The sequence below is a fragment of the Anabrus simplex genome, chromosome 2 (genome assembly GCF_040414725.1).
Source record: "Anabrus simplex isolate iqAnaSimp1 chromosome 2, ASM4041472v1, whole genome shotgun sequence".
Taxonomy (NCBI): Eukaryota; Metazoa; Arthropoda; class Insecta; order Orthoptera; family Tettigoniidae; genus Anabrus; species Anabrus simplex.
The window spans coordinates 484922921-485499636 of record NC_090266.1 but is presented as its reverse complement, the minus strand read 5'-3'; the positions used below and the strand labels follow the sequence as shown (position 1 = coordinate 485499636).

The window sequence follows — 576716 nt, the reverse complement described above, 5'->3', positions numbered from 1 at the left end:
CCACAGATCACGGTATGTTACCACACTTTATTTCAAAGAGGCATTAGACTATTTACTTCATTGGAACTACCACCTCTTCCGAGTATGAAACCAATTCGACAAACGACAAAAACAGTCGCCAGAATCCTAACGGCCGTCGGTGATACGCATCGCTTCAGTCCGCACGCGGCAACTTTACGCCATTTCTCTTTGTTACGCCGCATCTGCTAAACTTCAAGAACGCAACACATCATCTAAAAACTTGTATGTATATAACCTACGTTTTACTTGTTCCGGAATATTGCAAATTATTCACAACATAAATTCGTTGTGAAGTTGTACGAACATCACAAAGAAATGTATAGGCCTACAATGGACAGTACCTAGTTTTCTAACCATAGTTACAATCTTGGTGTTAAATTGATGTACGTAATCCAGCAATCTTCTGTGCAATTTTCTTTCTCTTTTTGCTAATTAAGGCCTCAGATACAGACTACTCCACAACATAGGCCTACCTTATTTGCTGTTCAAACAAGTAAAATTACTTTAAAATAACCTATTTCTCATGCATTACAACTGCTTGAATTGTTGTACTATATATATATAAATCGTAATCGTGCCTTTTAGTGGTTTCTAAGTTGTTACATTTCAGGCATAACATACAGTTGCATTATATGGACATTCCTCAAGACTTAAAATGGACATTGGAACCCACGGTTTATGCTTAATATTTTCATTTATAACCAAAATCAGTGTGTAACATCTGCAAGATTATTTTGTTAACTTATAGTTTATATGTTTGTGAATCTCTTATCATATGCTAGGCCTACCTGCATAATATTTAGTTTCCAGCTAACCTATAAGATTGTTTCAAACCATTTGTAAATTTGTGCTTGTGTTGCTCATCCTCACATCTTCATTCACTTACACACACAACTACACATCGTACCTCTGACTACTTCTTTGTCACCTTGTCCGGTATTTTCAGAATTCTTTTTCTCCTTGCCCTTGTGTTGTGTACCCATCTTGATTATGGCGGAGGATCGATTAAAAGCTTTGGAGGAACAAAATAACAACTTGCAGAACCAACTCCAACAACTTATTGCTTTGACGAAGCCTTTGCAAGAGCAGAACGAAGCATTACTAGCCCGGCTCCAGGAGCACGAGTCTACTGGTACCGATGCTACATCTAGCAATGTTGGCCAAGTTGCCAAAATCTCTGCAAAGCTACCACCGTTTTGGTATGACAGACCAACTGTTTGGTTCGCCCAGGTTGAGACTCAATTCAGGCTCGCAGGCATCACGACCGACCAGACTAAATTTTATAATGTAATTTCACAGCTTGACACCAAGGTCATAGCCGAGGTAGAAGACATTGCCATTAACCCTCCTACCACAGGACGTTACGAAAAACTAAAATCTGAACTAGTCCGTCGTCTTTCCGTATCCGAAGAGCAACGAGTTCGCCAACTTCTTGGTGACGAAGAACTCGGCGATAGGAAACCATCACAATTTTTACGTCACTTAAAATCATTAGCCGGTAGCTCACTTCATGACGAAAGTATATTAAAACAACTTTTCATGCGCCGACTACCCCAGCACTTGCAGGCTATATTAGCGGCCCAGTTAATGCCTCTAGCTGATATAGCAGAGCTTGCAGACAAGATCTTGGAACTCTCACCTACTGTCACACCACCATATAGCCACTTGGCCGTACATGCTACAGCTGCGCCGAACACCTTAGCTGCCCAGATGGAGGAATTGACACTTAAAGTCGATGCCCTGGCCCGTAACCAGCCCCGAGGCAGGAGTCACAGTAAAAGGAGATCTAAAAGCCGTGACCGTTCCCTTACTCCACAGAGCCGGCTTTGTTGGTACCACAAAAAGTTCCAAGATAAAGCTGTAAAATTTACTAGTCCCTGTTCCTGGCAGGCGGAAAACGTAACGAACAGCCAGTGAAGACGGCAACTGTCTGTTCTACATCGGGCCGCCGTCTATTTATTTTTGATCAGAATACCAAAGCAAAATTTCTGATTGACACCGGATCTGACCTTTGCTGTTTCCCGCGTAAGCTTCTGGGAAGCACTTGCAAAGCTTCTGGGTATGAGCTGAGCGCTGCAAACGGTAGTACAATCAGGACATATGGTAGCCTTTCCATGAACCTCAACCTTGGTTTACGTCGTGACTTTCGTTGGCAATTTGTCATTGCTGATGTTAGCACAGCCATCATTGGTTCTGATTTTCTGGCTTACTATAACTTACTCCCTGACTGCCGTAACAGATGCCTCCTCGACGGCACCACCGGCCTACACGTTAAGGCATCTGTAGCCTCTATCGAACAGGCCAGCGTAAAGACTGCTGCAGTATCCACCGACTCACCTTTCAGCATGTTGCTCGCTGAGTTTCAGTCCATTACTCGCCCACCTGGGATCCAACGTGATATTAAACACAATACTGTACATCACATTAGGACAACCGAAGGTCCACCAGTCTCTTGTCGACCTCGTCGTCTAGGACCACAAAAATTGCAGATAGCGAAGAAAGAATTCGAGGACATGGTAAGGTGTGGTACAGCGAGACCTTCTAATAGTCCCTGGTCCTCACCCTTGCACCTTGCACCTAAGCGGGACAACTCATGGCGTCCATGTGGCGATTACCGGGCACTGAATGCAAGAACAATACCCGACCGCTACCCGGTACGACACATAGGAGATTTTTGCCATAACATTGCTGGGTCAACCATTTTCAGTACATTTGACCTTATCAAGGCCTACCAACAGATTCCAATTCACCCCAGTGACATTTGCAAAACAGCCATAACAACCCCTTTTGGGCTGTTTGAATTTCCCTATATGTCGTTTGGGTTACGAAATGATGGACAGACTTTCCAGCGTTTTATGGATGAGGTCACTAGAGATTTAAACTTCTGTTTCCCGTATATCGACGATATCCTGGTGTTCTCACGGGATGCTGAAGAGCATATGCACCATCTCCGCATACTTTTCCAGAGATTAGCTGATTACGGTGTAGTCATAAATCCATTCAAGTGCGTATTAGGTGCAAGTGAGGTAACCTTCTTGGGCTATCGGCTCTCAAAGGACGGTACAAAACCTCCACCAGAGAGAATCCAGTCTCTCTTGGAATACCCTCTATCGAAGACTGTCCAGGGCCTCCGCCGGTTCCTGGGCATGGTCAACTTCTACAGACGTTTCCTACCACATGCGGCTGAATTGCAGGCGCCGTTGGTGAACGTCCTAGCCAATTCTAAGCTTAAGGGTTCTAAACCTGTCCCCTGGACTCCAGAATTGCAACGTGCTTTCCACGAATGCAAAGAAAGCCTAGCGCAAACCACTCAACTCGCTCATCCATTGCCAGATGCGCCTCTAGGTCTCTTTACCGATGCATCAAATACTCAAGTTGGAGCGTGTTTGCAACAGAAAGTTGGACACCATTGGCAGCCCCTAGCATTTTTCAGTAAGAAGCTTTCAGCGCGTCAAACAATGTGGCCGGCCTATTACAGGGAACTGTTAGCTGTGTACGAGGCTGTCCAGCATTTCCGCTATATACTGGAAGCACAACAATGCACCATATATACGGACCACAAGCCTCTGCTTTATGCATTTTCTCAACGCAGAGAAAAACTACCCCCAGCCCAACTAAATCAGCTGTCCTTCATATCCCAGTTCACAACTGATATTCAGCATATAAAGGGAGCAGATAACGTTGTCGCCGATACAATGTCTCGTGTTGAAGCCATCTCACTAGAAGATGACTACGCTGCGCTGGCTCGATCCCAAGCGGACGATGATGAACTCAAAGCCTTATTGCATGGTGGTACTTCGCTGACATTAGAAAAAGTAACCCTTCCGGGCACCACGACTACCATTGTATGCGATACATCAACAGGAAAACCTCGTCCGTTCCTGACACTTCCTTTTCGACGCAAGTTCTTCGACAAGCTCCATAACTTAAGCCACCCAGGTATTCGAGCCACCTCTCGTCTAGTCTCAGATAGATTTGTTTGGCCATCTATTCAGAAAGACACTCGTGCCTGGACTCGTGCTTGTTTGTCGTATCAACGCAATAAAGTGACGAGGCATAATATATCTCCTTTGGGGAATTTCGGAGCACCCACAGGCCGTTTCAGCCACATTCACTTGGATATTGTTGGTCCACTGCCTGTCTGCGAAGGCTATAATTATATCCTCACTGCTGTTGACAGATTTACTCGCTGGCCAGAGGCATGGCCGATGCGCAGCATCACTGCTGAAGCAACAGCTGATACGCTAATAAGTGGTTGGATCTCCCGATTTGGTCTCCCAACTCGTATAACTACTGACCAAGGAAGACAATTCGAGTCTACACTCTTTCGCAGACTTATGACACAATTTGGTACAACAAAAATCCGTACAACCAGCTACCACCCATCCGCTAACGGTATGGTGGAGCGTCTTCATAGACAGCTAAAAGCTTCCCTGATGTGTCATAGTGCAACGTGGATAAAAGCCTTACCCCTAGTGTTACTTGGCATGCGTGCGGTTCTAAAGGAAGATCTGAAAGCTTCCCCCGCCGAACTAGTTTTTTGGGAGCCTCTACGCCTCCCTGGGGAAATGGTTACTTCTTCGCCCAGTTCTCCTACTCCACTTGACCCTGCGGATTTTGTAAATCACCTAAGGAAGGTAATGGCCGAACTAAGACCTGTTCCTGCCTCCCGCCATAGTCAAGAGAAAATATTCGTCTTCAAAGACTTGGCAACTGCCTCCCATGTTTTCCTGAGAGTTGATCATGTGAAGCCTCCCTTGCAACCCCCATACTCTGGTCCTTACCCTGTAGTCAGCCATAATGAGAAGACTTTGACGCTAATGATCGGAAACAAGGAAGTAGTAGTGAGTACAGACCGTGTTAAACCTGCATACATAGAAACAAACCTTGCTGTTCCTACCCGCACCAACACACCTGACACATCTGCTACCCCCATTCCATCCAGTCAACATAGCACTTCTTTTACACCTGACTTACCTGATGCGTCATCACCACCCAGAAAGTACACAACACGATCAGGACGCAGAGTTCGCTTTGCCCGTCCATTCGATTTGTGAACTTTCCTTCTCCGTGGGGGGGTGATGTGGCGGCATCAGGAAGAATGAACTCGCCCCACATACAGAACACACCCTTGTGCACGATGCAACATTGCATCAGGATATAGCTTGCTAAACTAGCGTCATTCGGCTGCGTGGAGTGAGCATGAGCATCACGCCTGTTTGTGTCTTGTTGGTGTAATCAGTGTAACCTATCTCCTCACATGCAAAGGTGTACTAAAACTGTGTGTGGTGTAAATAAATCTTATTATCCATGAGGGCCGGTTTATTTATGAACGATGTGGAGCTGCCTACAACCAAGACTCCATAGTATCTATTTTGGGGCATAATTACCCACTCCCACGAATGCACTCTTGGTTGAGTCTGGGGAACCTTCCCTACACCTACGTCGACTGCTTCTCACCTCTAAGTATCTTTGAAACGATTTGCTGTTGTTATAAACCCATTGATTACAAAAATACAACTTTTGTCTACTTATTTTCTTCAATCAACTACGAGGAGCGGTAGGGATCCTGCACTATTCCAGACATATCAAACATTACATACACCTCAGTCGTCAATTATACGACACCCTGTAGCTCCATATTACACTGTTTCTTATGAAGTGCTTCATTATGTCCCTCCAATCATTATATCACGTGTGTCTTGTTTTGATATGTTACCCTATGGGCGTATACTCCATAACTCTTACTAAAAATTCCGTATCTCCATTCCTACTACTACAGGTTATCATTTTATACTGATGGAGCGAAAAATGTCTGTGGCGTTGGAGCAGCTTTTTATCTTGAAAATACTAATCATGCCGAGTCGTATCATTTATCATCTCATTTTTCAATTTCTTCTGCTGAGCGTTTTGCTATCCGTCAAGCTTTATTGTACATAAAAACCTATACCATTCAATCTGCCACCACATATATACTGATTCCCTCAGTGTATTACAATCTTTACGATCCTCTAAATATATCCTCAACTGGTATTTATATAATGTCAAACACCTTTTACTTAATTTATGTCAGTTAGGAGTTACTCTCACTCTAGTATGAATTCCTGCGCATAAAGGTATACCAGAGAATGAACAAGGAGATCAGTTAGCTAAGGGTGCAGCTGTATCATCCACACCTCCGCTTAAAATTGCTGTTCCTGCCTCCAATTTTATCCCCTGCTCACACACACAGTGCATTGTAAATAGCAATAGGAATGGAATGAATCAACCGTATAGAGTGCGTTAGGGGTATACGTGCAGATATTAAGCTAGTCGACAAAGAAAAATACATCTCACAATATATACTATGTTCTTTTTACCTTGTCCTATTAGTTTGCCCATAACTGAGCCAAATATTTCAGGACCTAATGTGTTTTGAACGGCCGTAGCAGGATACGCCGGTTATGTCACTCTGTCCACGCGTAGTGGAAGTACAGTAGCAGAGTATAGGGCTTGTTCAACCTGTTTCTTATCGCAGGCCATCACATGTTGTTGTGCACTTCCCCTAAGGGCTTGGCAAGTAGGAGAGGTTGACTTACGTGCCAGGCCAGTTGCTGTACTCGAAAACCGATCTAGGGTACTCTGTGTGAAAAATACACAGAATCTTTACAGTGACGCCGAAGATCCGCACCAGCACATACATGCGAATCAAGTGTTGTGTAGTTGTGTGTGATTTATAAGACGTCAATGGCATTACTCAGTGATCCAAGGTGACAAAATGAAAGCAAATAGTTAATAAGTAAATGAAAAATGGGCACAACATTTCTGTGCTGTTATTGCGACAGTCTACGATGAATTTCTGACAATAGACAATGCGAGTTGTCTATGCTAATTCATAAACTTTTCAGGCCAATGAAAGGACGGTGGCACTGAAAGAAATGGCTATAAGTATTCAGTGAAATTGTTATTAATGAGGCAAATTTCAAAAATCGTAGTTGCATCCATGCGTGAACATTGCTCGTCGAAAATGAGCTACTGTGGAATTGCCGCAGGGCATTTGTAATAGAAGGCTTATTCTTCTTTTCCCTAATCTGTTTACCCTCCAGTGTTGGTTTTCCCACGGACTCAGCGAGGGATCCCACCTCTACCGCCTCAAGGGCAGTGTCCTGGAGCGTGAGACATTGAGTCGGTAGATACAACTGGGGAGAATGGCCAGTACCTCGCCCAGGCGGCCTCAGCTGCTATGCTGAACAGAGGCCTTGCGGGGGTATGGGGAGATTGGAAGGAATAGACAAGGAAGAGGGAAGGAAGCGGCCGTGGCCCTCAGTTAGGTACCATCCCGGGATTTGCCTGGAGAAGTGGAAAACTACGAGAAACCACTTTCAGAATGGCTGAGGTGGGAATCGAACCCGGGCCTCCAGGGGGTGTCAGCTAATCACACTAACCACTACACCACAGAGGCGGACAGAAGGCTTATTACTGGACAATAAGTGCCGATAGGTAAAATGATGACTGTAATGGACTCGTTTAATTAAAACTTCCGTAATAATAATAATAATAATAATAATAATAATAATAATAATAATAATGTCCTTACGTTCCACTAACTAATTTTCACGGTTTTCGGAGACGCTGAAGTGCGAGAATTTTGTGCCGCAGTATTTTTTTAAATGCAAGTAAATCTACAGACACGAGACTGGCGTATGTGTGCACCTTCAAATACCACCGAACTGAGCCGCCTTCGTACCTGCCAAGGTGGGATCAGAAGACCAGCGCTCCATCGTCCAAGCTACTCAGACCGGCATTAAAGCTTAGAGTAAGTTGGTCGTGTGGTTAGGGGCGCGCAGCTGTGAGCTTGCATTCTGGTGATAGTGGGTTCGAACTCCACAGTCGGCAGCCGGGAAGATGGTTTTCCGTATTTTCCCATTTTTACATCAGGGAAATGCTGGGACTGTACCTTTATTAAGGCCTCGAACGCTTCCTTCCCACCTGTATCCCTTTCCTCTCCCATCGTCGCCGTTGGACCTATTTGTGACGGTGCGACGTAAAACAATTTGTAAGTACATGTTTCGGTAATATCGGAGGCATGTCTGCAATTATAATATTAATAATAATTCGGACTTGTTAAAAATTCACTATTTTTTAGTGTTTTCTGACAGATCACGAGCTACGAAGTTTGAGTGGGACGATTAACTTTTATTTTCATAATAGTTAGTAATAATAGACTAACACTCTTATTATAATATTATTGCTAGTGGCTGTACGACGGATGCAAGATGATAGCCGCGCGCTCCTAATCGCACGGCCAACTCGCCCAGTAATAATAATAAATGTTTACGTGCCAATGGAGACGCGCGGTGTCGGCATTTTGCCCACAGGTATACTTTAACGTGCCTGTAAATCTACCGATCAGAAGCGGACGTATTGGACCACCTTCAAATACCAGCGGACTGAGCCAGTGTCGAGCCTGCTAAGTTCATGAAACCAGTGCTTGAACCATCTGAGCCACTCAGCCTGGCAACGTTTATTTTGGTACGTTTAATAGGCACTGCAAAAGCAGCAGTAAGCTAGAATGCTTTAATTTACCATTAAACATGTTCTTTTCGTTTGGAAGCACGAAAGAAGGTACGTTTAATTTATTTTTTATAACATGTCCATTATTGGTATGAAGCAAAACGTTCGATGTGCTTTGACAATTCAATTCCGATACTACTCGCTTGGAAATCCTATCCCATGCATTCTTTCTTTGACGTAAGAAATTTTATTTACGTACACGTCAACACGGGGTGTTTCTACATACGGCGAGTTGGGCTCCCAAAGATCCATGGTATTGAAATCACACTGTGGGAGAATATTCTACGTAAGCAGTTCGACAGAAGCACTAGACCTGTCATGTGCCGGTTCGGTTGTCTGCTGTTCCTAGCGACGGGGATGTGGTTGGACGGGTTCCCGCCCCTACATGAAACCGGACTAGAGGTATGAGCTGTCTATCTGACCTTGACCTGAATAACAGCTGTCAGAGATGAGAATTATCGTCAGTACTAGTACGCGAGTTACTTCGTAGTAGTAGCGTCAGTAGTAGTAGTAGTATTAGTAGTAGTAGTAGTAGTATTTGAATAATGCCAGTGTATGAATACCACAAATACCATGATATGCTGCTAGTGTATCGTGTGGCAGAACAGAACACGGGTCGCCCTCCATGGATCTATCGGGAGAGGCTTCCCAACAGACGGGTGCCGAATCCAGCAACGATATTTGCTGTACTGCAATGTATTCGCGATACAGGTTGTGTTATATCACGCTTTGAAAAACGAGGGCTGAACGGCCACGTGTAATCCTAGACACGGAAGATGACATCCTGACAATAGTAAACGGCGATCCCGGGCGCCGTACGCGTAGTATAACACGTGCCGTTGGTGTACCAACTTGGACCATACGTACGACACTGCATGAAGAGCGGGTGCATCCTGACCACATTCAACGGGTGCAGTATCTTTCACAGCTGATTACCATTATTTTACGAGTTGATGTACGTCGCCACGGCACAGATAGATCTTACGGCGACGACGGGACAGGAAAGGGCTAGGATCGTGAAAAAGCAAACGTGGCCTTAATTAAGGAACAGCCCCAGCAGTTGCCTGGTGTGAACATGGGAACCACGGGAAACCATCTTTAGGCCTGCCGACAGAGCGGTTCGAAACCACTATATCCCACTCATGGGCTGTGCAGCATCCCCATTCCAGCACCGGTTCTGAATTAATACCTGGGTCGGTGTAGTAGGAGGAGGGTTACGTGGACTAATCATCTTTTTATTAATGTAACCTTGCTCCTGTAGATATAGTACGTTACTGGAACATTCAGAGAGGACATGTCGCTTCGACTACGCGGAACCACGTGGGTTTTACACGATAGAAAAGCAAAGCAAAGTCATCTCCGTACAGGCCATGAAGGCCCTTGGAGGAGTGGAAGGTAAAGGCTTCCACCATTCATAACCTCGGCACCTGATGGGGTAGAGTGGTTAGCTCTATGCCCGGCACCCTTTGCCCCCGGAAATCACCTGGTACTCATTTATGGTGTAGGCTAAGTGAACCTCAGGGCCATATGCACCTCCGGAAGAGGAAATCTCGGTTCTTCCTGACGGTGATTCGAACCCACGTCCTTCCGGGCGAAACAAGCATGCCTTTACCGCCTCGGCCAGACAGCCTCTGGATTTTACACGATGGTGCAGACATTTGCTCAACGGTGGACAGGACGATGTGGAACTATCAATTGGCCAGCCTGATCTCCAGACCTTATTCCAATGGATTTTTGTATGTCTTGGGGAACATGAAACGCCAAGTATATCGAACTGAAGTAACCACTTCGGATGACTTCCGTGAACGTATTGTTTAAGCAGCAGAGGATAATCTGAACAACCCTGGTGTCTTGGCTAGAATGTGTCGCAAATGGATTCCGAAAAGTGAAGCCTGCAAGGAAGCCCAGGGTGATCACTTTGTACAATTGGTACGTGTTTTACTTTGGTACGTCGGATGTTAGGCCGTTTCTGCAACGTAATGGCTTGGGAGTACAGTAAAGAAACGATATAGTATTTTGAGTCTCGATAGTTCGACATTCTCATAAATCCGAGCAGAGAAATTGATGTACCGGTAACAAAAATTATAAATTGAGAGTTTCAGTGCGCGATTTCCTTGTACGTGGCGAAAGCTGAACACAACACACGGAAGATGTGCTTGTTAAAACGCTAGACGTCGACCTTGAACGCAGTTGGGCAGTTCCTCAATCCTACCCTGCACGTAGTTTGGGTTCTTTACGTGTGTTCGAGCAATTTATATTTTGTTTCTTATTCACTACGAGTTAAAACAGAAGACACTTTGCGTTTTTAAGGGCCGATGACCTTAAAACAGCAATCATCATCATCATCATCACGTATGAAAAAATCAATCAAATGCTTGTTTTATATTCATTACTACTGAAATAGGAACTATAAGTTAGCATTTAAGAACGTTGCGTAGAGTGTTTTGTTGATTTACAAAGGAAAGTTTAAAATTTCTTTTAGTGTAAGGCAATCTGTATGCTTTTGCTTTCTAAACCGTTGTTCTGTAATGTTTAACATAGGTACATTATTTTTGCTCAGAGGCGTTTCCGTGTACGTTCGTAAATCCGTGCTTTTCTATTCGAGATAGTCTTGTTACCGTCCACCTGGAATTAAGGAGCGGCTACTGTATGTTAGTTCATTCTTTTCTACAACAGAGTGTTACTAATGTGACTGTAGTTCCTACGACCACGCCACTCTTATGCCCGTGTCATTAATGTGCGCCTTGTTCGGCTCTGTCTTGCTTGACTATGTGGCTCTTGTTACCTTCTTCTTCCTATTCTTCTCTTGCAGCCTTATGTCTTAACATGTATACTGTATTCTACCGACATCATCTTAACACCGCAGTAGCGTAATCTGCTGCCATTTGTTAATAGCACCATCATAGTAAAATGTAGGATGTTGTTGTGGCGGAATCTTCTTAGATACGCTCGACAACTGTGAATTGTGTATAATTTGATGACTCATCTTGTACTCATGAAAGGGACTGTCGGCCTGGCTTTCAGGTTAATAGCTACATGTCTCTAACGTGTAACCTTGTTTATGTTTCTTAGATTTGCTGATATGTATGTTTGATATTTATACACAATACGAGATTACAGCTGACTCATCCCCACGAGCTTACCTGGTTCTTGTCCTACGCATAGTAATCTGCAGTTAAATACTGCGACCGATGTTGCCTCACGTGACGTACATTTCATCTTGTTTCCTCTTAAACCACGCATATTTTACTATATTCTTCCACGTATTTCAGCTTTTAATGACCTGATATTAATATTAATAATAATAATAATAATAATAATAATAATAATAATAATAATAATAATAATAATAATAATAATAACGTTAAGTGCTTTACGTCCCACTAACTACTTCTACGGTTTTCTGAATCGCCGATGTGCCCGAATTTAGTCCCGCAGGAGTTCTTTTTATGTACCAGCAAATCTACCGACGCGAGGCTGACGTACAGTATTTGAGCACCTTAAAATACCGCCGGAGTGGGCCAGGTTCGAACCTGTGAACTTGGAGTAAAAGGCCAGCACCTCAACCGTCTGAGACACTCAGGCCGGAAGGAGGCACGAAATGTAGGTACGTTTAGTTTATTTAGTTGTATAACATGTCCATTATTCCTTTGAAACTAAACGGTCTATGTGTTTCGATAATTCAATTCCGATGTTACTCATTTGGACATCCTATCCCATGACTGCTTTCGTTGGCGTAAGGAACTGCTTTCTTCTACCTTTACGCAATGCACAACTGGGATCGTACCGTATTTCACGTCCCGGCGCGCCTATCCCAACCAATAATTATATCACACGTTCGTACAGGTCCCGCAACGACACAGGTTTTCAGGTAATTTCCATACTCACTTAGACCACGGGGCTGATGACCACGTCCCCTAAAGGACGTAACAGCAAATGAACCAGTATAAAGCTGAGAATTCGATACATCTCCAGGGTCCGAAACCGATGTCCAGGGTTATCTGAAGCCCTAACACGGAAACTATATACAAACAACAACAAAACCAGTCTGGCGAGAATGTAACGTAACATGGCATACACTACTGTAGTAATCGCCTTCAGCTGTTATCGTAGTTCAGTTGCTCTTAAACATAAAACCAGTTTGACAAGTATGTTACGGAACATCTCGTGCATTGCATAGGTAGCGTTCAGCTGTTACTGTAGTACATTTGCTTGTAAACATAAACAAAAACCAGTTTGGCACCGATGGCGCGTGACTTGCCTGTTATCAAAGGGAAGCTATTCACTCACAAGAACAAGGCATACTACCTATTCTAAAAACATCGTATCTCTTTGCTCTCGAAAGTAACTTCCGAGGATTACTAAAAGTTTGATATATAGTGGTTCGTCACATCGTTCTCTATTGCTAGAAGAAATATCTGCAGGTATAGCCCTAACATTCTGCATAACGGATCTTTTACTATAACCTGCAACCAATAATACCATCAAAACCGTGGTGTGTACTCGCTACTTATACACGTCGTCACATTATTAATATAATCCGTCTTCGTTTTAACCATGCTTTAACCCCAAAGTATAAATTCAGATTCAATTTGCTTGCCCATTCCCTGTGCGTATGTCGTTCCTCCGATGCAGATGCAAATCATTTAATATCCCAATGCTCTGTGTATGAATGCCCGTCGTCCCTTCTTTTCACGATTACTTAGTCATGGATATCAATTACCTACGAATGTGTCTTGTTTATTACATAAACATACTTCAGATATCATTAATGCGGTTAATGATGGATTGATACCCACATGTATGTATGTTTAGTCATCAGCCCCAACAGCGCCGCCATCAGCTGTCATAGATGGCCTAGGCATCACTGAGGAGGCGTACTAGGGATATGAGGAGTGAGATAGTTTCCCGTTGCTTTCCTCACTGAGCCAGAAGTTGCTATTACATATCAGTCTGCCAAGCCTACTGAAATGCATGCACCAACCGACCCTATGAGCAATAGTTTCACACCATTCATAGCAGGGACTGGCTGCATAAGGAATGGCATTACTAGCATCGCTCATACCTCAGTCACTTTCATATTGTCAAAGCCAAGTATAAGACAGAGACAGATCAATGAAAGTAACAAAATTGCTCTAGCCTATACCAGAAGACATAGTGCACTGTAAACACTAGGTCTTGCCAGCAAAGGCAAGATACCCACATACAGTTGTAGAATGTTTTCAATAGTTGTACATTATGTAGTGCCTTCCTCCGTGATATCCATAAAAACAACTACTCTCACGCTTCTTCTATTTTGATATCTGAGCTTACTCTCACGGAAATCCTTGTTCTTCGACACTTCAATGAGCGTGCTCTCTTGCCGGTTCATCTATCTTCTTTCATTTGTTTAGCCGTTGTTCGTAACCCCTTTGTGTTCGGTAAACATTTCGTGGTCCTCATGTCAATTTTCTGTTTTGATCACAAATTCCACAACTTATCGTGTAGTAGTTTGCTTCATTTCTGTTCTTTACCACTATTTTCCTTTCATCATTTCCTCTCATGTCCCTTGTATGTTGATCCGGTCATGTATGTGCTGTAGTAAGTCGCCGAGAAGGATCACTCTGGCGTGAAGCTTTGCACCTTGTGTCCTTGTGTTATTCCTGTGTGTGTAATTTGTAGGTCTGTTGGGATTCCCCTTCTATGCATGTCTATATACCCCTTTATATTTGATTTGGAACGTTTCTGGCTGAGTGAACTGTGACACTATCCTTTCTGTGTGTGTCTCTTTCCCCCGTATAGTGACTGAGTACTACTGCAAATTTATTTACTTATAACAAAAGTTAGGTTGTTTGGTCATCCTCGTTTCAGACGTGCTTCATTCAGGACACCACTTGTTAGTCCCCCTCATTGTGTGTAACGTAAGATAAAACACTCGCACCTCCTAAACAGATAAGCTGATCGGAATTTCCGTGTGCAATTTGTGTGTTATTGAGGAAGTGTCAATTGTGTTCCTTTACATTTTTATTGTGACTGAGTGAAAACTAAAAGCCCATTAACCTTCCAAGAAGAAGAAGAAGAAGAAGAAGAAGAAGAAGAAGAGAACCGGAAGTACGAACTATTTTGTTGGGAGAGGTTGTTCATGAAAGATACGTTAGGAATATTCTACGCATCTATCGTACTGTTATGAGCAAGTACCGGTACACATTTCTTAGAGTACCGGTATTTAGCACAGGGACACAGGGTTCTACATCTTCACTCCAGTGTGATCTATCACGGCGTCTTACTACCATAAACAAACATGACCAGATCACAAGTAAGGGAGTCAGGATCGTCCATATTAAGTCATGATATCATATTCTTGAAAAAAGTTAGTCAGTAACTCTGCTAAATAAACTGTCGGATGGTATACTAAACAAGAAATATTTAGAGGAAGATGAAACCCGAGTGATGTTAAGTTGGAAATTAAACGTTGTTGCTGCCTTGGATATTTATCACATTGAAACAAGGTATGATTTATAGTGCCGACATAATTACCACAATTACACAAGTTGTTATCCTTAATCTTTAAGAGATACAGATGTTCCGGTGTACAGGCATGTTTCAAGCGAAGTCTGACTATAGTAGTTATATGACGACTAATATACTGTCCTCTTGCGAACAATGGTTAGTAGCAATGGTATTTTGGATATTGTATAAATGTTCACCTTTAAATTATGCTGGATGGCGCCATTGTTCATTCCACTTTTCTCGGATAAATTTCTTACACAGTGTCCATACGTCATTTTGTCTGATTGCAATATGGTATCGTAAACCTTGTCCTTCAGTTGCCTCGTGTGCCAGTTTATCGACCATGATATTGCCTTCTATTCCAGAATGTCCTGGAAACCACGTAAATAATACGGAACGATTTAGGATAGTTAAATCATACAGGAGTTTCTTAGGTATTCTATATACCAATTTTCCGCCTTTGTCGGATTTTCTAATGCTTTAATAACACTGAATCGGTATATATGAGAGCTTTTTGGATAGGTGAATATTTAATATATATTAACACGTGACGATCTGAAAATATTTCCCCTGTGTTTATGGATGCCAAATGGGGTAATATGAATTTTTTGTATAATTGCAGCTGAGGGGAGTAAAAAGTGGCTCCAACATCGGATGTGTCATGATGTTTTGACCCGTCAGTATAAAATGGGATATATAGGTCATATTGATCTAAAGTAATTCTGAATGACTTATTTGTTATAAATCTGTTTAAATTTTCTGAAATACTGTTATCATCGAATTGTGTGCGTATAATACTGAGTAATTCTAGATTCGCAGGTAACATGATGGAGTACTTAAGGTGAGTTCGTGTTTGAACAACGTTAGGTCGTAAATATATAAATTGAATATATGCCCATGGGAGTGCCGGATATTCTTTTTAATACATTTCCATAATATTCTGATAATAATTTCAGCTTGGGAAGAATAGGACGTTGATATCTGGCCATTTTCTTGAGAAAAAAATTAGTAGCTATATATTTGCGTCTCAAATGTAACGGTGGTTCGGTAACTTCAGCACATAAATCAATAACTGAAGATGTTAGAGTCGTGATAATTGCTATTAAGAAGATCCTTTACTATTAAGGAAACAAGTATTTTTTGCCGGAAAACTCGCTTGGGGGGGAGGGTGTGAAAGGAAGCGAAAGAAAGTGAATTATTTTTATGGGGATACTTATCTCTCAACACTGAAGGTAATAGACGTGAACAATGGTGTTTGGAATCTCTTTTAAACATAAAGAAACACGCCTTCTTTTAATTATTTTTGGGGGTGTAAATAAAGTAACGTCAGTGGGGTGTAAAAGGAGGTGAGACCAATTGATTTTACTGTTCATAATGTACTTATAAGGAGCTTCCATTGCTCAGGCAGCAGCGCGCCGGCCTCTCACAGCTGAGTTCCGTGGTTAAAATCTAGGTCACTCCATGTGACATTCGTGCTGGACAAAACGGAGGCGGGACAGGTTTTTCTCCGGATACTCCGTTTTTCCCTGTCATCATTCATTCCAGCAACACTGTCCAATATTTCATTTCATTTGTCACTCATCGATCAATGCCCCATAGGAGTACTTCGGCACCCGGCACAATTCCTATTGTCGCCGCTAGATGGGGCTTTATTCATTCCAGTAGTATAATTGGATGATTCTGCCGCCCCCTTCTCCTCCGGCTCCCAGAGGCCTCCTCCATTACCACCACCACAGCCAGAGGCCTCCCAGAGGCCTCCTCCACCACCACCACAGCCAGAGGCCTCCCAGAGGTCTCCTCCTCCACCCGCGGGAAATTTGAATTTGTAAACAAAGCCACGTGCTTTTTGACAGCTACCATCGACAACAACGCATCGCTAACCTCACTGCTGCCATCTTGACAGGCCTAAACATCAGTGGTACCAACTTAACCTAACTAGCGCGAGATTTGAATCGGTAAACAAATCCACGTGTTTTTGACAGCCACGTGCTTTTTGACAGACAACAACGCATCACTAACCTCAGTACTGCCATCTTGACGGGCCTAAACCTCAGTAGTACCAACTTAACCTAACTAGCGCGAGATAAACAAATCCACGTGTTTTTTGACAGCCACGTGCTTTTTGACAGCTGTCATCCGCCATCTTTAAACTACAGAACACCGTGCTGCCCTCTTTAACGCAGTAGCTGCAAATTCGTCACCTGTCATCGGCAGTGCTGCCATCTTGGCGGGCCTAAACCTTAGTGCTACCAACTTAACCTCACTAGCGCGAGATTTGAATCGGTAAACAAATCCACGTGGTTTTTTGACAGCTGCCATCCGCCATCTTTAATCTATAGAGCACAGTGCTGCCCTCTTTAGCTACTTACCTTTGAAATGTGGTGGCGGATAATTTGAAAAATGCTTTTTTGACAGCAGCCATCTTTAATCCAGAGAGCACCGTGCTGCCCTCTTCAGCTAGATACCTGTGGTGGCAGGCAATTCCACGTGACAGCAGCCATCTTTAATCAAGGGGAGCTCCGTGCTGCGCTCTTTGTGGTGGTGGCAAATTCCACGTGCTCTTGTTTGGAAACAAACTCACGTGCTTTTTTCTGACAGCTGTCATCCGCCATCTTGCATCACAAACCTCAGTGCTGCACTCTTTAGCTAGTTAGCTTTGAAATGTGGTGGCGGCAATTTGAAAAATTCTATGTGCTCTTGTTTGGAAAAAAAGCCACGTGCTTTTTGACAGCTGTCATCCACCATCTTTAATCAATAGAGCACTGTGCTGCTATCATGCGGGCAATTTCGTCAGCTGTCATCCGCCATCTTTAATCTACAGAGCACCGTGCTGCCCTCTTTATGACATGTAGTAGCGGGCAATTTGAAAAGTTCTCTTAGCTGTCATCCGCCATCTTTAATCAAGAGAGCACCGTGCTGCCATCTTTAGCTAGATACCTTTGAAATGTGGTGGCGGCAATTTGAAAAATTCTATGTGCTCTTGTTTAGTAAACAAAGCCACGCGCTTTTTTGACAGCTGTCATCCATCATCTTTAATCAATAGAGCACTGTGCTGCTATCATGCGGGCAATTTCGTCAGCTGTCATCCGCCATCTTTAATCCACAGAGCACCGTGCTGCCCTCTTTATGACATGTAGTAGCGGGCAATTTGAAAAGTTCTGTTAGCTGTCATCCGCCATCTTTAATCAAGAGAGCACCGTGCTGCCATCTTTAGCTAGATACCTTTGAAATGTGGGGGCGGCAAATTGAAAAAATCCACGTGCTCTTGTTTAGTAAACAAACTCACGCGCTTTTTTTGTCAGCTGTCATCCGCCATCTTACATCGCAAACCTCAGTGCTACACTCTTTAGGTACATACCTTTGAAATATGGTGGCGGATAACATAAAAAGAAAAATTCTACAGCAGCCATCTCTCGACGCTAATTGCAAAAGATGGTGGCTATACATGACTCCATAAAGGTGCTTATGCAAGATGGCCGCTATACATAAGTTCTTATGAGGCGCCCTTGGGATGCTTGCGCAAGATGGCGGTTATACAAGGCTCCTCATGAGACACCCTAGGGAAGCTTGCGCAAGATGGCGGTTGCTCTTATGAGGTAGCTTAAGGGTCCTTGCACAGGATGACTAGAGACACCCTAAGGATGCTTGCGCAAGATGGTAGACGCAAGATGGCGGCTATACATGACTCCTTATGAGACGCCTTAAGGGTGCTTGCGCAAGATGGCCGCTGCACTTATGAAGAAAGCTAGCTTAGAGGCTAACAGGTCGTGCTAGTTCGATTCATTAAATTTGGGGCTTAAATGCAAAATGTTAAATATCTCGAAAACGGTGCATCGTAGAGCAAAACGGGTAAAATTTTTCTGCCCAATACATCGGTTCGCAGTATCAGGAACAAGAAAAACATAGTCTAATGATGAGGTCAACGGTTCGGTTCCTACTTAGGCCCTTTGGCATTTGCTCTGTTTTAGCTTGTATTGAAGCAAGTCTTCGTAACATGATCAGGTCTAGCTATGGTAGAGAGTATAACGTGCCGTGCAGGTTCAATTCATTAAATTTGGGGCTTAAATGCAAAATGTTAAATATCTCGAAAACGGTGCATCGTAGAGCAAAACGGATAAAATTTTTCCACCTGTTCCCTAGCTTTGCAGTATCAGGAACATGATAGCATAAGAAAAACATTCTCTAATGATGAGATCGACGGTTCGATCCCTACTTAGGCTCTTTGGCATTGGCAGCTATCTAATTCTACAAGATGATGGCTATACATAGCTTCTTATGAGGCAGCTTAAGAGCGCTTGCACAAGATGGCTGCTGCTCTTATGAGACGCCCTAGGGGTGCTTGCGCAAGGTAGCAGCGACAAGACGGTGACTATACACAGCCCCTTATGATACGGCCTAGAGGTTCTCACACAAGATGGTGGCTGCTCTGATGAAGAAAGCTAGCTTTGCATCGTGCAGGTATCTTTACAGCACTAAACCTCATACCTTTGAAATGTGGTGGCGGGTAATTTGAAAAATTCTACGTGCTTTTCTCTTAACAGCAGCTATCTTTAAACAATAGCGGCTATATATAAGCTGTTAAGGCCTCCTCTTATGTCAAGGCATAGCTCTATCGAACAAGTTTAAACCTGCATCAGGATAGCTAGAGTAAGCACGTGCTGCAGTGATGACGTCATTATGCATGTTTAGACTTGCAAATCACTAAAGAAACATAACAAGACTAGAATCGAACACTGCACTCTATGCCGTTAACTTTATCATGTGATCGGAACATTGATTGAAGTGTTTAGAACACTAAATAAGTAGAACCGAACACTGTACTCGATACAACATGTGTTTCGAACATGTCAGGGTATACCTTTGTTCTAAGAAGATTAGGTTACCGCACATTCCTTGTAGGGCTAATAGGCTAAAGGGCTAATGGGCAAAAGGGCTAATGGGCTAAAGGGCTAAAGGGCTAGGGTGCCTCTCCTCTCTTTATCCGGGCTTGAGACCGGCTCTACAACTAGAGGCGGAATTAACACCCTAAGGAAGGAAGAATGTTGGGAAATAATCTATACGAATATAGCTACTCGATCGACTATATACTACAGATGGATGACTTAGGTGAGGGTAAGCGCTTACTTAATAATACCTATACGATGTAATTCATGCTCTATTTCAAAAATATCTTCTTTGTACTGTGTGTAACCAGCATCATGATAGGCTCTTAGCAGTTGTAAACGTTTTACGAGTACGTTGGGGTCTTTACAGTATCTTATATCTACATAGGGTAACAGAGGCTTGTTGTGAACTTTGAGTCTATATGCAGACTGTTGATGTTTAGGGACTTGTTTTGATGTAATACGTGCTTCAGCAGTAGCGTTTCTAGGTACAAACTTAACTTGTTTCGATAGCGATGAAGCGTTGAAATTTCCTTCTTCTTTACCTTGCATCTCTTCTTGAGATGTTTGCACTGCGACAGAACGTGTAGTAGGCTTAGGAAATGAAGTAAAATCATCAAGCTGTAATGGCAATGAAACATGAAGATTTTCTTCTTCTTCTTCTTCTACTTTCCCTGTACTACTGTTTCGATCAACATCATTATCCTTATTATCATAATCATGATCTTGCCTCTCTTTATCTTGAAGTTTGTGCTTAGTAACAGAACTTGCAGCAAGTCTAGACAACAAGGGAGAATTAAAAATATCTCGCAGAGGTGTACTTTTTAAACATAAATCAGTGTTCGCTGGAATATGGTTGAGCTCTTTGTATTTTGTTCCCGATGAAGCTACATTACACGCGGCTTCATGACGTTGAGCGTTGTATGCGTTCTTGAACTCTCTTCTACAATGTTTGCATTGAAAAATTGTCCTACCTGATATCTCATGACGTCTCCTGTGATAGCTTCTGGAAAATATTTTCTACACTCTTTGCAAATATACCTAGAAATAGGTTTTCCATGACGGACTTTTATCTTCTGCTAACAGATTCTTCTTTAAATCTACTTGACATTTGTTACTCTCTACTTCGATGATGCGAACAGCTTAGCGATTAACAGTAAACTAACACAAAAGCGTATAACCAAGGTAGCAACAGTAAGGTTTAAGCCCATCAAGATGGCAAGAGTGAGGTTAGCGACGTTCTGTTGTTGGATTTTAAATTCCGCGCTACAATATGCATAAGGTGGCAGCCTTGAGGTTTACCGCCGTAAAGATGGCAGCAGTGAGGTTAGCGACGCTCTATTGTCCTTCAATGTGAGGTTAGGGTTCGTCAAGAAGACAGCTGTCAAAAAAGCACGTGGCTTGGTTTACTAAACAAGAGCACGTGGCAGTGACGTCACGGTCACGTAATCAATCCTTAGCTCTACGTCGTTAAGAGCAGCATTAGGATTAGCTATGTTTAAAAATCTTGGGAACAGAGCAGCAGTATGAATAGCCATGTTTCAAAGCATGTACACATCACCTATCGATTTTACATGCATCGACCCTCGTACTAAACTTCTTCCGCTAGATCGTGCCGCTATCTTAGCATAACCTATATGTATGAACTTACAGTACAAAGAATAGCCATGTTTCAAAGCGTGTACACATCACCTATCGATTTTACATGCATCGACCCTCGTACTAAACTTCTTCCGCTAGATCGTGCTGCTATCTTAGCATAACCTATACGCCTGACCTTAAAGTACAAAGAATAGCCATGTTTCAAATCGTGTACACATTACCTATCGATTTTGCATGCATCGACACTCGTACTAAACTTTTTCCGCTAGATTGTGCTGCTATTTTAGCATAATCTATACCCATAAATTTAAAGTGAAAAGAATAGCCACGTTTCAAAGCGTGTACACATCACCTATCGATTTCGCATGCATCGACTCTCGTACTAAAACTACTTCCGCTAGATTATGCTGCTATCTTAGCATAACCTATGTGCATGAACTTAAAATGCAAAGAATAGCCATGTTTAAAAACGTGTACACATCACCCTGAACTTCTTCCGCTAGATTGCACTGCTATCTTTGCATGAATCATACGCGCGAACTTAAAGCATAACAAATAACGATGTTTAACTGCGTGTACACATCACCTATTGATTTTGCATGCATCGACTAATTTTTACCGCCAGAGTGTTCAACGATCGCATATGTGTATTTCTAACGTATGTGCAACGAGCTAGAATAACATAGAGAGGCGGAAGCGCTGCCTGGGTGAACCTAATAGAACGAACGTCCGCCATGTTTCCTGTTGTCACACAAGCAAGGGGGCATGGCCTTTAAATGACGAAAAGTGTAGAAAATGCGCATTTTAGAATCGCTGGGGGAGAATTAAAGTCCGTTGCCGAAAGCTTGAAGCATGAAAGCGAATACCGCCACTTCATCATATTGCAGCACGAGGCCAACATCACGATCAGTTGATTGTAGGGTAGTTCGAAATCATCGCACAGTGACATACGAATAGGCCTCGAAATCGGAACAAGAGCGTTACCCTGCTTGGCTGTTGTGGTTAAGCGTAAATTAGAATAAAAACTATGGACATAAATATTTATGACAGGAAACCTTAAAATCATAGGGACCTATAATAGGTTACAACCTCATTCTGTTAATATTTATAAAATTATTGCATCCTCATGAGTAGTGTGTTCCTTTCTTAATCTGTTTACCCTCCCGGGTTGGTTTTTCCCACGGACTCAGCGACGGATCCCACCTCTACCACCTCAAGGACAGTGTTCTGGAGCGTGAGACATTGGGTCGGGGGATACAACTGTGAGGGAGGGCTGCACCTGCTATGCTGAACAGGGGCCTTGTGGGGGAGGGAGAAGGAAGCGCCCGTGGCATTAAGTTAGGTACCATCCCGGCATTTGCCTGGAGGAGAAGTGGGAAACCACGGAAAATCACTTCGAGGATGGCTGAGGTGGGAGTCGAACCCACTTCTACTCAGTTGACCTCCCCAGGCTTATAGAATCCCGTTACAGCCCTCGTGTCCCTTTTCAAATTTCGTGGCGGAGCTGGGATTCGAACCCGGGCTTCCAGCTGCTCACGCTAACCAGTGCACCACAGAGGCGGCCCATGAATACTTTACCACAATAATCGTTTAGTGTAATTATTTATTATAATATAGGGGGGATATCATGTTTCTCCCATTACCATATCATACTGGGATTACTAGCTTGAAAGTTATCCATTATGAAGTGTGGCGTAGTTTTAAAAACCAAGGCAACAGACATCTACAATAAAGGCTGTATACATTTCAAAAATATCAGTAAAATGCTGTATTTATCATATTTGGTGTACGTTTGAACGAAATAAGTGATTTTTTTGTGGTTACGTTTTCTTGGTGGTGGGCGTTCCATTTCCTTTATTTGTAAATGTGAATGAAAATTAAATAGGGCTGGAAATCTACAGAGCATAAGCAACTGAATTGAGTGGGATACCATTTATCTCTTTTCGCCCTCACAACGCATTGTTCAGTTAATTCCTTGTTCTTTAAACGAAATCTGAAACAAAATTCGACAAATAATTACCGTGGCTATCCGTATTTTCGCTAAGTAAACAATAAAATGGATTTAATTACAAACAGAAATTACAAAAAGGAATCTCGGCTATAATTCAGTAATACTTACTTAAAGTACGATATATCCTTGGTTTTATTACTCCGATTAGTACAACCATACGCTGAGCTTACGGCTGGCATTCTTGAAAGCGAGAATCTATCTTTTCATTTCTTAAAACTTAGGGAATTAAATTGGCATGCACGATCTCCCTGTCACCTCAACATATGCTCTCGCGCCAATTCGCTGTGTTTTGACAACCGTTAACATGGCTGCCCCTTATCAACTTGCTTCAAGCAGGGAGCGCTGATGTCAGGTATACAGCCCCTCTATGTTATTCTAGCTCGTTGCGTATGTGTATAAAGTTAAAGCACAAAGAATAGCTATATTAAAAAGCGCGTACATATCACCTATCGATTTTGCATACATCGACTATCGTACTAAACTTCTGCCGCTAGAGTGTACAACGTTCGCAGTTGTGTGCTGCTACCTATGTGCGTGAATTTAAAGAATAAAGAATAACGTGTACACATCACGTATTGATGATACATGCCTCGACTATCGTACTAGGCTTCTTCCGCTAGAGCATGTAGCAATCGCTTTTGTGTATCCCTAACCCATGTGCACGAACTTAAAGCACAAGGAAGAGCTATGTTCCAAAGCGAGTACACATCACCTATCGATGATGTATGCATCGACTATCGTACTAAACTTCTTCCACAACAGCGTGCGATCATCGCTTGTGTGTGCTGCAATCTTAACATAACCTATGTGCACGAAGTTAAAGCACAAAGAATACCCAAGTTCAAAGCGTGTACACATCACCTATCGATTTTGCATGCATCGACTTTCGTATTACACTTCTTCCACTAGAGTGTGCGACAACCTTATAAGTATGCTGCTAACTTAGTATTACTTATACACATGAACTTAAAGCATAAAGAATAGTGATGTATAAAAATCTTGTGAACATAGCAGCAGCAGTAAGAGTAGCAATGTTTTAAAAGCGTGTACGCATTGCCTATCGATTGTACATGCATCAACTGGAGTACAAAACTTCTCCCGCTAGAGTGAGCTGCTATCTTAGCATAACCTATGTGCACGGATTTAAACCACGAAGAATAGTTAAGTTTCAAAGTGTGTACACAACACCTATCGATTTTGCATGCATCAATTATTATACTAAACACATCCCGCTAGAATGTACAACGTTCACATGTGTTTGCGCTGCTACTTTAGCATGACCTAAGCGAACGAACTTAAAGAACAAAGAATAGCGATGTTTGAAAATCTTGCGAACATAGTAGCAGTAAGAATAGCAAGGTTTAAAAGCGTGTACATATCACCTTTTGATAATGCATACATCAACTATCGTACTAAACAACCTCTACGCGAGCGTGCGACCATCGCTTGTACTTGTGTTGCTATCTTAACATAACCTATGTGCAGGAACGTAAAGCATAAAAAATAGTTATGTGTAAAAATCTTGTGAACATAGCAGAGTGTTAACTACGTAGGTGTAGACATTGAACTTTGCATGCTGAAGCAGCATACTACGTGACCGTGACGTCACTGCCACGTGCTCTTGTTTAGTAAACCAAGCCACGTGCTTTTTTGACAGCTGTCTTCTTGACGGACCCTAACCTCACATTGAAGGAGAATAGAGCGTCGCCAACCTCACTGCTGCCATCTTTACGGCGGTAAACCTCAAGGCTGCCACCTTATGCATATTGTAGCGAGGAATTTAAAATCCAACAACAGAACGTCGCTAACCGCACTCTTGCCATCTTGATGGGCTTAAACCTTACTGTTGCTACCTTGGTTATACGCTTTTGTGTTAGTTTACTGTTAATCGCTAAGCTGTTCGCATCATCGAAGTAGAGAGTAACAAATGTCAAGTAGATTTAAAGAAGAATCTGTTAGCAGAAGATAAAAGTCCGTCATGGAAAACCTATTTCTAGGTATATTTGCGAAGAATGTAGAAAAGCATTTTCCCGAAGCTATCACAGGAGACGTCATGAGATATCATGTAGGACATTTTTCAATGCAAACATTGTAGAAGAGAGTTCAAGAACGCATACAACGCTCAACGTCATGAAGCCGTGTGTAATGTAGCTTCATCGGGAACAAAATACAAAGAGCTCAACCATATTCCAGCGAACACTGATTTATGTTTAAAAAGTACACTTCTGCGAGATACTTTTAATTCTCCCTTGTTGTCTAGACCTGCTGCAAGTTCTGTTACTAAGCACAAACTTCAAGATAAAGAGAGGCAAGATCATGATTGTGATAATAAGGATAATGATGTTGATCGAAACAGTAGTAAAGGGAAAGTAGAAGAAAAAGCAGAAGAAGAAGAAAATCTTCATGTTTCATTGCCATTACAGCTTGATGATTTTACTTCATTTCCTAAGCCTACTACACGTTCTGTCGCAGTGCAAACATCTCAAGAAGAGATGCAAGGTAAAGAAGAAGGAAATTTCAACGCTTCATCGCTATCGAAACAAGTTAAGTTTGTACCTAGAAACGCTACTGCTGAAGCACGTATTACATCAAAACAAGTCCCTACACATCAACTGTCTGCATATAGACTCAAAGTTCACAACAAGCCTCTGTTACCCTATGTAGATATAAGATACTGTAAAGACCGCAACGTACTCGTAAAACGTTTACAACTGCTAAGAGCCTATCATGATGCTGGTTACACACAGTACAAAGAAGATATTTTTGAAATAGAGCATGAATTACGTCGTATAGGTATTATTAAGTAAGCGCCTACCCTCACCTAAGTCATCCATCTGTAGTATATAGTCGATCGAGTAGCTATATTCGTATAGATTATTTCCCAACATTCTTCCTTCCTTAGGGTGTTAATTCCGCCTCTAGTTGTAGAGCCGGTCTCAAGCCCGGATAAAGAGAGGAGAGGCACCCTAGCCCTTTAGCCCTTTAGCCCATTAGCCCTTTTGCCCATTAGCCCTTTAGCCTATTAGCCCTACAAGGAATGTGCGGTAACCTAATCTTCTTAGAACAAAGGTATACCCTGACATGTTCGAAACACATGTTGTATCGAGTACAGTGTTCGGTTCTACTTATTTAGTGTTCTAAACACTTCAATCAATGTTCCGATCACATGATAAAGTTAACGGCATAGAGTGCAGTGTTCGATTCTAGTCTTGTTATGTTTCTTTAGTGATTTGCAAGTCTAAACATGCATAATGACGTCATCACTGCAGCACGTGCTTACTCTAGCTATCCTGATGCAGGTTTAAACTTGTTCGATAGAGCTATGCCTTGACATAAGAGGAGGCCTTAACAGCTTATATATAGCCGCTATTGTTTAAAGATAGCTGCTGTTAAGAGAAAAGCACGTAGAATTTTTCAAATTACCCGCCACCACATTTCAAAGGTATGAGGTTTAGTGCTGTAAAGATACCTGCACGATGCAAAGCTAGCTTTCTTCATCAGAGCAGCCACCATCTTGTGTGAGAACCTCTAGGCCGTATCATAAGGAGCTGTGTATAGTCACCGTCTTGTCGCTGCTACCTTGCGCAAGCACCCCTAGGGAGTCTCATAAGAGCAGCAGCCATCTTGTGCAAGCGCTCTTAAGCTGCCTCATAAGAAGCTATGTATAGCCATCATCTTGTAGAATTAGATAGCTGCCAATGCCAAAGAGCCTAAGTAGGGATCGAACCGTCGATCTCATCATTAGACAATGTTTTTCTTATGCTATCATGTTCCTGATACTGCAAACGTAGGGAACAGGTGGAAAAATTTTATCTGTTTTGCTCTACGATGCAGCGTTTTCGAGATATTTAACATTTTGCATTTAAGCCCCAAATTTAATGAATCGAACCTGCACGGCACGTTATACTCTCTACCATAGCTAGACCTGATCATGTTACGAAGACTTGCTTCAATACAAGCTAAAACAGAGCAAATGCCAACGGGCCTAAGTAGGAACCGAACCGTTGATCTCATCATTAGACTATGTTTTTCTTGTTCCTGATACTGCGAACCGATGTATTGGGCAGAAAAATTTTACCCGTTTTGCTCTACGATGCACCGTTTTCGAGATATTTAACATTTTGCATTTAAGCCCCAAATTTAATGAATCGAACTAGCACGACCTGTTAGCCTCTAAGCTAGCTTTCTTCATAAGTGCAGCGGCCATCTTGCGCAAGCACCCTTAAGGCGTCTCATAAGGAGTCATGTATAGCCGCCATCTTGCGTCCACCATCTTGCGCAAGCATCCTTAGGGTGTCTCTAGTCATCCTGTGCAAGGACACTTAAGCCACCTCATAAGAGCAACCGCCATCTTGCGCAAGCATCCCAAGGGAGCCTCATAAGGACTTATGTATAGCGGCCGTCTTGCATAAGCACCTTTATGGAGTCATGTATAGCCACCATCTTTTGCAATTAGCGTCGAGAGATGGCTGCTGTAGAATTTTTCTTTTTAAGTTATCCGCCACCATATTTCAAAGGTATGTACCTAAAGAGTGTAGCACTGAGGTTTGCGATGTAAGATGGCGGATGACAGCTGACAAAAAAAGCGCGTGAGTTTGTTTACTAAACAAGAGCATGTGGAATTTTTCAATTTGTCGCCACCACATTTCAAAGGTATCTAGCTAAAGATGGCAGCACGGTGCTCTCTTGATTAAAGATGGCGGATGACAGCTAACAGAACTTTTCAAATTGCCCGCTACTACATGTCATAAAGAGGGCAGCACGGTGCTCTGTGGATTAAAGATGGCGGATGACAGCTGACGAAATTGCCCGCATGATAGCAGCACAGTGCTCTATTGATTAAAGATGATGGATGACAGCTGTCAAAAAAGCACTTGACTTTGTTACTAAACAAGAGCACATAGAATTTTTCAAATTGCCGCCACCACATTTCAAAGGTATCTAGCTAAAGATGGCAGCACGGTGCTCTCTTGATTAAAGATGGCGGATGACAGCTAACAGAACTTTTCAAATTGCCCGCTACTACATGTCATAAAGAGGGCAGCACGGTGTTCTGTAGATTAAAGATGGCGGATGACAGCTGACGAAATTGCCCGCATGATAGCAGCACAGTGCTCTATTGATTAAAGATGGTGGATGACAGCTGTCAAAAAGCACGTGGCTTTGTTTCCAAACAAGAGCACATAGAATTTTTCAAATTGCCGCCACCACATTTCAAAGCTAACTAGCTAAAGAGTGCAGCACTGAGGTTTGTGACGCAAGATGGCGGATGTCAGCTGTCAGAAAAAAGCACGTGAGTTTGTTTCCAAACAAGAGCACGTGGAATTTGCCACCACCACAAAGAGCGCAGAACGGTGCTCCCTTGATTAAAGATGGCTGCTGTCACGTGGAATTGCCTGCCACCACAGGTATCTAGCTGAAGAGGGCAGCACGGTGCTCTCTGGATTGAAGATGGCTGCTGTCAAAAAAAGCATTTTTCAAATTACCCGCCACCACATTTCAAAGGTAAGTAGCTAAAGAGGGCAGCACTGTGCTCTATAGATTAAAGATGGCGGATGGCAGCTGTCAAAAAACCACGTGGATTTGTTTACCGATTCAAATCTCGCACTAGTGAGGTTAAGTTGGTAGCACTAAGGTTTAGGCCCGCCAAGATGGCAGCACTGCCTTTGACAGGTTACGAATTTGCAGCTACTGCGATAAAGAGGGCAGCACGGTGTTCTGTAGTTTAAAGATGGCGGATGACAGCTGTCAAAAAAGCACGTGGCTGTCAAAAAACACGTGGATTTGTTTATCTCGCGCTAGTTAGGTTAAGTTGGTACTGCTGAGGTTTAGGCCCGTCAAGATGGCAGTACTGAGGTTAGCGATGCGTTGTTGTCTGTCAAAAAGCACGTGGCTGTCAAAAAACACGTGGATTTGTTTACCGATTCAAATCTCGCGCTAGTTAGGTTAAGTTGGTTCCACTGAGGTTTAGGCCCGTCAAGATGGCAGCAGTGAGGTTAGCGATGCGTTGTTGTCGATGATAGCTGTCAAAAAGCACGTGACTTTGTTTACAAATTCAAATTTCCCGCGGGTGGTGGAGGAGACCTCTGGGAGGTCTCTGGCTGTGGTGGTGGTGGAGGAGGCCTCTGGGAGCCGAAGGAGGTGGTGGCGGCAGAACCATCCAATTATACTACTCATTCCATTCCTGACCCTGTCGAATGACTGGAAACAGGCTTTAGATTTTCGATGTATTTATTCTGATCATAAACCGATCATTTTTAATCTTTCCTGGGTTCGTTTTCAACAGCCATCTTTTCCTTCGGAGAACGTTCTTAGATTACAGTAGATTCTCCTGGCATATAAATAAAAATTTAAACACATTTGATATAAACGATAGGAATGAGATTGCCCGTCAAATTTTTCACCTCTATAATAAGGTCAATAATGCACGGAAGTATGTCATTCGTATCGCCAGAAATCCAGCACACTTGCCTACGCGCGACAACAATGACGATGGCAGCAGATGTAATTTACCGCCAAGTAGCGGTCTTGCATCTTGCTGTGGTCAGAAATCCAAGAATCGACCCTGAATTTCTGAGACAGAACTCAGACTATTTCCTTGCGAATATCTCCAACGATGCTCCTTCAAACTGGCTAGAACTCAAGGACACACTCTTGAAAGCTCCACAAAACATCAGCAACCCCCCAAGGAAACGCAAACACAGTTGGTAGAATGACACCTGTGACAAGGCAATAGAAGCCAGAATTAGGTCCTGGCTAAACTGGACTTCTCATAAAACTGATCAAAATCGTGATGAATTCTTCAAAACACAGAAACAAACCTCAAAAATCATCAGATCTGAAAAACGAAAATATGATCAAAACAGACTGTCAGAAATCGAAGAAGATTTCAAGAAAAACAATACACGGAACTTCTACAGAACATTCAGAGAAGAATTATCCAGTCACCAGGCACCTTGTCTCTGTTTCAAACGTACATATGGGAAACAAGTATTAAGGGAAATTGTGAGCTCCTAGCAAACTATTTCATGGACATTTTAAACTGTGAATCTCCGAAAGAACAATTCACCTATGAAAAACCAACACCTAATTCAGATTCAGAACCCCCCACATTACAAGAAGTCAAACAAATAATCAGAGATTTAAAAGACAACAAAGCACCAGGCGAAGATGAAATAATCGCTGAAATGTTGAAAATTGGTGGTGACAAACTGGCCCAGAGTATTCAAAAATTCTTACAGGACATCTGGTTTTCTGAAGAAATTCCGGAGGATTGGAAATGTGCATTGATTCACCCACTTCACAAGAAAGGAGACAAATCAGATATTAATAACTATAGAGGAATTTCTCTCCTCTCACTCGTATATAAAATCTTCTCTAAAGCTCTACTTAATAGATTAGAGAAACAAACAGACTACCTGATCGGAGATTATCAGGCTGGATTCCGAAAAGGGAGATCCTGCGCTGAACAAATCCTAAACCTAAAATCCATACTACAGATACGCAAAACCAAACAAACAGTAATCACCTTTGTTGACTTCAAAAAGGCGTATGATTCCATAGATCGGCAGACCCTGTTCAACATACTAGAGGAATTTCAAGTCGACAGGAAAACGAGGGAATTGATTAAACAAACTCTGAACGACACAACATTAAAAGTTAAGTTCTTGGTAGAAATTTCCGAACCGTTCGAAATCAGAACTGGTGTGCGACAGGGAGATGGACTATCCCCACTACTATTCAATTTAGTTTTGGAAAAAGTGATTCGTGAATGGAGAAAAGAAACTAAAGGTATAAACATTGGCAGACTTCTTAAAGACAAAATTCACCTTGATTGCTTAGCTTTCGCAGATGACCTTGCGATCCTTTCGAACAACAGACAAGAAGCAATCCACTCCATAGAAAAATTGCAAAAATAGCTGCAAAAACCGGACTTCAAATCTCATTTGAAAAGACGCAGTTTATGGAAGGAACTAAATCAAGATTCGACAATCAACCATTAATCACCAAATGTGGAATAATTTCCCAAGTAGACAAATTCAAGTATCTAGATGAAATTATTCAGCCAGCAGGGTTAAATCAGGAAGCTAACAAAGAAAGAACTGCTAAACTCCAAAGGGCTTACAAAATCACATGGAACAGATACAACAAAAGATGTATATCAAAAAATGCAAAATTACGACACTACAATACAGTCATCAAACCAGAGGCACTTTATGCATCTGAAACACTGATCATTGGCGGCAGGTCACAAATGAAAAGCATTGAGAAACAAGAGAGGAAAATTCTCAGAAAAATCCTAGGACCAAAGTTCGAAAATGGAATTTGGATGAAAAAGAAACCACACGAAATTTTTCAATTCACTGAAAAAATCACACATACCATCAGAAAGAGACGACTAAAATTCTACGGACACATACACAGAATGGATAACAACAGGCTGACAAAGAAAATTCTAAATGTAGCTCTAACCCTGAAAATCCGCAACAATTGGTTAGCAGAAATTCATGAAGATCTACACGAAATGGGTATTGAGGACGAAACCATTCAAGATAGAATGAAATTTAGAAGCTTAGTAAACAAACATAAATTTGCAGAGAAGCCAACAAGAAAAAATACAGGCTGGACAGAAACACGCAGAAACGAACACAGTGAAAAAATGAAGAGATATTGGGAAGAAAAGAAGAAGAAACATTGTGCAAAATAAGTTCAAACGCGCTCCACAGTTGGACACAACGAATCATAATAATAATAATAATAATAATAATAATAATAATAATAATGTTCTGGACCGTCGTCAAATGTGCGGACCGCCCTGGAAGTCCTGGACGGGTTATGACTAAGAATGCAGACCGGCCGCGGGTTCAGTACCGCCATGGCACCCAATACGACACCACGCCGGATCTCCTGAAGGATTTGATCCATATTAACAATGCTAATAGGAAAAGATGGCAAAGATTTAGGGACCCAACTGACCGGGTGGTCTACCTGTACCTAGCCCGGGAAGTACGAAATCGATTGCTGGAAAGAAGATAGAAAAATGGGAGGAAACTTCCCATAATCTCTCAGAAAACGAGTCAGATCGCGAATTTTGGCGGGTTCTCGCAGAAAAAGAGCCAGATCGCGAATTTCGGCGGATTATATATCTAAAACAATACGCATTCAATTATAAATTTCAGTATAATACCGTAGCGAAGCATGGGTATCTTGCTAGTATATATATATATATATATATAATAACTTGTACTGACTGACTGACTGACTGATTCATCATCGCCGAGCCAAACCTACTGGACATAAAGAAGTAAAATTTTGGGGATACATTCATATTAACATGTAGGTGCTCGCTAAGGGAGGATATTCCTTCGCTAAGGGGGTGAAAAGGGGGGGGGGGTGAATTGTTAAAATGAGGATATCTATATCTCAAAAATTAAAAGGTTTACAAATGTAAAAATTGGGGGGGGGGGGTGAAAAATGGGGTAAATGTGGTTGAACGCCTTTTATGAGGAGACATATATCTCAAAAACTGAAGATGTTACAGACATAAAATTGAAGTTTGGAATCTCCTTTGAAAATAAAGAAACACGTAATTTTTGTTTTTGGATAATCCGATGAATAGGGGGTGAACAGGAGTGACAAACGGGGTGAATTTTTAAAACGACTATATCTGGAAATTATCTCAGACACGTAACATATTACAGATTTGAAAACTGGTATTAGGAATTTCCTGTAAAAGTAAAGAAACGTAAATATTTTTTTCGTAAAGTCCACTTAAGGGGAACAGAAAAAGAGGGTGAATTTTTAACATTAGCAGATCTACAGGATATCTCAAGAACTTAACATGTTGCAGACGTGAAAATTGGTATTTGGAATCTCCTTTAATAACATGGAAACACGTATTCTTTGGTTTTCGGAAAATAATCTTAACGGTGTGGGGTGAAAGGATTGAAAAATTAGTTGAATTATTTGTATGAGAATGTATATATATATATATACCAAAAAAACTAAAGATGTTAAAAAGATGAAAACTGGTATTTGATCTCTGCTTTAAAAATAAGGAAACACGCATTTGCGGGGGGGGAGGGGGGATCAAATTGGTAGAGGGGGATGAAAATGGAGATGAGTTCCTTTTACGAGGATACATATATTTCAAAAACTGAAGATATTACAGAAGTGATAATTGGTATTTGGAATCTCTTTTAAAGAAACGAGTAGTGTTTGTTTTTGGAAAATTCACTTCAGTGGAGAGTGTGAAAGGAAGTAAAAATAAATGGAATAGTTTTTCTGGAGAAAATTATATCTCAAAACTGAAGGTTACGGACGTGGAAATAGGAATTTGGAAAGTGATTTTAAAATAAAGAAACTCATTTTTTGGTGGGGGAAACCAACTTAACCGGCGGGGATGGAGTGATAAAGGAGTTGAATTCTTTTCATGAGGATACTTATATTTAAAAAACTGAAGATGTTACCGACATGGAAATTTGCATTTGGAATTTTATTTCAAACTAAAGAAACACGTAATCTTTTGTGTTTAAAAAATCCACTTAAGAGGGGGTGAATTAATTGAAAAATTAGTTGAATACTTTGTATGAGGATACTTATACGTCAAAAACTAAAGATGTTACAGACGTGAAAATTAGTACACTGACTGACAGAGCAAATGCAACACCAAGAAGGAGTGGTTCGAAAAGGATGAAAGTTGGGGAAAGAACAGAGACGGCACGGACGAATAATTGATGTTTATTTCAAACCGATATGCAGGTTACACAATGCGCACGGCATCGACTCAGTAGGATGTAGGACCACCGCAAGCGGCGATGCACGCAGAAACACGTCGAGGTACAGAGTCAATAAGAGTGCGGATGGTGTCCTGAGGGATGGTTCTCCATTCTCTGTCAACCATTTGCCACAGTTGGTCGTCCGTACGAGGCTGGGGCAGAGTTTGCAAACGGCGTCCAATGAGATCCCACACGTGTTCGATTGGTGAGAGATCCGGAGAGTACGCTGGCCACGGAAGCGTCTGTACACCTCGTAGAGCCTGTTGGGAGATGCGAGCAGTGTGTGGGCGGGCATTATCCTGCTGAAACAGAGCATTGGGCAGCCCCTGAAGGTACGGGAGTGCCACCGGCCGCAGCACATGCTGCACGTAGCGGTGGGCATTTAACGTGCCTTGAATACGCACTAGAGGTGACGTGGAATCATACGCAATAGCGCCCCAAACCATGATGCCGCGTTGTCTAGCGGTAGGGCGCTCCACAGTTACTGCCGGATTTGACCTTTCTCCACGCCGACGCCACACTCGTCTGCGGTGACTATCACTGACAGAACAGAAACGTGACTCATCGGAGAACACGACTTTCCGCCATTCCCTCATTCAAGTCGCTCTAGCCCGGCACCATGCCAGGCGTGCACGTCTATGCTGTGGAGTCAATGGTAGTCTTCTGAGCGGACGCCGGGAGTGCAGGCCTCCTTCAACCAATCGACGGGAAATTGTTCTGGTCGATATTGGAACAGCCAGGGTGTCTTGCACATGCTGAAGAATGGCGGTTGACGTGGCGTGCGGGGCTGCCACCGCTTGGCGGCGGATGCGCCGATCCTCGCGTGCTGACGTCACTCGGGCTGCGCCTGGACCCCTCGCACGTGCCACATGTCCCTGCGCCAACCATCTTCGCCACAGGCGCTGCACCGTGGACACATCCCTATGGGTATCGGCTGCGATTTGACGAAGCGACCAACCTGCCCTTCTCAGCCCGATCACCATACCCCTCGTAAAGTCGTCTGTCTGCTGGAAATGCCTCCGTTGACGGCGGCCTGGCATTCTTAGCTATACACGTGTCCTGTGGCACACGACAACACGTTCTACAATGACTGTCGGCTGAGAAATCACGGTACGAAGTGGGCCATTCGCCAACGCCGTGTCCCATTTATCGTTCGCTACGTGCGCAGCACAGCAGCGCATTTAACATCATGAGCATACCTCAGTGACGTCAGTCTTCCCTGCAATTGGCATAAAGTTCTGACCACTCCTTCTTGGTGTTGCATTTGCTCTGTCAGTCAGTGTATATGGAACCTCCTTTTAAAATAAAGAAACACGCATTTGGGGGTATCAATGTGGGGGCGGGGTCGGTGAAAAAGGAGTTTAATTCCTTTTTATGAGGATACATATATCTTAAAACTGAAGATGTTACAGTGGTGATAATTGGCATTTGGAAGCTCCTTTCTAAACAAAAAACAAGTTTTTGGTTTTCGGAAAATTCACTTAAAGGGGACGGTGAAAGGAAGTGAAAAAATTAATTCCTTTTATGAAAAAACTTATATCTCAAAAACTTAAGGTTACACACGTTAAAATTTTTGCTTGGAATCACCTTAAAAAATAAAGTAACACGCATTTTTGGAGGGGGAAACAACTTAACGGGCTGGGGTGAACAAGGAATTGAATTCTTTTATGAGGATACTTATATCTCAAAAACTGAAGATATTAGGGGCATGAACATTTGCATTTGGAATCTTCTTTCAAAGTAATGAAACACGTGTTCTTTAATCTATGAAATATCCACTTAAGGGGTGAATGAATTAAAAAATTAGTTGAATTCTTTGTGTGAGGATACTTATATCTCAAAAAATTAAAATTGTTTTCCGGCCCCATGCCTAAATGGTTAGCGTGCTGGCCGTTGGTCACAGAGGTCCCGGGTTCGATTCACGGCAGGGTCGGTAATTTTTAACCATCGTTGGTTAGTTTCCCTGGCACGGGGGCTGTGTGTATGTGTTGTCTTCATCATCATTTCATCCTCATCACGACTCGCAGGTCGCCCACGGGAGTCAAATCAAAAGACCTGCACCTGGCGAGCCGAACCCGTCCTGGGATATCACGGCACTAAAAGCCATACGCCATTCCATTTTACATTATATGTCAAAAACGTAACATGCTAGACAAGAAACTTGGTGCTTGGAAGGTCTTTTAAAAATACAGGAACCTGTACCTTTTTGTTTTCGGAGAGGGCACTTAACAGAGAGTGAAATGTAGTGAAAAATAATTTAATTATTTTTATGAGCATACTCATATCTTAAAAAACTGAAAATGTTACAGACGTGAAAAATTGATTTTTTTGGAATCTCCTTTCAAATAGGGAAACATGTATTTTTGTTTTCGGGAAATACACTTAGATGGGGGTAGGGGGAGGACTGATCAAGGGGTTGAATTTTTCTATGGGGATACTAATGTATATCTCAGAAACTTAATATGTTATAGATGTGGGAACAGGTATTTGGAATCTCCTCTAAAAATATAGAAACAAGTATTTATTTTTTTAACTTGAGAGAAGATTTTTTTCACATGTAGAGCTCTATGTCGCATGGTCGTCTTAGCCCCATTTCTGTGGCATATGAAACTCATTTTTTGGGTGAGTTTTTATACTTTAGGAATTTTCAGGAAGTCTCTTAGTACAATGCCGAGAAGCGATTACTCTGATCAAATTACGAAATCCACGCGAGCGAATCCGGGGGTAATTGATAGTTCTTTATATAATTGATTTCTTTTTTTAGGTTCTTAGGTGTTGGAGGGATGTTAATGCTCTGTAAATTAAACTGTAGATCGAATGTATTTCTTATCGTGTGCTACTGTGATGTCCCGTTGACCTCGTCCTCATTGGTGAACTTTATATTTTGGTCGTGGGTGTATCAAAAATCTAAAATTTCGTTACTATTGTTAAGATTATTATCGATTATTGCAAAAGTATCTTCTACCTACCTAAGCCACAGGCTGAGTCTCCTTATTTTTGACGTTATCTTGTGGTGTTCTAATGAATCCATGTATATATCGGCCATGATGCCTGACAATGGATCACCCATTCCTAGGCCGCCTTGGTGATAAATTTTGCAGTTGAAAGTGAAGTAGTTTTTCTTTAATACAAAGTTCAGAATCTTAATAAACTCGTCTATTTCAAGCGTGCTTAGATTACTGTGTTTGGAAAGCCTTTCCTTAACAATTTTAACTGTTTCTCTTGTCGGCATGTTAGAATACATGTTCGTAATATCATAAGAGCACATAATATGGTTAAGTAGTAAAGCGAATTTTTTAAATGTCACAAAAATCAACTGAGTTCTTTAACGGGGACTTGTTGTTAAATCTATAATGTCTTTTGAGAAAATGATGAATGTACTTTGAAGTCTTATAAGTCGGGCTGTTCTGCTATTGATAATGGGACGCATGGGTGTATCTTTCTGGTGCAATTTAGGTAGGGCTCTGGCCGTGGGAATATTAGGGTTTTTTGTGGATTAGTTTTTGCTGCTCCTGCTCATTGAGTAAGAAAGTAGAACTCATTATTATTGTTTTTAAATTTCTTTGACTATTGACTGTTGACTATTGAAAATGTCCCATCTGCAAAAATTTCTCTTTTTGTAACATATTCATCTCTGTCTAATACAACTGTTGCCCCTCCTTTGTCCGCTTTAGTTACTATGATCTTATTGTCATTAATTTTAGTTTTTAATCTTTGAATTCGATTTGTGTGGTTGGAATCGGAAGTTTTACTTAATTCCTCGGTTACTGTCGGTAATTTCTTCTTTGTTTCGTACCTGGTGTCGTTTTGTAATTCTAAGAGGACTTTGGAAATATTGGGCTCAACCTCTACTATAGTGTTGATCATGTCGTTTTCCTTTCGTGTGCTAGGCCAATTGTGTTTCAATCCTTTGCTTAACAGGTCAATTTCTATTCTGAGAATTTTGTGTTTGTCATGTTAACTATGGCTGGTGAGTTGTTAAATTAATGATTTAATGTTATTTTTCTTTACATCCCACTAACTAGTCTTTTACGGTTTTCGGAGACGCCGAGGTGCCGTAATTTAGTCCCGCAGGAGTTCTTTTACGTGCCAGTAAATCCACCGACACGAGGCTGACGTATTTGAGCATATTCAAATACCACCGGACTGGGTGAGTTGCTAAAAAAGGCGGGAAGCTTTTTATTTTTCAGCGTTCTTTTTCGGCAACTGCAGCTGAGTTTCTTTCAAGTAAGCAAGTTTTTTATCTAAAGTGTTTTTCCTGCTTAAGGTATCATTTAACTTGTAATTTACATGTATTTGAGAGGATCTCCATTCTATTAGGGATTTGTGTTGAGATACTGCTAAATGTATCTTGTATAATTGTAAATTTAAATGCGACTTCTTTCTATAGAATGCTTTGATTTCGTTCTTAAGCCAGATTGCATTGCTTCTGTTTTGGGTTTTGGTTATGTAAGGGGCACATAAATATTTCCTCTGAACATGTCTCAAAAATCTAGGGACGAATTTTAGTTTAGACATTCTCTTAGATAAGCTATGTTTTTACTTATTTTACAGATCTTTCCCTTTAGGTTGAGGTATTTGTTTAATTTATGGTAAGCCCGGTTGGCTCTGACATTACATGTTACAAATCTCATGAGTGGTCCGTATTGAAATGTACATTAATTCAACAATGATACAAAAGTGTATTTAGGAATAGAGTACGGTATATAACATAGTGAAGATGTGCTGCACCGCTTTCCTTGCCAAAAAGCAACTACATTGTTAAAATGAAATTGTACAAGTCAAGCTGCCCAAAACTAAAAGAGGTTTACATTGGCACAAGGATTTTTATTCTGTATCAAATGGAAAGCTTTTTAGCCTCGACAGACCACTCAGAGTTGTCCAACCAAGCGGCTAATATATTGATGCGTTATCTTATCCACGCAAGTTATTATGCTCTGCGGACAATTTCACTGCTTTAAATGTCACTTACACCAGGCCAAAATATTTTAACTTCATAAAAGCAACTGGAATGGAAACAGCTTCCCATTTGATATAGACTACAGTTTCGATTGGTTTTTACAGTCTGTTCATGATGGGGATGTTCGTGCAGAATAACTATTATTTAGTGACGAGGCATTGATTCATCTCAGTGGCTATGTTAACTGTCAAGACAATCGCCACTATTGTGCAGAAAATCTTCAGCAACTTCATGATACCAAGACTGGAGTTTGATGTACGATAAGTTCTCAGAGGAAGCTATAAATGTTGACTGACACATAAACCTCATTCTGAGACATTTCTTTAGAGAGATGATGGTTGATAAAAGGCAGAATGATTATTTCATACAGGATAACACAACGGGACACACTGTGAATCAGCCCATAGTAAGTAATGTGAGATGTTTTTGAGAATTGATTGTATAACTGGCCTGCTAGACCTCCCAAATAAAGTCCCCGTGATTGTTAACTGTGGGAGATGTTGAAAGGAAAACTGTAATCCGACAACCATCACACAAGAAGAGAAGAACTACAGCAAAACTTTCAGCAAGTTATATAGAATACTTCACCAAGAGTATACAAACTTGATTGGGAGATGCTATATATATTTTGAAAGCAGAGTGATATAATTTTCAGCACCTTCTTTAATGACAGGTAAGTTTTTAGTATCTTAGTTTCATGAGAATAGCTTTCTCTGACTGTTATTTGACGCCGAGTAGCAGGTAGATCATCATCACCATCATCACCAACATCATCAATACTCTGCTCAAGAAAGCCGGGTGCATTTATTTATGAGCCTCCTCCAGTTCTTCCTGACCGTGCACAGCCAATGTTCTACTTTCTTGTGACAATTTATATCATACTTGGCAAGATCTTTGAAAATTTGTTATTTCCGACAATCTCAAAGCATACCTCTGGACCTCTAACCAAAACATTGCTTTCATAGAACGCTCTTCGGGTCCAATATGGAGCCATCCTTTTTATGACATGATAATTATTTTGGATTAGTACTCATGGACATGGAAATTAGTGTCAACTTTTATTATTTGAGGAGGATCTATAAATTGCCAAAAATGTTTAATTTTACCCTAATGAAGGTAGAAATAGTGTATATGTATTATTTAACTCTTAGTAGGCAATATATCCCTTCAATCCCTTCTACTACATAAGGGCCTAAATAAGGTGAACTGATTTTTTTACTGCAGGCTCGTCTTAATGTATCATCCCTTAGCGATACTTGGTCACCTACCTGAAAGGTAACTTCATGCTGGTTTTGTCATACATTTGCTTTCTTACTCTTTAGTGTGGATTAAGGTCTTTCGTACAATTTCATGCTTTTCCTTTATTCTACGAGTTAAGTTCTCTACAACATTTTGATAACCATTTTAGGTTAATTCTGTTTTCCTTTTTGTGATATTCCGGGTATGTTTGCTTTTCACCTGAATATTAATTCATAAGGAGTGAACCCTGTATCACTGTGTCTTGATGTGTTGTACGCAAAATTGGATGTCGATAACTATTCATCCCAATCATTTTGATCTTTGCATATATAATGCCTAAGATACTCAATAAGTGTTCCAAGCATTCCTTCTATACTTCCATTAGATTGTCGTCTAAGGGCCGGTTCTACCCCCTACTGGTAAAGTAGCGCGTAACTTGCCCTCCGCGTAAAAGGATGTTTCTGTTCGACCACCCCCAGGTAGCGCTAGCGGCAGCATAAATCGTAGTTACCCGGAGCGTAATTTATCGGCCACTTCGAGGGCCCGGGCAAGTTTTGAGAGTTGAACATTATTAGCTGTATTTCTGGTGACATACAACTTAAATTAGCTTAGTATACTGAAGAAAGCATGATACTCTAACAGTGGCCGATATTGTATTGCAGGATCTTGAACATTAATGCTTCCCTTGAGTTGCAACGGTCACACCAGCCTCTCGCATCGGTAGCTTAGGGAACACATTTTATACGTCAAGCATTCGTAAAGAAACTTTCAAAGGATATAAAATCAAAATCCATTTGGAAATCATTTCAAATGGACTTTACTTTCCTACTTTTTCAGTTTTCAGACACGAAGTATAACCTAATGTATGTATCCTAAATACCTAAAGCCTTCTCGTAGCGTAATGGCTAACACGCTCACTTCGTAGTACGAGGTACGCAGGTTCGAGTCTTTATAATGGCGAATCTTTTTCATCTCCATTATTTTTTTGCTAGGGGCTTTACGTCGCTCCGACAAAGGTAGGTCTTATGGCGACGATGGGATATGAAAGGCCTAGGAGTTGGAAGGAAGCGGCCGTGGCCTTAATTAAGGTACAGCCCAAGCATTTGCCTGGTGTGAAAATGGGAAACCACGGAAAACCATCTTCAGGGCTGCCGATAGTGGGATTCGAACCTACTATCTCCCAGATGCAAGCTCACAGCCGCGCGCCTCAACGCGCATGGCCAACTCGCCCGGTATTTCCATTATTAGCGTTGTGTTAATCTGTATGCCTCTTTTCATACGTACTTGTGTTAATAATATATTTCATTGAAATATTTAATCACAATATTATGTCTACTAGGAAATTGCTTTATATGTATGCTACTTATAGAAAGTGATGTTATGATTAATAGTACATAGGACTGTCGCCCAGGTAGCAGATTCCCTATATGTTAATTATATAGTCTTCTTGTAAATTATTTTGAAGAATTTGGAAACTATTCCATTCCCAAAAGAGCCTCCGTGGCTCAGACGGCAGCGCGTCGGCCTCTCACCGCTGGATACCGTGGTTCAAATCCCGGTCACTCCATGTGAGATTTGTGCTGGACAATGCGGAGGCGGGACAGGTTTTCTCCGGGCACTCCGGTTTTCCCTGTCATCTTTCATTCCAGCAACACTCTCCATTATCATTTCATAGCATTTATCACTCATTAATAAAAATCACCTTGGGAGTGGCGACCCCGTTCTAATAACAGCCTATATATGTTTCATTCATTACATCCCTGACCCAGTCAAAGACTGGAAAACAGGCTGTAGGTTTTCATTTTTTTCATTTCCATTCCCGAATTCCTCTTCCTATGAATGGATATTTAGGTCTTTACATTTACAATACCTTCCAACTTTATCTTCATAAAGTTAAGCATTAGAATGAAATGCTTTATCAATAAATGGAAGCATGTGGAACTAAACGAGGTCACAGAACTAGTTGCAAATACAGCATCGTGGAGATAATCAATTCACAGAAGCCTGCAGATAGAATGCTCAAAGGCAATAAGTCCGTAAAGAAGATGTCTGTGTATATACGTATGTGGAAGCGCGTTGAAGACAGTTAAGAACAACGGCAGGGAACGAAAATATATTTTAAAGTGTAAATTAGAAATACGATGAAAACCTGCGTATCTTCTATTACGGAGCGAGCGACTTGACAAATCAACTACGAGAATACTTTTCAAAAACGCTGCCTTACATGACAGGTTATAACTTGTGTAAGAAAATGTAATCTTGAGATTTTAATCCCAATTAGGTATTGATATTGAAGATCATAGATTAAAATCACGAAAGTTTGACATAAATCGTTGTCCATAACTCTTAAAACTCTCCTTATTAGGCTTTTTGGTAATACTCAGCAGACGCAAGCACAGGGAAATGAGACAATCGAAATGAGTTTCATGCATCTGACGATAGATAGTGTGACAATAATTTACGATACCCTCATTTGTTGAACATATGTATTTGTGTGTGGGGACCTTATCTGCAATTCTCGGGCATTGTTGCATTGCCGTTAATTTATGTGCCGGTACTGTGGCTATTTAAAATGCATTTAAAATCCATTATTACGTCAATAATTTTGATTTTCCTTATTGGCCCAATAAGCTAATCCTTGACTTGAGCATGCGTAGTGTCTCTCTTGAACGGAGCGCTCTGCAGTTGTTTTTCTGTCTCGTCAACTAGCGAGCGAGGAGTCTTGTTCTGAGCGAGCTGTGAGATGGACGCCAATAGCCTTGTTCCTTAAAAGACTTTGAAAAGTAACGAAATGGAGTTGGATACTCCCGGTTAGGCGGGAGATACAGTAGGCAATATGCCTAAATACGTTTTCAGTCTTATGTTCCTCTAGTGATAGTGATTTGGTATTTTACTGATTCTTTTAATTCTACTATGTGAGTGTTGAGTGTGGGCCTGCGTGCCAAGGCAGACAGATTACCTCTGAAAACATGTTTCTGGTGTAAGTTTGTGATAAAGGATTACACTAATTTGGATACAAAACCACCAGCATGTAAGTAATATTTATTCAAAAATTATTTTGGAGCAACGCCAACTTCGGTGGATTACTTGGAGGAGATATTGTTTACAACCGTCGTCTTGGAATTTTCAAAAACATTATCTTGTCCGTTTACGTACCAACGTTATCACTGTTATTTAATTTTAGGCCTACCTCGAGTTATCGCCTATGTAGTGTGAATTGAATCTGAACTCTATATCCGGTATTTGGAAATTTAATAGCCGACTGAAAAATTTAAAACACTATTGATAAAATTCTCATGTAAAAGTGATATGTAAATTTAATTGCGAGGCTAATTGGAAACTCGCGGTGAGCATATGTGCATTATGTCCTTCCTTCCTTGCTGTTATTGAGATTGCTGTACGTTTTCGGTTTTCTGCTCCATATACGGTGTGCGTATTGTCTTGGTTGTTCGTATTGTTATTTTATTATTATTATTTTTGCACGGTGTGTTTCTCTCACTTCCTGTTTTCTCTGATTTTGAAATGCGTACTCTGATTGTATATGATTTCGTGTGATTTTCCAAATTGTGTCTTGTGGCTATGTAATCCCTTCTTTTGCCGATGTCTCCCGCGTTCGGTCTTATCTCATGTGCTCATTGTCGTGGTTCCAAGGCCACCTCGTAGTTAATTTAATAACGACCATCTTGGTCTTTTGTAAAATTATTCCTTATAGAAAATGCCACTTTCTATGAATTTAATCTTATGATACATGTAATTATAATTTTATTATCATTATTATTTTAGTCATGTCAGTACTCCTCGGTTGTAGAAATCTGAAATTTCTTTGCCCGGTTCATGAACTTCGAGGTGATTAACGCTCACATTCCTTCTTCTTACGTAGTTTTGTTTTCTTCTTGTTTTGTTACGTCACTAGCCTAAATATTTATTATCTGGTGAACGCTAAAGACTTTGCCTATTATTTAAAAAATTTAATAGCTTGGGTCGTGAGTTGCTAGTGGACCTTTAGCGTGTGTTGTTGTTCTGTTTACATTGTGGAACATAATTTTTTTCCTCCCCTTGTAATATTGTATGAATTTGGGGAATATTTTTCTGGTTCCTAGTTATTAACTTTTGGTTCGTTTCTTTAATTTATTTTGTAATTTTGGTTACGCTTGCCACATATTTCGGGTTCGTGTGTATGGTGTGTATTGCCTAGTGATTGACAAAAGGAAGATTGAATCCTTGTTGCAACAAGTTAATTATCTATGGCCAGTAATTAATTTACAAAGGTATACCTTAAAGTTTAAAGTCTAATATTAAAATTAAAAATAATATTTTTTACAAAAGGCATTTGTTAATAAGATTGTAATCCTCTTCTGTATTATAATTCTGCTACTGGTCTGAGTTAGTACAATTTAGTAGTATAATATTCATTTATTTACCTTATTGCTTCTTTAATTATTAAAGTTCTGGAAGTAGGAATCTCTTACTGTAAGTTTTAATGAATTCTGTTCATTTATTTAAATGTTAAGTGTTTTGAAAGAAAGTTATTTACCCTTTATTTTTTTAAGAAAGAAAGTATTTATTTAACTATAAATGCTATGAATTGATTTTTTCTTTAAGTAAACATCTTATTTACAATTTTATTTCGTCTGTCATTTAGTAGTTAACAATGTTGACCTGCCAACCTGTCAAATGTTAACGTAAGATCCATCCCTTTTCACTCCCTATTTTGCCCTCCACGCTTCGTATTTGGTGCTACTGCCCTTATGGTACGTATTGTGCTTGTTTTCTACTTGTTGTTTGTGCTGTTTTCATTTTGATGTTTAGTGTTCTTTTGGTAAGGTTGCAGATAGCACCACACTCGAAAGCGAGAAGTCGCTGAAAATCAGTCTAGCCAACTTCGTATATCTGTGTCTAGCGCTTGCGCGGAGGTGGTTGGACGCAAGCCAAAGTACCAGGCGATTTACACCTCCAGGTAGTTTACCTGCCGGGCAGCTGCCAGCCACTTTACCAGCAGACGGTAGAACCGGCTCTAAGAGCCGTCGTCAGAAATTTTTCTATTCTCAATATTCAACAAAACTTTCTAAAAACTACCCATATTAATCAAAATTGTACTTGGGTTTCCAAAAATACTAATGCTGTTCATCACCAATGTTTTTGCTACAGTGTGCACCCCCCCCCCCTTTGCCTACCGATGACGTGAGACGTAAAATGATACGCACGTAGAGGAAAAATGAGGCGTGGACCACGACTAGGAAAGGCCAGGAGAACGCAGCCTTGAACTGAAAACGTCCCTCATTATTGATGATATCAATCTAATACTACAGCAATAAAATCCGAATAAAACTTAAATGGGGATTTATTGATGAAGTGAAATTGAAACAGATAAGCAAAATAGTGATGTCAACATCTTAAAAAACGGAAAAGGATTGTAACATAAGCATACCTCGTTCAATGGATGTCAAAACATTACAGCGTGAGGGCGGCGTTATTACACTCCAAGATACAGATAACTATTATCGCAAGCTCGCCGCCTCAAATATAACCTCGTTACATCATGTGCAGGTAATAATACAGCTCTTACGGCCCAGTTAGGTCGTTTCTTTTACGAGATTGACTTCTTTCAAGCATATATATTCCTTGCGCTCATTATCCATACAACAACAATAGCTTATCTCAACGAAAAAACCTCTCCGCATCATGGGGAAGAAAAAGCAGGTAGAACAAATATAAAAGACAATATCACCACAGAGAGAGGAATGTCTCTGGGCCAAAGAAGTGTATTTAAAATCAAAGGAGAAAACACAGGCACGCGCATCACCCACAAGAATGAAAGTAAACAAAATGGCTGCCTCACGAGCAAGCAAGCGCCCGAGACAGAGACCATGACAAAATATGTAATACTGTACAGAGAACAAAAATAAGGCACAGAAACTAAATTAAAAACGAAAATAGAACTGACCGGTACATCATCTTTCCACTCCCCTCACTCACGCACACACACCCGAACTCACACACATATGCCAGAACGGCAGGCAATACGAGCGGTCGCTCCAATTAATAAGGTCCGACACTAATCCATATAGGGTGACTCACCTGGTCACGAACTGCAGGTCTCTCGTACACCACACAGCAGTGTGCACGACGCAAACAATATAACAACGAGATCAGAAGAATTCCGTACTCAAAACCACCATGCCGCGTGCCCCGTACGACGAGAATGGAGCTTCATGGAGTCATAAACATACTAACAGACACTCGTCCCAATCATGCTGTTAGGGGCGGAAGACGCATATCGATCAGTCGTAATCAGTAGGGCCAATAGTAATACTAAAGAACTGCAGAACCAAAGTTAAACAAGAATTAACGTACCTGCGATATGAATAAGCAAAATAATAAGATGCATGTTAATATGAGCTAGGTTAGAATATATTAAACGCCCATTTATAAGATAGGAATGCAGCTCTGCTCTGTGTGGGCTCCATTGTTAATTCATGTCCCATAAACAAAGCAAAGATACCCTTTAGACAGATAATACTTCTCGTTTCGCAAAAGGAACGATTTCCGTGTTTATATCAAACAGTGCTGCCCTCTCTAGCAGTGGTGGCTCGTGACAAAATTGTTTAGGTGGTTCACAAAAACATGTTTGTTCATGTCTCAAATCAGCAAAAAAGTAACATAGGTACATAAATCATTTCACTAACAGTTCCTTGTACGGTTCCTTCTTCACAAATAATTTGGTAGAACCCCTGTAACTGAGGATAAATTTTATACGAAACTAATTTGTTACCGTAGTGTAGAACAAAAGTAAAATTCACAGTAACTTTACCACTGCGAATATTGAAGGATGCGAGCACTATTCTAGGTTTTTAAACAGCACGAATTTCACCTGGGTGTTAGTGTAGAACCAAACCAAACCCCATGGCCTACCAAGCGACTGCTGCTCAGCCCGGTGGTCTGCAGATTACGAGGTGTCGTGTGGTTATTCTTGGCGTTTTGACTGCCATCTCACCGTCAGATAGCTTCTCAATTGTAATCACGTAGGCTGAGTGGACCTCAAACCAGCCCTCAGATCAAGGTTAAAATCACTGACCTGGCCGTGAATCGAACCCGGGGCCTCCGGGTAAGACGCAGGCACGCTACCCCTACACCGCGGGCCGGCTGTCTTAGTGTAGAACAATAGTAAAATTCATAATAGCTTTACTGCACTGCGAACACTGAAGGATGCGAGCACTATTCCTGGTTTTTAAACCGCACGAAGTTCACCTGGATATGACGAGAAGCATAGAAGGAATGTGTACCGCATTTACCGGTCATTTTTTAAATAAATATTTCCGAATTGACCCCAATAGTCTCCACATTATCTCGGTTAGTAAGGGTTCTACTGTATCACATGGTAATTATTCTCATTTAGCAAATTATAGACACTACTCTAAACAATTTATAGCATGCAGTACAACCAACAACACTAGATCATGCTTATTTAAATGATAGGGTTTAGATTAGCAACTCACGCAAATGCTGATTATTTGTACAGGAAAGCAATCCTTCTGTCCTTCAATCGCGCAATTTTCTCAATCACTTTACGATTGAAGTCACTGATGTTGTTGACAAATTTCTTCTCAATAGCAAGCATAGCCAGCGCTGACAGTCGTTCTCCATTCATGGTGTTCTTCAGAAACGTTTTAATTCGTTTCAAAGTAGAAAAACACCTCTCAGGCTCCGCTGTCGTCATTGGGGTTGTGACAACAATTCGGAGTAATCCACATACTTGTGGAAATGTGTCCCTATCTAGTTCATTGTCAAGCAGAAACTGCAACATGGAAATGGCCCCATCAGCTTTCTGAAAGTCATTTCTCATATACAATACTTCTAGTCCAGTCTTCAGCTGTGTCTTATTTAGGCAGGGATACATATGCGCCACTGTATTTAGTTCTCTTTCTGAAAAAGAGTCTGAATAGACACCAAACGCACGCACATCAACCAGACTAGAAGCCAGTAAGTGAGAACGGAATGAAAATCGTTCTTTCATGTGAACAGTTATTACGTCACATACTTCTTTAGCAGCTACTGAACGATCTGAGTTGTTTCGCCTCTTTTGAGCGAGTTGATCATTGGAGGATATATCAGCGTCCAACATGCCTTCGGAATTATGAAATATGTTCTTTCACTTTAACTGCATCGATATTTCTGTGCTGTAGTAATTTGAAAAGAATGTCTGCATGTGGCTTCAAACGGTGAAAGAATTGTAGCCAAAACATAAATTCCGTATCTCTCAAACTGTACAGAAGCCCGGAGATCTCTCGCCTCGTAACATCGTCAATATGAGATGAATTTCGAATTTCTTCGGGACATTCTATTAAATTGTCCGTGTTCTCATATACGGTTTGGACTAAACGAGCTGAGAAATTCCATTCGGAAGCCTCTTCTCTACCATTGAATCCAAAACATTCGTTCTCTGCGCTGATCGAGAAAAGAATGCTGGAAAGACTGTTAAGTTGGAAAAAAAGATCCTACACGAACTATTTATAGATGCCGCTGTCCGCAAAAATTAAATTGAACTGATGAGCATAACAATGGATGTAATACGCTTGAGAGTAAATCTACCTTATTCTGGCCTGCACCCCGTTTCTACTCCCACTTAATACTGCCGCTCCGTCGTAGCATTGTCCAATAATCTTCTGTCTGTGACTCCCCACTTGGCGTTCTAATTCTGCATAAACAATTCCGAAAATAGACTCCGCGTCTTGAGCTTTCGGGTTGACAAAACCCCAGTACCTTTCAACCGGAACCCCTCCAACTTCATATCTATAAACAATTGCAATGTAGAAACATCTCTCGTTTCATCAGCCATAACTGCCAAATAATGAGCGGCATGAATCTCATCAGATATTTCATCTCTGCACACGCTCAACATGCAATCAAGAAGTTCATTTTGAATAGTGTGGGAAGTACCTTTAAAAACGGTATGTATGTTGTGTATGTTGGGTATTCAGCCCGAAGGCTGGTTTGATCCTCTGCAGCTTTGCCAACAGCTGTCATAAATAGCCTAGGCGTCACTGAAGAGGCGTACTAGGGAAATGAGGAGTGAGGTAGTTTCCCGTTGCTTTCCTCACCGAGCCAGCCGCTGCTATTACATATCAGTCTGCCAAGCCCACTGAAATGCATGCACCAACCGACCCTATGAGCGATATCTTCAAACCATTCATAACAGGGACTGGCTGTATAAGCAATGGTATTACTAGCATCACTCATACCTCAGTCACTTTCATATTGTCAAAGCCAAGGGTGAGACTGAGACAGGTCAATGAAAGTAACAAATCTGATATAGCCCATACCAGAAGACATAGTGCACTGTAAACACTACATCTCGCCTTCTAAATGCTCTTTTATTGCATTTTCAATAGAGCTTACAAAGTTTACTAGTCCCCTGAAAATCCCAGGATTATCAGAATTTTCGCTTTCGTCGTGGCCACACAGTGACAGTTCGAAAGCTCCACAAAACTTAACACAGTCGATTAATCTAGACAGTATATACCTATTTGCATCGACTTGCTCATTATGTTTCTTAATCGATTCACGGTAAGCGGAATCCAGTTGCGTGGTGATATTGACACGACCTAGCATAGAGAATTCAATACTCGCGTTTTTGTGTACATGAGAATTTTCATGTATATTTATTTTTCCACTCAAATGAGCAAGGTCTGTGCACCCAGCTGAATTCCATACACTTCTTTCTTTGCTGCACAATAAACAGGGCAAACAAAAAAGCGCATTCCTAGATCTACATCCACAGAGCCACTTGCGTGTTTCGTACACTTCTCTCTTAAACTTACGCCTATACTCGTGTTTGTCAGTTTTTGTAACTTTTTCGATAATCAAATCCGGTCTGTCCGGCCCAAGCCTTTTAATTTCTAACTTATCCTGATAGGTTAATATTTCACTGGTTAAAATTACCTGAACCGAATTCATTTCCTCTTACACAAAGAATACCACGGTCACAAACCATACAAACACAGAAGCAAAACACAACACTTAAATTAATTTCATTTGAAAAGATTTTACAGTCACAAGGTAAAGCAAACTTCTTCCCGCGATTACAAACACCTGTTCACAACGAGATAGAAAATGCCTATTCAGAATTAGGGTATTAGCGAAATCTGCCGGTAATGTAATGCAATGGTAGCTCCTGGGAGGCTGTGGCTAACCGTAATAGGGGAGGTGATAGACCCTTGTGGTCAACTGTAATACTGCCACTCGGTTGAAGGTGGCTCTAGGCAACAAGGCACGTACCTTACCGTGCTCTTTGCCAATGGGAATATCAGTGCAGAAAACCACGACGTCATCTGCTTTGCGCATGCGTATAGTCTTCAGCACAATAGCGCTTTATCCTGTGTGCTCGCTGCACTGTCAGTCAAAACGAACAACTGTCGGTGTAACGGAGCTTCGATATAAGTCGAGGGCTTTCGATAGATTGTCGAAATCAGGTCGAAAGAAAAGAAAGTTTTAAAATGTCCATGAATGCGTGAATATGTATTAAAACTGGGTGTTCACGTGCTTCTGTGCTCCTGAGAACCCACCGCCACTGCTATCTAGTACATTGTCAGAAACACATAAGCTATTCGAATTGAGACCATAGGAAGCCATTTACACATTGAATAAACGTCACATTTATGAACATGCCATTAGGCATGGCTCAGCATCCCACTGCCCCCTTTTAAAATGCGTCCCTTCTTGTTGATTAGACAAGGGGGACCCATTTTAAAAAAAAGGCCTAATATCTTAATTCTAAAGTGCGCGCACTAATACATACTAGGAACTTACAATCTAACTATCACTACCAACATACATAAATACATACAATTTCAAAGGCTATTTACAACAATTCACAATAAAATGAAATCCTTCTCGACCGGGTGTCACGCTGAATCAAGCAGTCTATATTCTTTTTAAACAATTCATTCCATATATTCAGGTGTAAGAGTCAGGCATCCAAGGGAAACCAATATGATTTGAATAACGCCTTCACGTACTTAAGGAAATCGAAATTTATTCCGTCTCATCTTCACTCAGTGATACCGATATTCCTTCTTTCCCTTTAATTTATTCATTATTCCCTGAATGAGAAAAGGGCGTTAGAATAAGGGCAATTATATGACAAACAGAACAATCATATTGCTACTAAAATGTTATGCACTATACATAGGGTTTTACGTGCACCGTTGATGATACCGTTAACGGTCCCAGGAATCTCACTATTCTCTTGGGATCCGACCATTTATAACACAACTTGGCCGCGATCAGGTTTACCGCCGAGCTTATGGGAAACATTTTCACCACAACGAGGTCTCCTACATCCAGTTCGACGTTTCTCCTTCCTCGGTTGAATCTTTTAGCCACCCGGTCACGGTCTCTGACCAAGTGCGCAACAGCTTCCTTCCATTTAGACTCAATATCCATGCTCCTCGATGGCTCGGACATATATCCAATGTCCCACTTCAATTGGAGCGGGTCAGCCAGGGTTCGTCCTATAAACAGATCAGCTGGAGTATGGCGTTGAGACTCGTGCAGAGCATTGTTGAAGGCTATAACAAAAAATGACAAATTTTCGTCCCAGCTGCGCTGATCAGCGCTGTGGAACGCAGTTAGACAAGATTTAAGATTGCGGTGAAACCGTTCAACGTGAGAAGGCTTAGGGTAGTGGGGGCTCAGAAAAACATGCTTTACTCCCCACCCAAAACACAGGTGACGGAATTTACGGCAACTGAAAGTAGATGCATTATCAGTGACCAAGACTTTCGGGGAGCCATATACTCCAAAAATCTGTCGGGTTAAAAGGAGGACGGCGCTGTTCGAGTCAATTTTACAGACTGGGAACAACCATGCAATTTTTTTTGCTAGTTGCTTTACGTCGCACCGACACAGATAGGTCTTATGGCGACTATGGGACAGGAAAGGACTAGGAGTGGGAAGGAAGCAGCCGTGGCCTTAATTAAGGTACAGCCCCAGCATTTGCCTGGTGTGAAAATGGGAAACCACGGAAAACCATCTTCAGGGCTGACGACAGTGCGGTTCGAACCTACTATCTCCCGAATACTGGATACTGGCCGCACTTAAGCGACTGCAACTATCGAGCACCGACAACGGGCAGTATTCCAACGTTGCCATTTTTAGACTTCATGAGGGGACCGAAAAATCAACGAACAAATTTTCCCCAGGGTACGTCGCGACGTCGGCGGAGTAGAGTCCTATTTGAGAAGATTGAGCCGGTTTACACTGTTGGCAAACGTCGCAACTTTTCACGTACTCTAATACGTCCTTTTTAAGATTAGGCCAAAAGCAATCATGAGAGATTCGATTCAAAGTTCTGAACTGACCTAAATGAGCGCCCAGGTAAGAGTCATGATAGTAGTGCAACATCATGGACCTTAGTTTGAGAGGAACGTAAATTTTGTCATTACCATTCTTACGGCTACGATGGACCAGTAACCCTCTTTTAACACTAGGCGATTTGTCTCGAAGCGACCCTTCTGCGACTCTTTTCATCAATTCCTGACACTCACTGTCATCTTTTTGTCCGTGAAGGACCAAGGATAATTTTGCTTTCAAGCTGATCACAGTTTTCCTCGGGGTCGACCTCAGACTCTTTTACCCCGTCGAACATACGTGACAGACAGTCGGCCACAACATTCTCCTTTCCACGATCGTGGACAACCGTAAATTTGTAGGCTAACAACCGGAGTATCCACCTAGCTGTTCTACCAAGTCGTTTGACATTGGCGCTCATCCATGATAGAGCTTGATTGTCCGTATGGACGAAGAAATGACGGTGGTCCAAGTAGGGTCGGAATTTCTCAACACCTAAAACTACGGCCAGGCATTCCTTCTCGTTAATAGAATAACGTAAGTCAGTTCCATGCAACAGCTTGCTATAATAAGCGATAGGGACCAGTTTCCCTTCCACATCGGATTGGTTAAGTACGGCAGAAATGGCAAGTTCACTGGAGTCACACTGTAGGACAAAGTCACGGGAAAAATCAGGGCTGCGTAGGACAGGGGCTTGACAAAGGGCATTTTTCAGCTGATCGAAGGCACAGCCTTGATCTTCGCTCCAAACGAAACGGCAGTTTTTCCATTTTAAAAGGTTTAAGGGGGCCGAAATTTCCGAAAAGTCTTTGACGAAACGGCTGTAAAAGCCAACCATACCAAGAAGCCTCATCACGCCACGGACATTCTTAGGCCGAGGAAACTCTTTGATGCATTTGACCCTGTCGGGGTTTTCAGCGATTCCGGAATAAAAAATGTGACCAAGGAAATTCAAGCGCTTGGAACAAAAAGACACCTTCTTAGGATTTATAGTGAAACCGTGCTTGCGCAGTCGACTAAGAACTTCGCGAAGATGAGCCAGGTGCTCGTCAAAGCTCGACGAAAAAATAAGAAGGTCGTCCAGAAAATTGAACACATAGGAAAATTTCAGATCTCCGAAGATCGAGTCTATCACGCGGCTGAGGGCTTGTCCACCAATAGAAATACCCCTCGGTACTTTATTACAAACAATCCAAAAGGAGTGGCGAAAGCAGTGCAAGGGCGGCTTTTCGGGTCCAAGGGAATTTGGTAATAGGCTGAATTGAAGTCGAAAACGGTGAGGAATTTAGCGCCATGAAAATGTTGAAAAGCACTTTCAATGGTGGGCAAGGGGAAGCTGTCGAAGACTGTTTATATTCACCTTTCTATAATCCACTATAAACCTGAATCTACCGTCCTTTTTAGGGACTAGAAAGGTGGGGCTACTGAAAGGAGACTTGGAGGGACTGATCAATTTCTTTTCTAACAGGTCGTTTACACATTCTCTCATTGCAGCCAGTTTAGGGGGCGAGCAACCAAATGGAGGGGATCTAACGGGGGTATCGTCTTTGAGTTCAATGGTATAGGAGAAAGTTTTGGCGCACCCCAAATCAGCAGTTAAAACATCCGAGAATTCTTCCAACAAACTGTTTAACATGAGGTTTTGATTATCATTTAATTCGCACAAGGCGTTTGGGAGTTGGGATTTCGAGAGGTCGCATACAGTAGCACGTTGGAAAGGGGCTTGGAAAGGATAACTTACGCCTGATTTAAATCGAAAGGCAAAGGTACGATTAATTAAATCAATAAACAGATCAGTTGCCAACATAAAATCAGTTCCTAAAATAACTGGCACAGATAAATCGGGAACAACATTGAACGTCTAATCCCACAAAAGACCATGAATTTTAATATGGCACTTGACTCGACCCACCGGACATACCTGCCAGCCATCAACAGACATGAAATTTCCCAAGCTCTCACAGCCTTGGAGAAACTCTAAACTCATAGAAGACACAAGGGATTGGTTCACAAGGGAAGCGCAGGAACCGGTATCTAATAAGGCATACAATATATGCGATCCAACATAAACCTTGGCCCAGGGTGTAGACGAGAGAAGGCCCCAGATCTTTTTATTAACACCAACACTAGGCGCCAACGACGGGCCATCACGCCGACGCGCCTTTTGTTTCCCTGTCGAGAGTTGCATCGAGGACACACGTGCTGAGTGACACCAGCAAGACCACACTTCGAGCACCTTAGAGGGGACTTTGACCAACACTTCTTAGCAACGTGCGCGATTTTCCCACAATTCCAGCATTTTCTAGCAGCAATGTCGTTCGCAGTAGACGAGTTACAAGGTTAAATGGCATTAACGCAGCGTTGAAGCGGAGATACAACGCTGGACCTGCGCTCGGGACTGCTAACGGGGCGAGTCGGAGGAGGAAGTGCACCAAAAGACACTGACTTAGCGGGTGCGCTATAGGCAACGTCGGGAAAGGAACAATCAGATGGAGTAGGAGGTGGACGATACAATTTATTTTGACTGGATGTGGACTCGAACTCGCGGCCTAAATTAATGACTTCAACGCTTTCGACTTGAGATCTTTTTATGTGTAATTTTAATCAGGGGCTAGATTCCTATAAAACTGGTCAAAGACTTCGGATTCCGGCACCTTCACACACGTACGGTTAAACAAGGTTAAAATACCGGTAGCATAATCGTCAATTCCTTCTCCTATCCCCTGCCTCCACCTGAAAATTTCTTGCTTTAAACAGTAGTCCAAGTCGGACAACCCAAAACGTTGTTTGATGCGCGCGGCAAAATCGCCCCATGACTGAATACTAGCTTTTATCAGCCTGAACCATTTCAACGCTGGCCCCTCCAGCATTCCCGGGATAACAGGGACGAATAAGTCAAGGGGTAATGAGCTACATTCGGTGATACCTTCGACCCGCTCGAGAAATTCGATAACGCTGGAGTTACTCCCTTCCCCAGAATAATTCCATTTCCTCACTACATCAAAAACAGGTTTAATACCGGCAGTACGATCACTACCGGGTCTCGAATTTGGGGAAACAGGGTCAACACGGTTCTCGTCGAGGGCACAATTCCTACAAGCAATAGCGTTCCTGTCCTCAAGGCATCTATCACTATCGCTACCGGACACAAGCGACGCATTGAGCTCATCAATATCTTGTCTCTTTTGATTTTCAAGCTCGGAGTTTCCCCTGCCAAGAACTTCACTATCATTATTCATCTCGGAAATTTTCTGACTTTCCATATTATAAGCACTGTTACAGCGGTAGCAAACACAACACACATACAAATGGTCACAAGAATTCACAAATTAGTGACAACACTCAGCATTAGAATCAGAAAATAAAGGCTTCATAAGGCTTAACCTAGGGACAATCGGGACTGACCTAGCATACATTTCCAGCTCTACGTCGTCCGATTCTATTTCAGAGGAGATATCCCAGTCGAGCACACTTCTGCTACCATTTGCAAACCCCCCCACCCGTTCCTGCCGATGACGTGAGACGTAAAATGATACGCACGTAGAGGAAAAATGAGGCGTGGACCACGACTAGAAAAGGCCAGGAGAACGCAGCCTTGAGCTGAAAACGTCCCTCATTATTGATGAATAAGGATATCAATCTAATACTATAGCAATAAAATCCGAATAAAACTTAAATGGGGATTTATTGATAAAGTGAAATAGAAACAGAAAAGCAAAATAGTGATGTCAAGAACTTAAAAAGGGAAATGATTGTATCATAAGCATACCTCGTTCAATGGATGTCAAAACATTACAGCATGTCCCATTTAACTGTGAGTCTATTTATGTAACCACTGTAAGTGGAAATAAAAGTAGATATTGAATAGGTGGATTAAATTAAAACACCTTTATTGTTGTTGAACTGTAAATTTTCAATACAGACCAAAAATGAGATTTATAACATGTAATAATGATACTTTATAGATCGGGCTATTTTAAAAATTGATAATGGGTCTTATGGGGATGCTGATTTTAGGAAACGTTTTCTCTGTGGGAAGCTTTGGATTCATGACAATTATTTTTGATTTTTCAAGGTCATTAAGCAAATCTGAAGTGTTCTTAATAATGGATTTCAGGTCTACATGTATGTTGCTTCAACATCAATTCATATAGCTTTTAATATATATATATATATATATATTACTGAAGATGGCTCAAAATGAGCCGAAACATGTTTGATTAAAAATTGCTAAATGAAAAGATGGACACCTGTATTGAACAGGAGGATGTAACAAAAACTTTTCTATTGTAAAAACATTTATAATCGTGTAGAAAAATATATCAATCAATCAATACTGATCTGCATTTAGGGCAGTCGCCCAGGTGGCAGATTCCCTATCTGTTGCTTTCCTAGCCTTTTCCTAAATGATTGCAAAGAAATTGGAAATTTATTGAACATCTCCCTTGGTAAGTTATTCCAATCCCTAACCCCCCTTCCTATAAATGAATATTTGCCGCAATTTGTCCTCTTGAATCCCAACCTTATCTTCATATTGTGATCTTTCCTACTTTTATAAACGCCATTCAAACTTGTTCGTCTAGGCTACTAATGTCATTCCACTCCATCTCTCCGCTGACAGCTCAGAACATACCACTTAGTCGAGCAGCTCTTCTTCTTTCTCTCAATTCTTCCCAACCCAAACATTGCAACATTTTTGTAACGCTACTCTTTTGTCGGAAATCACCCAGAACAAATCGAGCTGCTTTTCTTTGGATTTTTTCCAGTTCTTGAATCAGGTAATCCTGGTGAGGGTCCCATACACTGGAACCATACTCTAGTTGGGGTCTTACCAGAGACTTATATGCACTCTCCTTTACATCATTACTACAACCCCTAAACACCCTCATAACCATGTGCAGCGATCTGTACCCTTTATTTACAATCCCATTTATGTGATTACCCTAATGAAGATCTTTCCTTATATTAACACCTAGATACTTACAATGATCCCCAAAAGGAACTTTCACCCCATCAACGCAGTAATTAAAACTGAGAGGACTTTTCCTATTTCTGAAACTCACAACCTGACTTTTAACCCCGTTTATCAACATACCATTGCCTGCTGTCCATCCCACCACATTTTCGAGGTCACGTTGCAGTTGCTCACAATCTTGTAACTTATTTATCACTCTATAGAGAATAACATCATCCGCAAAAAGCCTTACCTCCGATTCCACTCCTTTACTCATATCATTTATATATATAAGAAAATATGAAGGTCCAATAATACTGCCCTGAGAAATTCCCCTCTTAATTATTACAGGGTCAGATAAAGCTTCACCTACTCTAATTTTCTGAGATCTATTTTCTAGAAATATAGCAACCCATTCAGTCACTCTTTCGTCTAGTCCAATTGCACCCATTTTTGCCAGTAGTCTCCCATGATCCACCCTATCAAATGCTTTAGACAGGTCAATCACGATACAGTCCATTTGACCTCCAGAATCCAAGATATCTGCCATATCTTGCTGGAATCCTACAAGTTGAGCTTCAGTGGAATAACCTTTCCTAAAACCGAATTGCCTTCTATCGAACCAGTTATTAATTTCACAAACATGTCTAATATAATCAGAAAGAATGCTTTCCCAAAGCTTACATACAATGCATGTCAAACTTACTGGCCTGTAATTTTCAGCTTTATGTCTATCACCCTTTCCTTTATACACAGGGGCTACTATAGCAACTCTCCATTCATCTGGTATAGCTTCTCTGACCAAACAATAATCAAATAAGTACTTCAGATATGGTACTATATCCCAACCCATTGTCTTTACTATATCCCCAGAAATCTGATCAATTCCAGCCGCTATTCTAGTTTTCAACTTTTGTATCTTATTGTAAATGTCATTGTTATCATATGTAAATTTTATTACTTCTTTGGCCTTAGTCTCCTCCTCTATCTCGACATTATCCATGTAACCAACAATCTTTACATACTGCTGACTGAAGACTTCTGCCTTTTGAAGATCCTCACATACACACTCCGCTTGTTCATTAATTATTCCTGGAAAGTCCTTCTTGGAACCTGTTTCTGCCTTAAAATACCTATACATATCCTTCCATTTTTCACTAAAATTTGTATGACTGCCAATTATGCTTGCCATTATGTTATCCTTAGCTGCCTTCTTTGCTAGATTCAATTTTCTAGTAAGTTCCTTCAATTTCTCCTTACTTCCACAGCCATTTCTAACTCTATTTCTTTCCAGTCTGCACCTCCTTCTTAGTCTCTTTATTTCTCTATTATAATAAGGTGGGTCTTTACCATTCCTTACCATCCTTAATGGTACAAACCTGTTTTCTCATTCCTCAACAATTTCTTTAAACCCATCCCAGAGTCTGTTTACATTTTTATTTACCGTTTTCCACCGATCATAGTTACTTTTTAGAAACTGCCTCATGCCTGCTGTATCAGCCATATGGTACTGCCTAACAGTCCTACTTTTAAGACCTTCCTTTCTATCACATTTATTTTTTAACTACGACAAAAACAGCTTCATGATCACTAATACCATCTATTACTTCAGTTTCCCTATAGAGCTCATCTGGTTTTATCAGCACCACATCCAGGATATTTTTCCCTCTAGTTGGTTCCATCACTTTTTGAATCAGCTGTCCTTCCCATATTAACTTATTTGCCATTTGTTGGTCATGCTTCCTGTCATTTGCATTTCCTTCCCAATTGACATCTGGCAAATTCAGATCTCCCGCTACAATCACATTTCTTTCCATGTCGTTTCCCACATAGCTGACTATCCTATCAAATAATTCTGAATCCGCGTCAGTGCTACCCTTTCCCGATCTGTACACTCCAAATATATCAAGTTGCCTATTATCTTTAGAAATGAACCTTACACCTAGAATTTCATGTGTCTCATCTTTAACTTTTTCGTAGCTTACAAATTCTTCTTTCACCAGAATGAACACTCCCCCTCCCACCCTTCCTATCCTATCTCTACGATACACACTCCAGTGCCGTGAGGAAATTTCTGCATCCATTATATCATTTCTCAGCCATGATTCAACTCCTATTACAATATCTGGTAAATATATATCTATTAAATTACTTAATTCTATTCCTTTCCTTACAATACTTCTACAGTTCAACACTAACAATTTTATGTCATCCCTACTTGATTTCCAGTTCCCTGTTCCCTTATCACTGCTCCCTAGGCCATCCCGTTTCCCTGAATGTACCTCCCTATTACCCTTCCAAACAAATTTCCTAACTTATACATACCACTGCGGTTTAAATGAAGGCCATCTGAGTGCAGATCCCTATCTTCTACCCACCCATTCGGATCTAGAAATTTCACTCCCAGTTTCCCACATACCCACTCCATAGTCTCATTTAAATCCCCAATCACCCTCCAGTCAGTATCCCTTCTACACAGTATTCCACTAATAACAATCTCCGCTTTGTTTCTTCACCAACTCCTTCCATGTATTTTTTATAATCACTTGAACACAAATGGACAACATTATAAAACTCATGTTTTTGAGGATAGTTATGTTTTTAAAAATCAATTTGTTTCCTGTTAGCACAGTTTCTGTAGAAAGAAGTTCAAGTACTTTAACAAGGGTAAAAACATACGTGTATGACACAATTACCAATGTGACTCAGTTGCCTTAGTACCATTGCCATTGAGAAAAAACTTGTAAAAGAGTTGATTAGTGACCAGCTGTTAGGACCAGTGACTGACAATTCTGCCACCAAGAAAACTCACCATTTGGATCTACTCTACAAAACAATTTAAAGCAGGACATTCTGCGAACCACTAGCTTCTACTTGCTACTACTGCTATCTACTAGCTTCATCACTGCAAAAGATGACACTACATTTAGAAGACCTGTATCTGTGATAGAAAGATTAGCAAGATTTATAGTGGACTGTCTCCATAGTGTAATTGTTAGCACTATGAGCTGCCATCCTCGGAGGCCTGGGTTCGATTCCTGGTACTGACAGAGATTTAAGAATGGCAGGAGGACTGGTATGTGGTTAAAATAGTATATGCAGTTCACCTCCATTGTGGGTATGCCTGAAAAGAGCTTGGGACGAGGATATGAGTTTACTTTACTTTAAGATTTAAGAGCTGAAATGAAACAAAATATACAGGTAAGTAATTTAATTAAGAATTTATTTAAATATGCATATATTTACACATCATCTTAATGTTACAACTATGAAATCAGTTCTTCCAAAAATCCTTCACTTTCCTGACTTAGATTAAGAGGTGTGAAAGTGTTGTTAGAGGTATTTTGATGAACACTGAGGTCTGTACAGATTTAGGAAGGCAATTGTTTTGTGAACTAGTTTATCCATAGACTGTGTACACTGCGCTGATGGACAAGGTGTGAATAATGAGTTGCGTATGCATGGGAGGTGTGCAGTTTTTTTTTAATTATCTGCTTTACATTGCACCGACACAGATAGGTCTTATGGCAACAATAGGATAGGAAAGGCCTAGGAATGGGAAGGAAGTGGCCATGTTCCGAGCTGTCAGTGGAGAGATGGCATGGAATGACATTAGTAGACTAATAAGTTTGAGTGGCGTTTATATAAGTAGGAAAGATCACAATATGAAGATAAAGTTGGATTTCAAGAGGACAAATTAGGGCAAATATTCATTTATAGGAAGGGGAGTTAGGGATTGGAATAACTTACCAAGGGAGACGTTTAATAAATTTCCAATTTCTTTGAAATCATTTAGGAAAATGCTAGGAAAACAACAGATAGGAAATCTGCCACCTGGGCGACTGCCCTAAATGCAGATCAGTATTGATTGATTGATTGATTGATGGCCTTAATTAAGGTACAGCCCCAGCATTTGCCTGGTGTGAAAATGGGAAACCACAGGTAACCATTTTCAGGGCTACCGAAAGTGGGGTACGAACCCACTATCTCTTGGATGCAAGCTCACAGCGATGTGCAGTTTCTGGTTGGCTAGTATGGCTGTATTGTCACAACAAGACTACTCTTCCCAGGGGCCGGAAAGCATCCGACTGTCTGATGCAAGCTGAGCTCACAGATCTGTACTAACTGGTACTGTAACACTTAACGGGCGTTTGCAGAAAAACTGACAGCCAAGCAGAGCATGCATGCTTGCATCGAGCAGCTCCATTTGCTGCTCATTACAGTGTACCGACTAATGAATACTCGTGAACATTACAGGGTTCTGTTACAAGTCAGTCACTGCCTTATGATTTCAAGTGTTTCTTAGTTATGCACTCTGCACTATTTAGGAGTATAGAATATCAGTGTTAGAATTAAAAAAGGAAAATGTGGATTCTCAAGAAGTTGCACACCCTGAGCTATTCACAATTGTATTTATTTTGGTGACTGATAGGAGTTTTATTTCATAATTTCAGAAATGACATAATGATGGTGCAGCAGTGTGATGCTGTAAAGTGAAATAACATAAAGCTCTATTTTACTCTAACATACAGAAATCATAATTCGCAGCCAGGTCGGGGATTTTAATCGCTTCTGATTAATTCTTCTGGCTCGGGGACTGGGTGTATGTGTCCGTCCCAACACTCTCCTCTTCATATTCAGACAACATATCACACTACCAACCATCACAGAAACACGCAATAGTGATTAGGACTGATTACATCCCTCCATATAGGGTTGGCGTCAGAAAGGGCATCCGGCCGTAACACAGGGCCAAATCCACATGTGACATGCAGTTTGCACCTGCGATCCCACAGGTGTGGGAAAAAGCAGTAGGAAAAGAAGAAGAATACAGAAATCATAAATGAAGGTACCAGTATTGTTATATAACTTTTCATGAACACAGCCAACCAAGAATAACCCAGTAGATTAAAAAGCAATCTGAACCAATAACAAAGGGACACCTTGGTCGATTGGACTCCTATCACACTATGGTGGGTACTGGAACAAATGTTAATGGTGCCAAACAAGACAAGATCTTCAAAAGCGCAACAATCAAGTGGACAGAGTATGAGAATAGAGGCATCTACAAATGTAAATGTGATGAGTTAAAGCACATTCCATCAGACAAAGTGACAGGATATTTTGTGAGGTTAACGAAACACACCAAATCCCTGAAATATAACAGATTTTCAACACTTTTCAATTATTTGTGTAGCCTCAGTTAGCATGCTTCATGATCACACTACACAGATGAATATGTTTTCAAGTTCTTCATGAAAAACACTGTCCGTGTCGTTGGCTGAACGGTCAGCGTACTGGTCTTCGGTTCAGAGGGTCCTGGGTTCGATTCCCGGCCGGGTCGGGGATTTTAACCTTAATTGGTTAATTCCAATGGCACGGGGGCTGGGTGTATGTGCTGTCCTCATCATCATTTCATCCTCATAACGACGTGCAGGTCGCCTACGGGAGTCAAATAGAAAGACCTGCACCTGGCGAGCCGAACCCGTCCTGGGATATCCCGGCACTAAAAGCCACACGAAATTTCATTTTCATGAAAAACAATGATGGCATTTTCTAGAACATGTGTGCCAGGTTATTAAAATACATTAAATTTATTTCATTTTCAAACTATGGGAAATTCTGTGACAAAACTGACTAATATATCTCATACAAGCATTTCTTCCTTAAGGAGGCATCTAGTCCGGCTCCGCGGTGGAGGGGGCAATGCGTCCGCCCGTCACACGGGAATTGGTACGAGTCACTCCAGGTAGAACAACAGAGGGAAGATGAGGGACAGGGAACTGTTGGAGAGATATGTGGAAGTAAGAGGAAGGGAAAAGGTAGGAAAGGGAAATGTAGAGTAGAGGATAGGAAAAGACCGGTGGAACAAAGCCATGGGAAGGAGAAAAGGGAGGAGGAAGTAGCTTCTGCAGCTACCAGGAAAGATAGGGCTGACCAGGAGGGGAGGGGATCAAATGAGGTGGGTAGGGTTGAGGCTCTGGTCATGGGGGATTCCATCGTTAGACACGTGGGGAAAGTGTGTGGAGGAAAGGGAACCAGGGTAGAATGTTATCCAGGAATTAGGTTGAGGCAGTTGTTGAGGAAAGTAGAAGAGAGGGAGGAGGCGAAGGAGAAGGTAGTAGTGTTTCACGTTGGTACCAACAACGTAAGGCAAGCTGATATAAGTACCAACATAGTTGGAGATGTGTGGGATCTGGTAAATGCAGCACGGGTGAAGTTTAATAAAGCGGAGATTGTTATTAGTGGAATACTGTGTAGGAGGGATACTGACTGGAGGGTGATTGGGGATTTAAATGAGACTATGGAGTGGGTATGTGGGAAACTAGGAGTGAAATTTCTAGATCCTAATGGGTGGGTAGGAGATAGGGATCTGTGCTCAGATGGCCTTCATTTAAACCGCAGTGGTACGTATAAGTTAGGAAATTTGTTTGGAAGGGTAATAGGGAGGTACATTCAGGGAAACGGGATGGCCTAGGGAGCGGTGATAAGGGAACAGGGAACTGGAAATCAAGTAGGGATGACATTAAATTGTTAGTGTTGAACTGTAGAAGTATTGTAAAGAAAGGAATATAATTAAGTAATTTAATAGATATATATTTACCAGATATTGTAATAGGAGTTGAATCATGGCTGAGAAATGATATAATGGATGCAGAAATTTTCTCACGGCACTGGAGTGTGTATCGTAGAGATAGGATAGGAATGGTGGGAGGGGGAGTGTTCATTCTCGTGAAAGAAGAATTTGTAAGCTACGAAAAAGTTAAAGATGAGACAGCACAGGGTAGCACTGACGCGGATTCGGAATTATTTGATAGGATAGTCAGCTATGTGGGAAACGACATGGAAAGAAATGTGATTGTAGCGGGAGATCTGAATTTGCCAGATGTCAATTTGGAAGGAAATGCGAACTACAGGAAGCATGACCCACAAATGGCAAATAAGTTAATATGAGAAGGACAGCTGATTCAGAAAGTGATGGAACCTAGAGCTCTGCATTTGGAAGAAAACAACCGCTCGAGCATTGCCCACTTCGTGCCGCTGCTCGACGGCTGGGAAAAGCCCACGCTGCGATAAGGCTGTGGCCGTCTAATGGACCATGTGGCCGGCCGTCCTTCACCTCTCGGTTATCAGTGGAACTGTCGAGCACTGCCGGGCGCTCGAGCGTAATCATAATCCCGGTCGGTGACGGGAAACCCGCCGCGCGCTCTACAGTGCGGATTTTCATTAGAAATTGTGTGTAAAATTAGTTGGTGATTGGGCTTTGAGCAGAGCAGACAGCGTTATGGATCAACCAAGTATAGGTTGTAAACATTGCATTCAAGAAACGAAGAGAAGTATTCTGGAGAGAATTAGGAGCGGCTCGTTAGTCCTGAAGAAGAAAGATGTGTCGGAAGAGGAGGCGAAGAGTGAAGCTTGGAAATCATTTGCACTTGTAGTGGATCCTGTCACGCAGGCTTCTTTTGGGTTCGTGCAGTGTACCACATGTGACACTATACTTTCTTACCAGTCCAGCACAACAGGTATGATTCGACACTGCAAAAGTAACTGCGGATCGGAATTCCACTGAACACGTGCAGTACCAAGCAGCATAAAGAAAATTGTTGTTGATAAGTTGGTCGATATGAGTGGAATAGATTTGCTACCGTTAAATACTTGTAGTAAGATTGGCTTCAAGAATTATTTGCAGGAGCTCATCAATATTGGCGCCACTTATGGCAAAGTCAATATAGAAGATGTTCTTCCGCACCCTACCACTGTATCACGGCATGTTAAAGAAAAGGCCGACAAAATACGGGCGACAATGGTGCCCAAGCTAATATGAGCCCTAAAGAACAAAATGTGCGCTTTAGACGCTGATCTGTGGTCTGATAACTACAAGAAGAGAAATTTTTTGACTGTGACATCGCATTATGTTAACGATGAGTGGCAGCTAGAAACGCTTGTTTTGCTAACAACTGAGTTTCCGGACATACCTAAGACAGGAGAGAACATTCGGCACGAAATCGAAGAGCGGTTGCTTGAGTTAGCAATTAACAAGAATGATCTTACAAAATGTTACTTTGTCACGGACCAAGGAGCTAATATGAAGAAGGCACTTGAATCTTACAACCGTCTGCCTTGCTTTGATCACTGCCTGATGACTGCGCTTCGTCACACATTTAAAGAGATGTTTTTAGAAGACGAAGCTCCTGAAATCCTGTCGTGTTTGCTATCAGCAAGAGCTATAGTAGGCTATTTGAAGAGATCGGGTCACTCGGGGCATCTGCAGCACTCTGTGAAGCAAGAAGCTGTAACGCGGTGGAACAGTATACTGTTAATGCTCAATTCCATCATAAGTCAAATTGACGATATCCGAGATCTACTAGAATCCCGCGGGCAATCGAAACTCTTAGAAACTTTCCATGAAGAGTGCGTACAAGAATGCAGTCGCTTAAGTGCGGCCAGTATCCAGTATTCGGGAGATAGTGGGTTCGAACCCCACTGTCGGCAGCCCTGAAGATGGTTTTCCGTGGTTTCCCATTTTCACACCAGGCAAATGCTGGGGCTGTACCTTAATTAAGGCCACGGCCGCTTCCTTCCCACTCCTAGCCCTTTCCTGTCCCATCGTCGCCATAAGACCTACTGTGTCGGTGCGACATAAAGCCAATAGCAAAAAAAAAAAAAAAAAAAAAAAAAAAAAAAAAAAAAAAAAAAAAAATCCACAATGTGGTTTGATGTAATTTTTGCGATATATATATATATATATAGGAATTCACTGGAAATATAGCTTTTTAGTAACCAGTAATCCTAACTAAGTTTTACACATATATAAAGGTGACAGGAATGCATTACGGATGTTTTTGTTCATTTTTAGATCCCATTCAATCAAACAGTGACCAAGTTCTTCCCATAAAAAAGTCCAAGGTGGACTGGAGTTCGGATGAGGACGACGAAGATGGACACACAAATACTACTAATGATCTTGACAGGTACCTTTCGCTCTCCAAATCCGACTATAGCTGGGCCGAAGGACACATTTTGAAGTGGTGGAAAACGCATGCGGAGTTATTTCCAAGGCTGTCGGTAGTAGCCAGAAGAGTTCTCTGCATTCCTGCCACTAGTGCTGCCAGCGAGAGAAATTTTAGCCAGGCCGGTCACCTGCTGTCCAGCAAAAGATCGTGCTTGGAATCAGACAAGATGGATGATCTCTTATTGATCCATCACAATTTCGTAAGTATTCTGAACATACCACGTAATCACAAGAAAGGAAACATTCCTCAAACTCTATAAATGTATGATTCCACTTTCATTTACTTCACAGGAAGAAGTGCAAACCGCCAGCTGTAGTAGTAGCTCCTGGAACACAAATGACTCCTGTCCATCAGGCAGCACCAATGATGAAAAACGAATTGTATAGTTATGATTCACATGTAACTTTATTTACAGGTCATAATTTGTTTATAAATTAACGCGTGTAAAAAGAAAATTGATGAGTATTTGTTTAAAAACAACCCTGCATTCCTTCTTGAACCTGCATTTGATATTAGTACAGTGTATATGTGGCCGAGTCTAGAGATAGGCTATACATAGCCCACTATTACTGTGCCCCGTTTATCTAGTGAACGGAACAAAATACTATATGAATACATTACAGTTCATAACGTTACAATTATTGGAATACATGATCACCTCAAAGACGAAAATCCAATATTCTGCAACATATTAACACACTTCAAATGTAACATATACAATTGTAATATTTAGGTTATAGAACTGATAGTAAAAAACAAAAGACATTTGTAAAAGAAAAAGGTGAGGGTTAATGTAAAGTAGTGGCCTATGATCTCAAGTCCGGCGAAGCGCAGCTCGCTGGCTGGCTAGCACTGAGTCCGCCGGTTACTGGCGACCGACCGAGCGTTTGGCGCACTCAGCCAGTCGCTGATGATCGGTAGCCCGCAACCGGCTGCACAGGACGCTCAGCCGCATATTCCCGAGAGCCAGAGAGGCGAGCGGTACTCGCCGGTAAAAATCAGAGATAATGCAGACCTCTAATGGAACCAACCAGAGGGAAAAATATCCTGGATGTGGTGCTGATAAAACCAGATGAGCTCTATAGGGAAACTGAAGTAATAGATGGTATTAGTGATCATGAAGCTGTTTTTGGTCGTAGTTAAAAATAAATGTGATAGAAAGGAAGGTCTTAAAAGTAGGACTATTAGGCAGCACCATATGGCTGATAAAGCAGGCATGAGGCAGTTTCTAAAAAGTAACTATGATCGGTGGAAAACAGTAAATAAAAATAAAACAGACTCTGGGATGGGTTTAAAGAAATTGTTGAGGAATGCAAAAACAGGTTTGTACCTTTAAGGGAGGTAAGGAATGGTAAAGACCCACCTTATTATAATAGAGAAATAAAGAGACTAAGAAGGAGGTGCAGACTGGAAAGAAATAGAGTTAGAAATGGCTGTGGAAGTAAGGAGAAATTGAAGGAACTTACTAGAAAATTGAATCTAGCAAAGAAGGCAGCTAAGGATAACATGATGGCAAGCATAATTGGCAGTCATACAAATTTTAGTGAAAAATGGAAGGGTATGTATAGTTATTTTAAGGCAGAAACAGGTTCCAAGAGGGACATTCCAAGAATAATTAATGAACAAGTGGAGTGTGTATGTGAGGATCTTCAAAAGACAGAAGTATTCACTCAGCAGTATGTAAAGATTGCTGGTTACAAGGATAATGTCCAGATAGAGGAAGAGACTAAGGCTAAAGAAGTATTAAAATTTACATATGATAACAATGACATTTACAATATGATACAAAAGTTGAAAACTAGAAAAGCGGCTGGAATTGATAAGATTTCTGGGGATATACTAAAGACAATGGGTTGGGATATAGTACCATATCTGAAGTACTTATCTGATTATTGTTTGGTCGGAGGAGCTATACCAGATGAGTGGAGAGTTGCTATATTAGCCCCTGTGTATAAAGGAAAGGGTGATACACATAAAGCTGAAAATTACAGGCCAGTAATTTTGACATGCATTTTACGTAACTTTGGGAAGGCATTCTTTTTGATTATATTAGACATGTTTGTGAAATTAATAACTGGTTCGATAGAAGGCAGTTCGGTTTTAGGAAAGGTTATTCCACTGAAGCTCAACTTGTAGGATTCCAGCAAGATATAGCAGATATCTTGGATTCAGGAGGTCAAATGGACTGTATCGCGATTGACTTGTCTAAAGCATTTGATAGGGTGGATCATGGGAGACTACTGGAAAAAATGAGTGCAATTGGACTTGACAAAAGAGTGACTGAATGGGTTGCTATATTTCTAGAAGATAGATCTCAGAGAATTAGAGTAGGTGAAGCTTTATCTGACCGTGTAATAATTAAGCGGGGAATTCCTCAAGGCAGTATTATCGGACCTTTATGTTTTCTTATATTTATAAATGATATGTGTAAAGGAGTGGAATCAGAGGTAAGGCTTTTTGCGGATGATGTTATTCTCTATAGAGTAATAAATAAGTTACTATCCGCACACTTTATCTTGGTGCATTTACATCCTAGTGCTGAATCGGTCGACCTCGGCGATCTTCGATATTCATACTGGCAACCTCTGAAACACAAACTATGAATCGCTTAAGCATCGTTGTGCGACATCTGGCGTAAACTTTACGTACTGGTACTGTTGTTGTTTACACATCAAAGTCAAAGTATAGAATTCATGCTAGGAACAAGATTCGCATCGAGAGATATGTTTTATAATGTTATATAATGTGTATGTGACATAGTTGTTGGCTTAAGATGATAACGGTTTAGAAATTTCATATCGATCGATCATCTTCTCGATTCAATTCAGATTTCATTTTCATTCAGTTGGCAGCACCAGGCAGCACTATCGATACCGGGACAGCTCCCTCCTTACTCCTCACCCCGTACACAAATGCATCAAGATAAAGTGTGCGGACAGTACAAGATTGTGAGCAACTGCAACATGACCTCGAAAATGTTGTGAGATGGACAGCGGGCAATGGTATGTTGATAAACGGGGTTAAAAGTCAGGTTGTGAGTTTCACAAATTGGAAAAGTCCTCTCAGTTTTAATTACTGCGTTGATGGGGTGAAAGTTCCTTTTGGGGATCATTGTAAGTATCTAGGTGTTAATATACAGAAAGATCTTCATCGGGGTAATCACATAAATGGGATTGTAAATAAAGGTTACGGATCTCTGCACATGGTTATGAGGGTATTTAGGGGTTGTGGTAAGGATGTAAAGGAGAGGGCATATAAATCTCTGGTAAGACCCCAACTAGAGTATGGTTCCAGTGTATGGGACACTCACCAGGATTACCTGATTCAAGAACTGGAAAAAATCCAAAGAAAAGCAGCTCTGTTTGTTCTGGGTGATTTCTGACAAAAGAGTAGCGTTACAAAAATGTTGCAAAGTTTGGGCTGGGAAGAACTGAGAGAAAGAAGAAGAGCTGCTCGACTAAGTGGTATGTTACAAGTAATAAATCTCATTGTAGACCGTATTGGACATCAGATATGAACATTAAAACAAGAATAATAGTTAACACCACCTTTCCAATACTTATCTTTCCTTATATTTTCGGCTGATGATGCTTACGACTGTTAAGCGAAACATGTCCCATCTTACAACGCCTGTTGTAATGTTTATTACCTAAATATAAGGAAAGATAAATATTGGAAACGTGGTGTTAACTATTATTCTTGTTTTAATATTCATAAGTGGTATGTTCCGAGCTGTCAGCGGAGAGATGGCATGGAATGACATTAGTAGACGAATAAGTTTGAGTGGCGTTTATAAAAGTAGGAAAGATCACTATATGAAGATAAAGTTGGAATTCAAGAGGACAAACTGGGGCAAATATTCATTTATAGGAAGGGGAGTTAGGGATTAGAATAACTTACCATGGGAGATGTTTAATAAATTTCCAATTTCTTTGCAATCATTTAGGAAAAGGCTAGGAAAACAACAGATAGGGAATCTGCCACCTGGGTGACTGCCCTAAATGCAGATCAGTATTGATTGATAAATATTGTTATTCAAGCGAATCAGCAGCTCACCTATCTTTTTCTTATGTTGCCTTAAGTTAGCTTATACCCTGTGCGTATATTCCTCTTCATTTTTTGGTCACATTGACCCATATTTACCCACATTACCCTTTTGCTGACTGTGTTACGCCGAGCTCAAGAAGACGATATTAACGGGCAGGTAAGCTATGTGCCAAAGCGCACTTACCGTTTGGTGAGTGTATTGTCCACTATAATGAACTTGGTCGGATCTCAGCATTTGCTTGACAGTGACCTGGGGCATTATAGGGCACAATACATTCATTTTAAAAATTCACCCTCCTTTCCCCCCCCCATATTATTTGGGATTTTTCAAAAACAAAAAATATGTTTTTCTTCATTTTTAAAGGAGATCCCAAACACCAATTTTCAGGTCTGTAATATCTTCAGTTTCTGAAATATAAGTAGCCTCATTAAAGGCATTCAACCCGTTTTTCACCCTTTTTCACAGGATTTTTCGAAAACAAAAAAATACGTGTTTCTTTATTTTTAAAGGAGATTCTAAATACCACTTTTTGCATCCGTAAACTTTTAAAGTTTTGAGATATAGATACACTCATTTTAAAAATTCACCCCCATTTTCACCCCGTTAGCGACGGAATATCCCAAAATACTCCCTAAGTGGGCACCTACATTGTAATATAAATGTATCCAGAAAATTTAATTTCTTTAGGTCCAGTAGTTTTGGCTCGGCGATGATGAATCAGTCAGTCAGTCACTCAGGATTTGTTCTTTTATATATATAGATATATAAGATAGAACTAGCGTTTCATTTCAGTAGTAAATTTCAGCCTTACGTCCCACAAAACGGTGAAAAATGTCATATTTATTTTAATGTGAGAGAAAATCTCATATGTGACCATTCAGTTACATTTTGGCTAGCGACCACTCGCGGGTTAAAGAAAAAATTGAGCAAAGGATCAAAGATAACTTTCTTTGAAATGTTACTAAACAACTTCTGAATTCTCTGTCACAATCAAAACAGAGTAAAATTACAGGTGAATTTTATGACTTCTTTACTAACATATTGTGTTATCTTGAAAACATTATGACTTCACTGAAAATAACCCACATTCAAGTTAAATGGCTTTTCTTCGAGAGGGGAACTGTAATATTCTGACTTTGGAAAAGCTGTTGATATATCCTACTGCTCATTAATTTCAATACAGCATGAGTGTGATCTGGTATTTCAGATATGAACATAAAACAAAATTTATTTCTCCAAAAATTTTATTATATAAACTTAAACATAGATAATACTGTAATGGTTGTCGAGTCCACCATGCTAACTCGCTACGCGCCAGGGCCGTCACCCATCGCCCCACCCCACTTACGCTCGAGCGTGCCAATCCACGAGCAACACTCAAGCGCTGGGCCGGCCCTTCTCACTTCTACCTGCGGTCGCGCCGCAGCGAACTACGGAAACGCCTGGAAGACTAATCTGGAGTCTTCTATTTCGCGAGGTCCCTCGATCCATCAAACATCCGGACTATTCCAGAAGGGCTGGCGCAGGTATAAAAGAGCAGTTAGTTGCCTACAGAGTTGGTCAGTGAGAATTGGAGAGTGCGAAGTGGAGAGCGAGAGTTAGTTAGTGAGTGAGTGGGAGCGAGACTGAGTTCGCTGGAGTGCAGTTAGTGATAGCCTGGGAGAGTGCAGCCTGATCGAGTATCTGTCTGTCGGAGCCAAGGACTCGTTCCTGTTTCCCTGATGTCGTGTGTGTGTGTCCCTTGAGGCTGGCTGCTGGAGGAGAACCTGGAGTGTTCTGGAGCGGCAAAGAAGGGAACACTAGGAGACGACGTGTGGAAGACTGCGGAGTTCAACGGGTTGAGTGAACAGCGGATACTATCCCGACCTGCGAGGCTGACATGTAGGCTGTGGACCGTGACAGCGCTAACGAGTGTGACTGAGTGGCTGAGAGAGTGTACTGCAAATAATCGATGACTCTGTGTGTATGTGTGTGTGTCATTGTAGATGGAACATAAGATAAACTAAGAGAGAGAGCGCAAAACGTCTGTAAATGTATGACCGTGTACGTGTGTAAGTTGTAAGCTCGGCTATCGTCTGTGTGTGTGTAAATCTGTAATTGTAGTGCTTAGCTAATAAATCTTAGAACTAGGTCGTTACCAGATTCTGTACTCATTTATTCATTTATTTACCCTGCCAACACGTTACAATACAAACAAAATAATTATATTATACTTTCATCAAAGTATCCTCCCTTGAATTTAATGACTGCCTTACAAATTAGAGGGTGCGGTCAATGAGTTTTTGTTGGTATTTTTTGTGTATATGATTCCACACACCCTTAACAACGTTCCTTGCTGGATATATGAAATTCCCTTATAAGTCTATCCACTTCATCCCAGAACATTTCAATGGGAATACATTCTGGGCCTTGGACAGCAAGACACTATCTTACAGTACTTTCTGTTTTTCCTTTGATGCATTATACATCTTACAGAACACTGACTGTTGTTTTGGGTCATTATCCTGTCGTAAGGTAAAGCCTTTCCCTAACAAGTGCAATCCACGTGGTATTGTATGATACTGAAGTATGTGGTGGTAGTGCTTCTGATCCATACATCCTTCTATTTTCACAATGTCTTCAACTCTATCTCCTACAAAACACCCCAAAACCATAATAGAACCCCCACCGTGTATAACCATAGGTAGAATGTACTGCCGGGCCACCTTTTCTCCTTAACATCCTCCCCCTGGTTCCAAAAATCTCAAATTTAAATTCATCTGTGAATAACACTTTCTTTTTCACTCTTCATGTATCAAATTATGTTTTCTATCCCATTCGAGTCTCTTCTGTCTATTTATGGGCTTCATAAGGGGTTTCCTTGTTGCCACACATCTTTTCAAGCCAGCTTCAATCAGTCTCCTTTTTACTGTTGCAACAGATATTTGTTTCTTGTTCATTTCTATATTCTGTGTAAATTTGTGCCACTGTTTTGAACCTCTTTCTCTTACTAGTCATTTGGATGAATTTATCATCACTTTTGGCTGTTTTACGAGGTTGTCCTGGTCGTGGTCTGTTCTTATTGCTACCTGTTGTTATATGGCAGTCAAGGGTGTATTGCACTCCCCCTATACACTACTAAACTGTTTCACAATTTGGTGAACTGATAAACCTGCTTGTCTGAATGCTACAACTGCAGCACATTTTTCTATGGATATACTCCAGTGTTGGAGCCACAATAGTGATGTGCACACTGTCAACTGTCACTAAGGAACTGAAATGCAGTAACTAAATAGTATGTATCTTAACAATACTTGAAGTACACTGTGGACATCACAACACTGAAATGGGCCTTCTTTTGTCACCTAAGTAAACAAACATACCAGTTCAGGTATCTGTTGTTTATGTACACTACATTTTTTTGGGGTAACATTGCATCTAGATGAAAATGAACACACAAACCTGACATGGTCACAAGTGTTGTACTACTCCTTTGCTTACTGAAGCATAACCATGGTATTTGACCATATGTACAAGGAACCAGATGTATATAATTAGATGTTCTGAAATTAATGAGCGGTAGGGTATTAAATTTGCAGGAATTTGTGAACTTTGATGAATTGTAAGAGGAATTCTTGATGGTAAGGGTGTTTTAGAAGAATGCATTAATTATCAAGGTACTGATACTGATGAGTGGGTTCATTATATTTTCTAAAGTGTCAATGAAGAACGTTCCAAAAATAAAAAGTAATAGGCTATTTATTAAGTATTCCAGGATCATATTGCTTCGTGGAAAGAATTTTCTCATTAATGAAAAATAAATAGGCAGATGTTAGAAATCGTAGCCAACCAGAACTCATAAAGGGAGAATTACAAGTTTCTCAATATTTTTCACTATCTTGTAAGCAATTTCATCAATATGCGAAGTAGGATATTGAATTGTTGAGAGTAGCCAAGTCGCAAGAGAAATACAGTACTATGTAACAATGTAGGTAGTGTATTAAAATAAAACTACCAGAGGCATTTTTCAGCAAGTCGTAAAGTATTCCTCTTTTTCTTCACCAAAACCTGGCAATCTTGCTTTTTTCCATGACCAAAACCTGGCAGCCCTATGTCTTAGTTTCATTAGAGAATCTGTTTTGATCTCCCTACAGGGGGCACTACGTGTAGGGGCTTGTCCTTTTCCCCTGGCCTTCCATAGATACTGTAAAGGTTTATGGTAAATAAATAATGAATAATGAATGGACAATTGAACATCTCTGAGTTCCACATATATTTCAACATGTGATGATCAGTGAATATTGAAAGCAGTGATTAAATCTCTTCATAACATTTGACATTAGCATATTTTTTTAAGAATCTAGAAAGTCTAAAGTAATTCTTCGAAAGCTCTTTTATACTGGACTGAGATTGATAGAAGGAATTGTTGTTTTATGGAGCAAAACAACATTAATAGCTGCACTATATTTAGTTCTAGAAATGATGTTGCAAACTATTTAAATATTTGTCTGTCATCACAGGACAATTCCATTTTACACTAAATGTCCTTGTCATACCTGCTTACCCAGGTTACAAAGGTAACCAAAATGTTGCATGCAGATGATGCTGCAATCACGTACACTCACACCAGAGGAATTGCAACAGTCAGTTAACTGCTACAAGAGTGCATGTGATTGTTTTGGTCTCACCATTAACGTTCAAAAGACCAAGGTCCTGACACAACCTTCACCAGGCACAACCACTGATCACTATACCTGGATGGCTGGTAGCTTGGGTAGCAGTAAGCCGAATAGAAGATGACTGGCGTCGTAAGATGGCAGCGAGCGCATGGTGCAATAGACCATGAGGAGCGTGCTTGCTTTGTTTATGCTTAGTTCAGTGACGCCAGGCCTCTTGATTGTAGTCTCACGAGTGTTCTGTGCTGTGTTATTGCAAAGTAAATAGTAGTGTATTTTACGAATTTAGGTTCGTTGCCTTGTAGTATGCTTGTGAATTACAAGATTAAATTTAAATATGTATGTGTTTACTGAAATATGAATGAAGAAACATTCTACGGGGTATTAACGTACCGCAGTATTCAGCTTATGGATGTACAAACAGAACCGATCAGCAGAAGGAGAAATCATTTCATCGGGGAGTTTTAATAATAATATTTGCTTTACGTCCCACTAACTACTTTTTTAAGGTCTTCGGAGACGCCGAGGTGCCGGAATTTAGTCCCGCAGGAGTTCTTTTACGTGCCAGTAAATCTACCGACACGGGGCTGTCGTATTTGAGCACCTTCAAATACCACCGGACTGAGCCAGGATCGAACCTGCCAAGTTGGGGTTAGAAGGCCAGCGCCTTAACTATCTGAGCCACTCAGCCCGGCTCGGGGAGTTTTATACTGTACATAAGAATCTTCCAAGGGTAGTGTTTTGAGTTTTAGGTTTATTGTATCTTATTTCGCATATTCCGGGAGCAAAATGGCAATTAATTTTTGTAGGTTTCCTTTCTCGAGACCCGAACATCTAAGATCATCGTTTAGGAGTATCAGGTGGGAGAATTGGGAGCCTTCTAAAACAGCTGTTCTCTGCTCGGATCACTTAGAGGAAGACTGTTTTGATAGAAATGGACAAACTGTACACCTTAGAAGTGATGTACAGCCAACTGTTTTCAATTTTGCTGAACATTAACTGCAAGTAAAGATTTACTTATATATATTTTTTTTCTTCTCATAATTAAACTGACGGTTTCGATGAAATAATTGACGTGACCTTATAACAATCTTAGAAAATGAAGTCTGGAGGAATTCTAGACCTTATTTACATCAGTAATAATTATGGGTTTCAGACACTGGAGTGGTGGGAGAAGGGAAAGTGTGGTGGGTGTTTGGGGCTATTCCATTATACTATTCGTGGTATTTGGGACTCTTTTAACTGGTGTTACATATTTCTGACGATGACTATCAATATCGCTTTGCTAGCTGAATTTAATTAAAGAGGTCTGTAATAGTACATTAAGCTGCAGGTAATGTGATATATTGACTAGTTTTGAATATTTGCTGATTTCATAAATGTGTAAATTTGCTTCAATGATATTCTAATTTGATAATATGCGCGTTATTTCTTGGAAACAGGAAACAGAAATTCATTATCAAGCACCGATTACGATATGTCGAATCTAGGCCTGTATATTGAGCTACGTTTATAGGTACATCATTTTAAGAATGCATAATTTCGTGGCATACATGTATACAATTTACAGCAATGTTTCCAGAAACTGGTTTTCACTCGTATTGTGTTACCGATCGCTAATTGCATGTATTCAGCACCTAAGTTAATATTTGCCGGCCGTTATTATACACTCATTTTTATTGCTATCCCGGAGATTTACTGACCTCGGAATGACGTGTCAGTGATCCCAATGTCCTTATGCTTTGAGTGAACATGTCTCTATATTTTTAATTATTCCAATGCGCCATTAATTGCGACTTAAAATTGACTATATTACCATTGCTTCCCCATAAGGAGAGCTCGAGGTTGGGTACGCCAACATGGCGAACCGCGCGTTCAACTTGGCGTACTTTCTCCTGCAGCGGAGACCTGCCATCAGCGATCCATGTATAGAGATCAGTGGGCACAACCCTTCCACATTTCAACATCTTTATTTCAGATACTCCACTGGAGCAGGTAGACCACTTTTTGTACTTAGGTAGTATTCTGTCTGTATGCTGTAACTGTGAGCAAGATGTGGAGAAGAGAATTAGTGCTGCCGATGCAGCATTTGGACAACTGTAACACTGAGTGTTCATGAAGACAAAACTTGTGGTGTACCACACTGTTGTCATCACAACTTTGCTGTATCGTTGTGAAACTTGGACCCTTTACCGATGTAACTTAAAAAAGCTTGAGCGTTTCCACCAACAAAAACTTTCATCCATCCTTAGGATCAAAAGGGAAGACCATGTCACCAACATTGCTGTTCTTGAGAAAGTGCATGCCAAGAGCAAAGAATCGTCCATCATTGGTCATCAGCTTGGATAGATTGGCCATGTCCGTCAGATGAGTGATATCAGATTTCCACGCCGAATCCTGTATGGTGAACTTTGTTCCGGCACCAGACCTCATGGAGCCCCCATGAGACGCTACAAGGACCAGCTTAAGCACACTATATATATGACAGGTCTCAACCCACAAACCTGGGACACGCTTGCTCAAGACCGTACAATTTGGTGCCGGACCATCCCTGCTGCTGTCAATCTGTTTGAAGGGGAATGACAGATGTGAAGAGGCCAGAAGGGAAGCACGAAAACTCTGTGCAGCACAACCACGTCCTCCTCCAACAATTCTGTGCAATCTGTGTGGACAGTTATTCCATGCTACAATTGGTCTGTTCAACCATCAAAAGTACATCCACAGACAGAAGTGAATTTACTGAAAGAGGTTAATTACTTGGAAACGAATTAAAGCTGACGATGATGACTGAACATTCTTCTTCCCATCTTCAAGTTGAACCTTTTAACAGTATGTTGAGTTAAAATGACATTTTCCGCCTAGTTTGGACAGGTCGTTGTTTCCATGTATGTACGGAAGTCGAGTCATAAGTCATGGTAACTATTTTTTTTCTCTCGCAAACAGGAGACAACACGGAAAATCTATGATATGCATTTGGAAACATACAGTATATACTTGCATATGAAGCCACTAGATGGTGTATGTAAACAACAATGTGGGTCTAAGCATGCCCCCAAGTTCAGTGTGTGAGTGAGAGCGTCACAAAATGGAAGTCAACAAGCAAGAGCAACAATCGTATATTAAAATAGCAGTTCTCCATGGCAAAAATGCACGCCAATGCCATGCAGACCTGCGGGAAGCATTAGGTATGCGACTATGATCTAACCCCCAAAGTCAAGAAGCCATTACGTGAACAACGGTTTACTAACAAAGAGGACATCGTAACAACATTTCGGGGAGAGGTGTCACATGTTAGCGATACACATGCAGCGAATGGTATTCAGCACCTGGCCCACCGCTGGCAATGCACAGTGGAAACCTTGGGTGATTATTTCAAAGGTCTGTAACCAGTTGAGACCTGTCCTTTGTACGTAGTCTTGTGTATTTGCTGTCTAACTGTTACTATCTGCTGCTGATTTAAATTTTCACGCCATGTGTTTTGAAAAGTTTTAATGTGGACTCAGAGTGTCCATCGTCGACATAATTTGCTCAATGCGTTTAATGAGGACAGTAATGGGAAACGTATATAGTTTCACCTTGTTTTCTTGACACAGGATAAGCCCAAAAGCCCCTTATTGTATTTCCAAAGTATCCTTTGTTCCAAATGAAAATTAACAGAACTTTGTGGCTTATGTGGATCTGGCATATGATGTGTGTTGATAAAGTTTTACCACAAACAGTGCAATGAATAAGTGAATATTGATATTTATTCACTTTAGATTCATGGGAGGTGTGATCAGCTCAGTGATTTAGCTGCTGGCCTGGATGACCGAGGTTTGGATTTTGGTGGAGCCTCGTTTGGAATTTCCTTTCCCAAACAATAGTGTGGTGTCTGGAAGGATATTTGGCTGTAAAACTCCTGGCAAAACTCTTGTCAGCAACCCAAGAAATCCTGGGATAAGCTGAAGAAAGCTTTCGTATGAACTCCCAAGTAATTTGCACCGAAAAAATTAAAATAGAGATGTACATTTTCATCAGAAAACCATTAAGCCTTCTATTCCATTGTTCTTAATCAGGCTGAAATTTCATTTTATGTGATATGGTAAGAACAGACAGTATGAATCTAGAGATCCTGTCATATGTATAATGTCCATTAGTTCCATGGATATTCAACAACTGTGCCCAATTTGAATCATTTGTAGCCTGGTTACTTCCAACATTAGATAAGTCTTCTATCTAAAGAGCTGCAAACTGGCTTTGGAGTTCATTCACAGTGTCATTTCTTGTTTCATTTTCTCTTTTACACAAAATAACAGGAAACTTCTCCAAAAATATTCTTCTTTCTCCAAAAATATTCTTCTTTGAGTGATTCAGCCTAATGACTGGTTTACCCCCGCAATGAGTCTTCTCCAACTGGGTCGATCTTGTGCAGTGCTTCAATGGCATCAAGTTTAGCAACCTGTGCATATTTTAGCACATCATTCTTAAAAGGGAACTTGTTAACCATGTAGCCACAGGTTGCATAGAAATAGTTTCTGACTGACAAGAAAGACAGAGATTTGTCTTCATTTTGTTGCTCCTTAACCAAGTTTGAGGTTTGAATGCCAATTAAAAATTCATCATCCTTTTGATTCCAGATTGGGTGATACTGGACATCACTTGACTTGACAAACATGGTGAGCATCTGTTTTTAACAGATTCATAAATTCAAACAGTGCATCGATATGTGGCGAAGTCACATGTTACATGTTAAAAAAAGTACAAAATGCCTGGTTTAGGTCAGAGGAAAGAAACATGAAAACTTTATCTTCACGAGATGTAGTGGGATTCATGTCTCTGAGAACAGGTGAGTCACGTTTGGAAGAACATGCCTTTCATTTGGCAGAAGATGAGGAGGAAGAAGGATCACAAACTCTCTTCATTTGTTTGTCATCAGATCTACTATGTCCTGCTTTGGGGGGGGAAAGAAAAAAGAAAGAAAAGGTAAACTGGAAGAAATATTTGGAGCACATACTACCACCTCATCCTTAAAAAATGAAAGAAGTGGATCCCACTGATCTAATAATCTGTCTAAACATCTGGCTAGGGATAACCATCTTGTACATACATGCTTCAACAACAACTTTGTTTCATTTCCATGCATACTTAAGAAATTTCTGAAGATGTTCTTTTCTTTTCACACTCTTCGCCAAGTAATAGAAAATATTAACAAGAATCTCATCAATTCTAACTGGTAAAGTTGCAGCAGCTTTTTCAGCAGCTAAGTTAATTAGATGGCAGCTGCAACCAATACCAAAAATATCCTGATGAGCTTCCTTCAAAATTGCTACAACTCCATTTTTCTGTCCAGTCATAACAGGAGCGTTGTCTGAACAGAATGCCATGCAGTTCTTAATCGGCACTTTATTTAATTCCATCTGCAACAACAGCAACTTTCCTATGTTGCGATATCTCAAATCCCCTTCCAATGATGGTACCAATAAAACAGTACTTGTAATACTATCTCGAGCAGCATCATAAGAAGTAATCACTAGGGGATACTACTTAGAATCAGTATCATTGATTCCACCTATCGACAAAGAAAATCTGTGTGACCACAATGATACTTCTTTGCAATTTCCGACGTAGGAAACATCTTTCTGAACATAGCTCCTGCATGATCAGCTGCACTCAATGGAATGTTGTGTTCCTTTAAAAAATAAGTACACAAACACTCGACCTTGAGTATATCGTTAAACATTATCTCCATCTTTGGCAAAAAAAAACCTGTTTATTTTCTGATTTTCTTCCTTAGATTTCAAATGACCAAGATGTTTAACACACTTTACATGATTAGTCAGGTCGTTTTTGCTGTCATGTGCTATGTTAATTTCACAGGAACACATGGTACAAAATGCAAATTTTGTCCCCTTTTCTAGATTTCAGTATACATGGGAAACTCAAAGACCAGGTTTCCCTAAACACCTGATGATAATGTGTTTTTTTTTGTAGATTTACTCATGATTACAGACAAACAACACGATCATTAGACAAAATATGCTACGAACACAATTCACGTTATTCCACAACTACATAAACTCAGCTTCGCAATACGCGACACTAAAATTAAGCGACAATCATAATTCACATATTTTTCCGTAACTACAACACAAATTATGCTTTGTAATTCATGGCATACCTGACAACTTTTAGAAATCAAAAATAGGAAGATTTTTTAATTCTTGGATTTTATCACGTATATTGCACCACAGTCTCGATGAAAAAAAGGCCTACAGTTACAAGGTGAATTGACCATTAAATTTAAAATCTTAAAAAAGGAAACTGCCTCTGCTGGCGGGACCTAGTGTTTACAGTGCACTATGTCTTCTGGTATGGGCTAGAGCAATTTTGTTACTTTCATTGATCTGTCTCAGCTTTATCCTTGGCTTTGACAAAATGAAAGTGACTGAGGTATGAGTGATGCTAGTAATGCCATTCCTTCTGCAGCCAGTCCCTGCTATGAATGGTGTGAAAATATTGCTCATAGGGTCAGTTGGTGCATGCATTTCAGTGGGCTTGGCAGACTGATGTGTAATAGCCACTTCTAGCTCGGTGAGGAAAGCAACAGGAAACTACCTCACTCCTCATTTCCCTAGTACGCCTCTTCAGTGATGCCTAGGCTATCTATGACAGCTGATGGCGTAACTGTTAAGGATCCAACCAGCCTTCGGGCTGAGGACTAAACATACACACAAATAAAGAAAAGCATAAAAATGGTTACGAAAAAATGTAAGAAACACGGAACAAAATGCATAATAGTTTCCTTTATTAGACTGTAACACGAACGGAAATTCAATTTTATAGGTATCTCTCACCACTTGGAGATAACGTTTGCTCTGCTTTGTGACCATAATGTGAAGAGAAAATACCAGAAACTGTCCCCGACACAGCTCTCTGAAATACATTTAACTCATTCAAATGATGAACTAAGATTGAACACAAATACACTGAAATACGCAAAACTACCACATACAAAACAGATCAATATGTCTCATACATTATTAACATATGACTTCGACAGGGAGAGAAACACAGAAAAATCCTATAGCCTACAACTCCAATGAAAATATGCACAGAAACGATGTTAACAGCGTGCAAACAAGAAACTCAATCTTTCTTCCCAATTAACAGAGTCGCTAGCGCACGCTAGCCTCTCTCACTTGTAGGACGATTGCCGTCCTGAATTCCCAGCTGTAAAACACACATGATGTAGTGAGTGGCAAACTTACACGAAAGCGACGGATGATACACTTGCCAAATAAATACACTTCAAAATGAGGTGCGTAAATTACACAAGCATACAATAATTAATGCTAGGGGAAGAGTATTGATGGTACTCAAGGTTATATTGACCAAAAAATAGGAAGAAATAAAAATAAATCAGAAGACGAGTGTTTTTTTTTTTTTTTTAATAGGACGGTAAAGGTTAAGGCTAGTACACACCTAGCGACAAAGTTGCGGGACATTGTATGGAGACAGTTGCAAGACACTGTCCCTAGACTGTTGCGATACAATGTCCCGCGTCCACACCTATAGAGCCAGTTGCACCACAGGAATTGGCGCGAAATGGCGCAAGAAATTGCTTTGGCGTGAAATGGTGCAAGAAATTGCTTTATGTGCTTTTAATTTGTGCTTGAACTATTTATTGTCCTTACAAAGAGAAAAACGAAAACGTAAGCTGTACTGGAGGAGAAACTTTTTTTTCTGGAGGCGTTGGTGTCGGCATTAATCTTGAAAGATTGAAATTAGAAGATGGCATGGGATATTGTAATTTTTTAAGAATGAACTCAACCGATTTTGAAATCCTTTTGCAAATGGTTGGAGGAAAGATTTCAAAGAATCAGACTGTATTTCGGGATACCATTCCAGCTTCTGTGAGATTAGCTATCACTCTGCGGTTCCTTGCAGTGGCGAATCTTTTACCAGCTTAATGTATACCTTTCAAATTTCAAAACAAGCTATTTCACATATCGTTCCAGAAGTCTGCAAGGCCCTGATTACTTCTCTAAAAGGATTTGTAAAGGTAGGATATAATAAAAAATTTATTTACCTGCTATATACATAATTTATTTGTATTTAATAATGAAACAAATATGTATCCAAAATAACACAATATTGGTAACAATAAATTAACTCAATTCTGTCCACGCTAATGAAAAAACAATGCTGAATATAATAATTAATTAACATGATAATCAATTAAATATGTCTCCCAACTTATGCAATATTGGTAACAAGTTTAGTGGTATTTCATAATTTAAAAGCGGTAAAAAAAGTCTGTATTGTTTGGTCTTGTCCATTGCATCTGAATCTGGAGTAGGGACACTTTCGGAAGATGATGAAAAGGAACCCGAATAGACTGAGTGATTGCTATTTATGGTACGGGTTGTTGATGATGAACTGTTGGTTGGATGGGTTAATAAGTCTAGCGTTGCCAAAGTTGACTGGTCTGTGCTGTACTTTCCCATTTGCAATTTAATTATCATATCATCAATTTCACGCTGAGCTAATGAAATTTCCACCTGACTCTTTCCGCAGTTTCTTAGTTTATAAGCAATATGCTCATCGTAAACTGAAAATTCATCTCTTCGAGTAACCGCCTCTGTTAATGTTTTCATGCAGTTAACAGTTTCCTTTGCGATGTAATTTTGATCAACGCTGTTCTTCTTTCTTTTGCGTATCGGTGGACTTCTATATTCTTTTTGAGGTGGAATAGTTCCTTCTGCTGCTTGATATCCTTGTTCTTCCTCATCGTTGTTGACCTCCTGGTGAAAAACAAATTATTTCAATTTATTAATTTTTATTTTATTTTGTAATCATTTATTGTTATTGTTCTTTTATTATATTTTATTTTATTCCAATGTGTTTTTTGATTTTCAGACCCCAAAAACTGAATCTGAATGGACAGAAGTAGTGGGTCAATTCTCAGCAAGATGGAATTTTCCTCACTGTTTAGGTAGTATGGACAGCAAACACGTTCAGATTGTGGCCCCAGAAAATAGTGGCAGCATGTACTATAATTACAAAGGAAATTTCAGTATAGTGCATTTTGGAGTTGGTGATGCCAATTACAACTTTATATATGCAGATGTAGGGTGTCAAGGGCGAATATCGGATGGTGGTGTTTTTACATCCACATCTCTTTATAAGAAAATGGTGGAAAATAAATTAAATATCCCTCTAGAAAAAGCTTTGCCAAGTAGGTCGTCCTCTGTCCTGTACGTATTTGTCACAGATGATGCTTTTGCATTAACCACCCATGTAATGAAACCTTATCCAGGTCGATTGTGTGTGTCACCAGCAGAAAGGATTTTTAATTACAGGTTATCTAGAGTGTGACGAATTATTGAAAATATATTTGGTATTATAAGTTCCAAATTTACAGTACTCTTGAAACCTATTGCTCTTCACCCTGATAAAGTGGAAGCAGTGGTTTTAACTATCATTTACATACACAACATTTTAGGGAGAAATTTTGTATCAAGAAGCTTTTATACTCCTCCAGGATCATTTGATCTGGAAGATGCAGATGGTAATTTGATACAGGGACAATGGAGATCTGAAGTAGAAGGTGGTTTAATAACTTTACAAAACATGCCTGTACGTGCACTCACCCAAGTGCATAACATTAGAGATGAATTTAGAGATTACTTTTTGTCTCCAGAAGGAGCGTTACCTTGGCAGAACAATCTATGAAAGCGCCGTTATGATATTTACGTTATATTTGTATAGGAATACAAATTCATTTTTATTCTTATTAAATTTGTGTTTTAATTGTTCGAACATTACCTATTTTGTAATAAGTGTTACTAAATGTGAATGTGTAGTAAGTAATAATATGTAATTTTTTAAGAAAATAAAATGTACTTACTTCGTTACTTGTCTGACTTTCCCCGACTTCATCGCCCTAAGTGCTTCTGCTTCCTCTCGATTCCATCCCTTGCAGTAAAAACATTAAAGGCTGGTAACCAAACCAGTTTGACTTCTTGGGGGAAGAGCCACTTTTTTTGATTCCGTAAGTTTTTTGTGTTCTCGCCTCAATTGTGATTTAATGTTGTGAATCTTTTTCTCCATCTTGTGAATGGACATAGTGAATTTTTTAGCCAGAGACTCCATTGCTTCCCCCTTTTGTCTCTGTTTTTATACTCGGTAGACATAAAATCCCAAAGACAAGGGAGGGTGTGTAAATCCTCAATGATTTTTAGAGTACTTTCCATCGCAAAACAACAGAACATGAAACACAACACCAACACATGGCGGGTATCTGCACACTGGCATCGGCGTGTCCCGGGACTTTGTCTCGCGACACGTCCAGACTACATCATGTTGCGCAACATTTGTATCATGTATCCCATTCTGAATGGAAGACCTGCGACATGCAACTTTTGTATCGCGACAGCCCCAAACACGGAAAAAATGTCGCAGGACATCCCTGGAACTTATCGCAATACACGTGTTCAACAACTTTGTCGCTTGGTGTGTACTAGCCTTTATGTAACGAATCAAAGCAAAGAACAAGCGAACTGTTATCCAAGAGTCAGTCTCTTTCAACACAAACAAACTGATATAGATCAACTAGGATTCAGGACGCATCTTGTATTCCGAGCTGAAGACTGTAATGATCGGATGAGTATAAATCAGAGCGATGTATCAAAAGAGCAAACGCCGGAAAAGCCATCCATCTAATTTTTGATCCGATGTATCAAATATTCCTTGGTCATGCGGCAAGTATCAGCGGCCTGCGGAGGCTTGTTCTGGCGCGAATTTTAAAAAGAAAATCTTGGTATGTAAAATCGCAAGATATTACAGTTCATTCGTAAAACACACTGTCTTTCCGTAAATTTTATGGAAAAACAGTAAAAGTTGGCAGGTATGAGCATGGAATAAGCGTCCACACAGATTGCATAGAATTGTGGGAGGAGGGCGTGGTTGTGCTGCAAGGAGTTTTCGTGCTTCTCTCCTGGCCTCTTCACATCGGCGTCGTTCCCCTTCAAACAGACTGACAGCAGCAGGGATGGTCCAGCACCAAATTGTACGGTCTTGAGCAAGTATGTCCCAGGTTTGTGGATTGAGACATGTCATATTTATAGCGTGCTTAAGCTGGTCCTTGTAGCGCCTCATGGGGGCTCCATGAGGTCTGGTGCCGGAACAAAGTTCACCATACAGGACTTGGCGTGGAAATCTGGTATCACTCATCCGACGGACATGGCCAATCTATCTAAGCTGATGACCAATGATGGACAATTCTATGCTCTTGGCATGTGCTTTCTCAAGAACAGCAATGTTGGTCTTCCCTTTCGATCCTAAGGATGGATCAAAGTTTTTGTTGGTGGAAACGCTCAAGCATTTTCAAATCACATCGTTAAAGGGTCCAAGTTTCACAACAATACAGCAATGTTGTGATGACAACAGTGTGGTACACCACGAGTTTCATCTTCATGAACACCCAGTGTTATAGCTGTCCAAATGCTGCATAGGCGGGACCAATTCTCTTCTCCACATCTTGCTCAAAGTTACAGCACACAGATAGGATACTATCCTAGTACAAAAAGTGGTCTACCTGCTCCAGTGGAGTATCTGAGATGGAGATGTTGAAATGTGGAAGGGTTTTATTTGGTGAAGGTTGTGCCAGGACCTTGGTCTTTTGAACGTTAATTGTGAGACCAAAACGATCGCATGCACTCTTGTAGCAGTTATCTGAATGTTGCAATTCCTCTGGTGTGAGTGTAGGTGATTGCAGCATCATCTGCATACAGCATTTTGGTTACCTTTGTAACCTGGGTGAGCCTCCTGGGAGCGAAGTCTTGCTAGGCTGAAAAGCCCTACATTGAAACAATACCTAAACTCCACACCTTGGTTGATCGTAGAAGATTCATGTAGCATGGCAGCGAAATATAATGCAAATAGTGTTGGAACAAGCACACACCTCTGTTTCAGTCCATGAGTAATAGGAAATTCATATGAGATCCTACACTGATGGCAAACCTGTCCGATCATGCCATCATGGAGGGCCTGAACCACATCAAAAAACTGCTGAGGACAGCCGGAGTGTTTCAGTAACGCCCACATAGAAGGTCTTGGAACAGAGTCAAATGCCTTATCCAGGTCATAAAACACTAAGAAGAGAGGATTCTGTTGGTCTCTGCAGTTTTTCTTAAGTTGTCTTGCGCAGAAGATCAGATCAGCAGTGCCTCTGGAAGTTTGAAACCTACACTGGGACTCTGGGAGGACTCTCTCAGAGATCGACCAACAAAGCAAAAAATTACATTTTAAAATAACTTCTTAGGCACTAAAAAAAAGTGCCTCTTATTCATCATAATTTGACCTAAGACAGATTTAGTAAACTTTTTAATTAATTTTTTTTTCACAATTTGCTTTACACCACACCAATACGATAGGTATTATGGCGACGTTCAGGGCTGCTGACAGTGGGGTTCAAACCCACTATCTCTCAAATATTTTAGACAAATGGGCATATATATGCACTAGGCCTGTTATATATATATATATATATATATCAATCATAATTTGACCTAAAACAGATTTTTAACTTTACATGTACAGCAGTGGCAAGAACAAATAAGCATTCTGGGAAATATCCTCAGCTTACAGTAGTCATCAGTGATCAGATTCAGAAGAGATGAGAGATATTCCTTCTTAAGTCTGAGAAGTTCTTTAAATTTTATATGTACTCTACCTTTCCAGCAATTTATATGCTGCATCTTTAGCACTGCCTTCTTCCTGAAGATTGTCAGCACTGTATAATGTATTGTAATTGATCAATAGTCACCTACAATACAGAACCTCTCCCACCTTTATACAGTCTCTGACTAAAGTCAATAGGCCTAACTCTTAGCTTAGGCCTACTGTATGCTTAATGAGAGAGTAAACAGTAAACTTTATTTATTATTCATAGGAGGGCGCTCTTTTAATGTTCACCTCTGTCATAATTTTCTTCGTAATTATTTATAGGGACTAAAATGCTCGGGGAGCAGTTTACTTTCAAAATGGAAGGTACCAAACATTGACTTCTGTAATAGGAGTAGGTGATGTTCTCATGTGATACGTGTCACCCACACAGTATCAATTAAGGGTGCTTTAATTTTTGTTAGCCTTTAAACATTTGATACCGAAAACATAATTAGTGTTGGATTTTCTTATTATGGGCACTTGAGTTTAGGCTTTAATTACTAAAGGAACCAATAGGCCTATTGTAAAATGGGTTACACCATATTTTCCTTGTTTAGTTTTGCATTAGATTCTATAAGAAAATTGTTTTTTAAGTTCATTAATGATTTTTTAAATTTGTGGTTGTAATAAATATTGTCTGGGTTTTTGGTTTCTTCTCTAGGAACCGCTCCCTTAAAAATATATACATGGAAAACTACTTATCTGATGGTGAAGACATTTCTGTACGTTATAGCCACTTGTATTCGTAGTGTAATACACAAGTCACATTTTTTCCAATCATCCCAAAGAAAGTTCTTATCAATTTTCTACAGCAACCTCTTCTCAGCCCAGAATAAATGTACAACATGAAACTTGGGCTTGTTCTGAAGCACTCAGTCGTGGTTGACAGAAGCTCCAACCACGGTAACCGTTCAGTGAGATACTGAATTTATGATGGTTCATGGTGTGGGTTACTGTAGTCATGTCCTAGTTCATGAACCATGGGCAACGGCTCAGTGGCCTAGTAAGTGGTCCTGAGAGTCGGGATACCAGTTTCTATGGAGTGGGAGCGGGCATCTCGGACATATTCTGAGTTATGGCCCTCCTTGTGCTCAGGCGGCTAGGACTATACAATCCACCGGTGGTCTATAACCCGTTAGAGGAGAGATCCTCACTTGGACTATGTGTAAGTAAGGTAGCATCCTGCTTCAGGAATTTACCGAGCTCAGAACATTTTAAGCAAGCCTTGGACTATGGGAGTAAAGGAGTCCCACTCCCATTTGACAGGCGAGGGACTCCTTGGAAACAACTTGGTGAACAAAATGGAATTCGATGGGGAGCTATCAACATTAATGGGGCTTATGGAAGAAAGAAAGTAGAACTGGCTGAGTCAGCAAAGAGGATGCATCTGGATGTGCTAGGAGTAAGTGATATTTGGGTAAGGGGAAATAACGAGGAAGAGATAGGAGATTATAAAGTGTACTTGACGGGTGTTAGAAAGGGAAGGGCAGAGTATGGGGTAGGGCTGTTTATCAGGAATACCACTGCACGCAACATAGTTTCTGTTAGGCATGTAAATGAGCGACTGATGTGGGTAGATTTGACAGCTGGAGGAATTAGGATGAGAATTCTCTCAGTGTATTCACCATGTGAGGATGAAGATGAGGATGAAGTTGACAAGTTTTATGAAGCATTGAGTGACATCGTGGTCAGGGTCAAGAACAAGGACAGAATAGTGCTAATGGGTGATTTCAATGCGAGAGTTAGAAATAGAACAGAAAGATAAGAAAGAGTGATTGGTAAATGTGGGGAAGATATGGAAGCTAATGGGAATGGGAAGCGTTCGCTGGACTTCTGTGCTAGTATGGGTTTAGCAGTTATGAATTCATTCTTCAAGCATAAGGCTATTCACCGCTACACATGGGAGGCTAGGGGTACCAGATTCATAATAGACTATATCTTAACCGACTTCAAATTCAGGAAATCTGTTAGGAATGTACAGGATTACCAGGGATGTTTCGATGATACAGACCACTATCTGATCTGTAACGAACTAAGTATCTCTAGGCCTAGGGTAGAGAAAGTGAAATCTGTCTGCAAACAAATAAGGGTAGAAAATCTCCAGGACGAGGAAATCAGACAAAAGTACATGGATGTGATTGGTGAGAAGTTTCAAACAGTAGACAGTAAGCAGGTTCGGGATATAGAAAGAGAATGGGTGGCATACAGGGATGCTGTAGTAGAAACAGCAAGGGAATGCCTAAGATCAACTGTGTGTAAAGATGGGAAAAGGTGAACATCGTGGTGGAATGATGAAAGTGAGAGCAGCTTGTAAACGTAAAAAGAAGGCTTATCAGAAATGGCTCCAAACAAGGGTTGAGGCAGAAAGGGATTTGTACGTAGATGGAAGAAAGAGAGCGAAACAAATACTGTAGTTGTTGAATCCAGTCGTGGGAAGATTTTGGTAATAAGCTGGAAAGGCTAGGTCAAGCAGCAGGGAAACCATTCTGGACAGTAATAAAGAATCTTAGGAAGGGAGGGAAAAAAGAAACGTACAGTGTTTTGAGTAATTCAGGTGAACTCATTATAGATCCCAGGGAATCACTGGAGAGGTGGAGGGAATATTTTGAACATCATCTCAACGTAAAAGGAAATCATCCTGGTGGTGTTGCGAACAGCCCAGCTCACGGGGAGGAGGAAAATGATGTTGGTGAAATTACGCTTTATGAAGTGGAAAGGATGGTAAATAAACTCCATTGTCATAAAGCAGCAGGTATAGATGAAATTAGACTTGAAATGGTGAAGTATAGTGGGAAGGCAGGAATGAAATGGCTTCATAGAGTGGTAAGATTAGCATGGAGTGTTGGTAAGGTACCTTCAGACTGGAAAAAAGCAGTAATTGCACCTGTCTATTAAGCAAGGGAACAGGAAGGATTGCAACAACTATTGAGGTATCTCATTGATTAGTATACCATGTAAAATATTCACTGGCATTCTGGAAGGGAGGGTGTGATCAGTCGTTGAGAGGAAGTTGGATGAAAACCAGTGTGGTTTCAGACCACAGAGGACTATGGAATTAAAGATAGATTGACAATTAATTGGGCTTTATTGAGAATTGATGGTAGAATGAGTTCTTGGTTCAGGGTCTTACAGGGGTTAAACAAGGCTGTAATCCTTCACCTTTGCTGTTCGTAGTTTACATGGATCATCTGCTGAAAGGTACAAAATGGCAGGGAAGGATTCAGTTAGGTGGAAATGTAGTACGCAGTCTGGCCTATGATGACGACATTGTCTTAATGGAAGATTGTGCCGAAACTTGAAAATAGGTGCAATGATTATGGTATGAATATTAGCCTTTCAAAGACTAAATTGATGTCGGTAGGTAAGAAATTCAACAGAATTGAATGTCAGACTGGTGATACAAAGCTAGAACAGGTCGATAATTTCAAGTATTTAGGTTGTGTGTTCTCCCAGGATGGTATTATAGTAAGTGAGATTGAATCAAGGTGTAGTAAAGCTAATGCAGTGAGCTCACAGTTGCGATCAACAGTATTCTCTAAGAAGGAAGTCAGCTCCCAGACGAAACTATCTTTACATCGGTCTGTTTTCAGACCAACTTTGCTTTACGGGTGCGAAAGCTGGGTGGACTCAGGATATCTTATTCATAAGTTAGAAGTAACAGACATGAAAGTAGCGAGAATGATTGCTGGTACAAACAGGTGGGAACAATGGCAGGTGGGTACTCAGAATGAGGAGATAAAGGCTAATTTAGGAATGAACTAGATAGATGAAGCTGAATGCACAAACCGGCTTCGGTGGTGGGGTCATATGAGGCGAATGGAGGAGGATAGGTTACCTAGGAGAATAATGGACTCTGTTATGGAGGGTAAGAGAAGTAGAGGGAGACCAAGACGACGATGGTTAGACTCAGTTTCTAACAATTTAAAGATAAGAGGTATAGAACTAAATGAGGCCACAGCACTAGTTGCAAATAGACGATTGTGGCAACGTTTAGTAAATTCACAGAGGCTTGAAGACTGAACGCTGAATGATAATATATGTATGTATGTATGTATGTATGTATGTATGTATAATGATGGGAAGTTGTGTGCATGCTGGACCATGCGATAAACGACAGGCGGGGTGGTGAAATTGGGTACAGCCTTGTTGCGTTCATTAGTAAACACAGCTTTTTGTTTACTTTCAATCTTTGACTTTATTTCCTCGTACAAATTCCAATTTGGGCGTTCAACTGTAGATTTAAGATGGTTGGCTTCCTAATTTAGAAATGCCATACTGAACAATTTTTACAAGGGTTATTTACATTACTACTACATTTACATACGAGGACGGTTTGAAAAGTTCTCGGAATCACCGCTAGATGTCAGTGCTAGAGCAACGAGGTTCCCGTTCAATAATCACACATCCTTTGCGAGTGAACACGTGGCGCGTCAGTGCTCTAGCTGCAGGAGTGTGGTAGTGACGACTCTTTGTTGTTGTTCCCGCGTAATGATTTGTGACAATGGAAAAAAAACTGAGATTCGTGCAGTGATTAAATAATTTGTAAAGAAAGGTACAAAAGCAAAGGAAATTCATGCCGACTTTCAGAACACACTGGGTGACTCTGCTCCTTCATTTTCAACTGTTGCCAAGTGGACCAGCGAGTTTAAATTTGGTCGGGAGAGCTTGGAAGATGATCCGCGTAGTGGACGGCCAAAAAGTGTTACGACCCTAGAATTTATCGCAAAAGTGCATAAAATGATCATGGAGGATCGTCGACTGAAAGTGCGGGCGATTGCTGAAGCTGTAGGGATGTCTTCTGAACGGGTATATTATATTTTAACCGAAGAATTGGGCATAGAAAAATTATCCGCAAGTTGGGCGCCGCGGCTCTTGACATTTGACAATAAACGTACCAGATTGGAAATGTTCGAACAAAGTCTGGCCCGTTTTCAGTGCAACCAACAAGATTTTTTGCACCGGTTTGTGACTACAGATGAAACTTTGGTCCACTACTATACCCCAGAGACAAAACAGCAGTCAAAGCAGTGGAAACATGCTGATTCACCATCACCAAAGAAAGCAAAGGCAGTGCGTTCGGCTGGAAAGGTCATGGCCTCAGTTTTCTGGGATGCAAAAGGCATTCTGCTGATAGATTATCTTCCTACTGGCAAACAATTACGGGGCAATACTATGCAAACCTCCTAGACGAACTAGAGGAAAGGATACGCGAAACAAGGCCTGGTTTGGCAAGGACAACGCTCCGCCGCACACAAGTGTTATTGCCATGGCAATACTTCATGAACTGGGGTACGAATTGTTGCCACATCCACCTTATTCACCTATTCCCCAAGCTGAAAATTTTCCTCGGTCGATGGAGATTTTCTACAAGGGAAGAACTGACAGCCAAGTTGGAGAGGTATTTTGCAGGCCTGGAGGAATCTCATTTTTGAGATGGGATCAAGGCATTGGAACATTACTGGACCAAATGCGTTAGTCTACAGGGAGACTATGTTGAAAAATAAAAGCAGTTCCACCGAGGTATGATACTTAATTCTAGTACATTCCGAGAACTTTTCAAACCACCTGCGTAACTTCACAATATTTAATTCCGTCAATATTCTTCATCTGAAAAATCACTATGTTACAATAAATCTGAATTGCTGTCATTCATGTTGATTATGACTGGCTCAAAGTGAAGGATATTTAAAGATGGTCCATCTATCTCCCAGTGGCAGTCTTCCATTTTCTTAACACTTTTTTTTTTACATTGTTTCCGGAGTTTCAAAAGTGTAGAAATCGACATATCAGTAAAATCCCCCATATATTCCAGTAGTTTTAAGTGGAGGCTTTTAATTGTGGGGAATGCCTTTTTCAGGTAAAAATCGCATATATTTCCTCATATTGTGGGCCAAGTAATATCACAGTGTTGGATTTTGAACGCCCCGGCCTCAAGCATTGCATCTTTCTTGACCTGGATCATATATTTCTAACATTCTCCTTTGAAGTAGTTCCTACTCTCTTCACTGACGACAACGATAATCCAAGACAATCTGGCACTTTCTGGTATACAGGTAACATGTGTCCTCTACATTTCTCCCTCACTTTGAAGGAAACAAAAAGCACTCAAAACCACTGCAAGTTCACCCTCTGATAACGGTGGTCTCGGAGGCATCTTGAAGTGATGTGGCTAACATGCAGAGCACAGGCGGACTGAAAGTAACATGCGGACAAATTAAAGTCACTTGAATTCCATTTCACACCTGTCTGGGGCGAATGTACGCAGCAGCCCTGCATCCGGTTTCACCACCCCGCCTGCTGTTAATCGTACGGCCTAGCGCACATGCAACTTTCCACCAATATTACTCTTCATAAATTCAGTATCACACTGTATGGTTAGAGTCATCGTAATTTCTGATAACCACGACTGAGTGCTTCAAACAAACCCAAGTTTCCTGTTGTATATTTATCCTGGGCTGAGAAGAAGTTGCTGTATAAAATTGATAAGAACTTTCTTTGGGGTGGTTGAAAAAAGTGTAACTTGAGTATTACACTACAAATGCAAGTGGCTATACCATATAAAAATTTCATTACAATCAGAGAAGTAGTTTTCCATGTATATGAAGGCCATCAGGCTGCAAGAGCTCTGAAAAGGACTCTAGGTAAGCTGACCCATACAAATGTGATAGTGACAAACATGCCCCATAGACATGATTTAACTGACTGGTCAATTGTGAATAAAGCTGTCAAGGACACAAATGAGAAATTAAGGCAAAGTCATTTTACACTGTTCGACATTAGTAAATTAAACCAAACTTTCAGGCTAGCTAGGTGTACCTTGTTTTGAATTTAGGTTTAGAAAATACTTTAGGTAATAATATTAACTTTAAAAATATTTGTAAATAACTGTAGGTTTGTTGGTATAATACTTACAAAGGCAGATTATCATAAGGAATAGTATCGTAACTTACACCGAAACTTCTCCGGTATTTCCTATAGATATCCGTTTAAACTATTGTGAATTTACTACATTAAAAACCACGATACGCCTGTAAACTTCCATTTTAAAAGAAGTTAAAGAGATTACACGGTAATAGTTAACAGTCATATTGTTATTGATTATTGTCGCCTTTCATATTCAAATATTGCATTGTTGGCTCAGTCGTGAACAAAGTGTGTATAAAATAGTGTAGTCAAGTAAATATAAATAAAAATCAGCTGATCTTGTATTCCAATCATTTGTAGTTCTGAGTAGGTAGTTAAAGTATCCGTAATTTATATTTCGCTCCCTCGATCTTTCAGTATTTATGAGGGGTTAGCTAATAATAATAAAGTTCATATATTCCAGTAATTGCAATTCAAGTCCCTGGAGTAGTGGGAGTAGTTTTGACAGAAATATTTTTGAGAAATTATTGTAGACAACCTCGTATTTTTCAGTAGCCCTAATTAAGGACACTTTTATTCTCCGTCCCGTGGAGTAGGGAAAATAATAGTAATCCACCAGCTGTAATAATCACATAACCACATTTCAGTTGAGAATTGTAGTGAAGATAAGTTATATTAGATAGTATCTTGCCTGTTATATTTGTGTTTTTCTTTGTGTACAGCAATCCTTTCGATACTTAAGCATTTAACCAAACGTAAGGTTCCATTTCTATTAGAGCATAGTAGGATAAAGTAATACTAAAGAAATAATCTTCTGTCCACGCGTTCAACTTTGTTGGTAATCCTTGAGTACGGTAGTTCTTGCGAATTTCAAACTTTAGGCCTAATTGCAATTTTCATTTCTATTTGTGCTTATTAATAACCTATTGTAATTAAGATACGTCTGAACATAGTTTTTAAACTGTTGCAGTGTATTGTAGTGACTTATTAGAAATTAAAGTGCTTTGTCTATTGAGTAGTCTTGCAAATTTCAAACATTAATTGTAATTTCCATTTCAGTTTGTGCTTAGTAATAACCTGTTGTATTATAATTAGGATACGTCTGAACATAGTTTAAAATCATTGTAGTGAATTATAGTAGGTATCTTATTATAAATTAATGTATTTATTCTATTACTGTGAAATATTTGTGTAGTATAGTATCTGTAGTATCTACAGCATCTGTTGTATCTGTATTAACTCTCTTACTAGAATTCTGTTGCAGTAATTAGGGTAGACTTAACTGCAGTTTAGAAATGTGGAGACCTAATTCTTGTGTATTACTTTTGGTTTTCAGTAATTAACAACAATTTTAATTCAGATAGGGTGTTGTAGAAAAAAAAATTTGTACAACTAAGTAGTATTGTAGTGTAGTAGTAGCTTATATTAATTACCTTGTTGTTGTGTGATCTTTGTGAACTATCCTAGACAATATTTCATTCCTTTCATTTCTATAGGCAATATTTCTTTCCTTTCATTTTTATTTGCACAGAATAAGTTATTTTATTTTTCCTTTTCTTCCCATCATTATTCTGTAAATAATGGCTACACAGTGCAAGTGTAGGAACTGTGAGTGTGGCCAGGCATTAAGGAGTATGAGGAAGGAGTTGGAGAGTTTGAGGGAGATAATTAGGATTCTCTCAGAGGACAGGAAGGAAAGTAGGCCTCCCTCAAATAATGTACAGGATACAGTAGGTATAAAGGAGGGATGGGAAAGAAATGGGGGAATTGTACAAGACAGGTGGTCTAATGTTTTAAGGGGAAGGAGATTGCAGGCTAAGGGCTCTGTTCAGGATCAGAATTCGGGACAGGTGTCTGTGAGAAATCGGTACAAGTCACTGCAGGTAGAACAACTGAGGGAAGATGAGGAACAGGGAACTGTTAATATGTGTGGAAGTAGGAGGAAGGGAAAAGGTAGGAAAGGGAAATGTAGTGTAGTGGAAAGGAAAAGACAGGTGGAACAGGGCCATAGGAGGGAGAAAAGGGAGGAGGAAGTAGCTTCTGCAGCAGTGAGAGAAGACAGAGCTGACCAGGAGGGGAGGGGTTCAAATGAGGGGTAGGGTTGAGGCTCTGGTCATGGAGGATTCCATCGTTAGACATGTGGGGAAAGTGTGTGGAGGAAAGGGAACCAGGGTAGAGTGTTATCCAGGAATCAGGTTGAGGCAGATGTTGAGGAAAGTAGAAGAGAAGGAAGAGGGAAAGGAAAAGGTGGTAGTGTTTCACGTTGGTACTAACAACGTAAGGCAAGCAGGTATAAGTACCAACATAGTTGGGGATGTGTGGGATCTGCTAAATGCAGCACGGATGAAGTTTAAGGAAGCGGAGATTGTTATCAGTGGAATACTGTGTAGGAGGGACACTGACTGGAAGGTGATTGGGGATTTAAATGAGACTATGGAGTGGGTATGTGGGAAACTGGGAGTGAGATTTCTAGATCCTAATGGGTGGGTAGGAGACAGGGATGTGCGCTCAGATGGCCTTCACTTAAACCGCAGTGGTACATATAAGTTAGGAAACTTGTTTAGAAGGGTTATAGGCAGGTACATTCAGGGAAACGGGGTGGCCTAGGGAGCGGTGTTAAGCGAACACAGAACTGGATATCAAGTAGGGATGACATAAAAATGTTAGTGCTCAATTGTAGAAGCATTGTAAACAAAGGAATAGAATTAAGTAATTTAATAGATATTTACTTACCAGATATTGCAATAGGAGTTGAATCATGGCTGAGAAATGATATAATGGATGAAAATATATTCTCACGGAACTGGAGTGTGTATCACTGAGATAGGATAGGAATGGTAGGAGGGGGAGTATTCATTCTGGTGAAAGAAGAATTTGTAAGCTACGAAAAAGTTAAGGATGGAGAAACATGAAATTTTGGGTGTAAGGCTCATCTCTAAAGATAATAGGCAACTTGATGTCTTTGGAGTGTACAGACTGGGAAAGGATAGCGCTGACGCTGATTCAGAATTATTAGAAAAGATAATCAGCTATGTGGGGAAGCCTCCGTGGCTCAGACGGCAGTGTGTAGGCCTCTCACCGCTGGATACCGTGGTTCAAATCCCGGTGACTCCTTGTGAGATTTGTGCTGGACAAAGCGGAGGCAGGTCAGGTTTTTCTCCGGGTACTCCGGTTTTCCCTGTCATCTTTCATTCCAGCAACACTCTCCATTACCATTTCATAGCATTTATCACTCATAAATAAATCACCTTGGGAGTGGCGACCCCATTGTAATAACAGCCTATATAAGTTTCATTATATCCCTGACCCGGTCACTGACTGGAAAACAGGTTGTAGGTTTTCATTCATTTTCATTCAATCAGCTATGTGGGAAACGACAAGGAAAGGAACGTGATTGTAGCGGGTGATCTCAATTTACCAAATGTCAATTGGGAAGGTAATGCGACAGGAAGCATGAACAACAAATGGCAAATAAGTTAATATGGGAAGGGCACCTGATTCAGAAAGTGATGGAACCAACTAGAGGGAAGAATATTTTGGATGTGGTGCTGATAAAACCAGATGAACTCTTTTTTTTTTTTTTTGCTATGGGCTTTACGTCGCACCGACACAGATAGGTCTTATGGCGACGATGGGATAGGAAAGGCCTAAGAGTTGGAAGGAAGCGGCCGTGGCCTTAATTAAGGTACAGCCCCAGCATTTGCCTGGTGTGAAAATGGGAAACCACGGAAAACCATTTTCAGGGCTGCCGATAGTGGGATTCGAGCCTACTATCTCCCGGATGCAAGCTCACAGCCGCGCGCCTCTACACGCATGGCCAACTCGCCCGGTCAGATGAACTCTATAGAGAAACCGAAGTAATACATGGTATTAGTGATCACGAAGCTGTTTTTGTCGTAGTTACAAATGAATGTGAAAGAAAGGAAGGTACCATACGGCTGATAAAACAAGCATGAGGGAGTTTTTAAAAAGTAACTATGATCGCTGGAAAATGGTAAATAAAAATGTAAACAGACTCTGGGATGGGTTTAAAGCAATTGTTGAGGAATGTGAAAATAGGTTTGTACTTTTAAAGGTGGTAAGGAATGGTAAAGATCCACTATATTATAACAGAGAAGCAAAGAGACTAAGAAGAAGGTGCAGGTTGGAACGAAATAGAGTTAGAAATGGTTATGGAAGTAAGGAGAAATTGAAGGAACTTACTAGGAAATGGAACCTAGCAAAGAAGTCAGCTAAGGATAACATGATGGCAAGCATAAGTGGTGGTCATACAAATTTTAGTGAAAAATGGAAGGGTATGCATAGGTACTTTAAGGCAGAAACAGGTTCAAAGAAGGACATTCAAGGAATCATTAATGAACAAGGGGAGTGTGTGTGCGAGGATCTTCAAAAGGCAGAAGTATTCAGTCAGCAGTATGTAAAGATTGTTGGTTACAAGGATAATGTCCAAGTAGGGGATGTGAGTAATACTAAAGAAGTATTAAAATTTACCTATGATAATAATGACATTTACAGTAAGATACAAAAGTTGAAAACTAGAAAAGCAGCTGGAATTGATTGGATTTCTGGGGATATACTAAAGGCAATGGGTTACTTGATACTTATTTGATAATTGTTTGGTTGAAAGAGCTATACCAAATGAATGGAAAGTTGCTAGAGTAGCCCCTGTGTATAAAGGAAAGGGTGATACACATAAAGCTGAAAATTACAGGCCAGTCAGTTTGACATGCATTGCATGCAAGCTTTGGGAAAGCATTCTTTCTGATTATATTAGACATGTTTGCAAAATTAGTAACTGGTTTGACAGAAGGTAGTTTGGGTTTAGGAAAGGTTATTCTACTGAAGCTCAGCTTGTAGGATTTCAGCACGATATAGCAGATATCCTGGATTCAGGAGGCCAAATGGACTGTATTGCAATTGACCTATCTAAGGCATTTGATAGGGTAGATCATGGAAGACTAGTGGCAAAAATGAGTGCTATTGGACTAGAAAAAAGAGTGACTGAATGGGTGGCTATATTTCTAGAAAATAGAACTCAGAGAATTAGAGTAGGCGAAGCTTTATCTGACCCTGTAATAATTAAGAGGGGAATTCCTCAAGGCAGTATTATTGGACCTTTATGTTTTCTTATATATATCAATGATATGTGTAAAGAAGTGAAATCAGAGATAAGGCTGTTTGCAGAAGATGTTATTTTGTACAGAGTAATAAATAAATGAGCGGCTGCAGGGTGACCTTGATACTGTTGTGAGATGGACGGTGGGCAATGGTATGATGATAAACGGGGTTAAAAGTCAGGTTGTGAGATTCACAAATAGGAAAAGTCCTGTCAGTTTTAATTACTGTGTTGATGGGGTGAAAGTTCCTTTTGGGGATCATTGTAAGTACCTAGGTGTTAACATAAGTAAAGACCTTCATTGGGTTAATCACATAATTGTTAATAAAGGGTTCAGATCTCTGCACATGGTTATGAGGGTATTTAGGGGTTGTAGTAAGGATGTAAAGGAGAGGGCATATAGGTCTCTGGTAAAACCCCAACTAGAGTATGGTTCCAGTGTATGGGACCCTCACCAGGATTACTTGATTCAAGAACTGGAAAATATCCAAAGAAAAGCAGCTCGATTTGTTCTGGGTGATTTCCGACAAAAGAGTAGCCTTACAAAAATGTTGCAAAGTTTGGGCTGGGAAGACTTGGAAGAAAGGAGATGAGCTGCTCGATTAAGGGGTATGTTCTGAGCTGTCAGTGGAGAGATGGCGTGGGAGGACATCAGTAGACGAATAAGTTTGAGTGGTGTCTTTCAAAGTAAGAAGGATCACAATATGAAGATAAAAGTTGGAATTCAAGAAGACAAATTGGGGCGAATATTCATTTATAGGAAGGGGAGTTAGGGATTGGAATAACTTACCGAGGGAAATGTTCAATAATTTTCCAATTTCTTTGCAATCGTTTAAGAAACGGCTAGGAAAACAACAGATAGGGAATCTGCTACCTGGGCGACTGCCCTAAATGCAGATCAGTAGTGATTGATGCTTTCTATCATACAAGGCATGGCATGCACTTTAATAGACTGGGGAAGCAATATGTAAGCAAGTTAATAAGTAACATCATTACAAGTAAAGATGAGGAAAAGACTGTCCTAGAACTACCTAGTCCGGAAAACAGGTGTTAGATTCTGGACCCAATAACATTTCAATCCAGAATGTTGGTCCAGAATTAAATACCTGTAATGACTTGGAGGGTGGGAATAGGCAGTTCAGAATATTTCATCAGAACAGTCAATGTCTTAAAAATAAAATTTTAGAATTAGAAGTTATTTTAAATTCAATACAGGATGTTATGTTTATCTGTTTGGATGAACATTGGTGTAATAATGATGAACCTGAACTCATTAATATTGAAAGTTACTATCTGGCAAGTAATTACAGTTGGGTTAATAAAGAGCATGGGGGAGTTTGTATTTTTGCTAAGTCAGGAATTGAATGTACAGAAAGGAAGGATCTTGAAGTGCATAATTCTGAATTAGAATTTGAACTAACTTCAGTGGAATTTAAGCTTTCCTATGGCAAAAGGGTAATTCTCTTAACTGTGTACCGCTCACCAAATGCTGATGTGGAGATTTTCTTAGGGAAATTAGATCAAGTACTTCATAACATTTTAGGTAGGAATAGTTGCACAGAAGTAATACTTTGTGGTGATTTTAACATAGATTTTGCTGAAGAAAACCTTTCATCAATATCACAACTGCTGCACATTCTTCAAAGCTGTAATCTATATATATATATATATATATATATAATAACATGTCCTGACTGACTGATTCATCATCGCCAAGCCAAAATTACTGGACAAAATGAAATGAAATTTTGAGGATACATTTATAGTACAATGTAGGTGATCGCTAAGGGAGGATTTTTGGATACTCCGTCGTTAAGGGGGTGAAAAGGGGGGTGAAATTTTAAAATGAGTGTATCTACATCTCAAAATTTTAAAAGTTTACAGACGTAAAAATTGGTATTCAGAATCTCCTTTAAAAATAAGGGAGCTTTTTTTTTTATTTTCAGAAAATACCAATAGAAGGGGTGAAAAAGGGTGAAACAGTGTTTGAATGCCTTTAATGAGGATACTTATATCTCAGAAACTGAAGATATTACAGACCTGAAAATTGGTATTTGGGATCTCATTTAAAAATAAAGAAACATGAATTTTTTGCTTTTGGAAAATCCAATTAATGGGGGCGAGAAAAGGGGGGTAAATTTTTAAAACGAATGTATCTATATCTCGAAACTTTTAAAATTTACAGATGTAAACATTGGTATTTAGAATGCCCTTAAAGAAAAAAGAAACATATAGTTTTTGTTTTTGGAAAATACCAATAAAAGGGGTGGAAAAGGGTGAAAAAGGGCCTTAAATGAGGATACTTATATCTCAGAAACAACTGATATTACAGACATGAAAAACGAAAGATTTTGCAAACTTAATGCACGGAAGTATACCATTCGTGTTGCCAGAAATCTCGCGCACTTGCGTACGTGCGACGATGGTGCTGATCATATTGTCAGCAATGTCAATGTCAGCAGATGTAATTTACCACCAAGTAGCGGTCTTGCATCTTGCTGTGGGGTCCAGAACAACAACAACAACAACGTCCTGAACCGTTGTCAAAATGTGCGGACCGAGCTGGAAACGGGTCCCACCAGGTAATGACTAGGATTGGAGTCCGGCCGCGGGTTCAGTACCGCCAAGGTACCCAAGATGACACCACGCCGGATGCTTATAGGAAAAGATGGCAAAGATTTAGGGACCCAACTGACCGGGTGGAATACCTGACCTGGCCTGGGAAGAACAAAATCGATCTCTCAGAAAACAAGTCAGATCACGAATTTGGCGGATTCTCTCAGAAAACCAGTCAGATAGAGAATTTTGGCTGATTATATATAAAACGTTAAGCATTAGATTATAAATTTCATTATAATACCGTAGCGAAGCAAGGGTATCTTGCTAGTCTAAAATACTTAATTTTTACACCCACCCGAGTAAATGCCACCTCAGCTACGATGATAGACAACATTTGTATTAATTTCCATTGTTCTAAAATCCAATATAAATTTTGGATTATCAGATCATCATGCTCAAATTTTACAACTAGAAACTGAGAATGCTAACAACCATTCAACCAAAATGAAGCAAGCACAATTAACTTGTTTTTTCTCTGCAGCTGCATTTGGCAGTTTCATTGAAAGTCTTAAACTTCAGACCTGGGCTCCAAACATTTGGCCATAGCACTGACCAAAAGTATAGAACCTTTTTAAGCATTTTTTAAAATGCAATTGAATTACATTTCCCAAAAAAACTTGCAGTAATTAATGAATCTTCAAAAAAGCCATGAATCACGAAGGGTATATGGATTTCAAGTAAAAAATGTAAATTACTAAGTAGATTAGCACAGCAGAGTTATGACCGGGTTTTTTGTAAATATGTTAAAAACTACAAATCAGTCTATCGAAGAGTTCTTAGGGCGGCTAAGATAATGCAAAATTACAAGAAAGTTAAAGAGTCGTGCAATAAATCACGAACCATATGGAATGTAATCAAGGGAGAAACCAACAAACATGCAGTTGGAAATAAAGTTGCTGCCATAAAAAAGATAAGGGAATACAAATGTATGACCCTCATCATTTGGCTAATTAAATTAACAATTTCTTTCTATTCCCTACCATACAAACTTGAAAATGCAAATAAATCAGATATATTACCAGAACTCCCAACCTTTGTGCAAAACTCTATGCAATTAACTCCAGTAAAAGAATTGGAAGTTCTTAAAATCATACAGTCTTTGAAGAATAAAACTTCCACAGGTGTAGATGAAATTCCCACAAAATTCATTAAAAAATGTGCTCCTTATCTGGTACAGCCTTTAACTTATCTCATCAATGAATCATTTTCTAGTGGTCAGTTTCCTAGTCTCCTAAAAATAGCTAAAGTTATCCCAGTCTTTAAAAGTGGAAACTTACACGATTTACATAATTACAGACCAATATCAATACTTACGGTTAAATCAAAAATATTTGAATGTGCTTTGAAAGATCGGCTTACTAAATTTTTAATCAAATATAACTTGTTAAATAATGCACAACAGGGGTTCAGAGCTAGCATTTTACACAGTTGGTCGTAAATGCTCTTGATAATGATGAAACTGTTATAGGATTATTTCTTGACGTTCCAAAGGCATTTGATACTGTTGATCATGAAATATTGTTGCACAGATTATATCAGACTGGAGTTAGAGGAATTGTTAATGACTGGTTTAGATCATACCTGGATAAACAATCCCAGTTTTTTGAAATTACACATTGTAACAGTAAAGGGCATAATGAGACATATCACTCTCAGGTAAAAAACATAGACTTAGGTATTCTGCAGCGTAGTATTTTGGGGCCTGTTCTTTTCTTGATCTATGTGAATGATCTTCCTCACAATAATCAGGTAGAAACTGCAATTCTGTATGCTGATGATACAAATATAATTATTTAATAATCCTGACCCTATGTCTATAGAAACTGGCGCAAATACAGTCCTGTCTAGGTTAGAATCATGGTTCAGGAAAAACAAATTAACATTGAACTTAAAAAAGACCCAATACATGGAATTCAAGGCATCTAACTAACATGACAAAACTGCAAAAAAACACAACCTTATATTAAATGCAAAAGCAATTGAAAATACATTGAACAGAAAATTTTCAGGTGCCCATATAGATGAAAAATTAAGATGGGATTGTCATATTAATGAAATAGGGAAGTCTCTGAGTTCTGTTCGTTTTGCTTTAAGGATTTTGTCTAATAGTTGTAGTGAAGAATATGTTAGAACAGCACATTTTGGATATTTCCATTCAGTCATCACTTATACTATTGGGCTCTGGGGCTGCTACAAATCAAATCTTGATGTTATTTTTCGAATAAAGAAGCGAGCTATCAGAATTATATTGAGGCGAAACAGGTTATAGCATTGCAGACCATTATTTAAGAGACTAAGGATACTCCCAGTACCATGCATATACATTATGCAATGCATTCTACACGTGAAACAAAAAAATAGTGATCACTTCAGAAAGAATTTTGACACTCATAGTTACCAGACGCGAACATGAAATATTTTTATCGAGCACAAGAGTAAAACCATTGCCTTGAGACATGTAGACTCTGTTGGAATCAGATTGTATAGTAAGCTTCCAAATAAGATTAAAGACATTAGTCCTGTCAGTTCATTTACCGCAGCTTTAAAAAATCTCCTGCTGAGTAGCTGCTTCTATAGTACAGAAGAATACATGATAAAGTGCTGGTAATGATGCTATTACTTATTAACTTGTAAAATATGTTTTTTTTTTTTTTTTTTTTTTTTTTGCTAGGGGCTTTACGTCGCACCGACACAGATAGGTCTTATGGCGACGATGGGATAGGAAAGGCCTAGGAGTTGGAAGGAAACGGCCGTGGCCTTAATTAAGGTACAGCCCCAGCATTTGCCTGGTGTGAAAATGGGAAACCACGGAAAACCATTTTCAGGGCTGCCGATAGTGGGATTCGAACCTACTATCTCCCGGATGCAAGCTCACAGCCGCGCGCCTCTACGCGCACGGCCAACTCGCCCGGTGTAAAATATGTTAATGCCACATTGATCATGTAGTCCTACATATTATTAACACCACACCAATAGATTTTTATTTTTATTTTGTCTTGTAAATATCGGTTATATTGGTTATTAATATTATTTATTATTTTAAAAATTTAAAAAATTAAGATGTGCTGTCCTAACATTGAGGTATTTGATGTTTCTGTTTTTTTCTTTTTCTTATTTTTCAAAATGTTAAACAGCGATCTCACTTAGTTTACAAAAGGAGTAAATTTATTGTTCCACCTATTCAATACAATAAATAAACAATAAATGTACTCCTTTTGTAAACTAAGTGAGAACTCCTATACTGTTGGCATATTTCAAAATATGTAATTGTACAGCCTATGGAAGCTAAATAAATGAAGGGATAAATGAATGAATCTATTTTTAAGTGAACGGTTCCTAGAGAAAAGGCCAAAAACCTGGACAATATTTACTACAAATAAAAAATAATTAATGAACTTCAAAAACAAGTTGTCTTATACACCCTAATGCACAAGTAAAACATTGGTAAAACTAATTTTGAAATTTGCCAGTCTGTTCGTTTGTAATTAATGCCTAAACTTGAGTGTCCATAATAAAAGAAATCCAACAGTAGGGGTATGATTTCATTGTAATTATTTCCCACTTATTATGGTGCTTAAGAGGGTGTAATTTTGATTAATATTCCATGAAAAGAAAAAAGAAAGTCAAGCAGTTTTGTGCGCATTTTGCATCCTGAAAAAATTGGTAAAATTTAACTATCCAAAATAGAAGTGGTTAGCATCATGACTGGAACTTGAGAGAAGTGGAGGCAGCCAAAGATATGTACACACAACAGAGGCATAAGTCTGGATCTGCTACAGTGAAATTTGTATTAAAATATTTTAAAACAGAAATTGTGAGGTTTTAAAAAACTGTTAATGGAATAAAAACATTTCTGTAGGTTTCAAAGAACTAATCATGATCATTACACACTTACTTGTTTTTATTCATATACAGGCTAAGAAGGGTTTCTACACTTGTGCACGATAAAGAAACACTATGATCAGATAAAATATCTTTGTATACAGAATATGCTATCACATTTGACATTTGCCCCTGGAAAGCTGTAAAGACTTTTAAGAAGAAGTATGGTGATCAAGTAAGCCCATCAGAATACTGTTCATGAACTCACCTTTTTCTCCTGCATGTTCCTTCACAAACTTCCATTTCTGCAAATTTCCATTTTCTAATTAAAAGGAAATAATATTCCATATGCATCATCAAAAAACCCATTTTTGTTCAAAATATCATGATTATAGGGTAATTTTGTGAATTGCAATTCTAGGCTGCAATAATTTGCAGATATCTATTGCACAATGTAGGACACTTTTTATAAAGGGATTTTGATTTTCTACGCATCAAATTACAGTTTTAACAAATTCTGCATATTTTATTAATACGAAAAATCACACCCCTACGCATAATCAATCAAAATGGAATTAAATGGAGTGTATCTATAAAATATTTATTCCACATATATAAAAGAAGACTTTATACCTGGGTATTTGGAATATAATTCTTAGAATATATCAAAACACATAAGTTATACTGTAACTGCCTGAAACTATAAAATTAGCAAGAGTAAACTACTATAACAAAACTTCCTGCTTAATTAAGTTAAGAATGAGTGCTGAGGAAATAATTGTAAAGAATTCTATTTCACATCTTTTAAAAAAAATAAAAATATTCCAAATATATACCAGTAATTAAGAAGGTACTGAGAAAATTCTCTATTAATAACTGAGGAACAAGATATTAGCAAAACTACAAGTTATAGAAGAAATCATTTTAAAAAATAAGTACAATGATAACTTCCATCACAATTTCAATATGGGAATGAATAAGGAAAGGTTCCATGATGATGAAATAAATTTTATCTTTTCAATATAATCTACAGACAAAAATCAATAACTTTATTAAAACAATGAGCTAAAAACATAGGCTACTTCCACAGTTCCTCTCATCCTGTACAGTACCTGTGACAGTAATTTTGTGCTGATCATATAAAGCTGCTCATCAAAGACACTCTTTACACATAAATATTTTATCACAGAAAGAAATCCCATCTGCAGGTCACAGAAAGGACAGTAAAATTATTGCTTGTCTGCCCATGAGGTATTATTTCTTCGTGCTGAAAACTACCTTCTGTAAGATTTTATTAAAATCTCTAGCATGTGGAATTCTATATAAAGAGTACAATAAACATGGAAGTGCAGGAATCCACAGGTTCCTTGTATTATAAATATATAATAAATAATTACACAGTTACTCTTAAAGAAGCTCAAAGAACACACACTTCTTCAGTGATCTAGAGGAAGAAAGCAGTAACTCACCACAGGAAGTGCAAGGCATATAAAAATACAAAATGTACACTGTAATGCTCACCTTTATCAACATTTGGCTGCTGGGTACCAGCTGAAGTTCTAAATAATGTAAACGATTCAGTAGTTCAAAACATGAATTCAGATGACCAGTTACATAGGATGGGTAATTTAATAACACTGATAAAACATCGCAAAATAACTTAAGTACTTATGGACATTATAAATGCAAATACATCAAAATATATAAATTAAGTTTTTCTTCTCAGGCTAAAGCTAAAGCCATACATATCACATTTACCTAATTTACATAGAAGTGCTTGAGATATTATGGCACATTTTATCAGTATTATTAATTAGTAGAATTCAGTCAAGACAATTTGGAACAGCTTCTTACTGGGTTGACCTGGGTTCAATTCCTGGCTCTGCCATGAATTTAAGACTCATTTGAGCGACTGGATGTGGCCTTAGGTAACACAACTAAGAAGAGAAGTGGGTTATAAATCTAACTCTAAATCAGACTAGAAAGGGGTCTTCCCACTTCAACCCCATGCAGATGGTAGATTGTGGTACCTAATATTTAAGTCTTCTGAATTTTAGCCCCAGTGTCTCTCTCTCGTCCTAAGCTGTCAATTACTCCTTATATATGACACAACACCTGGGCATCTGAATTAATGTTTCCTACAACTGTAAAGCTGTAATTATACAGAACTCTAGCTAAACAACATTGGAAATTGTGGCTTAAGAACAAGCCACATGCACTGAAGCAACTTCCTGCTTTCTAATACATGTCCTTTCATAAAAGCAGGGTATAATTACAGGTGCTAAGCTTCTCAAACCAAACTTATCATCATTTTTTTGATGGAGAAAAGAAAATGTGTGCTGCACGCTAGAAAAATTGCATTTGTGGAACACAAGGAGCACAGAACAGCAATTCTTCAAAAAACCAGTAAGATACCAAAAACAGGATGTTGCACTACACACATGTATGATAATTGATTTTACAACAACAACAAAAAAAAATCTGATGTGTATGTACCTGCCAATATTGCAAAAACCCAAGTAATTTCCACCTCTTTTCCCAAATGTGTGTGCATGTGCTTTTCCACCAACACATTCCTGCTCTTACCAGTCCTATGATAGAGTCAACCATGGAGTACAGGAATGTTTAAGTAACAGCTTATATGTCTACTGAACTTCAATATTATTATCTACAGTTTCAAGTTTTCTGCTTACATTAATTTACCTAAAATTGTCACAACTGATTATTAATTAATCGTATGTATGAATTGTAACTACACATTGCATAGATAACTATTACTACATACCTATGATATTTACAATTTTCATAAAAGCACAATAAAAAAATAATGCATTTTCAAATAAAAAATTTTCACAAGTATGTTATACTTTGCATTTTCTTCATTTGTCTGGCTTGTAAACTGCTTTACATTGATTTGTAAGAGGTAACAATGGTTTATTTTTTTCATTCTGTTACTATTTAATTTCAAATTCATAGTAGAACTATTATATTTGTACACATCTCAATAACTTCAGGACTGATTAAAAATAACTTCATGTAGCAATCATAATGACTATAAAATACAACAATAAAACCTATCTTGAGCATCTGGCAGATGAGGAAATTAGAGTATTTTCTCAAAACCTGCAGTATTTTGGGAAGTTTTAATTGACAGTCCAACATCTCCTGTACCTTTTGTTCTCTAGAACCATGTTTACCTAACTGTATGAGAGAAAGCAGGTTACATAAGCATCTCCCTGAAAGTATATAACTGAAGGAGTATCAGTCCTGTATCAATATGGTGATTTTAGAGAACAAAGATTATAGGATAACTATACTATAAAGAACCATTGAAAATTTAGAACACAATTTCAAGTGTAATAATATACTGCTTTACCTGAAATCTTATGATGTAAAATATAGCCAAAAATGTAGCCAACATTGAACAACACCCGCATCACAAACTGACCGACTTTATGACAAGCCATTGTTAAGATAAGAATAAGACAGATTTTGTTATTGACATATCATATTTCAGATCTTAACAACTAGAACTTCAAAAAATGAATATGAAAGTCTGAAAGGAGGGTATTATTAAGCATCCGAATGTTGCTTGATACAATTTGTTTCAATGGTCTGAAAAGGTTCTAACAAACAAAATCCATAAATACGACTTTTTGTATCCAAAATTCATATTATATTGACAGTTATCAACAGAAGTGCAAATCCAACTACAGGCTTTAAATGACAATATTGAGAAATATGGTATGAAAATCAGCATGGAGACAAGCACAACAGTGGTGATGACAAGAGGAGAAAGAGAAGAAAAAAGAATGGTTAGTATCGGGGACAAAACCTTGAGGTTGTTGAATAATTCAAATATTTGGGAAGTAAAATAATGCAAGATGCATGTTGGATAAGGAGATCAGCAGAAGTGTACAAGCAGGAAATACTTTCTACCAGAATGTAAGGAACCTGGTGTGGAACAGAGAATTTCCTATGAAATGCACAAGATGTACTATATCCCTATATTAATGTATGCATCCGAGACTTGGACTTTGACAGCAAGAAATGAGATTAAAATTCAGGCCAATGAAATGAAGTTCCCGAGGAGTATGATAGGGAAGACAGAGAGAGACTGAGTAAGAAATATTAAGGTCAGAAAAGAAATAGGGGTAGAAAAACTGAGTGATAGGGTAAAGAAGAATAAATTGAGATGATGTGGACATGTTATGCGGATGGAGGAGGGAGGGATACCAAAACAAGTTTTAGAGGCTAACATAGAAGGTAAGAGGACAAGAGGGAGGCCCAGAGCAAAGTGGATGCACTCTATCAAGAACGGTATAAGAAAAAGAAGACTGGACTGGAATACAATTACTGAAGAGGAGTGGTGAAAGGAGAGGCAATGGTACAAAAGTGCCATCACCACAACCTGGCACGAGCTGGACAATGGGAAATGAAAATGATGATAATTTACAAACATATAAACACTCTGAGCAACTGGTCAGTAAATAAAGGAAATAGAAGTGACATACAGTTCTGTCTGCAGAATCAAAGTTTAAACTATTAGTGACATAAAGCACAGTTTGTATTCTCTAGACTGCTTTTACTCACTGGTAACCCCCCCACTGTAAACCTCAGTCTCATTATTTTAACAAATGTAGCAATATTCTGTGGAAAGGTAAGCATATTATTTTGATGTGTTCTTAATTCATAGGTTTTTATAAAAAGGGATTGAAAAGCATTACTGATGTGAATAAAATGAATAACATTTGAATATTCTGTACTTACAAACTTGCAGTACAATGAGTGAGAGTACTGATAATATGTTCAGTGACGATGCTGATGAGTACGTTCCATCTCCATCTTTGATCATTGTTCCATCTCCATCTTTGATATCAATGATAGCAAGAGTACATTGAAGAGATCAGTCTACAAACTGTCTTATATGTCAAATTTAACCAGATTTCTATTAATGCTCCAATCAGTTTGTCCAGCTAGTTATGCTGTTATGAAAATATTGCTGGCCAAACAGGAATTGACAGAGCTAGCACCTTTTGTAGAATTTTAGATGAGCCAACTGAGGCAAATGACATTAGCAAAATAATAACTTTACTAGATTCCTGTATCCCTCAAAACAGGAATTCAATCAAGTCAAATGAGAAATCACTGGAGATATTCTGTTCTAATATGATACTACTGATCCATTTATAAAATCAATCCATATTATTAAGATTACACATTCAGATGAGAGGAAAGAAATATATAATTTGAATAGACAGTAAATAATCTTTCGCCAGCACAGTATCTGAAATTGATATAGCCTAAATAAAAGTTCAGGTTTGGCTACATTAAGTGGCAAAGTGGAACATTTGGGTATATGGAATATCAGAACATATTTCCAACATAAAAATTCATCTAGAATATCTAAATGGGATGGGGAATATCAACTAATCTACTCAGTCTTATAGATTTATACAGGAAGGACTGTGGTTCGATGTCTCATCCTGTCACACTATTAACGCAAAAGTTGATCTATTCCTCAAAGATCATTTAGATCCTCGGGACTTGGCACAGCACTCACACTCTCAGAGGTAGTTCAAGAAAAATATTGCTGCTGATTATTATTACAACATACAATCTGTAGTTTATCGGCTGCACTCCGAAATGCATTCAACATGAAAGCTACACTAGTTCTCACCTACTGTTGCTTCATCGAGATCAATTCCTCAATTAATGCTGGATGATGGAAATGTTCACTGTCGATAGTTTTGAGCTGATAAGACATTACTTCCTGGAGTAACATAATCCCCAATCATCAAGCTGTTGTTCACAGGATAATGAGATGTGTTTCCAAGAACTAACTGGTGTGTTTGCTGAAAAATATTAGTAGTCTAGTATTTATCCAGCTAATGTTTCAATTTAACAGTTAAAAATACTATGCTCAAACAAACTTACAGGTGATGTAAATAAGGTTGGTGAAATACCTCCACCAATTAGTTGAGCAGCTTGTGTGGATGTTGCTGTGCCAGAAATAATTCTTTGGCGTCCGGTGCTAGTGATTGAACCAGGATGGATGTTTGGTTGACCACCTGTAAAGCAAGAATATGAAGCATTATGTTGAGATATTGGAAAGAAAATTGGAGTAATTTTCTGACCTGAAAGAGAGCGGAAAGGAATGAGGAAGACAGAGATAATATTTCTGCAAAATTCTCGGAAGGAATTTATTATTAGGCCCACCTATTCAATACAGAAAATAAGGATACTTATTCACTTTAAATAGCTGTGTTAAAAACCTAGTGCATGTTTCAACCTTTGTTAGGCCATCTTCACCCGATATTCTAAAAATTATTTTAAAAATTGAAGACTACGTAGAAACCTTAAATACTTTAGTTAATCTTAAAATTGTCTGAGGTTAATCTACTGTGTTCTGTACGTTCAGTGAACCCCTAGAAATAGATATAATAAAATGGGTTATCCTTTAATTACCTCTATATACTCATGCAGGTCAGGTACATCCTGCTACCGTATGCGACAGTAGACGGAACTACCTGTGAATGTCTGGCCGAGGGTTGGCTGTTACCAAACCTGACAAAGTAAGGGAGAACCAATGGCTATGGGCAGAGGAGTTCACCCTTAGGGGGCTTGTTGAAGCCATTGTGTAGGAAATGACACATAAATTCAAATGGAAGCTGCTGCCTTGCAGATGTGGGAGAGGATTGCTAAAGGCTAAGAGAGATAACCCTGACAGAAAATCATCTCTAACGTTAGGCCTAGCAAGTCAGTTGGAGAGTAACTGCAATCGCTTTCAAAGCTTATACGAGCCTCAGATGCAAACAAAGAGCTCAGAGTACATAACAGCACCCGCTGACCAATGCCATGTATGATGGCTTACAGCCTGATGATAGGCCAAGTCTTGCGATTGTGCAACAACCCCGGAGAAGACAATACACTCGAATAGGAACAATCAATGTACAGAGTTTGACTGAGAAATGTGAAGAGTTAGTGGACATCATGGAGAGAAGGAAAATATCAATCCTAGGACTGAGTGAAACTAAATGGAAAGGTAAAGGGAAGAAAGAGTTGAGGAAAAACTATACCCTCTACTGGAATGGTAACAACAAAGAGATGAGAAATGGAATAGGATTGATAGTCTAAAGAGTTAGATGGTATTACAGAGATCCAATACATCAGTGAGAGGATTATGAAGGCAACAGTTCACCTTGGGAAAGAGAAGCTGACACTGGTGCAAGTGTATGCCCCTCAGATGGGTTGCAGTCAAGATGAAAAGAACAAGTTTCTCGAAGACCTAAAAGAGACCATCAGTGAAGAGAGGGTAATCATCATTGGGGACCTCATGGCTATGGGAGAAGGAATTCAGAAGGGGAACATCTCCTAGACTTCTGCATAAAAAACTGTTTGGTAGTAAATAACAGTTGGTTCAACAAAAGAGTCAGTCACAAGATTACCCGTTACAGCTGGGATGGGAAGAGCAAGACGGTCAATGACTATGTCATTACAGATAAAGAAAAGTAGACTTGTGACTGATGTCAAGGTGATTCCAAGTGAGAACCTCAATAGCGACCACCGGTTATTAGTAGCAGATCTGAAAGGCATTAATGTACTGAAGATAACATCCAGGAAATTACCTAAGATTAAGTGGGAACTACAACAGAGTGCAAAAAGGACCGACTATCAGGACCGTATAAGAGGACAACTGCCTACAGACGAAGTGGAGAGTGATGAGGTAAGAGTGGACAAGATTTTCAAACACCTTGATAAAAGAAGCAATAGAGGTTTGCAGGAAGACATGTGCGAGAGTAAGGGAAAAAGAGGCACCCTGGTGGAATGAAAGAATAAGATCCTCAATAAAGGAAAGGAACATAGCACAAAAAGAATAAGATAGAGAGAAATCCAAGTCAGAACAGGTAAGGGACGAGGGGAAGATCAGAGACCTCAAGCAAGTTTACTGGGACAAGAAATTGAGAGTTAAAAGAGTAGAAGAAGAAGAGAAGATAAAATGCTGGGAGAAAAATACTCAAAAACTGAAGGAAGATAGCAGAAGCAAAATGAAGCTATTGTTCAGAGTGATCAAAACAAAACAAATTCAGTTGAAACCATCAAAGCAATTGAAGATCCTAATGGAAACCTGGCCAGGAAAGACTTTTTTTTTTACTAGTGGTTTTACGTCACACCGACATAGATAGGTCTTATGGCGACGATGGGATAGGAAAGGCCTAGGAGTTGGAAGGAAGTGGCCGTGGCCTTAATTAAGATACAACCCCAGCTCTTGCCTAGTGTGAAAATGGGAAACCATGGAAAACCATCTTCAGGACTGCCGACAGTGGGATTCGAACCCACTAACTCCCGGATGCAAATTCACATTACATGTAACTATTCTCATGTTTAGACCCATATTGAAATTTGCTATATTTTGCATACAATTTTTATTTTTTATATTCCACCTATTCAATACAATTGATTTTGTGTTGTTAGAAATTCATTTTACTACAACACTACATTAAAAGGAACATGTTCCGCTCAGATTACGAGCATCCTCAGCCTTTGTAACTTATCTCAAGGTTAAGACCTGTCATTGTTAATTTGCTTATACAGTAGAGCAGGGCCTCTCAGGGTGCATGCGCTTGGTGCATGCACTGTGCAGGGTACAAAAGACGACTTCGCTTGGTTGACCAGAGTGCAGACCCCCCACTCCTCGATTTGGAGCAATAGCGCTGTCTCTCTCTTTCCAAACGCCTGTCTCGCTCGCTCCCCCTGTCTCCCTCTTCCTCACCTGCTGCGTAGCGCTCCAAATCCGAGCTGAATTGAGCCGAGCTTAGCCGAGTAGCCCAGAGACGAAGCGTTGGTCCGAGCCGTGCCGAGCGATGCACAGTGCACGGAGCTCTTGCATCTCGATTTGCACGCGTGAGATTTTGGGCGTTTGAGAGGCCCTGCAGTAGAGTCTCGATTATCCGACCTAAACGGGACCTGGAGTACGTCGGATCACCGAACATGTCGGATAATACAGAACAACTTTGAAAATGAACTAAAACATGCAGGAAGGCTATACTGTATTACTATGTTTTATGGTACTCTATTTATTGACTTATCAATTCAATTGTACAGTAGATGCAGCATTCAACGAAAACATTCCAAATGTCTTACAAAAAGAACCTTGTCAACAATGTCTGCTTGCCTTCTGATTCACGCTTTCTTGGTGCGAGATCCCGCCATCGACGATAATCCTTCACTGTGAGTCATCGTTTTCTCCTTTTGTTCTGCAATGCCTCATTCTTCTTCATCATCCTCATTTTTGTTAGCATTCACAAGACCAATAATATCAGGGTCTGTTAGTTCAAACAGCTGATCTTGTGCACACCACTTACATCTTGAGTCGTACCATCCTCACAGCCAGGAATGCAATTCAGTAAGGGAGCAATGTTTTCCATGTCGTCTTGTACCACCTCCTCTCGATGTTCAACCTCACTGAACAATATGTTCCAAGACTTTCTCATGTCGTTGTTTCAACTTCTTCCCAAGACTGCGCTATGCAGTATACCATGTCTTTCATGATGTTTCGTTTTAACCTTTCTATCATGTCGTTGCCATTGTCCATTTTCTCTATCAGGGATGAAAGGAGTTTCTGCCGATATTTCTTCTTCAATGTTTCCAGCACATCTTGGTCCATTGGCGGCATAATGACGTCATGTTAGGAGGGAGGAACATGAACAGGAACATGAACAGAAATGTTTTTAAATGTCCTAGGCTTCTTTGCTTTACCGATCATAAGCAATTTTGCTTTTAATATTACTACAGGCAAGAACAGTAACTCTTTCCTTACTACGCTTGTAGCCAGGTGCAGACGTCTTGGCTTGGGCTGCGAGAGTTTCGAGGCAGCATCTTGAAATTCAGCCCAGTCACATCACAATTAAAAATCTGATCACCGGTTAATCCTTCAGCAAGAATTATTTCTTGAATTTCCGTTTCAAATTTCACAACCTCATCGGATTTAGCTGACAGTTTTTCTCCACAGATATTAAGCTGCCTAATTCTGTACCGCTTTTTCCACCGATCAAACCAATGAGCACTGGCAGTAAAATTAGGGCCCCCTTCATTAAACTCCTTCTGGAAATACACCGCCATTTTTTTGCAGAATGGGGCCAGATACTGACAGGCCTTTTTCCCGGTTCTGAGTGAACCAAAGAAATAGTGCTTCACTTACTTTTTCGTACTCACATTTTTCACTGTTTTTCTAATTTTCAGTGCATCACTTGTTAACCTGGTACAGCACCACTTTTCAATTTCTTCTCTCTTATGTTTCCAGCCTACCACTGTAACACGTCTAACACCATAATTTGGAGCCACTTTTTGAAGAGTTTTCCCTTTTTCCAGTCTCTTTAACCCACTCAACTTGTCTTCCACAGAAACAGTCACTTTCTTCCGTTTACTCACCATACTCACAGAGGATATACATGAAAACTATAACATCCGCACCCAAGCAATATTACACTGAACAATGACTGAAAACTTGCTGCACCTGTCCTTGAGAAAAAAACGGGCCTACCGCATGACTGACAGTGCTTGTCTCACGGTTATACCCTCCACACCGGATGTCCCAGAATTGCGTCCAAATTGCGTTCAAATTAAGCCTACCAGTGTCGGATCACATGGAATGTCGGATAAGCGAAGGTCGGTTGAGTGAGACTCTACTGTAACTAATTTGTACTTAATTATGATTCTAAAAGCTAAGTGGTAAAATACGTGAACATAGGCATTTGTAAACACAACGGACAGTTTAACAATTTAAAATGACAGTGCTAAAATTAGGACATACATTGATTCTAATCACATTGACGTCCAAACCACAGTAATATCTTCATAGTAATATGATTTGGCTAAAATTCCCATGTTCTTTGTTTTTTAAAAGCAATTGTTAGTTTACTTACTATATTAAAATTTGAGTCGTAAATCCTGTTAAAACTTAATAGTATCTAAAGCTTAAAGTCTTAATATGCGTGTCAAAGAGGTTGGAAATATTCTGCATCATGTATTGGTTTTGAGGCATGCTTCTGTAATTATTAGTTGTAAACGGTAAAATGCAAATTGTTGGCAGTTTCTTCAAACTGGTCTTTACATTGGAAGCAGTTCGTTTTTATGAGAGCTGGGTTAAAAGGGACGTCAATCTGAGAATCTTGAAATGTTGATATATTATTCAATTTCACAATCTTTAAATGATGGTGCATCTGTAACAAAGGAAAATATGTGATAATGTTGTGTGTTGTTGTGCTTTCACAGCAATCATATTGGTGTGCGTCACTTACCCCTTGGACTACTACTATAATGCCTCGCGGTGCTTGTTACATCACAGTGACTGCTTGCTTTCGTGTTTCTACTTTTTGTGTTATAAGTATGAAGAAGCTGTTGTGAAGGGCGAGTAGGGGACTTAGGGGAAGAAATGGTAGGCAGGGCGTTGGACCTTGGCGTATTGTGTGAAGGGGAGACTTCATGCATTGTCAAAATAGTAGTTGTGTCCATTTTTGTGGTGGGAGTTTTCAGATTAAATGTCTTAAAGAATTTACTATTATCTGATTTGAAAGTTTGTAGTAATATTGGTAATTGCTAAATTAACAGATTCTTTATTTCGATCGCATCATTCAGATATTTTCCCTATTAAAATATTGGTCGAAATGAATATAAATATTCTCAAACTTAGTCATTAACTTCCCCTTTTCAATCCTTTTGATTATTTTAATGTTTCTGTCTATTGTGGTATATTGATGGCCGGTTTCCTTCATGTAGTTGCTCACTGCGGAATATTTATTATGCTTTAAAGCATTAAAATGGTCCATGTATCTGGTAAGAAAGCTGCAGCCAGGTTGACCAACATACGAAAAATTACACTCTGTGCATGATAGTCTGTATATCCCAGAACCTTGATATTTGTTATTATTGGAGTTTACTATGTTGTGATTAAAGAATAAGTTTTTATGGGTGTTGTGTGTCTTGAAAAATCTATTTGTATGATCCGTTTTTTTCAATGGGTTTGCTATTTGATGGATCACTGGACTGGTGCAAGTAAAAGTTGTGTATTTTGATTTTTAATCTTTTCCAGGGTAAGATTTGTGGCTAATTTGAGTTTTACTTTGTTGATGATTCGATTTACCATCTCTATTTTGTATCCAATAACACATTCACTGCGTATTAGCAGAGCGTCACATACCCGCCAACCTGAGCAAAATATTTGTGTGGGACTCTTTAAAAGTTGTAATTATCGAAACTTTGTACGTTGGTAGGACGAGTTCTATCGAACTCATGGACTTATCCCACTCACGCGCCTGGTGCGTGACCCGCACGGTGGTTGAAATCAAGAAGTAATACTGGTCACCAGATGGATCACGCGCCACGCGCGTTGGTAGATTACTGTGCATTATTTACCGCGGATAGCAAACAAATGCATAAAGTGCGTTACAGACATAAATATATTCATATTTACACTTCTCTATAACAGAATTTGACAAACAAAAATGAAATTCTTTGGCTAATTGGGTAGGTCTCGTGATGTTGAAGGAACCACATTGTCAGCCATCAGAAAAAAATATAAATAAAACTATAACATAAGCATCACGACGCAGTCAAAAATGATTACTGCACATTCTTTCAAGTTACTTATAAATGCGATGAGGAATAAGTAACAATTAGATGTTCTTTCTTGTTATACACATATATGATGCAAGATTACACACATATATGATGCAAGAATAAACGATAATTACAAGTTCAGTTCTTTTACTGAACACATTGCAGTAGTGGAATTTATTTATTTCAAAAGCCGAACCACTCGTAATTCTCCTGAAGAATTAATAAACAGAAAATGCAGTGTCTTAGCTCGCATTGAAGTGGTCTTGCTGCTCAAAGATCCCATAAATGAATGATAACGTATGACGACAATCCTGGAAATGGTATACGCATGCGCAAATATGGCTACGGATGAATCTGCTAGTAGATGGACTTACACGATGTGCGGGATGACAATTAGAGCCTTTCTTACCATGCGGGAAGCCTGTGATTTACATTTCCTAGCAACTGTCCCATGACACGCTAGGCTCGTGCTCCGCACCTGCTTATAACGTAGCGTCCGCATTGAACTTGATAACTAGTGCTAGTCCTTTTATGAAATTTATTTCCTTCGTTAAATTCGCGGGTGATAAGGGTATTTTGAAAGCTCTGTAGACCATGCCAGGCATGTTTGTACGATTTCGGGTGAAGTGAATAATTTCTTTTTGTTACTGAAGTATGTGTCGGCTTTCTGAATATTTGAAAATTGAATTTATGGTTTTCCTTGACATTGAGAAGGCATATAACAGCATTGCAAGAGAGAAGATATGGGAATGCCTGAGAAGAAGAAATGTGCCAGAGGGACTGGTGAGGAAAGTTCAGATGCTGTACGAGAACTGTACCAGCTGTGTGCGATTGGGTGACGTACATTCATCCTGTTTCAAGACCGAAAGTGGAGTCCAGCAAGGCAGTGCACTATCCCCATTACTGTTTATCACCATCATGGATGATATAATGAAGAATGTAACCGTTACTACAGCGGTTACACTAAACAAAACACTAAACACAGTAAAGGGAGGAAAGTAAGTGCAACTACACAGTATCAAAAACCACTACACACTTAGTGAAACATCGGCTGAAACTACGCGGAGCTTCGCCGATAACAACATAGGTAAATATCAGTAGGGCCAACTACATGACAATAAACCAGGAAGGTGGGAAGGAGCTGAGAACATCCCAAGGGCATGGAGATGGCTTAGGTTGCAGTTTAGGAAATAATCAACCGTGATCCTTAATTTTCAAAAATATTATTTACCAAAGGACTTTACAAATGAATTCCGAACAAAATCCACCACGCGGAAGGTACCGACACACAACAATAGTAAAATACAACCTGCATGTTCTGCTGTGACACACCAATTATTAATACACGTTCTTTGACAATAGCTTCCTATAAGTTCAAAGATTCAAACAAACTATATATCTAGTTACAAATCCAGTTGTACAATGCAATTTAGTTGGTAAGAAGAAACGTAATACGCTATTACAATTTACAGTGAAGTTAAACGTACCTTTCAAAACTTAGGCGTACATCAAGTGACACGGAACTACCAGAGGCAAAACCCCAAGGTAAATATATTAAACTACAATTTACATATTTAGCGAAACAAGGAACAGGGAATGCCTCAAAAACAAACAGGCAAGCCCAGCTGAAAAGCTAAGGCATCATAAATAATTATGTGGCGAATCTAGGTGAGGTTAGGGCAGACTCCTATATGAAAAGCAAGTGAACATCACAGGAAATTTATGCTGGAACAGAAATCAAGAGTGCTTACCCCTAAATGGCCCATCCCGGTAGCGAGACGTCAAAACTTCGGACAACCAGACAGACGGCTCACAGACCACAGACCGACCCCGAATGCTGCCTTGTTCTCTTTAAAAGGGGAACTCTGGCCTTGGAGTAGCCAATCAGAAAGCAGGGGCCCACCTATCGCCACCCAGATTCACCAATGACAACACCTACTTCAGTCACGAACTTTAAATAATTTTCTCGAATACGCACAATCGCGAATCTTCCATTTCCAGAACAGTCAGAAAATACTTTCTAGAATACATAACCAACAAAAGGCAACACACCCTGTTCAAAAATTCATATGACAAGGTTCTGGACACTTCCAGTAAATATAGAACTGAAATCTACTATTTAGAAATACCATATGTTACCTAAATATTACACTGTACAGGTTAGGTCGTTACATGGAATACAAATAAAACATTATATCACCACACTTCAGATCATACCATAAGTACTACGGAAGGTTTACAAATAAAGTCTTCAATAAACACTTTCCACTTCCAATATATTCTACACCTGTGACATCTCCCTCCCCCTGAAAGTCGAGCCACGCTCGACCATTAACATAATTTTACTGGGGAGAAAGTGATCAATTTATAAAACGTTCTCACACATTATAGATAGTAAAGATACATGACCCTAACAATCATGATTTCTTGAAGTTGACCTTCAAACAATAAACAAAACAAGCTGTCGCTACACCGAAGGTCCTTTTAGTAGCCTAGAGTTTACGGTTTACCAATAATTTTCAAAAATAATAAAGGTGTTCATCGATCGACCTATTCAATAAATATCACATAAAAGTCCACATGGATAGTCACACTACATTTCAAGATGCCTTCTGAACCTTTTACAATTGCTTTGACAATTTCTACTCTGTCCACCAAAGGATGTACACTCTTTCCTTCTTTTGCAAGTAATCAGCTTCATTTTCCGTATCAAAATTTAATCACTAAATTTTACACTATTGAGAATTGTTAGTAATCCAGAACCTTCTCGCTTTCCAGTCAGACAGTGTTCAAGGCCTCCTTAGTCAAGTTATGGACTAAGTATTTGCACCACTTTTTCACACCAGTCACAGCACAGCTAGGCCACAGTATCTTGCTGATGATGTGGCTGCCGACACAGTCGACACAGCCGTTTGCCGCCAGCCTCCATTCAATTTCAGTCCAACCCAGGTAGCTAGGTGAGTTTCAATCCAGTGGCATCTTGCACCAGATAAACAGATGGGTGAGACACCGTCCAGTCAGACTGTCTCCATTAGGATGTTCACCACAGGATTGTGGTGCCGGATGGTAGCACCCAAGGCACACAGTGTGCACTTGGCACTTCAGGTTGTCGTCAGAAGAAGCTGGTCACTGCAGCCACTGTAACATAAACAAACCGCAGCAGACAGGGGAATACTTGAGGTAAAAGTATGCTGCTGGGCTCAAAGATCTTGCGTAGAGTCACCCAATGGGTGGCTTAATGAGAATGCAGTAGGGATTTCCCCTCGCACACCAGGGATATTAGGGCACCTAGCCCCGGGGTAAGCACTATAATTCATTCATTTGACACGTTTACGGTGGGGGTGAAAGGTACTACAGGAGTTTACCCTAAACCTGAAAGTTAGGGGAATAAATTCCAAGCAGTGACCCTAAACTAAAACCTACCTAACTTACAATACTAAATCCATTACACAAGAGGATACCTAAAGTATTTACCAACAAAATTACTTACAACTACTTTACAACAAAACTTATTATTACCTTATAACTAAACTCTTATAAATACCTTACAATAAACTTATCACTATCTTGTAACTAAACTCTTACAAATAGCTTACAACTAAATCTACATGGTCACCAACTTATGGTATTTACCCCTCCCTACCTGACTTAAGGTACCTTGACCTGGGAGAGATGGACTCTGCTGATCCTTTTCCTTTTGGGATTGCTCACCAATAATGTCACCGGGGTAAGGAACCTTAAGATGGTGCAAAGACCTCAAAATCTGGGGGCCAACTTACTGATAACATGGTCCGCAGCACTAGACGGGGTGCGTTTTAATAAACACCTCGTCACCCACAGACAGATTGTGCGGTCTTCGCCCGTGGTTGTAATTACGCTGGACCTTAGCATAATAAACCTTCAAGTTCGTTCGTGCACGGTGCCAATTATCTTGGATGTTTTCTGGGCTGGCATCGTCGGGCAGAAGATCATTAATTGACCACAGATTAGATAGAGGAGAATTTGGGGTAAAAGTCAACATTAACGAAGCAGGGGGTTTGCTTGTGGCTTTCATGGACAGCAGTGTTTAAATGCAAACGACAACCAATTTAGTGAGGAATCCCACTGGGAGTGGTCTGAGGAGTGATAAGCGATGAGGGCAGATTGCAGGTTACAATTCACTCTCTCAGCATAATTTGGCTTCGAGTAATACGGGGTAGTGGTTACATGAGCAATGGATAGATCAAAACAGAAATTCTGGAACTGGACAGAAGTAAAGGCTCTTGCGTTATCACTTACCAAAAATTGACAGGGTCCAAATGAAGCAAATATCTGTTTCAAGCACGAGATGGTGGTGTTGGCGTTAGGCATACGAGTGGGGAACAGACACGTAAAACGCGAAAAGGCGTCAACACACACAAGTATGAAACGATGACCATTCCGAGATCTCGGGAAGGGACCGATATAGTCTATGAACAGTCTCTCCATTGGGCGAGAAGCTTGCTCAGAAGACAAGAGACCTAGATGAGTATTCTGGGCAGGTTTACTGATGTTACAAATCTTACAGGACTTGACAAGGGTACGGATCTCACTATCCATGGATTTCCAAATGAAATGGTTACGAATCTTCTCCGTCGTTTTGAAAACACCCAGATGATCGCCCACTGGGGATTCATGAAAATATTTGAAGAGAGCCGGGACCAGGTTAGTTGGGACTACAATTTTGGGGTCTCTGCGACCGCGAGCAGGACAACACAAGACACCATTCTTAACTCTCTTGGTGCCAGGCGGTAGTGCGAGCATCCACCCTTTAAATTGCCAGAGCCGATCTGGTCGGCCTTTAACAATCCAGTCGGAAGTTGCCAGAGCCGATTACATCGGCCGGCTTAAAATTCTGTGATATACATAATTTTGAGGTAACCTATAGTGACGTGCATACTTTTGTTACAACCTGTAGTAAAAGGGCTACACGTTATTGTGTGCCTGACCTTGCTTTCGCATTTCTAAGAGGGTGTTACACCTTTCACAAGAGTCGTTTCCTGTGTTTACAAATACCGCTAACCGGTCAGTAAGAGATAGCTCCTTGCAGTGAGTGGATTTGTGACAGGAAAATGGCATGTTGTTCATGTGATATTTTTTCAACAGGTATTGATGACAATAAATTAATGCAGTATTTGGAACAATGCGAATTTAACGCGGATGATTTATCGGATAGCGATAGGGAATTTATTTCAGAGAGTAGCGACGAAATTATACTGGACACGTCCGCGGAATCACCGCAGCTAAAGAAGAGATGTTTGATTGTGTCTAACAGCACTACTCTGAATATAGTGGTAGATGAAACTCGTGATAACGAATATGATAATGTCTCTGGAGAACATTTTGTGGAAATTTGTCCCAATGAACCCGACAACATTCCTCAACCTCCTGTCTCCTTCAACGAAGTTCTTGGACCTAAACATGTCCTACAGTATGATTCTCCGCCCATATCATACTTCAATTTACTTTTCACTTACTCTCTGCTAAACCTTATAGTCACATATAGTCCTCTATCATTACCTAAATGCCGGTCTCCGTGGGCCAAGTGTAGCGTGTCTGCCTCTCACCCGGAGGTCATGGGTTAGATTCCCGCCCAGGTCAAGAATTTTTGCCTGGTCCTGAGGGGTGGTTCGAGGTTCACTCAATCTAAGTGACCCTAAGTGATTGCAATTACTGAGAGGATCCGTCCACTGACCATGATTCACCTCATAAACTGCAGGTACCGAACTGAGCAGCAGTCGCCTAGTAGATCAAAGCAAATCACGGCTTTAGTGCCATACATTTCTTAATTTCGTAAATTCTGTTGTATTGTAAAATTATTTTTCTAACATATACTACAACCAAAAACGAGAATTTTTTCTGAAAACAAAAAACTGTAATATCAACTACTATTTTTTACTTATTTAATAATTCAGATTTATTTTAATACTGTGTTGTCCGCACATAGAAAATTTGTTGTCAGTATTTGCCAAACATTGATACATACACGCAAATTTTATCAGAGAGTAAAATTGTCTTGTTTTTACTAGTGACATATGTTTGAATTTTTATTTTTTACGTTTTTATTTTTCTCGTTCAAATTAGTTATTCTATAGAATTGTATTTAGAAATACATTATAGATAATTACGTATATTCTTTTGTATCATAAATTATTTTTTCAAAGTAGATATTGAGAGAGAAAGTGCGAAAATATTTTTCTCTTCCTAAAAATAAACTTTATCGACAACTATAAATCAACAATAAAACGTTTTTGACTCTTTATATCTCTCCAAACCATTTTCTTATTCTACGTAGTCGATATGTAGAAAATTTCATGCCGGTATTTGCTATACACCGGCAGCTATACGCGAATTTTAACCCTTTCCTGCCCGCATTTTCACTCCGCTTATCCCCAGGTTTCAACCTATTATTTTGCAAAAACTGAAACAGACCGTATTGTTTCAGAAAAAGTTAAATACAGTAAAAGCTATTGATCACAATGAATTCAAATTTTCCAATAACATTAGAAAATATACCATCACATCCATTTCTCTGTTTATTGAGTCATAATGTGTTTTTCACCCCCCCCCCCCCCTCCTCGTGATACTCGACACAGAGAGAGTCTGCATTTGTCACATTCCCATGTTGTCTGAATCCCTCAAAACCAATAATCACGTGATTTTGGAAGTGGAATGATGCCCATGTATGTAAGATTTTATTTCATCTGGGCAAGTGTCTTCCCATTCTGTTTTTATCTTACCGGAATGCGACTGCTTGAAGGCTGCATGCGCAATAGGCTATGTCACAGAATAATTTTTCTCCTCCTAACATACGTAAAAAACAATCTCTTTCCCCTAATACTCTTTCCGAATTATGCGCAGGTTCAACATCATCCATTTAATCATTCAGAGAAACGAAACGTAATATTTGTGTTACCTGAACTGCCGTGTCATCGCCATCAGGTCCGATTTATCGATATTCGTTTTCATTCATATCACTATTATCACTAAAATTATCTTCGTTGATATATTATTTACTCATTAAAAATTCACCTGCACCCCTACTCAAGGGTTCTGTGTCACTTTTTTCGCCCATATTCAGCTCAGTTTCAATATACGCGATATTCAATCCTGCCATGTTTACGAACAAAACAGCTGACCCGCGCTCGCGGAAGTTCAAGACCGTTGCCTAGGCAACGTCAAGACAGATTATCTCTCTTCCTTTATTTCCTAAGACTTTTAGATTGCACTGCGTGTTCATAAATGCCTTATAAATACTTCACTGATGAAAAAAATAAAATAAACTATCGCACAGATCGCAGACGAATGCAGATAATGCAGCCGGGCGCTTTCGGGCGCTAAGGACCGGAAGGCTAAATGAACAGTCGGGCGCTTTTGGGCGCTAAGGACTGGAAAGGGTTAAAATACATGTATTTCCACGGAAAACGGCCTGGCACTTTACAGCAGTAGAGTGGAGGCGGAGCTCTGGCCTCTTCCAGCTGATGGGGAGCGGCCGACCAGATCGGCTCTTGGCTCCAAGAGGGTTAAGGATGTAGGGCTTAACATGCTCGCCGGATTTAATCCTGTCGATAATACCTTTTAAGTCAGCATCGTCCTCCTGATGTTTGGTTATATCCTTGAAAAGGAAGGGAGAGTCAGTGAGAAGTACATTGACTAAAGCTGCTACTTGTTCGGGAGAGGGGTCTGCCGGCTCTGATTGAGGGTCAGAGCTGCCTTGATAGAACATCCTATTGAGGCCATCAGCCACAACGTTTTCCGTGCCACGAATGTGGCGGGTTTTAAATTGGAAGGCTGAGATGCGCACTGCCCTACGTGCTAGACGACCGGTCCTTGGCGGCTTGGCCAGTACCCAACTCAACGCCTGATTATCAGTTTCCAGATTGAAAGGAAGATGTTCCAGGTACATTCAGAAGCGTTCTAAAGAGAAGACAACAGCTAAGGCTTCCAACTCATAAATGGAATAATTTTGCTCAGCAGGATTCAGGGCAAGCGAAGCATAAGAAATAGTACGACGCCCTTCTTGAAATTCCTGAAGAAGTACACCGGATATGCCTGAGGAAGAGGCGTCAGTCTGAAGGATGAAGCATTTAGAAAAGTCTGGCATAGCCAGTACAGGAGCGTTACATAAGGCAGATTTCAAGTCCATGAAGGCTTCGCATTGGGCATCACCCCACACAAATTTGGCATCCATTCTTAAGACATTTAATGGGGCTGCACGTTCAGCAAAATTGGGAATGAATTTGTGAAAAAAATTAACAATGCCAATGAATCTGGCTACAGCCTTGACGTCCTTCGGAGGGGGAAAATTCTGGATGGCGGCAGTACGAGACTGATCGACTGAGACAACCCTCCCCGACACAATATGGCCTAAGGACATCTGGGGTTGTGCGAAGGAAACCTTGTTGGCCTTGAGGGTTAGACCTGCTTTACGCAGTCTTTCAAGCACTTTGTTGAGATGGAAAAGGTGTTCCTCGAAGGTTTCACTAAAAATCACCAAATCGTCAAGGTAATTATAAACAAACTTGAACTTAATGTCAGATAAAACAATCCAGTAACTGTGTAAGGACAGCTGCTCCAGTCGCCAAGCCAAAAGGGACACATTCAAATTCATATAGGTTCTAATCGGTCGCAAATGCTGTGAGATGCTTGGATTCTTTGGCAAGAAGTATCTGGTAATAAGGTAAGGTAAGGGTTGTTCTGCCCGAAGGCAGGTCCGAACCTCCGCAGAGGTGTTCCTGAGCCGGAGTTTACGTGCGGTAGGGTGGCCAGTTCCTTTCCGCTCCTCCATTCCCTTACCCCAACCAACAGCGCATGGCAACCCATCCAACTCCTGACCACGCCCAATGTTGCTTAACTTCGGAGATCTCACGGGATCCGGTGTTTCAACACGGCTACGGCCGTTGGCTATCTGGTAATAGGCCTGATTTAAATTGAAGGTGGTGAAAATTTTTGCATTAGCGAACCAAGAAAAACAAGAGTGCAAATCAGGAAGGGGGACAGATTGGAGGGCCACCTTACGGTTCAACATCCGATAGTCCACTACAGAACGATAACCACCTTGCGGTTTAGGGACCAGAAACATGGGAGAATAGGCTTACTTGGAAGGCCGTATCACTCCGTCAATAATAGCCATAAGGGCTTTCATTTTGGGAGGTGACAACCGATACGGAGGAGAGCGAACAGGTATGTTATCCGTAACTTCAATTTTGTATTCTAATACAATGGTGACACCTAACCTGTCGGTAAAGACATCAGGGAACTTATCGCAGAATTTCTTAAGTTGATTGACCTGCTCTTCGGGTAAGTGGCTAAAATCAAAAGCCTTGGGTTCGTCAGAATCTTCAGGAACAGTGTTAACGTGACAAGGCAGAATAGGGAAGCGATCACACAGCTGAAAGGTTCTCGCACAAAATTTAAAATGGAATTTGTAGAACTGCAGGTCCAAAATCATGCCTGTTTTAACAATAAAATTGGCACCCAATATGAATTGGCAGGATAAATCTTTTGCCACTAGTACTGTCATTTTCCAGGTGAAATCACGGACTCTAATCTTGACCACTAGTGATCTTACAATGATCAATTAGCAGTATGGCAGGTTAAGGACACGGGTTCTAATGTAGGTAACTTGCAAACACTTTTCATAGAATCGTACTAGGTCTCACTCATCAAGCTGACACTACTCCCAGAGTCTAGTAACGCACAGATAGGTTCATTATTTACTTCTATGCATAAAGACAGTAGTTTACAAGAAGGTATGGCAGAAATCCTACAAGATTGCAAGAAATGAACACCAGAGTCCGCCTGGGAGCAATCATTAGACTCAGAATTAAGTAAATTATCCAAGGTACAGTCATGATTGACAAGACAAGAAGACATGCTTTGGGGTTTACCACCTGAACTGGCGGGTAGTCATCTAGCACTACTATGGCCTGGGGGTCCAGAGCCAGAAGTGTTATGTGGGCACTGCCACAACTGAATCATGAACGAGAATTTCGCGAGTTGGAAGCAGGAGATGGGGTGGTTTTAGAATCCTGCAGAGAGGGCATGCTCATAGGAGGAGGGACTAATGCGAGGCTTAACTGGTCGGCATATCGAATGACTTCAGCAGACACAGTAACGGCCTCCAACTGGGCGAACGTTGCTGGTTGGGATGAAAGAGCCAGATATGATTTATAGTTCGGGGCGAGACCTTCAATTATGTTGGCAACCATCTGGGCCTCTGAATAGTGGAGCCGGAAAATCTTAGCTTGGAGCTTAATAATTTGAACATATTCCGACAATGACTCGTTGAGATGTTGTACTCTGAAATAGTGCTTCTGCACTAATGCCGACAAGGCACGAGCAGGAATGAAATATTCAAGCACATGGGCATGAAATTGATCTACAGACCATCTTTCGGAAATGGCCCTGACAATATGCTCAGAAAGAGCTCCAGAGACATGCGGGTATAGAATTTGAAATACGTTGTTTTTACTGAGATTATACACTATTGCCTGATCCTTGAACTCAGTTAGGAACTGAAGGAAAGAAATAACCTCATCAACGGAGTTAGCTGAAAATTTAGAGACTCCCTTAAACACAGTGGTCAACGGGTGAAGCAGATTAGAGTAAATCTGGGGAAAAACAGGTGTAGGTGGTACTTGGGAAGGCTTAGAATAGTCCAGAGGGTTTACTGAGGCATCGTACCTTTGATTCGGGTGCCCTTGTGAAAAGGACGGAGTACAGGTTAGGTTAGGACTAACGTTAGCCTGCAACATTATGGGGGCAGACAACCTCATTCGTGAAAGGTTCTCATAAATCCGAGAGACCATCGGGGCATTAACCTGTTGTGTAGGGGTTACGCAACCTAAAGGAGCACTTGATACCGGTGGTGCTAAGATAGGGGGGTGGTTTTGCACCATTGCATCAGAACCAGGCTGATTAACAATAGAGGGCAAACACTGAGCCACAACATAATTAGCAGTTACCACAGGAAAACTTGTACGGGTTTCAACATGCAAAGGAGATAGATCATTAGAATGACTTACAGGTGTCCTAGTTGCAGACAGCGAAACAGAAGGTCCCAGGGCAGCATTAGTCACCTCAGACTCCTGAATAACACCAGCACTAGGTGTCAGATTGCACACTTGAGCAGCCACAGTTGCCGCACCAGAGTTAACACTGTCACACATTTCAGATGGGATAGACACTTGAATTTCAGAAACTGTGTTATTTAACACGCCTTCAAGCAAACCACTGATTCTGTCGAAAATTCTCAAAAACTGTACTAATAAGGCTTGACATTACTGCCGCTCAACTTCCGGCAATTCGAGAGACAACAAATCCTTAATTCTGTCGAGGTAATGTAGTAACTGCTCCTTAACCCACGCTAATTGGCCATGCAAGGGCTTAGAAAGACAAAAGGGCACAAGAATGGCATTAAATTCACCTAACTTATCTTTAAGTTGGCTGAACGGTCAGCGTACTGGCCTTCGGTTCAGAGGGTCCCGGGTTCGATTCCCGACCGGGTCGGGGATTTTAACCTTAATTGGTTAATTCCAATGGCACGGGGGCTGGGTGTATGTGCTGTCTTCATCATCATTTCATCCTCATCACGACACGCAGGTCGCCTACAGGCGTCAAAGAGGAAGACCTGCACCTGGCAAGCCGAGCCTGTCCTGGGATATCCCGGCACTAAAGGCCAAATGACATTTCATTTCACCACGGCCAAGGACTCACGCAACTCGTTCGTAGTTAACTCAGGTATGGTTATAGGTAAGTTAAGAGACTAGGCTAGTGTCATCTCTGACATTGCCTGTTGGATTAATTTTTCGGATACAAAGTTCATAAACGGGTTCTGCTTTTCTCAAATGGAAAGGATTAGGAACAGCGCGAGCCATCCTGACGGGTAGAAACAAGATTTCAAACGATATACGAATCACAACTTTTACTTTGTTTTAGGTTAGGCATGATCACGGTTCACTTTTCTACGTCCGCAACCTAGCGCTTGCTTCTGCTACCAAAATGTAACCGTTACTACAGCGGTTACACTAAACAAAACACTAAACACAGTAAAGGGAGGAAAGTAAGTGCAACTACACAGTACCAAAAACCACTACACACTTAGTGAAACATCGGCTGAAACTACGCGGAGCTCCGCCGATAACATAGGAAAATATTAGTAGGGCCAACTACATGACAATAAACCAGGAAGGTGGGAAGGAGCTGAGAACCTCCAAAGGGCATGGAGACGGCTTAGGTTGCAGTTTCGGAAATAATCAACCGTGATCCTTAATTTTCAAAAATATTATTTACCAAAGGACTTTACAAATGAATTCTGAACAAAATCCGCCATGCGGAAGGTACCGACACATAACGATAGTAAAATACAAGCTGCATGTTCTGCTGAGACACACCAATTATTAATACACGTTCTTTGACAATAGCTTCCTATAGGTTCAAAGATTCAAACAAACTATACATCTAGTTACAAATCCAGTTGTACAATGCAATTTAGTAGGTAAGAAGAAACGTAATACGCTATTACAATTTACAGTGAAGTTAAATGTACCTTTTAAAACTTTGGCGTACATCAAGTGACACGGAACTACCAGAGGCAAAACCCCAAGGTACATATATTTTAAACTACAATTTACATATTTAGCGAAACAAGGAACAGGGAATGCCTCGGAAACAAACAGGCAAGCCCAGCTGAAAAGCTAAGGCATCATAAATAATTATGTGGCGAATCTAGGTGAGGTTAGAGCAGACTCCTATATGAAAAGCAAGTGAACATCACAGGAAATTTAAGCTGGAACAGAAATCAAGAGTGCTTACCCCTAAATGGCCCATCCCGGTAGCGAGACGTCAAAACTTCGGACAACCAGACAGACGGCTCACAGACCACAGACCGACCCCGGATGCTGCCTTGTTCTCTTTAAAAGGGGAACTCTGGCCTTGGAGTAGCCAATCAGAAAGCAGGGGCCTGCCTATCGCCACCCAGATTCAACAATCACAACTCCTACTTCAGTCGCGAACTTTAAATAATTTTCTCGAATACGCACGATCGCGAATCTTCCATTTCCAGAACAGTCAGAAAATACTTTCTAGAATACATAACCAACAAAAGGCAATACACCCTGTTCAAAAATTCATGTGACAAGTTTCTGGACACTTCCAGTAAATATAGAACTGAAATCTACTATTTAGAAATACCATATGTTACCAAAATATTACACTGTACAGATTAGGTCGTTACATGGAATACATATAAAACATTATATCACCACACTTCAGACCATACAGTAAGTACTGCGGAAGGTTTACAAATAAAGTCTTCAATAAACACTTTCCACTTCCAATACATTCTACACCTGTGACAAAGAACAACAAGAAAACCTCTGGTGAACTAAATGCAATGGCCTTCGCTGATGATGTTATGATCTGGGGAGAAACTGAGGAAGAAGTATAGTCGAGACTCAATGAATGAAAGCTTAAGTTCCAGGTGTTCAACCTCAACATAAGCGAACTCAAAACAGTAGTGATAGCAATAAACAGAGAGGGACGACCAGCGAACATCATGCTAGGAGACCATCCACTAGAAAGTGTGGAAAGCTTTACATACCTCAGCAGTGTAATATCTCGAGATACACTAGCCACAAAGGAGGTGGCAAATAGAGTGCAGAAGAGCTCTCACTTTTACCAGCAAGTATGAACACTACTCTGGGATTCCAAAGTACCAACAAAATCAAAGCTGGTGATGTTCAATTACTACTTCATACAAATCTTAACCTATGGTATTGAAACCTGCACCCTCACTAAGACTCGTCAAGGTTGCAGGCATTCGACATGAAGTTCCTTAGGTAAAAAAAAAAAAAAAAGGACACGTTAAGGAATGATGTAGTTAGGAAGGAAGCTGGGATTGAGACATCATTGTTAGATCGGGTCAGCATGTCCAGACTGAGGTGGTTTGGGCATGTAATGAGGATGGAGCCAACAAGGACAGCATATGTTAACTTGGAAAGACATGTGGCAGGGAAATGGATGGTGGGAAGAATAAGAACCCACTGAATGAACATCGTAAAGATGGACATTGCAGATCAGGTAAGGACACTGGAGGACGTCATTAGCTACAGAACGTATCTCAATAAAACAGAATGGAAGAGGCTCGCCAACAGTACTCGGGAAATTAGAACTGTAAAATGATGATGATGATGATGATGATGATATTCATGCACATAACAATAATTTTGACTTCAACACTCGGCTGCTCTCCGGAACCAGTGAAGACGTTCAATTTCACAACTGAGGGTGCAGGGCTGTGAAATGTAAGGAGCCCTGCGCAAGGCGAGCGGTTGTGAGGAGCAACTAGAACATAGCTCAGGTACTGCTGGCGAAAGGACCAGCGATAGACACGAGCAGCCACAAAATTAGCCGAATTACTGTCTCTGAGCGCATGGTTAAAATTTGTGCCCCCCACACACACAATCCTTTGTATCAATTCATTTTTCTTGTGAAATAATTTTTTGCTACTTGTTTAATGCCGCACTAGATGGAAGGATGGGAAAGGGCTAGGATTAGGAAGGTAGCAGCCATGGCCTTAATTAAGGTACAGTTCCAGCATTTTCCTGGTGTGGAAATGGGAAACCATCTTCAGGGCTGTCAATGATGGGATTCCAACCCACCCTCTACCGATTGCAAGCTCACAACTGCACGACCCTAACCGCATGGCCAACTTGCTTGGTCCTGTGAAATGTGAAGTATTATATACCAAAATGAAGATAAAAACATGAATTCTTTTTGCTGATGCATCAAAATGAATGATATGATATATATATTTCTACAATCTGAGATAATGGCACTCAGTCATTTGATGACTTTTTAAGACTCCTTTAGTTTTTTTTTTTTTTGCATCAGTTGACTAACAAACAAAACTGCCATTTACTGATTTGATTTGACTTTAAAAAATTCACTGCAGTGTAGAATATAGTACAGTTTAACAAACTGTATTGCCTATGTAAGTATGGGATAATATTCTGCCGAATAGCACATCGTGTGTTATTTTGATCATAGTTGTCTACAGACCACCTTCACAAATGCCTACAATTTTACGACTAAATAGAACAGCTACAATTTTTCAACTAAACAGAACAGAAGGTTTTTTTTTTTTTTTGCTAGGGGCTTTACGTCGCACCGACACAGATAGGTGTTATGGCGACGATGGGATAGGAAAGGCCTAGGAGTTGGAAGGAAGCGGCCATGGCCTTAATTAAGGTACAGCCCCAGCATTTGCCTGGTGTGAAAATGGGAAACCACGGAAAACCATCTTCAGGGCTGCCGACAGTGGGATTCGAACCTACTATCTCCCGGATGCAAGCTCACAGCCGCGCGCCTCTACGCGCACGGCCAACTCGCCCGGTAACAGAAGGTTTTAAAAGTTAGAATTACACCATAAAATGTTTATATAACATGTTCCAAACATTCTACATAATAACAGTATGTAAAATGAAATGATGCTTATTCAGACTCAGAAATGGCAGTTAATCACTCGATGCAAAACATTAATTTAATGACTGAGAGGGAGGTTGGCGTTTGGTCAAAATTCATTTCCTGCAAAAGCCATGTTGAGAACAAAAGTCTGAACAATAAACTATATTAAGTTTACACCTTTAGTTAACAGATAGAGCAATAATCTAAAAATAAAATACGACATGTTGGTGCTTGGTCAAGTGATGCATAACACAATCCTATTACTCCTACGCAAACAGAGTCTTCAAAATCATAGGAAACTGGATGAGCTTAAAGTAACTGCACCTCATATTCTCTCTCTCTTTCATCACTCATTGTTTTGGTAACTTCTTTAAGCTGCAGTCGAGTGCCTTAGACGGAAAGTCATGTTGCTGATCAAGTAATGTCACTATTTTACACCTACTTAAACATCTACTAACAATAAATCTGAACACGTTATTTTCCAAAGCAGTGAACCACTACACATTTTATTCATGTGCCGCCACTGATCTATTGTAAAGATCTTCATTAAAGAAATTACTGTTGTTGAGAAAAGAAGGCTTGTGTTGATTACAGATCCAATGGGACTGGAATGAACATTTCTTTAGGTTGTTATTTGTGGACATCAGGGGTGGAAGAGAGATTGCGAGTTTCACTCCATTCAATTATCATCTTCTGTTTCTTATTTTTCTCTTTTTAGATCTTTTATTATCCAATAAGAAGAGTCATTCTGTCAACTTACTGGATACCGATTTCAAAAGTTCCATATTGATGTCTTCACAAATCATCATCATCATCATCATCATCATTTCCTTTTATCCAGCTGTAGCTGGGTAGGGCTAAATACGGTTTCTCTCCATTTTCTTTGGCCTTTCCACCACTCCTCCTCAACAATGTGTCCCAGTCCAGGTTTCTTTCTATAATACTGCGTTGGATTGTGTCCTTCCATCCCAATCGTGGCCGTCCACGGCCTCTCCTTCCTTGCATTTGCATTTCCATCACCATTTTTGGCATTCTTTCATCACTCATTCACTTTATGTGCCCAAAACCATCTTCTCTATTGTATCGTTAACTTTTTCCACTCCAATTTCTTCCCAGATTTTCTCATTACTTATTTTGTCTCTTCTACTCTTCTGTATCATACTCCTCAAGAACTTCATTTTGGCTGCCTGTATTCGACTCTCATCCTTCTCTGTCATTGTCCAAGTTTCTGCTCTGTAAGTTGTTATGGGTACGTAATACATTTTGTACATAGTTTGCTTTGCTTCCATTGGCACATCTTTGTCTCATAACATGTTTCTTACACTATGATAGAAACAGCTTCCAGCTTGAATTCTCTTACTAATCTCAGCATCCAATTGAGCATTCGCCATCAATTCACTCCTCAGGTATTTGAAAGTCTCCACTACCTCCAGGGGCTTGTCTGCAAGTCTAATCTGACCTTTCCCTTCTTTCTTCCCTCTAGTCACAAGAGTTTTACCCTTTTCTACACTCCTTTTCAATCCACACTCTTTGATATTCCCAATCACCGCATCCAACTGATCTTGAACCTTCATGTCCTCTTCTCCCCAAATCACAATATCATCTGAAAATAACAAGATGTGCATTTCTCTTCCTCCATATGTTGCTTTTTTCTGTTCTCATGATGTCATCCATTACTATTGTAAACAGGATTGGCGATAGAACACTTCCCTTTCTCAGCCCACTACTGATTTTGAACAAACTTGTCCTGTCAACTTGTGTTTGCACGCAACTACAACATTCCTTGTACACTGCCATGATCATTTTTATTAATCCCTGTCCAATTCCTTTTTGCACCAGACTGTACTACACTTTAGTCCTGCGGACACTGTCATATGCCTTTTCAATGTCAATGAAAGTCATCACCATATCATTCCTATACTCCCATTGCTTTTCCATTAGTTGCCTCATAATGAAAATGGGCTCTATTGTTGACCTTCCACTTCTGAAAGCAAACTGATTTTCCTGTATCTGATTTTCAACCTTCAACCTTATCCTACTTTCCAGTATCCTCTCCATTATCTTAGCAACATGGGATATCAGAGTAATTCCCCTGTAGTTCTTCAATACTTTCTTATCGCCTTTCTTGAAAATTGGGATGATTATTCTTTTCTGCCAGTCTTAAGGGACCTTCTTATTCTCCCAGACAATCCTGAGAATTCGATATGTCCACTGTAGGCCTACAGCTCCAGCTGCCTTTATTATCTCCACTGAAATTTCATCTTCACAAATATTCTGTCAAAAGAAAGTCCACAAATAATAACCTATAAAAATGTCCCTTCCAGTCCCACTGGATCTGTATCAGCACAAGCCTTCTTTTCTCCATAACAGAAATTTCTTCAATGGAGATTTTTACAATAGATTAACCTCAGATAATTTTAAGATTAATTAAAGCAAATTAAGGTTTTTATGTAGTCTTCAAAGCAACAATGTGCTCAAGTGTATTAATGTGTATCAATGTTCTTTTATTTGTCCAATATGTTTTTAATATGTTTAAATAATTTAAATAACTTTTAGAATACTAGCTGAAGATGGCCTATGTGCTAGTTTTTTAACATGACTATTTAAAGAGAAAAGCCTGATTTTCTGTATTGAATAGGTGGACCTAATAATTTCTTTCCTAAGAAATTTTTAATGTCAATACGGAACCGAAAATGAAGTGTATGAGTTGTAATAGAGAGAGACAATGCATAAAGGAATTAGCACAGAGTAGTGTTGGCTACTGAATGCATGATTCGAAGCAGTGTATCAATTCATTCAAGTGTCCGAGTGAATCGATTCACAGGAACGGCGAACTCACGGCACACGATTCAGCTTACTCCCAGCGGACAGTGCTGAGTGGCGCACTCACTGGACGCTGACGAGGAGCCGAGCTTCCACTGCAGCGAGACAGTGAATCATGGCATATTGAAAGAATCCTGAACGAGCGTGGCTCAGTGAGACACAAGATACACACGGCTCCTTATCGGCTCACTGGACACTGGTGGAGAGCCGAGCTTCCGCTGCAGCAAGACATACAGTGAGCCATGGTACACTGACAGAATCGTATGCTATAATGGACTTTCGAGCTCAGCTCATTTGAAAATAATACCCATTTGCATTCACTGTCCTCTTCTTACATGGAGGTTTAAATAATAGATGAATTTATTTGCAGTGTTAAAAAGGTACCGTTAGTCAAAACATAATTCTGAAGTAGCTAGTATAGTACACGAACCTTTTCTTGAGCCCAAGTTCTCATTCAGCACTATGGAGCTCAGGGCTCAAGAAAAGGTTCGCATACTATAAGTAGGTAGGCTATTAGGTTATACTATTTATTAGTTTAATGAATCTTAGTATTGTAACTTAGTTGACATTTGACAATTAAGCTCGACTCTAGCCTGCCCTATGACTATGAGTCATGCTCATGACCACTCAAAAGTACCCGTTTTATATTGATAAGAACGGCTCAGTATTCTCTCAGTTCATATGTCACATCATTGCACAAGACTTCAATCATATGTGGACAGACGCAATAACTTAACCAACAGTATGTTGAATCAGAAAACCAGCGGGCTACTGTACATCTCGGGTAGCCTATACAAAATTTGACGATTTTAAAAAATCCTCAGCTGATAGAAAAATACATATTTTCAAAAATGACTGAGCGAATTGTCGTGCGGTTAGTATCGCGTAGCTATGCGCTTGCATTTGGGGGATGGTGGGTTCAAATCTCACCGTCGGCAGCCGTTAAGATGGTTTTCCGTAGTTTCCCCATTTTCACACCAGGAAATGCTGGGACTGTACCTTAATTCAGGCCATGGCTGCTACCTTCCTAATCCTAACCTTTCCCACCCTGCGTCGCCGGAAACCTTCGAAGTATTAGAGTGACTAGCATTTTTTCTAAGAAAGGAGTTCATAGTATGAAGACCAGATGGCAGCTGCGAGCACTGAATACTGTTGCTGCTGTCTTACCAGCACATACTACACAGATGCCGTAGGAGCGGTGACTAATGTGCCGTGAATGGGATCACTGTATCGATTCAGTAATGTGAACGGAATCAAATGAATCGATTCAGTAAAATGAATCGAATGTCCCGCTACTGGATGTTTCATTAATAAATAATGTTATTGGCTTTACGCCCCACTAACTACTTTTTTGGTTTTCGGAGATGCCGTGGAGCCAGAATTTTGTCTCGCAGGAGTTCTTTTACATGCCAGTAAATGTACTGACACAAGGCTGTCGTATTTGAGCACCTTCAAATACCACTGGACTGAGCCAGGATCGAACCTACCACATTAGGGTCAGAAGGCCAGCGCCTCAACCGTTTGAGCCACTCAGCCTGGCAAAGATTGTTTTACAAAGAGCAACAATTTATATCCTCAGAAGAAACCAAGACTGAGCTTTGTTTTGTTTTTGTAGCATAAATGATGTTGAGAATCATCTTTGATGTAGGCTCTCATTTACTGCAACAAACCACTTGTGAGCAACTTTCTTACCGTTTTCCCAAACCAATATATCATAAGCTTGCATTCGGGAGATAGTGGGTTCGAACCCGACTGTTGGTAGTGTGGCACCCCTCGTGTGTTTAGGCACCAGGAAGGGTGATCCTGAGCTAGCGAAACTAAGTTCGTGACCTATCACTTACACATGGAAGAGGCATTACAATAAATCTTTCAGAGAAACAAATGACTAACCACTAAAATCCCACGGTTAAAGAAAGGATTATGCATGTATTTACGAGCCCCTTACGGAAACTCCACAAACATCTCAAGTTCAAACAGCTATCTCTTTCTTCCAATATAACACTACTAAAGAGTGCTGCAAAGCACAGCTGACGAGCAAAGATAAGGTTTGTTTATCAACAGGGAAATCAGACCCCGGGTACTGGGTCAGGAGAATGGATCCACCAAGAGTAATGACATTAATCCGAAGCCATTATCAAACAAAGAGAAAGGAGAGGAAGCACATAAGGATTATGACTTTAATAATGACCACAGATGATTAAAACCATCAAATTAAGAAAACATGTTGTTAACATTCCCAAGATTCTGTCATTTATTATCAAACAAAGTTCCTTGGAGGAATCCATATAACAAATATTTTAACATTCTATTCTGGGGTAACCAAAGGTACTTCCATAATTTGAAGGAGTTACTTACAATTTTAGGCCTCAAACAAGGAGGTGCAAAATATAAAATTCAATCATTTACACCGAGTTTAATAAGGTTTCCCGACCAGTATTCAGAATATATCACTAAAATTAATCCAAACAAAATTTTCCCAAGAAACCTAATGTATATACAGAAAAGAGAAAAGGGAGGGAACGGATGGGTGACCAACTTATTTATACGGCACTAATTCCCTAGTCCAGAAACGAATAGAAGCAAGGATTTTCAAACCAAAATACTAGAATACCGGGCCAATTGAAACAAAAATAACTGACAATATAATCCCTTTGCCAATTTTAAAAAAAGGCAGCGAACAATATTGAGTGTTCTTCAAAACTCAAATCCATGCATTACATAATTATAAATTAAATGATTAAAATTCAGCCCTAGGCTTCTTAAAACTAAACAGCACCATAATGTTTCAAAACAGAGTCCCAGCTGGGTATGGAAGTCTTTTCAACACTTCTAAATTGCTTCCTCCTTTCAGAATTGTAAGTCCAGAAAAGAGGTATACTCATTGGGTTTGCTTTCCGCTGAACCAATTTGTAGCACTGCTGCACAGTTCCAGTCAAGCAATTGCTTTCATGATAAAAGAAAGAATTTTACACCATGAATTTCACCTGCTATTTCCACACATTCATTTACAGATCTTTGAGGTCAAAATTTCTTTTCATATAAACAAGTTCCACCCATAATTAGCACCACCCAGCTCACCTCGTTCATGACAAGTATCAGCTCTGGATGAAACGGCACCGGCCACTCAATGACCTTACAAACCACAACATTGATGCTGAACAAGTAGCAAGCAACATAATATATATTGCAGTGGGTAGAATTTGCCAGAATATTGAAATGTGTGGTCGGAGCTGTCTAATAAAAATCCCGCAGGGGCAGGAATCACATGATGTGTAGCGAAGCAACAGCGAGGTAGTAGATGCGTGTAGGATGCAATAGACATTGCGGCGAGATGAAAGCAACTGAACCGGATGGATGAAGATAAGGTCCATAAAAATAAGGTTTCTTCGGAGGTTGTATACTAAAAATGCAGGATATTCGCCGCCGAAGTTGATAACAGGAAGGCCGGAACGGGTGAGTAACCATCACATCAGCCCTGAAGATGGTTTTCCGTTGTTTCCCATTTTCACACCAAGCAAATGCTGGGGCTGTACCTTAATTAAGGCCACAGCTGCTTCCTTTTCACTCCTAGCCCTTAATCCCATGGTGTGACATAAAGCAAATAGTAAAAAAAAAACAAATTAAAGAATAAAATAAATAATATCATAAGCAAACAGCACTCTGATAACTTCTTGTGCCTTCATAAGCTAGTTTTGCTGTCTTCAACAGTTTGGCCACATTCATTTACAGAAAATGGAGCCTATTAGAATAATTAAGAATAGTAATGGCGATGGGTAACTTCCCTGTCTTAATCCTGTTTCAATTTCAAATCATCCTGTTCTGTCTACTAAGGTACTGACAGTAAAAATACTTTTGTTTTTCAGTCATTATCATAGGCCCATTCTAATTCAACATGTTTATAATATAATAATTCTCATGTTACATATATTTCCATATTTTAATCATACAAAAATGGGTTCCACTGTAGATCTACTTCTGAAGCTGAACTATAGCTGAATTTTGTTAATATACTTAGTAGTAGACTTTTCCATGTCATCTTAGGAGCAAGAACGAGCAAACAAAGGAAGGTGAACAACAGGCTACTGTAAAGTTCAGTGTTTGTACCCCCTCTCTTCAATCTGTACTTACCTGAAACACAATGTAGAAAGTTTTGTTAGGATGTTGTAGCCCTGAGAGTAAGGCACAAACATATTAATATCATGGAGAATATACCAACTAATGGACTAATGAACTGGCAAGACTTGAAAGGTATTTCCATAAACAGAGTCTCCAATCCAGCACAACAAAAAAAAGAAATATCCTGTTCCCATTTGAACAGAATGGCCAACAGTGTGACACATGTACTGTTTGAAAGATCAGTTGTTACTTCTCAAAGTGTTTAGGAGTAACACTTGACCTAACATTATCTTTCAAATACTTATCAAAAACCTAGCTGTCAAAATTAGAAGCTTTTTTCCTTACAAAACAATTTTAATACAACAACAACAACAACAACAACAACAACAACAACAACAACAACAACAACAACAACAACAACAACAACAACAACAACAACAACAACAACAACAACAACAACAACCTGCTACCTCTGCAACAGTGTGCACCAGGTGAAGTACTTGACAGGATGTAGTGTGCTATTATGTAGCCAATTTTAAGCACATAAAATCAGTCCTTGAAAAGCTAAACAAAGACGTGATGCTACGTGCATCAGTGTGTCCTTAGAAACTGTGTCCTAGGGAAGTTCAAGGTGACTTGGTATAAGACAATCTAACTTTGCTTTCATAGCTCCACAATCACAAAACTTGAAAAGAAAGGCATATTCCTTTTGTTAGCTCAGCAGAACATTCTTAAGGTCGGTGAGAAGCTTCAGAATTCTCCTGGGGTGTCTGCGAAACAAATTTTGGTGAAATGAAAGAATGTCTTATCGAAGAATTTGGGGTATAATAAACTTGTGGAAGTAAGTAGTGTCCTCAGTAGCAATCGAGATATGAAGCCCAATAAGAAGAATTTGCACTGTCAGACATTGTGTGTTTTAACACACTGGAGATGGCCATTTTTGAATGTGTTACCCTCCAGAAATCAAAGGATATTTAATGGGTTTTTAAATTTTTTCAGTGATAGGGAAGATAATGATTGTAATATTTAGAAAGATGATATTTTCATCTACACAAAAATGAGTTTTAATTATCATAATAGTGCAGCGGATTTTAAATATAAATTTATGGAAATAATTTTTACAATTTTTTTTAGAAGATGCTTTTACGTCACACTGACACAGATATGTCTTATGGCAACGATGAGATAGGAAGGGCCTAGGAGTGGGAAGGAAGCAACTGTGGCCTTAATTAAGGTACAGTCCAAGCATTTGCATGGTGCAAAAATGGGAAACCACAAAAAACCATCTCCAGGACTGCCGACAGTGGGTCAGACAACAACCGTGATTTCTACAGTCATTTCCAAAAACAAGCACGGTTTCCTAGAAGAAGAAAGAAAGGGGAAACATGGAAAGCAAAAGAAGCCACCCCTAATGATAAGGGAAGGAGGGAGGCAATACATCAATTCAATTCCAACAACAGAGTCCCATTACATTCGAGCTGATACAACACAAGAATATTTTGAAGGTTGGCTGGATAAATCCACATTATAATGGATATGTATTGAGAAATTGTAAGTTAGACAACGGACTGATCGCAAAGAAGCATGTATACGAAACAATATTACAGAATTCACATGGGTTTCATAAACCTAAGAAGGATCAGTGTATGATCTGTGAAGAATATAAGAATTCTACAGAAGAACAAAAGCAAAAACTTAAAGACAAATATGAAAGACATCATGAAGAGAAAGAAATAATGAGATGGGAAAAAGAATCAAGAATCTTTATTTGCCATTTACCATATACAATGAAATAGGCTTCATCAACTGATAATATTTTAGTACTTAATATTACTAAGGCTAAATGAACATACACCGTTTATTAAAACTTAATACACTGGAGTCCCGTTAATCCGAACTGAAATTTTCAATTTATAAAAAATTAATCTCCTTATTGAAATGAAAGACATATTGTAGAACGAAGATTTACTTGCATTTTATTAGTCATATTTTACCAGAATAACTTAATGTAAACATAATTACATATCATAAACCATCAATCACTGGCCGTTTATCTTTACAAAGTCTGTTAGTTTATTTTGACGTTATGATTGGAACCTACTCGAAGATGCAGTGTTCAACCAGCGCCTCATAAACATCACATTAGTGGGCGTAGCGTTGCTCGACGTAGTGTACGGCAATTTCTAAGGCATTACATGTAATAAATATCATTTTTGGTCCGTATTGATGATATTAGATTGAAATAATAACATCAAGTTATTTATTAGACCACCTAATCAATACAAAATCGTCTTGGATGATTTACATAAATTTGTTAGCTAATAGTGGGACATGTTTCGCCTTCCCTGAAGGCATCATCAGCCATAGTCTTAACCTTAAATTAAAAATAAGCGTCTAAATAACATGTAGTGATGAAATGAATTTTAAAATCTTGAAGAGAATTACCTACAGTGAGATCACTGCCCAAAATTCATAAAAATGATGTCCCCATTCGGCCTATAATTAATAGTATCAATAGTCCTACCTATAAAACCTCTCAATTCCTACACAAATTCCTAAAAAAACACTTCAAATTTCACAACTCCAACCCCATAAAGAACTCGATCGAACTTTGTAATTCCCTAAATAAGTTCAGTCTACAACCAAACCACGTTTTATGTTCTTTTGACATCACCAACATGTATACTAATATCCCTATCAACAATACTATTAACATCATAAAAAACAATCTGTTGAAACATAGCACATTGAGAACTCCTGCGGGAGAAAATCCCGGCACCTGGCGTCTCTGGAAACCGCAGAAGTAGTTAGCGGGATGTAAAATCAAACACATTATTATTAGAAAATATTTTCTGGTTAATCGGAAAATTTCATAATCCGAACAGACTCCGGTCCCAATTAGTTCGGATTAACGAGACTCTACTGTACTAACATTATGCATTTCTAAGAATTCAGAGGTACTATAAAATGGATTTTCTATTAACCAATCATACATTTTTCTTTTAAACTCTTCAGTGGCACGCCCGAGAAATTCTCGTGTGGTGCATGCTTGCCCATAACGTCACCGCCCGAGAAATTCTCATTTAGCTGCAGTGTTCATTTCGCGATCGCCCAATAATTTCTCGGGTACTGTAATCTCTTTGGAAAATGCTTCCTAGCATTCTCAACAGATGGTGAGAGGGTTTCCAGCTGTGTTCATGAAGTCTCTGGCCTAATATATCCCTTATCTTCTCTACAAATACAATCTCTGGGCAGCTGACGAGGTAAACAGAAATGGCGAGCACGAAACAAAAGATATGTTTGTTTGAAGACAACATAAGGAACTACATTAAAGATGAATCTCTAAGTGACATTAGTATTTCTGATAGTAGCGATAATGATTTTACTGATTCTTCAGATGACGACCTTCTTAGTAATCCTAATGAAGGTGAAGAAGATATTATGTCAGAAGCTAAGGTGATTGTAGATGTTGAATATACATTCGTGTGGAAAAAGTGTAATCCTGGGGATAGTGTGCGACTTAAAGTAATTTCATTTATGGGAAATCCTGGTGTGAGTGTTGGATTATACACGAGGTGAGTGCAAATGACTGTTTTGAACTGGTTCTAACGGATAAAGTTGTAAATTTGACAGTGACCAAAAAAAATTTGTTGGCCCTATGCCAAAAGTGTATTGAAAACATGGGAATAAATCCCCTCATTCAAGGGCACAGTTTTGAAAAAAACCAAACACTTACAAAATTCGGCAGTTTACTGCGTTAATGTTGTTGATGGGAATAATACAAAAGCATGAAATAAAAATGTATTGCTCACAGGACAGTATTCTCAAAACACCAATATTTTATGAAACCATATCACAGGCCTACTGTAAAAAGTGTAAACAGAGTATAAAGTAAGTTTTTATTAACCTTAAATAATATATGAATGTGTTCCCTTCATAATTGGTACTCATTCCTTGCTTCTTAAAAATAAATAATTTCCTTCTAAAAACCTCACTTTTCTCGCACAGGAAGTCTACCAAAACTGCCACCGAAGGGGTTAAATTACTTAAAGGAGTGGACCGTGCAGAATGTGGTAATTTATTAAATAATCTTAAACAACTGATTTTATGTGAGTGAGCAGTTTTTGACAGCCTGTGAATTGGGATGTCAATGTCTGCTTTGCCCCGAGTATCATGAAGGTGAATGTTTTCCCTAGTACTGAATTCATTTATGTTGTTTTTAACATAATCAAAGATATATAAATATACAAATTTATAATTGTCATTATTTTAAGCTTAATGAAGAGAAGTCGACAATGGTCAATTGCACCAGCCCTACACATTGTCTGGACAACCTTTTTCTGTATTAGAAGAATATTATATACATAAGAAGAATGTCCCCATAATAACAGTCCATAAGTAATGTGTGACTGAAAGAGACCAAAATATGCCATCCTTAGGTAGCCACTGCTAACTAAATCCCTCAATCTCCATATCAAATAGGCCACTCGTGATATTTTTTTTTACAAACATGATCAATGTGTGTTTCCCAGTTCAATTTGGCATCAATACAAAAACCCAAAAGTTTGACTGACTAACTTTCAATATCTTTGGATAATCCTAGTGTGAGAAATTGAGTTTTATCCTGATTGTACAACAGCCTATTGGATGAAAATGATATTCGTAAGGCCACTGAGGGAAACTGTGGAGTTGTGGCTGTGTTTCATTTTCAAGCTCTTACACCTCTGTCAAGTTTTAATTTCACTATTTACAAAGCTGTCTCTAAAATTGGAAGATGCTACATGTGGCACGAAGTTCAAACTGGAAGAGTTACAAATGAAGTTTGTAGCTGCATAATGAAGTTGCTGAAAGTATACTCAAATCAAACAGTGATATTCTATTCAGACAATTGTGTTGGACAAAATAAGAACAAATTCGTGTTGTCTGCGTACTTTCACGCTCTAAAGTTAGAAATTCCGTCTATTCAACATAAGTTTTTGGTGGTAGGTCACACACAAAATGAGGGAGACGCTATGCATTCTCGCATAGAATATGAGAAGAAAAGAGCTCTGAATTAGAGTCCTATTTTAGTTCCTTCAAAATTTTCTACTATTGCAAGTCTAGCAAAAAGGATTGGGAAACCTTACCTTGTGAGACAAATGGAAACAACTGACTTCATAGATTGCAAGTCATTATGCAATGACATCGGCAACAATTTTTCCATCAATGACGATGGAGAGAAAATCATGGACTGCTGTCACTGCGATAATGGTGAAGAAGAATACCCCTGGGGTGCTCCTTTATAAAACTTCCTACCACAAAAAGCAATATAAACAGAAAGACAAAGAGGAGCAATCCACATCACCATCCCGAAACTCTCAAACTCAAACCAGCTTTCAGAAAGGCTCCAAAGATATCAGCCAACAAGAAGAAAGACCTTGTTTCACTCTGTGCTCAAAATCTGATGCCGAAGATGCATCTCCCATTCTGTGTTACTTTGGAAGTGGAAAGGAATACGGTTCTGACTACTGGAGCAAATGACGCACTCATGCTGATCTTGTGAACTATTTTTCATTCATGCCATCTTTGGACTCAGTGTGCCTTTTTTTGATAACTACTGATTTTGCCGTTGGGGGAGCTTGTAATCCCTAGAGGGTGCGTCCCGGGGTGGTGGATAGGGGGGCCCTACAATTCAGTAGGGCTGGATGAAATACCCAATACAACCTGCTGACCAACAGGCAGCCCAGTTCCTAGAGGCTTTAAAATATTGGGACACCCTCTCTCCAGGGGTCACAAATATGGAGGGCCCAAGACCCCAACGGCATCAGTGGCAGAGAAGATGGACTTCGGTACGGCATCGGTGGCGGATGAGGGAAACTTGTAGCGTCTGTACTCCAGAGGAGTGGCTACAGAAAGCGTCTGTACTGCAGTGGAGCGGCCTAGAATAACATCTGGCAGTAGGTATAAAATGCCTTTCAGAGAGGTGACCATCGTGATAATAGCCTATTTATGGTATTGTACAAGGGGGGATCAAATATAAATGGGATTCTATTTTTTATTTAAATTCATTTATTGAAAAACACAAGGTAATCACAATTTATTTTTCCACAGTTTCCTTGCTTCGGAAATGGATTTTTCCAAGCGTATGGGCAACCTTTTGATGCCCATATTGTAAAAAGAACAGGGTCGTGTCACCAGCCAGATGCGCATGAAGTCTTCCACACTCTCGTCATCTTCAAACTGTTGCTGTCCTAGAGCTTCTTTAAGCAGTCCGAACAAATGGAAATCACATGGCGATAAGTCTGGGCTGTAAGGAGGATGACCAAGTGTAGTCCAGTGCATTTCCTGTAGCTTGGAGACAGTTAGAGCTGAAGTATGCGGCAGCACATTGTCGAATCGGTCGGTCTCGTATTTTGCGGCGATATACAACCCTTGCCTTATTCAACAGCTCGCAGTAGTAAGCAACATTGATTGTGTTTTGCTTATGCAAAAAATCAATCAGCAAAATGCTCGCCGATCGAAAAAACGGTTGCAAGAACCTTGCCAGCTGACAGTCGAGTCTTGGCTTTCACTAGTGCTGCCTTCCTTTTCCTCTACCACTCCTTACACACACGTGTCCTTGACAATGTTCAATCACCGAACAGTGCAGTCAATCTCTGGCAAATTTTCACCACTGTAACTCCTTCACGAGCAAGAAATTTTATAACTGTGCGTTGCGCACAGCATGCTCTCCCCACTCCTAATGGTCCCGGCTTAGCATAGCAGAAGTGTGGGGGCAGTCCTACCTAATGTTCATGTTCAGGAACAAAAATCCTGTTTATACTTGATCGACCTTCGTACTAGAAAATCAACCTCGAAAAAGGTTAGGGCGTCCCCTGCTTAAGGCGATGTGCAGTTCTCAGGGTAGTGGGGGAACTGTGAGGAACGGGAGACCAGTAACCAACATTAAGATAGGAATAGTAAATCTTATGACCCTGACAGGAAAAGATGAGGAAGTAGTAGATTTCATTGAAAAGGAGAAGGTGGAAATGATAGGGCTGAGTGAAGTGAAATGGAAAGGTAACGGAAGGAAGAAATTGAGGAAAGGATACACATTATACTGGAGTGGTGGCCAATAGGCAATAAACGAAGTGGGATTAACCATTTCGAAGCAACTGGAGGAGTATGTTAGAAGTGGTAGAATGTGTGTGTGACAGAATAATGAAGATTAGACTAAAGATGAAGAATGAAGTGACGGACTTCATAGAAGTGTATGCACCACAGACGGAAAACAGGGATGAAGACATTGAAGGATTCTTGGAGAAAGTAGAAAGATAAATTTCAGGTGTGGAAGTGGTTATTATGGGAGATCTGAATGCAAAGGTCAGAAACAAGAGACAAGGAAAGGAAGAAGACACTGGACTATATGGATATGGGAAAAAGAATCATGAAGGAGAGGAACTAGTGGACTTCTGTGAAAGGAGTGGCCTTATAGTGGGGAATTCATGGTTTCGAAATAAAAACAGCAGGGAAATTATGAGATATGGGTGGGGTGACAGGAGAACAAACTCAGTAATTGACTACTTTTTGGTGGAAAGGACAAATTGCAGGAAGTTGATGGATGTGACAGCTTTACCAGGAGAAGCATTTGATGGGGACCATAGAGTTGTGGTAGCAAAATTATGGTAGGGAAAAATGGAAAAAATAAATGAGATATGAGAAAGTAAAATAAAAGTATGGAAATTGAAAGACAAAAAAGTACAGGAAAATTTTCAGGAGAGATTGAAGCAAAAAAATCCCAGTTACTGAAGTGGAAAATGTAGAAGAGGAGTGGGCCAATTTTAAAAAGGAATTTGTTAGTGCAGCAGAGAGTGCTTATGGCAGGACATCTACAAGAGTGAAAGAAAAGGAGACACTGGTGGAATGAGGAAGTGAGGAAAGTGGTGAAAGAAAAGAAGACATCCTGGCAAGAATGGAACTGAGATCAAACAGAAGAAAGCAAAAGGAAGTATATCAACAGCAAACGGAGATGTAAGAAGGTGGTAGGAGAACAAACGAAGAAGAGTTGGGAAGAATTTACACAAAAAATGGAAGTGGGTGTAAGTGGCAGTAAAAGGATGCTGTATGGACTTATAAGAAGTAAGAGGACAGAAAGAATTATCACAAAGCTAGTGAAAAAGAATGATGGGGAATTGTTAACACACCCAGAAAAGATAAAGAGAAGATGGAAGAAGTATTTTGATAAGTTATTGAATGTGAACAACTATAGAGGGGGGGATAGAAGCAATACAGTATGAGGATTCAACAACAGAGGATGGTATAACAATGCTGGAGGTGGAGTTAGCAGTACAAAAGATGAAGATGGGAATAGCAACAAGGATGGATGAAATCAGTGTGGAAATGGTAAAGGCTGCTGGACCTGCTGGTATGCAGTTGTTGTACCGGCTACTAAAGTGCAGCAGTGAGTGTGTGATATATTAAGTGAAGTGGGAAAAAAAAAAAAAAAAAAAAAAAAAAATTGTGAGTAATAGCCACAACTCTTCAGGAATATACTGCAGATCAGTAACATTAATAACTCAGGAAACCATTAAAACAAAAGCTAATTAGCACTCAAACAGCTACAACTAAATAAATAAGATAAACAACATCATGGTGTTTGTGTGCTCCCCGTGTGGCAAGAAAATAAAAAACAATCAACAGGCTGTAGGCTGTGATGGTAAATGCGAACGTTGGTTCCACGTAACATGTGTAAAAATGAACAAAGAAACTGTCCAAAATTTCCGCAAGGAAGAACAATTCCAATGGTCGTGTAAACGTGAAGACTGCATTGCACAACCTACCATAAATGAGGTTATGGCGAACTTTTCCAAACAACTTGAAGAGTCCCTCAAAGTACTAACGGAAGAAAACAAAGAATTACGGAAATTAGCAACTTTTCTTTCTGAAAAATATGATGACCTCAAGAATGAACTAGACACTTTGAGGAAAGATAAGAAAAATGCGGAAATTGCTACAACGGCAGCCGTGAGCGAGCTAGAATACTTGAAGCAGTATCAACGCAAAAACAATTTACTAGTGTAGGGAGTTCCTGCTGAAAAGGATGAAAAAGTGTTCCAGAAAGTAACTGAAGTTGGCAAGGCGCTGGGGGTCGATATAAAGCCCGAAGATATTGACGCTGCACACAGACACGAGGCCACAGAACTAAACTATTTGCAATGAAAGAACAAAGTAGACATAAACACATATTTTCTATCACTCCGTGAGTTCCATATGGCTCACTGCTCTTTACATCAATATGAAAATTGACGAATGTAGACATATGAACGTATTTGAGATATGGTCACAAAAATGCATCATTGCTATAAAATAGATTTGCCATTAAAATTTGTAAGTATGCTTACTTACGTGACATTTCATTAATCTGAACTTGCAAGAGGCTCGATTCCCTGTAGACCAGATGATTTGCAGTCACTTGCATCACTAGAAGCCTCTCCTAATTTGCTGACCATTTTTTCAATCACAGCTTTTATGGCACCTTCCAGGTCCCACATCGCTTTCTCTTCGCGCACCACATGCTGAATACAGGAATGCCACTCAGCTGTCACCTAACGAAATGCTGTGTCAAGACGTTTACGCATGTCACGAAGTTTGAATATGGTGTGAAGGCTGGCAATATAATGCTTGATCAGGCTCCACACCATACCTACTGGATATAATTCACAGTGATATGCGGGCAGTCTGAGTATGGTGTGGCCCGCTTGTTCGGCTTAGTCATCAATTACATATTTCCCGAACCGAGGCCTGTGAGTCTTCACCAATTCCAGCAACTCGGTTTTAACGAGTCCTTTATCACATGTTAAGTTTTTACTTCTCAGCCATGAAATTACTTGAGCTTTCTTTCAGGATTTGTTTGGGATACGTTCTAACTTTACTCTATGATAAGAAGCGTTGTCTAACACGATAACACAACCAGGCATCAGCTTTGGTAATATTCTTTAAAACCACGATTTAAATACATCACCAGTCATCGTGATAGTCTCCATTTTTTTTTTTTTAAGTCTCGAACACAAGATCACCACCCTCCACAAAACTGTCATCACTTCCAATGTGTAACACTCTTTAGTTGCTTACCCCTCCCTGTTGGATTTTTTAAGCCTGTGCTTAAACCCGAAAGAAATGCCCGTTTCTTTTACTTTATGGTAGTGTCTTCTCATGCCTTTGATGTTGTATGACCTTCGTTAATCCACATCCCGTCCAAATAGCACAATTTTTGCCCCTGTTGTCTAAATTTCAGAGATAACGCCTACGCCACTATATAATATCATTTCTGTCTACTACGATGCTTTTTTGATTTCTACTGATGAACTCGAAACCTATTTCTTTCAGTAGGGTGTGAAGGGAGGATTTTTTAAAATCTGGGAGTTCAGATTAAGAATTTACAGTCGATAACAATTTGTTAATTGTGGGGGCATCACTGTTTTTAAAAAATATGTGCACTTTCCTCGGGATAGCGGAATGAACAAATTCATCGCACTCCATGTCCAAAACACTTCTAAGACGTGGCCTCCTTTTACCTGGTGTGGTAACATGGCCAGTAGTAGAAAACTGTTACCACGCACTGTACACACTCGAAACAGACACACCGGTGAACTCGGATGTTAATTTCACAATATTATCAATTGAACTGTCGAGATAGGTTTCCATAAACTTATTAAATACGTTTAAGACAATAGTCTTCTCTCCACTTTTAAGAGGTTTACCCCGCTTATGCTTTACAACACCAGCCAATGACACACGATTGAAACAAACTGACTCAAGGTCGTGCAATCGCACGTGACTTTCCTCACACCTGACAGCTACCAATATGAGATTTAGGGATTTCTGCAAGCCGATATTGGATATTTAGGTTATTGACCAGAAACTTGCAACAATAATATAATTTTTCAATCGATAAAACGCTTCCGCATTTAATACTCCATACTTTTAAACATCAAACTTTCAGAAAGAACTCGTATTTTTAAATTTAGAACTGGACTATTTTCTGGGCAGACGATGAAGGAAAGAAGTGTGAAGCAGTCTAAGTCACATGGTTCTGTTTACACTTACTTTATTCTCTAGTTTGAAAGAGTTTAGTTGCGAATAGAGGATTATGGTGGCGTTCAATAAATTCACAGGCTTGCAGACCAAACGCTGCAAGGCATAATGGTCTACAACGAAGATGTATGTAGGTAGGATTAATGCTGGTGGTGGGCAGCTGGCTAAAAAGATCACAGAAGAAAGTAGTACTTATCCTGTCTACAAATGCCAAGGGAAGAAGTGAAACAAAATAAAGGAAGGAAGAAAGTTATTTATAATCAGTAAGGCGTCTGTTATTCAGCAGTACAATTTTTATATGGGCGGAGTTCACTTATAAGACGAATAATATACTGCTATTTAAATGAGTGCTGGACACTAAAATATTAGGAAAAAGTGACATTTCACATTTATGGAAGAATGATCATCAACATGTATTGAATAAAGGTCCTACAAATAAACCCCTATCAAGATTTGACTTGACAGTTTCATTAGTCGAGAAATTTTCTGCTGAGTGGCTTGGTGACCATGCGCCAATTCAGCTCCCATGTGCGGGCAACAAACCCCTTCACCTTTTGCAGGACCAGATACATTTGTAAACAGTATAATAAGGGTGTACATCCTTTGAGTCTCCCTAAGCACATTTGTTGAAGCACATCCTAAATACGTGTAAGTATTAGTAAATAGTTTCTTGTCTCATATTTTTCATGCAAAAAGTGAATTTTGGAGTGTTCACTTTGTGTGAAATAGACGTTAGTAATCAATTTTTACTTAACACTAGCCAGGAACTGCAACCATTAGCATCTAGGACTATTGCCCATGTGGCAGATTCCCTATCAATTGTTTCCATAGCCTTTCCTTAAATGTTTTCAATGAACTTGGAATTTATCAATTAGAAAATTTCACATTCATGTAGTAATAATAATAATAATAATAATAATAATAATAATAATAATAATAATAATAATAATAAAACATTTTCACTGTAAAACTGTAACTTATAGGAAGCTCTAATTTTTTATGTAGCTGAGAAACAACACCTCTCTAAAATAATTTTTTTCAAATGAAAGTAAATATTTATTTGAATCATCATGTCATTTAAAATACGATTTATAAAATAATGGTACATTAATTTTCATTAATAAAATTACCTTCAAAACAAGAAAACCCCCATACAATTTACATGTGTACATAAGTTATAATGTATAATTTACCGCAACGTAAAATGTGTATTTTGGCCTTGATGGTATAGTAGATGGACACTGCATATGAGGCTGGCAGTTAAAGGGTTAAACTCATATCTCTGATCACAATGAACCTAAGCAGGGTCCATGTTCACAGTCATATTGACGCTAATCGAAACCTGCCTCGAGGTCTGAGTACTGCAGTTGGTCTTGGTTTAACAAAGAGAGAACCAATAAATCAAGCCAAAGAAAGATAACAGAGTAAAAGCATAACTTACTACTGCAAGGATGCAGATGATATGCACCTACTAGGTTACAATGTCACAAAGAAGAACCATTTTGACTTACAATTTGAATTAACTTGAGAGGAAGAGTCCTGAAAATTTAACACTATCAACTGGCAAGTGCTCTGGAAGGAACAGGTATAATACCAAATGTGGAGAGGTTATCAATGCCACATGCAAAGCCTCCAATTTTTTCTCGATTAATGAAATGCATTTTACATGATAAACTTCAATCAATCATCAATGTCAGTCATTAGTCATCAATGATCTGAATTTCGGACTATTGCCCACGTGGCAGATTCCCTATCAATTTCTTCCATAGCCTTTCCTTAAATGTTTTCAAAGAACTTAGAATTTATCAAACATTTCCCTCGATAAATCCAATCCCTTATGCCTCATGCTACAAATGAATATTTGCCCCAATTTGACCTCTTGAATTCCAACTTTATCTTCATATTATGATCTTTCCTACATTTAAAAACTCCACTCAAGCTTATTCATCTACTAATGTCACTCCACACCATCTCAGTACATACCACTTAGTCGAGCAGCTCGTCTCCATACTCCCAAGTCTTGCCAGCCAAAACTTTGCAATATTTTCATAAGATTACCCACTTGTCGAAAATCACCAAGAACAAATCATGCTGCTTTCCTTTGTATCCTTTCCAGTTCTTGTGCCCAAGTCGTCCCGGTGTGGGTCCAATACACTGGAACCACGCTCTAACAGGGGTCTTACCAGAGACTTATACACTCTCTCTTTTACATCCTTACTAGAAGACCTAGATAAATGTTTTAAGCAAGCCCAGACCTATGAGAATACTGGAGTCCCACTTCCATTAGACAGGTGAGGGACTTCTTGGAAACAACTTGGTGTATGAACTGGAATTCGATGGGGGCCTATCACTGTTTAATTTTTTTTATTTTTTTTTTACAATTTACTTTCATGTAGTACTGATGCAGATAGGTCTTATAGCATCAATTGGATAGGAAGGGGGTAGAAGTGGGAAAGAAGCAGCCATGACCTCAATTAAGCTAAAGCCCCAAAATTTGCCTGGTGTGAAAATGGGAAATCACGGAAAATCTTCTTCAGGGCTGCCGATAGTGGAGTTTGAACCAAATAACTCCCAAATGCAAGCTCACAGCTGCACACGCCTAAATGCATAGCCAACTCGCTTGGTTTCAATATTAATAGGGTTTATGGAAGGAAGTAGAACTGGCAGAGTCTGCAAAGAGGACGCATCTGGATGTGTTAGGAGAAAAGTTAATGATATCTGGGTAAGGGGAGATAAAAGGGAAGAAGTAGGAGATTGTAAAGTGTTCCTAAAAGGTGTTAAAATGGTAATGGAAGAGTGTGGGGTAGGACTGTTGATCAGGAATACTATCGCATTCAACATAGTTTCCGTTAGGCACATAAATGAGCAAATGAGGTGGGCAGATTTAGCAGTTGGAGGAATTAGGACGAGAACTGTCTCAGTTTATTCACCATGTGAGTGTGCAGATGAGGATGAAATTGACAAGTTTTATGAGGCTGAGTGACATCAGAGTCAGGGTCAATTGCTGATTATGATAATGCTTGTTGTTTAATGGGGCCTAACATCGAGGTCATCGGCCCCTAATGGTACGAAATGAGATGAAATGGAATGACAAATTAAAAGGCCAAAATCCTCCACTGACCAGAAATCAAAACATGAGGACGAAGAATGAATGGATGGATATGAATTTAAAACAATCAGTGGATGCGACCCGCAATGCCTTACATTCACAGAAACTGACGTAAAACAATGGTATTACTGACCAAGGGACTGCTGCTATAGCATAACACTGAATCGATGATGCTTGCAGTCTAAAGGGTCCAAAATCCAAGTTATCGGCCCCTCATAATGGTACTTATCGCTAGGAAAGTAGAACCATGGTATTTGTCATGTTGCGGTACTAATCAAAAGGAGCTGAGACTCACGGTATTCCACACATTATGGTACTACTCACAGGTTATGATATTCGACATATAATACAGACCTATGGTGTTTCTCACATTGCGGCGCCATTTACAGGCAATGCAAACCTACGGTGTTCATCACATAAGGGTACTAACCACAGGGACCTGCACTCTCCCATGGTGTTCCTCATATAGTGGGTACTAATCATAGGCAAGGCAGAACCATGATAGCTATCATCCCATGGTCTTGCTCATACGGTGGTACTAATCACAGGCACTGCAAAAGCCGACCGCATGGTGCTCCTGTGTGCTACTAATCACAAACCTATTTGGTACCTGATATAGTGGTACTACGTGCAAGTAAAAGCAACCTATGGTGTTCCCTGCATGGTGGTACTAATCACAAGTAGTTTCATGGTTCTAAGAAAATCATCTTCGTCTGCGTCCCCCACCCACAGGGGTTGTGTGTTTGGTCCGCGAGAGGTATTTTATTTCCCTCAAGTCCACCGGCAAGCTGGTGAGGACCCCCCTATCCGCCACCTGGGACGCGCCACGAGGGAGTATCACCTCTCCCCCTGCTACGCCAGCGTAGTAGGTTCGTGGAGGGTCAAATACAAGGACAGGATAGTGCTAATGGGCGATTTCAATGCGAGAGGTGAAAACAGAACTGAAGGATATGAGAAGGTGATAGGTTAAATGTGGGGAAGATACGGAATTAACAGGAATGGGAATCGTTTACTAGTCCTAAGTGCTAGTATTTTTTTTCTAGTTGTTTCACGTCACACCGACACAGATAGGTCTTACGGCAACGATGGGACAAGAAAGGGCTAGGAGTGGGAAGGAAGCGGCTGTGGCCTTAATTAAGATACAGCCCCAGCATTTGCCTGGTGTGAAAATGGGAAACCACGGAAAACCATTTTCAGGGCTGCCGACAGTGGGATTCGAACCTACTATCTCCCGAATACTGCATACTGGCCGCACTTAAGCGACTGCAGCTATCGAGCTCGGTAAGTGCTAGTATAGGATTAGCAGTTATGAATACATTTTTCAAGCATAAGGCTATTCACTGCTACACATGGGAGGGTAGGGGCATCAGATCCATAATATACTACATCATAACACGCAATTGTTATAAATCCATTGACACCGATCTGGTAACAGGAAACTGTTATAATGAACGACTATTGTTAACCAACCTGTGATCTGTCTCTTCTACTGCCAGTCACACGACTAGCATTACTACTGAAGAGATTTTGAAAAATATTTTCTGCAGAAGTACAAAAACTAACCCTTCAATGAGAGTTACAATACCTAATTACAAACAAGTCACAGCAACACATTTTTTTTGGATAGATGTGTTGTTACTCTTGAAATTTTAGCTGTATGCTTCATGTCTTTAGACCATTTATTTGTTAAAGGTGTTAGGCCAGGAAAGTGAGCAAAACAACAGCAGTTGAATTCATTGGTGTGTAACTCTGTATCCTTCCTCTTAAAGACCAATAATGATGAACACAACTGAATAATGTTACGTAGCTTTGAACACAATAGTCTGCAAACACATGATCACATATAAATGCATAAGGAAACAGACTCTGGGATGGCTTTAAAGCAATTGTTGTGGAATGTGCAAACAGGTTTGTACCTTTAAAGGTGGTAAGGAATGGTAAAGACCCACCTTATTATAATAGAGAAATACAGAGACTAAGAAGGAGGTGCAGACTGGAAAGAAAATAGAGTTAGAAATGGCTGCTGAAGTAAGACGAAATTGAAGGAACTTACTAGGAAATTGAATCTAGCAAAGAAAAGGATAACATGATGGCACGCATAATTGGCAGTCATACAAAGTTAAGTGAAAAATGGAAGGGTATGTATAGGTACTTTAAGGCAGAAAAAGGTTCCAAGAAGGAAATTCCAGGAATAACTAATGAACAAGGGGAGTGTGTATGTGAGGATCTTCAAAAGGCAGAAGTATGTAAAGATTGTTGGTTACAAGGATAATGTCCAGATAGAGGAGGTGACTAATGTTAAAGAGGTAATAAAATTTACACATGATAACTATGACATTTACAATAAGATACAATAGTTGAAAACTAGAAAAGCAGCTGGAATTGATAAGATTTCTGGAGATATACTGAAGACAATGGGTTGGGGTATAGTACCATATCTGAAGTACTTATCTGATTATTGTTTGGTTGAAGGAGCTATACCAAATGAATGGAGAGTTGCTAGAGTAGCCCCTGTATATAAAGGAAAGGGTGATAGACATAAAGCTGAAAATTACAGGCCAGAAAGTTTGACATGCGTTGCATGTAAGCTTTGGGAAGGCATTCTTTCTGATTATATTACACACGTTTGTGAAATTAATAACTGGTTCGATAGAAGGCAGTTTAGTTTTAGGAAAGGTTATTCCACTGATGCTCAACTTGTAGGATTCCAGCAAGATATAGCAGATATTTTGGATTCTGGAGGTCAAATGGACTGTATCGTGATTGACCTGTCTAAAGCATTTGATAGGGTGGATCATGGGAGACTACTGGCAAAAATGGGTGCAATTGGACTAGACAAAAGAGTGACTGAATGGGCTGCTATATTTCTAGAAAACAGATCTCAGAGAATTAGAGTAGGTGAAGCTTTAGCTGACCCTATAATAATTAAGAGGGGAATTCCTCAAGGCAGTATCACCGGACCTTTATGTTTTCTTATACATACAAATGATATAAGTAAAGAAGTGAAATAAGACGTAAGGCTTTTTGCGGATGATGTTATTCTGTATAGAGTAATAAATCAGTTACAAGATTGTGAGCAACTGCAACATGACCTCGATAATATTGTGAGATGGACAGCAGGCAATGGTATGTTGATAAACGGGGTTGAAAGTCAGGTTGTGAGTTTCACAAATAGGAAAAGTCCTCTCAGTTTTAATTACTGCGTTGATGGGGTGAAAGGTCCTTTTGGGGATCATTGTAAGTATCTGGGTGTTAATATAAGGAAAGATCTTCTTTGGGGTAATCACATAAATGGGATCGTAAATAAAGGGTACAGATCTCTGCACATGGTTATGAGGGTGTTTAAGGGTTGTAGTAAGGATGTAAAGGAAAAGGCATATAAGTCTCCGGTAAGACCCCAACTAGAGTATGGTTCCAGTGTATGGGACCCTCACCAGGATTACTTGATTCAAGAACTGGAAAAAATCAAAAGTAAAGCAGCTCGATTTGTTCTGGGTGATTTCCAACAAAAGAGTAGCATTACAAAAATGTTGCAAAGTTTGGGCTGGGAAGAACTGGGAGAAAGAAGACAAGCTGCTCGACTAAACACTAACCATGTGTCTTGGTGGGTGTGCTATTTACCAACCGATGAGCCCAACTTAGCACACTGGGACAAAACAGTGGCAACCAGGAATGCTATTGGCTTTACGTCGCACCGACACAGATATGTCTTATGGCGACGATGGGACAGGAAATGGCTGGGAGTAGGAAGGAAGCGGCCGTGGCCTTAATTAAGGTACAGCCCCAGCATTTGCCTGGTGTGAAAATGGGAAACCACGGAAAACCATCTTCAGGGCTGCCGACAGTGGGGTTCGAACCCACTATCTCCTGAATACTGGAACCAGGAATGAGTTAGCTGGAAAATTTATGACGTCCAATAACGGATCAACTACACTGGTATTATAAATTTACTCATTCGGGACAAATATTTCAGGTTCCCTATGGGTTTCAATATCTGTATTCATCAGGGGCGAAGCGTCAGGGGAGACAGGGTAGACAGAGTGTACCCTTAACATTTTGTGAACGAAATATTGTCTAGTTAATTCAATTATTTTTAGAACATTAATTATTTCCACATACACAACATTATTGTATTTCCCACTTTACTTATTTTCGTCTCACTTCGGCAATGCCACGGCACGGGCCAGTTAAAAGAAGCACGTGCTGTAGGCGAAAGTAGACGCTGTCCATTCTGTCTCTGTTCCCTTTGATTTTCAAGGCTTTCAGATAGAGCAACACTAACGCTATCTGTAGGTGCTGACTGTGGAACTACGACTTTCCTATAGCGAGATTTCTCCGCCCAGTAGACAGACTTACCAGCATCTCTTCTTGCTCCCATTGGCTAGTGTTTGAATCTCAGTTATAAAATAATATTCAATTACGAAATATAGCAAACTTACACCTAATATGTGAATGGTAGCATGAAAACCCTTCAAGTACATGCAATTTCTTGCCCGCCAATATTAGTTACAGTATTATAACCCCAACAACTATTGAACTCCAGAGTGTGCATAAGGAAACAACATACTCGCTTAACTTGATGCAGTCTATTCCGTTATCCATCAGTTTCTAGTGAACGCGCTACAAGTGCCTTGAAACGAATCAAAACCTATTTAAGGAATTCGATGACCAACCAGAAACTGTCCAACGTGGGACCTCAAGCAAGACGGCTGACTTCAAGACGAGAATTGAAGGACTGGCGAATTGAACTCATTTACAAAACATTGTTTAAGGCGACGTACGAAAATCTATTTATTATTTCTCTTATTAAATCTACATAACAATGAATTATATTGCTATTTACTTTTTATTCTAAAAGTATGTTGTTATTTGACAACTCCCCGCTGCCTGTTTAGTCTATATTTAAAAATAAAACGGGTGCGCGTAGGGTTATAAGTTGTTATAGTGTTTGTCATAGTTTCAGAGTCATTAATATATTATTGAATACAGATCAGTATGCGTCGAAATGAAAATTCAATATATAACTTAGGATTAAAACAGTTTAAGTAAAAAAAAAATAAATCTGTCTACCCCCTTATTAAGTTCACGCTTCGCCACTGGTATTCATAAGTGGTATGTCCTGAGGTGTCATTGGAGAGATGGCATGGATTGACATTAGTAGACGAATAAGTTTGAGTGGCGTCTTTAAAAGTAGAAAAGATCACAATATGATGAACATGTTGGAATTCAAGAGGACAAATTGGGGCAAATGTTCATTTACAGGAAGGGGACTTAAGGATTGGAATAATTTACCAAGGGAGATGTTCTTTAAATTTCCAATTTCTTGGAAATCATTTTAAAAAAGGCTAGAGAAACCACAGATAGGGAATCTGCCACCTGAGCAACTGCCCTAAATGCAGATCAGTATTGACTGATTGATTGAACTGAGAGTCAACTGCTAGCTCATTACATCTTGGAACCATTCCTTAACCCTTTGCCGCATGCAATAAAACAGGGCTTAGAAATGTAAACTTTAGCATGATTTTTCTAAATTTATGTTGACTAAAGTTAAAAACACAATTTTCAAATGTATGTATTTTATTGAAATGGAGTTGTTGGTTTTTAAAATTTGGGACATATTTGTCCCACTATGCGACACAAGGGAAAATTTTTCATTTTTTAATATTAGATGCTAGTAAACTTAAGATTACAGTTTATTTCTTTTGCATGTCACAAATAAAAAGTAAATGCCTGACTCAGAGGTTAGATGCTGATGGGTTCCACACACAAAGGTCTTTGATTCAATTCCTGGCTGGGTTGAGGAATTTTACATTAGGCAGTGTAGAACTTTAGAAAGCAGATTCTTTCATTTGTGTAACACAAATGAACATTAAATGTCTCACAAACATTGTTTGTTCTGTACTCCGCACAAATTTTAGCAAATTCAACACACTCCGCACAAATTTTAGCACATTCAACACATTTTTTTCTGGCATCCAATTTCGTCATCTTATGTTAGGAGCAACTGCTGCAGTTGACATTCTTCACTTCTTCTGTGAGGTCACATAATTGAGGGACGATCTTTTCCTGCTTGAAAGCCAGCCAGTCAGACTTCTGGCAACATTGACAATATTCCAAGTGAGTGAGACCTGAATTACCTGCATTTTGACAGAGTATCATCAGGTAGAATATATGAGCACTGTTGACTCCTATGTCCAGCAGGTCAAAGAACAGTCTAATATTATTTAATTTTGGCTTTTCTATCAACTTCATATGTAATCATTTTCTGGTTCATCAAGTCAACTCACCCCTTTCCTTTGTTATTCTTTTGTATCATGACATAAACAGAACAGTTGGGATACACGCATTCAAAAAAGGAATGAACGTCCTTGTATACATTGTTGACTGCAATAACAACCACACATTAACAGTATAGACGTTGTAGAAGACATGTAAACTGTTTTCAAAGATGTCATAATATGTGCTTGGACACAGGAACCAATCAAATTCTTGGGACATGTTTGTCCCATATGCATCAAAGGGTTACATCTTGTAATCCTGAGAAATGCTGTACTGGCAATGTCATTCATGAACAGAAGCATTGCAAATTCAGCTCAAACACTTCCCCTTTTAATATAATAGATTATATTTAACAATACTGCCAGAGTTGGGAAGTAATCGAATAAAAGTAATCAAATTAGTTATATTATAATTTTTACTTGAAATTGTTACTTTTTAAATAAATACTGAACCATTCTGTTCATTACTTAAGACACGATATTTAACGCAATGGTAATATTGCGCAACAGGACGCCAAGTACAAGGGTGCGGTGCAGTATAGAATGCGGAGACTTGGAGGTGGTTCCCTAGGTAGGGTGTGACCATGTATGAGTGAAACAGAAGATGTGTTGGAGAAGGAAAGAGAGATAAGAATTTTGTTTTGGGAAGCACCATGCCACCTTAACAACATTTAAAGCAGGAAGAGTCAGGTTCACCACATCACGGGAATCGAATGATATCTCCTCTACCTGAGGGTTTTCCAGGATAATAAAATGATGAAAATTATCCCCAGAATTTTATGAACATAATGATATGTCTAACGCCATTAATAAGTGACGAAATTGATAACTCTGCATTAATACACCCACTGTGGGAAGCAGTTTAGTGGCTGCATACCAAACTCAAGTATGTTTGACGGGAGTTCACCCGGCATGGCTTTGCTTTTTGCTCCCTATAAGAGATGAAAGATTTGCAGGGAGGCATCTCATTCGACAGTAAGATTGCTGCCGGTGCGTGTCGCGGGTCTGTCTGTGTTTCTGCACCATAAACCATTGTCTAATACAAAGACTAAGATTACTTTTGGAGTGTTCGCACTAACTTCATTCGAACTGTAGATACGTGAATAATAGTTTTTCTAGTACGATTAGATTTGATTCGTCGTAGTGTGGTCATGAGCATGGAATTAATTGATTAGAAACTTTGCCAGTGGCATAGACTTCTTCACAGAAGTGGTACGGGTCAGCTCGTAGTATGATTTAAATCGTCAGTAGACTGTAATCTGCGAACTGAAATTATTTTGTATTTCAGAAGAACGCACATGTGTGGTTGAGCTAGTATAGTCAGTGTAGCTAAGCGAAACAGGCTAAGAACTCCTGTATAAGTAAGCCTTGATACACCCCAGTGCGTGTTTTAATTTTAACACTATACTGAACGATGTCTTAAATTCAGTACGTTTCAGGATTGCCTAGTGTACGCAGGAAATGGCATCTGTATAACGACTGTGCTGTGCGGATGAGTAACTATATATTTAATTCTAGTAATTTGGGAACCGAGTTTCAGGACCGGGTGGACATCATGTCGAGCGGAGCATCAAGCAGATGCCAGGAATGGACCGAACTGGAGACATCAGTACGAGAGGACCTACAGCTATGAACGCCGTCATCATGCTTGGCTGAATGGCATAGCCGAGACCTGAATGAGAGAGGAGGAGGTCACCGAATATGAGCTAAGTGAACCTAACTTGTGAGCTGTGGTAGGATTAGTGACAGTTATGCAGAAAGTTAGCAATTAATGATGTAAATAGTAGCCAGTTAAGCCCTTTGGCAATTAGAGTAAGACTTAATCATGACGTAGGAGTCTATCGGGCCATTTTGCTAAGATGATTTTGAAGTCACTTATGTCTTTAATGCACATAACTTATCACTGGGGAATTTGCCCCGTGTGTTATATTATTTTATGGGTGATTCAGGAGCTAGGAGTAATTTAAGGTTGTTTATTTCAGTGTTAGGTCAGCATTTCCTCTATGTTTCGTAACTTATATTTTTGCTGCAAATAAGGGTCATCTAAGGGAAGCTTGTCACACTCTGATATAAGATAGGATAGTAAGATTAACGTAACACTGCAGTTGCATGTTGCATGTGCACGATTTATCTGCATGTTTCACTACGAGCAAAGTCTGTTGTGTGTATAAAAACCATGTTGTAGGCAACGTCATCAAAATTTATGACCAAGTTTCGCACTGCCTAAGATATAGCTCGAACCGAGGTCTCAAGGACATGAAGTCGCGCCATGTTGTTATGAGAAAATAGTACGGGATAGTACTGTGAGTTAAATGAAGTAGACTCGGAAGCAGTCTGGTAATCGAGCCTGATCTTTAGAAAGGGAATTGGTTCCTTACTTGTTGTAAGAAATTGTGTAGAGGCTCATATGTTTGTCGAGAGAAGATGAAAGCCCTTATATGATGTCGAGACCAGAAATGCACCTGAGACAAGGTCAATGTTAGCATTGTTTATTTTTTTTTGTGCGGCGGGGACTTCAAATGTTTTGGATAATAGCAGAGTAGAACAGGTCATATCCAAAGTGGAATTTGAGAAGCAAGAAGCAACAAGGCATGAAGTGGGAAAAATACTGTCTAAGATAATAGAGCACGAAGATAAAGAAGCAATCATAATAAATAAGAAAATTAAAGGATTGAAAGGGAAAATTGAAAGAAAAAACATTATAGCAACCAAAGCAGATAAGGGTAATACGATCATTCTAATGAATAAACAATATATATCGAAAAAAAAAAAAAAACAGAGGAGTTTCTAATGAATGACAAGTTCGCTTTAATTAACAAAGCTCCAACGAACGTAGTTCAAAAGAATTTATAAAATATGTTGAAAGAAGTAGGATTTGTTTTAGACTCCAAGGATGTGAACAGTCTAATAAATATGAACCCAGGAATGCCCACTATGAGGGCATTGGCCAAAATCCATAACCAAGAAATTCCCATAAGACCGATAGTAAACTATAGAAATAGTCCGACATACGGTTTCATCAAATTTATTCAGGTATTCTTAGGGTAGCATTTTAAATTCACAATGGAGGCAACAGTCAGTAATACAAGCGAATTCTGTAACAGAACAAGGAATATTGAAATGAAGGAAAATTACACAATTCATACTTTCAATATTAAAGACATGTATTCCAACATCCCCATCTCTAAAACAATAAATATTGTTAGAAGGAATTTAACAGAACATAGCAGGGTAAGTAAAATAGAGATTGAAGAATTTATCAAGTTGTTAGCATACACATTAGAGAGCAATTATTTCGGATTTAATAACAAAATATACAAACAGGAGAAGGGGTTGGCTATGGGTTCCCCGGCGTCGGGTATTCTGGCGAATATTAATATAGACTATTTGGAATCGAATAGAATAATTGAGAAAATTAAAGGATTAATCAAATGGGTGAGATATGTGGACGACGTTTTCATTATTACAGATGAACAAGAAATAGGTCCGGTAGAAGTATTAAGAAGGGTGAACGAAACAGACAACGATATCAAATTTACAATGGAGTCAGACCAAGGAGTATCGTTGAACTATTTAGATGTCAAAATATTTGTTATTTTTACAAGTTGCTTTACGTCACACCAACACAGATAGGTCTTATGGCGATGATGGGAGAGGAAAGGCCTGGGAGTGGGAAGGAAGCGGCCGTGGCCTTAAGGTACAGCCCCAGCATTTGCCTCGTGTGAAAATGGGAAACCATGGAAAACCATCTTCAAGGCTGCTGACAGTTGGGTTCAATCCCACTATCTGCCAAATACTGGTTACTGGCCGCACTTAAGTGACTGAAGCTATCGAGCTCGGTGATGTCAAAATAACGAGAAATAGTAGGGAATTAGAGAACCATGCTTTTAGAAAAGAAACAACTACTAGCACTATTATTAGGAAGGATTCCAACCATCCAGGGCAGCAAAAGAAGGTAACATTTTTCAGTATCAATCAATCAATCAATCAATCAATCAATCAATCAATCAATCAATCAATCAATCAATCAATCAATCAATCAATCAATCAATCAATCAATCAATCACTAATGATCTGCATTTAGGGCAGTCACCCAGGTGGCAGATTTCCTATCTGTTATTTCCCTAGCCTTTTCTTAAATGATCGCAACAAAATTGGAAAATTATTGAACATCTCTCTTGGTAAGTTATTCCAATCCCTAACTTCCCTTCCTATAAATGAATATTTGCCCCAATTTGTCCTCTTGAATTCCAACTTTACCTTCATATTGTGATCTTTCCTACTTTTAAAAGACACCATTCAAACTTATTCGTCTACCGAAGTCCTCCCACGCCATCTCTCCACTGACAGCTCGGAACATACCACTTAATCGAGCAGCTCGTCTCCTTTCTCCCAAGTCTTCCCAGCCCAAACTTTGCAACATTTTTGTAACGCTACTCCTTTGTCGGAAATCACCCAGAACAAATCGAGCTGCTTTTCTTTGGATTTTTTCCAGTTCTTGAATCAAGTAATCCTGGTGAGGGTCCCATACACTGGAACCAGTATTAATCAGTATTAAATTGGATGTTAGAAGAAATATGTAGACAAAATAAACACAGATCAACTTTGGAAAAAGAACGAAAGGAAGAATGTGGCTGTAATAACATTCCACAACAGACACTCGTATGGAATAAATTTTTTTTTTTAACATGAAGGGCATTGACATTGCATTTAAGACAAACAACAATAATAAGAGAATTTTGTTGATGATGCTTGTTGTTTAAAGGGGCCTAACATTTAGTCATCGGCCCCTAATGGTACGAAATGAGACAAAATGAAATGGCAAATTAAAAACCCAAAATCATCCACTGACCACAATTCAAAATGTGAGGATGAAGAATGAATGGATGAATGGATATGAATTTAAAATGATATGTGGAACCGACCCACAGTGCCTCACATGCACAGAAGCTGGCGTAGAACAACAGTATTACTGACCAAGGTACTGCTTCTATAGCACAATACTGAATCTATGATACTTGTAGTCGAAAGGGGTCCAAAATCCAAGTCAGCAGCCCCTCATAATGGTACTTTTCGCTAGGAAAGTAGAACCATGGTATTTGTCATGATGCGGTAGTAATCAAGAGTAGTGTATACTTGCAGTATTCCACACATTATGGTACTACACACAGGTAATGAAATTCGCACATGTATTACAGACCTACACTGTTTCGCACATTGCGGCGCCATTGACAGGCAACGCAAACCTATGGTGTTCATCACATAAGGGTACTAACCACATGGACTCGTACTATCCCGTGGTGTTCCTCATATAGTGGGTACTAATCATAGGCAAGCCAGAACCATGGGTTCCCTCATCCCAAGGTGTCGCTCATATAGTAATACTAATCACAGGTATTGTAAAAGCCGTTGCGCTCTTGGTTGCTACTAATCACAAACCTATTTGGTATCCAATATAGTGGTATTACGCGCAAGTAAAAGCAACCCAAGGTGTTCCCTGCGTGGTGATACTAATCACAAGTAGTTTCATGGTTCTAATTTGATCATCCCTCGGTCGCCCCTTTTAGTCGCCTGTAAGAGAATTTTATTCAATTCACATCAGGTTAATAGGTCCAGTAAGTTCAATAAATCAGGAGTATATTGCATCAAATGCCGAAGTTGTGGAAAGAAATATATAGGACAATGAGGTAGGAGTTTGGAGACGAGATACAAAGAGCACGTGAACGCAGTAAGACACAAAAGGTTCTCAGCAATGGGCGAACACATGGAGGAGTACAATTATAATTTTACAGAAATAGATCAAGATATGAAAATACTGCACAGGACAATGAAGGGAAAATTAATGGACACACTAGAGAAAATATGTATATATGTAGACCAGAGGAACAATAATGAGAATAATTCAAATGAACCACTGAATGAAGAAAATGCGATGTACAAATTAGCGTACAATCACATAAGGAAGAAGGAGAGAAAGAGAGAGTGAAAGAAATAGTTCCAGTCTTTGACATGCTCCACCCCCCCACCCCCCCCCCCCCCCCCGGCCTACCTTACGTAATCGGCAGCATAGCGACATGTAGCAGCTCACCTCGTAAGGTCATTGGCAGCAAGCAGAGGAGCAAGGACATGTGTTTGGTTCAGACAAGTGTAATAATGTTTTAATTTAAACAAATTTGGTACCAGCTGGAACTGAAGTAAATAAAAATAAAATTCTCTAGTCATCTGAGTTGTCGTCTATTTTTCATAAAAAAAGTCTCTAAAGTTGATTTGTTGGTTGTTTATTTTAAAGGAATTTAATGGTTAAAATGGCTCGCATGTTCAGACGGGATTAAGAGGAGAAATTCCGATTATATATATTTTTTGCTATTTGCTTTACGTCGCACCAACACAGATATGTCTTATGGTGATGATGCGATGGGAAAGGCCTGGGAATTGGAAGGAAGTGGACGTGGCCTTAATTAAGGTACAGCCCTGGCATTTGCCTGGTGTGAAAATGGGAAACCGTGGAAAACCATTTTCAGGGCTGCTGACAATGGAGCTCGAACCCACTATCTCCCATTTACTGGATACTGGCCGCACTTAAGTGACTGCAGCTATCGAGCTCAGTAATTCCGATTATATCAAAGGTCTCAGAACTATAGCAGTAAGTTAATTGACAGTTATTGGAATTAATAAGATATTTGATTACAGATTAGAAATTTAAATATAATATTTTCTTTTTTAGGTGTAAATAAGGACCTAGCAAGAAATTTCAAGAACAGAGCAGGAAGTATTTTAAATTTCAGCATACAGTGACTAACTTAATAGGTTTTATTCATTTTATGAATTGAAAATTATTCTATTTTTAAAGTGTTTACTAAATGACATAGTAAGTGTAAGTGAACAGTTTAGACACAAATAAATATTTTTCTTTTCTTTTTTTGGTATAAATAAGGACGTAAGGAAAGGAGAAGTTTCAAGATCAGAGCAGATTTTAAATTTTAGTGTATAGTGACTAATTCAATAGGTTTCATTCATTTTATGATTTGAAATTATTCTATCTTTAAAGTTTTTACTAAATGACTTAGTGAGTGTAAGTAAACAGTTCCGACACAAAAGAAATATTTTAACGATTTCAAGATTTATGTATAATTTGTTTTGTTAATGACTGTATTGTACAATTGAATTGGTCATTTGGAAAAGGGCACATCTCCACTTTTTTTCCAAATGCATGTTTTCTCATATTCCTGTAGTTGAAATGTAGATGCATTGATCCACGCAAAAAAAAAAAAAAGGTCTAAGACTTCTACGTATGGAGCACGGGATCTGACAATTTCGTCATTCCATTCGAGAAGGTCACATATCCCACTGCATGCCCTTTTTCCAATGGATCGCAGCGAGCGCTGGCAGCGCGCTGTGTTAGTTCTAACAGATTTCTAACAGTGTCTAAGTGGATCTCCAGCCTCCCACAACTGTCAGAAACATTTTCTTTGTCCAAACCGACTGGGCTTCGTCCCATTTTACCAACACTACTCGATTTTCAAACCTATAATGGAAAACTTCCCATTAATATTAAGGTCAATGATATAAGAAAATTGCTACAGTATATCGGTGATGAACATAATAGTTTCTACCACGACATTGTAAACTATTGGCCAACTACTGAGCAAGAAGCACTGCAAGAAGCATTCTGATCCCCTACGAGAGAAGCTATTTGAAGTTCTTGTTTTTATTGTTAATGTACAAACAGTCAGTGACAATTATCTATTCATTATAATGGTTATAAGGTTATTTCTCAAAGAGCTAATATGAAATGTAGTGAAAAATATAATACCTTATAAGATGTAATGAACAATTTAACTTGTTTTGTTTATCAAAACGATTTATGTGCATTGTTTGGAATATTTGTGTAATTCTTCGATTTCCAAGTGCTACAGGTTGATTAAAAAGAGACATTGCAATGATAAAATGTAATTTAAAACAAAACTAAAGAGACAGGGATGAAAAATTTGTGTTTACATTTCTAAGAACATTCCATTCCCTTGGAAAAGGGCACATCTCCAGGAAACAAAATTTGAATTTTTTTCCTTTAGGGATGGAATCTGAAATCCATATTATGGGAATAAAAGGCCCTTTACCTGTTACATGCATGGCCAAAATGCAGCTTTGGTACTTTCACTCATTTACCATTTATTCACTTTTTTGTCTCTCCTGTAAAATTTACTTTTGTGGACATGTGCCCTTTTCCAAATGATCAATTCAATTGTATCAAGTCCAAGAATTCAGTTTGATGTTTTGGCACTGCTGAAGAAGAGAGTAGTAGCTCTCAAAACATGTACAGTAGATAATTATAATAAAATGTAATGTATTGACAAGGCGGAGAAGTGTTTCATAGAAATTGAATTGAATACAAGATTGAACCAACATGGTTAAAATAATCAATTGTGAGGACTTGTTCAGTTAGTTTCTGAAGGAACAGCAGGGGTAGACGAAGATATAAACATAACAAACAGATTAGAGCAGATGTCAAATGTAGTAGTTATGTGGAAATACAGAAGTTAACATAGGATATGGTTGCATAGAGAGCTGCATCAAACAAGTCACTGGATTGATGATGACAACAACTACTTCATTGCAGATATTTTGATTTTCATTTTTGTAATTTATTGGCAAGCAATTATTTTTGATAACAATGCTTAAAAAAATGTTCAATGTTCGATTTTTAACCTTTGAGAAAGAAATTCCAGAATTGATCAAGGCTTTACACTAATCAAATGTTGATAATTGTGTTATCTGGCTTTGATTTTCCTAATGGCAAGTGCAGATTTATGCTTGGCAGAGAAAATTCTGCCTACTGAAAGATACTTCTTCAATAATTCTTCACAAACCTTACACAATAAAACTGTACCTTCAGTTGAAAATCATCGACTCAAACTTACGAACATAACTATGGATAAATGTTTCCATGATCTGTATTGGTAAACATGATAAAATTTTAGGTTTTTGCTGTGTGAAATAAATTTTTGAAGAGCCAGACGTGGACGGGCATGTTTCTCTTCCGAGGACAAGGAGCAAAGTCTTTGCGGAATGTGAGGAATCTCTACAGTTTATTTATTTCACACAGCAAAAACCCAGAAGATTAACAGTTCCATAGCATTGGAGTTTGCCATTCAATAATCTACTTAATCTGGAATTTTTTGTTTTGTTTTTGCTATTTGCTTTACGTCGCACCGACACAGATAGGTCTTATGGCGACGATGGGATGGATGCAAGCTCACAGCTGCGCGCCCCTAACCGCATGGCCAACTCGAATCTGGACATTTTAATATGAATGAAACACCACCACATCTTACTTCATTTGACAGTTACTAATAAATACCATATTTCCTTGCATATTAGACCCCTCTTTTAATTCACTTTTATAGCCTTACAAAGTAAGGGGAGGAAGGGTGTGGCAAGTATGAGACAGCCTCCCATTTCATGCAGCGACCACATGACTTCCTGCTGTAAAGAACTATAAATTATGGCCTACATGTGTGTATTCCACATTATTCCTTTAAAAAACTTATTGTTGTATTCTGAGTCTTACCAGCTACCTTTGTTGGAAGGCAGTATTTCTACATTTAGAAAAATTAAGGAAAACAATAAATGGTGAACACAAGACTTTTAGACCTACATAAACTGTAAATATTATCAATCACTTTTATTTGTGCTTATATCACGCTATTCGTGTCATCTCATTAACTCGTCTGATGAGGATGACATCAGGAAGGGCACCCGGTCGTAAAAACTCACTATGAAGATTCATCTTGCTTTATGATTGACCCTGTAGAGAAACAAGATAAGAATTGGACATATAGTTTTATTTATCGTATTACTATACAATATTAATACGAAAAAACAAAAAAGACCTTACTGCGAGTCATTTGCCTCCATCATTTTAGCAGTAGGCTTATCACACTATAAACCCAATCACTGCTTTCGTGTTAATTATCCCCATTTGTGCAGGCAATTTCCCTGCTACAGGCATTGTTGTCATTCCAAATGACGTCATCTTCACTGCCATCAAGATCCTGCTCTTTTTGAAACTTTATAAATAGTTTTATTCCCGATTAGAGTCTAAAGAGTGAGAATATATTCACAGATGGTTTCTAGAGATGGTCTCTGTATTCACCTAATTGGTGTATGTGTAGCAGAAGCCACCCCTCTTGAATAAAGCCATGCTGTAGAAAGCATGCTAACTCACCAGCTGATCGCCTGGGACGGTCTGAGAAATGTTAAGAGTTGTACTTTCGAATGTAATACATAGCGACTGGAAGCATTCATTGGATAAGTGCAGCTGTTGAAAGAGAGACCTTCATTTTTAACTATATTTCACGTTTGTTCTCTATATTTATCACATCAGGATTTACCTAAACAACTGTAATTGAGAAAGAGACAGCATTTTTAAGATTTGGTATGCTATCTCTAAGTGCCTGGATAATGACAGAAGTTCCATGACAAAAAAATAAATAACAGGAAAGAATGCCATATTTATGGATATCTAAAGGTGTGGAGGTAATGTTGTTTTATTATCATAATGTTTAATTTTGAATGTTTGTTGTCTCCAGGTTTTCATTAACACATAGTATGATCTGTTATGCCTGTTGCTCACGGTGAAATTCAAGTTTTATAAAACATTTGATAAAACTTTTCATAAAATAGGACATGTTCTATTCTGTAAAATTAATTTTACTAAACGAACCAATCAGCGAAGCTGACATCACGATGATGCTGGTGTTACGTCGTGAGAAGATTGTGAAGCTCGATTGTAAACAAATACTTCTAAAATGGCAGGATCTGGGTGGACTAAGGAAGCTGTTAGTGTTTTACTGGACGAATACCAGAAATATCCTTATTTGCACTAAGTTAAAATGCCACTTTACCACAACAGAAATGCAAGAAGAGAGGCATAAAATGCAATCGCCAAATTCCTATATGAATACTGGTCTTCTAACCTCAACTAATTTTCGACCAAGGACAACAATCCTCTACCTTCTTCATTTCTTTTGATCCAATCCCGAGTCTAGCATTTCCTGGCATTTCTTTTCTTCCTTTTTACCACTGTACAACACATAATTGCAGCTAAAACAGCAAGTTTTGCTTTGTTCGTTGGAGCCATACCCTGAAACACACTGTAAGTTGAACAGCTGATTCTTGGTTTAAAAGTTTATCGATAGATGGCAGCACATACACATATTAGTTCAGAAGTGAGTTCATAGATGGCCATCCTGATGCTTCCACGGATTTTATAAAATAATTTTACCGTGAGCAGCACAACTTGTTTTCAACATTTTTTTAAAAAATCAGTTGTACAACAAATTTTATGAAATATTTTACCGTGAGCAATAGGCATTAGATACATTGGCGAGTAAAACAATCGTTAGATTGGATTGCTTGTATCACGTTTGAAACCTACTTCTCCAAATATTACCTATATTGGCCTGACTTATGAGATATTAAACATCAATCTTAACAATCTTGTCTATTATATTAATCTTTAGAATACCAAACGACGACATATATTTGTTTGGTATTTGTGCATAAAGTGCCAGCAACGATATATCGTCATTTGACCAGAGCACCTTACTACCTGCATTTAGCACGAATATGAATGAATTCCACCAACAAGTAAGAACACTATTATGGGATGACATGATTCCAAAACCGGCCAAACTAATGATTTTTAACAGCTATTTCATACCAATATTGACCTATGGTATTGAAGCGTGCACCCTCACAAAAAGTGATTCATCAAGACTGCAAGCATCAGAGATGAAATTTCTTAGATCCATCATCCAGACCAAGATAGACAAGTTAAGAAATGAGGAGGTGGGGAAAGAAGCCGGAATAAAGACATCCCTATTAGACAAAATCAGCACATCCAGATTACGGTGGTATGGGCATGTGATAAGGATGGAGCCTACAAGAACAGCCAGAATAAATTTGGAAAGACAGGTGGAGGGGAAAAGACCTGCAGGAAGACCTAAAACCTGATGGATGGACATGATCAAGGTTGATCTAGTTGCCAGAGGATGGACAGTGGATGAAGTGGAGGAAGAAGTGGAAGAGGCTCATTAATAGTACCCGAGAAACTGGTAAAATGATGATGATGATGATGAATGACAGATGGCAATATCATACAGTTTGTTTCCATAAGAGTAAAGAATGTAGTTTCTAATTTTATCACTACGTGGCTCATTTTAAAAATGTATTTATGCACATTGGATTTCTGAATTCCATGTGTTTCTCTGGTCATGTGACGATTGGCAGTTATGTAATGGTAATTACCTACTGAACTACTGAACAGGTACTTTTCAAATTTTCTGTGTTTGTTCATTTGGATGGCTACATTGCAGAGGGATCACCGCATTTTCACTGTAATTTTAATTTTGAATTATTTTTAGCGTTATTTTTTAAATTATTGATTTTTGTTTGTTTTCAGAGTGTTCAGAAAATATTCTAAAAAATATATTTTGAAACTTAACGGTATTGTAATCATTGTCAGTGTTAAGTACATACCATTCGCAACATTTCCTGCATGGTTAAGGTCAAAATATTCAAAATTGTAAATTATGTGGTGCTTTAAATGGGGAATGTCATATTTGGCACATTCCCAGCATGAGAGCATGGCACTAAGAAGGTGAAGCAGCATCCATGAGTATTTATTAACTAATGTAAACTTGTGTTCTCATCTCAAGGTGGTGCACCTCATTTCAGTCATGCCCCTAATGGATGTGAGCTGCATGTACCATATTACCCCTATCAACCTTCCTGCCATTCCTAAATCTATGGCAGTAACTGGTAAAGGACTCGGGCCCTGAGAATGGCAGCTAATTGTGCTATACGTTATGCCGCAGAGACGGACATTCATAACTTCAAAATACAGACATATTCCAGGGCTGACGCCTGCTTACAACGCGCAGGTTAGACATACAAAACTGTTTGCCTATTTGTGTGACGTCATCGGAGCTGCAGTATGGTACAGAGGCGAGCATGTCTTAAGTACGAAATACAGACTTACCTCATGACTTTGATGCGTTCTTGCGTTGCATGGGTTGGACAGACAAAACTGTACCCACTAGGAAGTGGAAGTGTTGTTGTTCTCTGATGAATTACGTTGGGGGGATCTTATATGGAAGTTTTGATTTTTAATTTTCTTTGTGTCAGAAAGCCAGGGAGGTCTAATACATGAGGAATTATGGTATTTTATATAAAACCCAACCCTTAAAATTGATAGAAATTTTATTTTAGGGAAGGAAGAATACTGAGCAGAGGGAAGGTTGTTGACAGGTGACTTCTACTTTACAGTATCCTCTGTTATGAGGATCAAACGAATTAGTAAATTTATTTTTTATACCCATCATTCTGTGAGTCTGACTGGGAATTTCCCCAATAAGACATACTTTTGCATAGTATTGCCCTACGAAGAGCAATCATAACAAGGAATGCAGGGTAGACTGGAGATTTAATGATAACAAAATAACAAAATGAAAGGCCAATTCGTTAAATTTGCAAGAGCTTGAGAAGTGACCAAGTTACATATGACAGTTAAGATTTACGATATGAAGATATAAAATGGTATGTTCTAAAAATATGAAATAAAATATGTAAACTTATAAAGAACTGAGTTTAGAGCATTAAAAGACAAATAAAAATGGATTCTTTCATCCCTCTTATTTACCAAAACTTGCTCATTTTTTTGTAACACTTTCATATGTTCACGTAGTAAGAAAAGTTAAGGGAAATTTACCAAATATCCTGGTACTACTAACATGCTGAATGGTTCAACTATCATTGGGTTTCAAGAGACGCTGGGGGTGCTGAATTTTTGCCTGCAAAGGGCTTCCTAGCACAAGGCTTGTACATTGGGTGACTTCTGTTAGATTTTCTGAAACTGGAGGGGAGGGCAGGGGGTGGGGGTTGAGGGGTGAAGGGTCAAGATTGATAAAATCTTGGTGCTGAAGGTTTTGATTATTTCATGCCACCATTTCTTTTTGTTAGTCTGTTTTATGTTTCATTTGTTTTGTTTCCCAGCCTCATGTTTTCATCGTTCAAAGAGCCGTGTGGTAGGCAAGACGGCGCTTCCTAGACCAACTGTATGTTTAGATCTGGATGAAATATTTAATAATACGTATGTGGATAAGTATTTGGAATATTCAAGTGATGTTGAAGAATATGATTTCAATACTGGAAGATCGTCTGCAGAAAGTATCAGTAGTGTTGATGAAGATATATGCCCTTCAAAACAATGTGAATTTGTGGTGGTGAGAACGAGCTGAAAGTGGTGCGAGTGTGAATGGGAGTGATGTTTCTATTTCATCTAATGGCAAGAGTAATAGTGCACTTAGGACTTCTAGGCATAACGGTAAGACTTGATGAATCTGAAAATATTGAACAAGTAGTAGGGCTTATATTTGGTGGTAATTTTTTTGAACTTGTGACAGAGCAAACAAACATGTATCCCTAACAAACTGATGAGGAAATTTGTCTCCTTTGTTTATAAGGATGAGACAGGTAAAGAAGTCAAGTCGGGAGGACAAAACTGGCCCAAGAGGGCTCAAACTTCCCTCCTTCAAACCTGTCCAAGAGGGCCTCAAGTATGGACTCACCTAGGAAGCTGTCAGGTCAGATAAAAATCATGGCCTTGTGAAAATTCCAACTACAGCAATGAAAAGAGATTTCTACAAGAGTATGCAGTCTATGCTCCAGCAAAGGCAGACAAGAGTGAAATGAGGTACACATGCAGAAGTTGCCGAGTCCCCTTTCAGAGAGGTCAATGTCTGCTACATAGCCTACCACACCAGGGAACATTATTAGGACTCTTTCAGAAGATCTCTGGTAAATTTCATTGGAATCAGTACAAGGGTAATGAAGTCAGACTCATTTGATTCTATGATAGCATGCACATTAGTATTAAGTTGGTCAGAAAATGGCTGGGCACACGAGATGTGTAGCGTGAGGAACACCTGATCAACAATGTGTTGAGCACTCTCGAAACATCACTTGATTTTCACAGGATTTGATTCCACAACCTTGGATTCAGAGGCAAGCTTTTAACCAACTAAGCTGCAGAGGACTTATTATATGAAGTTATAATAAATGTATTAGAAAGGATCAAACAAGTGTCAAATCATGTTATACAGTACATAGGAAGATCGGAATGTAGAGTGGGATTGATGAGGAGAGAGCCAATCTATTTGAAGTCGGCAATGTATGAAGACATGGAGATTGTCTTGTCCATTTGTGTTTACATGTTTGCCCTTGTCTCCTCTTTCTATCACTTCATCTACCCTCACTGGCATGTCATAGTGTTCACCCTATTAATTATTTCATGTTCCTGTCTCTCTGTATGGTACAATGCAGTTAAGTCTGGAGTCCAGAATCTTGAGCTTTCAAGTACAATAAGCATTGCAGAACATAATGACAACCACAGTGCCTTTATAAGAAAAAAGTATGGGAAAGTTTAGCATGAAGCAGAGAAAAGGTTAGAAGAATAATGGGTTATGAAGCAACTTCCTGAAGACTAGGACAAAGAAAATACAAAACACCAGACTTCATTTACAGGTGAAATATAAACGAAATGAAATGCTTCTTGAGGGGATTTCCAGCTAACAGAAGAGAAAAAGGCATTGTTGATCTTCCAAAAATGTATCAAAATAACACAGAATAATCTATATATATATAAAAAACCTGTCCTGACTGACTGGACATAAAGAAATGAAATATTGCGGACACATTTATATTATTTTGCAGGTTTGTTATTTATATTACAATGTAGGTGCTTGCTAAGGGACGATTTTAGGATATTCTGTCGCTAAGGGGGTGAATTTTTAAAATGAGTGTATCTATATCTCAAAACTTTAAAAGTTTACAGATGTAAACATTGGTGTATAAAGAATCTTCTTTAAAAATAATGAAACATGTATTTTTTTGTTTTCGGAAAATCGCACTAGGAGGGGTGAAAAAGGGGTTGAATGCCTTTAGAGCAGGGGTTTCCAAAAGGCTTTAGAAAAAATATATATATAAGAAATTTGAAGCAAATGTACCAAAAATATTTCATAGCTCGTTCAGAAATTTATCCCAAGTCAGAACTAATTCATTATTTAATATTATTTCCTGTTTTAAATATTAACTTGATCTGCATAGATTATTTTATTTTTTTAAATTGTAAAACCCTCATTCTTGCGAGAGCATATATTTTCGTATGGATATCATTTTCACTTGCATGTATCTCTTGCAGAAATTAATATAAAATCAATATTTAAACATTTGAGAATATTTTTCGATAACTTACGTTTGAATATTGTCATACATATCTTAATGATGACATAAAAACATTTGAATTGTCATGCAGACATATTCAATGAGCAACATTCAGCTGTTTCATAGTTTCCAACTTGTCTAAAAAGGTTTTCGTAGAAATGCCCTGCCTACTTGATGCAAAGAATCTTCAAATTCATGTGAAACCAGTCCCCACTCCACAGAAACTGAAGTCTAATCACTGATGTTAATGAAATGTATAAAAGACACTCATAACAGCAAGTACTGGTCTGAAAACGATACAGAAAAAATGAGGAAACGAAGCTCATAAAGAATTAAGTCAGCTGTTCTACGAGCGACATGCCATATCTCACAGGGCAGGATGCGGCAAGAGCGGACGTGGGCCCCTCCACTAACCCCCATCCCCTTCACTCACGCAGCAATAGACTCACCTGGCAAGGCTTGCTGGCTATTCCTCCCGTCTCCACACACTCAGTCGCACTTGCTTGATGTGTAGTGAAGTTTCACAAGTTACCGTACTGTCAACCTTGGAGGGTTTGTTTAGGGATGTGTGTAATGTGCTTGCATCTTTTACATGAATAGATAATGAGCAGACGCTCAGTGAAATGCAAATTTGAAAATAAAAACAGAATTTACAAGGAAAGCTGGGAGAGTGACCATTTAATTACTGATAACAGTGGGAGGCTTCAGTGTTTGGTTTACATGCAAATAGTGTCTGTACCGAAGGAGTACAATGTTGAACGACATTACTCAACAATGCACGAGAAAAAGTATGCAGCATATAAGGAAGAAGCTCGACACACACTGGTTGCAGTCCTCAAAAAGAAATTAAAACAGCAAGCAGGTATGTTTGGTAAAGTCTTACAAAATCAGTGGTCTTCTCTGTACGCCTCCTACGCAGTGTCGCTTGAACTTGAAAAGGCAGAAAAGCCCTTCAGTGAAGGCAGTCTTGTTAAAAAGTGCGCTATGGAAATGGCAAAGGCTTTAGGAGATGCTAAAATGGCTGAGAAATTTGAATCAGAGCCACTTTCCAAACAAACAGTACAGAGAAGGGTTACTGATATGGGAAACCAAGTCGAAAAAGCACTCATTAAATTGCTTAAGGAAAGCACATATTTCTCGCTATGCCTTGATGAAAGCACTGATCAGTCACAAGTCAGTCAGCTACTAATATTCGTATGCACCATCTTCGAAGACTTCAGTAGTAAAGAGGAGCCATTTGATGACTGCTCATTTCAAGCAACAACAAAAGGGAGGGACATATATGATGCTGTTAAAAGAACTGTTGACAGAGTTGGAGGCTGCAGTAAATGTTCAGCCATTGTGACACACGGAGTGCCAGTAATGACAGGGGTGAAGACAGGACTGACGGGATTGCTAAAAGAAAATGGCGTAACATGCCCAATGATCCACTGTCTCATTCACCAGGGAGCGTTGTGTGGGAAATCAATTAAAACGGAAGTTTTTGAACTTGTGGTTAAACTTATTAATATGTTAAGAGGTGGAAATTGAGCCCTTCTGCATAGAAAATTCAAACAGTTTCTGCTGGAAATTGACGCAGAATATGGAGACTTGCTGCTGTAGAACCATGAAGGTGGCTGAGTGCAGGGAAGTGCCTTCAACGGTTATTTTAATTTAATTTTTTTGCTATTCGCAAGGAGATCCCGAATTTCTTAATAAGTTTGTCTTGTCAGATACCTCAGAACTAGAAGAGAAAATTCAAAGCCCAGAGTTTTAAAGCAGTTTGCTTTCCTAACAGACATGACAAAATCACCTTAACACCTTCAAACAGAATCTTCAAGGAAGAAACCATGAGGTGTCAGATATGGTGGGAACTGTTAATGGATTTCGAAACAAATTGAAAATTTTCAAACGTTCTTTAGAAAACAATGAATTGACTCATTCCCCTGCTGTCTACAATTAGCGGCAGAGAAGGACCAAGAAACCATTCATTTTTTCAGATTTCATTTCACACATTCAAGAGATCATTGAAGAATTCAACACATGATTGAAGGAAACTGAAATTCTGAAAAGCAGTATAAAACTTTACATGAATCCTCTTGGTGTTGGGCCGATGACCTTGATGTTAGGCCCCTTTAAAAAACAAGCAAACAACCTCTTGGTGCTGCAATCGAGGAACAAGAACCATAACTACAACTTGAGCTGTGCGATCTACAAGCCAATACATTCCTACAGACAAGATAAGAAAAGGGATCAAATATTTAAAACTGTACCCAGCGAAAAATACCCAAAGTTAAGACGATTTGGACTAAAAATGACTTCAATGTTTGGGAGCACATACATATGTGAAAGTGTTTTTTTTTTTTTTCATCTATGAAATTCATTAAAAATCAACACAGAAGTCGACTTCAGATTCTTCCTTGCTGCATCTTTTGAGATTAGCAACAAAGCTGGAGGTAGACATTCGTTCATTAGTAGATACAACTGATCGACCACTAAATGGTCCTTCTTTAAGTTTTGTTTTGACTACATTATTAATTTCAGTTATTCTTACGGCATTTTTTTTTGTCATTCGTCAAATATTAATAATTCAAAAGAACTGTCATTGTTGGGTTATCTTCTTCTGAATTCAATTATCCTGGGTATAATAGTGTTAAATTATTTTTCACTCCTTTATGCTGATATACAATAATGTCTTAAGCAATTAAAATTATCAAACCTTCATTTCAATTGAAAAATGAACATTATTTCATACTGGTACCTCTGTTCTATTAGTAGAATTTTATGAATATTGGCCTATTGTTAAAGTGCGGCCCGCGATCATACCTAAGGTTTCCAATGTGGCCCTCGAGCTCTTACTAACTGGAAACCCCTGCTTTAGAGGATACTCATATCTCAGAAACTGAAGATATTACAGACCTGAATTTTTGTATTTGGGATGTGCTTCAAAAATAAAGAAAGGATAGATGGACCTGGAAAAGAACACCATAAAGCAGTGGCATTTGGACTGGAAAGTGATGAAAAGAGAGAATAAAATGGAGAAGAATTATATCTGACCCAACCATTCTGTTTCTGAATAGGGGTATGGTGGTGGTGGTGGTGGTGGTGATTTAGATGCAGGTACTCTTTCTTCTCATCATTCCTCACCCATCATCACTTTCCAGCCTTGGTCTTTTACCGTACGTTGTTCTTAACCAGGTCCATCCACTGTACCTTGCTCATCCTCTCTTTCTTTTCATTTGTAATTCCTCATCTTGGTGTTCACCATTCATTCATCAATCCATTTAAAATGTTCTGTCCATTTAAGTATACTTCTCTCTATGTTAACACAAACTTTTCATCTTTATTTCTTTTTTTCAATATGTCTGTATTTAGTACAATTTACGAACTTCATTGTATAGACCTGTATTTTTTTTGCTATTTGCTTTACGTCGCGCCGACACAGATAAGTCTTATGCTAGGAAGTGGAAGTGAGTGGCCGTGGCCTTAATTAAGGTAGAGCCCCAGCATCTGCCTGGTGTGAAAATGGCAAACCATGGAAAACCATCTTCAGGGCTGCCGACAGTGGGGCTCGAACCCACTATCTCCCGATTACTGGATACTGGCCGCACTTAAGCGACTGCAGCTATCGAGCGCGGTTAGATGCGTATTGATACAGTTAAAAACTAAGAAACAAAGTTAGGATTTGGTCCACCTAATCAATACACATCACTTTACAAGTGTACTATTTAATTAAAAAACATATTAAATATATTTAGGGATATGTTTCATCTCTATTTTAGACTTCATCAGCCATAAAATCACGTGGTAGATTACAAAATTCAGAAACTGAAAAAAATGAAAGAACCCGATGCCTTTTTAAGGACATTTTTGAGAAATGCAAAATATATAAATATAAGTACATTATTTACACAAAATGACCTCACTTCTTGCAAAAACTTTTATTGTCTTCAATGTTAAAAAAATGAAATTCAACTTAAAATATGACATGCCTGCCATAACGTCTTGTGCGGAATCAATGTCCATTGTTGCTGTCCGTATTTAAAACGCAACGCAAGTTCCTTTTCAACTGTTGAGAAAACATTGTAGAACAAATATAAGTTACACATATTTAATGAGGTAGTTTAACACTTACTTGAAAAATGTTGCAAGCATTGTTGGAATCTGGTAGTTTCAGTGTGTTTACTGGGAAGATAGAAATTTTGGCCTCGAAAAATGAATGGTACTAAATCTATATCAGAACATTCAAAAGCATTAACAAGTACAATTTCTTTCAAATTGACCTATTCTGGTAGAAGAAATCTGAAGCCTTATGAGACCGCCTGTCATACGGCACTGCTTAAATCTTAAGAATATTCCTTTTTCAAAAAGACAAGGTCTGGAAAGAAAGAGAAAATTAATGGAATCTATACTTAAGTGGGATCAATACTTCATCATGTACATGGAGAAAACTGGTAGGAGTTTTCAAACCAGATATCTCGATCACGTCAATGCCAACAGGCATAAGAAGTATTCTGCAATGAGTGTCCATTTAAAAAAAAAGTAAGGAAAGGGGACCTGATGAGCAATTATGAAAATTTTTATATAGGTTTGGACCAGAGTATTAACACAAACAAAAATTTAAATATGTACTAGAGAACAAAAATCCGTTATATAAACAAATACCATAACTTCTATCATCACGGAAAATTAATAATTTGAAGTCACCTCCTCTAATTCAAACTTCCTGCCCACCCGCTCCTACTACAGGCCGAGCTATTTCCCCTTCCCCCACTAATAGCACTGTTCCTCCCCTTCCGCCACTAGGCAAGTTCTGCTGGGCAAAAGAAAACGCAACTACAACACGCGAGAAGCAAGTCAGAGTGAGGCTCAGTCTAAACCAGCTACAGGGAGTTTCATTTATGGTAAGCTTTTACGTCAGACATTTGTGATGGAATCTCTTTTCTTAGATATCCGAGGGTTTTAAACCCATTCATTTTTATACCTCTTTCTTTTTAGACCTTGACTTTTTCAAAAAGAATATTCTTAAAGATTTAAGCCACGAATATGGTGGTCATGCAGTGCTGGTCTTTGCCATACAACAGGCGGTCTCATAAGGCTTCAGATTTCTGAATTTTGAGTTTTGTAATCTACCACGTGATTTTATGACAGATGAAGTGTCAAATAGAGATGAAACATGTCCATGTACATCTTGTACATTATCTCTTTACATTTCATAGGAACTTCTCGGTTCCACACCAGGTTCCTTACATTCTGGTAGAACGTATTTACCAACGCTTCTGCTGACCTCCTTACCAACCTTGCATCTTGCATTATTTCACTTCTAAAAATATTTTAATTATTCAGCAACCTCAACAGTTTGTACCATGATACTAATGATACCTTATCCTTCTCTTTCTCCTCTTGACATCACCACTGTTTTGCTCTTCTACACACTGATTTCCATACCATATTTCCTCAATATTCTCATTTAAGGCCTGTCGTTGGAATTGCACTTCTGTATTGTTATCATCTGCAAACAACAATATTTTCATATCCCCTCCATATCTTGTCTATGTTTCCTTTAGAATTTTGTCCATAACCATTATAAACACAAGAGACAACACACTTCCCTGTCTTGGACCAGTTTGGTTTCTAAACCAATCTGTTCTCCCCACTGGAGTCTGGACACAACTGGAACAATACTTATACATTGCTTTCACTAGTTCCCATGATTGCCTTCCACATCCTTTTCTTTCCAGGGTTTTCCGCACCTTTTCTCTAGGAACACTATCATATGCCTTCTCTAGATCAAGGAATACCATTATCAGATCTTTTCCATCAACAATCTCAGGGTAAATATAGGGTCTATCGCTGATCTGTCCCGTCAAAATCTATACTGTTCTTCTAAATTTCTTTCCACCCTTCCTTTCATCCTCCTTTCTATTATTCTCTGCAATATTTTGGCTACTTGCGATAACTGTCACATACCTTCCTGTCAACAAGTAACACTACCATATGCCTTCTCTAGAAGGAATATTCCCACTGTTTTTCATCAGCAATCTCATGGTAAATATAGGGTCTATTGCTGACCTGACCTGTCCTGTCAAAATCTATACTATTCTTCTTCTAAATTTCTTTCTACCCTTCCTCTCATCATCCTTTCTATTATTCTCTGCAATATTTTGGCTACTTGCGACAACAGTGTAATTCCTTGAAACTGTCACATACCTTCCTGTCACCTTTCTTAAACAATGGTATCATCACACGTTTACACCAGTCATCATGGTACTTGCTTTTTCCTCCATATACACCTTAGCAGCTTATATAACCAATGCAGATCAATATGTCCTGCTGCCTTTACCATTTCCACACATATTTCATCCATCCCTGCTACTTTTCCTGTTTTCATTTGTTTAACAGCCATTTACACCTCTGCCATTGCAATATCATAATCCATTATTTCTTGATCATAATGATTTACCACTACACTCCCTTCTGCATAATTTCTCACATTCAGGAGTTTATCAAAATCATCTTTTCACCTATTCTTTATCCCTGATGGGTCTGTTATTACATTTCCACTCTCATCCTTCACTTGTTTTATGTAGATATTTTCTTTTCTCCTATTTTTTAATTAATTCACACAACATCCCTTTTCCACTGTTTCCACTTTATTACACTACTTTTAATTTTCTGATACTTAATCCTACTTCCTTCTTTCCTATCTCTATTCCATTCTTGACATGCTTTCTTCTTTTGTTTAACAACCTCCTCCACCTTTTCATTCCACCACGGTGTCTCCTTTTTTTCTTCACTTTTGCCAAAATTCTGCCACAAATCTTCTCTGCACAGCTTATAAACGTGTTTTTAAATTTGGTCCATTCTTTTCCTACACTTTCTATTTCTGTTACAGGGATGTGCTGTTTTAATTCCTCCTGAGTTCTTTTATCTTTTAATTTCCTACTGTTATTTTCTTCTGTCTTATTTTTTTTTACTCTCACAATTTTACCTATTTTCAATTTTGCTACCACTATTCTGTGGTCTCCATCAAACGCCTCACCTGGTAATGCTGTTACATTCATCAGCTGCTCACAATTTATTTCCTCCACCAAACAATAATCAATAAGTGTTTTTGTCCCTCTTTCACCCCAGCCATATCTAGTGTTCTACTATTCTCCTTTCTAAACCAAGTGTTACCCACAATCACTCCATAAATAAGTTACAAGATTATGAACAAGTGAAAAAAAAATAACTCCACAATGATAACAGATGGACAACAGGCAATGGTATATGTTGATAAAGAGGGTTAAAAGTCAAGTTGTGAGTTTCACTTATGGGAAAAGTCTTCTCAGTTTTAATTACTGCATTCATGGGGTGAAATTTCCTTATGAGTATCGCTGTAAGGAAAGATCTTTATTCGAGTAATCACATAAATGGGATTGTAAATAACGGGTACAGATCTCTGCACATGGTTATGAGTGTATTTAGGGGTTATAGTATGGATGCAAAGGGAAGAGCATGTAAGTCTCTGTTAAGAGAGTATGGTTCCAGTGTATGGGACCCTCACCAGGATTACCTGATTTGAAAACTGAAAAAAATACATAGAAATCCAGCTCGATTTGTTCTGGGTGATTTCTGACAAAAGAGCAGCATTACGAAAATGGTGCAAAGTTTGGGCTGCGAAGACTTGGGAGAAAGGAGACAAGCATCTCTACTAAGCAGTATATACATTTTTTTGTTACAAACTTCATCGTATAGATCCGTATTGATACAGTTAAAACTAAAAAACAATGTTATGTATTGATTGGGTGGACCAAAACCTATCACTTTACAAGTGAATTACTTAATTAAAAAACATATTAAATATATTTAGGGACATGTTTTGTCTCTATTTGAGACTTCATCAGCCATAAAATTACGTGGTAGATTACAAAACCCAAAATTCAGAAATTGAAAAAAATGGAAGAACCCAATGCCTTTTTAAGGACATTTTTGAGAAACGGAAAAGATATAAATATAACTACATTATTTAAACAAATTGACCTACTTCATGCAAAAACTTTGTCTTCAATGTTAAAAAATGAAATATAACTTGAAATTTGACAAGCCTGCCATAACGTCTTGTACGGAATCACTCTCCATTGTTGCTGTCCATATTTAAAATGGAAGTTCCTTTTGAACTGTTGAGAAAACATTGTAGAACAAATACACACATATTTAATGAGGTAGTTTAACACTTCTTGCAAACAATCTTTCTGCAAAGTTAAATATGAATGACCTTACTTGAAAACGTTGCGTGGAATCTGGTAGTTTCGGTGTGTTAATGCTTTTAAATCTTCCGATATGGATTTAGTACCACTCCTTTTCCAAGGCCAGAATTTCGATCTACCCAGTAAACACACTGAAACTACCAGATTCCAACAATGCTTGCAAGAAGTGTTAAACTACCTCATTAAATATGTGTATATTTGTTCTACAATGTTTTTTCAACAGTTCAAAGGAACTTCCATTTTAAATACGGACAGCAACAATGGACATTGATTCCGTACAACACATTATGGCAGGCTTGTCATATTTCAAGTTATATTTCATTTTTTTAACATTGAAGACAAAAGTTTTTGCAAGAAGTGAGGTCAATTTGCATAAATATTGTACTTATATTTATATCGTTTGTGTTTCTCAAAAATAAGTAAAATTCTTTCAAGAAAAAATTACTATGTCCACCTATTCAATACAATTATATTTTGTAGTGATTAAATCCTACATGAATTTATAAACACTAGTTAGGAACATGTTTCGCCCTAATTGGGGCATCTTCAGTCTAATACTAATCTTAAGGTCAAGTATTAAATCTATTAATCATTGGAACTTAATACTAAATACAATGGTCTTATTCTAAAAACATTTTTACAAAAGTTGATATTTACACAGTTTACAATATGTACATTAATTAAAAGAATTTTAAAAGAATTAAAAGAATTTTAATTAATGTACATATTGTAAACTATGTAAATATCAACTTTTCTATTCAGTATTAAGTTCTTGCAAACACTTATAAAGTGATATGTATTGATTGGGTGGACCAAAACCTAACATTGTTTCTTAGCTTTAAGCAGTATGTTCCGAGCTGTCAGTGGAGGGATGGCATGGAATGACATTAGTAGACGAATAAGTCCAACTGGTGTTTTCAAAATGAGGAAAGATCACAATATAAAGCTGGAATTCAAGAAGACAAATTTGGACAAATATTCGTTTATAGGAAGAGGAGTTAAGGAATTGGAATAACTTACCGTGGGAGATGTTCAATGAATTTCCAATTGTTTTTGCAATTATTTAAGAAAAGACTACGTAAACAACAGATAGGGAGTCTGCCACCTCGGCGACTGCCCTAAATGCAGATCTGTGGTGATTGACTGATTGACCATTCTTCAACTGCTCTATTATTTTAACTTTATCAGAAACACTGAGAATAATGCATTGCCGTTTAGTTGCCATTGCAAATGGTACAACCAGTAGTGGAACTTGTGTGCAAATTTGAATTTGCCGACTACAACACTTTTGGTTAACTGATGATTCCGTTCATTGGTATTCGGATAATCAAAGTTCTACTGTAATTAATGTTTTTTTTATTTTTAAATTTTTTTTTTTAGAGAACTGTCTTCCACTTTATTAGAAGTAAACACAACTGTTAAAAATACTGTCGAACAAGCCTATAAAAGCTCAAGACCAGATATGACTATATCAATTATACATGGAATAAATTAAAAGCAATACTGAAGTGTGTTTATCTAAGTGAATGTAACAACTTGTTCTCTAGTTTGTGCTTTCTTCAAAGTATGGAAGGAAAACACACACACACAAAATCAGCAAACCAGACAACAGACTGAGAACATGCTAGACACAATAGTCGCTTGGGTTTACAGTACCTATATAATGTAAAATGAGGCAAACTTGTCCAATATATATGAACATTTTAAATCTTTTCATAGGCCTATTATTATTAGTCTCATTATTAGTACTTTTGAGGTTTTCTCTATGATTCAGGCAGTTGGTTTCATTTCATATGGCATGAACCCAAAAGACTAAATGTTACCTCTAAAACAATTTAATGTCTCATGACCAGCATCATACAATTCTCTCTTTTCACCTCACAGATGTAGTAGCTAAAACATTGTTAGATGCCTTTGTTAACAATCTGTAACACACAGAAATCTTCAAAAAATATCAGGATCCCTCTGTTGTTGGAAGTACCAAATTACAGTGCAACAAGATAAATGACCCAAAGTTTGGAAATGTAGGAAACCTACTTCCATTCTGAATTGTGAGTTATTTCAAAACTACAGTATACAGTACAATCCTGTCTTAATGACATGTACACTTGCTGACACAGAAAGTGAGTGTACTGAAAAATCTTATGTGCAACTGTACAGTGATGAGCACTGTCACATGCAAACATGATGATGTGGCCCCTAGTTCAATACCCAGGGGAAATAAAACATTACTCATATAGAAGTTGCCATCATAACTGGTTTACCTGCAAGTGTGGGCAGCAATTACATAGCACCGTTTCCTGTAAGCAGTCTTAAATACGAGTGAAGTGGAAGGTAGCAGGCAAACTAATAAGTGTGTTAGCATGCCTATTCATGAAATTCCATAGCCCAGTGTGTATGAACTCAGATTCATAATGAGAAGGTGATTGGTTTGAATCCACTTGGGATGTTTATTTTTTCAGTTCTGCCATCAGCAACAGTAAGCAAATCAATCACATTGCATGATGCCCCCAACATGCGTATTACACACTGGCAACTATGGCACACCAAGTACCTCGCATCCATGAGACAGTGGCTGCTCTTGATAAACAAGGAAATCAAACCACAACAGAGGCTGGATGATGTTATGGCATCCAATAGAGTATTGCGACACAAAAGAAAATCTAACCACAACTGACGATGGATGATGGTACGGCATCCAATCGAGTAGGGCAACACGCTGGGTAAGATGTTTCTGAGAATCGGCACATGTAAGCTGACGTGCTGGCTCAGGTTTATGGCGGGTCTCGAACCTAGAACAGGACAATCACTTGATTCCCAAGGACCATTTGACCCCATTCATGAACACCATGCAGCAACATCAGGCCGCACACTTTTCTGGTAGCTTGAGGGCAGCCTTGAGACGTCTGAATGATAAAGGGCAAGCGGCTAAAAAGCAAACACTCACTGATGCGTAGAACTGTAATACCTTGAGTTTGCTGAAGCCAATGTGCTTTGTGATTGGTTGAATATCATATTCTCCATTAAAAGCACGGTTTTTTCTCTGCAAACAACAAGCTGTTGTGCGTGTTTTGCCCTTTCAGCACCTGGCAAAATCCAACATACATGGCTGAGCATTGGTGCTCTGGTCGTGTTTCTATTGCGAGTTGGGGTTGGATGAACTTTGATGGGATATGTGTTATACAGAATCAAGCAACATTTCACCTCCAGGCAATACATCCACATTTTAGATAATACAAGGGGGGATCAAATATAAACAGGATTTTATTTTTTATTTAAATTCATTCATTAAAATACACAAGGCAATTACAATTTATTTTTCCACATAGTTTCCTGTTTTGGAAATGCATTTGTCCCAGCGTATGGGCAGCTTTTTGATGCTCTCATTGTAAAAAAGAACAGGGTCGTGTCACCAGCCAGTTGCACACGAAGTCTTTCACACTCTTGTCATCTTCAAATCGTTGTCCTCCTAGAGCTTCCTTAAGTGGTCTGAACAAACGGAAATTGCAGGGCGATAAGTCTGGTCCTCCTAGAGCTTCCTTAAGTGGTCTGAACAAACGGAAATTGCAGGGCGATAAGTCTGGGATGTAAGGAGGATGATCACGTGTAGTCCAGTGCATTTTCTGCAGCTTTGAGACAGAGCTGCAGTATGGAGCCGCGCATTGTCGTGGAGGAGGATGACCTGTCGAATCGGTTGGTCTCGTCTTTTGCAGTGATATGCAACCCTCGCCTTGTTCAACAGCTTGCACTAGTGAGCAGCATTGATTGCGCATTGCTCATGCAAAAAATAAATCAGCAAAATGTCTCGCCCACCGAAAAAAAAACAGGCTGCAAGAACCTTGCCAGCTGACAGTCGAGTCTTGGCTTCCACTAGTGCTGCCTCACCTACCCTCCGCCACTCCTTACTGGCTTGTTTGGATTCCGGAGTGTAGTAGTGGACCCAAGTTTCAACCCAGGTGATGATCTGACTCAAAAATGCATCACCTTCTTCCGCAATCCTTGCTGTAAGCCTCTGACAGACCTTCAAAGTCTCAACTTCAGATTTTCGGTCAAAAGGCGAGGGACCCATCTGGAACACACTTTACGGAACTGTAGGTCATTCGTGATGATTGCTTGACAGCTCCCATAACTGATTCAACTTGTCCTGCAATTTCTGATATTCTCGCCCGTCGATCGTCGTCAATAATATCTTCAACTGCACAATTTTTTTTGTCTGTAATGTTGGTCCGAGGACGGCGATCGTGTTGCTGATTTTTCACACATTCTCATCCTTCCTTGAACTTTTTATGTCAGACAAACATGCGTCCTTGACAATGTTTGATCTCCAAACTGTGCAGTCAATCTCTGGCAAATTTCTGCCACTGTAACTCCTTCATGGGCAAGAAATTTCATAATTACGCGTTGCAAAGTGAAGGGGTGAACCTGTTGCTCCGACATTGTGAGTGTTACTGATGAAACGGCGGGAAATCTAACAGCACGCTCTCCCCACTCCTAACAGTCCCGCCTAAGCATAGCAAAAGCGTGGGGCCAATCCTACCAACTGTTGATGTTCAGGAACAAAAATACCATTTTATATTTGACCGCCCTTCGTAATATGGTGTTTCACCTCACTGGTGTTAAACAGTTTCAGCAGGACCTGTCTCCGATCCACAAGTCTCGATTAGTTCATGAATGGTTAGCAAGGCAAGGTCAGTTTGAACGTATCGACAGGCCTAATTATGCAGCAGATATGAATCCCTTCAAGAACATGTGAGCCAAGATGAAGAGAGTAATGGTGGAGACCTGGGCTGATTGAATGCCAAATATGAACCATGTTCTCTGGGATGTTGTTGGTGTGACCTGGCATGAGGTGGCAAATGACAGTAATATGTATGCTTCTGCCATAATTGATTCCAGGGCCACACACCTAGAAAAGGTCATGCAGAGCAGCTGTGCATGGTCCTCTTACTGGGAGGAGCACCAAACAGCCCTTTTCAGCGTCAAAAATAAGCCCATTCATCAATAATGGCACGATAAAACAAAGGAATTTACGTGACTCACCATGTAAGTCAGTGTAGAAATAAAAATATCTTACCCTACCGATACTCAAACCCTTGACACCAGATGCGAGCGACAGAACTCAGATTTCATAATCTATTAGCTTCATTTCCGTATTGATTGCTATTACAACATAAAATAATTTAGAAGCTCCACCTTATCAATACAAAATTTATTTACTATAAAGCAGTAAATTCAGTCAGTACCGGTTTCGCCCCCCATGGGGTCATCCTCAGCTGAGACACATTAAATTGGTTTCAAAATCATCATATGTAAAACATTACACCTTCATATAACTGACTCAATTAAACCAAACATTAAAAAGTTGCTTGTTAAAATAGTAAATGGATCTTATTCTTTGGCTTGAAAAGTCCTTGTTATGTGAGGCATATGACCTCATGTACCTAATCTATTAAACATCAAATGAAGTTTACACTTGTTTACACTAGTGTTTGTAAAATTGTTACATATTTACAGCATTTATCGTCTTACATAACTGACTCAATTGAACCAAACATTAAAAAGTTGCTTATTAAAAAGTTTTAGACCGTGTACGTACCAATTTACAAGTACAATGCAGCAATAACAAACAGTACAAATCAGAACAAAAAAATTGGACCCATTTTACTTGTTTTTACCATTTCATTTATTTTTAACTGGCCTGTTACATCGGGTCTAAAACTTTTTATGTATATATATCTTAAAGACGATAATGCTGTAAATATGTAACAATTTTACAAATACTAGTGTAAACAAGTGCAAACTTAATTTGATGTTTAATAGATTAGGTACATGAGGTCACATGCCTCACATAACAAAGCCAAAGAATAAGATCCATTTACTATTTTAACAAGCAACGTTTTAATGTTTGGTTTAATTGAGTCAGTTATATGAAGGTGTAATGTTTTACATATGATGTTTTTGAAACCAATTTAATGTGTGTCAGCTGAGGATGACCCCATAGGGGTCAAAACCGGTACTAACCGAATTTACTGCTTTATAGTAAATAAATTTTGTATTGATAAGGTGGAGGCTTCTAAATTATTTTATGTTAGAACTCAGATTTAGCATGCATGGCTACTGCCTTGGCTGACATAGCCTGCATGTATGGAGGCATTTCATAAAACTGTAGCACGAACACCGGACAAAATATAGTGGATATATTACGACTAATGTGGCCACTGGACGAATATACGTCCCAGGCAAAGAGACGTAAAAAGACATGTTTTTTTGGCCGTATAAGGAAATGAAATAAAATGAAACTTGGCAGGCCAAGTTGCAGGTTCTATCCTCCCACATATACATGTTGTAATCAACCACACCTTCCAGGACATGCTTACTTTTTGTGTTGGCAAGTGTACATGAAGGACAAATTAAGACCTAACAACAGCATAATTTAAAACAGAAAGAGATTTACGTCTTACAATTTGTGGTATTTTTCCACCAAATTTAAATGCAAGCGGAATAAATTTATAACATAAATATTTCATTTTCACCTTTATTTCGAGTTCAATGTGGTCCTACCATAACGGGTGACAAGCACACATTCTACTGTTGCGTAGGCGGTCGTACCAGATCATAGCTCAGATCCTTTTCAACAGAACAAATATGGCCTAAGCCACCATAGCTCAATGGCAGATCATCTAATGCAAAATAAGAACGGTGTGGGTTCAGATCCCACTAGTGACTGTTTGGCCATTTTTGATCTGTACTTAACAACTCTTTGATACATACTACATGTACAGAGCAAGACATAATAAGCTGAAAGTTTAGGCCCGTTGTTTAAAGGGGCCTAGCATCTAGGTCACCATGTTCAACATGATGATGATGATGATGATGATGTTTGTTGTTTAAAGGAGCCTAACAGCCAGGTCATCGGCCCCTTGTTCAACATTCAAGGATGATAATTACAAAATGAAGTTGAATGATGTCAGGTAGTGGGGAATACTAGGTTAGGAAATGAAATCTTAAAGGAAGTAGATGATTATGACTGTTATTACATTCAAAAAATACTAGAAGCAAGGAGGAGTACAGAAGAATGCAGAAGACGAGATGAATAGGTTGGATTACCAATGAAGTAATACTGCATTAACCCTTTGTGCTCCTGTGTCGGAAGCAACCCGACAAATAAATATTTTTGTTGTACTCCTGTGTCGGGTTTCACTGGGCCCAAGGAATATATGAATTTTACTGCTTTACTGCATAATTTTGGTTATTTTTTATGATGCAGTCTAATAGTGGAAAGCTTGAGCTACATCCATGCGCAGTGTAAATAGATTGTTTTTAGTCGTTTGATAGATCTACATTTCACTATTGGTGTTTTGTCACAAGCAATCCAATGAAATGTCAGGCCGAGGTAGCAAGCGAATGTGTATGGATGAGATTAGCAATTTACAGAATGAACTGAGTAATAGTGAGGAGTCTCATGTTGGTGCCTTTAGTGAGAATGAAAGTTTACCTGCTAATTCAAGTGAAACATTTACAAAATATAGTTAAATTTGATATTAATATTTATGTATTGAATAGATGGACCCATTTTACCTTATTTCACATATAATTCAAGTGACTTGAGCAGTGAAAGTGACAATGATGGCGATTGTAGATTTGATAATAATGGAAGAGCTGATGTGGTTGCCGGGCAACATGTAGCCAACTGGAACGTGTACAAAGTGTCAATGCTTATTTGTCGCGATCGTTTTCAGTGCACAGAGTGGTGTAATGTTAGGTCAGAACTTTGTGAAGTCTCTAATTTTTCAGTTCTTTTTTTCTGATGTAATACATGGAGAAATCATGTCCGAGACTAACAGGTACGCACGCATGTGAGAAGATTTCTAGAAATGAACTGTTTCAGTACATGCGCTTTCCTACATTGCGTATCAATGTGTTATCTACCAAGATTTTTATTTTACTGCCTATAGTGGAATATCCATGAGCAGTAGGTTTTTAAAAAAAATATGCAACATCCAGATCATCTCCAGGAAATGCTTTCGCGAAAATACATCACTGAAAAATGGCATATTATTATCCATTCTAGGAACCCAGGACTTCACCCAGGCGGCTGTTTCGAAAAATATCATACCTCGAATTTATTTAAATAGATACTTGTATGCCAAATACTCTTCATATTTGAGAATTTATAATTTTATTAATTATTGTGTATGCTTGATTGATTCTGTCAAAATAAATTTGGGGCTGGTGTAGAACGAAGTGTGTTCTTTTGTTTGGAACCCAAAGGGTTAAGTTTGAGGGAGTACAACAATTTGATGAAATCTGATCTGAAGAACAGATAAGAGTGATAGAACAAATCTTGAGACATCGAGGACTTGTTCGGCTAGTTTTGGGAATATGAGTGAAGATTTGTGCACTTGTGCGTGTAGAATAATAAAGGGAATCCAAGACATAAATACAGTAGAGTCTCGTTAATCCGAACTAATTGGGACTCGAGACTGTTCGGATTAACCGGAAAATATTTTCTAATAGTAATGTTATTGTTTTTACGTCCCGGTAACTACTTATACGGTTTCCGAAGATGCCTAGGTGCCAGGATTTTCTCCCACCGGAGTTCTTTTACGTGCCAGTAAATCTACTTACACGAGGCTGTCATATTTGAGCACCTTCAAATACCACCGGATTGAGCCAGGACCGAACCTGCCAAGTTGCGGTCACAAAGACAGCGCCTCAACCATCTGAGGAAAATGGTTTCTACAATACAGTACATACTATAATTTGAAATGTCTATTCTTAAGCAGTTACATTAATAATATTCTTTCCTTCTTTCTTTCTTTCTTTCTTTCTTTCTTTCTTTCTTGATCTGCTTACCATCCAGGGTTGGCTTTTTCCTCAGACTCAGCGAGGGATCTCACCTCTACCGCCTCAAGGGCAGTGTCCTGGAGCACGAGACATTGGGTCAGGGGATACAACCGGGGAGGATGACCAGTACCTCTCCCAGGCGGCCTCACCTGCTATGCTGAACAGGGGCCTTGCGGGGAGATGGGAAGGGACAGACAAGGAAGAGGGAAGGAAGCGGCCGTGGCCTTAAGTTAGGTACCATTCTGGCATTTGCCTGGAGGAGAAGTGGGAAACCATGGAAAACCACTTCCAGGATGGCTGAGTGGACCCCCTTCCAGTCCTCGTACCACTTTTCAAATTTCGTGGTAGAGCCGGGAATGGAACCCGGGCCTCCGAGGGTGGCAGCTAATCACACTAACCACTACACCACAGAGTCGGACTACATTAAATAATACAGTGTATAAAATTACAGTAGGGTAGTTAAGAACCCATAGAGAAGAAAACGACTAAAACTAGGTTAAAACTTGTCTCCTAAATTGTCGAGCAACACTCCGCTGCTACGCCCACTGACATGATGTTTATGAGACGCTGGTTTAACACTGCGTCTTCGAGTAGGTTCCAGTCACTATGGCAAAAAAAAACTGACAGACTTTGTAAAGATAAACGACCAGTGATTCATGGTTTATGATATGTAATTATTTTTACATTAATTTATTCGTGTAAAATACGACTAATAAAATGCAAGTAAATCTTCATTCTATAATATGTTCATTTCAATAAGGAGAATTTTAAAAAAATTGAATATTTCAGTTCGGATTAACCGGACTTTCGGATTAACGGGACTCTAGTGTACAACAGAGTAGAATAGAAATAAGCTTTAATACAGTAAAACTTCTTTTATTTGTCATTTTTTATGTTTAGGCCTACTCGTTTTTCTTTCCTGAGGTTTTAACAATATTCCTATTCTTCCCATGTAAGTCTATTGTAGATATACATTTTCTGTGTATTTACTTTTTAAACTTCTTTCCATTACAGATCACATCTGGACTTTATAAGATCAACATATTGACGGTTTCCACCAACCGAGTTACACAACACTGTACCAGGCCTTTTTTCACATACCAGGTTTATGCACAAGTCTTTTCTGGTTTCAGTAAGAGATGGCACCAGCAAACAGTAAGCAGCATATGAATTCGACACATACGTCAGTTTGCTCGACATTAACCTACCAACACACACAAGTTGAGTCCACCAAACACTGGTGTCTGTGTTGTATCGCTCAGCGATCATGTCAACGTATATGCCTGAAAAAGAACATTTGCGGTACGCATTGCTTTTCTTATTTAATCAAAAGGAAAAACTATGGAAAGAAATTGTTTACTGGTAGAAACATATGCTAGTGGCTTTACGTCGCACTGACACAGATAGCTCTTATGGCAACAATGGGATAGGAAAGGCCTAGTAGTTGGAAAGAAGCGGCCATGGCCTTAATTAAGGTACAGCCCCAGCATTTGCATTTGTGAAAATGGGAAATCATGGAAAACCATCTTCAGGGCTGCCGACAGTGGGATTCAAACGCACTGTCTCCCGAATGCAAGCTCACAGCCGCACGCCTCTAACTGCACGGCCGACTTGCCCAGTAGAAACATATGGTGAACACACTCCATCGACTAGAATATGTGAGACATGGTTTAGACAATTTAAACGTGGTGATTTCAATGTGAAAGACAGTGCGCGCTCTGATAGACCACAAAAGTGCAAAGACGAGCTATTGCAGGCGTTACTAGATGATGACCCAACACTCAACAGCAATTGGTACAAGCATTAAATGTGTCACAAGAAACAATCAGCTGACATTTACGAGCAATGGTGAAGATCAGTAAACTCAGTAAGTAGGTTCCACATGATTCAAATGAACAGCAAATGGAGAATTGCAAAGTCACTTGTGAAATGCTGCTTCAACACCACGAAGGAAAATAATTTCTGTACTGAATTGTGACGGGTGATGAAAAATGGATTTATTTTGAAAACCCGAAGCGGAGAAAATCGTGGCTGTCACCCGGCGAAGCCGTTCCTTCAACACCAAGGCCAAATCGCTTCGGCAAGAAGACCACGCTTTGTGTCTGGTGGGACCAGAGTAGTATTGTGCATTATGAACTCTTGAAGCTTGGGGAAACCGTTAATGCATAATGCTATCGCCAACAAATGATTAATTTAAATCATGCATTGATCGAAAGACGACCAGAATGGGCCAGAAGACATGGCAAAGTGGTTTTGTTACATGACAAAGCGCCATCTCACACAGCAAAACCAGTGAAATACACCTTGAAATCGCTTGGATGGGACATCCTTCCACACCCGCCGTACTTCCCTCACCTGGCGCCATCTATCATCTCTTCGCATCAATGGGGCATGCGCTCGCAGAGCAACACTTCAGCAATTTTGAGGAAGTTGGAAAATGGCTCGACGAATGGTTTGCCGCAAAAGACAAGCAGTTTTTCTGGCATGGTATTCATAACTTACTTGAAAGAGGGGCTAAGTGTATAGAAGCTGAAGGCCAATATTTTGAATAAACAAAAAAGGAATTTCCCTCGAAAAGTATGTATTTTCTTTACCACAAAAACAGGTAAAAACTTATGCATACACCAGGTATTCTATGTTCACTGGCTTCTGCTGCCCTCCAGATCACATGCATACATGACATATTGAAGATGAACTGCTCCAAATTTATAATGGAGATTTTATCCTCGTTTTAGTGTGATATAAACAAAATTCAGACAGAGGTTTCTAACCTGGCTATAATCCTGCTTGTTTTAGATATATTAATCATGTTGTACTTGGATTTTACAGGCTCTGTCACATTATTTTTAGTGTTACTTATTCAACATTAATTCATGTAACTTTTTTTTTTTTTTTGCTATTTGCTTTACGTTGCACCAACACAAATATGTCTTTTGGCGACGATGGGATAGGAAAGGCCTGGAATGGGAAGGAAGCAGCCATGGCCTTAATTAAGGTAGAGCCCCAGCAATAACTTTTTACTATTGAAGATTGCTCAAAGATGAGATGGAACATGTTTGGCTAAAAATCATTCCATCCATAAGATGGATGTGTGTATTGAATAGGAGGAAGTATTAAAAGCTTTTCTATTGTAAGGTGTAAACCATCAATATGGAATGAAACTAATATCTTGTAATATACCTGCATTAAGCTAAGTTCCACAGCACTGTATATACTATATTTCTACACAGTTTAAGCACAAATTTTCACACTATATTTCTACACAGTTTAACACCTTCGCTCCCGCAGAGGAGTATGGTCATTTAAGCATGCCGTCGTCTGTGGCCCATAGAGGAGTAAAGTTGTTTAGTGCTCGGTGTTGTGGTTGTGTTTTTGGAGACCAGAAAGAGTTTCAGCTAGAAGTTTCTTTTTCTTCCGGTAGATGACTCAAGTGTCCTCTTTTCTCAACAATGTACAACCCTCTCTTTGTGTTCTTATATTCACTGTTTACAAGCTTATTTTGGCACTTCTCAAACTGATTGAAATTGCAAGTGACAGTGGTTGTGTAGTAGACAAAGCTACAAATGAGTAAATGTTGTAGTAATAAGAGTGATTCCGGTAGAAAAATGTGTGATATTTTGCACAGTAACGATAGGTGATGATCCAATAGCTTCAAATAACAGTGATAGTGAGTGTGATTACGTGCGCAGGTAATGTGCTGGAAGGGTGAATAGTAAACTGGACAGGGGCAATGACTGAGTTTCCTATCTGTCAGGCATTGGCTCCAATATTTGACATATGTACAAGTGAAAATAAAAACAGTGAATAAAATTATATTTTTTCAATAATGATTTCTTTAATATGCACTAATGTAGAACTCGGCAGTCAAGTACGCAGCTTTTTCATAGTGGCTGGGCCACAGGAGTGGCAAGCTGTTCAGCAGCTGGTGCACATAAGATACTTTTAAAAATTATAGTGTACATTTCATGTACAACAACTGTGATATTCTTTGATAATTCTTTTAAACAATTTTAAATCAAAGAGTGATATTTTTAGTATTTAAAAATTTATGTATCTAGCTGAGGATGACTCAATTAAAGGGTAAAAACTAGTACTAGTATTTTAAATGTAAAATATAATTGAACTTTAAATTTTGTATTGATCAGGTAGAACATCTCCTCCTTTGAATTATACAGAGAATTAAGGAATCATCAATAAAGACAATATGAAACTTATATCATATGTGTGGAAATGTCGGGCAATGCAGATGATGATAGTACTGTCAGTGGTCAGGAAGAATGGGTCAGCTGGGAGATGGGAATTGTTTGATGAATACACAGACATTGACAACAAAGTCATTACTACAGAACCCAAGACTGTCAGTGAAACTGTTGAAGGCATTTAGCAGAAGTTAGGCGAGGAAGACGACGATGATGATCCACCATGTGTTTTAATGATGGTTGTTAGAGCCCTAGAAATTACCATACATTTAGTGACACATCATAATGTATCTAGTTAAATAATCAAAGATGTAATTGCGATTTTAGGGCGTAGTTTATGCCATAGAACCAGGCAGTATGAAAAAGTCTAAAATAATTGTTTTCTCTCTGTAGTTTAATGTAGAATGTTGTACAATGGATGCCCTGAGCTTAAAATTATCCCAAATACATAATTTTCAATGCAATAATCTCTTGTATTTTTTTATGAACATACTATAGGCACCCTTTCAGTTACATGCTTTTTTTTTTACTTACTTCTTTTTTCAGACCCCCTGAAAAATGTATAAACGAAGCTTTACTGTAGTTAAGTAGAGATGGATCGTCAGCACAGTGTATGATGATATGGAGTACTAGATCAAACATGTCCAAGGACCGTTGATCCAAACAACACAACAATCTTGAAGTAATTACATAATAAAAAGAAACAATATTGAACTCTTCTCAGTTCCTGCTTCTCAGTTTTTACAGGCTACTTAGCAGACAAAGTATTTATTGCCAAAAATATAAAACAATACTTTTTGATCCTAGAAATCTGTTACAAAATATTTCACTACACAATGAGAAGCAATATTTCATACACTACCCATTTTGAGCAGACCATTCTTTGGGTTCTCCTTCAAATGATAATTTAATTTAGCTGAAAGTGATATGATTATACTGGAAAGTTAGAACCAAAAATGACATAATTCAAGCAAAAATTTACCTGTGCACTCCTATACTCTTCCTCCAATGTTAGTGAAATTTTCATGAACTTCACTACTGCATCAATAAAAATAATTCATTGCTGTTTGGGCAAAAGGTGATACTTCACAATGCTCTTTCCATCCATTATTTTCATTAAGATTGGTCACGCCTCCCAGCCACATATGGATATGCAGTCTATCAAAACAATTTTCTTTGTATTCAATTTTGTACGCTAATGTTTAAAGGAAAATGAACCTTAAGTACATTACCCTGTAGGAGTACGTAAATAAGTCATGCAAACATACATTCCTAGAGTGCGGTACGGTAAGGTTAATTTTTCTTTACAGGTAAGCATAGGAAAATGTACACAACAAATATTGTTCTGATGTACTAAACGTCCATGTGTGGCTGGGAGGTGTGACCAGTCTTAAGGAAAATAATGGATAAGAAGAGGATTGGGAGATATGACCTTTTCCCCAAACAGTGACGAATTATGCCAAGACAAGGTAACAACTAATAACAATAGAAGTGACTACAGCAACATTATTAAAAATATTCTCTTTTTAGAGATAAATGATTCACAGAGTAGTACTCCAGAGAAAGTAATTGAAATTTCTCAGTCTGTGCACATGGTAGCCTATTAAACGCTATGATCTATAATCTGATAACTGATATACTAGGCCTATAATTAACTTTACAATCACTATGAAGAGATTATTCAGTATTTACATTAAGACTGTACAATGTGTAAATGTTCAAATTTTGAAATATATTCATGTTCTAGATAGTCTCTAATTAAGGTATGTGTACACCGAGAATTTTATTTTTTTCAATTACAAGGTTTCCTGTTTGGAATTTAGGTTACTGGAATGAGCAAGAAAAAGTAGAAAGATCAGTATATATATAAACTAAAAATATTGCATTATTTGTTTATAACAAATGATTTTGTTTAAAAATGTATGATATTGTTTTTAACATCATAGCTCCCAAACTAATTGACATTTCTCAAATCTGTTTTTTGCATTTTCTTCACAACACTTATAGGTAGAGCATAAACCTAAAAGACATGATCCTAGAATGAAATTGTGTCTGTTGATGTCCTATTACTTTAGTTGATACAAATGTTTTGGTGAGTGTTTATAAACAAATTACATAATCAATTATATTTTACAACAATAGTTACATATCTTAGGTTTGTGCCCTGGAGTAGGCTTTTGGCTTTTATTTAAAAGAACATTCAGTGCAATATGATAATTAGGTCTAATGTTATGATTTTTTAAAATACGGAGAGCATTAAAAATTATATTCCAGAGAAATCCATCTCAAAGTTTTAAAACAGTTTTAGAAACCTCCTGTATCATATGATGTCCCGTGTAATGCAGTATTCTGGTCTTCCTTCATCTTTCTTTTTCCTCTCAGGTACCTCTTCCTGGTTTTCTGCTCTAGGGTGTTTTGTAGGTGATAGTTTTTCTGTTTTAGAGCTTTAGTCAACTCCACATTGGCTCGAGTATGTTTACCAATAGCAACACCCACTCGCTTTAGAGTTTCCAATTCTACATTTGGGCCAAAATTATAATGGCAAATAACATCCATAACAAAAAAATTCAATGTTTTTAGTCCTACATAACCATCTTTTGGGCATCTTCTCCATATCATGCCATTAAAACTTTCATTTTGAATTTGCATTTGCATTTGCCATGGAGACAACGCCTCAGCATAGCAGGATCAGTCAGCTTGCAGTACACTGGCTTGACAGCTTCAAGTAATTGTCAGGTAGTCCATTTTGAGGCTTATATTTATCCATTGTGCTATGTGCCACTGCTGTTTGGAAGGAACACCAACTGCCTTCACCTTTGGGTATCCAATTGTATTGTCCTGCTCTAACCTATCAACTTTCTTCATGTTTGTAAACTGGTTTCCATGGATCTTCCTTACAGGCCTCCTTTTAGTTTTTCTGTTACCCATGGTTATAACAACAATGTACAACAATATTAAAAATAAACAAATTAGAATTGCTGGAAAACTTTCTATAAGTACAATGTATCAACATAAATAGTAGGCCTACAAAATGCAAGGGTGCTCAAAACATTCACATCTGTTTAGTCAAATAATTAAGAGCAATTCTCATAGATAGCAGCACAGGGTTAGTGTGGAGTGACCTTTATATTGTACATCAGTAATTAGAAAGAAAACAAAAGTCACAGATGATCAGCATGAGCAGAAGGCAAAGAATAAACACTTGTGTCCATAAAAGGAGGCGTGGCTCAGTGTGCTGCCTTTTACATAAATGTCAATATCTCAAAAAGTAGTTAAGATAGGGTTATGTAATTTACAACAAATTAAAGCTAATAAAATAACGAATCCAGATAATGTGAAATTCAAAATTGAAAAAAATGAGACTTTTTGGCAATTTCTGGGTGTACACATACCTTAATACTGAACAAGTCCTATTATACTTGGGGACAAAACATGATGGCCTCAGTTCCTGGAAGCCAGCTGTCAATCACACCCTGCACCCTGCTGAGTTAACGAGTTCTAAGTGATCCTTGTTTGGTGTGGAGAGGTTGCTAAACCACGTTCTTTCACACTCTCTTCAGTCTTTACCCTTTCTTTGAGTAGAGTGCAGTGGAGTGATCCTTTTAGCATTATTAGTAATATAATAATACCGTAATAATAAATAACTCAGTTTACATCGAAATGGCAATGAATGAATTCCATAAAAATATTTTATTTTTGCTCGGGCTCTTTGGTGCTAATGAGGTAGAGGTTTTGGCAACTCTGGCTACAGTAGGTGTAGTAAATCCTATAAGTCGCTAACAGACACTGGACTGCTGCCAGAGAGTAGTGGTGTAAGGCCAGGTCGTCATGTTTTGTCCCCAAGTATACAGATATCCACGCATATTTAAATTTCAGCACTGTCTAAGGGTTGATCATCAGTCTTATAAGTAATTTCTATGTTCTTCAGATTTTAACCTGCTGACAGGCAACAGAAAAATTCCAGTTGCTATAAAACACCCCTTTACTTTTTACACATTCCCAACATTTACAGTTTTAAGGCATTTATACTTCTTGATTTTGATCTTAATGGCAATAATGTTAAAGAATATTTATATAAGAAATAAGAACACTCACATACAAAAATACATATATAGGCCTACATAGAAATTACATTAATGCAACTCTAATTAACAATTTATTGAAAAGAAAATAATCTGGAATGTCCAATCATGTATAACATTAAAACCTTTTAATGATTATATATTTTCCCTTCTGTATAATTGTAGTTCTATTTATCTTAATTTTACAGTTTCTTTAACAATTTTTCTCCTATTGAGATAGATCAGCTTAACAACTTTCAGTGACTTTAGTACTTCCAACATTTCTCTGCCATTACACTACTCTAGTATTTATATATATTTTTTTACTGGTACCATTAATTGTGTAAAACTGGGGTTCCATATTATATTATTTTAGATTATTACCAATACACACAAGTGACTTTCGTTCTTAAAAAAAAAATAAGGCCACAGTCTATTCTATACATCATTTTGCAAATAGAGAGTAGATAACAGTTTCCAGAAATACGATTCTTCACTCAATTACTTGTTGTAGAATGGAGCATAATTTTTCATAAGTGGAACTGTCAAATAGAGACAACAGCTGGCTAGATCTTCTATGCTTCATACTTAGAATGTTTACAGTGAATTTCTGAATAATAATAATAATAATAATAATAATAATAATAATAATAATAATAATAATAATAATAATAATAATAATAATAATGCAATGGCAATAGCACCCGCCATCCCACTGTGCTACGATGGGTGGAGCAGCGACGTCATCTAAAGGGCTGCCCACTTGCTCCAACTATACCACTCATGGACGAGCCTCAAGTGCAAGGCCGGTCCGTCTTCATCCACTCTGTGACCGTGTGAGGCCCAGGTGGAAACCACTAGAAAAATGAACCCAGAGTTTTCCATCTCCAAAGATTTCCAGTGGCTTCTCCTTGTCCAAAGGATCTTGAAACGCCAGCCTCTCTATAAAAGAGCAGACCAACGAGCGCAAGACGGTTCAGTATGAGTCCAGTTCTGCCAGCGTCTGAGACAGTTCAGTGAGTGAGAGTGCTGAGAAGCACTGCGATTGGATCAGTGTGTCAAAGGAGAGCTGTCTGTGAAATGATGGCGAAGACGGAACAATGTAACTGAGCGACGAGGGAACAGTAAATCGAAGATTGCTCTGTGTGCGATTGAAATACTGCATGTGCACGCTTTAATGGTGAAGTGTGTGCTCGCTAAAAGATAACTGTGGAGCTTTATCGTGAATTGCCACAGGGTCCAAGTGACAGTTACAGTAGTGGCTGTAATGTTAATATTTTGGCTTGTAAATGTCTGAATGAATATTGAGTGACCAAACAGCGAGAACAGAGAGAGCACCAACTAGAGTGATTGTGTCTGTGTCTTGGTTGCCTGCGTTTCGCCCTCGTGTGCTAAGTTGGGCTCGTCAGTTGGGACTTAGCACACCTCCCAAGACGCAAGGCTAGTGCATACCGTGGAGGCCACTGCATAGGCTACTTGAAGCCACCAGCAGTGACAATGCACTATGAGAGCTATGTCTCATTTCCAAAAATTCAAGAATGAGTTAGCTGGAAAATTTATAATGTCGAATAACGGACCATTATATTGATATTATAAATTTACTAATTCAGGACAAATATTTTAAGTTCCCTATGGGAATCAACATCTGTATCATCTGATGGCCAGGCAGGCCATCCTTGAGTAACAGTTTCTATATTTTTACCTAGAGTTGGTGCCAGGTTCTTGTCTTGTGCAGTGATATGTGTTACTCAGTTCAGTGAGTGAAGCAGTTACGTGTGTTGATTGTGCCAGTTATTGGCCTTGTCTGGAGTCAAGCCAAGTGAGCAGTAATTGTGTGGTGTGATAGTGAACAAACCTTTATTGGAACCTGTCCGTATGGAGCTGCTGAGTACAGTGACTACAGCGTGCAATGCAAAGTGAAATATGAGATCTGTCATTAAAGATTATGGAAAGACAGCCTGTTCCAGGTAAATACCAGCGAGTAGGAGATCCGCTGTAAAAACAGGCGACTTTTATAAATAGCCACTTGTCATTCATTGTCAAATGTAAGAGAGAGAGATAGAGAGAGAGAGTATATTTATACACTGATTGAGTCAGTCTAGATTAATTTAGTCCAATAAAACAGCCAGTGTTTTATTTACAGCAAAAGTGGTATCAGAAGTCGAAACAGATCCTTTGCGTGAAACATCATTGTAATCGGCGTGAATCAGCTGACTAGAAACTGCAGTTTCGACCACCATCGGGAGTATTCAAAAACATCTGTGAATAATGAGTGCACATATAAATCTTTAGCTTTCCCCTTGCAGTAAATTACTGCATGGAGACGGATACCAGAAGTCACACGAAAATGGACATACATACATACATACATTATCATTATAAACTGTTATGCCTTTCAGCGTTCAGTCTAGAAGCCTATGTGAATTTACTAAACGTCGCCACAATCCTCGATTTGCAAATAGTGTTGTGGCCTCATTTAGTTCTATACCTCTTATCTTTAAATCGTTAGAAACCGAGTGTAACCACCATCGTCTTGGTCTACCTCTACTTCTCTTACCTCCATAACAGAGTCCTTTATTCTCCTAGGTAACCTATCCTCCTCCATTCGCCTCACATGACCCCACCACCGAAGCCGGTTTATGGGTACAGCTTCATCCAACGAGTTCATTTCTCCTTTATCTCCTAATTCCGAGTACCCTCCTGCCATTGTTCCCAACTGTTTGCACCAGCAATCATTCTTGCTATTTTCATGTCTGTTACTTCTAACTTATGAATAAGATATCCTGAGTCCACCCAGCTTTCGCTCCCATAATGCAAAGTTGGTCCGAAAACAGACCGATGTAAAGATAGTTTCGTCTGGGAGCTGACTTCCTTCTTACAGAATACTGTTGATCGCAACTGCGAGCTCACTGCATTAGCTTTACGACACCTTGATTCAATCTCACTTACTATATTACCATCCTGGGAGAACACACAACCTAAATACTTCAAATTATCGACCTGTTCTAGGTTTGTATCACCAATCTGACATTCAATTCTGTTGCATTTCTTACCTACTGACATCAATTTAGTCTTCGAGAGGCTAATTTTCATACCATACTATTGCACCTCTTTTCAAGTTCCAAGATATTAGACTGCGGGCTTTCGGCACAATCTGCCATTAAGACTAAGTCGTCAGCATAGGCCAGACTGCTTACTACATTTCCACCTAACTGAATCCCTCCCTGCCATTTTATACCTTTCAGCAGATGATCCATGTAAACTACGAACAGCAGAGGTGAAAGATTGCAGCCTTGTCTAACCCCTCTAAGTACCCTGAACCAAGAACTCATTCTACCATCAATTCTCACTGAAGCCCAATTGTCAACATAAATGCCTTTGACTGATTTTAATAATCTACCTTTAATTCCATAGTCCCCCAGTATGGCGAACATCTTTTCCCTCGGTACCCTGTCATATGCTTTCTCTAGATCTACGAAACATAAACACAACTGCCTATTCCTCTCATAGCATTTTTCAATTACCTGGCGCATACTGAAAATCTGATCCTGACAGCCTCTCTGTGGTCTGAAACTACACTGGTTTTCATCCAACTTCCTCTCAACGACTGATCGCATCCTCCCTTCCAAGATGCCAGTGAATACTTTGCCTGGTATACTAATCAATGAGATACCTCGATAGTTGTTGCCATCCTTCCTGTTCCCTTGCTTATAGATAGGTGCAATTACTGCCTTAGTCCAATCTGAAGGTACCGTACCCACACTCCATGCTAATTTTACTACTCTATGAAGCCATTTCATCCCTGCCTTCCCACTATACCTCACCATTTCAGGTCTAATGTCATCTATTCCTGCTGCTTTACGACAATGGAGTTTATTTACCATCGTTTCCACTTCCTCAAGCGTAATTTCACCAACATCATTTTCCTCCTCCCAATGAGCTTGGCTATTCGCAACACCACCTGGATGATTTCCTTTTACATTGAGAAGATGTTCAAAATATTCCCTCCACCTCTCCAGTGATTCCCTGGGATCTCTTATGAGTTCACCTGAATTACTCAAAACACTGTTCATTTCCTTTTCCCCTCCCTTCCTAAGATTCTTTATTACTGTCCAGAAAGGTTTCCCTGCTGCTTGACATAGCTTTTCCAGGTTATTATGAAAATCTTCCCAAGACTTGTTTTGGATTCAACAACTATTTGTTTCGCTCTGTTTCTTTCATCTACGTACAAATCCCTGTCTGCCTCGGCCCTTGTTTGGAGCCATTTCTGATAAGCCTTCTTTTTACGTTTACAAGCTGCTCTCACTTCATCATTCCACCAAGATGTTCGCCTTTTCCCATCTTTACACACAGTTGTTCCTAGGCATTCCCTTGCTGTTCCTACTACAGCATCTCTGTATACCACCCATTCACTTTCTATATCCTGAACCTGCTTGCTGTCCACTGTTCAAAATTTTTCACTAATCATATCCATGTACTTCCGTCTAATTTCCTCATCCTGGAGATTTTCTACCCTTGTTCATTTGCCTAGAGATACTTAGTTCACTACAGATCAGATAGTGGTCTGTATCATCGAAAAATCCCTGGAAAACTTGTACATTCCTAACAAATTTCCTGAATTTGAAGTCGGTTAAGATATAGTCTATTATGGATCTGGTACCTCTAGCCTCCCATGTGTAGCGGTGAATAGCCTTATGTTTGAAGAATGTATTCGTAACTGCTAAACCCATACTAACACAGAAGTCCAGCAAACGCTTCCCATTCCCATTAGCTTCCATATCTTCCCCACATTTCCCAATCACCCTTCCGTATCCTTCAGTTCTATTCCCAACTCTCGCATTGACTATTCTATCCTTGCTGTTGACCCTGACCACGATGTCACTCATTGCTTCGTAAAACTTGTCAACTTCATCCTCATCTGCACCCTCACATGGGGAATACACGGAGACAATTCTAGTCCTAATTCCTCCAACTGACAAATATACCCACATCATTCGCTCATTTACGTGCCTAAAATAAACTATGTTGCGTGCAATAGTATTCCTAATAAAGAGCCCTAACATAGACTCTGCCCTTTCCTTTCTAACACCCATCAAGTACACTTTATAATCTCCTATCTCTTCCTCGTTATATCCCCTTACCCGAATATCACTTACTCCTAGCACATTCAGATGCATCCTCTTTGCTGACTCAGCCAGTTTCTTTCTTCCATAAGCCCCATTAATATTGATAGCTCCGCATCAAATTCCATTTCGTTCGCCAAGTTGTTTCCAAGGAGTCCCTCGCCTGTCAAATGGGAGTGGGACTCCGTTACTCCCATAGGTCCGAGGTAAATTCATGAAGCAGGATGCTACCCTACTTACACCTAGTCAAGTGAGGATCTCTCCTCTAACGGGTTATGGACCACCGGTGAATTTTATAGTCCTAGCCACCTGAGCACAAGGAGGGCCATGACTCAGAATATGTCTGAGATGCCCACTCCCATTCTATAGCAACTGGTAACCTGACTCTCAGGACCACTTACTAGGCCACTCAGCCGTTGCCCATGGTTCACGAACTAGGACGTGACTACAGTAAGCCCCACCGTGCTCAGTTAAATGCACACTTCGGGAGGTTGAAGGAGATGATAGGACAGAAGATGATGATGAAGATGAAAGCCAGAAGATGATGATAAAGAAGGAAGAAAACCAGATGATGGAGAAGAGATGGAAGAAAGCCAGAAGATGATGATAAAGGAGATAGGTCAGAAAATGATGGAGAAAAAGATGGAAGAAAGCCTGATGATAAAAAGGATAGGTCAGAAGATGATGGAGAAGATGGAAGAAAGCCAGAAGAAGATGTAAGAACACCAGAAGAATATGGATGAAGGCCAGATGACGATGGTGATGATGATGATGATGATGATGATGGGAGAAGGCCAGAAGATGCCGGCGGTTAAGATGGACTATCAGAAGAAGATGGCTTACAAACAGAAAGGGATCGAGGAGGGTCACAATGAGGTAAAGCATATTCTGCAGGGAGACAGTCTATCCTGTAGATTTTGTCCAGAAGTCTGCAAGTTTTACTCCAAGAGGGAGGGTGAACATGATGTTCCCGCTGAAGAACCACCGTGGAGTTTGAGGAAAACTGGAGCTGTGATGCCTGGATAAAAATGCAGAGGACTGGGATAGTCATCTTGCCCTATTCCTCATGGCATAACAGTCTGCAGTGCATGAGGCCACAGGATCTATACCAGCAAGGACATTGTCTGAAACAGAACTGTGCCTCCCAGTGGATTTAGCGTTTGGCTGACCTGAGGACCATCCTGCTCAACTAACCACAACTGGTGGAATCTGACAAGGAAACTTAAGAATGTACATGTCGCTCTCTGAGAGAGCTACATGATAGAAAGCGACTGAGTGAAGGCATTACAAACCATTATTCTCGTCATTATTCCGTATTGAAAAATAGCTAATCACAAAGTTTAAACAAGGAGTAATTTTAACACCACCTATTCAATACAATTTATTCCACTATTGTGTGGTTAAATACGCATAGAAATTACCAGAATTTTAAAGGTACATGTTTCGCCCACTATTTATTGGACATCATCAGCCTCATTCAATCTTAAAACGTACACTGGTCTAAGGAATCTTAACAATTTACATAAAATGTATTGATGAACATTTACAACTGTTGATACTGTGTATTTAACCACACAATAGTGGAATAAATTGTATTGAATAGGTGGTATTAAAATCACTCCTTGTTTAAACTTTGTGAACGAAGGCACACAATAAGACCAATGGGTAGATGCTACCGGGTATCATGACAACGACCTAGTGTGGCTGTATAACCCCGTAAGGAAGAGACACATGTCTCCCAAGTTCCAGGAGTGGGAAGGCCCTTAACACTTTCTGAAGATAATAAATGACGTTATTTATTGCATACAAGAGAGTCAACGATGCAAGGCGAAGGGGGTGCATTGGTACTGATTTGTGCCCTACTGAGGACAAGCTGAAGAGGATGACTGATCGGGACGATCAGCTCTCAAAGGGGGGCAATATTATGTACTCATGCGACTGCCAACCCTCTGGAAGCAACCAACCTCCCCCTCTAGTATTTCCTACAAGGGATGAGTGAGTCAGGCCAACGAGCTCCCAGCCAGCCTGAGGGCATGTGAAAGCCTCTGACTGCACTGTACTTTTGGTCTGGTGTCTATATGGATTTTCTGGAAGGCAAAACTATAACGTTCCTACTCTGGACACACCCCGAAGATACTAGAAGCTATCAGCAGGTATATAAAAGAAGGGTCACTGCGAACAAGTGGCAGTGTTGAGAGTGTGTTGTTGTGTTGGAGAAGTTGTCGCGGTGGAGTGTTGAGTAGTAGTGGAGTTTGTGCTGTTTACTTGTCTTGTCAAGTAATATGTCTTAAGTAGTTCAGCGTGTGCAGAAGCCTTATGAGTTGATTGTACCAATTGGAGTCCAGCAAAGTGAACAGTAAACATGAGTTGTAAGTCAGCAGACCTGTGTTCGAACCTGTCTACATGAAGCTGCTAGTGCAGTGACTGTTGCATGCGAAGTCAAGTGAGGTGTGAGACACGTCAATCAAGATTATGGAAGGATCACCCATTCCAGGTAAATAACAGTGAGCTGAAGACATGCTTTAATTAAAGAAGTCTTGTAATTCACAGTTGAGTATAACTGTGCATGTGTGTGCATATGTGCCCTGATCGGGTCATCCCGGATTAAATTATTCCCATAGAACAGTCAGTGTTTTATTCTTAATAATAATAATAATAATAATAATAATAATAATAATAATAATAATAATAATAATAATAATAATAATCATCATCATCATCATCATCATGAAGATTATTCCAATAATGAATGATAATCTGGTGAAACTCTTTGAAATAATATATTTTCAATGACTCTTGACAAAACTGTACTAAATTAGATGCTGCTAGGCCCCAAACTCATCCGGCCGGATTCATGGCCAAATGGCTGGAATGCTGTCCTTTGGTCCAGAGGGTCCCAGGTTCAATTCCCGGCATGGAGACTACGTGTGTCTCATTAGAATTCATCATAGGTAGAGCCCAATTCTCATAGATGGGCAGGTCACCTATACCGCGTCAACTCGAAAGACCTGCCCCAGGCCTCTTCAGAGGCCAACCACTATTATTATTATTATTATTATTATTATTATTATTATTATTATTATAGGCACCAAACTAAGTTCAACAGTTTTATTTCTAGCCTAGAGCACAATAAACCACAATTTTTCAATCAGAATAATTTCTCATAATGTCCAAACTATGATTATCTTTCTTAAACTCTGAAACTCTTGACACGCACAGAGCAAAGCAATGTCATGTCTGTAGAAGCCATGAAGGACCTTGGAGGGGTGGCAGGTAAAGGCTTCCACTATCCGTAACCTCAGCACTTGGTAGGTTAGCTCTATGCCCTGCCACCTTTGCCCCCAGGAATTAACCTGCTTCTCATTTTTTATGCAGGAGGAGTGAATTTCAGGTCCATGTGAATCTCTGGAAGTGGAAATCTTATTTTAAGTTTTTAAAAACTTTCTAACAGGGAATCAAACCCAAGTCTTTCCGGAGAAGCCGAGTACACCGTTAGTGCTTCTGCCAGGCAGTCCCTTCAACGTACTCATAACACTACTAAATTTCATAGCTGTAGAATGAGCAAAAGCTTAATTTCAGTCACAAATTTTATATAGCCCATATTACTAATGAACAGAGCCCAGAAGTTCAGGCATTTAATTTTGCTAAAATAGGCAGGCAAATAAGCACTTAACATTAGGAAATAGGCAGTAAAATAATTAAAACAGGCATTTATAATGACAAAAATTGGGCACTAAAATAATAAAGATACTTTAATGTAAGCTGTGTAACACACATCTGCCTCACATTTTAGTACTAAATCTTACATCCAGCTGTGGGTGGTGACGATAGTGTAATGTCAGTGGTATCCCCTGTCTGTCATAAGAGGAGGTGACTAAAAGGGGCCCCTCAACTTGGGAGTGTGGGTTGGCGACCATGGTGCCTCTAGCTGAGTCTGGCTTTGCTTCCACTTGCTGGTGTCAGGTTTCTTGCTCTTACCTTTCCTGTCTGACCTCCCTTGGTCATTTCTTGTTCTTTTCTGACCCGACGGTATTAGATTTGCGAAGCCTAGGGAATCTTCCATTTTAGCGCTCTTCATTGTCCTTCCCTTTCTTTTGCCGATACCTTCATTTTTCAAAGTATCGAGCCTCTTCCATTTTCCTTCTGACTAGTGTTATCAGAGGATGGTTACCAAGCTATTCTTACCCTCAAAACAATAATCACCACCAGCACTTAATTTTATATAGCAAGTGACCTGGCAAACCTCATCATTTATGTAAATGTTATTTTTTATCTATTAAGCTAAAATATATTTTTCTTCATTATTAATACAGTACATTGGAATTATATTTTATCTTTCCAATGATTAATTTTAATACATAAATAACAGCAGAAAATATCCACAACTTAAAAAACAAGGCAAAAAAAGCCATTAGGCTAACAAATAGCCTACCAGAAGCTAAAACAGGCAAAAAAAGGCAAAATAATAATGGGTCCTACCGTTCCCAAACATACGAAAACATGTTTGACCCTATGTTACACTTCGATATATTCACCTAGATTTAAAAAAAGGCATTTTGCCTAACTTCCGGGCTCTACTAATGAATTAACCTAACCAACACCAAAAGTGTTCAGAGAGGGACAAAATTTGGTAGACGGGATGAATTAAGAGCCATACTAAAAGTGGTTCTTAGAATATATTGCACTAGATAACTAGAAGAAATACAGTATATGAGACAGCAATGTGAATGTAGAGACAATTTGTCAAAAATAATACCTTGTGTGGTAACACACTTGAGTACTCTCTTCAACTTAACAGACAATAGCTCATTCAACATGAAAGACAATTATTAGGAACAAGAACATTGCACATGACGAGCACAATTATAACATTTTACGAATTAAAATTTTGTTTGTTAGAGTTCTTGAGTCCCTTTTTCTCTTCACGATTTAAACACTTCACTTTCTTGCTCTCTTCAAGAGAGATGGACCTTTTAGCGCTCTTCTCACGATCTACACTTGGTGGAGGTGGAGATGGTGGATACACTTCCATCCCATAAAATAACGAGTCAACATCAGATATTTTCTTACATGATTGGTAATAGTAAATAATATCCATAATAAGTCATCATATGCAAGTGTATTCATTTTACTGCAGGAATGGGGAACCACATGTAAAATCTACAGGTAAAATTTTACAGATCACCCAAAATTAAAGATAATTTTAAGGGACACAAGGGTCTCAACCTGAAAATAAGCACATTTAGTATCTGCAGATGAGGAAATATATAACTAATAGAGAAAGTTTACTGCGCATTCACCAATTAATTTTCCACATACCAAAAAAAAAAACTGTACTATAAATTAAAAAAAAAAGTAAACCTTAAAGTTTATACAACTGCTGATCTTAAGACAAAAACCATGAGGTTAACAGTGTACCTGTTTGTTTGGAATATTTCAATAGCATTGAATGAGATTCCAATCATAACCACCTTAGTGAGAAGCAGGTGATGAAGTTGTTCAGCTATCACTTTTGCCATAATTAACTTTCTTCAACCCTAAAATCTAGTAGTAGTTGAAAACTATTACGATCAGATTTGTTTTGTCTTTTTCAATTTGCCTTACATCACACCGAGGCAGATAGGTCTTACAGCGATGATGGGATAGGGAAGGCCTATGAGTGGGAAGGAAACGGCCAAGGCCTTTGCCTGGTGTGAAAAATGGGAAATGATCAAAATTGATGATGAAGATGCTTGTTGTTTAAAGGGGCCTAACACCTAAGGTCATCGGCCCTATGATCAAAATTGAAGGCATTCTTGATAGTGAACCATATCACATGTTCACGGTCCAGTAATCATCATAATGTTCTATGATACAGTAATTTGACAGCATTTATTCAACATTTATTCAATGTACATATTTCAAATACAGTGCTGGTTGGATGCTGGACTCCCTATTTTAGGAGGTGTTACCCACCCCTCGAACCAGTATCCGCCCGTTGAATTACTCATGAAAGCCCCGGCTGCGAGCGACCGTTTACTTCAAAATTATTTCAACAAGCCAGCAAGACAGAGACCGCTGATTTCTGAATGAAACAGAGAAATTTGAAATTGTCACGTGGAGGTGTGTGTGCCAACCCCACGCAGCTGAATACGAGAGATCCAGGCTAGGCAGATCGTCAGATGTTATTGGTATTTTAATCATACGAGACTGTTGTAGGTGTATGCGATTGATTTCATGTGTCAAATTAATTTATGAAGAGGTTATAATACCATTACGAAGGGATCCTAATCAATCTGACATTTATATGTTTAAATGCGAAAGCTGTTGCCGGCCAATCGCCATCACACAAAGGAAGACTGACGTCACCAAGGGGAGTTCCCGGCCCTAACCGTCCAAGCCGACCCTTATAAAACACCGGCAGACGTAGAGCTTGCTTTCATTCATTCTGATTATTTTGTCAAGTGCTGTTCGTCTGTGATCGAGAGTGTGACGCCCGTAACGCTTGCTTTAACTTTGTGAACGCATACTTTCATCTCACTGGTAGAACTGAGTGAATTTCTATCTGATGCATAATGTAACTAACTCTCACGCACAGTGAACATGATTATAAACAGTTTACTCTGATATAATTAGCTCCGCCGAGCTTAGACAGTGAAATTCAGTTATTATAGAGAAATCGAGTTCAAGTGTATATGAGTGCACGTCGCGGTGACCATAAGCCTCATGAACTTGTCTGTGATTGGTCATTCAACCTTAATTAGGTGCTGCCTTTAACGGACTAAATTAAAGGGGGTGAGACTTGCTAATTGGTCTCTCCTAAATCGCAACACCGTGCGGAGATTAAGAGGCTAATAATCGAAGGAGTGTCCTTCTGCAGCTGATAGTTCCAGAATATAGCTCAAGCAACAAGCACGATGGCAACGCATGAACCTGTCCCGGAGTTCGAGCAGAGGTGTCTTAGACTGGAGGACCAAGCCAACATTATGGCTTAAGCTACTACGTGTTCCGGCTGGAGGGCTGAAGGCGATGACGAACATCAATCAGATGAGTAATCTATAATTTTATGCATGATACGCAATAAAGACATGCAATGCCCTGTTTGATTTCATTTGTAATTAATCTTGTATATAAGCTTGTGAACTATTTGCTGTAAGCATTTACATGTTTCAATTTTATTTAACGTAATTTAATCTTGGGCTGACGTGACAGGTGTGTATTATAGATTTGGATAGAAGGAATGAGAGTATGTTAGCTCAATGTTATAGCTTTGCTTTATGTTTGTTGGGAACAACTGTTTGGTGTGATGCAAAGTAATCTTGTAACTGTCATTAATAAATCACGAGGTAAATTACCTCAAGTGCTTGTAGGGGAATACAGGGCAGATTAACCGCTAGTTAAGCCTAGGATGTGCATAGATATGTTTATTTTTCAGCTCAAAGCCAGACCAGCATTGAAATTAAATTTTTACACCGCTGTGAGCGAGTTTCATTTCAATTGAACCTACAATGGACCAAACTGCAGTTAAGGCCTAATAATATCAGATGATATGAGGAGGGATTTATGAGATTTCATAAGGGGATACTGAGGCCAGATTGAGCCTATGGGATCGGATATATTGCTGAAATAATTGGGATCTAGTCGAGAGACGACAGTAACTTTGAGAGGCGGTGTATTTAGCCAGGATATGAACCTGCGCACCTTTGATGTGAATAGCCACGAGTGCTGATGTGTGTATTAGCGTGGAATACTGAGTGTTGTATGCCTATGAATGGCCTTATTATTGACACAGTTTATGAATAGCAAAGAATGCTAAGTTGTGTTTTGTTTCTGTGCCTCAGTGCAGGGAAACGTATCTTAGAGAGCCGCGAGGGCAAATGTATTGTGTCAAGCAAGCAGGACAGTGTCAATAACCCACATAATCCCTGCACATGTTTGTAGAATCCTGTTAACTGGCAGGAGGCAAAACTCGGTCGGTCTCGCCTGTAAGTGAAAGTTTGTTTTCATTCTCGTTGCTCATTATATTCTTCGAACAGCTGGTAAGCGTTGCCATCAATCTTTAAATTTCAGGAGGTGTCCCTAACATTGTGTTTGTGCTTGTGTATATATTTTCTTGTGTGTGTGTGTTGTCTTTATGTTGTACACAACATTGCTTAAAGGTCTCGCAGGACGTGCTGTAACGGGTCATAAGTTCTGACTAATTCAACTGCACTCCGGCGGTCCCAAGATCTAGCATCTGTGTTTTTTTTGGGGTTAGTCCGTCAGTTTCCAAGATTGTATGTTTGTGGGTGTATTACCAACTAGTTAATAGTAATAGTTTGGATTTACCGTGTAAATATTTGGGTGAAACGTGAGTCTTTTATTGTGTGTCAAAGTAAACTATAGATAACTCGTTGACTGTATGCCATATTTTAGATATGTTCATCTGATTATGTCTGCGAATCATGTAGTCACCTACGATACTCTACACTTACGGAAATTTTTGTCCGGGGTTCATGACCTGTTTTCTTTGATGCACATGTGTGATGTCGAGATATTTATCTCTGTAAATTTTGTAAATCATGTCATAATTGCTGTTATCTTATTTATCATGCGCTTTAAGCACTAAATTGGTTCAACCCACTTAATTCAATGATTTCTCATTACTAGTACATGTAAGCTTGCTCCTATCCTCATTTTGATTTAAGTTCAATTTTTAGATAGATTTTGCCAACTTTTATTAACGGATGAAGCATGTAGCTTCTCTGCTGGGCTAGGCCAAGGCATAGGACAGGGCAGGGTGCAACAGGATATTGTTTCTATTCAACTGGAGAGTACTTGTCTAAAAGTAATTCCTCTTCTCTGTACATATATTTACATTAAGTGAGTACTCCCATGGTAATCATCGACTGTGTTTTACTATAACTTGCGTATCCAGTTCTACACAGGTGATATATCCTGTATAATTTTATAGGATGTAAAATGAATTCAACCTCATACCCAATTCCTCCAGGAGTTTGACAAGATATATTTTCCTTTTCAGTATAGCTTGTATTTTTTCATTAATTGTTTGTACAAACTGTGCTTCCGCAAAAATACTGCAAAAGTTAGATAGGTACAAAACAGCCAAATATACTTACTATATATAACTACATTTACAATAAACCATTAAGATCAATTAAATAAGCATACCTCTAAACTGAGGTTAGTAGAGCCAGGCTGACTCAGTGTGAGTTTTGGCCAAGGATTTAACTCTTATACGCTCAGCGAGCCGATCTATCGGCTCGAGTGGTATTGCTTAAAACACTCAGCGTGCCGATCTATCGGCTTTGTGTTCGGATGGCTGTATAAGTACCTTCATGAACTCCCAGATGTCAGGAAAAGACATCAATAGTAGCTTTTGGATTTAGTTTACACTTTTCTCGAGAGATAGAAACACTAAGCTCACCTGTTTGGAACAATTGAAGTTATCAAACCGCGTATGTTCACCGCATGGCGAGTTGAAGTGTGCTGCTTGCAAGTACAGTCTCATTTAAGCTCCAAATACGTGTTTTCCTTCGTTTTATTGTTTCCATTTTAATAATAGATTATTGTTTATTATATTTTGTTTATATTCTACATTTATCAATGTTCTCAAGTGAATTTTAGTTTAACATTTCGTGTTATTAGATTTTCGTGCTACGAGTAAGGCCTAATTTTTTACATGGCTGGGCCAAGTTCTAGGCTAAATAATTCCGATGTTTTGGATTATTTAGATGCTTTAGATGATGACAGTGACTTTATAGCCGATATTGATTCATATTTCAGTCCTACTCACTGGCTGAATGATCAGCGTTGAGGCCTTCGGTTCAGAGGGCCTGGGTTTGATTCGTGGCCAGGTCGAGAATTTTAATCGCCATTGATTAATTCTTCTGACCCTGGGTGTTTGTGTTTGTCCCAACACTTTCTTCTTCATATTCAGACAACACACTACACTACAAACTACCACGGAAACACGCGATAGTGATTACCTCCACCCCCCCCCCCCCATATAGGGTTGGCGTCAGCAAGGGCATCCGGCCATAAAACACGAGCCAAATCCACATGTGCGACACAGTTCGCACCCGCGACCCCACAGGTGTGGGAAAAGCTGTAGATAAAGAAGAAGAGTGATTCGGGTTTTACAGGTGCTGATGATAGGAGAATGTTTTCCAAAACACAAATACTGACTCCGGAAGGTACATGTACAGTTCTTTACGTCAGGTGCTATAACTCATGACTAAATAAGAATACAAAAAACAAAATTATATCATGTTATACAGAATTAAATGCTCTTATTTTCAGAATGACTGAACAACAATATCACTAAAGAGCATATTACTTTTTTAGTATTTGAAAGCCAATTTTCATTTTTTGTAATATATTTTCAAATTTCAAAATTTATTTTGTAGTAAAATATGCCATGAACAATTTTGGGAAATTTTTTTCCTAAAACAATATTACTGTTTATTTATTTATCTACTACTGTGATTTTTTCAATTTTGTAACTGGGGATTTCTTTATATGGCAATTTTTTACATTTTAACATGCATAATCATGAAAAATGGCCTGAGTGTTTTGGGCTTGACTGGTGAAAATAGCCTGAGAGCAAAAGGGTTAAGGCTGCATTAACAATGATTTTTCAGGTGAAAATGACAACCTGGATCAACAAGGATTGAAACCTCAGAAGTCTGTGCAAACAAGCCGCTGAACTAACCATGCCCCCAGTCCCCACACCAATAGAACTTATCTCTTTTATTTTGCAATTGACAGGACCAGTTATGGTTGTGCCTTGCGTGGTTAGTCGACTCATGCGTTCGGTTGAATGGATCACACTGTCATGTGTTCGACTCTTGTCATGTGACAACAGGATGTAATGCTTACAAAACGCAGTTACACGACGGGAACTAGGGACCTGACGTCACGCACACACAAAAGAAAAAACAACCTGACGTAGATTTGAGCCGTAGCTCCAGGGTGCATGTGGGTTTGATAACCCAGCCGTCTACTCAGTGAGCTACGATGGTGGGTATGGTAGAGCGGGATGATGCACGTTTCTCTATTACATTCCGATGCACTGCAGGCTGTGACAGTGTTGCCAGATTCTCATTTTAGACTTGTTTTCCAACAGCAACAGATCTGATTTGGCTATAGAAACTTTTGTCTTGCAATGGGACGAGGAATCGCATGCCGACCTCCAAGTTCGGCATTTATTGTTCACCCTGTATAATTCAGAGGAGGGGGTGTTCCACCTGAACAATACTAAATTTGAAAATCAATTTTATTTTATATTTAAGATACCAATACTAGTTTCGACCCCTTAATTGGGTCATCCTCAGATAGATACATAAATTCTTAAATACTAAATATAGCATTCTTTGATGTAAGAACTGTTAAAGAATTATTAAAAATTATCACAGTTGGTGTTCACAAAATGTTTGTTAAAAGTATTTTGTGTACACCAGCTGTTGTGAACTGTCCTTCACAAATGGCAGAAAAATATGTGCTCAAACTGTGTAGAAATAAAGTATATACAGTGCTGCGGAACAATTTCGTTACATCATAATGTGAAGTTGACCTGAGGGAACATCAATGAACTGTCTGGGAATTATCAGTAGAGGTTGATCCTCAGTCATTAAAAGGTGTGGCACATACTGACGAAATATCTAAACACAAAGAAAATTGCGTCCCATTGGGTTCCACATCAACTCACCGACGTACAGAAATGACACCGGTATACACTGGCCGACATCCAACTGGACAGATACCGGAATGAAGGAGACGCATTTCTGCAATGTATTGTCTCCATTGACGAGACGTGGGCACGAACCTACGAGCCTGAATTAAAGCGTCAATTGAATGAATGGTGCCTTCCAGGTTTGCCACGTCCACAGAAATTTCCACAGGAACTCAGCTGGGTAAAGCTTATACTGATTGTGGCATACGACTACGAAAGTGTTATTCTTAAACATGCAGTGCCCGAGGGACAAACCGTCAGCAGTGACTACTATTACCGATTTCTGGAGTGGCTATTCAGCGTAAACGTCCAAGTTCTTTTATCTTTCCAATTTTGTTTTACGTCGCACCGACACACATCCATGTTTATTGCGAGAAGATAGCCCTATCATGTTGCTTGCCATCACGCTGTCATGTCGCTAACAATGCCACGCTCTTATTGCAATGGTGGAATTAGGAGGTCTTGGAACACCATCCTTACTCACCAGACATGGGTCCTTGTGACTCCGACCTGTTTCCGAAGTTGAAGGAACACCTCTGAGGCTGCCGATTTCCTGACGTGGCATCTGTACTCTGCACAGCAGGGTGCTCCGTCGCAGTCATCAACAGAGAACACCTTGCCCTCATAGTATATACCATCACCATTTACATTTGCATCATTCACTGTGAATGCCTACATCTCAAAAATGTTATGCATTTAAGTTATGTGTACTTGCTTTTCAGCGTGACTTAGCTGCAGACCAAATATTTAATGTGATGAAGCTTAACGTATACTACTGGCGAAAACAGAAATTTGGTCTTGAAAATATGTCTTCTTCCTCTTCTTCTTCATTCTCCATTCCTTTTTCCAGATCCCGTCTGGGCTGGGTAGTATACCAAAGCCCTCCAAATTCCTTGATCTTTCCACCACTTCTCTTCTAGCAAGATATTGCTATCAACTCCTCCAGTTTCAATACAGTCCATAGCAGAGCTCCTCCATCTCATTCTAGGCCATCCCCTAGGCTTCTTCACAGTCACTGTATCCATGAATATTCTTGGAATTATCTCCCTTGACTTTCTCACCATGTGTCCAAACCATTTCAGCTTTGCTATGTTAATCTCTTCTTGAAGTTTACAAATTCCTATTCTTCCCTTTATTTGCTCATTTTGTATTCTACCTTGCCTTGTCTTTTGCTGCATGCTCATCACAAACCTCATTTTGGCTGCTAGAATCCTACTTTGGTTTCACTTAGTCAGGGTCTAGACTGCTTTTCATGTCAATATAAGTCTAAAATGGTTATAAAACCTTCCTGCACTTCATTGGCACATCCTTCTTCCATTCAATGTCTCTCACATACACACTGGTAGAAACTTGCAGACTGCTGTGTTCTTAAATTAATTTCTCCATCCAAATTTACATCCTGTGACATCATGCTGCCCAAATATTTAGCATTTTCCACTAATTCAAGAAGTTCATTTCCAATTCTTATCATTCCCCTGGTACCAAGCAAGTGGCTATGAGGCTTGGGTCATGTAGCTAACAGATTGCATTCAGGAGATAGTGGGTTCGAACCTCACTGTTGGCAAGCCTGAAGATGGTTTTCGGTGGTTTCCTATTTTTACAAAAGGCAAATGCTGAGCTGTACCTTAATTAAGGCCAGGGTCGCTTCATTCCAAGTCCTAGTCCATTCCTATCCCATTGTCATCGTAAGACCTACCTGTGTCGGTGCAGCATAAAGGAGATTAAAAAACAAAAAGAAGAATCATTCTCCTGGCTGATCTATTACCTCTCATCATGATTAAAGTCTTGTTTTTTACAGCACTAACCTTCATACTGAAATTTCTTATTTCCTCATTCCATAAATTAACTTGTGTCCCTATACTTCCTCTTCAACCATCAACCCTTATCCAGCTCCTGCTTCTCAACAGTCCTCTTTCCTACCACCATTCCCCTTCCGACATTTTGTCCCAGTCCAGGTTTCTTCTTCTTCTGTACAGAATTCATCAACCTTCTTCTAGGTTACTCACTCTCTTTCCCTTGAATTTCATCTCCATCATCTGTTTTGGTATTCTTTCCTCCTCCATCCTCTTTACATGTCTAAGCCATCTTAATTTATTCCTATCGATTCTCTCATTTAGTTTTCTATTCCAACCTCCTCTCTAACATCTTCGCTTCTCACTCTGTCTTTCCTTCCCTTTCCTAGTATATTTAGGTATTTCATTTTGCTGGTTTGAATTCTACTCTCTCCCTACTTGTGAATGGCAAGGACTCAGCTGCATAAGTCAATATGTGTGCATAATACACTGGGTATATTTTCTCTTCATATTTCCTTGGTACTTTCTTATTCCACACAAGTTTCTTTACACTCTGGTAGAATGCATTGCCCTGTTGCACCCTCTTGCTAACCTCCATATCCAGTTCTGTAGTCTGCATTCATTCTTTTTTTTTTAAAGTTGCTTTATTACAAGTATCTGTATTATCCTTGATATCTATGCCTAAAGTTGCTTTATGTCGCACCGATTCAGATAGGTCTTATGGCGATGATGGGACAGGAAAAGGCTAGGAGTGGGAAGGAAGTGGCCGTGGCCTTAATTAAGGTACAGCCCCAGCATTTGCTTGGTGTGAAAATGGGAAACCACGGAGAGCCATCTTCAGGGCTGCCGACAGTGGGGTTCGAACCCACTATCTCCCGAATACTGGATACTGGCCGCACTTAAGTGACTGCAGCTATCGAGCTTGGTGTGCATTAATTCACAGATATTTGAAACTGTCCACAATTTCAAGGATTTGACCACCAATTTTCACAATGCCTTTTCCTTGTGTTTTTCCTCTTGATATAATCATGGTTTTGCTTTTCTCTGAGGTGATTTTCATACCTACTTTCCAATTTTCTAGATCAGTGCATTAAGTTGTTCTTGTACCCTCTTTTCTGTTTGTTCGCCAGACCACAATATCATCTGCATATAGTAATAACTTAATCTCCCTTTTCCCATATGCTTCCTTTGTCACCTTCGCAATTTCATCCAAAACCACAAGAAAAAAAAAAAAAAGAGGTGACAGCACACACCCCTCTACAGTTTCCTTCTGTCTTTCCAAATGGAGTCTGTACACTGCTGACACAGTCGTACATTGCTTGCACCATTTCTATAGTTTGTGTACCATCTGTTTTTTGACCATAGTTTCCCAAACCTTCTCCCTAGGAACACTATCGTCTGCCTTTGATAGATCTATGAATGCTGTGACCAGATCCTTTCACATTCCCAGTTCTTTTGCATTAATTGCTCATGCTGAAGTTTGGGTCCTCTGTAGATCTTCCACTTTTAAAGCCATGCTGTTTCTCTTGCAACCCTCCTCCTACCTTTCCTCTTATTCTGCTACCTGATATCCTTTCCAGTATTTTTGCCACTTGTGATACAAGTGTGATTCCTCTAGAGTATCGCACGTTTTTGTCCAACAGTTCCAGCAGCCTTTATACTTTCCACACTAATTTCATCCATCCTGGTGCCTTCCCAATTTTTGTTTTACGGACGGCTAACTCCGCCACTAAAATTGTTATATCATCATCTACAGTTTATTAATCACATCGTATTGCTACCATATCCTCTTTACAATTTCTCACATTCTGCAGTTTATCAAAATACACCTTCCTTCATCTGTTTATTTCTTCTGGATGTGTTATCAACTCTCCACCTTCCTCTTTCATCAGCTTTGTATAAAACAATTTTTTTTTTTTGCTATTGGCTTTATGTCACACCGACACAGATAGTGATGATGGGACAGGAAAGGGCTAGGACTGGGAAGAAAGTGGCCGTGACCTTAATTAAGGTACAGCCCCAGCATTTGCTGGGAAACCACGGAAAACCATCCTCAGGGCTGCTGACAGTGGGGTTCAAACCCACTATCTTCCAAATACTGGATACTGGCCGCACTTAAGCGACTGCAGCCATTTAGCTTGGTTTTGTATAAAACAAAACCGAGTCCGAGTGCACCTCACCGTTAGCAGACTCAACAAGAAGTGTAGAAGCAAGCTCACACTTGTTTTGGTTTAGACAACAGAGTAAAGTTGACATTGCACGCAACAAGTTTTTGTTTTCCGGCTACAACTGATCCAGTATATGGTAGTTGTCTGGCTCGCATGGTTATTCATATCAATTAAGTTTAAGTTTAAGTTTCAGTACAAGATTTGACAAGCAGTCACATCAGTTTTAGATCCATAGAAAGGTTGAAAAGTAAAGGAGATGGTTCGAGACAGAAAGAACTGCTATTAATTAATGTTTTCAACACATCTTTATTACACTATATAAAAACTAACTACTTTAATGATTTTACTACATGCGTTTGTTTTTGAATTTTAATTATGGTGTTCATTTTTACAAGGTGACACACTTAGTGTTGCAAGTCAGTAAATGAATGGTTCAGACAAGAAAGCTGTTAGTTCTAACTTTACGACAGATTATTTTATCATTTTTATCATTTTATTTTATTCCTTTATAGACTTTGTAAGGTCAATGAGAATACAGGAATTGATCTGATGTTTGATCTCATAAGGAGACATAGTTAAAGTTTTAGAACGTTTATTCAAAATGTTAATAGTTTTATGGTTATCTAAAATAATGTTAACGAAGCAAGGTTAGGGATTTGAGGTTATAAGTAACAAGTCCAAGAATATTTTGGTAATTTATGCCACTCAAGAAGAGAGCAACTGAGGTTTCTTGAAACATGTCCGGATGTTAATGACAATTAACTGTTAAATGTACTGACAAGGTGGAATAAGTGTGTTAAATATGTGGATGTATGGCCTGAGCTGAGTGTCAGGCAGCAAGAAAAAACTTGACCCCCTAAAAAGACCAACAGCTTTGGGCGGATAAATTCTGTTAGATGGGATGTTGGTCCCATCAGTATAGGGAATGACACTGGAAACCATCAAGCAGCATCTGTCCCCAGGTTAGTGGCAGCTGCAGAAGGTGTTTGTACTCCATGTTAGGAAAAGCCTCATAAACTTCTGGCAGCAGCACTAACGTGCCTTTTGGGAGTGATGGATCCGTTATAATGACAGCCTGAAAATAAGTGCTAATACGGTGTGGTCTCTGAAAATGCTAAGGCATGCCCTACAGGTGGCGTGCAGTTCTTCAGGTACTGGGGGAGTTCTGAGAAATGGGCAACCAGTATCACAATATATCTGAATTGGGACAGTCAGCATCCTAACCCTAACATACAAGACCGAAGAGCTGATAAGAGTTCTTGAAAGAGGACATAGCCATAATTGGCCTTAGTGAAACAAAATAGAGAGAATGAGGAAGGAAAAAGGAAACCGAAGGAAGGGCGCAGGCTGCTTTACAGCAGAAGAAAGGATGCAATAAATGGAGAAGGAATGATCATTAGAAAGGATGTCATGGAATATGTGAAGGAGGTGAAGAATATCAATAACAGAATGATCACAGCAAGGATAGAATTTCAGACAGGAAAATGAGATCTGTCGAAGTATATACTCCAATAAAGAGTAGAATACAGAACAATTCCTTGAAGAAGTGGAATAATACACAGAAGACAAGGAAGTAATTATAAAGGGAGATCTGAATGCACAAGTGGGAAGAGAGACTGGGAAGAGAAGATATTCTGGGGTTATATGGATGTAGCAACAAGAATCAAGAAGGGGATTACGTTAATGGACTGCTGCCACAGGAACCAACTAATAAAAGGAAACACATGGTTCAGGAAGAAAAATAGGAAGATTACCACATATGGATGGGGAGACAGAAGAACAATGGTGATTGGTTACATATTAGTGGAGGACATCGGAAAGGTCTTATGGATGTTAGAGCTATGCCTGAGGAAGCCTTTGGGGGTGACTATAGAGCAGGGATAGCAAAGCTGAAAGTAGACAAGGTCACAAAACTACAAGAAAAAAAGAGAAAGAAAGACTAGGGTCTGGAGATAAAAAGAAAAGGAGGTTCAGGAAGATTCTGGGAAAGAATTACAAAAACTGATAAAAAGGACAGATCATGTTGAACAGGAATGGAATAATTTTAAAAGTGCATTTATATGGTGTGCAGAGAAATAATTTGGCAGAACAGCAGGAAAGGTAAGAGGGAAAGAGAGAATATGGTGGAATGATAGAGTGAAAGATAAAGTAAAGGAAAAGAAGAAATCAGAGGAGGAATAGAAAACACAAAAGACCTGAAGAGAGTAGAGCCAGATGATACATGGAAGCAAAAAGAGTTTGCAAAAAAAAGTAGTAACTGAAGAAAATTTGGGAAACATTCACCCAGAAGTAAAGGAAGATTTGAACTGCGTGGAAAAAATATTATTTGGAATGATAAGAAAATGTAGGAATGAAATGGTGAATACAGGATTTGTGAAGAATGAAGAAGTGGCAATAGTGACAAAACCAGAAGAGGTAATCTACAGAGGAAAATAATAAATATATATATATTTGCTATTTGGTTTATGTCGCACTGAAACAGATAGGTCTTATGGCGACGATGGGATAGGAAAGGCCTAGGAATGGGAAGAAAGTGGCCGTGGCCTTCACTAAGGTACAGCCTGGTGTGAAAATGGGAAACCATGGAAAACCATCTTCAGGGCTGCTAACAGTGGAGTTTGAACCCACTCTCTCCCGGATGCAAGCTCACAGCTTCGCGGCTCTAAATGCATGGCCAACTCGCCCGCTGAAAGAATTTCAGCAACCAGCTGAATGTGAGAAAACAGACATGTGAGGAAGGTATCCAGGTAGCAGGAATAGAAGAAGTAACAGAGAAGAAATCAGACATTGACGCAAGTGCGATAACAGGTATAACTTGAAAAACAATATTCTCTCACCCATGGGTAACTAATACAAGTATTGAGCTTGAATTATTATTAATTATTATTATTATAATTATATGATGATTATTATTATGACTTGTATGTATGGCTATGAAGTGATGTACATCCATTTATTATTATTATTATTATTATTTACGTAGTTGAATGATTGTTTATGTGTGAGGTTATGTCATGAAACATGTGCTGTGCATAGACATTTATATCTGTTAAGTTAACGTAAATACCTGTAAATTAATATGTAGGTCTAGTCATAAGTCATGGCAACTATTTTTTTTCCTTGCAAACAGGAGACAAAATGGAAAATCTAAGATATGCATTTGGAAATGTACGGTATGTACTTGCATATGATGCCACTAGATGGTGTATGTAAACAACAGTGTGGGTCTAAGCATGCCCCCAAGTTCAGTGTGTGAGTGAGAGCGTCACAAAATGGAAGTGAACTAACAGGAGCAACAATTGTATATTCAAATAGCAGTTCTCCAGGGTAGAAATGCACGCCACTGCCATGCAGAGCTATGGAAAGCATTGGGTGTGCATGCGCCCTATAGAACAGTGGCGAGGTGGGCGGAGACGTTCAAACGGGGTAGATTATCAACTGCCGCTTTGCCACCGCTGGCAACGCACAGTGGAAACCTTGGGTGATTATTTCGAAGGTCTGTAACCAGTGGAAACCTGTCCTTTGTATGTAGTCTTGTGTATTTGCTGTCTATACCATAATAAAACAATGTTTACCAATGGCCTGTGTTCTCTTGCTTTCCTACGAGAATCTCCTGAAATCAGAATTTGTCTTCAGGCACTATGCATAAGTACATGCCCTATATTTCCAAATGCATATCTTGGACTTTCCTTGTTGTCCCCTGTTCGCGAGAAAAAAAATAGTTGTCATGACTTACGACTCGAACCTCGTATTATAATTTATTCTTACCTGTATAATTTATAATCCATAATTGTGAAACACACTGTAACTTCCAGAATGGTTATAGGCACTAGAACGATTAAGAATATTCTGTACATTAAAATCTTTGTATTAGGCATTCTAGAATTTTCACAAAGGTATTGCTTGTAACATATCCTTCTGGAAGGCTGGCCAGAATACAAATAAAGAGACAATCTTGACGGTGAAGTTAGTTACTGGAAGTTACTGTTAAGTGAGTTATTGTTCAGTAGAGTTATGGTGTAGCAAGAATATACTTGTGACTTTGAGACATGCGGTGGATGCAGTCGCCATATTGAAATTACAGTCAGTTGCTTTATAATGGTGGTTTGTGATGTGAGTGTTTTGTTTTGACAACAATGATTAAGATTATGTGTGTGTTTAATTTGTAAATACATGTGAATAAAATAACTGTACCAACTGACAGCATTTTGTGTGTGTTTTTGTGGATTATTAACTGGCAACCGTGACAGAACTACTGAATCTATTGGACTCAAAAATGAAGAACGACCAGAGGACCCTGGTGATGCTTAAACAGTTAACTTCCTTAATTCAGGCCCAGGTTAAAAACATCGAGACCAAGGTTGGAAAGCTTGAGGAGAACATCGAAGCCCAGTTTGGAAAACTCGAGAAGAACATCAAGGCCCAGTTTGGAAAACTCGAGGAGAAAATCAGGGCCCAGTTCAAGACCGGATTGACGTCAGAAGAGTGAGCTGAATATGTGATCACTGGACTTCGTGGGCAGGAGGTGCAGCGCGCCAACAAAACGCCGAGGGTGCTCGACGCTGAGACCGAACAACCAGACGATGCGACGGTGAATGGTCCATACCGGCATGACACCACGAGCAAGGCGCTCGACAGCTGCAGTAAGCTCCACGGCACCGTGAATTGTCCAGGGAGGATATTCAGCGTGGAGCAGAACTAAGGGGAGGCTCAGACAATGTCTCAGGAGATGGAGGCAGCAATGGCAATGACACAGTCAGTGGGACCCCTTCTTCGAGACAGAGAACCTATGGGGTCCGAACCGACAACCACCAAACGAGGGTGCCACCTGCTAGAACACCAAGGTACGAACGAGGGGAAAGCCAGCGGAGCTTCGAATGCCACGCGAGGACCTGTGGATCACCAGGAACGAAGACACTGTCGACCGGACCCAGCGGACCCACCATGGGAAGGTGGTGGTCCCCGATGGAACAGCTGGGCTGCGAACTGTGGACTTCAACAGTGCCAACAGGAGGTCTGTGTGACTGAGGTGGTCTATGTGTGGTTAAATGGTGTGGACCAAGAGAGTGTGACAAAGTGTGGAAATTGTTTCAAGTTATAGGGGGGATATTGACGCAAGTGCGTTAACAGGTATAACTTGAAAATAATATTCTCTCACCCATAGGTAACTCATACAAGTATCGAGCTCAAATTATTATTGTTATTATTATTATTATTTTACGATTATGATTATTATTTGTATGTATGCCTATGAAATGATGTATATCCATTTAGTATTAGTATTATTTACGTAGTCGAATGATCATATTGTGTGTGAGGTTATGTCATGAAAGTATTATTATTATTATTTAAGCAGTCGAATGATCACATTGTGTATGAGGTTATGTCATGAAACATGTGCTGTGCATAGACATTTATATCAGTTCAGTTAATGTAAATACCTGTAAATTAATATTATAATTTATTCTTACCTGTATAATTTGTAATCCATAATTGTGAAACACACGCAACTTCCAGAATGGTAATAGGCACTAGAACGATTGAGAATATTCTGTACAATAAAATCTTTGTACTAGGCAGCCTAGAATTTTCATGAAGATATTGCTTGTACCATATCTTTCTGGAAGCCTGGCCAGGATATATAAAGAGACGATCTTGACGGTGAAGTTAGTTATTGGAAGTTACTGTTAAGTGAGTTATTGTTCAGTCGAGTTATGGTGTAGCAAGAATATACTTGCGACTTCGTGACATGCGGTGGATGCAGTCGCCATATTGAAATTACAGTCAGTCGCTTTATAATGGTAGTTTGTGATGTGAGTGTTTTGTTTTGACAACAGCTTCTTTTTATTAGTTGGTGTATATTAGTGTTTTTTTTGCTATTTGCTTTACGTTGCAAAGATAGGTCTTATGGCGACGATGGGATAGGAAAGGCCCAGGAAGTGGAAGGAAGCGGCTATGGCCTTAATTAATGTACAGCCCCGGCATTTGCCTGGTGTGAAAATGGGAAACTACAGAAAACCATCTTCACGGCTGCCGACAGTGGGCCTCGAACCCACAATCTCCCGATTACTGGATACTGGCCGCACTTAAGCGACTGCAGCTATCGAGCTCGGTGTGCATATTAGTTGATACATTTAAGTTAAAGTGGCAGTTAGTTTCAGCCAAAAGGACCCCTGGACCTATTGTAATTAACTTTAAATAAATATATTTCTATTTCTATTAAGGTTATGTGTGTGTTTAATTTGTAAATACATGTGAATAAAATAACTGTACCAACTGACAGCATATTGTGTGCGTCTTTGTGGATACATTAACATTACAATGACATGAGGTGAAATGGGCAGTTAAAGTAATGAAGAAGGGAAAAGCTGCGAGAATAGATTAAGTAGCCATAGAAATGATCAAGGCTGCATTACCAGCAATACTCCAGTGGACATACAGAATACTCAAGTGTATATGGAGAGAGAAAAAATGCCTGAAATTGGGAAAAGGGGTTTATAATACCAATATTTAAGAAAGGAGATAAGAAGATGTGTAATAACTACCAAGGAATCACCATTGGGAAAAGGGGTTTATAATACCAATATTTAAGAAAGGAGATAAGATGATGTGCATTAACTACCAAGGAATCACCATCGTCTCCCATGTTGCCAAGATAATGGAAAGAAGAATTAGAGAGGTCAGTTACAAGAGGAACATTTATGATTAAGAAGTGGAAGGTCAACAGCAGAACCCATTTTCATTCTGAGAAAGATCATGGAAAAGAGCTTGGAATATGGAAAATACTGTATATAGTAATATAGAATTAGAAAAGGAATACAACAGCATCCCCAGAACAAAAGTTAGGGAAAGCCTGACACATAAGGGCAAGGCACTAATAACGATGATAAAATATATGATAACTGTTACTGCTGTGTGAAGACAACAGTGGGGAGAGAACAGAATAGTTAGGAATAGACAATGGGCTAAAACAAGAGAGTGTGTTTACCTTTACTGTTCATAATGGCCATGGATGACATTGTAAAGGCAGCAAGGGAAGATTATAGAGAGGAAAGAACGAAAGTAATGACGTTTTCGGGTGATGTTGTGATCTAGGGAGAAGCTGAGGAGGTACAACAACAGCTGAATGTACTGAACAGAAGGACTGAACAATGGGGTTTGAGGATCAACACAAGGAAGAGCAAGACAATGGTGATGAGTAGAGGAAGTAAAGAAGGAAAAGAAGCTATCAAAATTGGAGAGAAGGAACCAGCAAAAAAAAAGTGGAACACTAAATATTTCAGACACAATTTAATGTTAGTCCGTTTGAAAACTGGTAAAAATAAAATATTGTGACATTACAATAATATGGCAATGTATTTTAAATTAAATAGCGCATCTGTAGAGTTTCAGCTCAATAACTGAGAAACATTATTGATCATGACAATCACAACAGTCCACCGACACAAATTTGGAAATGTCAAAACCTGGAGTTCTGCACTGTTTCGTATGCAGTCCATTTGTCCACACGTTTACAACATATTTCCATTGCCTCAGTAATGGGTATTACCACCTCTAGTCACAGTTACAACTGTGATTCTGTCAGACATGTTCAGGTTGCGATCTCAAATGTTCTCTTGTGGTGTGAGCTCCCATTCTGCCTGGAGCATAGCCTGAAGCTGAGCCAGTGTGTCAGGGGAATGACTCCTAGCACATCGCTCAAGCATATCCCTGACATGCTCTATCAGGTTTAGGTCAGGACTACGAGCAGGCCACACCATGCACTCAATTCTGACTTCATTCAGGTACTCACATACACAAACGGCAATGTGTGGGCCAGCATTGGCATACATCAGGATAAAGTTCTCGCCGATGACAGGTGCAAAAGGCAACATGTGACCAACTAAAATCTCATTGATGTTTCAGTGGACTGTCAGACTTCCATTCTCGATGAACATGAGCTCCATGCGCACATCAGTGGTAATCTCAGCCCAGACCATCACAGAGACTCCACTAAACAGCATCCTTGCAGAGAAAATACAAGGTGAATAATGTTCCCCAGACCTTCTCCATACTCTCTCCCTTCCATCCAGAGCCCTCAAACAGAATCTGGATTCATCCATGAACAGCACTGAGTTCCACTGCTTCAGAGTCCAGTTTTTTAAATATATTTTTTAAATTGGTTTTACGTCGCATCGACACAGATAGGTCTTACGGCGACGATGGGACAGGAAAGGGCTAGGAATGAGAAAGAAGCGACCGTGGCCTTAATTCAGGTACAGCCCCAGCATTTGCCTGGTGTGAAAATGGGAAACCACGGAAAACCATCTTCAGGGCTGCCGACAGTGGGGTTCGAACCCACTATCTCCTGAATATTGGATACTGGCCGCACTTAAGTGACTGCAGCTATCGAGCTCGGTCAGAGTCCAGTTTTGATGGACGTTGGCGAATTGCATCCGAGAGGCATGATGCTCACGTGTAAGCAAAGGTCCTGTGGTGGGCCCCATGGACTTTAAATCCGTTTCATACAACCTCCTCCTTACTGTCCATTCACTGATGTTCATGCCCCATACTTGCTGCAAACGATTTCTGGCCTCCACAGCTGTTGTGTGTCGATCATGAAGAACTCGCTTTATGAGAAAGCGATCATCACACTCAGTAATGCTTCTCCTATGACCAGAACCGGACCTCCTGGTGTAGATATTGTCCTCTAAGTACCTTTTAACAGTTCTGTACATATTAGAACGGAACGTGCCTATAAAATCTGCTACATTGTGTATACTGCGCCCATCATCCACTAATGCCACAGCCCCTGCTGCATTTTCATGAGAAAGAGCCATTATGATCTTAGAAGCAAGACATAGCTGTTGTAGTCAAGCCGTAATGTCCACAAAAATACATGGCACAAGAATTCAAAGCAATAAATCTTAAGACAGCTGTTTGTGGTTATTCTTGTCCAAAGGTGGAAAACGACAATATTGGTGTTGTGAATCAATAATGTTCATCAATTATTGCGCTGAAATTTCTCAAATGGGCTAATTAACTTATAATACATTGCCATATTTATGTTATGTCATAACATTTAATTTATACAAGGTTTGTAGTATTGTCGTATGTAAATGTAATTAACATTAATATGACATGATGGTTGATATTCTTCCACCTGCTTAGCATGCTGTCCAATAGATAGTCATAATAGGAAGGTTAACAATGGTCTACCACAAGGGAGCATACTGGCTCTTTTGTTGTTCAAATTATATACATCTTACCTTCCTCCAACTGTGTGTGTCGTATATTTCCTTATACTGATGACTAAGCAATTGCCGTTCAAAATACTGACATGAATCTGCTGAGGTTACCTTAATGACAGATATACATTGAGACTACAGCCAAGTATGAACAAGACAGAATTGGCCTGTTTCCATCTCAGTAAGAAGATGGCAGACACACAGTTGAAAGTGTGTCTGAATGGTACCAATCTTCGTCAAAACCGCATGGGGTATTTCAGCTGATATTTTGCGTTGCTTGCCTTCAGCCTTGTATATTCAATAGATGAATACTGCTCCTCAGTGAGGTTACATAACGCATATACAAAGAAGGTAGATGTCTAGCTGAACAATTAAATGAGGATAATCTCTGGAACAATCAGACTATCCCAACATACTGGCTATCATTCCTCTCTCATATTCCTCCACCTGATCTGCAGTGTCCAAATGTATTAAGTCTTAAGCAGCATTCTTTATCTTTCTGATGGCAAGGGAGTTGACATCCCACTGCTGCATATAATGTTCATATATTATATACTGTATTTACTCACATATTTTCTGCACTTTTTTCTTTAATAATTTTGAGGTAAGTGATTGAGGGGTGGGAAAACTATGCAACGTTTTCCAAGTTCAAGAAAAATATAAGAAATATTGACTTTTAGGCAAGAGATGTTAATAAGTAACATACATTTAACGACACTGCTGTATCTCCTGCGAGTTATTTTTAGAAGGAGCACATGGGAAAGGGTGCAACCTCAACTGCTGGAAAGCATGTGTTGTAGTTCAGGGCATTCTAATTTATTAGGAAATTTTCTGAATTTATACGTCTTCTTCTGATCTTCATAATACTACTATTTCTTATGTATCTTAACCAATCTGACCTCCAGTGATATATCTGTCAAAAAGAAAGCACTGAAAATAATCCCCGTTCTCGAGGAGAATATTGTAATTGCTTGGTGATTTGAGCAACTTTAAATTTCTTTCTTCTTTTTTTGCTATTGCTTTACGTCACACCGACACAGATAGGTCTTATGGCGACGATGGGACAGGAAAGGCCTAGGAATGGAAAGGAAGTGGCCGTGGCCTCCTTTTTTTCATGGGGCCTCTAAATATCAGTTCCTAATTAGCATCAACCTCTAAGTTCCTTTGCCAGAAGAAGGCCGTGGCCTGAATTAAGACCTGGTGTGAAAATGGGAAACCACGGAAAACCATCTTCTGGACTGCCGACAAAGTTTCGAGTGTAAGTTAAATTTTATGTTTCATCTGGCAAATGTAACTTTCGCCATCATTTCTGGCTTGGCAATCGGTTCTACGGCTGAGAACTCTGGACAATATTCATTCCACAAGCATTCTTGTTACAACAGGTGACAATGTAAGACAGGAATTAAGTTGTCATTGCCATGTGCTGCACTTGTAACTGGCTCCATTTGACTCAGCATGCTTATACTGTACCAGTAAAAGATGGCTCGTACTAACTTGTTATTTGAAAAGAGCATGAATTAAAGTTCTCAGGTGCTTACTAGGCAAAAATAGTTAGGGCTTGGTACAGGAGGATAGGTTCTATCTACAATAAGTGAAGATGTACTTTGAACTCTTGGTTTATTCAAAATTTTGGCTAGTTTGAAATTAATATCTTGTTGGTACAGTGAACCGCCATCTCCTGAATCGTCTTCCAGAATGGTTCTCCAGGCAACTTGTACTCCAGGGTCCTCTCGTCACCATGGGGTTGTACTTGTACTCCAGGATCCTCTCGTCACCATGGAATTGGACTCGTGCTCCTAAGTCCACTCGTCACCATGGAATCGAACCAGGACCTCATACCTGAACGTCTCAAATTTCTTGGAGGTCTACGGCGATCTTGATGCAGGGTGATCACTCGTGGTTTAGCTTTATGTGAGTGTCCACAGTCGTACAGTCCCCTGACACGTTCACAATCACGTGTCACCAAAATTTGCGAAGTACTGAATTTAATTTATATAGGTAGAAGACACGTTGTTTGAAATATGCCAATAAACTTCACTTGACACTTGCAGATAGAAATGAATGAATGTCACTCCAAATGTTAAAGTTGAAAATGCGGATAGCATTGATCTCAGAAATGAAAATATTAACAAAAAAATGAAACAATGATGGAACACAGTTTATGGTTAATTACCACTGACAAACAATGAAACTAAAAACAGTTCACTTGCTATATACTGCCTGTGGTTACTTACCACAACGTAAAAATAATACTGTCGCACTTGACACACAAAAAAGAGGTATTAAAGAGTTTATCTGTACGACACTGTAAATAGCGATAAAATATATAACTAGTCAGTCACACTTAGCAGAGTGAGTCTCATAAAATAACAAAGTACCAGGCGAGTTGGCCATGTGGTTAGGGGCGTGCAGCTGTAAGCTTGCTTCTGGGATATAGTGGGTTCGAATCCCACTGTCGGCAGCCCCGAAGATGGTTTTCCGTGGTTTCCCGTTTTCGCACCAGGCAAATGCTAAGGCTGTACCTAAATTAAGGTCATGGCTGCTTCCTTCCAACTCCTAGCCTTTTCCTATCCCATCGTCGCCGTAAGACTATCTGTGTCGGTGCGACGTAATGTTACTAGCAAGAAAAAACAAAAACAATTCACTGAAGAATGTTTAGAAGCAATTATATACAATTATGTGCAGAAATCAGTTTGAATCCAGTTAAGATTAACACCGTAATGGATTGTCAGTTTAAGTCATTCGTATTTAATAGTACGGTTGGCACAGTCTATTGTACTCAAAGTTTATCACTAGTTAAGGAGCATTTAAGTGTTGAATGGCAAGAAATATGCAAACACTTGTGTTATAACGATGAGATATCTCAAACACTTTCAAATATCACAGGTATTAAAATATTAAATAATGTTCTAACACTCGCACAGCAACAAAATAAGTTAAACATTTCACTTGGTTTTTGATCGAAGAAACATTAAGTTCCACAGTTTGAGAATTACACTAAGTTCAATTCTCGGTTTTAGAATTTACAAGTCGCGTTGAACAATCACCACGTCATTACTTGACTTTACTTTCCGATGGACAAGGCCCTTGCCGAAGAATATCTGTCTATCGCTGAGTCTTTTATAATGTCAAGGCGTAAACGTCATATGATAACGTGATCATTTCAAAATGGATTTGCTTGAAAATCCCTCAATGGATTTTCTTGAGATTTGACAACAGAGATGTTCTTGTGATTGGCTACAGAATGGCATATCTCCCAAGATGATACGACCATTATTAAACAAGTTTTGTAAATTTCTGAATCGAAAATTCTCGAATGCATGACTCATGAATTGCAGATGCATCCAGTTCTCACCACAAGGTAGGTTGATGAGTTGGGCAGGCTAGACTGCCTTGCTCCTGCATCTACGTCACGCACAGCTGTTCACTCACCCACTGCCTCATCCTGGCAGATGTAAACACGAGCTTGGAGTTCTTGGAGCGCATGATAATTATACAACGTTGCTCTTAATAAATACGGCATGTGCTGCGTATTTCTGATACAATACTTAGGTGTCACGTTAAGTGAACTGAAATCCTGGTGTTAATGTGTGGGTGTGTTGGTGGATCAGTATTTAAATGAGTTGTATTGGCAACAGTTTCCTGACATGTTTTCTAAGTTTCTCTCATCATGCTATGGCGACAAATCAAAGAAGCATTACCTCCAAGTGGTACAACTGAATTTCCACTCATACTACAGTCCTGTACAGGAAACTATTTTTATTTTTGTTCTGTGTATAGTGATATAAATATTTCTCATGGTGGAGAGAGTGACAAAGCATCACACAATAACAAGGACTATGTTAGTTGTTTTGTGAAGAACAAAAATTAAGCACTTTTTTGTTGACGAGAAAGACAACAATGCAGCCATCCAAGCAAAATGTTTTTTCACAGTGTTCATAATAGAGCTTAACCTCGTTATTGTGTTCCAGTTGCACAGGACAACTGTTTAGGAAAATGTTACCAGATTCAGATATCGCAAAGTAGTATGCATATGTCAGAAAATTTTTTTGCTATTTGTTTTACGTCGCACCGACACAGATAGGTGTTATGGCGACGATGGGTCAGGAAAGGCCTAGGAATGGGAATGGGAAGGAAGCGGCCGTGGCCTTAATCGAGGTACAGCCCTAGCATTTGCCTGGTGTGAAAATGGGAAACCACGGAAAACCATCTTCAGGGCTGCCGACAGTGGGGTTCGGACCCACTATCTCCCGGATGCGAGCTCACAGCTGTGCGTTCCTAACCGCACGGCCAACTCGCCCGGTTACGCCAGAACAAAAACATCCGCCATTGTTAATAACTAGGCACGTGAAGCAAATTCTAAAATGATTCAAATGTTAAGGAATGAACCTGTCGAGTTATCCACTGATCGTAGCAACAATATAGGTGGTACCATAAGCTAATGGTATATTCTGTCATCGTGTCATGTTTCAACAAAACAGCCAAGATGTTTGAAAATCATTTGCTATCCATGGAAAATAAGAATAGTTGAAGAAAGTGGTGAGTTATACAGAAGTGTCTAATTTTTCGTGAGTTTTATCTCACTTCATACAGAGACATACATGCCTTTTTTCTTTCCCTCTTTTGCCCACACATTTGTTCAATTATACATGATGAAATCCATCATTTAAAAAAAAAAGTCTTTCCTAACTTTCATTTCCAAATGATGGCAGGAATGTTAGGGTAGTTGAGCTAAAAAGGAGGTGGGTAAACTATGTGCAAAAAAGTAAAATTCGGTTTTCAGTACTGAAACAAAAAATGGAGTGGGAGAAAATAGGCAATGGAGGTAAATACGCTATTTATTTCCTAATTCTGTATGTAGTCCTACAGCCATATGCTAAATAAATAAATAAATAAATAAATAAATAAATAAATAAATAAATAAATAAATAAATAAATAAATAAATAAATAAATAACAGAGTGTCAAACTGATTGCTCTTCATGAATAGGGAAGCTAATGAAATCTTACGGTAGAACAAGGAACAAACTGTGCTGCGTATGTGGACTTGGCTTTGTTTTAAGGCTGGATGCCCTTCCCGATGGCAACCCTACTTGGAGGGCTGTATTCACTATTGAATGTTTTATGGTGTGGTGTGGTGTGGTGTGGTGTGTAAATATGAAGAAGAGAGAGAAGAGAGTGTTGGGACAAAGACCTAGTCCCAGAATCAATGGAATTAATCTGATGTGATTAAAATCCGCAACCCAGAAACTTGGACCCTCTGAACCAAAGGCCTCAACGATGACCATAGAGCCCAGGAGCAGGACAATGGAGGTCCACTCATGTAGTAAAAAGCATTGTACACATTGCATGTGGTAGGAGCTCATTAACCAATTATACAGCATTTTATGAACAGTCCAGCCTAACACATCACTGCTGTGTACTACTACACAATGTGTATTGTAACTTGGATGTTCTTCCAACATTGCTAAATCTACATCTCAGATTGTACGATACTTTCAGATTCTCAGTTTCATTGTGAGAAACTAAAAACCCCATATTGCATATCGTCTAGTTCAAAAGTGTGACCACTGAAAAATTGTCGATTTATAACATTCTCTTCCATTTTTTAAGCTCTCTCTGGTTGAGTACTGCAGTAAGTAATATCACTTATCAAAACCGAACTAAACCAAGAAAATTACTAGAGAAATGTCCACAATTGTCATGTTTAACTTTTTGCAACCGCACCATTTTCAAATACAGTAGTTTGAACAGGAATAATATGTCATTTTTTTTTTTTACAGTAGCTCAGAAGGATAAAAGAATAAGAAGCTACCAAGAATGTCTCATCTTATTAAGACATGTAAACTTTCAATCTCATCTCTCATATAACTCGGAACGTTTTTTTTTTTTTTTTTTTTTTTCGTTGTTGAGATGTCTTACTTTTGAACCAGACAATCAATATATGTTGTAATAATTCAGAAATGTTCCTTCGCCTGGCACTTCTCTATTGGAAAACTTTTCTTGATAAATTTATTTTGTTATGCTTCACCGCAAACTGAGAACATAAAATCAAATTAAACACGGTTTGAAAAAACTACCATCATCCAGAAAATTTCATTATCTGACGATACTATATCACATGACCAATAACCTGCATGAATGGCTGTGTCCATGGTTCAAAGCCCAAAGCCCAGAAGAAATTGTTAAGTCTGATAAAGAAAGAGAGGGAGAGGGAGAGGGAGAGGGCAAGGGAGATGGAGATAAGTAGGTGGAAATTATCTTGCTGAAAGAGTACGAGGTAGGGAAATGAATTGGTACAAGTTAAGTAATTGATAATTAGTAATACAGTATTACTTAGAGAATGCGAAAGCAACCTCTCTATCTGAATCTAAAAATGTTTTAATAAACTGCAATTTAACGGCACCACCCCCAGACATTATAACCTCTGCTGTCCATTAGTATACTTTCACTAATCCCTCAAATATACACAAGTATAAATTAGAGTAAGGTGTTACTACACTCCTTCGATTGAACTATTTCCCAGAATATTTGGGTTTTTAATACTCTACAAGACTGGGCAATTTAGAAAGCTACTGAATCCAAGGTTAATAAACAATATTCATTCCGTAATATCACTAAAACATTTCTAACTAAATTAAGCAACATTTAGCATAATATTTGAAAACTTTCAAGTTATACTGATTCAGGAATAGTACATTAGAGATACACATTTCTACCCATTGCACCTTGCATATCACATGTCTAATATACGTTTTACGACATATATAGAGAGAGATAGAATTTGACTTGATTTGACACTTGTTTGTTCCTTTTGAATACTTATAATTATATAGCTTTTAAGTTCATTTTTGTTAATTCCCATCATTAAATTTCATGAGTCATGAAAAAAGGCACTCAAATGTACAAGTTCAATTGGAAATACTGTACTAAGATCTCGGAAAGGATAGTACAGAATCTTTCATCATGAAAGTATTCTCATTTATGAAACCTGTCTCTGAGAAAATTGGTTCCCCATACCTGTTTAAAAAATATAGATACTATCAAGGATAAATTAAAAGAAGCATGCCTACCTAGTATCAGATTATGGCTGAGTTGCTTACCCAGTCCCATGAGGTTTGAAGCAGTTTGGGCAGCATCCACAGCAACCTCACCCATTCCATTTACGGAAATTCCATTTACCATATTTACAGCTGAAAATAATAATGTATACATATTAATAAAAAAATCTATGGTTAAAATTTCTAAGGGAGTTAATAAATAATTACTAAAGCTGAGAAGTTGATGGATTTTACTTTTCATCAATTCCCTGATTTTAATTAAACTAGTGCAGAGTATGTTTCAATGAATAACATTGTCTGAAATATGGAAATTTGAGCATAGCATGCAGATTCAATATATACTAGGATTTCTTGATGTGTTTCATTGCATAGTTCCTATTAAAAAAGCGGACTGAGACTAACAGACGTTCCCTGATGTTAATTAAACAAGTGCAGAGTTTGTTTAAATGAATAAAATTGTCTCATATAAGGAAATTTAAGCATAACATGCATATTCTATATATAAATAATATTTGAAAACCTTTGAGTTATACTGATTCAGGAAATAGTACATGAGAGATACACATTTCTACCCATTGCAGCTTGCGTATCACATGTCTAATATACTTTTTAAGTCATAAATAGAGAGACAGGATTTGACTTGATTTGACACTTGTTTGTTCCTTTTGAATACTTTCACTAATCCCTCAAATATACACAAGTGTAAATAAGAGTAAGGTATTACTACACTTCATCCACTGAACTATTTTCCAGTATATTTTGTCGTAGGTACGACATCGTAACCGGTGTAAAACCTTCAATTATTGTGTTGGTATATTCTGGTCATATTTTATTAAATGTTAAATATGACTAATACATGGTTTCCCTGTAAATATGTATTATAAATTTGCATAACCCCAAATACGTACTGTGTATAGGTTTAACCTCAAAACCTATATAGTCGAAAGCGGTAGAAAACTGTATAATGTTCATATATTAGATTTATTCTATTATAATTTGGTATATATGAACGGTTATGGAAACTTACTGTAAGGTCTATTATCCAGATACATGTAGAGACATTAGGAATGTTGGAGAAATTTCCATGTGTATTGGTAAACAGTAACGAAAGTTCGAGGACTCCATTCGACTAGCTGGTCAATCGATGTTTTGAGTGTGTTAAATTAGTGTGTTGTAAGAACCCTTCCAGAAATCGATACTTCTAGACGTTTGATCGAACAGTATATATATATTGAGCTGTCAGTCAGTGAGTCAGTCAGGTTGGACTCGAAGGCAAGTGTTGGACTCAGAGTGACTGTTGGGCTCCAAGGTGGAGGGAGGGAGTTCAAGAGAGCGTATGTTACAGTGCGCAAGTCAGTGTTGTTGATATCTGTACTTGTCAGAATCGACTTCAGGGTACTCCGCTATTAAGTGTTGTAGTGCCACTTGCTACTGTGTATAATTGTGTGTTGTGACTTACAGTGACAATAAAGTACAGTAATTTACGTAAGGAAGTGAACATGTTCCCGCGTCATATTTATTTCCGTCAAATAAAATCACATTTGAGAACGACCAATTGGGTTTTTAATACTCTACAAAACTGGTTTATTTAGAAAGCTACTGGATCCAAGGTTAACAAGCAATAATAATCTATTCATGTATCTATATATACAAAATAACTTGTCCTGACTGACTGATTCAACATTGCTGAGCAAAAACTACTGGACATAAAGGAATTAAATTTTGGGGATATATTCATTTTACAATGTAGGTGACCGAGCTCGATAGCTGCAGACGCTTAAGTGCGGCCAGTATCCAGTATTCGGGAGATAGTAGGTTCGAACCCCACTGTCGACAGTCCTGAAAATGGTTTTCCGTGGTTTCCCATTTTCACACCAGGCAAATGCTGGGGCTGTACCTTAATTAAGGCCACGGCTGCTTCCTTCCCACTCCTAGCCCTTTCCTGTCCCATCGTCGCCGTAAGACCTATCTGTGTCGGTGCGACGTAAAACAACTAGCAAAAAAAAACAAAAAAAAAAAAAAACAAACAAAAAAAACAATGTAGGTGCTCGCTAAGGGAGGATTTTTGGATATTCCATTGCTAAGGGGGTGAATTTTTAAAAACGGGTGTATCTATATCTCAAACTTTAAAAGTTTACAGATTTAAAAATTGGTATTTACAGTAGAATCTCCTCTAAAAATAAAGAAATACGTATTTTTTTTATTTTCAGAAAATCCCAATAGAAGGGGTGAAAAAGGGTGAAAAAAGGGTTAAATGCCTTTACTGAGGATACTTATATCTCAGAAACTGAAGATATTACACACCTGAAAATTCGTATTTGGCATCTCATTTACAAATAAAGAAACATGTATTTTTTTGTTTTTGGAAAATCCAATTAATGGGGGCTGAAAAGGGAGGGGGAGGGGGTTAATTTTTAAAATGAGGCTATCTATAACTCAAAAACTTACAAGTTTACAGACGTAAAAATCGATATTTGGAATCTCCTTTACAAATAAAGAAACACATACTTTTCAGAAAATTCCATTAAGGTGGGTGAAAATGGGGGGAAAAGTGGATGAACACCTTTTATGAGCAGACTTATATCTCGAAAACTGAAGATGTTACAGACATGAAAATTGGAATTTAGAATCTCCTTTGAAAATAAAGAAACATGTATTTTTGTGTTTTTGGATAATCTGATGAATAGGGGGTGAACAGGAGTGACAAGCGGGGTGAATTTTTAAAAAGACTATATCTGCAAATCATCTCAGACAAGTAACATATTACAGATTTGAAAATTGGTCATTGGAATTTCCTGTAAAAGTAATGAAACATATTTTTTCGGAAAATCCACTTAAGGGGAACTGAAAAATGGGGCGAATTTTTAAAATTAGCATATCTACACTATATCTCAAAAACTTAACATGTTTCAGACGTGAAAATTGGCATTTGGAATCTCTTTTATAAATAAGGAAACACATATTCTTATGTTTTCGAAAAACCCTTAACGGGGGAGGGGGCGGGGGTGAAAAACTCGAAAAATTAGTTGAATCATTTGTATTGAATATATATACCAATATACATACCAAAAAATCTAAAGATGTTACAAATGTGGAAACTGGTATTTGGAATCTCCTTTAAAAATAAAGAAACACGCATTCATTTGGTGGGGGAACCAAATTGGTAAGGGGGGGAGATGAATTCCTTTTACGAGGATACATATATCTCAAAAACTGAAGATGTTATATTCGAGATCTTCGTATTTAGAAGCTCTTTTAAAGAAGTGGGTGCTGTTTTTTCTGGAAAATTCACTTAAGTGGGGAGTGTGAAAGGAAGTTTAAAAAAAAATTCTTTTTCCGGAGAAACTTATATCTCAAAAGTGAAGGTTACAGACATGGAAATTGGTATTTGGAATCTCCTTGAAAAATAAAGAAACACGTATACTTTTTTTGGGTGGTATGAAACCAACTTTATAGGCAGGGTGGAGTGAAAAAGGAGTTGAATTCTTTTCGGGAGGATACATATATCACAAAAACTACAGATGTTACAGGCATGAAAATTTGTATTTGGGATTTTCTATCGAAGTAAAGAAACACAATCTTTTGTCCTTGGAAAATCCACTTAAGGGGGGTGAATTGAAAATGAAAAATTAGTTTAATTCTTTGTATGAGGATACTTATATCTCAAAAACAAAAGATTTTGCAGACATGAAAATTGGTATTTGGAAACTGCTTTAAAATTAAAGGAACACACATTCTCGGAAAATCCAATGTAGGGGGGAGGGGGAGGGGGCGAAAGAATTGAAAAATTCTGATATAATCGTTCTCCCCGCTGACAAGGGTAATGCGACAGTGGTGATGGATAAGGATGATTATGACAACAAGATCTTGTCTTTGTTAGCTGATCCCATATACAGGATTAACAGTCGTGATCCCACAACTCGCTACTCAAATGCGACCCTCAAATTGGTCAAGCAATCTTCTATTCCAGAAGATACAGCGACGAGCCTCCTTCCAGGGGATGCTATTCCTCCGAGACTATATGGGCTTCCTAAAATACATAAGGAAGGTGTTCCTCTTAGGCCTATTGTGAGTACGATTGGTTCCCCGATATAAGCCCTTTCTAAATATTTAGGTAATCTACTTCAACCACACCTGGGTAACACCCCTTCCTATATTAAGGATTCCACACATTTCATTGAGAAGTTAAAAACTATATCACTTCAGCCAGACGACATCTTGGTGAGTCTCGACGTGGTGTCTCTGTTTACGAAAGTACCTGTTGATGGTGTTATGTCTCTCATTAATGATATTTTCACTGAAAAGATCACAAGGCTTTTCTACCACTGCATGACCTCCTCCTACTTTCTATGGAATGGGAAATATTATGAAGACAGATGGCGTGGCCATGGGAAGTCCTCTCTCTCCTGTTGTGGCTAATTTCTTCATGGAAAACTTCGAAGAGAAAGCTTTGTCGTCGGCACCTTGCAAACCGAAGATCTGGTGGCGTTATGTGGATGATACGTTCGTCGTATGGATGGAAGATGAAGACAATCTTAGTCACTTTCTGGATCACCTTAATCGCCAGCACCCTTCCATTTGTTTCACTATGAAAATGGAATCTGACGGCAAAATACCATTTTTAGATGTTCTCGTCACCAAGAAAGAGGATGGATCTTTAGGACACAGGGTTTATCGTAAGCCTACACACACCAACAGATATCTCCATGCAGATTCTCATCATCACCCTGCCCAGAAACATGGTATCCTTGAAACTCTGACTACCAGGGCCAGGAGGATTTGTGAAGTGTCAGCTCTACAAGAGGAAATTAACACCTTGAGAAACACCTTTGAGAGGAACGGTTACAGCAGAGCTTTGATCTCAACGGCCCTTAAATCGACACATAATCGGATGTCTGTTAAGAAAAAAGATGTAAAGGGAACTGCTTACCTACCTTACATACACAACACTACTAGGCAACTCCTGTGACTAACTAAGGATAGTTTGCCTAAATTGCAACAACCTGGTAACTACAGAGTTCCCTGTACTTGTGGCAAGGTTTATATTGGGCAGACTTCAAGAACGGTATGTACTCGCATGAAAGAACATACCAGATGTATCAGACTCAACCAACCTGATAAATCAGCTGTTGCTGATCATGCCTTAACACCTGGTCATGACGTTTTGTTCCAAGAAGTGGATGTTCTTGCCCATATAAAACAATACCGCCCAAGAATTATCAGGGAGGCGGTTGAAATACGTAAACACCCAGATAATTTCAACCGCGATATAGGCTACAACCTTAGTGAATCATGGCTACCTATTATCAGAACCATTAGAGAGTAATGCTTTACTGTTGCCATTCGTTGTCTCTATCTGGGGCTAAAATGGCATCCCGTTTACATCTTAGGGCACCATTTCAAGTTCCTTGTTGCTTTCTCCTAGCAAACTGTTATGCGTCGTTTCATTTTCTCTGTGTCTCCTGATGAAGAAAGGCAAGGTTCCTTTCGAAACGCGTTGAGTGTGTTTTTATAATTAATTACACGGCATAAGCCCAAAAATATACCTCATAAATAGTTACACAGGCCGTGAAAGTCTAAATGATAACTAAAAAGTTATGTCTTAAGCTTAAACATAATTGTCTAAAATCTTGGCATTAACCCTGTCTTTGAAACTTATAAATTTTAAAAACAACTATAGTGGCCAATATACATATTTACAGAATTTCCTATGAAAACTTAGAAAAACAAAAGGAGACTAAAAAAAAAAAAAAAAAAAAAAAAGCATGGAAGAGTCTGACATCAAGTATGTGTGGGTGGAGGGAAAGGGACTGGATGAGCCAAAACACAAGAGCAAATAGATAAAAAACTCCAAATGTAGACCAGAGTAATCAGTGTAGATATAACATAAACATAGGTACCATAAAACAAATATTGAATGAATTCTACCTCCGTGCCTGCAAATTAGAAAAGGATAAAGAAAAAAGATAAAAGGAATTCAAGAAGAAAATTTCTTAGGTTCCGAAAAATGAGCCTTCCAAATGTCCTGAGGGAACTAATGGTTTTTTTTTTTTTTTAACAAAACCCTATCAAAGATCTTAAAGTCGGGAAGGCGAAGGTGGGAATTACATATTTTCCTGTTAAGATCTCTCACATGATATAAATTACGAAGAGCTTTCTGTAATAGAGAGTCAGTAAGCAGATCAGGAGGGGTATGCAATAAAGATGGCAAATTCCAGTTTAAAGATAGAGGAATACGAAGATCTCTTCCCAAGAATAGCTTGGCAGGAGAAATGGAGGTAGAGTCATTAACAGTAGCATTTAAAGCTAAACAAAAAGTATGGAAATTCTGTATCCCATGATTTCTAATCTTGGGAATGAAAAATGGAAAGAAAAGATTTGAGATTCTGGTGGTAACGCTCAACAATATTGGCCTGAGGGTGATAAAGCGAAGTACAAATTTTTTTGATTCCATGGGAAAACAAAAGTTATAAAAATCTTTTGAAGTGAAAATAGCGGCATTATCAGAGACCAGAAATTTTGGAATGCCTATAAGAGGAAAAACTTGATTTGTTAATAAATTAATAATGACCTGGGAAGAAATATTACATAATGGACGTACGAGAAATTTTGAAAAAAACATCTAATAAGATAAATATGTAGGAGTTTGATTTGGAAGATTTAACCAAAGGTCCAAACAATATCTATGTAGAATTTCTCCGCCAGGTAAGTAGAGGTGGAGGCAGCATATGTGCCGAAATATTGGTGATTAGGGGGCTTGTGCTTTTGACATAGGTCGCAAGATCGGACCCAAGAGAAAACATCCTTTTGCATTAGGGGCAAATAAAACTGAGATGGAATATGAGAATAAGATTTCGCCATTCCAAAATGTCCACCAGTAGAGGACCCATGAAAATACTGAAATATCATGGGACGTAATATGGAAGGAAAAACCAAACGAGGAGTGGACCGAGGGGTAGGTTTGAATACAACGAGTTGATTTACAATACAAAAGGGACCAGAATAATTACTAGAAGAAATATTGTTTTTTAATTGTTGACAGTATGGATCAAGGTTCTGATGGTCTTGACATGACTGAAAAGACAAAGGAAAATTAATGAGAGAAGAAACAGAATTTACGGTAGGAACAGGAAGAAGCCGGACAAGATGTCAGCTACTGAATTTTGAAAACCAGAGATACATTTCAGAGAGAATTTAAAATGTGACGAACGAAGCAGCCAACGATCAGTGGGGCGTTATTAAGTAACCAAGAAAGAGCTTGGTTATCAGTACTCACGATAAACTCTCTACGATCGAGATACTCCGCAAAATGTTCAATTGAGAGGATTAAAGGAAGTGCTTTCATTTCATATACAGAATATTTATGTTCTAGAGGTGACAATAAGCGACAAAAATAGGGCAATAGGGCGGGTTTCACCCTGTACAGTTTGTTGCAAAACAGCGCCAATGGCAACATCGGAAGCATCAGTTGAGAGTTCAAACTTGGTATTGAAATCAGGAATTTGTAGAAGAGGAGCTTGTGATAATTTGGCTTTTATAAGGAAAAAGCAGTTTGCCGGGGTTCATTCCAGTGGAACTTTACGCCTTTGCGTTTCAGTAAGTTAAGAGGTTCAGAAATATGGGAAAAATTTGGTATTTATTTGCCATAAAATCCCTCCATGCCAAGAAAAGAATGTAACTGCTTTAATTTCCTAAGAAGAGGTACCTTGTAAATAGCAGAAACCCTATCCGGATCGACAGCAACACCGTTAGAACTGAGAATGTGTTCTAAAAACTTAATCGAAGTTTGACCAATTAAAACTTTGGAAGGATTTACCGCTAAACCCATAGAGTGAAGACGTGTTAGGAATTCATGAACATGCTGTAGGTGAGGTTGAAAATCAGGGGAATAAATAAGAATATCGTCGATAAATGGAAACAAATACTGATATTTTATGTCAGAAAAGAAGTGAATCAACAACGTGTTGCATAATTTGCGAACCTAAATTTAGGCCAAAAGGAACTTTTTGAATCTGAAAGAGACCATTTGGAGTAATAAAGGCAGTGTAACGAGAACTAATTTCATCTAAGGGAATTCGGTTGTACGCAGAATTAAGATAAAAAATGGAGTAATATTTGGCATTTGAAAAATGTTGAAAAGCAGATTGCAATTTGGGAATAGGATAAGCATCGTAGAGTATCCGATCATTAAGCTTTCTATAATCCACAATAAATCTTGAAGATCCATCAGGTTTATCGACGATAAAGGCTGGGGAGGATAATTAGAAGAAGGAATTATAGTTTTGTCTTGAAGCATTTTGTCAACTAATTGATTTAAAATTTTCATTCTAGGAGGGCTAAAAAAAAATAAGGGGATGAGCAAACCGGAGTGGTATAGATTAAGTCAATATGAGCCTTGAAATTTTTTACTGTACCAAGAACAGGAGTGATAACGTCAGAAAATTCCGTTAACAAGGAGGCAATTTGATCAGAATGAATTGAACTGATACTAGGAGACATCGATAAGGTCAAAGAAGGACAATCAGCATTATTGATTAATCGAGTAACTGTTGAAGAAAAATGAAAAGAAACCGTAGAGTTCAATGAATCAAATATGAGGCCAGTATGGGAAAAAAAAATCATCTTCTGCAAAGATTCAAAAAAAGATAAACTGATAAAGGAAACAGCAGCCCCAGAATCAAGAAGAGCAACTGAAGTGACATTATTAATGGTCAAACAATATGAGATGTACGAGGTGCGAATGAAGAACACTCGCTCAAAAAGGTTTGAGAAGAAAATTTAAGTAGCAATGAACAACCATTGGGAATAGAGTTGGGAGGGAACTGAACAATAGAAGACAGATTTTTCCCATCATTACGTCTACTGTCTAACGACGCGGGTAAGACGCGTTTGCAAGAAATCAGCTTCATTTCCCTATCAAATCCTATTTACAAAGACTTAATAACAATAAAAATCTTCCACTTTTTTGATAATTATATTTGCATCTTAGCAAATCAATTAATCATACACAGTACAGGTTTCGTTCCTTTTTAGAAGATCTTCAGCTGTTTTACGTTGCTTAGGTGATTCACTAAATGTTTATCTTTTTAAGAACATCATAAACAGCATTGCCTCCTCCAAAGGTCCTAGTCACGGCTGCTGACGTTCTCCATTCTTGAACAGTTCCAGCCTTGGGAGTAAAGGTAATAAAATTAACGGCTCCGAGAATTGATGATACCCCTGCTAAATGAAGAGAGAAAATTGTTTGGGTTCGAGGGACTCTTCTGCAAAGATTCAAAAAAAGATAAACTGATAAAGGAAACAGCAGCCCCAGAATCAAGAAGAGCAACTGAAGTGACATTATTAATGGTCAAACAATATGAGATGTACGAGGTGCGAATGAAGAACACTCGCTCAAAAAGGTATGAGAAGAAAATTTAAGTAGCAATGAACAACCATTGGGAATAGAGTTGGGAGGGAACTGAACAATAGAAGACAGATTTTTCCCATCATTACGTCTACTGTCTAACGACGCGGGTAAGACGCGTTTGCAAGAAATCAGCTTCATTTCCCTATCAAATCCTATTTACAAAGACTTAATAACAATAAAAATCTTCCACTTTTTTGATAATTATATTTGCATCTTAGCAAATCAATTAATCATACACAGTACAGGTTTCGTTCCTTTTTAGAAGATCTTCAGCTGTTTTACGTTGCTTAGGTGATTCACTAAATGTTTATCTTTTTAAGAACATCATAAACAGCATTGCCTCCTCCAAAGGTGGAGCAAGCATTGGAACACACACATCATTACTACACAAGACGGAAGGCTGCTTCGGCCGTAGCTTCTCCAAGGTCATAGTAGGAGTGGATTTTGACAACAGCAAGATAATGGGGAGGCTCCTTTATTAATAGCACAACAGCAATCAGCTTCAAGGTTCCTGAACGAACCGAATTCAAGGGACATTTTATAAATTTAAAACAAATAGCCACCTTGGAGGGAGTAAATGAAGTGAGTACCTAGAAATATTCAGAAGAGTGACAAAGGAAAGTTATATTTTTTCAAAAACTTTTTATTAGAAGACGAACGGAATATTTTAGTGATAAAAGTGCTGGAAGAATTTTTTACATCTGTTCAAATTAACAGAAATATATATTTTTTTAAATACGCTAACTATAAGTAGATCCATTTCCCTCTCATTTCCCCATTCAACTATCCACATTGTTTTTAATTTATTTTAAATTAACATAGTATTTAAGTAAAACAAGGTACCTGTTTATGATGTTCTTAAAAAGATAAATACTTTGTAAATCACCTAAGCAATGTAAAACAGCTGAAGATGTTCTAAAAAGGAATGAAACATATACTGTGTATTATTAATTGATTTGCTAAAATGCAAGTATAAGTATCAAAAAGGTGGAAGATTTTTTATTATTAAGTCTTTGTAAGATGCGTTTCTCAAGTAGGAAGTAGCGTAATTCCTAGAAATATGACCCTTTCCTTTGCAACGGAAGCAAATAATAGGAGAACTAGTATTGTCAGAAGAACTGTACGTAGAGGGTAAAGCTAAAGAAGTAGAAGGTGGAGTACGACGATCCACAGCGGGTGGGATAGATGAGTAATAAGAAATGTGTCCCAAAGAATTAATGGCATGAAATTGAGCTAGGTTATAGAGCTGATGCATGGACGTAGAAGGACTAAGAGCGTTAAAAAGCTGCCGAAACGGAGTAGTGTAAAACTGGACAATGGAAATTAAGTCATTTACGGAGTGAGCGATGTTTAAAACCGCATGCCTCGAGTTTGAGGCAGTCATTAAATCCAAAGGAGGAGACTTTGATGAAAGTAAAATATAATGTTTGTGATTGTATTATATATGTGTAAGTTAATATAATTACCTTTTGTGAGAAATTATTATTGGAAACGCGCACATGCCATGCAGAATACCATTACATTACATTTAAATTACATACACATTACTTTTCTTCGCTATAAGCTACGATGGATTTCTGTCTACTCCTGCGTTTTATAATATGGTATCTATCACAGAATTCCAAGCACAACTCACACACACATTCATTATTTGGTTCGTGAAATAATTTGTTACAGCACACCTTGTGGTGGAAACCATGGATCGCCAACCTCGTCGTCACGTGTCGCATATCATGATTAGCTTCCATCCAGGTCCTGTCTTGCATAGCAGATGTTGCATAGAAGTCCTCCGGTATGTTTTTCTTCTCATGCAGATCTTGTATAAGCTGTTTGAAGCTGGTACTAGCTGGAAGTATGAGCTCGCATCTCAGATCCTCTATTAGGAAGGTCTCCCTGGTAAGCTCATACAATAGCCTCGATCTTGCATTCTGCGGGACTCCTAAAATTCTCTTCAGGTATCTAGCCTTTACTCGCTCCAATTCTTCCAGCTGTTTGTACGTGAGGTATTCTCCCACTAATTCTAGGCCATACGTCAGAACAGGTAGTATCTTTAACCTAAACAGGTCCATAGCTGTGCTAATCGATAGTTGTGTGATGTTTCTGATTTCATTCATAGCTCTAGTGGCCGCCACTGCTCTAGATCTTATATGTAAACTGAAACTCTTTCCCGTTGTTTGAATTGTGATACCTAGATATTTAAAATTGTTAGCCCTCTTGAGTAGTTTGCCATTGCATTTGATGTTCTCTGCTTCAGTGAGTCTTCTCCTTTGCTAAATACTACCAATTCCGTCTTCTCTTCGTTTATTTGGATGTCGTTTCTCTCCGCCCATTCACATAGTGTGTTTAGCGATACTTGCAGTTTATCTATATCTGTCGCTGCGATGGCCATCTCATCAGCATATACGTATGTGCTTGTTCCTGCCATTCCTTGGGTGACATCGTTCGTGAGAACATTAAACAGGATAGGGCTGAGTGGATCGCCTTGGAGGACGCCGTTTGTCTGTGACAGCCAGTCAGATATGTCTATTCCATCATCTATCTGTATGTAGTTTTCTGCCAGTATGTTCAATATCGGAGTCGTTGTGCTCGTTCTTCCAATTAGTTCCTCCAGTTTATCTATTAATACCTTTCTGTTGACCATATCAAAGGCTTTTGAGTAGTCAACAAAAACCACATATAGTTTTCCTTTTGGTCTTTCTATCGTCTGTTTTATTTGTTCCAACAGGTTTTCTACTGCCAGAGTCGTGGACCTTCCCTTTCTAAAACCAAACTGTTCCTCTGGTAGAAGGGGTTCTAGCTTCTCTGCCAGCCTTTTGGCGAGGATTCCTGTTAGGAGTTTCAGTAATGTAGATTGCAATGCTATTCCTCTATACGCGTTTGGGTTCTCTGTGTCTCCTTTTCCCTTGTATAATAGCTTGATTGTTGACTTTCTCCATTCGTCTGGTATACTTCCTAATTCTAAACATTTATTTAGAAGGGAGGTCCATATCGGTAGGTATTCTTGTGCTGTCTGCTTTAAGTGTTCACTTCTTATTCCATCTACTCCTGGTACTCGGTTATTCCTCATTTTCTGTATCGCTTTCGCAATTTCATCCGTGGTGAAGATCTCATCAGGAAAATTTTAAATATGCAGCAGAAGGTAAATATGAAGCTTCAATAATGGAAAAACTGTTAAGGCACAGATCAAGGCCTCCAAAAACTAGAGATTACCGAGCTCGATAGCTGCAGTCGCTTAAGTGCGGCCAGTATCCAGTATTCGGGAGATAGTAGGTTCGAACCCCACTGTCGGCAGCCCTGAAGATGGTTTTCAGTGGTTTCCCATTTTCACATCAGGCAAATGCTGGGGCTGTACCTTAATTAAGGCCATGGCCGCTTCCTTCCCACTCCTAGCCCTTCCCTGTCCCATCGTCGCCATAAGACCTATCTGTGTTGGTGCGACGTAAAGCAAGTAAAAAAAAACAACCAAAAAAAAAAAACTAGAGATTATAAACAGCATGCCTGAACGGCCAATTTTAGAGTTCCAGAGAATTGTATGCAGATTTTTAGCTCACCCAGATCCCAAGTAGATGATATTAGAGTTCCAGTTGGACGGAAAAGATTAGGTATCGCACGGATAAGCCGCACAAGATCAATAGCCCCTCCACTCACACACACAGTACAAAGGACAATGCCAGACTGACCAGACGAGCGAGGCTATCCATTATATATCTGCGAGGAAGCGGAGACTAGTGGGTTTGAGAAGTTTTGATGACGTACCAGATGACGCAGATAGTAGAAGATAGACACAGAGAGACAGTCAGTATGCAATAAGTTACAGGAGCGGAGAGATGAGAGACAGGTGAGCACAAAATGTTTCATTAATAAGATCAAATAATTAATACATAAAGGCATAGATGGTAGAAGCAGGTTAGCATAATAATGCAGAAAGTAGATGAGCATGTAGAAAGGTAGATTGTCACAGGAACACGTAGAAATGTAGGTACGAAGATCATGGCAGGAGCACGTTACATAGCCCCTGTGTATAAAGGAAAGGGCGATAAACATAAAGCTGAAAATTAGAGGCCAGTAAGTTTGACATTCATTACGTGTAAGCTTAGGGAAAGCATTCTTTCCGATCATATTAGACACGTTTGCGAAATTAATAACTGGTTCGATAGAAGGCTGTTTGGGTTTGGGAAAGGTTATTCCACTGAAGCTTAACTTGCAGGATTCCAACAAGATATAGCAGATATCTTGGTTTCAGTAGTTCAAATGGACCGTATCGCGATTGACCTGTCTAAAACATTTGATAGGGTGGATCATGGGAGACTACTGACAAAAATGAGTGCAATTAGACTACAAAAAAGAATAACTGAATAGGTTGCTATATTTCTAGAAAATAGATCTCAGAGAATTAGAGTAGGTGAAGCTTTATCTGACCCTGTAATAATTAAGAGGGGAATTCCTCAAGGCAGTATTATTGGACCTTTATGTTTTCTTATATATTTCAATGATATGAGTAAAGAAGTGGAATCAGAGATAAGGCACTTTTTTTGCTAGTGGTTTTACGTCACACCGACACAGATATGTCTTACGGCGACGATGGGATAGGAAAGGCCTAGGAGTTGGAAAGAAGTGGCCGTGGCCTTAAGGTACAGCCCCAGCATTTGCCTGGTGTGAAAATGGGAAACCACAGAAGACCATCTTCAGGGCTGCCGACAGTGGCGTTCGAACCCACTATCTTCCGGATGCAAGCTCACAGCTGCGTGCTCCTAACGGCACGGCCAACTCGCCTGGTATAAGGCATTTTGCAGACGATGTTATTCTGTATGGAGTAATAAATAAGTTACAAGATTGTGAGCAACTGCAAAATGACCTTGATAATGTTGTGAGATGGACAGCAGGCAATGGTATGATGATAAACGGGGTTAAAAGTCAGGTTGTGAGTTTCACAAATAGGAAAATTCCTCTCAGTTTTAATAACTGGGGGGTGACAGTTCCTTATGGGGATCACTGTAAGTACCTAGGTGTTAATATAAGGAAAGATCTTCATTGGGGTAATCACATAAATGGGATTGTAAATGAAGGGTACAGATCTCTGCACATGGTCATGAGGGTGTTTAGGGGTTTGAATAAGGATGTAAAGGAGAGGGCATGTAAGTCTCCAGTAAGACCCCAACTAGAGCATGGTTCCAGTGTATGAGACCCTCACCAGGATTACTTGATTCAAGAACTGGAAAAAATACAAAGAAAAGCAGCTCGATTTCTTCTGGGTGATTTCCGACAGAAGAGTAGCGTAAAAAATGTTGCAAAGTTTGGGAACTGCTTGACTAAGTGGTATGTGACCCTAATAAAATATTAACAAGAGGTTAAACAATAATCTTCACAAGAGGTATTAAAGATCAGTATATAATCAATGAGGTATTGACATACATTTTAAGGCTATTTGCAAGATATTAAGAACATTTACAATTTAATAATACTATCATTACCAGAAGTGGTATGTTCCGAGCTGTCAGCGGAGAGATGGCGTGGAATGATAGATAGATAAATGTCTTTATTGGCGTAGTAAGGCCATTAGGCCTTCTCTTACCCTAAACATTAGTAGACGAATAAGTTTGGGCGGCGTCTTTAAGGGCAGGAAAGATCGCAATATGAAAATAAAGTTGGAATCCAAGAGGACAAATTGGGGTAAATATTAATTTATAGGAAGGGGAGTTAGGAATTGGAATAACTTACCCAAGGGGGAGATGTTTAATAAATTTCCAATTTCTTTTGAGATCATTTAGGGAAAGGCTAGGAAAAATGACACCTGGGTGACTGCCCTAAATGCAGATCAACATTAATTAAAAAGAACTAGTGGCAAAAATTAATTTGTTGGAAGCACACATGTTTGGTCATCTTTTCCATATTTTTGGGTACCTAATTATCAGCATTATTTAATCTATTTTTCAGTTTCATAAAAGCAGTTACTCAGCAGGAGATATCTTAATGCTGTTGGTTTTGTTGTTTAAAGGATCCTAACAGCTAGGTCATTAGCCCAATGCTGTTGTCTGAGAAGAAATGAACAAAAGTAGTGTGTTATTAGGGGAACTAATATATTTAACCTTAGAGCATATGTGCTTGTATATTTGGCCAATTTTAGTGATCCGAACCCTAATAATATATTTACAAGAGACTAAACAAAACTCTTGACAAGAGGTATTAAAGACAAGTATATAACCAATGAGATCGTGACATACATTTTAAGGCTATTTACAAGATATTAAGAACATTTACAAGTTAATAACAGCATCATCAACATTACTTCATATATTTTTCAGTTCTATAAAAGCAGTTACTCAGCAGAAGATTTCCAACCAATTCTGCACATCTCAAGGCAATGGTTTTACTCTGGTGCTCAATAAAGATATTATTTCTTGTTCACGTCTGGTAACTGTAATCGTCACAATTCCTTCTGAAGTGATCAATATTCTGCTTCATGAGTAGAGTGCATTGCATTATGTACATATTTGGTATTGGAAGTACCTTTAGCCTTTTAAATAATGGTCTGCAATGGTCTAAGGGGACTAATTTGGGCAAGTATTCATTCATAAGAAGAGGAATTAGGGACTGGAATAATTTACTAAAGGAGATGTTCGATAAACTTCCAACTCCTTGGAAATTATTTAAGAAAACGCTAGGTAAGTAATTGATAGGGAATCTGCCACTGGGAAACAGTCCTAAATGCAGATCTACTGTAAATTAGAAAAAAATAACCTGTTAAGTCTTAACACAGTTTTAGGGCATGTATGACTAAGTAAAGTATGATAAAGCAAAGTACTTCTGCTGGCTTTGCACCCATGCTGTGCATTGTTCAGCAAGTTATAGTTGTTTAAAATTTAGTAAGTTGATATCTCATAGCACACTCAAATATTTTTTAATAACTGCAAATCTGTAACTAATGTAAATCATATAAACTTTCACTCTTAAACACGGGAACACGGGGATGACATCAGCTATTTTTAGGAGATTGGGACCGAAGAAGTTGGCTGGGTGGTTAGGGCAGCTGTGAGCTTGCATTCGGGAGATAGTGGGTTTAAACCCCACTGATGGCAGCCCTGAAGATGGTTTTCTGTGGTTTTCTATTTTTACACCAAGTAAATACTGGGGTGGTACCTTAATTAAGGCCCTGGCCACTTCCTTCACACTCCTAGCCCTTTCCCATCCCATTGTTGCCATAAGATTTATCTGTGTCGGTACAACATAAAACAACTTGTAAAAAGAGATTAAGAAACTGACCCTAGAAAATGATTCATTGATAACATAGATTACTGGCTGTACCAGATAAGGAGCACTTTAGGAGCAGAGAAACAGATGGTAACATTTTCTCTCTTAACAGGCTATGCAAGCCCATTCATCAAGAAGAGTGTATCCAATCTTCAACAAATATTCACAAAAAGTAGCTTTTGAAATTTTCAGTGCCTATAACTCCTGAGATTATCATCTAATGCTGAATGTCTCTAGAGTGAATTGTCTTCTGTGCTGAAATCCCTGGCTTCTTTATTCACTAACAGCATTTGCACTGTTCACTTCATATTAACAATGATTCTTGCTAAAGAAAAATAGCTTCACATGCTGAAAAGGAGCATTTGCTCACCCATCATAGGAAGGTACAACTTATATTGGTAATGACTCTCAATCTTACAGTGAAACATAGTCAACTGTTATCATACAAGCTGTTACAATATATCATGTTTTCAGACAGTATGATAGTATATAGAATGTTCAAATGTTGACCAGTAAAGGTAATTCTGAACCAGAAGTTTTAAAAAAAATTCAGCCTTAATTTATTTTTACCGAACCATGATCCAACCAGACCGGTCTAAATTTTCTGTAATTTGTGAGGAAGATAAATCACACAGATTAAGAGAAGAACAGGCCCCAAAATACTACCCTGCGGAAATACTTAAGTCTACATTCTTCACCTGAAATCTGAATAGTACAGAATGAATAATACTACACCAGTAAAGATCATTCAGAACCAGAACAACACAAAATGATCCTCCCAGTTGATGACTAAGTATTCATTACTAGCAAAGACAGAGCAAAAAATGTTATGACAAGTAGTCACCTGAGTCATATAATTATTTATGTCAAATCACTTCCTTAGCCACTTTATTACTTTGAGATTTTCCACTGCAATAATGGATAATTATAATTCCAAAATAAAAAGTAAATGATTGAAAAACAGCAAATTACTGAGTTACACTTTCATATACATGAACTATAAATAGAAACAAATTTAAAACTAGGTAGCAGCATGGAAGTACGATAGCTTTTTGGTTATAAAAGAAGACAGTAAGCAAACGTGTGCAAAGCTCACCTTGACGAGCCCCTTGTGCATCTAACTGGCTCCAGTAGTTTTCACTCGGGGAAGTATGGCTGACCCCTGGAGGAGGCTGAGCTGCCTGACCAGTGTACCGGAAGTATGGATTCTTCAGATCCAAAGTGTTAGAGGAACGCGTACCAGTACCCTCGACATAGAGCTCTATTGTTACGTCATAGCTTTGCCTGCACATTTACAACACAATAATTAACATAAGATCAAAACAAACAGCCATTATAAATTTCTATTAGAAATATCTGTATTTTTTAAGAGCAATGTAAGTAGATGAAATTTTGATGCATCAATGCCAAGAAAATTACCACTTTCATGCTATAAGTAAAATAAAACAAGAAAGTAAAAATAACAATGAAACTCCTCATTCTGTAGAGTCAAAGACTGTAAAAACAGAGCGGTAAGCCTGCCAGCATCATACAGTGTGTAATGATCACTTGGAGAAAAGTATGGGCATGGGAACAGGGTCATGGGAGGGAGAAAAGTGAGGAGGAAGTAGCTTCTGCAGCAGTCAGGAAAGACATGGCTGACCAGAAGGGGAGGAATCAAATGAAGTGGGTAGGGTTGAGGCTCTGGTCATAGGGGATTCCATGGTTAGACATGTGGGGAAAGTGTGTGGAGGAAAGGGAACCAGGGTAGAATGTTATCCAGGAATTAGGTTGAGGCAGATGTTGAGGGAAGTAGAAGAGAAGGAAGAGGGAAAGAAGGTGGTAGTGTTTCATGTTGGTACAAACAACGTAAGATAAGCAGGTATAAGTACCAACATAGTTGGGGATGTGTGGGATCATGAGGAAAGTAGAAGAGAAGGAAGAGGGAAGGGAGAAGGTGGAAGTGTTTCACGTTGGTACTAACAACGTAAGACAAGCAGTATAAAGTACCAACATAGTCCATGTGTGGGATCTAGTAAATGCAGCGCGGGTGAGGTTTAGGGAAGCGGAGATAGTTATCAGTGGAATACTGTGTAGGAGGGATACTGACTGGAAGGTGATAGGGGATTTGACTCATTGGGCCCGAGCCACGGAACCGTTCTGCGCTTCATCTCGGTGGGCCAAATGCCAGATCACGGAACTGTTCCATTATCTTACTTTACAATGTAATTCAACTTTTCCTCAAGAGATGGCAGCGTGAGTTGCAGTTGTGACTTGTGTAGGGACTCTTTCTTTGCATTGTTATGTGCTCTTTGCTAATATATACCGATAGTGTGCTTGGTAATATTAGTTTGAAGTAGGCTATCTCTAGACTTCGAGATTTGCTTGTAAACAAGATGGCTGCCAGTAAACAACTGAAATTTACTGATATATAACCCCTTTTAGAAAGTAATGATGATTAGGAATGTTATTTTTCAGTGAAATTAGTAGTAATATTAGTAATTGCGTGAGCAATGCTCCTGAAGAATAAATAGATGTGGAAATCGAAAAGGAAGTGCAAGGAGAATACTGTCTTACAGCTCAGCACGCGGACTGAGTACAGACCCGTAATGCTAATAAAATAAAATGTTTAAAATGTATTCCTTGTTCTGCAGTTCATTGTATGAAAGCCATTTATTTTCATGATATTTAAATCTTTAATGGTCTTGTAAGTAAGAAATTTCTCATGATATGAAGCGACATTACATTCCCTCCAAAATAATCCCAGCTCCAGTGCAGTTTCAATCCAACAAATATGCAGGGCTCAATGGGTTAAATGAGATTATGGAGTGGGTATGTGGGGAAACAGGGAGTGAGATTTCTAGATCCTAATGGGTGGGTAGGAGACAGCGATCTGCGCTCAGATGGCCTTCACTTAAACCGCAGTGGTACATATAACTTAGGAAATTTGTTTAGAAGGGTTATAGACAGGTACATTCAGGGAAACAGGGTGGCCTAGGTAGTGGTGATAAGGGTACAGGGAAATGGAAGTCAAGTAGGGATGACATAAAAAGGTTAGTGCTCAACTGTAGAAGTATTGATGGTGACAAGGATAATGTCCAGATAGAGGAGATGACTAATACTAAAGAAGGATTAAAATTTACCTATGATAACAATGACATTTACAGTAAGATACAAAAGTAGCAAACCAGAAAAACGGCTGGAATTGATAAGATTTCTGGGGATATACTAAAGGCAAAGGGTTGGGATAAAGTACCATATCTAAAGTACTTTGGTGGGTTTTTATGACCAGATGCCCTTCCTGACATCAACCTCATCAGAGGAGTTAACTGAGATGAAACTAATGACGTGATATATTATAGTAGGAGGGGGGTGAATTCTGGTGCTGGCAAATAGCCTACTCCTGTCGAATAGCACCAAGGAGTCTGCTCAAGGCTTAACGTCCCAATCCGACGGATGAATCACCATCAACAGCATCATATGCCCTCACTCCATATGAGCACTGCGAAGAGGTTTGGAATTTCATCCAGGCTTTTTGATCGCAATCTAGGCAAGGGTCATAGACATAAAGCTGAAAATTACAGGCCAGTCAGTTTGAGATGCATTGCATGTAAGCTTTGGGAAAGCATTCTTTCTGATTATATAAGACATGTTTGTGAAATTAATAACTGGTTTGACAGAAGGCAGTTTGGGTTTAGAAATGGTTATTATTCCACCGATGCTCAACTTGTAGGATTCCAGCAAGATATAGCAGATAACCTGGATTCAGGTCAAATGGACTGTATTGCGATTAACCTATCTAAGGCATTTGATAGGGTAGATACTGGGAGACTACTGGCAAAGATGAGTGCTACTGGACTACAAAAAAAGAGTGACTGAATGGGTGGCCATATTTCTAGAAAATAGAACTCAGAGAATTAGAGTCGGCGAAGCTATATCTGACCCTGTAATAATTAAGAGGGGAATTCCTCAAGGCAGTATTATTGGACCTTTATGTTTTCCTATATATCACTGATATGTGTAAAGAAGTGCAATCAGAGATAAGGCTGTTTGCAGATGATGTTATTCTGTACAGAGTAATAAATACGTTACAAGATGAAATGAAAATGATATGGCGTATGGCTTTTAGTGCCGGGATGTTCCGAGGACTTCGGCTCGCCAGGTGCAGTTATTTTGATTTGACTCCCGTAGGCGACCTGCGCGTTGTGATGAGAAAGAAATGATGATGAAGATCATTGATGGTTAATATTCGCGTACCTGCTGGGAATCAGGCCAGCACGCTAACCATTTAGCCATGGAGCCGGACAGTTACAAGACTGTGAGCAACTGAAAAATGACCTTGATAATGTTGAGAGATGGACAGTAGGCAATGGTATGATGACAAATGGGGTTAAATGTCAGGTTGTGAGATTCACAAATAGGAAGAGTCCTCTCAGTTTTAATTACTGCATTGATGGGGTAAAAGTTCCTTTTGGGGATCATTGTAAGTACCTAGGTGTTAATATAAGGAAGGTTTCATTTCATTTCATCTTCAAAGCAGCTTGATTTGTTCTGGGTGATCTCCGACAAAAGAGTAGCGTTACAAAAATGTTGCAAGGTTTGGGCTGGGAAGACTCGGGTGAAAGGAGACGAGCTGCTCGACTAAGTGGCATGTTCTGAGCTGTCAGTGGAGAGATGGCGTGGAATGACATCAGTAGAATATGTTTAAGTGATGATTTTAAAAGTGGGAAATATCTCAATATGAAGATAAAGCTGGAATTCAAGAGGACAAATTGGGGCAAATATTCATTTATAGGAAGGGGAGTTAGCGACTGGGATTGGAATAACTTACCAAGGGAGATATTCAATAAATTTCCAATTTCTTTGCGATCATTTAAAAAAAGGCTAAGAAAACAACAGATAAGGAATCTGCCACCTGGGCGACTGCCCTAAATGCAGATCAGTAGTGACTGATTGATTGATTGATTGTCTAACCAGAGCTTCATCTACTCAGATATATCTATAAAAGCTAGGAGTTTGTGAATAAAATTGCACCCTAGTAATAACTGGAAATCAGAAAAAAATATACAACATTGAGTTTGTTATATTGTATAATTTCATAATATCTGTAAATAGTGCTGATACTCCACAAATTTAAAATATCTTTAACACTATCAGTCTTCTTTTAGTGATATAGGTAACATTATTCTAAATATAAGAACAGTAAACTTTCTGATGCAATATTAAACACAAAAGTAATCATAATACATAGGTATTTCAGTATTTCTCTCAGAAGACAACATCTGAAAAAAAAAAAAAAAAAAAAAAAAAAAAAAAAAAAAAATCAGAGAATGGAGTTTCTTGCAAACTATTTTCATCACGACCAATTAAGCAATGACTTACTATAAATGATATGCGATATGCAGTGTTTGAAGTGATAAATGTATCATTTTTTAAAATATATACAGGGTGGGCAAAGAGTCCCTTTACACTAGCCCATAATGAAAAGTAATGTATAGACATTTAAAAAATATTTAACACAGTAATTGACAACAATGTTCTTGAGTCAATAGCAGCCTTCATTATTATTCATTATTTCATTATTCTTGCTCGGATTAGTCAAAAGAGAAACATGATGGCAAATACAAGTGATTTCAGTGTTGAAGAGTATTTCGTGGCTTGCGCGTGGGTTCACAAACGTTCAACAACACATAAGACTATGGAAGATTTTATGAGAGACTTTGCTGTGGATTTCAGTAAACCATTGCCATTTTGGCAAATGTTACTAATATGAGGAAAGAAAGCCTTTGCGGCAGGATGTGTTCATGATGCGCCACATAGCAGGAGACAAGCACTCGTGCCAAGCCTTATGTTGCTGTGGCAGAATCAGATGAACTATTGCTGATAAAGTCAACCCGTAAACGTTCAGTGGAGTTAGATGTCCCGCAATCGACTATGAGGGATGAAGTAATGAACTTCATTCATGGGTTGATTTTTTAATAGTGACAACTATGCTGTAACAATGCCATGAAAAGTGGCCAGGCAATATAATGTATACCTGAGGTAGCTTAGATACCCACCCTACCTCGGCGTTAATTAACTTGCCCTCCACATGCCATGCACGTGTGCAGCGATAACAACAAAAACGCAGTTTTGAGTGTGTGCTCATGGAGAACAACTGTAATGATTTCGAAGCAAGATCAGAGGAGCTGGTTGAAAGTTGAATGCCCTAGAGGTCGCAATGCAAGTCAGTGTTACAAAGGATTGCAAGAGGCTGTAGCACGGTGGGTCAAGGCATTCAAAGATGGACGGCACAATGCGACAGACATGCCACGGCCTGGTCATCCTGCAGTAAGTGATGATGATCGCAGAATGTTAACGCGTTAGTGCTGGCGAATCGGAACACCACAATACAAGACCGGCACCTCCGACTGTGCTTCAAATCCTGAAGAAGCAGCTGGGAAAGCATAAAATCACCTCCAAATGGGTTCCACATTGACATAACGGTAACAAAATTGAACATCACTGGTAGAGGTATTACATAATCAATGGCTGACCAAGGATCTCGCGGAGGGGAAAAATGCTGGTTTACTGTACGCAGTAGAGTCTCGATTATCCGACCTAAACGGGACCTGGAGTGTGTCGGATTACCAAAAATGTCGGATAATACAGAACAACTTTGAAAATGAACTGAAACAAACAGGAAGGCTGTACTCTAGTACTAAAACAATGACCTGTTTTATGGTACTCTATTTATTGCATTATCAGTTCAATTGTACAGTGCATGCAGTATTGAACGAAAACATTCCAAATGTCTTACAAAAAGAAACTTGTCAACAATGTCTGCTTGCCTGCTGATCCACGTTTTCTTGCTGCGAGATCCACCATCGACGAAAAATCAGCACCTCCGTTGCGCTTGCTTCCGCCTGTTGCTCAACGTAGGTTAATGCCATTTCCAATGCACTTAATCCTTCACTGTGAGTCATCGTTTTCTCCTCTTGTTCTGCAATGCCTCGTTCTTCTTCATCATCATCCTCATTTCCATTAGCATTCACAAAATCAATAATATCAGGGTCAGTTAGTTCAAACACCTGATCTTGTGCACACCACTTACTCGCATCTTCAGTCGTAGCATCCTCACAGCCAGGAATGCAATTTAGTAGGGGCACAATATTTTCCATGTCTTCTTGTACCACCTCTCGATGTTCAACCTCACTCAACAATATGTTCCAAGACTTTGCTAATGTTGTCGTTTCAACTTCTTCCCAAGACTGTCATGTTGATTTGTTTGAACTTTTCTATCATGTCGTTGCCATTGTCCATTTCCTCAATCAGGGAAGAAAGGAGTTTCCGCTGATATTTCCTCTTCAATGTTTCCAGCACACCTTGGTCCATTGGCTGGCATAATGACGTCACGTTAGGAGGGAGGAACATGACTTTGATGACACCACTTCTAAGTTGCTCTTCATTTGGGTGTGATGGAGCGTTGTCTAGTAGAAGAAGCGTTTTTATAGGGAGATTGTTCGAAGCTAGATATTTTTCTACATCTGGAACAAACTGTGTAAAAAAATCAGTCTTTAAAGATGTCAGCAGACATCCAGGCAGCCTTCTGATTCATGTAATGGACTGGAAGAGCATTAACAGAAATGTTTTTAAAAGCCCTAGGCTTCTTTGCTTTACCAATCATAAGCAATTTTTCTTTTAAGTTCCCAGTAACATTACTACAGGCAAGAACAGTAACTCTTTCCTTACTACGCTTGTAGCCAGGTGCAGACGTCTCGGCTTGGGCTGCGAGAGTTTTTGATGGCAGCATCTTGAAATTTAGCCCAGTCTCATCACAATTAAAAATCTGATCACCGGTTAATCCTTCAGCAAGAGTTATTTCTTGATATTCCTTTTTTAAATTTCACAACCTCATGGGATTTAGCTGACAGTTTTTCTCCACAGATATTAAGCTGCCTAATGCCGTACCGTTTTTTTTTTTTTTTTTTCCCACCGATCAAGCCACCCCGCACTGGCAGTAAAATTAGGGTCCCCTTCATTAAACTCCTTCTGGAAATACACCGCCTTTTCTTGTAGAATGGGGCCAGATATTGGCAGGCTCTTTTCCCGGTGTTGAGTGAACCAAAGAAATAGCGCTTCACTTACTTTTTCGTACTCACACTTTTTCATTGTTTTTCTAATTTTCAGTGCATCACTTGTTGCTCTGGTAGAGCACCATTTTTCAATTTCTTCCCTCTTTTTTTTTCCAGTCTCCCACTGTAACACGTCAAACACCATAATCTGAAGCCACTTTTTGAAGAGTTTCCCCTTTGTCCAGTCTCTTTAATGCACTCAACTTGTCTTCCACAGAAACAATCACTTTCTTCCGTTTACTCACCATACTCACAAAGGATATGAAAACTATAACATCCACACCCAACCAATACTATAATGAACAATGACTGAAGACTCACTGCACCTGTCCTTGAGAGAAAAACCGGTCCTACCGCCAGCGGTCAGGCCAATGCTTGTCCCACGGTCGCACTCTCCACCACACCGGGTGTCCCTGAATTTAGTCTCCACCAAAAGTTCAAATTAAGTCTACCAGTGTCGGATAACACGGAATGTCGGATAAGCAAAGGTCGGATGAGCGGGACTCTACTGTATTTGTACATCAATTACATAATGTTACAAGACAAGTACAGGACAAGCACATGGTGAAGTGATGACATAAATGTATGTTTGTACAGTCGTACGTACAAAACAAACCACTGACAGAACAGAAGCGTGACTCATCAGAGAACACGACGTTCCGCCATTCCCTCATCCAAGTCGCTCTAGCCCGGCACCATGCTAGGCGTGCACGTCTATGCTGTGGAGTCAATGGTAGTCTTCTGAGCGGACGCCGGGAGTGCAGGCCTCCTTCAACCGATCGACGGGAAATTGTTCTGGTCGATATTGGAACAGCCAGGGTGTCTTGCACATGCTGAAGAATGGCGGTTGATGTGGCGTGCGGGGCTGCCACCGCTTGGCAGCGGATGCGCCGATCCTCGCGTGCTGACGTCACTCGGGCTGCGCCTGGACCCCTCGCACGTGCCACATGTCCCTGCGCCAACCATCTTCGCCACAGGCGCTGCACCGTGGACACATCCCTATGGGTATCGGCTGCGATTTGACGAAGCGACCAACCTGCCCTTCTTAGCCCGATCACCATACCCCTCGTAAAGTCGTCTGTCTGCTGGAAATGCCTCCGTTGACGGCGACCTGGCATTCTTAGCTATACACGTGTCCTGTGGCACACGACAACACGTTCTACAATGACTGTCGGCTGAGAAATCACGGTACGAAGTTGGCCATTCGCCAACACCGTGTCCCATTTATCGTTCGCCACATGCGCAGCACAGCGGCGCATTTCACATCATGAGCATACCTCAGTGACGTCAGTCTACCCTGCAATTGGCATAAAGTTCTGACCACTCCTTCTTGGTGTTGCATTTGCTCTGTCAGTCAGTGTATATTTACACATTGGTACTCATCTGGTAGTTGTAATCCTTGGCGGCATAGCAGACGAGAGACCCATTTGGCCCTCTCTGCTATTTACCCTTCCATAATGGGTGGTTGCACGTCACATATAACTTCCTGGCATTCCGCCATACTTATTAAATTATCACACATTTACTATTTCAAATATTAACACTGTTGGTATTCAATGGAATACTATAATAACATTTAATCATCCTAGACCCAAATTAATTTATTTACACTGTTATCTCTTTGTCCCCTTTTTCGCACAAAGGACTCAACACAACGGCGGAGTGTCAATATAAACGCCCGACGTGCTTCGCATTGTCCGGCCCGTCCGAATCACGTTGCACTCTTGAAGAGTTTATTATGAAGATGGTTCGATTCCTACAATACAGGCTCAATTAATTCACTGTTATTCTCATGTACTGTTCATCACATAGTAGCGTACCTCTGCGTTTACTGTTTTTAGGAAAAGAGAGTATTTTCTCTCCTTGGAAATACTATCTACTCTTTAGACTTCATAAACTATATATCTCAAAGTCTCAAATTGTTACGTGATTTGGAACGTTTAACTTTACTCAACTGACTGGAACACGACGAAAACACTACAAGTCACTTCGCCCACACACGAACACATCATGTAAGTATACGCGGTCGTTCGTACAAAATGCCAGTTGAATCAGTGGCACACGACAAATTCTGACTAAGCTGCGGGCGACGAGTCAGCGTCAAAATAAAATTTCAGAGTAAGCTGGTGAGTGTTCATTGCGCTCATATTTATCGGTGAATGCCTTCCTCGTGGCGTAGCTGACGTCATTTCTCAGAGAGAGGGGGGTGGATTTCTCAAATCGGCACTTGCACTCCGAACTGGAAATTATAAATTATATCAAATTAATCCCCTCATTTGGAACATACACTGGATTGAATATGATCTAACGATCATAGATTTTGGAGATATAGCCATCGCTCCTGATTTTTCGTGGGCTTGATAGCATCTCTCCCAGCGTGGTCACCTTCCAGCCAATAGCAATCAAGGTGCTCATGTTCCAAGAAAGTACGTCTTCAATTTATTTAATTTGCAATTTAGTATTGATTATTCCTCCGTGCATGACATCTAAAATGTTCCGTAAGTTGATCCATATAACTGCAATAATTTATTGATGATTACTTTCGAAACTATATTATTTCACTCAGATCTTTCAAGATGGTATTCCTGAGTCGTCAACTAAATTTTGTGATTGGTCTACGAACGAGCGGTCGATTTGAATCTTCACCTGCAACAACTTAACCCATGATTGCCGTGGAAAACTCTGTACCTTTCCATTCTCTGATTCCGAGAATCCGTGACGTAACGGGAAGTTTGTGCTCACCAAAGTATACCTTCGCAGCGCTAATGTTGCAACCCTTTCTATTGTTTCTGGCTAGCCTTTCTCTTCTTGTACGAAACACATTTGTGAACATCCGTATCCTCTGGCCCCTAAATTAATAGGCCCCCCGATGTGAGGCAGCTCTCTACCCATTGTGACGAGCTAATCTCCCAGGCTCCACTGTGTCCCGTCCTCCGCTCACAGATGAAATATTGTCAACTAAAATCCTGTACTTCAATAATTGTACCCTATTTTCTTTCATATATCAAATCATGATTAAATTATGACCCCGATCATGCAGGTTCAATATATATATATATTTTTTAAAGCACCAACCCACATCATCTTACCAAGGAGATGAGAGTTGTTGGGGGAAGAGAATTTGCCTGTTTGCCTATTTTATTCCTGTCTACAGAAACATAGGCTTTTAAGACATAAATCCATTCTAGGCTCTTTTTTTACAATAAGCCATTGATTTCATTGTGCCTATAAATGCCTATTTAAGGGGTTTGTGCATGTTTGGAGTATAATTGCCTATTTAATGTCTTTTGACAGTCCTTTAAAGGAGATTTTTTCCCAATGCTTTATATTCTAGCTAGTGTGGTCGAGACAATTGATAGGTGGGTGGGTAATGTGCGTTAACTGCACATATGACTGAAATTGAGTTCTCAAGTAAGCCTTGTGGAAGAATGCAAGTCCAGGCTAACTCCAATCTCAAATATAATCGAAGATTTGGCATGTTTTCCGTGTTAATTTGCTAAAATCACAGTTGTGGCCGTGCAAAGATCATTGCCCAGCATGCTGTGATTCAAACAATTTTCACCACTGTAAAGCGTATTTTATGCATGCATATAGAGCATTATCTCCCTCTCCATAGCAGTTCCTGCCTGTGTGATTACTAGGTGATTCATATCAAGGCAGAAGCCAAGCATGTAACAATGTTTTCTGACATATGTGTTGGACAAAATAAAAACTGTCATGTTACAGCTATCTGCATGGCTGCCCTACAGGATTCAGCCACCCTCCAGACTACTGGCAACAAATTCCTGGTATCCAGTCGTACACATATGGAAAGTGATATGGATCTTAGTATTAGAGAAAAATGCAAGAGAAAGTTTAAAGGTAACATTGAACACACACGACTTGGCACAGATAATGAGACAGGATGTAACGAAGAAGCCATTCATAGTCAAAGAAATGGAGGGAAACTAGTTCCTTGACATTACCTCACAACTGGAAGGCTTTCTGCAACATTGACGTGTTAATAACAACGGTGACCGCCTGAACTGAAGAGAAATCAAGTGGCTACATTACAAGAAGGATAAATTGGGCATTCTCTTCTACAAGACTATCCTTGATGAGGGAGCATTTCAAGAACGTTTTTTAAGGAGGGGATGAACCACTACATTTACACCACTGAATACATACAATGAAGCTTCACCAATCTCTTTCTTGAAGAATAAGGACATGCTTTATTTACTGAAGTTTATGTCTAATGTTTTCCATTCCTTCTATCAAGCACTCATTACAAGTGCAAATGTCTAATAAGTGTATCCAGACACAGTTTCAAATGCAAAAGATGATGAGTACACCACAGCTTTAGCTATGGCTGCACACTACATGTTTACCCCATGTTTACTACATGTTTACTGCTATAAAATAAAAGAGCTCTGTAATAAAAAAATAATTATTTTTTTATGGCACTGGATTAAACTGAACTAAGCGTATACTATTACTAAAACACATCTGTCTCCTAAATTACATATATTATCAATTCCATTCAATCTGTGTCCAGTTTCTTTTCAAGTAACTTGAGGGGTTTTCTTTTTCTTCTAAAATTAAAAGAGTAAAGATGTGTAATTTTTACAATAGAACCAAGATGTATTGCATTACACTGACGTAAGTGTACAGTAATTTGCCTCCTTTTTTAAAGTTACAGGTCTAGTTTAAGTACATACTGTTTTATTTTCTGATCATCAAACAAGTTTAAAATTTTTGTACTTATAAATATAATCCTATTGCTATTGTATTTTCATTGTTTAGCAATGTGTGCTTGATAGAAAACACATTTGCAACAACAACAACAACAACAACAACAACAACAATAATAATAATAATAATAATAATAATAATAATAATAATAATAATAATAATAATAATATAGGCGTAGGGATGTGGCGACCCCATCGCCCAGTGGGAAACCACTGCAATCAGCCACCCGGGTATTGGTGGGAAAACCATAACTTGTTGGGTTTGGAGGAAATGCCAGCCCAAAACCGTGAACATCTTCGGTACACAATGGCCCAGAGTGTAGCACCTGGGAAGAGTGGTGTGGCCAGGGCTCCTTAGCCATAGTGAAGGCGACCTGTCTAGGGGTGACAACCTCGAATAATAAGCCTCCCAAGCTAACAACTAGGGTAGTATCTTGGACGGTGGCTCGCTAATGTCCCATGAAGAATCTTCAACTGAGCACGAAGGAAAATTTCGCCGAATGCACTACCCCAGGTGGTAACCAATCCACTGTCACCCATGGTGACGTTAGCGGACCTTCCGATTCTGGGGAGTCTGCACCGACATGCTTTAAGGATGAAACAAAATGAAATCGCGTATGGCTTTTAGTGCTGGGAGTGTCTGAGGACATGTTCGGCTCACCAGGTGCAGGTCATTCGATTTGACGCTCACTGGAGCATCCTGAAATCACCGGACATTAACTCAGATCAAGACAGCAAAGCTTCTTTGCAACATTTAATGCTAACTCACTGCTAAAGTGGGTAAACTGAAACATCTGACTGACTAACACGACACAACACAGTACTGACAGCAGGAGAGGAAGCCAGATTTACGGACGAGCATGCCTTTGAGTCCCAAGGCTACAAAATCCTCAAAGGAAAAGTTGGTCAGCGGGTAATGAAGAATGTACTCCACTTAGGTACAGATTTATAATCAGTCACAGGATTCTGGATTCAGTCACCGTCTTTACCTCCCCGAGCAGTCGTATATCCATCCTCTCTCTCAAATGTGCTAACAAGGGCTACAGTGTAGTCGATGTACATGGTCCCAACAACCAGGACAACAGAAGCAATCCAGACAGAAGTGACAAATTTTGGGAAGACTTAGAGGATATTCTCTCCAATCTTCCTGAGAGCCACACCGTCATACTGCTGGTGACTTTAATAATAATAATGTTACGTCCCACTAACTACTTTTATGGACGCCGAGGTACCGGAATTTTGTCCGACAGGAGTCCTTTTACGTGCCAGTAAATCTACCGGCACGGGGCTGACGTATTTGAGCACTTTCAAATACCACCGGACTGAGCCAGGATCGAACCTGCCAAGTTGGGGTCAGAAGGCCAGTGCCTCCACCGTCTGAACCACTCAGCCTGGCTGCTTGGTGACTTTAATGCCCAATTGGGAAGAAAGAAAAAATACAGAAACATAGTGGGCAATTAACCGGCACATAAGCGAATCAACCTTAATGGAAAACTCTTGGTGGATCTGTGTAGGACTTTTTTTGGGTTGGTCATGATGTCAACAGCCTTCAAACACCTGCCAAGGAAGCAGAAGACTTGGATTTCACCTAATACAAACCTGGGTGAATTTCAGATAGATCATGTGGCCATTTTATGGAAATCTCAAAAGGAAATACAAAACGTGAAGGTACTAAGAAGCTCCAATCTGGACTCAGACCACTACCTCTCAAAGGTCACTAGACTACACAAGATTTGACAAAGAGCGACTTAAGAACAGTCAAGAAGTAAGGCAGAGACTGAACAATACAGATCTCAACAGCTGGGACCAACTGAAGGAGACTCTTGTCAAGGCGGCCAATGAACTCGCCCCCCTTGTTAGAAGAAGGAAGCATCTGTGATGTACTGAAGACTGTGATAATGCAATAGCCCAAAGACAGTCAGCCTGGGTGAAGTGGAATTCTAAAAAGACCAAGGAAAATTGGGAGAACTTTTTGGAACAAAGAAAGCTTACAGCCAAGATAATTCGAGGAACCAAACGGACCTTCACACAAAACCAACTAACCCGAATCAAAGAGAGCTTTGCTAAGAATAACACCGGAGATTTCTACAGAACCTTCAAGCAGACTCAGAAAATACACTCCGCCAAGCCTTCACTTCACAAGGCAAACTGGCTTTTAACAACAAGGACAACTGCCACATTTTAGCTCAGTACTTCAAAAACCTACTCAACTGTGACCCACCCAGCAAAGACTTCGACTACAAACAATCCACACCAAACCCGGACTCGCTGCCTCCTTCATTGGCAGAAGCTGGTCAATCCATTCAACTTCTTAAGAATAATAAGGCAGCTGGAGAGGACTCTATTGTTGCTGAACTGTGGAAATGTGCTGGAAGCAATGCCGTGGGCAAGCTCAACGAGATCAACCAGGACATCTGGGAAACAGAGAAATTACCACCCGATTAGAAATCGGCTCTGATCCACCCACTTCACAAAAATGGAGAGATTTTACTGATCTAAACAACTACCATGGAATTTCCCTCATCCCGGTAACATACAAGATTCTCTCCAAGGCGTTACTAACAAGGGCAGAAAATCAGCTGTATAGTCAAGTGGGAGAATATCAGGGAGGCTTCAGGAAAACCCAATCCTGTGCTGAACAGCTCCTCAACCTTAAAACTTGTACTTGCATACTCCAAGATGAGGAACCGCAAGGTGGTCGTCACCTTTGTTGATTTTTTTTTTTTGCTATTTGCTTTACGTCGCACCGATACAGATAGGTCCTATGGGGACGATGGGACAAGAAATGCCTAGTAGTGGGAACGAAGCGGCCGTGGCCTTAATTAAGGTACAGCACCAGCATTTGCTTGGTGTGAAAATGGGGAAACCACGGAAAACCATCTTCAGGGCTGCCGACAGTGGAGTTCAAACCCACTATCTCCTGGATGCAAGCTCACAGCTGCGCGACCCTAACCTTTGTTGATTTTAGGAAGGCCTGCAATTCTGTTGATAGAGAAACGCTTAACAAAGTACTCCAGGAACTAGGGTTTGACAACAAAACTTGCAGACTCATCCTAGAAACCTTGACCAACACCCATTCCAAGGTTAAATTTAGAGGCGAGATCTCAGAAAGCTTCAAGATAAAAACTGGAGTGAGACAAGGGGATGGACTTACTCCACTTCTCTTCAACTGTGTCCTTGAAAAGGTTGTGAGAGAATGGAGCAAGGAACTGATCAACTTGGATGTTCAGAGTGGTGTCTACTTGGGCCGTAAAAACGATGGATTGGTTGCAGATTGCCTGGCCTTTGCAGATGGCATGGCACTGACTGCTGATTCTCTTGAAATGGCAACAATGTAGGTAAACTGCCTCAGGAAACAGGCTGCCAAAGTGGGTCTTCATGTGTCACTGGATAAAACAGAATTCTTCACCAACATCAAAGAAGCTAACAGAGAGATGTTACTAGAGCAGGGAAACATCAAGAGGACTGAGAAATTTAAATATCTTGGCAAATGGATTGAACCTAACTTATAAGAAAGAGCATCATTATCCATAAGAGTCAACAAATTGGAACTAGCCTATCAATTGACTAAGAACACCTACAACAAGAAATGCCTGTAACGCAACCTGAAACTTAAAACATTACACATCAGTCACATGACCAGAAGCCCTGTATGCCATGGAGCGTCTTTCCATGAACCAAAGAGGTCTGGTAGAGAAATTGGAAGTCAGAGAGAGAAGAATCCTCAGGAAGATCCTAGGCCTGGCAAAGGAAGATGAGGAATTCCAAAGGCGACATAACTCTGAGCTCTACTGCTCTCTGACTGCGCAAGGAAAAAGAAGGGTAGCTTTCTATGGCCATGTTGCAAGATTGCCTCCAAACCGACCAACCAACCGTCTGTTCAGCTTCTGCCAAACAAGAAGGTTCGTACCACTTGGCTGACAGAAACCAAGAAGGATATTAAAGAACTAGGAACAACAGATCTCCAAAACAGACAGTCTGTGAGATGCACCCTGAAGGAAGTCAGTGGATTTCAGGAAAAACCCTGAAGTACCCCCTGGACAGAAGAGAGAAAGGAGTTACACCACCAGAAGATGCGACAATACTGGGCAAAGATCAAAGCCCAACAGTTGAACAAGCGTGGTCCAAAGTAGGCCCATTTCAAAGAAGAAGAATACTGCTTATAATGGTAAATATATTTTAAGATTTTAAATGAAGGCTGGTATCCAAATCTATATATATATACACATATATATATATATATATATATAAAGTAACTTGTCCTGACTGACTGATTCATCATCACCGAGCCAAAACTACTGGACATAAAGAAATGAAATTTTGGGGATATATTCATATTAACATGTAGGTGCTCGCTAAGAGAGGATTTTTTGATATTCCTTTGTTAAGGGGGTGAAATGAGGGGTGAAATTTAAAAATGAGTGTATCTATATATCAAAACTTTAAAAGTTTACAGATGTAAAAATCTGTATTTAGAATTTTCTTTAAAAATAAGGAAACATGTATTTTTTTGTTTTCGGAAAACCCCAATAGGAGGGATGAAAAAGGGGTTGAGTGCCTTTAATGAGGATACTCATACCTCAGAAACTGAAGATACTACGGACCTGAAAATTGGTATTTGGGATCTCCATTGAAAATAAAGAAACATGTATTTTTTGGTTTTTGGAAAATCAAATTAATAGGGGGTGAAAAGAGGGCGAATTTTTAAAATGAGTGCATCTATTTCTCAAAACTTTTCAAGTTTACAGATGTAAAAATTGGTATTTAGAATCTCATTGAAAAATAAAGACATAAGTATATTTTTTTCATAAAATCCCAATAGGAGGGGTGAAAATGGGGTTGAATGCCTTAAATGGGGATACTTAAATCTCAGAAACTGAAGATATTACAGACCTGTAACTTGATACTTTTGATCTCTTTTAAAAATAAAGAAACACATATTTTTGTTTTTGTTTTTGGCAAATCCAATTAATGGGAGGGTGAAAAGGGGGTGGGGGGGGGTGAATTTTTAAAATGAGTGTATCTATATCTCAAAACTTTGAAAGTTTACAGATGTAAAAATTGGTATTTAGAATCTTCATTAAAATTAAAGAAATACATATTTTTTGTTTTCGGAAAAACCCAACAGGAGGGGCGAAAAGGGGTGATAAAGGGGTTGAATGCCTCTAATGAGGATACTAATATCTCAGAAACTGAAGGTATTACAGACCTGAAAATTGGTGTTTGTGATCTCCTTCAAGAAACACGTATTTTTTTGTTTTCGGAAAATCTCAATAGGAAGGGTCGAAAAGGGTGAAAATATGTTGAATGCCTTTAATGAGGCTACTTATATTTCAGAACCTGATGATATTACAGACCTGAAAATTGGTATTTGGTATCTTCTTTAAAAATAAAGAAACATTTTTTTTTTCTTTCTTTTGGAAAATCCAAATAGTGGGGGAGTGAAAAGGGGGGTGGACTTTTAAAATGAGTGTATCTATATCTCAAAACTTAAAAAGTTTGCATATGTAAAAATTGATATTTAGAATCTCCTTTAAAAATACAGGAACACATATTTTATTTCTGTAAATCCCAATAGGAGGGGTGTAAAAGGGTGAATAATGGGTTGAATGCCTTTAATGAGGATACATATATCTCAGAAACAGAAGATATTAAGGAACTGAAAATGTGTATATGGGATCTCCTTTTAAAATAAAGAAACACGTATTTTTTGTTTTTGGAAAATCCAATTAATGGTGGTTAAACAGGAGTGACAAATTGGTGTGAAATTTTTGAAAGACTATATCTACAGAATATCTGAGAAACGTAGAATGTTACAGACGTAAATGTGGTATTTGGAATCTCCTGTAAATGTAAAGAAACATAGGTGATTTGTTTTTAACTCCTCTGAAGGGGAACTAAAATAAAGAAACGTGTATTTTTAGTTTTTGGAAATACCACTTGGGTGGAAGGGGGGGGGGGTAAAAGTGAATGAAAATGGTGTTGAATTCTTTTAATTAGGCTACTGTTATCTCAAAAAAGAAGATCATACAGACGTGAAATTTGATATTTGGAATCTGCTTTAAAAGTAAAGAAACACGTATTCTCGGAAAATCCAATGAATGGGGAGGGGAGGTGAAAGAATTGAAAAATTAATTGATTTCATTGTATGACAATACTTACATCTAATAAAAACTAAAGTTGTTAGGGCCTACAGACGTGAAAATTGGTATTTGGATCTCTTTTAGAAACAAAGAAAAACCCGTTTTTTGGAGGGGGAATCATCTTGGGGGGGGAGTGAAAAGGAGTTGAATTCCTTTCATGAGGACACACAAATCAAAAATTGAAGTTAGAGTCGTGATAATTGGTATTTAGAAGATCCTTTACTTTAAAGAAACAAGTATTTTTTACCGGAAAATTCACTTAGGGGGAGGGGATTGTGAAACTGAAAAAAAGTGAATGATTTTTATCTCAATACTGAAGGTAATAGACGTGAACATTGCTGTTTGGAATCTCCTTTAAACATAAAGAATCACGCATTCTTTTAGGTTTTTTGGGGGGGGGGGGGGTAAATAAACTTAACGGCGGTGGGGAGTAAAAGGAGACCAATTGATTTTATTGTTCATAATGTATTTATAAGGAGCCTCCGTTGCTCAGGCGGCAGAGCGCTGGCCTCTCACAGCTGGGTTCCATGGTTCAAATCCCGGTCTCTCCATGTGACATTCGTGCTGGAAAAAACGGAGGCGGGACAGGTTTTTCTCCGGATACTCCAGTTTTCCCTGTCATCATTCATTCCAGCAACACTGTTCAATATAATTTCATTTCATTTATCATTCATTAATCATTGCCCCAGAGGAGTGCGACAGGTTTTGGCAGCCGGCACAATTCTTATTGTCCATTCCTGACCCTGTCGAATGACTGGAAACAGGCTGTAGATTTTCGATGTACTTATTCTGATCATAAACCGATCATTTTTAATCGTTCCTGGGTTTGTTTTCAAGAGCCATCTTTTCCTTCGGAGAATGTTCTTAGATTACAGTAGATTCTCCTGGCATATAAATAAAAATTTAAACACATTTGAAATAAACGATAGGAATGAGATTGACCGTCCAATTGTTCATCTCTATAATAAGGTCAATAATGCAGGGAAGTATGTCATTCGTATTGCCAGAAATCCCGCACACTTGCCTACGCGCGACAATGGTGCTGGTCACATTCTCGACAATGACAATGGCAGCAGATGTAATTTACCGCCAAGTAGCGGTCTTGCATCAAGCTGTGGGGTCCAGAACATCAATAATAATAATAATAATAATAATAATAATAATAATAATAATAATAATAATAATAATAATAATAATGTTCTGGACCGTCGTCAAATGTGCGGACCTCGCTGGAAACGGGTCCTGGATGGGTAATGACTAAGAATGCAGTCCGGCCGCGGGTTCAGTATCGCCAAGGCACCCAAGACGATACCACGCTGGATCTCCTCAAGGATTTGATCCATATTAAAAATGCTTATAGGAATGGATGGCAATGACTTAGGGACCCAACTGACCGGGTGAAATGCCTGGACCTCGCCCGGGAAGTACGAAATCGATTGCTGGAAAGAAAGATTGAAAAGTGGGAGGAAACTTGCAGTAATCTATTAGAAAACGAGCCAGATCGCGAATTTTGGCGGATTCTCTCAGAAAACGAGTCAGATCACGAATTTCGGTGGATTAAATATAAAACAATAAGCATTCAATTCTAAATTTCAGTATAATACCGTAGCGAAGCACGGGTATCTTGCTAGTATTTTAATATAAGCATAATATTGGTGCAACAAGCACCACTAAACCAACAAAAGGGAAGTACAATATTTATATATTGGTGATTATAGGGAACCCCTTGAAACTTTAATTTATTTCAAAAATAGCATATCTGGATTTAACACACTTTACCCACTTAGCGACCTGCCAATTATTTTCTCATTTCTTAACAACTGTTTACCCCACTAACAATAAGAAGATAGCGCTAGGGGAATTTCCATTAGAACAAATAAGGAACAATTACGCCTACCACCTCCAAAGATGATACATGAGAACTCTGTTGTGCCTACCCATATTCCATACCTTCCTCTGTCTGCGAATTGTCGGGATGCTCTGTCTTGACATCATTTAGAGATCTACTTTGAAGAAGTGAGTTCAGTAATGTGTACAGAAAAATCTTCCAAGTTTTACGGGCTGAAGCAGTGGATTACCAGAGATCCGAACTTCACTCTTGATGGAAGGGTAGGCTTCTGCCAAGTTTGCAGTAAGGAGATAAGTTAATTTGTTCCTTCTATCCTTTTGTGATTGAGGACTATGATCACATTTTATTGAAGTGTCTATAAGCTTATTAATTTTTGTGTCGAACTGTTTTGTTGCAATGCTATATAAGCAGTGAACATTCAGAAATTTAAGTAAAAATTAATTTCTGGATGAGGAGCTAGAACGTTATCTCGAGACAACCATGGCGGCACTTGTTACAGAGTGGATGAGAATTAAAAATTGTTATTTGAACTGTTATTCACCTCCTGTGAAAGAGATTTACATAATGCAATTTTTCAACTCCCTTTTAAATAATTCATAACTAACTTTCACCAGCGCTGTGTTTGGGCTCTAGAGAACTCTATACAGTACTGCCAAATTATAACTGAAATATTCTTAAGAACATACTTTCACATAAATTACAAATACATTCACTTACTCCCATCAACTACTTTTACGGTTTTTGTTGATGCTGTGATGCCATAATTTTGTCCCGCACAAGTTCTTTAAAGTGCCAGTAAATCTACCGACAAAGGGCTGACATATCTGAGCACCTTCAAATACCACCGGACTGAGCCAGGATCGAACCTGCCAACTAGGGCTCAGAAAGTCAGCGCCTTAACCATTTGAGCCACTTAGCCTGGTGTATGAGACAGTTACTTCATGTATGCTAAGCATTAATGCCAATTAGCCCAACAATAGAAATAGATAGTTAACATATAGGAACAATGTCACTTAAATCAATGTTATTTTTTTCTGATCAACGTGAAAAAAAAAATACCACAATGTAGATCAGCGCAAAACTACAGTGATTGCTCTCAACCGAGTGCAGAAGACTGTATCAACGCAGACTTTCTACTGCACCCCCTGAACAGCAACCAGCAACAATTTACTTCACATCAGTGTACTGCAATGGTGGGAGACAATATCCCACTGCAATTGTGGGAGACAGTATCCCAGCCTATTTTACATAATGGTGCCTATGTACTTGCCTGTTTTGGCAATTTTTAGAGTCTATACGCCTGCTTATTTTAACCGTTTTTAGTGCCTATAACTAATGATTGCATCATAGCAAAGAACAGTTTATTGCAGAAAAGTGAACATTTGAAAGGAGATACTAGTACCTTGAGGGTCCACTTCTAGCTTGGATACAAACTTTGATAAAGCAGGTACAGAGGCCTACAGGTTTTGCATTGTATCCTGTGGTGTATATGGATTCCCGTATCTGTTGCAACTGATCCTCTAGATCACGTAAACTTCTACACTGCTGATGCTGGTGCCCCAAATGGTCCCAGATATGTTTGATGGGGTTTAAATCTGGTCATCGAGCAGGCCACGAAAGTGTGGCAACGTTGCAGACACATTCCTAAAATAACCCTGCTGCGAGCGGCCCAGTGTTATACTGCTGGAAATACTGTAGCTGTTTGGAATCCCTGTCATGAAGGCCAACATATATGCAGTCACAGGATATCCTGCTGTCAACGTCCCTCATATCATTACAAAGGGTAATCAACTGTTGTATGTGATGGCCCCCATGAGCAGCACATTGGCAGTGGGGACAGTGTGTACTGCCACAGCAAAGGTCGAAATGAGGTGCTCATCATGAGACCTCAACACACAAACATGGCCCCCATCAGTGTAAAAAGAGAAGCTAGATACATCACCACTAGAGATGACCCGGTTCCAGTCCATAAATGTCCAGGTTTGTTGTTAACGGCACCACTGTAACCAGACACAACGGTGGGTGTAGATGACTAAGACATGTAATGAGACTAAATTTCCTTCAGCAAAGCACCTTGAAATGGTTCGGGCAGACAAAGGGGGTTGTAACAATGGTGCTATATATGCATGTATGACAGACTCCACAACAGTTGGATCCACGCATGTTTGTCGGAGAATTAGACAATAGTCCGTCCAGGTGGTTAGTCGAAGGCGTTCTGAGCAGAGAGAGAGAGAGAGAGAGAGAGAGAGAGAGCGAGAGCGAGAGAGTGTGTGTGTGTGAGTGTGTGTGCTCTTACTCATCCAATATTTCCAAGGCATGCCTTCACACATTCAATGGTTCCAACATACCCTAACTCTGTGGCCAAAATTGTCTAGAAGACAGGCGATTGGTCAATATGAGCATCCAGCCTCTTGCGTTCCAATAACATACTCCGTCTCAAACTCTGATAACTGGATGAAGTTTCTTTGAATGCACTGTAAAAGCATGTCAATTGGTTGATGACCTTTCCACAAGTGGAAGTAATGAGTCACTATGTCTGTGTAGCTTCTGTGACTCTGATGTAAAATTTATACATTTTACATAAGAGTTAGCAGTCAATACGCATAATATGAAATTTGTATCTTGTGATAGCTTCTGTGAGCCTATCCACAGGCAACAGGTGGCAGCATGACCACGACCTCCAGTGCCAAGGCTGTAAAACAAATAATTTCTCTAGTTAGAGCATTTGACTATTTGCTTGAGATGTAACTGTATATCGAGTTTGACAGCAAAATGACTTAATTTTTTTTTTTCTTCTGTCAATGACTGTAATATTTCAAATGCTATAAGTTCAAATTTTGACAGTGAAAGAACAAAATAGATCAAGTCTACATTGTACAATGCTTTAAAACAATGTACTCTTCTAAACATGTGTAATATTTCAAATGCAGTAAAGTTTCAAATTTGATAGCGAAAGAAGGAAAAGAGATCAGGTCTACATTGTACAATTCTTTAAAACACTGTACTCATCTTATCATGACAGATAAATTCTTTGTTTCATGACAGAAGAATGCTGCCTTAGGACAAGCCATAAATGTGACAGGTCAGTGAAGAGACCAATAAAGAAACCGCAAGCTGACACCTTAAAAATCAACGCTGTCAGTTCTCTGCCCTCTGTCTCTGTGGACAATAGTCTTATTACAAAGGCTTTCAGTAACTGTTGTAGTGTCCTAGAGGAAGACAGACAGCAAAATAGTAAACATAGTAATAATTGAAAACTTTTACCTGAATAGTACCTGTCACTCTATAGTAATAGTAAGTTCTTAAGTTGTGAAATGAAGGTTACAATGTTTAATATGTTAATTGAGGAGTGGAAAATGGATGTTCTATTGTAAATGAAATCTACCATGGCTAAAACAATATAGATGCTCTAAAAGGATCTGTCTTCATACATTTACCTTTCTGACACAAGCATACTTCACTTACCTTTGGTTTGCCTCAAGGAGAACTCTTCCACTTAAGAGTTGTCCAGCTTTCACAAACATGGGCGTTTCAAGAAGACACCTTACTTGGTACCAATGTGTTAGGGGTTCCGAAGGTGCTGTTGATAACCAAACAGTGGTGTTCTTGCCTATGAATGCAACATCGAACCAAAAAGCGAGGCCGTGCACTGTACCCGATTCGAGGAGGTGGAATTGGACGGGAATATCTGGAAAGAAGAATACAAATCATCACCAGGTACGTCATAGAAACAAAGGAAACACACTAACAACAGAATCGATATATACCGATGGAAAGAACAGTGGCTGGATCCGTAAGAACTGTATCTCTTAAAAACCATTGTATTCAGCATGTGATGCAATTGAACTTTTAATTAAATTGCTGGAAGAAGTTCAAGCCATTAAATTAGAACTGCACGGGAGAGAAACTGATTTGCGAATTCAATTAATGTATGTCATGAGAGATGACAATGTGAATCTAATAAAAAACCAGCAGCATGACACAGCTCAATAATTGTCTCAGACTGAGTTTTTAACACAGGAGAATGCTCTGCTGCACTGTAGGGTGAAGACTTTAGAGAATAGCATAACGGAGTTGGATCAATACTGAAGGACATACATCTTCATTATGGTCCGTTATGCCTTTTGGCGTTCAGTCTGAAAGCCTCTGTGAATTTGCTAATTGCCAACAATTCTCTATTTGTAACTAGTTCCAAGGCCTTGTTCAGTTCTATACCTCAAGAAGGAACACCCTAGAAATACAAGGTGTTCCCAAGTGAAGGAATGATAATATACTCGAGACTGTGAAACAGGTGGGAAAGGCTCTTAACATGGAAGTCACTGACAGTAAGTATGGTGGATGCATGTCACCACCTGCCATAGCAACTGAGTCAAAAGCACAATACAATTATTGTGAACAGTGTGAGGAGGTTTTGATAAGGACAGTTTTAAGTAAAATTCTTTTAAGAATAAAATTTACTGTGTCCACCTATTCAATACAATTATATTCTGTAGTGATTAAATCCTACATGAATTACATATACTAATTAGGAACATGTTTTGACCTATTTTTGGGCATCTTCAGCCTAATAATAATCTTAATGTCAAGTCTTTAAACCAACTAAACATTAGAACTTAAAACTAAATATAATTGTCTCATGCTTAATTTTTTTTTTTGCTAGGGGCTTTACGTCGCACCGACACAGATAGGTCTTATGGCGACGATGGGATAGGAAAGGCCTAGGAGTTGGAAGGAAGCGGCCGTGGCCTTCCGGGAGATAGTAGGTTCGAATCCCACTATCGGCAGCCTTGAAAATGGTTTTCCGTGGTTCCCCATTTTCACACCAGGCAAATGCTGGGGCTGTACCATAATTAAGGCCACGGCCGCTTCCTTCCAACTCCTAGGCCTTTCCTATCCCATCGTCGCCATAAGACCTATCTGTGTCGGTGCGACGTAAAGCCCCTAGCAAAAAAAAAAATTTTTTTTTTTACAAAAAATTGCGCTTTAGGTGATATTTACAAAGATTTACAATGTGTACATTAATTAAAATCCAGAATTTGTGACAGGTTACAATGTGTACATTAATTAAAATCTTTGTAAATATCACCTAAAGCACAACTTTTTGTAAAAAAAAATTAAGCATAAGACAATTGTATTTAGTTTTAAGTTCTAATGTTTAATTGGTTTAAAGACTTGACCTTAACCCCTTCAGTGGCACGCCCGAGAAATTCTCGGGTGGCGCACGCCTGCCCATAACGTCACCGCCCGAGAAATTCTCGTTTAGCTGCAGTGTTCATTTCGCGATCGCCCAATAATTTCTCGGGTGCTCTAATCGCTTTGGAAAATGTTTTCAAGCATTCTCAACAAATGGCGGGAGGATTTCCAGCTGTATTCACGAAGCGTCTGGCCTAAAATATGCCTTATCTTTTCTACTTTACATATACAACCTCTGGCCAGCTGACGAGGTAAACAGAAATGGCGAGCGCGAAACGGAAGAGAAGTTTGTCTGAAGACAAAATAAGGAACTACATCAAAGATGAATCTCTAAGTGACATTAGTATTTCTGATAGTAGCTATAATGGTACTATTGATTCTTCAGATGATGACCTCAGTAATTGTAGTGAAAGTGAAGAAGGTATTACGTCAGAAGCTAAGGTGATGGTAGATGTTGAATATACATTCGTTTGGAAAATGTGTAAGCCTGGGGATAGTGCGCGACCTAATATTATTCCATTTACGGCAAATCCTGGTGTGAGGATTATCAGAGGTGAGTGCGATTGACTGTTTTGAACTGATTGTAACAGATGAAATTGTAAATTTGACAGTGCCCGAAAAAATTCGTTGGCCCTATTCTAAAATTGCATTGAAAAACTTGTAAATAAATCTCCCATGGAAGGGCACAGTTTTGGAAAAAATAAACTCTTACAAAATTTGGCAATTGATTGCTTTAGTGTTGCTGATGGGAATAATACAAAAGCATGAAATAAGAATGTATTGCTCACAGGACAGTACAGGTCCTACTCAAAACACCAGTGTTTTATGATTTTTATGAAACTATAACACAGGCCTACTGTAAAAAAGTGTTAATAGGGTGTAAAGTAAGATTTTATTAACCTTGAATAATATATGAATGTGTTCCCTTAATAATTGTTACTCATTCCTTGCTTCCTAAAAATAAATAATTTCCTCCGAAAAACCTCACTTTTCTGGCACAGGAGGTCTCCCAAAACCCGCCACCGAAGGGGTTAAGATTATCATTAGGCTGAAGATGCCCAAAAATAGGGCGAAACATGTTCCTAATTAGTAGGGTCTATATGTAATTAACGTAGGATTTAATCACTACAGAATATAATTGTATTGAATAGGTGGACACAGTAAATTTTATTCTTGAAAGAATTTTACTTATTGTTATCTTCAATATGGAACAAATATGAGAATTAGTTACTTGTAAGGACAGTTTTATTGAATGCCACTGAGTAGAGAGTAATCTGAGAACAAGGCACCTTGGGCTACCCAGAGACAACATAATATACATCAAAGTGAGTCTGGCTGTGGAGAGGAGGATATTGGTGGCAATTGCACATCTGAAGTGAAGAAGAAAGGACTATGCTTTCTTATGGGGAAGGAATGGAACAATAACACTGCTGGGAAAAAAAAAAAAAGGGTTCTTGTATTGTAGTTATTAATAATGCTGATGATCTTGAACAGATATAGATGGTGAGGATAAAAAAGAAATAATTCACCATATTTTCTGGCATAATTAACATAATGTTTGATGAAAAATACAGACGAAAACCTCAGATGCGTAAATTATTTTAGGAATTCAGATATTTAAAAAAATATTTACAGTTCATTTACATTTAAGAGAAACATTTATATATATAAAATAAGAGTTTTATCTGTACGTTGCTCAGAATTTGAAAGGAATTGTATTTCTGTATCGGTCATGTGTCCACATTAACAAGAAAATGCACTTTTTACTTTTCCGTAATTTCTGTCTGTCTGTCTGTCTGTCTGTCTGTCTGTCTGTATGTATGTATGTATGTATGTATGTATACGCATCGCTAGAAAACGGGTAAAGAGAATTTAATGAAAATCAGTATGCAAAGTCGGGGAATAAGTCGCTAAAATCTAGGCCATGAATAATTTAATTCACGCTGATTGAAATGGTAGTTTAGGGGAAGGCCGAAAATATAATTTTCAAATATTTATGTTATTATTGGTCCTATCTTGATAAAAACGGATATACAAAGTTGGAGAATAAGTCGCTACAATCTAGGCTACAAATAATTTTATTCACTCTGAGTGAAATGGTAGTTTAGGGGAAGGATTAAAACTTAATTCTTAAATATTTGCATTATTAGTGGTCCTATCTCATTGAAAAATGGTATGCAAAATCGGAGAGTGAGTCACTACAATATAGGCTATAAATCATTTAATTAATGCTGAGTTATATGGTAGTTTAGTAGGAAGCGTAAAATTTAATTCTCAAATATTTATATTATTAGCGGTCGTATTGATAAATACTACATAACCAAAGTTATATAAAATTAAATTTCCGACCATTTATGTCTTATACATTTTTTTTGTTGTTGCTAGGGGCTTTACGTCGCACCGACACAGATAGGTCTTATGGCAACGATGGGATGGGAAAGGCCTAGGAGTTGGAAGGAAGCGGCCGTGGCCTTAATTAAGGTACAGCCCCAGCATTTGCCTGGTGTGAAAATGGGAAACCACGGAAAACCATCTTCAGGGCTGCCGATAGTTGGATTCGAACCTACTATCTCCCGGATGCAAGCTCACAGCCGCGCGCCTCTACGCGCACGGCCAACTCGCCCGGTTTTTATACATTTTTACCGTACTGCCTATGATAACACAGATATTCATGAATTGGTATTTTTGTTGCTTAGTCCATATCAACGCCGAGCCACGAGAAAATAGGTGAACAGCATTCAATGAAAATCGGTATATAGAGTCGGGGAATAAGAAACTACAGTCTAAACTATAAACAATTGTATTAACCCAGGGTGAAATTGTAGTTTAGGGGAAGGTGCCTAAAATGTAATTTTTAAATACCTATGTCATTGGTCCTCTCGAATTGTACTCCATAACAAAAGTTATAGAGAATACAATTTCCGGTCAATTATGTTTTATTCAGTTTTAACATACCGACTATGATAAGAGTGGTATTTCAGGGTCTGAAGAAAACTAAATGTGAAGGCCTACAATATCGAAAGCGCATAACATTGATCAACAATAACATTATATTGACCATTGTTTGTTGTGATGCTCTTTGTCTCTTATGCTGCCTCTCAACTCCCATAGACTGGATTACTGCTGCGTACCGAATATAACAGCCCGACTGAATATTGGCGGGAAATAGCCAGGGAGTTATAAAACTTTATTCTTTAGCATGCCATTCCTCTGGTTCATACATTTCTGATACAGCTGGTACATAACACACAGTGGTACATCATAGTATTCTAGCTATTCGATCCCTACTCTGACGCGCTGTTTTCATTGAGCAGTGGGCATACTTAAGGCAGATGCTCACTTAGTAGAGTAGTAGTAAGAGGAGTAGTAGTAGTATGGCATGGTCTAGAATAGCAATTAGGGCTATTCCAAATTATAGCAGCACAATTCACTAAATAACTGAAAATTCATCCCTGAAGAGAGCATTTTCTTAAGAAAAGCTTCTTCCTCTTCATTCTTATTAAATTCTACATTAATTTTATTCCAAATTCGCAGTGAAGAGGCGGTTTCTCCTCTGAGTTGGAGGAAAAATTTGCCTCCAAGTCAGATAGATATTTCCGCCACCACTGTAGTGAATTGATACTTTCCGACTCATCGGTACTCCTAGGAAACATATTAGTAAAAGGGCATAGTTTTTGCCCTGGGAGTCGCCACTATTCGACCCTCTCCCCACCGAAAAGGGACGAAGAGTGTTCGCGGCCCACGGCAGTCTGCGCCTTCGTCATTCCAGCTCTGGAACTTTGGACTGTTCGATCGGCAGTGTAGTTCTGTTCATTAAAAGTGAGAAAATGTGTGGTTTTCCATTTGATCGAGTATTTCATATTAAAGCATTGCTTTTTATCGCGCCATTCCTACTGACGTCATTGTAATGTATGTTCATTCCAGTTGGGAAAACCACTAAGACAGTCTTTCTGAGGATGTAAAAAAGCAGGTGGAGAATGAGTGTCTACCATTATTATGAAAGCTCCCCAACCTGATTGTGACTGATGGTATGTAAGCGGGTCTACCATTACAGTGACAATTCTCTAACTCGGTCTTCATATGAGAAGAGATGTTTGGCGACTTCCCCAGACGCGTTTCTATGGTAACGCTAAGAGCTATGCAATTTCATACAATCTTGCTCACAACGTGTACACTACCTAACCTAGAATTCTATATACAATGTAGAATTCCGTAGCGAAGCACGGGTACATCAGCTAGTCAAATATAATATAAACGCAATTGGTTCAACTCATTTGCGGTTAATCGTCATTTGGTGTAAAATTCCGGTGTGAGATTTGTTCTGAAAAGTCGAATAGGGTACATCAGGTAAGCTGGACACATGGGTTTGAAGTACCGAAACTGGAAAATATTCTTCCTGTTACGAGCTGACAATGACCTGAAGTGAAATAAACGTGTACTAATAAAAGTACAATTCATGTAAGAACATAATGACATGCCAGCAAAAAAAGAAAACTGTCCAACACAAGAAGGGCTGGGCATCGAAGGAGGGACCCCTGCTATATTTCCCCAAAATGTTCGTATCCGATTTTGTAAGAGTGATGTGTCCATCCACCCTTGTTCTTGGATATGAATGTGGATCCCTCGCGGATGGTTTTTGTTATTGAACAACATAAGGTGCAAGCTTTCTGCCATCACCTGTTACAGCAAGCATTGCCAAAGAGAATAGCATTGAAGAACATAGTTCTTTTTCGCTTCCGGTAGTGCGTACGATTACAATCGATGACCCTTTCTTATCGACTGTTTGACTTTGTGGCATACAGAAACCGATTGATGTCTGATCTGTGGTTCCTGTTTGGGAGAGCAAATATTCCTTCACTTTATGCTTCTCAATCAGAAGGCGATGAAAATCAATTACTTTTTGGTTGAAATCATTTGGAATTTTGTGGCATAATGGTGTTCTTCGTCGAAGAGAAAGTCCATTTCTCTTCATAAAATTAATCATCAAGCCGTACCTAACCTTGAAATCCGAGACACTGATTCCATGTGCAGCAACTATTTAATAGATAAGTAAAATTAAAAATTTATCTTTTCAATACTAATATTAAACTAAACAAGTTATAACATTTACTTGGAACTAGTTTCGATGCTGGTGAGCATCATCTTCAGCCAAATATGTGAACAGGCAATCGTAAATAAACATGCACTATGTGATCAAAAGTATCCAGACACCCCAAAAAACATACGTTTTTCATCTGAGGTGCATTGTGGTGCCACCTACTGCCAGGCACTCCATAGCAGAAACCTCAGTAGTCATTCGACATTGTGAGAGAGTAGAATGGGGCGCTCCGCAGAACTCACGGACTTTGAACATGGTCCGGTGATTGGGTGTTACTTGTGTGAGAAGTCTGTACGTGAGGTATCCACACTCCTAAACATCCCTAGATCCACTGTTTCTTATGTGATAGTGAAATGGAAACGTGAAAGGACACGTACAGCATGAAAGCGTAAAGGCCGACCTTGTCTGTTGACTGACAGAGACCGCCGACAGTTGAAGAGGATCGTCAAGTGTAATAAGCAGGCATCTATCCAGACCATCACACAGGAATTCCAAAGTGCATCAGGATCCACTCCAAGTACTATGACAGTTCGGCGGAAGGTGAGAAAACTTGGATTTCATGGTCGAGCGGCTGCCCATAAGCCACACATCACACAGGCCAATGCCAAACGACGCCTCGCTTGGTGTAAGGAGCGTAAACATTGGACGACTGAACAGTGAGAAAAATGTTGTATGGAGTGACGAATTGCAGTACACAATGTGGCGATCGGATGGCAGGGTGTGGGTATGGCGAATGCCCGGTGAACATCATCTACCAGTGTGTGTAGTGCCAACAGTAAAATTCGGAGGAGGTTGTGTTATGGTGTGGTCTTGCTTTTCATGGAGGGGGCTTGCACCCCTTGTTGTCTTGCGTGCAACTATCACAGCACAGGCCTACATTGATGTTTTAAGCACCTTCTTGTTTCCCACTGTTGAAGAACACTTTGGGGAAGGCGACTGCATCTTTCAACACGATCGAGCACCCGTTCATAATGCACAGCCTGTGGCGGAGTGGTTACACGAGAATAACATCCCTGTAATGGACTGGCCTGCACAGAGTCCTGACATGAATCCTACAGAACACCTTTGGGATGTTTTGGAACACCGACTTTGTGCCAGGCCTTACCGACCGACATCGCTACCTCTCCTCAGTGCAGCGATCCGTGAAGAATGGGCTGCCATTCCCCATGCAAACTTCCAGCACCTGACTGAACATATGCCTGCGAGAGTGGAAGCTGTCATCAAGGCCAACACCATATTGAATTCCAGCATTACTGATGGAGGGCGCCACGAACTTGTACGTTATGTTCAGCCAGGTGTCCGGATACTTTTGATCACATAGTGTATCATCATTATATCAATGCATATATAATCACTCTTAATATGGGACTTATGATGCCCCTAAAAGTATCTGGAGAAAACTTCAAATAATTACAATTTCATAATCTTGAAGTCACGATTAGAATGACACTTAACACAACAAAATTCTTTTCACTCAAGTTAGAACCTTTAAATTGTGAAGATATGTGCATTGATGTAATGATAATATGTTTATTTACGATTGCCTGTTCTCATATTTGGCTGAAGATGATGCTCACCAGTGTCGAGACTAGTTCCAAGTAAATGTTATAACTTGTTTAGTTAAATATTAGTATTGCAAAGGTGGATTTTAAATTTTACTTATCTATTATTTTCGGTTCAATACGGACTTAAAAATGAAATTCTTAAATTTAAATGAAGCAGCCAACCAGGCAAACTCATTGGCCCACCAATACTTGAGTCTTAAGAACAAAATTGGGAAACTAGGCAAAGATATTAAGTTTATTAAATAATGCATTACCCAAAATTTGACCCCTAATTTCCTAAAAAGTGTCACAAAACAATGTCAAGTCCTTCCACATCAATATATAATTCAACTTAGAACTAACAGACTTTGGTTAAAAAATGAGTTGAGTTTTCTCTATAAGAAAAAGGCCTTAAATCAACTTCTGAATAAGACTCACCTCAAGGCCGGTGCATCTCTTACTAGCGCTCATTGGAACATCTTTCAGGATACTGTTCACTTTAAACTGTTCAATATATTGTCTAAAAACAAACCATCTTAGAGAAAAAACTAGAAGCTCTTAAGAGCAAAAAAATTCCTCCCCCTAACACTATTTTAAATTCTAGTTCAACTAATAACACATTAGTAAGGTTTCACCCCCTGGTCATTAACCTCTCTGCGTCTAACTTAGATGAGGAAGAAAAGATTATTCTTTCAAAAGGCCCAAAGTGCAACTGGCCAAACTTCAACTTGGCCAATGTAGCTTCTAAACTCGTTGTTCAGTCAGAAGTCGCTATTGGAAAAATGCCACGACATACAAGATGAAGTAGAACAATAAAACTTTGATTTCCACCTATTCAATACTTTAAAAGCAATTATAAAATTAGGATCTCATCCTTATTTTATTGCTAAATTATTAAAAACATAGGACATGTTTCGTTCAATTATTGAACATCTTCAGCTATACACATTTTTAACAAGGTTAAAATTGGTAACATTAGGGGGCTGTCACACAGGCTCGATCGAACGACTGCGATCAACCGACTAAGAAAACAAACCTACAGAGGGCAGTGGCATCAGTCACACAGCATCGATCGTCAGCGATCAACTACGAGCGATGAAGATCGACTGGTTTGTGAAAACAAACGTGTCCGTTTTTCAGTCGCAGTCGTTCGATAATGGCGGACGCAACATAGTGATCTGTTGATGAAATCGAAACATTAATTTGCTTTGTGTATGAAAACAAAGTGGTGTATAATCCTAGACTCCCTGGATATAGTAATAGGGAGACCGTGAATTTTGTATGGCATTCTATAGCGCCGAGAATTGGGACAAAAACTGGTAAGTAATTATTAGATTTATTACGATTATCTTATGAATAGTGTTATCTTAGATTAATTATTGATAAAATATATTATACGGAATAGACTGGTAAAAAAAGTTATACTAGGAGAAGTAGTAATTATCATTCTTGTAACTTAATTGAAGAAATGTTTGGAAAACATAAGCAGTGCTTTCCTAACCTCCATCTCGTACCTAATGAAATGAATGCCATTTTTCGCTTTAATGACAAATAAGTGTAGGCCTATGCCATAAGTAGGCCTACTACATGTATATTTTCTTTGTCACAATATTCTGATTAATTGTTTCAGGAAAAAGTTGTGCCAAAACATGGCAAATTCTGAGGGCTGGATATCGAACTTGGAGAGATAACATCCTCCCTCTCCTCCCAGGATCTGCTGTACAGAAAACATAAAATGGGTCTACTTCAATGCCCTCAACTTTCTGGAACTCTCCATTGCTGGAAGAAGGTACAATTCTGTAATATTTATTTTAAAAGTAGGCCTACACTACAGACCAGTGTTCTAGTTGTGGAAGAGTGAGGGGAAAATTCATTCTGTAGGCCATAAGTCCTACCCATCTGTTCATTAATGTATCAGATATAACTGAATGTAATATAATATATAATCTAACTGAAAATCATCTTACTAAAATAATTATTGAAACTAATAATTTCTTAAATAGAAGGCTTGTGTGCAGACTAAAATGTAACTCCAATTTAGAAGAATTGCATTAATATGTTGTTCATTTTTTTTAGTTCCATAACAAACACATCTATGGAAGTGGCTCCTGGTGTGTGAGAGCCTTTTCACCAAGCTGAAATAGAGGAGGAGAAGGCAGAAATAATTTGTGTTGGAGGGGTCTAACTCCTGCAGTTCAGAAATTACTGAAGGGAGTTCAACTTCCAGTCCAGTGGCTTCTGCTTCTACATACAGCTCTGCCAGCAGTTAAAAATAAAAGAAACAGAAACGTGAAAGTGACAGTGATGTGTTAAGTAAATATTTAGAAAAGATACTGAAAAGTGAAAAGAAAATATAATCAATGTTATTTTAAGTGTCTTCATGATGACATGGAAAGAATGAGTGAACTAGGTCGAAGGGTTTTCAAAGTTAAAATTCAGGAACTGTTGTATACAGTGTTAGACCAAGAAAGAATCTAATAAAATTTATATTCTTGAGAAATGTTCTACTTTTTAAATTAAATCAGTTTTCGTTATATTTATCTATCACTATTTATTGGAATCCTCAGTGAGTCATGTGTATTAGCACCTGATGGGAAAGTAACCTTAACTCCAATTTTTATTAATTATTAGCATTATTACATCATCTTAATTTGTATATTTTATGTGGTAGAACATGTATGGTTTACAAGGAAAGGAGTATTTTGAAATACATGTAGTAGGTCCTTTCTGTGTGTATGTAGTAAGCAGTTGTACAGCACAGGTGGTCTGAAACCAGACTGGCGTATTGATAGTTCTGTCCAAGAGCTGACTTTCTTCTTACGGTATACTGTTGATCGCAACTGCAAACTCATTGCGCTAGGTTTGTACAGCACAGTTGGTCTGAAACCAGACCAGTGTAAAGACATGAGTAGTTTTGTCCAGGAGCTGACTGCCTTCTTACAGAATACTGTTGATCGCAACAGCAAGCTCATTGCATTGGGTTTACTGCATCTATATTCAATGTTGCTTACTATACTGCCATCCTGGGAGAATATACATCCTAAATACCTATTTGAAATTATCTACCTGTTCCAGTTTTGTATTCTCAACCTGACATTCAGTTCTCTTTTAGGTGTCTTCCCTACTGCCATCACTTTAGTCTTGAAATGACTAATTTTCATGTCATATTCATTGCATCCTTTTTGAAGTTGCAAGATAGTAGATTGCACAGTTTCAATAGACCAAGTCGTTCACATAGGACAAAATTCTTACTACAGTTATACCTGACAGAATCCCTCCGTGCCACCTTATACCTTTGTAACTTAGGTAGCCTCTATCTCCTCATTCCAAGTACTCTCCTGCCAATGGTACCTGTTTGCACCAGCAATCACTACTTTCATGTCTGTTATCGTACTTATAATTTATTAATAACATATAGGCCTAGAGAGGACATCAAGGTAGACCAATTATTTTATTTCTTGTGCTGTAGATCTATGTAAACAATGAAAAACAAAGGTGAAAAGTTCATTTTTAACTATTTTGACAGGTGTTTCTACCAAAGTTTTGTAGATTTTAATCTACAAAATAAAAAACTGTATTTTGTGTGATGTGATATTAAGGGGATATGATGGCAGAACATGTACATATTTATAAAAAATATTCATATGACAGTTACATGCTTGTAATAAAAGGTTGAGTAGATTAATTACCCTGTAAGTCAATCCAAGATCTTATAAGACCCATACACCCTACTCTGTCAAACATTAATTTATATAATCAGTATTTACAAACAGTTTTGACAGGCAATATAAGATATAGCAAAATTAAATCATTTACCACCTGAGCAACAGGCCTAAATAACATTTTACTGTAGACGGCAATGGTATTTAGTTGTTAGAAAGGCATACTCTTCACTTCTAAAAATAGAAGGCAAGGTGCTTGTTATTAGCACCTATTATTGTTTGCAGTGTTTGGTTCTCATTTTTGGTGAAATTGAAGGCAAAGTTTTCATTTTCCTTGAAATGATTCATAAGGAAAGTATTTCAGGATGGATAGATAGGCTTGGTAGTGTTCATATCAGTAAAGAAGTTAGATACGAGGTATGAACAATACACAGAAAGGCAAAATCAACATTGAGGTAAGAAAGAGAGTCTTACCAGACCTTTGCAGAAAAAATTGTTACTCTTTACCAAGGAGTTTACCAGCAACTTAGATGGAAGTGTAGGATTTATATTAATTGGTTTATTATTGCCAAGTGAGCTATTAGATAAGCTTGCCAGTGCAAAGTTTGGGGAGACAGTACTTTATGCTTAGTGATGAGGGTAATAAACAAGACCTTGTGTGTAATTTACATGTAGTTGTGACAACTATCAGTCTATTACACTGTCAACTTACTTATTAGAACAATATTCCAGAAGCTTTTCCTATAGTTATTAAGCTAGTGTACAGAGCACTAGCCTCACCTGAACTCCTCAAGAAATGTACACATATTTGAATACACAGAACCCTAAAGAGAATTTACTTTGGGAGAGATGTCCATAGACAACCTTTCTTCACAGCCATTTGGTAAAATTAGCTGCTTTTGAAGCTGCTGTAGTCTTCAATGATATAAATTAAGACAGGGTTGTCGTCAGTGGCGTATACTGAGGGCTACCAAGGCTATCAGTGAAGCCCAAACCTCAAATGCGAGAGATGGAAATCTAAAGCACATTATATTGTAAGAATCTGACAAATTGTTCATTTGCAAACCTTGAAAGCAATGAGAAAACACATCGCACGTATTTCTGAGAACAAGGCTTCGGAGACTGATATTGCAGCCCAGACTCTCGTCCCTTCCCATCGACTCGCCTCATGCGGCTTGCTGCTGTCTGCCTACAGGTGCGGGGACCGGCGGAGGATAGCTGTGCTAGGCTTCGGTCCGTCAGATCGCCACTGCTAACTATCACCATGCTCACCTCATCCTTCTGTCTTAAATATATAGATAACGGAGTGCTGGTATTTCACTCCCGTTTACTTCTACATCCTTGTAGGAAGACACTGCAGGGCTGCTGTTATAGGAGTAATATAGTTTTCTTTTTATTGGTTGAACTGCTAAAATGAAACGCAATCTTTCAGGTTTAGTGTTCTCTTTTGTTGGTTGGAATTGAACCCGTGATCATGGGTCGGACACCACCACTGATCTTCCGATGAAGATAATTAACCATTGAATGATGGGTACGACCGCTGTGAAATTCAACATTGTTATTTAACGATTATGATGATGTTAATAATAATAATAATAATAATAATAATAATAATAATAATAATAATAATAATAATGGTGCATGGCATCTACATAGGCTTGGTGGTGACCTAATAAGGATAAAATGAATGGTGAAGACATCATAAACACCCAGTTCCCAAGCCAGGGGAATTAACAGTATGAGAGGGTTGATTCTGAAAATTGAACCGGGCCCGTCGGACCAAAGGCAAGCATTCTATCCATTTAGCCTCAAAGCTGGACTTCAATTTGCTAAACCTTAGGCTACCAACTCGATTGATCAGGTGTTGAGTATTGGCAGTGGGAGAGGCCAGGGCAGTAGCTTGTGAAGCAGCCTTCACAACACAGCGGGCAGCTCCGTTGGCTGTTGGATGCAGCTCAAAATGCTTAAGGCTTGATGTTCCCTAAACCAACTATCAAAAAGGGGTAGCCTAAGTCTAGTGGTAGCCCACGTCTTGATACCAACATACGCCACAGGTTGTCATTCTTGCAAAGTTTGGATATGAACCTGGATTCTTTGCACAAAACACAGTAGGGCCTACAGAAATTCAGCAACATCCTTGTCATGAAAGCAATATGATACTATTCTGAACATGGCACAATAACAAAGAAGAGGAGAGGCAACAAGAGATTTGCAGAGGATCATGAGGGAGAGAAACAGTGTAAGGAACTCCATTGCTTTTCTCATTTTCACAATATTCAGAGCATATGTGCATTTTTCTTTCTTTCATAATTATTTACAGGATTGTAATGAAACTTGACACACTATTTCTACATTAGGTAATGTAAATTTTGACTGGAAGCATTTTTTGATATATCTGTTATTTTGGTAGGTGGGACCTCACCAAGTGGTATGAAAAAAAAAAGCTGTTAATCTCCATCTAATAAACATCTCAAAATATCATTTGAAAAGACAGTAATTATGCCCCAAGTTCCAGAATCATTAAAACAAATAAGCATAAATGGTATTAGTCTTATATTTGAAGTATAATGAGCCACTGTTGTGAGGCTTTTGTTGGAATTTTCACCCTGTCAAGAATTCTGGCTGTAGTGCTCTATGAATGGCATCACATATATTAGGAACAAATCCACTGATGTATTGTGAGCAATCCTAAATCTGTATGAGTCACCAATGTCCAGAAACCTGTAGGCCTAAATAAATATATTTCCACTGTTGATTGTAGAACCTTCAAATTATGAATTCAAATTGATGTGCATAACAGTTTTCAGTCCTTTTTATCAATACTTTATTAGATTCCTGTAGAATGCAAAGAAATATACCTGCCACTAATCTTTTATTTGATATATTTTGCCACGGACATACAGTAGTTGTTTCGGAGGTGAACATCACTTCTGACTTTAAACCTAAAAAAATTCGTTGTGAATATTGAATTTAACGATAGTGTCAGCCTTTCCTCAGAACTTATACTTTTCCTGTAATTTGTTTGCCTGATGTTTATTAGTGACTTCATTTTTTCCTCTAATTCCTTATACCGTAATTATTAATGGGCATTCGGTACTAGTTCCTGAATTTTTCTTCGTCATTCCACAACGAAGACACACTTCGTGTCCACTTCGTGTCCACTGCGATCGTCTGGTTCTTTCCTTTCTCCTAATATATTCATAGGTTAGAATCATATTTCCACCCGAATTATCGCTTTCACGACACATTCTTTTCCTCTCGTGAATATGAATACGTCTGTAGCCTGTACGGTACTGGGCGGGAGTATCAGCTGTTTCCGGGCAGTCGATCCCTCTCGATCGATGAGCAGTGTGACAAGGTAAATGAATTTAGTCATTAGTACTCGATGCCAGTTGGTCGCTCTTGATCGTTCGATGCTCTGTGTGACAGCAGCCTTATTCTAATAATTTGCAACTTATTGTTTAACTGCTAACAGACTTAATCATAATAACTATTAAAATTCTTTTGAATTTAAAACATTATCTATTACGTCGTCTTATTAAAACAATATCACTATTTGTAGTGTTTGAAACTTTAAAAACTTTGTTCTAAATTTGAAATACAATGTCACAAGTTAGTCAGATATAAATACATTTATAATCCGTTGAAGATGTTGAATATCCTAAAATTATTTGCTGGATACACATTAAAATCCTGTTACAGAGATGTCAACAAACTTACTTTCGTAAATTTCGAGTAAGTTACCACTTGCTTATCATCATAACTCAACTGTCACCATTTGACAGAGTTCATGCTAAAGTTTTGAAGAATTGCTCTACACTGCTAAAGTCTACAAGAAAGTCGTGAATTTGAACAATTGGACGTTAAAGATTTAAAGTACAACAAATTTATAAATAATAATCCACAGTGTGCTTCATTTGGTTAATTTACGGACGAAAAGTATGTTAGTCACACCCAAACTCAACTGTTTTGAGAGTGCACTAAGATTTTATGTTCATAAGGTACAAAGTGTGGTAAAGTTCACGCCAATGGTAGCAAAAAGATTTTAATGTGTATCCAACAAATAATTTTAGAATATTGAACAACTTCAACAGATTATAAATGTATTTATATCTGACTAACTTGTGACATTGTATTTCAAATTTAGAACAAAGTTTTTAAAGTTTCGAACACTACAAATAGTGATATTGTTTTAATAAGACGACGTAATAGATAATGTTTTATATTCAAAAGAATTTTAATAGTTATTATGATTAAGTCTGTTAGCAGTTAAACAATAAGTTGCAAATTATTAGAATAATGTTACCGATTTTAACCTTGTTAAAAATGTGTATAGCTGAAGATGTTCAATAATTGAATGAAACATGTCCTATGTTTTTAATAATTTAGCAATAAAATAAAGATGAGATCCTAATTTTATAATTGCTTTTAAAGTATTGAATAGGTGGAAATCAAAGTTTTATTGTTCTACTTTAACTGACTTTCAATACGGAAAAATGAGGATAGTATCCTGCAAAACAAGATGAAATCAGAATGGACATAAAAAATGTAAAAAAATTAAATACCGTTACGTTTTTCTTTAAAAAAATAGAATCATACCCTCTAACAACAATTTTATTAAGGAATCCTTCAAAGATAGGAAATATATCCTAAGATCTTAAAAATAAAATCGAAGATGATCAGCTTATTATTACTAAAGCTGATAAGGGCAACACAACAGTCATTTATGGACAATGCTGAATATATTAAAAAAAATTTTTTTTATGATAATGAAACTTTTTCAGTAATTAAGAGGAATCCCACTCAATCAATTCAACACAATTTAAAACAGATTTTGAAGAACACCTCCTTTCTTCTGACTGAACAAGAAAAAGATAAATTAACGAGTATGAATCCAGGTCTGCCTACAGCTAGAGCACTTCCCAAGGTCCACAAGGCAGGTGTCCCCATTCGGCCTATCATTAATTATAAACCTAGCCCCCTATATAAATTGTCACAATTCATTCAACACTTCCTTAGAAAACATTATAGAAGTTTTCTTCAAATAAGTCAATCAAGAATACCATAGAACTAATCAAAAAGTTAGATAATTTTAATCTTCAATTATTTCATTCTATGTATTCCTTTGATATTGTTAACATGTACCCGAGTATCAATACTAGCTTACTTTTTCCAATTATCAAAAGAAATTTACTTGCCAACAGTAAGCTTAGCAAACTGGAAATTCGAGACTTTATGACCATCTTAAGATTCTTAATTAGTATTAACTATTAGTATTAACTACTTCACATTCGACAATGTTGTTTACAAACAAGATGGTTTGGCGATGGAGTCACCGGCCTCGGGAATTTTATCTGAGGGTTTACCTCGATTATCTAGAGCATCCTGTAATTGCTAAGAATGAAAAATTTGTTAATATTCATTTCTGGGCCAGGTATGTGGATGACATGTATGTAATCCTACATGAACGTTCTACTGACACACATTCTACACTAGAAAACCTTAATAGCATGGATCAGCACCTCAAATTCACCCTGGAATCAAAAACTAATAGATCAATCAATTTTCTGGATTTAACAATTAATAGACATGCCTCCTCTTTTACTTATATAATTTACAGAAAACCAACTCTAACGGCACCTACCATTAGATATGACTCATGTCACCCTCAAATGCACAAGAGCGCCACGTATTATAGTCTAGTAAATTGCGCTTTCCAGATTCTCATGTCCAAAACTGATTTAAATAGAGAATTAAAAATCATCCCTTCTATAGCTAAAGCTAATGGCTTCAAAGAGGCCTTTATTGAAAGAATTATTAACAAATTTAGGTATTGTCCTAAAACCACCTTACCAAGAAACAAACCATATCCTGTTATGTTTTCAACATTTTCTTTTAACAAAGGTGTATATAAAGTCACAAATATTTTCAAAAAACACAATGTTAAGATTTCTTTTCATACTAACAACAGAAATTTGGATATTTTGCACAACGCCTCCTCTATTAATAAGGGCAACTCTGTTTCAAAATCAGTAGTCTATAGGTTTTGCTGTAATGACTGTTCTTGCTTATATGTAGTCAAACAGTTCATTGTCAAACAGGTCGTTGCCTCAAAATCAGGTACGCAGAACACATTAATGCAATAAAATATAACAGGGTTTCTGCAGTAGGCCAACATATGTAGGATTCTAATCATACCTTTACTGAATTTGATAACGATATTGAGATACTGGAGGTCCTAAACAAAGGTCCCTTGCTACATGCTACGGAAAATTATTACATTCATTTGGACCAATATTTTAATGCGGGCCCAAATTTAAATGACATCTCCGAAAAAACAAAAGTTTTGTTTGATTTCCTTATTTTACTTCTTACTAATAACAAAACTCCTAACTGCAGCTCTATCTTTCATATTATGCATAACACTTTCTTATGTTACGCATATCCTTCGCTATACCCTCCATAGTTGCCTTCTCTCTCTTTAGTGTTTCAACTCCTCTTGTCCCACTACCTTCTTCTCTTTCCTTTTCAACATGACAATTTACTTAATTTTATTTTCAACTTTTACTTCCCCTTGTTTCTTTTTGCATTATTTACTTTTCTTTAATATTCTTTTTACTCCTTTGACTTCGCATTGAACTGAGAAAGATTCCCTTGAAGTTCTTATTAATATTACAACTTCCACCTTTTAACCTCTTAACATACCAATTATTTACAAAATTGTGATCTTTTTCTACCTAATTTTTTTATTGTTAAAATGGGCTATTTATTGAAAACTAATGACAGTGGTAACAATGAAAATACATTTTTTGAACATAACAATGAAATATAAGCCACCGAAAAGTTCCAGTTTTAAAATCCCGAGTATACTCGTGATACTTTTTACGGGTTCTAAAATAAATCACACAGCACTAAACAGATGGCAAGTAATACAACATGACACTCAATTCTGTTCATGTTTGTGGCTGTGTGAAATGCCCTAAAACAAGGATCAACACACAATGCTATATGCACTCCTTACACATGTACCTGGATTCCCTCCGTGCCTTTCCCCCTCTAGCAACGCGCACACTGCTACACATCCTGCACATCCTTGTTGGGTTTTGCTTCTTATCCGTCGGAGGAATCACTGAAGGAAAATGGCGGCCAATAAGTCACATTGGGTTGCTTTTGTTGAAGGACGACCTGCTGCTTTCGGAGAAAATTCGTCTCTATGATGTTGTGCAATCATTTTCTCAACGACAGCCACACGAAAGTCAAGAGCATTCGTCCTTCCTCCATGTTTTTTGAAGAGGACAAAAGCATTCCATACTGCTAGTTCAAAGAGGTGAAAAAATATCTTCTTATAAAACATTTTTCCTCTCTTCCGTGGTAGGGGGTTAATAGCAGTGTGTTGATCTACTTTATCAACCCCCCCCCCCCAATTGTTTCGTTATACGCGAACACATATTTAGGTTTCACAACTACCTTTTTCCGTCCTCTGCGTCTTTCCATTTCTGAATTATGAATGGTAGATAGGATGCAGACATCTCTCTTGTCTTTCCATTTTATTGCAGTCAGTTTACCTCGCTGGAATGCTGCAATCTCGCCCTTCTTGAGTTTCATGCTCCAGAAATTTGGAGGCATTTCTGCTCTACTGCGCCGCACAGTGCCTAACATATCTGTGCGATTGGTAATCAGAATGTCGGCCAGTCGGGGAGAACTGTAATAGTTATCCACAATTAGACAGTACCCCTTATTCAGCAGGGGTTTCATCAGTGTCATAACAATTTGTGATGACATGGGTAGATGTTTGTATTCATCATCAAATTTAGAGCCCTGCCTGTGTATATGATCAGGGACCAAACATAACCTCTAGCTGACTCACACAGCATGAATGTTTTGATACCGAATCTGGCTATCTTGAGAGGCAGATATTGGACCCAGCCCAATCATCCTTTATACAGCAGCAAGCTTTCATCAATTATCACATCCCTTTCTGGGGTACACACAGTTCCAAATTTAATAGACATGTGATTCAGGATAGGCCATATTTTGTTTAATTTAGGTCGTGGATGATTTTCTGCAACATATGTACTATTGTCCAAAAAATGTAGGTACCTCTTCAAGTTAAGAAATCTTCGAAAAGGAAGAAGAATGACGATATAAGGGTGTAGCTAATATAGGTGCCTTGGACCAATACATTTGATATGTAGGTTTGTTTACAATGCTTTGCAGTACTGTCAGCGCGATACATTTCATCAATTGTTGTGTCCTTCCATTCCGGAGCATTAGTCTGTCTTGCATATCTATTAGTCTCGGTCACCAAAATATATATAAAATCATCGTCAATGAACTGACTAATATAGTGCATAACATCCTCACAACACGGCTGGAAAGTATTTCAGGATTAGCCTTGAAAGGAAAACGTGGTGGGGTAGGTGGTAGTGTTCCGGAAGTATCAATTTCACACCACTGTCTGGCACTTGCAATATCACAATCAGATGAACTAGAACTACCACTTTCTTCTTCTGAACTGTCCTCAAAAACTTCTTCAGAACTAACAGACTCACTAAACTCAAAGTCAAACTCTTCTTCACTCTCCATTTTCACCTAACAGACAAAGTACACTTAGACAGCAACAAATATGGGAAAGCTAAGAAAACGAACTGCCTGAGTCACCGACATCCACTACGGTTGAGTCAGAGACACCTGTTGGCAAAAATAGGACCCTAAAGTAATAATTTCATAAACATCTGGCGGAAATATTGAGAAACAACAAGAAACGAGTATATTCGGGCTTTTAAATTAGGTACCGATCAATGAGCGACATTCCAGAGTATACTCAATATTTTATTTTATATAAATATATAAAACCCTGAGTATACTCGGGCTTTCATGTTAAGAGGTTAACATAGATTTCAATATTCAAATTAAAGGAAACTATCCACAGCTGTAGTACAGTTTACATAGAAACAATTTAAAACATTTAAAACAGGTAACTGTTCAAAGTTTGTTTTTCAAGAATAATTTTAATGTTTATAAAGGAATCAATCAATCAATACTGATCTGCATTTAGGGCAGTCGCCCAGGTGGCAGATTCCCTATTTTTTGTTTTCCTAGCCTTTTCCTAAATGATTTCAAAGAAATTGGAAATTTATTGAACATCTCTCTTGGTAAGTTACTCCAATCCCTAACTCCCCTTCCTATAAATGAATATTTGCCCCAGTTTGTCCTCTTGAATTCCAAATTTATCTTCATATTGTGATCTTTCCTACTTTTATAAACGCCATTCAAACTTATTCGTCTACTAATGTCATTCCACGCCATCTCTCCGCTGACAGCCCGGAACATACCACTTAGTCGAGCAGCTCTTCTTCTTTCTCTCAATTCTTCCCAACCCAAACATTGCAACATTTTTGTAACGCTACTCTTTTGCCGGAAATCGCCCAGAACAAATCGAGCTGCTTTTCTTTGGATTTTTTCCAGTTCTTGAATCAGGTAATCCTGCTGGTGAGGGTCCCATACACTGGAACCATACTCTAGTTGGGGTCTTACCAGAGACTTATATGCCCTCTCCTTTACATCCTTACTACAACCCCTAAACACCCTCATAACCATGTGCAGAGATCGGTACCCTTTATTTACAATCCCATTTATGTGATTACCCCAATGAAGATCTTTCCTTATACTAACACCTAGATACTTACAATGATCCCCAAAAGGAACTTTCACCCCATCAACGCAGTAATTAAAACTGAGAGGACTTTTCCTACTTGTAAAACTCACAACCTGACTTTTAACCCCGTTTATCAACATACCATTGCCTGCTGTCCATCTCACAACATTTTCGAGGTCACGTTGCAGTTGCTCACAATCTTGTAACTTATTTATCACTCTATAGAGAATAACATCATCCGCAAAAAGCCTTACCTCCGATTCCACTCCTTTACTCATATCATTTATATATATAAGAAAACATAAAGGTCCGATAATACTGCCTTGAGGAATTCCCCTCTTAATTATTACAGGGTCAGATAAAGCTTCACCTACTCTAATTCTCTGAGATCTATTTTCTAGAAATACAGCAACCCATTCAGTCACTCTTTTGTCTAGTCCAATTGCACTCATTTTTGCCAGTAGTCTCCTATGATCCACCCTATCAAATGCTTTAGACAGGTCAATCGCGATACAGTCCATTTGACCTCCTGAATCCAAGATATCTGCTATATCTTGCTGGAATCCTACAAGTTGAGCTTCAGTGGAATAACCTTTCCTAAAACCGAATTGCCTTCTATCGAACCAGTTATTAATTTCACAAACATGTCTAATATAATCAGAAAGAATGCCTTCCCAAAGCTTACATACAATGCATGTCAAACTTACTGGCCTGTAATTTTCAGCTTTATGTCTATCACCCTTTCCTTTATACACAGGGGCAACTATAGCAACTCTCCATTCATCTGGTATAGCTCCTCCGACCAAACAATAATCAAATAAGTACCTCAGATATGGTACTATATCCCAACCCATTGTCTTTAGTATATCCCCAGAAATCTTATCAATTCCAGTCGCTTTTTTAGTTTTTAACTTTTGCATCTTATTGTAAATGTCATTGTTATCATATGTAAATTTTATTACTTCTTTGGCCTTAGTCTTCTCCTCTATCTCGACATTATCCTTGTAACCAACAATCTTTACATACTGCTGACTGAATACTTCTGCCTTTTGAAGATCCTCACATACACACTCCCCTTGTTCATTAATTATTCCTGGAATGTCCTTCTTGGAACCTGTTTCTGCCTTAAAATACCTATACATACCCTTCCATTTTTCACTAAAATTCGTATGACTGCCAATTATGCTTGCCATCATATTATCCTTAGCTGCCTTCTTTGCTAGATTCAATTTTCTAGTAAGTTCCTTCAATTTCTCCTTACTTCCACAGCCATTTCTAACTCTATTTCTTTCCAGTCTGCACCTCCTTCTTAGTCTCTTTATTTCTCTATTATAATAAGGTGGGTCTTTACGATTCCTTACCACCCTTAATGGTACAAACCTGTTTTCGCATTCCTCAACAATTTCTTTAAACCCATCCCAGAGTCTGTTTACATTTATATTTACCGTTTTCCATCGATCATAGCTACTTTTTAGAAACTGCCTCATGCCTGCTTTATCAGCCATGTGGTACTGCCTAACAGTCCTACTTTTAAGACCTTCCTTTCTATCACATTTATTTTTAACTACCACAAAAACAGCTTCATGATCACTAATACCATCTATTACTTCAGTTTCCCTATAGAGCTCATCTGGTTTTATCAGCACGACATCCAGGATATTTTTCCCTCTGGTTGGTTCCATCACTTTCTGAATCAGCTGTCCTTCCCATATTAACTTATTTGCCATTTGTTGGTCATGCTTTCTGTCGTTCGCATTTCCTTCCCAATTGACATCTAGCAAATTCAGATCTCCCGCTACAATCACATTTCTTTCCATGTCGTTTCCCACATAGCTGACTATCCTATCAAATAATTCTGAATCCGCGTCAGTGCTACCCTTTCCCGATCTGTACACTCCAAATATATCAAGTTGCCTATTATCTTTAGAAATTAGCCTTACACCTAGAATTTCATGTGTCTCATCTTTAACTTTTTCGTAGCTTACAAATTCTTCTTTCACCAGAATGAACACTCCGCCTCCCACCCTTCCTATCCTATCTCTACGATACACACTCCAGTGCCGTGAGAAAATTTCTGCATCCATTATATCATTTCTCAGCCATGATTCAACTCCTATTACAATATCTGGTGAATATATATCTATTAAATTACTTAATTCTATTCCTTTCCTTACAATACTTCTACAGTTCAACACTAACAATTTTATGTCATCCCTACTTGATTTCCAGTTCCCTGTTCCCTTATCACCGCTCCCTAGGCCATCCCGTTTCCCTGAATGTACCTCCCTATTACCCTTCCAAACAACTTTCCTAACTTATACGTACCACTGCGGTTTAAATGAAGGCCATCTGAGCGCAGATCCCTATCTCCTACCCACCCATTTGGATCTAGAAATTTCACTCCCAGTTTCCCACATACCCACTCCATAGTCTCATTTAAATCCCCAATCACCCTCCAGTCAGTATCCCTTCTACACAGTATTCCACTAATAACAATCTCCGCTTTCTTAAACTTCACCCGTGCTGCATTTACCAGATCCCACACATCTCCAACTATGTTGGTACTTATATCAGCTTGCCTTACGTTGTTGGTACCAACGTGAAACACTACCACCTTCTCCTTCCCCTCCTCCCTCTCTTCTACTATCCTCAACATCTGCCTCAACCTAATTCCTGGATAACACTCTACCCTTTATACTTTATACATGTTTCATCCTTTGTACTTCTGATCAATTGTGACAAGACCTTTCTATTTAAAATGTGAATCTTTCTACTCTAAGTAGAACTCAGGACTTTCAAGATTATATCTTGAGTTAAATACTGTAATTATATTATGTTAAAGTGTCATTCTAATTGAGACTGTCATATTTACAGAGAAATTCTATATGTGGTTCGACCTTTATTTAACATTTCATTTATGACGAGACTTTTTATTTATTTGAGAATCTTACGGTTCTAAGTTGAAGTCAATACCTTCAAAGTTCTAACTTGAGTGAAAAGAATTTTGTTGTGTTAAGTGTCGTTCTAATCATGACTTCAAGATTTTGAAATTGTGATTATTTGAAGTTTTCTCCAGATACTTTTAGGGGCATCATAAGTACCATATTAAGAGTGTTTATATGTGCATTGATATAATGATACGTTTATTTACGATCGCCTGTTCTCATATTTGGCGGAAGATGACGTTCACCAGTGTCGAAACTAGTTCCAAGTAAATGTTATAACTTGTTTAGTTTAATATTAGTATTGAAAAGGTGGATTTTAAATTTTACTTATCTATTATTCTCTGTTCAATACAGACTTAAAAATGAAATTCTTAATTTTAAACAGCAGCTATTTCTCGTCCTTTAAAATACAGCATTTCGTGAGAAACGGCATATCCAACGCTGCGTAACGAAACCATGCATTTAAGCACACCTTCCACTACCTTTGAAAATTTGCCGCTTTTTGGTTTGCAATATGCTTTGTGAGACTTGTTGGTCGCTCGATGTGCACTTCTCCATTACCGCGGTTGCGCACGTTGCATTCAGACACCGAATACTTGTGGCCCATTGCCCTATTCCCGTATGTTTCAACTGATCACATGATACAGATGTTGATTCCCATAGGGAACCTGAAATATTAGTCTTGAATGAGTAAATTTATAATACCAATATAAATGGTCCGTTATTCCTGGTTGCGTTTCGTCCCAGTGTGCTAAGTTGGGCTCATCAGTTGGTAAATAGCACACCCATCAAGACGCATGGCTAGTACATAGCGTGGAAGCAACTGCGTAGGCTACTTGGAGCCACCGTGAGTACCAATACACTATGCGAGACTTAGTCTCATTACCAAAAATTATGCCTGCCTGGCCATCAGATGATAGGGAACCTGTAATATTTGTCCCGAATGAGTAAATTTATAATACCAATATAAATGGTCCATTACTGGACATTATAAATTTTCCAGCTAACTCATTCCTGGTTACAAGTAACTAATCTCATGTTTGTTCCGTATTGAGCCCAATTGGCTCATAGCATTGTCTTTAGAATATTATAATTTTATATGGCATACAAGGAAATGAAACACAGTTACATTATAGGCCGGATGTGTGGCGCCATTTCGCTTACACAAGTTTAAAGACAAGTTCCACGTGTCAGGGTCAGTTGATAATGAAATGGGAAGTACTGGAATATTCCATGAGACGTGTGACCAAGGTCACAAATTTTAAGTTGGCAACACTTTCAGGCAGCGAATAGCAGCATAGCAAGTTTTGGAATGATGGGGGTAAATTAAAGATGGATGCTGTCTAAATGACCTTTAAAAATAATTAAATCCACCAGGGGATAAGGTGAAAACAATATTGAACTATTTTGAGAATAATAATTAAAGACGGCATATTTGTAACAACTTATTGGAATAAATAATTGCAGGCATATGTGACGGGACGTTACATCATTGTTGATGGGGTTCCCCGAGCTCCCTATCTAGGATCCGGCGTGCCTGAAGAGGACGCGTGCCGCTAAGAAGAGTCACTCTGCTACGGAAATTTGAACGGGTCGGACGCATCGTATATGTGGTTCATGAGGAACCCTAATCTGGAGCATTCTTTAGTCCGCTAATTGGTAGTCGATAGCATACTACGGGTAAAATAGACTACGTTGTTAATTCAATAACGACCAAAATCTGGTAAAACTCAAGAAAGTGATTTTTACGATATTAACCGAAAATAGGATCGGAGCGAGGTCGATGCGAGGACGCTTTTCAGTGCCACGTGAAACTCGCGGAACAGAGCAGAGATAAAGTGTTTACTACAATTGTGAATAAGTGTTTGTGTGTTAGAATAATTTAATTATATCTGTGTTTTTTTTCATATGTGTTTTAGTGTATTCAGAAGTGAAGTTGTGTAAAGTCATTTAAGTTACAAATGAAGACCATGGTGATGAAGAATGGTATTAGTTCAGGTATTCAGGCCGTTAGAATGATGGCTTAAGCACATCATGGGGCCGACCTGAAACCATGAGGCCGTGGAGCTGAGTATGGAGCGTCGCCGAGTCGATAAGTACCCTGATTCATTATATCTGGCATGTGCATGATTAGCTGTTAATGTGTAAATATATTAATGCATGATTATTCGTTTATTTCCTTTTTAGTACTGTAGCAAGGATAGTTAGATTTTAGGTAAATTTATACTGATGCCTAGGGGGGAATAAATCTTGTGATATTACAGCGTGTGTTGAAATGGTCTTCGCGAGTGAGGAAATAATGTGTGTAAATAATGATCTTCTGTTACGTGTGTGGAATAATGAGTTTCCTTAGTGCGCGATCTTCTAATAAATATTAACGTGCGTGTGTGTGTGTAAATATTTAACGTAAGTTAGGAGGCATCAGTAAGATATTAGTCAGAGGGAGTAGATAGTTTAATTGGTATGTCGCATGATGTTTGTCAAGAAAATTTTCACTGACCCAAGATTCGAACCCGGGATTTATGGCACATTACAGTGGGATTTTGGAAAATATATGTCATCAGTAAGTAACGTGTACCGTTAATCAATAAGTAAAATTTGTGCTGTAGGGCATAAATGTCATCCTAAAATTTATCCGAGAGGTAGTTAGCTAATGTTGAAGTAGGGGCCTCTAAGACACAAAATGCCAACCGCAAGAGTCGAACCAATGATTGTGTAGCGCCATATATGTGTAAATACCGGCATAATGATATACGTGTTCCTGATAATGGAGTGAAAATGTAGAGTAATACGTGAAATATGAAATGAATAAAACATATTGAGAGTGTTATATATAATTAGTAACTGTTCGCACAGACGCATGATATTGTGGAGGAACATATGGCTTCATTTAGAGTAGAGAGAGAGAGAATTTAAGTGGGTGCGGACAAGTTAAATGCCGTGTTAACGAAATGAGCCGGGGCGTGAGATAAGGCTACAGACCGGGTCGGCGCGTTGTGTATTAGAGGGAGCCTTGTAATGTTGGTAGGGTCTTATAAGTAACAAAATATCGCATTCATCCGTAAGAAAAATTCTGTTTGTGGAACTCAGGACAGCACAATTAGATTAAATAATGATAGCTAGACTTCGTGACAGATCATTGCGGCGAGTGTAGTGATAGGTCACTGTAATGATGCCATGTTGAGGGTCGGAGTTCGTTGCCCGGCCGAGTCAGTGGATAAGGATTTCCCCTGTGACTATATGATTGAATTATGTTGTGCTTGTTATGTTATATGTTCTTCAGTGTATGAGCAATGTAAATTCTGTTTTGCAGTTGCAATATATTTTATTTTTTTGATGTTGAATTCAGTTCATGAGGTTGTATGTACTTGTGACAGTGAGGTTCTAACCCTTGTCTGTAAATTCAGTGTAGGTTAAGGTGCATTATCATTGTAGTGTAGGTCTTGCTACAGGGTAGGATATGTTTTTGTGTTAATAAACAGCTAATTAAGCATATGCGAGATATTTTTAATTTTAGATGAATCAGTGAATTAACTTAATTTAGTTATGTCAGGGTTACTATCGATTTCGTGCGTACGTTCCATATTATCGGCATTCATATGAGTGGAGGATGGTATTGAGAAAGAATAAGTAAAATAGTTTCGGACTCAAATAATAATAGGGATTGTTTTATATAAATTTTTGTGATGAATAATTTTATGATATATCAAAATTTTGATTAATTTAACAAATCTTACAAACGTAACTGGATAAAATTTTGATTTTAGAGGTAACAAATTCTACTGACGTGATGGTCACGAATTTAGTGAATAAAAATGAATTTAATGAATTTAATTAATTCAAATGACGAGTTCATGGATTACACGGCGGATGTTGTGCTTAATGAATTTACATAACCTCATGCATTTTTAAATGGAAGGCTATAATCAAGTAGATAATTTGGTAATTAGTAATTGCAATTACAAGGTTTATAGTAGTGATGTTGTAATTTGAAGGTCGAGAGAGAGAGTAATTGAATTTGTTTATTCAGAGAATAAATGAAGAAGTCTGGTTGTATAGTAATATTTCAAAGGTCACTCTGACGAATTCACGAAAATACGATGGTAAATTATTATAATGATTATTTGTTTTATTATTGAAAATTTGAAATCAAAAGGTTATAAACAATATTTGGTCCGAAGAGTTTATTGATTTGTACAGAAATATTTTGCTTTGCCAAAGTCTAGTTTAATAAATTTTGTGTTCGTAAAGGTTCTCATTCAGATTTTATTTAATCATTTTTTTTCTTCTCTTTTTATCCTTCCTGTGTAATTAATTTAAGATTAGTTTTATAATATTCGAAGAGGTTTCTGTGGGTAGTACCCAGTCAGCGACCCTGTGATGACTCAAGCTGGTGCCACATTTCAAAGCCAGGAAGGGTAGAGGGTTGAGTATTGAACATAACAATAAGTAAGATTCTATTAGAATACATTTTATCGTAACCACCTATTAAAACAGCCTTTGCTGGCAGGACCTAGAGTTTACAGTGCACTATGTCTTCTGGTATACGCTAGAGCAATTTTGTTACTTTCATAGATCTGTCTCTGTCTTATCCTTGGGTTTGACAATATGAAAGTGACTGAGATATGAGTGATGCTAGTAATGCCAATCCTTATGCAGCCAGTCCTTGCTATGAATGGTGTGAAAATGTTGCTCATAGGGTCGGTTGGTGTATGCAATTCAGTGGGCTTGGTAGACTGATATGTAACAGCAACTCTGACTCGGTGAGGAAAGCAACAGGAAACGACCTCACTCCTCATTTCCCTAGTACACCTCTTCAGTGATGCCTAGGCCATTGGTGACAGCTGATGGCAGAGCTGTTGAGGATCCCACCAGCGTTAGCACTGATGGACTGTACATACATACATACATACATACATACATACATACATACATACATACATACATACATACATACATACATACATACATACATATTCAAACTGAGGTGTGCTTTTACCAACTGATGAGCCCAACTTCACTGGGGTGAAATGCTGGCAACCAGGAATGAGTTAGCTGGAAAAATTATAATGTCCAATAACAGACTATTTATACTGGTATTACAAATTTACTCATTCGGGACAAATATTTCAGGTTCCCTATGCGAATCAACATCTCTTATCATCTGATGGCCAGGCAGGCATCAATTTTTAGTAATGAGACTAAGTCTTTCATAGTGCATTGGCACTGCTGGTGGCTCCAAGTAGCCTACGCAGTGGCCTCCACGGAATGCACTAGCCATGCGTCTTGGTGGGTGTGCTATTTACCAACTGACGAGCCCAACTTAGCACACTGGGGCGAAACACTGGCAACCAGGACTGAGTTAGCTGGAAAAGTTACAATGGCCAATAACGGACCATTTATATTGGTATTATTGTAACTGATCATCACAAGTTTATATGAAGCAGTATTAGTAGAATACTTGCTCGCTGTGGACTAACAAACAATTTTGAGGTCAGAGAAAACGCATGTCCCCTACCAACTTTCATTAAAGATACAATTGTGTATATTACTATGTAATAAGTTCTTACTGAGTAAAGCAGATTTTGTTTTTAGTCCATGTATATTTTGATAATACCGTATTTTCTCACAATTAATTAACGCCCCCGCCTAATTTACGCTCCCCAATATTTTTGGGTCCAAAGTGGAGGAAAAGAAATGTTCACATATTTGACGCACCCACTTCTTCAAACATCCATCACGCAAATTAGGATGTGTTTCGAAATAAAGATTTCAACCAACTACTCAGGTAGCAGCCAAGCGTTCTTCAGCTGGGTATTTGGTTGGTTCTTGTAGGTCCAGGTAATTCACAGACTGGAAATCAGAATATGCAGAGGTTGCTGAAGCCTCGGACTAATGATAAAGCTGGGAAGCCAAAACAAGCTTGTTGGGGACTGAGAAGAAATGCATGTAGAAGAACTGGGACTGGTGAAGAGAGAGACAATCTATTTGAAGATATGGTGCCCTTGTCCTTTTGTGTTTTCTTTCTATTTTTTCACTTTGCACACTGACCTGTCATTGTTTTTATCTTATAATGTGTTCCTTTCAATGTTCCTACACTGCTATATTCAGGTTTGATTTGAATTTGTTTGTTCCTTTCCATTATTTGTATGTAGATACAAATATGGTTTGCAAAGAATGAAATGCTTTATCAGAATTCTCATTTTTCCATTTCATTCCCACTTGCCACAACTTTTGTTCACCGATGATTATTCTAAACATTTGAATGACTTTGCTATTTTGAATTTGCAGCTGCCTACTATAAGAGTAGTCATTCACTCAGTATATCAAAATCAAAAATAAAAATCTCTTTATTTGCAAATGAGGTGTCTACCTCGGTGGCAAATGGTACACTAAAAATACATTATTGTCAAGCACTAAATTTTAAATTAAGAAGAGAAGATGAAAATTTTCCTAGAATACAATATTGTACAATTTACGCTAACAATTTTTCTATTAAACACACAGCTCATCCTTAATATATTTATATTGTTTACAAAATTCTACTTATAATATCTCCTGTACTAGTCAACATAGTCAACATAGTCAACTCATATACAGTATGTGGAATTACTTCAAATAATACTATACAACTGGTATAAGATTAAAATTTACATTGCATTTATTTACTTATTTATTTTTTTACCCATTTTGGAACATAAGTAGCATAAAAACCTGCTGCGTCTTTACCAGAGCCACTTTTGCCACCACTTTTCAGAGTTCCTAAAGGGACTTCACAGGTACCGTAGCGGTCCCAGGGCCCTCGAATTCCCCACTGTACTTCACCCCTACAGGCAGTCCCCTACTTTGGCTGTCCAAACTCCTTAGACCAGGGGATGGAGTTAATTTATTCACACACATTTTTTATTTACAATAACCTGCACTGGTTGAATGCCCTCTACTATTTCATTTATTTTCTCTGTTGCTGTTTATTCTCTTCTTGAATATCTGTATAGATTTTGGAAAAGGATCAAACACTACCCCTGGTAAACTGTAGTGCACTCCTTCACGCCCTTCCCAATGAATGAAAATTTACCCCAATTGCTTTTGCTAAAATTCCTTCTAATTTTATACTTGTGGTCAGTCCTGCCAATATAATTATTTTCCAATTGAAGCCTCTCACGGATATCTCCCCATGCTGCTTCTCCTGTATAGGCTCTATATAATCCCATAAGTCTAGTTTTCTCCGTTCTCTAACTTAAAGTTTCCCACCCAAGTACCTTTAACATTTCTGATACACTACTCTTTCTCCTGAAATCCCCTGTTACAAATCTTGCTGCTTTCCTCTGCACACTATCTATTTCTTTTATTAGGTATTTTTTTTTTTTTTTTTTTGTTAGTTACTTTACGTCGCGCCGACACAGATAGGTCTTATGGCGACGATGGGACAGGGAAGGGCTAGGAGTGGGAAGGAAGCGGCCGTGGCCTTAATTAAGGTACAGCCCCGGCATTTGCCTGGTGTGAACATGGGAAACCACGGAAAACCATTTTCAGGGCTGCCGACAGTGGGGTTCGAACCTACTATCTCCCGAATACTGGATACTGGCCGCACTTAAGCGACTGCAGTTATCGAGCTCGGTTATTAGGTATTCTTGGCGAGGATCCCAAACACTGTTTGCCAATAATGGACGAACCATACTTAAGTAACTTTTCTCTTTTAATTCTTTATTGCATCCTTTAAGTAGGCTCATTATGACATGTAACGATCTATATGCTTTCCCAACAATGTCATCCACATGAGCCTTCCAGTGCAAATTACTTTCAAATCTCACACGTAAGTATTTGCACTTGCCATCTTTTGGGATAACTACCTCATCCAAAGTATATTCAAATTCAGTTTTAAAACTCCTGTTTTTAAATGTTGTAACAGTTGATTTGCCTCCATTAACCTTCATATTATTTTCTTCAACCCATTGTTGGATACCCTCAAGGTCCCTTTGTAATTCTGAACAATCCTCAATGATATTTATTTCTCTATAAACAATTATGTCATCTGCATACAATCTGATTTTTGATGTTATATTATTCCCTAAATCATTTGCGTATATTAAGAAAAGTAACGGACCGATTATACTACCCTGTGCAATTCCTTCCCAAACTTTATCATCCTGCAATACATCATTTCCTACTTTGACTTTCTGAACCCTTGAATTCAGAAATGTTTTTATCCAACATGTAACCCTTATGTCCAATCCTATTCCCTCCAATTTCTTTAATAATATTCCATGTTCCACTCTATCAAAAGCTTTGGAAAGATCTATGGCTATGCAATCTAACTGGCCTCCTGAATCCAACTGATCTGATATGTCCTGCTGAAATCCCACCAGTTGTTGTGCCTCACAAGAAAATTTCTTTCGAAATCCATACTGGCTCATCATGAACCAATTTTTATCATCACATATCCCTCTGATGTACTTTGATATTAAACTCTCCAGTATTTTACAAACTATACTCATAGCTGCCGACTTTTAGAAATCAAAAATAGGAAGATTTTTTAATTCTTGGATTTCATCGCATATATTTTGCCACGGTCTAAGTGAAAAAAGGACAGGATAAAAAGCATACATATCTACAGTTACAATGTGATCTTAAACTAAAAAGAACATTTAAATGGTTACAAGAAAATGTACCTAATCACTCTCATTTATGACACATACACACGAATAATAATACAGTCGAACCTTGATATCTCTAACCTACATCACTCGAATTTTCAGTATCTCGATCTAACTTAGATTTTCCGGCCGTTTGTCCTATTCTTGACGTATACTGCATTTATTTCTCTATTCTCGAAATTTGGTTATACAAATTTCTCAAATTCTCGAAGCAAACATTTCTTCCCTTGAAGCAAAAAATACTCTGTAACTTGAATTTTGTGCAACATTAACTGTGCAATACGGCATTTGTGGTTTGTGAGGAACAGTTAACAAGTAAAGAAAGGGTTTCAGTGAAGCTGGAAACTAATATGACGGTAACCGAAAAACTCAAACCTCTAGTGATCGGCAAATCGGCAATGCTTCGCTGTTTCTCGGGTGTCAATTAAATACTGGTCACGTACGAAAGCAAGCCCAGAAGTAGTGGATGAAAAGCTCCATTTACGAAACTCGGCTGTGTGTATTGACAAGAAGTTTCAACGTGAAGGGAGGAAAGGTTAACCGCAACAAACAGAAGAGAATAACGGATTTTTTTCCAAATGTGTTAACGGAGGTATGTTTCTTGTTTCACTACTTTATGTACTGTGTCCTGTCTTCTAAAAAGTTACTATAATAAGTGGTATAATTAAAGTGATGCCGTAAAATAGAGTATCATTGTATATTTTTAAGTACCGTTAAACATAATGCATTCAGTAAAAGCCCGTAGATATATATGATTCAATTATGTGCTATACATGCTCAAAAACGGTATTCTCCATATCTCGAAATTTCGATAACTCGAAATAAAATTTATATCCCGATGTGATTCGCATAGTAGTTTCCTTTATTAGACTGTAAAATGAATGGAAATTTAATTTTATAGGTATCTCCGAACACTTGGAGATAACGCTTGTTATGTTTTATGGCCATAACGTGAAGAGAAAATACCAGAAACTGTCACCGACACGACTCCCTGAAATACATTCAATTCATTAAAATTATGAGGTAAGCATAACCAAAAATGCACTGAAATACGCGAGACTATCACATACAAAACACATCGGTATGTCTCATACATTATTAACATACGACTTTGACACAGGGAAAAGCACAGAACTGCTATAAAAACACAAGGCATACAATTCCAACGAAATTACGCACAAAAACGATGGTAATAGTGCGCGAACCACACAATATGAAACTCATTCTTTCGTCCCGATTAACTGAGTCGCTAGCGTGCGCTAGGTTTTTCTAGCCTCTCTTGCTTGTAGGACGATTGCCGTCCCGAATCCCCAACCGTAAAGCACACATGCTGCTGTAGCGAGCAGGAAACTCGATACACGAAGGCGACGGACGATACGGTACACTCGCGAAATAAAGCATCAAATAAAAACGCTTGAAAATGAAGTTGGGTAAATTGCACAAGCACATAAGAATTTATTCTTTATCCTAGGGGAAGAGTACTGATTGTACTGGAAGTTATATTGGTCAAAAATAGGAAGAATTAAAAATAAATCGGAAAATCGGAAGACGAGTTAAAAAACAGAAAGTTTCCGGGTAAATCGGAAAGGTTGGCAGGTATATATACCGGTCAGGCTGATTGGTCTGTAGTTCCTTGGTTTCCTTTTATCACCCTTTCCTTTATAAATTGGTATTATTATAGATTCCTTCCATTCCTTTGGTATAACACTATAGTCAAAGAGAAATTTTAAATAAGCCACTATGTACCACCCCATTGTCTTTAATATCTCCCCAGTAATTTGATCACTTTCTGCTGCTTTTCCTTGCTGAAGCAGCTGAATTTCTTTGAAAATATCTTCATTTGTGAATGAGAAGCTTCTTGTTTCCCTCTCTATCTTCTGTTTCGGTTTCCAACTCCTGACAATCTTCTACTGAATCTCTGAATTCCCCACTAAATAGGTTTGCTTTCTCAGTATCTGTTAAATAGTGTTCACCCCCTTCTCCCACCATTGTAGGAATTTGGATTCCTTTTCCTTTTTGATTCCTGATATATGAATACAGCTTTTTTCATTTCCCTTTGTGGTCATTACCCTCTCGAAGTATGCCATTCATATAATTCTCTTTTGCTTCCTTTTTCACTTTATTCAGTTCCCTCATTAGATGTTTTCTAGTTTCTCTACTCTCCCTACCCTCTTTGATTTTCCTGTTTACTATTCTACATTTCTTTTTAATTTTCTTATTTTCCTTGTATAATAAACAGGGTCTGAGGTCATTTTACCCTTCTTAACAGGTACAAATCTCTTCTCTCCTTCCCAAATGATTCCTTTAAATTTAGCCCAAAGTGTATCCACATTACTGCCTTCACTTATCCAACAACTGAATTGTGATTTAAGGTAAGTCCCAAATTCATCAACATTAGTTTTTCTGTACAATTTCTTGTCTTGTGTGACCCTCTTATTAAGCCTTTTTGGTACCAGTCCTACATCCATTATTACAGCCTTATGATCACCTATTTCTTCAATTACCTCAGTTTTATCAACAATTTCCCATGGTTTAACCAAGAATACATCTAGTAAGTTATTGAGAGGAGTCGGTTCTTGTACTACTTGTGTATATCCTCCCTCCCAAATTAACTTATTTGCCAGTTTCTGTTCATGGGCTTCACTTGCAGCTCCATTCCATGCAACTTCAGGCAAGTTTAGATCTCCCCCACTTAATTACCATATCATTATTATCGTTTTTATGAGTATAATCTATTATTTTCTCAAATATTTCCATGTCTCTTTCCTCTCTTCCAGGCCTGTATGTTCCTATAATTCCCACCTCCTTCATATTATCACAAACTAATTTTATCCCTAATATTTCATCCCTTTCATCAGTAAAGCATTCATGTCAACAATAAGTTTCTTTCACCAGAATAAACACCCCCCCTCCCATTTTATCTCCTTGGTCTCTACGATAGACTGTATACCCTTCTGGAAATACTTCTCTATTACCCACCCCTTCTCTCAACCACGATTCCACTCCTATCACCACATCAGTCTCATAAGATTCCATCAATGTACTGAATTTTAATTGTTTGTTTACTACACTCTGACAGTTTACCAAGAGCAATCTCAGACCCCCTTCCTCCCTAAAACTTGACTGTTGCACTTGGGTAACTTGAAATTCCTTACTTTCCTGAGTTTCATTTTCTAGTTGACTGAGCCAGCTTGAAGTACAGCTGGCTCTTTCTATTAGTTTTCCTGGTCAGTATTATAACTCAAGGGAGTTGCCTTTTTTACAGAACATATCTTAAGATTAATAAAATCTAGAACAATATTTGCTATCTTTCGCTTACCTAAATTGTTTAGATGAAGGCCATGCTTTGTGTAACAATGTCTCTTGAAACTGCTGCATTCAATTACCTGGGTATTATGAAAATGTTTAAAATTTTAACCATATCTGTATTAACTTTGTCCACTTCAATGTTCACACACGAGTCTCTAATCAAATCATGCCTGTGGGGCACGTTGACTACAAAGATGTTAGTGTGAGTCAGCTTACCTAGTGTACATTTAAGTTCAGAAATGACATTCTTAGCGTCGTCGTGAGCTACGTCATATCATTATTCATCTGGACTATCATATAATATTATTCTCAGACCTACTTCTGAAGTTGTTTCCTTTCATTCTTCGTTCTTTTCCTCTTTGCATTTCTTCCCACGAGTATAATATTGCTTGCCTCTATCATCAATTTCCCTTTTCTAGTTCTAACTGATGTAATTTCCGAGATAAATGCCAGCAGGCTGAAACTGTAATTTCTCAAATGTTATGCTGAAGAGGGGGGTGAAGGGATCTTATCTTAGTCCAGTTCCATGCCGGAAAGTTAGATGTCTTTCAATTTTGTAGAAGTTTTGGTATTATCATCCTGCAGAGTTTTAATGTGTTTAACTGGAAAGCTAAACAAAGCCATCATATTCCTAGAATTTTCTCTCCAACTGAGATTATGTCTTGAGGAAACAAACAGGTAATGAGTGCTCATCCTTTTCTTACCTATCATTTCAATTGCGAATATATTATTTCTGCATAATTACAGAATGAAAATAAAACTATATACATGAATTTCTTTCTATGTAGCAGTCAGCTGTTAGGAAGGAAGCCATATTATCCAGTGTCAACTCCTGTAACAGGTGTTGCACAGGTACTGTATGTATATTATCGCATTATAATTTCTCTTTTTGACAGACTGCAAAACTTTGAAGTTACATTATGTAGCATTCAGTCAATAGTCGTTATTCCATGCAGCCACTCAAAATTGACATCCTTTGAGACAAGCTTACAAAACTCTTTACCACTTAATATTCTTCTTGTTTTCTAAGTGTTCTTACAGTGAAATCACACTGATTTGTGATTAATATTCTTCTTGTTTTCTAAGTGTTCTTACAGTGAAATCACACTGATTTGTGAATATCCTGGAAGCTACTCTACTACAGTATATTATTTTCTCACTAACATATACATAAATCACTAACCAATTTTGTGCAGGTCAGTTTCCCCAGCCTGTTGGAAGTCTGCTATATGGCGATTGGACTTTGCCATGCATATGCGCATGTCAAATGTATCAACGATAGGCTGCCGAAAGTATTCTTTCATAGCAGCATGCCTTAGACTGCTAAGGTCAACACCATGGAAGCACTGCTGATACCTACAAATAGAGAAAAACAAATTAATATCAACAATGAAACAGCAAATACAGCAGGAGAGTAAACAAAAGTGGGACAATATACTTATTGCAAGATCTTCCTCATTTCACTCTATCAAGATATGCTAAATTACTTCACATACAGAAATTCACAGAAGTCGCTCCCATTGTCTAAAACATTTATTGATAACATGAAAACACTACAAAGAAAAACAAATCAGTAGTAGCAGTAAAAAAGAAAACACAGTAGGATGAGTGATCGTTGTTTGCTATGCTTTCATGCAAAGCAGCGAACAGATCGTGGTTGACGTTTTTCTCACAGGAGCACACTAATAGGATGCCTTTCTTGAGAGCCTTCTTGGTTCAACTACGGGAGCATTTCCCTTGTTATTACACATGTTATTGGTTGTTAATGAAGTGTTTTTTAAAATGTTATTTGTTCGTGGTGTCGTCCTCTAAAGATATTGTGCCACTACTTGCACCATATTTTATGAACCTGCGTGTAATTGAAATTGCGGAAGTGTAAAGTGTTGTTGAATATGAGGAAAGAAATGTTAAGGACGACACGAACACCCAGTCCCCAGGCCAGGGATATTAATCATTTACAATTAAAAACTCCTGACCTGGGCGAGAATCGAACCCGGGGCCGCCGGGTGACAGGCAGACTGGTTGCCCCCTACACCGCGGGGCCAGACTACAGCTGAATAAGTATCACACTTTATGAACCTATGTATGAATGTCTACTGCATGGGTTTCCAAAGTTGAAATTAATTACCTGTGTTTCATTAATTTGATTATTCTGCATGTATGAATGTATGTACTCAGGAAAAGTAATAATGTTTAATTGTTGTGGGTGGATGGATAGCTGCAATGATATGCTGATGTGTGCCATACTGTTGGAATATAAGCGGGAAAGTAAAGGGAATTTCACATCATGAATTTCCATACCATATAGAGCTCAGACAGAAATGGCTCAGTGCTATTTCTAGATATACATTTCTACAAAATTTGATTCAAAAACTTCTTGCGTATCTAGGGGGAATGTTCTTCAATCTGATTTTCGCCTTGGGCTGAGAATAAAGAAATTGAAGAATAATGTTTCCTTACCTGTGTTTGAAGATTATCCTGTATATAAAAAAACACCCAAAGTAACCCCAGAAAGTAGAACAACTGTAAACCATGTGAATTGTGGAATAATATGAAGTTAGACGATGACTGCAAACAGTATACAGTCAAAGCGATAATGACGTTACTATTACAGCAGAAACAGGAAGATGTTATAATGATTGACAAGGCATGTATTGTACCAATTTAACCATTCATAATAGCAAGTCCCTTGAAGTTCAGACAGAAAATAATACTCACGATTATTTAAAAACCGCAAAGTATTTATCGTCACTAATTATAAAACTGCAAATCTGGTAATAAAGTTAAAAAATTATAAATGGGACTAGAACACCAGACGAGACAATTGCATCAATATAACCAGCGCCACACGGGTTGAAATTCATGCTACAAATTAACGACATAACCCTCCAATATAAAATGTACATTCATTTCAGATCAACTTGAATATTTAAAATTTAAAAAAATAATAAATCACACAGATGGCCAGAAAATTCTTTAAAACAATGTGTATGTATTCTGGGAAATTATTTCACCTAAATGTACAAGTATGCTAGGGACATTTTTCACAAAATTACCATCAAGGTGCACACTGAACCGCTACATACGACATGCGTCATGTGAAACAGGTGAAACAGACCTACTGAAAGCCAGGCTTCAGTTAGAATGGAAATGCTGAATGAAGTCTAAATAGCGTGTTCTCCAATTATTGATGGGATATCTGTAAAAAAGTAGGTACAGTACGATAAGTGGTTAGATATATTTTTTGGTCCTAAGGACACTTCAGCACATACAAAACCTCTTAGACGTGGAAAGAGATCTGATGAACGACCTATTTTTCCAAGATGCAAGAACAAATAGGAGAACACTCGCAAATAATTTATTATGCTGCCCAATAAATGGCTATTAAACAGCTACTGAACTCTTCCCATTTGAAAGCACCAGCCTTCCAGAATTATGGTGCAACCATTGCTTCACTGAAATTTGTAAGGAAATTCTTCGATTTCAAGAATTAAACAGTGCTACTGCACATCCATAAAGAGAAAATGCACATTTTTGACTAAAGTGACAAGATACTATCTTGGTTGGAAAATTAATTTCTTGTGCATCTAGCAGAAATAAAAAATGAATTGAAGGAAAGGTTACTGGGTTTATGAGTAAAGAAAAGCATGAAACCATTCTAACAACTACTTCCTTGACCGTTAAATGCATCACATGGCTTCTGTCTACTATATTTCATTTTGTACTAAGTAGAACATTTAAGGGTGATTCATTTCAGGAGGACTGATATACTGGATTGCAGGACAGTAATAGTCTACATGAACAGGATACTGAAAAGAGGCTTATTTTCATTATTTTTTATCCTACACACACAGAAATAAAGGACAAATTGAAATAAAGATCACATCAGTTAAGAATGTGCAAAGAAAAGTGGTTATAAAGAGGTTTTTTGTTTTGCTAGTGGCTTTACGCCGCACCAACACAGGTAGGTCTTACAGCGACAATGGGATACGAAAGGGCTAGGAGTGAGAAGGAAGCAGCCGTGGCCTTAATTAAAGTACAGCACCCGCATTTGCCTGGTGTGAAAATGGGAAACCACTGAAAACCATTTTCAAGGCTGATGATATTGGGATTCAAACCCGCTATCTCCCGGATGCAAGGTCACAGCTGCACACCCCTAACCGCACGGCCAACTCGCCCGGTAGAGATATATTCTTAAGCTCAGGGACAAATATATTAAACAACTTTAATGAACATCACGTAAATTGAATTTTCCCACAGTCTTTATTCATGTTCTGTTTGTTATAATTTACAGGCAATCCTTACCTCGCTCAGTAAAAAAGCAATAGACAGTAAGAAGTTTCAGAATACAGAAAGGGAATGGTTGGCATACAGGGATGCTGCAGTAGAAACAGCAAAGGAATGCCTGGGAACAACAGTGTGTAAAGATGGGGGAAAAGTGAACATCTTGGTGGAATGATGAAGCGAGGCCAGCTTGCAAACATAAGGCTCCAAAGAAGTACTGATGCAAACAGGGAATTGTATGCAGATGAAAGAAACGGAGCAAAACAAATAATAGCTGAATCCAAGAAGAAGTCGTGGGGTGATTTCGGTAATAAACTTGAAAGGCCGGTCAAGAGGCAGGGAAACATTTTTGCACAGTAACAAAGAATCTTAGAAAGAGAGGGAAAAAGGAAATGAAATGGCGTATGGCTTTTAGTGCCGGGAGTGTCCGAGGACATGTTCAGCTCGCCAGGTTCAGGTCTTTTCATTTGATTCCCAGAGGCAACCTGCATGTCATGATGAGGATGAAATGATGATGAAGACAATACAGACACGCAGCCCCCATGCCGGCAAAATTAACCAAGGATGGTTAAAATTCCCAACCCTGCCAGGGATCGAACCCGGGACCCCGGTGACCAAATGCAGCAAGATTTGTAACAGGGGATTTCAGGAGAAAAAGTAGTGTATCAGAAATGTTAGAGGAACTTGGGTGAGAAACTTTAAGTACAAGAAGGGAGAAAACTAGACTTAAAGGATTATATAGAGCCTATACAGGAGAAGCAGCATGGGGAGAAATCCATGAGAGGCTTCAGTTGGAAAATAATTATATTGGCAGGACTGACCACAAGAATAAAATTAGAAGGAATTATAGCAGAAACGGCTGGGGTAAATTTTCATTCATTGGGAAGGGCATGGAATAGTGGAACAGTTTACCAGGGGTAGTGTTTGATCCTTTTCCAAAATCTGTACAGATATTCAAGAAGAGAATAAACAGCAGCAGAAAAAATAAATGAAATGTTATAGGACATTCTACCAGTGTAGGTTATTGTAAATAAAAAATGTGTGTGAATAAATCAATTCCATCCCCTGATCTATGGAGATTGGACAGCCGAATTAGGGGACTGTCTTTAGGGGTGAAGTACAGTGGGGTCTTCGAGGGCTCTGGGATCGCTATGGTTGCTGTGAAGGCCCTTCAGGAACTCTGAAATGCGGTGGCAGAAGGGGCTCTGGTTAAGACGCAGCAGGTTGTTATGCTACTTAGGTTCCAAAATGGGTTTAAAAAAAAAATTGTAAATTTCAATCTTATACTAGTTGTATAGTATTATTTGAAGTAATTCCACATACTGTATATGAGTTGACTATGTTTGTAAGTACAGGATATATAAGTAGAATTTCGTAAACAATATAAATTTAATAGAAAAAATTGTTAGTGTAAAATCTATAATATTGTATTCTAGGAAAATGTCTTCTTCTCTTGTTAATTCAAAATTTAGTGCTTGACTATAATGTATTTTAGTTTACCATTTGCCACCGAGGTAGACACCTCATTTGCAAATAAAGTGATTTTGATTTGATTTTGAAAGCCAGCATGCTAACCATTTAGCCATGGTGCTGGACAAAGAAAAAGAATAGTGTTTTCAGAAAATCAGGTTAACTTATAATAGATACCAGGGAATCATTGGAGAGTTACGGGAACATTTTGGAAATCATCTTAATGTAAAAGGAAATCTTTCCGGAAACGTCGCAAACAACCAAGCTCATGGGGAGGAGGACAATGATACTGGTGAAATTACGCTTCAGGAAGCGGATAGGATGGTAAATAAACTCCATTTTCATAGCAGAAATAGATAAAATTAGACCAGAAATGGTGAAATATAGTGGGAAGGCACGGATAAAAAAGGCTTCATAGGGTAATAAGATTAGCATGGAATGTTAGGAGGAAACCTTCTGAATGGACAAAAGCAGTAATGGCACCTATCTATAAGCAAGGGAGCAGCAAGGAGTGCAACAACTACCAAGGTATTTCACTTATCACTTAATGGTCAATAGTAAATTAATCTACTGTATATTGACAACCAATATATCACATTGAAAGGTCAATTAAATATGAATTTCCACCTTGTCAACACTAATGTGAAATTTTTTACAAATTCAATACACCGAACATGTTTCAAGAACCAATGTTCCCTCTTCTTCAGCAGCTTAAAACTACCATTACAAATTTCACAAATTATAATAATAAACATTTCTCATAGCATTGGGCATATCATGTTCCAATTATCTCAATGAAAAAACCAAAACCAAATGAGCTTTGAAATTATGTATTTAAATTCAATTTCAATGCACTTCTGCAGTTAAGCTTGGGCACTCAAAGGGTTAAGAGGTATAACACTGGTAACTCCTCAGTCACCCAAAGCATGTCATCAAATCTGCATATATAAATGCAAACTGAACTGTATCTGACAATTCAGTGGACTCTTCTTCTTCTTCTTCTTCTAATAATAATAATAATAATAATAATAATAATAATAATAATAATAATAATAATAATAATAGTACCAAGGTTACACCTTCTCCGTCGTCCGACTCGTTGGCTGAATGGTCAGCGTACTGGCCTTCAGTTCAGAGGGTCGCAGGTTCGATTCTCGGCCGGGTCGGGGATTTTAACCTTCATTGGTTAATTCCAATGGCCTGGGGGCTGGGTGTTTGTGCTGTCCCTAACATCCCTGCAACTCACACACCACCCACAACACTATCCTCCACCACAATAACACGCAGTTACCTACACATGGCAGATGCCGCCCACCCTCATCGTAGGGTCTGCCTGACAAGGGCTGCACTTGGCTAGAAATAGCCACACAAAATTATATATAACTTCTCCGTCCCGTTGAACTGAGCGCCTTCTAGAAGGCCATCTGTGTAGTGAATCTGGAACTAATGTAACTCAAGATACTTGGACCCTCAACCATTAGATATCTCTACTATCGGCCTATATGCCCCCCGGGCGGGATCAAGGACAACTAAATCTAAAGGTAATTTCAATTTTTTGAAAGTGGCAAACCTTAAGTTTTTTTCAGAATTTTTAAAATGTATCTACATTGTCAACACTCCTACGGCTTCCTTATGTTATTAACCAATCAGGAATTTTGTGTATATTTCTCTAGCCAATTAAAATTGCGGGTGTGTACAGGCATTCTGCCTATCTCAAGAGAGTTCTGGAATCTTCCCCTCTGAGATGTTATAAGAGCTGGGCGCTTTCAGCAAGTCTGAGGAATCTGTTCAGATCCCAACTGAGAAAATGTAAATTAAGGGAACAAACAGTATTCACCCTCTGTTAATTTCCATTCAACTTGGTATGGGGTGACAAAGATTTCTTTGCAATCATTTAAGAAAAGGCTAGGAAAACAACAGATAGGGAATCTGCCACCTGGGCGACTGTCCTAAATGCAGATCAGTAGTGATTAGGAAATTGAATCTAGCAAAAAAAAAAAAAAAGATTTTCTGAACCTCTGAATTCTCCACACTGCTTTGATACTTAATATTTTGCATCTAGTCACCCCTCTGTACTATAGGCTTAGCCTCTGCAACTTTGAGCCATAAGCTCAATTAGGATTTTAAGTGTTTTCAAAAAGGAGTGCAAGTGTTTCGCCTCCTGGCCTTTTGTTCATGGCCGATAATCAGAACCCCTTCCAAGTTTGCACGAATGTTTTTCTTGTTTTTGTAAGGCTAAGTTCTTCACCATCCTAGATCTTAACCAAGCATATAATCAGATACCTCTGGCGGAAGAATCGAAATATCTGACTGCTTTTGCTACAGAATGGAATTTATATGATTACAACCGTGTGCCTTTCGGGCTCCCCAAGGTCGCAGCGGCTCTTACTAGGCTGCTAGATAGGGTCTTCTCTGACATTAAATTTGAATATCTGTACCATTATTCAGATGATGATGTTATTTTCTCTGAAACCTTTGAAGAACACTTAGCTCATCTAGACGAAGCTCTAAGTTGCCTTCATACAGCGGGATTGACAGTCAAGTTGTCCAAGGTATCGTTTGCTAAACCATCCATGTCCTTCTTGGGGTATATTGTGTCACCTGAAGGAGTTTCAGTCGATCATTCCAGAATGCAAGCAATTCGTAACTTTAAGCCTCCCAAAGATGTCAAAAGGGTTGCTAGATTCATTGGCATGGTGAATTTTTTTAAGAAATTCATCCCCAACTTTGCTAATAAGGCACATCCCTAAATCTCCACCGTAGGAAAGGCGTCAAGTCTGAATGGGACCGTTGCAGCAAGCCGCGTTCGAGGATTTGAAATTAGCCCTCTGTAACGCCCCAGTCTTGGCAATGCCTGATTTCTCCAAGAAGTTCATTGTACAGACAGATCTCGTCATCTGCGGTTGCTGCAATTCTTCTTCACGAATATGAAATCGGAAGGCAGTCAATTGCCTATGTGTCTAGAAGCTTCTCATCTCAAGAAGCCAAGTACTATACATAAGAGTTAGAAGGGCTTTGCTTTTTATTTTTTATCTTGTTTTTCATCCACTCATATTTCCTTTTTCTCATTACAGATGTTACACACGTTTTAACCCATAGTACTGATGGTCTCACTACACTCCTCAGCACAGTGTCCTCATTTTAACAGTCAGCAGTTTTAATTGACAATTCAAGAACGATCTATTAGACGAGAGGACTTTATACCTCAATATGTTTTTTAATTCACTAATCATGATCATTGTCACTTCACTTCATTACAATTTTTAATTTGTTTGTGTATTATGTAATTACTGTTCTGCTACTGAAGATGGCCTTGAGATTAGGCTGAAACATGTTTAGACTTTGCTTCATCTAACAGATGAGTTGATTTGTATTGATAAGGAGGATGGTTAAATATTTTCTTTTGTAAAGTGATAACCGTCAATACGGAATGAGGGCTTTGCATTGGAAAAATTCAGTCTCTACCTTGAGATTGTTAAATTTGATTCAGAAACCGACAATCAGGCTCTGAGCTGTACAAGGAGAATCGCCCGTTGGGCTATTTGAATTTCTGCATTTCAGTTTGACGTGCGACACATTCGGGGAACCGAGAATGTGGTCGCCGATGGATTGAGCTGAATGTTTTCTGGCGATGTCGATTCTGTTGACTTGGAGGAAAGTCCTTCAGCTTCTATTTCCATACCTCCTAGTGTAAGCGCCAGTTTGAATGATGCCCCTATAAACACATAAAATCCATACTGCTAAAATAGAAAATGAATAAAGTCCACTTTTAAAACAACAATAACAGTTTAAATAATAATACTACAAGTATATTACTTTGTTCTAATAATCAGTTAATTCTTTTGTGATTTTATGCTTATATTTTGCAAGCAACAGCCCTAATTTAAAATGGTAGTTTTTTTTTTTTGGTGCCATTTTCTTGAAATTTGCCAGAGTGGACTTCATCCGTTTTGCTTTTAGGCGACTCAAATATATAAGCAAATCTCAAACTAAATCATTGTGCAAGTTGGAGGATACTTGGTATTCATTTCCATTCCAACCTACTAGTGCATGAAAGTGCTGGCCTTAATCATGATCAACCAATACACCTTACTACCAATAGTGGGAAAAGCAGCAGGACTGGATGAATTGTGTGTGGAATGATAAAAGTAACAGGATCCATAGGCTTGCAATGGCTGTATAGGCTATTTGGATGTATTCTGAAAAGATAAAAATAAAAAATAGGTATCACATGACTGGAGTAAGGGAGTAATAATACCTATATTTAAGAAGGTGGACAAGATGATATGTGATAAATTGTTGAGGTGGAAGGACAGTTACAAGAATACCAACATGGATTTCGGAATGAAAGATAAACATTAGATGCCATCTGCAGTAGGAGGCAGTTACTGGAAAAACACTGGGAATACAGAAGAGATATGGTGATGGCATTCCTTGATTGAGAAAAGGCTTAAGACAGTGTACCCAGAACAGAAGTATGAAAAGTAATGCAACAGAAAAATTTGGAAAACAAATGATAGAATATGTGCAAGCAATGTACATAAACTGTTGCAGCAGCGTCCAGATAGAAGTGGGGAAGACAAAAGTGGTTTTGGAATGAAACTGGAGTACGACAAGGAAGTGAGTTTTCACCACTGTTATTCATAATGATTATGGATGAAATGACATATTCAATGCGATTAGTGAAAATTATGGAGTGAAAATCAATGTGGGAAAGAATAAGACAATGACGATGACTAGGGAATTATTTTTTAAAAAATACAGGGACAAAACCTTGAAATTATGGAGAGCTTCAAGTAATTGGAAAGTGAACCGATGCAGGATGCAGGGCTAGACACAGACATCAGTAAAATTATTTAGCAGGGAAATGCATTCGACCAGAGCGTGAAAAACCTGATGTGGAGGAAGGAAGTACCAATGAAGGGTCAAGAGGTGATGTATAAGATACTGAGATATGCAGCAGAAACTTGGACAGTGACAATGGTTAGATACAGGAAGATGTAAAGGTGCAATAAATATCCCAACCCAGCAGAAGCCAGATGAGGGAAATGGATGATGATGATGATGATGACGAGTACCGGTACTTTATAAACCAGAGATAAAAGGTATAATAGGTGAACCAATATATTTCTCAAGCCAGCCTGATGGAGGCTTTTTATAAGTTTTACTAAGGATTTTAATTCTGATCTGAAGGTTTGAACAGGATCCACTTACCCTCTTAAGGCCTGATAAGGAACTGTCATCTCTTTCAAATGAGAAATAGCAAATCCAGTCCAAAAACTCCAAGGAATTTGACTAATGAAGTGGTCACTCAGACTGGGCAGCAGTCATCTTTGTAGGCCCAAAGTCCTTCATGAGCTGAACGGGCCAGGTGTTTAGTATAGTTAATATATTACTCCATAGCATGATTCTTCAAGGTACTTTTGTCTTACAAAAGTTTGTTTGGATTTTTGTTAGTTCTTATTTCCTGCTTATAAATCTCATTTTTTACCCCACAACAAAGGTTATGTTAAATGGAGATTCCCACCTTCCAATACTTGTCAATTTTTGGTAGCTAGTTTATATATTTACATGACATAATCCAGCTTAAACTCTGAGTACAATATAAATAGAACATGTTTCGTTCCAATTATGGAACACCTTCAGCTCAAAGATTTAGATAAATTGACATACACAATCAAACACTGTGATGATTATGGTAATGATGATAAAATATATCAGAAAAAGCTTCAGTTTTTCTAAGTACTAGTTCTTGTGCATAACAACGGACACATTTCCTTTATCCGCCTTTGTGATCGTTGTAATTTATTTTTTGTTTTAAACCTTTGAGGTCTTTAGAATGTAAATGGGGTGTATTAGCTCTCTGATCTTTAAATAGTTCTTGAAGTTTCTTTTTAACTTCATATTTAATTTCAGGTTGTTGATCTACTGGGAGTTGAGCTATTACCTGTTCCATATCAGCAATGGTTGTTATATGAACTAGACCAATTATGTTTGGGTCCTTTACTAATAATCTGCAACTCTTTGTCCTCAAAAATAACACCATTTAAATAATAGGAGGGTGAAAAGTTAAGTTGGATTCGGTATTAAAAATGGGCTGATTTTTACTCTTTTGGTTTAAAGTAAGATTGTGAAGTTTTTGTTCAAGTTTTCTTGTTTTTTATCTAAGATGTTTTGAATTTTGGTATTTGATATGATTTTGATATAGGGTGACTGTTAACATTTCCAGATCCTAATTACAGAAAGTACAAATCCATGTATATTGTTGACATTTCTGAATTGTTTGTGGATAATCAGCTGATTGAATTTCAGTTCGAGAGACCAGAAAGTATGCAATGTCTTTAAATTGTACAGACCCATAAATAACTTCTGATGAAATTCCTTGCTCTATCACCATATTTTTCATTTATGGATACAAAAAGTTACCCTCCAAGTGTTCTTATTGGAACATGCAGGATGATACGAAGACAGGAAAAGATTGTCAATCTCTATCTCTGTGCCTAACACGCAAGTAATGAGGGAAGGCTTTTATATGCCTAAGAAAATACTGACTACTGTACTTCTCTATAGTGTGTAACTGCATCTTAAGTTCTTTGGTTCTCTGTTTTCCTATTTTTGATTTTATTCTATTGTTCCAGTGAGAGTTTTGTTTTGACAGGCAAAAAACTACATATCTCTCTCTCTCTCTACTACAAACAAATAGATTTTCCTTTATTCAATAATTCTATATTTTTAGCTGTGATGTGAATAAAAAGTAATATTTCATATTTCTACAACAAATAATGCTGAGATTTTTCAACACTGTTATTCCACAACAAACAAAAAACTACTCTAACTAAAATTCTTCTATCAAAACTCACTGCAAGTGCCACATGGCAACATCAAATATCTTATGACCTAGCATTCCAAAAATTCTGAAACTTGTTTCATTAGTTTATTTTGGTCCAAAACATGTGATAAAACACAACAAATTAATTAATCTCAGAAAAAATTAATTCAGGCGCTAATGGGTTAATGATATCGAAACACCAGGTTTAATTAGCATGAACCCAAAACTATCTACAGCCAGAGCTTTACCTAAGATACACATACCCGACACACTTATAATTGGTCTTATATTGGGCAAACAGGACGGAATTTCGCAGTAAGATACCAGGAACATGTTAATGCCAAAAATATAGGAAATACTCGGCTATGAGTCTGCACATAACTGATTATAAACACAGTTTTACGACAATAGAAAGAGATCTAACCATTTTACAAACGTTAAATAAATGTAAATTAATGAATATTCTGGAAAATTTTAATATTGAAATAGATCAGAAGCAAAATCCTAGTCAGAATGTTAACGAAATAATAGACAGTATCAATATATTGTTAGAAGAGGTTACCAAATTAGATTTATCTAGGAAAGCAATAAAAAAGGATCCGGAAAAACATCCAGTACGCTTCCCCTTTACTAGTTCCACTCTACACGGCATTCCCCCTACTTCCCCTTTCCCCTCTGCTTCCGCTCTCCCACCTCACGCGCCTCACACACATACAAACTCAGTTGGCTGAGTGTACGGCGTAAGGGAGGATGCAAAATATAACACGACCGGCTGAGAGGTAAAATATTTTCACATTTCTTTACACACTAATATATTCTCACAAGGTTTTCCTCTTATTAAAAAAAAAAAACCCTCTTTTGCATACATTTTATTCTTTTTCGTTTCAGACTTATTTCAACAGTCAAACTTTAAATTCAACTTCAACTACAGTTATCTTCAAGAGTTCCCCTGATTATCATATTTTTAGAAAATCTTTTATAGTTTCAAGTATATCTTCAAGACTCAACAAGCATATACTTCCCCAGCCTTAAGGGTTCAAAAACTCATTAAATTTTCTTTTTGTGGATTTTTAAATATTGAAGTGTATTTAATTATGTATGAGTAGTAGGATTAGCCACAATCATTCCTAACGATCTCAAATACAATTTAGATGACAAGTTGACACTTGAGGTTATGCCCCCTTTTCAGTTTGAATGCTTATTATACTCTGACATTCTACTTCCTGTGGCACATTCCTAACGCCCTCAAATACAATTTAAATGAAAAGTTGACACTTGAGGTTACGCCCCCTTTTCAGTTTGAATGCTTATTATACTCTGATATTCTACTTCCTGTGGTGAAAGTAATGTTGTTGATCACCAAAGGGAATTTTTTTTTGCTAGCGGCTTTACGTCACACCGACATAGATAGGTTTTATGGCGGCGACGGGATAAGAAAGGCCTAGGAATTGGAAGGAAGCAGCCATGGCCTTAATGAAGGTACAGCCCCAGCATTTATCTCGTGTGAAAATGGGAAACCTAGGAAAACCATCCTCAGGGCTGCCGACAGTGGGATTCGAACCCATTATCTCCCGGATGGGGGGAATGTTTTTGTTGTGTACGGGCCAACCTGTGTCACATATTCCCGCTCTTCTGTTCATGGTTTGTTACCCTTGTATGAAAACGTGTTCTAAACTAGTCTTCAAAATGCTTAGACAGAAATCAGTTTTTAACAGTGTCGTATGGAGTAGGGTTCCAAAGACAGTGTTTGTAGGATATCAGTCATTGTGCACTGGTGTTTAAGATGCTGTAATTACTTTCAATGAAGGATGTGCTGGTAGGATGAAAGTTATGCAGCAATTAGGGATCGAGCCAGGAGTGAACACTCTCGGTACATTTCAAGAAATTGCTAATATGAGGAGGAAAAGGTCTGACCTAGATGCTTCTGTTATCTCCAAAGCATTAAGAACTGTGCAGAGAAGCCAGGAAAGGTCCAGGGAAGATGCTGATGACCTCGATGGTCCAGAATATGGTGCTGGTATGCATTAACAAGGTAATCTTAACTTGTTCCTTTGTTTTCTCCATTTGAGTTTCTTTTCAAGAAAAGGTAGCAATATTTCAGGTAGTACTAGGCATATGAGCATACAATTTTAATCACTTGTACTGTTGGGTGTTTTCATAACATCATTACTTAAAAACTGTGGATTTAGCTACAATGTGATAAAAAATCAATGAAAATCCATTAAAAAATTATATAAATTCAGTCGGGTTATTATTCAAAGTCTAGAAACAATTGTTGTCGTAAAAGCCCTTAAGCTGTATGCATACCAAATTTCAAAGTGATATTATTGACAGTTATCACAAAATGAGTACCTGAAGTAGGTAAAATTAGCATTGCAAAGGTAGGGGGTATCACCTCCCCTTAAAAAGAAGATCCCTTATGCCAATTTTACTCTTTGACTCGGACACTGATTCGTTGGAAATTTTTTTTTTTTTTTTTTTTTTGCTAGGGGCTTTACGTCGCACCGACACAGATAGGTCTTATGGCGACGATAGGATAGGAAAGGCCTAGGAGTTGGAAGGAAGCGGCCGTGGCCTTAATTAAGGTACAGCCCCAGCATTTGCCTGGTGTGAAAATGGGAAACCACGGAAAACCATCTTCAGGGCTGCCGATAGTGGGATTCGAACCTACTATCTCCCGGATGCAAGCTCACAGCCGCGCGCCTCTACGCGCACGGCCAACTCGCCCGGTGGAAATTTTTACCCCAACATGAATGAACATTTTATTTTTATCATCATTATCATAATCATCACAGTGTTTTATTATCTATATCAATTTATGTAAATCTTTTAGCTGCAGATGTTCTATAATTGGAACGAAACATGTTCTATTTATATTGTACTCAGAGTTTAAGCTGGATTATGTCATGTAAATATATAAACTAGCTATTAAAAAACTGACAAGTATTGGAAGGTGGGAATCTCCACTTAATATAACCGAAGTTCTTATTTCCTTCCATGGTGAGAGCCTGTATATGCATTTTCTATGTTATCTGATGCCTAGGCCTACACCTTTCTTTTACTCATTCAAGACAAATATTTCAGATTCCTTATGGGAATCAACATCTATATCATCAGCTGATGTAGTCGACTTCAATTAAACCCCTCAATGATGCGTAACACTTGTGCTGCTTTACCCAGTGAACGGAGGTGGCAGTATGGTAGTGATTTTTGTTTTAACAGGAAGTCCAACAAGGTAACCACCCTCTCTAAAAAAATTACGTGGGAAAGAAATTTTGAACTGGTACTACCATCACTTACTTGCCCCACAATGTGGTCAATACCGTACTACAATTAATAGACTCATAACACTCACTTTTAACGTAAAAACACTCTGGGATAACATTCACAAATCCATTATTTTTATTATTATATTATGAATATGAATCTTAAGCGGTCATAGCCCCCAACCGACATCTACGGGCTTCTGGACTCCCCAATACAATAACCTGATTAACACAGCACTACAGGATAAAATTAAAAATAACTGATTGGGTGCCAGTGTATTTGACTATACACAAGATAAATGATCAATCAGTCAATACTGATCTGCATTTAGGGCAGTCATCCATATGGCAGATTTGGTATCTGTTGTTTTCCAAGCCTTTTCTTAAATGATTTCAAAGAAATTGGAAATTTATTGAACATCTCCCTTGATAAGTTATTCAATCCCTAACTCCAATTCCTATACACAAATATTTGCCCAAATTTGTCCTCTTGAATTCCAACTTCATCTTCATATTGTGATCTTTCTTACTTTTGAAGACACCACTCAAACTTATTCATCTGTTAATGTCATTCCATGAACGTAGCATGAGATGACCGGTTGAAGTGAAATGGTACAAGAATATACTGGCTAGGTTATATACTCTCTCTCAAATGCCGCACCATATTAAAATTCACGTAAATATACATGGAACACGCCAACAACATAAACCTTCATAACATGAGACAACAACTGAAACACAAACTCTTCCATCTCTATACAAAGTAATCACTGAATTTAAACAAAATAATCACTAAAACTGAACTAGCTGGTGCGACGACCTTGCTAGAAAAGTATCACATTCAGATTTTCTCCCTCCCTTGCTATTCACAGAACACGTGCTAAATTACACTGTACTGTACAAAATAAGGTACTTTCTAATTAGCACCATTATGTACACAATCTGGCTAATGAGAAGTGCTGGATCACTAACCTCCGCCAGCACACAGGAATACAACCCTGTCATGAAAATGATGCACAAAGCATTGATAATGTTAATCTCCAATTGTTTCACGATCATTTGGTGGAACAACTGTACATTTCAATCCTCCTAATGTATTGAATTCACACTTCTCCGGGTAGCCTGAAACTTGCAATATATCGTCAAAGTAATGAGTGCGCTCTTACAAACACCACTCGAAGTTGAAGTTAGATACCCTCATGTCTCACAACATTCAACGATAACGTCGTTAACACTAACATGAATTTAAGTTCACCATTGGACACCACAGCAAATACATATTTGCTGTATGAAGTTAGCTAAGTGAGTACTTTACACCACAATTCCGTAGCCGTTGCAGTAACCAAAGACAGTCAGATGTCCCAGTCAAGATAAAGATAATCACACTCTTGGGGAACCAGCCATTAAATAAACTATTCTAGTCACATGGTTGTCCCACCAGTCCATCACCTTCTACTCCTGCATTTTCTTCATTCGAGCTAATCACTACATTACATTCTTGTCACATGTAGCATGTCATTTTCAAAACACTGTTGCTAAACATTGGTGTACTCACACCCTGAAAACTGTTGGTTAGTCCGTATCATATTGCAACTCTTACTCAACTTTCTTTATATTTAGCTCTCTTGCCTAATAAAGATTCCCAACTTTTGGTGCCACAGAATGTCACCAATTTGACATAGTGTTCTTAAAATGAAAAAAATAATCCTTATAATACATTAATAAATACATACGGTGTTCTTACAATGAAATAAATAAAGCCTATAATATTTTAATAAATAAATAACGTATAATGAGGGCACAAACAATGCCGTAATTACAAAATTGACTTCTTCACATGGGGTTAAGGTTCTGAAGTTACAATTTAAAATAAAACAAAACTATTTATTCAATGGAGATATTTGAAAATTAATTAAGAAAGAGAACAAAAATTATTGTATTAAGCTAAAAAGTAACAAACGCATCAAAAGGGAAGTTTGCTGAGTAACAGAGCACTTGAAACTTCTATAGCTCTCACACATAAAGCGAATGACAAGATCAGCAGTACAATTAGAAATAAGAAAGGATTTCCACCTATCAATACTTATTTATTGCACTTATTATGCTACAGTACCGGTTTCGACCCCCTACATAGGGTCATCTTCAGCTGAACAATACATTCACATATAGGTATATCTTGAAGCTATGATTAAGATTACATTGTCTGGGGAATGTGCAGTTCGTCAATACGGATATGAAGAAGATAGATTACGACGAAGATCAGCAGTAGTCGCATCATTGGCTAGTATGAGTTCAAGTGTTTCCTGCAAGCTGCGGTTCCATTTTAGGCCAGAGATATTGGCGCACTCTGTGAGGATATGGGCCATGGTGAAGTTGGCACCACAACAACTCACTGAGGGATCTTACCTCTTCAAGAAGAAAGGGTGCGTAGATCTTCCATGATCTATGCCCAGACTACACAAAATTACGGCCTCACTCCATGAAGGATGGAAAGAGGACTGCCACATGGTAGTTATCCACTTAATTGGTCTCAGTTTATTGGGAGTTCTGAGAGCTAGCCACTCCAATTCCCAGGATGTCAAAATGATTTGACGTAATTGAGAACAAATGTCCATAGCTGGTACATTCATACGTCTAGGAGGTAAAAGTACCACTTCCATTGCTGCTTTATCCACAAGTTCATTTTCCGCAATCCCTACATGGCCTGGGAGCCACGTGAAAGTAATTCTGAGCCCAGAATCACACAACCTAGCTAGAATGTCATGAATCTGCTCTACCAGTAGATGATGTGGGAAAGTCACTGCTACAACAATCAGGTTAGATTATTTTCAAGCATTCACAGTAGAGACACAAAAGAACATAGTTTACACTCATTGACTTCATATGTATATATTCACCTTAAAGTCCACTAATGGAGAAGTAGCCTTCCATATTTTATATGGAACAAAAATGACGTTCTTGTATTTGCATGGGCTGTTTCACAATGCACTAAAAACTAGGGTAATCGATGTCTCGGAAACTTCAAGCAAAAGAACTGGAAACAATAGTTCAAAGATTCATTCAACACAAATCTAAGGGGATGATTAGTTCATGAGAAAGCGTGCGTGTACTTTGGTGTGTTTCGTCATTCAATACTTGGTCTTGAGCACCAGCCACCCTCAATTCTTATGTTATGCATCCGCCCGCATTTCACACTGTTCAATCCTGTATAGTGCTGTTATCGAATGATTTACCGAAACTAATTGAAATGAAATGGCGTACGGCTTTCGGTGCCGGTAGTGTCCGAGGACATGTTTGGCTCACCGAGTGCAGGTCCTTTGGTTTGACACCTGTAGGCGACCTGTGCGTTGTGATGAGGATGAAATGATGATGAAGACGACACATAAACCCAGCCCTCGAACCGGCGAAATTAACCAATGATGGTTAAAATTCCCAACCCTACCGGGAAATGAACCCGGGACCCCTTTCAACAAAGGCCGTCACGTTAACCATATAGCCATGGACCCGGACATTCAAATTAATTACTTCACTTTCATTCAAACTACACTGCGCTACGATTCCTCTTCATGCGATAAAATATTTCAAAGTGACAGCGCACTAGGTAATTACGAGTCGTAAGTTTAAAAATAATAATAACAATAATGATATTGGTTTTACATCCCACTAACGACTCTCTTACGGTTTTCAGAGACGCTGAGGTGCCGGAATTTAGTCCCGCAGGAGTTCTTTTACGTGCCACTAAATCTACTGACATGAGGCTGACGTATTTGAGCACCTTCAAATACCACCGGAGTAAGCCAGGATCGAACCTGCCAATTTGGGGCCAGAAGGCCAGTGTCTCAACCGTCTGAGCCACTCAGCCCGACCAGTCATACGTTTCAGGCGTTGAAAGAATTATAGGAATCCTCACCAGATGATGTCAACATGCATACCCATGGAAAGCCGGTGATTTTTAGCATCAATATACATAAGAAAATATTGTGTTGTCATGCATACATCCACTAGAATGCAGCAGAAATTTAAGCCTGTATGCTCTCAAGTGGAAAGAGATCAGACTATTTCAAACTCTATGGGAAAAAAAAATAAAAAATTACAATCTACTTTATGTTGCACCAATAGAAGGTAAGTTTTATGGCGACGATGGGATAGGAAAGGGCTAGGAATGGGAAAGCAACCATGACCTTAATTAAGGTACAGCCCTGGCATTTACCTGGTGTGAAAATGGGAAACTATGGAAAACCATCTTCAGGGCTGCCGACAGTCGGGTTTGAACCCAATATCTCCCGAAGGCAAGCTGATATCTACGTGATCCAAACCACACAACCACTTGCTAGGTAAACAAATATTGGTTTGGGCTGATTCATACAAAGCAGGAAAGCAAGGCCAAGGGGGATGTTTTCATTCCCCTTCCCGAAGGGAAGGGACGGGCCACCCAGAAGGTTACGCCTTCTCTCTGGCCAGGAGATTGGGCGGGGTTGGGGGATTTGAATTGTTGGAAGTTAAAAAGGGAGGAGCTGTGATTTGGGGATTTGGAGATGGGGCCTCTTGGCTAAGTGGCGCAGATCTGCTCTCGTGCTTTTTATTGGGCTTTTATTACATAAGTTTTACAATTGTGATTTTACATACTTATAATGATATACAATAATGCTTTACAATACTGTTGTAAGTAGCTGCTGTTGGGAGGTTGGGAAAAGTAGGTTGAGAATTTGTTGGTAGAGGGAGGAAAAGTTTAGTAAGGATGTGAGGAGTACCTGGAGAAGGTAGGAGCGATCGTGTAAGTTTGAAGGGTGGGATTGCGAGTTGGGGAGCCGGACACGGTTTTGAGAAGTGGAAGTGCGGGAGGAGGGTTGTGGGGAAGAACGGGATGGTTCCACTTGATGGTGTCGGCCGAAGAGTCTTATTCCCTGCTGGATAAGCCGCTGGACTTCCTCGCTTGTTTGGAGCAGGAAAGCAGAAATATTCAGCCTCAAAGTATATAATTTCAATATCAAGAACCTTAAAACTTTACAAGCTAGAGCAAAATGAATTTAGGCATACAGGGGTCTGTCTACACCACACATGAAGGTCGGCAGCATGTGAAGAAAAGGAGGTCTATATGACGTATGGAGGTTGGCATCAAGGGGTTAAATTGCTAGGGTCATGTTTGGTCAAGACACACCCCGTTATGAGTATGACAATTGAAATGATAACTTTTATTATCGCGGTTTCTAAGTTATATGTGTTTGGCAACTTTACAGCTACATGAACCATGCTGTGTTAATAACTTGCTCAGTTGATATGTATATGATGATTTGAACAAGAAGTGCAATAGTTGTCTCAGAGATTAAAACAGGGTGCTACATAGGTATTTTCCTAGCATGAGTATAGAAAAACCTAGAGAAGAAATGTATTCATGAGAGCTGTTCAAAGTCAATACATAATGGGATCAAATCTCTTAAACACAAGTTTCCCAAATCAAACACAGTGCATAACTAAGCATCCTCAGTTATGAAGACGAATGTCCAACTTTAAATTCGCTATTTTCTTTACGTCGCACTGTCACAGATAGGTATTACGGCGACGACGGGACAGGAAAGGCCTAGGAATGGGAAGGAAGCGGCCGTGGCCTTAATTAAGGTACAGACCCAGCATTTGCCCGGTGTGAAAATGGGAAACCACGGAAAACCATCTTTAGGGCTGCCGATAGTGGGATTCGAACCCACTATCTCCCATATGCGAGTTCACAGCTGCGCATCCCTAATCACACGGTGTCCAATTTTAAACTCATCCTTCCAAACAAGAGAACATGTCTTATGGGCCCCGTAGATAATATCTCTTGGTATGTGTTTTGTCTACCCAGTAGATAGAAAATGTATTTTACAAGGCAAAATCAGGCATATTTGCCCCTGCCTCACACTTAATCACTAAATATATAATGTACCGGAAACCCGCTAAGAGAAAGCAAGTTCGAAGTATGAGAGTTAAACTTTGCGCGAGGTGAAGGATAGGCAAGCCCGCCAAACTCGGCTGATGTACACAGCAGTGACGTGGCCGCCTCGGACCGGCCTCGCTCAGTGAGCATGACAACATATGGTAATGTTCCAATCCATCTGTAAAACGTCTATTTGGAGTTAAGATACAATTATTTTTGCACCACCAACGCAAACTATCAAATTCTTGAGCAAATCTACCAAGTACTTTAGAAGTTATAGAGATAGATAATATCACGTTTCGAGATGCTTCTTCGGCAAAATGTATAAAAGCACGGTGATCTAGGCTACAGAGAGACAGTAATATTCCACCGTCATTGCGATACACGTGATGGGTGGAGCTGTACAAGTGCGGCAGACTGAAGCTATGTCCAGCCGGAACTCAGTATTTCAGTGAGACGATATCTGACACTCTAGTGCTCAGTTCCAGTGGAACATTGTATTTTTCTTCAACTGCCATATTAGGACTTGTGCTTTCTTTACGGACAGTGACGTTCCAAAGGAACATAGAATTTATCCAAGTGTTACAATATCTCCAAGTGTTGTAATTTTTCCAAGTGTGATATTGAACTAGTGTTGTCATAACAAACGGTGGGAACATAGAATATTTCTGAGTGCCACATCTGAACTTGTGTTTTCAGAACAAACTGTAGAAACATAGAATATTAATGCCATATTTGAACTTGTGTTTTCTTCTCGTGAAATTCCGAGAGAACATAGAACTTTTCAGTGCCAGATTTAAGTTTTAGTTTCTAGTTCGTAATAATTATTCACAGACAGTGTTAAACATTCTTCAAGTGCAGTTAAACTTCAGTAATTATTTATAGACAGCGTTGAACAATCCTCGAATATGCTTAAACTTCAATAATTATTTATAGACAGTGTTGAACACTCTTTGAGTGCATGTAATTTCAATAACTATTTACAGAAAGTGTAGAACATTCTCCAAGTGCCATTAAACTTGTTTAATTTATAACAAACATGCTAATATGTCCTGAACTTGCACCATCTGTATATATTACTATCAGAGTTGTGTTCGAATCATAAAAATGATGAAGCCAGTCAGTTAGGAACAGTGATAATACAAGTTAGCGACCTAATACAAATTTCAGACTGTCGTGCCAATATCAGCGGACTTACGTCGCGAACTTGACATTGTAAATTTGTACTAACTTTTGCAAGTATCAATTCGGCTGACATGCAACGTGTGATCAGTTAATCAGTTCAATTGTTTTCTTTCAAGTGTCAATTTCATGAACCTTTGTCATGCGCCATTTAATGAGGTGTTTGAGTCAAAGATTCGAGTGTCAGTTTCATTAACATTTGACTATCACACTTATAATGAATCAATGCAGTCTTTAAAGCAAAAATTAATTTATTCAGCGGTGATACAAGTTAGTTGAATACCACATGGAGGACTTGTGTGCTCATCACGCCTCACCTCTTAGTATTCTCGTGCGAGATCGAACCCCGCAACGTGTGCACCTAGAAATTCGAGATCTTCCAGAATCTCCAGAAATTTGAGAACATTGAGAACTTCACATCAAGGATGGGCATGGTCCCTGTCCATACCGAGCCCAGTAATCATTCCGGAGTCTGGAGGTTCCAGCCTACTACAATGCATCAACTCGAATTGTGTAAAAGGTGATATCAATTTGTTTCAAATGAACAATAAAACCAGATTTCCAAAAGAATATAAATTCATTGAACTAATACCCACTCCAATGCTTACATTCCACCCCTTATAAATAATCCATGCTCTTCAAGCTAGTATCAGCAGCTAAAGACATTTTTCCTGGTACAATAAGTAACATTAAATCTGAGTCTAACTCTTACACTACTATCGAATATACATAAAGCATCTAATACTACACATTAACAAAATAAATGGATGTACAAGACAATCTAGGTAAGCATACTCTCGTATATATTTTTTAAAAACTTGCTTTAAGCCACACTGACACAGATAGATAGGTCTTATGGCGACGATGGGATTGGAAAGGGCTAGGAGTGGAAGAGAAGTGACTGTGGCTTTAATTAAGGTAGAACCCCAGCATTTGCCTGGTGTGAAAATGGGAAACCACAGAAAATCATCTTCAGGGCTGCCAACAGTGGGGTTCAAACCTGAATGGAAGCTCACAGCTGCGTGCACCTAACCGCACGGCCAAATCGCTCAGTCATATACTCTTATTTAACATTTAAAGTGAAGTATTTGCATTTTTCACATTAAGGAAGGTTTTAGTACCCAAATTATAACTGTTGATAAATAATATTACTTAACAGAACTTGGGATAAGGATTATTTAATTGATTAAAACCACAGCAGAGTACTATTATTACTCTTACTTATTTGTAACAACAGTGGTGATGATGATGATGATGATGATGATAATAATAATAAGATGAAGAAAGATGACCTGCTGCAATTCTATGAGCTCATCCCATATTTTGAGCATTGTCGTTTAAAATCTTCAGTTGTTGATATCTTTCCGACCTCTTGCGGAAGGATGTCCTATTATTGGCTGACAACAACAGTGAAGTAGATGTAGGTTGAGGATTTATGCTTAAGAATAGAAAGCAATGTCATGTTCAGTGCTCTGGTGCTCTTCTCATGAAGTTCTCAAAGTATGTGAATCGTTCATGTAGGTTGGCTGGCGAATGTAGGTTAAGGGTTTGGTGCAGTATAGCAAAGGCATGAAGCGTGCGTTTTTCTTTGAGGTGTAGTCATCTGAGGTCAATGTAAGATTGGGTAATGGGATCAAATAATTTCACGAAAGGTGGGTAGCAGCCTTTCGGAAGCTGCAAGGGCGGTAGTCTAGATGATTGACTGATATGGCCTTGTAATAATACTCAACATGGCTTAGCTGTGTTCATACTGCTACACGGCTCGAAGCATCAGGAAACTACAGCCGTAACTAACTCCTGAGGACATGCAGTTCTCCCTGTATGAATGATGTACTGATGATGGCTTCCTCCCAGGTAAAATATTCCGGAGGTAAACTAGTCCCCGATTCGGATCTCTGGGTGGGGACCACACGAGAGGGGGCGATCATCAGGAAGATGGATACTGACATTCTGCGAGTCGGAGCGTGGAATGTTAGAAGTTTGAATTGTTGTGGTAGGTTAGAGAATCTGAAAAGGGAGATGGATAGACTAAAGTTAGATGTAGATGGTATAAATGAAGTACGTTGGCAGGAAGAACAGGATTTTTGGTCAGGTGACTACCGAATTATCAACACAAAATCAAACAGGGGAAATGCAAGAGTTGGTTTAATAATGAACAAAAAAATAGGGCACCGGGTAAGCTACTATGACCAGCACAGTGAAAGAATTATTGTTGTCAAGATAGACACCAAACCAATGCCCACCACAATAGTGCAGTTATATATGCCTACTAGTTCAGCGGATGATGAGGAAATCGAACGAATATATGAAGAGATAGAAGATTTAATACAATATGTAAAAGGAAACGAGAATCCAATTGTGATGGGAGACTGGAATGCAGTGGTAGGGCAAGGAAGAGAAGGTAGTACAGTAGAAGAACTCGGATTGGGACATAGGAACGAAAGAGGAAGTCGGCTGATTTAATTCTGCACTGATCATAATTTAGTCCTTGCCAATACTTGGTTCAAACACCAAAAACAATCGCTGTATACGTGGAAGAGATCGGGAAACACTGGAAGGTAATAATAATAATAATAATCATATGGCCTCAGCTACCGTGTGCAGACATTTCAATTTGAAGTCATCTGGCTGTCTGCTCGTCAATTTCGACGTTCCGTTTTACTCTAGGCCCCCACTAGATGGCAGACTGAGTAAACCGAAACTCTCTTGGGCGTCTATGGCTGAGATTTAATGAATTTTGTCGGGTAAACACCAAATGTGTCACCAGAGATCTTTCACATGCCGACATCGTACGACATGGAGTGTCGAATGGACTTTTTTCCGCCCTTCAAAAATCCGACTACCTCTGCCGGGTTTGAACCCGCTATCTTGGGATCCGGAGGCCGACACTCTACCGCTGATCCACAGAGGAAGCTCACACTGGAAGGTATCAAATAGACTTCATTATGATTAGGCAGAGATTCAGAAACCAGGTGTTGGATTGCAAAACTTTCCCAGGAGCTGACATGGACTCTGACCACAACTAGTTGGTCATGAAATGCCATCTGAAGTTGAAGAAATTGAAGAAAGGAAAGAATGCAAAAAGATGGGATCTAGACAAGTTGAAAGAAAAGAATGTGAGGGATTGTTTCAAGGAATGTGTTGCACAAGGGCTAAATGAAAAGGCTGAAGGAAACACAATAGAGGAAGAGTGGATAGTCATGAAAAATGAAGTCAATAGGGCTGCTGAAGAAATGTTAGGAAGGAAGAAAAGATCAATTAAGAATCAGTGGATAACTCAGGAGATACTAGACTTGATTGATGAACGACGAAAATACAAGAATGCTAGAAATGAAGAGGGCAGAAAAGAATACAGGCAATTAAAGAATGAAGTGGACCAAGGTAGCTAAGGAAGAATGGCTGAAGGAGAAGTGCAAGGATGTTGAACGTTGTATGGTCCGGGGAAAGGTAGATGATGCATACAGGAAAATCAAGGAAACCTTAGGAGAAAGGAAATCTAGGTGTAGGAAAATTAAGAGCTCAGATGGAAAGCCACTTCTAAGGAAAGAAGACAAAAGCAGAAAGATGGCAGGAACATATCCAACAGTTGTATCAAGTAAAGATGTAGATAAATTGGTTCTGGAACAAGAAGAGGCTGTTGATGCTGATGAAATGGGAGACCCAATTTTGAGGTCAGAGTTTGACAGAGCTGTGAGTGACCTAAATAGGAACAAGGCACCTGGAATTTATGACATTCCCTCTGAATTACTGACTGCCTTAGGAGAAACCAGCATGGCAAGGTTATTATTCCATTTAGTGTGTAACATGTATGAGACAGATGTCCCATCAGATTTTCGGCAGAATGTTGTTATACCTATTCCCAAGAAAGCCGGTGCTGACAGGTGTGAAAACTACCGCACCATAGTTTAGTATCTCATGCCTGCAAAAATTTTAACACTATTATTTACAAAAGAATGCAAAAACAAGTTGAAGCTAAGTTGGGAGAAGATAAATTTGGCTTCAGAAGAAATGTAGGAACACGTGAAGCAATCCTGACTTTACGTTTGATCTTAGAGGATCGAATCAATCAGGACAAGCCCACATACATGGCATTCGTAGATCTAGAAAAGGCATTCGATAATGTTGATTGGACCAAGCTATTTAAGATTATGAAGGTGACTGGGATCAGATACCAAGAACAAAGAATTATCTACAATCTGTATAAAAATCAGTCTGCGGTGATAAGAATCAAGAGCTTTGAAAAACAAGCAGCAATCCAGAAAGGAGTGAGGCAAGGCTGCAGCTTGTCCCCTCTCCTTTTCAATGTTTACATAGAACAGGCAGTAAAGGAAATCAAAGAGGAATTTGGAAAGGGAATCACAATCCAAGGAGAGGAAATCAAAACCTTGAGATTTGCCGATGATAATGTTATTTTATCTGAGACTGCAGATGATCTAGAAAAGCTGCTGAATGGTATGGACAAAATCTTGGGTAAGGAGTACAAGATGAAAATAAATAAGTCCAAAACAAAAGTAATGGAGAGCAGTCGAATGAAGGCAGGTGATGCAGGAAATATTAGATTAGGAAATGAAGTCTTAAAGGAAGTAGATGAATATTGTTACTTGGGTAGTAAAATAACGATGGCAGAAGTAAGGCGGACATAAAATGCAGACTAGCACAAGCAAGGAAGAGCTTTCTTAAGAAAAGAAATTTGCTCACTTCAAACATTGATATAGGAATTAGAAAAATGTTTTTGAAGACTTTCGTGTGGAGGGTGGCATTGTATGGAAGTGAAACATGGACGATAACTAGTTCAGAAAGAAAGAGAATAGAAGCTTTTGCAATGTGGTGTTACAGAAGAATGCTAAAGGTGAGATGGACAGATCGAATCACGAATGAAGAGATACTGAATCGAATTGGTGAGAGGAGATCGATTTGGCTTAATTTGACGAGAAGAAAAGATAGAATGATAGGGCATGTCTTACGACACCCAGGACTTGTTCAGTTGCTTTTTGAAGGAAGTGTGGGTGGTAAGAACGGTAGGGGTACACCAAGGTATGAATATGACAAGCAGATTATAGCAGATGTAGGATGCAATAGTTACGTAGAAATGAAAAGGTTAGCACAAGATAGGGTGGCATGGAACGCTGCATCAAACCAGTCTGTGGACTGATGGCTCAAACAACAACAATTTCAAATTATAGGGAAGTCTTACACAAACATACTGTGTATTTTGTAGTTTATTTTGGAGTTTTGTTTTCACGTCTTTGTAAACCACGTATTAATAGTTTAATAATGGCAGAACGTGGGTATCAACTAGTTTCCTCGTTAGATCGAAGAGAAAAGTACATTTGAAATGGTTTAATGAATGGAACATGGCAAAAGCTCATCTACACACAGATATGTCTGTCCGACTAAAAGAGGTGCTTGGTCAAGGGTGATTACCAGGTCTTTTAGGTTGTGGCAAAAGGGCAAAACTTGGTTTTGAGGCAGTTGGTCAAAGAAGGACGTAAGACTGTTGTTTGAAACAAGTCCTGAGTGGGCTATAGTATATGTAAGGCTAGTAAAACAAGGAAGAGGACATTCACATTAACCAAAGGAATAACCTAACAACAATGTAAATGAAATTGGCATCTCCACAATTTGTAAACTAATAGTGGGATGAAAAACTGATATTGTAGTTCTTTCTTCACTTTCTTCACTATCAGCACAGTATTCTGCATTCTTATATTCCATTTCTCCTTTCTGTTTTTAGATCTAGTACCATCTGTTAAACAATATCTTACTTGCTGAATTAATACACCTAAATTCTCAATTACAAGCAAACACATTCCGAACAACATGCGACAAACAAGCTGCTGCTTCCCCTCCCATTGCCTCTGCCACCCTTTTATTACCGCTTCCCCTTAATAGCAATGGCCCTAGGCTAGCACAATTTCGCGCACCCTCAGATGACTACACTGCTTGATAAAAGTCAAAATCAGGGGTTGGATGAAAGAATGCAAGTTTTTGCTTCCCCAGGCTGAATAGCTCAGACGGTAGACCACTGGCCTTATGATCCCAGATTGGCATGTTCAGTCGTGCCTCAGCTCGGTGGTATTTGAAGGTTCTCAGATACATCAGCCTCATGTCAATAGATTTCCTCCCGTGTTTGAAAAGTTGGTACTAGATGTAAAAAGAGGAACGAAAATAGAATATAAGAATGAGGAATACTGTGATGATAAAACTATGTACGTGAAGAAAAAAAAAAATTAAACTATATTATTGGTTTTTTGATCCACTAATTCATTTTACGGTTTACGGAGACACCGAGGTGCCGGAATTTACTCCTGAAAGAGTTCTTTTACCTAACTGGAACCCTCCCTGCAATTTAATATTTTTCAGTAGATGACCATGAAAAATAGAAACAACAAAGGTGAAGGATTGCAGCTTCATCTAATCCCTGTAAGTACCTTGAACAAACAACTCATTCTACCATCAATTCTCACTACAGCCCAATTGTCAACATAAATGAATGGTAAATTTGCAAAACAACTTAAGTCCACATTTGCGGGCATTTTGAATGAAGAGTATGGTGATGGCTCAGTGTCCAAGAAGCACCTTTTGGTACCAAAATAACATTAGTCCATAGCTTTTCTACACTGCATCTTGATGGAACATTTGCTTCAGGGGGAAAACAACTTTAGTCCTGGACTTATGTTGTTTTGCCTGTCAAGTATGTTGTTCCATGCTAAGTTGGAAATGTCTTTTGTTTTTTTGTTTGGTTGGTAACCCTCCAGTAAAGGAAATGGCTTCCAACAACAAAGTTTGTGCCACCAGTGTTGTTGATAAATATGACATTCATAATATAAAACAGTGAAAAAGAGGCATGAATAGGACTGCACAATATAAAAGAGCAATCACAAAACATGCAAAAGTGAAAGGTCTGGAACATAAAAACCATGTTAATAAGCTGATACCAGTTAGACACACTGGTCCAGAATGTGGGTAAGTAAATAAAGTTTTATTTTCTTATTTTCAGTTATTATTGTGTACATTGTAGCATTATTATTGTCGATATTATTAAAGTGTCAATGCATTTAATTATACTGGATACTTAGTGTTGTAGTATGGACAATTGTTTACATGGTAATTTGCTGAATATTATTTTAAATAAGTAATCTATAGAAATAGTTCTTTCTTTTTTAGATGCAAGAAAAAGGGTTTCCAGTTCGTAAATGAGAATGTATTATTGGAAGAAGTCAACAACATGAATCACTTTGAGACCAAGAATGAACAGGACACATTTTTACAGGGACAAATTGCAAGTAAACCTGTGCAGAGACGAAGAGGTAGGAAGGAGAAGCCTGGTAAATGGGCAGCTATGTTCATGTATCATGTCAGAGATTCAGATAAGAATATAGAGGTATGCAAGAAAGCCTTTCTTAGTGTTTACTGTGTTACCGAGTCAAGAGTGAATTGTGCGCCTATGTAATCTGCTGCTATTGGCCAAGTCTCTGAAAGATCAAAAAGGTAAACACAGACCAGGAAATGCAAAGGAGGCTGATACACTTGCTGCTATTCATGCCCATCTTTCCTCATTTCCAACCAAACAAACTCACTATGGAAAGACTGATATGTATTACTTGAACAGTGAGCTTACCGTAAAAAAGATGCATGAAATGTTTCTGGGTAAGTACCCTACCAGTAATATCTTCTATCATTATTATCATAATTATTTCAACACACATTTCACTTTAAGATTTGGAAGGCCCAGTGTAGACACATGCATTACACGTCAAGAACAGAGCATCAAAATAAGAAGCAGTGCACTTAATGGTCATGCTAAACGTGTAGCAGCTGCCGAATTTCTTGTACATAAACGCCGAAGCAAGAAGTTTTACAAAGTGTTACAAGTTGCGACCAAGTTATGTAGTGAAAGAGAGGATTTTCTTGCTCTTACGTTTCACTACATGCAAAATGTATGTTTGCCTAAAATACCAGTCCAAGACATGTACTACTATTGTCAACTAACCATCGCCGTTTTTTCTGTGCACAATCTGAAGACCAGTGATGTGTCCTTCTACATCTACCATGAAGGACAAGCAAAAAAAAGTCCCAATAAGGCATGCAGTTTTCTCCTGCACTATTTCAATAACTTTGTTCCATCAAATATTCAAGAAGTTTGGTTGTTTTGCGATGGCTGCCCCGGGCAAAATAAGAATAACACATTTGTAAGATTTTTAATGGCAATGACTGACACGAAGCGGTTTTTCAAAATTAGGCTCTTGTTTCCTATCCGAGATCATCCTTTCTTGCTGTCAGATACGGATTTTGCAGTGGTAAAAAGAAATTTGAAACGTATGGACAGAATTTACACAATAAAGGGAGTGTGTGAACTCATAGTTGGGTCTAGTTTAAAGAGAAACTCTACAGTAACAATTGTGGAGAGTGATGATATGTATGATTTTAACAACTGGTGGCCAACAATTTACAAGAAAAACGCAAACTCTGTGGAAACAAGTTCTAAGGATATCCCTAGGGACAAAACAGTATCCTTCTCTGCGTCAACCTTCATGGAGTTCTGTTTTTCTGCAGACCAATTTGGGGTTGTCATCACAAAACCTTTCATTGAGGGATTAGTTCAACATACCTTCATCCTTGGACCAACCTATGAACACTCGCCACAGCTTCCTAACAGAAAAGCTTATCCCAGTGGTGTGTGTCCAATCAATGAAAGTAAAATACAGGACATTCGCAAAATGCTGAAGTACATTCCTGAAGATGATCATGTACGCACATTTTATGAACAAGTAGTGGCTTGGGAAATTAAAAAGTGAAAGAAGACAAACTTTCGTAAAGAATACTGTTTCTAAAATGATTTTGTGCGTTAAATTAAGATTTATGTGTGAAAACACAAATTTGCTAAAGTTTCATTTTGAAATAGTATCAAAATGCTTTGTTTGTTAAATTACGCTTTCTACATGATGATAAAACTTTGCTAAAGTTTCATTTTGAGATATTGTTTATTGCTTTTGTGCGTTAAATGAAGATTTCTGCATGTTTTCAGATAAGTAAAAGTGATAGTGTCAAAATTACATTTACATGTGTGCACTTTAAGTTAATTTGCAAAACAACTCAAGTCCTTGTATTATTTGAGGACTTTAGGAGGTCATGTTTGTGGATTACTGTAGTCACGTCCTAGTTCGTGAACCATGGGCAACGGCTGAGTGGCCTAGTAAGTGGTCCTGAGAGTCGGGATACCAGTTGCTATGGAATAGGAGTGGGCATCTCGGACATATTCTGAGTCGTGGCCCTCCTTGTGCTCAGGCGGCTAGGACTATACAATTCACCGGTGGTCCATAACCCGTTAGAGGAGAGATCCTCACTTGGACTATGTGCAAGTAGGGCTGCATCCTGCTTCATGAATTTATCGAGCTCAGAACACTTTAAGCAAGCCTCGGACCTATGGGAGTAATGGAGTCCCACTCCCATTTGACAGCTGAGGGACTCCTTGGAAACAACTTGGCGAACGAAATGGAATTCGATGGGGAGCTATCAATATTAATTGGGCTTATGGAAGAAAGAAAGTAGAACTGGCTGAGTCTGCAAAGAGGATGCATTTGGATGTGCTAGGAGTAAGTGATATTAGGGTAAGGGGAGATAATGAGGAAGAGATAGGAGATTATAAGGTGTACTTGACGGGTGTTAGAAAGGGAAGGGCAAAGTCTGGGGTAGGGCTCTTTATCAGGAATACCATTGCACGCAACACAGTGTCTGTTAGGCACGTAAATGAGCGAATGATGTGGATAGATTTGTCAGCTGCAGGAATTAGGACTAGAATTGTGTCCGTGTATTCACCATGTGAGGGTGCAGATGAGGATGAAGTGGACAAGTTTTATGAAGCATTGAGTAACATCGTGGTCAGGGTCAACAGCAAGGATAGAATAGTGCTAAGTAAATGTGGGGAAGATATGGAAGCTAATGGGAATGGGAAGCGTTTGCTGGACTTCTGTGCTAGTATGGGTTTAGCTGTTACGAATACATTCTTCAAGCATAAGGCTATTCACCGCTACACATGGGAGGCTAGGGGTACCAGATCCATAATAGACTATATCTTAACAGACTTCGAATTCAGGAAATCTGTTAGGAATGTACGAGTTTTCCGCGGATTTTTCGATGATACAGACCACTATCTGATCTGTCGTGAACTAAGTATCTCTAGGCCTAGGGTGGAGAAAGTGAAATCTGTCTGCAAACGAATAAGGGTAGAAAATTTCCAGGACGAGGAAATTAGACAGAAGTACATGGATATGATTAGTGAGAAGTTTCAAACAGTAGACAGTAAGCAGGTTCAGGATATAGAAAGTGAATGGGTGGCATACAGGGATGCTGTAGTAGAAACAGCAACGGAATGCCTAGGAACAACTGTGTGTAAAGATGGGAAAGGCGAACATCTTGGTGGAATGATGAAGTGAGAGCAGCCTGTAAACGTAAAAAGAAGGCTTATCAGAAATGGCTCCAAACAAGGGCCGAGGCAGACAGGGAATTGTACGTAGATGAATGAAACAGAGCGAAACAAATATTTGTTGAATCCAAAAAGAAGTCATGGGAAGATTTTGGTAATAACCTGGAAAGGCTAGGTCAAGCAGCAGGGAAACCTTTCTGGACAGTAATAAAGAATCTTAGGAAGGGAGGGAAAAAGGAAATGAACAGTCTTTTGAGTAATTCAGGTAAACTCATAATAGATCCCAGGGAATCACTGGAGAGGTGGAGGGAATATTTTGAACATCTTCTCAATCTAAAAGGAAATCATCCTTGTGGTGTTGTGAACAGCCAAGCTCATGAGGAGGAGGAAAATGATGTTGGTGAAATTATGCTAGAGGAAGTGGAAGGGATGGTCAATAAACTACATTGTCATAAAGCAGCAGGAATAGATGAAATTAGACCTGAAATGGTGAAGTATAGTGGGAAGGCAGGGATGAAATGGCTTCATAGAGTAGTAAAATTAGCATGGAGTGTTGGTAAGGTACCTTCAGATTGGACAAAAGCAGTAATTGCACCTATCTATAAGCAAGGGAACAGGAAGGATTGCAACAACTATCGAGGTATCTCATTGATGAGTATACCAGGCAAAGTATTCACTGGCATCTTGGAAGGGAGGGTGCGATCAGTCGTTGAGAGGAAGTTGGATGAAACCCAGTGTGGTTTCAGACCACAGAGAGGCTGTCAGGATCAGATTTTCAGTATGCGCCAGGTAATTGAAAAATGCTACGAGAGGAATAGGCAGTTGTGTTTATGTTTCGTAGATCTAGAGAAAGCATACGACAGGGTACCGAGGGAGAAGATGTTTGCTATACTGGGGGACTATGGAATTAAAGGTAGATTATTAAAATCAATCAAAGGTATTTATGTTGACAATTGGGCTTCAGTGAGAATTGATGGTAGAATGAGTTCTTGGTTCAGGGTACTTACAGGGGTTAGACAAGGCTGTAATCTTTCACCTTTGCTGTTCGTAGTTTACATGGATCATCTGCTGAAAGGTATAAAATGGCAGGGAGGGATTCAGTTAGGTGGAAATGTAATAAGCAGTCTGGCCTATGCTGATGACTTGGTCTTAATGGCAGATTGTGCCGAAAGCCTGCAGTGTAATATCTTGGAACTTGAAAAGAGGTGCAATAGTATGGTATGAAAATTAGCCTCTCGAAGACTAAATTGATGTCAGTAGGTAAGAAATTCAATGGAATTGAATGTCAGATTGGTGATACAAAGCTAGAACAGGTCAATAATTTCAAGTATTTAGGTTGTGTATACTCCCAGGATGGTAATATAGTAAGCGAGATTGAATCAAGGTGTCGTAAAGCTAATGCAGTGAGCTCGCAGTTGCGATCAACAGTATTCTGTAAGAAGGAAGTCAGCTCCCAGACGAAACTATCATTACATCGGTCTGTTTTCAGACCAACTTTGCTTTACGGGAGTGAAAGCTGGGTGGACTCAGGATATCTTATTCATAAGTTAGAAGTAACAGACATGAAAGTAGCAAGAATGATTGCTGGTACAAACAAGTGGGAACAATGGCAGGATGGTACTCGGAATAAGGAGATAAAGGCTAATTTAGGAATGAACTTGATGGATGAAGCTGTACGCATAAACCGGCTTCGGTGGTGGGGTCATGTGAGGCGAATGGAGGAGGATAGGTTACCTAGGAGAATAATGGACTCTGCTAAGGAGGGTAAGAGAAGTAGAGGTAGACCAAGACGACGATGGTTAGACTCGGTTTCTAACGATTTAAACGTAAGAGGTATAGAACTAAATGAGGCCACAACACTAGTTGAAAATCGAGGATTGTGGCGACGTTTAGTAAATTCACAGAGGCTTGCAGACTGAACGTTGAAAGGCATAACAGTCTATAATGATAATGTATGTATGTATGTATGTATGTATGTAGGACCTAAGGATGGGTACAATACTTTTTATGTTAATGATTAACCCACTTCACTTGCATAAATCTTCAAAAGAAAGTGGAACATTTTAGCAATATATGGTTCAGTTGGACCACAGACAGTTATTTTTAATTCCTGAAAAATTAACTTTTCGGACTTATGACATTTTACAAACTCACCATTCAAATGTTTTTGAGTGATTTTAATAACCTATCATTAATCCCACAGACCTGCAGTACAGCAAACATCTTTTCCCTAGGTACTCGGACATGTGTCTTCTCTAGATCTACTGTCCATTCGTCTTGTAACAATTTTCAATTACCTGGCACATACTGAAAATCTGATCCTGACAGATCCTCTGCATTCTGAAGCTACACGGGTTTTCATTCAACTTACGTTCAACCACTGATTGCAGCCTCCCTTCCGCAATACCAGGGAACACCTTGCCTGGTATACTGATGAATGAAATACCTTGATAGTTCCCTTGCTTATAGATAGATGCAATTACTGCTTCTGTCCAATAAGAAGATATCTTACTAACATTTCATGCTAATCTTATTATTCTACAATACCATTTCACCCCTGTGTTCCCACTATATTTCACCATTTCAGGTCCAATTTCAACTATTATTGCTGCACTGTGAAAATGGAGTTTATTTAACATCCTTTCCAATTACTCGAGCATAATTTCACCAACATCATTGTCGTCCTCCCCATGAATTTGGTTCTTCTCAATGAAACCAGGAAGATTTCCTTTTACAGAGAGAAGATTTTTGAAATATTCCTCCCACCTGTCCAGTAATTCCCAGTGATCTACATGAGTTCACCTGATTTACTCAAAACACTATTCATTTCCTTTTCCCATTTATTTCTAAGATGCTTTATTACTATCCAGAAAGGTTTCCCCTGCTGCTTAACCTAGACTTTCCAGGTTATTACTGAAATCCTCCCATGACTGCTTGGATTCAAGAACTACCGTATAATCCCAAATACCAACCACCACCAAGTAAAGCCTGCACTCTAAATCTGAGACAACAAAATACGGAAAAAAATAAAAAATCAAATAACTTGCATACCTATTTAATTTTCTTAAAATATACCTCAAATATAAATTCAAACAGCTTACAATTAATAAAATCATCACAAAAATCGCAAATAAAATCGGTCCAATACTCGGATCATTCACAATTCACCATCGTCATCTGAAAGGTTCCGAGTTCTTTTGAGATCTCTAGTGCTTTCAATTGACACATTTCACTAGAAACACCATATCCTAACACATCCCTCTGTAAACAAATAGATATTACTTTCCTGAGAAAATCCCTCGCAGGTAACATTCATATAAACCCTTTCAACCGCTTACAGCTGAACTATCGTTCCGCTCAAAGACGTCAAGGTGTGTCCCTTTTCCCTCCATTTGCAAGAACAGCATCATATGAAAGTGGCTTCTTTAGTCGTTCTGCTCGGTTGTGGAATGAACTCCCACCGCAGCTAAAATATATGTGGGGTTTCTAGAGAGAGAGAGAGAGAGAGAGAGAGAGAGAGAGAGAGAGAGAGAGAGAGAGTGAGAGAGAGAGAGAGAGAGAGAGAGAGTGAGTGTGAGTGTGTGTGTGTGTGTGTGTGTGTGTGTGTGTGTGTGTGTCGAATGACTTGAATGTTGAACAGGTCTTGTGAGTATTACTGTATGTAAATATGCCTATGTAAATATTTTAACTGTATATAAGAACACCATGTAGAATGTAATTGTATATTTGTATATTATAATTTTAAGTGGTGATGGAAGCACTTTTGTGTATGTGGGGCTATGCCCTTTCTCCATTCACCATCCCTAAATTGTAAGTACAATTAGTGGAAAATAAATAATAATAATAATAATAATAATATCACAAATTTGTGAAGTATTCTTCGAATTCCGGAAACACTGCATTCGGCCCGCAGAACGCTCTGCGATCACCATTACTTTTTAGAAGATTTTCCTTCTTCTTCCGCCAATCAGGAATACACAATTCATCAATATCGTACTTTCTGCCAACGGCATGAATTCCGTACATTTCACCTTCGCTTACAACTTTAAGTTTCTCACGCACAGTAAATGACCGCAGACGTCGTTCTAAATCCATCACTTACTATCGAGACAGCACTTTCGCGGGACAGATATGGAATGATATAGATGTTGATTCCCATAGGGAATCTGAAATATTTGTCCCAAATGAGTAAATTTATAATACCAATATAAATGGTCCGTTATTGGACATTATAAATTTTCCAGCTAACTCATTCCTGTTTGCATTTCGCTCTCGTGTGCTAGGTTGGGCTCATCAGTTGGTACCTAGCACACCTACCAAGATGCTGGCTAGTGCATACCATGGAGGCCACTGCGTAGGCTACTTGGCGCCACCGGCAGTGCCAATGCACTATGAGAGACTTTGTCTCTTTACCAAAAACTGATGCCTGCTTGGCCATCAGATGATATAGATGTTGATTCCCACAGGGAATCTGAAATATTTGTCCCGAATGAGTAAATTTATAATACGATATAAATGGTCCGTTATTGGACATTATAAATTATCCAGCTAACTCATTCCTGGTTCCCAGCGTTTCAGCCTCGTGTCCTAGGTTGGGCTCATCAGTTGGTACCTAGCACACCTACCAAGACGCTGGCTAGTGCATACCGTGGAGGCCACTGCCTAGGCTACTTGGAGCCACCGGCAGTGCCAATGCACTATGAGAGACTTTGTCTCTCTACTAAAAATTGATGCCTGCTTGGCCATCAGATGATATAGAAGTTGATTCCCATAGGGAATCTGAAATATTTGTCCCGAATGAGTAAATTTATAATACGACTAGCGAATGTACCCGTGCTTCACTACGGTATTCTACATTGTATTTGAATATCGAAGTAAATAGTGTACATGCAGTAAATAAGATTGTTTTAAAATTGCATGTCTCTTAGCGTTAACCGAGAAAGAGCATGGGGAGGTCCCCGTACGTTGTTTCCAATGTAAAGTGTTTGTTATGGATTTGTGATATAACGGCAGGCTCACTTGCCTACTGCCATTCACAATCGAGTTGGGAAGTTTACATTATAATTGCAGGCCCCATTGCCTACTACGCGGACAGAATCGATTTGGGGATTTTTCGTTAAAATGGCAGCCTCCCTTTCCTACTTCTAGACAGATTACAGTTGAGGAGTTTTTATTATAATGGCAGGCAATTACCCTACTATCACTCAAAATTGAGTTGTGAAGTTATCATTATAATGCCAGGCCCATTTTCCTACTTCCAGCCAGCTTACTGCCAGTCACACAAAGTTGGTGAGTTCCCATCAAAACAGCAGGCCACTATGCCTAATGCCAGTCACATTTTAGGTGAGGACATTTCTTTATAATGGCGGGCACCCTTGCCTACTGCCAAACACAATCGGGTAGGGGAGTTTTAAACAAAACTGCATGCTCATTTGCCTTCTGCAAATCAAATTGAGAAGTGAACTATTTATTACGATTGTAGGCCTTCCTTACTAACGACAGTTACACAGGAGTTGGAGAAGGTACCCTTTCATACTGCCAGTCAAAGTCGGTGTAGGGAGTACTGATTACAATAGCACACCCACCCTCTCTCGATCGCTACAAATCGACATAAGTGAATATATATAGATCGACATACGAAAGTATATGCGTGCTTACAATATTGAAGACCTTCATTTATAAATTAACTGCTACTAAACGTACGTCATATTGACAAAGGATTATACCATAAGACACGCCGGATTTAGTGGCCTAAATGGCTGGTCCTATGATATGTCATCTATTCCTGGGTCAGACTGAGTTAGAAACGTCGAACAGAGTAACGTTTTTGTAAGATTATCTCACATTGCATTACTTTACAGATAATTATGTGACAGCAACATACATAGCATTTGGCTCAAATATGGCTACTGGGTGGGCCAATTTTCGTGAAGAGTTTGATGATTCTGTATTTCATATAAGTAATCTAAAGTATGAATTATGCATGTGAAAATTCCAAATTGACTTAACATCGATTAATAGAGAAAAATCAAACGTAAAAGGGATACAGATACGGCAAAAAGTCATAAGACCAAGGTTGTAGATCATTCCAAATTGAACAGAGATTGTGCAATCTGTTATGAGATAGGAATTTCCGAAGGTCTGCAACATCATTAATATTGCCTGCATATTTCAATATTCTTCGGGGATAAAAAGTGAAAAATTTAATGATCTTGGATGTTTTCCGTTCGTTACAGGCTAAAACGTATAATTTTGTCAAATTTCAATTATCTTCTTTTTTTCTTCTGGCAGATTATGCCGCAATCTGGATTTTGAGCGAGGCGGGTAAAAATTAGGACTTTCAGGAAACTAAACCAAAAATTACGGAGATGGTCATTATTACCCCTTAAACGGAAAGCTGTACGAAAATTTCGCCAAAATAGTCAGTGTAGAGGCACACAGTCGTTACGATTTGATTTATATAGATAAGGAATCTGCTCCATGTAAAACACCTTTTGGGCTATGTCCGCTGGACTTAACCTGCAAAAGTGACCATTCATGATATCTCCCTTATTAATCCTCCTGACGAAAAAATGCACATGAAAAAAGGTTTAGAGGTGGAATTCCATCACGTTTGGTCGATTTCCAGTCAGGTTGGTCTTGTTCTGTATATATTGTGGAAGAGTAAAATCACCATTTCGGTTCCCTATAAACCGCCAGTCCATTCCGGAACATGAAATGTTATTTACGTTTAAAACCTACCTTTGGACAGGTGGATGCTAAATATAAATTTTGGTTCGAATGTCTTCAGTAGTATTCAAGTTGTAAGGAATACGCTTTACACGCACCCGCTCGTGAGTTAAGTCCGATGGTACTTGTACAGAAAAACGGTCCGTTAATGATATCCTCCTTATTAATCCTTGTATCGAAATGATGCACATGAGAAAAAAGGTTTAGAAATTAATTTCTACCAAGGCAGGTAGATTTAAATTAACGTTGGTTGTGTATATTTTGTGGAAGTGCAAAATCACTGTTTCGGTTTAGTATAAACCCCCAGTCAGTTCAGGGATTTAGAAACAATATTCGCCCTAAAATCTATCAAACACAGGTGTATTCTAAATATGAGTCTTGGTGGAAATACATCCAGTAATTTGTAGCACTCGCGTACATACGGCGTAATTAAGGAAGAAAATAATACAGTTAGAAAGTTGAAAGTAATAGAAAATGGATTATAACTGAGGACAGCCGGATAATGACAAATATGTAAATGCCAAGTTAATGTATTGGAAAATCAAATGCCCCTCAATAAATTATGCTAGTGTGAGTTATGGATACAATTCAGCGGTAACAGAGGAGAAATTTAGGTCCAGTGGTTCCTAGGTAAACAAATAATAAGAAGATGACTAATGGTGTTATTACTTAATCTATTCGAGGGCGGTTATCACATCCAACGATATTCCGCCAATATCCCGCAGATAGGCCGATTGACGCCTCTCTTGCCTTCTACCCAAGGAACAACCACGAATTTAAAAGCATGATGAGGAAAAGGGCAATACGTTACTTTCCTGCTGGCATGCAGTCAGAGACGTTGCCATGGTAACCTGTAGGTTCGTTGTGGGTCTGTCGGTCACTAAATGCAGAGCATGATACCAGCGGAAAATTGTAAATTTCTCCGTCATGTGAAGAGTAAGGTAAATTATGAACATAACGGAAGTTGTTTATAATGAAGAGACGTTTCACGTACGGTAAACGAAGTTTACAGAAAATCAATAGTATAAGAGAAAATGGAGGAAAAAAATTATGGTTTTCCTATAAACCCCCCGTCTATTCAAAGATTTTAAAATGATGTGCATATTCGAACCTTCCCCGGTATGAGTATACTCTAAATATGAAGTTTGGTTGAGATCTATCCAGCTGTTTCGACGTGATGGTGGAAAAACCATTCTGGTTTTCCTATAAACACCCCGTGTATTCAAAGATTTTAAAATGATATGCATTTCGAAACCTTCCCTGGGATGAGTATACTCTAAATATGAAGTTTGGTTGAGATCTATCCAGTCGTTTCGACGTGATGGTGGAACAGACAAACAGACACGAAACTTAAAAACCACCGATTCGGTCTTGAGTTGACCTAAAACGGATAAATATCTGAAAAATTGCCAAAACAAAAGAAATTACAGACAGCGGACTCCCTACAATTTTAGTTATATAGATATAAATGGTCCGTTATTGGACATTATAAATTATCCAGCTAACTCATTCCTGGTTCCCAGCGTTTCACCCTCGTGTCCTAGGTTGGGCTCATCAGTTGGTACCTAGCACACCTACCAAGATGCTGGCTAGTGCATACCGTGGAGGCCACTGCGTAGGCTACTTGGAGCCACCGGCAGTGCCAATGCACTATGAGAGACTTTGTCCTTTTACAAAAAATTGGTGCCTGCTTGGCCATCAGATGATATAGATGTTGATTCCCATAGGGAATCTGAAATATTTCACCCAAATGAGTAAATTTATAATACCAATATAAATGGTTATATAAATATAATATATATAAATATAATGTCCACTAATGGACCATTTATATTGGTATTATAAATTTACTCATTCGGGACAAATATTTCAGATTCCCTATGGTAATCAACATCTATATCATCTGATGGCCAAGCAGGCATCAATTTTTAGTAGAGAGACAAAGTCTCTCATAGTGCATTGGCACTGCCGGTGGCTCCAAGTAGCCTACGCAGTGGCCTCCACGGTATGCACTAGCCAGCGTCTTGGTAGGTGTGCTAGGTACCAACTGATGAGCCCAACCTAGGACACGAGGGTGAAACGTTGGCAACCAGGAATGAGTTAGCTGGAAAATTTATAATGTCCAATAACGGACCAATCATATTGGTATTATAAATTTACTCATTTGGGACAAATATTTCAGATTCCCTATAGTAATCAACATCTATATCATCTGATGGCCAAGCAGGCATCAATTTTTAATACAGAGACAAAGTCTCTCATAGTGCATTGGCACTGCCGGTGGCTCCAAGTAGCCTACGCAGTGGCCTCCACGGTATGCACTAGCCAGCGTCTTGGTAGATGTGCTAGGTACCAACCGATGAGCCCAACCTAGCATATGAGGGCGAAGCGCTGGCAACCAGGAATGAGTTAGCTGGAAAATTTATAATGTCCAATAACGGAACATTTATGTTGGTATTGCAGATACGGAAGTCAAAAGTGAGCGAGGTAGTCTTTCTTAACCGACAGTCTCGACTCTCACAAAGTACGATATCCCGCGAGATCAGTTATTCGCGCAACCAGCATGCCAGCAACACTTGTGAAACAAATGACGATCGAGCATCTGCAGCAGCGGCCTTCATATTTACTCATATTCTTTGATTTACCAGATTTCATTACCCTACGTTTTGCGTTTATATGCCACTGTAACCGTATTGAGAAAAAATCAATGTTGTTTTCTAAAACACAACTAAAACACAACAAGACCTGAATGCACATTTACATGTGGTATATTGAGTATGGTAACCGTATTCAGATCTATTTCAATACTCCATGTAAACGTAGTAAATATTTACGAGAATGAACGGCTTGAATATGACCTGCAACCAAGATTTAGAACCAATATTTTGGGGAAAAAAGTGCGGGTGGTATTCGGGAATATACGGTATTTGTTTCGCTCTATTTCTTTCATCTATGCACAATTCCCTGTCAGCATCAGACATCGTTTGGCACCATTTCTGATATGCCTTCTTTTTAATTTTACAAGCTGTTCTCACTTCATTACTCCACTAAGATATTATCTTTTTCCCATCTTTACACATAGCTGTTCCTAGGCATTCTCTTGCTGTTACGGGTACATCATCTCTGTATGCCACTCATTCTCTTTCTATATCCTGAAGCTTCTTACTCTCCATTTTTTGAAATTTTCACTAATCATATCCAAGTACTTCTGTCTAATTTCCTCATCCTGGATATTTTCTACTCTTACTTATCTTCAGGCAGATTTCACTTTCTCTATTCTAGGCCTGGAGATACTCCGTTCATTACAGATCAGATAGTGGTCTGTATCATTGAAAATCCACCAGGAAATCCATACATTCCTAACAGATTTCCTGAATCCGAAGTCAGTTAAGATATAATCTATTATGGATCTGGCTCCCCTACCTTCCCATGTACAGCAGTAAATAGCCTTATGCTTGAAGAATGTATTCATAACTGCTAATTGCATACTAGCACATAAGTCCAGTAAACGCTCCCCATTCCTATTAGCTTCCATACCTTCCCAACATTTAACAATCATCCTTTCGTATCCTTCAGTTCTCAACTCTCTCATTGAAATTGTGCATTATCACTATCTTACACTTGTTGTTGTCCCTAATGCTTCATAAAACTAGTCAACTTTATCCTCATCTGCACCCTCACGTGGTGAATACACTGAGACAATTCTCATCCTAATTCCTCCAACAGCTGAATCTACCCACATTATTTGTTCATTTACGTGCCTAACAGAAAGTATGTTGTGTGCAATAGTATTCCTGATGAACAGTCCTACTCCACACTCTGCCCTTCCCTTTTTAACACCGTCAAGTACACTTTATAATCTCTTATCTCTTCCTCATTATCTCCCCTTACCTGAACATCATTAATTCTGAACACTTCCAGATGCATCCTCTTTGCTGACTCAGCTCGTTATACTTTCTTTCTTCCACAAGCCCAATTAATATTGATATCCCCTCATCGAATTCCATTTAGTTCACCAAGTCATTTCCAAGGCGTCCCACACCTGTCAAATGGAAGTGGGAGTTCGTTACTCCCATAGGTCCGAGGCTTGCTTAAAGCATTTTGCGCGTGCCAAGTGAAAATTCTGTGAAGCAGAACGCTACCCTATTTACACATAGTCGCAATGCAGATCTCTCCTCTAAAAGGTTGATGACCTGAGCACAAGGAGGGCCAAGTCCGAGATGCACACCCCCATTCCATAACAACTGGTATCCCAACTGTCAAGACCACTTACTAGGGCACTCAGCCAGACCCACAACATGAACCATGCAATGGTGTATATGTGATTGATTTCTTTCCTGTAGTCTTTGTTTTTAGAGTAGGATGTTGAGAGATCTGTAAATCATATTATAGAAAACATTTTAATGGGTACCTGGGTGAAGAGAATCCTTCCTGATGGCTCTGATTGTTTGTTAAGGTTTTCTGTATATCTCATATTTGAGGGAGTTACTGTTTCTTGTAATTTTGAGATTGTAAAAAGGTAACTGTTTTGTTCATTTCTGATTCGAGTGTGAATTTTATATGGGAACTTAGAGATTTGAGCTTAAGTAGTATGGTTTAGCTATGGGTTACCCAGTCTATAGTGATAAAGATGTCTGTTCATATCTAGATGTGTGAAAAATGTCATTAATATTATTATGTTCATTTTTCCCCAAATTGTCAATAAAATTCTCAGCCAGTATTTGGAAGTTCGGGATTTCATTGGTAGTCTTTTTTATCGGTAAATGTTACTGTTGACAGTGAAATAGTTGTTATCCAAGACTTACTCTAAAATGCTTAAAACATTCTTCTATTTCTAGTTTAGTTAAACTTTTCTGCATGCTTAAATTAGTTTTCATAAAATTTATGGTTTCTGGTACTGGAATGTGGCATACATGTTAGTGATGTCATAAAAATGCATAGATATGTGTGGATTTAATACTAGTTCTTTGGTGATGTTACAGAACTCTATGGAATATTTGATTATTTGATTGATGTTCTATTGCAAAACGTGTAATATTTCCTTAGAAATTTTTGTATGAACTGGGAAATTAATGGTTAGTCTGATAGGAATATTCTTTTTTGTGAATTTTTGGAAGGGCAATGGCAGTGGAAAGATTAGGATTCATAGTGATGAGTTTAGATACTTCATGATTATTGAAAAGAGAAGTAGAATTGTTCAAATTTTTTTGTGTTTTGATTTTCTATTGGTGGCATCCTTGTTTCATTAATGTACTCTTCTTTACAGACTTTGAATCTCATGTTAAATCCGTATTGCAGTTGAACTTCTTACAAAATTGTACAAAACTATTTTATTTTTATTTTTTTTGCTAGGGGCTTTACGTCGCACCGACACAGATAGGTCTTATGGCGACGATGGGATGGGAAAGGCCTAGGAGTTGGAAGGAAGCGGCCGTGGCCTTAATTAAGGTACAGCCCCAGCATTTGCCTGGTGTGAAAATGGGAAACCACGGAAAACCATCTTCAGGGCTGCCGATTGTGGGATTCGAACCTACTATCTCCCGGATGCAAGCTTACAGCCGCGCGCCTCTACGCGCACGGCCAACTCGCCCGGTCAAAACTATTTTAATCCTCCTAGTCAATACTATATATTTTACGTCCAATTAAGATAAAATTTCACACGTAAATAGACATGTTCTGCCCCGACATTGGGTCATCCTCAGTAAGATATGTAAAATGAATTTAAAACATAGGAATCATGCGAAATGAAAAGTTACTTAAAAAGTTTTTTTTAAAAGCATGATGAAAGTTGAAAATCTGTGAACTGTTGATCGTTAAAACAGTCTTGAGCTGGAGGCCTTTCTGTTTCAATGCTTTTGTTGTCCTTGGGTGTGTTTCAACTGGTATCGGTATACTGTTGGCTTAGTTGTTGTGTTCTGACATGGGCCGATATACATAAGCATTACTGAAGTTGAACCGTCTGATTTTAGTCTGTAAAATGGAATAATACAAATTGATTTAAGGTTGAAAATGGTGACTAACAGGAACAACATTTAGATTAAGTTATGAAGGGTTAAAATTAACTTACGTTACGTGGCCCGTTTGTATCACCCGTGTTGTTTGACTATGGAGTCCAGCTCTCGACTGACTTGCTCCCGCTGTCGAGATGCAAGACGTGTTACTACAAGGAAGTGGAGTGGGGAAATGTGGCTGAGCTTCCAGGAGAATGGGAGTGTGCAGAATAATGGGGGCAATGACTGAAACCGAGTGTAATAATTGTGAGTTCTTATGTTCCTGCTTTTTAGTACCAATGATCGGAATAAACAAAAACACTGAAACAGAAAGACATGTCTATTTATATGTGAAATTTCGTTTAACTGGATGTAAAATATATAGTAATGACTAGGAGGGGATTAAAATAGTTTTGTACAATTTTGTAAGAAGAACTCTTCTTTGGTCATTAGAACCATTTTTTCCTTTATCGGCGTTGGTTGTTATTATTATACTATTTTTTTAAATTTTCTGTTTTGTCTGACTCCACGACTAAATGGTTAGCATTCTGGCCTTTGATCCATCAGCTCCCAGGTTTGATTCCCTGTCGGACTGGGGATTTTAACATTCATTGGTTAATTTGGATGACTCGGGGCCTGGGTGTGTGTGCCATCTTCAGCATTAGAATTCATCAAAGGTAGGGCCCCATCCTCAAAGACATGCAGATCGCCTATAAGGCATCAACTCAAAAGACCTGCACCAGGCCTCTTCGGAGGCCATATGCCATTGATATTTCTATTATCTTCTGTTTCAAATCTGATATTTGTTTATGAGGAATGGCAGGTCTTCTTAATTTTGTAATTTCCTCGTAATTTTTAGAATCGTACCACATCTTGTTTATCTGTGGGTAATCGGTTAATGGCACATTTGGATACAGCTGTGGTGGTTATGATTTCATTTGTGTTGGAAATTTTTGGCAAATTACGTTTAGGCCCTTTACATAGAATGCTGCTCTCGATTTCTTTCAAAGATAATTCGCTTAGGTTCTTAAATGGTAGGTAAAATTTGCCAACTTTAAACCTAAGAATTCCAAGAAGATGTTTTCAAAATTTAACTCAATATGCTTAAAGAAATGAAATCAAAAAGAAATCACTCTTCAAAGTCAAACTTGATGACACACACCTTGCAACTCTTCTTCTAGGCTCTTTAGAATGGGAATCTTTCCAGAATTCCACCAACCAGAAACATTTTCATGTTTTGTCTAAGAAAAATGACAATTTGAGTTTAAAAAAAACCCACGTGATAATTTCAAGGCTAATGAATGCGTCCAATAACAATTCCAGAATACAACATAACACCATCACTCATGTTATTTATCCCACCAGTTAAGAACCTAACTGATTTATCTCTGAACAAAATCAAGAGCAGCATTCTGGGTAAAAGGCCTAAACGAAACTGGGAAATATTTCCCACACAAATATAACCACAACCACCACAGCAGAGTCCTAATTTACCATTAACAAATTACCTACAAGTAAACAAGATATGATAAGATTTGAAATTAGGAGAAAATGACAAAACTCATTTAGACAACAACACCCTGTAAGACCCACCTCACAAACAAACATCAGAGTTAAAACAGAAGATCAGAGACAATAACATAATAACCAGGCTGATAAAAGAAACACAATGGTTCTTTTTTTTTTTTTTTTTTTTTTGCTATTTGCTTTACGTCGCACCGACACAGATAGGTCTTATGGTGACGATGGGACAGGAAAGGCCTAGGAATGTGAAGGAAGTGGCCGTGGCCTTAATTAAGGTATAGCCCCAGCATTTGCCTGGTGTGACAATGGGAAACCACAGAAAATCATCTTCAGGGCTGCTGACAGTGGGGTTTGAACCCACTATCTTCCAGATGCGAGCTCACAGCTGCGTGCTCCTAACCGCACAGCCAACTCGCCTGGTCACACTGGTTCTAATGACCAAAGATGAATACATCAATGTAACCGAGCAATTCTTTTCAGATAGCAGTTTTTTTAATATAAGCAAAAGACTTTAGAAGAACCCAAAAACCATAGTCTTCCTTTCTAAAATTCACAAAAAGGATATTCCTATCAGACCGATCATTAACGCCTTAAGTGGGTATGATGTCTTTAGACGTCTTTGCGCTGGGCTTCTACAGTGGGTATGATGGCATTAGTCGATCGTAAAATTTATCGCATATTTATCTTGAGCGTGAAGGCATATAGCGTTGCCATGGAATCATTAGCTGATATGTTTTCCATGAGATCACAGTGTATTGTTTTTTAGAGCTGTCACAGCTTCGTGATATGTATTTGTTTTGGTGTCTTGCAGAAGATTCCGCGCAGCCATTTATGTTGCGAAGCATGGCTTCCAAACGTAAAGTAGATCGGTTTGATTGTGTGGGTATTTCTACAGTTTTAGAAGCGGAGAGTGATGATGAGGTTTCTTCTTTATATGATGATGATGATGATGATGATGATGATGATGAGTGGAGACCAACGGGTAACATTCAGCAAAACTATCCTAGATCAGCTGAAATCTTTTAAGTTCTCATATAAAATTCACACTTTAATCTGAAATGAACAAAACAATCTACTTCTTAGATCTCAAATACAAGAAACAATTACTCTCTCAAATTTGAGATACCATATTTAGGCAAATAATCCTAGCATATTTCTTTAAAAAAATTGAGGCATGCAATTGGGGTGAGGGTTTTATTTGCATCAAAGTTGGAAACAGGCTCCTGGTTCACATACTTTTCGATGTTTGGTATACAGTTATGCTTTGTGTAACCGCAGATGGAAGATAACTGCCCTCGTATGTCATACGTGAACGGAAAACAATTCACACTTTCATTTCAAAACTGCCTTTACATTAAAAGTAGTTTTTACACAGTAATTTAAATTAAAATTATCTCAGCGTTACAATACAACGCATCTTCCACAATGCGCAGGGGTTGCTTTCTGCACTTTCACTCGCTTCAGAGTATACACATTGTGTTTCATAGTTGCTAAGTTTGAGTGAAATTGTAATTCGTTCGTATTCAGCATTTATAGGAACGCCACAATATCACGTAGCAAGCAGTGTGCGGAGAAACAGAATCTGCGAATACTGGCGATGCCAACAGTAGGCAAAAAAGCTTGCCTCATAATTATAATCAATTCATATGAACCAAACAATATTTTCAATGCCGATCGATTGAACTCCATTTTTTTTTTTTTTTTTTTAATGCTGAGATCAAACGGACTTATGGTTTTAAAGGAGATGGAATCACTGTACTGCGTTGCAATGCAGGTGGAAGCAAAAGACTTCCTTCCCTTGTCATACAAAAGTTCGATAAGCCACGATGTTTCCGTGCAAGTACAAGCCATCTAAAAATGCAAACAGTACAATAATCCAAAAAATAAGGTACTTGCATACGGAACCCAGCATAATTTGTCCCAGTCTTCGAATCTTTTCTTTTTATTTCGTTGTATGAGGTTATGTTTGCCAGTGGCTTTCCAAATGCTTTATTTGAATAATGTAATTGTACATCGTTGAATACATTTCGGAAATAGTTTTTTACTTGGCATTTGAAAAATTTAAACTGTGAATTAATAATAATGTTATTTGTTTTACGTCCCACTAACTACTTTTTAAGGTCTTCGGAGACGCCGAGGTGCCGGAATTTAGTCCCGCAGGAGTTCTTTTACATGCCAGTAAATCTACCGACACGGGGCTGCCGTATTTGAGCACCTTCAAATACCACCGGACTGAGCCAGGATCGAACCTGCCAAGTTGGGGTTAGAAGGCCAGCGCCTTAACCGTCTGAGCCACTCAGCCCGGCAACTGTGAATTAAGGTGACTGCCTGCATTAATGGGTCTTAGAATACTTTGTGACGTGGCAAGTGTTGGCATTTCTGAATTACGAGAGAAGTGCCATGGTGGGGTAGAGTCACTGCCCTGTGTTGCAATGCAGATGGAAGCGAGAGACTTCCTACACACTCCGATCCTCACAGGAATGTTCGATAAGCCACAGCGTTTTAAGGGCATCAGATTCTCTCCGTTAAATTTCAATCAGTCACTACTGATCTGCATTTAGGACAGTCGCCCAGGTGACAGATTCCCTATCTGTTGTTTTCCAAGCCTCTTCTTAGAAGATTTCAAAGAAATTGGAAATTTACTGAACATCTCCCTTGGTAAGTTATTCCAATCCCTAATTCTCCTTCCTATAAACGAATACTTGCCCCAGTTTGTCCTCTTGAATTCCAACTTATTCAATGAACAGGTGGAAAACAAAAATAAAAATTGTATGCATTTGATACCACTTAGTTGAGCAATTTGTCTTTCTCCCAAGTCTTCCCAATCCAAACCTGCAACATTTTTGTAACGCAACTCTTTTGTCAGAAATCACCCAGAACAAACCAATCTGCTTTTCTTTCGATTTTTTTGAGTTCTTGAATAAAATAATCCTGATGAGGATTTGATACACTGGAACCTTACTCTATTTGGGGTCTTACCAGAGACTTATATGCCCTCTCCTTTACATCCTTACTACAACCCCTAAACACCCTCATAACCATGTGCAGAGAATCTTGTAACTTATTTATCACTCTATATAGAATAACATCATCTTCAAAAAGCCTTATCTCTGATTCCACTTCACCTACTCTAATTCTCTGAGATCTATTTTCTAGAAATAGAGCAACCCATTCAGTCACTCTTTTGTCTACTCCAGTTGCACTCATTTTTGCCAGTAATCTCCCATGATCTACCCTATCAAATGCCTTAGATAGGTCAATCACGATTCAGTTCATTTGACCTCCTGAGTCCAAGGTATCTGCCATATCTTGCTGGAATCCTACAAGTTGAGCTTCAGTGAAATAACCTTTCCTAAACCCAGACTGCCTTCTATCGAACCAGTTATTAATTTTGCAAACATGTCTAATATAATCAGAAAGAATGCTTTCCCAAAGCTTACGTTCAATGCATGTCAAATTGACTGGATTGTAATTTTCAGCTTTATATCTCTCATCCTTTCCTTTGTACACAGGGGCTACTATAGCAACTCTCCATTCATTTGGTATAGCTCCTTCATGCAAACAATAATGAAATAATTACTTCAGATATGGTACTATATCCCAACCCATTGTCTTTAGTATATCCCCAGAAATCTTATCAATTCCAGCCGCTTTTCTAGTTTTCAACTTTTGTATCTTATTGTAAATGTCATTATCATAGGCAAATTTCAATACTTCCTTAGTATTAGTCACTTCCTCTATCTGGGCAGTATCCTTGTAACCAACAATCTTTACATACTGCTGACTGAATACTTCAGGCCTCTTCAAGATCCTCACATTCACACTCGCCTTGTTCATTAATAATTCCTGGAGTGACCTTCTTGGAACCTGTATCTGCCTTGAAGTACCTATACATACCCTTCCATTTTCAACTAAAATTTGTATGATTGCCAATTGTGCTTGCCATCATGCTATCCTTAGCTGACTTCTTTGCTAGATTCAATTTCCTAGTAAGTTCCTACAAGTTCTCCTTACTTCCACAGCCATTTCTAACTCTTATTTGTTTCCAATCTGCACCTCCTTCTTAGTCTCTCTATTTATCTGTTATAATAAAGTACAAGTTCAAGTACAACAAATCTAAAATGCATACACTACAGTAATCTAGTGAATAAAGCACTTGCACAGGTGAGCCAGCATAGATTTCTCCTCATCTTAGAGTCTTTTTTTTTTGTAGCGTGAGTTCTGCTTGCCAGACATTTACCCAAGTGCATTATTTGAATACTGTAAATGAGCCTTATTGGATACATTTTAGAAATAGTTTTTTTTTCGATGGCATATGACAGGTTTAATCTGTAAATCAATGTTAATTGCATGCAGTAACGGGTCTTAGAATATTTTATGAAGAGGCAAGGTTTGGCATTTCTGAATTACAAGCTGGCGGTTAATTTGAAGTCACGTAATCCAAAGTCACTTTTTTGCGTCCCTACGATTATGAATTAATGATGTTTTACTGTATTGCAAAACTAACAAACGAATGCGCAGACATGTCTGTTTCAAGTGTTTACATTAAACAAAAAGATTATCCTCCAGTGGTCATGTTACTCTCCGAGTAAAAGGAGATCACGTGTGAGAAGTGTTCTAGACGTGGAGTGTGACGGATTTGTAAGTAAGTTAGGAGAGGATTCTACTGATGCAAGTGACAAATAATCTTCCGATCTACAGTGAATTGAGCCTATTGCAAGTTCAGATTAATGAAATACCCGCCACGTAAGAAGGCCTACTTGCTAATTTTCATGGCAAATATATTTTATAGCAGTGATAATGGATTTTTATAATCACAAATATGTTGAGGCACAGTAGGCATATCCGTCATGTTGATATTTGCACTAAGACCAAGTTGAACTCGAGGAGGGGTTTGAAATGTTTGTTTATAGCTACGTTTCTCTTTTGCTGGAAAGAATTTTAGTTCATCTCATTTTTTCAAAACACCATTACACACAACAATTGTTACAACAAAAATTACGTCAACAAAATTATGAATAATAAGAAGAACAAGCCACCCACCTGTTTGAAAATGGAATCAAGAGTAGGAAAAGGATTATTTCACCTTCACTTTCAACAATAATAATCTTTATAAAAAATAATGAAAAAGAACTTTAAAATTGCTTTCAATACTAATAATACTAACTCTAAAATATTTTACAATATCTATATTTTCAACTAACAGTTACCCGCGGCTTCGCTCGCACGGATTTCGTTATTTGTTAAAAGTAAGCATTTCTCGGTAATGTACTAAGACATTATCTGAAAATAATCTTTATAAAAAGTAAGGAAAAAGAACCTTAAAGCATCCGGGGGATAGTAGGTTCGAATCCCACTATCGGCAGCCCTGAAGATGGTTTTCCGTGTTTTCCCATTTTCACACCAGGCAAATGCTGGGGCTGTACCTTAATTAAGGCCACGGCCGCTTCCTTCCAACTCCTAGGCCTTTCCTATCCCATCGTCGCCATAAGACATATCTGAGTCGGTGCGACGTAAAGCCCCTAGCAAGAAGAAGAACCTTAAAATTGCTTTTATTACTAATAATACTAACTCTAAAATATTTTACAATATCTATATTTACAACTAGTAGTTACCCATGGCTTCGCTTGCATGGATTTCGTTATTTGTTAAAAGTAAACGTTCCTCAGTAATGTACTAAGACATTATCTGAAAATCCCTAAAGTATAAAAACTCACCGAAAAATTGAGTTTCATTTACCCCAGAAACTCTTTGTAAACTGCATTTGTGGTGTTGCCTTTTGGGGCTAAGGTGACCATGGGACATAAAATGCACATGTGAGAAACGGTCTTCTCTCAAGCGGAAAAAGAAAATGTTTCTTTATTTTTAAAAGAGATTCCAAATACCTATTTCCACGAATGTAACATCTTCAGTTTCTGAGATATAAGTATCCCCATAAAAACAATTCAACCCCTTTATCAGTATCTCCCCCACCCCTACCTAAGTGAATTCTCAGATTAAAAAAAAAAAAAAATCTTTATTTTTAAAAGAGATTCCAATTACAACATATTCAGTTTTTGAGAAATAAGTAACCTCATAAAAATAATTCAACTTTTTTTCAATTCTTTTCACCCCCGTTAAATGCCTTTTCCAAAAACAAAAAATACATGTATTTTTAAAGAACTTTCCACCAAGTTTCGCGTCTGTAATATATTAAGTTTTCAACATATACTTTAGATATATCAGTACTCATTTTAAAAATTCACCTGCTTTTTCAATTCTTTTCAGCCCCTTAAGTGGATTTTCTGAAAACAAGAAAAATATGTTTTTCCTTATTTATAAAGGAGCTTCCAAATATAAATTATCATGACTGTAACATCTTCAGTTTTTGAGATATATCTACCCTCATGAAAAGCAACTCATTTCCCCCCCCCCCCCCCAACTAAGTTGATCCCCCTGCCCCTGCCAAAAATGTGTGTTTCTTTATTTTTACAGGAGGTACCAAATACCAATTTTCAGGTCAGTAACCTTCAGTTCTTGAGATGAAGTATCCTCATAAAAAAATTCTATTCTTCTTCACTTCTTTCCACCCCTGTCCCCTTTAAGTGGACTTTCCGAAAACAATAAATATGTGTTTCTTTATTTATAAAGGAGATTCAAAATACCAACTTTCAAGTCTGTAATATCTTCAGTTTCTGAGGATATAAGTATTCTCATACACAGAATTCAACTAGTTTACTTATTTTCATCCCCCCGCCCAGTCTTTTTTCCCGGAAACAACAACAAAAGAAAAATACGTGTTTATTTATAAAGGGGCTTCCAAATATCAATTAACACAACTGCAGACATGCCAACTTTCAAAAGTGAAAAATCAGGAAAAATTTCGCAGCGAATCGCGACGTATTGCGACATCATTGATGGCAGAACATGTACAAATTCATTTATAATTCAATGCATTAACAATTCTATTTGCCCATATATATTTTTCATCATTTACATGTGAATACTAAATATTGGGCATACTTGAACTGTAGGAACATGTGACTTCTCATCCTTCAACATGGTGATCACTAATTGTTCACCTTGTTCAACACACCAGTAGCTGACTTAGCCCTCTTCAGAAACTTGGAACTAAATTTTTGCTCAAAGCACTTGCCTCACTGACCTGATTTCAAAGTTAAATGTTTCTCCAAAGCTTGTTCAGACAGCAAGGATCTGAACTGTGTTTTTGTCTTTGTGACTCTGCTAAAAATCCTTTCACATTCTGCATTGCTATGTGGAATTGATAAAATAGCAAGCATCACCTTAGAGAGTCTGTCATATTTAAGCACACCATCAGCTGATTTCATCTGACCTACCAATGCCCATTGAACATCAATTCTTCCTTTTGCCAGGTCTGTTTCTTCGAGCTGAAAGTTACAGAACTGGGAATGCAGAATATCAGTTCCTTTATGCAAATGTTCCGTGTCACTAGTCAAAATGTTCGGACACTTGTTAATGAAAAATCTAAGGCTTGAAAATGATGCCTTACTTATATAAGAAATATTTGCAACTTCTGCATTAATTAAACCTTCATCTTTGAATGGAAATTTGTGTACCATGTAGTCACACGATGTAGAGAAACACTTTCTAACAGACTTAAAGAATATGCACTTTTCCTCGGACTTCAAGATGTTCACTAAAACAAACGCAGAGTTCCCTATCATCAGATCACAATCATCCCTTTGATTTGCTGGAGTATGATAATCTACATCAAGGAGAGAGGAGGATCTTTTAATAACGTCTGGTTTCACAAACCTTGCCATCATATTCTTCAATAGTTCCTCCAAAACTGACCTCAATAAGTGGATGTGCGGCATACTTGACTGAAGAGCTACGTTTGGATTCTCAAAGATATCCATAAAACTTGAGAGAAAAAGGCTAAAAGATTTATGTAAATTTGATGAAAGGAGCATGAAAAGTCGTTCTTCACGTGACAATGCAGGGTTCTTAGTGTCATAAGTAGTTTCATTTTTTTAGTGAAGCTGATGACTGGGTTTTCCTTTTAACTGAGGAGTGAGGTGAAATGTTATGACAATCCTTAACGTTTTCTGACAAACAAGACACATCTGCACTTAAACTGTGCATAGGAATTTTGTAAGTCTTCAAAGTTCCCATCTGAGAATCCTTACTCCCAATTTCACTCCTGAATAATGTAACCAAAGGGTCCCACTGAAGCAAAATCCTATATAAACACCTTCTTAGTGATAACCATCGAGTAGGTACATGCTTCAGAATTTTCCTGATCTCAGTGTTGTGTAAAGTCTGAAATTCTCTGAACTTTTCTTTCCTCTTTGCACTCCTTTCCAGATAATAAAATATATCAATTATACTTTCATCTACATTTACGGGCAAGCATGCCGCACCCTTCTCGGCAGCAAGATTAAGTGACAAGAGCAGCCTATGATGATTATGTTACTATTTTCCCACTTCAAACATCCTGCCACACCATTCTTTAATGCTATCATTACTGGAGCATTATCAGCACCAAGAGCTAGGCAGTTTTTTAACCCGCGAGTAGTCGCTAGCCAAAATGTAACGCGAGTGGTCGCGCGTGAGACATTCTCTCACATTAAAATAAATATGACATTTTTCACAGTTTTGTGGGGCGTAAGGCTGAAATTTACTACTGAAATTAAACGCAAGTTCTACCTTATATATTTTAGATAAAAATGAAATGATTACCTGTTTATTAAAGACACAAATTACTACTTAAAGTAACATATGCAGTGTACATAAAAATAACTTCCGTCCTGAAGTTGTAAAAAATAAAATCTCACACATGCATTATATCTAGTAATATTTACGTACAAAGCAAGGTTTCTGAACACAATAACATTTAAAAAACAAGAAGTGCTCATAATACAAATACGAACGCGTACAACAGGAGTAAGTTTTCCGCTCCACTTCAAAATAACACCAACACCATTAGTCGCGCGATGAGAGAAACTCTCACACAGCGCACACGGACACATAAGAACCTTTGTTCTGACTAGGGGAGAGGGTGCTTACCCTTCAAATGTGAATCGCTCTACTCACGACAGTTATAAACTCAGCTAGAAGAGAGAACAGTCACCTCCCTTTCATCACTGTGAAGTAATTTCACAATAAAAAATAATGTGAGAGAAAATCTCATATAGCGACCACTCGCGGGTTAATGGAATGCAGAATTCTCGAAAAGTTGAGAGCAAAAGATTGGCAATGTTAGCTCCAGTAGCATCCCCTTCTAAATTAGGCACAGAGAGTAGACAACTCTGAATTTCATTGAGTTCAGGCCTAAAATATGTTACAACAATGGGATATATCTTCAAGTCGCTTTTATTGCTACCATCAGTAGCAACAGAAATGCATTCACCTGCAAATGTGATACAATTTTCGCCCTTTCTTCCATGCACATTTCTGTAATGATAGCCGCTGTTTTCATTCTAGCACACCCATATCGTTTAGCGATTTCCGAATCAGGAAACATTTTGCGAAACAAAGGTCCGGCGTGATCGGCACAATTTACAGGCAGGTTATGTTCTACTATAAATGACGTAAATAACGCCTCTGCATTCGTCACAGGATTTACATCTTGGTTTTTACATGAAAAGTTCAGTTTCTGGTTTCTTTCTACACACTGGACACTCTTCTTATGTTTTTTCATTTGCATATGCTCGAGTATATTGCATTTCCCGCCATGTGCAACTGAAAATTCACACCTACATATAGTACAGAATGTGAACGTTGGTCCCTTTCTGGATTCACTCAAACACGGAAACTCTTCCCTATAAGCACTTTTAAACACTGCATATTTCTTTTTTGACATTTTGGCCAAAACAAATATTAAGGCACAACACGAGCACTTCTACGGGTAAAACAACTATGGTGTGCTACTTCTGAGGTTAGGTTACTCCAAAGAGAATGTTACTCGCTTGACTCGCTTGCAAAGAGAATGACTGTATTATAGACCAAAGAGCAGCACATGACTGGCCACCGTGTCCCGTACTGCCACCTGGTATCATTATTAGAACTACTTTCGATCAGCCATACTCAGCCATATATCGATAGAACGAGGAAATCTGCGGGAGTTTCAAATAATACGAAAATTATGGATATTGCTCTGAAAATCGGGAGATCGGACCCGGCGATCGGGAGGAACGATGAAAAATTGGGAGTCTCCCGCTCAAATCGGGAGAGTTGGCACATCTGCAAACAGCAATTGGAGGTAACTTCTTTTAACCTCCGTTAAGTGCTTTCCGAAAATAAAAAAAGTACATGTTCCTGTATTTTTGAAGAACTTTAAAAATACACAGTTTCACGTCTAACATGTTAAGTTTTTGATACATATTGCGGATACACCGGTACTCGCTTTAAAAATTCACCTGCTCTTTCAATTCTTTTCACCCCCTTAAGTGGATTTTCTGAAGAAAAAGAAAGTACTCTCTTCTTTATTTTTAAATGATATTCTTGTACCAATTTTCATGTCTGTAACATCTTTAGTTTTGTTTGAGATACAGATGTCATCTTACAAATAATTCAACTAATTTTTCAATATTTTCATCCACCCCACAAGTAATTTTCTGAAAACAAAAGAATGTGTGTTTCTATATTAATAAAGGAGATTCCAAATACCAATTATCATGACTGCAACATCGGAAGTTTTAGATATATATGTACCCTCATACAAAGAATTCAACTAATTTTCCAATTCATTCACCACCACCTTAAGTGGATTTTCCAAAGGAAAACGTTTATTTTTAAAGGAGATTCCAAATACCAGTTTTCATGACTATAACATCTTCAGTTATTGAGATATAAGTATCCTCATAAAAAGAATTCAATTTTTTCACTACCTTTCACCCTCCTCCCTTAAGTGAATTTTCCAGAAACAAAAAATATTCGTTTCTTAATTTATCCAAATACCAGTTATCATTACCATAACATCTTCAGTTTTGAGATATACAGTGGAACCTTGGATTGTGAGCATAATTCATTCCAGCAACATGCTTGTTGTAATCCAAAGCGCTTGTATATCAAAGCAAATTTTCCCATAAGAAACAATTGAAACGCGGATGATTCATCCACAACACAAAATTATTTATTCGCATAACATTTCTAAAACAACATATAACTTAAAACAAATTAAACTGCACTTTACCTTACAACAGAATCATTGTTGATGTGAGGGAGACAAAAGATGACATGAGAAGAGTTACTGTGTAGCATGAATTTCACTAACGGAATCACTGCTATCAGTTGGCTCACTGGAATTGTTTTCTTTTCGTGCAACTTTAACAAGGAACCTGCCCAATGACTGTTGCTTTTGCCTCCATTTGAGGATTTCACGAAAATGTGACATTGCATTGTCATTGAAATGATTCATCCCTCGCACTGCTACAGTATAATTCAGGTGGTGTTTTTCTACAAAATTTTGCACTGTTTCCCACGTTTTTCACTTCCTCCGAATCTCAGTTGAATTGAGAGATTCCATTGACTTTTCCGCCTCCTCTTCCCCGGACGAGATCTCCATAACCTTCTCCTTTTGTTCGTGATGCAGGTCCATCAGTTCGTTGGTGGTGAGTTCCTGGCTATGTTCTTCCACCAGCTCTTGAATGTCCACGTCATTCATCCCCAGCTCCATGGTCTTCCCTAAGGACACAATTTCATCGACAATCGGCGGCTCATTGTCACCAAAAATTACCTCAAAGTCACGTCCAAGAACACAGTCAGGCCACAGCTTTCTCCAAGCGGAAGTGAGAGTTCTCTTGGTGACCCCATTCCAGGCTTTATCGATGATCTTCAGGCAGTTCACAATTAGGAAATGATTTCTCCAAAACACTCGGAGGGTAAGGTTTGTTTCTTGATTTATCAGTTTCATTTTCCGTATTGACCGTTATCGTAAGTTATAGACGAGAAAGGTTCTACCTTATCAATACAAATTTATTTATACAAATATCTACAGTACCGGTTTCGACTCTTTACATATAGCCATCCTCAGCTGTACACCGTTACCTTCACATAAATCAAATTAGTTGATTTGCCTTGTCCATAATAATAGTCATAATGATAGGATATATCTTACTTCTAATTGAGCATACTTCAGGGTAAATTCGACTATGTACAATCTAAAATGTGTAGGTGAATCTTTTAGGCCTAAAATCATGTAAATGGGCTGTTATTAAAAGTACAATTACGTAAACACGTTTTTAAAAATATATGTGATACATGTAAAACGTTGTCTTAAAATATACAGTTCAAGTAAAATCCGTTATAATAAATAAATAGGAAGCATTTTGTTGGAATAAGTTTTCGTCTTGCGTACGTCGATTTTTTTCAATATGATGTGAAAATCGTATAAATGGACTATTATTAAAAGTACAGTTACATAAACACTCTTAAAAATATATATAGTACATGTAGAATGTCATCTTAAAATGTGCAGATTCATGTAAGATCCGTTACAATAAATAGGAAACAATTTTCTTCAATATGATATGGAGAATGTCTATGCTTTTTGTGTATTTTTTTGTAAGTGGTGCTCTTCTTTCTAATGTAGGTAATGCTTATTCATTAGTTTATGTTTGACTTATACATCATTAATAACAAGTCTGGTGTATTGTCTGAGGTAGATGTGCGCAGCTGCGGTTGAGTATGGCTGGAGTATTACATGTAATTTCTTTTTTGTGAGTGTCAAATGCAGGAAGGTGGGTCTTCTCCGGTCTATAAATGCCGATGTGTGTCTGTAAGAAATGAAAAATGAAATTAAGAATTTATAGTCTGAGGAATGCCTGTTTGTGTGTGTGTGTATGTTTAATATAGAGTACTTACGATTGATATTGTGGTTGTGGTTGTGATGCGCTAGCTTTGGCTGCCTGGCGTGCACTGTGTCGTGTTCTTCTGGTGTTAGTGTCCGCTGTTGTAAGGGGAATGGAGGGGTGAGGGATGAGGTGAGTTGTTGTGGTGGGGGTAGGGGTAGAGTTGGGCGTGTCGATCATCTGTGTGTTGGCACGTGCTGGATGTTGTTTATTGATTCTTTTAAGATAATAGTTTTTTAGTGCGGGGATAATTTTATTGAATATGGTATTGGTTTTTACTGTGATTTCATTTATGTTGTAATTAGGGTTGGTATATTGGTCTAGTGATATGTATAGTTCTTCTGTTATATTGAGTAAGGGACCTTTGGGGTTTATGTTAAGTATTTTTATGTCGTTTCCAATGTCCGTGAAATTATGTTTATATTCGTCGATATGTTGACCTATTGCAGAAAAATGATTGTGTTTCACAGCATTAACGTGTTCATTGTACCTGATTGCAAAATTCCTACCAGTACGTCCTATATAACTTATTTCACAGTTATTACATTTGATATGGTATACTCCTGAGTAGTGATATTTATTAGTGTTATTGATTGTCTTGATATTATGTAATATTAGTACTGTTGTGTGATGTTTTGAACGCTATTTTTAGGTTGTGTTTTTTGAATATATTAGTTAGTGGGTATATGTGTGTATTGTTGAAAGTGAATAGTGCGTAGTCCTTCTTGGGTTTATCTGTTTTTGTTAATCTGGTTTTTGGTTGGGACTTGATTTTCTGAATGATGATGTTGACCATCATATTACATAATACCAAGACAATCAATAACACTAATAAATATCACCACTCAGGAGTATACCGTATCAAATGTCATAACTGTAAAATAAGTTACATAGGACGTAGTGGTAGGAATTTTGCAATCAGGTACAATGAACACGTTAATGCTGCGAAACACAATCATTTTTCTGCAATAGGTCAACATATCGACGAATATAAATATAATTTCATGGACATTGGAAACGACATGAAAATACTTAACATAAACCCCAAAGGTCCCTTACTCAATATAACAGAAGAACTATACATATCACTAGACCAATATACCAACCCTAATTACAACATAAATGAAATCACAGTAAAAACCAATACCATATTCAATAAAATTATCCCCGCACTAAAAAACTATTATCTTAAAAGAATCAATAAACAACATCCAGCACGTGCCAACACACAGATGATCGACACGCCCAACTCTACCCCTACCCCCACCACAACAACTCACCTCATCCCTCACCCCTCCATTCCCCTTACAACAGCGGACACTAACACCAGAAGAACACGACACAGTGCACGCCAGGCAGCCAAAGCTAGCGCATCACAACCACAACCACAATATCAATTGTAAGTACTCTATATTAAACATACACACACACAAAAACAGGCATTCCTCAGACTATAAATTCTTAATTTCATTTTTCATTTCTTACAGACACACATCGGCATTTATAGACCGGAGAAGATCCACCTTCCTGCATTTGACACTCACAAAAAAGAAATTACATGTAATACTCCAGCCATACTCAACCGCAGCTGCGCACATCTACCTCAGACAATACACCAGACTTGTTATTAATGATGTATAAGTCAAACATAAACTAATGAATAAGCATTACCTACAGCAGAAAGAAGAGCACCACTTACAAAAAAATACACAAAAAGCATAGACATTCTCCATATCATATTGAAGAAAATTGTTTCCTATTTATTGTAACGGATCTTACATGAATCTGCACATTTTAAGATGACATTCTACATGTACTATATATATTTTTAAGAGTGTTTATGTAACTGTACTTTTAATAATAGTCCATTTATACGATTTTCACATCATATTGAGGAAAATCAACGTACGCAAGACAAAAACTTATTCCAACAAAATGTTTCCCATTAATTTATTATAACGGATTTTACTTGAACTGTATATTTTAAGACAACGTTTTACATGTATCACATATATTTTTAAAAACGTGTTTACGTAATTGTACTTTTAATAACAGCCCATTTACATGATTTTAGGCCTAAAAGATTCATCTACACATTTTAGATTGTACATAGTCGAATTTACCCTGAAGTATGCTCAATTAGAAGTAAGATATATCCTATCATTATGACTATTATTATGGACAAGGCAAATCAACTAATTTGATTTATGTGAAGGTAACGGTGTACAGCTGAGGATGACTACATGTAAAGAGTCGAAACTGGTACTGTAGATATTTGTATAAATAAATTTGTATTGATAAGGTGGAACCTTTCTCGTCTATAATTTAAGGTTTGTTTCTTCGGTCACTTTGAAGCATCGCTGAAATAGTGCTTTGGTGTATAGCTTCTTGAATTGCGAAATGACTTGCTGATCTTTAGGCTGGAGAAGTGGAGTAGTTATGGGAGGAAGGAACTTACCCTTAATGAAATTGAATTCCTCCAGTAAGTCCTCCTCAAGGCCTGGAGGATGAGCAGGAGCACTGTCCATAACCAGCAAGACTTTGAGCGGCAGATAATTTTCTGAAAGGTATTTCTTCACTGCAGGACGAAAGACATCATTCATCCATTCAACGAAGAAAATACGAGTGACGCAAGCCTTGGTGTTGGACCTCCAAAGAACATTTAACTGGCTCTTCTGCAACTTGCATTACTTGAAGGTCGTGGATTCTCGGAATGATACACAAGCAGGGGCTTTACTTTTAAATCCCCGCTCATATTAGCACACAATAACAGGATTAAACGGCCTTTCATGGTCTTGTGACCGGGCATTGAATTCTCTTCTGCTGTAATGTACGTCTTCTTAGGCATCTTTTTGCAAAAAAGTCCTGTTTAATCGCAGTTAAAAACTTGCTGTGGCAGGTAACATTTGGTAACAATGAGCTCCTGGAACTCAGCAGTGAATGCCTCAGCTGCCTTAGCATCCGAACTGGAAGCTTCCCCGTGCCTAACAACACTATAGATGCCACTTCTTCTCTTAAAGCTAGCCTTGAAGTTTTGTTCGACTTCTGTTAACGTATGTGAACTACATGGTAATTTACTTACGAGGTCGGCATACAGCGTCTTTGCCTTCTCGTAGATTAAATTCTCGGTCACAGTATCGCCTGCTAGTTGCTTAAAATTTCTCCAAATGAGAAGCAAGTTTTCTACATCTTCCAGAACATGTGGCCGTTGCTTTGATACTCTTGTGACTCCTTCGCTGCATCTACCCCTTTTATTTCTTCTTTAATATTGTGCAAATCGTTGACGTACACTTGTTATAAAATCTGGCGATATCAGCCATTCGCATACCTCATTCGTGCTTTTCAATCATTTCCTTCTTAACTTCCGTCGTAATCATCTCCTTTTATTAAAATTATAAAATCCTTTTATTAACAACCACCTACTCAATACAATACATTACTCATTGAATTATAAAATAATCATGAGGTGTCTTAAATAATGGGACACGTTTCGTTCAACATAGCGAACATCATCAGCCGTTAATTTACAAAGATTAGGTCAGGGCCCTGAGCTGAAATAATAAAAAATGTTAAAAGAGTGACAATGCCATAATAAGAAGTAAAATGATAACATTAGACTTGAAATTGTAACAATATGTACAGATTAACAGCAAGGATTTTATAATTTTAATATATTGTCCTCAATACGGTTCTATTATGAGATTAATTACATGTAACTTAGCTGCCTACCAGGCTACAAAAAGGAATAGATATCTTAACCTCAAAGTCAAGGTCAGCAAAATATCTAGAGATATTCAGTTTTTAAAAGAATGTATGAAGCATGGACTAATTCCCAAATTTCTAAAACACCTTCAAAGAAAAAACTTTTCGACTTCTGATTCATGTAAAACTCAAAAGAAAGTTAATGAATTTTGGTTAAAAAACGAAATCAAGGCGCATTACAAAAAGAAATCGTTCCTAAACCTACAGCTTTATAAGACGCATCTTGAAATATCCTCTAGTATGTCCCCATTAGAATGGAGTTCATACTCCAGGTTTGTCAATGAAAAGGTACATGACATAGTGAAGAAGAAACAGACAACATTAGACAATAAACTGATACAATTGCAAAACACTAAGAATAAACAGAGTAGTGTCAACAGTAAAACTAACCTCCCTTCCACCGACTTAAATCATTTTCCTACAACGGTGAACTTATCTAATACAGACTTTTCAGATAATGAACTATCCCTCCTTGATAAAGGCCTGAAATTTAATTGGCCTAACCCGAATAAAACCGACGATCTGATTACTACAGTCGCGGAAATTGAATCTAACATTCAAAAACTCCCCGTAGAAGTGCATAAAGACATTAAATATGAAATAAAGAAAAAGCTTCCTTTTCTGGCGAAGGAACTGAAAACTACCTCGAATCTGACCCTTAACAAACAAATACATGTAAGAAATAAAATTAATAATAATAATATCATCGTCACTAAAGCTGATAAAGGTCCCACCATAGTATTACTACATAAAGATGATTACATTAAAAAAACCAAAGATTTCTTCGCTAATAGCAGTTTTACTATTATTAATAAAGATCCCACCCCCAAAATCCAACGAAGTTTGAAGAAACTATTGAAGAATCTACCGTTCCTTTTACAAGAACACGAATATCAGAAACTTATAATAATGAACCCGAAACTTCCAACTGCAAAAGCTTTGCCAAAAATCCATAAAAAAGACGTACCTATACGCCCTATTATCAACTGCATGAACAGCCCTTCTTACAAAGTTTCAAAATTTTTGCATAATTTTCTCAGTAAACACTTTAAATTCAATAATACAGCCTATATAAGAAATTCCGTTGAATTTTGTGAAAAATTATCGAAATTCAATCTTGAGCATAATCATATAATGGTATCCTATGTATTCCAATATTCCGGTAAGCAAAACTGTCAAGATTATTAAATCAAACCTTTTAAAACACAGTAACCTTAGCAAATGCGAAATAGATAATTTCATCAGTCTGTTAGAATTTGTACTTAATAATAACTATTTCACCTTCAATAATAGAATATATCATCAAAAGGGCCTAGCAATGGGCGACCCGATCTCGGGCATTCTAGCTAACATCTTTATGGATGATTTGGAAAATAACAAAATAATCAATAATATTAATGGTCTTCAATTATGGTTAAGGTATGTTGATGACACTTTTGCCATTATAGATACACAGAAAAACGACAGTCACAGTGTGCTAACATCCCTTAATGAGCTTGACAATGATGTCAAATTCACTAAGCAAGACGAGATTAATGGTTCTCTAAACTTTTTGGATTTAAATGTTTCAAGAGAGAATAATAAGATCATTTTTCAAATATTTAGAAAGCCTTCTCGTGCCCCCATCACTATAAGAAACGATTCCTTACATCCGCAATCTCATAAACAGGCTGCATTTTTTAGTCTTGTCTATAGAGCATTAAAAATCCTGTTGACAACTGAAAATCGCAAAAAAGAACTAAACTATATTAAGGATTTGGCCAGAATTAACGGCTATAATCCCTTAATGATTAATAAAATCATTAACAAGATAAAATTTAAAACCGCAACGAAATTGATTCCGGACAAGCCTAAAAAAACGAAATATGCTCCCTTCACCTACACGAATCCAGGCCTATTTCAAGTTACTAACCCTCTAAAGAAATATATTAATATCGCTTATAGAACCCGATATACGAACCGTAATATATTCTTCAATTCAAATATAGTTAACATTAATCACAATAAATTCTCGAACTCTGGTATCTATAGGCTTAAATGCACCCATTGTGGATTCTCCTATATCGGACAGACTGGACGTAGCTTTTTGACCAGATACCTTGAACACTACAACGCTTCGAAACATAAAAAGTATTCCGCCATGAGCACCCATATGGAAGAGACTGGCCACAGTTTTACTACAATTGAAAAAGACCTTCAAATCTCGAAATACGTCAATAAAAGTAAACTTATGACAGAGTTTGAGAACATTTACATATTCCTAGACCAGCATTTTAACGGACATCAAAATTTAAATGATACTTCAGAAATTAAAAGTCCAATAATCGAGAAAATTCCAGAACTACCCTCTCTTTTCAATATAAATAATAATAACTTTACGAGAATCTTTAATTATACAACTGTTAATAATACAACAACTACTACTCTACTGCCCTCTCATGCGACACCCCCTCCACGAATACCCGACCCGCCCAAAGAATCGGTCACCCCTCACATGACTCACTCCCCGCCTCTACGTATACATACATACAACACTAGAAGCAGCAATAAGGTTACTTGCCAGTTTGCTTCACGCAGCCAACGTTAGCGAACACCTCACACTAGTCCCAAGGGTAAGCCTCCTTTTTCAATTCCCCCCCCCCGTTATAACATAATGTTATTTTTCCTCCCTTTTCTTTCATTCCAGATTTCTAACTCCAATTGTGCCATAATCTGCTTCATCCATCTCTGGTTTGCTGGAACTCTCCCTACTTTCAAGATTATAGTTACTCTTTAACGAGTCCACATTGGTGTCCTACGTTGTATACGATTAATTTTACTGCTAGCGTGTAAATACGGACTAGTTCAACTTGTATTTCCTTCTGGCATTGTGTTTGGCTCTCCTACAGAATTCCTAACTACTGGAGTTCACGTCATATCAACCTTAGTTTCGTCGCCATGCGCCTTTTAACTGGTTCAGTTTGACTCGTACTATTCAATAAACTCTATTTCAACTTTTGTTTTTGCTCAATTTAAGAACTCCATCGTCAATAATTAATCCACGCTTCACGCATTGACATATATTTTAAGATCCACTATATCTATATTTTTTTTACTTTAACAACCTCATGATTGTTTTAACTTTACAGACTACCATCGTTCAATGTATTCCACTACAAATACTTGCTGTTAATCTGTACATATTGTTACAATTTCAAGTCTAATGTTATCATTTTACTTTTTATTATGGCATTGTCACTCTTTTAACATTTTTTATCATTTCAGCTCAGGGCCCTGACCTAATCTTTGTAAATTAACGGCTGATGATGTTCGCTATGTCGAATGAAACATGTTCCATTATTTAAGACACCTCATGATTATTTTATAATTCAATGAGTAATGTATTGTATTGAGTAGGTGGTTGTTAATAAAAGGATTTTATAATTTTAATATATTGTCCTCAATACGGTTCTATTATGAGATTAATTACATGTAAATCATCTCCTTCTTCCGACCAAATTCGTTTTTAGCCTTCTTTTCGTTCACTGCACCCATCATTGCAGAAGTTATGACACTAATGAAAGAAACAGAACAAGAGTGAGGCATGGGGAGGGGAAAACAATGGCACAGGGGATGGGGAAACGTAGGCACGCGTGACGCTTGTATTGCAGAACCTCACTCGCTCATCAAGTTACAATTTATTTAAAATGTTTGCTCGTCTTGTAAAACACTCGTAGACCAAGTTACTCACATTCCGAGGTTTCACTGTATGTATCTTCATAAAAATAATTCAACCACTCTTTCAACACCCCCCCCCCCAAAAGTTGATTTTCCCAAAAATTGCATGTTTTTTAAATTTTTAAAGGAGATTCTAAATACCAACTTTTGCGTCTGTAACATCTTTAGACTTTTTTTTAATATAAATACTCTCATACAAATAATTCACCTGATTTTTCAATTTTTTCACCCACTTAAGTGGATTTTTGAAAAACAAAGGAATACATGTTTCTATATCACTATCCTAAACAAAATAATTCAACCCCCTTTTCAGTCCTTTATACACCCCCTTAAGTGTTTTTTCCAAAAACAAAAAAATACAAGTTTCTTTATTTTTAAAAGATTAAAAATACAAAATTCCTGTTCACCCCATTAATTAGATTTTCCAAAAACCAAAATATACACATTTCTTTATTTTTAAAGGAGATTCCACATACAAATTTTCATATCTGTAACATCTTCAATTTTGGATATATAAGTATCCTCATAAAAGGTATTTAACCACTTTTTCACATTGCCATCTCCCTTAAGGGAATTTTTCGAAAACAAAAAAGTCTATCTTTATTTTTAATACCAATTTTTACGCCTGTGAACTTTTTTGGGATATAGATATGCTCATTTAAACAATTCACCCCCCCCCCCCCTTTCACCCCCTTAGCAACAGAATATCCAAAAATCCTCCCTTAGTGAGCACCTACACTCTATCCCCATAATTTCATTTCTTTACGTCCAGTAGTTTAGGCTCGGCGATGGTCGGTCGGTAGGTCAGTCAGTCAGTCAGGACATGTTATTTTATATATACTGTATATACATAACGAAATAGATATATGCAATGTGGGATCTACAAGTTAAAAATGTGTCAATGCAAGGACGGTTACATTGGACAGGCTGGCAGGAATTTCTCCATAAGTTACAAAGAAGGAGTAAATGCCAGCAGATATAAGAGATTGTTTGCGATGAACAAACACACGAGCAGAATTTTTTCTCTGTTGCAAAAATGGGAATGTTCCTGAATATCCTCAACAATATGCACATACATCTTGATCAAAGGAATAACCCCATCCACAACCTAAATGAAATAAAAGAAAAAACAATTTCTTATGTGCTGAATGAATGGACATATATTCCCAACCACAAGCACACAAATTCCTAAAATCATGTGACAAGCAAGTTGCTGCTTCTCCTCCCACTGCCTCTGCTATCCGTTCTTCACTGCCTCCCTATAATAGCGGTTGTCCCAGGCAAGTGCACGTTTGCACTCACTCAGACGACCACACCACTTGATGAAGTTACCATCAGGGGCTGGAAGAAAGAGCACAAATTTTTGCTTCATTTACTTACCCAATTCCATCGTCAGAATATTCTGCATTCTCATTTTCCGTCTCTCCTTTCTCTTTTTAGATCTAATATCATCTATTAAGAAGAGTCACTCTAGTTAGTCGCTGCATCAAATTCGAATGTTCCATTTTGACATCTATACATATACTATCTTAAAACAAGGTCCACAGATCAACAATTTTAAAGAAAATCTCTCCCAGTCTCACTTGACTTGTAATTGGCAGAACCACCTTTTTCATAACTAGACTCGTCTCTCCAGTGAAGATCATTTACAACAGTTCAACCAAGAACATTTTCAAGCAAGTTAAGTTTTCTACATAGTCTTATATGAACATTGTGTTTACGTTTCTCAATATGAATACCGGTAAATGGTTTTTAATGTGAACAGCCTCCATCAAGTATTGCACAAGTGGACCCTTATAATCAATTATTTTCAGGAATTTTGTATATACTGTATATTGTTAACATCAATACGGAACTGAAAATGAAATTTATTTATAAGTTGTAATGATGTTAGATTGACAACTTGAGGCAGTCTTTCGAACCTACAGAAAAGAACCACTTTAACATGAAGTATTCATGACTAAGTTCTGAAGTAACCCACACAGTATCTCCCCCACACTGTCAGAATGCTGGGAATGTAAATGGAAGAGAATGCACATACACTGTCCAACATACTAATTTCAATGTATGAGAAATATAAAATTTCAATGTATGAGAAATATACTGTCTTTCCAGGACTGGCATTAATGCTTTTCTTTTCTGTTATGCCTGAAACTTTGTTTAGAAAGCAGGCTCCCTTGTTAAGCCAAATTTCTGAATAATTCTATATTCATTTCTCGCTGAGGCACTCTGAATGCAATGCATTTCTTAGACAACTCCTTTGGTTGTAATAGCAGCGCGATACTTTTAAAGCTGTTTCAGATACAAAATTCTTTGTGAGAAAAATTCACACACACACACACACATATATATTATTACAGTCATTTTAAATACAAAATATGTGATTCAATATCACAATTTTTTTTAAATATATATAATTTAACAATATTACATCTCCTTTCTCCAACCTGCAGTGTATCAATGAATGATAATGAGAGCCAACGCACACCAAATACCATATTTTTGTTAAGTACCCACTTGCTTTTTACACACTGCATGATTTTGACATTGAAGGAAGAAGGGAAACAACAGGCTAAAATCATCCACATAATCATGTAGGCCTGCCTTTATAAAATTATAGCATAAATCATGGATCTGGACCAAGCTTTCATTTTCCAGAGCACTGAAAAATATGTTTCCTTTACAAAATATTTCTTTCTTCTTTTTTCTGTGTGCATTATCATCCAATTGACAAAATTTGATATGTTCTAGAATAAAGAAACAAATGAGTTTTGTCCAGAATTCAAACCTACTAATTTCTGCAAGACATTTCGCAAAGGCTGCCAGTAACTTTCTATATCTATATATATATAAAATAACATGTTCTGACTGACTGACCGACTGATTCATTATCTTATTACATATTATAAATCTCATTTTTGGTCCGTATTGAAAATATACAGTTCAACAACAATAAAGGTGTTTTAATTTAATCCACCTATTCAATACTTTTATTTTCACTTATAGTGGTTACATACATAGACTCACAGTTAAATGGGATATGTTTCACCCTCAATTAAGGGCATCTTCAGCCTAAAAACAATCATCAAGAGTACAACTAATATTAAAAGTGGAAGCTAAAAGTTTAGCCAATTATTAAACTTCGGGACATAAAAATGTGAAAAATGATATAATATATAAAGATGCTAATGGAAACACTGTCAATGATTAAACTATAATCTTGTTGGAGACTAAAACTTCTTCCATTAAAATTCCAATTAAAACAGTTCATTTAAAACGTTAGTGGAAAACCAAAGTGGTAATAATATAAAGCCAACAACATGAGGGCGTGAACACAAGCATAAACATGATTGTCATAAATACAATATGTCCAAGGGCGCTGATGAAATTCGTCAGAATGAAGTGAGAGAGAAGCATCAGTTGAAAAATTGTAAGTGGCCCTTAGCACCGGTAGGCAGAGGTGCCAACTGTTGAAGTGGATTGTCAGTAATCGCCCTCCGCACTGCAGAGAATTTTCGAGACAAGTCCAAAGCATGCTCTTCCCTTCTCAATAATGACACCTCCTTTGCCCTTCCCGACAACAATCAGTTTTAAAGTATATCATATTACACAATAATATTTGCATACTACCTCTTAATTCAGGGATAAAACATTCCTTGTAACTCGTTTCGCACCCAGCAGCTGCTTTTCAAGGTAGGTTTTCTTCAAGCATCCTTTACCCTCTGATCACATTTTCGTCTCCTGAACCATAAATGATTCCAGTGTAGATGTCCTTAATGTAGGTCTCAATTCTTTCTATCAACTGTCCGGTACACTTAATATAGAAATACATTACTTAAGGATTTATAGCAGAGGAGAGCGTATGGGTAGCAAAAGGAAGTGAAGATAAACTAAGTATCGTTGTCGTCTCACAAACACTGAAACGAGGAGAATTGAGCAGAAATGCGAAAGGATTTAACATTTTTCCTTCTTTTCTTTTTTCCGTAGAAAATGATTTCGTGTGAATGTCAGCTTTTCCGTAATAATTTCCCCTTTGACCGTAATGCCGTAATCGTGAGGTGAAATCCGTAATAATTACGGACAATCCGTAATAGTTGGTACCTCTGGGTAGGTAATACTATTGGCTGAAACTTTGCCAAGAAATGTCAGTAGATACTGAAATAATGTTTCATGTTACCGGTAGTTGAAAGTTATTTGTTATCTACTGTTGTGTTGGTTGCTGCCCTTCTGTTTGCTCGTGAGTCTGGTTGTTGAACTGATTCATTATCACCGAGCCAAAACTACTGGACAGGAAGAAATGAAAGTTTGGGGATAGATTTATATTAGGGAGGATTTTTGGATATTCCCTCACTAACAGGGTGAATATGTGGGTGAATTTTTAAAATTAGGATATCTATATCTCAAAACTTAAAAGTTTACAGATGTAAAAATTGGTATTTGGAATCTCCTTTAAAAATAAAGAAGCTCCTATTTTTTGTTTTCTTGGAAAATCCCATTAAGGGGGCTGGAAAAGGGGGAAAAGTGGTTGAACACATTTTATAAGGAGACTTATATCTCAAAAACTGAAGATGTTACAGACATGAAAATTGTTATTTGTAATCTCCTCTGAAAATAAAGAAACATGTATTTTTGTGTTTTTGGATAATCTGATGAATAGCGGGTGAACAGCAGTAACAAATGGAGTGAATTTTTAAAAATATTATATCTGCAAATTATCTCAGACACGTAACATATTACTAATTTGAAAACTGGTATTTGGAATTTCCTGTAAAAGAAACATTTATTTTTTTCAGAAAATCCACTTAAGCGGAACTGAAAAACAGGGTGAATTTTTAAAATTAGCATATCTACAGTATATCTCAAAAACGTAACACGTTGCAGACATGAAAAATAGTATTTGGAATATCCTTTAAAAATAAGGAAACACATATTCTTTTGTTTTTGGAAAAAACCTTTAATGGGGGAAGGGGGTGAAAGGATTGAAAATTAGTTGAATTATTTGTTTGACAATATATACACCAAAAAAATCTAAAGATGTTACAAACATGCAAACTGGTATTTGGAATCTCATTTAAAAATAAAGGAACTCGCATTTGTGGGGAGGGGGGAACGACGTGGAAAGGGGGGGGGGGGATGAAAATGGAGATGAATTCCTTTTATGAGGATACATATATCTCAAAAACTGAAGATGTTACAGTCGTGATAATTAGTATTTGGAAGCTCTTTTAAAGGAACGGATACTGTTGGTTTTTGGAAAATTCACTTAAGGGGGGAGGGTGTAAGGAAGTGAAAAAATTTAATTCTTTTTATGGAAAAACTTATATCTCAAAACTTAATGTTATACACGTGAAAATTTGTATTTGGAATCTCCTTTAAAAATAAGTAAACATGCATTTTTTGGAGGGGGGAATCAACTTAACGGGCTGGGATGAAAAAGGAGTTTAATTCTTTTATGAGGATACGTATATCTCACAACTGAAGATGTTAGAGGCATGAACATTTGTATTTGGAATCTTCTTTCAAGGTAAAGAAACACGTGTTCTTTTGTCTTCGGAAAATCCAGTTAAAAGGGGTGAATGAATTGAAAAATTAGTTGAATTCTTTGTATGAGGATACTTACATCTCAAAAACTAAAGATGTTAAAGACATGAAAATTGGTATTTGGAATCTCCTTTAAAGATAAGGAAACAAGCATTTGTTTCTTTTCTTCAGAAAATTGACGTAAGGGGTGTAGGATGAAAATAAGTAAATAAGGAGTCGAGATATGTTTATGAGGATATTTTATCTTAAAAACTGAAGCTGTTACAGACGTGAAAGCTGGTATTTTGAATTCCCTTTCAAAATGAAGAAACACATATTTTTTGTTTTCGGAAAGTCCACTTAAGGCGGGAGAGGGGTGGAAAGAAGTGAAGAAGAAGTAGAAGTTGAATTATTATTATTATGAGTATACATTTATCTGAACTGAAGATGTTACAGACATACAGACATGAAAACTGGTATTTGGAATTGCCTTTAAAAATAATTAAACATGTATTTTTTGTTTTTGGAAAATCCCATTAGGGGGGTAAATTTTTTTTATTTTTGGCTATTTGCTTTACGTGGCACCGACACAGATAGGTCTTATGGCGATGATGGGATAGGAAAAGCCTAGGAAGTGGAAGGAAGAGGCCGTGGCCTTAATTAAGGTACAGCCCCGGCATTTGCCTGGTGTGAAAACTGGAAACCACGGAAAATCATCTTCAGGGCTGCCGACAGTGGGGCTCGAACCCACTATTTCCCGATTACTGGATGCTGGCCGCACTTAAGCGACTGCAGCTATCGAGCTCGGTAAGGGGGGTAAAAAAATGGGGGGCAGGAATTGGTCAAATACCTTTTATGAGGGCACTTCTATCTCATAAACTGAAGATGTTATAGACATGAAAATTGGTACTTGGAATATCCTTTGAAAATAAAGAAACACGTATTTTTGTATTTTGGAAAATCCAATGTATAGGGGGGTAAACAAGAGTGACAAACAGGGTGAATTTTTAAAAAGACTATATGTGCAAATTATCTCGGACACGTAACATATTATGGACTTGAAAATTGGTATCTCGAACCTCCTTTAAAAGTAAAGAAACATAGATAATTTGTTTTTGGAAAATCCACTTAATGGGAACTAAAAAAAGTGCGTGAAGTTTTAGAATGACCATACCTACAGAATATCTCAAAAACTTAACATGTAACATATGTGAAAATTAGTAATCTCTTTTAAAAATAAAGCAATATGCATTTTTTGTTTTCAGAAAATCCACTTAAGGGAGGGGGTGAAAGAATTGAAAAATCAGTTGAATTCTTTGTATGAGGATACTTATACTCAAAAGCTAAATATGTCAAAGGGACAGTGAAAAGGGAGTTTAATTATTTTTATGAGGATACATGCATCTAAAAAAGTGAGGATGTTAGAGTCAGGATAACTGGAATTTGGAAGCTCGTTTATATATGAAGGAACACATATTTTTTGCTTTAGGAAAATTCACTTAAGGGGGAGAGTGAAAGGATGTGAAAAATTTGAACTGAAGGTTACAGGCGTGAAAACTGGTATTTGGAATCTCCTTTAAATATAAACACGCACTTTTCTGTAGGGGATCAACTTAGGACTGGAGGGGGAGGGTGAAAAAAAAAAAAAAGTTGAATTGTTCTCATGAGGATACTCATATCTCAAAAACCAAAAATGTTACAGACATGAAAATTGGTATTTGGAATGTACTTATAAAATAAAGGAACACGTATTTTTCATTTTTGGAAAGTGCACTTAAGGGGCTGGAAAGAATTGAAAAAACATATGAATTTTCACAATAAGTACCAGTATATCTTCAGTATATGTCAAAAAATTAAAATGTTAGAGACAAGAAACTTGGTATTTGGAAAGTCCTTTAAAAATACATTAATGCGTACATTTTCGCTTTCGGAAAAGGCATATAACGGAGGTGAAAAGTGAAAAAGGAGTTGAATTATTTTTTATGAGGATACTTGTATCTCAAAAGTGAAGTTGTTACAGATGTTGGAATGGGTATTTGGAATCACCTTTAAAAATAAAGAAACATGTATTTACTTTTTTTTTAACTTGAGAGAAGACTGTTTCTCACATGTACAGTTTTATGTCGCATGGTTGTCTTAGCCCCAAAAGGTAATACCACAAATGTGGTTTGCAAAGTGTTTCTGGGGTAAATGAAAGTCAATTTCTTGGCGAGTTTTTATACTTTAGGGATTTTCAGATAATGTCTTAGTACAATGCCGAGGAAATAACATAAATGAACATGATGTTTAAAAGTTATACATGTCTGCTATTACTGCTTCAGATTTAAACTCAATAATCGTTATTCTAAATTATTCTCTTTGACACACACGCGTGCGCACGCACATTATATATATACATCTTCCTTATAGAGTGCTATGCTTTACAGTGTTCAGTCTGCAAGCCTCTGTGAATTAACTAAATGCCACCACAATCCTGTATTTGGCTCAGTAGAATAATTTAGTTCCATACCTCTTATATTCTTCAGAAACTGAGTCTAACCATCACTGTCTTGGTCTCCCTCTTCTTCTCTTACCCTTTATGATCAAGTCTATTATTCTCCTAGGTAACCTATCTTCCTCCACTTGTCTCACTTGATCCACAAACGAAGTTGGTTTATGTATACAATTTCATCTACTGAATTCATTCCTAACTTCATCCTTTATCTCCTCGAATACCTCACCTATCACATCACAAATTTTCAATTACCGGTTAGTACGATCACATTTTTCCTAGCCTATATTCCTATAGATATAGATCCTACAAGCAAACAATAATCAAATACTTCAGATTTGGCACTATATCCCCACCCATTGACTTTACTATACCCCAAGAAATCTTATCAATACCAGCTATTTTTCTAGCTTTCAACTTATATATATTTTTTGTAAATTACTTTCTTATCATAGGTAAATTTCAGTACTTTGCCAATATTACTCACCTTGTCAACCTGGACATTATCAAACTACTTTTCCATACTGCTGACTTAATACTTTCCAGCACAGTAAGATAGAATTGCAGAAAAAACCATCACCTTAGAAATATCATAATTAGGCTTAATGATGATGACACGGTTGTGACAACATCTGTTGAAAAACTGAGCTGTGTTTTCTGTTATATTTTCCATATTGTGTGTGAACATAATAAGGTAGGCAAAATAGTGTAGTTTCATTGCACTACAGAATAATGACAACCAGTACACAAGCTTTCAAAAACTATGGTAAACTCAAAACGATCTTCTACATTCTAACAAAGGAAGTACTGAACTGGGCTAGAGATAATGCAAAAGAGCTTGGCAGAAACCCTAACCAGAGCAGCTGGACTTATTCTGTTGAAGATTGAGACTTGGAGTTACTTATAACTAGTGTTTGCTGTTTATTACAAAAATTTTATTTAAGATTGGACGAGGATAGCCTTACCGACCGACCGACCGACCGACCGACCGACCGCATGGTGCAACAACCTAGAAAAACCATGGCCAACTAAGAGACCGCTGCTCAGCCCGATGGCCTGCAGATTACGAGGTGTCGTGTGATTAGCACGACAAATCCTTTGGCCGTTATTCTGAGCTGTCTACACCGGGGCCTCTATCTCACCATCAGGTAGCTATTCAATTGTATTCAATTAGGCTAAGTGGACCTCAAACCAGCTCTGAGATCCAGGTAAAAGTCCCTGATCTGGCTGAGAATCAAGCCCTGGGCCTCTGGGTAAGAGGCAGGGCAGCGCTTTTATTTCAACTGCTGTAATCTAACCATGAATTGTGATATTTTCTTTCTTTCATTTTTACCCTCATAACATTATATCCAGGTACAATGTAAATGTGTTCATTAAAGCATTAACTGATAGTTTCATACCTAGAATTAGTCCATGTACTAACTACATTAAAACCAATAGTCACAGCAAGATTCTAATGCATGACTGAGTGGGTTGGCTACACAGTTCAGGATATATAACTGTACGCTTCCATTACACAAAGGTAGGTTCAAACCCCCACAATCAACAGCTCCGAAGATTGTATTTTCTATGGTCTCTACAGGTTCTTACTGGTCTCAGAGTTTCCGAGCAAGTAGTGAACTTTGTAGTGCGGCATCCTGCCTATTCACCAAAGTGAGGCTTCTGTGACTCTTTCCAAGGGTTAAAAAACATTTGAAGGGCCATCATTTTTAACCAGCAAATGGAGTCAAAGCAATGTTGCAAAAGGTATTACGGGATGTTACAAAAGTTTCCAGCAGGGCTTGAAGCAGCTTTACCAAAAATGGCATAAGTGTAGTGATATTGCTGACTGGATGCTCCTTATGCTGCACCTTGACACTCCTGTTGAGGAGCATAGGGCTGGGAGAACGTTTCACCATTTGGCTCTGTGATGTGCTCTGTGTTTCAGCTTTCCCCATCTATTCACAAGCTGCTCACTCTTCATATCCATTGATCTCCTCCATGTCATCTTAGGTCTCCCTCTCCTCCTCCGGCCCTTAGGATTACACTAGAGAGCTTGTTTTGCTATGCTGTCATCAGGTCTATGCAGTGTATGGCCAATCCACTGCCACTTTCTTTCCTTGATTCGGTGTTCAATCGGTAATTGGTGCGTCCTCTTCCACAATTCCTCATTGGTCATCACTTCTGGCCAGTATATCCCTAAGATGTTCTTAAGACACTTGTTCACAAATGTCTGGATCATCTGTATCAAAGACTTGGTCACTTTCTAGGTTTCAGACACGTAAAGCAACACAGACTTAACATTGCTATTGAAATCCGCAGTTTTGTTCCCCTACCTAGTTCTTTAGACCTCCATATGGAATGGAGTGTTCGGAATGCACCCTTCGCTTTGTTCGGACAGCTGGTACCATATTCCCCTCCGTTCACCGTTACAATGCTCCATACTTAGCAGAAGCTATTCACTCTCTCTAAAACCCGGCCATCCAGTAGCAACGTTGTATTATTTCGGTTTCTCAATCGCATTTCCTTTGTCTTCTCAATGTTAATACGAAGTCCAACTACCTGTGCTTCAGTTTCCAGGTCTTTAAGCTTAATTTCCATATCTCTACAACTACGAGCAAGTAACCATAGGTCAACGGCAAAGTCCAAATCTTCCAGTTGTTGAGTAAGATTTCACTGGATTCCCAATCGTCGATTCACTGCACTTCTCGTGACAATATCAAGAGTCATAAGGAACAGCATGGGTGAAAGTAGACATCCTTGTATCACACCAGCCTTAACTTCAATTGGTTCTGTCAAACGTACTTCAAGTTCCACCTATCATACATGCACTTAATCAGACTGTTGATCTTCTTGGGAATGGTAAAGATCTTCATTGCTCTCCAGATCTTAGCCCTAAAAATGCTACCGAAGGCCTTCTCAAAGTCAATAAGGAGCATATACAGAGAAGTATTAAGCCCTCCATGCACTATTTTTATTCTTCATTATTACTGCAGCAGCTGATGCCCGCGATATGGCTTTATAGGTAGCCAAAGCAGTTAATGCTTTGAAAAGATGCTCATATAATGGCCATGCATTTAACATATCCCTCCTTTCATTCAGTGGCCAATAACTGCATCTATCCTCAACCTACAGATTCCCTATTCACTGCAACATGTTCAATCCACCATATGCACACCATATTTTTGAAACATCTCTTGACCAAGTAAGATTCAATGTATTGTGAAGCAACAGCACAATTTTACATTGGACTTCCTTTCTACCCTTTGGTAGCAACCAGTATGATTTGCCATTCAGTTGAAAAGAGGAGGAAAAAACCCCTCTGGCCTTGAATAGTTAGATTATGGAGGCATAATGTGACTGATTATGACTGTTCATTCAGAATACCTTACTGACTGAGGCACTAACAAGGTAACTGCAAAAATATCGAGGTCTAATACTGCCTTCTCATGCTGCAAGGCTTTCTGGAAATCCACGGTACTTGACCATGATATGACTGGCAAACATAGACAATCCATGGCTGCAGGAGCCACATGGACTAACATAACCCCAGTCACACATCCAAAATATCTTCCTCTCAACAGAGCAAGATGGCTACGCATTTTAAGTTGTGTAGCTGTGAGCTTGCATTCAGGATATGTTGGGTTTGAATTTCACCATCAGTAGCCCTGAAGATGGTATACCCTGATTTGCCATTTTTACACTAGCCGAATGCTGGGGCTGTACCTTAATTAAGGCTGCCGCTGCTACCTTCCGAATTCCAGCCCTGACAATCCTTGTGCTGCCAAAAAACTTGTATGTGTTAGTGTGATGCTAAACCACAAGCAAAAATATATCTTTCTCTCTGCACTTTGCCATGTACAAATGTAGTTACTGTCGTCTATGAAATACTTACTGATTTCTGTACATTCTGAGCCCTGAGCATTTACAGTTTCTATGAAACACTTTTCCACCTTGTCAATATTTTACATTTTATTATAATTATTATCTACCGTACATGTTTCAAGAGTTACTACTCTCTTCTTCAGCGGTGCCAAAACATCACATTAAATCCTTGGACTCGATACACCTGTTCAATACAGTCATCAACAAAACAAATTATACATAAATCTTGAAATTGTTAAAATATTTATTTGTGCCTAAATTGTTCACTTACACTTACTATGTCATTTAGTAAACACTTTAAAAATAGAATAATTTTCAAACAATGAAATGATTAAAACCTATTAAGTTAGTCACTATATGCTAAAATTTTAAATACTTTCCACTCTGTTCTTGTAATTTCTCCTTTCTTAAGTTCTTATTTACGATGCTATAGTTCTGAGATCTTTCATATAAATCAGATTTTTTCCTTTTAATCCCGTCCGACCATGCAAGCCATTTTTAACCACCAAGTTCTTCCGTTTCAGCTGGTACCAAATTCGTCAAGATTAAACCAACATTACACTTCTTTAGTATATAGTGGCGAATTTAATAGGTTTTATTTATTTTATGGTTCAGACAAGTGCCCAAGGATTTAATGTTTCATAGAAACTGAATATAAGTCAATACGGACAAGACTGAACCAATATGGTTACAACAATCAACACTCAACATGCAATCAGTTCACCCTTGTACCACAAGATCTCTCGTATGGTAAATATGGATTGTGTGGTGTTGCGATATTTACATACTGATGACCAGCCTCAGAGATCTCCGTAGTACTGTGGCCAGCGATTGTTGACAGATCCCGGAGATCTCCGCTTTTACGCACAGGCATCGTTTGTAGCTTGTTGTGCTATTTGTTGGCTATAATTTTAACTACTTTCAATCAGAGTGGAGGACCGTAGATTTTAGTGTTGATGTATTTTTTAAATTGTACAGCCATGGAAACTTTTTATATACACAGGTGTTCTGACGTGCCGAGAATCGTTGTACACGGCAACGTGCCTATGTGATGACAAAGTATTTCAATATTTATATGCAGATTCACTGCCTAATGTGTCACATGGGTGACGAGCCCTGAGAATTCTCATAGTTTCTGAGCTGACAGTAGGCGACAGTTGATAGTAGGTGACGGGCTACGAAAATTCTCGCTTTTATGCAACTCCTTAACCTTCCTTTAGTCGCTCACGGAGATTTCCTCCGGGCCGATTACATTTTGCACGGTACTGAACTTCTCAATAAAGTCAAAGAAATATTAATGTTGATTTATTCCACCTATTCAATATGGACCAAAATATGAGAATTATAACATGTACTGAACTTCTCAGTTGACCTGTTGGTCTCCCCACCCCTATACCTTTCTCCTTGTTCATTTGGACTCGTCCTGTCAGCATTTAGGCGCGATCGTGCATCCTGTGAGCGAGTGTGGGATCATTGTTGTGACAAGGGACATCACCTGGATGTTTCCTCAGTGTGCAAATAAGCAAAAAAAACTTATATTTTAGTGCATATTATTCATTTTCTAGGTCGATGACTTTGTTGTTCTGTTCTTCTAAACGTATTTTAGAAAAATATTATTTCATATTTCATATGATGTGATTGTCGTAGGTAATATCATAAGACAATTCGTCACAGTTAAAGCCTACTGTATTCTGATTTTAGATCAAACAAGCTGTGGTAAGAATAACCTACTAATACTTAAAACAGTTTCTTTTAATTATAACGAAGAATACTGCAAACGAACATGCCAAAACAACATCTCAAAGGACGAAAATTACGCACATTTTTAGCCCCGGAGGTTACCTCCGTGTGCGACTAATAACGTAATAATTTTCGCGCGACTAAAGAAGGGTTAATTACTGATGAAATTGTGGGCGAGATTATGAGTTCCAAAAGGTGTAGTCATGTAATATAAATTATCGCTGCATCTTTCTTTCTTTAAACCTTCACGTAATTAACAAAATCATGTCAGGTATGTAGAGCTATTCCCTGGAGCTCCAGTACGGATGTAAACGTGGCACGGCGTATTCAGTTGCCGGTGGTTACTGAAAACTGTGATTAACCCGTAGAGAGCCAGACAACGATATATCGTTGTTTCGTATATAAGCGTAAAGTGCCAACCACGATATATCGTTGTTTTGGATAGCGCGCAATTCTATACGAGTTAGTACAACTTGGGCCGTCAGATTGCAACATCTTATGTGTCGATTCCATAGATAATTGTCATTAGATTTTAACTACGCCGCTAGATAGTGCGTAAATTCATTCACTATCATGCACTGAATTTCTAAAGTCCGTGTTCATCTACGACATATGATCTCCATGCCGCGTGAGTAAAATGGCGACTAGCGGGAGAAGTTATTTTGTTAACGATGACGAACTGGTTGTATATCTTAATACTTTTTAGTGAAGAAGAGGATGATGAAGACTCTGATGAGGAATTCATTCCTCCAACGAGTGAGGAAGGGTAAAGTGAAAGTGTTATTGGGACTGATAACGGCGAGATTTCTGTAAACACTCAACCACGTGCTCATTGTCCGAATGTAAACACTGAAAGTGGTAATGACCGTCTGAGTGAGAGTACTGATGATGATGACGGCTGTAACAATATCCAACAGCAACAATTTCCTGTTTTTCGTGAAATTCAATTAGGTCAAGATGCAAAATACCAACCCTCACGTGATTATTATGATACTCCTGGCCCGAGACACGTCAGACGCAAACCTATAGCGTATTTTTATTTTATTTTTCACGGCTCAATTATTGAATTTCATAACTACAGAGACAAGCAGATACGAGAAATCATGTCTTGTCACCATATGCCAGAGCACAGCAGTGGCGCCCGGTTACATTGACTGAAATGCTTTCATTGCTGTTTTGTTGGAAATGGGTATAACTACAAGGCTGAGCATATTTTCTTATTGGGTCAAAAACTCCCGTTATATTCCGTGGTTTGGAAATATGTTCTCAAGAAACAGATTCCAATTGATCTTGAGATTCTTTCATCTTGTGAACAGTGATAATGTATCACCATCTGGTCACCGTGACTACAACCCATGTGCCAGGTTCGATCCCATTGTTGAACATGCTAATTGTATATTATGATACCATTGTACATAACTCTTAAACTATTGAAGATAAAAATGTAAAACTTTACATGTTTATTCATCTAAGGACATTTCAAAAAGTCATCAATATTTACCGTTGAGTAGAATTTTCTGTTTTTTTTCTGTTTTGTTTCTGATTTTTAATTTTTGGTGTTTTGAAATTGTTTGGAAAATATTTTTTTTCAAAATACCCAAGTTCATTTGAGTGCTGTAATTTAGTTCAGCAGTAAGAGTGTATTCTTGTTAACATTTAATAAAAATTTCAAGTCATAGTTATAATATTTGTGAACTATATAGTCCAGAGAGTGAGAACCTGCAATATTCTCTAAATCTGTCTGGCACTCTTGGCATACTGTGAGCAACCGGGCCTGGCACTAAGAGGGTTAATTATGTACAGACCAGTTACCGAGTGGCAGTGCATTAGATATTTCTAACGATTAACGGCTAACACTAAACGGGGAATAACCGTAAAGAGAAATTCTTGTATACTTGAAAACAATGATTGCACGAATGGCACAAACAAGGCATTCATACTACACACAGCTTAGAAAGACTATTACATGGAGCCACAAATGGTACTGCTTTGAAAGGTATCACAACTTACAGACTACTGAGCAACGTGGTGTGTAAGTGTTCAAAGTTTGAGGTTGATATCTTGAATACTTTTCGAATTACAGTACTTTGAGTGCAGCAGTGTAATTTCTTTCTTGGAAGCTTGAACTCTCCAGTCCACATTGGAGTAGCAGCCTCTGTTCGGGGCCTGTTGTCAATGTGTTAATGATCAAGAGTGTATTTTAAATCCTAATACCTCCATCACATACTGTAATATAGATATTGGTAAAAAGATTAGATAAGGGGAGGGTGCGAGTCACTGGCTAGCACCATAGTTTAGAAGTAGTGGAAAGTGAGTTATGGTATATTTACTACCAACACAAGTCCTTTCAGTACATATAATCTAGAAGGGTGCAGTGAGGCAACTACTGGTTTCTATTCACCCTTCATGAGATTTAAGGGAACCGTTTTATACACTAGTATCTACTATAGCATTATATTTCCAATAAATATTGTACTTAATATTTGCTCCAATTATGGTGATTGTTATTAAACTGAATATACCTGTACATAAGACTTTATTACACAATGCTACCTAGGAATGAATGTCACTAGTAAAACTCATATTAGGACAAGATATGACTGCACCAACTTAAAACTCAAATAATAAGAAGGGTATCTAATTTAGTACCTTCATAATCTATTAGCCAATACAGTACATTCTGGAATGTTCCAGTAGGTGCTTTCTTAATACTCAAGAGATTGCCCAGGTAACCTGATGAGTTATGGGCCTACTGCAAAGAAAATCTATTTCATATAATAAAATGTGGTCTCATTCAAATGTTCAAGATAACATGTTTAAAAAATGATCAAAAGAAATAAAATACAAACATCTGCTATTAATCTAAAAATTACAATGAATTTTAATACTTACCAAAAGTTTGCTTTGTTAAACTGTTCCATATATAGGTTATCATCTGTAAATGGAGCTATGTGTAGGTCTCCACGACTAGGGAACATTACACCTGTACAAGAAGATGATTATATAAGAATGTATAGGATTCAAAGGAAATAATATAACTGATATGAAACTATACACTGAACTTTTGTTATATAGCATAACATTGTCTTTGTAGACTACTATGGATTTTTTGGGGGAACTGAGTGTGTATATGCATGGAGTATTCCTTCCATGTATTGTTTTATGTAGTTTTTTTTAAATGCTATTTGTCTGGGGCATCGACCTATAGAGATCTCTTGCCCCTACTTGCACCATGTGATATGAACCTGCGTGTAATTGGAATGGAGGAAGTGTAGTGTGTTGAATCTGAGGAAAGGATTGTTTTATGTATACTCTTATATCAACCTCAGGAACAGAAAATGTCATGGTACAAAAATCATAGATTGTGGTCCACTAACCACTTACTTCAAGCTTTCACAGGACATGCTTATTGTATAAAGGGGCCTAACATGTAGGTCATCGGCCTCACAAGAAGACAATGTAAACTTTAATGTACCTTACTAGGAATGCTGAAAATTTAGGATTAAAACCCATACAGCTTATAACATCTTATACACATTCATTGCCAAAACAGGTCATGCAACAAAGAGTTGCCTAAATCGCATGTAATTTGATATGAGCGATTGCTTTTACAGAAAACCGAGCACTTGAATGGAGACTCCAGTACCCTTTGGATTCAAGTTGTGATATGAGTCACACAAGCATACAAGCATATGAGTTTTAAACGGTATCCTGTGGGATATATGTCCAAACATGCTGCAACTAGTCCAATAGATTATGTAAACTACTTTTTTTAAAATTAGCTGTACATCGCACCAATACAGATAGGTCTTATGGCGACGATGGGACAGGAAACGGCCGTGGCCTTAATTAAGGTACAGCCAGAGCATTTGCCTGGTGTGAAAATGGGAAACCATGGAAAACCATCTTCAGGACTGTTGACAGTGGCGTTCGAACCCACTATCTCCCGGATGTGAGCTCACAGCTGCGTGCCCCTAACCCCACGGCCAACTCACCCGGTATGTAAACTACTAGGTGCTGCAGTTGGTCCCCTAGGTTGTCCAAGACAAGTTCAATGGATGATAAATCTGACAACTGGAGAGGCCACGGAAATGTGTCAATGTTTTGGAAGCATTTCTGCAATACCCTTGCTGTATGTGGCCGAGCATTATCCTGCTGGAAAATGCCTGTCATAAAGGGAAACACATCTGGCTGCAGGATGCTCTGCACATATCACTGTGCTGTCAATATCCCTCGTATCACTACTACGAGTGACCAACTGTTGTAAGCAAAGGTCAACCAGACCAACACAACAGTGGGAACAGTGTCTCGTGCAACTTCGACGACAGGATTGAGGCGTTAAATACAAGACCCCCAGAGAGGAACATTGTCATCGTCAGTGCACAAAGAGAACTTGGATTCCCCACTGGTTTGTTGTTAATGGCACCACCGTAAATGGAAACAACGGTGGGTGGGCGTCAATGGCAGGACATGTAATGGGTGCCGAGATCCTAAATTTCCTTCTGTTAATTCATTTGCGACCACATCCAAACGGAGGCTACTACCTCCTGTTGACCGGATAGTTCAAGCCTGCAAGAACAAATTTTCACTGCTGAACTTAAATTCAAGTAACGCGAAAACTATTCTAGATATCAACCACAAACTTTTGAATTATGAACTGGATTATCTTTTGAGAAGCCAGTGACTGTATCTATACCTACTAAGTACTACAAGTGCTATCTATACTCAACTTGTGAGCACCCGAGTCTCTGCTCTATTCCAACACACAAGATTGTTGTTCACGATATGATATAGAAGGACCAAAAGCACTGCCAGAATCACTCACATAATTAGATACATCTCATTCGCTGTCTTTAGTTACATCTGATAACCATAGGTATATCTGATAACCAGTCCGCACATAATTCATTACAAATATCCATATCTGTTAGCAACTGCATGCGCTGGGCCATGTTGACAACTGCACTGATGCTCCAAGGAATAGCTCAACATTTCCGATATTATTTTGTTATGAAGGCTTAAAGAAAAGATGATGATGGAGCAGCAGTAACCTCATAATATTTATTCCATGACTACATGGTTTAAAACTTATAATTTTGCCACCAGATTGTAGCAGCGATCAAGGAAACGCAAGGTCCATAAAAACGAGAATTCCCGTAGGCCGTCACGCACGGTTGACCGAGAAACTACGAGAATTCTCAGGACCCGCCACAATTAGTTAAGCACCTGGAAATGGTTTGGGCAGACATACGAGGTCTGTAACAATGGTGCTACAGTGCCTAAATGAAGGAGACTGTAACAGTTGGATCTGCTTATGCTTGTTGCAGGATCAGATGACCCTCTCTCCAGGTGACCAGGCAAAGACGTCCCATGACCTATTGCCATGTAGGTGTGCCCTCACGCATCCACTGGACCCAAAATGCCCTATCAATCTGGTGAGAATGGCCTAGGTGATGGGCAATTCGTTGATACTACCATCCAGCCCCGTACATTCCAATAATGCTCCCCCCCTATCAAACTCTGATAATAAGGTGAAATATTTTCATTTCTGCTGCAGAGGCACATCGAGTGGTCGAAGAGGAGAGTTTTACTTGAAAAAGGAAATCAGTACCGATATGAAGCTTGTTATTTTTGAAAAGATTGGAATTTAACTAATAGATGGGGTGGGAGGGGGGGGGGAGAGGAGGGGAATTTTAAAATATAAATACATAGAAAACTTCATTTTTAATCTCCCTTACAGAACATGCTTGCAAACATTTATGTATACTCTAAAGCTGAGTCAACAACCAGGAAATTACATCTTAATGCACTACATACAAACTGTAGAGCTTGCTTCAATTTTGGATCTTAAGAAAATGTGGTGAATACTTGTAATTAAAACGTCAGGTCAATCTGATAGCCTTTGTAGCTGTGATATCTGATTGGTGTGTGTATCTGCAACCAATTAGGGCTAGGATTAGGAGAGAAGTGCCCCTAGTTTCTATGTTAGGTACCATCATGGAATTCACCTGGAGACAAAGTGAGGAAACCACTTTGAGTGGAGTTCAAGCGAGGTAACAGAAATGGTTACCATCATTCTCACAAAGCTGAGCACATTCAGTTCCAGCCCTCATTCCAGGACTGAAATTGTCCACAGCAGAGCCAAATGAGTGGGTAGCTGCTATGCTAATCTCTAGATTGCAATAGAGGCCAGAATAAGAACACTTCCTCAATAGTGGCGAATCCAACCATTAATTAATTAATTTATTGGTGAAGAGCTCCAAAGCAAGACTATGATATAAACAACAACTACAACTACAACTACTACTACTACTACTACTACTACTACTGTGTGCATAATGAGTACCCATTTAAGGGTTAATTTTAACTGTCACTGATAAGTATTCATAATCCACTGGCCATTCAAGTAATATTAGTAGTACAACAGTATTTGGAAGTAAAAAAGTAGTGAAAAGAAGCTTTGAGACATTTGTAGAAAATTATGTCAACAGAAAGCTGACATAGAGAGTCCAGTGTTCAGTTGAAATGCTGCCGGCGAGTAATGCAGTTCAAATGTCGCCATCAAGAATGGTGAAAAATGATGCGGAGATGTTGTAAGGTAGTTGGGATACAGGATAAGTCCATAGCATTACAACGCCAAGGTACCTGAATTTTGTACCGCAAGATTTCTTTCACATGCCAGTTAATATACCGACATGAGGCTGATGTATTTCAGCATTTCAAATACCACTGGGCTGAGCCAGGATCAAACCTGCGAAGTTGGGCTGGAAGGCCAGTGCTCTAGCCTGAGCTACTCAACCCAGCCTGCATTAGGATGTTCAGAGTAATGAGCATATTTTGAATGTCATGCTGAAATTAATGAGCAACAATTTTTCTAAAAATCAGAATCCATCAACATAATATAACCAAGGGTTCAACATAATATAACCAAGGGTATCATTTAAATCTACAGACTTGACACAACACACTCAATTATGAACTCCTTCATGTGGGCACATACACAAGAAAACAAAAAAAATCCCATTTATTCTTCAGGGAAAAAGCATCAGAGACGTTAAAAGTATGCAAATGAGATAACCGGATACAATTTTTACAATCAATGGAGAAAAGATGTAAGGTACATAATTTAGGGAGAGAAGACGGTGTAAAGCCAACCCGGAACTAATATTTGAAAAATTCAGTGAATAGTTTTCCAACAAGAATACATGCCTTTGTGATGAAATATCCTTTTCATATCGTAAACGGTTAAAAGAGCTTGTCTCGATGAAGAATACGACCCAGTCATCAGTGTAGGTGATGCATACTGGTAAGAGCATTAAAACTGACACACCACCCAGGCCAGATTGAGTCTTGAGGCTACCTACTGTTAAAAATGTCAAGTCGCTGAGATACAAAACAAAACATTCATACAGTGATTCCCCACACTGGCCACATTCTGGCATGTCTCATGCAAGCAAGAAAATTTTAATTTGTAAAAGATGAGATGAAATGGATTCTGCTAATTTCGAGCCTTTTCCCATTTGCTTGGTGGTTAGGAGAATCCTAGAGTGTGTACTCGATGCCATATTACAATGTGAAATAAAGATGAACCCTAATCAAAAGGGATGTACCTCTTGCCCAGGAACCTACAACAACATCAGTCCTAGATAGTATCCTGTGTACAGTATTTGACAACACTGGCCACATGTCTATCATCATCATCATCATCATCATCATCATCATCATCATCATCATCATCATCATCATCTCCAGTTGCCTGGGTGTGGTGTATGAGCCCCCTTCATTTTTGTCTATCCATGAACCACTATTCTCTCATAATCTTCTCCCAATCTTGTCTTCTCTCCTCATCTTTCTTCACCAGATCTGTCCATTTTCCTCTGGGTCTGCCCACTGGTCTTTTTCCTTTTACTTCTCTTTCATATTCTCTTCTTGCAGTTCTGTTTTCACTCATCCTTGGTACATGGCCAAACCACTTCAGTCTTGCTTTCTGAATCCTCTGTAGTAGGGAGTCTCCTATTCCCACCTCCTCTCGGACTTTTTCATTCCTTTCAGGAAGTTAGATAACATTAATCCAATACTGGGCTAAAATTATAGTGTTTTACACCACCAAAATGAGGTCGCCTTCTGTACATCCTGAGGGACATTATGTGCACTGAATCACGTTTATCAACATCACCCATACGAGGGTTGAGCTCATTCAGTGACCTTCATACAGGACAACCTTGTTCACAACCAGTCAGTAGACAATCAAGTGGTCTTGGATAGTTAATCAGTGCACTCTTGGAAAGATGGTTATCTGGGGGTGCAGATATTCAAAAGCTCTTATAAACAATCCCCCCTTCAACTACTTTTCAGAAGCAATTTAGTGAATATGTACATACATGGTGCGGTTATGTTGTTAAAATCATGTATGCTGGAGGGTGAAGGAGAGACTGAAGAAATGTGAGATACTGAATATAAGTAAGGATAATGAACGTTTGTGATATTAGTAATGTTACCACTGGACAACATGAAACATAGTAGTGATGTGTATTATGGATCAGTTATTTCATACTGTCGTTTCTATTGTACTTCATGAAACCAAAGTAATACAGTAGCAATACAGGAACTGCTATGTGACTATAAAATATTCCAAGTAATAATCAATATTTGCAATTATAAAGCAGACGTAACATAATATACAGTACTTACCACCTTCCTTGAGCCACTTCTTTGCATGAAGGTAAGATTCTAACATTCTTTCATTGTACAGCATGTAGCCCATAGGTTCTGACACAATAACATCTACTTCTTCTGGTAATGAAATTTCTTCTATCTTGCCTGCTATTACTATTATTTTTTCTTTAAGGCCATTTGCGTTCACCAGTGTCTGCAACAAGGAAGGTCAGTCCCTAAGTTTACATCTCCAAATGGATTAACAAAATACTACACTTATTCAACAAATCAAGCAACAGAAATCAAGAATTTAGCTGTCACTTGCCTAATACAACTTTGCAACAAAATGCTGTATTCCCACTTTCATGGCTACACCAAATGTTACACATATCACAAACATAAGAGTTATAGTAATTGTATTAAAAGGAGATGATGATGATTAGGGGGCGGATTTCTATGACCTAAAAATGCATGAAACATGTATGCATTTATGACCTAAAAACATAAAAATATGACCTATAATATTCAAAATATGACTTAACACATTCACGCCTGTATCCGAGTTATTGCCTATAGCGCGTGACCATGCTGTGGACCGTATCCGAGTTAGCCCGGATAAGCGCAACCTTGAACTCGAGCTGTTCCTACGCAGCTGGGATCTATTTTGGTCACAAATATGTGCGAGAGAGATGAATGTTATACACTTATGAATGTTTCTACTCACTGAAAACCACATGGCCACAGTGATTTTCCCTCCCAATGCACTTTCTTTGTTTTGTTTCTGAAGGTAGCCTAGCGCTCGCACAACTAGCTGCGTAGTTGGTTTGTGATTGCACAAGCGTGTGTATAGTCGCGTTCTGAAGTATAACCATGGCGTGCAGGGACAATATAAATGATGCAAGTGATGCGAATTTACAAAGCACAGTTTTTCAGCTGCTTGAAAATTATCTTGACCAGGGGTATACAGTCTATATGGACAATTATTACAAATAGCGTTTGACTCGCGAAACAATTACGGGAACAGAACACTGCCGTATGAGGAACAATACGGTCGAATAGGGGTGTACCAAAAGATCTAAAGGAACACCAGGCGATTCTCAAACGGGGTAAAAAGTGAACCCGACATACAAGTACAGTCACCTCTCTCCGAAATCTCAGCTCCATCTACGTCATCAGCTCCAAGTCAACGTCCTGCAATTTTGCCGCGAAAAAGGGCACCGGCCAAGGATCCATCATTTAGGTCAGATGCGAAGAGAAAAGAGTATATTCTCTTAAAGTTTCCACCATCAAATATAGACAAGTTCCCCTGAAGAATGTGCAAAGTGTGCTTCAAAAATAAAATTATTAGTGAAACACGCTATTTTTTGGAATGTTTAGTGTTCCCATTCACCCAGGAAAGTGTGACATTACCTACCACACCCTACAGAGATACTAGAGGACTTCATTAAGGTATGTGGAAAATTTTGTTTCCATATCTTGTTCAGTTTAGAACTTATTGTGAAAAGAATTCTTTGTTGTTTGCTCTGCCACTAACAGCTGGAATAGCCGGGTCAGCCCTTTAAATAGCCGCTCAGATGATGGGCGAGAATGTGTTAATGAATAGCATCTACGTTACATAGAAACACTTTCATTATGATTGCCACAGGCTGCAATTAATTTAGACTTTAAAAAGTTTTAATTCTTCGAAATCTTTAACCTAAAATCAACTAAAATGATGAATATTTCATGAACTCATTAAGGTTACACTGCATACTCCTAGGCAATGACGGACTCTGTGGAAGACATAAACACTACAGTTACTTTCACTGTTCAATATTCAATCAGTTTTAATTTATACACAAAACATACGTTATTTGAATGAAACTTTTATACATGATCTGGTCTCCATTATCAGAATTGTTGCAATTTATGACCACATGCATCTTAGGTTTGTTGAATGAGAATCCCCTCCTGTTGTTGCTGAGTATCGTCTTGTAGCGAGAAAAACTTCTTTCGACATCACAGGATGTAACGGGAGCATACTTAAATAGAGTTAAATCACTTGGAGAAAATTCCTGGAAATCTGCAGATGAACGGTTTCCACAAAGAATGTCACTTATTCCGTGCAGGTACACAAGTCCACTATTTCTTTCCAGTACATTTTCTCATTTCTGTCCAATGCACTTTCCAACAACCAGTGCATCACTTAGTTCTGCACCTGAAACTTCCAGTTGCGTGACTGCTCCAGATAAAGAATTAAAATTGGACTTTATGTAAGCCAGGTCCGCTTTTAATGTAGCGCCTGAAAATAAATCTTGAGTGGTTTTTATGGAGGACGATTCTGCAGGATCAAAAGACTTCACGATCTTCTCCAGGACATCTAAGTTGTTGCAATAGTACACTGCGGCATCAAGCCAAGTCCCCCATCGTGTTATAACTGGCTGGGGAGGTAGGGGTAGTGAAGGTGCTTCTCCTTGAAATTTCCGAACGTGAAGTGGAGCTTTGACAAACACTTTCTTACAGTTGGATATTAATTTATCAACTTCAGGGTAGCTACTTCTACCTTCTTCAGCTGCCCTATGCAAGGCATGTGCAAGACAGGTTACATGTATCATTTTCGGGTATAGCATTGTAAGTCCCTTGGCTGCCTTCACCATATACGGAGCAGTATCAGTTACAAATAGAAAAATGTGCTCTCTCTTTGCCCCATTTGGCCACAACAGATTCATTGAATTGTTGAAGAGAACTGCAATGGTAGAATGGTTTGTCTTCTCTAGCATTTCACATGTCAGGAGGAACGTATCTCCAGGCCGGTCTTCCTTCAGCGTGCCAACGATCACATTTGCTACATAACTTCCATCCACATCTGTGGTCTCATCTATTGAAACCCATATCTTACTGTCTCCCATGCCACGCCTTATTTTATCCAACATCTCTTCATAACAAGGGGTCAGACAGTCTTTCCTGAGAGTAGATTTGTTGGGAACAGGATGCATTTTTTTTTAAAGAAACTGTCTGAAGCTTTGGCTGTTAAGTTTCTTTAAAGGAATATTAGATGAAACATCACCTTGCAGAGATCTTGTGAAAATTGTGAACACTGTGAACTTGATGTCGGGGTTTCAAATAGCAGACGTTGCCTATTTTCGAGTGCAGAATATCTAGTTACACAATTCTTGTGTTTTACAGTATTACAGTGTTGTTGCACAGAGAAGCGTTTTTCGGCAGTAACTTACCTCACACAATTTACAGAATAATAACACTCCATCCGTACTGAATATGTTTTCACCGACTCGCGAAAAAACTTTGCAACTTCCCACAAATGGAGACTTTAGTTTTAGGCATATTGAAAGCAACTGAATGACTGAAGCTCCCTAATGAACAAGGTCATTCAGTGTGTTGAAAGTGGATGAGGGAAGGGCGAAGGAGAGAGATAAGAACAATGACAAATAACTGCAGAATTACCTCTGTTTCCGTGTAAACAATAGCCCGGTTTCCAGGAATTGACCCAGCTAGCAAACAACAGCTCCTACCTGTTAAAAACATTCCATACACTTCTTTAGACTGGTTCTTAAGTAGTATATTCCAGTCTATCCTGAAAAATAATTTCTAGAGCTTATTCTGATTTTTATAAAATGAAATTCAAATGAAAATTACCAAAATATGCCGTTTTAATAATATTTTGTTCAAAATATGCCATAAAACTTAAGAAAGCCTAAATATGCATTTATATGCCCAATAAAACCTGTTTAATTTTGATTGTCATGCTTGGAAACGTGTTGAAAATACAAGACTATAAGATATAATGTTAAGGGAAAAAATATGACTTGTCACAGAAAAATCTGCCCCCTAATGATGATGATGATGATGCTGCTGCTTGGTTTTAAAGGTGCCTAACATCTAAGGTAATCGGCTCCTAATGGTATGAGATGGACGACATGATATGATAATTAAGATTTTAAAATGTATCCACTGAGTAGAATTTAAAACAAATGATAATGAACAATGACTGTGAGTTTAAAACAATCAGTGGATCTCATTTGCAACGCCTTAGTTTCAATCAACAGTTGGTAGGACTGGCCCTGCGCTTCTGCTATGCTTACGCAGGACCGTTAGGAGTAGGGAGAGTGTGCTGTAAAATATTTCACACCGTTTCTTCAGTAACGCTCACGATGTTGGAGCAACACAGGTGCACCCCTCCACTGCGCAATGCATAATTATAAAATTTCTTGCTCGCGAATGAGTTACAGTGGCGGAAATTTGCCAGAGATTGACTGCACAGTTCGGTGATCAAACATTGTCAAGGAAGTGTTGTGTTTGCCTGGCACAAAAAGGTCAAGGAAGGACGAGAAGTGTGGAAAATCAGTAACACGATCGCCATCCTCGGACCAGCATTACAGACGAAAACATTTGTGTGGTTAAAGACATTGTTGATGATGATCGTCAGGCGAGATATCAGAAATTGCAGAAGAAGTCGGAATCAGTTATGGGAGTTGACAAGCAATCATCACAAATTACCTACAATTCCATAAAGTATGTTCCAGACAAGATTTTGACCAAAAAATCTGAAGTTAAGACGTTTGGAGGTCTGTCAGAGGCTACAGCAAGGTTTGCGGAAGAAGGTGATGCATTTTTGAGTCGGATTGTCACCTGCAATGAAACATGGGTCCACCACCACACTTCCGAATCCAAACAAGCTAGTAAGGAGTGGCAGGGGAAAGGGGAGGCAGCACCAGTGAAAGCCAAGACTCTGACTGTCAGCTGGCAAGGTACTTGCAACCCTTTTCTTCAATCGGCGAGGCATTTTGCTGATTGATTTTTTGCATGAGCGACGCACAATCAATGAGGCTTACTACTGCAAGCTGTTGAACAAGGCACATCACCGCAAAAGACGAGACCAACCGATTCGACAGGTCATCATCCTCCACGACAATGCGTGTCCCCATACTACAGCTCTGCTCCTAGCTACAGGAAATGTACTGGACTACACTTGATCATCCTCCTTACAGCCCGGACTTATCGCCCTGCGATTTCCATTTGTTCAGACTGCTTAAAGAAGCTTTAGGAGGGCAACGATTTGAAGATGACGGGAGTGTGAAAGACTTTGTACGCAACTGGCTGGTGACACGACCCTGCTCTTTTTACGATGATGGCATCAAAAAGCTGCCCATACATTGGGACAAATGCATTTCCAAAGCAGGAAACTATGTGGAAAAATAAATTGTAATTGCCTTGTGTTTTTCAATAAATGAACTTAAATAAAATATAACATTCCATTTATATTTGAACCCACTCATACTATTTAAAAATACAAATTAAAATATATAAACACAAACTAAAACGGGGTCAATTTAATAAAATGTAGTAAACAATAACATAAAGACTAATACGAAACCCTACGTTTATATGCGACAAAACAAACCACTATCCCTCATAAAATGGATGACGACGTCTGCCGACTGCTAGTCATCTCGTAGGATGAGGGAGATGGTACTCAGGAGTTTTAGACTATGATGAAAATCGACGAGGTTCACACACTCCATAAGGATGTGTACCATGGTAAGATGATTGCCGCAAGTACACACCGCAGGTGGGTTCTCGTTTCAGTAAACAGGAGTGCGTTACTATACCACAGCCGTTCCGAAGACGACATAATACCACTGCTTCCCTCTGAGAAGCCCGAAGGGAAGTCCTCAATACCTTTGTTGTTCCTTTTATCGCTCTCAGATTATTTGGAAGTGGAGTGGCCTGCCACTCCATCTCCCAATGGGACACAACCAAATGTCTCAGCTGAGAGCGAATATCACTTGCTGGAACCTTGTAAGGCAACAGGGGCAATGTAACTGCCTCCTTGGCAGCCTTATCAGCTAACTAGTTTCCCCTCTACACTCATGTGGCTTGGGAGCCACATAAAAGTGATTCTCACTCCGTAAAGGGCACGTTACACTCCTCTGAAGCTTGAGTGGCAAAACTGAGGTGATGACGTTATGCCTCATGCTTTAGAGCGAGGAAATCAGGATGGTAATTCCAGGAGCCAGAAACATCCACGAAATGGCTAGCTATGTGGTTAGCAATCGAGAGCGGTTCAGTAACAATACTACCTGCAATGGAAATTTCCAGTACTGAAGATGATCCTTGGATACCCGAAATACCTTGAAGTTTAGTCCACACTTGAGATGACATAGTATGTGACGCCACAGACCACACATATCTTTCCCACGAAGCTTTCTTACTCTGTTGAACTCTCACCTTAGCATGAAGTTTTTAAATGTAACCAAATAGGACACAGTAGGCTGCCTATGATAGCGTTTTTGAGCGTGACAGCGTTCTTTGATAGCTGCTGCAATTTCTTCGTTCCACCAAGGAACGAGTTTTTGGCGAGGAGTCCCTGAAAACGGCAGAATGGACTCCTCAGCAGCAAGAATAACCTTTGTTATGTAATTGATATCGCTTTCTACACTCCCCCTAGTCATGTCGTTAAAGACAGCTACTGATGCAAACTCTGGCCAATCAGCATGTTTAAGAATCGATCGAAGATGAGCCTTGATGGATTTCTGTTTCAACAAAGTAAGAACAATGTGAAAATGTTCACAGTCACAGAGATCATCATGTGTATTCCACCGAAACAGGGGAACCAGTGTTCAGCTGCATAGACTGACATCTATGCGAGAGTATGTGCCATAAAGTACAGTACACTGAAATGAGTCGGTTCACCTGTATTCAAAATACATAAATCCAGCTTTCTTACTAATGTTTCCAACTTCCTTTCCTTGGCGCAAGGTGTTTCAGGAGGAATGGAGGTGGAAGCTGATCTATCAGATCAGTTACATCATTTATATTAAGAGGCTGGCCTGGTGGAAAATAGACATTACACACTGTTGCTATGAAAAGCAGTGGAACACTAACTGCTACAGCCTCCAGCGGGGTACTTCGTTGAACCTCTTCGCTATAGGTATCAGAACGGACAAAAATGCCAATGCCACCAGAAGCCCGGTTGGCATAATGTCGTTCTGTCGAGTATAGTAAAAAATTTCTGAAGACCGCATGATGACCTGGTCTGAGATTAGTTTACTGAATGCAGACTATACTCACCGAACACTCACTAATTAGCTGGTGCAGCTTAGCAAGATCCCTATCATAACTTTTACAATTCCACTGTAACAGTGCCATAGTGTGAACTACAGGGAAGAATGTTACGTTATACTTAAAACCTAAGCACTAACATCAACATCTACTTCCATAGATGTAGAGGAAAGCTCGAAGTCCATCCCATCGTCAACGGACAAGGCGACTGACGCCCAGAACTTCGACTTATTTTGGGGGCGGGATTTAGTCATACGAGGGGAGCGCGCAGGTTTAGGAACAGGTGCACCTGCTGGCGCTGATTCATACCCTCCAGATGGAAGCATGATTTCCCCTTTGCAGGAGAAGTGCGAGAGCACCTGGTAAGGGCGCTCCACTTCTTTTCGTGTTTAGATGGGCTGGGAGATATTTTTCCAGCCCTTATCGACAATGCAGCCTCCTCCGGTGTGGAAACGGCTTTTGCCGACCTTTTTGTGGCGGGAGACATGGCCTTCCCCATCTGCTGCGCCGGCTTAGGAGTCCCAGCCAGCAGACTTGTTTGTGGTTGAAGGCAGGGTGGTGCCCACCTTCGAGCTTTTACTCTTTGCGGCTTTAACCGTGGGAGCAACAGCCGCCTTGGGCGCAGTGATCGTAACAAGTTTAGAAGATATAAACAACGAACCTGGAAGACTCCGTGCTATCTTGTCTAGCACCTTGGCGGGATTCGTAGAATTGAACTTGCGGCGCGCTTCATGGTAGGAAGGACCATCAAGGGTCTTGATCTTCTGGATCTTCTTCTCACCGAGATATAACTAACAGTTCTGATCTTGGGGTGAATGAAGACCAGGGCAGTTAGTGCACTCATAAGGAGTTGAGCACTCTTCCACGCCGTGACCTCCTCTGCCACATGAACCACATACGGACAGATTCAAGCAACGAGATGCCACATGCCCGAACCTCTGGAACTGATAGCAGCGCATGGGAGGGGGATGTACGGCCTTGCATCGCAGTGATAGGTTGTTACCATGACTTTTTCTGGTAACACTGACAACTTAAAGGAAACGATGAATGCACCGGTGGCAACGTCTTCGCTGTTGACTTTGCGCGCAATGCACTGGAATCGTGTCATGCCACGGTGCTTCATGTCTTCCATCAACTCATCATCAGAGTTCAAGGTGAGATCGTGGTGGACAATATCTCCATGAACCAGATTCAAGGTGTTGTGTCCTCCACTTTGATGGGAACAATGCCAAAGTGGCCACACTAGAGCAACCAATCAACTTGCAAGGCAGTGCGCGTCTTTAGCAACAAACTACCGTTGCGCATTTTTTTTAGATCTTCCAGTTCACCGTAGACACGTTTTATGTGCCCACTAAACAAAATAGACGTTACTAGCTTGAAGTCACTCCCATCAGTTCTGGTAGCACCCATAATGCTAGGGAAGCTGGATCCCATTCTTTCACACTGCGCTTGTTCCCAGGGTGTTGAACCCCTCAAGGAATCAAATGTTAAAGACTTCGGTGGAGGACCACCTTGGGCAGACTGATGGCATTTCGAAGCCATGCCTGAAATAATCCTCCCCGAATGCCACCCACTCCGATCAGGGGCCTCTGTAGCCAAACCAAGCAGCCAAGGCAATACCCACCTGGTCGTAGCAGGTATTGCCCGCGGTCCGATGTTGGACGATACCTAGTACGTGATGACTGAGGCAATAAACACTAGGACTCCCTTCCTCCAATCACCCGCAATATGATGTACCCCATAGCGTGTACAGAGTAATAAATATAAAGAAAAAATAAAAACAATTAATAATAATATGTCCTTCTGGTATTCGGCTGTGCGGGGACCTGTGCTGTCAGGCAGAAATTACTGCATAGGTACATGGCGCTCCCACCCGAAGGCTTCCCAGGGTAACCAGCGGGATTTCGAGCGTAATCGCACACATAAGAGGCCCATCTCCGAGCAGCACACACATCAAGCATTTTGAATCGGTCTTAAAAGAAGAAGAAGAAGAAGAAGGCAAGAGGAAACCGATGCCCACACGACCCTTTCAGTCACCTTCTACGATAAGCAGGGATTACCTGTGAATGTATTCAGCCTGTCCCATCCACAGGGGTTCCAACACACGAGGCCAAACCGCAATCCATGTCTGCGCCAAGGTCGCCCCTTTTATTCCCCTCTTATGACAGGCAGGGGATACCAGGGGTGTATTCTACATCTGCATATCCCACTCGCAGGGGGTGTTACCCTTTTAGTCACCTCATACGACAGGCAGCGGATACCGTGGGTGTATTCCTCGTCTGCATCCCCCACCCACAAGGGGTGAAGTACACCAGTTATTCTTTTTTGCTAGTGGCTTTACATCACACCGACACAGATAGGTCTTATGATGACCATGGGGTAGCAAAAGCCTATGAGTTGGAAGGAAGCGGCCGTGGCCTTAAGGTACAGCCCCAGCATTTTCCTGGTGTGAAAATTGGAAACCACAGAAAACGATCTTCAGGGCTGCCGACAGTGAGATTTGATCCTGAATGCCTCCCGCACAGCCAACTCGTCCGATGTGTACACCAGGTAGCCTATTATTAGTGCACTATATTAAATAATGTTTTCAAATTAAATCACAAAGATTAAGAGCATTACAGGTAAAGACACTTTGGGAGTGGCGACCCCATCATAATAATAGCCTATATATGCTTCATTCATTACATCCCTGACCCAGTCAATGACTGGAAAACAGGTTGTAGGTTTTACAGGTAAAAACATGTCTGCATTAGAGTCATTGGTCTATGGTTTAAACACTGTCTCTAGCACGAACTTCCAAGACACACATCAGATCATCCACAGTCCTGATAAGATTATGCACTATGCACACCACTGACAAGAAGCCAAAACTGATAACCTCAAAAGAGAAAAAAAAAAAAAGAAAAATAAAAAGCTTTGCTCCACCTGTAATTTTTGTGCGCTGTTAATGTCATTTGTGGAAACAACATGACAAGAGTGCATTCGTGTTCTGTGCAGAATGCAAACATGCCTTGACGAATTATTACAGCTTCTGACTGCACGCGCATAGTGACATTACGTCAGCAAGGTCTCTCTCTGAGGGCAATTGCAATTGCTGACCTTGTTGGTGTACCCCGATACAGTTCACATACATTCACTATCATTGTGACATAAAATGTTGAAGATTGTCCTCGCAGCGGTCGTCCGCGGTCAACAACAGCAGCTGACGACCATTACGTGTGAATCCTAGTGTCTACAAGCAAGCGTGGGTTATCAAGAGAGGATATGGAAGATGTTTTAGGAGAATAGTCAAGTGGTTCTGACAAAAATGTTTTAGATTCAGATGGTGATTGAAGTCCTTGGTTTAAAATCAAATACAAGCGGCATAGCACAAATGGTAATGAGCATATCACTACTCATTTCATGTTTAATTATAAATTGGAAAGCACCTACCAAAGCAAAAATCATGATATATAAATCGTATTATTTGCCAATATTGACCTATGGAGCAGAATGATGGACTTGGACAAAATAGATCTGAGAAGATTACAAGCGACAGAGATGCGCTTTCTGTGAGGGATCTTGCGTAAAACAAGTTAGGACAAGATAAGAAATGAAACCATACGAAGCACGCTACAGGTCAAGTCTCTAAAAGAAACTAAATAGGCTGAAATGGTTCGGCCACGTCAAAAGAGTGGGACAAGAAACATTACCAAGAAGAGCTCTGGAATGGACAGAATCTGGAAGAAGACCAATTGGAAGACCATGAACAAGACGGAGGGATCAGGTGGAGGATGACGTAAATTGGAGAGGATTACAGTGGCAGAAAAGAGGAGATTGGAAGTGGCTCTGTGCATGACCTGCATAAGCAGGAACGTATCAGGAAGAAGAAGACATTGCCTTGTCCATATTAGATACATATGTTCCCCATCAAATCCAGGGTGTAATTTTAAGTAATTCTCATATTTTGGGTAGTTCGAACTGAGCGCGCCCGGGAACGGCTGAATAGTCTGGGGCAGATTACCTTGATGGTAGGAAAAGGGACACTACTGTATATCCCCCTGCAGTTGCTCACAATCCTGCAACTCATTTATTACTCTATACAGTGCAATATCATCTACAATAGCCTTATCTGTGATTCAAGTTCTTTAACTCATATACTTTATATATATAATAAAACATACAGTACCAATAATATTGCCCTGCCGGACTCCCCTCTTAAACATTACAGGGTAAGATAACACTACACCTAGTCTAATTCTCCAAGTTGTATTTTCTAGAAATTTAACCACCTATTCAACCACTTTTTGTCTAGTCCAATAGTCCCCATTCTTGTCTGTTATCCCTGATGATCTACCTTATCAAAAGGCTTGGATAGGCCAATGACCATACAGTCCGTCTGACCTGAATCTAAAATATCTGCTATATCTTGTTGGAATCCTACAAGTTGAGCTTCACTGGAATAACCTTTCCTAATTATGAACTGCCTTGTATCAAACCAATTAGTAATTTTGCAAATGTGTCTAATATAACCAGAAAGAAAGTCTTCCCAGAGCTTACAAACATCCATGTCAAGCTGACTGGGCCTGTAATTATCGGCTTTATGTTTATCACCCTTTCCCTTCGTACAATGGGGATACACTGCAACTGTATTGCTCCTTCATGCAAACAGTAATCAAATAAGCATTTCAAATATGGCACTATATCCCACTCCTAGCCTTTCGTATATCCCCAGAAATCTTATCAATCCCAGCTGCCTTTCTAACTTTCAACATTTGTAACTTTTTGTAAATGTCTTTGTTATTATAGGTAGGCCTTAAGTTCAGTAATTCACCAGTATTGGTTCACTTCCTCTATCTGGATATTATCCTTATATCAAACTGCTCTTACATACTGCTGACTGAATACTTCTTCCTTCTCAAATTCTCACATATACAGTCCTCTTGTTCATTAATGATCCTTGGAATATCCTTTCTGGAACCTGTTTCTGCCTTAATGTATCTATCCACATCTTACCACTGCTTCCTAAAATTCATACAGTTGCCAATTATGATTGTCCTCATGTTATCCTTAGCTGATATTTTTGCTAAACTTGTGACTTCCCCTTTCGTAGAACAATCATTGAACGAGAAATGCAACCATGCAAGCTAAGGGCGCCAATCTTTAAGTTGATGACTTAAAGATAAAAATTTATAATCAAGCTTGGACGGACTCTTATCACAGGGGTATAACTGAATGAGAACTTGTGCTCCTGCTAAGTTCTCATTCAATTATACTGATTTGCGTCGTATATTTTTTATATAGGTACTTAACTTCCCGCAACCGAGACAAATATTGGACCTTCAAGACATTCTCCACTCTACTTTGGCGTTCGAGACCGCAGCGCATGACCTTGAATGTGCCGCGCTGATCACCGGGAACTGGCTGTTTGCTTCTACAAAATATTCGTCTGCGACTTCAAGTTTATTTATAACCTTCATATATTATTTGATAGTGTTGTGACTTTGTGCCTGACAGAGTGTGAAACTAACCCATTTCTCCAATATTCATAAACATTGTGTGATTTCGCCTACTTGTTTTTACGGCTGACGATGACCTGGACTAAGGTCGAAACCGGTCCCATTTAAATAAGAATGTAATTACTACATTTCTTTCTTTTATGTATTGAATTGGTTGAACTTCAATTATTTAATTTTTAAGGACCTATCTGTGTCGGTGCGACGTAAAGCAAAAAAAAAATCAGTTGTGATTTCTTTTTATAGAACATTTTGATCTCATTTTTTTGCCAGGTTTCATTAATTCTGTTTTGGGTTTTAGTCGAATTTTGAGTAGATAAGTCTTTCCTTTGGACGGGTTTCAAAAGTTTGGGAACCAATTTTAGTCTTAGACTTTTTTAAAAAAGACTATATCTTTGTTTATTTTACTAATCTTGACACGTGTTCGAGTAGAACTTTTATAATATAAACTAGGATCACAGTTTTAGCCATAGACATCCAAACCAACATTGAAAATATGGACATAACGATCAACTAGTTCTTAAGTTTTTATTCATAAGATTTCATCAACAACAATCATCCATCTTATCCGCATTTTTAGATGCTTTTTATTGTGCAAATCATTAAACTGTCAAATAGAACATACAATAAGACTTTTTAACTTTGTATAAAGTAGTATCTATATAATACTATTGGATAAGGTAAAACAGGATCTTGTTCAATGACCAAAAGGTACGAGATAAAGGCTGATGATGCTCATATAATGGGCAAAACATGTCCTTAAAAGTTATTATGACAAGATAAAAATCTTAATGTAAGAGCTGTACTTTGTATTCAATAGGTGGTTATCAATAAACATTCATGACAATTTGTGATTTAAGTGGTATGTTTCGAGCTGTCATTGGAGAGATGGCGTGGAATAACATCAGCAGACGAATAAGTTTGTGTAGTGTGTTTAAAAGTAGGAAAGATCACAATATGAAGATAAAGTTGGAATTCAAGAGGACAAATTGGGGAAAATATTTGTTTATAGGAAGGGGAGTTAGGAATTGGAATAACTTACCAATGGAGATGTTCAATACATTTCCAATTTCTTTGCAATAATTTAAGAAAAGGCTAGGAGAACAACAGATAGGGTATCTGCCACCTGGGCGACTGTCCTAAATGCAGATCAGTAGTGCTGAAGAACTACTGAAGAACTTGTCCCTCCTGTGTAACTCTTCTCTGATCTCCATCTTCCCTCTGCTGATCTATCTGCAGTGAGTCGTATTGATTCTTCACTGATAGCTCTCCAAGCCCAATTCCTGAGGAAAACACTTAACCTGCCTTTTCCTTCCCGTTAAATTAGCCCACTTGTCTTCCACCACTTCTCCCTTCCTACCCTTCCCTCTTGCCTATAAATGGTTTAATGTACTTTGATTTAGGGAGACATATCTTCATTGCTGTCCTCCGTTACAAGTCTCATTATCTCCCTCAAACTAACTCTCTTTTCCCTCGTCTTCCTTAATTCAGACCCACACCAACAGTCCTTACACCTGCCTCTCTCAGCCATTGATTTATCTCTTCAAAGCAATGTGAAATAATATGAAAATATCAATAGAAATATAATACCATATTCCATGAATACAGTAGGTGTATATGACAAGGAAGGAATTAATGTATATTGCACAAAGATTTCACGACAATAATCCATGCAAGAAATCTACTAATAAAATAACTACACTTCAGTTATTCTAGTTATAGGTATCCCGATTATAAAAATCGAGGAATAAGAGACTTACTACAGAAATGTATAGCTATACTGAATACGTATAGGTAGAGACAGATTATTTTACTACTACTACTACTACTACTACTACTACTTGCAAACAGAGATACAAGCAAGATACTGTATGTCTGGCCCCGCAGTGCAGGGGGCAACACATCCGCCTGTCAGCAGGCGGCCTCGGGTTCGATTCCCGGCTGGGTCAGGGGTTTTTAATTGTAAATGATTAATATCCCTGGCCTGGGGACTGAGCATTTGTGTCGTCCTTACGTTCCTTTCCTCACATTCAACACTCTACACTTCCTCCATTCCAATTACACAGAGGTTCATATCGCATGGTGCAAGTAGGTAAAAGAGGTAACTTAAAGGGTCCACCTTTTCAATACAAAATAATGTTATAATGCTTAAGTTACAACATGTTTACTTGGAACTAGTTTCAACGCTATTTAGCGTCATCTTCAGCCAAAATGTGAGGAATAAGCATAGGTGCATACATAAAAACATATACATTACACAGAATGTTACAGCATTATGATTAAATCAGAGTAAAAAGAGTGAAAGGGTATTAAATTACAAGTTCAGAACTTGTCAGTCATTATCAAAACAGCCAATGAAGGGTAATTAAAATTGTACAAACATAAGTTAGGACTCAATAAACACAATCTTTTAAAAATTTATATATGGTACAAGTGACTACAAATTTGAATCTTTATCTGCCAAGTTCATCTCGAACTTAGCAAAGTTTTAAAGGGTTATATTCATTTTTAAAAGATTGTGTTTATTGAGTCCTAATTCATGTTTGTACAATTTTAATTACCCTTCATGAGCTGTTTTGATAATGACGGACAAGTTCTGAACTTGTAATTTAATACCCATTGGAAATGTTTTCTACGCTCTTAACAAGTGACATTTAATGAAAAGTGACTAAAAATTTGAATCTTTAACTGCAAAGTTCAACTCGAACTTAAGTTTTAAAGTGTTTTATATATATTTTGATGTAACTTTGTTGTAACTTAACCATTATAACATTATTTTGTATTGAAAATGTGGACCCTTTAAGTTACCTCTCTTACGTTCTCAGTTCAATATGGATATAAATATGAAATTCTTGAAGTTAAATGGTGTAAGTAGGGGCAAAAGATGATGCCCCGAAAAATAACATTTAAAAAAAAGGAAGAAAAAAGATACTGTCTTATAAGAATAGTTAAACTACACTTCTAAACTGTAGATAAGCCTATCCTAATTACAACAATAGAATTCTAGCAAGAGCTATATTTCTAGAGGTATATATTTCCCCTACTACACAAATTTTTGCAATAATAAAATAAGCATGCTAATTTGTAATAAAATAACTACACTACAATCATTCAGACTGCGTTCAGACATATCCTAATTACAATAGGTTATTACTAAATGCAAACAGAAATGAAGATTGCTGTTAAATGTTGAAATTTGGAAGAACTACATTAGGATTTACTGTTGCCTACGAGATATACAAGGCCGGGAAGTGGACCGATAGAAATGCCGGTCGCAAGTAGTTTTAAGAACGTCCGCTAGAAGTCTCGACATCGTGCTATGTTGCTCGCGCGAAATACATTCACTTAATAGTACATGTTTGTTTTTAAAGACGTGAAAATCTACAAATAATGAAGTTAGGACCACCTAAATGTGATTTTGAGTGATTGGATGTAAAGTAAAGCACATTTAAGTGATATCTGGAATTATTTTAGGCAAAGTCAAGTGCAATACATAATAAAAGTAGTACATTAAAAATGACTTACCATGATCACTACTCGTATCACTCACATTTTTAAGATCTTCCAACATAAAGGCTTTGTCCTGAAGTTCTTTTCCAAGTCAAGAACATTTGTAATTTTATGAGCTTCATTGTCGAGTACTGGTTTTAAAAGTTTTGTAATGAGAGTTACAGTCAGTACTCTCTGATCACACTCGTCACATTTGAATGCCTCAGTGAACTTTGAAACAACAAAAACGTTAAGTTTTTAAAACTAAATTCCTATGTCCCAGATAACGTAATGAGTAACGCGTAAAATTCAACATATTTTGCAGTAAGTAAACAATTTTTTTTTTTTTTAGGGATAGCGTAATGTTCCACGATCTTTCATCCTAATGAGGCACATCAGCGGAATGTCAGTAGTGGCCGAGGATATCTGTCCCAAACATGATTCACAGTTGGAATTTTCTTCCGCAACTCGAACAAGATAACCACATATCATGCATGGCCAAGGAATACAACTCCAGAGTGACAGGTTTTTCTGAAAAGGCATGGTGTCATTCTTAATATCAAAGCATCTAAGATAATATAAAACTACCGGGAGAGTTGGCCGTCCTGAAGATGGTTTTCCGTGGTTTCACATTTTCACACCAGCCAAATGCTGGGGCTGTACCTTAATTAAGGCCACGGCCGCTTCCTTCCCACTCCTAGTCCTTTCCTATCCCGTCTGTGTAGGTGCGACGTAAAACCAATAGCAAAAAACTTTCGGATATTTTAGGCCTATTAAAATAGTACATCTGAAAGAAAATACAATAATCGCAAATTGATTAGCTAGCTTACATTTGAGCGTCTCGGTAGGCCTATTTCCAGAACTGTTGCTGATCTGGATTATGATTATAGTGTACTCTGGGCTTGATAGCCATTTCTTCTATGATAAGGGATCCTAACGTCAAATTCATGGCTTCATAATGGAGATTTTCTTTAATGAGGTGGTGGTGGTGGTGATTATTGTTTTAAGAGGAAGTACAACTAGGCAACCATCCTCTGAAAAATGAAAACCTACAACCTGTTTTCCAGTCATTGACCGGGTCAGAGATGTAACGAATGAATCATATATAGGCTATTAGTACGATGGGATCGCCACTCCCAAATTGATTTATTAACGATTGATAGATGCTATGAAATGAGAATGAAGAGCGTCGCTGGAATGAATGATGACAGGGATAACCGGAGTACCCGGAGAAAAACCTGTCCCGCCTCCACTTTGTCCAGCACAAATATCACATGGAGTCACCGGGATTTGAACCACGGTATCCAGCGGTAAGAGGCCGACGCGCTGCCGTCTGAGCCACGGAGGTTCTGCAACCATCCTCTATGTAACACTAATCTGAGGGAAAAAATGAACGGATCCGATACTTCAAAAATTGAAGATATCGGCCAAAGGAAGACGAGGGCCACGTGAAAATGAGACTCCCTAGGCCTGGGGAACCTAATACCGTCGGGGTCGGAAAAAACAAGAGTTGACCAAGAGAAGACGGATAGGATAGATGAAAGTGAGGAGCCTAGCACAAGTAAGTGGAAGCAATGCCAGGACTCAGCTAAGGGCCCCGTGATCGCTAACCCACGCTCCAAAGTTCAGAGCCCCTGGGGCCCCCTTTAGTCGCCTCTTACGACACGCTGGGGATACCGTGGGTGATATTCTACCGCCCCCACCCACAGGGGGATCTTTAATGAGGGATGTTTTTCTAGTTTTTTCCATTCGAAAAGCCAACATAGGCCTAATTCCTAAGTGTCTTTTGATGCGGTAATCGGAGGCAGTGAAGTGTTCTAATGAATCTGTAACCCATAAACTGAAGTCTCAATATTTAAAATGTAAATTACAGACTTTGGATGACGTCCCAGGCGACTAAAGCGAACCTAATTTGCGCCACCCCCTCCCTGTCTAGATGTAGCAATTATCCACTTCTCCTTTAAAAATGAACGGATCCGATACTTCAAAAATTGAAGATATCGGCCAAAGGAAGACGAGGGCCACGTGAAAATGAGACTCCCTAGGCCTGGGGAACCTAATACCGTCGGGGTCGGAAAAAACAAGAGTTGACCAAGAGAAGACGGATAGGATAGATGAAAGTGAGGAGCCTAGCACAAGTAAGTGGAAGCAATGCCAGGACTCAGCTAAGGGCCCCGTGATCGCTAACCCACGCTCCAAAGTTCAGAGCCCCTGGGGCCCCCTTTAGTCGCCTCTTACGACATGCTGGGGATACCGTGGGTGATATTCTACCGCCCCCACCCACAGGGGGATCTTTAATGAGGGATGTTTTTCTAGTTTTTTCCATTCGAAAAGCCAACACAGGCCTAATTCCTAAGTGTCTTTTGATGCGGTAATCGGAGGCAGTGAAGTGTTCTAATGAATCTGTAACCCATAAACTGAAGTCTCAATATTTAAAATGTAAATTACAGACTCTGGATGACATCCCAGGCGACTAAAGCGAACCTAATTTGCGCCAACCCCTCCCTGTCTGGATGTAGCAATTATCCACTTCTCCTTTAAAACTGGATCGGCTGGAAATTATTGAAAACTCAAATATTGCTCTCCTTTTTTTGACGAATTGGACTTACACGATATACCACATTTTATAGTGTATATATGATATTAAACTGGAGTTCATTTGAACATTAACAGTAAGTGAAATCTATAAGTAAACGTATTAAAAACACTTTTCTCCATATGTTAATACACTACACCACATTCAAACTATAGCAAGATGTCGAGACATCTGGCGGCGGTACTGCGAACCTGGTTGGGGACAGTTTTTATGCTCAGAACTAGCGCACACTTCCCGGCCTTGTATATCTCGTAGGCGATGGATTTACACAACAAAGGTAAAAACATAGAGATTATTATAAATGAAAAAATGAAAGTCCACAGCCTGCTTCTAGTCATTTGACCGGGTCAGGAATAGAATAAATTAAGCCCCCATCTAGTGGCAAAGATAGGAATTGTGCTGGCTGCCAAAGCTTGTCGCACTCTTCCGGGGCAATGATTAATGAATGACAGATGAAATGATATTGGAGAGTGTTGCTGGGATGAAATATGACATGGTAAACCAAAGTAACCGGAGAAAAACATGTCCTGCCTCCATTTTGTCCAGCACAAATCTCACATGGAGTGACTGGGATTTGAACCACGGAACCCAGTGGTGAGAGGCCGGCGCGCTGCCACCTGAGCCACGGAGGATCTGAGTCATCAGAAGAAAATCTTGGCTGGTCACAGGGCCAGAGCAAGGTTCTCAGCGAAACGTCAAGAATTTCACCTTATTTTCTTGACACGGCATAAGCCCAAAAGCCTATATCATGTCTATAAGTGCAGGCCGTGAAAGCATCAATGGCAACAGAAATGTAGTTTAAACTAAATCCTTATTAGAAAATATTTTCGTTTCATTTCTACAAGCTAACAGAAATTAAAATTGCTCTTAAATGCTGAAAGACTGAGGGTGCAAGTATAAATTATGCCGGAGACTACCTACTCAGAACTACAAATAAGTTATCAGAATACAGAAATCAGCTGATTATTATTTTTGTTTTCTTGACTACACTGTATGCTTTGTTCTCAACTATAGGTAAGAATGCAATATTTGAATATGAATAGCATCAATAATCGATAACAATACGTGTGCCCGTTGCATTTTCGGACGTGTTTCAAAATGGTGCCTAGGAAAGGTATAGACCACACAGACCCAAGAGTATACAACAAAATCCTAACATTTAGATACAATAGGAGGCCATGATTAACTTGGAACGACTACATTTCAAAGGCAGTGCAGAACAGAGCAAGGTCAAGTGAATTGTTTAAAAAAAAACAAGTAAAATAGAAGAGATTATTGAAAAACTTACTTGAAAAACTGAACTCGAGAAGACAAGAAGCAAATTGCTGTTGCACCGTAGAGGAAAGGAAATTGTAAAAATTCCGGCAGAAATTCTGAAGAAAAGCTATTATAATTTAAAAGAAAATGGCAAAACAACCTGCAGAAACACTGTGGAGGATATATATACAGCAAGATATACGAGAATTTATTTAAATACCTATACTGATAGACCCAAGGCGCAAGATCAGCGATACTTCGGAAATCATAAATTGGAAGCCGTAAGAAGAGAAAAGGATAGGAGAGAATTACTCCATTAGAAGGAAAATGGAGGGAGGAATAATATTTTAGAAAATAAATAATTTAAATTTGAAGATTTTCGTAAGACAAGACGAGTGATCTTACACAGACTTAGACAATTGGTCCATTATAACACAAGAGAAGACTAAGAGAATAGTTTAGAAGAAATATTATTCTAAGAAGAATCTAAAATGAATATTTACTTCTCGATAATATTTGATTTTATTGGCAGTTATTCCGAGAAGATGACTTGCTAAGCATCCAGATAAACCAACCTGGAGGGAGATATCATCCGAACAGCTAAATCTACCCAAGATGAGAGGAGGAATTCGCCCAGCCGAACCTACCTAAGATGAGATAAGGAGTCCAGCCGAACCTCGAACCAGGGCCAATGAACCAGCCATGTGATGAGCAGGAGGAGAGCAACTGACGGCTGATAAGAAAGACGAGCTAAGTGTTTACAATAAACAATATAATTCTTAATTTAGCTAGGCATATGCATTAGAATAGAGTATTCTAAGTGTGAAGTATTGAAGAGTGCAAGTGAAACAGTGAAGTGTGTTACATTTAAGCTGTTAATACTATATTTAGTGCATAATTAAATAGATATCTCGTGAAGTATGATTAGTATGAACAAGTGGATCAATGAGGTAGTTCGAGAATACGAGTAGGAAGAAAAGTTATCTAATAGCTGATTGCAAGGATGATCATATGGAGAATAATATCTATGAATCTCGTGAAACCATTCAGTCAAAGATTACGTCACATGTGAGAAATGAATGATATAGTCGAGTTATTCCTTGTAATGTTGTTAAATGCACAAACGCAGTATTTAAGGTTAAGCATCGTAAGTTCGGAAGAGAATTGATCAATGTAAAGGAGTATTTACGTACAGAAGAATGTTATGTCTCAGTAGTTGCAATTATTATGAAGGAGGTTATTAATGATGAGAATAGATATTGAGAAAGATGAAATGGAATTAACTGAAGGTTGTATACGGTAGTAAGAAGATATATGAATTGATTTGAGTAAGATAATGTGCGTTGTGGTAATTATGAGACATATATATGGATGGTAGATGCTAAATATGAATAATATTGGATCAGTTAGACGATGCAAGCACAGGGAAAGAAATACACCGCGGGAGTGACATGAAATAAGGTATGGATGGTGAATATTCGTATATAGTTGAGATTTGAGAGGTGATGTAGTATCAAATACAGCTGTTAATATTAAGATATATGAATTTTGTGACGTATTCTCATAACATATGTGAAGTGTAAGGTATGTAAGATAATATAATAGAAGTGACGTATATACATAGTACCAAGATATCATAATGCAGATACTTATTGAATTACTTGCACCTATGATATATTTGAGATAAATTTAACGAATGAATGCATATTGAGCCAAATAACAATAAATTAAGAATTATTTAGATAGAATAGTGAGATAGATTATTTTATATTTTGAGTGTTGTTTTATAATTCATGCTAAAATTTAAAATGAGAAGATAGTAGATTAGGAGCCGTGATTTAAGAGGCAGTAGGGATGGAAACCTTAGCACGTCAGTCATCATAACACAGTTCTTCGGATTGATATTCTACATTAACGAATTCAGATTTCATGACTTAAAAATTTATAAATTAAAAGGAGGAATTCCAAATTTTTTTTATTATAATGTAATTGTGATACAGTGATGCATGTGAATGACTAGTTTAATTTTTCAAAGATGATTATAGATATGGAAACTTGAGTTCATTTCAAAACAGAATTCATAATATAATATTATTTTGTTTTGTAAGCCAGCGCTGACTTAAAATATTGAATTTCACGAATAATTATTGATTTTGAGCAACGATTTTGGAAGATTATAATGACATGATTCTCAATTCTTACTCAGATTTCTTAGTTTAATAAATATGTTTTCTCATTATTTTATAATACAGTGAGTGATAATTTGTAGTAGTTGTAAGTAGAGTAACTTAGTTTGTAAGGTGTTGATCATGCGATTTGCGTTGGAATATTGCGGTCGGTGATGAATTTACACTTCTATGCGACAGGATGGAGACGCTCATCAGTGATAATCGCGTACGGTCTCTACGTTTTTCTCTGAATTCACGCAAAGCCTAACCTACAAAAAAAAATTAAATATTTTTCTTATATGATAAGATACCCTGAGATTACATCTGACTGTCGGGAATTTATGGCTGTATCTTACCTGGATGCGGGAAGGGCTCAATACGATTGTTAACTGTTTTGCCATTGAAATACTGTATTTTTTCTTTTTTTTTGCTAGGGGCTTTACGTCGCACCGACATAGATAGGTCTTATGGCGACGATGGGATAGGAAAGGCCTAGGAGTTGGAAGGAAGTGGCCGTGGTCTTAATTAAGGTACAGCCCCAGCATTTGCCTGGTGTGAAAATGGGAAACCACGGAAAACCATTTTCAGGGCTGCCGATAGTGGGATTCGAACCTACTATCTCCCGGATGCAAGCTCACAGCCGCGCGCCTCTACGCGCATGGCCAACTCGCCCGGTAATACTGTATATTCAGTTGAATTTCTTCCTTCAAACAAAATTTACTAGGATGTCATGTTATTTTATGAAACTATTACATTCATGATAGGCGGAAATGGCAAATTGCTCTGTACAAATGTAAATGCTGCGGATGATACAACTTCTTATAATATCCTGTCTTTGTAAGTATTCTATCAACAAACCTAACAATACTTTAATTTTTTTTAAATAATATTATTTCTTTTTTTCTCCCAACTCAAAATTGAAACAGAGTAAAACCTAATCTACAACACGTAATCTATCGAATACCTATGGAACTACTGAATGTAAAATTTAAATAAATATCACTAATCTCAATTCCAACAAAGAAGCACTAAACATCAATATTTGTAACTAAATGAAAAAAAAAAAACCACACACACAAACACACAAACACACTCTCTCTCTCTCTCTCTCTCTCTCTTTCTTTCTGTTAGTAATTTTAACGCTTTTCAACAACGAGGCTGTTGAACCATATCAGGGACCTTCCGAGCTTCCTATAAATTTATATGGTTACTAGCTGACGTAACCGTGCTTTGCTACGGAATTCTACATTGTATACGGAATTCTAATGTACACGTTGTGAGCAAGATTGTATTAAATTGCATAGCCCTTAACGTTACCCTAGAAACGCGACAGGGAAGTCACCAAACATCTTTCCTCATGAAGACTGAGTTAGGGAATTTTCACTGTAATGGTAGACCCGCTTGCATGCCAGTCACAGTCAGGTTGGGGAGTTTTCATTATAATGGTAGACACGCACTCTCCATCTGCTTTCTTACATCCTCAGAAAGACTTGCATAGTGGTTTTCCAAACTGAAATAAACATACATTACAATGACGTCAGTAGGAATGGCGCGATTAAAAGCAATGCTTTAATATGAAATACTTGATCAAATGAAACACCACATAGTTTCTCACTTTTAAGGAACAGGACTACACTGCCGATCTAACAGTCCAAATTTCCAGAGTTGGAATGACCAAGCCGCAGACAGCCGTGATTCGTGAACACTCTTCATCTTTTTTCGGCGGGGAGAGGGTCGAATAGTGGGGACTCCCAGGGCCAAAACTACGCCCTTTTACTAATCTGTTTCCTAGGAGTACCCGAGGAGTCGGAAAATATCAATTCACTACACTGGCGGCGGAAAAATCTATCTGACTCGAAGGCAAATTTTCCTCCAAGCCAGAGGAGAAACCCCCTCTTCACTTCACTGATAATTTGGAATAAAATGAATGTAGAATTTAATAAAAGTGAAGAGGAAGAAGCTTTCCTTAAGAAACGGCTCTTTTCAGGGTTGAATTTTGAGTTATTTAGTGAATTGTGGTGCTATAATTTGGAATAGGCCTAAATTGTTATTCTAGACCAGGCCATACTACTACTACTACTACTACTACTACTACTACTACTAAGTCAGCCTCTGCCTTAAGTATACACAATGCTAATTCAAAACAGTGCATCAGAACAGGGATCAAATAACTGGAATACTATGAAGAACCAGTGTGTTACGTACCAGCTGTATCAGAAAATGTATGAACCAGAGGAATGGCATGCTAAAGAAGAAAATTTTTTAACTCCCCGGCTATTTCCCGCCAATATTCAGTCAGGTTATATTACTCGGTACGCAGCAGTAATCCCATCTATCGGAGTTGAGAGGCAGCATAAGAGACAAAGAACATCACAACAAACAATGGTCAATGTAATGTTATTGTTGATCAATGTTATGCGCTTTTGATATTGTAGGTCTTCACATTTTGTTTTATTCCGACTCTGAAATACCACTCTTACCATAGTAGGTACGGTAAAACTGAATAAGACACAAAAGATAGGAAATTGTATTCTCTGTAACTTTTGTTATGTAGTACTTTTCTATAGGACCAAATAGGTATTTAGAAATGAAATTTTAGGCACCTTCCCCTAAACTACAATTTCATCCAGGGTAAATAAAATTGTTTATATCTTAGACTGTAGTTCCTTATTCCCCGACTCTATATACCGATTTTCATTAAAACCTGTTAACCCATTTTCTCGTGGCTCGGGGTCGATATGGACTTGGCAACAAAAATACAAATTCATGAATATCTGTATTATCAAAGTCGGTACGGTAAAAATTTATAAGACATAAATGGTCGGAAATGTAATTCTATAAAACTCTGGTTATGTAGTATGTATCGATACGGCCACTAATAATTAAATTTTAGGCCTTCCCCTAAACTACCATTTAATTCAGCGTGAATAAAATGATTTGTAGACTAGATTGTAGTGACTCATTCTCCAACTTCGAATACCAGTTTTCAATGAGATACGACCACTAATAACGTAAATATTTAAGAATTACATTTTAGGCCTTCCCCTAAACTACCTTTTCACTCAACGTTAATAAAATTATTCGCAGCCTACATTGTAGCGACATATTCCCCAACTTAGCATACCAATTTTTATTAAGATAGGACCACTAATAACATAAATATTTGAAAGTTAAATTTTAGGCCTTCCCCTAAACTACCATTTCTATCAGCGTGAATAAAATTATTTATAGCTTAGATTGTAGTGACTAATTCCCCAACTTTGCATACCGATTTTCATTAAATTCTCTTTAGCCGTTTTCTAGTGATGCATGTACATACATACATACATACATACATACAGACAGACAGACAGACAGACAGACAGACAGACAGACAGACAGACAGACAGACAGACAGACAGACAGACAGACAGACAGACACACACACACACACACACACACACACAGAAATTACAGAAAAGAAAAAAGTGCATTTCCTTGTTACTGTGGACATGACCGATACAGAAATACCATTATTTTCAAATTCTGAGCAATGTACAGACAAAACTCTTATTTTATATATATAGACTAGCAAGATACCCGTGCTTCGCTACGGTATTATACTGAAATTTAGAATTGAATGCTTATTTTTTTATATATAATCCGCCGAAATTCGCAATCTGACTCGTTTTCTGAGAGAATCCGCCAAAATTCGCGATCTGATTTGTTTTCTAATAGATTACGGCAAGTTTCCTCCCATTTTTTAATCGTTCTTTCCAGCAATCGATTTCGTACTTCCCGGGCTAGGTCCAGGTATTCCACCTGGTCAGTTGGGTACCTAAATCTCTGCCATATTTTCCTATAAGCATTTTTAATATGGATCAAATCCTTCAGGAGATCCACCGTGGTGTCGTCTTGGGTGCCTTGGCGATACTGAACCCGCGGCCGAACTGCATTCTTAGTCATTACCCGTCCAGGACCCGTTTCCAGCAGGATCCGCACATTTGACGACGGTCCAGAACATTATTATTATTATTATTATTATTATTATTATTATTATTATTATTATTATATCCTGGACCCCACAGCAAGATGCAAGAGAGCTACTTGACGGTAAATTACATCTGCTGCCACTGTCATTGTTGAGAATGTGACCAGCACCATTGTCGTGCGTAGGCAAGTGTGCGGGATTTCTGGCGATACGAATGACATACTTCCATGCATTATTGACCTTATTATAGAGGTGAACAATTGGACGGCCAATTTCATTCCTATCGTTTATTTCAAATGTGTTTAAATTTTTATTTATATGCCAGGAGAATCTACTGTAATCTAAGAACGTTCTCCAAAGGAAAAGATGGCTCTTGAAAACGAACCCAGGAAAGATTAAAAATAATCGGTTATGATCAGAATAAGTACATCGAAAATCTACCGCCTGTTTCCAGTCATTTGACAGGGTCAGGAATGGAATGAATAAAGCCCCCATCTAGCGGCGACAATAGGAATTGTGCCGGTTGCCGAAACCTGTCACACTCCTCTGGGGCAATGATTAATGAATGACAAATGAAATGAAATTAGATTGGACAGTATTGCTGGAATGAATGATGAGAGGGAAAACCGGAGTATCCGGAGAAAAACTTGTCCCGCCTCCATTTTGTCCAGCACGAATGTCACATGGAGAGACCGGGATTTGAACCACGGAACCCAGCTGTGAGAGGCCGGGGCACTGCCGACTGAGCAATGGAGGCTCCTTATAAATACATTATGAACAGTAAAATCAATTGGTCTCACCTCCTTTTACACCCCACCACCGTTAAGTTTATTTACTCCCCCACCAAAAAAAAAAAAAAAAAACTAAAAGAAGGCATGTTCCTTTATGTTTAAAGGAGATTCCAAACACCAATGTTCACGTCTATTACCTTCAGTTTTGAGATATAAGTATCCCCATAAAAATAATTCACTTACTTTTCACTTCCTTTCACCCCCCCCCCCCCCATAAGTGAATTTTCCGGCAAAAAATACTTGTTTCTTTAATAGTAAAGGATCTTCTAAATACCAAGTATCACGACTAACTTCTTCAGTTTTTTTTTTATTTTTGTGTCCTCATGAAATTCAATTCAATTCCTTTTCACTCCCGCCCCCCAAGATGATTCCCCCACCAAAACGGGTTTTTCTTTGTTTTTAAAGGAGAACCAAATACCAATTTTCACGTCTGTACGACCTAACAACTTTAGTTTTTATTAGATGTATTCTCGTACAATTAAGTAAATTAATTTTAAATTCTTTTTCCTCCCCTCCCCCCAAAATCATTGGATTTTCCCAGAATAGGTGTTTCATTACTTTTAAAGCAGATTCCAAATATCAAATTTTACGTCTGTAACATCTTCATTTTTGAGATAACAGTAGCCTAATTCTTTTAGAATTCAACACCATTTTACGGCACTTTTACCCCCCCCCCCATCCAAGTGGTATTTCCGAAAACTAAAAATACACGTTTCTCGATTTTTTATACAGATAAGAATACAATTTTTCACTTCTGTCACATGTTAAGTTTTTGAGATATACTGTATAAATTCTCATTTAAAAATTTCACCCCCTTTTTAGTTCCCCTTAAGAGGAGTTTCCAAAAACAAATCACCTGTTTCTTTACATTTACAGGAGATTACTAATGCCACTTTTTACGTCTGTAACATTCTACGTTTTTCAGATATTCTGTAGATGTAGCCTTTCAAAAAATTCACCCAATTTGTCACTCCTGTTTAACCGCCATTAATTGGATTTTCCAAAAACAAAAATACGTGTTTCTTTATTTTTAAAGGAGATCCCATATACGAATTTTCAATTCTGAAATATCTTCAGTTTCTGAGATTATGTATCCTCATTAAAAGCATTCAACCCATTATTCACCCTTTTAACCCCTCCTATTGGGATTTACAGAAAAAAAGTGTTCCTTTATTTTTAAAGCAGATTCTAAATATCAACTTTTACATGTGCAAACTTTTAAAGTTTTGATATGTAGACACACTCATTTTAAAAATTCATCCTCCTTTTCATCCCCCCCCCCCCATTATTTGGATTTTCCAAAAACGAAAAAATACCTGTTTCTTTATTTTTAATTTATTTTTTATTTTTATTTTTATTTTTTATTTTTAGGTCTGTAATATTTTTACGTTCTAAAATATAAGTAGCCTCATTAAAGGCATTCAACCTTTTTTCATCCCTTTCCACCCTTCCTACTGGAATTTTCCGAAAACAAAAAAAAAGTACGCGTTTCTTTATTTTTAAAGGAGATTCTAAATACCAATTTTTACATCTATAAACTCTAAAAGTTATGAGATATAGATAAACTCATTTAACCCCCCCCCTTTCCACCACCCCCATTAATTGGATCTTCCAAAATCAGAAAAATATGTGTTTCTTTATTGTTAAAGGAGATCCCAAACACCAATTTTCAGGTCTGTAATATCTTCAGTTTCTGAGATACAAGTATCCTCATTAAAGGCATTCAACCCATTTTTCACCCCTTTTCACCCCTCTTATTGGGATTTTCCGAAAACAAAAAATACGTGTTTCTTTATTTTTAATGAAGATTCTAAATACCAATGTTTACATCTGTAAAGTTTCAAAGTTTTGAGATATAGATAAGCTCATTTTAAAAATTCACCCCCCTTTTCACCCTCCCATCAATTGGATTTTCCAAAAACAAAAAAATATGTGTTTCTTAATTTTTAAAAGAGATCAAAAGTACCAAATTTCAGGTCTGTAATATCTTCATTTTCCGAGATATAAGTACCGGTGTCCTGATTAAAGGCATTCAACCAATTTTTCACCCTTTTTCACCCCTTCTATTGGGATTTTCTGAAAACAAAAAAATACATGTTTCCTTATTTTTAAAGAAGATTCTAAATACCAATTTTTACATCTGTACACTTTAAAGTTTTGAGATATAGATACACTCATTTTAAAATTTCACCCCCCTTTTCTCCCCCTTAACTACGGAATATCCAAACATCCTCTCTTAGCGAGCACCTACATCTTAATATAAATGTACCCCCTAAATTTCATTTCTTTATGTCCAGTAGTTTTGGCTCGGTGATGATGAATCAGTCAGTCAGTCAGTCAGTCAGTCAGTCAGGACAAGTTATTTTATATATATAGATGTTGTACATGCAGGATAAGTTTCACACTTTCGACTTACCAGAATTGAACATTGCAGTTGATGAGCCACTATTCTTATGGTGGGGTAGATTGGCTTTTATGCAATACATTCCCCGAAAGTTGACAAAATTTGGTGTATCTAAGAATTATGTGAATACAGTTCAGGATATCCTGGGTCATTTTCAATATACACACGAAAAGACAGTAAACTTGAAACAGCACACTCATGAAGCAGACACAACAAAAATTTCAACCACTGTTTTACCTCTTATGAAACCACAAGTCAACCAAGGATACACACTGTGGATGGATGATGTTTATAATGCACCCGCTTTGGCTCATAAATTAAAATAATTGAAAACAGACTGTGCAGAACTTTGCACCTCAACAAGACGGACATCCCAAGAAATGTGATCAACAGGAAACTGAAGAAAAGGGAACTTATAGATCGACATTTTGATCAGGTTTATGTGTTAAAGTGGCATGATAAGAAAGATATGACAATGACTTTTACACTCCATAGGGTAGAAACCGTCACAAAGAAAACAAGGTGCTTCAGGAAAAAGGAAAGCCTGTTTCTGTTGCCGACTATAATGATCATATAGGTCGATATGATATGAACAATCAGGTCCCTCATGGCTAAATTTTAAAGAGAAAAAGGATGACCAAATGATACATCAAGTTACTATGGAGGTTACTGTCAAGCGGGTCTTTGCACTGAGGGGTATTTCAAGACATTTCACATCAAACTCAACTATTATGAGACAATTGTATCTATTTTACAAAAGATTAATATATTAGAGTTTGTAACACATATATATGAAAGTAATAGTCAAATTCGTAAAATAGTACCAAAATTATGTTGCTTTAAACAATGTCCTGCACATGTCTGAGAAAGTGCTGCACTTAGATCTCCTCCCACAGTACACAGATGACTAGGCATTTAAATCCACCGTGCTGAGGGGTTAAACAAGAAGCAGTGGAAGCAGCAGATTTTTTCTTCAAAAATACTACTAGTTTTGGAATTTGTTCAAATTAATCTACAGTATTTTCACGAAGAGCCCTTTCTTTTGCTTGTTTCTGTGCATCACTTAATTTAGCTTTACGGGCAATCAATCTTTAACAGTTACCGTAACTAATTCTACTCGGTAAATCACAGACCAACTAACCAGATTATAATCAGTCAGCAAATACAACGGCAAGATTGGAAATTACATATTTCAGCTACTTACATTAAATAGGAAGCAAAAAGCAATTGTTGACAATATTGCTGCCATGCAATATGTTCAACAGTCAAAAGCATGCCACCCACATGCCCAACTCTTTTCTCTGCTCATTCACCAACAAAAGATCAATAATCCACAGGTTAGATCTAGCTGTTAGCCACATACTCCAAATGAAGTTGAATGTTAAATAACGTAGTAGCAAAGCAAAACATGGGTTAATAGTGATTTATAGTTAACTAGGTTCCATAGTATCCGGAGATAGTAAAATATAAACTATAAAATTAAACTTTTAAAGGTATTTCTGGGATAATTTGTCTATGCTTGAGAAGCATTTCATGGAAGTCTCTTGGAAGGGATTTTATGATAAGTACAGATATTGAATTTGAAAAGCCTTTTCCCCTCTCTCATAAAGAAATTCACAAATATTTCGTACGCCTTTCATACACAAACGTAGACCCTTAAATTCTGCTGCCCCGGGACGACTACACCAGTCTGCCCAATGGAAGATATGGGCCTGTCCAGACTACAAAAGCATCTTCAGTATGTTCATCGCCATACTTCAGATTTGAGAGGCGTAGTCTTGAATGCGTTAGCTCAAACTTCTCCACGAAAACATTGGTGATAATTGGACTCATTGGGCCATCCCTGGTGACTTATTAGATTTATTTGCAGGAACTGGCCTGCAACAAGCAGTAACTTGCAGGAGGGTAGTGGCATAATAAGTCTGATGGTGCTACAGCCCTGATGGGCCTTGGCCTACCAAGCGACTACTGCCCAGCCCAACGGCCTGCAAATTATGAGGTGATGCAATATCAGAGTGACAAATCTCTTCTATAATTATTCTTGATTTTCTAGACTGGGGTCACCATCTCTCCATCAAACAGCTCCTCAATTGTAATCACATAGGCTGAGTGGACCTCAAATCAACCCTCAGGTCCAGGTAAAAATCATTGACCTGGCTAGGAATCAAACCGAGCATAGTGTAGAATCTGTTGAAACTGATCAGATGGCCTGCAGCATCCAGGAAGGTAACTTTTAGTCATTCATGGACTGAATCCCTGGCAGATGATTACGGTATATGCCACTGATGACAGTTTGCCTGGTGTGAAAATGGGAAATCACAGAAAACCATCTTCAGGGCTGCCGACAGTGGGGCTCGAACCCACTATCTCCCGAGTACTGGATACTGGCTGCACTTAAGCGACTGCAGCTATCGATCTCGGTACTAAAATGTATTTTTTTGCTATTTGCTTTAAGTCGCACCGACACAGATATGTCTTACGGCGACAATGGGATAGGAAAGGCCTAGGAAGTGGAAGGAAGCGACCATGCCCTTAATTAAGGTACAGCCCCGGCATTTGCCTGGTGTGAAAATGAGAAACCACGGAAAACCATCTTCAGGGCTGCCGACAGTGGGGCTCGAACCCACGATCTCCCGATTACTGGATACTGGCCGCAATTAAGCAACTGCAGCTATTGAGCTCGGTCTAAAATGTTTTCATTCCCCTGAAGGGGGAGGGAGGCCTATTAAACGGTGACACCGTCTCTCAGGCCGGGAGATATGTTACGGTGAAGGAGATGCTCGGAGACGGTGAGAGGGGGGGTTTGGCGCCTGTGGCCTAAACTAGGAACTGTCCCAGTACTCGCCTTAGTGCAAGAGAATGGAAAACCATGGAATACCAATCTAAGGACAGCCATCGGTGGGGACCAGCCGTGAGGTCCAGCTCCGTTATCATCTTCCGAATACAGAGGCGTAGAGCCATGGTAGAGCCGTGGTCACCACTCTTCTGCTCGGGTGACTCGTCAGAGTGCAGAGCCGTTGGACCACAGACCAGCCATGTCCACTTGTGGGTCAAGAACTACTCTGCATCTACTGATGTGAACTCTAAGTTAAATTTCTTCAATTTAATCTAACCTGTTCTTCTATCATGCAAGAGTGTTTTCTACTTTCCTTCATGCTTTCTCATGCCAAAGTTCTTTGTGGGGTTTGGGATTGCGTAAAAATACGAACTGGACTTACCTACCAGCAAACTGTGTCAAGAATATTTCACTTGCGAAAGAACTATACTATGTATCACGTGAAAAGTATCCTATGAGGTCACCTGGCTGTCTGACAAACACTTTTAGTACTCTTGTTTTGTGCTCTGTGACTGTTCATTTGAAATTATGAGCTGAACTCAAATTAGTGATTACAACAAGTTACCGTACGTTAAAGATAGCTTTATTTACCTTCTGGTAACTTGCACTTTCCCTACATTGCTTCATTCTGAGGCTCATATTACAAACTGTTACAATCTTGCTCATCTTCTACAATGTGTGTGGATTTACTTGTTTTAACTATTCTCACACGTTCAAGTCGTGTTTAAGCTAGAGCTTTGATCTGACTCATATTATGGCTTTCAAATATTATTGGACCTTCAGTCCACTTCTTCTCACAGAATATAAGAGTTATTAACACTTTGAAGACGATGTCACCCCATATGGGGTGACCTTCAAACAAAATATAGTATGTCACCCCTCATGGGGTGACACGTTAGTGTGTCCAGGCCTCTCAACTTTAGGCTGTCACGCGAAACTAGCGCTACCATTCGCTGTTGTATTGCATTGCTTGTTCACGTAAGGTGTTCATAGAGTGCAGCGCAGTCCCCATTCCTTTCTCAGCACACTGTGCTCTGCGCAACAGACAGTGGAATTTCTCTTCGGGGTGACATACGCAACCATCAGAATTCAATTACTAATGGCAAGGAAAATAATGTGCATTGGAGTCTATTATTGCTTTATTCTTACATACTGGTTGAGCACTCAGATGAAATTGTAAACCGGGGCTACATGTGAATAAAAAATGTTTCTGCAAACCTGAGAATGTTCCCCAGTGATTTTCACTGGTTGGTGAGTTGGTTGAATCATCGCCTGATGCAGCACCGGAATCTTTGCTAGTGTCCTCACTACTCAAACTACTGTCGAATTCCGACTCGGAAAAGGTAGCATCACATTGCAAATCCTAAATGTCAACATCTCTTGATTCAACATTCAAACCCTTTTCAAGTTGTTCTTCTATCTCTCTATCGGTAATCATGGCTTACTCAACACAGAAACACATAACATGAATTAAATTCTTGTCACAAAACTGTAAATTACAAGGAACTCGTTGAATGGCGTGTAAATCAACAGCTCACAACACACAGCACAGTGTTCCACATCAACAAAGGTAAAAAGGCCGTCACCCCTGTAGGGGTGACGTGCGCTTTCTCTGTTGCATAGTCAACTTAATAACCATATGTCACCCCGATGGGAGGACACAAAAATAGTAACTTTGAACATAAATTATGTCTTTGATTATCATCTACGAATGAAATTACGAACATCCGTAGCCTACAACAACCTGAAAAATGTATATCGCATTTCAGCAGTTTACCACGAAAAAAAGCAAATGTACACGTCGACGCTAAAGTGTTAAAATGCCATGCTATGTCAAAGTCATGATTCCCTTTTTTGGTGGACTTAGATGCGAAATCACCCTTTTTTGTGGATCTTCCTTGTACCTTCTTTGAAGTGATTAAATATTTACCCTATATGAACTTTGGTACCAACCTTGTTGCTTCACATATTTGGCTTAGGTTATTGTCAATCTTTCTGTACCTCACTGGATCAATACTGTGTTTGTAATTACTCTTGGTTTAAATGACTAATTTGGTAGATCCCTCCTTACGAATGTTTGTTAGAATAGGAAACAAATTCATGTATGGTGTGAAAATTTATCATCTCTTTGTGCACTGGTAATGAAATATGCGTGGAGATTCTGGTTATTCAGACTTTCTTTGAAAAGTCTCCTTTCTTTCTGGATTGTAAATCCCATGAGAATCAGCCCACTGACTTAGCTTTTCTCATTTGTTACTGCTGTTGATAATGTTGTGCAGACATCATTCTACGTTACATTTGGCAGTTCAGATACTTTGAAAAGAAAATATAAATTAAGGCCACGGCCGCTTCCTTCCCACTCCTATCCCTTTCTTGTACCATCGTCGCCATAAGACCTATCTGTGTCGGTGCGACGTAAAACAACTAGAAAAAAATAAATATAGTACTAGCAAGATAACTGTGCTTCGTTATGGTTTTAAACTGAAAATTATTATACAAAGCTTTACATTTTAGAGAGTCCACTGTCAGCTGAGCCTGTAAAATACGCCCTCATTTCGTACGTCAAACGGTTCTGGGGAAATGATTATTTTTCTGATATAACACTCATCTGAACCCCATATGGAAGAATTTGAATGTTTTAAATCCTATCTTATTTAACTTCTAGGATTAAAAGCGACCAACCTGTGAAATTTTGATTTTGTACGTCGAACAGTAATGGAGGAATGAATACTTTATTAAGGAGTGAATGTTCTTAAATATTTATTAACATCTAGGATACAGAAGACCACCCTTCATTAAAAAAAAAAATGTTTGTGCCTGAGACGGTTTCGGAAGGACGGATATTGTGTTTTTGAGTGTCAACCACCACCTTAACCTCTTAGGGGAGAAATATTTCGAAGTATATGACTTTTACACCTAGGACATAAAAGAAGACCCTTCCTGTAAAACTACAACTTTGTACGTCAAACAGTTTTGGAGGGGTGAATAATTTTGTTTATGGAGCTAACCTCATGTAACACTTTAGGGGTGGAATGTTAAAAAAATGTTTCCTATTTCGCATCTAGGATTTAAAATATATACCGCTATTTGGAATTTTGTCTTCATGCGTTAAACCGTTTTGGAAGAAGGAATGAATACATTTGTTTTCAGATCTTAACCCCCATTCAACTCTCCAAGCGGTTAATTTGTTTCAAACCTTCTGTTATTTAACATCTAGAATATCGTTTAAAATTTTGACTTCATAATTCAAATGGTATCATATAAATGAATATTTTTGTCATAATTCCTCAACCCCCCCCCCCCCCGCCCTGCAGTCAAAACCCTCTTAGAGATCTACTGTTTTAGGTACACTTCTTATTTGTATTCTCATAAAAAGAATTCAGCTCATTTTACACCCCCTTAAGTTGAATCCACCCCCCCCCCCTCTCCCTCCTCCTGCCACAAAATACGAGTCTTTATTTTTAAAGGAGATTCCAAATATCAATTTTCTCGCCCGTAACAACCTTCGTTTTCGAGATATAAGTATCTTCAAACAAAGAATTGAAATTATTTTTCAATTCATTTTCCCCCCTCCCCTTAATTGGATTTTCTGAAAAAACAAAGAATACGTGTTTATTTTTAAAGGAGATTCAAAATACAAATACAAAATACAAATTTTCATGTCTGTAACATCTTCAGTTTTTGAGATATAAGTATCCTCATAAAAAGAACTCAACCCCTTTTTCAGTCTTTTTCACAACCACCTTAAGTGAATTTTCCAAAAATAAAAATATGTGTATTTCTTTATTTTTAAAGAAGATTCCAAATACAAATGTTCATGTCTGCAACATCTTCAGTTTTTGAGATATAAATATCCTCATAAGAAGAATTCAACCCCTCATTCAGTCCTTTTTACAACCCCCTTAAGTGAAATTTCCTAAAACAAAAGTATACGTGTTACTTTATTTTTAAAACTGGGGCTTAGTTTTAGTATCACCCTTTCTCAAGACTTATGATAAAAAAGAAGATCCATTTCATTTTATTTTTGAACATTTTAAGTTAACCTGAATAGAACTGCCAATTTAAAATACATTTAATTTGAATTTATATTTTCATTCTTGACCAACCTACAATCAAAAATCAGTTCAAATCTCCACTTATTGTTGACGACACATCCTGTCAACAGACAAGGTACGTCAAGAACATGATATGATATAGGGGTCACATAAACCCCGATATGTAACCCTCTTTACCAAAAAGAAGATCCATTTTAGTTTTGGACATTTTTCATATTAGATAGATTAGGACCAAAAAACTTAACTGTATTAACTTATGTTACCAACCTTAAGAGTTCATTAATGTTTGTATATATTGTATATAATGTATATATTGTATATAGTGTATATAGTATATATATTGGTATGTTTATATTGGTTAAAAAGGTCCCAAACCTTGACCTAAAGGTTGTATACAGGCTGAAGATGCCCAAAATAATGGGTGAAACAAGTACCTGACCTAAATAAGTATACATAAAATCATGTAGATAATAACCACATTAAACGTGGAAAGTATTGATTAGGTGGTTTTTTATTAAATTATCCTTGATATATATGCCTAATGCACTAGCCATGCGTCTTGGTAGGTGTGCTAGGTACCAACTGACGAGCCCAACCTAGCACACGAGTGCGAAACGCTGGCAACCAGGAATGAGTTAGCTGGAAAATTTATAATGTCCAATAATGGACCATTTATATTGGTATTATAAATTTACTCATTCGGAACAAATATTTCAGATTCAACATCAGAATCAACATCAGAATCAACATCTATATCATCTGATGGCCAAGCAGGCATCAATTTTTGGTAGTGAGACAAGGTCTCTCATAGTGCATTGGCACTGCCGGTGGCTTCAAGTAGCCTTCGCAGTGGCCTCTACGGTATGCACTAGCCATGCGTCTTGGTAGGTGTGCTAGGTACTGTACCGGTTACGACCTGTACATGCCTTTTGGCTATTAATTGTACTTCATCATCACGCAAGACGTTCAGAGCGAACTTGGTTTGTTTACGTTCGGAGGAGCGAGCAGATGAGCCAGCGACAGCTGTGTGTGTGACGTAGCTGCAGGGACAGGATAGACTACCCGCCTGATGCCATGCGTAGCCTGCATGGCCTAGTATGTTCTGGATATGAACGTCACCCGTTCGTGAACATTCGATTGAAAAAAATTTAAACTTCTGTAATAAAAATCACAGCGACTTGAGCGATATGTCATTTGGAAGAGGATAACGCAACGTCTCAAATTATGAATCTCAAGTAAATCCGTCGAGGGATTCGCGAGATAAGCAGCCTCAAGAGATCACATTATATGATGACGTAGGAGCCCCGAACTGAATATAAGCTGAGCTCACTAGACCCAATGACACAGTCGTAGCTGAGTGTCCAGCCTGACTCTCCACGCTGCAGTGTTTGTCTAAGTGCTGACAGAGGCTATCTTCAAATATTTAAAGTCTTCATGTGGGACTTAAACTCTGACAGGCATGTTGAATTTGCACATTTTGCGTGTGTTTGAACTCTGATTATGACAAGTCATGTATTGGACTTAGGTGACAACAGTAAAGTATAACTTTTTTTTTTGCTAGGGGCTTTACGTCGCACTGACACAGATAGGTCTTATGGCGACGATGGGATAGGAAAGGCCTAGGAGTTGGAAGGAAGCGGCCGTGGCCTTAATTAAGGTACAGCCCCAGCATTTGCCTGGTGTGAAAATGGGAAACCACGGAAAACCATCTTCAGGGCTGCCGATAGTGGGATTCGAACCTACTATCTCCCGGATGCAAGCTCACAGCCGCGCTCCTCTACGCGCACGGCCAACTCGCCGGTAAAGTATAACATATTCTGTGCGTATGTAGAAACTTCTCAATATAACCTACTTTCGTTCTTGTGGAACTGAGTTTATTACCACGTTGGCTGTGTGAAACTTAATCTCCGAACCAATATTAATTTAAATGTGGCGCTACTGCGATATACTAAGAACTGTGATATTTCTTTTTAAATATCAGTCAGCAGAACTTAATCTCTGAACAAACATATCATTAATTTCAGTGAGACACTACTACGTTATAGTATTAACTGTGACATTTTTTCTTCAAATCTCAGTCAGCATAATTTCCTTAATAGGCACAAGTATTTATGAAAGTGTTCGAACTTTCCCATGAATGTTACTGCAAATGATTACCATTATAAAAGTATAATCATGTACTGCAACACAAGTGTTTCACTGTGAATTCAAACTGTGTTTTTTTGTATCTAATGCAAACAGAACTGTATATTATTTCTTCTCAACTGTACTTTTCATTACAACCTTATTTCTTCGTCAAAGTGTTTAGTGTTGTTTCATGACTGACAGCAGTGTCTTTGATAAACTCTAGAGCAGTCATACATTTCTTTCGATGTCAAGTGCTACTTTATTTAGTGGAAAATCACCACGAACTGTGCCGAGTGCATGAACAATTTTCAGTTTCATTCTTTCTATTCATGAACTGTGCTTTATTTTCTTCCAATCTCGATGCTACTCGCATCTACATCTTTAATGAACTTTTAAATTCCATCTACAAGATTAAGAGTGAATTCAATGGCATATCACAAACATATTAAAGGAAACAGTGCTGTTAAACCAAAGTGTCGGGGGACTGTGTAGATTTGCACACTCGCGTAAGTTATGTTAACGAGTGATTACCCCGCAACATCGTTGGAGAACATCGGAGCGCGTCCAGAACGTTGAAAGTTCGAGACTCAACCCATATCAAACTGACCTGGGTGTTCCAGCCGTAACTCAACGTAATATTGGCAACTTGCAGAATGTTTTCCAGCCCGTTCAGCCTGGTGAACTGGGAGCGCGGGTCATGAAAAGGCGATGTTGAAGACAGCAACTATCAACAGTAAGGTGATGTGCACTATGAAATGCATTTCTTGAATAAAACTATTTTTCAATATATTTAAAATTTTTCTTGTAGATAGGACCCTGCCTCTTGTACCAAGCCCTAGCTAGAAACAACCCAGAACTGCCCTGAGACCAACTTCGTGCTAACTTTAATATTAATTCATAAAGTCAGGCTATTTTTCTGGTACAGAGAGGAGGGTAAAATACGTGGCCCCCTACACGTTGGGGCACAATAGCTAGGTTAATAGTGCTATCAAATTAATAGACAATCACAGCACCCTGGACGTAGTGTTTTTCTTTTTTGCTAAGTGAAACGTATGCCCTGGACGTGGCAAATCATTTATGTGTTTTATGTGTTCTTGTTATATGGTTGATTTTCTATGCGTTAATATATGCTGAACCGAGAGCTTTTGAACTTTTAAAGCCACTGATATTTCAATTTATGATTGAAAATTTCTAAGTGTCACATTTTAAGATATTAAAATACTATACTATAATATACTATAATATACTATAATATAATATACTAGCAGCGATTGAAGCCCTTAGGCTTAATATGAGTGACGCTAACGCCAATTCAGAGACTAGGCTTACTGCAACTTGTGCTAACTTACAGCGACGTCTCTCTAAAAATAATAGCAATCTCTCTAGTATAGCTGAGGCTAATGTTCAAACTAACGTTAACCTTGCTAATGTAGATCAACGTTTAAACAATTTAGCAGAATCAAATGCAGACTTAGATAAGCGATTGGCAGAATCATATGCTAAGCTAGAACAGCGTTTAAACAATTTGGCTGAATCAAATATCAACTTAGATAGGCGGTTAGCTGAAGCTGATGCCAGGTTAGATAAGCGCTTTACTGAAATAAATGAGAACTTAGAATCGCGTTTCGATCAAGCAAGTGTTAGGACAGAAGAAAGATTCACAGAGCCCAATAAGAAAATTGATGACCGATTCACTGAAATCCATTCTCAATTAACTCGTAATGTCGAAGAAATGAAAAACACTATTAAGGATCAAGTTATAGAAGTTGTTAGGGAAGATGTGAAGAAGGTTCTTCCTTCATTCCAACAGCTTTCGCAGGACATTGAAGCTTTCAAGACACAATTTCAGGAATCACATGGTCAGCTTTCACAAATGCAGGCTAAAATTGTTTCTGTCCAAGATACTCTTAGGGACACAGTTAAGAATGACATTTCCAGAGTTGGAAAAGAAGTTCCTTTATTAAAAGCTAAGCAGGGTAAGTTTGACAAACGATTCACTCAGCAATCCGATAATATGACCACACAAATTAGTCGTATTTGTAAAGATGTTGGTAAACTTAAAACCGAATTAAAGAATGATGTCAAACAAGTTGGAGGAATAGTCCAACTCCAGTTGGGGTATGTTAAGAATAATCTCGATCAACTAGCCACTAAAGTCGTTAATCTTGAATCTCGAGATATGTCCAGACCTATTCATAGTTCGATAGAGGGAGTCGGAGAAACGTCATACCAGACGACTATTGTTAAAGTCCAAGAGGAAAACCTCCTAAATTCTCCGGTAAAGAAGATTACACGGCCAAGGAGTTTCTGCTCAATGCAGAGGAATATTTTCAAGAGCACAAAATTAGCGAAGATGGAAAAATAAGAACAGTCGCCCGATTATTAGAAGGCAAGGCTCTTTCCTGGTACGCCGTCTTCAAATTTAATTTTAAGACATACTCTGATTTCAAGAAGGCTTTAGTTGAACGTTTTTGGAACGCAGAAACTCAGCACCTTATAAAACTTCAACTGTATTCGAGAAGGTATAATACCTCCATCAACACCTCTCGATGCGCAGATTTTTTTATTATCTCAGGTGAAGAAAATGCAGTATTTAGACCCTCCTTTGCCTGAGAAGGAACTTATACAGGTCATTACGTTACAGTATCCTTCTCACGTTCAAAAGATCTTAGTAGCAGCAAACATTCAGAACTTGGATCAATTAGATGCTGTATTACGACGTCTTGATACTGCTCATGCTCAGGGTACTTTGAAACCGAGCAAGAGTAAGGACGTAGCCGCCCACCCAGTTCAGGTTAACACTTCTGAACCATCGCGACAAAGTCCTGAACGAGCGGATAGAAGGGAAGAGAGAGATACTCAACCTTCACCTACGCGGTATAGTTGGTATAGGAAATGCCCATACCGTGGCCAGGCGCCATACCAAACTAAACCTACCTGGTTAAAACAAGAGAAAAGACGAGATAGTAGAGAATCAAACAATGCTGACTTGCACAAACGGTGGAAGGAAACACAGGACTTCCTCCATCAGAAGAAACAAGGTCGTCATGAACCTGGACGACTTCTCTTGAATACCAAGAATACCATAAGAGAAACAACACATTTGGTCAAAATCCAGAGTCCACAGGTGCTGTTGCAAAAAAAGTTTTGGAAATAAGATTGCCTAAAAATGAGGAGGTCGGGTCATTCCATGTGGACATAGTTAATTATTGGCACACTGACGATGATAATGTATTATTTGAAGATGAGTTACCCATTCGTCAACATGTCCAACAAAGTTTACCGATAATCAATATTACCATTGGGGAATTTCAAGTATCATCACTAGTGGATGCAGGAGCGCAAGTTTCTCTAATATCTGACAAGTTGATAACATTAATTAAGGACAGATATAACATTCTCACTTTGCCTGTAGCGCAAGGTAAGATCAAGGGCATTATTCCTGACAAGAATATCAAATGTAAGCAGCAAGTCTTCCTTGAGTTTGCTATCAATGAAGAAGTGTGTGAGCATATTTTTCTGATAGTCTCGCCTATGAAGTTTAACCTTATCTTGGTTTCAGACTTTCTGTCTAAACATAAGGCTACCACTGACTGCTCTGCCAAAACTATTCATCTATGTAGGATTGGGTCTGTAGAGTTACAGCTGGTAGACGGTGAAGATTATAGACTTCAACGGATTGATTTACCCCGTACACAAGTCGATGGTGTGATTGGTGATGCCGCCCCAGTCAACCAGGTGCAGAAAGAAGAGGGACCCGTGTCAAAAGAAGAGGGTGATCTCGATGAAGAGGGACCCATCGATGAAATTTTGAATGACAATGGACCTGATTTTCTCACTTACCTCTCCAGTGTAACTGAAGCCCCAGATTGCCACCCTAACATAGCAACGGCGGAAGAAGAGATTTGTCAGACATATCCGGAAGTCTTCGATGAGAAGACTGGAGAGATTAAGAATTTTAGACACTACTTCAACGTCAAGGATACTTTGCCCTATAAACATAAGCCATATCCGGTGCCTGAGAAATATAAGGATGAAACTAGGACACTGATTCGTCAGATGGAGGCTGACGGAATTATCTCAAAGTGCGTTATGCCCTATATTAATCCGTTCACCATAGTAAGGAAACCCAATGGTAACCTGTGATTATGCTTGGACACTCGTGCCTTCAATGACCGACTGGTACTTGAGTACGACCACCCTCCCCCGCTTAAAGATGTCATTAAGCGATTTTATGGAACAAAATATTTTTCAGGCATGGACATGACATCATCTTACTTCCATATTTTATTGGGCGAGCACAGCCGGCTCTTTATGGGGTTTATCTTTGATAATATCACGTATGTTCTCAACAGTTTACCCTTTGGCATCAAGAACTCGGGAGCCGTCTTGATAAGAGTGTTGGAAAGCCAATTACCTGAAGAAGTAAAGGCCATCGCCACTATTTATGTAGACGATATATTGGTAGCATCTGATACCTGGGAGCAACACTTAGAAGATGTACATACAGTGCTCAAAGAATTGAAAGAAAAGAACTTCAAAATTAATTTGAAGAAAAGCCAATTTTTCAAGACGGAAGTTCTTTTCCTTGGTCATGTCATCAGCGGTGAGGGCAACCGCCTGAATCCTGCTAAAATTCAATGTATTGTGGATTTTCCTAGGCCTTGCAGAATTAAGCAAGTTCGGCAATTCCTTGGACTTAGCAAATTTTTTTCACAACATTGTCCTCAGTACACAGAGACTGTAGCGCCTCTCCAGGAATTACTGAAGAAAAATAACCGCTGGAAATGGACTACTGAATGTGAGCAATCCTTTATTACCACTAAAAGGATGCTCAGAAATAACGTGCAGCTCTGCTATGAATGGCCTTTCCATATTGAATGTGATGCCAGTAGGATAGGAATCGGAGCAGTTCTTTACCACGTTGTTCCTAGTGAGCCCGATGTCAAGCTGTTCATTTCATTCCTAAGTCGGAAGCTAAGGGCGCATGAGAAAGTGTACACCGTCACAGAGCTAGAAGCCCTAGCTATTGTATATTCGCTTCTATATTGGAAGAAAGTTGTGTTTGGGTTCCCGATCACCATCTATACGGACCACAAGGCACTAACTTTCATTCAATCTTCCAACCTCACAAAGAACGGGTCACTAGGTGGGCGCTATTCATACAGCGATTTAATGTCTCGATTGTGCATCGGCCTGGAAAGAAAAACATACTAGCCGACGCCCTCAGTCGGAATCCCGCAGATGCTGCCATAGCCTGCCCGATTTCAGTCACTGATAGTGATGATCAGGAGTTTTTGAGAAGACTTCGGTATCTATCCCAAACCCAGCGGAGAGACCACAGGCTAAGAGAAATTATTCATTTCTGTGAAGGATCGATCCCACAACACGATCCAGACTACACTCGGATTAGGCAGGAAGCCCAATCTTTCTCATGGCACAACAACCTACTCTATAAGTATGTTGCCGCAACCAGGACCAATAAACGGATTTATGCCCCGGCTAAATTTCGAGAAGCCATCATCTGGCAATGCCACTTCACCACAGGACATGCTGGAGTGGATAAAGTGGCCAGTGTAATAAAAGAAAAGTTCATATGGGAGTACCTCTGGAATTATATTAGAAGGACTATAAGAACTTGTGACTTATGCCAACGGATTAAACCGAATAATTATCTTATGAGGGAATATCCAAGGCCTATCATCCCACAGAAGCCAAGGGAAGTGATGGCGCTCGACCAATACGGCCCACTTCCGAAGGCAACCAGAGGTAACAAGCGCATTTTAGTCATCGTCGACGTCTTCTCGAAATTCACCATGTTGTTGCCTATCCAGAAGAAAAAACACCAGGAATATTTTAAGGAGACTCTGCAGGAATGTCTTTCCTGAGATGGGGAAACCTGCATTCCCGCTGACAGATCATGGAAGCCAGTTCACATCCGCAGAATTCCAGGCGGCTATAGCAGAGTTAGAAATTCATCATATAATGAATTCCATTCGTCATCCAGAAGCCAACCCTGCTGAGCGACTGATGAGGGAAATCGCCAGATTCTGTCGTGTATACTGCCGAGAAGAACACTGGAAATGGATTGATGTGCTTCCAGTTATGCAGAAGATAGTCAACTCCACTATCCACGAATCTACTGGAGATATTCCAATGTTGGTGCATCATGGGCATACTCCTCATTGTCCATGGGATGCTATTCTCCCTGCTTCGTCAGATGCAGCAATTGATCAAGAAGCGAGAATCGCTAAAGCCTTAGGGAAATTGAGGCATGCTGCCGACATCAGACAATGAAGGAATAGGAACCGTAAGTTTAGACAACCCTTGCAAGTGGGAGACAAGGTGATAATTCAGAAACCTGCAATGTCTCGTCCGGAATTAAGGGTCTATGCAAAATTTTGTCCTTTGTATTTTGGCCCTTACAGGATTGCTGAGTCTTTGGACAACGGTGCCTATAAGATCACCAGACTAGATGGCAGCCTTGAAGGCATCTACAATGCCTCAAATCTCAAAAAATACTTTGAGTGAGATGAAATCAAAAGAAAATCCTCATAGTATTTTCTTTTTCCCTGACAGGAAGGGATATGTACCGGTTACGACCTGTACATGCCGTATTTTTTTGCTATTAATTGTACTTCATTATCACGCAAGACGTTCAGAGCGAACTTGGTTTGTTTATGTTCGGAGGAGCGAGAAGATGAGCCAGCGACAGCAGTGTGTGTTACGTAGCTGCAGGGACAGGATAGACCACCCGCCTGACGCCACGCGTAGCCTGCATGGCCTAGTATGTTTTGGATATGAACGTCACCCCTTCGCGAACATTCGATTGAAAAAAATTTAAACTTCTGTAATAATAATCACAGCAACTTGAGTGATACGTCATTTGGAAGAGGATAACGTAAACGTCTCAAATTGTGAATCTCAAGTAAATCCGTCAAGGGATTCACAAGATAACCAGCCTCAAGAGATCACATTATACTCGTATGATGACGTAGGAGCCCCGAACTGAATATAAGCTGAGCTCATTAGACCCGATGACACAGTCATAGCTGAGTGTACAGCCTGACTCTCCACGCTGCAGTGTTCGTCTAAGTGCTGACAGAGGCTAACTTCGAATATTTAAAGTCTTCATGTGACAGGCGTGTTGAACTTGCACATTTTGCATGTGTTGGAACTCTGATTATGACAAGTCATGTATTGGACTTAAGTGACAACAGTGAAGTATAACTTATATTCTGTGCGCATGTAGAAACTTCTCGATATAACTTACCTTCGTTCTTGTGGAACTGAGTTTATTACCACGTTGTCTGTGTGAAACTTAATCTCTGAACCAATATTAATTTAAATGTGGCACTACTGCGATATACTAGGAACTGTGTGTGATATTTCTTTTTAAATATCAGTCAGCAGAACTTAATCTCTGAACAAACGTATCATTTTTTTTTTTGCTAGTTGCTTTACGTCGCGCCGACACAGATAGGTCTTATGGCGACGATGGGACAGGGAAGGCCTGGGAGTGGGAAGGAAGCGGCCGTGGCCTTAATTAAGGTACAGCCCCAGCATTTGCCTGGTGTGAAAATGGGAAACCACGGAAAACCATTTTCAGGGCTGCCGACAGTGGGGTTCGAACCTACTATCTCCCGAATACTGGATACTGGCCGCACTTAAGCGACTGCAGCTATCGAGCTCGGTAAAACGTATAATTAATTTCAGTGTGACACTACTACGTTATACTATTAACTGTGACATTTTTTCTTCAAATCTCAGTCAGCATAATTTCCTTAAAAGACACGAGTATTTATGAAAGTGTTCGAACTTTCCCATGAATGTTACTGCAAATGATTACCATGATAAAAGTATAATCGTGTACTGCAACACAAGTGTTTCACTGTGAATTCAAACTGTGTTTTTTTGTATCCAATGCAAACAGAACTGTGTATTATTTCTTCTGAACAATGCGTAAATTACCTGTGTGTGACTGACAGCAGTGTCTTTGACAAACTCTCGAACAGTCGCCTATTTTATTTAATGTCAAGTGCGCCTAACAACGAACTGTACTTTTCATTACAACTTTATTACTTCGTCAAAGTTTTTAATGTTGTTTCATGACTGACAGCAGTGTCTTTAATAAACTCTAGAGCAGTCATACATTTCTTTCAATGTCAAGTGCTACTTTATTTAGTGGAAAATCACCACGAACTGTGCCGAGTGCATGAACAATTTTCAGTTTCATTCTTTCTATTCATGAACTGTGCTTTATTTTCTTCCAATCTCGATGCTACTCGCATCTACATCTTTAGTAAACTTTTAAATTCTACCTACAAGATTAAGAGTGAATTCAATGGCATATCACAAACATATTAAAGGAAACAGTGCTGTTAAACCAAAGTGTCGGGGGACTGTGTAGATTTGCACACTCGCGTAAGTTATGTAACGAGTGATTACCCCGCAACATCGTTGGAGAACATCGGAGCGCGTCCAGAACGTTGAAAGTTCGAGACTCAACCCATATCAAACTGACCTGGGTGTTCCAGCCGTAACTCAACGTAAAATTGGCAACTTGCAGAACGTTTTCCAGCCCGTTCAGCCTGGTGAACTAGGAGCGCGGGTCATGAAAAGGCGATGTTGAAGACAGCAACTATCAACAGTAAAGTGATGTGCATTTTGAAATGCATTTCTTGAATAAAACTATTATTCAATATATTTAAAATTTTTCTTGTAGATAGGACCCTGCCTCCCGTACCAAGCCCTAGCTAGAAACAACCCAGAATTGCCCTGAGACCAACTTCGTGCTAACTTTAATATTAATTCATAAAGTCAGGCTATTTTACCGGTACAGTACTAACTGACGAGCCCAAGCTATCACACGAGGGCGAGACGCTGGCAACTGGGAATGAGTTAGCTGGAAAATTTATCATGTCCAATAACGGACCATTTATATTGGTATTATAAATTTACTCATTCGGAACAAATATTTCAGATTCCCTATGGGAATGAACATCTATATCATCAAATTTAGCCAAATCGAACTCCTCTCATCAATTCGATTGAGTTTCTCTTCATTTGTGATTCTATCTACCCATCTCACCTTCAGCATTCTTCTGTAACACCAGATTTCAAAAGCTTCTATTCTCTTTCTTTCTGACCTAGTTATCGTCTATGTTTCATTTCCATACAATGCCATGCTCCAGATGAAAGTCTTAAAAAACATGTTTCTAATTCCTATACCAATATTCGAGGCGAACAAATTTCTTTTCTTAAGAGAGGCCTTCCTTGCTTGTGCTAGTCTGCATTTTATGTCCTCCTTACGTCTACCATCCTTAGTTATTTTACTACTCAAGTAACAACATTCATCTACTTCCTTTAACCCTCCAATTGGCAAATGCCTGATATCAGGTGTTTTATGCTTTTGCCCAGTGGCAACACCTGATATCAGGCGTTTTGACATGCTGTTTATTTCAATAATCGAATTGTTATTTATCGAAATGTACTAATTATGAGTCAAATGAAGGAGAAATGTTCTGTCATTATCACAAAATAGTTTGTATAATAGCAAGTTGCATTAATCGAATGTAAAACGTTGCCAAAGTAGCGTCATTATCCCGCTGTCTTGTGCTAGCTGCTACATACTCAGCGGCCGGCCACACGTATGTCTGAGCTGAGCCACCTATATTTAGTCGCAAGTTTTCCTTCTGATATCAACCTGAAGTGTTCATATGTACTCATGTCAGCAATACTGAATCATTTTCTCGTTCTTCTGAGGGAATGAATTGCTGGCTAGCGAGTTACATTTCGTGTCAGTTGTTAGAGAGAGAAATCTTGTTAAAACAAGAATAATAGTTAACACAATTCTTGTTTTAATGTTCATATCTGATGTCCAATACGGTCTACAATAAGAAATCTTGTTGCCGAATGGGAAATGAAGGGTTAAACCACTACTGATTCATAAGTAGAATACCTTCATGGGAGGGGTAGATATGAAATGAAATGGCGTATGGCTTTTAGTGCCGGGAGTGTCCGAGGACATGTTCGGCTCGCCAGATGCAGGTCTTTTGATTTGACACCAGTAGGTGACCTGCGCGTCGTGATGAGGATGAAATGATGATGAAGACGACACATACACCCAGCCCCCGTGCCAGCGAAATTAACCAATTAAGGTTAAAATTCCCGACTCTGCCGGGAATCGAACCCGGGACCCCTGTGACCAAAGGCCAGCACGCTAACCATTTAGCCATGGAGCCGGACAGGGGTAGATAAAGCTAAGTGCATTTACCATGCCAAGCAGAAGGTACTGGAAGCAAATTTTTTTAAATCTCCTAGATACGGCATTATTTGATGCATACATCCTGAACATAAAGAACACTGATAAGCCTTTAGCAAGACGAGATTCATGGTCGGTATAATTAGGGGATTGCTAAATGAACAGTTCCCAATTCCAGTTGTGAGGTCAACAGGTAATGCAGGAGGCTCCTCTCATGCTCTCGAAAAACTGCCACAGAGTAACAATCGCCTATGTGTTGTGTGCTTGCAAGAGAAGAAGAAGAAGAAGTCTACATTCTGGTGTCCAGGATGTAACGGTGGTATTCACCAGGGGTGTTACCATAAACTAGTGCACTTGTGGAGGCCTGACAATCGTGGAGTAAAAAGAAAGGCCAACCCAAGTGACTGAGTGAAATTTACAAGTTGTAGCGTACAATTGCTTTATATATTGTTGTATAATTTATCTAGCTAAGAATAGTATTATGAACTATATACTGGTACTTAACTATTTACTATGAAATGGTGCTGCTTTTGTGTATGTCATTTTTTAAAATTTACCTAGATATAAACATATTATATATAGCAAAACTTAAACAAAATTAAATAAATTCAATATATATCTGGTCTTACATTTTTTGGACGATAAATAACTGCTTTAGTATAATCCTCTTCTTATTCCCTGTACTTTGGAGGATAAAAGGGTGTGCTGTTTTAGTATGTATAACATGTCAACGATTTTTGGTACAATTTATACTAAGAGTCTGCAACACCGGTAAAATATCACTGCCACTACAGGGTAAACGACCACCACTTCAAGGGTTAAGACTTCATATCCTAATCTAATATTTCCTGCATCACCTGACTTTGTTCTACTGCACTCCATTACTTTTGCTTTGGACTTATTTATTTTCATCTTGTATTCCTTCTCCAAGTCTCTGTCCATACCATTCAGCAATTTCTCCAGATGTCTTGCAGTCAGATAAAATAACATCATCATCTGCAAATCTTAGGGTTTTGATTTCCTCTCTTTGGAGTATGATTCCCTTTCCAAATTCCTCTTCGATTTCCTTTATCACCTGTTCTTTGTGAACACTGAAAAGGAGAGGGGACAAGCCTTGCCTCACTCCTTTCTGGATTGCTGCCTCTTTTTCGAAGCCCTCAATTCTTATCACTGCAGACTGATTTTTGTATAGATTGTAGATAATTCTCTTTTCTCGGTATCTGATCCCAATCACCTTCAGAATCTCAAACAGCTTGGTCCAATCAACATTATCGAATGCGTTTTCTAGATCTACGAACACCGTGTATGGGGGCTTGTCTTTCTTAATTCGGTCGTCTAAGATCAGACATAAAGTCGGGATTGCTTCACGTGATCCCACATTTCTTCTTAAGCCAAATTGATCTTCTTCCAACTCAGTTTCAACTGTCTTTCCATTCTTCTGTAAATAATATGTGTTCAAATTTTGCTGGCATGAGATACTAAACTAATGGTACAGTAGTTTTCACACTTGTCAGCACCAGCTTTCTTGGGAATAGGTATAACAACATTCTGCCGAAAATCGGATAGCACTTCTCCTGTGTCATACATCTTACACATTAAACAGGTTTCTCATAAGGCAGTCAGTAATTCTGAGGGTATGTCATCAATTCCCAGTGCTTTGTTCATACCTAGGTCTCTCAAAGCTCTCTAGAATTCTGACCTCAAAATTGGGTCTCCCATGTCATCAGCGTACTCAACACAGCTCGATAAACTGAATGTTTATTTCAAGTACAATGTAACTACAAAAACTAAATAATTTACTACAACAGCTTCAGTTAACATATGCCTGAAAACTTATCACGAAACTACCAACTGTCTACTTTCAAGTCTCTGTAACTGCCAGAATGATTCAATGTTGAAAGGAATGCTCTATATACAAATACTGTAAGTCATTGCAATTATTACTACATTCTTCTCTTACCTCTGCATGCTGCGCCATTGTGCTAGCTTCTACAGCATACACCCTTCTGGCACCAGCTTGGATGGCAAAAAATGATAAAATCCCTGAGCCTGCACCAACATCTAAAACCACCTTGTCTTTGAAGTCATCCAAGTTTGCAAGAATAGCACGCTGGTAGGTACTCGTTCGAATATAATCTTGCATCATATTTTGTTGTTGAGACAGATACCCATAGAACTGCAAAGAGAAAGAAGTTAACTACAATATGTCATAAAGTTTATGGACCAACAATACCTAATATATGCAAAACAGACATGGTTACAATTCTTCATAATAAAAACACATTGTGTTTCCAAACTTCCCATCATATTATTTTTGAATTACTTTACTACAAGGAGGGGTCAAATGAAACCCACCCGGGTATCAATGCTCGTTCCACTGCAATGCCATAATGAGCTGTTGTCAGGGAACATGGAAAAGGTACTATATTCCATCATTCTCCAGCGAGGATTAGCAGATGGTGCATGTTGTTTCGCTATGTGAGCAGTAAGCAAATATGGCAGACATTCTCAACCCACCGAAACAGGGTTTTTGACAAAAGAAGGCCAATGGAAATTTATCTTGCATGAATGCCGTGTATGGTGAGAAATGTGTGTCGAAGATGACAATCGGGGATTGGGCACGTATACTTTTGGCAGGATATCTGCAAACTGCCAACTTTCCACCTGTCACCTTATGACTTGTATTTGTTTGGGTCTCTCAAGAAAATTTTTAAAGGAAAAATGTTTCCACAGCGATGACAAACTCAAGGCTACAGTGCTACAATGGTTCAATCAGCAACAATGATCTTTCTATTCAGATGGTATCCAATGCTTGGAGGAGCAGTGGGCTATATGTCTAAATGCACAATGTGACATTTTCTCCTAATATGGAACAGCATTTCCATATGGAATGCCAAGCAGTGCTTGTCACTGGTACACTTCTCTTGCAGAGAAATGATGATTCCGATTCATGCAACACATTACTGCAATATAGCGATTCCTATTAAAACGTTTTTGGTTCCAACCGTACAGAGAAAGGTAAGTTCTGATTCTTATAAAATATGATCTCCACTTCAATTGCATTTTGTTCTGTTTTGTGTGAGAATAACTTTAAGAGATGTCAATCTCTACTCCCAGAAGCACTTCTAGATTAAATTGCTCCCTAGTGATGAGTATCCCAACCCCTTGGATTATATCCTCCTTTTCTTTCGGAGGAAGATCAGAAGTGTCAGCATCAACATAAATATGCATTCTAAGGCCATAGACAGGGTGAGATTGGAGGTCAGTGATGTGCTTGCAAGCTTGGAGCTGTGTCTGGCTTCTGATTGACCACGTGCAATACCAAGCATACCAAGCGAGACATAGCCTATCGATCAAGGCATGATGTTTTCTAAGTTGTCCAGGAAAATGTTACTGGCTAAAGCGCTTCATTACAAGCTGATGATGCTAGTGCCACCATGTTGGGTGCATGATTTGAATTAAATGTGAACTGAATGTGACGAACTTGAATATCTTCATAAAGACACAGAATTATATGAAGACAATATTCTTTAATGTCCCAGAATGACTTCTGAAACTTTTGATCTACTGCTTAGTAATGTGGAAGAAAATCTTACCACAATTAACATCAGAAGAATGGCTTGTTTTTACAAAAAGGAAATGGCATATGGATTTAGTGCCGGGAGTGTCCGAGGACATGTTCGGCTCGCCAGGTGCAGGTCTTTTGATTTGACTCCCGTAAGCGACCTGCGCGTCGTGATGAAGATGAAATGATGATGAAGACGACACATAAACCAACCCTTGTGCAAGCGAAATTAACCAATGATGGTTAAAATTCCTGACCCTACCGGGAATAAAATCCAGGACCCCTGTGGCCAAAGGCCAGCACGCTAACCATTTAGCCATGGAGCCGGATTTTGTTTTTACAATAAAGTAATTACAGACTATGTACAAACGAATGTATCATGTAATTTGTAAGCTTCAGTGCATTTCTTAGGTTTGTTTTGTTTGTTTTACGTCGCACTGACTCAGAAAGGTCTTATGGTGCCACAGGGATAGCACAGAGCTAGGACTGGGAAAGAAGCAACCGTCGCCTTAATTAAGGTACAACCTGGTGTAAACATGGGAAACCACACATATGCAGGCTAATACCTACACACATTGAACAGCATATCAAACTCAGTTGGTACCTCTTAGTTTATACAATACAATCAGTAAATTTGCTTTTTGAATTTTCGTAAGTGGTACGTAAAATATAAAGAAAAATGATGTGACCGTGTAACCGTACGAAAGTACGATCCCTAAATTTTAGGTTAAGGAATTTCGTAAAATAATTTGTAATGTTCAAGTCATGAAAATCACGTAATTTTGTTTATTTAGAATGTAAAAACGTAATATTATAAGAAGAATGTGTAGTCAGGGAATATTGCATATGTGCATCATTATATTTGGTATAAATTTCCGTTTGGGTAAGGGTCAGTAAATATGGCCTAGCCGTAAGGATTGTGCAACTGGGAAAACTGCAACTATATTAGGAAGGATGGTTGAAGGAAAGGGCACAGATTCAAACATTTTCCTGGAGAGAACTCTACTGCAGTCTGTTTCTAACTTCAAATACCTTGGAAGTACCATTTCAAAAGATAACACAGTAAACCAAGAAATACTTAAAAGGACTCGGAAAGCTTCTCAATTTTATTTTCAAGTGAGAAATCTACTCATGTTCAATACCTACTTCATTCAGATTCTCACATATGGACTCGAAACATGTACCCTGCACAACAAGGCAAATAGTAAAATCCAGTCAACACAAATGAAATTTGTCAGAACAATGAACCAAACAACCAGGAAAGAGAAGATTAGAAATGAAGCAAACAGGAAGGAGGCTGGCATCAAAATATCTGTTAAAGAGTTTTTAGGAAGACGCAAGCTACAATGGTTGGACATGTTATGGGGATGGATAGAACGATAACAGCAAAGAATTACTTTGAGAGCAAAGTGAAAGTGGAAGGCCAGTTGGGAGGTCAAGAAATAGATGGATAGACACTGTGAAAGAGGAATGCCAAGTGGGAGGATATAGAAGAACAGAAAATATACTTTGACAGGAAAAAGTGGTGAGCATGTGTACACTCCAGTGGGAAACTGGAGCTGAAAAATGAAGATGATGATGATGATGATGATGATGTAAGAAAAATACAATTATAGATTTCATGTCAAGAATCCCGATACTACTTCTTCCACCAACTGCATGCTCGGAAATACCTAAACCGGCTTCAAAGGTCTATCTAGTGCTTTTTGCCAGCAACCATTTTGTGTGGTCACAGAAATGCAATATGACTCCAGTGGCTTGAGCAGCTGAAAATATCACATACATTCCAGCTAAGCTCAAGGTCATAATTAAACATAAATTTCTCGAGCTTTGATGATATTTACCAGTTTGTGGCTTGTGATCTATCATTGCTAATGTTGGCTAGCGTCTTTGTGTTAATGTGTTCAGTTTAGGCCACTCTTTTAGGCATGGCAGATTTTGTCTCTTCAATTAGATAAAGAAAAGAGAGGTTATGATGTGAATTTCAAATTGCACATTTTATGCAAGGCAAAACATGCTGATTATGTACAGACTGCAGAAAAGTTTGATGTTTCCGAGCGTAGCATATGATGTTCGAAGGAAGACGAAAAGTTTAAGGATGCCGACTCATCAAGAGAAACATGCAGAGGATCAAAGACAGAACAATTTAACAATAATGATAGGGTTCTTATTATATTCATACAGGAGAAACAAAACCGGGGTTATTGCAAAGTTGTTGGAATGGAAGTAGCATGTGAGTCAAAGTTCCAGTACCTGAAATTAAGGCAAGCCTGGGGTGGTGTAAACATATGATAGGGCATTCGGGACTCAATTATGTCTCCTTACTATTGCGTGATACTCACTGGGAAATTAGACCAATAAATTTGATGATGATGATGATGATGATTGTATAAAGGGGCCTAACATCGAAGGTCATCGGCCCCCACCAATAAATTTGGTTGCCTATCAGCATTACATAACAAAACTGAGGAAAGCGAACAATATTTTATATCAAAATAAAGTTGGGGTAGTCTATGGTGTCTTTATGGCCGTAGGTGTTTAGGGTATGACAATGTCTGCCCATGACGAAAGAAATGAAACTCAATTTACAATGTAATGAGTTCATTGTTACTTATTGCAACTTAATTCTATTTTACAACATAATTTACCAATTTAGCAGCATTTAGTTGTGTAACCGAAGCATGCAATTGAGTTTGGGATGGTAACACGAGAAATAAAATACAAAGCCAAGCGGTTCTGCGTTAATGTAGCGAGCAAATGTGAGATCGTAGCAAGTGCCTCCGTGAGTCTTCAGATCTGTAAATCACTACTTTACAGCAAGTAACTCTGTGAGATGTCAGAGCTGCGTACCACTACTTACTTCAATGTAGTATAACTTTTGATCATATGAAGATATCTTCAAGAATATTTCACTATTAAGTTCATCTCAGTGAGCTTTCCTCACAGCGTACAATTTGTTCAGCATGTGTTAAATGGTGCCCGATATAGAAAGCGTCAAAGAAAAGATTGTTGCAAATTTCCAACATTCATAGTCACTTATTCATAAACTATATTAGCGTTCACTATAATGTCACTTATATTTGTTAGCCTGCCTAGTTGCGAGTGACACAACAGCAGAACCTTCTGAATAAGTCAACATGTTCAATCACTACAGTGCACTGTGTTTCACGAAAATACAGCTGGACGTTTGTACTTACAAACTACTTGTTTATTATTGTAGGTTGTATCACTGTACCCTATATGCGGTTGTATACATTTTTAAAAGAGTCTGTGCTAGAGCAGGTAGATTTCCCCTGATTTTGTGCAACTCCTCTTCTGGATTTCAATCGGTCACCACTTGCTTTTTAATCTATGATCTGTGTACATATTACTTTAATTGCTGTTGGATTGGGGTTTCTTTAAAAATAATCTACAGGTATGTAACCATGCTTCTAGTGTGTTTTTACTTATTTTTACTCGTTATTACTGTACTGTATTTGATGATGTGTATGTACAGCTGTTAGCAGCATTATTAATTTTTTTAAAAAATCAGAAGTGTGAAAAAGCAAAGATCATTGACATCTATTTTTAGATTACTTTCAGCAGTTTATCCTAGACAATAGAACAACAGGCAATTTAATTATGTTTAATTTACATTCTTCTTTAACCAATTCTTTTTGTTATTTTACTTTTTAGCCATGGATGACTGAATTCCACCGAGGGAGCTTTTCGGTGTTTGACAGAATGAAGTGGACATTTCAAGAAGAATGACTTCCGTGTGTAACTATATATGTTAAAGATAACTTATATAAAAACATACATGAAGAAGTGAAAAAGAAAAGTGTGGAATTCTGCAACAACAACAACAACAACAACAACAAAAATATTGGACTAATTATTACTATTCACTAAACCAATTCTCACGGAGAATCAATGACTGGTTAGACACTAAAACAACACTTTTAGGAATAGCCAGTGCTGAAGAAAAAGAGAGATGTTGGTTGTCATGGAATTTGTTAGAAGAGAACAGTGTGATATCCCGAAAAAGGCAGCAAAAGCTTTTGCTGGAAACATATAATGTGGATGAGATAGCTCTTGCAACAGATATGAGTTTGTAATCAACTGGCAGATGTGATACAGCCAGGACAAGTTCTTTGAAATCATTTAAGAAACGACTAGGTAAACACTGATAGAGAATCTGCCACCTGAGCGACAGCCCTAAATGCAGATCAATGATGACTAATTGAAGTGCCCAGTTTTTCACCCCCGAAGACTACAATACTTAAGAGCACACCAATCATACACTAGCAGCTTGCCAATTAAAATGACAGGAGATGAAGAATTATCTTTGTGGATAACAGGCTCACGAAGGAAGAGCATACCTCCATGCGTCAAATAAACAGGGACCATAATGCCGATATATTCCCCAGTTACTATGTACTTCTTGTGCTATCCGAGCTACATTACAGTCACAGAATTTTCTGCAGATGTGGAACTTCACGGACTACTTGATCACATCATACAACCAGTATTGGTGCACTTAGAAGTGTTATAACAGGCATGTGTATGTGTAGACACTATTCCCAAGTAAAATATGGTTTATAAGCTGTGCTGCAATGGCTTGAAGACAATGATGATCATAAGTAATTTCATTTATTTGTTTTGTAAATAACATAAATAGATCAAATATATATCCATATTTTACCAGTTTGTTTTCTTTTTAGATCATATTTATATCTGATTTATCTTAAAATCCATGAATCAAAATGTGCAGAGAAGTATCACAGTCGTATATTATAGTTGTCAAGTAATCACAAAAGATTCACAAATAGTATGTATTTCCTGGCATCTCTGCTGTATATTGTTAGGCAATAATTTAGTTCAGCTAGATTGGTTATCTGAACCAATGCACAGTGCTGTGAAGTGTACTGAATGCTCCTAATAGACTACTAAAAAATTTAAGTCCCTGTGGGGAGAGGTTGCGTCAAAGTGCTAAATGTATTGTCGTGGTATTTAGCTACGGCCTTAAGTTACCTAGCGATATCAGAATGTCAAATGCATCCCTTATAGTTTGCCAGAAACAATCCGTGATAAACAGGCTGATTTTCATAATGCCAATATCCCGCGCATGGTGGCCTGGAGAGTGAGACGATGTGATGTGCAAACTTTTGTTTTTAGATTTCCTTTAAGGTTTTAATTGTCTTAGTTTTCTATATCGTAATTAAATTAATTATTTATTTTTTCTTGTAAGCACCTTCCAAAAATTCAGGGTTATCTTACATGTGAGGCATCTTATGATCCAATGTAGTACGTAACTAATATAGAATATACATCACAATAAAAGTTTTTAAAAAATACCTCTTCCCACTGAAAATATTTCTTGTAAAAGCTTTCCCAGTCATCACATATTTGGTTCACATTAGGAGTTTGAAGCATCTTTCATCATCAGATCAGGAGACTGATAATCTGAATTATTGTGGTATCTACTGTTGTGGTTGTGTACTGTACGTCCGGGAAGTCTGTATACCCTTATCATATTCTAGTATTTGCTTGTATTATCAGAGAATCGCTGAAACAAATGGCACAGTAATGGATAACTGTTGGAAACAAAGGATGGTTGAGTGCGGCTGACCTTGAGTGAGTGAACCTCAACCCTTAGCTTCACTCAACCTCCCACTGTCTTAGTTGAAATGTCACCTACATGTTAATTTTCTGTTAAAAGTTCATTCTTACATTAAATTAATTACAATGAAGGTTGTATAGAGGTATATGGACTTCCCAGGTGCACTGTAATTGTATCTTAACACATTGTTGTCCGAGCACGTGCTACTCCATTCTTTCCTGAGGACCGGGCAACTGAAGCACACCTAGCATGAGACATAGGATGAAACATAAATTATTGAAACTTAGTGAGAGCACTAACCAGTGATTCTAGTGCTTGCTTTTTGTGTGGTATCACGTAAAGCAGCTGCACTTGTGCAAGGGAACTTAACAAGCCAAGCAGCTGTACCTTATGTCCTTGAGTTTCTTGTGTGGAGTGCACACTCTTCAGGGCTTCTGATGGTACTTTCACCTTCCGGGTCCAACAATTGCTTCAATTTTATGAAGCTTCAGGTCTCCAAATATTCTTCCAGCAGGATCCATTCTTGAAGTATGTGCAGTTGGTCTTGATACTTCTTCCATCAAATCCTCTTCTTCTGCTGCTCTTCCTTCTACATGTTCCTCTTGTTCTCCTACCCAATAATCTGCAACGTCCTCCAAGAATTTATTATATTTAATGTTTGAGCCCAGATTCTGCAAGTGATATAGCCGGAAGGCATTGAAAAGTGCACAGTTTATTAGCCAAAGGAAGACTTTATTGCTCCATTCCACTGTCTTCCTTCCAGAGAAATGTATAGTAAACGAAATACTGATCAGCCCTGTTAACTCCATTAATGAATTTATTATATTCAATAATGGATCTTGGCTTCTCTACTTTTTTCCCCATTCTGTTTACAACCTCTTCTGTTGTGACATTATGGATTGTACTTATCATTTGAACTTCCCTCTTGTCCTTCCAAACAGGGAAAAGAACTTCTCATTCCAGACAAAACACATTTTCACCTCTCTTCAATTATTTTATGAAGAATCAACACCTGGGGAATTCCTCTATTCAGCCGAATAGTCCCAACACACTAAATTTCCTTTGGAGAAGGTTTCCTGTAATTTCTATGCTATTATAAAAGTTATACTGGTGTAAATGGTGCCATAAATCAAGACAAGGTTCCAAAACCAAAAATATGGTTTTCTCTAATCTCTTACATTCTCCAGTATAAATCTCCCTGTTGCAAATATATCCTGTAGTGACCTCACATACCATCCTCACTTATATACCGGTACTATATCTGGTAAGTTTTCCAGGATTGTAGGTCCCAAATCTAAGCCTGCCACACCACAGGATCATGGATTTGTCAAAAGAAAGCTGCTGTATAGGATTATAGAGAGATTGGAACTTAGTCAGTAAATAGTCCAAAATAGGCATAATTTTGTGGAGTTTGTCCAAATCATGGTCAACAGTCAAATTATAACTGAAATGCAAAAAAATTCCAGATCTGTTCACAACGATTTTGGCTCATAACTTCATCGAAGTCCGCTTCTGTGGTGTAGTGATTAGCATGATTAGCTGCCACCCCCGGAGGTCTGGGTTCGATTCCCGGATCTGCCACGAAATTTGAAAAGTGGTAAGAGGGCTGGAACAGGGTCCACTCAGCCTCGGGAGGTCAACTGAGTAGAGGAGGGTTCGATTCTCACCTCAGCCATCCTGGAAGTGATTTTCCGTGGTTTCCCAGTTCTCCTCCAGGCAAATGCCGGGATGGTACCTAACTTAAGGCCACGACCGCTTCCTTCCCTCTTCCTTGCCTGTCCCATCCAATCTTCCCATCCCTCCACAAGGCCCCTGTTCAGCATAGCAGGTGAGACCACCTGGGCGTTACTGGGTCATTTTCCCCAGGTGTATCCCCCGACCCAAAGTCTGAAGCTCCAGGACACTGCCCTTCAGGCGGTAGAGGTGGGATCCCTCGCTGAGTCCGAGGGAAAAACCGACCCTGGAGTGTAAACAGATTAAGAAGAAGAAGAAGATCAACTTTGTCAAAACCAGACATTCAGGTCAATTTATTTGTTCTCAAATAGTCCCTTGTAGTGACCTTTCTAACTTGGCCCACTGAAATTATGAGCCAAGAACTTCATTTCTGCTGAATTTACATTTTTCCATTTCAGAGATTTGGGGGGAGGTTTTATACCATCTGGAACTTTGTTTATAATAGAGATTTGATTGTTCCACAAGAAGCTGAAACAAGTCATCATCAAGGAAACAATCTACCCCCTCCGGAATACTTGCAGAATTATTGGCTGTATAAGTGAGGCCAGTAATACCTGTAAATGGTTCCAGGATTCTGTTTTCATCCTTATGTGTCCATCCATCAACCTCACTGTCACTACTATCACTGTCATCTTCAGTCATATTATTATCACCGTCAACAGATTCGTCTGAACTGAATATTGTATTTTCAGTCCCGCACTTATATTTTGATACTGACAGACACACATACTGACACCTCACAATACACGCAGTCATGCAGTGCTGAGTGTTATGAAACCACACTTTCTGTACCGAAAGCATTGACAAGGAAAGAATATACCTACCTAAATTCCGATCAACAATCATTTTAGTTTGTAAACAACATGTAATATTTTGATCAATGGACGGCGGAGAGGAGAATATTACACAAGGATGAAGCAATGCGAGAAAATGTTAATTCAAGGAGCAGGTCGCCTGCGCACCAATACGAAACTAAATTAATTAATGTAGCCCATCATCAATGTGTTAAATAATTAGGATTGGTTTCTTGAGAGGAGAATTAAAAAAAAAAAAAAAAAAAAAAAAGTGTGATGAACTAAGCCCAGTACAGTTGCTGTCAGTGTTGAGGTACAAATCTTGAAATCTTGAATGATGATGATGCAGCATCTGTTCAATCACAGAATGGACTTAAATGCTCAACTACATAGGTTGGTGTCGATAAACCAACCAACCAACCAACCAACCAACCAACCAACCAACCAACCAACCAACCAACCAACCAACCAACCAACCAACCAACCAACCAACCAACCAACCAACCAACCAACCAACCAACCAACCAACCAACCAACCAACCAACCAACCAACCAACCAACCAACCAACCAACCAACCAACCAACCAACCAACCAACCAACCAACCAACCAACCAACCAACCAACCAACCAACCAACCAACCAACCAACCAACCAACCAACCAACCAACCAACCAACCAACCAACCAACCAACCAACCAACCAACCAACCAACCAACCAACCAACCAACCAACCAACCAACCAACCAACCAACCAACCAACCAACCAACCAACCAACCAACCAACCAACCAACCAACCAACCAACCAACCAACCAACCAACCAACCAACCAACCAACCAACCAACCAACCAACCAACCAACCAACCAACCAACCAACCAACCAACCAACCAACCAACCAACCAACCAACCAACCAACCAACCAACCAACCAACCAACCAACCAACCAACCAACCAACCAACCAACCAACCAACCAACCAACCAACCAACCAACCAACCAACCAACCAACCAACCAACCAACCAACCAACCAACCAACCAACCAACCAACCAACCAACCAACCAACCAACCAACCAACCAACCAACCAACCAACCAACCAACCAACCAACCAACCAACCAACCAACCAACCAACCAACCAACCAACCAACCAACCAACCAACCAACCAACCAACCAACCAACCAACCAACCAACCAACCAACCAACCAACCAACCAACCAACCAACCAACCAACCAACCAACCAACCAACCAACCAACCAACCAACCAACCAACCAACCAACCAACCAACCAACCAACCAACCAACCAACCAACCAACCAACCAACCAACCAACCAACCAACCAACCAACCAACCAACCAACCAACCAACCAACCAACCAACCAACCAACCAACCAACCAACCAACCAACCAACCAACCAACCAACCAACCAACCAACCAACCAACCAACCAACCAACCAACCAACCAACCAACCAACCAACCAACCAACCAACCAACCAACCAACCAACCAACCAACCAACCAACCAACCAACCAACCAACCAACCAACCAACCAACCAACCAACCAACCAACCAACCAACCAACCAACCAACCAACCAATCAATGCTTACAACTTTTATCATGCATAATGTCATTCAGGATATGAATGCCAGTCAACACAGCAACAATGGAGAGTTTACAAAAATCATAGCTATTAGATTAATTAATGAGGTGAATGAAGACTGTTACGGCCTCTCTACTACATCAAGATTTTTTCTTCTTACCGTCTGCCATCTGTCGCATTCTACTGCTGCTCCGCTGTGACGTCACGCTACGTATTTTTCTTCGAGTAACTTTTGCACTCACTTCACCACCTATATAAGCATGCTATTACTTTGTTTTGCCGGTCAGACATCGAGTGACATTATTCCTGAGTGGAGAGAGCAGAATATTTCGCAGGCGGCTGGTCCATTGTGATGTTTTAAATTTTTATTATGAGAAAAGGTGCATTGAAAATCTTCATACAGACTGGGTGAGCAAATGTTATAACTTTTTCATCTTTTGTGTTTCCATCAAGACTTGAAGACTGAACTATTGATTATTCTATGTCCTTCTGGCTTTCATTCTAACAGAGTCCTTCAGACTGATATCTTTATTATCTTTAACTTTACATAGTGAACTATATCTGGACAAATGTTAGAAGTGTTGCCACATCCTGAACTTTTCTTTAGGCCAGAGCGGTTGCTCACACTAGTAACTGATAGGGTTTAAGCAGCCAGGATAAATCCCCCCCCTTCCTTCCCTTCTCAGCCTGTCTCCTTTCTTTTCTTTCCACGGTATTAACTCGTACATTTCTGTCTTGTAAGGGCTTATTCTACTTACCCCTTTTTGGGTTTGATATTTGATTGTAAGTGTGGTCTTTAATCACTATGGTCAAATTGTACTAATACACCCCCCCCCCCCTTTCTTTCTTTCTTTCTTTCTTAATCAGTGTCGTTTTCAAAATATATATATAAATATACTAATTGTGGTTCTCTCCCGATTAGGGGACTTGGGTTTTTGCAGAAACTTCTTGGTGTTGTTCGTAAGAATTTTAAATCAAGATCTGTCTTGATTGTATTCCAGGGCCTCTCAGAGTGCACGGTGCAAAAGACGACTTTGCATGGTTGACCAGAGTGCAGACCCCCACTCCTCGATTTGGAGCAATAGCGCTGTCTCTCTCTTTCCCCAAGCCTGTCTCGCTTGCTCCGCGTGTCTCCCTCTTCCTCACTTGCTCCGTAGCCCTCCACATCCGAGCCGAGTTGAGCCGAGCTTAGCCGAGTAGCCCAGAGACAAAGCGTTGGTCCGAGGCGAAATGAGCGGGACCGATGCACAGTGCACGGAGCTCTTGCGCCTCGATTTGCACATGTGAGATTTTGGGCGTTTGAGAGGTCCTGACGTATTCTATTGTAAAAAGGGCCGAGCCCTTATTAATATCTGTGTGATTCCTATTCTTGGTTTGTTGCACTCTGCCTGTTCTTGTCATTTATGGTTGACATATAACTTACTTGAATTGATTCCTTTTTCTTTAATTCTTGTTTTTGTGTGCTCCCTCCCCTCTGTTCTCTTTTTTTTGGACTTTGCACTTACCACGGACGGCCCTCTCGGTTGCCCCACTGAAGCTCCACTGACTCTGCCGATTGATAAACGTCATGTCTAACACATTAGTTTTTGTGTTGCCGTAACCTGACGAGAGTTATGGTTTTGGGTATCTGACATATGCCCTTCCGTGGTCTGACAAGTTCCCACCAGTGAAATGAGACCTGCCTGCCTTAGGTGCTGAGTAGCTCGAAATATATACTGTTTGATGATCCTTTGTGCTGTGGGTCGATCACTTTTCATTACCTGTGCTATGATTTACATCGTTTTCATCATTCCTATAAATATATCATTTATTGATACCGCATACTATTTCTTTTCGCCACAAGATGTACATTTTTTCTGTGCTTACCAATGAGGCACATCAAAGGACATACTTGATACAAAGATGCAAAACAGGAATTGGTTTTAGCCACACGCATCCATATCCTGAATGGGTTACGGGGGACGTATGCGATTTTGGGTCGAAAATGCAATTTTTTGAAATCAGTGTTATTATTTAAGTTAGATACGTTGACAATATATTCATAAAGTTTCGTGATGGTACTCAGTCTACAAGTGTGTCAAAAATAACATTTTGTTTCAACATGCATAAAGCCATGCTCCCTTCGTGGCAGTCGACATAAACTGAACTATTTTGTCTATTTGGATGGGCAATAGTTGAAACAAGTTTTGTTGTACGATCAAGAAGGCAGTGACAAGTTCTGCTGTAAACAGAGGTGCAAACTGTTGTTGCTACTGGGTTATAATAAACACATTCAGAAAAGGATGAGTGGTAGACTGCTGAAATATAAGTGTGAACTTAAAGGCAAAAAGCTTGGAGATGGTAACCCACTTGGTGGGTTGCACAGGCTCACAGATAAAGAAATACACAGTCTGCAGTTTTACTACGGCAAGGCCATAAGAGACAATGTTGGAGATGTGAAAGCTATGCAAGAAGCAGTGTGGACAATATTTTTCCACAAGCTCTATGCTGATGAAAATGCAATGCATACTTTTTGCAGCATAAACTGGTGTAAGTATAAAGAAGCACAGCCAGAAAGAAGATCATAATTATAAGCATCTTTCTGAAGCTGTGATGAATGCTATCAAGCCCACATTCCGGATTCTAGCACACCCCGACCTGGCAAAACTCAAAACATGAATGAGAGTTACAACTAACTAACATGGAAAAGGTGTCCAAATACGACATTTGCTGCTTCTGATGTTAAAATTGCTGCATATGATGCATGTTCGGTGTTCAATGATGGAAATAACAGAAGAATCAAGGTCCTTGAAAGGCTTGGTTTTGATGCTGGTGCTTATACATGGACAGTCCTGGGAAAGATAGATGACCAACGCATTGCTGCTTCAGAACTATCAGGGGAAATGCTCATCAAAGAGTCCAGGCAAAAGAAACAGCTGAAAAGGAGAGGTTTAGGAGAGTCACAAGAAGAAGAAGAACATGGTTACGGCCAGCATTAGTTGTTTGTTTTTGGTAAATCACATTTCAAATTTCCTTTCTGCATTTCCCATAAATTACATATTTCAACAAGTATGGAACATTTTCTTCTAAACTACTACGGCTATTCTAATGAAATTTGGCACAGTTGTTTTAAATAACTAAGTCTACAATAGCCTGCAACAGTTTATTCCTAAATAAATTTGGAAACCAATTATGCACTTATATATACCTTTAAAAAGGTAAAAAAAGTTTCTGAAATTGAAAATTTAACTTCCTAAAAACAAAAATATTTAGAAAATTCCATTCAACAGATTTCTTCAACTGCTTTCTTACAATCTATATACAAACATTCAAGTTGATAGCAAAGACAGTTTTTGAGTACATGTTCCTTACAACATGACAGAATTTTCAAAACTTGACTTTTCATCATTTGAAGAAAATGAAATATTGTCTTTTCATATTTGTAGAGAACATTCCTCTGATACCCATTTGTGTGTGTAAAATGTTTGGTAAAGCTAACTCTAAAACGGCCTGAGTTATGATGTAAATATCATTATACTGCAATATCACATACGTCCCCTTTAAAGAATATATCCGTAGGAATATTAAAATACCTGGAAATACTGCATAGCAGAAGAATCATCTGTGCGTTCTGTGAACACAGAAGGCTCTTTCCCTGATTTGATTTTAGTTATAGCATCATGAAATCTTCTTGAATCTATAACAGAAAGACATAAGTCAACACAACATTGTAAATTAAGTACACTATATATTAGCAAAGACCAAAAAAATGGGCCATTCAATAAGCACTTGCTCTCCATCAGTCAATATTGTTCTTACTGCTAATATGTTCTTATGACTGTACATTTTTAAGAGGGAACAGAATATTTGCAAGCATGAATGACATGAATATTTTGACTGAAGACCCATCCATATCTCAAGAAATGTTGGTGGATACTTAAAGCTAGGCTGTTAGAGAAAGAGTTTGTGAAGGAATTAAAACAACAACAACCGTAGTGCTAAGGAAGGAGGTAGAGAATGAATAAGAATGGAAGGTTTTTAAGAGGACAGTTGGTAGTGTGGTAAATAACATCAGGAAAGATAAGACAGAGACACCATGGTGGAATGACTGAGTGAAAGGTGAAAGAAAAGGATAAATTATGAAGGGAATGAAAAATAACAAAGACCAAAGAAATAAGAAGGTGGTACACTGTAGCAAAACAAGTGATTGCTGAAGAACAAGAGAAGGAAATAAGACCCGATCTGAACAATTGAACGAATTCATTACAGGGTATTATAAAAAACAGGAAAAGTGAATAATTTAATACTAGATTTAGAAAAGAAAAAAGATGAAATGATATTGAAAACACTAGCAGAAATAAAAACCAGGAGGAAAAATTTCAAAGCTTGCTAAAAGCATCACAATTTTAAAAACAGAAAGTAAAGGAAGAACAGGCAAAGCCACAGACTGTTATGGCAGCTGAGGAAGAAGCAGTTAAAAACAGGAAAGTGAAGAAAGCTATGCGAATAGAGGAAGTTTCAAAAGAAATAGACTGATCAAGAGTGAATAGAAATTAAATCAGATTCCAGAAGAATAACAAAAGTGGATTACAACAACCCTTTTCAAGGAAAGAGAAAATAATGTATATAATAATTAAAAATGAATAATTATAACCCATGTTATAAAAATAATGGAAAAACTATTTAGAGAAAAGGTGGAAATCTAACTTTGAGAACAGTATTTTTTTTTGAGGTAGCAGTGATGAATCTAACATCCCGACAAAACCAGGTAGCGACGACTATGACTTTGTGCTGTTCGATGAACGAATTCTGTGCAAGCCATTCACTCAAGGTGAGTTATACGACCTTGACTGTGATCTTAATCAGCCTAAAGCATCATGATAATTACTGGGTTCCAGACTAGAGAGGAAGAATATGATGGCCACCGGAACAACCGTCTTATATTGACAAAAAGAGAAAAGCGTGGTAAAAATATTCTGAGAAGGATGAACAACTACTGTACTGCATCGATGTCAAAGGACTCATTCAAGCTATGGGATTTAAGTACTGTACCTTGTAGAGGAATGGAGCCTGTTCACTGACAGCTCTAAGAGAAGCTTGAAGTGTGTGTTTTGTTAAATAATAGCCAAAAAAAAAAAGCATCTATTCTTATTTGTTGCTCAGCGTAAATGAAAGAAACCTACAAAATAATGAGAATACTTCTCCATAAGATAAAATACACTGATCACTGCTGGACTGTAACATAATATCAATCCTGCTGAATTAACAAGGAGGGTACACAAAATATCCGTGTTACATGTGTCTATGGGACAACTGTGCAAAGCCAGGGAGGCATTTCAAGTTGGCGACAAGAACATTAAGCATGAGCCTCTTCTTGACCACAATAAAATACTATTACCCCAACTGCATATGAAGTTAGTTCTGAAGCCTTTTATGAAGGCTCTGGATAAATATCACTGGCTTAGGACCAGAATAGTGCACCTAAAATAGCATTTCTTTACATGAAGCTAGAAAAACTGACAAGTGTGGTATTGATTTGAGTATAATTGGTTATACTTACTGATTTCAAAATCACAGACTTTCTTTTATACTCAACAACATGTTCCAAATGATGTTGTGTACTTACTTCTTACATACAATCTTATATCTGTGGTATATAAATTTTTTAATGACCAATAAAAGAGATACGCTACTTTGGCTCTAATCATTTTCTAACTGAAATTATTTTACGCTGGCTTATGTAAGATACATAGTAATAAAACAATCAAATTTAGTGCATATGTCAATTTATTATGAATAATTTTATAACCACAAAGTATCATTTGATATTGTCTGTTAAATATGCAAGTGTAATAGGTATCAAATCAACAATGAATCACAAAATGAATTACAATGCTGAGTGCAAATGTATTGTTTTTGTCTTATTACAGCAGAAATCCACTACTGCGGTATGGCACATAGTGAGAACACCGTTGTAACAGCAGTTTTTTCTGTCCCTTGAAAATTCCTCTATTAAACTGTGTACTATCCTTCATTTATTGTGAGGAACCGACCACTGATGCATCTGTTGTTACAAGCAATGAAGCATGCGCTATATTTCCGTTCTTGATATTTATGCACTCCAACGATTATATTAAAAGCGATCGATCATCTTCAGTATAGTTTTCTCACTATGTGCACTAGCAAGCTCTCTCGTCGACAATCAAACTCGAAGGAGATGTCGGAGCCGATTGGTAATACTCATCGTCTGACGTTCTGTAAACACAATTCGAAATGAAAGAGAAAATGTTTTGTAATAAGTGCATAAATAACAAGGCAGATAGCAGTAGTTAACTCGTTAGAAGCAAGGGCTGAAGTAAACAATTGCTTAATTTTAATGCTATGTACTGAAATTAAGAATGTGATACACCTCAAAATACAGCGCAGAGTGCATGACTGATTTCAGAGGTTAGTTCATTCAGTAAAACCTTGTTATGATGTTCCCGCAGAGGACAAGGAAAGAGAATACAATAATCAAAACTATCCAGTTATATGTAAACACTCAATAAGTTTTTCCTCTTCTTTTTTTTTTTTTTTCTCGACATGCATGCATTTTACGTTGTCTTATGAATGGTACAGTGAAAGATAGTGATGATGATGCTTGTTGTTTAAAGGAACCTAACATCTAGGTCATTGGTCCCTAATGGTACAAAGTAAGACAAAATGTAACGACAATTTAAAAGTCCAAAGTCATTCACTGACCAGAATTCAACATGTGATGACCAAGAATGAATGAATGGATATGAATTTAAAACAAATCAGTGGATCTGACCCACAATGCCCCACATTCTCAGAAACTAGCGTTAAACAACAGTAGCACTGAACAACGGAATGCTTCTATAGCACAATCCTGAATCGATGATGCTTGTTGTCTAAAGAGGTCCAAAATCCAGGTCATCGGCCCCTCATATTAGTACTTACTGCTAGGAAAGTAGAACCATGGTATTTGTCAAGCTGTGGTACTAACCAAAAGTAGTCTAGACTCGCGGTATTTCACACATTATGGTACTACTTGCAGGTAATGTAATACGCACATGTAATGCAGACCTGGGGTGTTTCTCACATTGCGGCGCCATTTACAGGCAACGAAAACCTATGGTGATCCTCACATAGGTGTACTAATTGCAAGGACTCGTACTATCCCGTGGTGTTCCTCACACAGTAGGTACTAATCGTAGGCAAGGCAGACCCATGGTGTCGCTCATATAGTGGTTCTAATCACAAGTACTGTAACACTCACCTTGATTCACACACTGTCACTACTAATCACCAGGGCCCGGATTTCAATGACATGTCATCTTTTAATTGGTGCGCCATAGAAGTTGCTAAGTTATATACAAATCCTGTTCATGGCCCCCAGATTACAGATATGCATATTTATTAAGTCATTTTTTTGTCATTTTTTGAAGTATTTGATTTTGTCATTTTTTCACTTTTTGCATCATTATTTTGTCATTTTAAATTATTTTATTTTACTTATTGGTTATTTTTAAATAAGAATCCATGTTTTATGTCATTAACCAACCAGTTCCTATATCTTAACGTACTTTAAGGTTTAGGTGATGGTTCATCTTTGAAAGTTTCTGCACTCAGTTGTGAGCTGAGTACGTAGCTTTGTACATCCCTCACCTTTGTGTCTTAACAGCAGGTGAGAGCTAAGCTATTCTTGGGTGACCTTCAGACGAGGGCTAAGCCTTTTATCAGTTCACCAGGGAAGTGTGTTCACAGTATGACGTCAGCAGTGAGGTATTTCTGCCAGTGTACTCTATTTCCTTGTTCCTTCAGGTTAGTTTTAGTTGTACAGTTTGTGGATGTCAGCTGTGTGTAACCATTGCGAGTGCGTGTTAAAATGCCAAAGGTAAAACCATCCAAGGTGAGTCATTTGAGACAAATTTTCTCTGAATTTACGGAAGATAACTTTTCTACAGATGGTGAAATACTATTCTGTAAAGTGTGTGAAGTGAAAGTGGCAGCAACTAAAAGATTCACTGTTCAACAGCACGTCATTCGCGACAAACATGTGCGCGGTATTCAGAATATCAGCAGAAAGAAAAGTACTCAACAGTTACTCATGCAAAACGCATCATCAAGCAGAGGTACAACCTCAGCCTTTTTTAATGAACTGTGTGAAGTTTTTGTCACAGCAAATATTCCTCTTCATAAACTAACTATTCCTAAATTAAGGCAGTTCCTAGCACGGTATACAGGTCATTCCATTCCGGACGAATCTATGCTAAGGAAAAATTACATACCGCTCTGCTATGAAAAAACACTTCAAAGAATATGGGAAAGAACAAGCGGAAAGAAGATTTTTGTCTCAGTAGACGAAACTACTGATGTTGAAGGTCGTTACGTAGCTAATGTAATTGTAGGAACCCTGGAAATAGATAATCTCTGAGAAATATTTTTGCTAACTTCTGTGTATTTTGAAAATTAATTGCTAGTTACATATTGTTACATATCACTAACATAACACTATTAATAAATCACTATTTACCTCCCTTTGCTTGAAGAAATCTTAGTGCAACTTAATAGTATGCTGCTGCAACTCATGAAAATGATCAGTATCTGGAAGTGTGTTATGTGAATAATTGTGACAATATGGACAATTTCTGACTTATACCTGTTATCAACGACCTCAAATGATATAAATCAGTTAAAATATCCTACCCGGCAGCAAAAACAAAAAATCCTATGTAGACCAACTGAGTGCCTAAGAGAAGTGGCTAACCCACAAAAGCAAAGTTTTGAAATAAATAAGGTTTTATTAGATTATACATAACACATAACAAAAATGAAAATTTAAATACTGATTTATAGTCTTTACATCAATTACATATCAGTGTAACTCAGAAAATTAAGAGTAGAATAAAATTTTAAGTTTAATTATTAATAAAACAATATTAGTTTAAAAATAATACTGTATGCAAAGAAGATAATACCGTAAATTAGGATTCTTCCCCCTTCTTGGTATTCAGTGTCAAGATCTACATTCACTTTCTTAGTAGTTGGTTTGAGGCTTAAATACTGTCTGTGATGCACTGCTTGAATGTTATGAAAATTTGGTTATGTTTATTTGCTCCTGGCCTCAAAAATGGTGGACACTGGCAGGATATCTATGTTTACTTGGACACTGTGGGGTGTGATGCCTGATGGAACAGTGGACACAAAAGAGTGATGTGTAATGGCGGTAGCCATGTGTATGTTTGTGTCGTTGTGCAATAAATAGTATTTCCTATCATTGTGGTTAATACTAGTTCAGTGAATTAGTCCCTTAATGAAATATATGGTGACCTGGACGTAATAATAACGCGTAAAGTAAGAAAAGCTGCGATAGAATACGGTACGTAAGACTTCTTTTATCAGTGAAAAATACCGGCACAAGACCACGAAAAGTTCAGTGAAACAAGCGTAAACCAATTCAGCATTGTTTACAAAGGTGTGTAACAAACTAATGCGAAGCTTAACTAGCGAAGTAGTTGAGCTGGAATCAGCACAGAAGATGCTGATGAAATTGGAGAGGTAAAGTGCCGACCTTTCCCCACTAGATGAAAAATATATTTCAACTAACATTGGAACAAGAGGACAATGTTTATAACCATGAGTACGAGGCAACTGAAACATATAGAGACAATTTGGACAAAGTTAAGATAAATTTATGTACTGAAAATGTAGGCATAGTCAGAGATCACAGATCGGATATTTCATCTACAGCCAAAAGGAATTTAAAACTACCTAAGTTGGAACTAGCCAAGTTTGGGGGGGATAACGGATTGGCTCGGATTCTGGAGCATGTTTAAAAGAATCCATGACGATTGCGATATAAAATCTGAAGATAAATTTCAGTATCTCATTCAGTGCACCAAACCTGACAGTCGAGCCAGAGAACTGATAAATAGCTTCCCCCTACCGGGCGAGTTGGCCGTGCGCGTAGAGGCGCGCGGCTGTGAGCTTGCATCCGGGAGATAGTAGGTTCGAATCCCACTGTCGGCAGCCCTGAAGATGGTTTTCCGTGGTTTCCCATTTTCACACCAGGCAAATGCTGGGGCTGTACCTTAATTAAGGCCACGGCCGCTTCCTTCCAACTCCTAGGCCTTTCCCATCCCATCGTCGCCATAAGACCTATCTGTGTCGGTGCGACGTAAAAGCCCCTAGCAAAAAAAAAAAAAAATAGCTTCGCTGCCTCTGCCAAAAACTATCCAAAGATTATAGTGTATGAAGGAACGGTTTGGACATGAGGATCTTTTAACTGAGTATTACGTTAGGAAGCTTATTGGGTTATTCATCCAGAATGTGTCCTATAATCCTATAAGGAAGATAAATCAGGGATAGCTGCCTTGTATGATACACTAGAGAGCAAGTTAAGAGCTTTAGAATCCACAGGTGTAACCAGGGATAAATATGGGTCATTGCTGTTCCCCCTCATAGAACCGTGCTTACCTGAAGATGTTTTAAGGGTATGGCTCAGAAATCAGTCATCAGCGATTGAAGATTTTATCAGTCCACATAAAGATAAACTGGAGACCCTTCCTAATTTCCTCAAACATGAAGTGGAGGGAGAAGAAAGGATTACCTTTGCACAGGCAGGTTTCGGTTTAGCCGATAGGAAAAAACAAGAGAAGGGAACAGGAAAAATTTCTGAAGACACATCGCTACCAACTGCGAGTTCATTGTTCTCTCTGAAATTTGATGGCAAGAAGCGAAGTGTGTGTTTTGCTGCAAACCACATGAGAGTAAAGGATGTCACCTTGCTCAACAAATGAGTTTGGAAAAAAAGCGTAACAAGGTAGCCAAAGAAAACTGCTGTTTTGCATGTCTGAAGTTAAGGCACAGAGCCCAGAATTGCAAGGCACACATTCGATGCCCCTTGTGCACTAACGCTCATGTTGTTAGTATGTGCCATAAACTAAATGTGCAAAGGGCTGAAGAGAAACCTGAACCTAAAACTCAGGAAGGTGGGGAAAACCAGAGCAACATCTCCATGAACATTCAGAGTGCCACAAAAGAGGTGTTTCTTCAAACATTGTGTATCAAGCTGACACATAAGGGGAAGCAGAAGGAGGTCCAAGCATTGATAGACAGCAGATCCCAGAGATCCTACATCTTGCAGAAGACAGATGAGGAAATGGGGTACAAACCTTTGAAAACAGAAACAATGATTCATCAGTTGTTTGGAAGCGCTGAGACCTGTGAAGAAGACCACCATTTGTACAATGTAGAGGTGAGTAGCTGTGATGGTTCATATAGTACAATGTTGCAGTTAATTGATCAGAAGGTAATTTGTGGGAAAATTTCAAAGTTGAAGTTTGGGCCCTGGATGAAAGAGTGGGGGAGAGAAAGATATGGCTCTCAGATGTGGGAACTGACCCGGCTGACATGGAAGTTCTTCTAGGAGCTGATGTTGCTAGAAGTATTTTGATGGATGAAATGCATAAGCACGAATCAGGATTGGTAGCGTTACAACTGCTCTTGGCTGGACTGTGACAGGCAGACTGAAGGAAGGGGAGAGTGACACTCTAGCTCTATATACAACCTTACTGTTCATTCAATCTGCCTCGATAGCTGACTTACGGAACTTGGATACCATAGGCATATCTGATCCAGTGGAAAACAAATCAAGAGAAGAAATGGAAGAAGCCGCACGTAACTACTTTCAAAATACATTGAAAGTTAAGGGACGATGGCCGATATGAAGTTGCGTTACCTTGGCTGAAGAGCCATCAGTATCTACGGAACAACAAGGAGATAGCGGAAAAAAGATTGATCTCTGTTTTGAACAGGCTGATCAAGGAAGGAAAGTTTGAGGAATACGGAAAGGTGTTTCAGGAGTGGATAATTGAGGACCTCATTGAAGAGGTTCCAGAGGAAGAAAACAAAGATCGCTGTTATTATTTACCACACCGAGGAATATTTAAAGACAAATCTACCACCAAGGTGAGACCACTTTTTGATGGTTCTTGCAAGTCAAAGGATATGCCTTCATTGAATGAGTGCCTCGAGAAAGGACCTAATTTATTACTACAAATCCACTCGCTTCTTTTGATGTTTCCGAGAAATAGGATAGGGGTGATTTCGGATATTACAAAGTCTTTTCTTCAGATATCTGTCCAAGAAACTTATCGTGATTGTTTACGCTTCTTATGGTGAAAGGATTTAGAGAGAAGAGAATTAAAGGCATTTCGTCCCTGCCGAGTAGTATTTGGACTAAACTGTACCCCATTTCTGACAGAAGCAGTGTTAGATCTACACTTTAAACATAGTACAGACTACTGAGAGACAGCTGAAAAGTTGAGAAACTCCTTTTATGTGATTATTGTATCTCCTCTGTGGACAGTGAGGAAGAATTATGTACGTTTATGGAAGAATCTACTGCATTGCTGGGCACAGCACGGTTTGATCTTCGTAACTGGGAGTACACATGGCTAAATTCTTCTGAAAAAGATTCATCTGTTTCTGAGGTAACTTCGGTGTTAGGTCTTTGATGGAATAAAGCGAGAGATATTCTTTCTTGTGAACAAATTGACATTTCAAAGATATGAGCTTCATTGTTGTTTCCGTATTGAATTGAGATCACAGAGATGAGTTATTTATGAGTCGGAAGATGTTCAGGGATTCGAATACAACTGTTAATATGTCTGGTCATGCATTGGCACATGGACGGACCAGCCAGAGCTGTATACCAAGTGATTCCAATAAGTTCTTGACATTTTGTTTGACACATGGTGTGTATGGGTGTTTTAATTACTTTTAACTTTGGAAATGTGTCGGAGCCTTCTATTGACTTAGATTGGCATGAGGACCATGTACATATCTCAGTGTGTCACTACGCTGGTTCTGATTATTGTTGTTTTATTAACACGGGTTGTGAATGGGCGTAAAAAGACTTTTGTGGTTTGATAACATATCAAGGAACCTTCTTTTAACTTTTGAATAGCGAGTGGCTATGTACATACTTCAATGACCGAGCTCGATAGCTGCAGTCGCATAAGTGCGGCTAGTATCCAGTATTCGGGAGATAGTGGGTTCGAACCCCACTGTCGGCAGCCCTGAAGTTGGTTTACCATGGTTTCCCATTTTCACACCAAGCAAATGCTGGGGCTGTATCTTAATTAAGGCCATGGATGCTTCCTTCCCACTCCTAGCCCTTTCCTATCCCATCGTCACCATAAGACCTATCTGTGACGGTGCGACGTAAAGCAGCTTGCTTGCATACTTCAATGTGTCACTGCACCAGTTTTAATTATTATGCCGTTGCTCATTTGTCTTGACAGATTGTTTGACACATGGTGTGAATGGGCGTGTAAAGACTTTTGTACTCTGTTAATATGTCGGAACCTTGTATTAGTCTTTGACTAGTAAGAGGGCCGTGTACATGTCTCATTGTGTCACTGCGCCAGTGTTAGCATAAGGTATGAATGGGCATGTGGAGACTTTTGTGATTTGATAACATTTCAAAGCCTTCTCTTGATTTTAGAATGTACATATTCCAATGTGTCACTACACCAATTTTAATTATAATGTCCTTGCTCATTTGTTTGTGATTTGTTTATGGCTGATGATGACGTTTAAATGTCGAAACCGGTCCCATGTTAAATAAATGTTTTAAATAACATCTATACAACACGTAATTAGTATTGAATAGGTTGAACCTATAAATAATTAATCTCTGTAACAAACTGACATAACATATGGCCAGAGCATCTTTGACAGTATACGTTTCTCCTGCCCTGTCTCTCTAGTACCCAAGTTGCTGTTACAGGAAAGTTGATTAAAGAAAATGAACTGGGATGAAGAAATGGAGGACGAAATGAGGAAAAAGTTTGAAAATTGGCATCAAGAACTAAACATATTGTCTGAATTAAAATTCCTAGACAAACAGCACCTCATGAAACACAGGAATCTTGGAGCCTTCACACATTTTGTGATGTGAGCAGCGTAGCATATGCCGCAGCTGTATTTCTTCTATCACAAGATGGTCAAAACTCAAATGTAACACTTATACAGGTGAAATCTCGTGTAGCACCTCTGAAGAAAGCTACTATTTCTCGGTTGGAACTCTTAGCTTGTTCAATTGGAGCTCGTCTTGCTTCCTTCATAAAGGTAAGTTTAGGAATTGGAGATCTTTCAACTTCTTATTGGATGGATTCGACAACAGCACTCCGCTGGATCAACAGGAAGGAAGTCTGAGGAATTTTCGTGGCCAACCGAGTGAAGGAAATTAAACAGCTGTCAAGCTGTGATAGTTGGAATCATGTGCGTGGAGTAAATAATCTGGCTGACCTACTCTCCAGGGGCTGCTCCGCTACCAAACTCCTGATGTCGAAATGGTGGGAGGGCCCTCAGTGGCTGAGATGCCCCAGTTCTGAGTGGCCTGTTGATGATGTCATGCCTGATGAAGAAAAGGCCAATGAAGAGAAAAAGAAAGGACTTTCTACTGTTTTAGTTTCTTCAAAACCAGAAGAAAAATGGTATTTTCAATATTTTTAGAAGTATACGAAAGTTGTCAGGATGGCAGCTTGGATTTTGCGATTCATCCACAACACGGCAGGAAAGAGAGAATGACACACTTCAAAGGAACTTGATATGGGAGAATTGCAAATGGCTGAAAGGAGACTATGGAAGATTGTGACGCAAGAAATGCTTGTAGAAAAGGAGCAGTTGTCCCTCAAATATCTCAATATGTTTGAAGATGAAAGTGGGTTACTTCGAGTCAAATGAGGTTAATAAGGAGAAAGGATGAAGAATTATTCCTAACTCCCATTCTGATACCTGCAAATCATAAGCTAGTTCACATGATGATCATGGAGAAACATCTGGAATTGTCTCATATTGGAGTACAAGTTCTGCTCTCTGCTTTGCGAGAGCAATTTTTGATCGTCAATGGTAAAAGAACCATAAGAAAGGTGATTTCTGGCTGTGTCAAGTGTAGAAGATACCAAGAGAAAGGAATTACTACAGAGGTCGCACCTTTGCCAGAGGATCGAATTCAAGATGCTTCTGCTTTTGAGATTGTACGGGTGGAATTGTCTAGCCCATTACATCTCTGGAACATGCAATAAGAAGGTCAGAGATGACGATATATCGATACAATGTAACGGTATATGTGAGAAATGGCACCACACAGAGTGCACAGGCATGACTATAGGGGAGTTCGACATATTGAGATGAAAAAACAGCAAACTGTTGTGGATGTGCGAGACGTGCAAGCACCAGCTAATCAAGAAAAGGGACAAAGAAGAAAAGAAGATGGAGAAGCTGTCTCAGAAAGTGGACTCAATTATGGATTTCCTGCAAAACCAGCTAGGAGCGATAGAAGAAATAGGAAAATCACTGAATAAGCAGAGACCGCAAGTGACGCAAGGAATCCCAAAAGCTAAACCAGTAGAAACAAAGGATAACAACGGAGGAGGAACAGAAGGTAATAGGATGACTAAACCGAATCCATACGAGAACAGCATAAAAGAACGAGTAGCAGACAAACAGATGCAAGCAGAAGATGCAGAGGGAGAAGGAAATACCAGCCAATTGACGCAAATGGTAAAAAGAAAGGGAAAAGAACAGATCTCACCGCGACCACCAATAATAGTAGGGACGAAAGAGGACGAAGACCTACAAGCAGAAGAAAGGACTGCTTGGTTATATATGGGACGACTGAAGAAGAGCACTACCAGTGAATCTCTAATGCACTTCCTTAATAAAAGTGCAAACACAGAGGGTATATCGTGTGAGGATCTCAATACCAAGGGGAACTACAAAGCGTTTAAGGTGGGAATACCATTCAAGAATCATGCTGACGTGGAGAATCCGGGTTTCGGGCCGATGGGAGTATTTGTGAGAAGATTTCGGATTTGGAGGGGACACCCACGAAGAGATGAGGAAGAGGGAGGATCACTTGAATAAACCCACAAAAATACTTCTATGGAACATTGAAGAATTACGGAATGCATTGCTATACATACAGGAAAGTACATTAAAGGACATTGACGGTGCGATACTTACCGAGACATTCCTTACAGAACCACTGAATCTGCAGTCATTCTACGCAGTGCACGTATTGGCAACACCGACAGCTGGGAGGCCAGCAGGAGGAGTCACTTGCTACTATAAAGGCAATTTGGGAAACCTCGAGGGTACTTCTAAAGAAGAGAATATGGTAATAATTAGGACTACAATGGTCACACTCATAGGAATATACATCCCACCGGGCGAACCAACAGAAAACATCATAGAAACGGTATCCAAGGTAACAGAACAAACAAGAAATGAGGAAAATGTAATTATCGTTGGGAATTTCAACTGCAGAACTGACAAACCCTGCAATAAGACAGACCTGCTTATGAAAGCTTTACAAGAGCAAGGTTTTAAAATGGCAAACAACAAACATGTACCTACATACATAGCACCAAATGGAACTAGCACAATCGACCTTGTCTTCTACAGAAGGAGCAGGCTACAATTAAAGAAGCAGGAAGGACTGTGAACCTCCTCAGAAGCACCCATAAGGAAGCATATCTCAATCATAACGCTGTTTCGAATGGAAACTAAACAAACAAAGACAAGTGTATTGGAGGGAATCAAATACTCGAGGAAACTGGATCTCGAAATCCTGAAAAATAGTATGGGAGAAATAGAGAAGGCAAGGGACCTTATCAACAAGGGAAAATTAGATGAGGCTTTAGAAATATCCACAAAAACAATGCAAACAGCCACCATGGAAAGGAGGACAAGGTGAGCACAAAGATGGTTCGACCAGGAGTGCTACAGAAAAAGAAAGGAAACACTAAGAGCACTATCCAGAGCCAAAACATCTAAACAGCAAGCGGACCTAACATTCTACACTGAGAGAAGAAGAGAATACAAACGTCTACTAAAACAGAAAAGAGCTGACCATATGGAGAGAGAAGCAAGGAAACAGGCAGAGGACGCGAGGGCTGACCCTTTCATAGCTCTAAGGAAGAGGAAGCCAGCCACTACAGGAGAAGTACCAATAGAGGCATGGGAAAAACACTTCAGCAAAATTCTAAACCAGGAACAGAAAGGTCAGGCATATGATCCAATAATACAACAGGTTCACGCATATGATCCAATAACGAAGGAGGAAGTAAGGCGGGCAATAAAGAAGGCAAAAAATAAAAAGGCAGCGGGACCAGACAATATCTACATCAAGCACCTGAAGGAATCTATGGATATTATGCAAGATCTCCGGGTAGATCTAATGAACAAATGCATGGAATTAGGACAGATACCCAAAAGCTGGAGAGCAGCAACAATGAAGATTCTCTATAAAAGGAAAGGAAGTACTACAAGCCTGGACTCACACAGGGGAGTGGTATTGGGAAGTGCTACGTTCAAGATGTTCACGAAAGTTCTAAATGAAAGACTACTGGAAATTATCGACAATCAAATACCTGAATGTCAATTTGGATTCAGGAAAGGCAGGAGTACATTACAAGCAATTTCCTACCTATTAAAAATAGAAGACTCCCTTAGACACCTCGGGGGTAAGTATTATGCTGTATTTGTAGACTACAGGAAAGCGTTCGACCTGGTAAACAGGAAGAAGCTTATCGAGAAACTTAAAGGAATGACTGGAAAGGACCACCCAATTGCAAGGATAACAGAAGATCTCTTAAAGTATAACTACATATGTATAAATTACAACGTGGAAACATCAAAACGGATTATTCAAACAAATGGGGTATTACAGGGGGACCCTATCAGTCCTACACTATTTAACATCTATACAGCAGACATAATGAAAATCATTAAGGAGAACTCGTATACAACTATAATTCTATATGCAGATGGCATGGTGATCGGGTCTCCTATAAGGACAGAAGTACAAGAAGCAATTAACAAGCTGGAGAATTGAGCCAGGGAAAACGATGTCACTATAAACCAAGAGAAAATACAGTTGACCTTTAGGGAGGGTAGAAAAGCAGCAGCGACTGACAAAATTGTGTTTTCAGGCAATCCACTAGAGAGAGTTAACAAATTCAAACACCTAGGGGTTACACTGCAAACAACAGCATCATCTTCACGTAGAAGAAAGGACAGCATCAGCAATCAGGGTAATATACTACATAAAGAATATCAGGAACCTGTCTATCTTTTTTTTTGCTAGGGGCTTTACGTCGCACCGACACAGATAGGTCTTATGGCGACGATGGGATAGGAAAGGCCTAGGAGTTGGAAGGAAGTGGCCGTGGCCTTAATTAAGGTACAGCCCCAGCATTTGCCTGGTGTGAAAATGGGAAACCACGGAAAACCATCTTCGAACCTGTCTATCAGCACGGCGATGGCACTATTTAGAAGTGCAATAGCCCCGATCAACACCTACGGCATACAGATCATCTGGGAAAAGTTAAAAATAGGTGAATTAACCAAAATTGAAAAAGGTGAAGGCGATGTACCTGAAAAGAGCAATGGGAGTAGGGAAGACAGCCCCCTCACGACTTCTATACGAGATGATGGGAGAAACCTACTTCAACTTTTGTATCTTACTGTAAATGCCATTGCTGTCATAGGTAAATTTTAAGACTTCTTTAGTATTAGTCACCTCCTCTATCTGGACATTATCCTTGTAACCAACAATCTATATTATCTACAGTATATACAATCTATAAGATTTCGGGGGATATACTAAAGACCATGGGTTGGGATATAGTACCATATCTGAAGTATTAAAATTTACCTATGACAGCAATGACATTTACAGTAAGATACAAAAGTTGAAAACTAGAAAAGCAGCTGGAATTGATAAGGTTTCGGGGGATATACTAAAGACAATGGGTTGGGGTATAGTACCATATCTGAAGTACTCGTTTGATTTTTGTTTGCATGAAGGAACTTTACCAAATGAATGGAGAGTTGCAATAGTAGACCCTGTATATAAAGGAAAGGGTGATAGACATAAAGCTGAAAATTACAGGCCAGTCAGTTTGACATGCGTTGTATGTAAGCTTTGGGAAAGCAGTCTTTCTGATTATATAACACATGTTTGTAAAATAAATAAATGGTTTGATGGAAGGCACTTTGGGCTTAGGAAAGGTTATTCCACTGAAGCCCAACTTGTAGGATTCCAGCAAGATATAGCAGATATCCTGGATTCAGGAGGTCAATTGGACTGTATTGCGGTTGACTTATCTAAGGCATTTGATAGGGTAGATCATGGGAGACTACTGGCAAAAATGAGTGCAATTGGACTTGACAAAAGAGTGACTGAATGGGTGGCTGTGTTTCTTGAAAACAGAACTCAAAGAATTAGAGTAGGTGAGGCTTTATCTGTCCCTGTAAAAATTAAGAGGGGAATTCCTCAAGGCAGTATTACTGGACCTTTATGTTTTCTTATATATATATCAATGATACGTGTAAAGAAGTGGAATCAGAGATAAGGCTTTCACAGATGATGTTATTCTGTACAGAGTAATAAATAAGTTACAAGATTGTGAGCAACTGCAAAATGACCTCGATAATGTTGTGAGATGGACCGTAGGCAACAGTATGATGATAAATGGGAATAAAGGTCAGGTTGTGAGTTTCACAAATAGGAAAAGTCCTGTCAGTTTTAATTACTGCGTTGATGATGTGAAGGTTCCCTTTGGGGATCATTGTAAATACCTAGGTATTTAGATCTTCATTGGGGTAATCACATAAATATGAATGTAAATAAAGGGTACAGATCTCTGCACATGATTATGAGAGTATTTAGGGGTTGTAGTAAGGATGTAAAGGAGAGAGCATATTTGTCTCTGGTGAGAACCCAACTAGAGTATGGTTTGAGCGTATGGGACCCTTACCAGGATTACTTGATTCAGGAACTGGAAAGAATCCAAAGAAAAGCAGCTCGATTTGTTCTGGGCTATTTCCGACAAAAGAGTAGCGTTACAAAAATGTTGCAAAGTTTGGGCTGGGATGACTTGGGAGAAAGGAGACGAGCTGCTCGATTAAGTGATGATGCTTGTTGTTTTAAGGGGCCTAACATCGAAGGTCATCGGCCCCGCTCGATTAAGTGGTAAGTAAAATTCTAAATTCCCATGGAGGGAATTAGATATTTTTCACCGATAGAGCATATAAAAAATGTCAAAAACATATCAGATGTAAGGCTTTTCAGGCGTTTGCTCTATTATCTCCATTTCCATTCGGAATTGCTAGGCGGGCAATAATTCCATTGTGGAGATTTAGCTCCCGTATGCAGTTATCAGACTGTGCGTCTTATAAGGGCTTCTGATAAGTTCACCTGCATACATCCCAGCGTCAGTGGGTAGGGTCTGACACATCCTACTCTGATGAGTCTAGTGTCAGACCTAAGACAAAACGCTGGTTAATAGAGCAAACGCCTGAAAAGCCTTACATCTGATATGTTTTTGACATTTTTTAAGTGGTATGTTCCGAGCTGTCAGTGGAGAGATGGCGTGGGAGGACATCAGTAGACGAGTAAGTTTGGATGGTGTCTTTAAAAGTAGGAAAGATCACAATATGAAGTTAAACTTGGAATTCAAGAGGGCAAATTGGGGCAAATATTCGTTTATAGGAAGGGGAGTTGGGGAATGGAATAACTTGCCAAGGGAGATGTTCAATAAATTTCCAATTTCTTTGCAATCATTTAAGAAAAGGCTAGGAAAACAACAGATAGGGAATCTGCCACCTGGGCGACTGCCCTAAATGCAGATCAGAAGTGATTGATTGACGAATGATTGACATCAGGACCCAACACCACCTACCATCAATAGGACCATATCAAGAGCTACTAAGGAACCGAAATAAGAAGAGAGAAGAAATACGGCTGGAATTCTACAGCTCGCCTGCTATGGTGGAGAAGTCCTGAACCACAGAAAACCAGAAGCAAAGACATGTGATAGCCAGACTTTTAGTACATGGCTTTCACTACAAGCTGTGTATTAACAAGCGATTTCACAAACCAGACGTAGATTGCGTGTGTGCTGTGCGGAAAAAATTGTGACACATAACACATACTAAAGTGCATGAAAAGAACAAAGTCGATTACAGGATACAGTAAGGAATAAGATGCTCAACTGAGCGCACCTTCTTCTTCTTATTATTATTACATCTCTGAGGGGGTGAAAAGGTGTGGATAGTGATATTCATGTATTCTGTTTTCAGAGCTGTACACTTTAAGCTCATCAGGACTTTGTCTACTCCAAGGTTCCTTCCAGCGTTACGAAGATTCATTGCTTGGAGAGGGAGGCCAAATGTTATTTACAGTGATAACCAAAGGAATTTTGTGGGAGCTGAAAATGTATTCCGTGATCTTGACTGGACAAAAGTGAGTGCAGAGGCTAGTTGTCTGAGAATTGCTTGGAAATGCAATCCTCCCACTGCTGCATGGTGGAGAGGCTTTTGGGAACGTATTGTTCAGATGTTAAAGAAGTTGTTGCGACGAATCTTAGGCTGTTCCTCTTTGAATTACTATGAACTGTTGACAATACTGATGGACACTGAAGCAGTTATTAATTCCCAACCCTTGACTTATTTATCTGAAGACAGTGACGATTTACTAGCATTGACTCCAGTGATGTTTCTTCAGGGTATTCCTAGGGTAGGAGTGCCTGATATTGATCACATTGATCAGATAAGCCATGGAAAGAGATTCAGATATATGCAGCATCTGAGGACAGAATTATGCAAGAGGTTCAGGACATAAACCGGGGAAAGGTCGGGCGAACTCACATTGAGAGTTAAAGATGGGGGAAGTAGTGGATCATTGGAAGTGAAGGAGCACGTAAAATGGACTGGCCTTTAGGAAGAGTGGTTGCTGTATATCCCGGGAAAGACAATGTTGTCAGGGTCGTCAAGGTGAAGACTGTTGGTGGTGAGTTGGACCGGCCTGTGCAGAACATCTATCCATTGGAAGCAACTCCCATTACTGAGTGGCAGAATGAAGAAGAGATCCAGGAGAAGAGCCCTGCTGTGCTTGTCTCTAGCAGAACTGTTCAACAAGTGGTTACTACAAGATGCAGGAGAAAGATACGAAATCCCTCTCATCTCAATTTGTAGATTTTTTCTTTGCCTTATTTTGTTTTGATTGTGAGTTTAGTGGTTTTATTCATAATATGATTAAGAGGTGGGAGGATGTTATGAAAATTTGGTTATGTTTATTTGCTCTTGGAATCAATGTTTTACTTGGACTCTGTGGTGTGTGATGCCTGATGGGACAGTGGAGACAAAAGAGTGATGTGTAATGGCGGTAGCCATGTTTGTTTATCTCATTGTGCAATAAACAGCACTTCCTATCGTTGTGGTTAATACTAGTTCGGTGAATTAGTCCCTTAACGTTTGCAGTAGATGCGGCAAATCTCTGTGTTTTAAGTGATTAATATCCCTTCCTGATGGGTACAGGGGAGTCCGGTTTTCTGGTGCTTGTTTCAACACTTCGCTTGTAAGCAACAATTTCATCTTTTTGTTCTTTCTTGACCTCTGAAACTGTAGTGGATTAGAAAATATTTTATATTGGTAAATGTTATCAGAAACCACAAATATATGCACCATTTTGATCGGAAAGAGTTTTTCATGATAAAGAGACATATAAAAAGTGATAATGTTAGAACTAAAGAGCCTTTATAAAAGCAAACTTTTTGTTGGTCTGAATTGTTGTTATCCTGGAAACTCAAAGTAAAATTTTACAAATAAACGTCACCATAACAAAAACAGAAGTACAAAAAATTCCTCAAACAATGCTGAAATAACACTGAAGGTTTCAAGAAAATCTGTACATAATTAGCACTCCTAGATCACTTTATGACACAACAGTGGCAAAAACAACCGTTTTTAGAAAACATGAACTTTAATCTATGACTCTGAATGTGAGGATGAGAACTTAAGGAACAGGAAACCTGGGCTTGTCTTTTCTTACTTTTATTGTTGTTAATTTCTCTACTTGCCCCCAACATTTAGTTTGTCCTTCACTATAATGTTTAACCCTACAATTGCCAATGCTATATTTTGTAGTGCTAGGCGTTAATGCTGAAACTGTAGTGGATTAGAAAATATTTTATATTGGTAAATGTTATCAGAAACCACAAATATATGCACCATTTTGATCGGAAAGAGTTTTTCATGATAAAGAGATAAAAAGTGACAATGTTAGAACTAAAGAGCCTTTATAAAAGCAAACTTTTTGTTGGTCTGAATTGTTGTTATCCTGGAAACTCAAAATAAAATTTTACAAATAAATGTCACAATAACAAAAACAGAAATACAAAAAAATCCTCAAACAATGCTGAATTAACACTGAAGGTTTCAAGAAAATCTGTACATAATTAGCACTCCTAGATCACTTTATGACACAATAGTGGCAAAAAAAATTCCACTTTTTTCTTGCAGCTTCTTCTTATTCTGATTCTACTACGTTTTGCAACATGAGGGACTTAAGCTTGTTAGCCTACTGCTGTAGCAACAAAAACCTACAACCTGTTTTCCAGTCAATGACCGGGTCAGGAATGGGATGAATGAAGCCCCCAACTTGCGGCGAAGGTAGGAATTGTGCCGGCTGCCGGGGCCTGTCGCACTCCTCTGGGGCAATGATTAATGACTGACAGATGAAATGAAAGTGGAGAGTGTTGCTGGAATCAAAGATGACAGGGAAAACTGGACTACCCGGAGAAAAACCTGCCCCACCGCTGCTTTGTCCAGCATAAATCTCACATGGAGTGACCGGGATTTGAACTACGGTAACCAGCGGTGAGAGGCTGGCGCGCTGCCGCCTGAGCCACGGAGGCTTTCACTGTAGCAACAAAATTCCTTGGTATTTCAGGATAAGTCGCCTTTCGAAACCTATCTTGTAATTGTACAGGCCTACTTACACGTGCATGACCAAGTCTGGTCTGCAATGGTGTATCATCATCTGACAAATTATCCTTACTTCCTCCAGCCTCAACTGGATTTTCAGTGTCCTCAGAAACATTTTCACTGTCAATTTTACCATCTTCAAAGACACTACCCTCATCAAAAACTTGTAAAATATCCAATTTCATTAGCAATGTTTTTGATTTCAACACTACCATGTTTGTTTACTACAGTCACATGACAGCTACTAGATATGAGATTTGTATAGACATAAAACTCCAACAAATACTACCTTAAGCAACAATAGTGGTGATAAGTGTAAACTAGAGACATTCAAGTTGATGTACAAATGTTCCACCAACAGATGGTATAACAGGCAAGAAAAACACACTTTTAAACAGGATCTCAACAAGCGATCCTTGCACCACAGGAAGGAGCAGTCAGCTACTTTAAGCGATCCTTGACACTTCTTGGGTTAAGAGTGTTTTTAAATCCTTGAAGTCTGCACATTCCCTGTCCATTACTGTAAATGGTTTTTTGACTCAGGCCCATTCAGCAATGATTTCCTGTCGTTCGGGAGTGTGAACATAATCAGCTTGTCGAGACTTTTTCTATATCATACCAAAATCACAATCACTTGGCAGAAACGTGTGGCCAGGCACCAGAAAAAAATGTTCTATTTCATTAAAATTCTCAACATGTATCAAAATGTAATACAGAATAAAGAAAATCATATTCTTATTTTGGCCGCTACAAGAATCTAAGAAGAACCTGAGTTTTGTTTTGTGTTAACTGGTGATGCAAGTGTAATGGACTAGTATAACTTGAAAACAATTATCTAAACCGATGGGTAAATAGTGGAAATATCAAGCTCAATTAGTAAGTGGTGTTATTATTATTATTATTATTATTATTATTATTATTATTATTATTATGACTCGTGAGGTGTGGCTATGAAGTTGTTTACATCCATTAGTATTATTATTATTATTATTTTTATTATTGATGTAGTTATGTACAGATTTTATTTGCTATAATTCGTGGTCGTATCATTTATTATTTGTGTGTTGTATGATCTGTCTTGTGTAACAAAACATGTGAGGTTATGTCACGATACGTCTGCTGTACGTATAATAATAAATTTTTATTTAATGTAAGAACACGTAATTAATAGTATGCAATGTATTATTACCTGTAAATATGATATATAAATCTGATGTAATGTTGTGCAACACACCTTTGTCACTCGAGTTTTACAGAATTTTTTATTCATTCGTTCATAGGTTATTGGCGATAAAGGTGTGTTGTTCTGGAATCTTACCCTGTGTTGCACAACATTACGTCGGATTTATACATCATATTTACAGGTAATAATTATACAGAATAATTTTCGGTAGTGAACAAGAGTGTAAGTGGAAATCGGTATAAAATGAAAGTGATACAGGAAAATATGTCTGTAAAAACAACTTCAAGATGAACTCACAAAACGAAATCTTCCAACAAACGGTAGGAAGAGAACACCGAAGATACAGCTAGAAAAAGACGTCATTAAAAACGGTGGAGATCCCGAAAGATTCTCCATCGAGGTGGACGATCATCCAGACGCGTCAACGGAAGATGAGGTAAATATGACCACAATGTGTTCCAACCTAATAAGCATGATACAGATACTCAATAGTAAGATCTCCAAAGGTAATTCCACCTTAAGAGAACAGAATTCACAAGTTACTTCTGCCTTAACAGAACAGATTTCCAACAACATTTCAAAAGAAGATGACGATGATTGTTGTTTAAAGGGGCCTAACATCAAGGGCATCGCCCCCTAATGGTACGAAATGAAATAACCGAAAGTTCAAATTAATCCACTGAACAAAATAAAAGAAAAAATGTCATGAAGAATGAATGGATGGATATGAACCCTACAAAAAACCAAGAAACAAACAAACAAAAACAGTGGATCAGACACAAAAAAAGGTCGTGAATAATAGTATTACTGACCAAGGGACCATTTATAAAGCACAATGATGCTTGATGTCTACAGGGGTGCAAAATCCACGACTAAGGCCCCACAGAATGGTACATGTCGCGAGTAAAGTAGAACCATGGTATTTGTCATGTTGGGGTACTAATCAAAAGTAGCGAAGACTCACGGTGTTCAACACAAGCTGGTACTACTCACAAGTATTGTACTTAGTACAGGTAACGCAGACCTATGGTGTTTCGCACACAATGGCGCCACTCATAGCCAACGCAAACCGGTAAGGTTCCTCACCTAGGTGTACTAGTCACGGGCGCCGGTATTCCCGTGGTGTTCCTCACATAGTGCGTATCAATCACAGACAACGCTGACCCACGGTGCCGCTCATATAGCGGTACAACTCACAAGCTACGCCCAGACCCGCGGTGTTGTTCACATGGGTACGACGCACGGGTACTGGAAACCACCAGGCCAGGCTTTTTACTGCAACTAATCACAAACCTATTTCGCACCAATTTAGTGATACTACTCGCAAGTACATGCAACCCATGGTGTTCCCCGCATGATGGTACGAATCAAGAGTAGTTTCATGGCTCTAATTCAATCATCCCTTGGTCGCCCCTTGTAGTCGCCTCTTATGACAGGCAGGGGATACCGCGGGTGTATTCTACATGTGCGTCCCCCACCCGCAGGGGGTACATTTCAAAAGTAGATGACAAGATTTCTCAAGCTAATACAGTTTTAACCAGACAAATATCTCAAGTGTACATGCAGGTTTAGAAAGGAGAACAGGGCCTATAATCAAAAGTTTCAACCGTAGATGATAAAATTTCGCAGATCAATTCCCAAATTAGTGACGTCAAAAATCAATTAACAAAGCAGATATCGGACATCAGGTCAAAACTGGGGCAGGTTGAGCAGATCGATAGTAGTGAAAGCCAGCTGGAAGGGGACATCTGGAACCAAATCCAAATTTCCGGCATCAAACAACGGGTTCAGTGGAGAATCTCGCCGCAGAAATTTGGGAGCCATATTTCTGTCATGGAAGGAACGTTGGAAAACCAGATTTCAACTATCAAGGGAGATGTATAGAATATGAGAGAGACCATCATTCACGCGGTAGAAGATCGATTAAATTGAACAGGACCTATCGCCACACCTTCAAACCCCTCAATCCTAAACAACAATACAGGACACCTAGGCATGAAGGTGATTAAAGAGAGCCTTCTGGAATTCCATGGAAAACTGGAAGAGAACACGACTACCTTCATCGAGGGATTGGTCAATATACTAGGAAGGACTAATCTACCGGAGGACATTTACGTTCAGTTGTAAAAACTTGAAGGGCTTAAACGTAAACTGGACTGAATTCAAGAGTGAATTCCTTACTATGCTTAATTCCAAAGGGGTGAAGAGCTCTGTAAAAACGAAGCTACTGACTGATGCACAAACCACCGGCATGAGAGATAGCGCATTCGTCCTCCAGATGTACCACCTCCTTACGCAGCTGCATCCTGAAGGAAGCGAGAACGGGATCTTACCAGACATCATAGAGCTACTCCATGATAAGATTAGGCCCCTAGTGAAAGTATCGCAACCGAGATCCTTTGATGATATGCACAGAAGAATCGCACTGTTCGAAGAAGAACACAAGAGTAAAGCCACGGAAGAGACCAGCTCAGTTAGGAAATGCTACCAGTGTGGAAGAATGGGGCACTTGAAAAACAAACGCCCAACTTTGGTGTCGGAAAACTAGATCCCCCCATTCTGGATCAAGGGGATGGGACCGGGAATACGAATGCGCCTCAAGACCCGACAGGCAAGCAGCCCTGGACAAGTAGGAAAGGGATTGGCCAGATGAGCAAGTAGGAAAGGGATTGGCCAGATGAGCAGAACAGGCCATCCTCCCCCAGCTATCATCCTGAGGATAGGCAACGAGAATTTTTCAGCCATACTCGACAGCCAAGCAAGCCACTCATTCGTAAGTGGGACTGTTGCCATATTACTATCACCTATGAAGTCTCACCATCTCTAAAGGGTAGTGGGAGCAGCAGACGGGATAACCTATTCCACCCAAGGACAGACTAACCGTCTGGCTCCATGGTTAAATCGTTAGCGTGTTGGCCTTAGGTCACAGGGGTCCCGGGTTTGATTCCCGGCAGGGTCGGGAATTTTAACCATCATTGGTTGATTTCTCTGGCATGGGGGGCTGGATGTATGTGTTGTCTTCATCATCATTTCATCCTCATCATTACGCGCAGGTCGCTTACGGCCGTCAAATCAAAAGACCTGCACCTGGCAAGCCGAACATGTCCTCGGCCACTCCCGGCACTAAAAGCCACACACCATTTCTATTTTACAGACTAACCTAAACGCTAAATGCATGGACCTGATTATTGCAGTTAAAATGTTGCAGTGATTCAGAACCTAATACCTGACATCATATTAGGTCATGACCTTTTGGTGGAATACAAGGTGATCTTAGAATATGAAGCTTATGAAGTCCTTTTGGGAAAAGACAGATGTCTGCAGGTCGCCTGGCATGATGAAAATATCCGGACTCGCAATTATGTGGAAGTCAACGCAGACCTGGAAGATATCCAGTTAACGCATCTTCAACCAAGTGAAGAAAAGGAGATGATACATGCCTTAAAGGACTTTCCAGAAGTCATCACCAATAAAATAGGACGGATTACCACTGTAACGCACAACACTGGATGCAGACCTCCTCACCCACCAAGCAACGCCCATATCCACTCGACCCGGATAAGCGCAACTACGTCATTCAGAAGATTCAAGAAATGGAAGGGCAAGGTCTCATCGAACCTTCCACAAGCCATTGGGCTTCACCTATCGCCCTACCACAGAAAAAGAATGGGGAGTATCGACTGTGTGTGGACTTCTACAAGTTGAAAGAGAAGACCGTTAGTGACGCCTACCCCATGCCTGACCTGAAAGACTCACTGAAACAAGGAAGTGGATCTAGGATTTTCAGCACCCTGGATCTCAACTCCGGATACTGGCAAGTGGAGGTCGAGGAAAGTTCTAGGCCACTGACCGCCTTCATAACACCGAGAGGAATGTACCAGTTTACATTAATGCGTTCTGGATTGAAGAATGCTCCTGCAACCTTAATGCGACTGATACATAAGGTATTGTCAGGATATGTTGGAGATTTCTGCCAAGTGTATCTCAATGACATCTTAATCCACAGCAAGAATTTTCAAGAATACCTTTTACATCTGAAGATAATGCTGCAACGATTGAAAATTCATGGACTGACTTGCCAACTGGAGAAGTGTCACTTCGCCCGGTCCCGCGTAGAACATTTTGGCCCTTGTCCTAACATCTGAGGGTTTAGAATGGCAACCAGAGAAGAATCGAGCTTTCAAAGTAGCGGAACAACTGTGGACCAAGCCACAAGTACGTCAGTTCCTTGACTTGTGTGGATGATACAGCTGCTTCGTGCCACATTTTGAAGAGAAGGCAATACCACTCACCAATCTACTCCATAACAACTGTCTGTTTCAATGGACCAGCAAGGAAGAGGCAGCATTCCAAGGCATTAAGGCTGCGATATTCAATGCTCGCGGTCTAGCCCATCCTGACCCTCAACGGAAGATGTGCCTGCAGACGGACGCCAGCGACTCCAGCTTATAAGCAGTGTTATTCCAGGAGAGGAGTGATGGCGGAAGGGACATCATTGAGTATGCCAGCAGAAAGCTATCTCCTACCGAACAACGCTACTGCACTGCCGAGAAGGAAGCCTTAGCCGTGGTGTGGGCCACGGGCAACTTCAGAGGCTACTGGGAGGGAAGGAAGTTCCAGCTCTATACCCATAAGGTAACTCTCAAATGGTTGAACTCTGTCTCTGGCTGAAAATCTAAACCGATGCGATGGGCTCTGTTGATCATAGAATTTGATATGGACGTGTGTCACATCCCAGAATCGATGAACACAGGAGAAGACAGTTTATCTAGACACCCAGCGATGGAACCTGAAGTAAGGAGCACCATTTTTGAGAGGGAGTTTCCACACAAACACCAGAGTGAACTCAATGAACCTGTTCTCATTATCATCAAGAAGGAGCTTGATCTGGGAGTAATCAAGTGATGGCAAGAGCAAGACAAGCCCTGTAGGACCTTGATGTAGTGGATTAGGAGACAGAACACCGATAGTCGACTCGTCCTGAGGGAATTCAAATGTGCTACAAGAACTTCTGGGTTGAAGGCGGACTCTTAATGTACAGATCTCACCTCTCCAACATGCCTACAGTAGTGGTGAATGGAAAATTCTAAATTCCCATGGAGGGAATTAGATATTTTTCACCAATAGAGCATGTCAAAAATGTCAGAACAGATCAGATGTAAGGCTTTTCAGGCGTTTGCTCTATTAACCAGCGTTTCGTCTTGGGTCTGACCGTGCGTTTTCTCTATTAACCAGCGTTTCGTCTTAGGTCTGACGACCAGACCTAAGACGGTCAGACCCAAGACGAAACGCTGGTTAATAGAGCAAACGCCTGAAAAGCCTTACATCTGATCTGTTTTGACATACATTAGTGGTGATCGCTAGACGGCACACGACGGACATCCCCGAGATGTTCCACGACAGTGCTGAAGCTTGACATCCAGGAGGTGAAGAGACATATCAGTGTATCCGACGAAGATTCTTCTGGGTCAACATGTGGTAAGACATCTTTGACTATGTGAAATGGTGCTACATCTGCGCCTGCACCAAGGCAAGCAACAGGAAAGCAGATTTCAGTCAACGAGGAAGGCGGCCGCAGCACCCTTGGGAGGTCATAGCCCTGGACTTGATGGGCCCTTACCCTAGAACACCAACCGGTAAAACAGGACTCCTATTAATCACAGACCTCTTCACAAGATGGATTGAAGCCTTTCAGATACCAGAAACTACGATGGGACACCTCACCAGTCTTCTATAGGATGAGGTATTCAACTGTTACAGTTATCCACGATGCATTCTATCAGACAACGGGAGTCAATTCACGTCAAGGAAGTGGCACAAATGATGATTGAGTGGGGTGTGAAGCACTGGACCACCCCTATCTACAACCCGAGAGCCGATCCAAAGGAACGACGGAACCAGGAGCTAAAAAGGATGCTATGGACCCACCTAAGAAAACCAAGGATCATCGACTGTGGGACCGTCAGATACCGCAGTCGCTCTTTGCCCTGCGGCAATGCATCAGTTGTGTCACTGGCTATTCCCCAGCGGAGCTGTTCCTTGGTTGACAGCTATACGGCACCGGGCATCGGGATATTCGACCACCACCCAATTCTGGTCAACATGCACCATAAGCAGGAGAGCATGGAAAAGCAAGCTTTGGCCGAGAAGAGATCCTTTACCCAGGCCAAGGCTCAAGATATCAAAGATACACAGATCTTCCCACCAGGCCAAAATATACAACGACGTAACCACCCAGTCAGTAATAAGCTCAGAGGGTTTCACGCAGGTCTCGCACCTAAGTGGGTTTGTCCCATCGAGGTCAGTAGGCAGCTGGCCCATAGGGTCTACTTACTGAAGATCAACCCTTCTGTCAAGGTTCACTCATCGGAATTGCAGGGAGTCACCCAACCACTGTACATACAGAGTAAGCCTGGAACTGCCACGGGTCCACCTGGAGGAGAGGGTACTAATGACACAGCACAATCTGGTCATGAGGAGGAGAATGCATCGACTACCACCAAAGAAGAGGCTGGCAGCGAGGTGACATCGACCTCCGATGTGGCAAGATATAATCTACGACCAAAGCAAAGTCGACGAGTGTGACAGACTGAAACTGTTTCAAGTTATAGGGGGGATATTGATGCAAGTGTAATGGACTAGTATAACTTGGAAAAAATTAAACCCATTGGTAAATAGTGGAAATATCGAGCTCTATTAGTAGGTATTTTTATTATTATTATTATTATTATTATTATTATTACTATGACGACTTGTGAGGTGTGGCTATGAAGTTGTTTACGTCCATTATTATTATTATTATTATTATTATTATTTACGCAGTTATGTATTGACTTTATTTGGTATAAATAGTGGTTGTATAATTTATTTTTTGTGTGTTGTATGATCTGTTTTGTGTAACAAAACGTGAGGTTATGTCATGACACATCTGCTGTATGTATATTAATAAGACTGTATTTAATGTAAGAACATGTAATTAACAGCATACAATTTATTATTACCTGTAACTATGATATATAAATCTGATGTTATGTTGTGCAGCACAGGGTAAGATTCGAGAACAATGCACCTTTGTCACTCAAGTTTTATAGAACGTTATATCCATTTGTACATAGGTTATTGGAGACTCGAGAAGATACGAGAAAACATGTTGTGTCATACTTTTCTATAAGCCTGGCCAGGCAAGGTATACAGACAATCTTGGAAGTTGAGTTGAGTTGAGTTGTTAGTGAGGAGTTAGTGGGTTCACCCCTTCTCTCATTAACTGTACAGCTGATTCCCAAGGTCCTCAGATTTCTGTGTGTATTTGGACAAACATGGAACTATCCTAGAACCACAAGCAGTGGAGAGGATTGCTAAAAGATACCAGCACCAGGGCCGTCTCGTGGCATGTAGGCGCCAAAGGCAAGGCTTAAATCTCCCCCACCCGGTAAAACTCATAATTTTGTTCGTTCCAGCTCTTTAGAGCCACTCCATTATCCACCACCCGCCGTGTTCCGGACTGGAAAAACATGCAGCTATTATAAATAACAGCATCATGGACCACCCACCCTCCACTACACATTTGATATACATATACTAAGATTTGATTTATCTATATACAAAGTACAGTGTTTGATTTTCCATTATTTGTTCTTTTCTTTGGTGCTCTTTTTTTTGTCGTCTATATACAAATTTCAAACATTGAAAGGTGTGGCTTTTGCATGAGCAAATGTTGTCAGAATTTCTCTAAAGTCTAAGTTTTTTGCAGTGTCATTTTCTATTGCTGGAATGGCGAGAGAGTTTAGCTTTTCCTGTGCCATTGTAGAGCGCAAATAAGATTTTATAAGCTTAAGCTTATTGAAGCTTCGTTCGGCACTAGCAACTGTCACGGGTATTAATAGTAACACTCTTAATGCGACCCACAAGTTTGTAAACAAATCTTTACTCTTCGTGTTTTTGATCATATGCAATACTTCTTTTTAGTGTGACTGCATTCTTTCCATGATCCAAAATCGAACTTACATGTAAAAGTTTAAGATACAGTTCAGTGCCGTTGATATCAGACACTTTGGTTGTTGTGTCAGTTAAATGTCTTTCAAGGTCCAAACAACTTTGTTTTAGATCTTATTTTCCTGGAAGTTGAGCAACATTACCTAAAAATCCCCACTCTTGTTGGTGTTCTTTCAACGCAGTTGACCTCCTCTTAAGTGAGTTCAAAACTTTATCCACTAATGGATACAAAACTTTTCTCATAAAGGTTTCTTCCTCAGATTGCACTTCCTCAGAAGATCCATACAAAAAACGCGTTTTCATTTACAAATACCTTCTCTGGAAAAACAGGTTCGATACCAAGTTCAGCAGCTAATCCTTTAGTGGAGATTACTGCGTCCACATATCCATTCTCTCTAAATCTGTTTAAAAACTCCAAATACTTAACTAACTTTTCAGAACAGTCACTGATGTCTACCTCTTTCCCTTGAATGCATTTTACTGATCAAATTAACTTCAAAAAGAATGCCATTCCACAAGATCAAAGTTACGATGAAGGAAAAGTCTTCCATCTGATTAGTCAAAGACTGAGCTTCAGAGGCTGTTTGAGGGTCATCAATTTTGTCGCCTAACTCAACCAATGCATCTCTAACTTCCGCGTATTGGTATCTAACAACCTGAACAGCACTTATGCGAGATTCCTAATGCGTTTCACACAATTGCTTTAAAGTAAGTGCTTTAGTACGGTTGCTTATTACACACCAGCGCTTCGTTGAACTAGAGAAGGTGGTAAAGAGGCGTTGTAAAATACCAAATGAAGATATAGACTTAACTGATGATTTTGCTCCATCAGCAATTACTAGGTTTAGGCTATGGCACCCACAAGGAACGAACACAGCCAAAGGGAAGTTGGCCAGTACACTGGCTTGAACTCCTTTAAGTACAGCTGCCATGTTGGCGCCGTTATTGTATCCTTGACCATGACAGTTTGTCAAGTTCAAAGCACACTCTTCAATTTTTTGAACAGCAAGTCAGCGAGAGTTTCTCCAGTGGTTTCTTTGGCAACTCGATAGGCTAAAAATGCTTTCTTCTACTTTGATCTTCCCATCATCATCTTCAGTGACGTAGCGAATCGTTAATGAAACTTGCTTCTTGTGACTTATGTGTGAAGTACAATCAAGGATAACGGAAAAATATCTGGTTTCCTTTATTCTTGTCAATATACTTTGCTTCACTGAGTCACCTAGTATAGTTATTAGCTCATTTTCTATTGACACACCTAATAACTGAAATTCTGTTTCTTTGTTAGTTGTACGTCTTAAGTGCCCCTTTACTACATTATCAAATTTTCGTACAAGTTGCACAAGTCCAAAAGAATTTCCATTATTTTTGTGAAAACTTTGGAAGATGACCCACGAAAAGCCATATTGTGCTTATAAAGATATATAAAGTAATTTCCACTAACTGTCGCAATACTTCTTCTGAACGCTGACACTCAGTTTCAGTTTGCTTCACGATGCGCTGGTTGATTGATGTGTCTCCTTCAATCCTTTTTTCTGCTTCCAACCATGTAGCCATATTTTTGAAATGGTCTGGTGACAACTCATGGGATTTTAAACGATCTGCAAAATTTTCCAGTTGCTGAAACCCATTGCTTCATCAAAATATGACTTTGCTGAGGAATTAAACAATCTACAACAGAAACAATAGACAGAATCTGATTTTTCTGAATAAATCAACAATCGCCTTGATAGGGGAACGTGGGGCAGAACGGAACCTTAAAATTTTAACACAGTGTGATTGGTTGAGCGATGTTATTAAACAAGTCAAAGTTATTGCTCTTATTTCACAACATATCATACAACAGAAAACAAGTAAAAAATAACAGAGATAATAAATGTAAGTAGTAAAAATTGGCATAAAATAATGTATTCCGAATGGACCATTCTGCCCCAAGCATCGGGGTAGAATGGAACCACGGATGAAAATGTCAAACTTTTCTCACTTTTATGTAGTTTTCTCTATTTAATGTAAATGTAAAGTACCTGTCCGTTATTCTAATGTTCTTTACAGAAATAATAAATCTGACTCAATAGTGAATTAAATCACCGGCAAGATTCACAAACGAATCTAAACTTCAGATGTCAGTGGTGATCCAGCCTGTTTCGTAGCATTCTGCCCACCCACCAGGGAGCAGACCCAGTTCAAATTCCTTTTGTTTCTTTTTCCTCGGAAATATCAGCATTGGTGGCATGTAGGCACCAGCTGCAGAAAAGCATATCTCTGCTGTGACTGTTTCTCCTCTCTCAGAAGACATTATGACACCAAGTTGCCTTTTTCCTTTCGGAGCAATTACTTTTGAATGTCCCTTAGGGTTCACTGTTATTCCAGTCTCATCACACTTAAAAATACGATCAGCTGTCAGACTGTATTTATCACAACATTCAAGGAGGATGTCAAAAAACGTCTGAACATTTGATTGATTAAACCCCATTGCTCGGGCACCAGAAGTTGCCTCTGGTTTTCGAAGGCTTAATTCTGAATGCCTTGTAACAAAAATTTTGCATCCAGTCTATACCTGCCAATTTTATTTTGTTGAATGGATGTTCAATGTGGTTCCTTTCGGCCAATTGGTACGCTACAGCGCGGCAATCATTAAGTGTCAAACCTAAAAGAATGGACTCCATCAAGTTGATGTACTCCACAAGTTCTTGTTCTTGTTCTGCAGTGAACACAGTTCGAAATTTACCCGCACATTTGTGTACATGGTGTTTGTCATCTTCTATTTTTTTCTTCACATATCTCTGCAGTGTAGTTTTGGGAACTTGAAATTGCTGTGCGGCATTTCTTAACCCTATTTCTTTCTTTACCACTGCTACTACTGCCAGTTCCATACTCTCCGAAGACCAGTTTTGCCGGTCTGTTTTCCTTGAGTAATTTCTAGCCATCTGTAATAAAACAATAACCAATTACACCGCATTGAATTTGAAGGTATTAACCTGTACTACAGTAATTAGGCTAACACTTTAAATAACATGAGAACAGGCACAGCTAAACAGGTACTGAGAACGGGGATGGGTCACAATGGAACTATGGGGCAGAATGGAACCGGGGCACAACGGAACCGTGGTCCATTCTGCCCCGTGATGTAAGATTATATTCAACAAGCCACCAGCAAAAATTATATTTGAAATATACAAAATATATGATGAAAGGTTGTAGTAAATAATATGTAGTTTGAAGAAGAACTACGAATAAACATAGTTCTGCAAAATCTGAATGCTTACCTTGAGGAGAAAATGTTCCAGAAGTTAGAAATGTTGGAATAACACGAGGCACACCGTAACTTAACGAAGACCGAACACATGGAGATCTCTAGCATTGCTACCAACTGCTTTCTGGCCTGAAGGAGAATAGTTCCTGAGACTTCCGTAAGAGTGCAGTAATGAGTAGGGGATTTAAAGGCAGAGTTCCGTTCCGCCCCGTGGTTCCATTCCGCCCCATGTTCCCCTACTTTTTCTCCATTTTCCAAAAACCAATACCAAATTGGTTTGAAAAGTGCCTATTTTCGTATTTTTTGGATAATCATGATCTTCTTTAAAATATTCAGTCGGCGCTTTCAAAACAACTCACCACGCTGAATGTGCATAAGTTACTATGCGCTGGCCACATTGCACGATCTAAATTTATCACCAGCACTTGCTTCGATTTGGAAATAAATTCAATTTCAGTTTCAGTGTCTCTTGACAGTTCTATCACTCTTTTATTGCCATTATCACTATCACTGTGGTCACGATCGCTTGTAACGGTATCATTAGTATGGGAAGGTACAGGTACAAATTCAGTGTCTTTAGCCTCTTGACTGCTACTTTATGAGGAGAAACTACAGCTAGGTGGAGACGTACTGGTCTCAGCCTCAGCAACATTTTGTGTTGTATTCGTTTTTAAAAAAATTAGTTTTGGCACTTTACTTAATAAAGCCTGTAACCAACTCACTTTCCTTGTACAACTTTCTCCTTTGCGTCCCTGACAACTTTTTCGCCATAATGCTTTGAGTTTTCCACTAATCACTATCACTATGCACTTCACAACAACATCAATCAGTATTCATAAAGCTCGTAACGCACAGAAGAATAAACTATTAGCAATTGGCGTAAACAGCGATGGCGTGTCTATATCAATGTCACTATAAAACCAAGTAACCAAGACAAGAGTGAACTGCATCCAACGCGCACTGCAGGTGGGGAGGGGTGTTGATGTCGACTCGCCGGTGCCGATGAGTCACGATCCTACTCCCACCCTCACCATCTGCTACCAGAGCGGACAGCACTGCTCAGCATACACAGTTACTACAGTGCATTACGCATAGAGAGAATTTGTGCGCACTCAGCCATGCATCCATTGTATTATTGTATAACACAGAGACCAATACAGTCGTCTATAGAATTAGACTACAAACGCATAAAATATATATTTTTTACCCACTGCGGCACCTCCCCGATCGCGGCGCCCAAGGCGACCGCCTCGGTTGCCCCACCCACGCAACGGCCCTGACCAGCACTATGAAAAAACACGATGAAACAGATTTCTAAATGTTTGTGGGTTAGCCCCTTCTCTTACTCAGGCACTCGTTAAATGACAGATTGCTACAGGCAATCAAACATATTTATGTTGAAAAGCAGGTTGCAATGAGTGTTGATAGCAGAATGAACATAGTACGGGCAAAAACTGGACTGAAGGGGAATGGGAAGCTCATTAAGATGAACGTGAGACATGGATTCGGGATTATAAAGGATTGTCTTGCAATGAACGGCGCAAGGCAATAAAAATTAATGCCAATGTCTCTGCTGTGCGTACTGTACCTGGCAGATTGGGGCGCAACAGCCTCTGTCGGCGTTGCCACAGAGTGTTGGAAACTCTTTCGCATGTCCTGGGAGCCTGTCCACAGATGATATGCTACGCACTTCACGCCATAATGTAGCCAGATCAATGATAGCGAACGCTTTGGGAGGACACTGTTATAATGTGTATGTCTCTCCAACAGAGGAAGCAACCAATGCATTGTCATTATTGCTTTCAAGCCATCTTGTTCTGAAGGTTTCATCACTGATCCAACAATTTGATTTGCTGCAGCAGCAACCACGGAAACCAAATAAAGGAGTTAAAAACCGAAAAGAAAAAAAAATAACGTAATTGTAACTAAGGCAGATAAAACTGAAACAATAGTCCTAGTAAATAAAAATGACTACATTAAAAAACCAAAGAGATTTTCTTGGATAAGTCCTACACTGTGGTGAACAAAGATCTGATCCCCAGAATCAAAAAAAGTTTCAAATATATCCTTAAAAATTCTAAATTTTTATTTAAAGAACAAGAACAGAAACTGATAAACATGAACACGAAAATACCAAAGGCAAAGGCTCTACCCAAAATACATAAAAACAATATACCCATCCTACCAATCATATAATATAGCAGGAATAGCCCCACTTATAACACATCAAAATTTATAAACCAATTTCTAAAAAAAAAACATTACAAGTTTAATAATACTTCTTCAGTCAAAAATTCAATAGAATTCTGTGCAAGATTAAAAAAGTTCAACCTGCAGCCCCATCACAAAATAATCTTGTTTGATACCACTAACATGTATTCAAAGATACTTACTATTGAAACAGTCGAAATAATAAAATCCAATTTATCCAAATATAGCAATTTAAGTAAGCTAGAAATAGAAGAATTTATTAAATGACTCAAATTTGTATTGAATAACAACTACTTCTCTTTCAATAATAAAATTGATCACCAATTAAGCTTGGCTATGGGGGACCCCAGCTTAGGGATACTGGCCGATATATATATATATATATATATATATGCATAATGTAGAAGAATCTAAAGTTAAACCAAATATAGAGGGGCTATGCCTTTGGATGAGGTACGTGGATGACACGTTTGACATAATAGACCACCGAAAAAATAATAGTACAAAAATTCTAGAATTCTTAAATAAGGTAGACAATTGTATAAAATTTACCAAGGAAGACAAAAACAATGGTTCACTAAATTTTCTAGATGTGAGTGTAATGCATACAGATTTAGGATTTGATTTCCAGATATACAGAAAACTGACACACACCCCCATTACAATAAAAAATTATTCCCTTCATCCAAAATCCCATAAACAGGCATCCTTTTTCAGCCTGGTCTACAGAGCCTTCAAAATACTTTTATCTCCTGTTAACGTAAAGAAAGAAGTAAGATTCATAAAAGAACTAGCACTGACTAATGATTACGAAACAGAGAAGGTAAATCGAATCATTAACAAAGTAAGACTTACGTTGGCCACTAAACTTACTCCAGAGATGACTACAAAATCAAAATATGCAACTTTCACCTACACCAATCCTGCAATTCAACAAATTACAAATTCCTTGAAAAAAAAAAAAAAAAAAAAAAACCAACCTGAGACTTACAAGTAGCCTTCAAGTCACATAACACCAATAAAAACATTTTCTTCAACCATAGTACAGTTAATTTAAATAATGATGAATATCAGGGATCTGGAATATATGGGTTAAAATGTACACAGTGTAATTTCCCATATGTTGGCCAAACTGGGCGCAGCTTTATTACAAGATACATGGAATACTATAACGCATTAAAACATAATAAATATTCTGCAATGGGCAATCACATGAAAGAGACCAGCCACCAATTTAGTACAACAGATAGGGATCTCAAAATAATAAAAAAGATTGAGAAAGGGAAGTTAATGACCGAGTATGAGAACATTAATATTAATTTAGATCAGTATTCCGATAAATAAAAAAAACTAAATGATGCAATTGAAATAAAAAGCCCGTTAATAGAGCAACTGCCAAAATTGGTACAAGTTCTCAAATCAGAAAACAGTAAAATCTTCAAAATTCAATTATAAGCCTTCCAACACATTAACAAACACAAATCCCACCTCGAATACACAACGAGACCCCCCACCACAAGCTAGGACAGTATCCAACATCCTGCCCACAGTTCCTTCCCCTACGCCGCCTACTCGCCCTCCACACGTTACACCAGTGCTTATTGCTCCACCCATAGTTCCTTCCCCTTCGCCTCCTACTCGCCCTCCACCACACCCGCCCCATGCATATAACATAAGAAGCAGAAACACAATAACAAATAGTCTCAGTACTGCAAAAAGCACATCTAGGCACTAAAGCATGAATAAAGGAGTAAGTGAAATTCCAACCACAAGAATTTCTCGTAACTACAAACACACTCATAATATTCTTACGTTACAGACACATTCATCCACAAATGTTGCGGTAAAACAACACACCAGCAACTAAGTACCATCTATTGGTGTCCCTTTTAACACATGGGTGATGGGCCCCGAGAAATCTCGTAGTACGCTTGCCAGCGGTAGGTGACGGGCCCCGAGAAATCTCGGTTTTATTCACGACATTGTTTTCGGTCTTCCCGTGACATCTCTTGACCATATATTGAACTATTTCGGACTTGCACATTGAGTAGAATAAATCGTAGATGTATATCTGCTACTTTTCTTTCATTCACGGCCTCTTTTATGCTTTGATTTAGTTTCAAAACGTCGACTTTCTTTCTGCCGGTTCAGTCAATGACAAGATGGAGCGCCAGCGGAATACGATGTTAACTGACGACGATATTTTAGAAGAATTATATGCCGATGATCGTTCAAATGGATATAGTGATAATGAATTGGTGGAAACTGAATGTGAGAGTGATAGTGGAATTGATATTCAAGCCTCTACACGCCGTAATTTACCTAGTGTGCTTATTTATTCAAGTGACTCTGACGACAACAACGATGTAAACATTAATGATGTGTTAGGAATTGACGCTGAAGATGGTTTTGTAAAGGCACATCCACCAACTTTAAAGATAAAATCTGGACTGGTTTAATATTTATGTACATTTTTATAATCAAGTGCACCCTAGTACGCTTAGTAGAAAATGTCTGAGCCACAGGGTATGTGACAAGCTCAAGCATCCGGTCAGCAATGTGTTAAACACGTTCCAATAACAAACAGATCAGTGTAAAAATAGGCTGACTTAAACCATGGTGAGGATCGGTGAAGACTACTAGTGTGATGATTCCAGTAGATCACAAACATTCAATACACAATCTTTATTAATAAAGTAGTGGTTTCTCAACTAAACTGAAAGTACAACGAAGAAGAAAAGCATCGCAAATTTAAACCTCTAATATCATTAATTTCAAATAGGACATTTCAATTTAGAAAAATAACTTAGCACTAAATGGTATTAATAAAATCTGGGAACTAATGAGATTTTTAGCCAAATCTTACAGATATTCAGAACATTACTATGACTTGGACATCAACGAATATCAATGTCTAGTCCATCACAGCAATATATTTTAATTTGTTGATTTTTTAAATGATATGTTAACTAATGGTAACATTTTACTGGTGTAAAATAATTTTAACAAACAGACTATTTATATGAAGGTTCAATGGAAAGACTTAACCTTGGGATATTCATTCAAATGAGGCTGATGATGCTTGATATAATGAGGCAAACATGTCAATGTTAGTGTTCAATTGTAATAAAATGTCCTAGAGACAATAAACATTTTAAAGTATTGAATTCAGTGGAAAATAAACAGGGATTGTAACAATGCCCCACCCTTCCAGAAACTATCTGACCAAGGGAAAGCTTCCAAAGCACAATCCTGAATTGATGATGCTTATTGTTTAACGGGGTCCAAAATCCACGTCAACGGTCCCTCATAATGGTACTTATCGCTAGTAATGTAGAACCATGCTATTTGTTATGTTATGATACTAATCACGGTGTTCTACACATTATGGTACTACTCACAAGTATTGTACGTCGTACGGGTAATGCAGTCCTATGGTGTTTCTCACTTAATGGCGCCCCTCATAGGCAACGCATACCCATGGTGTTCCTCACCTAGGTGTACTAATCAAGGGCGCTGGTATTCCCATGATGTTCCTCACATAGTGGGTATTAACCACAGGCAACGCAAACCCAGTGTCGCTCATATACTGATACTCATCACAGGCAATGCCCAGACATGTGAGGATTCTCACATAATGGTACAAAGAACAGGCAACGTAAGCCCACGGTATCTTGCATATAGTGGTACTATAATACCAATATAAATGGTCCGTTATTGGACATTATAAATTTTCCAGCTAACTCATTCCTGGTTGCCAGCGTTTCGCCCTCGTGTGCTAGGCTGGGCTCATCTGTTGGTACCTAGCATACCTACCAAGAAGCTGGCAAGTGCATACCGTGGAGGCCACTGCGTAAGCTAATTGTAGCCACCGGCAGTGCCAATGCACTATGAGACACTTTGTCCCATTATCAGAAATTGATGCCTGCTTGGTCATCAGATGATATAGATGTTGATTCCCATAGGGAATCTGAAATATTTGTTCCGAATGAGTAAATTTATAATACCAATATAAATGGTCCATTACTGGACATTATAAATTTTCCAGCTAACTCATTCCTGGTTGCCAGCGTTTTGCCCTCGCGTGCTAGGCTGGGCTCATCAGTTGGTACCTAGCACACCTACCAAGAAGCTGGCTAGTGCATACCGTGGAGGCCACTGCGTAAGCTAATTGTAGCCACCGGCAGTGCCAATGCACTATGAGACACTTTGTCCCATTATCAAAAATTGATGCCTGCTTGGTCATTGGCACTGCCGGTGGCTACAATTAGCTTACGCAGTGGCCTCCACTGTACGCACTAGCCAGCTTCTTGGTAGGTGTGCTAGGTACCAACTGATGAGCCCAGCCTAGCACACGAGGGCGAAACGCTAGCAACCAGGAATGAGTTAGCTGGAAAATTTATAATGTCCAATAACGGACCATTTATATTGGTATTATAAATTTACTCATTCGGAACAAATATTTCAGATTCCCCATGGGAATCAACATCTATATCATCTGATGACCAAGCAGGCATCAATTTTTGATAATGGGACAAAGTGTCTCATAGTGCATTGGCACTGCCGGTGGCTACAATTAGCTTACGCAGTGGCCTCCACGGTATGCACTAGCCAGCTTCTTGGTAGGTGTGCTAGGTACCAACTGATGAGCCCAGCCTAGCACACGAGGGCAAAACGCTGGCAACCAGGAATGAGTTAGCTGGAAAATTTATAATGTCCAATAACGGACCATTTATATTGGTATTATAAATTTACTCATTCGGAACAAATATTTCAGATTCCCTATGGGAATCAACATCTATATCATCTGATGACCAAGCAGGCATCACTTTTTGATAATGGGACAAAGTGTCTCATAGTGCATTGGCACTGCCGGTGGCTACAATTAGCTTACGCAGTGGCCTCCACGGTATGCACTAGCCAGCTTCTTGGTAGGTGTGCTAGGTACCAACTGATGAGCCCAGCCTAGCACACGAGGGCGAAACGCTGGCAACCAGGAATGAGTTAGCTGGAAAATTTATAATGTCCAATAACGGACCATTTATATTGGTATTATAAATTTACTCATTCGGAACAAATATTTCAGATTCCCTATGGGAATCAACATCTATATCATATAGTGTTACTAATCACAGGTACTGTAAAACCACAGTGAACCCACTCTCTGCTGCTACTAAGACAAACCTATTGTGTACCTAACAGTGATACTACTCGCAAGTAAAGGCGACCCATGGTGTTCCCCGCATGATGGTACTATTCACAAGTAATTTCATGGTTCTAATACAATCATCCCTTGGTCGCCCCTTACGATAGGCAGGGGATACTGTGCGTGTATTCTTTGTCTGCATCCACCCACCCATGGGGGTATATGTACCTTTCAAAGTAATAAGCAATAGTATATAACAGGGAAATAAGGAGATTAAGAAAGAAGTGCAAATTAGAAAGAAATAGGAGTTAGGAATGGTTACAGGAGTGAGGAGAGATTGAATGAGCTCAATAAGAACTTGAATTCAGCAACAACAACAACAACAACAACAAAAAAGCTAAGGATATGTATCGATACTTTAAGGCAGAAACAGGTTCCACGAAGGACATTCCTAAGATCATTAGCGAACAAGGCATTTACAAAAGGCAGAAGTATTCAGTTAACAATATGTAAAGGTAGTTGGATATAAAGATAACGTCCTAATGGAAGAGGTGACAAATAATGGCAAAATACTGAAATTTATCTATAATAATCAACACATTTAAAAAAAGATACAAAAGAAAGGCAGCTGGGCTTGATAAGAGTTCTGGGAATATATTAAAGGCTCTGGGTTGTCATATAGTGTCATATCCAAAATAATTATTTGATTATTTATAGCATGAAGGAGCTATACTAAATGAATGGAGAGTTGCAATAGTAGCCCCAGTGTACAAGAGAAAGGGTGACAAACATAAAATGGAAAATTACAGGCCAATCATTCTTTCTGATTATAATTTTTTTTTACTATTTGCTTCATGTTGCACCGACACAGATAGGCCTTATGGTGACGATGGGACAGGAACGGCCTAGGAATGGGAAGGAAGCGGCCATGGCCTTCATTAAAGTACAGCCCCAGCATTTGCCTGGTGCGAAAATGGGAAACCACGGAAAACCAGCTTCAGGGCTGCCGATGGGATTCAAACCCACTATCTCCCCGATGCAAGCTCACAGCTGCGCGCCCCTAACCGCACGGCCAACTCGTCTGGTTCTGATTATATTAGACACATTTGCAAAATTACTAACTGGTTTAACAGAAGGCAGTTTGGGTTTAGGAAAGGTTATTCCACTGAAGCTCAATTTGTAGGATTCCAGCAAGATATAGCAGATGTTTTAGATTCAGGAGGTCAAATGGATGCATTGCTATTGACCTATCCAGGGCTTTTGATGGGGTAGATCATCATGGGAGATTACTGATGAAAATGAGGGCAACTGGACTAGACAAAAGAGTGGCTGAACGGGTAGCTACATTTCTAGAAAACAGAACTCAGAGAAATAGAGTAGGTGAAGCATTATCTGATCCCGTAATGATTAAGAGGGGGATCCCGCAGGGCAGTATTATTGGACCTTTATATTTTCTTATATATATAAATGATACGAGCACAGATCTGGAATCACAGACAAGGATATTTGCGGATAGTTATACTGTATAGAGTAGTAAATGAGTTGCAAGATTGTGAGCGACTGCAAGGGGACTTAAACAATGTAGTGAGATGGACAGCAGACAATGGTGTGAATGTAAATGGGATGAAAAGTCAAGTTGTTTCATGAAGAGGAAAAGTCCTCTCAGTTTTAACTATTGTGTTAGTCAGGTGTTAGTTCCTAACGGGGAACAATGTAAGTATCAGGGTGTAAGGAATGATCATCATTGGGGTAATCATATTAACAAGGTAGTTAAGAAAGTTTACATATCTCTTCACATGGTTATGAGAGTATTTAGAACTTGTAGCAAGGACGTAAAGGAGAGGCGTATAAGTCTTTGGTAAGACAGCAGTTAGAATATCGCTGCAGTGTATGGGACCCTCACCAGGACTACTTGATACGAGAACTGGAAAAAATTCAAAGGAAAGAAGCACGGTTTGTTCTGGGCGATTTCTGACAAAGGAGTAGTGTTACTAAAATGTTGCAAACTTTGGGCTGGGAAGATTTGGGATTAAGGAGATGAAATTATGTTGTATGTTTCAAGCTGTCAGTGGTGGATTGGTGTGGAATGGCATAAGTAGAAGAATAACCTTGAGTGGAGCTTTTAAAAGTTCGATATATTTCTAAATTCGTTGAAAATATAAGAAAAAGCTAGGTAAACAATTATAAATAAATATAAATATGAGGCATACAATTGATAGGGAATCTGTCACCAGGGCGACCGCCCGAAATTCAGATCACTGATGACTTGATTGTTTGATCGATTGATTGCTATGTTGTATGCACAGTGGAAATACCATCACTCAAATGCACGAAGGGGAATTAAGAGCATGACCATACATGGAAGGATATGATCCATAGAGAAGGCAAATAAAGAGTATATAAGGTAAAAGGAAAAGAATGACCCATTCATTAAGTAAACACTTATTTCATTTTATTCAATAATTCAATTCCTTCTAAGAGGGCATTTTAGAATTACTAACATAGTTTTATAAGTTACTTTACATTGCACAGACACAGATAGGTCTTCGGCGACAATGGGATAGGAAAAGGCTAGGAGTGGGAAGGAAGCAGCCGTGGCCTTAATTAAGGTACAGCCCCAGCATTTGGCTGGTGTGAAAATGGGAAACCACGCAAAACCATCTTCAGTGCAGCCAACAGTGAGGTTCGAACCTACTATCTCCCAAATACGGATACTGGCCGCACTTAAGCAATTGCAGCTATCAAGCTCAGTACTAACATAATTTGGTGGAAAGGACAGTTTCATATAATGACTATACAAGAGCATTAAGTGCCATTTATGTGAATTAACAACTTTTACAGGGATATTTCCTTACAATGACACACAAAAGCATTAGTGTTACTAAGGAGGGGTTCACTCCTATCAAACAATATAAGTTTGGTCTGTCATATGACTTGTTACATTTCACCACAGAGAGAGTATACTAGACCATGAAAATGCCTAATGCATAAAAATAAGATAATACCAGTAAACACTGGTTTTCCCATTATGAAGGGCAATACCATAACACACTAATATTGATGAGATAAGATGAGAGGCTGTGTCCTATTAATGACAGCATTAGAAAAAACAGTGGCACAAATAAGTAGCATAGTACTATAAAGTTTGGGAAAGATTTAGCCTATATTTATATGCTTCAACAAAATGCCTTCAGGAATAAATAACCTTGAGATGACCTATATCTGGTTTTATAAATTACATGACAATAAAGATGAGCAAAAAATAACACAACGGTTCTTTCGGAACTTTTCTTTACACAACATGCCACAACAACCTGTTCCGAAATAATAGTGTTCGGAATCACCTTCATTCCAACAGGACTGGTCTAGTAACAACCCGTTCTGAAATAACAGTGTTCTGTATCACTGAACTAGAGCAGGGCTAGTCTAGGTGTTTGAGAACTTTGCAAGCACCGCTGGTTTGCTGATTGTTCTGACTCTGAGGGAATGAGAGTGCTGGTTCTCTACACTAGTTTCAATGTTCTCTGAAACTATAGTAGTCGTTGGGTGCACTGAACAGCAGTGGACTCTGATTTTGACAGGGAATTTTCAGTAAGTAACTATGACCTGATACTGATTACTAATGTTTGTTCCTTTTCAACTGCCTAGTGTAAAACAAAAGCTAAAGATTTCCACTTATTCGATACTGTTTGTTCTAACCTTTAAAATGTTACACATATTTGTTGAAACTAGTTTCAGTCTTACCATAGACCATCATCAGTCAAAATCAAAGTAAAGGAAATAAATAAATAAATAAATAAATGAAGCAAGCATGAAATTCTAGACAAGTAAAGATTATAAAAACACTCTTCAAAACGAACAGTATTGAATAGGTTGAAACCTTTAGCTTTTGTTTTAGACTATATTGCTCTTCAATACAGATTAATATAAAATTTATGATTTTAAACTATCGGACAAAAAAATTGAAGTAGGTACCCAGAAAGCATGGTCGGATGTCAGTGTAACTTCGTACACATACATAATATCAGCGGGTGTGTAAATGATTCGAGTGGCAATTCTCTGCGACAGGTAGAATGGCCACAAGAGTGCATTAATATTGTTCGTGTTTAGTGTTGTTACCAGGCCTGGTAGGGTACATATAGAGTGTGAATAGCATCAGATGTTGAGTGATAACTGAAGAACATGGAGATACCATGTACTCATGTGAGAGTTATCAGAACCTGACTAGAGTTTGAAAGGGGCCTCATTTTGGCCGGCTGGTCGAATTGTGCAATATCCAGATATGTGGGGCATTTGGATGTGACAGAGGCCCTATGTTGGATAGCATGGGAATGTGAGGGCAGGCATACTCGTTGTCAAGGTTCCGGTCGACTCCGTCTGACCACCACCTGGGAGGATTGCCGTATCGTGCATCAAGCACATTGTAACCCATTCACATCTGCACTGCCATCTGAGATAAAGTAATGGACTCCCTAGAACATTCTGTGTCATCCCGCACCACTGGTCAGAGACTAGCAGCAGCAGGACTAGGGAATTACCGTCCCATGTGTAGGTTGCTGTTAACACCACAACACAAAGGGTTGGGTTTGAATTGGTGCCCTGACTGGGAAGCATGAACTGCTAATGAATTAAATCGCACTGTGTTCTGCACTACCCTGGATGACCATCGCCTGCGCGTATTGCAACAACCTGGGGAGAGGTCCTGTTCTTCCAATGTTTTGGAGAGGTACAGGGGTGTTACTCCTGGCCTCACGCTGTGGGGAGCCATCGAGTATAGTGATTAGGGAACTCTGACAGCACATCACGGACTTCCAGCGTCCTCATATGTTACCTCTCATGCGACAGAAATGTAGTGCCATTTTTCAACAGGACAATGCTTGTTCACATATGGCACGTGTTTCTATGAACTCTCTACATGATGTTGAGGTACCTGTGTGACCAGCAAGATCCCCAGATCTGTCCCCGATAGAACATGCATGGGACCAGCTCAGACGTCAACTCCGTCCCACATTGCCAGTATCCAGAATATCAAGGACCAGTTACAACAGTTGTGGCCCAGTTTGCCTCAGGATAGGACAGAAAGGCTCCACGACACCCTAATCAACTGAACCAGTGCATGCATCCAGGCCAGAAGAGATGCAACATCATGCTGGTAATTGGGCTCATACTGCCAAATTCATTGTAAATCTGACTTGATTTTGTAACCAAAGAAATAACACTGTATACCCTCTCAACATGTGATGTTCCAATTTATTTCCTCCTCCCCCTCTGGGTGCTTCAATTTTTTTTGTCAGGCAGTGTAATTTTCACTATGTTTAACCACATGCATTGAAAACTACCACTATTTTGTACCATGGTTTATGGCTGTTTGTAATGTGGTAACTACAGCAATTTGTAAATTACAGGTATTAGAATATATTCTAACAATTATTATTTTACTGTAAATGTATAAATATAGTCAGATGAGTTAAGGTAATTATATGAAAGGCTTATGTCACTCAAGGCAGATTTCTTGGTCCACAGATTCAGCTTTGCCTAGTAAGTCTTTTTAAGTAATTACATCATCAGCTAACTAACTCTCAATTACTGCGATCTCACTCATATTGCTCCTAGTACCCTCTGGATAAAGATAGATACCACTTAACCTTGTTAGGCTCAACTACCCTAAAGCATATCCAATTAAAACAAAGCATGAAATTTGCAGTGAGGAAACAATTTTGGAATTAGCATACATGAACACGAAGTTTGTTGATTTTTTCCTAAACCCAGGACTCTTATTTGGAACACAGGATTTTTCCAGAACAGGAACAACCAGAACTGTTCCACAAAAAGAACAACTTCGCCCATCTCTAGCTGACAACCATCATCAACATTCATATTACGAGGCATAACCTTAATTAAACTTAGAGTTAAGTCGAAGGACTACACCTACTTCAACAAACAGTATCTCAGATATGTAAATAGTTGTCTGAATAAATCTAGTGGGAAATACAGACTCAGAGGTTTTACAGACTTCATTTACAGTAATTGAGGTCATTCTTTTGACTTGATTTATTTAAGTTTTACCTCAAAATGACTACCAAAGGGATAAATACCGAATCGGGAAGAAAAGAAGAGAGGGAGAGGGGAGAGATGGAAATCTGAGAACACAACACACCATGATCAAATAAATTACCACTGGGCGAGTTGGCCACGCAGTTAGGGGTGCGCAGCTGTTAGCTCACATCCAGGAGATAGTGGGTTTGAATCACACTGTTGGCAGCCCTGCAGATGGTTTTCTGTGGTTTCCCATTTTCACACCAGCAAAGGCTGGGGCTGTACCTAAATTAAGGCCACGGCCGCTTCCTTCCAACTCCTAGGCCTTTCCTATCCCATCGTCACCATAAGACCTATCTGTGTCGGTGCGACATAAAGCCACTAGCAAAAAAATAAATTACCCTTGGATAAAAAGCTTCACAGAGTTCTTAGTTCAAATCTGCATGTGGTACTAAGTACAATGTTTCTGTTAGGAAGTCTGTCCATAACTTCTTGTCCACAATAAGTTCAATTTCAAGATGGTTGACTATAATATTCTTTACTGTACCCACATCTCTAAATGCCCAGATTTAAATGAATGTTTAAAGTTTAAAAAGAAGAAAGCATTTCCATGAGAGAAACCATAAATTAAAATACAGTAGAATCACTATGATGTGGGTCTCACAAATTCTCAGATCAGATTAAGAATGATGAACTTGACAGAGCAGAGATCCAGCTCTCTCCATCAGGAAGTCTGCTCTGGTCGAACGTCCAACAAAACGGGAACTCCGCGGTTAGAAGGAAGCCATACGTATTTATATCTAGAGTAGCTAGATTAGAGAAGTTTTGCAACTGCGAGCAAGAAAAAGCAGCACACATCAGAAGAGATGCCACAGCAAGACAGGAGAAGCAGCAGTGCGTCAACAGTGCAGAGGAGAATATGCTATGGGCAACAAGAGAGTGCGGGACAAAAGATTGCAGAACAACAGAAAAATCTGATGAGCAATAAAACTGCATATAAGTAAGACACAAAACCACAAATTTCCATTATCACATCACGTAACATCACATCACAATAGTCAAGGAATTGTTATAAATCTAGGATTTGTGTTTCGGGATAGTCAGCATCATGTTCTTCATTCTGATTTCCTTATCGTAGAAAGGTTATGAAATCTTTCATATGGGTGGCTTGGGAAATGCAGTTTTAAGAGTTCAGTGTAGTAAGGTACATAGCAGACATCTGTCTCTGATGTGTAGTCATCCCTGTTTACTATAAGATTGAGTAACAGGGTCAGGATAATATAAATTACGTATAAATCACCTGGCTATTACGTGTGCAAAGTACTTTATAACAAATTTCAATTTTTGCACTTCTGTAGACCAATTGCAATAGACAAATACTGAAAGAATGGGAGCTTCTACTATTGGTATTTTGTATGTATAATAAGAGAAAAAAAACCAAGTAGTAAATAAGGCAATGAAGTAAGTTCACAATTGTGATCAATGGTATTGCAATAAAATGAAGCAAGTTCGCTGTCCAAATACTGTTACACAATTATGTTTTCAATATGACATTCTGCAAACTTCAAAATGTATCCATTGACTAGAATCTAAAAAGAATGATGATGAAAAATGACCATGAATCCAAACAATCACAAAGCCTTATTTTCTGGGATGATGCTTGTAATCCAAAGGGGTCCAAAGTTCAGGTCACCAGCCCCTCATAATGGTACTAATGACTGGTAAAGCAGAACCATGGTGTTCTTCCTATAGTGGTAATCACAGGTAACATAGACTCATCGTGTTCCTCGCATGGTGGTACTAATTACAGGTAATGTAGACCCATGATGTTCCTCACATAAGGGTATGACTCAGAAGCAACACAAACCCAAGGTGTTCCTTATATAGAATGACTAATCACGGGGACCGGCCAGATCCGTGGTGTTCCTCACATAGTGGTACTAATCACAGGCAACGTATACTCATGGTATTGCTCACATAGTGATACCAATCACAGGCAATGTTGAACCATGGAGTATCACACATTATGGTACCACCCACAGGCAACATAGACCCACGGTGTTCCTCAATACTCATGGTACTACTCATAAGGTAACGCAGACTGATTCTGAACACAGTGGAAGCAACCCATTTGAATGCGGCAATCGGCACCTATTCCCACCAGATGCTAGTCTTTGCAGCCAAGTGCCCATTCCCCTGCCTTGGTGGGATGCACACGATGGTATTAATCACATGCGATGCCCAGATGCATGGTGCTCCTCACATAATGGTACTGCTCTTAGGTAATGTAGACCCTTGGTACACCTCATATGGTGGTACTAATCGCAAGTAATGTCGACCCAAGGGGTTCCTCACGTCATGGTGCTAATCACAAGTAGTCTCATGGTTCTAATTACAACATCCCTTAGTCGTCCCTTTCAGTCGCCTCTTACGACAGGCAGGGGATACCGTGGGTGTATTCTTCATCTGCGTCCCCCACCCACAGGGGGTTACATTATCTGACTTTGGTGGTGAGGTCTTAAGAGGACGTGTTATCAACAGACTCAACCAGGCAAGGTAAGAAGAGGAGGAGGAGGAGGTGGTTTAGAGTACAAAACACGGTACATGAAATATGAGGATTAAGTAAGTTGAAATAAAAGAGGTCACAATGTAGAACATTATGGAAAAGCTATACTCATTCATAAAAGATAGAATATTTTATAAATAAACATCTAGAATATTATGTAAACCACCACTCAATCATTTCAACACACCATAGCAATTATCAAGTATTCCAAATACAAATAGAACTTTATTTCTGCAAAAACATAATCATACAATAAAAATAAGAAAAATTACATTTTGCTTTCATCGAAGTATCCTTTCTTGGATTTAACGATTGCTTCACAAACTCAAGGCATGCAGTTTATCTCTTCTTGTAGGTATTTTGGGTTTACTTTAAGGTTAAGTCAATATTCCACCTTTACAATAACAAAAGTTTATTGTTTAATTATTTAAACAACATTATTTAAAATATGAAGGGACATGTTTCGTCTAACTTGTAGACATCATCAGCCGTAAAATATTCAAGAAAAAGCACAAAAAAGACAAGGACAGAATAACACATTGAAATAAATCGGGTTGCCGAATACGTCAATTAAAATAGCGAGGCTGTTTTAGATTGTTCCGAGCACAAACATTCAAAAGTTGTTGATGAACAAACTTAAAATTATACACATGAGATGATACAGTAAAACTTGGTATTAAAATTCTTCTTGAGGGTGCTGTTGACATGTAGTATTCAGGTCCGTCGGCAAAAGCTCATAATTAGGTGCACAATGTTATTTCTAGTAGAAGAAAGACGATCAACGAGCATGTGTAGGGAATCCAGTGAGATGATATAAAGATCGTCTAATTGATGAAAATTGACATTTCTTATTAAAAATTAGGTGGAATATCTGATCATATGACATATGTAGAAATACAGTGGATGGCCCTAGAATAAGAATAAGGACTACTGTAATTACTGAAATTACGCAAGTTTTTTTGTATCTTACGATATAAGAATGAAAGAAAGGGAAGAATGCGGCACATCTGATTCGTTGCGTTCTCGCCTCTCAAGAGTAATTAGCTTAGCATGGATGATTGTGGCTGACTGAAGGTCATGTGTGATGGGAGCTGGAGTGAGGGGAAATTAGGGGAAGGTTGGAATCAATAGGCGGAAGCAATCACGTGGAAGCTTGTTTGAATGTTTGTCGAAATAGGAACTGTTGAGCAATACCTCAAAAATTACGTTCGTAGTTTCAGAAATCTCATTCAAATTAAGAGTGGGGTTGTGTTTTTGATCTATGTTGATATAAATGTTTTCTAAAACGTTGAGTAAACTGTCCTTATCATGAAAATAAAGAATTTTTAGGTCCTGTTCTATGGAAGTGAAGAAATGATTGGACTCTGTCATATGAGTGCTCATGGCGGAGTATCTTCTATGTTTAGCGGCGTTGACATGTTCCTTATAGCGGCGTTGACATGTTCCTTATATCTGATCAAAAAGCGTCTCCCGGTTTGCCCAATATAGCTCACGGAACATCGATTGCAATTCAACTTATATACACCTGATTTATTGTATTTGTTCATAGTGTTTATGATTTTATGATGGTTGTAAAAGAGATTAATGTTACTGTTAACTGTTTTAAAGGCAATGTTGACCTTATGCTTCTTAAAAATGTTGGCGATTTCATAAATCTTATTATTGGTGTAGGTGAAAGAGGCAGAGTTGTCTGTTTTTCTTTTTGTATCTCTAAGAAGGGTTGAACTGGGTTTGTTGACATTTTTGTTGACTATCCTGTCAATGAAATGCTTTCTAAAACCATTTTTCTCGCTATTAAGCGAATGGAGTCGAGTTCTTTTTTACGATCTGCATCAGATAAAGGAACATGGAAGGCTCTATGGATCAAACTATAAAAGGTTGCTCTTTTTTGAGATTCTGGATGTACAGAATCTTGCCGAATGGTATTAACAGTTTGGGTGGATTTCCTGAAAATAGTGTAAGAGAATTTATTGGAGCTGTTGTTGATAGTGATATCTAAGAAGTTTAAAGAATTATTAACTTCAACTTCCAAAATTCACAATAAAATTAAAGGTATTGTATTCTGGACGCGCTATGTCGATGATATATTTGCCATAATAGATCATAACATCTCCAACGGTGACATCGTTCTCGAACAGTTAAATGCGGTTGATCCATGGATCAAGCTTACTTCCGAAGTTGAAGTTAGTAATTCTTTAAACTTCTTAGATATCACTATCAACAACAGCTCCAATAAATTCCCTTACACTATTTTCAGGAAGCCCACCCAAACTGTTAATACCATTCGGCAAGATTCAATACATCCGGAATCTCAAAAAAGAGCAACCTTTTATAGTTTGATCCATAGAGCCTTCCATGTCCCTTTACCTGATGCAGATCATAAAAAAGAACTTGACTCCACTCGCTTCATAGCGAGAAAAAACGGTTTTAGTAAGCATTTCATTGACAGGATAGTCAACAAAATTGTCAACAAACCCAGTTCAACCCTTCTTAGAGATACAAAAAGAAAAACAGACAACTCTGCCTCTTTCACCTATACCAATAATAAGATTTACGAAATCGCCAACATTTTTAAGAAGCATAAGGTCAACACTGCCTATAAAACAGTTAACAATAACATTAATCTCTTTTACAACCTTCATAAAATCAACAACACTATGAACAAATACAATAAATCAGGTGTATATAAGTTGAATTGCAATCAATGTTCCGCGAGCTATATTGGGCAAACCGGGAGACGCCTTTTGATCAAATAAAACATAGAAGATACTCCGCCATGAGCACTCATATGACAGAGTCCAATCATTTCTTCACTTCCATAGAATAGGACCTAAAAATTCTTTATTTTCATAATAAGGACAGTTTACTCAACGTTTTAGAAAACATTTATATCAACATAGATCAAAAACGCAACTCCACTCTTAATTTGAATGAGATTTCTGAAACTACGAACGTAATTTTTGAGGCATTGCTCAACAGTTCCTATTTCGACAAACATTCAAACAAGCTTCCACGTAAATGCTCCCCGCCTATTGATTCCAACCTTCCCCTAATTTCCCCTCACTCCAGCTCCCATCACACATGACCTTCAGTCAGCCACAACCATCCATGCTAAGCTAATTACTCTTGAGAGGCGAGAACGCAACGAATCAGATGTGCCGCATTCTTCCCTTTCTTTCATTCTTATATCGTAAGATACAAAAAACTTGCCTAATTTCAATAATTACAATAGTCCTTATTCTTATTCTAGGGCCATCCACTGTATTTCTACATATGTCATATGATCAGATATTCCACCTAATTTTTAATAAGAAATGTCAATTTGCATCAATTAGACGATCTTTATATCATCTCACTGGATTCCCTACACATGCTCGTTGATCGTCTTTCTTCTACTAGAAATAACATTGTGCACCTAATTATCAGCTTTTACCAACGGACCTGAATACTGCATGTCAACAGCACCCTCAAGAAGAATTTTAATACCAAGTTTTACTGTATCATCTCATGTGTATAATTTTAAGTTTGTTCATCAACAACTTTTGAATGTTTGTGCTCGGAACAATCTAGAACAGCCTCACTATTTTAATTGACGTATTCGGCAACCCGATTTATTTCAATGTATTATTCTGTCCTTGTCTTTTTTGTGCTTTTTCTTGAATATTTTACGGCTGATGATGTCTACAAGTTAGACGAAACATATCCCGTCATATTTTAAATAATGTTGTTTAAATAATTAGACAATAAACTTTTGTTATTGTAAAGGCGGAATATTGACTTAACCTTAAAGTATACGTACGACAATACGGACTTTACAATGAAATTTATTTTATGTAATTTTGGGTCTATACGATTCCATGTATCCGTAACATTCCACAATGTTCCCTGCTTGATATATGATCTTCCCAGATATGCCTGACCACTTCAACCCATACCATTTCAATGGGATTACAATCAATGCTTATCTTTCATAACCTTCTCTTTTTCCTTCGAACCAATTATTTCATACAATACGCTTACCAACGTTTTGGGTCATTTATCCTTTCCTTATTAGCCACAATAAACATGCTGCTGCACAATGTCTACACCATCACCTGCAAAGCATCCCTATACGATAATAAAACCCCCATCATGTTTAACTGTGTGTAGAATGTAGTGCTAGACCACCTTTTCTTCTTCATATTGGTGAACAAATATCCTCCTTCTAGTACCAAAGATATCGAACTTCAATTCACCTGCGAATAGGACTTTCTTCCAATTTTCAAGTGTCCAATTACAGGGTTTCCTAGCCCATTTGAGCCTCTTCCTTATCGTATTCACAAAGACGCACACACAAGACGCTGTCAATTGTGTACCCTGTTTTATTTACAAATTATATATACATTATGCACACACGTTAATGAACCACCATCTTGAACTCAACTGCCTCATTAGCATGTCAACCAACTACAGAACACATGGTACTAACACAACATAACCACCTCAACATGAATTCACATACTTAGCTCGCGTAAGACTCTCGCTAACAACTCAATTCAACTCAACTCTGCCCTTTTATATTCCTTGCCTGGCCAGGCTTCCAGAAAGTATGACCCAACATGCTTTCTCGTATCTTCTTGAGTCTCCAGTAACCTATGTACAAATGGATACAACATTCTATAAAACTCGAGTGACAAAGGTGCGATTTTCTGGAATCTTGCTCTGTGTTGCACAACAATACATAGGATTTATACATCATATTTACAGGTAATAATAAATTATACACTATTAATTATGCATTCATACATTAAATAAAGTCTTATCAATATACATACAGCAGATGCATCGTGACTTAACCTCACATTTTGTTAAACAAGACAGATCGTACAACACACAAATAATAAATTATATGACCACGATTTATACCAAATAAAGTCCATACATAACTGCGTATATAATAATAATAATGGGCGCAAACAACATCACAACCACACCTCACAAGTAATAATATAATAATGATAATAATAAAAATGACACTTACTAATAGAGCTCGAAATTTCCACTATTTACCCATGGGTTTAGAGAATTGTTTCCAAGTAATACTAGTACACTTGCATCAATATCCCCCCCCCTACCCCCTTAAACTTGAAACAATTTCAAGAGTCTATCACACTCGTCGACTTTACTTTGGTCGTAGATTATATCTTCTCTCTTCCTCAATGTTGCTGGATGTGCTCTCCTCCTCTTGACCGGATCGTGCCGTGTCAGGGGTCGCTGTCGCCTTGCTGCCAGCCTCTTCTTCGGTGGTAGTCGATGCGTTCTCCTCCTCATGACTAGATTATGCCATGTCATTAGCACCGTCTCCTCCAGGTGGACCTGTGGCAGTACCAGGCTTACTCTGTATGCGCAGTAGCTGGGTGACTCGCTGCAATTATGCGTGGACCTTGACAGGAGGGTTGGTCTTTAGTAAGTAGACCCCATGGCCCAGCTGCTTACTGACCTCGACAGGACCAACCCACTTAGGAGCGAGTCCTGCGTGAAACCCTCCAATCTTATTAATGACTGGGTGGTTACGTCACAGTACTTGTTGGCCTGGAAGGAAGATCTGGGTCTCTTCGACATCTTGAGCCTTGGCCTGGGAAAGGGATTTCTTCTCGGCCAAAGCTTGCTTTTCCTTGATGTCCTGCTGCAGCTTATGCTACCACTCTGCCAGGGAAACAGCTGCATTTTGACCAGAGCGGGTGGTGGACAAATATAGCGTATAGCTGTCGACCAAGGAACAGCTCCGCTGGGGAATAGCCAGTGACACGGTTGATGCGTCGTCGCAGGGCGCCAAAGAGAAACTGCGGTATCTGACAGTCCCACAGTCATGTTCCTTGTCTATTAGGTAGACCCGTAGCATCCTTTTTAATTCCTGGTTCTGCTGTTCCGTTGGATTGGTCCTTGGGATGTGGATAGGGGTGGAGCAGTGTTCCACATCCCCATTCAGTCATCGTTTGCTGCCACTTCCTTGACGTGAACTAACTCCTGTTGTTTGACAAAATGCACTGTGGATAACCATAGCGGCTGAATACCTCATCCTGTAGAAGACCGGTGATATGTCCGGTTGTGGCTTCTGGTGTAGGATGCTAAATGGTTTATTTTGTCACCTATTCAATACATATAAATTTTACATTTAGGAATTTATTCTTAATTCCGCTTGAGACATTTTTCGCCCTTCATTGAGGTACCTGTTTTTACCTTGAGGTGATAATTTTTGACTGATGATGCCCTCAATGAAGGGCGAAACATGTCTCAAGCGGAATTAAGAATAAATTCCAAAATGTAAAATTTATATGTATTGAATAGGTGACAAAATAAACCATTTAGCATCCTACATTCAGTATCTTCAGTACAGACAACAATGATTTTTATCACTTGCAATGTGGCTTCTGGTATCGGAAAGGCATCAATCCATCTTGTGAAGAGGTCTGTGATTACTAGGAGTCCTGCTTTTCTCCTTGGTGTTCTAGGGTAATGACCCATCAAGTCCAGGCTATGACCTCCCAAGAGCATTGTGGCCATCTTCCTCGCTGACTAGAATCTGCCTTCCTGTTGCTCGCCTTGGTGCAAGCGCAGATGTAGCACCCTTTCACATAGTCAAGGCTGTCTTTCCGCATGTTGACCCAGAAGAATCTTCGTTGGATAGACTGATATGTCTCATCACCTCCTGGATGTCCGGCTTCAGTGGTGCCGTGGAACTTCTCGAGGATGCCCGTTGTGTGCTGTCTAGGGATCACCACTACTGCAGGCGTCAGAGAGGTGAGATATATTATATTATATTGTATATTAAGAGCCCTCCGTCAACCCGGAAGTTCGTTTGGCACATCTTGAATTTCCTCGGGACGAGTCGACTATCGGTGTTCTGACTATTAATCCATTGCGTCATGGTCCTACAGGGTTGTTTTGCTCTTGCCATTGCTTGATTAATCCCAGATCAAGTTCCTTCCTGATGATAATAAGAACAAGTTCATTAGGTTCACTCTGGTGTTTTTGTGGAAACTCCCTCTTGAAAATGGTGCTCCTAACTTCAGGTTCCATCGCCAGATGCCTAGATAAACTGTCTGCTCCTATGTTCATCGATCCTGGGATGTGACACACATCCAAATCAAATTCCACGATCAACAGAGCCCACCTCATCGGTTTAGATTTTCAGCCAGAGAGTTGCCTTATAGGTATACAGTTGGAACTTCCTTCCCTCCAAGTAGCCTCTGAATTTGCCCATGGCCCACACCTTGGCTAAGGCTTCCTTTTCGGCAGTGCAGTAGCGTTGTTCGGTGGGAGATAGCTTTCTGCTGGCATACTTGATGATGCCCCTTCCGCCGTCACTCCTCTCCTGGAATTCCACTGCTTATAAGCTGGAGTCGTTGGCGTCCGTCTGCAGGCACATCTTCCGTTGAGGGTCGGGATGGGCTAGACCACGAGCCTTAATGCCTTGGAATGCTGCCTCTTCCTTGCTGGTCGATTGAAATGGGCAGTTTATGGAGTAGATTGGTGAGTGGTATTGCCTTCTCTTCAAAGTGTGGCACGAATCGGCGATATCATCCAAACAAGCCAAGGAACTGACGTACTTGTGGCTTGGTGTGCGGGCGTTCAGCTACTTCGAAAGCTCGATTCTTCTCTGATTGCCTTCAGATGTTAGAACAAGGGCCAAGATATTCTAGGTGGGACCGGGTAAAATGACACTCTCCAGTTGGCAAGTCAGTCCATGAATTTTGAGTTGTTCCAGCAATTTCGTCAGATGTACAAGGTGTTCTTGAAAATTCTTGCTGTAGATTAACATGTCGTCCAGACACACTTGGCAGAAATCTCAAATATATCCTGACAATACCTTATCCATCAGTCGCATGAAGGTTGCAGGAGCATTCTTCAGTCCAACAGGCATTAATATAAACTGATACAATCCTCTCAGTGTCTTTCCGCAACCTCTACTTGCCAGTATCCAGAGTTGACATCCAGTGTGCTGAAAATGCTAGATCCACTTACTTGTTTCAGTGAGTCTTTCAGGTCAGGCATGGGGTAGGCCTCACTAATGGTCTTCTCGTTCAACTTGCGGAAGTCCACACACAGTCGATACTCCCCATTCTTCTTTTTCTTCTGTAGGACAATAGGTGAAGCCCAACAGGATGTGGAGGGTACAATGAGACCTTGCCCTTCCATCTCTTGACCTTCTGAATGACGAAGTTGCGCTTATCTCGGTTGATTGGATATGGGCATTGCTTGATTGGTGAGGATGTGCTGCTTTCAATGGTGTGTATTACAGTGGTAGTCCGTCCTATTTTATTGGGCATTACTTCTGAAAGTCCTTTAAGGTGTGTCTTCACTTGGTTGAAGAGGCGTTAACTGGATATCTCCCAGGTTTACGTCGACTTCCACATCGCAGCAAGTCTGGAGGTTTCCACTGTGCCAGGTGACCCTCAGATTCCCCAAAAAGACTTCATGAACTTCAGTCTAGGATCACCTTGTATCCTACCTAAATGTCATGACCTAATGTGTCAGGTATTAGGTTTTGAATCACTGCAAAGTTACCTACCGTAACTAGAATAGGCAGATCCATGCTTTTAGCAGTTAGGTTAGTCTGTCCTTTGCTGGAATAGGTTACCCCGTCCACTGCTCCCACTACTCTTCTGAGATGGTGAGACTTCATAGGCGGTAGTAATCTGGCAGCAGTCCCACTTACGAATGAGTGGCTTGCTTGGCTGTTGAGTATGGCTGAAAAATCCTCGTTGCCTATCCTCAAGGTGACAGCTGGGCGAGGCTGGTCTGTTCTGCCCACAGTCTGACCAATCCCTTTCCAACTTGTCCAGGGCTGCTTATCTGTCGGATCTTGAGGTGCATTCCTTTTCCCGGTCCCATCCCCTCTCAAGCCAGAATGGGCCAGTCCTAGTTATCCAACACCAAAGTTGAGCATTTGTTCTTCAGGTGCCCCGTTCTTCCACACTGGTAGTATTTCCTAACCGAGCTGGTCTCTTCCGGGCCTTACTATTGTTCTTCTTCTTCCTCTTCAAACTGGGCGGTGATTCTACGCATATCATCAAAGAATCTTGGTTCCGATACCTTCACTAGGGGTCTAACCATATCGTGGAGTAGCTCTACGGTGTCTGATAAGATTTCGTTCTCGTTTCCTTCAGGATGCAGCTGCTTGAAGAGGTGGTACTTCATGGAGGACGAACGTGCTAGCTCACATGCCGGTAGTTTCTGCATCAGTCAGTAGCTTCCATTTCACAGAGCTCTTCACCCCTTTGGAATTAAACCTAGCAAGGAATTCCTTTGTGAAGTCAGTCCAGTTTACGTTCAAGCCCTTCAAGTTATTCCACCAAGTAGTGGCTTGCCTCCTTAACTGCAGAGTGACGAGTTGACCTAAGATGTCCTCCGGAAGATTAGTCCTTCCTAGTAGACTGACCGATTCCTCGATGAAGCTAGTTGTGTTCTCTTTCAGTCTCCTGTGGAATTCCAGAACGCTCTCTGTAATCACCTTTGGGTCTAGGTGTTCTGTATTGCCGGTTAGGTTTAATGTGTTATAAGGTGTTGTGATAGGTCCTGTTCGAAGTATTGCCGGTTAGGTTTGAGGGGGTGTAAGGTGTTGTGATAGGTCCTGTTCGAAGTAATCTATCTTCCACCATGTGAAGGATGGTCTCTCTCATGTTCTGAACATTTCCCTTGATTAAAAGTAATAAACTTCATTGTTAGGTTCCGTATTGAGTTGAGACTATGCTTAAAGTAAATACAAAATTTTAATATTCCACCTACTCAATACTAAAAATCATGTGATGTTTTTACAAAAACATTACAATGACAAAAGTGGAACTTACATCTACAACTTTCTAGAAGCATATACGTAGTTATATATGTCAATCGTGCAACAGAGGAGCAACTGCCAACCTGACTATCTCATCAAGAGTTTTTACTGTTGACTTCACAAGATTTTACTTGTCATTGTGAACACTTCTGTTACTTTTATCATTATTCGCAAATACGGTTTTTTCACTTTTATCTGTCATTCCACCACCATCCCATCCTTTTAGATCCTCTCATTTCTCCATACTATTTTTATCACTATGTCTTTTACTGTTGTAATTTGGCTAGGCTGATGATGGTCCACAGTGGACCGAAACTAGTACCTTTTAATGTCATTGTAATGTTTTTGTAAAAACATCACATGATTTTTAGTATTGAGTAGGTGGAATATTAAAATTTTGTATTTACTTTAAGCATTTCCCTTGATTGTCAAAATCCGGTTTTGTAACGTTTCTTCAATGGCAGAAATACAGCTCCCAAAATTTTCCTCAACGGCAGAGATTCTGCTTTCAAACTTTCTCTCGACGGCAGAAATTCTCCCCTCAACCTGTTGTTTGATGTCGAAATCCAGGATTTCGACCTCCACCTTGAGGTTCGAGATGTCCCCTTCCAGCTGGCTTACCCTACTATCGATCTGCTCAACCTGCCCCAGTTTTGACATGATGTCCGATATCTGCTGCGTCAATTGGTTGGTGACGTCACTAATTTCGGAATTGATCCGCAAAATGTTATCATCTATGGTAGAAGTTTTTGATTCTAGGCCCTGTTCTACTTTGTAAACCTGTGTGTACACTTGAGATATTTCTCCGGTTAAAACTGTATTATCTTGAGAAATTTTGTCACTTACTTTCGAAATGTTGTCAGAAATCTGTTCTGTTAAGGGGAAATTAACTTGTCAAATTTTCTCATATACTTTCAAAATGTTGTCGGAAATCTGTTCCGTTAAGGGGGAATTACCTTTGAAGACCTTACTAGTGAGTGTCTGTGTCATGCTCATTATGCTGGACCACATTGTGGTCATTTTTACCTCATTTTCCATTAACGAGTCTGGTTGTTCTTCCATTTCGATGAAAAACCTTTCGGGATCTTCATAATTTTTAATGAGGTCTTCTCGTAGCCGTGTCTTCAATAATTTCTTACTGCCGTTCGTCGCAAGCTTTCGTTTTGCGAGTTTGTCTTGAAGTTGTTTTACAGACACATTTCCCAGTATCTCTCATTTTATTCGGACTTCCGCTTACACTTGTATTCACTATCGAAAATTATTCTTCAGTCCTGTCGTGGTCGCCAATTATTGTATTTTCACAAAGATGCACACACGAGATGCTGTCAATTGTGTACCCTGTTTTATTTACAAATTATACACACAATACACACACATTAATGAACCACAATCGTGAACTTGACTGCCACATTAGCATGTCAACCGACTACAAAACACTTGGTATCAACACAACATAACCATTTCAACAACATGAGTTGACTTACTTAGCTCAACTAACGACTCTCGCTAACAACTAAACTCAACTATGCCCTTTTACATGCCTTGCCCGGCCAGGCTTCCAGAAAAGTATGACACAACATGCTTTCTCGTATTTTTTCGAGCCTCCAATAACCTATGTACAAATGAATAGAACATTCTGTAAAACTCGAGTGACAAAGGTGCACTGTTCTAGACTATTAACCTGTGTTGCACAACATTACATCAAATTTATACATCATATTTACAGGTAATAATAAATCACATACTATTAATTACATGTTCTTACATTAAATAAAGTCGTATTAATAAATATACAGCAGAAGTATCGTGACTTAACCACACATGTTCTCTTAGAAAAGACAGACAAATAATAAATGATGTGACCACGACTTACACCAAATAAAGTCTGTACTGACAACACGTTGTACATAACTACGTAGATAATAATAATGATTACAGACATAAACAACTTCAAATGATAACAGACATGAACAACTTCATAGCCACACCTCATAAGTAATAATAATAATAATAATAATAATAATAATAATAATAATAATAATAATAATAATAATAACAACAACACCTACTAGTCGAGCTCGATAATTTTCACTATTTACCCATGGGTTTAGAGAATTGTTTCCAAGTTATACTAGTCCGTTACATACTTGCATCATCCTTTTATTTACCAGCCTGAGAATGAATTTCCTTCTTGCTACACATCCTTTCAAGTCAGCTCCAGACAATCTCCTTTTTTTTTTCCCTACTGTTGCAACAGATATGTTCTTGTTCATTTCTGCTATTTCTGCACGTATTTGTGTCTCAGTTTTGAACCTATTTCTCATGCTAGTAATTTGATTAATCTATCATCACTTTTAGTTGTTTTACAGGGTTGTCCTGGCAATGGTAAGTCCTTATTGCTGCCTGCTGTCTTTTGGTGTTGAAGGGTGTATTGCACTCTACTGTAGACACACCACACTGCTTCACAATTTGACGAATTTATAAACCTCATTCTCTGAGTGTGACAATTGCAGCACGTATTCCTGTGGACATCACTCTTGGAGCCATACTAACGATGCACACTCTGCGACTGTCACTAAGAGGCTGAAACACAATCAACAAAGTAGCAATATCTGATTTTCAACATTGACTTCTACAGGGAACAACAGAAGTGTGCATAATGTGCCTTCAACTAGGTAAACAAGCATCCCAGCTCAGGTTGCTATTGTTTAAGTACACCATATACGTTTTGTATAACATTACATCTAGTTGAAAACAGACACGTAAACCTGACATTTAAAAAAATGGTTTACTATTCTTTCACTTATTCAACCATAAACAATGGTATTACACTAAATTTACAGATAATTCTATGTAAATTATTAGGTGTCTTGAAATTAATGAGCAGTCTTAATCAGTCACTACTGATCTGCATTTAGGGAAGTCACCCAGGTAGCAGATTCCCTTTCTGTTGTTTCCCTCACCTTGTTTAATTTGTTAATACTGAAATTAATATACTAGTTGATTGAATATTCTGACAATTCCGCTCTCTCTTCTGAACATTAATGAATATAAGAATCTTCAGAACTACTCTATATGAGTAGTTTGTTCCAAATATATTAATAATAGTTTCATAAAACTAATTAAAAAACAAAAATTTCTACATACCTGCTTTATCCTTAAATTTAAATATCATACTGGCTGTCTCTGATGTGAAAAGGTAGTTCAGAGGTCCCACTCGTGTGCATTCTGTTGAAGGACTAACCGGAAATTCATACAGTTCATGTCCTTTAATACCAATATCTGTAATTTAAGAATATCAATAAAATGAGAAATTTGTGTAAATCAACAAAAGATTGTATACAATCACACATCAACATACAATTCAAACTTCATGAGATTATCAGTTATTGTCAATTTAGATTCTTTTAATTTTCTGTTATTTTTAAGGTACGTCCACACCAAGATATTTTCGTTAACTTTGTTAATAAACATTGTTAATGAACAATGTTAATGAACATTTCTGTCTGTTAATAAACAAAATAGCGTGTTCATTAACTTTTCAAGCATGTTGATAAACAAAATTTCTTTAACTTTTGTGAATGAAACTTTTCATTAACTTTTCGTGTTTTCGTTAACATTTCGGTTCACACATGCGCAAAGACGTAATTGAAACACGCAAACTCGTAGCGCGCAATACGATACTTTTTTGTTTCTCGAAATCGACTATCGAATCGCAAGCAACTCGTATATTGCGCGGAATTACGAAATACCAGGAAGTATATGACAATATTATTTTGTTGAAATGGAGTGGTCAAATGAAAAGGTCTTGGCGCTCATTGAATCCTACCAGAATTATCCTGTTTTGTGGGACAGTCGGCATCCAAACCACAAGGACAGGAATGCTCGAAAGGATAGTTACTCGGAACTGGCCTCTGAGTTTAATTGCACTCAACATGATATTGAGCATAAAATTAACAAACTCAGAGGTCAGTTCCACAGAGAATTTTTGAAAGTCAAGAAAAGTAAAAAAAGTGGGAGCAGTCCGGATTGTGTTTATACACCAAAATGGTTTGCATATAAGAGCATGCTAGCGTTTATGGTAAGGGAAGAAGATAGCGAGACCACAATAAGCAATTTACAGGTAGAGGTAAGTAAACATGTAGGCTATTTATTATTTTACACATATATAATTCTTAACATTGAGATTATCCATACATAAATAATGTACATTACTGTCAGGGGACTCAATATGTAGGTGACCCCTTGGTTTGAAAAGAGTTAACAACATAGTAATAGTAGCATACTTATTTTTCTATTAGCATGTAAGAGTCAAATAAAAATTTATGTATCATAAGAACAGTATTGTCTTTACATTCTTATACTAATGAGCTATGTAAACAAATATACCATAGAAGAATAACAATCCCATTGCACTAACCAAAACAGATTTATGCACATTGATCTTGCCATGGCACACTTCCTTCCTCACTCAAAAAGTAATTTGTAAATTCAAGGCGCACTTTCTTAGCATCTTGTGCTGGCCTGCCTTGTCCTTCCTGTATAGGTTGCAGTTCAAATTCATCCAGTCTCCATAAACCTGGAGTGACTGTCCCATTTTCAGTATCTTCACTATCAAATGAACCTGGAGGAGTGTATGTATTTCTTGCAGCTTTATTTCTACGCAAAAAATTGTGAAGTACAATACATGCAGTCACAATAATTCCAGCTTTAGCTGGAACAAGCATTAGTGGTTTTCTGAATACTCTGAATTTTGCTGTCATTATTCCAAACACATTTTCAACCACCCGCCGAGCCCTGCTAAGCCGATAGTTGTAGATCCTTTCAGGTGATCCCCTCTCAAAACTACCATGGAATGGTTTCATGATATTCGTGCACAATGGGAATGCTTCATCGGCTACAAATACATATGGAGTATCAGTCTTTCTCCCAGGAAGTGGGCAGGGTTTTGGAATATCTAATAGGTCATTCGTAATTGCTGGATATAGACTAGAATTCACATACACTCCACCATCTGATAGTCTTCCATTAGACCCCACATCAAAATAGGTAAAACATATAATTTGCATCCACTGCAGCCAAAAGGACTATGCTGTGGGTGCCTTTGTAGTTGTAATAGTGGCTACCACTATTTGGAGGGGATTGTAGTACCACATGTTTTCCATCTATTGCCCCAATACAGTGACTGAAATTCCATACTGTAGAAAATCCTCTCTCTATTCTTAACCAGTCTGTGTCAACTTGTGGAATCTGAAATGAGCAAAGAAATGAAGGTTTCATAGTACCTTAACTTACACTCAAAAATTATGGTTGAGTGCCCTTTTAATAATTTAAGACCAAAGAAAATAGTATGCCTATGAAAATGTCAAGAACCAATCATGTTTCAACATTTATTATAACAAAACTTGTAACATTTCAGATTGATGATACACAAGTGGACTTCGACCCTGACGATGTATGCAGTGTGAGCACTGAAAGTCAGTTTCCTCTACTGATGGAAATGGAGGGGAGTACTCAAGGAAGCAGTACCTCCTCACAACAAATTCAACCCAAAAGAAAAAGGAAAAGAACTGGTAAAAGCACAGATGATATCATAGCGGAGGCATACAGTGCATTTCAGCAAGTGACACAAGCGCCAGTGACACCAGAGGATGAATTTGATGTTTATGGACGTTTCATTGGCAATGAACTGCGCCAATTTAAAAACAATCCTCATCTTCTGGCAAGAGTGAAGTTTGAAATGCATAATATAATATTTAAAGCATCAATGGAACAATTTCTAATGAAGGTGGTGAAGCTATAGTTTTAGAAATTCCAAGCGAATAAATTTCATAATGTGCATAATTTGAAGTATTTTTTATGCTATATTCTAATTGTATACTTAATTGTACTTATTCTGCTATGTTTTAATGTATTTCTATTCTTGTTATGTTGTATTTTTTAAAAATTTTGTATTGTAATCCTGTACCATAACGTGTAACATTTCACATCAAACACTCATGTAGTAACATGTTATAACACGTCAAAATCATCCTCTGGTGTCACTGGTGCTTGTGCCACTTGATGAAATGCACTGTAAGCCTCAGATTTTATATCATCAGTGCTTTTACCAGTCCTTTTCCTTTTTTCTTTTGGGTTGAATTTATTGTGAGGTATCGTCAGGGTCGAAGTCCACTTGTGCATCATCAATGTGAAATGTTACATGTCTTGGTGTACTATAGGGTGGGGTTGAGTGGGACTGCGAGTGTGGTTGAGTGTGAGTGAGTGAGTGAGTGGGGGCAAGTGTGGGATTGAGAGTACGAGTTTGGAAGTGTATGTACGGGTGTAATGTAAGTTTTAATGTACGGGTATTCTTAATTTTGTATTCTTCTAGCTATGTTCTAAGGTACCGTAGTTTTATTTTTGTATTGTAATTTTTAGGAATGTTTTAATGTACTTTGAATATATATGGTGAATGAAACTTATTTTTAAAGTGGATTGTGGTAAATATAATTAAGTAATTTCCATTTTTGCTCCTCATTGAATAACCTAACCTTCCATAACCACTTGTGTATAATCGAATAATACTAGCCTAAATAGATTACATAAATATTATCTTTGTTTCTTACCTTTACCAATTCCTTGAGATTTTTGTATAAAGCTTCACACACCTCAGGCACAAGAACTGAAATTGCTTGTTTTGATACTCTAGACAAATACATAAGTGAAGTGTAGGAGTCACCAGTTGCTAGGAATCTTAAAGTTATACCAAGCCTATCATTAATGGAGATGGCATTCCGATAATTTGTATCATTTCTTGCAATTTCAGGCCCAATTACTGTCAACAAGAACTGAAAGTCATGTGGAGACATTCTCAGAAAATTCTGAAAGCCTGCTGCATCATGAATTAAAAGTTCTGACATAAGTGTCCTCTCCAAACTTAATTCTGAACGCTTTTCCAATATTTTTCTTTGCCACACTTTGCGTCTGCGCTTTTCTTTAATTGCACTCATTAAAATAATGAAAGATGCAGCTGTAAGTATTTTCTTCTTCCTGACCCTATCCATTGTAACCTCACAAACAGATATTTTGGTTTGGACACAATGTTAAAGAAGTTTGCTAACAAATGTTTATTTGGTGAGGACACAATGTTAAAGAAGTTTGTTAACAAATGTTTATTTGGTGAGGACACAATGTTAAAGAAGTTTGTTAACAAAAGTTTATTAACATCTTCAGAAATGTTTTCGTTAACATTGTTTATTAACTTTGTTTCGTTAACATTGTTTATTAACTTTGGTGTGGACTAGCCATTAGATGTATTTCTAGTTAGGAAGGTGTCAATAAAAGAAATAAAATGTAAAATTATCAAACTTAAATTTGAAATTAGGTCAGAAAAACACTATACTGTAATCCATGTTCCTCCACCCATCTGGTTTTGAAATTAGGATAAATGAAATGGGTACTGTTTACAGACAGTAAATGATTAATCAGTATAACAATATATTCGTTTATCTCCAATCTTCAATAGCATATTATACGCTAAGATTTTATATAGGTCATAATTCTCTAGTGTGAAGATTTAAGCCCCTGGTTAGATTTATCAAGGGGTCTTGAGTCAAAGCCTCAGATAAAAGTATTTCAAATAACTTTTCTTGGATACTGACAATTGATGACAATAGGGACATGATTAGCTCAGTGGCTTAGCTGCTGGAATCCCACCCGGAAGGCTAAGGATCAAATCCTGATGGATTCCGGGTTAAGAATCTTACCTCATAAATTACCTGACATCAAGAAGGGCATCCGGCCAAAACAAAAAAGAGTATGGGTGGCTCCAGTGACCTCGTGAATAACTGGGATAGGGTGGGGAAAGTGTTATTGAAAGCTGATGAGAAATAATTCTGCATTTACATTTCGACACATTTTTGTACACTGCTATTTATTTGTGACAATGGCTATACTGTACATATTTACTTGAATAATCCATACATGCTTCTTTCTAAAAATAATGGTATTAAAAATTGCGATGTGCAGATTATTTGGGACAAGGTTGGCAACAACATAACAGAACTGCAGGTAAGAAATACGATATTAGGAAATAAGATGTTGGCAAAAGCTGCATTCATGACTAGTGAAGTAAGAAAGCTCTTTTACCAGATAGCACTGGTAGATGCAGAGCTTTTCCCAGTCAAGCAGCAAATTACCCGAAAGTGAAAGGAGAGAAAAAAGAAAGAAAAAAAATTCCTGAGTAAAAAATTTGGTTGTATGCTGTTTCCACAGAAATGATCATAGCTATAACAAAAGAAATGAAAATTAAGAACTTCTAAGGTAGTAAGAAGAAGAATGAACATCTGTCAGTGGCTGCCTTATATGTACGAAGAGAAGATCTTAAAAATTCCATCGTTACATCATCAATTTGCAATGGCAGTGGAATTATCAATTCGGGCAAATTGGCAACAGATGGTATTTACAACATATATTTTATTGCAGAACTAGTTTCGGCAACATTTATACGCCATCATCAGCTGCATAATTATTATGATCAACAACCCCATAAAAACAGTGACACTGTCCAACAGAGGTATGATCTAGTATTGTTGATCACGTGCATGTGTATTGGTAGGCAGCAACGGGAAAAGTACAAAGAAAAGGAAATCGGGCTAAATTACTGTTATTTGAGTTTTACTAGATTACAAATTATATTTTATACAAGTAATCAGTAAACTTATAATTACTTCTAAGAATGCCAGTCCTAAGGAAGTTTGCAAGGAAAAAGGATTACTTCATTTTGTGTTGGTTTTATTTTTAGCATTCAGATTGTAAATGGCCATAATTATATGTCAAGACTATACATGATATCGTGGAACTTTCAAAATGCTTTTTCCCATCATTTTTACTTTAGCTGGTGACTTTTAGCATTTCAAATAATTTGCCATTTACTTTACAAAATAACTGGTTCTTAAAATTCTCATCACTACCCCTTGGGGGGAAATACATCTTTGTAACTGCTGAAGAGACACTTTACAGGGACAATTGATGGAATGCCTGTTTTAAATTTTAAGATCATTCCAAGCAGTAATGGATATTGTCGGTAAATTTGATGTCTTTGAAAACAATAGAGAGATGAGAAAGTACCTTAGCCAGCACTGGTAAAGTTACTGGATTGTTGGCAAGCTATCGATGCAATGTATTTTGATTACTAGAATATAACAGTTACCAAAATGTAATGATTATGATTTTATTTCAAGAAGTAAGAATTACATGTTGTAAAAAGTAACAATTACAAGTACAAATTAGTAAAACAATATTCAGTACAAGTAACTTGATTAATTTTGCTCAATTACTTCCCAATTTTATTGGTAGGTAACAGTGATGCCAAAATATTAAACTCCTGCACGTGCAACAATTAATACTTTTACAAATGCATTCCCACAAAAACAGCTGTTGTCTTATTTGTGTTCTAAAGTGTGTGCATGTCTTTAAAATGTTGCAAATTATATTTCCCTGACTGGCCAAAATATACCCACTACTAGCCAATTGGCAACCCTCATCACAGCTAGCGGGAGAAAAATGCCACCTTACAAAATTATAAGGCATAAAACTTAGCCAAAAATCAGTGTGCCCCTGGTGTAATAGTCATGGCTCAAGATAAGGACTGGATAGACACATCTCTTATGCTACATTGAGTAAATCATGCATAGAACGAAAAATTGTGGGGACTGTTAAACTTCAACATCCTGACTGTGATGGGCAGGCGAAGTAGAACCTTTCCTGCAACAAGGGAATACAGAAGTAGTGAAAATACCTGGATGACCCACATCTGTACATCAGCCACTTGATATGTGAGATTAATAAGCCTTTCAAAGCACACCTGTTCAAGACTTAGCCTACTGCAATACTGGGACTACTGCAAGGTAGATAGTCTGTTCAATTTCCTCTCTCTCTCCATTTACAATGTGTGCTAAGCAAGTTAAAGATTTAATTAAAGCTCATGGCATTATTATGGATAGAGTAACCTGCTTGCAGAAAGTTGTTTTACAGTACAAGAGATCGCAAGACACTGCCAGAAAGCAACTTAATTGCTTCTTGAAACAGATTTGCTTCATATTCTTCGAATGCACGCTGCATGGCAATATTAACAGAATAAAAGCACTTTCATTGCCCTGTTTAATGGGATCCGAGTTGGGTGATGCTCACTGATCCTGGATTTTCTGAAACCTATTCCGAACATCTTGTAATTTGGGAGACATAAAAATCAGAGTTGCAGCACAATAGGGCAACAATGTTAAGATAAGGAAAGATGTTCAATGAGGTAAACACATAAATGGAATTGTAAATAAAGGGTACCAATCTTTGCACATGGTTATGAGGATATTTAGGGGTTGTAGTAAGGATGTAAAGGAAAGGGCATATAAGTTTCTGGTATGATCGCAACTAGAATATGGTTATAGTGCATGGGACCCTCATCAGGATTACTTGTGTAATACACAAGGACTTATCCATATGGGAAGCAGTCAAGTGTATAGCACAAACTCAGTTACGAGATGCGGCAAAGTTAGGCCTAAAATCCCATACAGTGCACCGGCGAAAGTGTCGAACATTCTTATATTTGGTGATAGCCAAGTGAGGGGAATTGAGAAGGAAATGAACAATGAAGATACTGCAGCATCGGCTGTCATATACCCTCGGGCCCCAATCAAGAAGGTACTGGAAAACACGGAGCAGGCAGCAAGGAATCTCAGAAGTCATGATGCAGTAGTGATCATCGGTGGGACGAACGAAGTAGCTCACAACGACGCTAAGAATGTCATTTCTGAACTTAAATGTACACTAGGTAAGCGGACTCACACTAACATCTTTGTAGTGAACGTGCCCCACAGGCATGATTTAATTAGAGACTCGTGTGTGAACATTGAAGTGGACAAAGTTAATACAGATATGGTTAAAAATTGTAAATATTTTTGTAATGCTCAAGTAATTGAAAGCAGCAGCTTCAAGAGATACTGTTACAAAAAGCATGGCCTTCACCTAAACAATTCAGGTAAACGAAAGATTGCAAATATTGTTCTAGATTGTATTAATCATAAGATATGTACTGTAAAAAAGGCTGAGTTCTAACACTGACCAGGAAAACTAGTAGAAAGAGCCAGCTGTACATCAAGCTGGCTAGGTCAACTAGAAAATGAAACTCAGGAAAGGAAGGAATTTCAAGTTACCCAATTGCAACAGTCAAGTTTTAGGGACGAAGGGGGTCTGAGATTGTTCTTGGTAAACTGTCAAGAGTGTAGTATATAAACAATTAAAATTTGGTACATTGATGGAATTTTATGCCGGACCCATGGTGTAGGGGTAGCATGCCTGCCTCTTACCCGGAGGTCCAGGGTTCGATTCCCAGCCAGGTCAGGAATTTTTACCTTGAGACATGCTAATATAGCATGTTCGTAAAAAGCGATGTTTCCAGTATTGCTAAGAGCTTGTATCAGCTTTAGCTTAATTGACTTAACTATTTTCAAGGTTGTACTACAGAGGGCAGCACCCTCAGTTGTGAACACGGAGGGTCATTCTTTCCGGCGAGTCTGTAACTTTATCTCTTTGACTCGAATGTTTGTTGTGGTTATGAGAGAGGAATATAAAATGGACTCCCCTCAGATCAGAGTGGCTTTCCTGAGCTACAGATGGGTATTTAGCCGATTTAAACTCAGCCTATACTGCCATCCTTCTTTTTAATTTGATAGCTGATATTGCAAGTAGGGTGATCCTTGTATTTATATTGGTCCTATGATTATCTCTAGGAGCCTTATTTTTTGGTGAAATAAAACTGTTGATTTCGGTGTTAAAACTGACACTATTTCGGTAGGTATTTCGTGAAATAAATTGTTATACTGATCAATGTTTCCTGCGAAATCTTCCATGTAGTAGCGTATGGGCTAAATGTAACTAATTTTGTGATAAGGGGTTCTATAGTAAACTCTTGCAATGTATCATTGCTATTAAATCTTAGAAAAAACAAATAAGCACATTGTTAAAGATATAAATCACTGATACTTTGAAATTAAGTTAGGTGATCTCCCCTGTGATATACATTTATACATAGCCTACATTTTTAGACGTTGAACTACTTGCCTCCAAAGTACAAACATGATTTCAACATTATCAGGATGCAGAGTTGTGCGACAGTCAGCAAGTGTCTTTGTGTAAGCAGAGAAGCTCCTCACGCTGACCACATTAGATGTCGGAAACCATAATGCTTGCGAACACTTGGATGCAAATTCACTGTTGTCTTTTATGAAACCTCCTAAAACTTTTCTAACACTGTCTTCTTTCACTTCCTCAACCAGGGGTGCTTTCATTGCATTTTGCAAAGTCATATAGCCCTGGAAGATGTTCATGGATATGCTCTTTTTCCCCGGTCGGGGATGACTAGCTCAGATGGTAAAGGCGCTGGCTTTCTGACCCGAATTTGACAGGCTGGATCCTGGCTCAGTCCGGTGGTATTTGAAGGAGTTCAAATGTGCCAGCCTCGTGTCACTAGTTTACTGGCACGTAAAAGAACTCCTGCGGGACTACATTCCGGTATCTCGGCGTCTCCGGAAAACGTTAAAGTGGTTAGTGGGACGTAAAAACAATAACAATATTACTACTCAAACAGGCGATTTATTTTCAATAGGCCTACCAATACAGTTATATTTTACAGTAAATACAGTATCTTTCCTTTTATATTCATTCTCTTCCTCATGCCAGGATTATCCTATTTTTCTACACGAATGTTGGCTTGCATGAATGCTTTTTTGTGTGTGTGTCTATTACAAATTGCTCTCTATAATTTTTCAACACCTTTACGATCTGTAAAGTATCGCTGATTGTTATTTGCCGCTTAGAATTATGTTCATTTGCTTCATTCTGATTCTCTGCAGTGTATATCGCACATTTCCACTTTACAAATATTACCGGTACACTATTGATACCGTACATTAGAATCTTGCAGCATCAAATACATAGAACCCCTCACTGTTGTATTACTCGGCCCTCGAAAAACCTGTTGTGACTTCAGTTTTCGGCATTTTTATATTTAAATGTAGGACGTTTGCCGATAAATGTTTGTAAGTAACAAACTCTCATTGAGCACTGCTGTATCTACGACCGGTCTTGTATCTTCTTACGACCACAACGCTATTTGCTGTAATCGATAACAGATATTGATTTTTATCGACTGCCTTAGAGATCGCGGAACTGAATAAACACTTTTGATACACAGTGCGTATCGATTTGTGTGCATTTATGTAGAGAATATACAGCGCTATCAAGCAAACGAGAAGGAAACTACGATAGCGAAGTTCTCAGAAGCATTTAAACGTTTATTGGAGAGCTCTTCCGGTGCCATTTTGCATTTTTCACACCAAGTGGGGTATATTTAGTGATTATTTTCACAGTTCCCGCAATAAATCAGATTTTGTGATATTTCGCGAGTTCATTTTGCTAAAATACGGTATTTTTAGTACCTGGGAAGTCATATATAGACAAGAAAGAAGATATCGGAAAAACTCGTGCATATCGTTATTACCAAAACATACGGCTCCTAATTATCTCGTGGTTTTCTTGTGCTTTTAATAATAACTGATTGATATGCGTCTTTCTGCTCTGCGGCGTGAATGGACCGCGTGTTTGTTGCTGTTGTGATGGTGAGATGTGGGTAACTGGGTCTCTGATCAATTCTATTTATGTGCACTGCATTCTAATGTATTTTGCCATCAAATGAATGTATGCCCTGTGTCGATGCGGAGATCCATTTGCGTCGTACGGAGCATGTAACCTGGTGGACTTATGCGTGACCAATGGTTCCCTATTATCCTGCTGTTGAAATATTTGCGTCGTGCACATTACTCTGACATATGTAAGACATTTGTTTGTGACCATGAGAGTCATACTACATGAGTTTGTGACCAACTTATTGAATGGAGCTACTGCTCACACTGTTGGCCGTTACCGGCAATGTCTGAATGTTTGGTGTGTGTTCGCGAGTGTGGGGAGATAAAAGATGACGTATCGGTCAGTTTAATTTTTCCTTTTGATCTTGTTTCCATACCTTGTGTTTGTTTTTTCGGAACGGTGTTAATTATTTTGCCTTGGTCTCTGTTTTGATCGTTTGCTTGCCCACGAGGCCACCATGTTTGTTTACTTAAATTCAGATGATGCGCATGCCTGTGCTTCTCTTTGGATTTGACTATTGTTCTTTGGTCTAGTGATGTTTTCTCTCTCGGCCATCCCGATACCTGCATTCCTTTATTATGTCTGATCTGTGTTTCTTCCCCGGGATGCTTGGGGGATCTTATCTTTCTATAGCTATTGTTATCGAGATGATGATGGAGTTTGATGGACGCGTATGTAAAACAAGGTAATTAATCTCGTGGAAAGAATGACCAAACAAATCCATGTGGATTGTTTTTCAGATTAGCTAATTATATAGTGAAATTATTATTGAGACGGTGAACACGTCTTAAATTAAATATTAATTATGGTGTTTGAGAAATGCTGTGCTCACGCATTTATGTTACTACTTCGACTGAACCAAATGAACACAAGTATGTATCCTTTTTTAATTTTTTTAATTGGTGGCTTCATTTTCTTTTCTTTGAAATCTTATATTAATAAAACCTCATTTAAATTTTATTGGAATTTTATTGCTAGTAGTTAGTCTCATCCCTGTTGTGCATTGTTAATGAGGGACGTTTCCAGTTCAGGGCTGTGTTTTTTGGCCTTTCCTAGTTGCGACTCATACCTCGAATCTCCTGATCTGCGTATTGTATTATGTCGTATATTATCGGTAAGGGAGGGGTGTGGTTCAACCTGGACCTGAGGGCTGGTTCGAGGTCCACTCAGCCTAGGTGATTAGAATTGAGGAGCTATCTGACGGTGAGATAGCAGCCCTGGTCTAGAAAGCCAAGAATAACGGCCGAGAGGATTCGACGTACTGACCACATGACACCTCGTAATCTGCAGGCCTTCGGGTTGAGCGGCGGTCGCTTTGTAGGCCAGGGCCCTTCAAGGGAAGTGTCACATAGTTTGGTTTGGTTTAGGATGGAATCTTATGAGACTGGTGTGTGATAGGAGTGGAATCGTGGTTGAGAGAAGGGGCGGGTAATAGAGAAGTATTTCCAGAAGGGTATACAGTCTATCCTAGAGACTGAGGAGATAAAGGGGGGGGGTTTATTCTCGTAAAGGAAACTTACTGTTCACATGAATAGTTTACCGATGAAAGGGATGAAATATTAGGGATAAAATTACTTTGTGATAATATGAAGGAGGTGGGAATTATAGGAACATATAAGCCTGGAAGAGAGGAAAGAGACATGGAAAAATTTGAGAAAATAATAGATTATAGCCTACTCATAAAAACAATAATAATGATATAGTAATAATTGGGGGAGATCTAAACTTGCCTGAAGTTGAACGGAATGGAGCTGCAAGTGAAGCCCATGAACAGAAACTGGCAAATAAGTTAATTTGGGAGGGAGGATTTACACAAGTAGTACAAGAACTGACTCGTCTCAATAACTTGCTAGATGTATTCTTGGTTAAATCATGGGAAATTGTTGATAAAACTTTTTTTCTTTTTTTTTTTTGCTATTTGTTTTACGTCGCGCCGACAGAGATACGTCTTGTGGCGACGATGGGATAGGAAAGGCCTAGGAAGTGGAAGGAAGCGGCCGTGGCCTTAATTAAGGTACAGCCCCGGCATTTGCCTGGTGTGAAAATGGGAAACCACGGAAAACCATCTTCAGGGCTGCCGACAGTGGAGCTCGAACCCACGATCTCCCGATTACTGGATACTGGCCGCACTTAAGCGACTGCAGCTATCGAGCTCGGTGATGATAAAACTGAGGTAATTGCAGGAATAGGTGACCATAAGGCTGTAATAATGGATGTAGGACTGGTACCAAAAAGGCTTAATAAGAGAGTCACACAAGACAAGAAATTGTACAGGAAAACTAAAGTTGATGAATTTGGGACTTACCTTAAATCACAAATCTGTTGTTGGATAAGTGAAAGGAGTAATGTGGATACACTTTGGGCTAAATTTAAAGGAATCATTTGGGAAGGAGAGAAGAGATTTGTACGTGTTAAGAAGGGTAAAATGACCTCAAACCCTGTTTATTATACAAGGGAAATAAGAAAATTAAAAAGAAAATGTAGAATAGTAAACAGGAAAATCAAAGAGGGTAGGGAGAGTAGAGAAACTAGAAAACAGCTAATGAGGGAACTGAATAGAGTGAAAAAGGAAGCAAAAGAGAATTATATGAATGGCATACTTCAAGAGGGTAATGACCACAAAGGGAAATGGAAAAAGCAGTATTCATATATTACGAATTAAAAAGGAAAAGGAATCCAAATTCTTACAATGGTCGGAGAAGGAAGGAAAAGGAATCCAAATTCCTACAATGGTCAGAGAAGGGGATGAACACTATTTAACGGATACTGAGAAAGCAAATCTATTTAGTAGGGAATTCAGAGATTCAGTTGAAGATTGACAGGTTTTTTTTTTTTTTTTTTTTTTTGCTATTTGCTTTACGTCGCACTGACACAGATATGTCTCAGGGCGACGATGGGATAGGAAAGGCCTAGGAATTGGAAGGAAGCGGTCGTGGCTTTAGTTAAGGTACAGCCCCAGCATTTGCCTGGTGTGAAAATGGGAAACCAGGGAAACCCATCTCCAAGGCTGCCGACAGTGGGGCTCGAACCCACTATCTCCTGATTACTGGATACTGGCCGCACTTAAGCGACTGCAGCTATCGAGCTCGGTGATTGTCAGGAGTTGGAAACCGAAACAGAAGATAGAGAGGGAGAGACACGTAGGCCCGGTTTCTTCAACGAATGTTAAGGAGACTTAACAAAATGGTCGTCTCATCAAGGAGTGTTAACTGTAACAAATTGTTAATACTTATGTTAAATTAACCTGGCAGCAGCCCTGTGTTAAACCTCTTAACAACTGCTAAAATTTCAAAATGGAGGCATGTAGAAGATGTAAGTCTGAAGCTTTACTGCTGTATGAAGACTATTTATAAACTGAAGAAGACAAAGGACGACCCATACTAAGAAATAACTACTTTCTAGAGTTATCAGAAGATATATTTCTAATTACCAAAGCCATAATGAACAAGATACTAGATGATATTGAAAAGAGGTTAGAGTTTCCAACAATGAGGACAAATATCATGAGGCAGGATCCGATTCGGACCACATGGAGGTGATAGAACACTAAAATGTGAACACATTTTATTCAAACTTCTCAGGTCTGCAACCTCATAAATTCCGAAAAATTTATGAATCCCCCGATTCTAATGCTAATGCAACACCTATATACTTGAAGACTTGCAATCTCGCAAGTGGAGCAGTGGCCGTGTGGTTATCGTACTTCTCTCCGAACCGCGACAACTTGAGTTCGAGTCCCGCCATAGACATATTATTTTTATACAAATTAAATAATTGTTTCAGGGAATGTGAATGTAAAATACGAATAAAATGAATAATCAAATTGCAGTGGAACTTTACTTTCTACCTGTACTGCAATTTGCATAATATTTTTGTTCCAATTTTTATCTTGACGTTCCCTCAAATATTAATTTAATCATCTTCTTCTTTATCTGTTTACCCTCCAGGGTCGGTTTTCCCTCGTACTCAGTGACGGATACCACCTCTACCACCTTAAGGGCAGTGTCCTGGAGCTTCAGACTCTGGGTCGGGGATACAACTGGGGAGTTCCTGGGGGATGGGAAGGTTGGAAGGGATAGACAAGGATGAGGGAAGGAAGCGGCCGTGGCCTTAAGTTAGGAGGAGAATTGGGAAACCCCGGAAAACCACTTCCAGGATGGCTGAGGAGGGAATCGAGCCCACCTCTAATTAGTTGACTTCCCAAGGGTGAGTTGACCCCGTTCCAGCCCTCGTACCTCTTTTCAAATTTCGTGGCAGAGCCGGGAATCGACCCCGGGCTTCCAGGGGTGGCAGCTAATCACACTAACCACTACACCACAGAAGCGCACATATTAATTTATTTTGTGCAAAAATCATAGCTCCCAAGTATACAGTATATGCCTTGGATTGGAATCGGGGATTTTTCAGAAGTTATTAGGTTGCGGACCTGACATGTTTAAGTAAAATTTGTTCGCCTTTTAGTGTTCTACCCCCCTCCACTTTGTCCGAAGCGGATTCTGTGTAATAATATCTGACCTCATTTTTTTCGAAAACGAAAGCGTGTTGACTTAAACCCTTATACACGAGGTACCGTCTAGTGTCTCCCCACAGGTACATTAAAGCTCGGTGAAATCGGTTGACCGCAGGATCTGGCCTCTACTTGTTAGATACCGGTATTATGCTTGAGTCACTTTTCTTGTAATTGTAGGCAACTATGTTCACGAGAGCAAGAAAAAGTGTGTAGAATCCTGCAAAGAATTCCTGCTGCCAGTGCAGCATTAACAAGGCATTACATTATTTTCCCCACAATAAAATAATGCCTGATAACCATTCAAAACACATCAATTATAACATTTTCTCGGTGATAAGAATATAGGAATAGGCTATATTGAATGTTGTGATATAACAGTCCGTCTTTCATTTTTTAAGCACATTCGCATAATTTTTAATTAAAATTAAATGAAATAACTCGCATTCATCATAAAGCTTTTGTTCCTCTTACTTAACATGTTTACGCCTTACCGATCTCCGCTAACCATAACCTATAATAATGTCAACCATGTGTCTGTGTGACAAAATACTATTTCAACACACCACTAGGAGCGCTTTATGTAAAAAAAAAAAAAAAAAAAGAGAGAGACGCTCACTGCCAAACGCATTCAGAAATCTCACTGAAATGTGTTAATTTGTCTTTAACAATTGTTTAGTAACAAATGTTGGAAATGTGCTCGTGAAACAGGGCACTATTAAACAAAGTGTTAAATTAATAACAATTGTTAGTTAACATTTGTTAAGTAAAATTTAACATACAGTTGAAGAAACCGGGCCATAGGGAAACAAGAAGCTTTTTATTCACAAATGAAGATATTTTCAGAGAAATCCAACTGCTTCAGCAAGGAAAAGCAGCAGGAAGTGATCAAATTACTGGGGAGGTATTAAAGTACATAGTGCCTTATTTAAAATTTCTCTTTGACTATGTCATAAATAATAGTGTAATACCAAAGGAAGGGAAGGAATCTATCATAATACCAAATTATAAAGGAAAGGGTGATAAAAGAAAACCGGAGAACTACAGACCAATCAGCCAGACCAGTATAGTTTGTAAAATACTGGAGAGTTTAATAGCTAAGTACATCAGAGGGATATGTGATGATAAAAAAATGGTTCATGAGGAGCCAGTATGGATTTAGAACGAAATTTTTTTGTGAGGCACAACTGGTGGAATTTCAGCAGGACATATCAGATCAGTTGGATTCAGGAGGCCAGTTAGATTGCATAGCCATAGATCTTTCCAAAGCCTTTGACAGAGTGGAATATGGAATATTATCAAAGAAACTGGAGGGAATAGGATTGGATGTAAGGGTTACACGTTGGATAAGAAGATTTCTAAATTCAAGGGTTCAGAAAGTCAAAGTTGGAAATAATATATCACAGGAAGAGAAAGTTTGGAAGGGAATTGCACAGGGTAGTATAATCGGTCCACTACTTTTCTTAATATACGCAAATAATTTAGGGAACATCACAACATCAAAAATAAGATTTTATGCAGATGACATAATTGTTTATAGGGAAATAAATAACATTGAGAATTGTTAAGAATTACAAAGGAACCTTGAGAGTATCCAACAATGGGTTGAATAAAATACCGTATTTACTCGTGTATTAGATCCCCCCTAGCGTTTCGAGATGAAGAAAATGAAAAAAAAAAAAAAAATCTCGCCTATAAGACCCCCCAACGTAATTCGTCAGAGAACGACGACGATTCCACTTCGAAGTCGGTACAAGTCTTATTGCAGCTCTGATGACATCGCACAAATTTGTGAATAGTTTCGTCCATATGACCTATGCAATGAAATCGCGTTGAATCCATGCAGTACATCCGTGCTCCGTAGTTAAGAAATGTCCACCTCTGTAGCGTAGGTCTACTGCAGCTCTGATAACGTCGCACAAATAAATGAATAGGCCTAGCGTCGTGTCCAACCTGCGCATTGCAAGCATGAATGTCATGCTATATGTCTGTGTTTTGTAGTTAATAATGTCCACCAGCGTAATGGTTAGCACAATTAGTTGCTGTTTTTGGGGGTCTGACTTCGATTCCCGGTACCGTACTGCCAGAGTTTCACGAAGGGCAGGAATGTTGATATGCGGTAAAAGCGGTACGTGCAACTCCCCTCTACTGGTGGGTCTAAAAAGAGCTGTACAACCTCAGGATGAGGAAACGAGTTTATTTTAGTTGAGAAATATTGGCGGTTGTTGCTATTTATACAGCAGGAGAGATCATTAACAAAGTGGTCGTTTAATATCTCATAACTCAGGCCAATATAAGTATATATTTGGAGAGAAGTAAGTTTAAAACGTGATAAAAGCTATCCAATTAAAACAACTGTTTTACTCGCCAACGTACCTAACAAATAATAATAATAATTTTATGTCCCCACGTACTTTAAACGATTTTTGGAGACGCCAAACAAAACATACTAGGGTATGCATTAATAAAAAAAGATACAACAAACGTAAGGAATTAAACATTATGATAATAAAGCGCATTACTGCCACACATGTAGATATCCATAAATGCGGTATATTTTCCTGTTAGGATATTTATTTTTATTTTTTCCGTTGAACGTTTGGCAATATCAGGGCGATAATATACCTAACCCAAACAATGTGGTCTGTCTTATCTCACGGACATCTGTTTACGCAAATCCTGATGTGATAAATGTAGAGAATAAGCATGAAATGTACTTAAAAATAAGGGTCTGTGTTTCAACAGCCGCAGTTATCAAAAGAATGTTTCCAGTTACCAGTACTATGTATTACATTCGGAAGTACAACTCGTAACATACGCTAGTTATCAGCTGAAGGTTTGGCATGCCTTCTCCAGCTCGGCTTTATTCGGAAGGAGTGGCTTCTGCTACATATACACCAACTGGGAATATCAGAGGCCATGTGGGAATAGATTTACACTGTTTAGTCGGAAACAAAATTATTTTTAAAAGGTTCAAAAATACGGGACCTCGTATGCTCATGATTGCAGTGCATGGCTCAAAGAGAATGAAGCACGGCTGACACGACTGGCGAGAGACAGCAGTGAAGATGACGTCACTTAGAATGCCGACGCGCCGGTAGCAAGGCAAGGAAGTTGGCGGCGCAAGGCGATAATTCAAATGAAAGCAGTGATCAGGTTTACTGTGTGCTAGACCTACTGCTGAACTGACAGAGACAAATAACTGGCCATTTTCTTTTGTATCAATATTTAATTATATGATAACACCCTTATCCGTTTCTTCTACGGGATCGAGTATGAAGCGAGACGAATCTTCATAGTGAGTTTTTACCGTAAGCCCTTCCTGGACGTCAGCTTCACCAGAGGAATTAATGAGATGTAACAAATGACGTGATATGAGTATCTAAAACTGACTTTTATATGTACCATAGGCCTAAAAGTCGTGTTTACCGTTTATTGTCTTTTTTACGTTTAGAAATACTGTCTTCCAACGAAAATAGCCAGTATAACTTAAATACGTTCTAAGTTTGTTAAATAACAGTATGTATAGAATGTTAACACGTACAATTTACAGCTCTTTATAATCTAGAAGTCATGTGTTCGCTGCACAAAATTTTGAGGTTATCGCATATTGGACCCCCCTTTACTATTTTTGGCTGTAAAAGTGGGGAAAAAAGGGGTCTAATACGTGAGTAAATATGGTAATATAAAGGTTAATGGAGGCAGATCAACTGTTACAACCTTTACAAACAGGAGTTTTAAAACTGAATTTGAATATACACTGACTGACAGAGCAAATGCAACACCAAGAAGGAGTGGTCAGAACTTTATGCCAATTGCAGGGTAAACTGACGTCACTGAGGTATGCTCATGATGTGAAATGCGCCGCTGTGCTGCGCACGTAGCGAACGATAAATGGGACACGGCGTTGGCGAATGGCCCACTTCGTACCGTGATTTCTCAGCCGACAGTCATTGTAGAACGTGTTGTCGTGTGCCACAGGACACGTGTATAGCTAAGAATGCCAGGCCGCCGTCAACGGAGGCATTTCCAGCAGACAGACGACTTTACGAGGGGTATGGTGATCGGGCTGAGAAGGGCAGGTTGGTCGCTTCGTCAAATCGCAGCCGAGACCCATAGGGATGTGTCCACGGTGCAGCGCCTGTGGCGAAGATGGTTGGCGCAGGGACATGTGGCACGTGCGAGGGGTCCAGGCGCAGCCCGAGTGACGTCAGCACGCGAGGATCGGCGCACCCGCCGCCAAGCGATGGCAGCCCCGCACGCCACGTCAACCGCCATTCTTCAGCATGTGCAAGACACCCTGGCTGTTCCAATATCGACCAGAACAATTTCCCGTCGATTGGTTGAAGGAGGCCTGCACTCCCGGCGTCCGCTCAGAAGACTACCATTGACTCCACAGCATAGACGTGCACGCCTGGCATGGTGCCGGGCTAGAGCGACTTGGATGAGGGAATGGCGGAACGTCGTGTTCTCCGATGAGTCACGCTTCTGTTCTGTCAGTGATAGTCACCGCAGACGAGTGTGGCGTCGGCGTGGAGAAAGGTCAAATCCGGCAGTAACTGTGGAGCGCCCTACCGCTAGACAACACGGCATCATGGTTTGGGGCGCTATTGCGTATGATTCCACGTCACCTCTAGTGCGTATTCAAGGCACGTTCAATGCCCACCGCTACGTGCAGCATGTGCTGCGGCCGGTGGCACTCCCGTACCTTCAGGGGCTGCCCAATGCTCTGTTTCAGCAGGATAATGCCCGCCCACACACTGCTCGCATCTCCCAACAGGCTCTACGAGGTGTACAGATGCTTCCGTGGCCAGCGTACTCTCCGGATCTCTCACCAATCGAACACGTGTGGGATCTCATTAGACGCCGTTTGCAAACTCTGCCCCAGCCTCGTATGGACGACCAACTGTGGCAAATGGTTGAGAGAGAATGGAGAACCATCCCTCAGGACACCATCCGCACTCTTATTGACTCTGTACCTCGACGTGTTTCTGCGTGCATCGCCGCTCGCGGTGGTCCTACATCCTACTGAGTCGATGCCGTGCGCATTGTGTAACCTGCATATCGGTTTGAAATAAACATCAATCATTCGTCCGTGCCGTCTCTGTTTTTTCCCCAACTTTCATCCCTTTCGAACCACTCCTTCTTGGTGTTGCATTTGCTCTGTCAGTCAGTGTACTTTGGATGAGGTAGTTATCCCAAAAGATGGCAAGTGCAAATATTTAGGTGTGAGATTTGAAAGTAATTTGTACTGGAAGGGTCATGTTGATGACTAGAGCCCGGATTTCCATGCACTATCAAATCTCAAAATATGCATGCATTCATGCACTATCATATAGCAAAACATGTACAATAAAAGTGGAAAATATGCACTATCAAAATTCAGTTCAACATGGTTAGATTTTCAGTTCCTCTTGAAACATTCAATGAAGTTCGCAGTTGAATGGTTTCCTTTTTATAGAACTTTGCAACACACAAGATGAGCTTGACCAGGTCCATTCTCACATAACTTTGCAACTATCAAATTGGCAACATATCGACCTGCTGAGTCCGTAGTTTCGTCCATGGAAGCCCATATGTTTCAGTCTCCGAAGTCATTTCGGATTTCACCTAAAACCTACTTGGCGAAGTCAAAAACAATATTCATGTAAACAAAGTAAGTTTGAAGTTACCTCTTCTCAAAAATAATTTCCACATTTCCAAATAATATTAATTGAAGATCATTTAAAATGTAGCATAAGTAAATTAATAAAAATCTGCTTTTCTATACTTGTCCATATGATATTGGAAGATATTTTTTCTTAAGGTTGTTGGATCTGGGATATCATGTTTCATATGCTTCTCTAAAAATGATTTTGATCGGGATTTGCTAGTTTTGCAAGCAGTATTTTTGTCCCCACTAGAGCATCACATAAACCCATGAAAACGGCTTTGGGTCTGGCTTAGCTGGTGTTGTGGTAATAAATATTTGGACACATTCCTTGTTGTTTATCCTTTAGTTGTTTCATTTTCGCAGTGTGTGAAATGTACCTCATATGTTGATCAACCTGAAACTTTCTTGAACATTTAATCTGCGAACGAAACATGCGTCATTCTTTTTACGTGTGGATTTTCCAGAAACAGTGATATTTAAATAAAGTGGGTCACAGCCTAGTATAAAGTGCTAATATAAAAATTTAAAAGAAAAGAAAACATATAAAAGAAAGCATGTCATAATGAGGCTACTTAAAGGATGCAACAAAGAATTAAAAGAAAAAAAGTTACTGAAGTATGGTTCGTCCATTATTGGAATATGCAAAGTGTTTGGGATCCTCATCAAGAAATAGATAGTGTGCAGAGGAAAGCAGCAAGATTTGTAACAGGGGATTTCAAGAGAAAAAGTAGTGTATCAGAAATGTTAGAGGAACTTGGGTGGGAAACTATAAGTAAGAGAAGGGAGAAAACTAGACTTACAAGATTATATCGAGCCTATACAGGAGAAGAAGCATCGGGAGAAATTCGTGAGAGGCTTCAGTTGGAAAACAATTATATCGGCATGACTGACCACAAGTATAAAATTAGAAGGAATTTTAGCAGAAGCGATTGGGGTAAATTTTCATTCATTGAGAAGGGCATGAAGGAGTGGAACAGTTTACCAGGGGCAGTGTTTGATCCTTTTCCAAAATCTGTACAGATATTCAAGAAGAGAATGAACAGCAACAGAGAAAATAAATGAAAAGTTAGGGGGCTTTCGACCAGCGCAGGTTATTGAAAATAAAAAATGTGTGTGAATAAATTAATTCCATCCCCTGGTCTAAAGAGTTTGGACAGCCGAAGTAGGGGACTGCCTGTAGGGGTGAAGTACAGTGGGGACTTTGAGGGCCCTGGGACTGCTACAGTAGCTGTGAAGACCCTTCAGGAACTCTAAAAAGTGGTGGCAAAAGGGGCTCTGGTTAAGACGCAGCAGGTTATGATACTTAGGTTCCAAAAATGGGTAAAAAAATAAATAAATAAATGCAATGTAAATTTTAATCTTATACCAGTTGTATAGTATTATTAGAAGTAATTCCCCATACTGTATATGAGTTGACTATGTTTGTAAGTACAGGAGATATAAGTATAATTTTGTAAACAATATAAATTTATTAAGGATGAGGCGTGTGTTTAATAGAAAAAATTGTTAGCGTAAATTGTATAATATTGTATTCTAGGAAAATTTTCTTCTCTTGTTAATTTAAAATTTAGTACTTGACAATAATGTATTTTAGTGTACCATTTGCCACCGAGGTAGACATCTCATTTGCAAATAGAGATTTTGATTTGATTTGACTTGATTCGAGAACTGGAACTGGAAAAAATTCAAAGAAAAGCAGCTCGATTTATTCTGGGTGACTTCCGACAAAAAAGTTACTATGTTTGAAATTGGAAGACTTGGGGGAAAGGAGACAAGCTGCTCGACCAAGTTGTATGTTATGGATGTTGATTCCCATAGGGAACTTAAAATATTTGTCCTGAATGAGTAAATTTATAACACCAATATAATGGTCCGTTATTGGACATTATAAATTTTCCAGCTAACTCATTCTTGGTTGCCTGCGTTTCGCCCTTGTGTGCTAAGTTGGGCTCGTCAGTTGGGACTTAGCACACCTCCCAAGACGCAAGGCTAGTGCACACTGTGGCGGCCACTGCATAGGCTACCTGAAGCCACCAGCAGTGCCAATGCACTACGAGAGCTATGTCTCATTTCCAAAATTGATGCCTGCCTGGCCATCAGATGATATAGATGTTGATTCCCATACGGAACTTAAAATATTTGTCCTGAATGAGTAAATTTATAATACCAATATAATGGTCCATTATTGGACATAATAAAATTTCCAGCTAACCCGCGTTTCGCCTTTGTGTGCTAAGTTTAACATAAGAGTTATCCACCAGTTTATCACACTTGTCCATCCCACTTCTGACGCCAGTTGTAACGTGTTGGCGGACTACGGGGTTCGATGGATTGAGTAAACATCGGACACTATCCCGACCTGCGAGACTGACGTGTAGGCTGTGGACCGTGACAGCGCTAACGAGTGTGACTGAGTGAGTGTAGTGTAAATAATCGATGACTGTGTGTGTGTGTCATAGTAGATGGAACATAAGAGAAACTAAGAGAGAGAGAGAGCGCGCGAACCGTGTAAGTGTGTAACCGTGTACGTGTGTAAGTTTTAAACTCGGCTATCGTCTGTGTGTGTGTAAATCTGTAATTGTAGTGCTTAGTTAATAAATCTTAGAAATAGGACGCTACCAGGTTCTGTACTCATTTATTTACTTATTTACCACGCCAACACGTTACAATATTTATACAGTGTGGCGAACCATTCCAACCACCGACTGTATCACAGCAAGGTTAGGGGCAAAGGAAATGAAAAAAATGATTTAATTCAAATGAAATACAATGAATCTCATAATTATAATTTCTGTTACATATTTATAACCGGAAAAAACAGGAAAATAATGACACTAGTAATAATATCCAATGTCTCAATGAGGCTGACAGAATGTCAGTGACAATCTCACACTCAATACAGTAGAACACTCAACATGTGAGAGCCAGCACCACTGGTTATCTAGGCCTCGATGCTGCCAAGCTGTGCACAGTGACAAAGCATGGAGCCAGAGCACTTCAATGCTGGCTTAACAGAAACAATAATAATAATAATGTTAATAATGTTATTTGTTTTACGTCCCACTAACTACTTTTAAGGTCTTTGGAGACGCCGAGGTGCCGGAATTTAGTCCCGCAGGAGTTCTTTAACGTGCCAGTAAATCTACCGACACGGGGCTGTCGTATTTGAGCCACCGGACTGAGCCAGGATCGAACCTGCCAAGTTGGGGTTAGAAGGCCAGCGCCTTAACCGCCTGAGCCACTCAGCCCGGCGGCTTAACAGAAACATCTCCTACGAGGGCAAGGCGTTCACTGACCTGTGGTCACTATTCGGCAACATTGGGCAATCTTCACTTCGATTGGCTTGTGATGGGACACCTCCCCGTACAGATCAGAAAGCTATTGGCATTGCTTGAATTTGGACGGAAGGGCACGAGAGATGGCATATTCAGACGGCAGATTTCTAGAAATTTTATAAATTTACTAAGAACTCTAAATTTAACTTGCACAAACAAGCTACCTACATGTAATAATGCATGCTTGGATAATATAATTGTAAATTTTTTGAGAGATTTGTATAAACTTAGACTTGTTGGTGGGGGTTTTGCAGATCATGACCTCTTGCTTATATCATTATACCTTAACCAGCCTGACATCATGTACAGTGACGAACCTGTTCTGATGTGGGTAAAAAGTCAGGGTGATGATTATATTAACATATATATTGAAAATCTGAAACAAACTAACTGGGGCTTTTTATTTCAATTTGAAATGGGAGAAAATGATATTGAAACTATTTGGAAACTTTTTAGATAAATTGGTTGAATTGTGGCATTTATGTTCACCACTGCTAAAAATTAGCCATAATGGTAAACTTAAAAGCAAGAAGTTGAACTGGTATACAGATGAATTGACTCAGTATAGAGAAAGAATGCTTTTGCTGTATAGAATTTATAAAAACTCTTGTCAAGGAGGAACCGAGCAGAATGGCGTGTATAAAGCTTATCTTAATTGTAAAAAGTTATATAACAGAAAACTTATCCATGCCAAAACTTTAGCTTGTAAAAAATATATCGAGAATGCACCTAACAAATGCAAGGCGGCATGGGATGTTATAGTACAAGAAAACATCCCTACTTGAACTCAAGACACATTTCTCGATCCGGAAGAACTGAATAATTATTTCTTAAACTCTGTAAAAGAAATCGGAGATCAAATTAAGGCAACAGGTACAGCTGCGAGTGACTTTCTTTACAATCAACCTCCCACCTTGCCGAAACACTTTCCACTGGGTTGAAATCACATCTGATGAAGTAATTAAAGTTAGCTTAAAATTATCAAACTCTAAGAGTATGGATTGTTATTGGTTATCTAATTACATCATCAAAAGAATAATACATTTGATTTCTGAACCTACAGCTTTTATTTTTAATAAGTGTTTAGAGTTTGGAGTTCTTCTTGAGCTACTTAAAATTTCTGAAGTTATTCCAGTATTTAAATGTGGGGACAAAGAATTTCTTCAGAACTATCGTGCAGTGTCAATTGTTCCAATGCATTCAACTTAGCAACTATTTTGAAACTTACAATCTCCTATCCGACTGTCAGTTTGGGTTTCGACAAGGTAAATGTACTACGACTGCTGTTCTTGAAATTGTTAATCAGATATTAACAGCTTTTGAAAACAAGCAGGCGATCTCTTTGGTGTTATGTGATCTAAGTAAAGCTTTTGATTGTATTAATCATGTAATTTTACTTGCAAAGCTTGAGATGTATGGTACTGAGTATCCCTCACTTAACATAATTCATACTTAAATAACAGATATCAGTTTGTCTCAAGTAAAAATAGGTATTCCACTTTGAAGAAAGTTACAACGTGTGTGCCACAGGGCTCTGTCCTCGGTTCATTTTTATTCATTCTGGCAGTCAATGATTTACCACAAAATGTTCAAATGTCACACTCTTGTATCGTATGTGGATGATACGACGTTAATTGCAAAACACCAGAGCATCTCAGGATTGCATCAGATGTCACAAAAAGCTCTTGCAACTGCAATGCATTGGTTTTCATCCAATAGGCTGTTGTGCAATCAGAATAAAACTCAATTTCTCACACTAGGATTATCCAAAGATATTGAAAGTCAGTCAGTCAAATTTTTGGGTTTTCATATTGATGCCAAATTGAACTGGGAAACACACATTGATCATGTTTGTAAAAAATATCACGAGTGGCCTATTTGATAAGGAAGTTGAGCGATTTAGTTAACAGTAACTACCTAAGGATGGTATATTTTGGTCTCTTCCAGTCACACATTACTTATGGACTGTTATTATGGGGGCATTCTTCTTATGTATATAATATTCCTCTAATACAGAAAAAGGTTGTCCGAACAATGTGTAGGGCTGGTGCAATTGACCACTGTCGACCTCTTTTCATTAAGCTTAAAATACTGACAATTATAAATTTGTATATTTATATATCTTTGACATATGTTAAAAACAACATAAATGAATTCAGTACTAGGGAAAACATTCACTTTCATGATACTCGGGGTAAAGCAGACATTGACATCCCAATTCACAGTCTGTCAAAAACTGCTCACTCACATAAAATCAGTTCTTTAAGATTATTTAATAAATTACCACATTCTGCATGGTCCACTCTTTTACGTAATTTTTAAAGAAAAATGTATGATTGGTTAATAGAAAATCATTTTATAATACCTCTGAATTCTTAGAAATGCATAATGTTAGTACATTAATTTTAATAAAAGGTGTATGTTCATTTATCCTTAGTAATATTAAGTACTAAACTATTGTCAGCTGACGAAGCCTATTTCATTGTATGTGGTTATTGGCAAATAAAGATTCTTGATCAAAGTTCATATTTCTTGCAGGGTTTCGCTTGGAGTTGGCGAGCTTTAGATCCTCGATAACTTTTCTCACAATCTTCAATAATTTCATTTATTCTTTATTTGTATCATGCTTTTCAAAACTTCTAAAAGAAAAATATTAGATGCTTGAAAAGAAAGATGCAAAATATATTTAGTAGGAATTGTACCACCCATTAGGGAAATACTATGTAAGTTCAGAGGAATGAGATATTTCACAGCAATAGATCTCACAGCGTCATTTTTTACCACATTGTATTGGAGGAAAAAGTCACAGTTGTTAACGGGATTTTTATTCGACCAGCAAGGTTACACGTTCCGAAGATTGTCGTTCGGAGTGTAGACAGCTGGGGCCACGTTTATTCCAGCATTGGACCGAAACTTACGTCCAGAAATGAAGCAATTTACAGTGAAATTTACAGTGAGACGATAGAGCACTGCGCCGGAAAAGACAATATATTGGCTGACGCGCTAAGCAGAAATCAGAACTCGGAAGTAAAAGTGATCCAACACATTACCCTACCCGCTGTTTGCTTTACGTGGCAGTTGTATAGGGGACCTTGTGAGCAGTGGCTGTGCATGTGACAGGTGTAACATGGAACGTCGTCGTGAGCTGACACCGTTCGAACAGGGTATGGTGGTCGGTGCTCAACGGATGGGAAGTGCGATTTTGGAAGGGATGTGGGAATTCGGCTTCACACGATCACAGAGAGTTACAATAATTAAAAATCTTCCACCTTTTTGATACTTTTTATTTGCCTTTTAGCAAATTTTTATTTGTAAACAGTACATGTTTCGTTCTCACTTGGGAACATCTTCAGCTGTTGTTAAAGCTTAGGTGAATCGCTAAGTTTTTAAATACGTTATTTGCAAGTACATTGATTCTCTTAAAAACTACTAGAATACCAATAAATTAAATGATATTAAAACAATGTGGGGGTTAATGGGTTAATGAAATGAGACTGGATGATTACATAGTTGGTCAGCTTAAAAACTATATCTATTCATTGGAATAGTTGTTAAAAGTTTCACTTTGTTACATTAAGGGCCTGTACTACGACAGCCAGATAAAAGTGCGGTATAAATTTATTTGGCAGTTAGGACATTTATCTGGAAGTTCGGTTGAAACCGTGTACTACGACTTTCGTTTATGTGCAACCTGGGAAAATATTCTCGCAAATTGGAGAGGCTGTTAACGCTCTTATCTGGCACTTAGCTCTTATCGGGGACGCTACGGTAAAGAATCAAGATGGCTACTCATGAAGATGAATCTACATCTGCATGATGCTATGCGAAATTAAGTTGTTACAATGTAATTTAAGTAAAAATTTATAAAGTATGTCATGCTTCCTGTCCAGCTATCACAGAATTCTTACATATTTTCCCAAGCTTGTAAGTTGTTGCTACTAAATATATCACTAGTACACAAGCAGGCAACCGTAAGCTTCATGGGTAGCCGTGGTCGTTAGGGCAGCAAAGCTTGCTGCTAAGCAGTTTTTCGTGGGTTCGAGTCCCAATAGTCTAACATTTTTTTATCTTGTAAATGGTAGTCGGTAGGGTACTAGAGGTGATAGTACACATTTCCTAACCATTAAAATGCATATCAAAAGCGTGGATTCTATTCCAAATCTATCCACGACGCACATATGGAGTAAAGGTATACGACGTTCATGGCGATTCGTCCGTCGAATGAAGATGTTAAGGAGGTTATATTTCTTTTACTTCATAACAACTTGCTACAAAAGTATTTACGCTAAAGTGAGATAAATGCTTGCCAGTTACTATTCTCACATTGTATTGAAAAGAAAGAAACTAACTACTTATTCAATGAGCAAACAATAAATTGAATTAATAATAAAATGAATGATCCCACGCTGCATCAGTGGCATTAATTACGAATATAAACTTTACTTTCGTCGTAACGCGCAACCTCGTAAATAGTACTAGACAAAAAAGATACAAAGATAGATACAGTTTTTAAGCTGACCAACTATGTAATCATCCAGTCTCATTTCATTAACCCATTAACCCCCACATTGTTTTAATATCATTTAATTTATTGGTATTCTAGTAGTTTTTAAAAGAATCAATGTACTTGCAAATAACGTGTTTAAAAACTTAGCGATTCACCTAAGTTTTAACAACAGCTGAAGGTGTTCCCAAGTGAGAACGAAACATGTACTGTTTACAAATAAAAATTTGCTAAAAGGCAAATAAAAAGTATCAAAAAGGTGGAAGATTTTTAATTATTGTAACTCTCTGTGATTAGATTTTGATACGGAAAATGAAGCTGATTACTTGCAATTCACACGATCAACCGTGTCCAGGGTGTATCGTGAATGGTTGAATGCGGGTGTCACCGTCCACAACAGACGAACGACCGGCCGTCCAGGCACCCTCGATGACCGTGACCGGCAACATCTGAGACGAATTATCAATAGTGACAGACGGGCAACCATGACACAAATCACAGCTCAATTCAACACAGGCCGTGCTAGACATGTCTCCCAGTGGACAATCCATAGGAACATCGGTTCTGTGGGATATGGTAGCCGGCGCCGCACACGGATGTCACTATTAACCCAACGTCATCGGGCACGATGACGCGCATTTGTCGCCAGTCACCAGGGATGGACACTGGAACAATGGCGTAACGTGATATGGTCGGACGAATCACGATTTCAACTGCACCATGCCGATGGGAGGCACCGTGTATGGCGCAGACCACATGAAGCGATGGATCCGGCCTGCCTCGAAGGTGTGGTCCAGGGTGCTGGTGTCTCTGTTATGGTCTGGGGTGCATTTTCCTGGTATGGAATGGGCCCCCTAGTTGTTCTGGAAGTGACTTTGTATGGTACGCGATGTTGAGCTGCTCGGAGACCATCTCCACCCATTTTTGGCCTTCCAGCGCCCAGACGGTTCTGCGGCGTTTCAAGATGACAACGCACCACCACATCGCTCCCACGTCGCCCGGGAACGGTTCCAGGAACATGCAGCGGAGGTCCAACGACTGTCATGGCCACCCAGGATCCCCAATATGAACCCTATCGAGCATATCTGGGATGTCCTGGAACGCAGGATCTGTGCCGTAAAGTTCTTACAAATACACTTTTGAGAGGCAAATTTATTATAAAATGTGTGTACACAGTGTGTCTGGTCCCAGAGAAATGCATCTAACACTGATAGGCCTATTAAAAACATAGATCATTAGAATGGGAAACACTGATATTGCAATCCATTCTAACCTGATAAAGGACTTTATGGCACTTACCTAATGTCCATCTCCGTAGCATAACAGTTAACACTAAGAACCGACATTCTTCGTGGCCTGGGTTTGATTCCTGGTAGTGCCAGAGTTTTAAGAATGGCTGGTATGTGGTTAAAAGGGTACATGCAACTCACCACCATTGAGCGTGTTCCTACATTTTTACAAGTTGTTTTACGTCACACCGACACTGATACAGCGAGTGTAAAAGCCCGCATATTTTAGAAAATAATGAATTTTTCATACATTTAGGTGGGTTTATGGATTGAAAAAAAATCATTCATGTAGTATTCAAATACCTTTATTCACTCCATAAACAATACAAAAACAATGTCATAAACTTGTAAAAATATCACAGACAATAAATTTTCGTTTGACGGCCCACAAAAAGTATTTATACGACCCGCGTTTTCGTGAGTAAAATCAACCCTCCTCTCCCTGCTAATGAAGTTGTGCATGCTGCTGTGGCATCATTGACCTTCACAACAAGATATGGTTGCTCAAAATGATCGCGGAAGCACGTGGGAGGCCTAAATCAACCGTGCATTTGATCATCAACCGCCTTTCTGAGATAAAAAGCCACAATAACAAGCCTAGAACTGAACATCCCCGGGCCCTGACCCAGGCAGACAGGCACTTCATTGTCCTAGAAGTGAAGAAAAATCTGCGATGCAGTGCCCCGAAAATTGCTGCTGAGTTTGAACGGCGAGGTGCTACTGTGAGTGAGTAGACAGTGCGCAACACCCTTTGCCAAAGTGGTGTAAGAAGTTCTATGTGAGCAAGGTTAATCATCTGAAATGGCTACGCTTTGCCACAGAGCACCGAAACACAGGTCTGGAGGTCATCAACAGGACTGTCTGGACTGATGAAAGCAAGTACAACATCTTTGGGTCAGAGGAGAGCCTCCAAGTCTGGCGGCAACTGAACACCGAGCTACAACAGCGGAACCTGATTCCTACTGTGAAACATGGGGGGTGGTTCAGTGATGGTGTGTATGAGCGCTAAGGAAGTGGGAAATCTTAATTTCATTGAAGGCAAGATGGACCATCGAATGTACATCAATATTTTGAAGCAAAACTTACCTGCCAGTGTTGATAAAATGGGACTCTGGAGTGATTATCTTTTTCAACAGGACAATGATCTGAAATACAAAGCTGGATACCCAGCTCTGGTTGTTTTACAACACTCCCAAACGCTTGAAAACCTCTCCCTAGTCCACTGACCTAAACCCAATTTAACATTTCTGGCACTACCTTGCAAGAAAAATTTGGTCCAGGCGCATTTCAAATATCCAAGCTGTCATAGCTGCCAAGGGCAATACTACAAAATATTGACTTCCACAAAGTGGTGGAGAAATGTACAGATGACAGGGGTCCTACAAATACTTTTTGTTGGTCCCAAAGAAATATTATTAGTTTCTTACTTTTTTACAAGTTTATGACAATGTTTTGTTTTCATATTGTTTATGGAATGAATAAAGGTATTTGAATATTACAAAAAAAATTTCAATCCATAATCCTACCTAAACGTATGAAAAATTCATTATTTACTAAAATATGCAGGGTCATACGGATACTTTTTACACTTACTGTAGGTCTTATGGCAATGATGAGATAGGAAAAGCCTAGGAGTGGGAAGAAAGCAGCCGTAACCTTAATTAAGGTACAGCTCCAGCATTTGCCTGGTGTGAAAATGGGAAACCATGGAAAACCATCTTCAGGGCTGCTGACAGTGGTGTTCGAACCCATTATCTTCCAGATGCAAACTCGCAGCTGCGCAGCCCTAACCGCATGGCCAACTCGCCCAGTGGGGGTGTGCCTAAAAATAGCTGCACCATCTTGTGGCGAGGTCGTGAGTTTATTTACTTTTCCTGACAATACTACAGAGTCACCATCAAACAAGCACAGTACATTAAATGAGATGTGCATAGTGAGCTCACGGGAAGGACAGGCTGTATTCCCACATTCAAAAGATGAGCAAGAAGGTAACTGGCAAGAGACAACAGCCTCTTTGACCCACCCTGTACCCTGTAAGGCTCGGCCATACTTGGCCTAGTGAGATATGTGATTTACCTTACCTGCTCAGTGACTGTGAATATAAGGTGCACAGTAACCCATCCATTATGTACTAAAATATGCGGGCTCGTAACAAATAATTTTTACACTCACTGTAGTTCTTATGGCGACAATGGTATAGGAAAGACCTAGGAGTGGGAAGGAAATTCATCGTGGTTAAGTACACCATTGATCAACAAGTGTTTACTGTTGAAACATCTCTTTCAAAAAAAAGTGTGTTTGCAAAGTATTACAAACAATTTCCAGAGTTATATACCACAAAACAGAATGTTTCATCCTTTGTTTGAAAAGTGAAGTATAGCCATATCAAACCAACAAGCAACAGTTGGCAGCATTGCTATTCTACTCACTTATACTTACTTCAGTGCTGCTACTGGCTTTACGTCGCACCGACACTGATAGGTCTTATGGCGACAATGGGACAGGAAAGGGCTAGAACTGGGAAGGAAGTAGCTGTGGCCTTAATTAAGGTACAGCCCCAGCATTTGCCTGGTGTGAAAACCTAAGTATTAAACAAAGGACAAGTCACTTGCGCACCACTAGTGTAGCCTCATGTTAGGTACTAACATTGCAGAGTAGCTTCTAGAGCTTTGCCGTAATGTGTAATTTAGTTAAACATCATGGACCATATAAACCAAATCTCTATTGTGAAGAAGGTAACATACTGAAATTATGATGAAGCAAAGTCTCTTCCCTAACCTTCAACTGTAAAACAATTTGTATGCAAAAAATAACAGAGTATGTCGAACTCCAACCACGAGCTGAATAACACCCAACAGAAATCTATATTAAACTTCTTAATTTTTAACCGATTATGAATTCTCACCACCACATAATTTCCGCCTATCAAACATTGGATTTCCTCCTCCACCTCAATTACACGGATTGATGAACAAAGCTGAAACTCTAGGCAAAATTTTTCCTTCCGCAGCCCAGAGTTCATAACATTATAAGGAAGCTAAAATTGGAATACCTTGTAGAGGACAGATGTGTTCAATGCGATGTCTATGAACCCACCATCCCGCCCCCAGAAGTACATTTACTTTTATAGCCTAATAAGAGGAGCAGCCGCCATCGGCCATGGCTAGCGTTACTACTCGCATTCTCATTGGTAAAAGCGAACGGAATGTGACGTCATTGCCATCAATGCTGATAGGTACATTGTGTTACCAACCCCGGCTGAATAAAAGCACAAAGAAAAAACACCATGTAAAGGAAATAATTTGAAATACACAACAGCAGTAATTTAATTTAATACTTACCAGACCAATGGTTTTGTCCACGGCAATCGTGTTTGCTCACGAAACTAGCTGCCTAACGCCGCTTCGCGGCTTCTAACCGCCCAGACCAATGGTCTTGTCCACGGCAAGAATCCTAACCATCCAGACCAATAGTCTTGTCCACGGCAAGAATCCTAACTGTCCAGACCAATGGTCTTGTCCACGGCAAGAATCCTAACTGTCCAGACCAATGGCCTTGTCCACGGCAATCGTGTTTCCTCACGAAACTAGCTGCCTAACGCCGCTTCGCGGCTTCTAACCGCCCAGACCAATGGTCTTGTCCACGGCAAGAATCCTAACTATCCAGACCAATGGTCTTGTCCACGGCAAGAATCCTAACTGTCCAGACCAATGGTCTTCTACATTATTTCTTTCTTTCTTTCTTTCTTTCTTTTTTCCTTCCCGCCTGTCGGCCTTCCTTCCTTATAAGAAAGAAAGAAAGAAAGAAAGAAAGAAAGAACACTCATTAGTTCCTATGTACAGAGGTTGGCAGCCCAGATCGCCTCTCGACAACATTCTACCCGAGCGTGCAAACAAACGACAGTCGTACAGCGCGCAGCGGAATGTAGCGAGTGCTGGGCTGCGGAAGGTAAAATTATAATGAAACTCTAGTATGTCGGATTCCAAACAATGAAGAAAATACAACAAAGCAATCTGGGAAGAACATGCAACCGCTCATTAGGTCCTGATACAGTATTACCCAGTAGCACTACTTTTAGACACATGCTAATAAAGAAAATTCAGGGTAATAATTCAACATGTACCTGTGACCTGCAAGCAATAAGTATGACTTCTTTTATAAATTAATATTGTGGGACTGTTATATTCGAAAAATACTGATACAACATAATTATTTCTTTCACTAATGTTTATGTTAATACGCGGTCGATTGGATAATCTTACTGATGGACTGAAAAATCTTCTTTAAGAAAAAAAAGACCACCTCAGTGTTTAACCTCAATATAAACTACTGATTTAACCCGTAACTGCCACACATGGGTGCAGAGGACCCGAGCAAAATTTTGTTTTCTAGTTTTGTCTCAGCTGTTACTAGCCTGGAGCTATGCGACTGTATATGTTCCTGCTGTTCAGTTAGCCTTGGGGTGTCACTGTGTTCTTTTTTTTACTGTTGTGTCCGGTCTGCTCAGAATAACAGTTGTTGGGTCCTCTTTACCCATGTGTGCCTTAAGTGTAACTGTTCTTGTTAACTGGGCGTAGTTAGTTTTCTATAGTTATGGCAGACAATATCGATGAAGAACAAATCCTAGAACTTTTAAATCAGTCGTCCAGTGACATTGAACATTTTAGTGCATCAGAAAGTGAATACGAGTTAAGTGAACACGATTCAGTCTCTGATGAAAGTAGTGATGAAGTGGAGGGTACTGTGGATACCGGTCCACATAATGTAAGTTCTAATGCTTATTACGGTAAATAAACAGATTTAAGTGGTCACCCCTGTTCTGAGAGGAACCAGAACCCCTCAGCACAACATAATTCCTTCTTTACACTTACCAGGGGTTATAGGGGAAGCACGGCGAGTAACGTGTGTACCTCCAGTTAAATTCTGGGAGTTGTTATTTACAGATGAAATGCTAACAGAAATTGTACATAGAACAAATGAGAGAATCAGAGTGATTGTAGTTGGAAAAAAGATTCAATCTTATGAAGACGAAACATTTTGGTAGAAATAAAAGCTGTAATTGGACTCTGTTATTTGTGGGGTGCATTCAAATCTCACAATGAAGATTTGTGATCATTGCATGCTGACAATGGTAATGGGAGACCTATATTCAGGGAAGTGGTGTCACTTAATCGTTTGCTTTTTCAGTTACGCTGTATGCGATTTCATGATTTACAAACAAGAAATGAAAGAAACCAGACTGACAAACTGGCACACACATCGTGGCGTTTTGGTAAATTTATTGAGCAGTGTAAAAATCAATATTCAGTTGGACAAAACGTGACTGTAGATGAAATGCTGGTTGGGTTCAGGGGTAGATGTGTATTCCGAATGTACATTCCTTCAAAACCCCACAAATATGGAATAAAGATATTCGTACTTGCCGATGCAAAATTGCACTACTGCTTGAATGCAGAGATTTACTGTGGTTGAAGCGCAATTCAGTAAGCACCACCTAAACTTCTCCAACCGACATTAGTTGTTCTAAGACTGGTAACACCAATTGTTGGGAGTAATCGGAATGTTACCGCTGACAATTGGTTCTCATCAATAGAACTTGCAAATGAACTTATCAAGAAGAAGTTGACCTACATAGGGACCATAGAAAAAAAATAAACGTGAACTACCTCTTGAGTTTACAGTGACCAAGGGAAGAAATGTGAAATCAACCTTGTATGGATTTTCAGGGCAGACAACCAAAATCTCCTTCATTCCAAAACAGGGGAAAGTGGTGAATCTTATTTCAACAATGCACCACAAAGAAGAATTCGATCAACAGACAGGAAAGACAGTAATTAACATTGATTACAGTCAAACATAGGGGGGTGTGGATGCGCTTGATGAGAAGTGTACGAACTACACAACAGGGCGGCGCACTCGACGTTGGCCGATGGCTATATTTTATGCCATGTTGGAGATAGCAGGTGCGAATGCTTTTGTTTTATATTCAGGTCACAAAATAACTGACGATATTGACCAGAAAAACTTCATGATTCAGCTAGGAAGGGAGCTAGTGCAAGGACAGATGATAAGAGGACTTCAGTCACCTAAACTGCAAAAACAGATTCGGGTGTCCATATAAGGTATTCTAGGAATTGAGCAACACGTTTCAACTTCGCGGTCAGAAGGAACATTTGCTAACACTCAGAAATCCAAGAAGAAACAGTGCTCAGTTTGCCCTTCAAATAAAGACCTAAGTCCTGTAGAGAGTGTGACAAGTGCAAGGCACTGCTGTGTGGTAAATGTGGCTTTGTAGTGTGTCCAAAATGCTACGAGCAATAAGCTACTTTGAATGTTAATAGACAATAACGTACAGCAGAGATTATGTGACATATCAACGTCCAAAGTACGTGGTAGAAGTGACAAACGGTATTATTTGTAATTTCTTGTGTGGTACCATTCTATTCACTTCAGCTTGTTATGTGAGTACTAAAAGAAGTGTTTTTTCTACCCTGTCGGCAAAAATTCAGAACAGGTTACATTTTCCAGCGCACGCATCTAGGCGCTATTGCACTGTCATTTGTTTCTCTCTTGCTCGCGAAGGGCTTGATCGTTCGGTGGACGGAGCTGCCAACTGTTCATATAAATAACTACCGTAGTCCTAGTGCAGCGGCGCTACTTTTGAATTTACGAATCTCGTGACCAAGCCATTGGTCTGGATTGGTTAGGCCATTGGTCTGGATCAAGCAAAGGGGGTCTGGGGGCGAAGCAGCCCTAGGCCTCTAGTATCCCACGTGACACCTCCATTGGTTAGGGTAGGTTAGTGACAAAGCCATTGGTCTGGGTCAAGGAAAGGGGGTCGGGGGCCCCAGGTTAGAAGCCGCGAAGTAGCCCTAGGCCTCCAGTATCCTGCGTGACACTTCCGTTGGTCTGGATTGGTTAGGGTAGGTTAGTGACAAAGCCATTGGTCTAGATCAAGGAAAGGAGGTCTGGGGGCAATTAGAAGCTGCGAAGCGGCCCTAGGCCTCTAGTATCCAGAGTGACACCTCCATTGGTCTGGGCAGTTGTGTATTTCTTGTGCGCGGGTTGGTAAGGGAATTCATTTACTTCATTGCTACTGGTGACGTCATAGGCTATCCCACTGTGTCTCAGCCAATGGTTAGGCGATGGACTATGGCGCGTGATAAATTGTATTAGGTTATAAAAGCGAAATTACTTCTGGGGGACAGCACGTGGGTTCTTAACTGTCACAGTGAACACATCTCTCCTCTACTTTCTTTTGTTTTGTTTAATGTGACAATTAAGTTAATTTTTCAGTTTTCTACTCATTCTTACTTTATGTAACCTAAATATTATTAGTTGACACTGATAGGTTTTTGAGCAGCAAATATTTTTAGAAATATATATATATTTTTTGGTACCTATTTTTGAAACTCCTGTTCGAAGTATTAACTAGGAATATTTCAAAATAATTTTATGTTAAATTATTAATAAATTAAGGAAAGGTTTCAAATGTGTTATGACTGATATTTTATTTTAATAATTTTGCTGTAAGTTACAAAAATTCCCAAGCGGGTCCCATGCACCCATGTATGTCTTAAGTGTAACATATTTTGTGTGTGGTTGTTACGGGTTAAGATGCCAAGCCATGTGTGCCACTGAATCCAAAATCGTGCAGGAGCAAGGGATAGAGGTAAGAACGATAATCAGCTTTACCGGCGACTAACAAGAATGAGCAAATCGTCGTTGCCGGGACAAAACCTCCTACTATATAATATTTTTGGAGATATACTGACCCGCAGCACATACGTTATGAAGAACGAGAATGCCTTGACAACATTCACACAATATTGCACCTTAGATGACAGAACCTTACCGGCCAAAGTTCTAAGCTAAAATATTTCACATAGGAGGTTTTGTCCCGGCAGCGACGAAATATCACTTCAAAGATACCGTCAGTGTAAGCCAACAATTACTTTTCACACACAAGTCAATAGTGACTGAACTGGAACAAACAGTTAAATTACGAAAAGTTCCTTATTGAACTAAGCAACAAAAGAGGGTTGTAAACACAACAAACCAAGACATAAATACTGACCCAAGACATATATGAGAAGGAAGTAATATTCTTTCATACCTTTTTTTATTCTCAAGCTTAGTCCTTGTGGATCATACTCAAGAACCACAAACACAAGATAATGATATTTTGGTACTATATCACCATTCGAATTTGTATGGAGCACTTTCACACATCGAAACACATTCGCCATTTTTCCAACGCTAACAGATTGTGTTTCTTCTTCTTCTTACTCTCCTTCTCCGTACAGATTGTATATCACAAACATTGCTGCGATACCTTTCAGCTGATTTTCGTGAAACCCGATAGGTGGCGCAGGCTTCCTATCAGAGAATCTTGGTGAAGGAATTTCCATGGTAACTTTTCAGACATCTTTGGTCGCACCAGCAACTGTATGGAGTAGTTACTCAGTGGCGCAAAGAGGAAAGTACGCAGTAGCTTGCTCGCCGTTCGGCACGACAGTTTGTGTGTGGAAATTAATCGTGTGCGGCGTGTTGGTTATTAGTATTCTCGAGTGTGTGTAGTGAGAGCATAGTACGCCATGGCTGATTCCAGTGCGGGGGATGCCACTTACAGACGAACAATTAATAGTGGGAAACGAAATTGAGGTACAAATGTATCATGAATCCATAAATTTTTAATCTTCAGACTCAGTGCAGTTACCACAACCCAACTCAACCACCAGTGATCAACAAGGGCAAACTCCCTTAAACAACAATCGTTCTGAGCAACAGCAGGAGCAGCGAAACGAGACACCTCTATCGAACACTATACCTGAGTATTATAATAAATTTCATTATGGTCCTTTTATAGTATTCGTGGAATCGACCGCGGACGAGAACATAGGTCAGTTACATCCTATGGCACTTGGGTGAAGGTTTTATGAACAGGATTTAAATGTTAAATCGATTCAAAGAAAAGGCAGAAATAGGATTCAAGTTACTTTTCATACAGCCACTCAAGCTAATGTGTTCTTGCGCAATCCAATATTGAAATCGTTAAAAATCAAGGCATACATTCCCTCTCATGCTGTACATGTGGACATCCCAACGGAGATAGCATACATACATACATTATCATTACAGAATGTTATGTCTTTCAGCGTTCAGTCTGCAAGCCTCTGAGAATTTACTAAACGTCGCCACAATCCTCGATTTTCAACTAGTGTTGTGGCCTCATTTAGTTCTATACCTCTTATCTTTAAATCGTTAGGAACCGAGTCTAACCATCGTCGTCTTGGTCTCCCTCTACTTCTCATACCCTCCATAATAGAGTCCATTATTCTCCTAGGTAACCTATCCTCCTCCATTCGCCTCACATGACCCCACCACCGAAGCCGGTTTATGAGTACAGCTTCATCCATCGAGTTCATTCCTAAATTAGCCTTTATCTCCTCATTCCGAGTACCATCCTGCCATTGTTCCCACCTGTTTGTACCAGCAATCATTCTTGCTACTTTCATGTTTGTTACTTCTAACTTATGAATAAGATATCCTGAGTCCACCCAGCTTTCGCTCCCGTAAAGGAAAGTTGGTCTGAAAACAGACCGATGTAAGGATAGTTTCGTCTGGGAGCTGACTTCCTTCTTACAGAATACTGCTGATCGCAACTGCGAGCTCACTGCATTAGCTTTACTACACCTTGATTCAATCTCACTTACTATATTACCATCCTGGGAGAACACACAACCTAAATACTTGAAATGATCGACCTGTTCTAGCTTTGTATCACCAATCTGACATTCAATTCTCTTGAATTTCTTACCTACTGTCATCAATTTAGTCTTCGAGAGGCTAATTTTCATACCATACTCATTGCACCTATTTTCAAGTACCAAGATATTACACTGCAGGCTTTCGGCACAGTCTGCCATTAAGACCAAGTCGTCAGCATAGGCCAAACTGCTTACTACATTTCCACCTAACTGAATCCCTCCCTGCCACTTAATACCTTTCAGCAGATGATCCATGTAAATTACGAACAGCAAAGGTAAAAGATTGCAGCCTTGTCTAACCCCTGTAAGTACCCTAAACCAAGAACTCATTCTACCATCAATTCTCACTGAAGCCCAATTGTCAACATAAATGCCTTTGATTGATTTTAATAATCTACCTTTAATTCCATAGTCCCCCAGTATGGCGAATATCTTTTCCCTCGGTACCCTGTCATATATTATGCTTTCTCTAGATCTACGAAACATAAACACAACTGCCTATTCCTCTCGTAGCATTTTTCAATTACCTGGCGCATACTGAAAATCTGATCCTGACAGCCTCTCTGTGGTCTGAAACCACACTGGTTTTCATCCAACTTCCTCTACACGTCTGATCGCACCCTCCCTTCCAAGATGCCAGTGAATACTTTGCCTGGTATACTAATCAATGAGATACCTCGATAGTTGTTGCAATCCTTCCTGTTCTCTTGCTTATAGATAGGTGCAATTACTGCTTTTGTCCAATCTGAAGGTACCTTACTAACACTCCACGCTAATTTTACTACTCTATGAAGCCATTTCATCCCTGCCTTCCCACTATACTTCACCATTTCAGGTCTAATTTCATCTATTCCTGCTGCCTTATGACAATGGAGTTTATTTACTATCCTTTCCACTTCCTCAGGCATAATTTCACCAACACCATTTTCCTCCTCCCCATGAGCTTGGCTGTTTGCAACACCACCATGATGATTTCCTTTTACATTGAGAAAATGTTCAAAATATTCCCTCCACCTCTCCAATGATTCCCTGGGATCTATTATTAGTTCACCTGAATTACTCAAAACACTGTTCATTTCCTTTTTCCCTCCCTTCCTAAGATTCTTTATTACTGTCCATAAAGGTTTTCCTGCTGCTTGACCTAGCCTTTCCAGGTTATTACCAAAATCTTCCCATGACTTCTTTTTGGATTCAACAACTATTTGTTTACGGAGATAGCAACCATCTATTTTTTCAATGCCCTCAATATGCGTTCCATCAACTTCTTCTATTTAAGCAATTAATAAAAATGAACATACCTCTGCCCAAAAGCATTCAATGCTTATTATTTGAACCTTCGCCCCGTGTTATTTTACTAGTAAACCAATTTCTTGACCATACTAAATTAAGGTTGTAAACAAACGATGTTCCGTTGTTTTTTCGCAGCTTGCATGGGAATTGCACTTCTACATTTATTATAACGCGACTTTTAATAACTTTCTCCTGGTATTGACTACAATGGAGAGATACCTTGACTTTACCAATAATATTATGAATTTACGTGTGAATAAAAA

At 38.9% G+C, this 576716-nt stretch overlaps 1 protein-coding gene across 4 annotated transcripts; it reads right to left on the bottom strand.

The window, feature by feature from the left end:
- Positions 1–107597: 107597 nt before the first annotated feature.
- On the bottom strand, positions 107598–573642 carry LOC136864193 (histone-arginine methyltransferase CARMER). 4 transcript variants are annotated; one of them, XM_067140868.2, is made up of 12 exons: positions 573510–573642; positions 535570–535704; positions 473965–474068; positions 459054–459269; positions 408619–408796; positions 402820–402910; positions 319591–319763; positions 281810–282032; positions 258626–258813; positions 240885–241004; positions 112622–112755; positions 107598–112539 (listed from the first exon to the last, which is right to left on the bottom strand). In XM_067140868.2, the coding sequence occupies exons 1-12, from the start codon at positions 573640–573642 to the stop codon at positions 112420–112422; spliced, it is 1815 nt and encodes a 604-aa protein (XP_066996969.2). In that variant the 3' UTR covers positions 107598–112419. The 4 variants fall into 4 exon arrangements, with proteins under 4 accessions (XP_066996969.2, XP_066996970.2, XP_068082304.1 ...); XM_067140869.2 differs by having other exon boundaries at positions 240915–241004; XM_068226203.1 differs by lacking the exons at positions 107598–112539; positions 112622–112755 and adding an exon at positions 171926–171971.
- Positions 573643–576716: the final 3074 nt, after the last annotated feature.

Bases quoted from the DNA above. Each gene is read 5' to 3' on its own strand.
- LOC136864193 (XM_067140868.2), bottom strand. From the start codon at position 573,642: ATGGCGAATGTGTTTCGATGTGTGAAAGTGCTCCATACAAATTCGAAT. The intron at 408,797-459,053 runs GTAAGAGAAGAA...TCCTTGTTGCAG, and splicing joins CAATGGCGCAGCATGCAGAG to ACACTGGTGAACGCAAATGG. The intron at 112,540-112,621 runs GTAAGTTTGTTT...AATATTTTTCAG, and splicing joins CAACCTTATTTACATCACCT to CAAACACACCAGTTAGTTCT.